The following is a 576716-nucleotide window of genomic DNA, read 5'->3' as shown; positions in this document are numbered from 1 at the left end:
ACGTGTTTTTAAATTGTTTGGCCTATTTTGACGAAATTTCAAGCGAATATATAGGCGCTTCTTTTTAGTAATGAAATCATTTAGTCGATATTAATCAATTTTGGTATATTCAGAAATTCCAGTTAGAAATCAATTAACGACGTTTATTAACAGTTTTCGGTGTTTAATGACAATTATTGACAGTAATCGAGAGGTATATTTATTGATAATTACCACTATATTGGGGTATTGGAGCATCGAGATATTATTGGATTAGTGATTTGCTGCGTTAGTGACTTGGTGCATTGATGTATCGGTGATTTGATGATCGTACCGGTGGATTCGATGCAGGAAATATTCTATCACGTCGATAGAACTGAAGTGTATTATTCGCAATAAAGAGAGAAATGGTTGGAGTGATATTAATAACGAGCTCGTTGTATAAGAATAACTTTTACGGTATTCGCTCTTTTAAATTAATAGTTCCGATGCAACGAATGGAGAATATGCACGAAATCAAAATTAATACGACAAATTGGAAGTAAATGTACTTACAGAAGTGTATATATGATGGAGTTTGTCATGTACGTGTATAAAATATGGCAAACTTTTTATTTTATAACTCCATATTTATGACAAATTACGTTACACGTAAAAGTCTCTATGTACATTTAATTGTATTTTAACTTTACCGTATTAATTTTAATTCGATCTATATTTCTTAATATTCGTTATACACAAATACAGAGATTTCATCGAAACAGCGCAACCTAATATTATTTAACTTTATGCAGCCACCATAACAACTGAAACGATTCGAAAATTTCATTTTTAACTGTCTCGCGCAGTTAGTATTTTACCTTAAGAGTCACAAGATCAAGATTGTTGCACAAACGATTTATTTCATCGTGGTGAACGTTTTCTCTTTTTATAATTTCCCAGCTCAAAATACGATAAATATTTTAACAAACGAGAGGACAAAAAATTAATTGCATTTACTTCTCGATTTACCAGCGACGAACGAGGAGTTACACCATTTCTAAATGGTATCACAGTTTTCACAAAAGTGTATCTACGGATCAATCTCGACGTAACAACTAATTTCAGAAAGTTTCGACGGTTGCAATCTACGCGAAAACATCTTCGCGAGTAAATTCCGCTTCGAGGCACGAAAGCGTTTTTCCACCCGCGGGAAACCCTCTTCTCGATACGAATGAGGATCGTCTTGGTTATTCTCTTTTTTCGCCGTGGCTCGTCGATACTTTGTTCGCTGCATCCAACTAATTGCATCAGGGTGATTGTCTCGGGGAGTTGTTTATTATCCGCGACCAAGTTTACGTACTTACTTAACCGTTGCCCGAGATATCACAATCTGGGCTCGATAACACGAGTTAATTTAATTTCGAGGACAACTTTCCCCGGAACTATAGCCGATAGAGAAGTTACTCTCTAGACTTTGTCGCGTTTACGCTTCGTGGTCGAAGTGCTCAGCCTTTTCACTTTCGTCGAGCTCGCTGACCGATTGGTTCGCCGACGATATTTTCGGAACTCTCTCGGTGCATTCCTGCACCAAAAGGAAACACGATCCGACGATATTCTCGAAGTACGGTAGGATGAATCTCTCCCTGAAGCAACGTTTGTACCACTCGAGCTCTTCCCTCTTTGAAGCATTCTGCTCGAGCAATTCGTCGAATTTGATCGATTTTCGTCGCGCCATCACTCTCGGTACTTCCCGAACCTTTTCAAAGCCGCCTCTGTACGTTGCAACGTCGATCGTCTTTTTGATGCCTAGCGCCAAATCGTGTAAGTCGACCTCCATGTATTCGTACCGTGTCTTGGTCTCTATTTGCGTGTTTTTTGATTCTCCGTTATCGATGTTGCGTGGCTCAACGTCTCCGGCAACCAACTGAACGCGATCAATATTTTTTAAATGCATCGGAATCTGGTCCCGATCTGTAGAATGTTTTGCGAGATGCAATACCAGCCGATGGAAGTTGATTCGTGGTGAAAAGATACGTAGAAAGTAAAAATAAATTTGGATAATTCTTTAAGCATCGATTCTGGTATCAGATCTCACGAACTTATAAGAAGCGAGTGAAAGGTAGATAGATTATTTCTTTAATCGAGATTTTTTAAAGATAGCGTTATACTTTGGAAAGGATCCAATGGAGTCTCGAATGGTATCGTCAAGATTTTCGTTTCAGAACTTTAGATGAAATATCAACTAATGAGAAGAAATGTTATTTCGCGATACTTATATTCTTAGCACGAGTTCTATTAATCGATTAAGTACGTAATACCTATAGTTCTGATACAACTCGTACAAGATTACACATCCCTTTAAATAATCGGTTTACCTTTGAATAATCAAGTCTGAATAAATAATTAATCATACGACGTTCCAATCGTGTCGATTTAAAAAGAACAATTTCGGGCAGCTATATAATATTCAATCGAATACTTTAAACGAAGCAAACGGCAATAACTTTGCGTAAAAGAAAGGTGGCAACTGATCTGGTAATTTAATTGGAACATCTGGCAGTAGTTTCGTAAAAAGGGTATTAATTCACTAACGGACATCCAATAGCGTCCAAGTGCTCTTTGAATATCGATTACTGTATTTCCACCTGGTCTCTTGAAACCGTATAGAATACGTGTATTCAATAACTTGGGCACCGCCATTTCGTTATCAGTCGTCAAAGGAAGATCATGTGTGTTCTTCCAAATTCCATTGCCCTTTTTACCGAATGGAAATAGCCAGTCGTAGGGAATCGAATAGGTGCTCCGTATTAAGTGTCCTCTATCGAAATTTGTTGGCTTCAGTTTTCGTTCCTAATGCGAATAAAATATTAATGAAAGACCAATTACGAGAGTTACCCAAAGAGTAAAAGAATTTTAAACGTAGATACGTGTCGACGACATTGCAGCTAGCATTACCATAATGATCATCACTAGTACGTCATCTGTTGCAATTAAGATAGCTGCAATGCGATCGTGAACACACTTTCCCAAAAGGATACACCTTTTACGCGCGAAGGCTCAAATAATATCTATTCTTGGAACATGTATGATTCCATTTGTTTAGAAAACAGCTGCTTCGAGTATCGTAATACGATAAAATAATCGAGTAATAACAACTCGGGATGAAAGTCACGGAAAAATGTTGAAAAGCTAGAAACTATACTCGATTATCGCGTTCAGATCGAACATTATCTGTGACTGTGATCTTAAATGGCTATTGTATCTGCTTGGTACCGTCTCTGTAGAACTCGTTCCTCGAATTGAGAAAGCAGACTACAATTTCCATCGCGTTTCTGGGATTTTGTTTGCCAGTGGCTTAAGTTCCAAGACTATTTTGTCGAGGTAAGTATTTGCGGGAAAGTAAAGTCTAGAAAATGAACAGCAGCGGAATGGCTGTCTCGATTATCTAACCTGAAATGATAGCAGCGCCTTTGATCGTGACTCAGGTTTCGCCGTTTCAAATGTAATCAGACGACGAAGTTCCGGTCGACGTGAAGTTGAATACAAGATCACGCTCGTCTTGTTATCGAAGACTGCTGCCAACTCCTCCTGGTTCCTCACAGATCGACGAAGGTACTCGTAAGCCGTCAGATCTCGATTCATCGAAAACAGTCTGTATTGACTGCCCCTCGTCACGAAGCGGAGTCTCTCGTGATCGCAGCCATGCTTACGTTCGGAATTTTCGTTTTCTTCGGACTGTTCCTCCTGTGTACCCTCCTCCTCGTAACTTTCTTCCTCTTTATTTGATTCGAGAACGTTCACATACGAGCTGGATTCCCGACGTCCAGACGGTTGCCTTTTGCGACGATAACGCGTCCTACCATCGTCCATGACTTCGAAGATATTTCCGCAGACGTCGATGGTGGTGAATATGACGGCCGGCGACTCGAAAGCGAAGAAGTTGTAGGTGGACGTTGACTGGCTGCCACAAGTGGCGCACGCTTTGCCCCCGAATGACAGACCATGCTCTTCGATCTAATGGAATTCGTTCGTTTTGAAACGTTGACACGATATCAGATACGCCTGCTCAGTCAATTTCTCCTATATTCAAATTTTGATTTGTTTTTCAACCGGTTAAAGTTGAAGTTTGGTGAGTTTTCTTTAAATAGGAGTTCCAAGCTTGGATAATGTTTGTCGTAGTGTTCTACTAATGTATCCTATGTCACGAATAATATATACGTTTTGGTCGTTATTGTGTTAGTCTTTATCTCGAAGCAATTAGCAATGAGGGGATTGCGTGTTCGGTCGTTTCACATGAATGGGTTAAGTTCAATACTCGAGTGTAATTATGTTTTCTCGTTTCTTTGGACTCAATTGTCAATAATTGAACACTAGATAAAGGAAATCCAAGGAAATTCGATTATCTTATCAAAATTTTTAATTTCAACGTCCTCTTTTTAATTACCAAATTGACGACCAGACGACTGGTTTTGGAATATGTCTAAACACAGTTGATTATATTCCATTCGATTTTGGACTTTTATTTTAATATAATTCCAAATATACAGTTTTTTAATAAAAATAAATGTTGTCTGGTTCGATACATTGCTCCCGAAACAACTCATTTCCTTTTATAATTAATGATATACATGAATGCGTGCTCACGTCTGTTTTATTGTTACAGATTTTCCGTACGAAAAACGTGTCCAAATATTTGAATAAACAGTAATCCACGAATTCAGTGAATGGGAGATACGTTCGATGTCGAACGTATTTAATCATTGAAAAGTTTTATTTCACTTTTTCAATCACGTTGAATAATCAGTATTGATTATTATATCGATTAATTTGAATTTTCCGTAGATTTCTACAAGTAATTAATACAACGAATAAATATCCCATAAGAGTTTATCAACGTGAGCATTTATTTTACAAAGGTGGAGGCGAACTGATTACAAGTTATAGACCAAAGAATCCTATTACAGTAGTCTCTTTGACTTTCAAAGGTACAAAAATTGTGTTTCAGAGCATGAATGAAGTTCGATGACGCAAAAGCCAGGACGACACAGTCTTTGAATGATACGAGGATAGTATGGAATTTGTATGGAAATGTTTGTTTTAGGAAAAAATATTTAAATAAAAGTGAATGGTTCGTTATATCAGAGACCACAACGTATCCACATACGTAGAACACGATGCAAACTCGGAACTGATACAGGCGTTGTATTTTCCGGTTAACTAAACACGAAGAGTGTTCTGAATATTTTCATTTCCGACTGAATGTGAATAAGATGGAGCAACAGTAGTCGAGTCACTATTGGTCAATAGTTGAGAACATCAGTGAATCGATTGACGATACTGTCATTATAGTACAATGAAAAATATACAAATTTAATGGAAGAATACTTCACCGACTGTGAGAAATATTTTATCGTTAAACGCGTTCACAATTAGTTTTTTCAAAAGCTCTTTTCGTTTCTAAAAAAATTAATAATACAACGCTATACGCGAGAAAAATGAAACTAAGAAAAAATCATTAAAATTTAAAAATGGAATATTTCCACGATTCGGGAGTATTTACGAAGAAATAACACTATTACCGAAAGCGTTCGACGCCAAAATGTTCGTTACGATTTTTAATGAATTTTTATATTTTTTGACAACGCACGAAAATTTAAATTTTCATCAGCGGCTGACACTCGATCCCACGTGTGTGCCTTATCTTTCTCGCTCGTGGCCACCAGCTGCACCGACCAGTACCGAACAATCAAAAATAGTAGAGGGGATAATTTCGTTTCAGTTATCCGAAGTGAAATCCATTCACTTATCCGAGAGTATTTATCGCGCGTAGCGCATTAACGAATGTAATCTACTACCGCCTACTCGGAAACGTCAAAATTCATTTATCAGAGAAAACTTGGCCAACAATCTAATATTACGTTTCACATCGAAAGTAAATCGACGTTGGCTATTCCAGGGGACTCTTTCTATCCGCTAGACGTCAGTTTAACTGGAATTTCTTGCGTAGATTCCGGAAATTACGGATTTAAAGTATGTTTCGGTATTCGAAACGTTGGGATTCCTTGGTATTAGATATCCGCTTTCGGGGCGAATTTCATCTCGCGGGTTTCGATTACCTTCAGATTAACTCCCTCCGCCATCGAAACTTTGTAATGACCTCTTCTCGATATGCTGACTCGAAGATCGTCGGGCATCGATAGAGTGCAACTAACTGCTGACTGATCATAGAACACCGTGGCGTAGTTCTTGTGCTCCGCGCGACATGTCAACAGGACAGAGACAAAGCTGTCCGCGATCAATATCTCGGTGATATCGCCATCGTATTCCGCGAATAGTCTTGAGGAAGCCTCCTTGTGGAATTTAAGATTCGAGGACGATGCGCCGACCCCGTACCACTCCTCCTCCTCTCCCTTTGTTCCGAAGGATGTAAAGTATCGTAGAATTTCTTCCTCGGTCCAGTCACACATCACCGGTTCCTTTTCTATCGCGTAACCGGTCGTGATACGTGTGCCATCTAAAATGTATGAGAGCTTTGAATTACACAGTACCCGACGGAAACGGAATTTCGTGGTAACACCGGTGAACCTTTGTAAAATACAAGAAAATAAACCAAATTTCCGAATGTTTCGTTCATGAAGAATTCCTTATTATACTTTGAAAGCATCGATAAAACTGGTTTCAAAAATGAAATAAATGTTTGAACAGATACGAGAGATATTATGACGTATTTGATAGTCATGATAGTATGTATCTGTATGCGACGAGAAAGTAAGTATTATAGATACAGAGAGTGTTCCGTAATAAATAATACGATTGAAGAGTAAGCGATTTTACGAGGAGAAATAAATTGGAAACGTGGAAGAAATTTGTTTTTTTTTTTCTAGAAAGAAAACGCTTCGTTATCGGTACTATCGATTTTGATAACACGTGAACTATACGCGCGATTTACCGAATAATTCACGGGTGTCTCTGTGAATACTCATCGAGTTTGTACGTGGAACGTGTAGGATGTTGTAAAGAATAAAGGATTTAAAACCGAAGATAAATTGCTACTTCTAATCACTGTGCACAAGTGCGACGGACATTTACAGTTGTATACATTAAACCAAATTACAGTAAAATTCGCTCATATTTCAAGCATATTCCAAATTACTGAACATTATCTAAAATTGCAATAATTATGATTATTATTATATATTAATATTGCACCGTGGTATTTTTTGTATTATGATTACAATTTTGATTAAAAGTAAAGAAAGTTAAATTTTAGGTAAATGAATTTTTGCTTTTAAAATTTCACTCTTTTCCATTACCTTATTTTTGGAATGCGTGTTCGAGTGATTAATATTTTAATTACAATCGGTAACGCGAACAAAAATGATCCCATATTTGAACGGACGAAAATGAACGAAATTTTAGGTAAAATTGCGTTAGCTAGAACACGTATTGGATGTTAAATTAATTTGTATACGAATCAATTAATCGTACAAATCGGTATATTCCAAGTCGTATGTTTCTATTTGTTCTAGTACAGTAATAAATATCGTATCTTAAAAACTCAATTTATACAGTTTTCCAACTCTAATAAGTAGTTCGTAAGCTGACTCGAAGCAAGTGTAATTGGAATTAATATTCGAGCGATATAAACGTCGAAGAGTAAAACATTTCTATCGGTTCCCTTTCATAAAAACGAGAATGTTCCGTTCAACTTTGTACAGTTTTTCTTCTCATTTAAAATGAATGTACGTTACCAGCGGCCACATAACTGCTTCCCGAGTAGTTGCTCGGCCAGTTCAAGGAGTAATGAATTTAAAAGCACTTAAGGTTTCCGCAGTTATATTAAAATCGACATTATCGAAAATGGAGAAAACTCTTCTGACGGGGGAACCTTCTTTTCATGGGAGAGAGCGTATTAGGTGGCATCGTAAAATGAATCAGCTTTACTTAACTAACGATGAACTCGAAAGAGTTTCGCGATCGCGATACAACGAATAAAAGTTACATTAAAATTGACGCAGAAGGTGTCGCTACAAAACAACGAAACTGATACAGTAATCATACTATTTTTTAAGAAATTTACATTTTAATTTTTGTACACTCGATATATTTTGTTTCTTTATGCATAGTACGCGTGCGAAAATGTTGCATTTAGAGTTATGATGGGTCCTACTTGTTCAGGAGCTACGTAGTTTTCGTTATTACACACCGAAAACAAACATCCTTATTTATCTATTCTCTAAAGTTTTGCCTAGTGAAATTGTTTCACGACAATGGATTTACATTAAAACCGTAATCCGCGTGTCTGCGCGCGAAATATCAAGGAAAAGAGTCATTACGATGAGTACAATCGACGAGCTTCCGCCTCGCGCGAGTTTCTCAAATGTTTACAGAAACTGTTTCAACGAACAAACAAAATACGGCCGAGATGAGGAAAGTTGGGATGAAAGTTTATGAACTTGGTTTTCGCATATGTTACGCGAAAAGAGTTTACGCGACGCAGACGTGAATCGTTGCATAATTTTACTCCACGGTGGAAAATAAATATTTATCACCGAAAGACTTGACAATAGTGAATCGGCTGTGAAATGTTCAACAAAAATTTAAAAACGCGCTAAGAAGTTGCCTTTGGATCGATATTAGAATGCTGTCGGAGTTCTGTGAGCCATTGTACACGGAATGGGTTTTGTTGCACAGTGAACAGTGAAATATTCAAAATTGATTGTTTCGAGAAAAAATTTCAGAAGCGTTACGTTGCGAATTAAATTCGACATATATTTGTCAGTATCGTTTCTGTCTGCTTTCCATTCGTTCAAATAGTGCTCGAAGCATTTTTATCACCTATTTCAGAAAGTTTTATTACATCAAAGGTGTTTCGTTATTTTTACGAGAAATACATTCTTAACTAATCAAAAATACATCCTAGTTTCGATATTTCAAATATTACGATCCAATATGTATTTTCTAATGTGGTGCGAAACTAGGATCATGTTAAGCGAGAAAAAATCGCGCGTAGAAATTAGAATTCGTTCAACAAAACGTCACGAACGGTGAGACCTACCGGGGAATTCGACAATCAACTCTCCATTGGAATTCAGCAACATGTCGGTACCGTCAGCCCGACGCGTGAATTTCTCGTCGACCTCGTAGTCCGACGCTGTCCTCACGAGTAATCGATGGTGTTCACTTACGACCAAGTCGTCGAGCACCTCGTACTGTCTACCATCGTGATTCAGTACCGTGTATCGTGACACTTTGACCATGGTGTCTGTCATCAACGTGCTGCTGCCGTAATTCTAGAAACAAGAGATGACCGACGGTTCGTGGAAGAAGTAGATACCTTTAAATACACAATGTAAATGTAGTGTGTATAATGTGAGTACATTTCTGAACAGTTTTGAAGTTTGTTTTACGTAAGGAAATTGACGTACAATTGAGGACGTATACATCATACCGATCTAAGTAATTTTTTCTTCGTTTTGCAAAATGAAAGATTTTGTTCATTTTATCGTAATAAACTCGACAGACATATTTTTTTTAATTTTCACGGATTAAATGTTAGTAGAAGATCTGACTTTAAGCAATTGGAATCGAAAAAAAATTTATATTTTTCAGTTCGTTTGGATTGTATCTACATATATGACTTTTACTATTTCAATTGTAGAAGGTACTTTTGGAAATCTCTATTATCTTGAAACAATATATTAAGAAATTTTAACGATTTTAATATAATTTAGTAATTAAGTTTAACCGAACTATGTAAATTTAGAATACAAATACCTGTGTGGATAATTTACTAATAATTTACACATTTCGGAAACTCTTTTACTAATATTTAAATACGTAGAATGTATCTGTCCTTCTTTCTCGACGTAAGTACGTTCTAGTTGTTGGAGGAAAAGAATCAGGTGATCGGATTGCTGTGATAGGGAATCGGACCCCGATTTTTCGCTTGCCAGACGATTGCTTTAACCAATTGAGCCATCCAGGCCGTCGACAAATCCTTTTCTCCTGACCCTCAAGTCAGGTCTCATAACCCACAATGGTTGCCGCCGGGTCGGTCAGACTGACAAATGTGACCGTCATTCATAAAATTCATAATTCGTAATAACAGCGTAACGATGTCGTAAACGTAACAAAGTTAGAAATTTATTATACTACTTCTAAATTTGAATTTTTATGAACGAAGAAGATTACGTGGCTTCTTTTTAATATCAATTATTTAATACCGCGTACTTGTCGAATCTGTACCGCTTAGACGAAATGCATAGTACGGTATGAAAATCTATTGGTGCATGTTTATATTTAAATAAATTGTAGTTCATAGTAAATCAAGAAGGAAGAAAGTCAAGTTGTTAAATTCTTGAAACCAAGATAACTGTTCAGAAATATCGAACAATAAATAATAGCGATGCGAAAAATATTTATGGATTTTTTAGGGTTACGCAAGTTCTCTCGGGTAATATAATTCTCGAAAGAAATAACGATGTGGCTGGTAAATTTTCCTGAAAATAGTTCGACGACGGTTTCAAAAGAAAATTTCGTAAAGTAAACGTGCACGATAGAAAGGAACTGTAAGAATTTTAACTTCTCAAGAAACGTTTAAGTGATTCTGTGGTAGGTTGAACGTAAACGTTCAAATGTGGATGCGTTAAGAGTTCTTGAAGACCTGAATTCTTTACTCATTGGATCAGATCATTCTGGTGCCTTGGTCAAAACGAAATTTAACGGTCACTTGATTCACCGTCGTTGAATCTTGCTGTGCGAGCACAGGATCTTGCTCGACCACTCCAGGCAATTGGGACTTCGAGGACCTCGTCGGTTTCCTTTTACTTTTAGACGACAGCTTCAACCCTCTGCTCGGTCTGTCGCCTTTGAAAACGGAACGCACACGTACATACACACATACTCATACACATTTAACGAGTTCGCTTTAATCCACAAATATTTCTGGTTTCTGTAACGTTCGTCCCACATTTTCCGAGTAACGAAAACATCTTTACTTGTATATTTTAACATTAAGATGCCTGAGAATTTTACTCTTCAAACTAACCTTTTTATCACGTTACTTTTTTATTTCGTTTCTCTGAATGCAAAATAGAACTCGCGTTAAAATATTTCCTTATTTATGTACAGTTAACAGAATATAAAAGAAAGTATCTTCGGTAACAATCCCGTTCCATATTTACTTTAATATTGACTATATTTTATGCACGTACAATCAGGATTTACATAACAAAAAAAATACGAGAATTTTGAATTTTTTAAAGTGTCTTTCGTATTAATTTCTTGGAAGTGGACGACACCTTTGTTCTGCTTTTAATCGTACCGATGAAAAGAACACTATGGTTTTCTTACTAATAACGTTGTACAATAATAAATAGTCGCTAATACGGTAGATCTCAAAAGAATTACATATTATACCTGTCCCAGAGTCAGTCTCCTTCATAGACTTTTCATCTTCGTTTATGTGGAGCTCCTCGAAAGCTGTGCAAGTCACGATGACCCCGTTAGGGCGAAGGACGATAATTTTGCCGTTGTCGAGGTATTTCAAAATGGTTCCATTTCTCAAAAACTTTCGTCGAACTTCGTTGTCGCCGTTGGTGTTATTGTAGCCCTTCGGTATGTACGATTGACGAATGTAAAACGGATTTTCGTGACTGTCACCGATGATTGGTTCTATCAATAATCCTGTTTGCCACGATGCCCGAAAATCGAGACTTCGGTCTGACAAACAATCCTTCAAGGGATTGTTCTCTGTATCTAAGCACAAAAATACACAAAATAAAAGAAAAAATGATTTAACATTACAGAAATGTAAACTATTTGTTAAAAGGAGTGAAAGTTTCTCGATTCGCGTAAATTCTCAAAGTAAGTCTATTGGAATATATTACAACTTTCTGATTTTATTTTATAAAGAGCGAGTCACTTAAAATTGATCATCCGAACTCGTTTGTTAGTTCTTGTAGATGTAGGTGCAGAAGAGTTGTACAAACCCTTTAAGATTAAGCAAAGTATTTTTTACAAATTAAGCAATTCGATGTTACGAGATTGTAAAACTTAATTGAAATAAAAGACCAACGTTTCCTATAAAGATAAGAATCGTTAATCGTGAATAGAATCAAGTTGGTCGCTTCCACAAGTTTGACGCGTTGTTAGATCAGAAACCTTAAAAGTCTTAAGGAGCTGAGAAACCTTACGTTCCGGTTGCAGCAGTTTCTGGAAAGCGAGGATGATTCCGGCTGAACTCGTTACATGAAACACCTTCGAAGACTCAGGAGTATCAATTCGGTGGAACAATCGTAAACTGCAACCTCCAAGTGTAACCGTGATGCGTAAATCCTTCTTGTAAATCCAGTCGTCCAACTCAACCCTCACCAGTGTACCATCTTCGGAGAAGAAGGTTTTCTTGTTACTCCTTAGATGTACGCGTAGTTGGCCAAGATCATAGCCTACGAACTGATAAGTCGCCTCCTTTTCAGCAACATGAAGCGACGACTCGGTCCTCGTGGTCAAAGTAGACTCTTCGTCGACGACTGACTTCTTTTTTTTCTCTTCTTTAGTAATATTTCTTTTACTTCCTTTACCTTTCTTTGAATTCTGTGTTCTCTCTTCAGTAGCGAACCGAGAATATGTATTTATTTTCAGTTAGAAATCGGAAGGTTTTCACTATTGCTCGAAATACCCAGACTATATGCTAACCATTTTTATCGACAATTAGTCAGTATCGGTTTGTGTATTTATCACCCTGATACATAAATGTCGAATGATATTTTTTCTGTCTTGACCAGGTGAATATAACTATATAATGCTTCTAACGGAATCTTTTACACAATTTAAATGTTCTTATTAAGTAAATCGACTTTTCAGAGTGTCCTTTTTCACCGTTTTTTATAACCGTTCTTTATCCCAAAGGCACACTGACACCTACCTTTCGTAAACTTACGCAAACGTATAATCTAGTTTGTCTAACATTAAATATTATACTCCTTACGTATCTACTATTTTTTAAAAGAAAAGTGGGAACATTAGGCTAAAGCTATTGCATTTTTGTAGATTGACACAGTTTAGAACCCTCAATCGAATCCATGCCCAGACTCCTATCTAGATATCACCTTGCTAAAATATTCCAAGTTCCATTTGCTCTCGCATTGCTGAAATTTTCTGTGTCTCGTATATTTTAACATTCGATTGTGAGAATGGATGAAATTTATTATTATAAAATATTCTCCGGGATTGATGAGATAGATAGAACCAAACTAATTAAATAAAATTATGTGTAACTTATTATATAGAGGATGGAAATAAGGAAATAATTTAATTGCCAAGTTTTTGTTTTCAGTACAGTTTCATTACCAAATACTGACATTTTATGTCGAATCGTAAATCCATCATTTGCTCGTTAATGTGTACAGACACGATGTGTCACAATAATTAGATGAACGATTATTGACAAATCGATACTCGGGAAACGTTCTATCGTGTCTGTCACGACAAAGACTATCGCTGCTTAAATTTTCATTTCACTTGGACTTCGGAATAATTTCATCGAAGTAACTAATGTGTTAATTAACGATATAAAACGTATATGGAACTCACAATATATCGAAAGAAAATCCAATACATGGTATTAATCGTAATTGGAGAATTCTTACCTCCGTCGAGATCTTTTTTTTCTCCAACAAGAATGTCGGTTTTCTCAAGATCTTTAGCCTTGAGAGAGTTGGGCAGAATGAAGTCCTCGTCGCAAAATAGCAACGTTCCATCGTGTACCTCCGAAGCCTTCTTCATCAATCTTGTCATCGACTCGCTCGTCTGCAATCTGTAGATCTCTTCCTCTCGTCGTATCCAATCCTCCTCTTCGGCCACAACGTATTCACAGAAGTCACGAAGTCGGACAGGCGTCCGAATACTGGAGATTCTTTCCTCCTCGTTCATCTCATTAACTTTCCACTCGTTGCCAAAGTATAGCAACACGGAGTCCGTAGGTTCGAAATACAGAACCTTGAAGGTATCGAACGTGTGCAAACATTGATGAAGGGACTGTAGAAAAATTGATTTTGTTAACGGTTCGACGTCGTCGAATTCCGTAAGATCCGGTCCTACTTTGGACCTTGCATCGAAAACGTGCTCTTGTAAGTAATTCGGGACCAACAATTCCCTGAGATCGATCAGATCGAACAATGGAAAACAATCGACGAGCGTTGACGGAATTTTACCGTAATTGATATTACCGTCACTGTAAAAGTGGATCTCTGGATTGTACTTCGAAGTTGAGATAGGCACTGATTTGCTACGGTCTATGGAAATTGACGAATTATCTGAATCCATCGAATCTTCCGCTCCTGTTTCGTTCGTGTCTTTTGACGTTTTATTTTCACATCGAAACTTCCCGAATATCATCCTGTCGAACATCAGGATGTGCAAATAGTGTTTGACTTCCTCGTTGCTCGTTTCGACGTCGAAGTAGCGACGAATTTTATCGATATGACGAGTGTACTTTTCGAATTTCTTCTCAGAGATCTCGTGTTTCGAATGTAAACTCGTGATGTTTGGATGGCGAAAGATAGGTAGGATATTGTCGATCAAATCGTGTCTGTTTGTGACATGAAAGTTTGTAGAGTCATCGAGAAGACGGATGGTTTCGTGGAGAATATCTTCGCGGAGAATTAATTCGATGTCGGTTACGGTTTGTTCCTTGTCGTTGGCATTATATTCTTCGTCGAGTTCGAATTTCGCGTTAAGAGTCTTTACTTTCTGCTCGACGAGCGAAAGAGGCGATTGGTTCGTATTTTCGGGTTTCGTTTCCATTGCCGCGCTTGTCTGTCGAAAATGGTGAAACGTTTCTTTCGAGTGAAATGAAACGCGACTGATACTCGAATTACGTGGAAATCAACGTTTATGGAATTTCAATAATTAGAGAATTTTAAATCGAGTAGTATTTCAACGAGAGCCTGTTCTCTACTCAATAATGTTAAAAAGGGAGATACAAATCTTTCGATTATAATTATTTTTAATTTTGAAACTTGGATAATACCGGAGCAAATTTTCTCGGTAATTCATATGAAGTGTTTCATAAAAATAGACCCACTTCTTTTCGATCGTTAGTAACTAATTTCTCGTAAACAGGAGACTCTATATTTTATGTTAATCAATTGTGTATGTGTTATGATTACATTTAGAGTTTGTTGGAGAACTAACAACCTACCTTGGTGAAAGAACTTGCATCACTTTTCGCGTCAACAGTGTTCTCTTTCGAGGCATTCTCGTTCGCCTCAATCTGAACCAACATGGCAAATAATATCATAGGAGTGGAAACACACTCTTGAGGTACAGCATCCAAGAAAGTTTCGTAGACCTGCGTGTCGCATTTTTTCTGACTCTCGTCAACGATACGTTTCTCCACCTGCATGGCCTTCAAATACTTGGAATGTTGTCGATAAAGATCGTAGAGATCGTACACGAAATACGAGACTCTGTCGTAGAGGTCCTTCTGCAGACGATCCAACTCGTCTTCGTTGCAAATATTTGGCAACTCTGGAGGGCGAAACGTGACGAGTGCAACGTCGCAGAGATTCGGATACGTTTTCGGATCCGTCGCTCGTGCTTCGATCGTCGTCCAGAACTTGAACAAATCGAACCGATCGCTCTTGTAATTGTTGAAACGGAACGGACTTCTGGCTTCTGAAGTCTCCTCCTGAGCCATCTCGTACTCGGCTAGAAGATCGAGCTCTCTGTTTGATCGTTTGATCCGAAGTATGAACGCCAATGGCACTCCGACGCTTATTAAATGCTCCGGCAGATTAGGATCGCGAAAGCCAGTGAGAATTACGAAGAGATTCGGCCCGTTTAACGGCCCATCGTCCACATAGATGGTGTTTCGCCATTCGTCGTCGCATTTTCGCAACCTCGTGTTCGCTTTGTTATTGAATTTTTCCGCATTGAACCCCTTCGATCCCATTTGCCCTATTAAGCAAGATAGTACACAGTAATGAGATATATAAAAAAGAAGGGTAGTTTTGATATTTTCCCGTGCTAAGATTTTAAAGCCTCAATTTTCGTTCTCTGTCTCGAACATTAATAACAATAGATAACGCTTTTCGTAAGAATAGTAACGTACCGAATAATCTAAATTCTTCTATCACGATTCAGTTTACTTAAACATTAATCTTATCAGCCTCACACGTATCAAATACGTACCCCAATCAGCAACTGTCTGCATAATCCGATATTCTTCGTCTACTTCGCGTTCCAGGTCAACTAACCTCTTTACTATGCCGATAGTCTCCTCCTTGGTTCGATATATCAAAAACTTAATGACTAGTGCCATCAGCCAGGTTGGCAGCGTGCCGTTTTCCTCGTTCAACACCTTGCTTGCGTAATGACAAACGCCCTGAGCTGGCGGACATTTATCCAGGCTCTGCCTCGACAACGTTTTCACAGAGGATAGCATTTTCTGGTAGTTGAGCGGGTAAATAGCTTTTCGTTTACCCTCCTCAGCGGCAATGTCGAAAAGCGACACGTATTTCGAGTGATCGGTAATCGTCTCAACCATCATTGTCGCGATACACCACCAATCATCGTCGTTGAGCGAGATGTCGTCCAACGCGACACGCCAAGAATCCTCGTCGATCGACTTTTTAACTTTAACGGACACCTTTGACCCCGATTGTTTTCGTTTTTTCATCTTGGACAATTTTCCATATAGTAACCTAAAACTCGCATCTTGTCATCCTAGGTGCGATACCAACGATTATGGAACAACTGACTACCTGAGAAGAAGCTTCCAGAATTGGTATTTATTAATGTAGCGTTATACGTCGATGAAACTGTGCAATTACGAATTACGTTCTCCTTTGATTTCCTTTTTCGTGCATATTTCTCGCATATCTGTCGAAAATTTAATTACAGAAAATATTAGAAAGCGAAGCTGCAAAATTTCACGGTGTTTGATAGTTTTATATTTAGAACTCGTTCACAATTGCAGTCGAAAATACAGTGTGTATTTGAAATAGGTGTCCAAACTTTAGGTAGAACGAAACCATAGTTTTAACTCGAAGAGAAAGTGTTTCCAGGCTCGTGTTCATAAGGCCATTTCTCCTCGTTACGACGAGGGAACAATATACTTCTAAAGTTTGGCCACTTATTTTAAAAGTACCGTGTGCAGCATAGATGAAAAACTCTCAAATAATTTTCAGTTCCGGAACGAGACTTTCGGTGACCGATTGGTAGCAGTTTGAGCCCACGAAGAAGTAAAGTTCGCACGAATCCAGTGAAATCTTGTTCTTCTGTTGCCAAAAGTGATAACAATAACACCTCAATGAGTAAATATCGAAATGAAAGCTACGCGATGTACCATTAAACGGTGAAACGCGAAACGTAAGAAGAGCACGTACATAAGTAATCCTAAACTTGCCCGGGTAACGTATATTATTATACCTACATATGTCCATGGCAGGTGGTTTGATTCGGGACAGTGTGAACATGACGGTGTCTAGCCGCGGACAATTCTGGTTTCATTTTCGGTTTCCTCTCGTCCATGTCAAGTTGATTTACAGCTGATTTACAACGGCGCGTCATAATGTCAAATATGCGACACGAAAATGACAAAACATTATACAAACACTAACCGATAGTGAATGTACTACGACAAATATATGCTGTATTCGACATTATTAACAAAAAACTTTCGTCTGTATATTTTTTTAGGAGGCAAGAAATTAGCCAATTTTCGATGCTCTTGTTAAAGAATGAAACCATTTGAAAGATATTAGAGAAAAGCATCAATCACTACTATATAACAATTCGGTCATTCATAAATATCTACAAAAATGAATGTAAAAGTACGATCTACTTCTATTATATAGATCACTACTGTACTACAGATAATTGTTATATTATATTATTGATACAATCAAATGAAATTTGTTAGAAAAAATTACTACGTCCTTTTACGTTGATAAAATTTCTTTTCCAAGACACGAAACTATCGTTAATGATAAAGTACTCGTTTCCGAAGGTTTCTTTCAAAGATAATTCTGAATAGTTTAGGTAAGTTCGGAGAGGCCTCCTCTGCTCTCGTCTCAATCTTCCTAGAATTAATTAAAAAAAAAAGTAACGCGAGAGTGGGCGTAACGCGCGTTCAACGAGGCCGAACTCGAATCGAAAGTTTCACGGGAACGTTAAGCCGAACGGTGCGCCATTGTTCGGTTGTTAATTTTCGTCGGAGATCGCGGAGTGGGACGTCTGATTTCATAATGACTTCTCACTTCAGCGCAGCGCTGCTGGCGATGATTCCGCGGCGCCGGGCGCGTAACTCGTTACGTTTGATGTCTATCGCGATGGCCCCGTCTGGTTACAAATTACGACGCCAGTTGCGAGTGGGTCAAGACTCACGAGCTCGCGATAAAATACTGCGTTCATTAATTAATTCGCCGGTGAAATATCACGGCGATGTGTCACGTTGGAAGTTGCCCCGAATCTCGCGACAGTTTTGTTAATGGACAACGTTCCCTCGCGTAGCTACCGTACTCGCGGATCCATTAAACAGCTCGCGAGCGTCGGGAATTAAATGAAAAGAATACGCGGTCTTTCCCCAGGAGTCGACGCGACCCGATGTACTCTTAACGATTATGAAAACGTCTGACAGGTACGAACGAACGTTGAACCTCGTTCTTGGGAATAGAAAAAAGAAACGAAATAAATAAACGAGTACGGCAAGGCTGCCGTCGCGGTTACTAATAACGATGGTGATGATTAGAAAATCTAAGGTGCGGAATTTTGTCATTTATTTGTAACAGGAGTGACATGGCATTTGTTATTTTCTGATATTGTGCATCGAATGTGACGTAAATGGTAATGACGTAGTATTACCATTAGTAATTAGTAAATTTGGTAGTAAACGGAGCGATGTATGTTGGCGATGTATGTAATTCAAGAACTTGAAACCCTTTTGAATTTCATATTTCATGTATAATATTTAAGTCATTAACTCGATTGGGTATTGATTATTTACTATAAAATTGATAAGGTAATATTCCGGAGAAGATTGGATAATCTATGGGTGATGATTTTTAGAACTTGTTACAGATTCAGAACCTCTGAAGGACACTATTGCGGAGAATAATAAAACATTATACACAGCGATTCGTGCTTCAGAAAATTATAAATCTCGTGTATCGTCCTATGCCGTGGAAATAGTTCACCGAAGATCAATATTCTAATTCCGATGAATTTTTTCAGGTCGTTTCCACATACTCGAGCACCATTGGAAAATATTCTCTTTTGAAAATAATCTATCGACATAATAAAATATTCGTATACGTTCTCATACATTCGTATACATTCCCAAAGTAGCATCGAGTATAGCCGCTGCATTCGAAATTAATTTGATCCGAGTCTAATCTATCGGAATTCTCGTCACCGCAAACTTGTTTAAACGAGGTTTATAAAATGCGAGGCACGACGACGATTTCAGGAGTACGCGGAAGCAGCCAGTGCAGGACGCGTTAAGGAAAACTTGCGAAAGCTATGTAAAACGGTGCACGTGGAGCGCGTTGCATAAAGCCGGATAAAAAGTACAAGAAGGCGGACGAACGCCACAGAAAGAGTTTTTCAGAATATTTTTGTTGCATACGAATCGCTATAGGAATAATGGAAAGATATCAAATGGGATCAAGAACTAAGAAGGAGTTCCTTAAACTATACAACGTTAACCTGAAAGGAGACATTTTTGCAAAATGTAGACTGTAGTTTCCTGTTCACTAGAGAAAACTATCCCCTTCGAGTCACGCTGCAAAAGAAGTTACTTTCGTTTCCTGTCATTTTAATTTTCACTTTTTCGATACAAATTCCGTTGCTGTATTCGCTTTCGTGTATTATATTTTAGAATATTTCCTCTTCGACTACCCGCTTATTAATATCATACCAAGTTTAACAAAAAATGTGGTACGTAGTTTCGTTTTTGATTTGTTTATCACCTATGGAATCATTAAACTTCAAGACTACCCTGTTAGAGGGATCAAGGAGGCTCTTCGACCTCGAGCTCGTCATCCCTCAAATCACCGGTACCATAAATTTAGTCACTTCTGCACACCAAGCACTGATCTGGGAACTCTGCCGTTTCCTGGCTCTACCCAGGTCGAATGTTAATAACAATTTTCCCCTACACAACTCCAATTACGACAGACCTTGATTATTGGACAAACACCACTCCTACGTACCCAATCAACAGTTGAAGTTAATTTTCGGCTTATTAGCACGCCCACGTCGAGGCTGTGCCTTTCGTGGATCACGAGCTTTCATACTTTACGCATCAGCACTCGAATATAGCGAACGCATCAACGTACGTATTGTAATCCACTCAACTTTGCAGTTCATCAAAAATATAATACAGCAAAGTATAAAGAAAGTATTATACAACCGATGCGTTGCAAGGAATTATCTTTTCACTTACACTCTTCTATTAAGCACGCTGGTTATACGAGCTCGTACGTACACAACTTAGTTTTTCTTCCGTTGGAAATGATAGAACTCGACTTTCCCCGGCTATCGGAATATCTTTGATAACAAGTTTTCAAAAGTTAAAATACGCAGAACGAGCCGGTACCATGGAATGATATTCTGGCAAATGTGCAGACGTTATTGCCGCTTTCCAAATGTAAATTTAGAATATCCAGCAGATGTTTCGCCGAATTGTTCCACCTTGTACCGTTGCCTTTTCGCAGAACTCTAGGAGCTGGACTATTATATGCCAGAAAGAATTTTGTCAGTTTCTGAATTCGCTAACCACTTTCGAGAAGTTATCAGACATTGCGAACGAATCGTGCAATCACTACACGAAGTTCACAATCGTTTCTAGTCGGACAACTCGATACAATCAATACAAGACTCTGAAAATTATTGCTTCACCTACTTGGTTACGAAATAAGACGCAACTCACAGTCAGGAATTGAATTTTACAAATAAATAACCGTCTCGCCTCGACATCGACCAATCGTTTCAAGGTTACATCTTAAAAACCTACAATTTTTATGCAACGATGCTCCAAATTAAATCTAAGGTTCCTAAAAAAAAAATACTTGGAACAAGTTAAAAATACAACGATGGTTCAAATTACGAGACATTCGTTCTTTTATCTCCGGATGTATTATTAACAATGTTTATCGCAACGTTTCCACGACGTGATCTCGAGCGAAGATTTTCGCGAAGTTCGTCGAAAACGGGACGTTCTTTCTATTGAAACGTAATATTTATCTTTCAGCGATTTAAGCATATAGTACTTCCGCGATCGTCAAACAACGAACGTCAACACCGACGTACTCCGAGGAAAACAAAGCGCAAACTCGAACCGAGCGGCATTTATTTCAGCGCCGAGTTCCCTCCGCCTCTCGTATCGAAATATTTCCGTCAAACAGCCCCGAAAGTTCCGCGACACGGCCCGGAACGCTCTAAGAAGCCCCAGATTGGGTAGACGGAGGGAGATCGAACGGAAGCCGAAACGCTAGTTGTCGTAGTCGAAGGAATCACGCGTCAGACTTGAAATGAGAGTCGAAGGGGGCAACGGCGAATGGAAAAGTGAAACACGGAGAGGAAGTTTCGAAAACGACTGGCGGCAGTTCGTGGCGGTGGGCGGTTGGGTGGATGTGTGGGAGATTGGGACGGGGAAGAATAGCGCGGATCACATTTACTCGGCAGAGTGCGAAACTCTCAGCGAGAGCAAACAAACCGGAGAGGTCGAGATTGTCGGCCCAACGTTCTGTTTGCTTCCGCCCGTGCACGCACCCCAACACACCCATACCCACCTACGTTTGCCCTATTTGTGTATAACTCGCCACCTCGACGAGCACCCTTGTTCGACGCCAGTCGCGCGTAATTTCAACCGGTCCGTCTTAAGTGGTTGGATCATTGAAAATCGGAATTTTTTTCTCTTTAATTTTTTCCCGTTAAGTAGAAGTCCTATGGACAAATTTTCCATATAGTTTTATGGGAGAAAAATTGACGAAGATACGATTTTTTTCCGGGAGCGTTACGTCGTCGCTCACCGGTCAATGGTCAGGAACATTGGCCGAGAATTTTAATCTTGAAGGTGGGCCAATCTATTGCTATAGGTCGGGCGAGGATAAACTTTTGGTTTCTGGTTATCTGGAGACGGTTCAATAATGATTTTATAGAAAGAGACGAGTTACACTACGGTACGATTGTTACTCGAAGGATGCGCATGGTGTATTTTAGCATTGAAAAATTAGGCGAGCACGTAGGTAAAAATCTATTATGATGTAGTTGGAATATGCGAGTCTTTTTTCGAAGATAACTTTTGATGGGAAATTTTCTATCGATTTTATTTTCCTTACTAATTTTGAAAGCATTGATTACTATTGGGTTATTGGAAAAGTCATTTCGTTTTCCAAAATGGAGAATATATAATTTAATAAAATGTTTATACCCTTTAAATAAATCGTGTTTCATTTTCACTAGAAAAAAAGACGAAATGATTTTCCGAACGACCTAATACTATGTCAATTAATAAGTTAATCGTGATGTAAACATTTCCACGAAAAGATTACACATTTTACTATGTTTCAGGCGTGATTTGCTATTAACGTCAAATGTGTGTATTTGAATGTACCGATGAAAAAAGTTCGTTTCGACCCAACGTTGTGTTTCCCAATATGCGAGTGCTATATTCGGTTAGTACAGTTTCGACATCCGAACGAGAACATTTAAAGTGTGAAAAAAGTTTGTACAACATCGAAAAGAATGTCCAGAACATACGATTCTCTGCACGTGTAACCAATCCAACAATTCGTTACGGTTACACGGTATACACGGTATACATCGTCGCAAATAATTGAGCAAATACTTTTTTTTGTTTCTTCTCGATTAAAGAACACTTATAATTACGAAGTCGAAACATCGATAAAATATATTCTTCTAGACATTTACAACGGTTGATTTATGCTCTTAAAACCGTATCCTCCTACGACTTGCTTCATTAATTAGAAAGGGCCGAAGGTACAGCTATTATTCATTTACTTTGATCCTTAACATAATAAAGATCGACTTTCCGTGAATTAGTTATTGAAAAGAAAGTTTCTTTCTATTTTTTACATTATATCTGACGGAATGAAATTTATGCTGTTTACATTAACTTGTAAAGGTTAACTTCAGATTTTTATGCTCTTTTTTTGATAATTTATTACATAAAGGGACGAACAAATTTAATGATATATGACGTAATAATGTCGAGGATCGCACAACATCCAACATAATATACTTAATGAGTATCTTCTTCATATTGGAAACGTGAATTGCAGACTATTAAATACGCGTAAAATAACAGCATGTATTTTCAGAAGCGAGTTTTCTCTCGTTTGTATCTATTTAGTTCCAACTGACCAATCGCAGTGCTTCTAGATTGCTCCTGGAACAGGCGTCTGTCAGACGTTTCTCTCTCTCGGAATCGCGTACGTTGAAAAACGCTTATAGGAGAACAGAAGCATCCTCGTTGCATCAGCATACAAGCTGATAGGAAATTCCACCTTCACGGTTTCACGACCGGTCTCCGTCGAGACGACGACACGGGCCCGTGGAGCGTGATTGCCTGCGAAGATGATTCTCTGTTCCATTCTCGGTCCTTAGCCAGCAGCCGCGGGAAAAACTCGCCGCGTCGACGGAATTAAGCCGGACAAGGGGACAGGGAAACGCGAATAATTGAATGGCGTCTAGGATCAACAGCTGAGAAACACAAAGGGAGATTAAAGTTGCAATAGCTGCCGACTGCGAAGCCCCGAGTCGTTCGTCTTTTATTTGCGACGATGCGATTAAAGGAGCTACGATGGAAATGAGAATGCTGATGCTACACGCCGACGTCCTGATCCTTCCAGGATTTTATTGGGATTATAGAAATTGTTTCCGATCGTGCTATATATGCACGTGTATTTATTGCCATGTGTTACTGCGCAACGATTACGGACTTTCGTCGTACAAGAGGAAATATTGTAGTTTATGTTACCAAATAATAAGAAAGTTTTCGAAGTACTCAAAATTGTCGACGTATTTTCAAGTTTTCAAAGTTTAATTCGTAATCGCGTTGTCATCGGGTATATCCTAAATTGTAATTACATTGATTATTTTAGTAGAGTATCCTACCAATTTATGAAAATATTCTAGACTTTACTAGGTTAACGTTTCAGTAACCGCGATATCATAGTAGATGGTACTTGGAATATTTCGGTAAGGTATTCGAACAGGTACAATCGAAACCGTTTCATAATTTCTGTTTGTCTTAACATCTATTTTCGAATAAATGTTTAAGGGAGAAGTAGCAATATTTTCAAAGTTCTATGTGTTTTAACATCTGATTCAATCATTTAAAATATTCCCTAACGAATGTTTTATATATTACATGGAAGCCAAACAGTCGTTGACATAGTGGTAACAAATGTGACAGTTTAATTGCTCAGCTACTGTCAGACCATCCACTGGCGTAAGCTAGACGGATAACACAAATGAAGATAGAAAATGTTGGTCCACTGTGGGGCAGTGTCTGGCAGCTTGACGTATTAGCTGAATCAAACAAAAGACGCAGTTAGGCGATGACCAATATACTACCGTTATAAAACCAGCAACATTTTGCACATCACTGCATCGCTGCCATTCCCGGACCTTTATTCATTTTTAATATTTTCTGTATTGCGATTGCAACAAGCAATTAACAATCGATTGTCTATACTTGAAATTGTTTCTCTGAAATTTCGACCTTGCTCGATTTATTATACGGCAAACTAATTGACAGAATTTTAATTGATAGTTCTGTGAAAATTAATTTCACAAAAATTCGTTAAAATTTCGTTCTCTATCGTAAGAAGAATGACAGTTGAAATTTCCAATTTTTAAAAATAAGTCAGGCACCTAGAATGTTGATGTCACTTGTGAAGCATTAATACAAACTCCATTTCGTATTTCCTTGTTTATACTTCGAATAAGAATTCCATATGTTTCTCCCTTCGTAATCGTTCTTTTTATTAACAAACTTTCCATTCAGATTTCAATCAATAATTATCCGTTGTTACTATCGTTCAATTACGATACTGCGTACACGTTTACCGACAGGAAAGTTAAATAATTATGCCTTGATCAATAGCGAAGAACGAAAGACCAGAATTCTGAGTACAAGGAGAAGCCGAACAAGCTTCTCAGAAACGGAAATACGATAAATTATTTAAAATGGATTGTAAACTATCGTCGAGAAAGGGTGAAAGCAGGAACGTATGCAAGCTTAAGACGATACCGTGTAAAAGCAAGGTGAGTACGACGCGCAAAAGTGATAAATTATTAAATCGGTCGGATTTAATTCCCTGGGCGATGCTGAACGATGAAGGACCATAGGGAAAATTAAATCCGACGGAAGGAGAGAGAACAAAAGCACAGGCTCGTGCTTAGACAGCATTGCAAAAGGTGCTACTAGCATATTATTTCGGGGATAACGTCACGCCGCGTGATGTATCGCGGCAGTTTCAATTACACAGTTGCAGAGAGTTGGATTAACGCGCGATACTTTCGTGCATTGTTAGAATTTTATTCGCCGAAACGAAATAAAAAGCCTTCAGCTTCAGGTCGGTTGAATTCGTTAACTGATACACAATCCTAAACCAATTGCTCCACATTACAATTTTTTACATTAAAATTCTGCGTATTTACTGGCTCAATGCAAACATATTTTTCTATAAATTTTTAATGTTAAGATAGAACGCGACACAGTTGTCGTAGTTGTACTCGAAATTCATGAATAATTGTCGTATTAAATTAAATATTGTCTTTCGTTCAAGTATCAACTTCTGTTGGAGATCCACGTCGAAAAAACTTTTCTTTATTAATTGTCCATTAGGAAATGATAAATTGTGACGTGAAATATATTAGTTTTATATTGTTAAGAATCTGTGTTAAATGTTTGTGAAATTCATAAAATTACATACAGAATATACCCGAAAGAGGACGAAACCCAATGGTTAAAGCTCGAGTTAAAAGAAAAAAATTATGTAGTCAATTGTCTGAAAATAAATTATCGTACTACAGGATTATCGATAATCTACAATGGAATTTCATAACATGAGAAAATGTAGTGATTGAAATAATTCTAAATAGTGTAGCGTGTGTTATCGTGACATCTCTGAATAATTAATTTGGTTATTTACTAGAATTATAGAATCCAATTCTGTATCTGGTGCAGTGCTTTCATGCTTATTATTAGTCCATTGTACGTAATCCACTGCTATGCGTGCATTTTATTTTAATTTTTGTTCACATCGAGATGGAAACCCTTTGGTACATAAAAAGTAAAAAATAGTGAATAGGAACATGTAATATGTCGAGTTCAATTATTGAATTTGTCTTTATTTTGATATATTTTGTTTTGTACATATTTACTTCTAGATAATTTAATACCAATTTTTCATTCGTTCAAAAGGAAATAGGTAACTAACGCCGTGTAAATAAAACTTTTATGTTCAAAAATCATCAGTAGTATAATTAAAAATCGTAATGTACAGCAATGACTTCGCTTTAAATTTATTATAACAATTAATGTGTGATTTATAGTATACATTAAGAGTCGGTAATGGTATTTTTCGTTAAAACAGGATAGCCATTAATTCAGTAGGTGTTTCGACAAAAACTTTGTTGGCGTTTCGTCCTGGCGGATTCGTCGGTGAGACTGATCTACCTAACTCTGCAATCCAGGACACAAAGCCAAAAAATTTGTTGACGAAACACCAACTAAATTAATGGTTACTCCGTTATGACGAGAAAGACCGTTGCCGAGTCGTAACTACAATATAAATCACCGACAGAAACAAAGGTATTACCTTACTTTATGAATCCTATTTTAGTTGACAATTTTTTGGATCTGTGGTCAATCATTTAATGTCGGTCTATTTTTAAAGACGAATTAATTTTTTTTAAACGAGCAAAAATTCAAACTGATATCGATCCACGAACATTTATTCCAAATTTCATTGTTTACTTTCAAATTAAGATATTATTAATAATCGATATAATAAACGTACACGTAGGTATTAGTATCCCTGAAGAGATTACAATTAATGTTCACAACAAACATTACTAAACTGTTCTATTTCCAGTATATCGGTTTGTACGATTCCCTAGAGACCATAACATTAATTTACAAAGGAAAGTGTATTATCGGTGTATTAATTTACGGCAGTATGAGAGCTGCGTGTTATCGTACACTTGCACACCACACGCTGCAAACGTGAGTGAAAAATCACGGTTCTCTGTTCTTCTTGAAAAACAGTGACATCGAAGACGTTTAGCCGTGTCGACGTGTACACTTCGTAGCTTTGATCATTGGCACACGCGACTTCTTATCGAGAAGATTACATGCTCACTATTTACGCGGCAAAGACACTGAAAGTGCCCGAATTCACGTGACTCTAGACTTCCGGCTGAAAGCATTGCCACTCTCGAGATCTTCTGGAAATTAAGCACCCTGTGAGCTTCTAACGGCAAACACACGGAGAGGTCCACGATCCGAGTGTTGGCTCGGCTTCGATTTAACTGAGAATTTCCGCGTGGTGCATAAGTTTGCTTGTTTACAGGTTCGCTCCGGTATGCGACAGTTTCAAGAGCACTGGCAACTCTCTGCCACATTACGCGTCGGGGATCGAAAGGACTTGAGAAACTCCGCAGACAAGAAATTTAACTTCGCGTGTTACAACTGCACTAGACAGTTAATAAGAACGATACGCGGTAGAAAAAGTCGTTACGCTTTGTCTTCGGGCGTACGAAAATAACAAAAGAACGGTGAATCCAGGATACGGTTTAATTAACCCGTCTGTGCTCCGGCTACAAATTGCAACGTGATTGCACCAGGGGTGTTTGCCTAACCTCAAACGTAGCTCAGGTAAACACGAACAATAATTATTTTTCTTACGGGTTAAAATTTTATAACCATTTTCTCCTTTTTTGCAAACGTTTTAAGCAACTGCGATTTTACAATAACCGAAGTAAATTTGAAATTTTTGAAAAAAATGAGTTATCCGCTATTGTTACGAAACGTATGCGACCGCTACAAGGTTTCGAACAAGAGTCAATGGTAACCTTTGGCAATGAAAATTTTTTGTAATACGGTCAATGGATACGAATAATTCACTCTTCCTCAAAGGCATTAATTGATCGGAAACATTTCTCGGTTACTACCTGCGTTCCAAGTCACCGAGCATTTCTTTCATCGATTTGTAGACTTATTCAACCTCATCGTATTTTAATTTTTATTCATCAGTATTGTTACACTTACAGTTGAAACTCGTGGAATATAAGGTGATCGTTCAAAATAGTGCGAATGAGGCGAGAGTTGACAAATGAGAATAGTTAAATTTATATAGCGAATCGATTAATAATTCGTAACTCATCGAGAACTGAGAATGAGAGATCCTATTCTATACATCGTGCGAAACAAGATCTTACTTTCAAGTGCATGCGCTCTTCGCTAGTAATTTCCTAAAAATTCGAACAGTCATTTTTTTTTTTTTAAAAGTACTCCAATTACTAATATTCAGTTTATGGAAATCAATTTCCAGCGAAACTTCACCGATAACCAATGTGTTAACCTCGTTACATAAACCTGTTACCAGTGTTTCACGAAACTTCAAGCGCATCCCGTAGTTATCGATTCACGCAAATATTCTCTGAATTATTAGTACGTGGTACGAGAAAATTTTTCAGACAAAAGTTAAAGGATATCGAAGTATCGTTATTTATACCATGCTTCTTTAATATCTAAATGCGGACAGCTTCAAACGGTGTAACGTCGAGACGTCGTGACTCCTATTAATATTTTTACACAGCATTGCAGCCGAGTAAAATGCAAAGCAATATTTTAGTCGAAATCGTACAAGATTTTTCTGAGAGTCAATGCAATTCTTTTATACGAATTTATACAGACTGAAGAACACTCTTTCGAGTACTCCAGGAATAATTTACTTTACGAGTGCATTCAAAATTTGAAATAAAAATAACACGAAAAATAATAATCAACGACGACTAACTCTGTCATCTTTTCTTTTTTGTCTGTCAACGTACATCTTTATCTACAACTCTCTTCAACGTGAAGTGTCGTAGACTTAAAGTTAAGTCGCTCAATTTAGCTTCAGCTTCGTACAAATATATAAAATAAATGTTACTTAAAAAATTTCTTCCTTCAAACCTATTCGTTAACCAAGTATTCCTGATAAGAAAAGAAGATTCTACATCTCTCGATAAGTAATCGTTACTTCTGTAAAATTGTTCTTCCCTGCATGCAAAGGTGTCCAAGTGTCTTCAAGCGGGTCTTAAACACCGCTAACGATTAAGACAGAAATTAACTTCAAAGGAAGCGTCAACATTACAAAAACAAATTACAGCGGTGAAGCTACTTGAATGAGAAATCGCCCTAAAGGTGATTAAAAAATCACATTTCTACGTCCCTCGAAGAGTCCAGGGTAGAGGTCAGAAGATGGTTGAGCGCGATCGTTTTTTCCTCGTTCCAGTTACGGGTCGGAGTTAAATCGAGCATTTCACGAGCCTCGTCCAGTAGTAATGGAAAACGTATTACCGGAGCCGTAAGTTCCGTCAGTAGGGACACAAGCCGCCGACATTATAACGCGGATGTGCAGGCTGTACTTAACGACGAAACTCCGTGGAAACTGTAATTTTCGTCCAAGAGGAGGAAAAAGTAGTCGCGATGTCGGGCGTCAGAGGGTGGGTTTCGTGGGGGCAGGGGTGGCCTCGAAGAGAAGGGTTCGGTCTGGCTAGCAACGCGTCACGCTCTCGTGTAAAATACGAGCGAACGAAAAAGTTAAACAAATGGGGATGCCAAAACGTACGACCACGGCGAGCGATGCGCGACGTTCCAACCCCCCCGCCCGCCCCCGGCCAGTGTCGCGGCCGTCCAAACGAAGGAGGAGATAATGATAATTGGAAATGCACCGAGAACACGCGGCCGTTCCGCGCGGAAAATACAACCCCGTCGAGACATTAACGTCCGCCCTGACCGCTCGTGGATTTATCTCTTGCTATTAAATGCGACCTTCCGCTTCCCCTTTTTGCTCCTATTGACGAAGGTTTACGTTGAAAGGGAATGGTAATTAGCGGATGAAAAGATTAAACGTTTCTTCGTTCTTTGACGCTTCACTCACCATACAGGGTGTTCGAGGTATTAACTCGCGACGATGACTTTCATCGCGATGTTCCGATGCTCTTACGACACCTTGCATCGGTGTTGAGCTATTTTCCGATTCGATGGAAAAAATGATACGCTAGCGCCTTGCGTGATGTTCATAAATCGATAGGTAAAGCATGGATAGAGAATCTTTTGATCACTTTGGTTATTTATTTCATGGGTATGTATGGTTGGATCGGTTGCTCGATTTGAAGAAACAGGAACAACGATGGGGAGAACTTCTGATCGCGAATCCAAGCTGCCAATGTTATCGAATGTTACACTGACTTTGTAAGAATAACAGTACGGTTTGCAATAAATAAAAATTCAAACGATTTATGCTCGTATCTCGATCGATCGAGAGTAAACATGATGTGTACGTTTCGAAGGTATCGATCGAACCAATTTGTCTTCTTTCTTCGGAAGGGAGGACTTCTTTCTATTGGCGGAGAAATCGACTAAGGAAAAATTGGATGTGGTTGGTACGGGATTGGATATTTGGGATTTGTAAAAGACGTGGGAAGGAGTCGTGGAAAAAGTGGAGATGCATCTAAGGAAAGGTCAAGGAGAGAGAAATAAAGAGAAAAAGTTACGAGAATGGACGAAGAGGCACTTGTAGGAAAACAGAGAAGTGCTACGCGGTGATCGCGCGCCACTTTTTAATTTATGACCCAGCATGGCTCTATCGAATGGTGTTTCTAAAGTATTTCTACGTTGGAGCGTAGCTGATATTAACCGATTCGAAAATGTTTGCGTCGAGTGTAAATAAATATTTTCTCATTCGGTTGCGTCGAACTGCGACGCAATACAGGGTAGCTTTCTACGCAAGAACCACTTCAGGGATGAATTTATCACTGGAAAACAATAAAATAAGTTGACACACACGTGTATCCCGTTTTGACCTCGTTTCCGAATTATAGTGGTTCCCGCTTTCAAGTAAATTGATTTATCTCCAGCTAAGGCCAATCAGGTTTGCAGCCGGGAGTTCGAGTTGGTAGGTTGTTAGTACCGAATAAACATAAAAATTGGATCTTAAAAGCGGGTACCTTGCATCCGAATGAAAAATCTAGGAACATTTCTAGTTTCCTCAATGTTACAGCGTATCAAGGAAGTCTTCTGTTTCATTCAACGAATTTAGATGTTACTACAATATTTTAAATCATTTTAAATCATTTTAAATGTTACCACAACATTTATTTAGTTATTGATTATAACAAAAAGTACAATTTATTTTCTTGTCAATTGATTCCTTTATATCAGTTTGAAAAGAAAAGTTACAAATATATGAAGTGCATGCATTATAAATACAAAGGAATATTTTAATATTGCAAATGAATGGTTTGTAAACGATTTCACGATTCTTCACAATGTTAATAAGTGTTAAATTATTTCTGAACGTACAAATCCATTATGAAGTTTATCGTTACATAGAAATACCAGATGGTATTTTATTGGAAAATTTTGATTTATAGCTAACAAATTGCTTGTTTCGGAAACGTTAAAATGCAAAAGAAATTCTTTACATACTGAACTACCTCTTGTGAAAACATGAACGATAAATATTTTTATTGAACAAACAATTTCTAATTAAAATTATCCTTTCTAGAAATTAAATAATCACCCTATATGTACGGGACGTCTTAAAAATAAGTTTTTATACTTTGAAAAGAAAGTTTCTTTTTATTTTTTACATTATATCTGACGCAATGAAATTTGTGCTGTTTACATTAACTTGTAAAGGTTAACTTCAGATTTTTATCCTCTCTTTTTGATAATTTATTACATAAAGGGAAGGACAAATTTAATGATATATGACGTAATAATGTCGAGGATCGCACAACATCCAACATAATATACTTAATGAGTATCTTCTTCATATTGGAAACGTGGGTAAATGATAGCCAAGATCTTAGAGCACGAGCTCCTTTGGAAGCCTGCTTTTAATATGAAGGCACTTATTACGTTGTTTATTTCTGGCTTTGCGAGACTTGAATATTACTGTCTCTCGTATATCGTTGAATTTATCTCCTTTTCAATCCTGCAATATAAACGAAAAAATATGACGTTTCGTTAAAGAAGCATCGAGTTAATTTTAAAATCATTCTCGTTCGGTCAAATTTTATACGAAAATAATTTTTAATTTCTTCTTCGCTGGCATCGTTTGAAACGAGTACTTTGAAATTGCTAATTTGAACAGTGCTCGCATCGAGATATCTTCCATTAAATGAAAATCGACGAGCTAATCGTTATTACTCGCAAAATGATTACCTTTCATTTAATCGTATATATCGTTCAACAATTTCACAATTCATTAGATGGCTGTAATAAAATTAACGCTCTTTGTCGTTAAAGCGAGCCGTGCAAATACCAAAAATATTTACTTCGCAATAAGAATGCACCGAGTTAAAAGGATGACCAATCAACGGAATTGTTTTACAGGGAATTTAATACGCCAGCGAAGGTGTTAGGTGCATTCCATACGTAGATAGCACGCGATGCATCTCGTTATGCATTGTAAAACTGAATATGCATCGAGACATGCTCGCGTCCACATCGGAAACGCGATAGCGCATTAATGTCGAGCGTTAAAATTGCGTAAAGTGTTCGACAAAATGCGAGCCACGTTCCTACTTTTTATGAACAATAAACGCTGACGTTAAACTGACGGCTATTGGCGTCGTCAAATACCCGGGCATTGTCGACGTCTTTTCCCGCATTTTCTGCTTTATTATCGCCGATAAAACGTTAATCGGCCCATAATCGCCAAACGAATCCTATTTAAATTGCACGGAACGTTCGGAAAAATGACTGTATTTTATCAGAGGACGCGTTCCTTTGAAATACCTGAATTATATTCGATCGTAGCTCGACATCGAAGCTTTAATTTCAAATCGAGCTTCACGAATATTTCGAAGGGACATTAACGTACGTTGGATAAATATGGACATACATTAGGAACGCTTTTAATCTATACAATATAGTAATTCTCGCTTTCGAGTAACAATTATTATATTGGATCCAAATGATAGAATCGTCCTTTCCATTACTCGTGATTATTCTTCCATAACCCAGGGAATAACGATAAGATAGAAGTTACAGTTTTTCACGCTTCTCGTTCTATCTTCGTGACAGTATTATCGATGAAGTTTTTTCCGATGAAAATGAGTCCAAACACGACGGTATAAGTTCTTTCAAACTTTTTTATAGGCACACTTCTAAGAAAAGAAAACATTTATACTCTCGAAATAATAGTTTTACGATAATACAAGAAATAGAAAGAAACGTTTCAATTATCCGCATATTTTTGAATTAAAAATTTTCTTTCGAGCTCGAAATTGACAACACATGTTCGTAATTAAATTACTTTTAAACGACGAAAGTATTGAAACCTCTACGTTTACCTTAAACAAGTTTCATTTCGGTACCTACATTGGGGTTTCAGAAAGTTCTTCGTATTCGAACGATACGGACTTCGAGCACTTGTCGTCCCGCGATCCTGTAATTATTACTATATATTCACCAGTCTGGAAATACGATTTGTTGCACGTCGAATAATCGGCTTCTATTCCGTTCAACATAGAAGAGGAGCCAATAAGACACGAAACCAGTGGAACGCTCTTGAACCTAACAAAGTTAACTTTTCGGTCCGTATTGACCAACCGTTTTTTAAACAGTTTATCGTACACTAAACAGTCTCTAAATTCCGAACTTCGTTACCCTTTTCTCTCCTTCTTTTTTATTAAACACGTCACGGAAGGACCTTCCCCATAAAACGCGGATCTACTAGAATGCCGCAAGTCCCGAAAGTTAAACGACTCGGCCATTTAATTACACGGCTATCGCCCACGTAGAGACAGCCCCGGCCGCGTTTGGCTGTTCGTAATTCAAGGGTAGAGCGGCCAGGTCGGGCTCGCTTACCCGGAATTACCGTTACCGAAATTTATATTTGTTTTCACAACCGGTCACGATTTTCTTTTTGTCTTTCGCGTTCATTTTTAACGCGGGAACGCTTAACGCGCGGGCCGACGTGGCGAAACCGGCGTAACATCGGCCAACAGATTTAATTAATTCTGATAATTGAGAAGTTTATCAAGTCGGGACGCGCTGGGGGGATCGCTGACAGGCGTTGGGGGCTGGATGAGGTTTGGGTAGGAGGGTAGGTGGTGCAACAAGGGACAGAGGTTCGCTAATTTGTCGACAGTTTTGCATCCGCAAACGTTGGTCGGCTTCATAAATGAAAACGAGGCCGAGGTTTGCAACTCCACCCCCACCGCCACCTCCCACTCTCGCGTACCGACGCTGTGTTCGAGTTACCGTGCTCGCGTGCGTCAACCGTGGGGTTTGATTTTAATTAAATCATAATGTAGTTTCGCGCCCGTACACGCGTACATCTCTGCGAACAGTTCGAAACTGCGTTGTACCGTCTCTTCGGGCGCTGTCTCTGTTTTTCTCCGTTCGCCAGCGGCTCTTCGCGTTCACCTGTCTCCGTTCCACCGTACCTGTGTCAGTTTTGTTGGTTTTCATGGCGTCTATAGTGGATCGCGAGCAAAGACCGCGTCCCGGGATATTTGAACTTTTTTCGCGAGGACACCGAAACCACTGCATCGTGTTTCGCGGATAATTCGCCCAGTGGTATTCTTCGTCGACCGTTTCGGTGTTAATAAGTAAATCGTTATTACAGAAGGGCGGAGAAACGTACGGACGCGTTGCTCTCTCCTATGCTGTATATCAATGGCCAGGATATATTTTCTGCACGTCAGGCGCACGGTCAGCTACTTGAAGTCGTTCCGTGACACTTAAAATGAAGTGGACTTTCATTTCGGGAGGTTGACTTCTTGCGTGCGATCCTCGCGGTTGGTGACTGTTTTGTACGGTTTCGGAGAAAATTAATCTTTTCCGTTACTTTTTGCTGGTTAATAGAATACGACAGAGCAAATTGAATGTCAATGGATGTAGATGTTTTCTGTACTTACGGATCGACGACGAAGGGATCAGTTAAAGGTATAGAATGAATATTGGTTACGAGTTTTCTATTATCGGAAGGTATGAAATTTTGAAATTGACAGCACGTGAAAACTTTCAAGGAGGCCGAGCTATAGTTGCCTCAACAATTGAATGCATGTATTCGAAATGCGGCGCAGTGCACTCGAGTGTTCCGGAAATATTGGGTTAGTAACAAGTAGCACGAAATAACGCCTGACATTCAAAGCCTCTCTCGAAAACATCGTCGGCAAGATTGACTAAATAGATTTCTCGGTGCATCTCTTTCTGTACAGTTACTTGAGATATCGAGGTTTGAAAAATACCCCGAGACTCTTGAAAATTTAAATAATTCCAATATGATTGTGAATTTGGACTCTTTAAGGAGTAAAGGGGACAAAATAAACACCTTGTAGCTTCCGTAACCGTACTGTCCGATGCACAATAAGAGGAACTTAACAAGTATGAATTAGTCACGTGCTTTAATTATTCATTAAACGTACCGTTTGGTAGTTAACGTATCGCTTTGCTTCGATAATTATTTACTTTGCAAGGTATTCGTGCGAAGATTCGCGATAGGAATATTAATTAATTATTCCCTTAAAGTTACCTGTCGGTAGATTTGAGATTATTCCAGCATTACATGCAGAAATGATTTATGAACAACATTATAGAACTATGGTTAATAGGTTAGGCATTAAGTAATTAACAATCGCAAAACCATAATTGATTATAGCATCAATGAATAGTTACACTTTTCTAAAATTCAGAGTAAAGTCTATAACATGATGTTTTCGAGTAAAGAATAAATATTTTATAATATATTCGAGATACACCGAAGTACAAGTTAATGTTCTTGTCTATTCTATGTTTAAACGGAAAGCAGTTTCATAATCACCAATTGAATTCATTTTATTTGTGACTGCAAGTAGTTAGGCTGTGATATAAATTTATTTTGTCATTTATATTCTTCGGAGAAAATAAAAGGAACAAACTCTGAACTCTATAACCATTCTGTGCATCTTTTAGTTGCACGTCGGTAGTTGTAACTATTATACATAGTTTCAATCTCATTCAAACGTCAAGTAAAATGGATCCAACAACGTCTCATTTCATTCAGTTTGTTTGAATATTCAAGGTTATAAGTTTTAATTAACTCTGTTGGTAAATGCAAATCGTCTGTCCACAGCTGTTTTGTTACGCAGATTATATTAATACATTTTGTTACTTTCGTTTCTGAATATTCTCGAAATAAATGTCTATTTGCTCTAACTTTTCAATTAATAATATTAATTAACATCAAAGTTGTCCGATAGACTGTACTTTAATACGGAAATGGAGATGATTATCAAAATGTCGTATACGATACATATTAATGGTACCCAATTAATTTCGTTACAAACTTAATACGAAGAACCAACACATAAGAATCTCCAATAGGCGGTAACAGGTATTAATAATTGAATATAATAAGCTGTATTATATCTGTATAAAATAAAGAAGAGTGATCGTAGAATTTTTCTCGAATTCGTTCAAGGACAATAAGATAGTGGACTTTAGATAATGGAATCATCACTCCTCTCTCGTTTATGTTCATTTAGGGCGAGCGATTCACATTAAGACCAACAGCCGCGGGCAACAGCTATCCTAATTGGCCTAGGTTTAAGATAAGAGTCACTACCTACCTCGTTTTGAAGTAAATCTCAAATTTGTTACTTCAATACTTCGATATTATTAATAGTATACAGTTTTGTTTACAATCGATATATATCGGTACTTTATTTGGTATTATTTAAATGACTGAATACGTATTTGTCTAATTTCTCGTCTTTATCGTGTTTTAATCATCTTACGATGGTTGTTAATGATTATGATAAATAAACATCAAGGTATTGTAAAATCTGTGAAGGCGAATGATTCCAGTAATTATTTGTTCCTCTACGCGATTGTTATTAACATTTACGCATCTCCCAAACATTTATGTTACAATATGTATCTTATTTATGCATTAAAAATGATTGATTATTAGATACATAATGGCTTGATGTATCATTTTGTTCAAATATTCGGCTAGATCAAACAGAGGCAATCGAAGCAACGGTAAGTCACCTTCGGGAAGTTATAAATACATCTCCCAGTTAACGAAACTTTCATTCTCCCGGAAGACACCGAGGTGGACGGACCTCTCCAATTTGGGTACGTGGATCCTCCACGGATTACCATGGATGCCGCTTGACATCTTGGTAACCGGTACTGACCGCTGATAGGCAGTGGTCAGAACTGGCGACCATTTCTTTTTTTTTTTTACAGCGTAATTTATTTCCTTTGTACATACTCGCTGACTGTAATTCGTACTTATTTTTCCATGCTTATTTTTTTATCACTGCTTCGTTTATTTTCTTTGTTACTGCATGACATGTATTTAACCATTTCCAATTTTCAATTTGTTTCTCTTAGGTAGGCACATCGACCAACGAAGAAAGAAGAAAGAAGAGAGAAGAAAGAAGAAAGAAGAGGACACTCTCATCGCAGCAGCCGCGGGATCTTTAATTTTAAGCTTAGACTAAGTTAGTTTTAAGGCCACCATGTACGAATATCTGTGCTCTGCCAAGCAATTATCCAATCTTTAGCTTATTTTTGCTCGCTTCCTCGTCTCACAGTCCGGCCACCTCTGCTTGTTGCATAAGCAAGTGACCGGCCGTGTAGCTGGTCCGAACGGTCTATCGCCGTCTCTTCCGGTGTGTCCGCTTCCAGAGGGGGCATGTTGCGAGCACAGGAGCAGGCATTTTTGCCGGTCCCTGCGAAAGCCTCCAAAATAAGACCCTCTCGTCGTAAAGATGGAGAAACGGGGCACTTCTCTAGGGGAGTGGTAGGCGTCGTTCGTTTTCTCTGGAATCGGAACCACGGAGGGGAAACGGGATAGACCTAGTAGGATCAACTGCACGGTTCGTGTCGCGTCTTTCCCAATTTTGCCTAATTTTTCCATATGTAATTGCTCGGCAGAACTAAACGAGAAGATCGAAGGAACATTGATTCCTTCCATCTCTTTGGTTTAGTATCTTCGTTTGTATCGCGTGTCGAGGGAGATCGATGGAACTTTGATTCCGTCTATCTCTCTCCGGGTCTCCGCTCGCAGCAACCTCCACGTGGTGAGACCTGGTAATCGGTATTACTCGTGACGAATGACAATACTTCGTCGTGGGTAGTACCGAGCTAATTGGCTGCGAATTTGCATATTATATGAATGAAATTTCTATTGATTGAAATTAATTAAGAAGTACATCATAGTTTAGTGACTGGTATCAGCAATTCGCCTTCCGGATTCTTGTTTGGGGAACGTGCCTGTACAAGTATCATTCACTGTTTATTGGAAGGCAAAAATCTTGTCGGGCTGTGTTGTTGACAGTGTAAAGGCGATCGTTGTCAGACTGTCGATAAATCTTGCAACACGGCATCGCGGACGCGAGAATGTGTAATTTTTCCGTTTCGTTTTCAATATTTCGTACTAGAAACAGTTATCGTTTATACGGCCACAATGTGGCGGGTAGGGTGGCCAGCACGCCGAAAAGTCACTTAGAGGCAATGGCGCATTCGATCCGAGTTAAACGGTCGTTTATGGTCGACGAGACAGCGGATTAGTGGCTGGATAATTGCGGAACGGTGCGGATGGACGTACGGACGGATGCGAGCCAGTTTTCGAGCGGTATCAGGAACGTGGGTATCGCAGGTAGAAACGATGATAGGTAAGCCAGCGTAATGTGTCGGCCCATTTAGACCAGGAAGTATAACGACAAGGGAAGAGCGGAAGAGAGGGATGTATGGAAGCAAGATAGCCGTAACAAACTCAGAAGGCAGGAAAGAGGGAGACAGGTGTAGAGTAAGAGAAAAGAGACTAAAACCACTGGGAGTAAGCGAAGCAATGAGAGATCGGAAACGGTGAAGAGTCTTCGGGTGAATGAAGGTGTACAGTTGCACGAGGGAAATAAGGGAAGTAGAAGAGCATTGAAGTGTTCATGGGAAACGGAAACCGAGAAACAGATGGGAGTCTCTCCTCAACTTCTTGGACAAGAGAAAGAGGAAGTTGAATAGAATCGTAACGAATTCTTCCAGTTGTCGCAAGAAATATCTTTGATTTTATCGATTGTATTTCAAACCCTAGTTCATATTCTCTTCGGTGATACTATTTTTCGAATCTAAAGTTTATCACAAAAGTTCATCGAACATCAAGAATTAAAATTGCACAATTTTGGAAAATGTATGGAACGAGAGGCGTGGTTTTTGAGTAGACTGTTTGAACAAACTTATAAAGTTCGTTTCAGTTGGAGAGCAAAAAGACGAGTCTGACAAAAGGATGGACATTTAAAGAAGTAGTGAACGAAGTGCCTCCGTGTGATCTGTGAAGTAAAGTGCAACCTAATAGGAACATGAAATAAGGGAGAGAAAGAGATATAGTGAAGGAGAGTTGACATAAGTAAAGAGACGTACATGCAGACGATTTAGTGCGGCGATAGTTTGAGTTTGAGCGAAACAATGGTGCTGCCGGGGATGACCCCGCAGCCCAACTCTGTACTGTTCCAGCATGAGAACCCGACAAGGACCACTTATCTCCCAAGGCAAACCCTAGCCAAGTTCGGTCTCGTACTCAGGATTGGCCTTGCACCACTACGAACCGCGGCTACAACCTAAGGCGGCTACGCGCCACCACACTAATCTCTCTTTATCCTGACGGTTTATACTTTCGCATACATTCTCTATCACGATAAATCCACAGTAGGAGTTCTTCTTCGATAGCGGTCATTGACCCGATCTTCTCGAACGAACTTTTTAAAAGTATTGTTTTGTCCTCTCATTTAAGATAGTACTTTCCGAGATTGTGACATGAATAGTATTTACTTGAATTTGATCGCTCGGTTGTTTAATTATTACTACATATAAAATGTTTGTCGAAATGTAAGACCTCTTATCAGCATCAATTTCTCGTTCGTAGAGAAATCGAAGAATCTTTTATCATTTTACAGTCTGATGGTTTTAATTCTCATCTTTAAAGAAAATTTTAATTGTATATATTTTGTTTTTAAATCGTGGATAAGCAACAATAGAAACGCAGGTATCGTCAACAGGCTTAAGTAAATAAATTATAAAATGTTATATAATATTTATAATAAGTTAATTACAAATCAAATTATTTAGACTTTTGTGAATGGAAATTATTTCACTCTGATGTGTAATATTAAAATTCAGTTATTTTAACATTTTATGGAAATATGTTTCCAGAATTTGTTTATACGGGCAATTAGATATTACGCTATGGATATGTTGGCATAGGGTACCGTATAAATGTATACTCGATTATTGATTTGTAACATAATGAATATCGAATATATGTCCCTACCGTTTGCTGATTTCCAACTGCTCGTGCATACATTAATAGCAAATTAAGCACGGAAGCTTGTCACTGTATTGATTCAATAAGCATTTTAAATTGAATCGAATTATTTATCTGGGAACCATATTCCGTTGCATCGATCCAATAAAAGTGGAGATTGCCGTTTCTTGAACGCACCTTGAACTGGTGTCAACATTCTCATAATATATTTTTCAGTGCCAAATTATTGTTACTTTTAAACGATATCCTGAAGAAAAGTTATATCGTTTGCGACACTGCATAACATTTCATCTTATCGCGTAACATTTTTTGTGAAAGATACGTGATACATCTCATACGTATACACGTATTTTTACTTGTATATGTTGCTAGTACCTGGGGAAATTAAAAGTAGTCAAAAATGTCATAAAAATAAATTTTGTCGCGACCAAAAGACGAAAACGAAAAATGTATCGTTATACCTTTTAAATTTATAGATCGCTCGTATTTTTCAAAGAAAATGGAGTATCGTTCGATAAGTAATAAATTTTGTGATCGAACACATAGAGTGTACAAGTAATATTAGCGGAAATGTTTTGAAAATTGTTTCGTACCAAAGTTCGTGCAAATTTTATGGCTCGTGAGGAACATTTTCAGTGAGAAAACCTGTATTCTCGTGTACGAAATCGGGTTAATTGTTGGTGATAATAACCGATCCATTATTTTCTCCAATTACTGATATTTTTTCACGTCGAGCATATAATGCGTTGTATTTTTAAATATTAGTTGCGAATTTGATATAAAAATTCCGTTTCTTATTAAATCGACGTGATAATAAATATATATTCGAGTGGAAGAATCGATATTTCAACGCGCACCTCGAAACGACCCTCAGTTATCGTTCACGCATGTAAAATAACCACTAATAAATAAATGGAAACGATAGAACAACGAACAGGTGAAAAAGTGTCCGCGAAAAAGAGGTACATTAATAGTGTTTAAAAGCATTCTAACGAACTAATTGCTTATAAACAAGCAAATAACGCACACGTTGCATATTTCATGAGGATGCCATTTGCGATCACGAATTGTATAAGAAATTCATGAAAAACTCTTCGAAAAAGACGAAAATTGCATTAAAAAATTTGATGCGTCAGTCAGGATCTCTTTCCCAAAATTGAACAGATGAAAAACCGTAAATAACTATTATACACATGAAAACATCGTATCCGTGGCTCTTAAATATTCAAATGACAAAAATAGTTTTGGACATGACGCTATTTTATGGAAATTATCATTTACCTTGAAACATATGAAGCACGAGCATGTTAACATAATTAGAAATACTTCGAAAGCATTATCATTTACAATTCCATTTCCATTGAACTTGTACAAACATTATCTTTCTTCTCTTCGTTCAGTTTCTAATTCTCCTGGAAGAAAACGAACATATGTCTCAACAGTAGGGGCAAATTCTTTTTGTATCGGAGTTATACTTATTCTGTTACGACATTGTTTCAAAACACCGATGCTAACAAGTCGGTAGTGACGTTTCTTTTGTTCCAAATTTAATATCATCTGAAAATTTTGACATAATTATTAAAACACGCGAATGTTTCGGGAACGTCATCGGGTTGTGTAATATTTCTATCTTTACTCGTAATAGATAGAAATATCGGGGTACACATTGCTACGTTTGTGCAGATCCGTCATAATGGTACATATATTCGTGCTCTTATTGAAACGTCACAGGCGAGCCGAGTACGGTAAACACCGAATGACTGAGTTTTAATTAAATTTCTATCAATCGAATTTGCCCGACCGATTCACGCATTGATGAGTTTTAATTTTAGCATTTGATCTTCTGCCACCGGAACACGAATTCGTTTCTTCTTTCTGAAACCGACGTTTGCGCTTCGACGAATCGAAACAGTCTCGAGCACCGGGGTGAAGATCCTTCTTTCAATTTTCACGTATAATTTTGCAGGACATAATTGAAACAAATTGTTAAACTTCTGGAGCGTATCGTGTTCACCTTAAAAACGAATAAATATCGAACAAGCGTGAGTCCAGAAAATTGTTTTTTCTATAGGAAACTTTTTGATTATAGATACAGTCACTCATCAATATATTATACTTCTTATTCCATTTGTTGCATATTCGCGTATCATTACATTTGCACAATGAAAGCATTTTTCAGTTTTAGGGGATCGATTCACTTTTTGTTTGCCTTCCAGAATTTTACTTGAAGAAATTTTATTTACGAAGTGATTATACTATTATAATATATACTATTGTAAATCATCCCATTCGAAGTTTTCAAGACGGTCTTTACTTATTTGTACGGCATCATAGGATTTTTTTCGTTCATTTTTTAACACCGTCGAATGTATAATGTAAAGTGTCCAATTCTAATCTTTTTGCATGATTATTTTCTACGACATCGATTATTCGAACCAACATTTAGACTATATCAACTCTGTTTCATAGCAAACATCTTATAGTAGGCATAGTTTTATTCTGACGTAGTTGTATTTATTATTACATAAGTTATGTATCCAGTCAGTATGTGGGTGTAATCGAGTTTAAGGAAAGGTCACCTTAAAGTTTCAGCAGTGTCTCGATCTAGAACGAAACTATATTGGTAGCAAAATCTTCCCTTCGAGACAGAGTTTCATCCGAAATGTTTGTTTGAATCACTAGTACTTTGGTAAGTAATCATGTGGAAAGATTAAAACAGGACACCCTGTAGACTGTAAACGTAAACTAAATGAGAGGATGTTGTGTGTAGAGAGATGAGAACCCAGGGTTGCTAAGGTATAATCTTAGATGACAAAGTTTTGGCGACTGCAAGTAGCTGACTAAATACCATCCTGTAATGTGCCAAGAGGAACACCATCCTAGGTTTGACCCACAGGGATATCGAATTAACATACTGCTTGAGTTTGCCTCGAGGAAGTCCTTACATTTGTTTTAGCAATTGTACTTCCTTCCACCTTCCTTTACATTTTCTAATCAAATTGATCAGATTAAATTATAATTATAAGAAACAGAGTAGTCATTTTTCTGGAATGGTCGAATTTCTAATCAGGAACTTTCATGTGTCAGATATTACTCTATTAGTTGAAAAATCGAATAACACTTTTCTTAAATATAATATTCAGAACATGGCTACTATCATAGAAATTAAACTGACAAATCACAAATTTTCAAGGATGTTATGATCAATAAAATATCCATTGCAACGTAACTAAATGTAATGTATTGGAAACTTCAACATTCCCACTGGAAATTACACCTAGTTGAATTAACTGTCTAATAATGTAAGCATTCTGTCACCTTACGTTAAATCTTGAATGAGGATAATCGATTTGACCGATTCACCTGCTGAAACGTTAAATGCCTAAACGTACGCTACAACAGTCATTTAATTGAATCATTTCCAAGCGACAACATTCATTTGTCAATAATCACACACATAGAAAGAAATTCTAGTAGTTGGTGACGTGTTGTGTTTCTTTTCTTTTTTTGAATTTATAACAAATCGTTTTTATGTAATCGTGTGAGTTGCGTAGCTCATACTGATAAAGAAAACAGAAAAGTATACGAAAAGCCTGAAAAGAAGATAAAAATGTAAAACACTCTTCATAGAAACTTTGATTGCGTTCAAACGACGTTAGGACTTACACACAAACCTGTTACACAATATACTACTTCACTTATCCTATATAATACCTCTCATGCAGATCTATTTGTGAAATACTTTTACTCCTCGTACAAATAGAAAAGGAAAAGTATACAAAAGAACCTCGAAATAAGATCAAAATTCCATCGTTCGTGGAAGCTCTTATTACGTTTAAACGATTTTAGGATTTTGTATCGTCGAAGCCGGGAAAGAGAAAGGGAAAGAGAGAGAGGGCGAGGAAGAGTCACGAGAGAGTGATATGGCAGACAGGAAACATCCATGCTAGATAGAGTGAATCGGTCCGTTTAGAAGGATTAGTATGTGTAGCAGAACAGAGGCATATTGCGTTGTGTACCTGGTGAGTATCAGACTGCTCGATCGGCGGTAGGCTTACCCTACATCGCTTGATTCATGATCAGGTATGTTGGCGGGCAATTCCCGGACGTTCTAACGGCCATTCAGCCAAAAATCACGCATATGCAACTGTCCCGGCAATTCATTTTGAGCTATCGCCTATGCCTACGTGATCTAGGACTTTTAGAGACGAGATAAGCGCGACCTGGAAAATCGACACGCGGCCGTGCACGTTGCGGTCTCTATAGGGTCTAATAAATCCTAGGAGGCAGTTGTACCGTACACAGTAAATGGTCACGGTAAGATTGACGCTTTAAATCGCTATCTTTTGTTATTTTTGTATACGTATTCTTGTTCTCTATCGTTGCCCAGCCTCGTACTATCGCGACGAATGTGTTCTCTCGCGTTTTTATATCTATATTCCATTGTGTATTTTTTGCACGCTTCCGGAAGAAATATAACTTTGTGTAAATTCCAAACGATAAGAAGAACGATTACTTTGTGACAATATTGTAAATTCATAATATCTGAGTGGAGTACACGATACGCGACTAAGTTTTCTTCTTTGATATTATTTAATGTTTTATATTTTATGAGGAGAATTTTCTATGGAAAAATTTTGCTTTATTCATTTGCTTATACGTATAGTTCAATTTGTTACGTAAATGATAGGATTCAGATAGATTCGTGATATAAAAACGAATAAAACGAGTACATAAATGTGTAACAGGTGTTGTTCTTTTATAATTGTGTAAACTCGTGGTGTTGAAACGAGTGTGTTATCTATTGTTAATTTGTATTTGTATTTTTTCTATCCGGAATATGTAATACATTTATTAATTTTGTTTGAAATTAAATTGGAGCATACAAAGTATAAAAAAAACTCTAAAATTGAAGTCGTTTCAACATTTGGTCCAATTAGTATCGTATGTGCGAATACAATAACAATTTGTATTTTCCGATAGTATTAAAATTTCACGTGCATATATATTCTTTTACAAGTAATTTATGCACAATGAGCATAGGGAAGAGGAAACTAACTGGAAGTAGTCCAAAGTTACGGTGGAGTAACTTCCGTAATAATTGTTAACTCTAAACGAAGACATCAGCTTTAATATCATACACATTTATGCATCCGATAGTTGGACGCTGAATTGATTATGAACTTTGAGCAAACATCAAAGACATTGGATTCAACGACTCTTCGTTAAGTTCAGTTTGTTCGATGTTTCAGATCTTACGAGTTGTGTCAGACAGTTTAATTAATGCAACTTCAACGCCTCTCGATTTAAATACTTCGCCTTTTGTGGAAAAAAGTATACCTATATATTGAGTAACTAATTTCATCTTTGAGATTCATATTCGTATTGTAATTAATAAGTTTGAAAGTTGTCTCTTCTTTGACGCCAAGTTGATTTCGAACGAAACTGATTTCAATACCGAGCCCATATTTCAATGAATCAAAGGAAGCTCACGATACAGGTATTAATGAGAAAATTAACGAATTGAAAAATGTCGCGTGAATTACAACGGGAGATGACAGGAGAAGCGAAGTGGGTAATAATCGATCGGCCAGCGCATATGATATAATCTCTAATACTGCAATTAATACAATTACTGTCCGAGTTATCAGATCTGTCAGGTAACGAGCTCCGGCTTGCTATTCACGATAATTCTCGTTCTGAACTTAAAAGCTAATCGTAATGATAATAGCTTCGCGTGTATGAAAGCTTCGGTTCGTTTCGAGAGATGTATTCCCCAATGGTCCTCGAATTAGTGTGCATAAAGTGTCATTTATTCAAGCAGTAATTATTACAACGATGAATGGCCATAGGTATACCTGCAATAGTGTCGTAAAATATCGGTATACATATTTTACGTCAACAAATTGTTATTTCTCCAAGCACTTGCATAAATTACTATTTATGAATTGTTTATCGATCGGTCGCCAAATACGTTTCTTACCATTTGCATCGTATTAACTCTGTTTATATTGAACTGTATCCCAATATCTATTTTATTACAATTTACAAAGAGTATTTTCTCATAATTACAATACCGTTTCATTGTAATAAACTTTGGCAATATTTGCAATATCGGTGAGCTTTCTATTTATTTTCTTCTATTTCATTTCGAAACGAACATAAATTTAATTCAACTGATTTTATTGAAACTGCGTTCGTATTGATTAATGGAAAAAGTTTATTGTAGTTATATACCCTCTATACTTTTATTTCAATCAATTAAATCGCGCCAAGTGCAAACAAAGCTTTTTCAGGGACTACAACTTTTAATTGTTTTTGTTCGTTTATATCGGAACGCCATAGTTTAAAAGGAGCAGCGCACGTTAGAGTAACAACGATAACGATCCTTATTTTTCGTGGGCGGATCTGTTAATAAAAATTACGAGACTTACGTACCAACGAAAGTACACGAAAACGATTTGCCTTGATCGTAAACAGCTTAATTCCCGGTACGTTGTAACCGGTAACTTCGCTCCTCGCCTGTTGGACTATCCCAAACTGTTCGTGTACGAAGCTGATCAACCTAATTAGTGAATCGTTAGGAAGAAAGGGTCCGCCGATAAGGTGGTTTGCCCGTAAAATCCACCTTCTACTATATGGCTTCTAGATTCGCCCATGGTCCCCTCCTAAACTTCCTTTCTCTCACTACATTGCTCGCTCGCTTCCTCTCTTTTTCAGTCGATAACGCGTAAATCAGAGAGCCAATGAAACTGAAACCGGCAAAAAACCTACCTTATATAAACGATCCTCTCTTTTTCTATGTACGTGTATGTGTGGCTTGGTCGTAAGATTATCGCGAGATTCAATTCGGTGGCTCGTTTGAAATCTCTTCCCTCGGGGTGACCGCTGGCGTGATTCTCCCCCTATCGACGTTTAGCATCTTTATTGATATCGAGAACCTTCCACTACTTTGGCGGTCTGCAAAAAATAGAGCATGATCAGGTGATCGATGCGTCTGTGAAGTTATCGAGCGAAGTTCAATTACGAGGTGACGTTGAGCACGGGAATCGGGGTGTACTCTATTTTCACGCCCGGAAGAAAGGAATGTGAACGGTAGGTTGGGATCGGATGTAAGAAACACAATGAAGAAATTTCAATGTAGGAAACATTTACATTTCTGTCTTTGATCTTCTAAATATACGTTGCATAAATAATGGGCTTTTATTTCAACTTTTGCTACTCGTACGATTGTATTGCACATTACCGTTTGCTTTAAAAGAAACAGTCCTTTCATAGATATCTTGGGAAAATGAAATGTACGAGAACCATTCGTTAATATTAATCTTTCGTTAATACGTTTACTTAGTAGTATTACTATGAATGATAATGGATTATAAATTACATACTTTGTTATAAAAGTTATACTATATTCTGATTATGAAGTAAGTAATCGAAACACAATAATTCGAGTGCTTGAAGTATTTCATGAATTCTTCAACGTACAATTTCTAGTTTAATTGTGTACCATTGATTCAATTACTAGTATGATTTGTTATAAAATTGATTATAATACTAATATAATGTATAATCATTTTAATATAAGTCATAATTGAATAGAAAGTATATAATTGTTTCATTATAATTCTCTCGGGCTTATCAATACATAGATGCACACTTGAGACGATTTCTCTACAAGCAAAATAACGTAAAAACGATCTCGTAGATTTTCCGATGACGAAGCGAACACAAGTCAGACAATTTAGTTATGAGTAGCAATAAATATAGGTTTCTTTGAGTATGCGATTTATAATCGAGTCAACGATATCGATACGTGGCACGAACGTACGATCGTGGTGGACATTTTATTGCATCGGGCAGTGTGGGTGGTCCACGTGCTCGACGACCAATACGGGAAATTCGAGTGGCCAAAACGAAAATCGAAACGGATTTGGTGGTTGAAATGAGGACCGTGGAAGCGACATCGTGAAATCGCGAGTTAGCGAGGTACACCTTATGCGGTGCTCAGCGAGGGGTAAGTTTGCGGTAGGAAAGGGGGAAAAAAAAAATAGGAGTAAAGCCACGCAAGGATGGCAGATTGCCCCACGGGGATAGAAGTCGGAGTAACAGTGGCTGGTGATTCAATAAAGCAGATAACATATAGAGAACAAGGTTGTGGAAACCGGCTTGCACAGCTGACTGTTGGAAATCTTCCAGGAAGCTCCAGGAAACTGGCTGCCTTAAGTCATTTTCCCATACGCAACACGAGCACATCGGCGTAGACAACACTGAACGAATCGAAGGAACGTCGGAATAAAGATTCCAACTGAAACAAAAACTTTTCATCAAACATGTTTCGTGAAAGGATCCGTTAAGTAGGGCTAGTGATTTCGATCGAACCTTCGAGGTATCTAGATACCTAGGTAACCATCCGAATCTAGGTAAGATATCCGAATACACAAAAATTACCCGGATGCCTCAACTGATACCTGAGATAGATGAGATATTTAAATTTATGAATACAAGAAAATATTGATCATTAATATTTTTATTCGAAAATGAAAATGTTGTGGAAAATGTATTGTTGAAAATGATCGAAATGCAAAATTTGATTTACTTAAATATTTAAGTAAGGGTTACAAAAAAAAAAGAAAAATAAACTGTGGATTGAAATAAAAATAATTTCTTTATGTTATTTTATCGTTCCATTTCCGTCATTCTCGTATCATCAGATTAGAATTTTAATCGCATTATCAGTTGTACGGAATTATATTTCCTCGTGTATCTCATATATTTTACGGAATATCCGGGTAGCCGGGCAATTTTTGTTTATCCGTGTATCTCACGAGTAACCCGGATATCCGAGTATCTCATAAATAAGAGTTCTACCGTTAAGTGGAAAACTGTTAATTTCGAAGAACCGATAAATTATTTTCCCAGCTATGTGAAGTTTCAGCGAGATAATAATACTCTTCGGAGTAGGATTGATCGTGTTCCAAATGATGCTAATGAAGCGCGATTCGACACGGATTCTGCCGATCTCTGGTAAATGACTTTTCCAAACATTCGGTGATGTTCGATTCTTCGAAACGTCGCCGTCGAGAGAACTGGGAACAATAGCCCAAGTTCAGGCTTCGTTCGTGACATTTTTCAGATCTGAAAGTCGTCCAATATCTTCGATCGATCGTGTATACGTAACCTGTATTCGTTTCCAGGAAGGAGCACTTCTAAAAATTGTTTCGAATGGAGCGCAAATCTGTTTTCTCTATCTATTGCATGTATATTACTTTCCTTCGTTTTAATCGCGACGCGCGACTGCCTTGCTGCAACATGGTTACAAATATTATTATATGTCTATCGAGGGTGAATTGTATGCATTTGCCTCAAACTTCAGTTCAGCGTAGGTGAATGTTGATACGACAGCCTTGTACTTTCTGCAAATTAGTATACTCTATAGAATATACTCTATAGAAATAGTCTTACTTCTGTCAGAAATTGCATCATTTCGATTGTAGTCAGATTTGTATTTTAATTCTAATTCTAAACATATATCGATGACGTTAATTATATATTCGTGTTTGATATTTCATGCTTCAAGCTTTTATACTCACTTTATTTAAAATCAGAGTGCACGTGCGTTTGTACACGCGTAATATAATATTCACGACGTTCGTGCGATGTCTTCAACAGCTGGTGGAAGGCTTCATGGGATTTAGTACGAACAATTCAGTCTTTACGGGACGATACGAACTCATGTTCATTTGGGTCATTCCAAAACTTAAGAACCCGGTACTCATCCTACCGATGTGAACCATGACAAAAGCAATAATCGTAGGTCTCGATGAAGACACATTCGAGATTTCGAGACTAGATCAGAAGACTAGCTCAATAGTATTTGATGAAACAGTCAGAAAATTTTGTAACATCGTATACATATAACCAGAATACACATAATGATACGATACAACTTTAGTCTTCTGGATCACGATATCGATTAAAGTAGACAGCAAATTTTGTAACATCTTAAATATATAACCAGAATACACATAATAATGCAATACAACTTTAGTCTTCTGGATCACGATTTCGACTAAAGTAGACAGCAAATTTTGTAACATCTTAAATATATAACCAGAATACACATAATGATATAATACAACTTTAGTCTTCTGGATCAGGATATCGACTAAAATAGACAGCAAATTTTGTAACATCGTAAACATATAATCACAATACATATAATGACACAATATATCTCCAATCTCCTGGATCACGACATCGACTATCGTTTTGGAATCCGATAATGATAAAATCGATCAGGCGAAAATCCTTGAGAAAATCTCGAACTGTTGAGATTCCATAGAGTCGACTTTGTACTAGAGGGAAGCCGATGGAAGAACCACGAGGTCACGGAAGCTTAGACTTGTGCGACTCGATGAAGACGATCTGAAGGGTTTCGTGGATCCTGAAGTTTCGACAAGCTTTGAGGTTTCCCAGGGTTCCACGAAACCTGAATTCCGAGGTCTGAGGGTACAGCAGTGGTAGGTTCTCGCGGCTCGCGATCTTTGCGACGAAATAATCATAAATAGAAGTTTACATGTTGCACGATACGCGTGGAACAAATATTACAAAGTCGAAAGGGGTAACGTTGTCCAATTTTCGAATAAAAGTTTGTATCTCTTGTTCTAGCTATCGTGTTGAACACTGGATTGCAACAATGGCGCAACTCGGGCAGTTACGAGTAAACTCTCTGCACATGGGATAAAACTCGTTCCTCCTGGTTTACTGGAAGGGCTAAAGGAGAGCTCATAGAGTACCGGGACTCGATCTGTCGAGTTATTGACGCTATTGCATATTGTGCCCCATAACAACTAAATGTTCACCAAGTATAATTCGAAAGCTCATTGAAGTACAGTGATTCGCATAGTAAAGTTCATGAATCATTTGGATTCATGGAGTTCAAGGTGACTAAAAGGGTCCGGAGGAGGATCTAGACAAATCCCAAGAGTCGCTCAAAGGTGTAGCACCGTGCAAAAATTAATTTCTCTTCATTTTCTGAAGGATTTCGTTCAAAGTCGAAAAACTAATGTAGTTGAAACGAAAAGAATCCAGGACGAAAAATTTATTTTGATCGAAAGGACGAATGTTTCTTTCCTCGAAGCACTGAAAATGTTTGCTGTTGGATGTTAAATTCTTGGAATAACTCGAATGTTTGGGAAGAAATATAGAGAGCTCGTAATTATTTACAAAATCATAACGCGGTAGTGTAAAACACTGCGAGAGATATTCATAGTAATTCATCATTCCGTTGTAAATTACTTGAAACTGTATGTCAAATATTTATTCCGCTCTCCTCTTCTAAATGCAGGGCATGTCTGTAGCTTGTTCGAATCTCTGTCCGGTAAATTAAATTAAAGAGTACGTAATTACATATCGATTCGTGGACGTCTTTTTCCATTGCGGGAGAAATAATTTTTCAAATGAGTCTCGGTAGGAAATATGTACACGTAACGCGTTATCCTCATAAATTAGACCATCGGCGACCGTGTACCTATCACTTTGAACAACCGAAAGGGAAACGAAACAAATGAACAACGAAGAGCAAAATGTACGTAGACGTATGAAAACCGAGAACCTTCGTCGACGATAAGTAATCACATTCGATAACTTCCCACGAGAATTTATGGTCTAAACAGACGAAGGTACGACGCGAATACCTTACTCATTAATTTTCTCTAATTGTTCCGGAGAACCTTCTTAATAAATACGTACAATATTTGAAACTTTCCCGCAAATTACTCGAGAAGGACCAGAAACCTAAAACAACTCCTCGATGGTCTCGGGAACGAATCAAAACTTAATACTTCAATATTTCTCGGGTTTCGAACGTCCGAATCAATTCGCTACAAAAATTATTTATATCGGGACGCCAGATCTTTATTAATATCTCCCGTCGACGTTGATATATATTTATTAACTCCCATTGATATGCTACTCACAATTACGATTCACAATCATTGGTTTGCGTAATTTCAATAGGATCGATCGCCGGGTGAAACTTTCCAAATGTAGCTCCGACTTTCGCGGAACTTTCCTCAAGCTCCGTGCAAACAGTTGTTTTTTTTTAAAAGTAAGACGTTCTTGTTACTTTTGTACCGCTCGTTATTCCGGACCAGTAATGCTTCTTCGGTTATCGAGCACAAACTTCCGGACTAATTTATGATTTTTCAACCGGTATCCCCGGAGCAATCGGAGTTGCGGTTACGCTCGCAGTATTTAATAAGGATCGAGGGAAGCTCGTACCGTGAAACATTTGAAAAGGGATCGGGCGAAAGTTGGTCCGCAAGAAAATCTGACGAACGTCTGTAAAAGCGCAATTACTCTCTGTATCGTTGGATTCCCTTTGGCTTCGTCGACGAATCTGGATCAGTGTTGCAGTCGTCGCGACGGTCTACTCATCGGATGGAATGCGTACATATTTGTCCCTGAATTTGCGAGGTATTGGAACAAACCGCAGTCTGTGTTTACTATTGCATCCGCAAGGCAAACGAAGGAAACTGCCGATGGAGAACGTGAAAGAGTAAGCTAAACAAGACGCGTAAAGCTGTGCTGGCTCCGACTTAGAACGGGAATACGTTTCTCCGTGAAACACGACTTTCGAGGACTTGTTCACTCTCGTAAACGATTTTACAATTTGCAACAGACGTTCGGGAGTTTTCGAGCTCCTGTCCCACGTCGACGGAACACGTTCGTCTTTAGACTTCGTCGACTGTAGATTCTGCGATTTCGGATCGTAATAAATTTCTTTCTTTCTTTTAATTTACAGTTTGCTTCGCTACGATGTGCTGCATTGTTTTCCAAAGTGGAGAGAGGGTGATTCCTAGGGGAGTTTCACGATCCAAGAGGGCCACGTATCCAGGGTTAACCGCGCGGATTTTTATTTTAATCCTTCCGAGATCGCAAGGCTCAGGATCGAGCCTTGTGGACGCGTTTAGTCCGGATCGGTGGTTGCGTGTACTTATACTTTGAAACAAGTTTCGAATGGTACGATGATTGATGAACGTTCGCGTTTGTAATGTTTTTGACAGATTGGTCTCTATTTCTCGTGACGATTGGGCACAGAATGGTATTTAGCTTCTTACAAAAATTTTGAAATATCTTCCGATGCAAATATCTTGAGAATAAATATTAGGAACGATATGATTATTATGGTCGTTGAATTTATTCTTTTTATGTTCTACAAGGATAAAGAAAAAGAGTTTGAAAAAATGTAAATGACCTTGAAATCTTGTAAAAAATGTTTTTGAGAACAATTCTTTACAAGTTACATGTAGCCCTTGGAACAATTCAACGTTATTTTGGGAAATATTCTCATGGAATAGAAAATAAGACAGATATAGCAATAGTATTTGTGAGAAAAAATTAGGTAAGTTTATATTTACTACTAATATTATGTCACTAAAAAGGTCCCCTTATGTTTCACATTTGTAGCAGTTATCAGTACTAATAGTGTAGAGAGAATCTGATAATTTTGTATTAGATGATATGGTTAAAGTATAATTACATCATATATTACTTAATTACGTTCGTATTACCTCTTTATACGTAGCACTTCGATATATGTTTAAAGAGATTTCGTCGTTTATACAGTAGGTGTAGGCGTATTTACGTATACGTATGTTTACTTAAGTAGTATCTGGAGACGAGACATACCTGGTTTATCACCGTCAGGCTCAAGGCACATAAGACACAGGAAATGCAAGTGGGCGGACAGCTAGAGTAAATCTATGACTCATTTAAAATGGGAACATTCTCGAGACAATTGAATGCATACTACCCGAAAATCAGTCAGGAATTAAAACGACGCGAAAATTTTGTCGAGATACTCGTAATTATTATCTTGTAGTCGTCGTACTCTTCTACTTATTTTGTGGTCTGAAAACCTCTACTAAAATTATTCGATATTTATTGAACATTTTCCTCGAACTTTGTACAGAAACTTTAGAGTAAATACATACGAATTTAAAGTTGCCGTGCAAAAGATACAAGTGATCTGTTAAAATGTTAAATCTATCGGAGGATATTAGTTTTGGTACATTGTTTTCTTAAGAAAAGCAAACAGAGCGTAGAAATTTTGGTCAAAAAATAACTGGTTCCATTGGAATGAATAATTTGGTTCAATCACCGTGCGTGATTGCTTTCCATTGTGAAACGAATGCGATGCTGAAAATTGTATAACGATTGATTCCACTCTTTTCAAGTTCTGAACGGTTGTTCAACTGTACCACTTAAAAATGGTCGACTTTTTCTTTTCTTTCTACCAAGAACAAAGGAGACGAACCAAGAAATTTTTACATCAACTTGGACAAGATTCTATAAAATAATGCAACACAATTTTCTATTTGAATTGTGAAGCGTTAAAATATAGATTACAAAGCCCATATTAATATTATTATACATACATTCTAATTATAAGTTACAGTCCAAAATTATAGGCATAAACTTACTCATTGTTGCACGTCATATTTACTTTTATTTCTTTCATTTTATATTTAATTGTATTTCAAGAGGGTAACTTGCAGAAAATTGAACAGATCGTAATCAAATTAAATATAATATTTTCAGACCACTTCCAGACTATTTGCTATTCGTATTCCGAAAATGTTGAATAATTAACTGCTCGAACTCTTCGTTTAAAACGATCCTGTCATTCCATGCTTTCAAACATCGTTCAATCGTTCATCTTAAGATCAGATACTTTGTCACGAAGTTATGAATGAAAGAGAAATCCGAATTACACGTAAACACGGGCAAAGGATGATCGATAGCAGCAGACGCCCTTCATGAAAATGAACCGAATTCCACTTGAGCAATTTTGTTTTATTTTATTTCTATGTGGAGGCGGCGGGCAGTCTCGAGGATCCTCCAGATGCAGCGAACCCTTTCCTCCGTTTTTCCTCCTCTCAGAGTTCCAGGTAATCTGACGTAATATTTCTTAGGAAACGACACTTTGATATAACTGCAATTGTCTGGGAAAGGTTGTCTCTTACAAACTGCGACAGCAAATTGATTCCAAAGAAATGGGAGTAAAAGAATGGTACAGTCAATTTGTCAGGTTTACTCCGGGCGAAATATCTTTATTATTCATAGTCCGCGCGTAATCATCTTTGCCTTGCAATTTATTTGCATCCGAACGACAGCTCGCGATAAATCCTGTATAATACGCAAATATAAAATTGGACATTCCACGTAGACGTAACGAACGATGGGGTTCAATGAGCGCAAAATTGTACCAATTTCTGCGATTCTCTTTATACTTTCAGCTACCTTCGGTTAATCCGATAGTGGATAAGAAGACTTTTTAATAATCCTTTGTTGCGGTCGTCGTTAAAAGTGCACGTAATAAATGTTCCGCTAACGAAGGATTCTGCCGCGTTACTTGATTTCGCTGAATTTATATTTTTAACTTATTCTCTCCCGGCAACGGTGAACTTTTCACCAACAGTTTCTTAGCAACAATTTTTCCACGCAAATTCTCTATCAAACTTTTCTCGGGTACAAGATCCCCAGTAGCCATATTCAACTTCACCTTTAGGTCGTTCGCGTAATTCGTGTAAGAGAATAATGAAAAACGAGTTTGAAGATTCTACGCAACTTGACGGACCAGTGAAAAAAGCAAAACGTTTAAATGTATTTTCCATGGAGTCATTTGCAGCGGTTTCGTGGACGTTATTTAGTACAAATCGTTTTAGTCAGGTCGACAAAACGGTTGGGTAACTGTCTGGGGGACAATAACGACACTGTATGCTCGACGATATGCATCCGGAAATTGTATCCCGCAACTCCTGATTCCAATCACGCCCTCTTCCGTGTTGCTGTACGTCGAAACAATTTGTTTAAACGCCTATTTCCGGCTGAATTCGGAGCACACAATTATTCCTATAACGTTCGAATTAAATCGATTCCGGCGAAATTAAAGGTGTTATTAACCGTATAACTTCGGCCCGCGTTCCTTTACTTTCTGTTGTTCGATGGTAATATCAGAGATGCGTTTTAAATTCAAGCAGCTGAACATTTTTAACTGCGTTCGCAGATTTCGCCTACAGACTGTGCAAAATATTGTTAGAACCAAGTGTTGCACAGTACGCATCGTAGCAACCATATGGAAAGAACAGATATAAGTTTGAAAATCATTCGTTTCTTTTTTTAGATTTTATTTCATTTGAATGTGTAAGTTCTAGAGACGTTTTATGAATTTGGTTATTTTCTAAAAACAACGAAGTATAATGAAATAGTTTGTAAGATGATTCCTCCAAACTGTAGGTAACCCCACCTGTAGCACACAATTCATATGTGGACACATATAGTATTTCATTTCATAGCGTACTTCAACAAGTTCTTCGATTTGTCTAAAAACTTGATATTTCTTTCTATTTTCCAATAATAGTGACGAATACGCTATTTCCGCTCATCTAACGTAACAATTGACACATTCGAATACATCGTACATTTTATACAATCTCATAAATAAGAATCGAATTTTGTTAGTGTTACCCAGTCTTCTTTTCTTCCATGGATGTTGTCTCCATAATTTAAAAATGTTTGTGCGAACAAATTGTTCAAATTAAATTTTGAATCATATTTTTTATGCTATTTAGAGAGAATGATTAATACCAGTAAGCTCACTATCAATTAATTTTAATAAAATACACGAAAGAAGTTTATAAAATCAGTGGCGAGAATTACGAAATTTAGAGCGTATAAAAACAATAACACACTTTCGTAAAATCTATTTTCTTAAATCGATAGAAGATGCATTTAATTTCGTCAAAGTGACTATAATTAATAAGCGTCGAAGCCAATAACGGTTGATTGAATTTGCCTCGGAATAATTAGTGAAATTTATAAACAGTAGCGGGAGCAGGATTCACAATCCATTGTCACGAAAAATTCAATATCTTCCGAGGAAGTTTCTCCGTCGAAACGCTTTCAAAAAATTCAACGCTTTATATTAATTTAAGCAAAAAATTGGATAAGTTTCTTCCGATGGATCTAATTGCATTTTAAAATTGTACAACGATGGAAACTTGAAAAATACCGTAACAGTATTTTTTAGAACTCTTATCGATACATAATTTTCTGCGTTGAAACGAATAAAGATTAAATGCTTTATCTCTTTATACAAAACTTTGAACCCGGACTATTTCCACAATAATCAAATTAAAGTTTCAATCCTTCCACTTTCTCCCATTATGGCCTACTTAATTGTAGTCGATATATAAGTAAGAAAATCGCCACTTGAAGAGGGGATTTTCAAAATCTAACAGTTGTTTAGACATAAAAAAAAGAGTTAGTAAATTATTGGTCAGATTGTCGCATAGCGTAGTCATTTGCCTTTCAAACAAGCGCAAGAGCAATAGAGTGAGGTGATTTGTAACGCAGTTATAACCGTTTAACGAGGTCCTTGCTTTTTCAGTCCTTGTCTTTCCTTCGTTACTCGAGATCGAGTAGTATGGCCCCTGTCTATGGTCAGACAACTAACATTACCTCGCTCATGATCAGACAAGTAGTATGGCCTCGGTGGTTAGACAAGTAGTATTACCCTGTCCGTGCCCAGACAAGTAGTATTACCCCGTATGTGATTAGACAAGTAGCATGGTCCCGTCTATGGTCAGACGAGTAGTCTGTGCTACAATAATGGCTACAACATCGTTGAAAATCATCGCATTTTAATGCTCTCGCGCTCGTTTGAAAGACAAATAACTGCGCTATCCGACAATCTGATCAATACTTTACTAACAGTTTTTTTAAACGTTACCAAAGAAAGCTATTTCTTATTGTAGCAGTAACTTAAAATGCTTTAAATTTACCGAATAATATTTTAAATAATCTCAAGTGTGATGTTTTCGCTTTAAAAAAATTACGCACTAAAAAGGTATGTTATGTTAACTCTATTCGTTGCTTTAAACTGTAATATCCACTCGTGATATCTATTACTTCGTACGAATGAGAGAAGTAATTCGGGAGATACAGTTAGAAGCCGGCATTGTGTATAATTCGAAATTGGACGAGTAACATGATCCAGCTTATGGTCAGACAGTATGGTCGACCAGTAGTATAACTCAGTATATGGTCACACTCTGAGAAGTAATATGATTTAGTGTACAGTAAGAAAACAGGAAACTAGTTCAAATTAACATGTGCTCGACCACTGTTCAATATGTTCATACGTGTCGAAAATAGTACTATGGCTCGTTATGCGGTCGTATAACGATCAAATAATATCCAGCATGTGTACATTTGAGAACTACAATTTGAAATGTAATGTACAAACTCTATGCGGAATAAAATAAACATATTCAAATGTATCTACGAGTTACAGTTGTTTCTGTCACTTCACAAGTATTCACGAAAATCTCATATCAGACTGCTCTTATACGATAATACGCTATAAAATATCGAACCAAATACCGAGTGGAATGGTTCCAGGGCTTTCTTCGTTGCAATTGAATCTACTCCAAAGAAATATAAATTTAGCGATTACCTTGGAAATTTTCTACTCCATCGTAAAGGCAGAAAGCTCTTGATCTTAAAAGTGACTTTAAAATCTATTGTTTTGAAAAAATTTGGTTTGAAAATTAAAATGTATTTTAGTCTTTACAAGTTCAAAGATTGTCTCTACATAAATTATACTTAATGGTCATTGTTACGTTATTATATGTATATTTAATAACACCAAAGAGGAGTGGAAATCCAATCGAAAAGGTTTCACGAAATATATGCAAATAATTTTAAATTAGCACAGTCAAAAATATGTCTGAATTTTTAAGAAGTTTACAAAGATAAGAATCACAATGTGAATGGTGATTCATAACAACGATATAGTCATTGTACGATTCTCAATCGCGATCGTGCAAGCACATAACGTACAAATAAAATGCTCTTACACGTCTCTATAAATCTTGAAATCTCAAAGCTGAAGAGGAATATTTAAGATGTATTGATAAGCAACGCTCGGAACGTACGTAAGTATTGAAATACACGTTCCAGACGTTTCTCGGTGCGAGCTAATATACACCCTGCATAAACAGACGGAGCACGTATGTGCTTTCAGTTCACCTAGTAACTGGGATATTTCGCAGTATTCGATACTCTTCAGAACCCCCACTGGTCCCCATTCAACCTATTCTTACGATGTGTATGCTGGTTTTAGCTCGCGGAGATTGATATTCCTAACATTCGTTGAAACGGCTGGCTTTAAGGCAGCTTTCGCGTTGAAAGCTCGGTTGGATGCGGCCGTACCTTGCAGTACCCTGCCCTCTTCTTTCGTTTCAAATTCTGAGCCTTCCATCTCCATTCTCCACCCCCTTCTATGTTTCCTTCGACCTCATTTTTTTTTCTTCCCACGCTCTTTTATTGTAACGCCGATGCGATTCACTCTTCGCGAGATTCCGTTTTCGGATTTATTTCCTCTTCTTACGATTGCTATAATTCGTATCCGATTCTTGTAAATCCCGGTACATACGTTCAGAGACGGAATAAATACGCGAGCATGCTGTTTAATTGCAAAGAATTCGAAATTGGAGAATGAAACCGTTGCACGATTTTCCGTTCCTCTCGAGATGTCTTTGAAATTATCGAGGACATTCGGAATCTCGACAGGCTCAATTGGAACGATCATTTTTATCGCGTGTACACAAATAAAAAGTGTACGTGTATCTGTATTCAATTCAAAAATTATTATTATTGTATTTTCGTATATTTGTGAATTTATTTGTAGCCTCGAAAATTAATATCGTATCGTTTTTATTACGCTAATAAATTTATAATACGACAACAGAACACTTATGTATCCGTACTTTGTCTCTTCTGCTTATTAACAAGTTGACATTTTGTCGTCTTGTAAAAATATGCTTACAGTTTGTTTGTCGCGCCAAGATCGTTCAAAATTACTTTAGAGGAGTAAAATCTTATGGAATTGTACCCCTCAAATTCCAGCCATCACCGATAAGGAACTGCCTGCTTTGCCTACTTTATAACCTCACAAATGTTTCAGTAAAATTTGTGTCGTACATTTCACGAGTGTTCCGTGATGGTTATTACTCCCCTTATATGCTCTCCCTTGTTTACTGTTTTCGTTATCGATTTTTGTCACCCACCTTCTTTCATTTTTCTTTTAGCAAACTCATACCCATTCCCTACACTCGACACTATTCCGTTCCGATTCTTGCTTTTTATCGTCACACTTTATGCTTTTTTCCCTCGATTCTCTTTCTTTCTTTCTTTTTCACCCGCCTCTTGCTAATTTATTTTTTTGCACGCAAATAATTTTCTACGGTTGCTCCGACTTTTCTCTTTTGCATTCTTTTTCTGTTACGTTTAAATTACTTTCACTTTCGGAAGTTCTCTCCACATTGTTACTTCATTTTATACCATACATGTATCTTGCTTTTCTGCTTCGTGCGTTTTGTTTCAAGCATTGTTTGCTGGCTCCTTCTTTTCATATTTCCTTGTTCGTTGACTTTTTTGTATCCCTCTCCTTTGCAACTATGAGATATTTATCTTTTTCACGTTTCTTCTTCAATTACTCAACCTTTCCGTTTCCTTTCTCCTTTGACGCCTTCGGTTCCATCCTTCTTTCAGACTTTCTTGCCATTTCTTCCTTTTTCGTCTTTCCGCCTGCCAACCCTTCTCACCGCTTCCCTTCTTTTTCTTCCCTGTTTTTGTTCCAATGTGCTGCTACACCAGTTTTCCTTTTCACGTAACACCGAACGCAAATTGTCGTGTGCGATTTTTTATTTTTCATTCCGCGAAACTAATTCGCTGCGTTTAAAATTAAATTACACGAATACATCGGAACTAAACCTCCGAAGTTTCGAGACGAGACATTTTATATTTTTTTACTTACGATCGATAAATAATAGCCGAAAAAGAACAGAAAGATTACACATTTCTCAGAAACAAGTATTTTGACCAAATAATTGATATCGCACCTGTATATTTCAATTTGCATTTTCCAAGTCAAAGCATCGAATGTCCGGATGATTTACGAGTGGTCGGTGTACCATTCGATGTCGGTGCTAAGATGGCGGTCAGTGTTACCAGAAGTGTATCATATGAAATTCCAAGACCGTGTCCGTTATTGCACTCTCGAAGTGCCGTGTTTCCAATAAACCGCGCGGGAGAACGATCGATTGCTCGAAACCCAAGCGTTCTCCCCATTTTCCGAGGGCTGCCGAGCGTTTCCAAGATCGAAGAATGCGATCTCACAGAACCGAAGGTAAATCCTCCCTTGTAAGGGGCGCGGGGGGCGGGGAGGGCTGGAGATGGTTGGAGGGGGCAGTCCTTCGACGTTCGAGTTCCAAAACTCGAGGAAAAGGCACATTTTAAGGCGTCGTTATTCCCCGATATCCCGGGGCAGGTGGTCTCGTTTCGAGGGCTGCCTATTTTTCATCGTCGGCGTCGTGCGATCGAAAACGAACCGGGACAATTTGGCGCGAGCGCGGAGAGTAAAGTGAGAGAGAGTGAGAGAGTGAGAGAGAGAGAGAGAGAATGCCGACTTAATTCCGTTGGCCTTAATTATAAGACCCGTTACATACTGGAGCGACGAATAATGTCATTAGCCGACGTCGATAATAACGAGCACGGGCCCCCGCGGAGGAAAGCGAGCAAGAACGGTTTAATAATTCGCAATCCGGCCTCGTTCAGCCGGAAGAACGCCCGTGCGTAGAATTATTATGTCTTTGGTGTCCTACGTATATGCCGGGTCCCCACCGTCGAGTGCTTTTATAATTTACGGGAATGGAATTTTCTGCTGAACGAACCCGCGGGAATCCCGATCGGAAGATTTAGCAAAAAGGATATCGTTTGTCACGGCGATCCTTTCCGCTCTGGTCCGCGAGCGCACTTAAGCGCTCGTTGTTGCGAGCGTTCCGTGTCCACCGCGAGATATTTGTTTCGTTTCTTTTATCATTCCCGAGCGAGAGACTCGCGACCAAGCTCACGATACAGAATAAACGTTGAAATAACGTTTGTTGTCCGCAGCGTATCGACGATACCAAAGCTCTTCCGATTGGCACATTTAATGCGTTCCCAGGGAGGGTAATCGTTCGACCCTTTCACTGTGCGGAGTAAAAACCTGTTTAAGATATATTTGTATTCATTGTATGTTCGAAATTGCTTCCATTACGTGACAAGAAATCGAACGACCCCGTGTTTCACCCGTTCTCGTTAATAAGTACGTCGCGTATTGTAGAATTTGATGGACGGTGCGGATGATCCTACATTATGGTTCCGTTATCACTTTCAGAGTAGTCGATCAAGGGATCACTGTTGCGAAACTCGCGAACAGTGAATGAATTGCATCGCGTACGCGTTGTTCGAGAATTGACGACGTAGCGACTTCCAATGTAAACTTTCGTTTGAAACGTTAAAAGAAGTATAACGGACGGTGAAAGGAATGAAATTCTACGTGTGAAACGAAAACTGTCCCGTACCTCAAACAGATATATAGCCTTGTCCGTGTTTCTGGCGGATTAAAGAGTGAGGGGATTAAATGTGAATTATTTCTGGAGATCAGTACTTAGGGAAAAAGACACAAAAGTCTTCGTACACTAACGGTAACGTTGCCCTGCGAATATCTCAAACCGTTTCCATAGTAAATCCGTTTGTGTTTCCAATAGAACGACGGAATATATTTTCTGAACAAAGATACCATTTTGTGAAACGAGAAACTACTTTGCCTAGATATAAACACTGTGAAATTCCCAATGGAAGATTTTTGGATCACCCTAGAGAATGTCAGGTAAGAAATTTGGAACGATAGCCAAATTGTTATAGAACAAGTCAAATTCTTACGTTCATTTAAATATTAAACCGTGTTAAAGAAGAACTCACACGATTTATGAATCAGTGACTAGGATATTCACCATGTTGAAAATCCACTTCATATTGGCTGCTACAAGTATTATAGATGCTACGTGATACGTTACCTGAAACTTGAATCTAAGGGTCGTAACTATGTTCAGACCGCGCATGTTGCATCGTGGATACACGATACGGCAATTGTAGTGTTTGGACCACTAGTCCATCGGCGTTGGAAGAGATAGCATGTCCAGAACATTCCAAGCACGTCACTGTATAATCATTGCGTCTTCGTGTAGTTAACGTGCCCGTTCTCGCTTTGAAGCTCTACGGATACAGTCCCGTGGGCCTAGAATCGAGATACACCCAATCATACAGTACGTGCTACCTGCACAATATCGGGTTGCAAACCTTATGTATCTCATTGATGGAACGTCTCCCTGAATACTGTCTGCGCGTGATGATGTAGGAGTAGATTAACCGAAACACACGATAGTCGTCGAAAGTCTATTCCACGATATGGTGACTCCGACAGTAACAACGATGGTACGATGATCGGTACGTCGATCGATGATTGCATTGTCCTACAAATTGACACTTGTTTTCTGCCTTCCGATAACCAGTGGATGATCCCTGTAGAGCCACACTCCCCGAACAAGAATCGAGAACCCGAATTACTGTATCAACCCCAGTTTTCGAAAAAGTTAACGAAAAATTAACACGGTATATGTTAAAGACAGTTATACAGTAGCAAAGAAGATGAACGAAACATTGACAAAAAAATAAACACGAAAAAACAAGTACAAATTAGAGATAATAAAAAAAATAGAATCAGGTAATGAATACAGATACGTTGGAACAAGTAAAATGAATGAAGCAAAGAAAAAATTAAAAAATAAAAAATTAGGAAATGGTCGCCAGTACTGACCACTGCCTATCAGCGGTCAGCACCAGTTACCGAAAGATCAGCTGTCATTCATGGTAGTCCGGAGGCTCCACATGCCCAAAATGAAGAGATCCATCTCGAAAGCTCCCGAGGGAATGAAATTTTCGGCAACCGGCAACCTTATACTCCGAAGGTGACTCATCGTTACTTCGATTGCCTGTGTTCGATCTAACCGAATATTTCAACAAATTGATGGCTTCCAAGTCGTTATTTATAATAGGATAGTGCTGATAATTGACTAATGTATGATCCTATGACAGTTGTTAATAATTATGATAAATAAACATCGAGATATTGCGAAATCAGTGAAGACGAAGGGTATCAGTGATGTGTGTACTATTTATGTATTATAAATGCTTAAACAATCTGCAGAAATTAATTGTGACCGAGATTCGAAGTAAAGGGTGGTTTCTGACGTATTGTTCAAACAAGTAGAGTATTAATATCCGGAACGCAATAAAATCGGAATAAAACAAATGTTAAGTTAAAGTCTCGAGTAAACAATCATTACACAATATCTCGATGTGTATTCGTCATAATCATTGACAACTGTTCTTAGAACAGAATTCAGAATCTTCGGATTGTTCGTAATCTTAGAATAGAAACGTGTAAACAAAACACAATCCTCCCTTCCTTTCCTTTCTCGAGAAGACGAGTTAAGAGGAAGGATACGTTTTCAGCAAACATTAACAATCCGGAACTCGACCTCGTTGAACCATAAAGACGTTCATATTTAGAGGTTACATATGCTTCACCGTTTTCACATCTGCGTGCGCGGTGGTTCCGCAAAGCATCTCCTCGGTTTACTGTAATGGAGTTTTCTCGGCTGAACGAGACTGCTCAGAAGATTTCACTGGATTCGTCGAAGTCGCATATTTTTCGATCCTCTTTGCTTTCACCTCTCCCCTTCTTCCCAGCCGCCTTTCCTGACCCGATCCTCTTTCTCGGAGAAGGAACTCGCGCTGGTAGAGCACACCCTCTCCCTGTGTGTATATGTGTGTTTGCGCCCGTGCGTGCGTGTCTGTGGGTGATCGCGCAGCTGTCTCTGGTGCCGGTCCAAGATTCTACGCGGGCTCGGAGCGGGGTGTATATCGGGTCGGTAAGGTGGTGGAAGGTATAGCAATGCTTGGAATGTTTAATACCGGCGCAACGACACGGCACGGAGAAATAGCCGGCTTCAGCCACGGAATAAATCTCGCGGAATCATACCTACCTGCCGCCATTTCTTGTCTGTCAGCAGACTCCCACTTGAAAATTTTTCAGGAGACTGGCGGAGCGAAAACGCTTATTGCGCTCCGATGCGAGGGCGCTCCTCTTTTTTACCTTTCCACCTTGTCTCCTTAAGAAGGATAGGTGCTCGGGTCGAGCACCAAGGTCATCTCCGCGATTCATCTTCGAGCACGGTAATTATTTTCCCTAATTGATCAACATACTCGTACTTCGAAGAATAAAACGAATTGAGAACGATATTAATTGCGTTCGAAGTTATTCATTCTTGAAATTTACCATTTCAGAAGAAACATTAGCTTGCGATTGACGAGTTGCAATTACCGGGAGCATTCACGAACAGAAATTTGTGCATAACAATCTCTGGTAATCGAGCTATCCCTCGAGTAACTTTCGGTCAAATAATGTATTCCAAAATGGCTGCTATTTCGAGTTAAAAATATCGTCTGCGATTATTTTCCTTCTTACTTAGAGAGCACACCTCACAGCTCAATTAGTAGGATCATTCTGTACTCGTCTAAAGTTTCCGAAACGTTTAAACGTTCCATCTTGGTTACCGGGACGGATTCGAAATTTTCAAACTCGTTTCTCCGCGAAATGTATTCTTTCGAACGAACTACGATAATCGTGTACAGTTTACGATTCCTGTAGTTGATAAACGCGAATCCATATACACGTTCGGAAGATCGGAAACAATTTGTTTAGCTTTTAGTCTAGGCTGTGTTGTCGTTTTAACGATGTTGTTGTCGCTTGCCGAGATTTGGTCGTTTGTCGGTTAGGAAATCGATGGTTTTTCCAGGGACGAGCAAAACAGCTCGTTAATTACGCGGCCTTACTTGCCGCCAGTCAAATACAAATGACCTTAGCAGCACGGCGAGCCTTTAAGTGACGCAACCACCCTGTCGTCCCGGTACGCGATGTTTGCCAGGAACGTTTAATTGCGACCGCCAGGAGTGGACTCCACGGCATGGAACGTTCGTTAGAATTTCATTAGTAAGTTCGGACGCGGCAGAGTGATTCGCTTTGAAAGGGTCGCGTCCCGCGCGTAGACACGTACCATTGTATTTGTCGTGCGTCCGAGCACGGGTTTTTCGGCCCTTGAAGTTCTCCAGTCGATGCATCCTGGATCCCTGTTAACGCGCTCGTACAGCACCGAATGCGTGTACCAAGAGCAAATAAGAATTACGGAAGCGTTACAGTTGTTCGAGTCAGGGTGGAATCATATAGTTAATTATTGCACCCGATGGTCGATGATACACTGGAACCACGAACCTGTGTTATCAGAGTGTCCAATTATCCAACTTATCTACTTGAACGCTCTGTTACCGAAACAGAGTCCTTTTTCTTATCGAAATCTTCCGTAATAGAAATATTCATTTCAATAGGAACAGATCCCAAAATTAGAAACGAAACGTTGAGTTCTGACGGATAAATGAATACTTTGAAAAGTTCAATCATTTATTTCTTTTCTATCAACATGATGGTTAAATATTTACCAAGAGACAGAAAAATTATATTCGAAACAAATTTTTAAAGATAGACAAGGTATGACAATATGGTTATGTATAGCAAAAATTGTACAAGGATAGTTTAGTAAAGCAGAGTATATAGTATAGAAATAAGATAGATGTACAAATATCAAGAGTGTGTTCTTCTATTCTTGGGGACGAAACAAAGTCGTATAAACATGGGTTCACAAATTTTTTTTTCATGTATAAAAAGCTTCCGTTCACGACGGGGTGTGGCAAAAATGCCCATCGAATTCTGAGATTAAAGCATTACCGTTTTCTTTTTCTCCGAGAAGCAAAGAATAGTAGTACTTACGATCGGATGTTACGACTTGACGTTGGGATCAGATAACCAAAGTATGATTGATCACCCATTTTGGTTACACCCTGCGTGTAACAAAAGGAACGCACACGTGTGTATATAATTTATTCCTACAATACCGCTTTAAAAGGAATATCGACCTAAACAGATTGGGGAGAACGTATGGAAATATCCACAGGGCAGAAATTCTTATTTCTTGCATTTTACTGTGCGCAACGAATAGACTCGTGGTTGATAGCGCATATAATTCGTCGAGTTACAGGATGTCCTGGTAACTTGATTTATGATACTAGTGGTATATTTCGTTCTCAGGGGCGGTCCACCGAGTATAAACCAACCTTCCACCTTCTTTTGCTTCGTATCCTTCTCGTAAGGATCACTCGAGTACGTTGGAAATTTGTCGAAGCAACCGGAGTGATTTCCGCCAGGTTTCTTGGGAAACGGCACGTAAATTCGACCAGGTCCCATCATTTTCGGTTCGATTTCGTGTGGTCGTACGTAAGTGGGTCCAGGGTTGTCGTCCTTGTACGGATTCGGTGGAAAATGATCAAGTGGTGCGCTAGCGTACAAAAATCGATCCACGGGCCTCACTGTCACGCGTAAACAAAGAAAGTGTTACAACCGGTTAGAATTATCTGAGAAACGGAAGTGGAAAATATTTAGAAACGCAAAATGATTACAAATGTGGACGAAAGAATAAGTTAGACCACAATATTGCATTAGAATCTCATCTCTGTTAATTTCCTCTTACATCACTCTGTATAATATAGATAACATTTGGATAACATAAGAAATAGTTACTGAACATTAAGAAATTTGTGTATCAATGAACGAAATAATTGCTGGACATTAGGAGATTTGTGTATCAATGGTTTTGTTTTATCGTTACGAAATTTTGTACGAACCTAAGACAATTAAAGGGTATTGAAGATTATTGCGCAAAAAGTTTGCAAAACCAGCTAATAATTATTTCAAAGTGTTTCTTGATTGTCGGTCCAATAAAAAAAACAGAAATACTTTTTCATATTTTTATGCGTTTCAATTATTTCAATATTAACAATAGGATATTTAGTCGAAGATCCTAAAATTATTTTCTTTCCTTCACCGTTTATTTGAAGTATGATGTCAATGTTCGAATAAACACCATGCTTCAGTTACGAATAAACAGACACGCAGTGTGCAAAGTTACACTGGTAACCGTGGTTAATTAACGCGTTGATCTGGTAACAATTGAGTCAATAGAAACAAGCAGTTGACGTTAATTACGCTTATTAAAGTCCAGCCCCGGTCCTCCTAGAATCAGTCTCGGGTGAAGTTTGAAAATGTGCACAGAGATGCAGTGGAAAAAAGCTGTCCGAGTGTAGTGAGGTTTCATTTTCCTGCCTTCCTTGCGACAAAAATGTAATTAGTTGCGCTGGCTTGGGAAACAAAATTCTACCGAAAAAGGAAGCGGGAACAGGAAAAGCGAGACTCCAATCTTCTTCCGCTTTGCAAGCTCTCTTTATATTACCTTCTCACTCGGCAATATTGTTCGTCGTGTATACCGTTTCCAGAAAAGGGGTAATGAACAAAAAATAAGGAATAAGAAACGGAGCACCACGGGGAGTACAAAAATTAGAACATAACTGGCAGTGCGCATACACTGTTATTATGTGCATGCATCAGGTTCCTCGCGAGCAGAGTATTCCGCTCTAAGTCCGTGCACTTAGGTACGGATATGTTTATCGTCTTTAGTTTCTATTATGAATCTATTCCGTGCTTAACGTTGTTACGTGGATCGCTTCAATTATATATTTTATTCAATATTTCGCTGTGGTTGATTGAAAAAGTTTAAGTATTATATAAAATTGAGTCATTTCTTTATCTGTTTCGATCGATACAATTTTCGAACAACTTAAGAATCGTATGGAAATTACTGGTTAACTACGGTTCCAATGAAATTATGTTGATAAATAACTTCAAAATATACATATCGCTGTGCACAATTAAATCTGTGGCTTCCATGCAATTATACTCTTGACGCAACAAGTAGACTCGCATACAAGGGTAAAGGAATATCGACCTAATCTTAAAACGTTCTATCTTGAAACGAATACGTAGTATATAAAATAAAATGCAATATACTTGGATAATCTTACTTTTGCTGTTGGTACGTGTGGTTGGTGATTGGTTGAATGTATGTATATATTATATTAGTGTATAGTGTTATTATTGTAGTTGTAGTATTATTAGTATTAGACGTGGTATTGGTAATAGGTTTCTCTTTTCACTAAAGATAGATCGACTATGTATAAAACTAAGCTAATCGTCTTAGTGCCCTTGGCATGCGTCTTTACCATCGACCTTCGTCGTCTATGTCTTTCCAACTCTCTTATATTACTACGTCTTTACAAGTTCTTTCTCGTAGCCATACTGTCACTACGTCTTTACCAGTCTCTTGTCGTACCCATACTGTCACTACGTCTTTACCAGTCTTTTTTCGTACTCATACTGTCACTACGTCTTTACCAGTCTCTTCTCATACCCATACTGTCACTACGTCTTTACCAGTCTCTTCTCGTACCCAAACTGTTCCCAAACACGCTTCTTTTGCACCCTATATCCTTACGCGTATTCATTTTCTTTCATTCTAATCCCTCCACTCTTTCACTTCAATCTCAATTCTCAATCTCTCTCACTTCAGACATCTGGTCATGTTCGCTCATCTCAATTGTTCGTTTTTTTCAAACACTCTTCATTTTCTCCGGACCACACGCATTTCCTTTCGTTCTCGTGCATTCTTACGTTTGGTCGTCTTGCACGACCCCCTGTAAAGGGTCACTCGTGTTCTTTAAGAAACCTGGCGACAGATTGGCGCCAAGTGTTTACCCTAACGCAAGTCCATTCACACGCAATGTATTTTTTAGGCCTGCACTTGAAGCAGGCCCAAGTGGGCACGGAAAATTCCGATATCACACTTCAATGGTCATTAAATATACAGTGACCACCTTAAAATGGCTATCGGAAGAAACAACCTAGATTGGTTCACAAATTTGTCCAAATAGAACAAACGTATACAATAATCGAGATGTATGAATTTATTTGATCATTTAAAGGTATATTTAATATAAAATTAACGACTTAGTGAAATAAATTATTATTTGTTACATTAGAAGTAAATAAAGATAACAATTATAATTATTATACTTATTATTCCAAAACGTACGAACAAATCTGTGAATCATGGCATACTATGATAGAAGATCATCTTCTATCGCCAGGAGTTCCCGAAACAGCACACAAATGCGTCAAAATATTGTAGAGAGCGAAACCTGAAAGAACAATTGTGTTTGCTGTAACCAGAGCGAAATTAACTGACTAAGACCACTAAAGTATTACCCTCACCATCGCTTTGGTTGCACCACCATTTATCTCTCGTTTCCTCGCGCCAATCTCCAGGAATTGGGTCTCTGTCTCTCAGATACAGGGAGAAGCTGACACCGTGCGAAAGTTAAGCCAGTGAATTTTGTTTCCGTTCTAACCAAATCTGACACAGACGAGAGAAAAATGCATAAATTGCAACGCGGTTCACTGAATCACGATCTACCGGATGGTATGGTAATTCGTACATTTTCCTTTCGTTTGAACGACGTTTGATTACAATCGGTACAGAATCAACATAATTTTCGTATCGTGTCAATTTGCCACCGTGTTTGAGAGACAGAGACTAGGGAGTTTCCAGTCTGACGAGAAGAAACGAGAGACGGTACAGCTGAACAGAATGGTGGGTGGAGATGACCTCCATGGTGACCTGGACGGTCGGTTCATTTCATTCTGGATACAGCAAACAAGACGATTCATCCAGGTTTCGGTCTCTGTTGGAATGTTTTTACAGAGTACAGGGCTACCTTTGGTTCTCTCCGGGTCGTAGGGGTCGTGCATGTGCAAAGGGAAGGGATTGATGCAAATGTCCGTGTATCCTGGCCCTCCTAAAGGATTAGGTTTGGTCATTAGATTCGGCAATTCGCGAGCTGCTTTTGGTTCCGGTCTCTTCTCGGGGTTGAAGTAGGTGACTTTCTCGAAGCATCCGTGCCAATCACCAGGTGTCGCGTGTTTCTTCGCTGGCGAGGGTGGAATCATAGTTGGACCGATTTTGGCTCTCTCGCGTTCCAACTGCGAAACGGTCGAGGTATCAGGTTGACTCCTTTAACGCGAGAGTTACGGTCTGCAAAAGTATTTCTCTTGAGTTTCTCTCGGCTGGAGGAATAACGACCGCGATTGAAATATCGTTTCTCATAAATAATGCAAGCTTCTCTGAGATTTTTTTTTTTACCCGGGATAAATAACTGATTTTTGATAACTGACCTTAATGCAAATGCTCTCACCATGACGCGGCAATAACGTTGACGCAACTGTGGCGGACATTCTTTTGTGTAGAATTGAAATTTGATTTTTATGTATTCAAAAATTCTCAGTATGGTAATCACTATTACTCTCTGATTCTGCATATTTTCTTTCACAGAATTCAGAGTGACAAAAATTGCAATACAGACTTTACAGAATTTTTAACGAAATATATAGTTTGGTAAATTGTAAATAAATATAAATACAATTACTTAACTACTCCTCGTGGTTCTACAAAAAATATAAAATTATCCAAGTGTAAAATTTGAATTATATCGAACATAAATATCTTCTTGAAATTGATTTTTTATTTCTGATAGACGATAGTGGATCGCATTTAATGTATGTTTCTATTTAAGTAAGATTTTTTATTCTTTTAATCAATTTTTTAAATTTACAATTGACCTGTGTTGAACCAACTGACAAATTTGAACACACGCAAAAGTAAAGGTGGTATTCCTTCAGAAAGAAACCTTAGAATCGTCGAGAAGCGCAATTATCGGACTGAAATTAATTAAATAGGTGTAAAACGTTCAATTACCGCATTTGCCACGTCTAATCGCCATGGTTCGTTCAATGCCTCCCCGTCGAAAATTCGAAGGAATTTTTCTTCGAAGAGAGGTGTCGAAGGACCGGGGTGCAGTTGACGTCCCTTTTCGATGCCCTCCCGAAAAGTTACAGAAGTTCCGCCGTATTTGTCGAAGGGTGCCGGAGATGGATCGTGAAAATACCCTTGAAAAATAAGGTGGAAATATAAGTACGAAGCATGAAGCTCGATCGGTAAATGTGTACTTTACCAACTCGATCGAGATCCGTTTTTCCAAATTGTTGGCCGAACGACTTGTATCCAACCCGTCTACCTTTCATTGTTGGATTCCTTGAGTAGCTTTCTTACTTTATTTCTTCGAATAACCTGTAATTTTAACCGTTCTTTTGAAACATCCGTTCGCCCCAGTTACGTCGTTTCGCCACAGGACGTCTTCTGTTTTAGAAAAGGAAGCAAACTTCAGAAGCTACGATACCGTCTCATTAAATTTACACATAATAACTTCGTTTACGCTAGCAGGCAGTTTCCATTTAACGCCGCGTTGGCTGACATCAATTAGTCTAATTACGAAGCTGTCAAGAGAAGTTTCCTTAGAGCAACGAATTAGAAACTTTTCAATTTAAAAGTCTATTTTCGAAAATGTATCAATTTCGATAAAAATTTTATAACTTCCTACTTTAAACTCATCAATTCGAAGATTATTTTCAGAAGCACGATCCAAAGTAATATTAATCTCAAATTTTATCATTCCGGATGACCTGTTACCTTTTAAGAAGTGCGTAAAATTGATTATTCTGCAAATAGGAATTCTATTTGCAAGCGTAACGAAAATCTTTATTAAGAAGAATAATTTGATACTAATCTATGTAAAGTGTAATATATCGAAGGTCCGAGTGTAACTGTGAGAAACAATCCTAGTGCTGTGAATTCGAAATACCCAAGTTCGAAAAGTTCTCAATGTTCCTGTGCGTGCACTATACAGATTAAACTTTGTTTAAGTTCGCGTAGTTCATAAATTAGGGTCGTTCCAGAGTATTCGGTGAGTTATTTCTGCTAGAAAAAACGGGTTCAACGGTATTCTTACACTGTTAATTGTACCAGAAGACGATCTTAGAGAACTGTACACGGGTGTAAAGCACACCATTGGTGATTTCACAGTTTCCTGATTACGCAATGCCTACGAGCCTGATGCGTTCATCCTACGAGCAGTCTCCGTAGGGACGTTGGACAAGAGACCCTTGTTCGAGGAAATCGACCCATAAATCAGAGTCCTTCCTCCACTCTGAGTTGGCTTACGATGCGTCAATTACCATTGAGAGTACCTCGGATAATTTCCAATGAAAATTAGCTGATATTATTCGATATCGTATCCAACTTCTATGAAAAATAATATTGCCTGTTTCGTTCGCAACATAAATACAGCCACGCGATCTCTACAGAAATCTTCGAGCCTGATTTTTCAAACGGGAAGTATCGTAAATCTGACCCTCGTCGAAGATAACGGAAGATCGAAGTTAATTGTCTCGAAAAAGGAAATCTCGCTTTATCGAGAGAAATCGTTTCATTTTTCGAAATAGGAGCACCCTGTATACTTTGGAAAATCGCATATCGTATATAAGTAAATCGTGCACAATTGGGTAAACGACCTCTACAAACAACCACGCGGTAATGAAATGTTCCCAGTGTTACCGAAACCAATAGATGGTTGGCAATATCAACTCGTTAAGAACAACTCATTACCGACGAGGCGTGGTTGGAATGTTTCACGCCGACAAACATTTTCTTGCCTTCCGAGTTACCAGCTGAATCTCAGGAACCAAGGACGTTTTCCTTTGAAACTGTGTTGACTTTGCGAGATGTGTAGGTCACCTGGAAATTTCGGTAGGATTGTGAAGATTTGGAATTATATTGGTGTTCGTGAAAGGTTTCAGAAGTGGGTCGACTATTGAGGAAGGAGGATTGCGTCGTGACAGTGAAAGGGCGACGAAGTTTTCGGTTTCAGGTACTCTTATCGAGATGGAAGTTCAGAACTGTTACGAGAAGGAGTGAGCATAAATGATTTTATCCTGAAACTTCCAAAATATAACGAACAATCGTTTATTTTTCTTACAAAGACAGTACGAGATATAATCGTGCGAGTATCGAAGTCTGATAAGTTCAATTAGATCCGGTAATTACTTTCTATTTCTACAATCCATGGAGAACCAATTTACTTTCTACGCAGAATTGATCTATCCGTGTTTACAACAATCGAGTCCGACCAAATGTTAATTAATGCCTGTGTAGTCAGTTTTTTTTATTATCTACGATTTCTGAGCATACGCAACAGAAAAAGAAGAGAACAGGGTTCTGAAGAACCGATAAGGATAACTGCCGAACTTATGCGATCCGATAGAAATCAGTCCAGACTGGTAAGGACTGATAGGGGCAACCATCGAACGCGTATGATCCGACGGGGACAACCACCGATCACGTATAACCAGATAGAGATAACCTTCAAACTCGTGAGATCCGATACGAGCAACCCCGAACTTATAGAACCCGATGGAAATGGGCCTAGACCCATCAAATTATGGGTATCCTGGTGAGTTGATGGTAATTTATGAAGCTTATTATCTCGAGATAGATCGCACGATTTCCTTTTTAGTATACTCTTTTGAACGATCCTTTGTATACTTTGGTGTACTAACGTGTATAGTAATTCTCGCGTCACGAAAGACCGCCAAATTGAACATACATCGTAAACAATTCCAACGAAAGACCTAATAATACTGTCGACAATGACAACGAAGCCATTAACCGAGCAATGACAAACGCGTTTGTAAGCGGTGACAGTTACGATAGAAGGAAACTGCCATTGCACGGTGACTTCGTATAGTTAGTAATGGATAACTGTCCAGGACAGTATGCAACAGGAACCGACCCTCTCCATTGCCGGGGTGGGAGGAGTGGGGTTGATTAATGTTTCATCAGCCTAAATCTCGACGTCCTCGCGTCTAGGAAACAATTCAGACGCTTCTCAAGGGCAGTAGATCCGTGTACGGTGTAACGGGACACAAAGAAGCTACTTTGGCCATTCGTCTTGCGTCGCCAAGGGGGATAACTGTCTCTCCGATTTCACCGGAGTTTATAGTCCACTCTGTCTACTTGTATGCATACGCGTGGTTGTGCTCTCAGACGTAACTAAGGTTACTGCGTTAAGTTCCGGGCAAACGTATGTAACGGCGAGGCTATGGCCGGATAAACAGGAAGTATGTTTACACCTACGGATGGAACGTACGGACGAGGATTCGGATGTAGCGAAATTACGGTGTTAAGCGCGAAATGGAGCGCGCGAAGTAAAACTCCAGCAGAAATTACGGCCAACCAGTACCTGTACGGGACTCGCAGGCGGCTTGGGTTATTACTTTAAGTTTCGGGAGAATCTGCGTAACGAGGGAGGCACGATGCCTGGAGCAGTGTTATTCACGGGTGAATGTTTTAGGGTAATGCGTGCCGAGGTTGCATTACGAATTTGTGTAACGAGGTAGAGATACGGTGAGGTACACTGCATTCGGATGTACTCGGATTAAGTGGTATTTGTCCTCGACGCGATTTCATATTTGAATGGGTCGGAGAATCTTTCGCGCGAACTTCCAACGAAAGCCCCTCTACAGACTTCCAAGTTTATTCCACGCGAAACGTAAATGGACAGACTTTAACTCAAATGTACGGAAATTATCATATACTCCTTCGATCGAGAGGGATCCAGGAACGTACGTACTGCACCTGATTAATTTCTAGTGATATTAAATAATAGAAGAAATGGTTTGGAAATTTTGTAACCGGAATAGAACATTAATAAGAAAGGTTTCGAGAAACCGTTTCCTTCGGACGATGAACTCGTTAACGTCAGTCTTTCAAGAAAGCTACTTCTCGAAACCTTCCTTTATAAACGTCCTCCATTGTCCTAACTTTAGACGAAAGATCGATACAGCCATCTCTCGGGTATCGATAACGTTTTAAAGCCCGTCCACAGATCTCCAAATTAATTTAACGCGAAACTCAAATTGGTAGACTTTTCTATAACCTAGGTTTACAAAAATTATTTCGTTCTCTTTTGATCGAAATTACGAAATCTGCATACCGCTGATTAAGCTCTAGTGGAGTAATAAAACAAATAATTTAGAAATTTTGGGTTAGGATGAGATAGGATTTCGATAAGGAAGGTTTTGAGAAACAATTTCCTTCGGAAGATAAACTCGTTGACACTTTATATTTCGACGGAAACTACTTCTCGAAATCGTTTTTATAAGTGTCCTCCATTGGCCTAACTTCGAACAGAAAACGCACGAACAATCTTTCGGGTATTAACAAAATTTATTTCTACATTGATAATAATTTCGTCGAAGATCGCGCGAGCCACGTACCGCCAACGAAAATTCCATTTTATTTGAACGCGAGCAACTAGGTCCAACAGCTTTGCGCATTTAACGTTTCACCGGGCCGGGCTGTATTCCCTCCACCTCGGTTACCAAAAAAGACTCTCTTATAAACTAGCCCTCCCCCTCTTTCCCTTGCGTTAAACTTTCACGAACCGCCCATCCATTAAAGCGCAACAAGTACAGCTGTAAATCAACATTCCTGGTAAAAATTTCGTCGCATCACCTTGTAATTTCACCGCGTAAGTAACTATAGCGCGGTAAATTACACGAAACGCGAAACGATTAAATCTCGCGTCCCTGACCCAGTGAAACCCCACGGAGTTCTTCGCGATGGCGTTTCACCGTGATAAAATTCACGGAAGCGAGTGGAACTCCATTATCCACGGGTCCGCGCTACTGTAATACAACTTTCCTTTTCAGCGCGGATTGTTCACCGGCGAATCTCAGCGACGATCGGCTTTTCGGATCCCGTCGTGCCGCGGAATCGGGTACCGGCAATTTCCTCCATTCTATCTACCGCCATATTTTCATGGGATCTTCCCAGCAGCAGCTCGCGAACCGGAGCGACAACGGCCGCGATAATAACTAAACTTTCGATTGCCGGGGCAAACCATTAAGATAAGACGGCAAAACGGAACGCCCAGCTTTAAGGGAGCCAACGAGTGAGAAACACCGAGGGAATGGAAGATAGCGACAACGAGGAAGAGAGAGTGAGAAAGAAAGAGAGAAAAAGAGAGAGAGAGAGAAGAATAAAACGAGACGAAACGAAGAATGGAGAGGAGAAGCTCGAAGATCGGGAAAGAAGGTGTCGGAAAAAGGAAGTAGAATGATACGGTCCTCCTGAAAGGAAGCCAGGATGAGGGGGGAGGTTAAAGAAGGGGGAAAAAGGATGGAGACCGGGGCACATCTAGAAAGGACGGAGATATATATCTGGCTCCTGAGAGATCGATTAAGATTAAACGCCTAGTTGCTGGGCTTAAGTCAGGGTACAATGGAAAAGCTGAGATTGGGTTTCACGGATTGAAATCAAGGACGTGGCCGTTTAATTTGCAAATGGAAAGGGTCGCAGCCCCTTCCATCGAGTTTCCACCCGACTCTTTCTCGTCTCTTGGACACCGTGTGACACGTGGTCGGTCCGCTCCCGGAGAATATTCTCGCATCGATGCATCCCGGGCGCGCTCGTTGCCGGACCTCCGGCCCGGTCGTTGTTATCGGAGGTAAAGGAAACGAATTCCCTGGGACATCTTTGAGAAGACGGCGAGAAACCGGTTGATTACGATTGATGGAGGAAAACGTCAGAGTAGAGGGACAGTTTTTCGCGCAAATCGAAGTGCTTTGCGATCGGTACACAGGGATTCGTGTCGAGGGCCCTCGGGGGATAAGTATTTCGGCTCGATCCAGTGATACGACTTTACGCCCATGGAGAGAAGATTTTCGTGTCTTTCGTTAACAGAGAAATTCAACTCTCGTTGATCGAAAGGTAATAATACTTACGAACGACGATTTTACAAGGGAATATTCGCACGAACGAAGGAATTCGAATTAACGTCGGTGGTCCTCGATCGATACAATTTGTCCGCAACTGCGTCAAACCCACTGTGTACACTCGCAAACTCTGTATTTCAAAACACGTTTTAGCGTGTTTTCAATGCACCGACCCATTAATTCGTAATCGATTCTTTAATTAATTTTATAGACGGGAGAACGAAAGCACATTTTCCGAATTTACGAACGATCCTCGAATGGGGAAACGGTCCGTAACGAGGTATCGAATTCGTAGAAATCGCAGGGGCTGTACCAGTATCTGTGCAACGAATTTAAACGATAATAAAAAAGAAGTTATTCCAACGAGCCGAGCCCGACAATGGCGCGGTCGGTTCTAAGAATCGGTCCTTCCAATTAACAAATTGTTCCGCTCGCTTTGATCTGGATATCGGTCTTTCTCTTTTAGGAAACCGAAGGACGATTCGCGTTCGAATACCCCCAAATATTTGTCATCGAAATCTCACGAGCCAATCGTTACGGAAAATTCGGTAGTCAGATTTTCAGCGGATACGATCTTCAGAATCTCAACGCGCATAGTCGCAAACACCGAAGCCATTGATATCTACTTTGAAACAGTTACCCAAGATTAAATACGATACTGTTCAATTCGCGAACCAGCGGGCCAGATTTAGTCGTTTCGAAGCGAGAATTAGCGAACAGTGTTCGGTACGATCAGTGATTATCGTTTTCGGACTATTTGCGAGTATAAATAAAATATTGATAATGAAATCGCGAGTTGTCGCGTGTAACACATTTGTACCGATTGTAAGCGATAAAACGATCCGAATACATAGTTCTCTAATTACTGTACGCGATATACTTTTTCTCGAATGGAGAAAAATCGTTTCCACGTCGCCATTTTGTTCTTCGTACTTCGCGTCTGTCCATCAATGTCGGTATATATTCAAATACCGCGCAAATATTCCAACGTCTACCTTCAGATGCTAAACACGCTTCGACGTATCCCGTGACGTAATTGTTTCACGCAACCCTAGATAAGGATGGGCGATTTCATTCTTTTTCTTTCCTTTGCACACGTCGAGAAGATGTCCGGTCCGATCGTCGCCACGATAAAATCTGTCGGATTTATTAACGCTATTACGAGACAATTAGTTTGCTCGAGTGCGAAGAACCGTCAAGCTGAACGCGTACACGCCCGAAAATCATTCTTTTCCGCGCCTCGAATGCGCAGGGCTCGGACAAAAAATGACTCGAAGCTGCGAGGGTTTGGGGAGATTAATGCGTTAACGAGAGTTTCAGGCCGTCCTCTTTATCTGGTTGCTGGCTACACCGGAAGATAGGTAATTTAAAAATCCCGAACGCGGAGATACTGTTTTTCCCCATCCCCCGCCATTCACCTCATTTTTTATTCCTCTTCTCCTTAGTTCTCTTTCGGGTCGTTTCGGACTTATTACAGCACTAGCCCCGGTAATCTTTCCCACGACCTGATTCTTGTCACGTGCGCGAATAAAAAAATCTATTTTCAACGGTGGAATGTTGATATTAGTGTTCACCGGCTGTGCTCCGGGGACAAATTAATGGTTAAAATTGTTATAATTATAATTGCAATGATACGTTTCCATTGCATCGAAATTCTGTGAAAAGGAACGAAGTTTTGTATAATAAACAGAAGAAAGAATGCGTAAGAGGTGAAGAGAAATAAATATGAACGCAAAGGGATCCAATGACCTTAATCTGCATATATGTTGGCAAAGTCATAGTTTTTAGTGACGAAAAATTATAAAATACTCGATAACGTACGCGAAGGTCCCAACCATTGAAGCTTCTATATTATGGTGATTCGTGAACGAATCACTTTTAGAGAAATGATTTGTTTTCTAGGGTGTTGCACATTATTAACAAACCATTTGCGTTGTTACGTTAGACGATGGATCATTATGTTCTCCTTTAATGTCTAAAAGTAATGATACTAGAATTCTTTTTCGTACCAGTTTCCTACCCTTTCATACCCTTTGGGAGCAAAAAACTTATATCAAATTTTATACCGCCAAAGTTTCTGATATGAACTTAATATCTTGAAGCTTAAAATTCTCTATTAAAACTGTTTACCCGTTTCACAACAGCTTTGCTGCTCCCAGAAGAGTCGAGTTAGCTGAAAAATTCCTAAAAGACACACAAATCTCCCTTAAAAGTATCGATCAAATTCACAGTATACGAGAACGAAAATTATATCAAACGCTCTTACACACTTCTAAAAATCGTGTTGTCTAATTTCCAGAATCTTCAGATTTCGTTCAAAATTTCCTATTTCGTTTATTCTTAGCACTCCACGAGTCTTAGTTTCTTTTCAAAAATATTTTTACCGAGAAATAGAAATTTCATTCGATAATTTGATACGTTCTTGAAAATCTTTCAACGTAAAATCTATGGATTCTTTCCAATGGTTTCCATTTCGTTGACCACTCGAGACTTCGCGAATTCTGTTTCGTTCTCGAAACGATTGTCCAAGTTCGTAATTTTAGAAAATAAAAAGCACATTGCATAGTCCTCGATGCTCTTAAGGACCATTCCGCATAAATTCCGGAATCTGATCCCCGGAATTCAGATTTCCACTTCGTTCGTTTCCCGAGCTTTGAGAATCCTCCTTGCGGTTCGATCCGCGAAACAAATCCTCCCGTATTTAAAAATCTAATTTCGGTGTTTCCGTTCCGTTTCCGATTCATCTCACCGGCTGGGAAAGGAGAGAGCCGCTGAACCGGATTTGCATCTCGTATCGACGTTTCGAAGAGGTCGTTAATTTCACGTTAGGTTGGGTTCCTCTTTTTCTAAACGCGTGCCATATATTTCCCCGCGGAGCGCGCCAATGAATAATCAAGAAGTTTGTCACGAACGCGACTCGTCGGATGTATGCGTCCGTCGGTGGATAACGAAGTTAAGGAAACGCCGGTCGATCCCGGCTATCGGTCTGCGAGAAGACGCCTTGGCCTGATTCGATCTCATTAGACGAAAAGACAGGAGCTCGCAGCAGGAATTCCTTGTGAATACCGAAGCACGAGTTCCACGACGACGACGTCGACGAGGAGGAACGGTGAAAAGCGAAGAAGAGGCCGTCTTTTCCCTCCCAAAGAAAATTGGCTTCCCGATGCGAATCATTTCCGAAGCTCTCGCGACATTCACAAAGAACTTCCTTTATGTCTCTCGACCCGCCGGTGATATTCATTAATCATCTTCAACGGCTGCTATTTCTGCTTCTGAATTATAATTTGAACGTTTTCCGAGACGATCGACTCGATACGGTAATTCCCAATTTCGGGTAACAATTTTTATCTTCGATTTAAACCAGCTGACCAGTGAGGTCACGATTTTTTGGGTTTCATAGATTGTTCAATAAGTTTCGTCGTTCGATGAGAAATGGAGCTATTAGATTCGTCGTATTATGTTTCTAAAGATGGTATGTTTCTGTTCGATGAACTGTGCGAAGTTTTGTGTAGATCTGTTGACTCATTCCTATATTTAGAGGTGTTCAAAGTTGAAGTGTTGTAGTACTTTTTTACAATGGAAAAAATTGAATATCGAGCAGTGAGAAAATTTTTATTTTTGGAAGGAGTAGCACCAACAAAGATTCATGAACGATTGTTAAAAGTGTGTATAGAGTTTTCACTTTCAATTAAAATGATAGAAAGATGGGTTGCTGAATTTAAACGTGGTCATACAAGTTTTCAAGACAATGCTAGTACAGTCGTTCGACAAAACCTATTGAACAGTACTAGGTTGTGAGAGTCTTAGAAATGAATCAATGATGTTTCTCTAGTAAAAATAAGTCTTTAGTGAAAATATAGTAAGACCTTATTCGGATAGGTTTTTAATTGTACGTATTTAAAAGTTCTTAAAAAATGATTCGGGCAACACACGAATAAAGAGTCCCGATAGTATTTGGACTCATTTTCATTAAGAATACTCCGTTACTAGATTCCTAATATTTGATGAAGATATAATTAAAAATATAAAGATTTTTATTTTGTATTCACAAGTACTATAGAATATCAAACATTAGTTGTTAAATATTGAAATAGAACGAGCTACGCTGCCCAACTCATCATTGAAACAACAATCGTCGAAACACTAGAAACGGCTGTAACTCGGAAACAACGTGAGATTGAACAAATATTTGCATAAACTTTCTCTGTTGCTTTCGTGTGCCGAATTTACCCAAGAAGTTATGTTCGTATACTAGGAAACATCTTATCCGTTAAGACCGATATATTATAAAGTGAGGGAACAAACTTGCTAAAAAGTTTCAGTTCTCTGTTTACCGAGTTATGTAAAATTGACTTTACAACGGTATGTGCTTGTAATATCAAAATGTAATTATAGTAAGTACAGCGGAACAGTTCCGTATTAGAGTAATGATTATGATAAAGGTTTTCAGAAAATGGAGAAATTCCTGAGCCTTTCACGTGGACTTTTGAAACTTTAAGCCAAACTAAGTTTGAAGTATTCTGCCAAACTTTGGTGAGTCTTCCTGAATAATGAAAACATGCTAGACTACCTACATAAACCACCCATACCCCTCAAAAATAATTTTCCACTTAGAAATCCATGGTTAACCAACTGCAACTAGACGTTATTCTTAAAAAAAAAAAATTATTCAATAACGAGTGAAATCAAATCTTGTAGAATATTTTGATTAACCGTTTAGTTCGATCTTCCAACACTGAAACAAGGCATTTTTTCTTTTTCTTTTATTCTTTGCAAAACAAGAAACAATCGTTTGTGAATATTTTAATGACTATTTATCGCCGTTAATGATACTGATTTATTTTTTCTCTTGTACACCAATTAAAATATATTCATCGAAATAATTTTGTTTGAGTATTTGTTTAAAAAGCTTGTTCCATTTCAGCAAAATCGAATTTAATTTGAATTCATTTTTACTAACGATAGTTTCCTGTTTAAAGCAGCCTTGACTACAATAAATCCAACCGATATAAATCAATAATACAGGGAACATCGCGAATATTTGAATTTTGATTCACTAAATTCACAAGGTACCTAATAACAGTTTCAATTTATGTTTATGCACGATGCGATTGCAGCACGCTGCGCTTCACGGAAATTTTAATAAACGGTGCAACGATTTAATTTGAGTTAAACTCCGATCACATATCGGTTTCCAGAGGAACGTTATTATTTAGTATTTTTGTCGTTATAGAATGTTCAATATTCATCGAAGTCGATTTAGCCGAAGTCGTTTAATTCTATTTTTCGACATACATACGTTCTGGAACAAAATGGCACCGCGTACAAAAATGTAAATAAAGTATATTGAAGTCAATATTGGAATTTTTTCTACTATTCCCATTTAATACGAATTGATCCCTTCTATTAACTTAACAGAAGAATTTAATTAATTGTCATGCCAACGAAAAGTCTCCGTCGTGTGAATGCAAATATATTTTACTGTCCTCGTATTAGAGACCGAGGATAGTAAAATACAAAAATTTCATTTCGTCGTTGGACTTCTAAGCGTCAACAGGTCGTTCGACAGAAAACATATAAAATTGTTTTATGCGAGCCTAGTATAAAGACAATAACGCTACAGAAACTGAGAAATATCTACGCCGCTTATAGAAAGGGGAATGAATGAATTCTACGTAGAAGTACAAAAATTCAATGTCGACAAGGCCATATTTTACGAGAGGACTTTCAATGCCAGTGAGCAAGATATCTTTGACCTTACAATCGTCAGAGAACATGTCACACGTTTAATTCCATTGTAGATTTATGACAGAGAACATGTTACAATTTTAAACGAATAATCAATGTACAAATATAGATCCAACAACCGTAAAGATTATATAAATTTTTAACGAACAATCTTGTTTACAGTTGTGGAACGATCGAGAAATCGTTCAGAGTCGTCTCCAAATACGAGCTATCGAGATCTTAATATTTTCTGGATTTACTCAGCAGACTAATGAAGAACGTTCGAATCACTGTCTCGAAAAGATCCGAACATTCAAGACCACGAAGTTTCGAATCGCATTGAATATTACTCGGAACTAGAAGTCCTTGGAACTCTTGATAGGACTTGAAAGTCTTAATGAGTCTTGAATGTCTTGGGTGCACGTGGCCAGTGTTCGATTCCGAAACGTTGCTCCTAGCGATTACCCACGATAGCTATTCTTACGTCGAAGCGATCATTATTCGCACTCGCGGAAGTGCTGATCCTCTGAACACGCTTCACGGCCCCCGTTACTCGAAAATCCGAAAATTCTAGTAAAAAAGAAATGCTGTTTTATTAACTTTAAAACGTCAAAAGCAGCGTACAGTAGAGGGTTTCGAGACAGAGGGACACGAGATATCTGCTGCAAGCGTATTTTAGACTGCAAAAAATTGCCATCGTCAGCGTCTACCCTTCACTCTGAAGGAGGTAGGCGTGGAAAACTGCAAGCTATCCTAACTTTCCCAGAGACAAAAAGAATTCCGATCTTATGACCAAAGATGCGAGCAACCGTGTAAGTTGACATCGTGAATACAGTAGCAGACGACCGTAGAGCGAAGATTTTACTCGGATATATAAGAAAAAATCATTACCATTGTTTATGCTACTTCAAGTCGAGGGTTCCTCCAACTCGAGGGATCCTTCAGCTCGAGCGGTTCACGATCGGAAGAAGAGAGACAAAATACGTGGATTAAATCGAATTTCATTGACTAATGAAAATTAAAATTTTCGTATTTGACATTTTACCTTAACGGGAGTATTATCAATATATTTCTGATATTGTCCCGTTAAAATTAAATTTAAACACAAGCTTAGTTGGAACTATTTTTAATTACGCGTTACTGTACATTTTTCTAGAAATGTTTCGTATGTAAGTAAACAAAATCTGAATACATGCAACTGATATTTAAAGGATACTCGAAAATCTAGCAGAGAATCTAAATATTTTCGACAATCTAATAAGAGGGATTGTACAGTGTCGCGAAAAGGTTCGATTGGAATTGCACGATATTGACAAACAATTGCCGGATAGTGGAAGCGAACATAGAAATGTAGTCGCGTCCCGAAACGTATTTTTCATGGAAATTTCAACATTCCAGATTCATCACAGGCGATGCTTTCTGCCAAGCTGACAAACGATGAATTCATACGGAATTCGTAGAGGAATGCGTGCCGCAAGCATTACTGCATATCTTTCAAGCTCTGATCCGGACATTAGCGCGATCAAACGGTTTCACGTCGACGCACCACTGCTGAAGAGGTTAGTCGAAAGAAAAGTCGCGAGAAGAGGAAAATGGCGATAGACCGAGGTATCGTAACAGAAGAAGCGATTGTCGATAAACAGAATCGAGCGTCACGATTCGAAGGGTGCAGAATTTTATAACAAAGGAATTGAACAGTTATTTGGAAGATAAGAGAAGCTCGCATTCGATCGTAGCCCGAGCACTAAATTTTATTTCCTCGATCGTTATCTATTAATAGTCGTATCTGGTAATAGATCATACGTATTGGGTTGAATAGTACCCTGCTGTTCAAAAGTCTCGGGATAGCTATTATTTTCGTCAAGACTATAGATATTTCATACAGTTTATGAATCTTGTTCATAGTATTTATGAATTTTTTATCTAAAATAATTAAACAAGAGAATACTCGAAATCTTCAATATAATAATTCTTTAATCTTTTCCTAACCCTTCGAACAGACTAGAATCTGCAAATACATTATTTATCGTATAAAACATCGAATGTGATAATATTGGTTCTTCCAAGAAAGAGTCTATTCTTTTTCGTTATTGAACTTTTTAAAGATCTCAAAGACTCGTGACCTCAAAACTCCGGAATCCTAAGACTTTGTGTAGAAGAACTTATGAAACATTCAGTACATTTCTCATAGCGCCAGGTCAAGCGAAAGAATAGATCGATTCTACAGGACACAGTGTGTTTAAATAAGTTTCATTTCATCTTTTATTTTCGTTATTTGAAATTTTCATCTCGATGAGAATTCTTTGTGAAATTACACCGTGTTCATGGACGATTCAATTTGTCAACGATCGCATAATTTCTCCAAGATTCGCGCCAAGTTCGCTAATTGGCCTAAGACATTTTGAGCGGCAGTGTACTTCCGCCTGAGGCCAGTATCTTCGGTCTGTGACCGGACAGAACTTTTATACCGGTGATAACAATTCGGTTGAACGTTTCTGAAGACGGTGGACCGTTAAAACAGTCCAAGTCAATGCCATCGGTTTTACTTCTTTTGAACGTTTCACCTTATACAATTACCTATTTGGGATTAACTGTGCCGAATTCTGACTACACCGGAATACTTCCTACACTGGCGGCGAATTTTCTTTAGTTACTTAAGGAACTCCTCTGGGCTTCGCGTGTAGCGATTTCCCTTAAGAACAGTTTCCTAAGAAAGCTTAAAGTTTCGTTGGGCACCGTGAGCTTAACCGGAACAAAAACATTTTCGTTCGTCGCGCGGGGTACGGCCGATCTAAACGTCCGAAACGACTTTAATCATAATACACGTACACTATCGTGCCGCGGAGTTACCGGGTTGCGGTGTAAAAAAATTTAATCAACGAAGTAATTAATTAAATGAATCTCGAGCGCGTTGATACCGCGCGACGTGTCGTTGCTTCTTCTTCGGCCGGAAGCGGTATATTTATTGCGCGAACGTTGAATATTATTTTCAACGGGATGAAAATTCAATCCGTGAAGTTACGACGTCGAGAGAAGATCTCCGCGGGAGAAAAGTGGACCAGAGTCGGCGGAGAAATTCGTTTCGAATGCAGACACCGCGAATGGTGTGTTATTATGTTGCGGTTATTATCAGGGAAGAGGAAATGCAATGAAAGTAACGAAATCCTTGAGCAGGTCGAAATGATACAAAGTTCTTGAATTAACTCGGTTAGTTCCGCTCGTCGCTTTCTACACAAGTCAAATTATACGAATATGATGTCCCTTTGATGTACAATCTTAGTTACAAAAATTTAATCAAAATTGACCAGGTCCATATGTACATTTTCTATATGTATATTAATAACAGAGTGAGTATCGAACTTTGTGCTCAACCACTTAGGAGGAGATCGTTCATTAAGATATAGATTCCTCTGAAAAATTATAAAACAACCATAAATTTTATTTTCAATGATTTACATTTAGTATCTTATATTTATTGATTTTTATAATAGGGTAGCTGATTCTGGTTTTGAATCAAATTAAATTTATTTCACTCAAAATGATTAATTTTATTCAATTTTTTAAACCTAATAGCTCTTTCGGATAACTGACCAAACCTTTAAATTTATTTTTCGAATTTTCGTTCTTGGAACAAAAGTCATTGCTATGTTTCAATCTAAAACTAAACGGGAGTAAGTGACTCGTGACTAATATGCTATCAATAACGATCAAAATACTGTAACACGAGTACAAAAACGAATAATATTTGGTGAATATTTCCTAACTTCGCGTCAACAATATATTACCGTATACGTGCGTATTTGCAATGAAATAAAGCAGCTTCTGTCATACATACTGCAAACTGTTTGATGGAAATACGTTTTAAAATATTTTGTCGATTTAACCGGCTATCGTCGACTATACGCAGAATGCGAATTGAGTCTGCGATACGATATTGATTTCAAACGAATCAAAGGTAGATAAATGAATTGTGCAAACAAAGAATGCAGTAAAAGTACATTTTACAACTAATCCTAGAGTTATCTCAATAGGATGACAAACTCCAAGGCAATTTTTCGTACGTTACAATATCACTTACGTTTTTCTACCTAACAGAATTCTTTCTAAAGAAATATTTATAATTTCTGTTCGTTTTTACGACAAAATCATTAGTTCCAAATACTTACTAGGGTTACTAGGTTTATCACATTCGGTTTTTTATTTTTAAAAAATTTTACTTTCATTTGGTTTTTTATATTTTACTTTCCTCCATTACGTAGTAGAAATAGCTTTAATAGATGTTTTTATTAACAGCATATTAAATGGAAAAGTTTTATCACAACAAATGTCTGTATGTTCCTATATTTTACAATTAATAAAGAGGCTTACAAAAATTTACATTTTGATGTGCTCGTAAATTATCGTATATTAAAAGGCATGTACATTTGACGTATTCTATATAACTCGTATAAACCTACTATCCTATTATATTCTATAACAACATACTACGAATATTTAAAGAAGAAAACATTGGGGATGATACAAGAGTGTTTGTATTTACCCAAAATTTGTTACATATCTCATATAATTCTATATTATTCACATATTGCGTCAAATTACTCAACCGAATAAGTTTATCGCTACATCGTATTACACATTATATTCTCCAAACATTAATCTTACCAGACATCTACATAAAAAGTTCTATAATGACATTTTCTAAAATTAGGTAAACGCGTTCTCTCGAACGAGAAATTCTCTTTGAATATTTTCTGAAGGTTACCAAATGTAAGTTTTCGAATTGAATATTTCCGATCGATCAGATATTCAATGCAGCCGAGAACTCTCGCGCTTTAAAGAAAATAACCAACTGCGACCCGGCTTTATATAATACTAACAGTAACGGTTGATTGTTTGTACAGCCATAAACCACAAATGCTGTAATTTTATCAAGACGTACAGTTACGTTTCTCATCGTGGAGGGCTCGATTCGCGAAACAGCCCAGTTATTGCCCGTAAACGCCACGAAGCGACCGTGAAAAAATTCTTGCGCGCTCCGTAATCAAAACCTCCATGCGTGGGCTCGATATAAAAGTTTTACGGCCCGTCCACTCGGAAACCGCGTTACGGTTGGACAAGGAATAGCCTCGATTAAATTCCCACTGTCCGATCCTTTGAATGCCAACGGAACAAGCGACGTTGAAACGCAGGCGCACAGTGTGCTTGTGACTATCTAAAACATTTTCCATAGCCTCTACAGAGAATACATGGTGCAATTGTAACGGACAATGCGTACTGTTCCAATGAAGGTGGAAGAAAAAACTGGCACGTGGAAAAATTGAATGGTACAACAAAGTCCGCCCTTCTATGATCTCGTTTTTTCATAAGCGCAACGATGCACCTGGAAAGTGCAATTTCATTTTTTCGCCGAACAGAAATACGTGTTTCATTTTTTGAAACGCGTGTCACCGATGACACACCTACCGGCACGTTACGGTGAGTTCAATTTTACACGTTACAGATGACGTAGTGGTACGTCGTAATCTTACTTTCGGATGTACCGGATAACGCATCGGTATCACCTGACTTAACTTTCAAGTGTCGTGAATGATTGTCTGACGCATTACGAACATATTTCTACGAAGAAACGAATGTTGAAGATTGGATTGCACTATCGAGAATGCGTTTAACCGATCAGAATACAAAGGTAAAAATATGGAAGTTGTGGAAAATAATACTCAAAAAAGACCAGTCGCTATCTGATCACCGTAATGTAGAAATTTTCGATCAGTTCGCGTCGCGTCATTAGCAACGTCTCTGGTAATAGCGCACGAAATCTACCTTTGTGTCGTTGACTCGAAGGAAAGGGAAGTTAGCGACAATCAAAATTGGTCAGTCAAATTCTCTCGAAACTTTAAGCAGGAAGCTATCGTGCTCACGAAGTTGCCGGGGAAACTAATCGTTGGAAAGGTCGGGCAGCAGTGGAGCTACAACTTGAGATACGTGTGTAGCCGGCTACCTATGTTCTGCGAGTGGCACGCGTCCCAGGACCAATGGGAGAAGCCACAGAACTGCAGAATTATCGATGCCGCGGTGGCATTGCGGCGCTGTGTCCATTAATTCGACGTTAGCCTAAGGGGCTTTAAATAATTAATCCCGCGGCCCACCTGCCGCGATTAAACGATGCGATTAAACCGACCCATGGGTTTACTTGACCGAAGATCGCCGACCTCCGGGCCACTGACTTTCTCTCTGGAACTTCGTACCATCTGGGACGTCCAATGAGCCGCGTTCGATGCTTGAGCGATTGAAATTGCTTCAAAAATCTATTCGATCGACATTGGAGAGAGAGACAAGCTGGTTTCGCTTTCAAAAATGTGTCTGCATATCGAGCAGCAGCAATCGTAGAATATGCAGTGGAAATCTACCGGATCTTTGATCGGTAAACGATTTAAGCTTGAATTTAACTCGACGAATTACTGGTAGATATTTTCTATTTAATAATTAAGATTGTAAAATACAGAAAATAGTCTGATGCAAGATACAACTCGGAATTTAGACAAGAGAGTATTTAATTTTTCGAATAGTTTAACTTTTGATAATTAATTTTTATGTTGGTAATAGTATCATATTTAAGATACTGTTTGTTTTGTAATCATTTTGGTAATGTTGCATCGTAATGTATAAGTGACGATTGTCTCGATTTCGAGCGATAAGATTGGAATCGCCAGTGTACTCGAAAGAGGGGTTAAATATGAAATGAAAAGTTTTGTACTTTTTATGGTACACTTATGACAATTTAATCTGTAAATTGGAAAGATTTTTCCGATGAGATTGAATTTAAACACGACCTTATTCGGATCATTTTTGACTATAGGTGAAACGAATCGCTTTTGAAGCTTGCAAATACGCGCGCCTTCGAATAATATGTTCGGACTCATTTACATAGGAACAAACTCGCTGTGCTATTGATAATACACTCGTTTCAACATTTGATACAATGTATTATAAATGAATACAAAGTGAAACATGAATTAATTTAAACAGAAATAAAGAATGAACGATAGTGTTTAATTTATCACATACGGTACGATTATGAATTCAAAACTCGCGATTAATGTTTGATTCACGGTAGAGACGTATGAAATTTTAATACGACAAATATAATTCATGTCTAGGTTGAAGATAAACGCATTCGTACGGTTTAAAAACATCGCGCTTAGTTTTATACGTATGAATATTCAAACGAAATTTATCGATGATTGCCTTTTGTAGCTGAATTGAGAAAAAATATTAAAACAGCGCGTTGTGGATCTCAAACACGATGAAACAACAACAAGATAAACATCATAAAACTTTGAATCGATTTGACTTCGAATTACTCCATAATAGATATTTAATAAGGAAAAGTGATCGAAAATTCGGATTAAATAATGCAGAAAGTTGTGGACCGAGATGGAAATTTTTCAAATGTCCAGAATCGATGAAACGAATCTTTTCGAGAAATAAATCTATAAATAATACAAGTTCAACAACGATACACAGTGAATAATGTAAGTTCGACAACGGTGTACATTAAAATGTATTTGTATACTGTTCTTTTCAAATTTATGTCTATTTGTTGAAATTTAATTGATTTCGTTAATAATCAGCGAAATTTTTAATTTAAGTGCGATAACAGCCATTAGCGTCGCACAATGTCGTGTCGTAGGTGGTACAACTCGTACGGCAGTAATCGATATTGTGTAACGCAACAATGTGTGACACTGTGGTGGTAATGAATGCCGTGTAATACATTACGTTGGCAATATTGCATAACACATTGAGCTGACAATTAACAAATTAGTATTCATATATTATGAGAAGAGAATAAATGGGTAAAAGATAAACGAAATTGTAATTGAATGTTGATATTGATAGGGAACAATGAAAAGCAATCTCTATTGTTGCACGAAGTAATGTATGAAAGTGCTGGTTCGGACATAAAATTCCGTGCTCGTCTAATGTTATAGGAACTGTACAAAAGGAACTGGAATTGCTTAATCGCACGATTCAATTAACATATAAATGGAGAATAAAACGACGAGAGTCGTCGTCATAATGCCCAATCGGGCCAAATTTATTCCCCTATCAAACGCACGTTACCGAAGCTTTCAGTGATATCTCTCTGCACATTAGCCGCAAATTATAATTAATGCATAGTCAGTAATGTTAGGCATCGTTTGAAAGGCAAATTATCAGCCATCAAAATGTTCAGTTCTATTACTTTTATTATTCGAAACAAGGAACAGTTCTTTTCGCGGAGGAAAACGTAATTAAGTTTCTCTGTAATTTCTGGTTAGAAACTTCAAATGAAATCAACCTAACGTAACTTAAATACGTCCGTAATTAAAATCAAAAACTAATTACATTACGAATTATTTGTAGAAACTTTCAAATTTAAGTGCGCACTAACTCGTTTAACACAACTTTGAATAATCAAATTCTGGATCTTGTTTCGTAGCTTTAATTACTATTGCAGCTGATTCGTGTTAATTTTCCAAGCTTTCGGGCAGTTTCTTTCACGATACACTCTCGGTGTTCGTAACTCGGTAAGTAATATTTGAATTTTTCTCACGAAGATTCGAATCAATGTTTTCCATTCGTAGAAAATTTATTGAAGAAAATAGAAGGTATGAAATATACTCGAATAAATTAAATAAAGTAACCGAGTGCTTGATAAAAGTGGTAACGAGAAATGAATTCCTACGTATGTCCTACATTCATTATTATTTAGACATCTATATATCTATTCTTCTACGAAATGAAAAAATAATTTCAGAATCATGAACAAATAAGAACAAAGATATTCGTTTTACCAATATCGACCTAACAGTATTAGGTCCACGATTGGAGCAAGATTCGTCCGCGGACCGATGTGATTGAAGCGAGTAGGAGGAGCTTAGAAAAATTCCTACCGTACCGATGTAACCGTGCACGTACTCTTTATTTTCTCGAGAGTTTTCTTCGTGATTCACCGCCCCTTCTGTTTGCACATGATCTATAAGACACCGGATAATCGAATATAACGTGAAATTCACGATTGGAGCGAATTTTATCTACGGACCGATGCGACAGAATTCGAAGCAATACGATAGCTGTCGACTCGTGTTAATAACTCCCCTTGAAATATTCACTCTTGGAATCGTTCGAATGAATTGGAGCAACGCGTAATTGGAAAACGTATGTACGAAAACATAGTCAATCGAGGTCGAGGAAAGGAACGAAATGAGAAAATAATAAAAAATAATGAATCGCAAACAGAGAGTAATTTAAGAAAATTAATCAAGCGAACAAGGAGACGCACGAGAAGTTTCTATTGACGCTTGGTGAGATTCCAATAGATGAAAATCAAGAGAACTCTAGGAACGTTTAAGGTAAATAGTACGAAGGAAACGAGAAGTCAGCGACAAGGAGGCTTCCTGTGCACCTGCTAGAACCAATGTAGACGCTTGGGGTGTCCCATTTGGGATAGCCGAAGTGTCAACCTGTTTATGTACACGGCCCAGAGTCGCTATTGTTGGCAAATTGGCGGTGGACGGATCCGTCGGCGATGACCGGGGTTTGATGAAGTAATGGACGTTCTCTGTCGGCGTGTTGACCCGCGCCGATTATATACACTGTAATAGTACATACACGAAGGTAGAGAGCTAGCACCGACAGGCGGCATAGAGACTACCGATACGTGTACACACAGCTTTGTACGTGCATCCTTTACGTGCACACAGTTTTCACGTGTATGCGTACAAACGCCAGACGCGAAATCGACTGCTCTTGCTGCAGTCTCGGCCTGCCTCGAATTCCTCTGGAACCCTATTAAGTGGATTCTTTGGTCTCTCGACGAATAGAGCAGCGGCTCGATCAAATTATCCGTTCTTTGCCCGATTTTAAGTCGACTGGACTTATTTCGTATTTGACTGAATGTTATTTATGTAAATGGTTACGACGAAAATGCGTATAGAGGACAGGTCAACAGAGGCTACTTTTTCTTTGCAGACAATGTTTCGTTGGTCATGAAACACTTGGAATTTATATCAATGTCGACAAGGGGGATTCACGAGACACCGTTTGTAACGAGGCTTAGTACGTTTGGATTAGTACTTCAACACTTTATAGCGTACGAGATGTTAAGAGATAGTAGTTCGTTGATTCTAGAAGTATCGTCACTGTTTTTCTTAACCGAGACGGTGGTCTTTCTAAACGGATGATAGAAGACGATCCTGAAGTACTAGGATCTGCTAAGTACGGGACAAAATACGGACAAGTTTGTACTCTACGAACTTATGTAACCCCTGAACATGTAGAACACGGTAGACACGAAAACTCCCAGTAATCCTGGTGGTTACAAATGTTCTTTTCAGAGTCCGTAGAATTTCGAAGAATCCCCGGTATTCCGATAGTTACACGAAATTCAAGATGTTCCGAAGATTCCGAAGAATGTGAGGAATTTCAGTCATTTCGTGAAGTTGGGTGGTTCTTGAGGTCCTAAAGAGTACGGGGTCCGCAATTTCCAGAAGATCCGCAAGGTTATGGGAGTTTTAGCAGCATATATCCAAGGATAGACCAGAAATTTGGAGACTAACCGTGAAATCCTATCGCGACCTTTGAAATCGCTTTTAATCCTTCAAACCACCTGAAACCCTCGAAATTATCCGGAACTTGTGCGATTCCCCCTCTCGAGTCGTGATTGTAGAGACTATCGGGATCATGAGCATCCGTCACACAATCTGTGTAATGTATCCACCCTGATCTGCACTTATTTTCGCATTTGCAGATACCGTGTCACTCGTTCCCATAAACGCAGCATGATCAGTGTCAAACGAACTGAACTTGCAAACATAGCATGTTTTATCATCCTCTCACCTACCTTCCAAATTCTTAAAAGCCATTTCTTAAACAATCAATAACGTTAATCTATATTTTTATATCTGTATTCAAACTCTAACGGAGCACAAATTCATTTCTATATGGATATCTAAACTCTAGAGTTCGATATCATTCCTATATTAATGTTTAAACTCGTATAGTACCTATTCATTCAATCTCTAGAATGCCAATTCATGTCTTCATAGACATTTAAACTCTAGCCTACCGATCCGTTTCGTTAGAGATATTCAATCTCTAGAGAAATATTCCATGTCGAAGTTCAACCGCAGATCACCTCTTTACTTTCAGTTTGAATTTTTATTAATCTCGTGTACAATAACTGTACGTAATTCTGAAGAATTCAGTGTAATTCTTCAGAAGATAAGTTCAGTTCGAAGTCTAGAGCAATTAACTTTGTGTATTCCATCACAGCCTTATCCATTATAGGCTGTACCAATTCTGAAGCAGTTGATGTTATTTCCACTCGGATCGTTAAGGAACTGGCGGAAATGTGCTTGTTTTGTTATCGAAAACATTTTTACGTTATTCGATCAACTCTTATGAAATATGAAACTTCACATTGTTTACCACCGTCTGCTTTTGACGTTAAATGTGGCAGGATTTTTGACATTTCGATTGCAGATATCACTGCTATACCATCCTTGTCAACGTTGCCTCTGATTGAAGTATTCCACTGTGCCTTTGCTGCGTTACGAGTAGATTTAATACGTTTGAGCACCTATTGGAAATTGTCGAACTGTCCATTCCTCTTAACGAAGAGGTAACAATTTGTTTGAACTTTCCTAAAAAAGAGACTTCTACCATTCAGGTCCGATATTATTACATTTTTTATTGCAGAACACCGTACAAATTTACGCGACCAAAAAGCGTCCTATATTGCTCTGCAGTGAGGTCGTCAATTCAATTATATTGATATATATACTGTGGTTAATTAAAGGAAAACAATCGTAGCTACTATAAATAGATTATTACTAATTGATTACAGTTTCCAAATTAGCTAATACTGATTTAATTAGTGTTGATCACAATGTGCCAACAATAATAGTTCAGACTCCCAGGCATATCGGAAAATATAATAGTAATGAAACGAACTATGCGTACACGACCATTCGGTAATTACCTATTCATCTCTGATGTTCGCTTTATTTTTGTGTCCTTTACGATTGGCGTGGATAAAAGACTGCTTTCAATTAAGATTCATTTTCGTTTAAATTATTCGTGAAAATCTCCGTTTCGATCCACGGAGCCTTGAGCACCGTACTGTGATTTTAAGCGATTGTATAAGCACGTAACTATTCTCGCGTAACACATTTTTCATTGTAACAAATTCGTTGTGTCCTCGGTCCTCGCTTAAAGCGCATTTATTTTCGTTGCACCGGCTCGTTTCCGCGATTGCGCTCACAGGCAATAGTTCCTCGTCGTGCCCTGTCAGTGTCACGGATTCGCCGAATTTAATTAAACATCACGAGACGCAATTTTCTAATTTAGTTGAAAACCACTTGTCTCGCTGATGTCTGCCCGCGGGAACAGCTCACTTGGAATCTGAACTGTGCAATTAAATAATTAATATTGATATACTATTTACGAGATAAAACCGAAGAGAAGATTCTGTGTACAAAGGAGATTATAGGCATAATTTCAAGAGTATATTCAACCAATGTGAACAATGTAAAAAATTCGTATAAATCTTCTTTTCGAAATAAATAACTAAAGTTATTTATAAGATACAATAAATAGACAAAATTAAGGGGAATATAATTTAACAGCTACACTCCTAAACCTACACTCTCGAATTATATTAATTCGTCTACAAGATATTGATTTTCAAATTGATGTATCCAGATTTTTGGAAAAGATACCGAGCAGCGTATTCAAAGACAGAGGTTTCGTATCGAACCCTTGTACTTTGTCTTCATCGGTTGTTGTTACATTACAATTGATTAAATTGAACTACCTCTCCCTTAATTTAAATAAGACAAATCAGGATTTACGATCTTGTAAAATTCCTAAGTGTCCTTCTTCTGGGAAGAAGAATCGATATAGGTGTCTTCTAACATTACCTAATCTAACACACTGTTAACCGTGTTTAATTTATTGCAAACCGGTGACTACAAACGTGTCAAAAATAAATTCGCAAGAATTGCGATAAATAGCATCCGTGGAAGCCTCGATTGTTGGAAGCCATTGTGTGGAAGCTTCGAACCACTTGTCTTCTACCAACATCCTCAACCTCGTCCAAGCTGTTCTGTTTAATTTGGCTCGCAGCAGTGACTAAAACCGTGTTAAAAGTAAAGCGGCAGCTACTGCAAGAATCAGTTCCCTTGGAAACCCACTCTTGCTATTCCTCCCTCGTTTTTTGTAAATTCAGACAGCGAAGCGGTGTCACGATGATATATAGGCGACCACCGGCATGCGACCAGAGATTCCAGGCGCGACACAGTAGCTTCGTGCCATCACGATGGGAATTATGACCGAAGGGTACTCTTTTTGCTTCTACTCCGTCATAAAAAAACCGTGGAACACAAAGGGAGAGACAGAAGAAAGGAAAGCTCTGTCTACGACAAAAATTTGGGACCGAAAATTCTGTAAACAATACTGGAAAATGTATTAAAATAAAGTTTCAAAATAACACGAAGAGTCAACGGGAATTGTTTACATTCCATGTACTCGTATTATTACCGAATATGAAAATAGCAATTATTTGAGAGTAAATTAACCTGGAACATCCACATTGAAAATATATTGTATTTTCCTATTCTACGAATTTGCAAACGTTGGCAGATATATGTTTCCGAGAAATTAAGTTGTGGAAATTGTGCAGACATAAGATACTCTGTATGGTGTCCTCTACTGGAACTATAATAGTATGCAGACGATGGAATATTCATAAAATTTAATTAAAATAATGTTGTATTCTGGTAACTTCGTAATATAACAGGTATTATTTTCGAGCATGCGGTGGGAAAACAAGCTTCGTTTTGTATTCACCGTAGTTGTAATTACTTTCTCCGAATAAATTGAATCCAACTTTTGAATAATTTTAATTTCATTTTTTCGGTGCTCTTAATTACGCAAATGATATTTCCTTGGAATGCATCAATTGTAATACTTATATAATACTACTAAATAAATGTAACAATACCATTTACTATATCGAAAAATTATCGAAACTTTATATCGAAGAATTAACATCAACTCGCATTTTATACTTAAAATTTCTTAAATTATTCCTCGCAAATTTTCACCTTACCCATAAAACCTTATTTCTATTGCACTATAATTTTCTCATCCTTTTAAAACATTCCGGTCGTATTAACAATAAATGTATTATCACAGAACACACTCGAATCTATGCTCATAAAATCTGTCTCTCAATAATTAAATAAATCTTCAACCGTTGGCAACTTCCTTAACCAACTTGCAACATAAAAGTACCCATTGTGCAATCAACGGCGTTAATGGAATTTGTTTTGCGACCGTAACTTCTTGAAAAACTATTGATTTCATTAGACTGTATTCCGTCGCGAGAACATAAGAAGTTTTAATTACACTTTGGCGTGCATCTCGGAAAACTTACCCGATGTAATGTGGCCCATTCCGTGGAAACCCAGGGGGTATATTCTGTTCGCGTAAAATAGAACGGCGAACGAGTCGAGAATGGCTCCAGACACTCAAGAAATTATGAAGAAGGGAACGAAGCAAACAGTTGCACCGGCCCGGGCTGACGAAGTTTCAAACGTACTTCAGTCCTCCGCGTTTTCGCGTCGCGGTTTTTCCGTGCACGTTGTCACGCCTTGCGGCCCGGATTCTACGTTCGAGACACCGCGTCTAATTAAGAGGCATCCTTTGGCTTTTGATCGCGTAATTTCCTTAGCTGGCACAGTGACTCTGTAAAATTAACTGGGTTTCCAGCGGTCGATTATGAATGCACTCTGGAAGAGTTGAAAGCTTCCACGCAGTCTTGGGGTTGTTACATGCTTGCGCGTATGAAAAATTCTGAAAATTAGAAAGCTTCCGCGATGGTGTGTTCTATGTCGATTTATTAGAACGGTGACCCGATTTGTAACCTTGCCCCGAAACCATGGATGCGAGAGTAACGAAGATTTCGTTTGCGGTGTGTGCGACAACGAATGTCCGATATCGCGAAGTAATGTGGTCTAGAGTGGTCTCAAATTGCAACTGTGGTAAGTAGAGTGGTCTCAAGACTTAGGTTTAGAAAACAGACTAACAATCTAGAAACTAATTTTTGACGAATAGTGTAAAGACTAGTCTTAGACGAGTCGTTTAAAAAATGGTACATAATTTTAGTAGAAATTCATCGATCGAGACAGACTTAATAAAGAGAATAAAAAATATACTTGATTTTAGTTCGAATCGAACAAGTTTTATGATACAGGACGAATGTTATGAAATAAAGGAATTCTATCTTAAATATGTTCGTGTATATTACTTTCCGTATGAATTTCGGTTTTACAATAAGCTTTGGTACGTGTGTCCTCTATTATAAATCGAATTATGTGTTATTCGATCTAAATAAATTCAATTGTATTGTACAATATTATTATATTACACAGTAACCTTCGTGTCATAACTACATAGTTGAAAGGGTACTACAGAGTGTCAAAACTCCCCGCCAAATTGTCCATGATGTGCCAATGTGTGTGCAGATGGAGCTGAAAAAGAAAAGACTGGGAAAGGGATACGTTAAAGGTAAATCATGAAAAACGGAGACACAAAGGTGGAAACGAGTAGAAATAAGGGTGAAAGCAGAAAAGTAGAAATAGCAAGGACGATACAGTCAAAGGTACGAATACAAAGGAAAGTAGGAACAAAAATAGAGGTTGAGGAATGATATGGGAGAAATAAAAAAAATGGAAGCCGGGAACTCGGAATAGCGACATCGTTGTCTGAGGAGGAAATACGGTATAGGAAACGAAGTAACGCGGCTGTTCACGCGGTGAACAATAAGATACGTTCATGTGCAATCCTCTCCGTGCCGGTAAAGGTTGAAATACAGTTCAATTCTATCCTGCCTCCTATAACGACCATCAGTTTGATTTATTGTTTTGTTTTCGTTTTCTGGGACAGAGTGTTGTTGGAGAGGCTGCTTTCAAAAAGCTACAACAGTTTTCCTCGTTTCTCCATCGTGTTAAAAGTGTCTGCTTCTATAACCTCTAATCATTTTCCTTTTGACAATATTTTCTTCCTTCTCTCGGTGCGTGTCGTTTTATTCAGCTTCTTTTATTTATTTTCTGACTCGCGTCCGTTTGATTGCTTAAGGTTTTTCGAATTGTATGTCGATGGATTTTAAAAAATATGTTTCTAGAATTCAAATTAATTTGTTCAATATATCTCCTACTGAGATTTTTGGGGTAAGTTGCATTTGTTGTTGTAGTTACATTTCGTTCACTTTTCTCGTCGTGGGAAACAGGTGTCGCTTAGAGTAAGATTAAGTTAAATAAAATCCATGCATGGAATAAAATTAAAGGGTAGGAATTTACCATTACTTATTTACTAGAAAATAGGAAGAAATTGTTATCTTAATTATCGTTTAGAAATAAAATATTGGAAATTTGAGTATTATTAATTTTTCAATGGCAGACTCGGTGATGCACTGAAGTGATATTCAGGTATTGATATACTATTTTATCGGTCACAACTTCAGATGACGAGTACAAACAATCGATTGCTTTCAATGTGGATATAGAATATAAAAATCGTTTATTGTTCAGACAGGGTATACTGAAATAAAGTACACGATCGATTAAGTTCTATGAATTTATTGTATTTACCTTCTCGAATCTTACAAATAGTGAACAGCGAATACCGACATTAAATGGATTTCCTATGTTTCTCCGTCTCTTCTGTTCTCCCTTCAAATGGTGTCCTCCTACAACACGTTTGCACCTTAACAGCTTTAATGACATTAATAGTACCAATAACTTACAGATGCTTACAGACATGTCTTTTTATTTACTTTATCGTTATCGTGGATACATTACTATGGATGATGAGACATGATTAGCGATGAGCAAGTATATCGAGCCGAAGACTTTACACGAATGTTCTTCGATTTTACATACAATGTACTCCGGTCAGCGTCACTTCGATCGAAGATTGAAACGAGTATATTGGAGGCATTGACATTGTAATTTTAAAAAAAGAACTAAGCGATAAAATAATCGAAGAATCGATCGAGAATTACTTTTTCTTAATTATATCGAATCAACCAAACCCAAAGAATTAATCGAAGAGAAATATTTGTCGAAAAGTTCTCTATTCGCGGAAAAGTAAATTGGGAAGTGTTAGAAACTATCGTTATTATTAATTACTGTGATTTTCAACGATGATTTATTTACATCCTAAATTCTCACAATCGATCGAGGTCGAATCATTTGCTCCTAAAATTCCTCAAACTTTAAGTTTCAACCAATGCCTAAGGAACACAGACGATAACTTTGTATTCATTTATTTCGTTGCAATGCAAACGCGGAAGCAATCTTTTCGATCTCCAATCGAAATGGCGCGTTACGTGTGACTTACTTTGTCTAACTTTGGAATACTTTTTTCCCTTTATTTTATTTTATTTTATTTTATTTTATTTTATTTTTTTATCAAATGCGTTACGAATTACTCGTGTATTCGTACTCGAGGATACGCGGGGACGCACACATACAAACGAACCTGCACACGCATACACGCGAAAAAATTCTTACACACAAACGTGTGGCGCAGGCGTTGGATATTACGGAACGCGGCCGTGAAAATCTCGTCGTCCATGATGCTGGTGCGATCGAATGGAAGTGGAGAATCGTTTGAGAATATAAGTGACGCGACGTCGACTCAAGGAGGAGGGTTTCTTCCCCTTCTTTCACACAAGTATTCAATCGTGTGTGATCGAGGAATTTGATAAAAGAATCGAATTTTCTGTCGAATTTCAAGTAGATTTATCCTATATCGATGTTTAGAGATTAACGGGTAACCGAAGAAAACATATCGTGATCCTTCAAAGAGATTCAAACAGAAAAAGTGAGCAAATTAAAAATTTTCAGTTTCTTTCTCTTTACGATGTCAAATTTGAACGAAAGAAGTTCATTTTTATCTTTTATTTTTACCAGCACCTTTAGAAATCCTAAATTATTCGCCAATAATGGATATGTACTAGGAATTGATGTAAAAGTTTTCTTTTATTACGAACGATTTAAGTGTTAGTGAAAATTCAACATCTTTAGCGAAAAATATAATGGGCACAATGTATAAATATTCTATTTTATCATATACCGTTTTTAAAGTATATAAATTTACTTGAAAATCGACATAAAATTATTTTTTCCACTGTTAGGGCGCCTAAATAGTAAACGAACTGTGTTTATCGTATACTATATGGTAATTATGTTATCATAGACGTCATCCAACTGGATTATCATTTCTTTAAACGATGTAATATTTCATTGTGATATCATCTTTGTGATATTTCAGATATCGTCAAGTTTTTGGTCAAACATCTGACAAAAGTCTTTGTCAAACTTGTCGTTTCTTCAAGAAAAATGTAATTGGTTACTTTATTCTAAAACAGAAATTGTAAAAATTCCGCGAAGAAGGCAAAAAATAATATTCGACAAACTTATGTGGTTATATCGATTCAACATTATTATTCAATGCATCGGATTGAATTATATCCTGCTGTCTTCTTGTTCGTACACTCATTTATTGACACAATGTTTTATTAAACAAAAAATTATACGTTTGAACTTCTTTATTCAAATCTTTCATAAGAGTATAAATATAATAACTAAAAACGTCGAAAAGGGAAGTATTCTTTAATGTAAAAGCGATATACTAAAGAAGCTAATAGAACTCTCTTTTATATCCACAATCGAATGAAATATGTTCATCGATTACTTTTCAAGAAAAAAGAAATACGACGAATGAATTTTTTTCTTACTTAATTCAAATAAAATTTAATAATTTTAAAAGTTCTAAAGAACAAAAGGAAAGATACGCGCGTCTATATAGCAGCGTGAACGCTTAATTTTTCTACAAAATTTTCATTTATCCGAAGCGGGAATACGTTTTCGTCGCTTCTAGTACACTTTTCTCAATTCCAGCCATTAATATTTTATTTCGGTGTAATTATTTACCGCCGAAAAACAGGTATTTGATTTATGAGTTCACGGTAACTCTGTCGGGCAGACAAATTGAGATGTAATTAAAAGTCCTTAATCCCCGTTTATTTTATCAATTGAAGTTTCAACCACTTACGTGATTATAAGTTTGCACACATTCGGTAAAACAGACATGAATAGTCGACGACATACGTGTTAGAGCAAACACTGAAAAACAAATGCATGCTCAATTTTGTTTTTTGAGGTATAACACGCTGTGTGGTTTCGAACTGTACAGTTTTTTACCGAAACTGCTTCCATGATAGTAGAATTTATTTCATGGAGTAATAAAATATGATATAGAATTGGACGTGAATACAGGATATTCCATTGTTTGTGGTAGAATCGAAGAGGAGATGATTTCTCGTCTAAAAGTACGTTGGAAATAAAGAATAAAAATTTTTCACACAAATCAGCCTTGTCGAACTAATTGATTTTGAACGTGAACAGGATTTATATAACTGAAACTAGATTTAATGGATTCCCTTATAGCCAGCTATTACGCTTCTACGGTATATGAAGTTATTAAATAGTACAGTAGAAACTCGATGAATGTAACCTCGATAAAATCCTCGTTGTATTGCGTTCACTTTGCAATGAGTAAAATTGAAGATATATTGTGCATGTGTAACTCCTTCAGATTGAATTAGTAACCCCGATATTGAATGAATTAATACTCGTAGATATTTCGCTGTAATTATAGAAGTTCTACTAGAATTTATAATCGGAAAGTTATTCTCGAAACAGAAATAATGCAACTATTCCTCAATTAAAAATAATTGCTCAAGATCGATAGTTAAAGTTCGATTTACTTCAACATAAGTTCGCGCCTCTGTTTACCGAGATTGTAGGAAAAAAAGTATTCAGTTACAATTTATTAAAATATTCCAATTAAAAGCTTCACAACTTCTATATATGGCAAAGATAAATACACGCGTAGTCAAGCATACAATTTTCTCGACTGAGTGCGCATGTGCCCCGGGAATTTTCAAACTCAATTATTCGAAGAACGAAACCTCGAAGAAGGAAACTTTATTCCGCGTTTTTAATTTATTCCGGTTATACCCCGTACTCCAGAATACCCCGTATAATTTTCAAAATAAATTTCATTTTCCATTCGAAATCATTCTCTTCGACTTTGCTTAAATCTGCAAACTGCAAAACTCACCGAGGGCACAATTAACGCTTTATATCCACCAAGAACGAACGCGGACTCTTGAAGAGGCTTTAAGCCAGCCGTGACCTGATTATAGTGGCACTGTGCATTAATGAACCGCGCATAGGCGCCGCGTTTGTAATTAACGAACCGTTTTACGTCAACAACGACGTCCGAAAACATAGTTCCGAATTTAATGGAAAGAATAAACAGAGGCTCCATTCCGTTTAGCAATCTGAAATGAAACTGGTATGCAAATTCTAAATACATATTCCGTCAGTTTGGAACGTTTTAACAGATAACTTAGTCACTTAGAAATCTGAAGCGCCTAATGCATCGGCTTAGAAACTAAACGCAAACGTTCCAAGTTCAAAACAAGCAAGTTACGAGCTCGAAGTAAATATTCCGTCAACTTAGAAAATTAAAACACACAATGTACATGGAAACGTAAAATGAATTGTTAGCTAATTCCGAAATATCATTTATGCAATGTATTGATTGTAACATTCAAAAGTAAACAACTCATTAACGTAGAGGTTAAAATAAAATATCTCGCTAGCTAGAAACTTGAAAGTGAAAGTATGGTAGATTAAAAATGTAAAATAATCTACCGGGTTGAATATTTCCCTATAAACAGTGTATGAATGTATGAATATTGAAATTAAAACCAGGTATAATATCGACTCGGATGTTTAATTTAATTTATTCAGAAATTTTCAATATTCGATGTATTTTCTTTCACATTTTTAAGTTAAATTAAATTAGCATAAAAATGATTACGAAAATTCAGAAATGAACAATTTATTAATCCAGGAATCTACGATTGATAAATAGAACGGTTTCTTTGAAAGAAATAGTCTATTTCGCGAAAAGAATTCCGTCGATTTGCGAATTTCTTTGCGATAATGCACGCCAATTAATGCATGCGAGCGGATAATGGCACGGAAATCGACCGAACGAATTAATTTATCGTGGTCGAGAAATGTCATTGTCATTTCCGTCTCGAGACTATATAATTTCTCGAGAGAGGTTCTCGTGAGCGTTTCTCATCGTGGATACCAGACCATCGAGTGTTTACCATTAATTCGTAAATGCAGCTTTTTGCAAATTTCAGCCAGCGACAGCGATTCGCTCTTCGGGAAATGGAAATGGATGGCAATTCCGGCGGATGCCGGGAACGCCGCAGGGAGAAGAAGAAGAGCTGAAGTAAAGATGGGCAGCCTGGAGTGGTAAACAAAACATCAAAGGAAAAGATGCGAAACGACGAGGGAGAAGGAACGCCGAAGAAACAAGGAAAAGAAAGAAGTTTGAGTAGGTAGGCGAAGAATTATGATTTTCTTGTTAATGAAAGTTTGGAATGGATTGTGCTGTAATTGCAGAAACAAACGCGAAGACCTCGACGAATCTATACTAGATTCGTGGTACGATATTTCACAGAAGGAATTTAATATGCTTCGTTCGACTACAGAGAATATACCCGAACAAGATTTTCGGAATTGAAGAAATTAATATAACTAAGAGTGCAATACTGTTCCACGAAGTTAGAGACAAGTACGAAATATCGAAAATGAAAATATAATAATCAATCGTGAAGCACTTGTGCCATAAAACAGCAACGATACATTTTCACGATTCTAATACGTTTCTTACAGATCGGTTAATCGAATTAATTTCCGCAACAAAACCTGCAAAGTTTCAGCGGCCAATTCGACAATTAAATACGAAAGTTCTCGACGAATCGGGGGATTCTCGTTTGTATAGTGTGTTTCACGTAAAACCGAGTTACAATACTTTTATTCGCGAACGAGAACAAACAAAAGGGGGTGGTGGGGGTGAAGGTGGGGGACATTTATTCAAATATGTCGTCGAGCTCGCAAGGCTTGCCACTTAAGGCGAAACTAATAAAACTACAGAATCGATGGGGTCGAAAAGAATACAAAAGGGGACACAAATCGAAAAAGGGAACAAAAGGAAACGGTGGCGAAACAGAGAATAGGAATGAACGAGACAAAGAGAACAAAAGAACGGAGGAAAATTTCCCCTTGAAAAGCGCGGGAATTTGATTTCCTGAATGCCTCGGGATTCGAGTTCCGGGCTGAAAAGTGTCCCGGACACGGTCCAGGTGATAATTAAATTTATCACTGGCATCGGTTACACGGATGTGGTTTTTGTGCAGCGGTTCGCGTGCACGCGCGTGCCTCGCTGAAATATTTTGCACCTGCCCGTGCAATAATGCTCCTGCTAAATTATCGTATTATACAAGCGGCGGGTGGCTACCCGGCGGCCAGGACCCGCTGATTTACACCGAGCTACACCTACGTCATTGTCACGACCCGTTTAACCGTTCTGAATCGAATCTATCGTTGATTTCCATTCCACGATCGATTCTTACGTGCATCACGCGGAAAATTCAATTCCGTCCGCCTCATCGTCGTACAATTGTATCGCGTGTAACAAACTGGCGACTGATACTTGAGGAATAACATCAATTCATTCGGACAACTTTTGCTCGATAGAATTTCGTAAAGAAAAGAACGGGGAGAGAATACTAGACGAAATAGAAGTGTGATTTCTCAGCTATCAAGTTCTTGTTTTATTGGGATTCTGACTGTTCGATACACAGAGTGTTAATAAGTAACGAGTACTCGTAACGAATATATCGCGATTGCTCTTTTTTTGACACAGTTTAATTCGTAATCTATTGCTTAATCTTCTCGATGGTTTGAATGTACAGAACGTGCTGTGTATAGAAATCAATCGGTCACATTTATGAAGTACAATTGTAGAACGTTTATAGGCGTTCGATACACGTGCTGCACTGATTGCAAATATGAGCACGATTTATAACATAGAACTAACTCTGTTTCCTCGAAGAGTTAAACGTGAACTAGTGATGATAGTAGTTATCGACACGACGAGTTTTCACGATTTGATTTTACGTTCATTTTCAAATTTTCATAACGTTTAAAATTCTTAACGTGTCTGTGTATTTTTCTTTTAGGTTTAATCGATAAATTTAACGATTGGTTAAAAATATGGAGTCAATGTTTAGTATACCGTTTATATTCTTGGTAAGCTCTCTGGTATATCCTGTTCTAAAGAGACCGGCAATAGTGATCGAAACGTAAATAAACATTTTTCGAAAACAGTAATCACTGTTAAACATAATCCAGTATCCAATTTTTTCTAAGAAAGTGTTAAACAGGTTAATTAAATGTGTTTGATAACGCATTTATTCCTTGCCAAACAATTGGCAATTTATTTATCCACTCAATATATTTATAATATAAAATAATACCATAATATTGGTACTAAAACCTATCTTTAATTACAGTTTGTTGCCTTCTGTTTAAACTGTTCAGTAACTTTTTGTTATATGAGTTCAGTTTTCTTTTTAATTTGCATTGATGCTGTGTTTTTTCCACTTACTTTCCCAAACAATTTCTAATTGAGTCATTGCCTCATCTTCGTATCGAATACACTTTTTTATGCGTGAAGTATTGTGTTGTAGTAACAGTGGTCTTTGTCTATTTTTCAGCGGTATTTGAACTCAGTTAGTTGATGGAAGCTTTAACAAGAATTCGATAAACAAAGAAGGGCGATACGTAATCCAAAAACACAAACTGTAATTCTTCAGTAGTAGTGCCTCATTGTTATTTCGATTTCATTGTTCGATCGGATCAATTTTCCGCGCGTGAAAATTTTCGCAAACAAAGGTATGATAAAGAAAACAAAAATGTTTTTGTGTTATTTGCTCCGTGCGATTGATCCGTTTCACGAGCAGTATAATTGAATAAATAAAATGACTAGTGTATGAAATTAAAATGGACAGCAGCAAAAGTATCTTCTTTTTAGAGAATTATCTGGGAGATTAAGTAGTAATTAAACGATAAATTTGTTTCGGTACAAAAAATGAAAGAATGAACAGAATAGCGACGTCGAGTACCTTCAAGAATTTTTCACCTTTATTAATTGCCGATCTTTCTAAATTTTCCAACCTAACTAAAAACTAATTGACAGCACGAATTAAAAATTACGACATCGACGTACAACTTGTTCGAAGAAAATTGCACCCTACCATAATTCGAAAAAGAAATAATCCACCCCACGGTAGTTTGGTAAATTTGCATAATTATTGAACCACATTTACAATTACAGTTACATCGCACTATTTAACTTCTCCAAATTTTCTACATCCCACCGAATTTATCGATTAGACCTAATCACTGACGAATACCATCGAACAAAAATTTTCCAACGTACACGTTGACTCTTTCGCGGGAAACAGATCCGCTCGTTAATTAATGCGAATTCAAATAGCAATAAATACAGATGCGTCTAGAATTTCGACCATTATGGCCAGCTGACGGGATATTAAAAGCCCAATAAAAGAAGAGTTACAAATAGAATCCGAGCATGGTAAATAAACCGGTCGCTAGTCGCCGATTAATGGAAAGCAATCGTTGTTCGCGAAATCCGTTCCTGGATGGATCGAAAGGTCCCTCCAGATTCGCGATCGCTGTGGAAATTCATCAACCTATCCCGATTAGGTCGATAGGCAGGGGATATCGACGCGATTCGCGTTATTCTCTTCCGTCGAGCGAGAAAACAGAGAAGAGAGAGAGAGAGAGGGAGAAAGGGGGTAGGAGGAGTGGGGAAAAAAAAAAAATAAAATCCACTCGTGGCAGAAAAACCGATTAACACAAACGATTGTACGTCATAGGGTAGGTGGACGCGAATTGGACAGACCGATTGCGTGTATCCGGCGTTTATGCGGGCGCATTTGGCAAGTCGGATGGTAGGAGGAGGGACAGGAGGGACAAGAGGGGTAGGAGTGGCTAGGGCGAGTCCGATGTCCGATGCAAAAATGATTGTCCTCCCCAACGGTCTGGTAATCAAAGTGTCAAATTTGTAGCGGCGCGGCGGCGCGAAGTGAAAGCAAATTTGCATACCGGCGCGCAATAAACACAGGGGGCCAGGAAGTGATTCGATATTTTATGGCCGGTCATTGTCTGTCTGGTTAAGCGCTCCGGGCAGTGTAGCAACGAGTACTTTATATCGTGTAATAATTTCGTGACCTCCCTTCCGTGCACGCTCGCTCTTCGTCATTTCAAGTTTCCAGCGACACGCACGCGGCAACTTTGAACTTTGCCACAAAGTTTCGCTCGACGTTGTTCACGGTTTACGATCAGTGCCGCGCAAAGGTGTTCGCTTTTCTAACTTTCACCCTTGTCTTACCACATGTGGGTCTCTTCGAACCCAATTCGGGGCAAGTGGCAACTGTTCTTGGAAATTAAAAGAGGTACGATAAAAGAATGGAATTTTCGTTCGATGTATTTGTGCAAACATGGTCTGTTTTGACCCAGGCGTGGACTCTCGAGGTTGCCTAAACCGTTGGTATTTCGAGGGTCAATGCAACGACTTCCGAATGTTCTGAACCGGGCACTCTCTTCTGAAGGAAAATTTCTGCGTTCGAAATAGGGGGTTTACGACGATGTAAATAAAATATACTTCCGGTGAAATCTCCTGAAGGCATGTTTAAAATTATCTACACCTTTTTACGTTAAAAGTTTTCTTTTACTCTCCCCCTTGGATTTTAAGGCCCCCTTGTGGTTGCTTATATGCACGACTACTGTTCGATGGTTCGAGTTTGCAACAACGTGTATCCAGAGACTTTGAAGTTTACTCGATGTTATTCATAATTAATGATCGGTATCGTAGAACGTTGTTCTTTGTTCTGACATGAACTTTTTGAACGGTGTCCCTTGTAAAAGAAAAGAAAATTTCTACCCCCGAGACGGAGGTAGGTTTGAAGCGATACGAGAAAAATATACTCCTAGGGAAATTTTCCGAAGAAACGTAACACTCCTAGGAATCGAACCTCTTACTTTGCGAAACATCGGTGTAATGTATCAGGTCTTGTGGAGAGTTCTTGTGTTTTTTAAGAAAGTGTTATAAAATAATGTATTCTTCGAGATATTTAATATTTTTTTTAATCGATGTTGTATCGTTAGCTTTGGAAAAGTGTCTTGAGAATTGATAACGATTTAGTCCTTGAGAACCGCATAGAAAATATTTGGATTGATTTCGTAAGTACGTTTACGATAGGATTTCCTAATCCTTGTCAGCATTACCAAATTTCAAATAAATTTTCCGCAATGAGTATGAAATAGTAAAAAAGTAGTACGTAATCAGGAAATGATTGAAGGAGTTTTATTCGATTCTATAATTGAAGGTCCACGTCGATTAAACATTTTTCATTCCTCTCGGTGAGTACTATAAGCCACTTAAAATTTTAAACCCTTTTTTTACAAGCTCCAATTATTTTAATTCGTATCGCGTAATACCGAATCGATGTTTTCTACACATGTAACGAAAAATGTTGTTGTATCGCTCGCGTTTTTCAATGCATTGATTTCTTCATACAAATTGGTCGTTTCCACGTATGCAATATGTATTCATATTTCTATCATTTTCCATATTTATTGTAAAATAAATACAATCTTTACATTTGACCAAACATTTATAAATTAAATTTCCCGAAGAGGGACAGGTGGAACGACCGAAATGTAATTTACATCTTTATATCTTGTTCCTGCTCGTTGGAACAGCAATTGCCTTTCAGGGAGGACCAATTAGTTTTCTACCGATGTTTTTCCACAATCTAGATCCGTTCAAAAAAAACAGAATTGTTCTTGCAAACACTGCGTTAAGAAATGCTTATCGAGCTTATTTCTTTACTATAGACCATGCAGAACAAAAGGAGATAGAATTTCTCAACCGGAGCATTTCCTTGGTCTTGCGATTAGTGACAAAAAGATAATAAAAATCTCTCTTTTCGGTTCTAGACAGCTTGAAAATTCTCGATTGGTACGGTCGACTACATTCTATTTCTTAATTTAAACCTATCCGTACTTCAAAGTCAATCCAAAATGATCTATACGTTACCAGTCAATTATAATCGCAAAAGTCTGATACATTTTTAAAATACGTTTTGAAAAATTATTTTATCATACGTTTCCAATTTCTTTTCACACGTAGAATCACCTCCTTCTCGATTGAACATTATGCAAGGTGTTCATTTACAATCACTCGCCCTTGATGTATCAAAAGACTCGAATGCCGTGCATTGACCCTCTTTTTAACCAATAACGAAACTATGAATTTGTTCCCGTACAAAAGATACAAACCTCGACCATACAGATCGTTTCCAGAAACGTCGAAAAAAAAGAAACCAATAAACCTCTCAATTGGTTATTCCATCTATCGACGATCTCCAGTAAATACCCTGAAAAATGTCTCATCGAACGAAGCTTTCTATCCAGTTAGAGTCGCGATCGAACGCGTTTCGAAGTTACTTCGCGAAGTTCAAGTCCGGTTCCGATTTCCCTTTCTCGTGTAACTTTCGGAGTATGAACATTCCCGTTCCGTTGCGATAAAACCGTGGCGATGATCGTTGCTTAAATTCGTATTTAAATTCCAAATTTGTTACTCGAGTTCGTCTTCTTGGGTTGCGTCTTTCCGGTTTGGGCGTTCCAACGTTCTCGTTCGGTTCGGTCGAACGTGAATTAAAACGATCGGTACGTTATCGAAAGCACTTGCGACAAGAACCGAGTCGCGCGCGTAAGTTCCTCGCACGGACAGTTCCGACAAACTTTCGTGAGTTCCGTTTCGGGCGCGATTTCCGTTCGAAGCCTGCTCAATTCGTGTAAACAATACTTGTCGAGTGTTCCGTCGCTCGGGATCCGTGAGGCGTTTCAAAGGAAAACGTCCCGAACGCGCTTCAATTACGTCAACAAGCGCAGCAACTACCGCGACGAAAGCTTTCTATTTCTCGAGTACACTCCTCATCCCGCGGGAGTGCTCGAGCTTGGAAAGTGCTTCTCGTCTCCGGGTAAGAACGAACAGGAAAATCCGCGATTTCTGTTCTCAGAAATCGACTGATATGTTAATCTGCTCGAACGGAAGTTCGGTCTCGACGATTCTCGCTGAATCCAGCCCGCGCCCGGCCACCCTTCCACAGAGGGGTACGTTGCGCGTTCGACAGCCACAAAAGCGAACTTTTATTTTCTTTTCGTTTCGGCGCCCGACTGACGCGCGTTAGCGAACAATTCGCTCGAATAAACAACAACGGGGGCGAACAGCCGTTTGCCCTCCTCCTGTTCGACGTTTCGCTCAAACTCTTCGCGCCGCGTCTAGTAAGTATGGCGGCGCACGGTGCGAAAATTCACCGCGAGCTTCGAAACGCGCGTCTACGGGCTCGAACCACGGTAGTGGTCGGTCTCGATAGAAGAGAAACTTCGTTGTTCTTCACGGAGGAGTTTCACGCTCTGTTTCGACGATGAGAGAAAGGAACGCGACGCTGACGGGTAAAGAGAGAGACAAGTCCGTCGACGATTTGCCGCGAGGGACTAGAGAATTCGGACGACCCTCTGCTTCCTGTCGCGTTCGTTTCCGTTCGTGGTGGGAAACACGTGTCGTTGATTTCGTCCCGTTTTCCCGTTTCCGTCGTGGAAACCTCCCCTGCTTCCTGCTAAGTTCCCTGTTTTACGGTGAAAACGTCATTTTCGCGTACGAGAGCGCGTTCGATCGTTGAAATAATTCGTCGCGCGAGCAAACGGGCCCGATCGTCTCGGCACGCTCGTGATCCGTTCGCGATCGGTTCGCCGCGAGGATGAAGAAAGTTAGCACCATTCGAACTGCAGGCCCACGGAACAATCGAGTCATCACGGTCACCTCGAAAGCAACGAGGAGAGCGTCGCGAGGACGGTGAGGACGAAGATTGATCTCAGCTCGGCGCTGCCACCGTGTTGCATCGCTGCTGGATTCTCCCCTGGAACAACAAGAGTACAATTTTTTCAGAGAGATATCGGGTATCTATCGTTTCAGACATCTCTTTTTCTTATTTATAATTATATTATTTATAATTACATTATTATTTATAATTATTTATCAGCCTTGTCAAATATTTTATAATCGGTATTGTGGTATTTGGGTATACTGTCACGAAGGGATATAGTGTACATTTGTGCAACTGACTGCAGTCCAATACACGTGGTTGCATGATACTATGTGTACAAACTAATCGAAGTGCTACTTCCTCGTCGATTGAATAGGATTTTTCCTTAACTGCTCTGTGACGATGTATAAGTAACGGAAAAGTGATTAAACGAATTTGTTTCATCTCCGTGATTTTATGAAAAATAAATTTGTCAAGATCTATCTGTTGCGTTATATGTATTTTGTAACAATGTAGATGCGAATAAGTCCCGTTGAAATTCGTGAGAACGTTTGTGGTAACCGTGACCAGCCTTGGTGACACATACCCATAAGATTTCTAGCGGTGTGCCAAACTTTCTAATGGCCATTGGCCTAAGTAGTGCATCCATTTTCTGTCTTGGATAACTCTTTATGTATTGGGCATAGAATCACAAAATCTTGTACAAATTGTACGTTATACGCATAGTTGGAAAACTTGTACAAACAATAGAAAGTCACACGATGATTGGTCATGAATAAAATATATCAAAATTACAATCCAAATTGTCCCGAATTCGTCGTTCCCCTCGAACAAATAACTAACAATAAGTGTGGAAAGTCAGAAGTAGGAAATTACTTCGTACGATACAAAATGCTCCGAAAAATTTGAACAAATAGAATTATTTACGTTTAAAAATATACAAAATACATATCGAGAGTCACGAGTCTTGTACTCGATGACAAATAAGTATCTATTACTCGTTTCTAAGAAAGTAAGAGTATAGCAGTTTTAAGTAGACTCCTTTTGATTACAGTTATATCCTTCAAAGTATAATATTATACTATAGTACCGTAGTATTGTACGCGATACGCGAGTTTAACGTACCATTTAATTATTTCGCGAGTAATTGGTTCATTCCGCGTGAATTTGCGACAATGTTTCCCGTAGCTTGTCGAAAACTTCAATTCCATAACTTCACCGTTCTACGAAACGAAACTTCGACTCTAATTTTACACAGGTTGCGGTCTAGGGCTTAACACCCGAACGAATTTGTTTCACGGGCGAAAGGGTACGTCAAACGATGATATTAATTACATGCAACCAAAGAGGCAGTTTCGAATTCCAACATACAAATATTTCAAGCAGAACGATTCGTTCGTGGTTTGGCTTTATTAAATAATGTTACGCAGCGCACCGAAGATTCGATCTTTCGTACATAATTTCATCGTCGACCAAAGATTACTTATTTCGGTGTGGATACGTACAGACATCCTGAGAATATAATTTATATTGTGCTTTAAATTATGCACTGCGAGGACGTACTTTTATCGACGACCAGAATGATTTTATCCAACCGCGCGAAGTTTATGCTCGGGACTGTACGAAATATTGCCACGCGTTGAGATAGAAGTTTCACGGAACATTGTGTTCTACGATACATTTCTCGATAAGAATGTGAAACAATACCCACGTCTCTGACTTCCGAAGAAAACGAAACGGAGGAGGGGAACCCCCTTTCCGTTACCCGAACTATATGGGAATTTTTGTTGCGAAACAGTTGCGCAACTATTAAATCAAGAGAGGAAGAAACCTAAAACAAGGGAGTTAAAAGGAGAGAGAAATTTAAATAATTTAAAAGTTCTTATCGTGGATCGGAAGAATTCGAGCAACTTTTCTAAAAAATTATTTTATTACGAATACAATCTTTTTACGTTGTTTATTATTCCGTACCATTTCAGTCGTAGCTTTAAGATTCTTTTAAATAAGAATCTATGAACGAATGAACTTAACTTGGAAAACGTTATTTAATTGTATACAATTTTTTCAAAGATAATTGTGTTTCTTGTTTGATCCGTCGTTTAAAAAGGAGAAAATAGACGTAATTGGTGTAATTCACCAATGTAATAAATTCGTCGCTGTTACGTAATTCTTGTTTCAGAATTGACTTTACAATTACTCTAATTCCTCTCGCTGATTCGAAAAGGCACGGGGCAATTCTAATCTCAAATACAGCTCTATTTCGTGAATAATGAATCGCTGCGAGAAAGAAGGGAAGAAAAACTTGCTTAGGAACGATATGGTATTCGCGACACGACCTATTTAAAAGTTCCAGAAGTAAAAGCGTCGAATTGAAGCGACCGCTTTAAAAGTTTTGAAAACTGCCAACCTGCGTAAGTGGGTTTAATTCTCGAAATAACGTTTCTGGGTAGGTACTAGCCATTTCTAGCCGCCGCTGTTACGTGCTCGAAATAGTGGATCGAATAGTGCATCGAAATGGGTTTCGAATTTCTCTGCGCGACAAAAGCTCCCTATTGGTCGCGAATGAAACTGCAGCTGAAAACTCAAAACTCGTGAAAAAGTATGTAGCGTTGAAATTCAATCGAGAACGCGCGCAGAACGAGACGAGAGAATAATTATTATCTTAGCGTGGAAAAAGAAACCTCACAAAATTTAAAATTACGAGTCAATGAGAATTGTCGAAACAACAAGAACGATGTTGAAAATTATTTTCCGTCGTTGGGTAAAATTTTTACGGGAATCTTACCGTTTGATTCATCGATATACCGTGACGTATACTTAATTATGAAAACTAATTACCTATAGGGAAGTGTGCATAATCTTTTAGTTACTTTTGTCGTTGGTCAATTGAAAATCAAAGTCACGAAATCCTAAGAAGGGCTATCAAGGGTTTTTCCAAAGAAAAGCGGATCTCCGGTCGAGAGAAACGTGCACGGATCAGCAATTAAGGAAATGATAGGGGGGGGGGCGGAGGAGAAAAGGGGGGCAGGGGAAAAAGAAGAGACAGAAATGATGAACGGCACTGAGAAAGAGATGGAAAAACATCGCGAAGCCCAGACTTAGGTCGGATTAATGTACGGTTCTTGATTTTTCGCTAATCCGTAATCTTCCTTTTCCGGCTTAAGTGGTCTTAATTCGGTGTTCTCGTATAATTATACTATGTAGGGCGACACGATTGAAATTAACGTCAAACATTGGGACCAAATTCGCGCGAAATCTTGTTTGGAAGTCTCTTACAAATCAAGGACCGAAGTGTCATCAGATTTTATGGGAAATCACAACGAGTGAATTAGCGTGTGCCGAATTTAACGAAAGTGAAAATAAAAGGGAATAACGACGGTAGAAAACTACTCGGACATTATTCTAATTAAGCGGACGAACGAAAGTTGAAGTAATGGTAATTAATTTCAATTGCACGTTTAATTCAATGATGAAGTTATCAAATTATTACTTTCATCGAAATTAGATGTCACTATTGTGGTATCGGAATTTTCCGTGCCTACTTGGGCCTGTTTCGAGTGCAGGCCTAGGGGATATAATATTTACATTGCGTGCGTGGATCTGTCGTCAGGTTTCTTAAAGAGTACGAGAGACCCTTTACAGAGGGTCGTGCAAGACGACTGAGCGTGGGAATGCACGAGAACGAAAGGAAATGCGTGTGGTCCTGAAATGAGAGACATTGAGGATTAGAATGAAAGAGAATGAATGCGTGTGAAGATATAGGGTGCGAAAGGAGCGTGTTTGGGAACAGTTTGGGTAAGAGAAGAGACTGGTAAAGACGTAAGGACAGTATGGGTACGAGAAGAGACTGGTAAAGACGTAAGGACAGTTTGGATACGAGAGGAGATTGGTAAAGACGTAGTGGCAATATGAGTAAGAGTACGAGAAAGGACTGGTAAAGACGTAGTAAGAGTGGAGAGTTGGTTGGAAAGACGTAGTAAGAGTGGAGAGTTGGTTGGAAAGACGTAGTAAGAGTGGAGAGTTGGTTGGAAAGACGTAGTAAGAGTGGAGAGTTGGTTGGAAAGACGTAGTAAGAGTGGAGAGTTGGAAAGACGTAGTAAGAGTGGAGAGTTGGTTGGAAAGACGTAGTAAGAGTGGAGAGTTGGTTGGAAAGACGTAGTAAGAGTGGAGAGTTGGAAAGACATGGTAAGAGTGGAGAGTTGGTAAGACGTAGTAAGATGAGAGACTTGTAAAGACATAGGCGACGAAGATGATAAAGACACGTGCCAAGGGCACTAAGACGATTAGCTTAATTTCATACATAGTCGATCTATCTTCACTGAAAAGAGAAACCTATTATCAATACCACGTTTAATACTAATAATACTACAACTACAATAATAACACTATATACTAGTATAATATATATAAATTCAACCAATCACCAACCACACGCACCAACACTATTATTATTTAATCATCGACGAAATAACCCCTAGTGAAACGCACAGACATGAAATTGCAATCAGATCGCCATAAGGAGAAAACACTATTATCGTATCGTGTCCCTTTATTGTCTACACGATCGAGGTACGTGAGCTAACGATCGACTCAATGAGCCATAAACCGATTATCGTCCGGAATTAATTTCGATTGCCAGAATTTCATCGACACGTAGCAAGAATCAATCTTACTCTTCCTTGAGTACTTTCTCGATACTCTCCGGATGGTACTCAGAACGGAATCGACAAGTATTCGCTGTATTATTTCAATTTAACTGTACAATTCTTCGTTACACACTTGTCGTATTTATTTCCCGCGTTGCACTATTGGAAAGTTGCATTATTCGATGTTGGAGATACTTGATTCACCATCAAACATTATTATTAACGATATTTCTGTAACACGACTTTCCGTTATTTCTACTCTTGGGGGGTTTAACTTTGTCATTCGTTACCACTCACTTCTGAAATTACTTTTCCAGCGCATTAGTTTTCAAGTCACGTGGACATCATTAGAATGCATTCAGCGGTATAATGCAAAGAAAGATTTTCCAGGATAACTCGAGAAGAAAAGTGATTACCATAATAATGTTCTCAAAATGTTTCTCCTCTATACAGCCTAGAAAATTGCTATTATCTTTCTAATTGCATTGATTCAAACCCTTTCGTAGAATTACATTTTTTTAACAATTCCGGAATAACGTATAAGGATTAAAAGCGGCATGTAAAACAAACATATCTGTACCGAAAAACGTAAATAAAATGTTGAAACGGTAAAACACTAGAGAATCAACGAGCTACGAGATCGTTTATTTAAACGACGCTTCAATTATTCCGAGGCCAGTGCTTGAAACTCCTCGTAAAGAAATTCACTTTGCGTTTCCAGGAATATCAAAAATGCACTTTCAGTTGAACGATAAAAGCGTATAACAGTTTTCCAACGAAAATTGTAAATAATTGAGGGGACAAGTATCAAATATTCTCACCGTGGCGCGTCTCTAAACTGTCCATAGTATTTGAAAGTTGGATACACCTAATTTATCCAACATGCCGTAGTTCCCAAGCCACTCTAACTAATTCCGTCTCGAGTTAAACGAGCCGGAGCTTCGTGAAAATAATCATTAATTTATTTTAATTCGATCGCTCCGTTATTCGACGCCTCCCGGAAATTCGATCACCGGAAGTCTTCAAAAAGCTCGGGGCCGCACTCGAAACCGGGGATGAAGTATTTCACGCGACACATTCAGAAGCGTTCCGTTTTCGAGATTCAATTAAACGCTGCCTGCACTGAAAAAATTTACAACCCTGTTTACGCTCGACGCTGGTAAGCCGATTCTCGCGATTAGCCCCGGATCTTCGCCTCGTTAATTGGATCCCCTCGAGTTCCCGTGGAATAAGGCGTCGAGGACGTCTCCGTTCATCCGGAAAGGGAACGAACCTATTTTCCTAACTACCATAGAGAGAATCGATTCGGAGTTGTCGTCCAACGATTTTCACCCACGGCGTGGAACTTTCTTATGGAATCGGATTCGCCGATTAAAACGAAAGGATTCCGATGACACCGCGACGGAATCAAACGGAACGATCGAATCGATCGTTCGCAGAGAATGAACAAAAACGATCGAGAGACACGAGTAAACTATGTTTGAGCGTATAAATCATGCCCGCGTGAGATACCGGCACTTGAGAACATATCCGAGTCCGCTTTCCGCGAGAAGTTTCCACCTTGATTTATTTTGATAGCCGAAATTAAGGACCCCGACACGAGCCAGGATTATGATACGGACGTGACTCTCTCGCTGTTCTTCGGATTTACCGTGAACGGTATGTTCAACGAATAAAAAGAACGAAATTCAAATTTCACGTTAAGAATGCTCCAAAATGGTTATTTCACCGTTGGTCAGGTTTACGTATAAATCAACGATTAATAGCATCGCTATCGTGAAAATGCAATTTGGCGAGTTAAAAGACGGATTTCTCTCGAGAACATCGTTCAAAGGCATTCCCGATGGTTGCTCGCAGTGGCTACTCGTACTTTGAAAATTCGAGTTTTCGTCTGTAGCCCGATGTAACGAATTAAACGGTATTTTGTTATTACGTTCATTGTCGAAAGTTAATATTGCGTCGAATACGTAATAAATTGAATTTTCTTTAGTGGAAAACAAAGTCGATGGTCAAAAATCTCTTCTCTGTCATCTTCGAAGGAACTATCGATACAATATTCTTCCTGTACGACTGTTACGCAATTTTCCGTTACTTAAACTATCAGCAACAGTTCGGATTGTTCGCAATACTATGGACGATACTTGCGTTTGAAAACGTATCACAAATTGCGAAGCTCGATAAAACATCAAATTGACCGTACGACTATGAAAGTACTACCATTCGCGAAACGGTCGGTTGCAAGGTTACCGAACGACAGGGGTATTCGTTAACAAGTAATCGCTTGCCTCGAAAATCCATTTGCTTCCAAATTACTCCATCCCAAACCAATTGTTCAGTCGCCAAGTAAATTAAAGAGAAAAAAAAAAAAAACACGTTCGTCGTGCGTTCGTTCCAAATTGCTTCACGGGTAATCCCATAACGGTTCGAGCCCTTACGCCGCATGGACATGGACACTCGTGTTTTTAACTTTGATGCGGAATATTTGGATTTAGATTCGGGTTGCGTCAAACGATAAATCAGACTCGAAACAAAAGTATCGAATTAGAAAAGCTACTTACAGGAGTCACGGATGTGCGTAACAGTCGTACAATTTCGAAGAATATTGAATAAGAGTTCCTTTGAAGAGATATTTGACCATCGACTTAGTTTCTCATTAAAGAAAATTCAATTTATTACGTATTCGATGCAATATTAATTTTTGACAATGAACGTAATAACAAAATACCGATTATTTTTCGTGTAATAATTTATATTTGGTACAATAACTATCGACGACACCAGTGTCTTGCAACTGGTGTACGGGACGGTTGTACAACCTGTTGTGCGTGTTGTCAGGTGTCTATTAACCTGCGACGAGGATCTTTCCTTTTCTTCTTCGAGGTGTACCAAAAATGGCAATTTTGGGACATCTATTCGCGCGGCGACGCCGAGAAACCAAGAATCACCGTGTCTCGTTAAATCCGCGTGCAAGATTCGTGGGTATTTATAATAAATGCAATTAAAACATCGCCGTTAAAACGAAGACGGGCGGAAAATCTTGTATATTGCATGGAGTGCAGACGAGCACTCCTGGCGTTCCCAGAAGTGGCACTTGAACTTGTTGAGTCGGCGGAGCGCCTCGTCACGCCCGGTAAATAATTTGCACAGTCAATATTACAAATTACCGGGAATTAAATTCCACTCCGCGCGGACCGGATTGTCGCGGTGAGCGGCGTTAACGCGTTGACTTCCAAACCAGTTCGCCACATTTAGGGATGCCCTCGATGTTTGTTCGAACGATAGCTCGAATCGAACACATTCGATATCGTCCACGTGGTAATTTATCGAATCTTGACGAAAATAACGTTACGCAAAAATGTACAATTCTTTGAATTCGTCCCCAGAGGGAAAGAGTTTCGTTTAAGGGACTATTTAAAGCGAATTTTTGAAATTCATTCAAAAAAAAAAGCTGAAGGCTATTTTATCTTACACACTGCGATATCTTCGAAATTTTGTAACACAAAAACAGATGTAACGTAGAAGATAATTTTTTTCGTACGAAAATACGAAACAAATGTAACAATATAAACTGCTCGCGTAACTATTGTAAAATTTGTAAGAAAAGAGTATTCATAATGGTGTTCCAGAATTGGAAACATATTTTAAGAATTTGAAGCTACGTGACAATGTAAATAAAAAATTGCTCTTTCCGGAACGCTAGATTAGAGTCTACCCCTTTAATAAAGACGACAATTCGTTTGCTGCGCGAACTATCGCATTGTTCCGCGGAACTGGCAATTGTATTTGCAACTGCAACGAGGAAACCCCGCGGATCTTGCCAACAATAAGAATTCTAGCTGCGTCGTCTCTCTGCGTGGTTTCCGCTCGTTTCGTTTCCTGACGGCACACCACGCAAAAGGAAATGGTCGGACGTTGAATTTAATGCGAAAATAATGATCTGGAAAATTGGCTGTATCCTCGTTCCATTGCTGTACCGGCGACATTGATTGTACTGAATATTATTATTCGTTCAAAAAAAAAAGCTACAGGCTTCAATTCTGTAATGGGTGTTTATAAACGTTTATCAGGGAATCCCTTCCGAGATGACGTAGCAGTATTTAATACGTAACACGGTATTCTTAATGTGAACGATTTCGTACGTTAATTTTTCTTAATTGTTTTCATCTTTTCAAGAGTTTATACGTTGTGATATACGAGTTGTTGAATTTCCAGAGGAACAGAAAAAAGAACCACGGAGGGATGACAAAGCGAGAAGAAACGGAGATATTGATTATATTGTATCGTATCGGACATCGAGAGTTGTGATAATTTTCTTACGTTTCTTAGTTTATTTAAGATTGCAAGTGAACATTTTAGTTTACGTGTAGCGGAACTTAGAATACTCGCCACTAGAGGAAAACTCAACCGCTGATCGTTTTACACAATATTCAGACGTATAAGGCAGGCCTGCTAGGATGTCTTATCGATGAGTCCACTAGCAGGCTCAATATGAAACGTTCTCCCTTCCTTTTCCTACTTATTTTATTATTTTCGCTTATTTTTCCTTCAACTTCAAAAAGCCACCACATACGTTTGCGAGAGATCAATTGATAGCAAATGATACGTTGGATGCATTTCCATCTCATGATTCATGGAACAATACCACCGTCAAATATTACCCTGCCATATTCAGAAATGTACAATCAGCTAATTACTAATTACCAAACGTATGTTTGAGATAACATATCTCATATAAGTACATTAGCCATTCTCATTTAAATTAATCCTTTGTGTTAGTTTGCTACTAGGATAAGAGCTTATTAAGAGCTTTCAGCATTTAATGACAAATCGCTATCAAACAAAGGAAACTTTAATGTGCTATTCAGAAACAGTGAAAATAACCGTAAACGTTAACTGCTGAACCGTTTGTGGTATTCTGCTCGGTATTTAATGTTTATATCGCGACAGCGGTAATCGTCGATTCATTCGAACAAATAAAGAATAATATACTTCGATAACGCTTACGATATATGATTTCGTTAAAATTTATTTCCGTGTCTCTCAAATATTGTCTTGAAAAGTGTGGTTTTGGGTTGTGTTACTTTGTCATCGTATAAACCGCGATATTACGACATTTGAAACACCGTTTCAATATTTACCCTCGTTCGATTGTACATTTTAACGCCCGGCACTTTCGATAAATATATTTTAAGTTTCCGTGTCAATATTAAACCCGCGTAATATTTTAAATTGACTTTTTCACGCTGTCGATAATATATAAACATTTACATACATAATCGCGACGTACTTCCTACAACTTTATACAATTATCTTGTTTCTTTATACAACGATGATACCATAATCGCTGTTATACTACATATCGTTAAATTTGTTCAAATTTTTCGTTTTGTATTTCAACGTCGCAACGCGCAACGAAAACAATTTTTAAAGGCACCCGTTATAAATGGTTTTCGGATTAGCGAGTAAACTATTTTGTGGTACGAAGTTATCAAATCGCCCTCTATGGAAAAAGATAAACTAGATATACTGTCGGGGAAACAAGGCTCGAACCGATGTTTCTATACGGTTAGTTTGCACAATACCATCGGGTATTTATATTACTTTTTGCCTTTTATCAGTACCAATGATTTATTCAATATTTTTACGACGTTGACTGGAGATTTATGGAAGGTTGGTTCGCATTGTCATGGAACCAGGAGAACTGCCAAATTTAATAGAAGCGTCAGTCGCAATAAAACGAAGATTTATTTATAAAAAATGATTAAATATAAATCCGTGCGTATAATTCATCGGTATAAATCCCACGATATTTCAATCAAAAGTAGTTAATACCGTTAAAATTTGACAGTTACGTAAATCTTCGCGCGAGAAATAAATACATCCAAGTACAATAACAAAGGATACGCGTATTTATTTATGCAGCGAAAGATTTAATGGAAATGCGATATAAATAATTTCAGCGGTATCAAGGGCCGCGATAATTTAGCTCGAGAGCCGCAGGTTGCCGAGCAGTGGTCTAAGTACCGCTGCGGTGAATTCAACGTTACAGTCGAAATATATACAAACATTCGTTGTAGAATTTCCTTTTACATAAATCTGTGCGTTTCACGAGCAATAGAGGAGGATTCGTACCGGGCTCTAAACGACGACAATTTCGTACCCTACACCGTGAACCGTTCCCCGATTTCGAGGGCACCATACTTACAGAATTAACACTGGGTTTTAAACTAAATAAAATTACACGAAACAATACTCTATCGGCGAAAGATCAACGACACACCATGAGGCATCCCAGTTCCTACAATCAAAGCTCCCCTATCGGTGTCCCATTAGAGAATTCCCTCTACTCGATTCGAACTCATCAAAGTGCCGAGTTCTCCTCCGTATCGGTCCCTCTCCATTTCGTCCCGCGCCATGTTCGTCGCGCCAGCTAATGCTCCTAAGCACAAGAGAGTAAATGTTGAACGCGAAGAGCGCAGCGTGGCGTTCGCGACACACTCGACCGGTCTACGTGGAACGCTACCTAGGCAGCTGCAGTTGCAAGGAGCAGCACCGAGGCCGGTGAAAAAAAAAAGGCGTATGCGAAATGAGCTGCCAAGCACCCTCGGGAGATTCCTTCTGTCTATTATACATGACCGCGTGCGCCGCTTCCGTTAACTACGTCTCGCGAGGAGAGCTTTGCAAACTCCTCACGGTCGTCGCCGTCGTCGTCGGTCGGAGCGTAGCTGGAGCGACCGTGAGAGAGAATCAAGGGGCTGGGGGTTAAAGGGTGGCTCCGAGTGGGGTGTGAGGATGGGTGGATGGGTGGAACCGTGTCTCCAAAGGTGAACCAGCGAGTGGAGATAGAGAGGGGACATCCTGGGTCCTCGAGAGCTTGCGGCTACGGTTATTAATGGGTCGGGCGTGACACCCCGCGAAATAACCTCCCTAACCTCGCTTCCATGCCAGGACCAACCAGCGGCACACTCCATAGCTAGTCGCTTGTCTCCTCATAGGCGTTAACTGGGCCAAGAACTGCTCATTTTCGAGAACGAGAGCTTTCCTATCTTTTTCCGTCTCTCTGTCCCTCTCTCGCGCCCGCGCGGATGCTCCGACATCTTCTCTTGCTCGTTTTCGTCGTCTTCTTTTAGATTATTTTTTTTTTTTTGCTTCTACTACTCGCACCGCTTACATCCACCTCGTTCCCTTTGGCTTTCGTTACATTTTTACATCCCACTTTTCTAGCGACTTGGGCAACCATCTCGCGAGCTCCTTTCCCGTACCCTCGTCTCGACGTTCGACAATTATTTTTATGGGGTTGTATAGGTTAGCTTGTGTTTCTCGAGTTACCGCTCGTCGAGGGAGAGCACGGATCGCGGCCGGTTCCCGGTTTCTTCGGGATTCCTTTTGTTGCGCTCAATTTAAATGGAACGGTCGCTCGAGCCTCGAGGGTGGCGGTTAATTTGAATGTTTCCGAACCGAGGCCCGTGTTAATGGGGCGAATTCATTTGCCGAGATTTCGGCTGTCGTTAAGAATCAACTTTCCGGGTGTTATGAATAATTACCGAGGAGATAATTTCACCCCGTTCTTATTAAGATTGTAATTTGATTATTTCCTCGCGAGACTCGAAAGCGAAAGTGACAGTGTCGGAGAAACGTTAAAGATCTATGGTAAATTAGTTCAAAGAAACACGATAAATTTGATTCGTTTGAACGAGAGGGTTGAATAATTTTCGATATTAACGAGATGTTGATAATATCGGATCAACGTTAAAAGTATCATATTTGATTACAAATGTGCCTTTTTACGAGTTCAAATACGAGTTTAAACGTGTACTTCAAATATCAAGGGAAAATTAATCAATTTCGAAAGCGTTACCAGAATGTTACTCAAAACGATGAACGTATTATTAAGAATTGTCGCGTGAAAACAGATCGGTGTAACAAGTATAAAAATGTGTAAAGTATTGCTGGAAAAATTCCTACGCTCTCGATACCGTTAGCAAAAGAATGTCGCAGCATTCGTACAGTTTACAGTATATTGTTCACAGAAACGAGTATTCTCGTATCGCTGGAAGATTTGTAAACAGTGAAGAAATCAGAATTCGTAACTTGTCGTCTCGCGATTGCATTCCACGCGACTCCCGTTGAAATTAATTACACAATAATCAGAGCAATGGGTCGCGCGTGCCGGCGATGGCATCGCCGACACAAGAGTTGAAACACTAGTGATAGTCGCGAAACGATTTATCGCAATGTTACCGAGTGCCGGAGCAAACTCGTTCATAGAACGTGTCCCTGGGACCCTTATTACCCGTCTACCCCCAAATTACCCTATTCCAGCCCTTAAAGTATTCCACGGTCGAATTAGTTTGGGAAACGGCGGGGCAATCGACAACTTCTACGCCGGCTACGATAATTCCGCGGAAAGTTTTCCGCAATTGAGACAATAGAAGGAGATAAGAACAGTCTCCGCAGGAGTGCGCGAGAGAAAGAAACGAAGGAGAACACTGGAAGATTCGTGGAAGCCCTCCGGCGGATAGTGTCGAGTAATGTGCTTCGTCTCCAGCGAGGGTCACATTTAATTAATAACCACCGCGCAACCCAAGGGTAATGTATATTAATTATAAAAAAAAAGTAAAAAGAAAAAGGGACAGAGGAAAAATAGTATACGGAATGGCTGCCATTCTGTCGGGACGAAATTAAAGGTCCTTTCTCTTCCCGAATTGTCCGTGATCCTCGTTACTCTCGCGCGCACCTGACGCGAGTAATTAGATGCTGTAAATTATTCTTGTTGTCTGCCGGACGAAAAAATATTCAAACGGTGTTCGTATAAATGCAATTTACGGCATTGTATTCGCTCAAGAGAAGACCATTCTTTCTAATTTATATGATAATTAGTTTCCTCCTGTTATCATCGATAATAACTTACGTTGTTGTCGTTGCAATTGCGCAATAGGAATTTTCACCTGGAAATTTAGAGTAAATGATGTATGGAAGAAAGGTCGTTCGTTTGTTTAAAAACGTTCGTTCGTTTCCTCGAAACGAACATTGAGGAATTATATCGGGGCTTGAAAATTCTTAAGCGGAATATCAAAACAGAAATGTAAAAAAGAAACCTCGAAATGATCGCTTGCGAGGAATATACTTGCGATACTCTCCGAAAATATCGCGAATATCTTTATTTCATCCAAATAGAAATAATTCGTCCCCTGGACGAAACGTCTCGAAAAGGTAATTCTCAGAATCGGTGATAAATGTTTGAGAAGGAATTGAAAGTATATCAAATTTACTAAGAAATCGTGTTTGTACATCGACCATGAATTCCCCGTGCCTAACACTCGCGCGTATTATCCGATCAGCGGATACCCTTAATGGAAAATTGTAACGAGAAAGTCATCGATGAACCTCGTTACCTTTAAACTCCAGCCTCGATAATTCGAACCGACTACGTGCTCGTTCGTCTCGTAACATCGAGGTACCGGGTTCCCTGGCTCCATCGTGAAAATAATTTGGCAATAATCCTTCAAGACATTAAGCTCGCGAAATTCTACGTTAATGGCTCCCACAATCTATATAAATGCTCGGGAGATTCTACGTGTACGGTGATTTCGCGTGCATTCCGGTTCTCCGTGGAACGACCATCTTGCCGAAAATGCGGGTCGGGCGTCGAAGCGAGCAGCTTCGAAATTCCATGGCACGATTTCCAGCGTCAAAACGCTCGGGCGATTACGTTTGCCGAGGCAGCGCGGTCACCGAGGGATCGATCGTAATTCGCATCCTCGGAGCAACGTTTTCACGAAGAACGCGAGCGCTGGGTAACCGTAGGTGGACACACGTACGTCGCGAGGAACATTTGCTGGGCCGTGCAGCCCTTGTCAGTGCCCCGCACGACCGTTTGCCCGCCTGCCCGAGTCCCCTGCCCGCCAGCAAAATTTTAGACCGTGGATCCAAGCGACGCCGAACTGATTTCGAATGCGGCCCGCGGCCGTACGACCACTTGTCAAGCAAATTCCCATTACTTCCAGCATTATGCTCGCCCTTGTAGGTTACCTGCATACAACACCCAAGGTAATAACTCTCCGCCTCGCGCGTCTCGCATACCCATTGCCTTTTCGTAGGGCGTTCCTCGCGAGAACTCGCGGAGAAATGGGATCGGGAATCAACGCGTCATCGTCGAGAAACGAATGCGCGTTTACGCGAACTCACCGAAGACACGTTTACGATACGTTTGACAAATAGGTGGACGATAGGTTTCAACTGTTTCTGCTAAGAATACTTTTCTAAAATTGTGGTATCGTAATTTTAACGTAGGTTTACGAAAATGTAGCTTTGAGACAGCGTTCCGTGAGTAACGAGGGTGATAAAAGAGAAAGCAAGGGTCGGGGTAGACCCAACGAAAAAGCGATAAGGGCTTTTCCTTTTTGGAAAGGCAGTGTTGAATCGAGGAGTGTGGAGTTGATAAACGTCGTGAAACGTTGTAGAGATTTGTGTCATAGTCGCGTTATTTACCGATATCCAACTATTGTTAAAGTCTTAATTATTTATAACTTGATAAATTAATCCGCAAAATTGTAAGCCTTTTCAAAAGTGTAGAAATATTAAGATACGTTAAATACTAAAATACTCACGAACGTGTATGCATTAGCTATTACTTTTTACCAGTACAAACGAACTAGGTCAAACGAAGAATACGAAAGAAACGAGCAGTCCGAAATAACAAAAGCGTTTGAAGGAGAAACCTTGTGGATCTGTCGCTGTACACACGATCGAAAATTTAGAATTCTTTTTTTCTCTTACAATAGGTGTTTCAATCGCGAACAAAATGTTCCCGAAATAAAATTCGCACATTCCGGAATCTCGTGTAGCGTTAATTCGATTAGAAGAAATACGGACGCATATTTTCCGCGAAAAGAGGAAACGTAGAGGTGAAAAGCTCTCTTGGATAAATATTTTTCTAGCATCCATAGTTTTGGAAACGTGAAAATGAAAATAGACACTCGAGTTACCCGGAGAATTCGATGCCAGAGATATCGCGGTGTTGTTCGCGAGCCTGCTTGAAATTTTCATCGGACGTTCGCCGCTCACGAATTCGTAACTCGATAACGTTTCACGGTGACCTCGTCGCTCGCGGGACTCCGTACGCGCCAATGTCTACCGTTTCCAGCTGGTTAGCAATTCTCACGACTGACGATTTCGAACGATAACACCAATTCGTCTTGGTCGAGATTCAGGCGAGGTAGTTGTCCGTCTTTCCTTCGGCGAACAAACGCGCGTTGAAAATCCGCGCGTAACCGCAACCAATCCCTCGATTCCCGCAGGAGAACGGAAACCGTTGAAAAATTTTCATTCGCGATTATTTTTTTCGCCCATTGGCCCGGGAGAAACCAGGCCGCGCAAATTGTTTCGTCCCTCCGGGCTTTATCGTTCCGTTCCGTTTTCCCCGTGGAAAGTCGTAACCTCCGCCACGGATATGATCAAACTTCAACGTCGAGCCTGACTCGTGATAATCCCTGGTAAATAATGCACGACGCCTCCGCCGCGGGACTTCCGATACTTCCGTCGGTCCGAGCCGCGAAAAGCCGCTGTGAAAACTAGTCGAAGCCTTCGCTGAAACTTCAAAAGCCTCTTCCATCCGCGGATCTAAAGCCTGCGTTTAGCAGTACGTATCGACGCGCCCTAGCCCGCGCCCGCGCCCCATCGATTCGACTTACACGCGATTTTCGTCGGATACAAAACTTCCAAGGGCTTACGTTCTTGCTCCAGCTCGAAAGGACAAAGAATCGCGAAGGAATGTGGAGCAACGTGGCCCGAGGATCGGGTGAAGTCGACTCCTTTGAACGTATCTCTTTTTAAACTTCGAAGAATGCAACGCAAATAAAGGACTACTTCGAGGACAATTTAGTAAGGTAATGCCGAACCAGACGACGCGTACATCGTAGATATCCGACTTTTCGACATTTATACATATAAATTATGTCTGTTAATAGTTCGATACATATCGAACGTTGCTAACGAGCCTCGTTGATCGTTCGTTTCGTTTGTCTCCCATCTAGGATTTAGGTACTTTATTCGCGAGTAGAAGAATCGAACATTGAAATTTTCTCCTTTAAATTGTAATCTAGCAACATTTTGCCGAAAAATAATCAATTCTTTCGAACGCGATCAGTCGATATTAGATCCGAACGATCTTCGAGAAGGTATTTTCTTTAATCGATTGTTTTATTCGTTGTAGTTTCTACAGAATATTACGCAGAATATTACTCCGAGGATGATCGATCGTGCGTCCTAGCGTGATAGAGTGCAGATTGGTTGCGTCATTTAAAAATCAGTAGTTCTCGTGTTCGTCTAACAATTATGACACGAATAATCGATTTATCGAACTCTGGCCTAGGTGGATACAGATAATGAACAATTATGAAACGAAGATCAAATAACCGGCCAAATTTTCGATTCGAATTCCACGATGGCGCAGATTGTACGTTCAAAGATTAAAATTGAAAATTATGGGTGTATTCTTGGCGAAAGAAATATTGTAAGGTACTTGGAACAACTTAATATGGTCAGTCATTTAACAGAAATAATATCTAGAAAGAATCAGCAAATTCGGTCCGTGGAATCAACACTCCCGACACTTTGGCGCGCTACTGTCTTCGCTTCCTGCACTTTGTACCATCTCGCTATATTTCTTCCATAAAGTACGCGCCTATATTTTACGTCCGACTCTTTATGACGTTTCCTCTGTTTGAATTCGAAAGAACACAGGCCTGGATACGCGAGCTTTCAAGAACATATGAAACTATACGAACAAAGCCATGCTTTCTGCTCTCTCCTTTATCTACGTTTTTAAAAGAAGAATCACCAACACCTCATAAGAATCGAGTTCTCTCTAAGACCGTTTAAACGTACGCAATCTATGCCGTAAAAGTTCGTCCAAATGTTTAGAACATCATTTACGAAATAAAAAGTCAATTTTTTATCATCTTCCACTACGTAAACGTTTTTGGTGATGGGAGATATTTGGAAATTAAACATCAGTTTACGATGGTTCTTGGTAATTTGTTAATTGTATTTCTGTTGCTGGAAAAAATGTTTACCAAAAGGCAAGAGGGATTCCTCACTGAGGAATACCTCACTGAATCCCCGATTTTAACTCTCTTAGAGCACTATTTTTCTTATCTAGCCGCGTCCTATTCCTCCTCTTTGCGAAGCAATGTGATTGATAGTAAAATGAGAAATTGATCGTGTGGTCGATCCACTACGACCAATCGTATCCGCGTTCCTTCCGCCAGTTATTTTCCCATATAGTACAAGAGAAACCTACCATATTCGCAAGATTCGCTATCGAAAAACGGTGGTGATCTCGGACGCGATTACCACCATCGTGTTTAAGTGACTGCACTGTCTTTCGATTCACTGTCGGTGATAATCACCCTGTACAAAGCACGCGCTAGGTGTCTTCCTATCGGGGAGGCGTTCGAAAGCGAAGATGGAAAAGCACGATTCTGATGGTCGGGGGATGGTTGAAATCGCGAATAAAGGGGAAAGGAAGGAGAAGAAAGGAAACGGGAAAGCAGTTGGGAATATCGGGGAGGGAAAGTAGGGTGGGTCGAATTGGGGGAGGACTCTCGTGAAGAGGGAAACGGGTCGACCTGAATATCTCCGGTGAACTTTTCCATGAATACGCCATGCACGAGCACCGGTTGGGAGCGCGAGGGTGAGGCCAGGGGTAGGGGTAGTGGCATACGAAACACTGCGGTTACTCGAGGATCGGAAACCGGAAGGGAAATGAGAAAGGACGGCTGACGAGGGCGAGGTGAACGGACCGGTGGCAGGAGAGTGGGGGAGGGGGAAGGGGAATAAATTTGAAACTTAGTCGTACAAAGCTCCCTGTACCTCCGGGCCTGTAAATTGGGAACACCGAATTCTGAAAACAGTCACGAGGAGGAGAGGTGTGCGTTACTTTTTGAGTGGACGGTGTTCCGAAAATGTTTGCTTTACCACCTGTTACGTCGCGCTCCGCTGGGGGATTCGTGTAAACACGGCGATGAATTAGGGCGAGAGCGAAGATCATGGTAACGATGAGAAGCGTGATTAATCGAACCGGTGTTGTTCCAGCCTGCTAGTATTCCGACATGAATCGCGAATGGATTTCTGATGGTCGAGAACCCGTTACTCCTGCGACGACCAACGATCCGCATATATGATTTTCATTCAGCTATAGCGAACCCTTCCGCGTAGACGTCTACCTATCGCGTTAACTAGGGACACGGAGTTCTTACCACCGCTAACGATATTACACCGTTACCCGAATCGTGCGTTCGTCGAAACCTGATATTAAAATTGAGTGCAAGAATTTTGTTCACCAGGTGTTCTTCTTTGAAGTTCGGTAATATCCCATGTCCGATTTCCTTGGAAAGCACCTGATCTACCGGATGCGTTCTTTGATCTTCGACGACAGTTCCGAGTATGCGACCTTTGACGCTTCCTGATACCCAAAGCGACGCTCTAAATTTACCTTTTACGTCGACGTTGTTATTCTCTCGCCGGTGAACTTTTACACGTGATTTTCGCAAAATTTACTAATTTTTCAAACCTTACAAATCTCGTAAACGAAAGATTCTCCAACGAAAATTTCAAACGCGTTGAATATCGCTCAAAAATATCGGACCAGAATATCCGGAATTTAACGGATCTTCTCGTTTCTCGGACTATTTTCTCCGCAATGAATGAAACAATCGACGAAACGATCGAATTTCTTCGATCTACTCGTTTCTTTCGAATCGATACCGGCCGTGTCTCGCGAAAGGCATCGTTAACCGGATAAAGCTCCACCGAACCGCCTCCTTTTGAAAAGTGTTCCGATTATAAGTTTCGAACGAGTGTTCGTGAAATGGCGCGACAGACGGTGGTGTACCCCGATCGGAAGTTGTTCGGCGGTTTCAGCGAGTGCCTCTTCAGTCCAGCGTCGTGTTTAATAACGGAGCGGTAGACTATTTTCTTCGAGTAGCTGCCGGTCGAGGACGACGTCGACGGTTACGCAAACGTCTCGAGGGAAATGAAAATCGAGATGAAACGGGAACGGGGGGACGAGGAGGGGGTCCGCGAATAGCAATCGAGGCAGCCGTCATCGGCAGGAAACTTCATGACTCCGTTGCGTTCACCTCTTTCGAGATTACTCATCCGTGCCCCCGCGGCTTGGTTTTCACAAACTGGTAGGGACGAACTACGGTAGAACGAAGAAAGAAACAGGATCGGCGGTGTGGGGGGAGGGGGGGCGCGATAATAGACAGCGTGCCGTTGAAAAGCCATGGAAAATCAATTATCGAGCGTGCAAAAGTCTGGAAAATTATATCGATAGGCGGCCGTTCGCGAAGCTCGGCTATAACCTTTCGTTCTCCTTGGACCCTCCCAAACACCGTTATCAGCGAGCAACAGAGCCCCCCTCCCACCCCCCCTCTCGTATTCGCTATAACTTGGAGCGCACGCGGACTAGAGACTCGATAGATGACCCCTCTCGATAAGCTGCTAAGCGAGCCCGCTGTATATTATAGTTTGCGCTCCTTGAAACCTTAGAAGGGGGCTAGTTCATCGACTCGGACTCCATGTTGCGGCACGATGAATTTTCGAGCGTAACGAAGTTCGAGCGCACGGCAATTCGTCGTAATGTTAACTTCGTCGTTGAACACGGCTCCCTGTCGCGTCTAGGATTCTAAAGTGCGTTTCGCGACAGGTTAATTGGATCCATCGCAGGTATTAATTGCACCGTCTCGCGCGATAATATTCACGGCGTAACGTTCGAGACGAGCCCGAATTCGCATCACTGCGCGTAATTGTATCGTTTTCAACGAAGATGGAACGGAATATCGGGTTCGATGGGGAACAAGACACCGACGCACCGTTTCGATTCTAACGTTGTGATATTTATAAAACGGTTACGGAAATTTCAGTTCCTGCGCGAGAACATCTCCGATGCTGTTGACTCGTAAAGATTCACTCGTAACTTGTCGAAGTTTCAAACTTCGTCCTATAGAATTTTAGTTGATGTTGAAAAAACTACGGTACTTCCGAACAGTTTTGTCTGGGTAATTCTACGTTCGTTGAAGAAACGTGTCTCGCGAGAAGAGTAGATGAACAAGGGAAGTAAATTCTTCGATGGACTTTTGTAGAACGTCGCGTTAACTTCGCGCGAATTAAATTAGAAATACTGCCGATGACGTTTCATCAAGAGCTCTAATTCTAATTGAATACGTAAGTAAACTAACCCGAGCGTGTTCGAGAAATATCACGGTTCATTCGAGTACAATTTTAGTTTCGTGTCTTCTCTTGATCCTCGAGAGTGTGATTTTGTTCGTTTTGAATCTTTACTTTAGGAATTGTACGTTCAGAGTTAATTAAAGAAAGTGTGTAATGTACACACAAGGTAACGTAAGAAAATACGCACGATCGGCGATATTAAATTGCTCCGTCGGTTAGAAAATTATAGAATTCCCTACGAGTAAAACTTTTGTTGCTCGAGCGAACACTTATCTCCTTCGCGCGGTCCACCACGGTCTGAAGTTTAATATGAGTAAGCGAAAAAAGGACACTGGAGAAAAAAGGATAGGTCCGCGTAGAAGATTGGACACAGTTCAGGGAAAACGCTGAGCAAGGAGAAAACGTAATATAAGAAATAATAAATGGTGTGTCTAGTGTTTTGTTAAGAAAAACGTGCATTTTTGGCACGTTTGTTACTTGTTTCGCGAAAATATTTCGCTGTATCTCTTCTTAAATGTGTTATAATTTTATCGAACGATATAAACTGAACGACTGTTCGGATTGTTTCCGTGCACGATGTTAATTGCTCGCAGATGTGCACGCGGAAAACTGTTGTCATTATTCAACGTACAACGATTGCTCGTTCTAGTGGCAAAATTTCAATGCTGCGTACGCATCCATTATAAATTGTCTTTTGTCGTTTGAGAAATGACTATTACGAACGAGGGTTTAATTACGCGAAATGGCAGTTCCACTGAACGGTGAAGTACACGGAAAATGTAAACGGCAATGGCGAGCCCAAACAGCGTTACCGTACAACGCGTCCAAGTTAGTGTTGGAAATTAAGTCCTTGAGCCCTTTGTGAGCGTACCGTGCAGCTTGTACAAATTGAGTTACATGTATATCTGAGAACCCTGTATTACGATGTTCCAATCAGTCAACTGGAAACATTTTCTTGCCAAGGTAGTACGTTTTCAGCGAAAAGTATTTTCTCGCCAAAAAGAAGATTAATGATTGACTAACCGGCGTTCCAAAGTAATATAAAACTGGCTGCAGTGCTTTTCGAATACTTCCCCGTATTCTCGAAACGTGTACGTCGATAAACTGGTTTCTCTCTGTTCGAATGATACTATTCTTCGATAAATATCTATATTTCGATGTAAATGAAAAAATTACTGGTCGTGAATAATAGCGCGATATTCGAGGCGTTCAGGATACAGAATTGAGCTAAATTTACGATACTATTGAAACGATTTCGCTCTTCCAAATAGTATTCAATTTTTTAAATGATTCGATATTTTTAAATTTGAGTAGGTTGAAAGGAATTGTCACATTTCGTTTCGGAGAAATAGCTTTTTAATTTGCTTTTAAATTTCTCTGGAATTTAATTTCTTCTGTAATAATCAACGTATCACGGTCTTGACTTTAGCTTCGAGTTATTATTCGTGACTTTATTTTAAAGTTATTTGTTTCAGCAACCTGTACCACTTTGCAAGAGATGCTCGAAATGGTCATCTTGCGCTTCGATAACGTAAACGTTTCATCCTCGATAGTGTTACTTTTTCCATAGGTTCTTCCTGCTTTTCTTATTCTCCGTTTATTCATTTCGTACAATAATATTCTTTTAAATATTTATAAATTACATCATTGATCGTAACACGGAGAATGAAAACGTTCTCTATATTATTTTTAACAACGGAATTTCTTTCAGTTGTTGTCCGACTGGAGCTACAGAGGCTCGCTGGGAAGAGGTTGGAATTTCAGCGTTTAAAAATTTGCTCTCGACAATAAAATTCCTCCGTCACTAGAGCTGTTCCGCGTTGTTAAACTTTGCGGTGATCGCAACACGACTTTCGCTCGTATTTCCACGGGCGTTCGCGGTTTTGTTTCGTACAAAGTTTACTCTCGAACTTAAAAAGGCATTGCTGGTTATTAAAACGTCACTGTGAAAGAATTTACAGACTCAGGTGGACGTGTCGCGCAATTCCTGCATCGTGCGTGTTTGTATCGCTACCAGCTCGCGAGATAGGACGCTGAATGCGGAATATGCGCGCGAGCGCCGTGCATAATTTTCAGTTACGTCGCATAATTCACTTTGACGTATATTCAAAGTCCGCCGTGAAAAATACACGGAGCCATTGGGCGTAGCTAATGCAAAAAGGGCGGCCCTTTTCAAACATTCCATAGGTGATGATTCCACTGGAATCTTAATCCCGAACATTTCATGAATAAAGATGAACCGTGTGACGTAAAAATGGCAATGACACGGTTGCTCGAACGTGAACCCTTTCTCTCGCGATACCATTTGAAATCGTTTGTAACGGTTGTCAAATTTATCTCTACCAGATACGTATACGAATCCACGAATAGGAAATTGCGTAGTAATTGTACATCGATGCGAATCTTGCGTAATTTTCAATTTTGAGAAAAATATAAAATATAACATTCAATCTCTTGGATTATTCAACTTTATATTAATTTCCAAAGAGGCTCCAAACTGGTTAAAATCGTTGGACAAAATGCTCGATTAATATTTTCTGATTCAATTAACGTTTACAATCGACAAGATACCATAGAGCTGTCTACAGATTTCGAACAATATTTCAACTAATACGACACGAATACAAACTGTAAATACTTTATTAACACACAACTATTAGAACGTGTTTCACTTTGCGAGATATTCTTCTTTATCTGTATACATCTGCTCGCTGGTTTCCAGATAAACATTACGTATCTTCGCCGAGGAGGAGGGAAATAAAGTGAACGAAACGTTCATTAGTGACATAATGCTTGAATGGTCACTATTGTTTGATAATTTAATAATTCGGGTACTCGAGTTTGCGCGTCGCCTTGGCCGAGAAAACTCGAATACGCCCCATGGCAAATACGGCGCGGTGTCCGAATTAACTCGGACACGGTGGGGTACGGCGAACGCGTTAATAACGTACACGAAAGCAAATACACACCTCCTAAAAATGATCGGTTGGCCGCACTGAACAAACGTTAAAACGTACCATTTAACACGTGAACGGAGACCGTGGTGGCTGCCGCCACATCCGCCAGGGCGCAACTGTAGTTCCCGCTATCCTTTTTGTTCGCGTTTGCTATGTAGAGCCTGGATGTAGCACCGCTGGCGCCCATGTCCGTCTTCACGCTGAAACAGAAAGCAGAAGGTTCGTGTAAAACGGAACCCTACGGTCGGTGTCTGTGTCCGTTTTGTCCCTCGAACGGAAAGCAGACGTTCCGTTGCGGTGACTTCTTCCCGTTGGCTCCTGCAGGCTTTGGAAAATACAGAAGACGGCGGTGAAGGGGCTTGCTTCGAACCCACGGAAAAAAGTGAAGATGGCGGTGCGGGGATGGAGGAATCGGATAAAGGAAGAAGAGGAAGGATAGCAGAGGACGGGAGGAAAGGACAGCGGTGAAAAATGGTCCGCGAGAAAACTGTTATTCCGTTTCGTAGGTCGTCGACCTATTCTTCCGCGGAATCAAACACCGAACAGGACCCGTGGAGCTTCCAGAGATATGAAAACCTTCGTGGATTTCACGAAAACGTTATTCTTGATCGATTATCGGATAATTTGTGTATCTCGAGTGGGACGATTCCGTCCATAATACAGTAAAGAGATAAAAAGAAGATCTCTGGAAGTAATTTCGGGGTCGTAGCGCGTAGGATGTTCTAATCAACCTTCGCGAGACTGACTAAGAAAAATGACGCACGTTGTCTACATTCCCCTTGAACATGGACCGTGTTCCCCTTAACTCGGGGATCATCTTACGAGATCTACACCATCTACCATTATTAGGGTCTACCTATTTCTAGATACACGAAAAGTGTTGGACGCGTAGGGACATTTCTCGTCGATCCAGAAGATTGTCGAAATATAAATTAATAGTGGATCAGTCTGTTGGAGATATTTTATGGATATCTTCTTATCTTCTTGGTGCAATGATTAATTTAAAAAAATAATCGCTACAAACGTCTTCGACGGTTTCAATTACTGGAAGATCGGTGACGTGTATTCTATCAATCGGTACTCGGAACGCGAGTAGTGTTTTTCGTGCATCTGTCCGATTATGAGCAGAATCGACCGAGCAGAACGTTCACTTTGCAAAAACTGGTCTAGCCACCACAGATGCGTGCAAGGTGCCAGACTTTCGACTAAACTAAGATTGATAATGTATGTTCCAGCATTTGGCTGATCTGTAATACAGTTCATCCGTGATAGCATCGACAAGTTTTTCGATGGAAAGAGTACATTGTACACGATTGTAGATCGTACAATCTTATAAATCGACGAGACTCCCTTCTGTACAAAATCTTGGAACAGGGTCTGAGAATATATCCTCCAATTTTGATAATGTACTCGAATTGCTGTCACTTGGAAAATATTCTTAATTCCACGTATCCTAACACTCTCTTTAAATACTATACTCGAAGTTACAATTGCTCCGACGTTGCACAAATTTTTTAATTCCATTTCAACACAAAGCTATAAGAATAGGTTAGAATATTTTTTTAGCGACTGATGGGGTTGGTAAAACCACGAACGTGATACATGGTTTGTATTTTACGTTAACAATATTGTATAGTCGGATCGAATATGTATTTCACATCGTGAGAATCTCAAAGAACGTTACAAAGAACGCTTGGACAACGCGAAATAATCGCATGTCGTTTCTGATCGATTATTCTCCGTTTTGTACCTCGTCGGTGGCACGAGTAAAGAAGATAGAAAAAATCAATAAAGTGTCAGAAATTGTTACGAAATACTCTCGTAATCGCGTTTCAATCTTCGACCAACCGACCTGTTTTTCGTGTAGTCGAAGAATTGCACGTTTCTTCTCTCCGAGCAGTATGGAGGAGTGGGGAATAAGGAAAGTGTAAATCAAGTTGCACCCTTCGCGAGGCGTTTGGTCCTGACAGATCGACCGCTCCTATTACGTGTCCTTAAAACAGCCTTGGTGCCCGCCTTATCCAAGGTGAAACAATTTCATTCAATTTACGAGACGCGCCTCCTGGTAATGACGTAAACGAGTTTACGCGTGTATCCCGTATGCCGACAGAATCGTTCCGACAATTTCTTTTCGCGTGTTCCGCGTCTTCGACGTTATCGAATTACAGACGGGGATACGACCCTTCAACGCGCGATAGAATCAATTTCATTGGTAATAAGAAACGGAGACGATCTTTATTGAGAACGCGTCGTAAATTCCCCGTCGTAGATTAACGATACTTTTATGTTCGGTACTGAATTATTTTCCATTTATCTGGTTTTACCTCTTCGAGAATAGCGTTTCTTTACCTTCTTAGGACTCAATCTATTCATCGAATTATCGTGATAGATATTTTGATGTTGGTATATTAATTATGGAAAAATAATTGATCAGATAGTAAAAGTGATTTTCTATTTATTTGGTTTCTTATTAGGCAAATGTGTGATACAAGACTAATGAAAAATGAAGTACACGAGTATATAAGAGAGATATGGGTAAAGTGTTGTTATTAAAACGTAACTTTTACGTTGGTCTACGTGAAATTACTAATGTATTAGGATTTAGGGAATATAGTTATTCCTGAATGTAAAACTACGTATTAAGATAATTCGAGCGGGACTCTAGATAATTTTATTCATAGATACCCTACCAGTAATTGTTATTTTGATAAACATATTGGGACAATGTTGTTAGTTGTTCACATTTTAACACAGTGTTTTAAATTGTCGAACGCAGTGCTGCGTTTCTTGTATAATGAAAAACAGTTGCAGATAAAACGAAAATAAATCATGTTAACCCAAATTCCGAATCAAACACAATGTAAACTTTGTATTGGTTTATTCTGAACGATTCATTTCGACAAATATTTAATTAAACTTTACCGTCGAATTTGCGAAACTCGATTCACGGTGGAAAAAAAAAAAAAAAATATCACGATTCAACGGGAGCGGTAACGATATCACGAAACGAAATTAATCGAATCAGGAACAAATGACATTTTCCACGTTTCCAATAGCGCGCGAACGCAAGCTTTATACAGAGCTCGTTCGAATGCGAACATCCTGTATCACTTCGTACTTCAGACTCTGTGGTTATCGTTCCGTGGTTTGGAAAAAAGAACAGAAAAGGCTATAGAATTTCAAACAAAGGGGACAAAGAAACGTTGAATCTGGGGACAAAATCAAATTTTGTCGATCGAACTAGTGTATTCAGGTTATCGACGAATCCTTCTCGAAGATAATATTCGAAGATTATCGCAAGTGGAAAACGAAATACGTAGGTACGAGGATCGCTGTATTTGAAACTGTAGATGGAAAAGGAATTCAACGACGTGGTTGTTGGAATAAGATTCTAATCTTCGTCGTTTTATTCTAACGAATAGACCTATTCGAACCTAAAAGCTCCAAACGATTCCAGCCTATAAGAGACAGCTGTCTAAGAGATTCGGTAATCTTCGTTCGGAAGCAATATCGTAACACTTGGGGAACACTTGGATACTTAAAGTTAGGGCCGTATATCCCTACGAGTCCTTGGGTAGAAGTGTTCTCGATTGCCAATTTATTGACACTCTCGAATAGGGACCCAACTCTCTTGTTCTATCGTTTCGTTCGAAGAGAGCGTATAACAAACACAAAAACCAAAAGTCAATCTTGCTAATCGTAGCCAGTATTTTTCGGATCAATGTTTCGCATCGAATTCTCTTTTTATTTGCAACAAGCTTTCTTCGTCAGTATCTAGTTAAATTGTGTAACTTGTTCATCGAGGCTGCGTTAGCTTTTTCGAAGAAAAATTATTAATTGCTTACGCGATACAGGGATAGGTGAACAAAAATATTTTTGATCACGTTGAATGATCAATCTAATACCTATTCTATTAACTTATTATCCAAGGACTAAATTATTCTCTCTCTCTCTCTCTCTACAAAACACACGAGGCACGTATCCACTTCTTTGTTAAAAGTTGTACTGAACAATTTCTATTTGTGGACATCTTAGAAGTGACAATTGTCGATAACATTTATTACGAAGACTGTCACTTGTCTATAAAACAGTATCAAAACGAAGACAACTATATTATATTCGATTCAAATTAGATACTAGATACGAGTTCGTAAGATACTAGATTCTTCTAAAAATTATATTATACTCGAGTGATCTTCTAATACAAAAGAGTAAAATTTACAACGAAACAAATACAGGCGCATGAAAAAGCTTTATTTCTATAACGATCGAAGGGTGCATCGATCTATCAGTCCTTCGTTCCTCGGTAATAACCTTTGCATTGGTTAACAAACCCGAGTAGAGCTTTCGTCTGACAAATGAATATACGTTATGTAAGAGAATCTAATTGAACGATGGGTGATCGATGAGTGCCATCGGAGTCCGAGAGTCAACGGGTAAAGAGCGAATGTCTAGACAGTTTTTAATGAACGTACGGAATTTCAGGGTGACGGAATATTGTATAGAGGTGAACGAAACATTTCTATGTTAGAGTAATCGAGTCTAGACCAGTCGACGCGAGAGCGAATATTTAGGTTCGAGATCGATCGTAAACGAAGTTCGTCTTGAAATGTTCGTAAAGTTTCAGACGGAAAGAGACACGTGGAATTAGTGTATCGTGCACGTGAGAGAGTCTCCAGGGAGCATTACGATTGAACAGAGGTTATCCCGTGAGAGACTCTGCACAAGTGTCGATCGAGATTCAAAGGTAGAGTTTGTTAGAGAGTCGATAGAGAGAGAGCGAAGTTTAAAGAGTAAAGAGAAAAAGCGAAGAGCGGAGGATAAAAAGGAGCATCGAAGAGTACAAAAGTTTGGAACGGTTTAAATACTATTAAGTACAGTCGATACTAATACGAAAACTCCTGTTGCTCATCTTGCACGACCGCTCAATACTTCTATACTACCGAAACTTTCAAAACTGTTATAACAACACTCTACTTTATTATTATTTCTCAGATATACACTTCGAGGTAAAATTAAAGAATTGTTAATTTAGAGCCGAATAAACGTTTGTATTCGAAAAATTTCAAATGTGAAAGCTTCTATTTTCTCATTTCTGAATCAAACTTTCTCGAAGATGTTTCTCTACTCCGATGTAGAGCGAGAAAGCAAAAATGGTTCTGTTTTTCGAAAATTTTCCAAATTTAAACGACTCGCTTTTCATTCAAAATAGGTCATATCGGTGACAAGAAATCTTACACGAGCTTTCAATAATTCATTGCAAAGGGAAAACATACGCCTTCAAATTGATCGTAAAAAGAATTATGAAGGAAATTTACCAAACTCCGTGACACGGTTTGAACTTGAAACATTTTCGAAGAGAAGAATCATCTTCGCGTTACATTCTTCGCGAATGTAACTCTTCGAAAAAATGTAATCTCAAGATAAAAACTTATCGGTCTTCCGTTTTGAAACGAGCCTAGGTACGCAGCTGCACCAGAGTTCGTTTCGCGAAGTTACAGCGATTCGAACATCGCCAATTTCTTCCGCTCGAAATTAAGGATTCTTTAATGTTCCAGCAAACGTATATAATACACAACATCGCTATAAAGTCTTCGTTAGCTTTGTCGTGACACTCGAGACCGCTGCAACGTTACCTGGAAACACCAACGACAGAATGCGCGGTTCGCGTTCCCGGTAAGAAGTAAAATAAACCTAAACTCGCGGAAAGGAAACGCGAAATAACGGTACGACAGAGTTCTTGGCAATTGCACGCATCGCGAATTGCAAACAGTTATGTTACCGGACTCGCGTAAGTGGAAGGCTGCAAAAGGGGGTTGAAGAGCGGAGCGGCGAGTCATTAAGCAGGAACTGCACCGGGCCTCTTCTGGATATGAAGGTGGGTTTTAAAGGAGCCGGCTAAGGAGGTCGGAAAAACGAGCAGAGCAAAGATGCCGCAAAAGCGGAGAAGGGCGGCGACGTCGGACGTGGAGGCGAAGAGGGTTGCCAGAGAGGGGGAGGGAAGTCGGGAAATGAGGCTGCTGCCGCGCATTCCACCGCGTCGGACTGGTTTAAGAATTCATTCGGATCGCCGGGATGCCGCGACGTGGCATCCTGTAACCCCCATCCGAGCCCGCAACTACTTCCTTGCTTTCAACTGGTCGCGTAAAGAGTACCAGCTAGGTCCTTTGAGAATAACGCATCGGGAACCTTCCACCGAGGCGCCGCAAGGGAAACCGTTAGGGCGTTAAGAGCACTTGTTGCCACCCCGTTATCGTTACTCTTCTCGCCGCGCTACTTGCTCTTCCGTCTCCGGGAAATACCCCACCCTTCCTCTCCGCCACCCCAATCCTCGCCCAAGACCGTTTCGTTCGACTGTCGCACCTATGAAAGGGACAGGAGTTAAATGGTTTCGGGGTTGCGCGATCAAGTTTCCTCCTTTGCCCTATTTTTAACCAAACCGAACGCGAAATATTGAGGGTGGCCCAATTGTCACCGGTCGATTTTGATTTTCAATGAAACTCAAACGGTTTAAGCAATCTTCATATTTTCTTTTTTATTTGAAAGTAAACATTTGGGAGTTAATAATGGAACGAGATATCTTCCAAATGGCTGCCTTTGTTGTTTTTAAAGATCAATCTTTTCTCAAGATTTGTCACGACGTTTTCGCACAAACTCGGATCGATTTCACCGATGATGCGTTTGGTGTTATCTTTCAGTGATCCAGAAGAAAAAAAGTCAAAGGTGTCAAATCGTACAAACTTGGTGGCCAATTGATATCACTTCTTCGAGAAGTTATACGCTGAGGAAATTTTGTTTGCTAAAGTGCCATTGTTTCGTTCGCTGGGTGACAAGGAGTACCATCTTACTGTAGGTAAACTGTGAAACCAATTGCCAAACTACGGTAGGAATTATTTATAGGTAGCGAGCAGGGACTGACAAGGGAACATATTAGCGATGGGTGCGTTACTTTTTCTTTTCTTAAGCCGCGGTGAGTCGAGTTTCAGGGCCGAAAGCTACGAAGTTTCATCCCCCTTGACATTGTCTCGTAAATTATCCAAGGTGTAAGAAAGTTTCTTTTTTTTTTTTAAGAAATTTCTACTTTTGATGGATGTTGTACGTATCGGTGGAAGAGATCGGTTGAAGAGGGAACGAATAGCTTTTTTTATCTTTATTTTCGAGGCGTTCGAAAAGACGGTGTAACGAAGTACCTCTATTTTCTTTTGACAGTACTCGTTACCATTTAGAAAAAACAGGGTTTCTGTTGTACGTAGAATTGGAGTTTTCGAATAACTTGTGAGAATTTCTTTGTAAAAACCGGGATGCCGGCGTATTTAAGTCGCTCCTGGGCGTAGAACGTTGAATTTCTCCTGCTGAGTCGAATATAGAAATTCTTGCACCGCTTCTAGGGGTCAAGTGGGTAGGATGAACCACAGAAGCGACGTTCTACCATGGTGTTTGTAAAAAGCTTCTCGTCTGATTTGGAGTTTAAGCTCTTTTGACGACGGGGCTGGTACGCGCTGGAAATCCAAATGCACTGCATTTTGATTTCTCAAGCCAGGTTTGCAAGTTCCTAAGTCGTTCTCTAAGGTTCGGTACTAAAGAGACCACGAGGTTTATTTTAAAATTGGGCGCAGTCGACTCTACTCCGTTTTATTATGATTCCTAAAGTGTCTAATAAAAAAAGTAACCGGAAGCATAAACTATGTAATGAAATTTTGGAGCTTTCGAGCGTGGTTCTAAATTGCTTGCTATATTCCGAGATGGAATATTTAAAACGTTAATTAACCATTTATCTGCCGAATCTTTTTTTTTCTGTAATTGATCTAAAACAACACGCTTTCTCGCCTCGCTTCTAAAATATCGAAAGGTAGCTATAAAAATACATTTACGAAACTTCCACCAAAAACTTTACATTACTGCTTATATTTTACTCTTGATCATTTGAGCGACCGTGCACACAGTCCCGTTTTTCTGTACAATACAGCCCAAGTTAATTCGAACGCGACGGTTACGTGATTTAATTTTACGATACACACGCATCGAAAGTAATCGTACGGTTTTTGGTGGTTCGCGATTCGAAAATAATCGCGAAATAAAAGAAAGCTTGGAATCTTTCAACGATTCTCGAATAACGCGATAGCGCTCGATTTCAGACCGCGTTCAAGTTTGCGGAAAGACGAGATCAAAACGAGCCGGCCAGCGACGTTTGTAATTCAGGTCGACTGTTGTTCCCTTTGCTGGCGCGTCACAAGAGAACACGTGTGACGATAATTGCCTACCGGACTTCGTGTAACAAAGCTCGTGACATCGATCCATGCGATCTCTGCTCGCTCTGGAATTCTCCCGATTGGCACCCTGGGAGAGATATCCACGCCATTTACCATTCCGCGGCTGTCCTCTTCTGCGAGCACAACACGTGTCCGTGTTTCGCGCACCCCGTTGGGCCATTTTCCCTCGCGAAGCTTTTTAATGCTCCCAGCGTGTGGAGAAAATAGTAAACTTTCCGCGAACGGGCGTCGACCGAATAGGAGGTAAAAGAACAGGCAAAAACGCGGCAACAGAGGTTTGAAACACAATTTGGAATCCCATGTAAATGAGAATCGGGGAAAAGTTTGCTAAATACCAACTTTCTGATAGAAAATGGATTCCAGTACGTGATAGGGATTCCCAGTATCCAGTTTTCCAACGAGATAGAGTAATTCCCGCAGTTGAGCGACACAAATTTTATTCACGGTCGAAATAGCGAAATCATTCCCTTCACTGTTTATGTTTACGATGTGTGAACCATCGATTCGCGCAGCTGCGAGAAAGACCACCGTGCTTTATTGTACGCTGAATCGAATGAAAATTAAAATTCTTGTATTCGACTTTGTTAATATATTGTCAGAATATTGTCAACGAATCGGTGAGAACTCCCCGATGGAAATGAACCTGAACACGACCTTCTTTGGATTGATTCTATAAATTTATCGTTGTAAAGTTTATTCGATTACAGTTACTGAACGAATATAATCGTGTTCTTCGCTCGACATATTTTTGCAACGGATATTTACTTTTGCGAAGACAATGAGATTACATATGTATATATGTGAAATTTTGAATTCAAAAAAGAATTCTTACTTTTTTTTGTAAAACGTGTACCCAACAAATGATCGAATACTTTTGAGCGGAGAAACGACTTTATCGCTTGAAAGCACTTCAAGTATTACCGTACTCGCGAACGCATGAATTTTCATTAACGTCACTCTATCGTACACGTACTCGTGATTATTTCATACGCTCGATTACACCTACTTAAATTCTTGCAAGTGATGCAGAAACTTGATAATAGTATTTCGTATGGAACTTTAATGTGTGCATGACTCGCGAAATACTATCCACCGTGTAACGTCGCTTCTAGTTAGCTATTTTTCAATTGACAAATTGTCGCGACACGAACTCCACGCGAATACAACCGAAGAGGTACGCGTGTATTACGCAACTTAAAAGGTATGTAATAGAATAGTGCGAGTAAAGAAATAATTCTTTGCAACGTACTGTTCGTACTCGTACGTTTATGTATTATATTCTGACGAATTGAAAAGCTGAAAGCATTATAGTGTTCGCGTTCGTTATATGTTGCGTTGTTACACGAATGTTGAAAGTTCATCGGTCATGAAAAACGTCATCTCGGACGTGCTAATACGCTGCAAATTAAACTTAATTCTTGATTAGATACGGAGGTGCAATGTTTGCCCAATAATCAAGGCTTACAGAACCCCATAGTGGGAGTTGTCGTGTAGGGGAAAATTGTTATTAATGTTTCACCTGGGTAGCGCCAGGAAGCAGCGGACCTGGCCCGGTATATGTTGTACAGATGCGACTACGTTTATGCTACCGGTAATAAGTGACTGGTTGCTGAAGCATAACAGCCTTCTGCATCCCTCCGCTATGGGGGTCTTCAAATTGATTGTTCTACGCATGGTAAAAAATTCCAGAATGGAACACAAAACGTTCCATGTTAGTTCTGGAAAAGTATTTGGAAATTATTTCTTTTGCGATTGATTCGATGCAACGAATGCATTGGAAGTCATTTGTGATGTTAATACAGTCTTTTTGAATTAGATAGATCAATCTTTCGATTTATAATGCACGTTTTCGTGCCTCGATAAACGGTCAAAGCCACTCTGCTACGTGTTTCACAAAGGAGAATGTATGTTGTTTGTTAGTTGGTAATTGCACGAAGAACGATTTTGCACGGAGTTCATCCAATTTTCATTCATGTTCGTTGCGATAGTTAATGAGAAGGAAAATGACTACTGGAAGTTTGCAAACAATATAACGTGCCGACAATATGGTCACTATGAGTGGCCTGTCACATTATTGGCTTTTCGTTAATTAGACCGAGTAATCGTCGAACGTTGTACCGTTTGCAACGATTATCATTTCATCAATTAATCTATGGTCAACCTTTTCGACGAGAATGAATTTGCTCGGTATATTTACCCGTCAAAGCCAAAGTATGCGTAAAACGATTTAATAGCAATTATTTATTAAGGTGATTTTATTTGCTGAACGTGGGTGGTAGATTTTTATATATTAACCTATCTACTGGATCGATAAACTGGTAAATGGTTAAACAAATGAATCGATTTATCTCTCGTATCAACGCGTTAAGTATAAAAAAAAGCGAAGTCGTATGGAGAATTAAATTTAATTAAAGTTAGTACGAATATTTATGTTACCTTTTTATAGTTTGGATAGAGTATTTTTACGAATCCGTGTTTACCAATATTATATTTTTATACAATATTTACTTCGATAAATGCTACATCCAATGTTTGTACGATCGATCTTACGTTAAGCAACGCGTTTCATTTAATCGTTCGATTTGCATCGTATAAAATTCTGAAGCAATCGGGACATGTCACATTTGAACATCCAGTAAATAAATGAAATAGAAAGTTTAATAAAAAAACCAAGTGATAACCATTTCCAACTTCGCGCAACATTTATCCAGAAGAAAGACTAGAGAACAAGTACCGTACACCTTGCAGGTAACTATAACGCGATAAGCTAACATTCCAGTGGAGTAATTCTCATTAAGCCCATACGACACAATTACTCTCTTGTGCAACCGAGAGTAAGGTAGCCGAGTTTTCAAAATCTTCAGAAATCTCGACTTTTTCAGGACAGCTGATTCCTTTGGGAATCTGGAAATTTTCGGTAACTCGACTCAACTCGACTCGAGTTCTTCTCAACTCGTGCCAACTATCGGGTACCCGATATTTTCAAGTTCTCGTATACCTCTGGTATATAGTACATTTTTAATAACATTCCAGTATCAATCTTTCTCGTCCCGATTTCGTCCTTAATCTCTGGCACTGGACGTAGCCGCGCGCCCCAAAGCCGGAGCTCTCTCTTCCCGTGTTCCCTTTCCGCGTCATCGCTTCATATTCGCAAGAATTTAATTTCGCGCGTTTTTCTCGGTCGGATCGCGTCGCGGAAAATCAATGGATCGCTCGATCGAATTCTCCATTTCGCAGAAGAATCCTACGAGCCGCCACCGGATACCCGTTATGCGAGGAACCTTTATGGAGAAACCAATAGCTTTACTTTCGCTCTTGTCCCAGCGCGTCGAGAGACGTCATTGAATTCTTCTCTTTGGCGCAGCGATTCCGGGCTAATCGCGCCACCGTGCACCCTTGAAATTACAGACCGGTGGAACTTTGGGACGATCCAACGCGATAGAAGCTACTTTTCTCTCGATCGTAAGGCTCCGAAGTTCGGATTCGCTCCAGTTATGAAAGTTCCCAGCGAAGTATTCGGCGATTGAATAAATCGCTGAGAACCGATCGCACGGATTTCTATGGGGTGCTGATAATATCGAATTCCTTTCGACGAGAGAAACTATTTCCCACTGTATAATACCATCGTAAAAGATTAATATCCGCGATGACGCATATCGAACTACCCCGTTAATACTCTCTGTCCCTGTTTCATCGTGCAGGAATATAAATTAATTACGGTGTTCGACAGGGAGGAAAGAATTATTTTCGTTGTTTCGTGTATACGATTTTTTCCCGCGCGAAATTCAACGAATTTTTTTCGAAAATCGAGCTTCGATATTGTTTTCCGATATAGAAACAATTTCGGTGTATATTGAAGATCGAAATAGGACTGTAGCAATGTAATGCATAAAATTAACTGTAAAATGTAATTAAAATGAAAATTAGAAAAAGGAATATACGAACTGTGGCGGCACTACCCACGCTTGCCACCAGAGGGAAACTCACCACCAACCGTTTCCCGCAAGTTCCCGTACCTGCTCCGATCGGTATATATACGACCTCTTACCGATCTTCCAATGTCCCGGCGTATAAGGCAGGGCCTGCTAGGATGCCTTACTGACGAGTCCACTAGCAGGCCCGGGATGAAACGCTTATCCCCACTTCCTTATATTTCCGTTCGCTCCTTCCTCACATACTTTAATTTAGCGCCGCCAAAGTGGTGACCCCGTCTAAGAACAACGCAACCTTCTGGACAACAGCACAGCAGCAGTACAGGTGCAGCACAAGACGATGGAAGGAACGCAACGTAAAGGCCGATTTTTCGTAAATCCCCCTCTCCGAGGGTTGACTCCTCGACCTGCCAGCGACGACACGAACGCTATACTCCCGGCTAACCATCAGGATCAACCCCAGGAGGACAGCAGGCAGCTTGTCGACATTATTCACCGACCACACCGATGCGTTTCATAAATACTGGTACGCGCACGCATCAACGTCGGACAACAAGCGAAAACGCGGCTTGAGCAAACGATGCTCGCCACGCGTATTCCGCAATCGACAGCAGCTGGGCCTTACTACGAAAAAGAAGCATTCTTCTCTTCCACCGCTCTGGACAACCTCCTCCTGTGCCTGTTGTGCCACCGACCAACGGAACAAATACCTACGCCACTGGGACATCAGGACGGAACTTCAAAGTATCGTTTACCACTGGCAAGGGGGTTATGTGGCGGCACTACCCACGCTTGCCACCAGAGGGAAACTCACCACCAACCGTTTCCCGCAAGTTCCCGTACCTGCTCCGATCGGTATATATACGACCTCTTACCGATCTTCCAATGTCCCGGCGTATAAGGCAGGGCCTGCTAGGATGCCTTACTGACGAGTCCACTAGCAGGCCCGGGATGAAACGCTTATCCCCACTTCCTTATATTTCCGTTCGCTCCTTCCTCACATACTTTAATTTAGCGCCGCCAAAGAACAATATGCAAATCAGAAGATCAATGCTTTTAAACTGGTTACTGTAGTAATTGTTGTAGGATACTGTTTCTTTAGTCGTTTCGTATAATAAAAAATGGCACAATTAATAAAAAGACAAATTATAATATTTACACATATATATAAATTATCAAGCTCTCGACGATTTAGAATTATTACCACTTCGAGAAAACAGTTAGTAGGAAATATGTTTTAAACAGCATAATCAGAATTTTTATACAGTCGAACTGCCGTTAAAATTGTTTTATTTTATTTTAATTAAATAATTTACAATGTATACTTGATTCTTCCATTGTATCTTTTATTAGAATATCTCATGCGTGTTATTGGTATATGGAAAATACTAATACGTAGAACATGTACAAAGTGTATAAAGTATGTATTGTGTATTAATATAATAATATTAATATTTCATTTTGCACAAGTGTGTATGTATATTACGTTTAGTGTATGTTTTTCATATTCGCACACCCCTATAATTACGTCAAATACACAGTCTAGTCGTTACATCTGCGCCTATAATTTTATCATTACACAATGTAATTAGTTGTGAGCGACGAACAAATTGTATTGTTCGTTCACCGAATGCATTTCATTCCTGTAGTTTCATGCCTCAGTTGCTACGAAGTAATTTCGAATGATCAAAATAATTAAAATCATTAATATTACCAAAATAAATTTCGGAGAGTTCGTACCAGCGAACTGATCCTGAAAATCGTAAATTTTCACTCGAATTCCAAAATCGATGAAATTCACAGTTTAACGATTCTGTGCTCAAGTTCCAAATTCTCTATTTCATAGACTAGAAGACTTTTAGATTTCAGTGTAAAGATATGCGAGACAAAATTTTTCTAAAATCAACGAACGTAAAATTCTTTCAGTTTCTAACGGTTCACCTTGCATTTTCATCCTCGAACACTTTTTCCACAGATTCAAGGGCCACGAAGAATATTCGTTCAATCGTGATATTTCCTGCTCGTTCTAAATGAACGCCATCGTTATTATTAAAATCAACCAGGTCTGCTAGATATCCGTCACTTTTCGACGGTGCACGACGAACAATTCTATTCTCGCTCGATTCGATGTCTTGAATTCGGTGTCAATAACTGCCTCATTACTTCGTCCTAAATCCATCAAACCAGTGGCTACTTCCGTAACCATTGAACACACGTACGGCCGACCACATTGCAACCAATTTGCTGCCTTGGCGTATTTAGTTGACCACCGGTTCCCTAAGCACGTAGGGAAGGCATTCAAGAGGGTCTTCATAGTGCCTCCGATGGATAAATGTATCGTTGGTTAATGTCCGTGCCCCCACTCCAATCCACTTCGCCACTCCCCTTCCCCCTCCACTCGATCGATGCGGCTGCGGTTCTCCAACGGAGAAAATGCTCGTAAACCGAATTGTCAGTTTATCGCATACCGCAACGATGCATTCCGGCTGTCTAACGATGCCCGAAACCGACCAACACGCTTTTTCCTCTTTTCACGGGCGCGCGGAATTTAATTCCACCGCGTTGCCCCAAAATTTACCCGCAATTCTCTCTAACACTCCACGTGCCCCCCCCTCTCCATCTCCCCGTCCCCCTCTTTCACTCTTTTTCTCCGCCTACCCTCTCCCCGCGTCGTGACTTCAACCTTCCGTGACTCCACCTCCTTCGCGTTCGAACCAGGAATTTTTTTCCGCGCCGTTTACGGAGCCACAATGAATTTTCGCTGGCGGCGGCCAAGCCTGGAGATTTAAAGGTGCGAGCCGCGTTTTGTTTCGCTGACCTCTTTTTTTCTTTCGTTTTTCATTCGGCGAGGTTCGTTCCGTTTGCTGGACAACCGAACGTTACACGAACGTTAAATCCTTGGTGTTCGGTCCGTGCATTTTCCGCGAATGTATAAGAAAGACGAGGGTCGGGACCAAGAGAAAATTCCAAGCACGAAGAATTCGCAAACGCGTGGTTGATCATTGATTATGTTACCTCGGACGACTCGATGCATCGACCAGAATCAATTGAACTTGTAAGCGGGTTCGGTGAGAAAATGCAAATTAAATATATATGCTTATTTCTCGTTCTACCTTCACGGTTACTCTAACAATCAATCCAACACGACCGTACTCGGATTATTTTTAATTATAGATAGTTGAAAGTTTTTCATAAATGATCGGGATAAACTATAATCGAAAGTAGTCCGAGTAGTGTCGTGTTCGGACTTATTTTAATCGAGAAGATCCGACGAATCGATTAACAATACTCGTACAAAACTATAATAGAAAATATACAAAATTGTTAATTTGGATTAATGTTAACACACCTGGTCATACCAGATGAAAATTCCAGCAGCAAACGCATCTATCTGACTCATTCTCGGTATTACATCCCATTCGCTGTTCTTTTCCAGTGGCACGAGTTCGATCAGTTCGGAGATCAAGTACTCCACCGACCCTCGTTTAAAGTTCTCCAGCGGTCTCGATTTTCTCCCTTAAGCGAGCAACTCCCTCACCAAGAATATTTTCAAAACGTGGGACCGATAAGGTAGGGTTTATCTATCGAACCGTTGCATAGGTTGTCGCAGTTGGCTGTTACGCTCGGGCAAAGTAACGAAAAGGAGCGCGCACCATAGTGTACTCGACCACCGTGGAAAATCTAAAAAGATAAGGAACAATACGGGGGAACAAAGCGTCGGTCAACAAGTTAACGAAACTCGTAGAAACGGTTTTACAAGTGTGCTCGAGATCTGAGAGTGAAAGTCGAGATAAGCCCACGTCTTTCTGAACGTCGAAACGAAAGGGTTATCAAGCTCGAGAATCGTTCCCTGGATTCCCCGTAGGAAGATTGTAACTTTTCGTTCTTAATCAACGCGGCTGAAACATTCACTTAGGTAACGCTTCCGCTCGTTTCGCGGAGGTAAACGGGTGATTTTCATTTTCTTTTAATTACGCGAAACCTCGTTGGTTTCTTTGAGGGGAGAACCGGTATAATATACCCACCCTCTAAAGGGTACACCAGGGAGGATGCCTTAAACGGAATTCATTGTACCAGCGACCGTAGACTTTGCGTTTTCTTCCGAGTCGTGATTCGAGGTAATAACTCGCCGTACCTTCGATACTTCTCCGCGTAAGCAAACATTTCGGTGACGGCAACGAGGCGGGGTTCACGAATCGATGAAAGCTCGGTAAACCTTGGACTCGAGAGGAGATTTCCGCGTTCGGGGCGTTTCGTTGGAAATTTTCGAGCCTGTTTGCGCGGCCAGGTCTTGTTGGTTTCGGTAACTTCGGCCCGTGTATCGAGATACCGAAAGAAAGCAAACCGTTCGAATGGGAAACGGTTTTATGGGTTCGATCGGTCCCGTAACGAGCTGTGGTTGAATGAAACTACACCCCGGTGAACAATTGACGGCTGCTCAAAGGTAATAGCAGTTAGCGGTTCGTCTCGATGAGTTTCGAAGGCGAGAAAATTTCGAAAATGGCATTTGGTAATTTTTACGTCGTCGTTGTTCGAACTACGCTGCCAGTGCTACTCTAGAGGAGCGTATATTTGTAGAACGTGGTTCAGGGTTGGTGGTTCTACGATTTGAAACGAGGACAAAATATCTACGAATCTTTGATTCTGCGTGTCTTTGAATCTTTCATCTCTGAGATGTTTTTTAATAATTTACAGAGGAAGTAAATAAATACACTGTACCTATTTACGTAGAGCTCGACAACTTGGAAAAGATCCTTGTGGAAAGGGAACGTTAGTTTAGCCATTTCTCTCACCAGGTGTCCCCATAGATTCAGTTTTCCTTGCAGTTTCTCGATGGTGATATTTTCGTAGTATGTCAGGTCGACTACCATGAATCTCGTGCATTTTTTTCAAACTTATGACGTGCAAAATATCAGACTACCAGATACACATTTTTAGAGATATTAAATATCAGGGTCCTGTTTCGTTAATCATCTTTCATACGAAATAGAAAATGTAACACCTGGGGAATAATAAACAAAAAGAAGAACCAAAGTCTTGCAGAGAATTTATTGTAAACACAAATATGCTTTCGAAGTCCTTTTACCGACTTGAAAACGCAAATATGTCTCCAATTGCTCCGAAAGACCATAATTCTTCTTTCTGTTTACCATTCCTCAGAAGCAATGGGTTTCTCGTTGGTCTACAGTGTAACGTAAAATTTATATATTTTACATAACTCGGTCGTAGTTTTAAATGTACGCCACTTGAAATAATTTTACGCGAACGTATGTCCTATTTGACCTTATTTCAAAAGTATACCGAATTTTGTGTTCCAGCACCATGTAGGTACATAGTTCCTTCCTCTCGGAAGAGGTCTTCATATAACCCCGTTGCATCACAATGCGAGCCTTTAACCGTGTTATCATTGATCTTCTCGTATTCGCGACGAATCCAGGTGTCACTCGGATTTGCCGAATACCTTATGCAGTTCTCTGATGGAATATTTTAATATTGTCAATGGACAAATAGACAATGAATTTCAGGTATTTCCAGGAGGAAAAATCGAATCGGTTTATCTCAGAATTTTTGTTTACGAAACGAAGAAGAAAGTAATGCATAAGATATGAAGCATTGCACGTAATCAAGTATTATATATCAGCTTAGTTCGTCGCAAGGAGGACTGCAAAATAAAACTTGCTGTAGCACGAAAAATCAAATATGTTCACAGAAACTTATTGGTTTCCATCGCTAAATTTATCCATAAAATTTATCCCACTTATTATGGTGCAGCCTGTAGATACCTAGCAGAGAAGAAGAGTACCATTTACAATTAACGCGAATGAATCAAAATTAAACACGCTACTGAAATAAAACTTCATTCGTCTGTTCCTTAAATTTAAATATTACTAACGTTTTCACCCGGATTGTTCATGAAGCACACCTTCCTGTATAGAAGTACACCTCGCAAGTAACGCGTACATAATGATAATTATAATACAATTCTAAACGCTGCCATGCTTGCGAAATATGCGACTCTCGTGCAGCGTTTGAAATATTTTTAATTATAATCCCCACGCTCGAAGAACATATGCAGGCAGTGTAATGAACAAAGCATAAAACAGGATCTACGGCTCCAACCTGAAAACTTGGAAAATGTAAATAGCGAAGAGATTTATTTTATAGGCCAACTCGTGTTGCCTAAACACAACGAAACGAATTTTTATATGGAAAACTTTACCATTATTTTATTAGATTCGTGTTAAATTTACGAGTAATTATCGCACAATTGGTGTACATCTTGCTCGTATTGTACAGTATGAATAAAAATCTCGAAGCCATTGATAGAAATTACGTATACTATTGACAATCTGATACGTCTTCATTAATTTTGTTCACCAGTTAAATATGTATCTTATAGTTCTAACGTACCTATCCACCGTAGAAACTAATATACCGTGTGGAATGAGAACGTAATTAATACGTGAAAGTCACTGTTATAAAAGGCAGACAACCAACGTGGAATTCATTTATCAATCGACGATTTATCGTTCGAGAAGCATTGACTAAGGTCCAGTGATAATAAATTTCCAGCAACGTTGAATATTTTTTTAGAGAAAAATTCCACTCGATCTTCGTCCGTAACAATTGAATTCAAATTCAATACTTTTCAACCATGCGCGGAACGATGCGCTTACCGAAACTCGATTTATTATACTCGTCGTCTACATAAATCGCCTTATACGTCACAGCGGACTATCTAGTCGACGGGACTCGAGCGAGTCGTCAGAAACGTCGTCGCGGTTCCTCGTTTCCTAGCTTAAAGAGAGTTACGAACTTTCTTTGTTAGTCTCTTCCCGTTGGCTTCCGTTAACGTTTTCCTTTCGGTTAGAACTGATCGCGAACGCCTCGCGAAACTTTTCGTCAACTCTGTCGCGCGAGAGTTGTTCGTTTAAACCTTTTTCTTTGAAATTGTCTGGTGTCAAAAAATATTTCGTACAGAAGCGACTCTTCTACAGAGTTTTCAATTTTATACGGCAGAAGTCTAAAATTTGCTCGTTACCAGCATTGTTTGTTATTTTAAAAATTTCTCCTTCGTGTTCGTATTCTTTGTATACTACGAATGGAGCGAAATAATAATATCTCTTTCCGTACGATCTCAATTCTATTGTAAAATGCAACTGCAATCGTTTTTTAAATAAAAATGTACAATTTATTTGCAATGCATCGATTTTTCTCATGATACTGCGTGTAAAAGTATTAACGCATATTTTAATATTAGAAATATTTATTCTCGCGTGTGTAATTTTAGTCACATTGACGTATTCGTTCATTTTCTCTTTAATGAGAAAATTGTATGTGGAAATTCACACACAAAACGATCACAATCGCATAATTTCACTGGCTGACGAGTAAATTGAAAATAAAACGAGAATAAATTGAATTTTATTACGAATACGCGCAATTAATATCTTCACGAGTTCTATACCGTTCAATTTTGCTGACTAAACATATTTTCAAATACGCGTACGCATACGCGGGTGAATGTATATTCAAAGTGCGATGTGGATGGAATGACCAGGTGCGAATGACAAGTGTTTGGGATAGTAGAGGATTGATCTAGTGGTTGTTCAGGATAGCGGTTCGGTTTCCACGGAGTGTGTTTGAATGGAGCCCAGGAATGTATGTTTTGTGTGTAAGAAGACACGTGGTTCAAGTATGCGGTTATATTAAGAGCCTAATGCGATTGAAGAGCGGTGTAGTTTGTTAATGTCATTTCGAGAGTCGATTGAAGGTCAGAATCAGAGACCAGAATTGGAGAGTTGAGTTAAACAGCGGAGTTGAAGAGCAGAGTAATTCATGAGCATCGAGGAGAGTGTTCGAACGAGAATTTATAACAATTTCTAAGAGAATATGTATTATAATCGATTTATCCGATGGTAAGAAACATTCACATACGATTACGAAGTCGATTTTTATATATACACGTGTATTTATAAGAACACGCAACGATCTTTCCCAATATATATTATACACCGTACATTTACAATTTGTCAAACCTGTTTGTGGAACAATTATTAGTGAGCAAAGTTTGACCGGAAATTGCGTCCAAATTTCAGGTCGGAGAAGATTAAACCAGTTTCGATAAGCAGAATCATTATTTATATCGGTTCAGGGCCAATAAAACAGTGAAAGGCGATCGATCCCCAGGGAAACTGTACGATACGATTACTGTGTACGAGTACGAACGGTATGCATCGAAATAAGGTTAAAACACGCACGTGCGACGCGAGTGCTGAAAATTGCTTCGAATTATGCATATTTTAATGAACCGCATATTTCACGCCGTCAGCTGAATTCATTTCACCGGCAGCGGAACGAACGTAAGTAAATACACGCTTTTCCGAGCCACCGGCCGGTCCTTTTTAAATAATTAAACTTCGTTAACCGTACCCCGCGGTTTGGTAAATTCAGCACGGTGTGTAAAAATATGAAGAAAACTGTGAGATGTTTTTACGTTTAGCGAGTCTCTTCGTTGACACGACATTGCGGCGACTTCCGCGTTCGCCAATGGTGTTTTAATCATCGTCGTGGGAATCCATGATTCATCTCTCGTTAGATTCTAGTAAAGGAACTAAAAATTTCACGTTATGCAATACGTTTCAATCGGCTATACTCGATTAATCAAAGTATAGAGTTTGAATTGTGTAATGAAATGAATTTAAGTTTGAAGTAATGAAATATTATACGCATAAATCAGTGCGAAGTAAAATTGAACTTTAGTAAAATTATGTGGTATCGTAATTTTAGGATAGCGTAGGTTTAGGAAAACGTAGATTTGAGACAGCATTTGGCGAGCAACGAGCGAGAGTAGTAAAAAAGGAACTAGGGGTCGAAGTAGACCCAACGAAAAAATGGGTTAGGGTTTTTCCTTATTCGGAAAATATAAGTTGTAGAGAGTTGTGTCATAGTCACGTTCTTTACTGTTATCCAGCTATTGTCCAAGTATTAATTATTTATAACTTAACAAATTATACCACAATTATTATAACTTTCATGAACGTAGAAAATAGAATTCGTTTCTCGAATACAAAGGATGTAATAATATATTCAAAATTTAAATCATTGGTTATTGAATAATTGACCGATTGGTAGACAAATGGTATCAATTCGACAGGGAGAATTGATAAGTAGATAAATAGACGACAAAGAAGTAAAGAGACAAAAATGTAACATACGTCAGTGAAATTTTGAAAAGACGAGGAGAAAAATAGACAAGTAAACAGTTCGCTTTGTTCGTGTAGCTGATCGAGGTTAATGGTGCGATAGTGTTCGAAAATGTATCGAACGAAGGGAGAGAAAAACACCGTTGTGCGAGTTACTCCAAGAATACACAGTGGAAAAACAATGTCGAAAACTACTTTCCAACTTATGTGTGTCACTCATTGAAACTTCTTCACTCGATACAAAATTTCAACGTATTTGAAACGACGATTGTAATGGGCGAAAATATAGTGTCAGAAATTCAGAAAAGACAACATTGGTTCGAAACACTTGGGTGACGTTTCACGGATTTGTTCGATGGAAATAACCCGGATTAAACACGAATTCATCAATCATAGGGGCAATCGATATTGTCGTGTGAGAATCAGGCCCGTGACGAGTCGAACAAACAATACATGTTTAATATCACGAAACAAAGTTTTTCCTTTAAGAAGAATTTCAATATCGTGTCTCTCTCACGGAGGTCGTAATAAGTCTTTTAACGATAAATCATTGAAACAGAATGGATAAATGAACCGTGAAAAGATGAAAGCAATGCGAATCTTTGAAAATAATGCGTGAAAAATCAAACAGAATTGTTCATGCTCCTTGACGTAAAAAAGTCAATCTAGACTGTTATAATAATATGAATCGAGATATTTCATTCTTTATCGTCGAACGTTTCCACGATTTCATTATTCGGTTTTCCGTGACAATGAAACAAAGAATCGAACAAAGAATTCGAAGCTCAACGAGCAAAAAGTATATCGAAAATTGTGCAATACAAATATTGAATACTATACATTGGAGAAAAATGTTTACGAAGTTGGCTTACGTTAGAAGTAAAATTGTGTCAATTATTATCCGACGAAAATGTATCAAACATTTAGGAAACGATCAAAGTAAACGATCATATCTAAAATAATATATTCAAATAGGAAAAATTTGCTTCCCTATAATTTAATTTATTCCTCTTTCGTATTGTACTGTCTCTTATTGTATTATTCTTTTCATGGCGTGCTTTGTAATTACGAAATACAATTCGGAAACGAGTCAAAGAAATAAAAGAAACCCGCGGACACCAGTTCACGTAAATACGGAAGGTTGTTTCAATTAGGTGCCATAAAATGCCATGAAAATCGTCAGCCTCTGTTAGAAATAATTCCGGTACGTCGAGGCCGCACTCGTGGGTTCGATACGTTGTACCTTTTACGGGGATAAATAAAATAAAGGATCGATTTTCCGTCGTTTTGCGTCTCGCTGGAGCGGTTCTTTTCTTCTCGCTCTTGCTCGGTGCTTTATCCCAGACGAGCAAAACGAAGGGACACAAATCTTTTCGCTCTTCCACGAGTTTAGCGTTCGTCGAGCAGATTGCGCCCGACGCAAACTCGAGGACAGGAGCGAAGGAGGTGCGTATTACACGAAACGCTACGGGGAATTCGCGGAGACCCTTCATCCCCTTGTCTCGCCGTGGAATTCTACGGATTATCTAGGATTTTCTCGGCACAATACCCGGCGGTGGATCCTTCTCGTTTCTTTTTCTTCTTTCTTTCTTTTTTTTTTCTTTTCCGTCGCGATCGGAACGCGAAAGGCTCGTCGCGCGCCACCGTTGGAATTTAATTCTTCGAGTGTGCGCGCCCGTGGGAAATGTAAATAAAAGAAGACAGATTAACGCGGCGGGCACCGCGAGGAAATCGCGTATCGTCGGGAAACAGCGAAGTCATCGACGCGAACAACCGTGGTTGTTTAAAATTCCGTGGTGAAAAAAAAATGACGAGATCCTTCCCGGCCGAGATCTCTGGATCAAGCGCCGCGTACGTGATTTATATGGGATCCACGAGATTTTATATTTCTGTCACAGCTGGAACGCGTTAAATCCTCCGGGCCAGAGCTCAACATCATTTTCATGGCGTTCCCTCGTTATTTACAAACGAGCCACTGGTAATTTAGTTAGAAATTGAACGTTCCATGGTTTCACGAACTGGTAAACTGGTTTCTGTTGAAAAAGTTTAAACGATGGAAGCACGTTCCGACCATGTGTATATTATTCGTTGGAAGAATTTGCTGGGGTGTGATCAGTTGAATATCACGAAGCAAGAAACACGGGAATTAACTGGTATACGGATTAGATGGAATTTGAAAGTCGAACAACGAATGTGAAATCTGAAAAAGATTTTCGAGATCGGAATCAAAGAGTTTGTCGAGAAAACAAACTAGAAAAATGTGAATCCGGATAGACAGGATAGACGAAAATATCGTACACTGTGTATTGAAAAACGGTAGATAAAGGACATAAAATCAAAGTCTATTTTCATGTCGAAAAAAAAAGGCGCAGTACAACGTCGAAAAGCCCGGTCTAAATATTGGACAGTCAACAAGCAAAATGGAAACAAGTGAAAGACATAAATCCCAGGATTACGCCCTTTACATGAAAGAGAAATGTCGAATCGAAAGATCGGTTTAAAAAATTGGCAAGAAAAAAGAATCGATGGAAGAAAATATATGTTGTGAAAAGGAAGTATTTTTAGTTCGAATTTATCGAGATTAAGCTTTCGTGCTGTGCAATTTATATTTGTATTACCGAATATTCGAATCGTATCTAATGTCGTATTCTTGTACAATATTTTGTTAAAATATAAAATATGTCCTACGTATTTGATACAGTATAAGAAATCTGACAAGCGAAACATTGCTTAATACAATTACGTATACAAGAAATATGCGTGTATTTACAGGGTAGCGTAATACACGCAGTAGTATAATTCCGTGCATGATCAGACACGATTGCTACATTAAATGGATTTCGATAAATTGTCGAAGAATGTAACAATCATTTTTCGAACAGATGTTTGATACTTAAAAATATACATATGGAATAACGTAATTACTAAATATTACGAATAAATATATTATAAATAAATACGGTTGTACGATTTATCGCATCTTCGCCAATAAAAAGAAAAATAGAATCAAACACTGATGCACATAGTGATATTCTACAATCAGATAACAGAATTAGCAATATTCTAAGCATTATCTTGTAGAAGTATTAAAATGATTAAAACGACAATAAATTGAAACAATTAATTATCCTTTAAAAGTGTTACATACATTAAACACGATAAAATCGTCTTTGAAAGACAAATAACTGCATTTGGCTTTCAAAGCCAATCCAATAATTGATTTACGCTTACATTTACAGTGAAACGTAAAAATAAACAAGTATCCGACTATATATATAACAAACCGCGCTTTAATATTTCACAGTAACCAGATCATCGTTGACGTATGAATTTTATTACTTTCAGCGTCAGTGTGCGAGGAATGCGAAAATGAAAGGCTTTGATAACAGAGACTCCCGTTATGAACTGTACAAAGTATCGCAAATTATAACATAATTATGAAACACAACCAATTTACTCTTTGTTTGTATTTAGACGTGCTTCCATTAACACGAAACGTTCTACCGTACAATAATTATAAAGGTATTGTAACCTACAAATTCCACTGGAACAATTTTTTAAAATGCTGAAAAATGTCTCCCATATTCCTGTTATTTTATTTTTTATCTGATCCTTGAAACCTCGGTTAAGATTTGTTTCACTTTATATTAAATAATATATTACGTATATTTCAATAGTTAATCCATGGTTTCGAATAAACGGTCATGCAACTGTTACATGTATAGCATTAAGCTATCACCAATAATACATTTTTCTAAATACTCAAATTTCAGTCAATTTCATGTTTTAAACCTATTGACGATCTTTGAAACCTCGGTTAAGATTTGTTTTACTTTATATTAAATAATATATTACGTATATTTGAATAATTACGCCATGGTTTCGAATAAACTGTCACGCAACTGTTATATCTACTGCACTAAGCTATCACCAATAATACATTTTTCTAAATACTCAAATTTCAGTCAACTTCATGTTATGAACCTATTGACGATCTTTGAAACCTCGGTTAAGATTTGTTTCACTTTATATTAAATAATACATTACGTATATTTGAATAGTTAATCCATGGTTTCGAATAAACGGTCACACAACTGTTACATGTATAACATTAAGCTATCACCAATAATACATTTTTCTAAATACTCAAATTTCAGTCAACTCCCTGTCATGAACCTATCGACGATCGCAAGGACTCTCATGACCGACCACCGATGCCTTAAGCGTACTAGTGCGCTCTTTCATGATTGGCAAACTCATTTAGGTATGCCAGTACACTTTATGACGACTGGTCGCTGACACCTTAAATGTATCAATATGCTCTCTCATAAATGGAAAATCGACGTGTAGTCGTACTCTCCTGGGAAAATCAACGCGTAACGTTCACAATTCCCAGAGCAAGTGAACGTGTTGCCAAACTCTCCGGAGCAAATAAACGCGTAATGTTCACAATCCCCGGAGCAAGTGAACGTGTTGCCAAACTCTCCGGAGCAAATCAACGCGTAATGTTCAAAATCCCCGGAGCAAGTGAACGTGTTGCCGTACTCTCCGGAGCGAGTAAACGCGTAATGTTCACAATCTTCGGAGCGAGTCAACGCGTAACGACAACGACCGTCAATGGGTTAGTATCAAAATTGGAACGAATTATTTCTCATAGATAGGATTCTCGATCGATTTAAAAATGTCGTCGGTCCTTGAAAAGATATATCGATCGAAGAACTCGAACTCAGTAAAGTTTCCTCGAAACAGTGTCTCACGATTTTCGCGCCTCTTCGGCTCACTTCTACGAGTGCGAGCAATGAAGTGGATACGAGTTGTTACGTAATTGCGCTTATACGAGCCGGGTAATTAACTCTGCGGAGAAAGGGTGGCCGTGAACCTTCGCGATGGAGCGAACAGGGCGGGAAGAAGCAGCGCATTAAATTCAAGCCCCGAAAGAACACGAGGCCCCCGGTTTCGCGCGCGATCGTATCGCTGGAACCGGTGTTGAATTCGGAAGTAATTGCTCAACGCTGGAAAGTTAAATTCTCACGGGGATAAACGATAATGCGGTTGCCGCCGTGGCGAGGCCGGAGGTTTACATATATTCTCACATTACGCGATTAGGCGACCGTTTCTCGAATTTATTAGCGAACCTGCTGGAAACGTGATGTAATTACTGTTATCGAAATTGCGGTAAATTACACGAGGCCGCTCGGTGGCGAAACAGGAAACGTTCGGTGTTGAGCTGGGAGAAGAAACACCCTCCGAGCAAACGTCTTTAACTTTCTTGGTGTATTTAAATTTTCAAACTGACACGACGCATTACGTTGATACTTCCCGCGTAGAAAACTGTGTCATCGTTTATACGTGTGCAATTAGCGCGTATGTGCAGATTAACTATCGACGTTCTAGATATTTTCTCGCCTATCGTGCCTTAAATATTTTCTGGGTCATCGGTTTCGTTTCGAAGCTCGTTATACATAATTTGGTTCACACTGTCTAATCGCTTCTATTAATATTATATCTATTGTACGATACTTGTTTGTACCTCTATTTTCTACTCACCGTGTATTATATTTTACGTGTACTACCAAAGAATCTTTACTCGCACAATAATCATTTATTTCGGATAAAAGTAGAAATTAATTAAACAGAATTATTTTACTCCCTTTTTTGTCCATGTGAATGTATAAAAGGTGATTTGGCAAGAAATTTGTATACTCTTTAACAATATTGAACAAAACAGTAGAATTGGTTCAATTCTGTATTTATAATGTTTCTCTCGTAAAGTCATACGATTATCTTTGGGTATTAATGAACCGATTACTGTAATAATTTCAGAAAAAAATAAAAGTCCTAACGAGGTTCAATAACAAAAATTGAACAACTGTATAGCGATTGATTATCGATATTTTATACCTTGAGAGAATAACACAATTTTCTAAAAAAAAACAATACACGATAGCATTACAAGCATTAATCGACCGTTTCAAGAACTGCTGCTATCGATTTTATTTCCAACTCGAAACTCACTCGTACAACCTACATTAAAATGAATTCCCAACCCGGTTATCGTATTACGAAACCCATAGAACTGAATTGAAACGCAAAGTATTCCAACTCTCGACATTTGCATGAAATTTCACGGTGTCTGGAGTATGTAACTACCGTCCGTATGTTTGGTAAACACTCGCTGATTAGATCTTCGCGTCTTAGGAACATCCCTAAATTTTAAACGGCGCTCAAGTTCCCCCCAGTTTCTCCAACCGGTGTAATCTTTCGTTTATCTTCGTCCATCTAACGCAACCGTTTCCCTGTTCCTTCTTTTTTTACTTCGTCACCGATCCTCCATACCCCTGTTATTTTCGTCCCGTTCTTCGTTCTTTACATTCCCTTCGACGATCGGTCCCGTCCCTCTATTGACTCCCTTCTCGCGGAACATATGCAAAAGGGCGCTTATGGATCCCCTGCTCTCGAGAATTTCGGGATCGGTTTCCTTATTGCGCGTTTGTACGTTCCGTCGTTTAGATAACACGAGAGGGGAAACGTGGATTGCGTGCGGCCAGGGAGGCTGAAGTATGTCAGTGTTTAAGAGAAACGACACAATAACGGCCGGGTCCGCAGCTACCGCCAAATTTAAAAGCGTTTACAGGAAAACGATTTTCGAAGCTGACGCAGCTGCTCCAGCTGCCAGTCAGTGCGCTCCTTTTCTTTCCAACCGAATTTTTACCGGCAGCTGTTTACGCTCGATATTCGGAAAAATTATACCGCCCGGATTAGAAATGCCAGAACAGTTTCGATACAATAGGATCTAATTTAACATTTGGGGGTTTTGCAACGCGACGATACATAAGCGGAGTCGTACGACGTTACCGAAATAAAATATTGTTTAGGAAAAGCAGAATCTTGCGAACGAAATGCTCCGTTTGTACCTATGATTTTAATTCAACGCATCAAGTGGACAATATTCTACACCCCTATCGTTTAACCATAAACAGAAGTTTAATATACACGGTTAGTGAACGACTTTACTAACGCGAAGATTCTACTTTCACCGAGTTACTCGACTTTCAAATCTTCGTTTCGAATTTTTTACATCGACAGTAGAACCGAATTCTGGTTCGATAATGTTAATCTATGGCAATAATTCAATTGTTTTCTACCTTTCTACCGTTAAACCATAACCAGAAGCTTAACATACACGGTTAGTGAACGACTTTACTAACCTAAGAATTTTACTTCCACCGAGTTACTCGATTTGCAAACCTTAATTCCTAATCTTTTACATCGATGATGGAACGGAGGTCTAGTTCGATAGTGTTAATTTATGGCAGTGACTGGACTGTTTTCAACGAACCTAATACACCAGCATCGAAAAGAACGTTCGGGTTTAGCAAACGTCTTTATTAACCGTAGGTGAGAATTTTATTTTTATCGTGTTATTGGATTTTTAAAGCTTCTCTTGTAATAATTAATGATAGTCCTCAGGCCTGGATCGATAGCGTTAACTTAATGTACGGCAGTGACTGGACTGTTCTTTATACTTCTACGATTAAAATACAGTTAAAAGCCTAATATACATGGTTATCGAATATTAACGATTAATTATTAACGATTCGCGAGGATTTTTTAACTTTTCATTGCATAATATATCTGTTATGTTTTTACTTCGATGTAGGTCACTGCTCCGACTGAATCGTCTTCTGCGTGCTTGCAATTAAACGAACAAACCGACTAATTCCTTCTCGTGAATGCTCATGCAACTCAGCATTCACCAGATACTTCATCCTGACTAACAAATCTACGAATGGAAGTACATGTCAGCAACCATCTCTGACTAAACCAAGCCTCGTTTCCTTCGGTACCTATCCTAAATCGTAATATTTTTCTTGAGAATAGATATACATATATACCAATGGGCCTTTCGTTGAATTAGTTTCGCTACTCCATGCACTAACTCTTTAAAAGTGTCACAAATTCACAACCAGAAGTTCTCACAGTTTCGATAAGAAATACAATAACAAATATTCAACGATCTTTTACGTCATGAAGATATGGACATAATTCAATGCAACGTAATAAAAACACACAAGAAATAACCAAACAAACATTATCCTCTACCATATTCGATCGTGATACTCATAAAGTAAATTTAGACATAAATTTCGAAACACGAAATTCGTTCGATATTAGGAAAGACATAAATTTCGTCTTTTAAATCTTGTTAAACGCGAATCATCTAATAACGAAGATTCGATTTAAACATAGTCGGTTCGAAGGTATTTAATGTTTCCTCGAGTCTCGTATCAGAGATTATATCTACTCCAGCGACGGTGTGAAACATGTACAACATAAATTGTAAATTTCAAGAGGATCTCGAAAGTTTTTAATTACCTATGGGAAGATAATACGTATCACAGTTTTCAGCGTGAAATTTTAATATTTTATTGCTTGTCACATGGCCAAAAATAACGGTCTGTAATACTTTACGAAACATTGTTAAGCCGGATGAAAGTAACGTCTCAGCGCTTCGTGTTATTATGTAACATATTAAACGATCTTCTGGATTCTGTGCGGGGAACTCGTGTGGGGAAAAGCCTAATATACTTGTAAGAGGTTTACGACCCCTTCTCACTTTTATGAAACGGAATTACGACGCTGATTTATCGAGCGATTTCATAGTTTCCGGACCACTGAAAATAAGAAATATAAGTGGCACGCCAATTCCCGACTGGCAAGGACCCTTTCACCGCCATTCTCGTGTAGTCGTGGCACAGCAGGAATTATTAGAGCTTAAGCATTCATTGTGTTTCTCAGTCTCTCGAACAGTGCCACAGTATTCTTTGTTTCGATAATTTCGGTTTATCGCTAACGAGGCCGCATTCAAATGAATTTTAAATACGAAAAATACGAGTCACTTCAATTCACCTATTTCGACGTTCTCGGTGTGATATTTTATAAATATTGTCATAGGAAGCTTTTCAATTTGCACGGAGAAGAAACTTTTAAGCGAAGCATTTTAAATGGAATTCTTCGTACATTTTCAAACGACATTCAACCGTATTTTCGATCGAACGATCTAACGTCTATAAAAACAATTCGTGAAATAACGTCCCATCTGAAGTTGACTTTTGTCTCGCGTATCTGGCCCAAACAATAATATTAGTTTCATTCAGAAAAATAATATTACATTTTCATCGATAAAATCACATTAGTTGTACAGTGCGGATAAAAGAATTAAGTAAACTGTGATACATCGAAGGAGAGATAAATGTATAATTATTGTACAAAACGGACATACAGTTTTATATACTGTTGCTAACATAACCTGCAAAAAATATAATAAAAGTAAAATAATGAACCGAGGTAAACAAGAATGTAACGGTATGAAAATAAAGGTAAAAGAAAATAATTGCGAAAATAAAAACACAAAAAGCCTATTAACGCAATAACTTGGAAATGAATAAAAAAATCGTGTTACGCTTTCGCGTTACACTGGTACTAATTCTGCAAAGACTAGAAATCCCGATAAACTGGGAAATGAGTTCGTAGTATTCGAGAGTTTGAATAGTTCCAATCGAGAAGTTCGATAAGTTCGGTCACAAAGTTTGAATGTTCAGTCAGCGGAATTCGAAACGCGCATGATTACGAAAACAGAAGGGTTGCAAGTGAACGTTCCGGCCTTAATAAATCAACGAGGATTTTTTCAGCTGTTCCACAAACTTCCAGATCTCAATAACAACATTTTGTACAAATTTGTGCGCAACAAAGACGTTGAATAAAATTGTTGAAAAACTATTTCAATTTGGCGCTCACGCGGACCCGCGACGCATCAATCGCATTGAATCGCTATACAGAAGCGGGTAGACTGAGTCCTCTAAATCCTAAAGAGGATTTGGGGTGTTCATGTTCAAAACTAACTAAATTAAAGTTTACAAATTGAGCAATGGTCTTCTCTTTAAAACCGTTCAACCAGACCACCACCGTTAAGAACACGTTCCGGACACTAACGTTGTTCGAAATTTACCAAAAATGGAAGACTGTTCGGAAGATTGATCTTCTCTAAAGTAGCTGAAAAAGACAAGGAACCTTGTCCAAATATCAACACTACATCGTGTAATCGATAAACGTGTGCTCGATTACTTTTATTTCTAAATCGAGGTAAAATATTTTTAAGAAAAGAACACACAAATATCTGAATTCCATGAATATTGAAGTAATACGTCAGTACTGTAAACGCAGAGAATGTCCCAAACAGTTCTGTGTACAGGATTTCGTATATAAAATCATGACTGTGAAGAAAGTAGGAGTCTTAGGTTTGTTAAACATAAAAAAATCTAATAGCCAATAATACGGTAGCGACGATACGAACGCAAGCAACGACGTTTCCGTAAAAGGTGCGCTGATTACTTTGCAAAGGGTTTGCGTCCGGTCGAAGGGATGGTTCGGATCGAGAAAAGAAGTTCGGTTTTCGATCGCGCGGGTCAGGTGCGAGCCAATATGCGGCATCTGGCGTTACATGCTTCAAGCTTCGCATAACAAGCTCGGAGCTTGCTGCGCGCTGATGGGAAAAGTTGCAGCCTGCAAGCTCAGATGTGTCGTCCTGGTCTGCGCATATCCTTCCTTCCTTCCTTCCTTCCTTCCTCCCTTACAACCGTTCTCTACCCACTTATTCCGCCTTCCTCTTGGCGCATCCACGGCTGCATAACGCGCTTACGGCGCGTCCTACGAGAATGGAGAAACGTACCGGCCGAACTCTTCTCTTTCTTACCGGGTCGTCTCGCTTTTTTCCATGGCGCGAAACAGCACTGACTTTGTGCTTCAATTTTCTTTGAGGAAAACGATTCTCTCCGAGCACATCCTGCCGGGAAAGAACGGGGTAAATGAGAAAAGAGGGAGAATTTAAAATTCGTTTCGTTCTCCGGTGACTCTTATGGTAACAATAGTTAGATGTTTCGCTGGTTTCTTTCGTGGAAAGAACATTCGAATTTATACGCTATTGACTAAATCGTAAACGTTTGCGTGTATGAAGTGTGTACCATTGGTTATTCGAAAGCATAGTTGTTATAATGAAGATCGGTGTTTCGTTCGAGTATTGCTGATGGACTTGGTTGAACATTTTTGAAAACGTGAAACTGTTTCAATGGTTTTACATACTTAGATAAAAACTTATGGTTTTCATTATTTTATTGGTAAATTTCTATTTTCATTCATTTTCTAAATATGATCGTTCAAAGGTGAAACGTTACGACGAAGAACCTTCTCAAAACTAAATTGTCGTTCCGTTATTTATTACATCGACAAGCCGAAACTTCGATAAATTCGTACGATTTGGTAAAAAGGATTCCACATCGATAACAATTTGTCTACAGAATCGTGTACTTTCAAGAGAATCTCACTGCTCGTTCGAACGAAACGATGTTTATTCACGGGCAAAGAAAAACAGTATCATCTTGCGGAGTCGTTTCGAGCGAAAGAAAAGTGTTTTTATTTTCGCGTGTGATCTGGTTGATCGATCATCAACAGCTTCTCGAAAACAAATCCGTCAAACGCGATTATTGGCCGTGAGCCAAGATACGTTAAGATAAACGAACGAACGAACGCGTTCTTGCGTTCTTTCGTCCGACTTATCTGCTTTCCATCACTCGCCGCCATCTAGTTTGCTCAGGCTCACCGTATGTTATTAAAGAGTTCTCCGCGTGGCGATACGTCACGTCAGTTGTCACATCGCGAAACAAAGCACGTCAACCGGACAACGAACGACCCTTTGCCAACTTGCTCGATGTCCATGTCCCGCAAGAAGATATCCGCGAACCTTATCGAGCTTGCACACTCCTGCATTTTCGCTACACGATACGAAACTGCAACGTCGCCATTGTGCTCGAAAGGATCGTTCGATCGATTCTTTTTTCTTACGCACGAGACACTATAAACGTAATATAAATACTAAACTAATCAAAATCAGTCTAAGCATCAAAGAATCGATCCTCGTTTGTTCCAAGATAACAGTCCGTAGAAAGAAGATTCTATACCGAATTTTTCATCTTCCAAAACTTGTTTTTCCCTTGTACCTGCAAGAATTTCACTTACGTTTTTCATACATAGCTATCTTACGAGGCATAATACCCAACAGCTGAAGTAAATTCAACGTCTAAATCTAACACGATTATCTATCGATTAGTAGAGGTCGATAGAGTCCAATTTAGAACCAGACCTAGATAGGACAGCCTCGGGTTTATGAAACTAGCGAGTTGAATAGATATCCTAAAACCCGTGGCAATTGACGAAATAATCTCGCGACGCTTGCTAGAGCAACCTCTAGAGCTAATCTAAACCGGAACTCGAACGAAACATTTGTGGTCACGTGTCTTTACAGTTCTCCAGGTCTCGTGGATTTGGGAGTATTGAACCGTAAGTGTTCGACAGGTTTCGAGATCGATAAAATATGTTGATCCAGATTAATTGGAGGGATAGTTATCGAAATTAAGCGACAATCCGAATTATCAGGCAAAAGAGCCCTAAATGACAAAGGAAATATCCATAAATAGACGGTTTAACGATATATTCAGTATCGAGAGACAGTGTACGAACAACGAGCAAGGCTTTGACAGATACGTGATGTATGCTGTATCTCTCCTTGGCTCGTTAATAGCGTTAGTGTGACTCATATGCCTTCCTAAATCGCGTGTCTCGTTCAAAGTACGTAGTCCACCGGATTAGCCAACATCTGGATCAACCGTGTTCGGATTAACGAGGGTTTACTGTATCTTGGAGCTCCAGAAATCCAGCTGGTTGGGGAGTCGTGGGAGTTCGAAAGCCTCGGTTATCCTGTCACAGTATTTTTAGTACCCCAAGCAACCTCGGCCATTTACATCCTATCTTTTTGGTACCCAAATTAATAGCTATATTAATTCTCCAGGTCCGGAAACTCGCACGAACGTCCCTATAGGTTTGAAAACAGCTACCTCCTGACTTAGATATCGTGTATATCGTATGTCTCGAGCTTAGAGTTGTCGGTGTTAGAATCCAAGGACCTGGAGGGTCAGGGATATGCCAAAGGATTCTGTATTAGATGTCACGTGTCCAAATTCAATAATAGTGTATTTCGTAAGACTGATATCGTTGGTCATTGTGTCTCCAGGTCTTCAAAATGTCTGTGGATGTTCACAAAGTGAAAAAATTGACTGAACTTTTATTGTACTTAATAGATTCAGACTTCAAAGAGACTCTTGACTGACTCTACGACACAAGTGATTACAAGTAACATGATACCAGAAATTTAGTACCAAAACATATCACTTCCTGTCAATTATTTGAAATATCAAAGCAAGAAGGATAATTACGTTCACAACGAGATGTTTCGTTAATTTACTGCATCGGTAGTTCAGTTTCTTCCAGGGCTATCGTTTCCAGTGCTGTTTTTATTTAATGCCTCTAGTGTCTCCATAACCGTGGGCGTATCGTAAACTAAGAGCAACAAAGACGGCCTCTTAGAAACTTGTGAATTAGGCCTTCTCGTGCAAGGTTTAGCAAAGTTTTCATACACGCAGCGTCTAGCTTCAATATCGTGCACAATTTAGAAGCTGTCCCTTTCTTGTCGAACTTCTACCGGCTTAAGAGCTTTAATAAAAATATGTCTACCGCAAAAAACGTTTCAAAAACTGTGTAGCAAGTTCCCTCGGGACTCGATAAAAGTTTTAACTGTTTCGAACACTGAACGCATTCCAAAGTATACACGCGGTATTGTGCGAATCCTGTCCCGTGTGCTCGGTTCTGAAGTAACATTAACGAATAGATAACAATGATCGTTCTCTACCGCTGAAAAGAAGATTTTACATCCACGTGAACGATTCGAGGAAAAATAATATTTGATTGCAAAGAAACATACGAAAGAAAATATATATTGTATTTGGGGATAATTATTCGAAAAAATGATATTTACAAAGACTTTCCACCCTGCCGTTAATATTTACCTGCACGAACAGAAATACATTTTTTATATTTTACCAACCTCTCTCGTTCGTACGATACGCATTTTGTATATACCTGGCTCGACTGGACTAGAAGTTGGTAAGAAATTATTTTTACTAACGTCTCTTGTTAAAGTTCATATTTGAACGAAGCTTCTACGATACGCGTAAATGCAACATCTGTTGAAATTTTAAAGTATACATGTCCAATCGAAGTCTCTCCTTCGAGAGAAAAATATTGATCGGTTCCGCTTGATTTGTGAATTCGTATGTCTCGCATGCTCGCATATTCAGATACGTGATTGACTGTAGCCAGTAGAAAAGACATAAAAGAGGTGGACTGTCCGATATAGTCTTCACACGAATGTTGGAATTCTCGTACGTTCGGTAGATGGCTCGTACGTGTTTATTGGATGCAGTCGAGCATCGGGAATACGAGAATCGAAATTTCTAGGCGAATCGTGGATAATAATTCCCATTCCAACAGTTGATCGATTATCGGCGATATTAGCTTCCGTTCCGAATTTTTGAAAGCACGAATGATTTAGGAAAAGATTCTCGAGACATTTTTTACACAAAAAATTTTCCTTACTCTCACTTCGGCCCAAAAGTGATACGAAAAATATAGTCTCGTGCACATAGGTGATTTTAAATTTGTCGAATCAATTTGCCAATCGAGATTTTTTACGATTGATCGACAAAATTCAAATATCCACAGATGGATTTACAGAGGAACCGTTTTCATCTTCTTTTTCATTCAACGATTGCTTCTTTCGAGTTTCCGTTCAATTCTCTTTCACAGTGTCTTAATTTAACGAAATTTCATGAACTTTCCAGCGTGTGCAAAAGTACGCTTCGTGTTAAGTGTGATTGATAGCGCTTACCCTAACTCTGCGTTCCACCCTCCAAGAACATTTCAAAGGGAAAACCTGTCTGGGGAACAGAAATACGCCTAAGGTCAAGCATCTACCGTAAGTGACAGCGAGCAGAAGGCTAAATAATGACCTTGAAACGACGCCAGTCAACCTGCTTCCTAGTATAATAATTAAGAAGGTGACATCACTTTTGAATAGGAAATGCTTTTCGAATTTTCGCGATTGAAAGTTCGAATACTTAATTACATACAAATATTTTTAAGACAAAATGGATACAATTGAAACGCGCAAAAATGAAAGTAACCATAGAAAAACGATTCGAGAAATTTGTCCAAAACTCGCAAACAACCGAACAATAATCCGAAATGTTCGCGAAAGTGTATTTCCTTCGAGTTTTATCACCAACGTCGTTCAAGATCAAAATTTATATTATATACAAAAAATCAATAACGCTTCCAGCCAGCGTAGAAAACGAACGTTTAATTACCACTTTCAACGAACCTGAAAACAAATTTCGCTCTCAAAGCAAAAAGAAAAAGAAAAAATTTATTAATTGGCGGACTTCGATGAATAAGGAAGAAAGATAGAATCATTTAATGATTGAAATTATTGTTCACTAGACCGAAGAATAATTTTGGTAAATTGATACCTAAGGAGTAACATCCGTCCCGAAGTTAATTGAGAGTTCTCTGCGGGGGACAGCTGTTCCGTTGAAAGGATCCGAGCCTCCGGGTAACCGAGAAATGGAGAAAAATCGGCGTGCGGGAACGCAGCCGGAAACCACCGAGATACGTGGAAAAATAGTACACGCGAATACGCACCGAGTACGGTAGATTAAAGTGGGTTACCGCTCGGACACGGAACGTCAGCGAGCGCATGCAGTCGGCCGCGTCGCGTGAAACATTGCAGGAATTATGCTTCGGCCTCCATTACCGGCGAACGCCGGCCGAACTTTCAACACGGCTTCACGATTTACCGGACAAAACTTCGGAACGAGGACGAACGCGCCGAATACGCGATTACGACGGCGCCGCGAATTACGCCCGTGGGACGTGATTCGCAACGAGGAGGGAGGGAGGGGACAAAAAAAAGGAAAACGAAAGGAAATATACGCGCGAGCGCAGAAAACGAAACGGACGCGCGCCGCGATCGCCGAAGCTCTTCCATTTAATCGACGCCGAGTCGAAGGGGAGAGAGGAAAAAAAAAAAAAATTGAAGCGTATTTGTTTCTTGCGCGATGTCGTCGAAACCGGAAAAATTATACCGCGGGGAAATAAAAACGGTAGGTGAAAAACCTTCTCGGAACATGGAATTCCGACCCCTCGTCTTGTGCGTGACCGAGTAATGGTTTCGATGATGCGTGTGTTTTATATTGTGATACTTTGCTGCGAGTTGCACAAAATAATCCAACAAAATAATCCCACGAAATAGTAGTTTGAAATACTATTCGTTAATTTGAAGGAACTATGTGTTAGGAGATTGTGTCGATATTTGTTAATACGCAACAGCATTGTATATATAATTTTAATAACGTATTATTCACTATTGATGTTCATATGCATCTCGATATACCGCTACTTATACATCAGAAGCTCTCGTTTGGTATGTAATGATATATTCTATACTCGCCATTAGAAGGAAACTCGACCGCTGATCGTTTATCGCAAGTTTCCGTACCATGATCGGTATGTATGCGATTGTTTGTAAGGCAGTGTATAAGATAGAGACCTGCTAGGATGACTTACCGATGAATCCACTGTCAGGTTCGAAACGAAACGCTCTACCTTCCTTTTCTTATTTTCATTCGCTCACTCTTCCTTTATCGACACACTCTAGAAAACCGCTACAAGTATTAGATCAGTTTTGGAAAGTCTCTTTCCAACCACTTCTTCAAAGAAGTAATACATACGCATTTGGAGTCGTTCGATCCGATATCATCCGCTCAAAACACAATAGTCGCGATACTGACGAAATTGGAACCGATCTCGCTCGCATCTTAGAGACTAATTCGTATTCGTGACACTCGATTTCGGCTATTAAGAACCGGCAACATCTAACTCTAGGTATCTCGATACCAAGAAATCTGAATTAACCTAATCTGAAATTGTGGTATACGATACGGAGAGAGCTCGAAGATATTAGGAGATTTGTAAGATTCCAAGAGTCTCGAAGCTCTCTAGGTATTTTGGACGTTTTGATGTATCTGTGTCAAAATAATCGTAAAGTTCGAGAACTGTGAAAATGTTTAAGGCTCTTAAGAATCTATGGGAAACTACTCAAACACTAGATTCGTTCAAACTTCTAAACACCTTGCAGACCTATGAAACATTTACGATACCTCTTAAAATCCAAAAAATCAACGAAATACTTTTGGAGTTCTCAGACTTCTCGGTATTTCGGAGAATTCCAGAAATTCCAGGACCTCGTAAACTTCCAAACACACCGAGACTTCTGAAACACCCAGTCACCTGTAATAAAATCACGACAATCGACACAATACCTCCGAAGCTTTCAAATTCCCGAGTATTCCTGAAAGTTCCGAAACTTGTCAGACTTTGCGAAGTCAGGTGACTCAGGAATCGTCGAGTATCTCTGAAACCTCTTAAATTTCCCAATACCTATGAAACCTCTTAAATCCCCCAAAACACTAGACTCCCCCGAGGTCTCTGTAACTCGTACTCCGTAGACCTCTCGATGTCACCGAGATCTGCCATCGGGTTCTACGGTTCGGGACCAGTTGGGTTCAGTTTCCACGAACTCGGTCTAGTGGGTGTCGTATCTAATCGATTTCTTCGATAAATTTGATGAATTTTTGTCAAGACGATGTCCTGGCTAACGACATCGGTAGAGGATCCTAAGATCGTATCGAATGTCTGGTAAATTATCGGTACACTTAGTCGATAAGTGTAGGCAACGTGAGCTCAGTTTTCCCGCGACAACTCATTGCTATCGAATCTAATTAGTTCGATATGGTGATATCGTATCGGATGTTGTCTTCGGCGATAGTATCGGGTCTATTAAGTCCTAGGCGATCGAGATCGTGTCATATGACTCCTGTGTTGCCGATATCGGATCTATTAAGTCCTGGGTAGGCGAGATCGTGTCGCATGACCCAACGTGGTACCGGAACACTCAAGGCAGACCAGGCTGCTGGTCGCTACAGGTTTGATTGCCGTCACCCAACCGACGTATCCGCCGCCCAACCGCTAAGTTAGCGTGTTACAAATTGGCGCTCAACGTGAACTCCAGTATTATATAGATAGCCGTGTCGCAATTGAATTATTCAAACTTTAATTGAAAGCGCTCCCACTTTTTAAACGCGTCCTATCGAATGTTGGGAAATGTGACGAGTTATGTATAATATAATATAGGAAAAGATGACTTTTTTTACATTGTCATTTAGAAAAAAAATGTTACTGTCTAAGAGAAGAAAATAAATACAAGATTAGTTTCATGATAGTAGTTTTCGTAGACGTTGCATCCCTGTGAATAAATTAAATATTTATTAATACATATCTCGACGATACGAATCTCTTTTAAAGAAGTGTTTTATTATTTACTATTCCATCGGAAGAATTATATTGTATAAAAAGAATATTTCGATAATAATTATTCTATCACATTGTATTCATCCTACTATAATTGTTGAACATCTTATCAAGTGGTTCGGTATAATTATACGTGATACGCGAATTCTTTGCACGTGCTTTTAACGTTCAGTCGATCCATAAAATGTTAAGGACGAATAAACGTTTCGAATTTCATAAGAGTGTGTGACAATTCTAAAAAGTTTAATGTCGGTAACGTTATCTTTCGCGGTATACGTTAAGACGTTGCAATAAATTTCAGGGTTAACTCTCAACGAAACAAATGTTTCCCATAAGATGTAGTAATAGTGACAACGATTTATATAAAAAATAATTCTTCTCCAGGAAAAATAAAATATAAGTAGTACGAGTTGTATAACTAAAGCTCCGAAGATTTATAACATACTCACGGTTACCTTGCGCGGGAAAAGTAGCACGAATAGATGGTGCCACAGAAAGAACGATCGTTGAGAGTGTAGAAACAAGCACGAGGGCTTTACTCGAAGAGAAATTCAATTCTAATGAAAGTGTTGAGTTATTTCGAAAGAATGATGCGAAAATATTCGTTTGTTCATTGGAACAACGATTCAGGAAACTCGTGTAAAAGAGATACACACGTGATATAACAATTTGATTACTTGGACATTGATTACGAAAGAATCAAAGTTTCTGTACAAATAAATCCACGAAACGCAAATGTAACGTACTTGATCGGTATTCTAAACATTTACCCTATATTTTATATTATACTTGAAAAAATTGAAACTGTACCTTACATCGCAGCTGCATGGAAAAGTAAATATTGCACTAACGTGTTTTTCTGGATATAATAATTGTCGTGAAACGCTGCTGCTTTACACTTGTTCCGAACTTTGAAACAACATTGCGGTGAAACGTAATTTTTATTCACAGGTGTTCTAGGAGGGAACATGTTTCTCAATTATTTCTCCTCGAGGGGACACATGTATCCGCGAAAACAGCGCGAAAAACAGTGATGGATATGTACGAGTATGCGAGTTAGAATATAAAAAAAGTGAAATTTCAAACTGTTGAAAAATAAGTGCAACACGGTGTAAAATGTGGTAAAAGTGGAAATGAAATTTCAGTTTTTTAAGATCTACAACGTATATTCATATACCACGTATATTTCCATACATCGATAATAATAATTACTACTTTTTAAAACATTTCTTGATAATATATGAAATTTTCCAATCGCTTTTTCACATTTCTCTACTAATCATCTTACCGGTACGAGAAATACACTTAATATTTTAAAATATTGAAATTGAATTGAATAAATACGGGGCATGAATTTTTATTTGAACTTTTTACTCCTATAATAAGACAAATGGGTACGAAGTAACAGGTATTGATTAACGAGTCAAATATATATATATTTCCTATAAATAAACCCCTCGCGCGACTCGAAGGTTTAAAATAAAGTAATAACATTTTCCCGGATAGCTCCGAGCACGTGAAGCCCTTCCACCCCCAGCGAGACGATCCACTGTTGCGCGTGTACGATAAATAATGATAAAATAAACAAGCATCAAGAACGTTACCCTACGATCGATGGTTCTTCTTACGGAATTCTTGCTCTCGAATTAAAGAGAAATAAGACACGAAGGGTGGGAGAGGAGCGGAAATAAAGGTAACGTTTGATATCTCGGCGCTGTCGCGGCAAGTCGTGCAGTGTCAATAAGAAAGTAATATTCCTTTCCGCGTAAGTTCGAAAGGCAAGAAACTTTGAAACGTTGATTAACGAAAGAACTCTTCGGTACCTGGCCGTGTTCCTCTCCGTGTTCGGGCTCGCTCGGTCTCTCCACTTTCCATCCGTCTCTCTGTATACCGACGCACAAGAAAGTAATTACGTTTGGCGTCCTGCATTCGTTATAACTTCGCATCTTTACTTTCGCGAGCCTGGATCTTTTTCGTCGTCTCGCGAGATCGCGGCCGAAATCACGTTTCCCGCGGTGTCTTCGGCAACGAGACGTTACCACGACGAGCAAAACGACGAGTTTCGCGCGCGAAAGTTAACGTTCCCCGTTTCATATTCATCGCAAATTACAATCCTCCCCAACCGTCGGAAGTTTAATCACAATTTAATACCAGACATAGACGGTTAAAAATTGTTAACGCGATGCTACGCGAGAAACAGTTGGATAAATATTTATGCGAGCACAGTCTTCGGAAGTAAGAAGAGATGGAAGAATTTATCCTCCTCCTATTTTTTGGAAGAATTTAAATAATTTTTTGTACCATTTAATATCTTTTATTTCGATACTCGCGAATTTACTGGCGAAAGGAGATTAGGTTTGGAACTATAGAGAGGTAATTAGGCGTATTTACAAGTGCAGATATGTAATAATATTTGTTCTTCTTTCTTAAATTCTGATCGCGTCATTGGGACCTCGGTATTTTTAAATTTTTAAAATGATCGAACGAATGAAAAGTCCTGGCGATATTTGTAAAATAAAATTTACATACGTATAGTTATTTGTATACCGGGGTTAGATGTTATATAAATACTTTACAGAGTTACGGTTTTGTAGAGATATGACAGGTTCAGTTATCTCAGAAATTTCGCAGGCGTTGCAGCATGTCCGTGTTGGAAGTTGAAATTCGATTAGTCTGACGCGTTAGTAATTTTCGTGAACTATAGAATTTATTATGCGGAATAGAACTCCGGTTACAATGCAATCAAACACGAACAATTTCAATTATCCAGTAATTAAAACATTAAATTCACAAAGGTGAACGAGGTCGGTTGAGAAACATGAAAATCTGTTGTTACGAGTACTACTTTACTAATTTTGTGTTCGTAATTCCTCGGTGCAACGAATCGTTAAACGATTTAATATTTGCTATCGTGGCTCGGCAAAGTATACAGTACACGATTGGGCAGATAATTAAAACATTCCAGAGCTCGCTACTATCTGTTTTGTTAAACAGGGATAAATAATTTCGTAATTGCATTCTTTGTTTTTTTTACTTTCATCGCGAGTTTTCCGTTTCGATTCGATCGTATTAAATGTTTCGAACGAAAATAAAAAATAACGATTCAGTCCTTCCTTTTACGAATGCACGTTTAACATCGCATGAACTACATAAGCAGTTATTATCAACGATGATGGAATTAATCTGGAATATTTCTGGAAAACAGTATTAAGTATATCATTATACATTCCATTCGTAATTAAACGCAACTTCGATTTATTTCAAGCAACTAAAATTTCGAACGATAAAACCACTTTGTTATTTCCCATTTGAAATATTCACGAACAAACAATAGTGAACTCAATACCTTTTCATGTTTGAAATTTATCTTACAATAGAACACGTCCAAAGGAAAATTTAAATAATAACGCGATATGTTTGTAAAGCACGTTTATACGTAACGAACTGTCAATTAAATTTTAATGCGTTCATTGGCTCGATTGTTTAAAAATTCTTTTGAAAATCATTTATTTAATATAATTGAACTTATTTCGATATCATCATTGATAAGCCATCTTCTGTAAGGGTGAATTATTTTTGAAATAAATTTATACGTTCCCCTTGCATATTAATTTGTCACAAGTTCGATCCAGTTGATAACGTGAAATTGTTAAATAAATCGAACAATTAATTCTTTCATTAACAATACTCGATGAGACTCGCGAATCGTTTTCAACTATCGGCGATCTGGAATACTTTTGAATGTTTTTGTTTCGTTCAAATTCTCTCCGTTTCACGTGAAATATTTAATCGATTTATCGTTGATTCTAGGAGGCTCTGATCATTAAGGGAATTCCAATTCGAGGATTGGTTGGCGCCTAATAAATTGAAGGAAGTAAATCGTGAAAACCGAGCTCCTTATCTTCCCTTCGCAGTGAGAACCTTTCAACAAAGTCGATCTCCTTTATCAGAGATTACAGGGTATTCTTTCGTGTCCCTTTAAAAGCGAATCGTCAGTCCGCGGTCATTGGAACTCGTGTCTTACGAGCGTAGCGAAGTAACGACTCCCGTCGTTAGCGTCATCCTGATGGTTAACTTAGATAAGAATTATCGAAAGGAAGAAACTCGACATGGTCTTTAAAGAGGACCGACCACCGAGGTAATGTATCTCGGTAGGAAAACATAACCAAGAGGAATAAAATGTCAAGTACTTCCTGAGAGAAACCTTTCTTGTTACGACTCTTCAATCTGAAAGTGATAAAATAAAGTATATCCGTTCCATAACGTTTATTACATCAAGAATAGCAATTTATCGAAACTTCCAGCGTTAATTTTACAATGGATAAAGAATAAAACGAACACTTTTGTCCAAGAATCTGGGAAAACGATGATTTTGTAATACCTTCGATATACGCGAACAATATGAGATTCATCTACCGAACTATCGCGTAGATTGTTGTAACTATCTGCTTCCTTGTCAAACTCACGAGTACTGGAATAAACTAGTCAGGGTGTGCATAACTTTCTGGTAATATAACTCAAATATCTATGATCGTAATATACAAATCTTAGTAAACATTGTATCTAAATCTGTATCTTCTTTACAGTCGAATATTAATGTTTTCGTAAAGAAAGAAAAATTTTACACGTTCAATTTCACGAGGACTCGCCAATTGTGCATTTTCGTTTAAATCGAGAATATTTTTTTTATAACTCAAAAGCTAAAAGATTTTTATGTTTTCCGAATAGACACAGAGCATCGTGACTTTCCGTGCGAGCAGTTTCTACATGTGAAATAACACAGGTGTTCAGCTTTCCATCGTTTCGGCTCTAAAGGTTCAGGTATTAAAGCTATTAATAACACGGCTAAGTGGTGTGTTCCTCTTCCGGCCGTGGACGATCCATGTATGTCTCCTGGCATCGAGGAAACGATTTCTAAGGAACAGAAAAGAAACTATTTCGTTCGTTGTTCGTTTCTTTTTTTTGTCCCCTAGGGAACGAGTATACATAATGACAGCGGAGTCCAAGACTATCCGGTACTCGACTTTCAACCCCTCCCGAACCAATTTCCGATAATATCGATCAATATTTTACGACGTCGTTCCGCTTAGTGTTAAAGAACTTTATTTAACGCATTGCGATCGCTCTTTGCGATACGACATAATTGAAATACTTTCTTCGTCAAAGTACAGAACTCGATGTTCCACAGATCTCGCTCGGCGGAAAAATGTTTCCAAATATATTTTTCCACGTCAACTCCAAGACGTCCGGTACAAATGTACATGCAAACTATTTACGCACATAAACGTTGAAAAGAACGCGAAAGTAATTTATTAACTCGAGACGCGGAAGTCTGAAGTAAGCGAGATGTATGCGAGTAAACTTTTATAGGTTATCGTGATTTCCATACAACAATTTGCGAAACAAGTGCAACGTGCAATTGAAACAACAGCGAAGGGAAAATAAAAGCGAGTATGAAGTATAATTTTCCTTCGGATACTTTCGTATCGCAGTATTTGTTAATAATAAACACGCTGTTGCAGTCTTGCAATCAACTTTATGCGCTTCTCGTGGAATTAAAAACCATTTGTGTTGATAATTAAAGTAGATCGTACCTGGTGTACTTTTCCCTTTCTTTTTTGTGAAAATATTGAAAAATTCTTTTGCAACAATTTGACAATTTTCTAGATCCCTTACTTATTCACTGTTAGGTGAACCATGATTAAAATATGCACACATTTATCCCAATCTCGAAATAACGTACTATAAACGATTAATTGCAATATTTATCCCTACAAATACAAAACAGTGCACGAAAATTGAAACAGGTGTAAAACATCCTAGGAAAATTCTACTGGCAAACCAAAAATGTTTATTTTTCAACTATTGCATACCTTAATGTTAACATTGCGCGCATCGTCCCACAAAATGTTCCATCTTCTTCAAAACGAATAACACTCGTTTATTATTCGAATACAGAACATTTAGCGAAACGTAAAAGTCGTACTTGAACCATTGATCGGATTCAATGAATATCGACAAACGTCGACAACAATTTTTAAATAAATCGAGTATCGACAGGTTTCGCTTTCCGAGACTGGTAATTTGTATTCGTATTCGGTAGACTCGTGGGGCGCTAAAAAAATTAGTTCGCTCGAATGGCGGAAACCCTCGTGAATCGAGACTCGCATTTTCATGTTCAGGGTTAAACCCTTCGGCACGGAACGCTGACAGCACGCGTGCATTCCCTCGTTGTCTCTCCGTAGATCGAAACACTTCAATTGTCGGATATAATTCGAGAGGTCGGCAGCCCTGCGGGGACTCGTCGTTTTCCATGACCGCCCCGGAATATATTAATGAGATTGCCTAATGCAATAAGCAGTAATAGCCACCAGCGAGGAGAAAAAGGGGACAAGAGAGAAGGGATGAAAAGGTCGGGCCATTATTCGTTTAGCCTGTAATCCCTCAGGGGAGAAACGGTTTCGAAACATCCGTCACTCTGTCAGCGCGTATTGCCGTGACACGCGATGACTGACTTGTTTGCTGCTTTATTAAGGATACCTATGTCTTCGAGACGTTTCCCTTTACGGAATTCTCAACAGCTGCCTTTCGATCGTGACGGGTGTTTGCTCTCTCGTTCTCCCGCGAGGACTCCAAGGGAATTTTAAGGCTCGTATTAACTCGGGAACGTTCCTTTATAATCGATCGACGTACACAGACGCTAATAATGCACTTTTCTAACCGCGAGTGTCGTTCAGCGAAGGCTGAACCGATACTAAAATTTCAATTTAATTCCCTTCGGGCTATGTACACGTCAACGAAGTTTTGGTATTCCGTTCGTTCACATCCGCCAAAATTTACAGAAACGCGACAAGTCAAATACGATAATATTTATTCGACAAACACGCGAATGACGCTTTTCTACGGAGAAAGGTTAAGTTAGAGAGAAATTATTATTTTCTACGATGGTAGAGACACCTCGGGTTGTAACGGAAGTTCACTTACACCCGTGTGTCGTGTAATGAGAATATTTGGAAGTAAAACACGTTTACTGTTGCGTTTGAAGCAGGGGAGTGTACAAAACTGCGGATTCTTGACACAAACACTCCCTGCTTTGAATCAGAGAGGATAGGTTGAGCGTTGCATCGCGGAGAAAATTTCATAAATTTCAACAAAATTTATTTTCATTTAGCAACGCAAAGCTGCGTACAGTTTCGTCCGTGTAGAGGGTAGACTAATTTAATTAACCGCGAGTGCGTCTAATCTCTACTTTGTAACCGTGTTGGACTTAACTTAGTGTTTTGCTCCTTCTTAGGTAATATTATCAAACTTCAAATTACGAACACTTATTATCCCGTTCACGAAAATAATAAACGGACTTGATTTGGGGGTTACGCTTATTTCTCGACAATATTATCACGCTTAAAAATACAAACATCTCATTATTATCACGCTCGTGAAAATAATAATTCCCTCGCTTTAAAAAACCTCGCGCAATCTTCTATTCGCGTGAGAATCCGTTTACTATACTCTTCACGGTATTCCCAAAGTGCCGGATGCATCAAAAGAATATAATATCATTCGAAGGGAATCTCATCCGGCTAGCCAAAACCTTGGCTTCCAAAGGAATGTATTACAAAAGCATGAAGCGAAGAAGCGACGAAGCATCGCAATAAAACGAATTACAATTCCCAAACCCGAGGGCCAGAAAGCCCTCTGCTCGGGACACGGATCCAGCGATTCCATCTATGAGAGTTCAAAAGAACACTGCTAGTCCGTAATTCACAGAGCGGGCTGGGTTTTCACGGCGAGGAGAAAGCATTCTCCGTGCAACGATGTTTGTGCCCGGTGGAATGAATCGCCACGGAGGTCCAACAAAATTATACGGCGCCGCCTTGGGAACGCTTTGTACACGTATCCGATAAGGAACTACGTATTCCGTCTTTTCCGAGGATCGTAAAATAAATACACGCAGTAAGGGAATGGCAAACGAGCCTTAATGGTCCCGAGTGCGGATCTTTGTTACACGTTATAGATATCTCCGTTTCGCTCGTAGAGCTGCAAGACGTTCTCCAAGCGCATCGTTCGCCATCGCGAAAGATACATCGTCCAGGTTGTAGCCCGGACGGCCCATTAGGCCAACACGTACGCCTACCGTTCGTTGCATTATTAGCGGCTAAGTAGCGAGCGCGATCCAAACGCGAATACCTGATTCCGGAGGACCATTGTTTTCGTATCTTGGACGAAACCTACTTTTCGCGGACACTCGATATCTCTCCGTTTATTCTTGTTCCTTGTTTCTCTATCGGGGACGAGCAGGTTCCAGTATCAACGTATAGCGATTTCTTCGTAACGGTTATTCATTTACTGTGAAATATTTTATTCCGTAATACGAATATTGTAGGGACGAGTTTTGCGCGAGCGAATTGCCTGAAGTTTCGATCGAGTGAGCGACTGTTTCGGTAAATCGATAGCTCATTGAAACCCTGTGCGAAACACAAAAGATGAGTTGTAATGTAACCAGCGACCGATACGGACGTGAGTCGACCGGTATCGAGTAAAAGTTTAAAAAGAGTTTTCGAGAAAATGTGTGTGTGTTCCGCGGTGCGAGCGGGTTTGACTTTTCTTTTTGTACGCGTCGTGACCTTGCGCAAACCCTATATTTCCATCTGTAATCCACAGGGAATACATTATTATAGTAGAGGAATAGGCATATTTTCCTATACATATATTTTACTCTACAATATTAATTCTTCTTCGATTAGCAACGGATAAAAAACTGTTTATCTTCTATTCGTTCGTCGTGAAATATTTCATTTCATAATTCGAGTTTCACTCCTTCGACGAATAACGGAACGAAAAGCTGTTTATTCGTATCTTTTGTTCGTTCGTTGTGAAATATTTTATTCTACTATTGAAATTCTAATTTTTATTCCACTTGTAAATGGATAGAAAGCTTCTCGTACTTTTGTTCGTTATACGAAACATTGGTACAAATGGACGTTACTCACTTCTCTGTTCTCTGTAACGAACAGTCTGCGTGTTTAAAATTGTTACGGAGTCATGAAATGACAGAATTGATAGAATTGATACAGGGCGGAAGTTGACGAACAAGAGAGGTTTTTAACCAAATTATTGAGGCCCTTACTCTAGGCAAAATGATTTAAATCAGAGTTTCATTGGAACAAAATGTTCGTCGATCCCATTAAATATTTCGCAGCTTAAATAAACGCGTATTGTAAATAACAAGAGCATACAACGTGACTGCTTCACCTGCATTCCTTCTTGTTTATTTCGACGCGCTTCGTAAATTTGACTTTTATGGTGATGCACGAAGGAATACGAGTCCGAAAAACATGTCTATAAATAGGATAGTAATGTCTATAAATAATATATTAAATTCTTTTGAAGTCTAAAGCAAGGAAACTATCGCTCTATTATTATTACAAGTGAAGAATTTTTATTGGTCGTCAGAATAGACAGGAGCAGAAAATTATAAAAATTATAATATATAGCAACACGGGCAAAAATTATTAACACTTTCCTACGAATTTACACCAGAGACAGGTCTCTAGAAGCAATACGACTCTTATTAGGAACATGTTTCAATATCTTTTCTAATTTAAGATTTATACGATTATCGATAAAAAGTATAACTTTGATATCGAACGATGTCAAAAAATAGTAGTAAAAAAAGATCTATTATTAAATAGGACCAATAAACAATCTAATTGTGCGAGTTTCGCTTGCTTCAATTTGAAAATGTTGCGATTTAATCCGTTTTGTTCACTTCGTCATAGTTTCGTTATACATTTACAGTAGGACCTCGATAGTTGCATGCGATCCCTGTCCACTGAATCGCGTCGCAACTTAGCAGCAAGTAGAATTTCAGATATAGCGGGACAGTGTTTGTAACTCGCAGCGAGTAAACATTAACCTGCAACCATTTTCCGCGCAGAAAATTAGTTAGATTATTTTATTATGCGCAAGGGATAAGCCACCGATTGAAGCGTCCCTACGCTAGGAGTCATAAACCGTGGTCCGTTGGCAAACTTGTTAGTAGCAAACCATCGCTCTGCCAGGAAATAACCTCGAAGTGGTAGTTCCTCGGAACCAATAGGATTCGAGTAACCCCCACCGCGTCGTCTCCGTGCATCGAAGTTGGTGACGATATTTTGTATAAAAACTTGCACACAGAACAGGCATGATCGAACAGACGTAAATTCACGGTGTCGAAGTTTACTTGCACTTTACTTGTACATAGAATATCTGCTTACGTAGTATGGTGATTTATTGGATAATGGAAATTTTAGTCACATTGCTCGTTGTTATTTTTAAACCACCCATCGAAGTAAGTGTACAAGTCAACGCGTTGTTGGAAATAATTTTCAAACTGATTAGAAAAACGTATTTTGCATTTCGTTACTCGTTTCCTTTATTTTTCAAACGAGTTGCAAAACAATGGAAGTTTTCTGTGCTATCACCCTTGTCAACGTCGGAAGTTCGCCTTTTTACTCGTTATCTTTTCCATCGATTCAGGATTGGCTCCCTTCGGGAGGGTTTCCACGTTCACGAAGAGACGAGGGATAAATCTTTCGAACAGGATGGACGCTCGAGCACTATAATATGTTTATGGCCCGAAAGCTGCTTAATAGGGCGTCGCAAGCTGACACATTGTCTTCATGGAGAATTCGAACCTCTGTCATGTTCAATGGGTCATGTAACGAATTTGAGATTAAATTCACATTCGGTGATCAAACACGCGGAAGTAGACCGATTGAGTGTAAAAGTATGTATTTGTATTTTCTTTTCGATTATTTTCAGGAAATCACAGTAGAACGAGGTTCTAAAATTCTAGAATCAAAGAACACAAAAGTAACATTTTCGAGCAACAGTGTCAATGTATCGTTTTAACAAAATATTGTACAATGTTACTTTGAACTGTAATTTCGATTTTGAAAATTTTGTACATTCAAAATTCGATACCAAGAAAATTCAAACTGATCAGTTTCACGAAATAGACACTAAAGAAGATCTTTCGAAAAACGTCTCAATGAAATTTTTTAAAATAAAAATAAAATTGAGAAATTTACAAAAAGTAAAGTTGATCAGTTTTGGAGTATCGTACTCGAGGTAGAATGTTTTTCCAAAGCGTCGGTTGTCCAAAATTATTTAACATTCTTCGTATTATATTTCTCTGGTTTTATGTATCGAAGAAACGGACAAAAAAGAAAGGTACAACATCGTGTTATAGGAACGTATGTAAAATTTGTCTAGCATTTTCCGTATCGATATTTACCGTATCTGTTATCATTCTGATGCCGATACGCTCATCTTTCCAAATGGAAGACATTTTCGTCCGTTTTCGATGTCCTCCAATGTCCAAGAGTATTCGTTGTCGCTTACGTTTTCTCGATTCTCACCGAAACTTTTGTGCCATTCAAACACTTGAATATGTGACGCGCAATTCGCTCCATAAATCTTCTTCGACGGTTCGAACGCATCTAGCTTGACGCGTTGTTCGATTTTTGAACGAAACCTGATAATAGTTAGTCGATAGGTATCAAAGCACGTACTCTTTGAAAAGATTTTAAAAATTTCCAACGAATCAACTTCGTACGAATTATTAACACTATTAAGTTCACCCTTTAGTTGTGCTCATCAAGTGCTGTACACTGTCGACGAGTTAACTAAAAATTACCCATAAACACTAACCTTTTCTCTTTGACGTACGGCATGATCTTTGCGAAATCCTTGGAAACTTCTGAGACCGAAAAGCTACATTTAAAGAAAGGTAATTTAATTTCTCGAGTTCTCGAAACGTACACACGTTTATGTGTTTACACCCTCCACTTTCTCGCTTTCTGCTGTTTACACGTTGTCACCTTCATCGAGCTCTATTAAACTTTCCTCTTCCGGATACACTTTGCGCTTCATCTTCTCTTCGTCGTTCTCATTAACTTTGTCCCGTTTCTATAACAGTAAGTCCGTAATCTTATTAAAAGGACGAAAGTAGTTACTCGGTATCATCGAGCAAATTCTCGGCGTCGTTCACAAGGAAGGCTTTTTTCATTCTCGCGAGGAAGGTATTTATCGATGTTACATAATCAGGAGAGTCAATCTTCTGGGAATAATGATACTCTCCAATCGAGCCACTCCCCTTTTTATCTTTCGCCAGCTGAACGAGCTGGGTACACACGTATCCGATGAATCTCGTCTTCGTTCGTTTTCCTTTAGTCTCCTCGTCTCTCTCTTGTTCTCCTATCCCTCTGTACTCCCTTAAACAAACCGACCTGCCTGGCCAGGGACTCCGTACCTCAAGTTCCTTAAACTCCCTTCGCTCTAACTCCTCGTTTCATCCCTGTTTCAGGGCAAACTAGCACTCACTCGCGGCGTCGATTACCAAGCCCTACCTTCTCATAGTTTCGTTGTAATGAAATACATAATCTATGTTCTCCATCGTTTCAATCTGTACGCGGAGCTACCTTTAGGTTCCCTTGCCCTCACGACCCTTTATATCATCTCCGTGAACCCTCTCGTTCCGCTTTCCCCGTACACTGCTCTCTTTCTTCCTCTCGGTTTTTCCCTCGATCTTTGATCTTATTCCTGGAGCTTTGTCTTTCTCTCGACTTCCGGTCCCCGCTGCTCATCGTTCCTTTTTTTTTTCCTCGCGTCCTCCGTCTCATGTTTCTGTCGATATTTCTTGTTCTGTCCGTATTGCCTTTACTCTGTCAACGACAGCCACTTGATTTTCCGGTGCAACTTCCCCGACCGTTTTCACGGCGAAACGGTATACTTCTCCGTAAAAGTTATGAAACTTCGAACCGGGTATCGAAGAAGTCTCGAATTACTACAGAGTTTGCTTAAAGCGTATATAAATTCTTTCCGCCATTGAGAAATTAAGGAAAAGAAGACCATCTTGAATTGTGGAACCATCTTCTGTAGAAACTTTACCGTTCAAGAGTAAAGTAAGAGGAACTGGGTAAGGCAATAACAATTACTTTACGTTCGTAGAATTTGTAACGAGAGATAATTTTAAATAATCAGAATCGGAACATTGAATACGTTTGTACGTTTTTTTATTAAAGAGTTGAATTTCAATTTCGTTATCGTTATTTAATCCGAAACAATTTTACCGTTAAATATTAAGTAATTATTAAAAGCGTTACAGAGCCCTCGTTATCGACAATTTACGCACACATTTGTAATTTAACGATTATAAATAATAAAACCGTGCGTATTTTAATTTCAGAGCACGAACAGAACTACCATTTTTCGTGACACAAAATTTTGAAATATTATCTAAGAATCTATAACTTATGTCAAAGAAACTGCTGGAATCTTTACAGACAGAAGAATCGAACATTTTTGGAATTTTTATTCTCGAATAAAACGAAAAAGAACTCGCATCGAATATTGATCGTTGCATCGAATTTTCTCGGATCAAAAGAAGCAATAAGAAAATAATAGTAAGCGATGCTAAGAGCTTCGATCGAACAATTTATACGATTGTAATGTAGTAACGTTAAATATTGTAGTTTCCATTCGTAGAGAAGATATATCTGTTTTAAATTTATCACATGGTTTAATATTTCCCGATCGATTTTATTTCGAAGGTACGATAATAAATTTTCTATGAAGTCATATATGTACGTGCTGGAACGTAACAGATGGCAGATAAATTTATAAGGCGGCGGTTTCGTTTATTGGGCATCTCGTAAGTTAAAGTTGGGTGAAATTTCATCGGATTAACAACTGGGGAATCAATGTTTCGATAAGCGTGTTCCAGTTACAGGAAACGAATTAAATGTTTCCGGAATCATAATTCTTCGCTAATGCGATTTATTCGATCAGATGTTATTTTTGAATTTCTATGCGTATCATTTGTTATTTTGTGGTCTACCAGAGTGAAACATTAAATAACGAGGAATTTAAAGTGAATTGGTATCAATATTATTCGAATACACAGAAGAACGTTGCATAAATATTTGAAATTTAATATTAAAATTGATATCGAATATTAAAAGTGATAAAAGAGGTGAAATAACATAATAATTGCGAAACATTAATAAAATTTACCCTCTTTTAAGGGCAAATCGTTAAGTTTTTAGGAATAATTCTTGGAAATTTCCAAGAACTTCCTTTTTCGTATAATTGTATCGTCAATTGATACGCAAAATAAAATTGAAACTATAACATCAGCGAATAAATGACTCGCCTGTCCACGACTAAAGAGAATCTACATTGATTCTCAAAGAATTGAATAAAAATTCTAATTGTCCTTCGCGTGAAAATTCACGTCCGAAGGGAATCCGAAGCAAAGAAAAATGTTTCTATCCCAATGGCCGAAGAATTTGAAAACAATTTTAATCGCCGTTCGTGCGAAAGTTCGCGAGCAGAGAGTATTTGAAAAAGAGAAAAAATATTTGTGTTAAAACCGAAGAGGAACTTGAAAATAATTACAATAGCCGCGACTCGCGGCAGAAATGGTTCGCGGGTAAAGGGAATTTGCGGAAAAGAGAAATATTTTTATGCTAATAGCCGAAGAATTTGGAAATAATTGTAATAGCCGTTCGCTTGGAAATTTACGGCGAGCCGAATTTTAGCAACGACTGCTTTCGCGAACGGTTCGCCGAAACGCAAAAAGAGACGAATAAGAGGGTGGTTTCGTGATCGCGGGGTGGGAAACTGCATACCGCGCGATGCAAGTGCGGCGTAGAACAAAAGCCCGGAATGTTTCGCAGGGACGGTACGGTTAAATTAGTAGCGAAAGTGGCGGGCTTGAAAGAGAGTCTACGAAGCGAGCGTGTGTCGCGCATTCTGCGCGCGCGGCGCTTTATGCAAATAGTTCGACAGGCGATCATCCATTAAATGCCATTTTCACCCTATCTCGACTCACAAAGGCTGGACATATTTCGCTTACACCGCGGGTCCCCTGTGTTTCACGTACGTTTGGCTGACCGCGTTACGAAAATTCTGATACCGATCGTAATCCATGGCGAGCGTGAATCTATTTCACGCTTGTAATAACGTTTGTTCGGAACGCCTGCACAAACACAAGAGCGCCGGAGACAGGAAACCGCGACCTGTCCATTTTCACGCGCGGAGTTCGCGACACGTAGTTAACATTGAATTAATTGCCACCCGAACGTTTATAACCAGCCCGCGTTACGATCGACGACTCAATGACTCGTATCAGTGTTTTATTTTCAATTTAAGATTCGACGCGAACCTACCGATCGTCGATGAATATTTTCCACCGATTACTATACTTTACGATCCGGGCTCTCGTTTAGGATTACCTCGTGGCTCTTCGTTTTCGGTCGAATCGACGCGTTTGACTTCAAAAGGAGAAACTTCAACGAGGATTGGGTTTTGAATTTTTTTGGCGCGAGATTACGTCGATCATGGGGCTACGTTCGTGTCGCAGTGTATATAAATATAACGCGGTGTATATAAATGTAACAGCAAAGAGTGGTCCAACGTGAGAAATCCGAAAGTTTGTAGTTTACGTCAATGGTAAGTGTAAATGTTTTTTTATTATTTTTAGGTGTACGATCGACTTCTGAAATGGAACCATCAATTATGAGAGACCCTGTACAGAAACCAGGGGATGATGATCGTTGTGTAAAATTCGGTGACTTCTACGACGAACAATACAAATGTCTCTTTATTGTTTTTTTAGGTGTACGATCGTCTTCTGAAATGAGACCACAAATTATGAGACACCCTGTACAGAAACCAGGGGTTGATGATCGTTGTGGAAAATTCGGTGACTTCTACGACGAACAGTACAAATGTCTCTTTATAGTTTTTTTTAGGTGTACGATCGTCTTCTGAAATGAGACCACAAATTATGAGACACCCTGTACAGAAACCAGGGGATGATGATCGTTGTGGAAAATTCGGCGAGTAACTTCTACGACGAACAGTATAAATGTCTCTTTATAGTTTTTTTTAAGTGTACGATCGTCTTCTGAAATGAGACCACAGATTATGAGACACCCTGTACAGGAACGATAGGATCGTGGAAAATTTGACACACGAGTTCTAGAGAGCAGTCGCGAGGAGTAAATAGCTATCCGCTGAAAGCATTCGAGACACGTTCATGATTCAACCGTCGAACGATTCATGACGAGTTTTAAAGTTACGACACGCGTCATCGCGAGCACCAACGCTACCGGTATGTATTTCGAAACGGTCACCCGACATTAAATTGGCGGATGATAGCTCCAAACGCGTCCACGACGGTCGATCCTGGGCTTTACAATTCCACGGGGATTCGTTCGAGGAATAAAACCGAGTCATTTTTTCCATTTTCGATCGTAATACGATTTAAGAATTTCGTTAACTTCGAGACGAAGTTAACGAAAGTCAGCTTACTCACATTTAGAAGCAATCAGGCTTCCACCAACTCGTTTTAATTATCCTTGGGGGCAATCGGACTTCTATTCGTCGGTACAGTCGATTGGAATCCTGAAAGCACTCGGACTTCAATTAGTTTAACGAACACCTCGGCAAGACCACACAGTTGAACTATTTAAGCCATTATCTTCGCCTGTTTGTTACTTCGTTGTTCGTTAAAATAAACACTCTAAAATCGATTCGGTTTTCCAATATTTGAAGCGCCTCTTCTGATAGTTTAACCGGAAACTGTTTGCGCAATAACCAAGTGACCTTCAGATTTTCGCTTAATTGCTCGGTTAAGAGCGGTGGCAATCGTTTAAAATTTTTCTTGAAAACAATCCCGAATCTTATACCACATTTTACGTTTCGATGTTAATTATATCACGTTCCAAAGTCGTTATTGCATCTCGAGAATCGACAGGTTGCAACATTTTACCTTCATCTTGCATTAATCATTTATATTTCTCTAATAATTATTTGTCCTCCATCGAATTAAATTACATATTTCGACTTCTCTAACTTAACATGAAGACTCAACATGAGAATTCTCTCGCTAAACATTATTTTCAGACTCAATACTTGTTCCATTTTTAACAATTCGATCGACTATTCTCAGAACGATCCCACTTAATGTCCTCTGCGTTCCACTTTCATTTTACAAAAGCCATCTATGATGCGTAAATTGATATCAACCATGTTTGCACCAAAACAAATCATGGACAGATTTGAATTTTTAATTTTCCCGATAATGAAATCGAATTTCTCGATATTTACGCAGAAACTTGTTCACAGAATCGATTAGAAATATGCAAAGATCGCGGATTAACTCCGAAGAAACATCTTGGGATCGTCTCGTGTATAATTCAACGACACCTTCGCGTATATGAAACACGTCCGAGAAAACAGCCAATGTGTCTAGGGAGAGTAGGTAGATAATTCAAAGTTTGACGCGGCGCGATATGTATTCGAGATTTTCGCCTTACTTTTGTAAAATTTGTATCCCGTGGATCCCAGGGTGACGTGTACGGAATCGACGTAGCGAGAAAACGGTCGTTCGCCCGGGCGTCGCGTCGAATTCGAAAAAGTTCCCGGCCGTGTATGCGTGTATGCGCGCGTTGACGTCACCGATGGCCGAAGATTACGTAAGGGACTCTTTCTATGCAACTCCGTGTGCACGATGCACGAGCCAGTGCCGCGATATTCGATTTTACTTCTTTCCCTTTTCCCACGACTGACAACTCTCGCGACTTTAAATCAATCTCCCAACTTTACAACAAATGGATAGATAACTGTATCCTATTTCCTTTCTTTCACGAAATTTACGAAATAATCAAAATTGTAATCAAAATTATTATAACTGATGCTCCTAAATTTTCTCGGTTCTCTTATTATATTATAAAGGAAGAATACTTTGATAGTGGTAATAATTTTGTAATAGTAATAATAGTTTCGATAGCGATGATAGCAATAATAGGGAAAGTAGTAGTGGAATTAATAATAACGGTACAGTCTCGATGAAAATCAATCAACAAAATCGACGAAACGATCCAACCGAGAATAAAGTTTGCGCGAAAGATTTATGCAGTTGGTACAGACTTATAAAGTTTTACTTTGTATTCCTTGCAAGTGTAACGTATTCCGTGTGATTTCATGAATGATAGAAAATGTTAACGATATTAATATTGTAATTCTCTCGCGTTGAAATCCATTCGGAATAGAAAGAAGGCGCACCTGCTGCAGAAATTTTTCTGATCGCACCTGTGACGAATTATTTCTCTTTTCCTTCTCGTAGCTACCTGCTCCGTTGTCATCCCGATGGAAGAGGAGAATGACGTCAGCTTGGCCGACCAGAGAAATTAGAATATTACGAACGAGCCGTCAGCGAGTGAGAATAATAATTAGAGACGGACAGACTGCACCCGTACGCGCAAGAATAATTCCGTCACGAAGGAACGTGTGAGAGAATAAAATTTGGTAAAATTGTACGTGAATTCGCTGCATTGAAAATTTATGATTCTTTCTTTCCACGTATGGTATAACATCTAGAGGTGTCCCGTTTCGATGTAACGGACGATATAGCAGCGAACGTACATTCGAATAAATACTATTAAAATTTCGAGCGTTGCTTCTATTATTTTACCGAAATCGTACAGAGAAATGTTTATTTTTAAAGCAGTAACGCGTTTGCACAATTACGCGCGATACAATAACGAAATAACTTTCGTTTGATTTCGATTCGATCGTGGAAATAGAAATTTACGAAACAACCGTGCATCAATCATGGTGTTCTCGGTTTACAAGCAAAGTTTCCATTATCGTCACCAATTATTCGCGGCCAATTCTGTTTGGGCCGCGGTGCAATAATACTCCTGTGGTTATCGCAGATTGGCCGTAGAGAGGACATATGGGTAATCGAGACAATCCTTATTGAATTCGTTACCTCGATAATTGCACAAATACGATACTCGTATTTACAAAAACTCTCTGCACCGTTTCCTCAACATTACCGTAATCCCTTTCAAAGATTCGTAATTCTATCTCTTCTTCGATCCTGATATTCTCCCACGAGATCGATTGATCGATGAAAACGTAACGAAGTATATCTCGCGAAATCGTGCGTTAATATTTCATCGAAATAATAAACAAAATATTGCATTCAGTATACAAACTAATACTTGATCCTTAGGTTACTTCTCTCGTCGTAATATCTTTTCTAAAAGAAGATTCGTCGGTTATTCGAGAAATGAGAGATACGTAATAGAAACTGAGATCATTTCGAAGATCGAAGTACGGTCGAATTACGTTCAAATAAATTGATTTTGCATACCAAAAATGAATTCGTACATCTAATAGTTGATCGGTCACCCCCGGAGAGCAGTAACCCGAATATGGACAAGTCGGTCTAAACGACATAAATCCTCGATCGTGTACAACTTTGATAATGGATTAGAACCGCGAAGCTTCGGTTTCCCGGATATCCAGGAGCGAATCTCGAACAAATATGCGAGCACGTTGGTTAACACGAAACCGATGTAACAGTGATTGGTCGGCCAAAGTTTCGTTGGAAAGCGAGGAGAGCGTTGGGACGGTCTGTGACGAATTACCGTGCATCAAAACGAAATTAGTGGGTGATTCTGGCGATGGCTGGCGACTGAAATTGCAGTAACTAAATAATCCAGCACGGTTGTCCGAGTGTAACCGTGGAAAAAAATGATGCGGCCATTCGGAACGATCGTTGAATACCGCGGGACACCGAGCGATAATTAACCTCAAATTTCGCGCGGCGAAATAAAACTTTCGCAACAACGGGTTTGTAATGTCGGTCGTATAATTTTCTGGCAACGACACACCGGCACGGGTAAAGGGAACCAAAGCTAGCCTTTATGGGATGAAGGAAAAACGAAGACTGGGATAAAATGGAGGAGAGAGCGGATGGGGGACGACCGATATAAAACACAAAAGTTACCGCCCTCCGGTTTACATTTTTCGCGCGCACCTCTGTCGCTTGCAAATTTTTGTGTACGAGAGAGGATCAAAGAAATCGGAAGGAATAAAAAGCGTCTCGGGTTGCGCAAAACCGCGACGCAAACAATTTTTTAACGTTTTTCAATCGCTGATGAACCGAGCTTTGGAAAAAAAAAACGAAACGAATTGAAACGAAGATATGGACATTCGATCGTTTTGTTTCGAGAATTGAAATTGTTAAAATCAAATATCATATTTGCGCGAGATTTTAAAGATTGTAAGGACTGTGTTTTATTATATAATCGTAAGCTTCCGGGGTTTCGAGACGTATCGGTTGCTGTATACAAAGGTAATCGCGAAACTGTCGCGATTGTTTCGAGTGTTGGATGAAAAATAAAACGAAGAACGAAATCCAATAACAACGGAACGCATTCAAAAGTATTTATAGGCATATGTTCGGTAGATAATCAAAGTGTTAATTAAATTGAAAGGAGTTGTTTATTTTATTTGTTTGCCTACGTTGAAATTCATTTGGAGAAATTTCTCCGTTTATTTTTTGTTTCGAGGATGAAAAATTGATTTTTTAAAGCTGGTTAAACTCTTATCGGTACTCGGTGGAAGATAAATCAAAATCGCAAAGTTTCGTTTCGAAAAGTGAACGTAACCGTGGAAACTTTTAAAAAAAGTTATTACGTTCAATATCCAAGCTCTCTCGATCAAATTAACCGAATTTAATCGATCTAGTACCACCGGAAGCGACCAAGAAGATAAAATCGTGCGGTTCTCGCTCGAATGAAATTAAATTTATCTAAATTATGAAAAAATTCCTTGCAGAATTAAGTAGAAAATGCGGAGATTATTTCAATTTATAAAATTTAATTCACGCGCTTCGTAATTTTACTCGTACTACAGATTTTAATCGGATAAATATATCACCCCGATATTCCTGTTATTAATACACAATTTCGCGTCAATAGAAAAAGAAATTTTTACTTTGTTCAGCCCCTGTTGAGGGAACGGGTATATTCCATCGTGGCGATTAAAATAAATTCAAGCGCTATTTTAAACCCGATACGCGCAAACGTTGAACGTGTCTCAAAGAAGCGTTCTTCTCTACGGTTCTATTTTACAATCGCCGCGTGGAAGCCGTGCAGCTTTCGAAAAAGTTATAAAACACAAAGAAAGTCAAGAGCACGTTGTAAATAACCCGATGGAAACGGGTTTTCCTCGTTCGACTAATCATTCATCCCCTTTCTAGACCGACCCTCGGAACGAGCAGGAAGTACAGGGCGGTAAACCTGCCTTCTCGGGGAAGAAATTCAAGAAGGAGGAATACAAATCAGACTTCTGTTTCAAAGCGATAAACTATTCGGTCCGTTGTTTCCTGTCCTTTGATCCTGAATTCGCATACACACACACACCCACACGTGCACACACATAAACACATATACACGCATACGTCCCAGGATCGGGAGAGTTCAATTGATTCGAGTCAGTCGAAACCGCAGGCGGCTTCGGGAGTAACGGAGAAGTATAGAGAAGAGGGTGCTTTGTTACCTCGCCGCTGAAAGCGAAGGAAACACTTGGGGCCCTTCGAGTGAAGATCCGGTGCCCCCGGGAAGCAGGCAGCGCGATGGAAACCGGTATCACCTCATTAAAGCTGCATGAAAAGAGTCAAGGAGTGCGGCTTTGTTGAGCGACCATTCTGGACACCGGGCTCACCCTCGCAACGCCCTCGTAGAAAGGTGAAACCGAGACGCCTCGAGGACGCTGGCTAAGATTCTGATCTCGTGAAAGATATACCCTCGATACAGTACCGTGTGTCTATTGCTCGACGTTATTCGCGAAACCTTCGATGATAGAAGAATTCGGACGATTCATTTTAGAAACACGTCCGCGCGTAACATTTTCTGGACTTACCTACCTCTGTGCTCGGGTTTAAATCTCTTGGAATTCCGTTGGTACGCTTCGAAGATCGTAGTTAGCGAAAGAGTATTTACCTGCAACAGACGATTCGGTGGATATATAACGACGAAATTCTATACGCGATAAAAATGCTCGGTTTAATACGAGTGTAATCAATTTTGCGAAAAATATAGGGGGTGCGTTCGTTAACTCATGGTACAAGTGACGATGTAGTTCTATGTGAGAAAATTAATGGAAAATGTAGCAGACAATTTTTTCGTGCTAGGTTCTGTTCTTGAGAGAAATAACTTTGAATATTAGGAAGAGTCATTTTAATTCGCAAATAATTGACGGGGTTAGCTGATACAGTGAGCGATGGGGATGGGGAGGGAATAGCAATTTTTCTTCATTTTCTCACGTAGAAAAACCATATTGCTCGTGTTATCAAGTTACCGAACTTCTCGTATATATCGATATTATTACGAATATTATTATATTCGTGTACGTTATGTTACATTTATTAATGTACTCTTCACTGCACACATAGGAGAGTGGTTGTGGTCGACCGAACAACCACGGACCGTTTTCGATCGAGTTGCCAAAGAGAATATTCGCGGTGTATAAATAAATCAGAGTATTGCCTGAAGCGTATTATTTATTTCCGTAATACCTCGGCGAAATCAGTTAAGTACGCGCTAGTGCGGTAACAATGTACAGAGTGTTTCCGAGTTAATGGTCCGATTAGAAAAAGGGTCGTATTTACCTTAAAAAAATGAGTCGAAAATGTAGAGTGGCAATTTTTTCCCTACACAGATTCATTCTTGAATAATTTCATATCGAATATTGTGCACTCAACCGTGGATTAATTTCTCATTGCGTTTGTATTTATGAACACGCACTCGAACGTTTGAAAAGAAAAATTACTGTGGAAAACGTTCCCAAAAGTGTAACGCAGAGAGCATAATTACGTCGGTAACAAAACGAAAGTAATTTCTAACTATTTTTAGACTGATAAAATAAATTCTTCGACAAACAATGCTATTACTTCGTCGTTCATCCTTTATTAATTAATGTAAAGAAATTACTAAAAATTCTATTAAACATAGGCATATAAATAAAGTTGTATGCAAGTGCACGCATACTAAACGAATCTTCACCATCGATTTATTCGGATATAAAGTTTCATAGGAAAAAATGTCATTCTACGTATTCGATTTATTTTGCCATTTATATTTACCCTTATTTAAATTGTATCACCAGTTTGTTTCTGTACGCAATTGTTATTAACATTTACGTATATTCCGAACATTAATGTTGCAATATGGATCTTATTTGTGTATTATAAATGATTGATTTACCTATGGAAATTAATTTTGATCGGAAATTAAAGCAAAAGTTTGGTGTTGACATCTGTCTCGACTTTTCGATCAAAATTAATTTCTATAAACTAATTAATGATTTATATTTCATAAATAAGATGCATATTGTAACACTAATATTCAGAACATGGGCAAATATTAATAACAATCGCGTAGAGGAACAAATATTTGATAAAATCTTTCGCCTTCATTTTCGCCGTTCAACAAACATTCATTGAAATCATCAGCCTTTACAGATTTCGCAATATCTTGACGTTTATTTATCATAATTATTAACAACCGTCGTGGAATCAGAGATCCAATAATTATTAACAATGTTCTACTATGAATAATGGCTTAAAAGCCATCACATTGTTCAAATATTCGGTTAGATCGAACAAAGGCGATCGAAGTAACTCTAAGTCACCTTGTGGGGGTGATATAAATAGATCCCCCGGTTGTCGAAAATTTCATTCTCCCGAGAGACTCCGGGATGGACGGACGTTTCCAATTTGGGTATTGGACCCTCCACGGACTACCATGGATGCCGATCGACCCCTTGGTAACCGGTACTGATCGCTGATAGGCGGTGGTCAGTACTGGCGACCATTGCCCAATTTCTTTTTTTGTTTCAGATTTATTTCTTTCCTTTGTACTTACTCACTGATTCTAATTCGTACTTGTTTTTCCATGCTTATTCTTTTTGTCACTGCTTCGTTTATTTTCTTTGTTACTGCATGACATGTATTTAACTATTCCCAATTTAGAATTTATTACTCTTAGGTAGGCACATCGGCAAACGAAGAAAGAAGAAAGAAGAAAGAAGAAAGAAGAAAGAAGAAAGAAGAAAGAAAAAAGAAGGATCTTTAGTTTTAAACTTAGACTAAGTTAGTTTTAAGGCCACCATGTGCGAATATCTGTGCTCTGCCGAGCAATTATCCAATCTTTAGCTTCTTTTTGCTCGCTTGCTCGTATCTCAGTCCGGCCACCTCTGCTTGTTGCATAAGCAAGTGACCGGCCGTGGAGGTGGACCGAACGCTCGATCGCCGTCTCTTCTGGTGCGTCCGCTTTGAGAGAGAATATGCAGCGAACGCAGGGGCAGGTGTTCGCACCGGTCCCTGCGGAAGCCCTAGTGCCACAAGACCCTCTCTTCGTCATCCTCCGTGAGTCAGGTCCACGCTCTGCGTAGCTCCTGACGCGGAGTTGGGAGAAACGGGGCACTCTATATGAGTGGACGGCGTCGCGCATTTCCTTGAGAATCGGGCCCACTGAGGGGAAACGGGACCGAACTAGTAGGAACAACTCCATGGTTCGCGTCGCGTATTCCCCAATTTTGCCTCATTTTTCCATAATGTAATTGCTCGGCAGAATTAAACGAGGAAATCGAAGGAACAATGATTCCTTCTATCTCTGCAGTTAGAATAAGTTAGTTTTAAGGCTGTGATCTGCCAAGCAATTATCCAATCTTTAGCTTAATTTTGCTCGCTTCCTCGTTCCTCGGTCCGGTCACCACTGCTTCTTGTACAAGCAAGTGGCCGGCCGTGTAAGTAGTCCGAACGGTCTATCGCCGTCTCTTCCGGTGTGTCCGCTTCCAGAGGGGGCATGTTGCGAGCACAGGAGCAGGCATTTTTGCCGGTCCCTGCGAAAGCCTCCAAAATAAGACCCTCTCGTCGTAAAGATGGAGAAACGGGGCACTCCTCTAGGGGAGTGGTAGGCGTCGTTCGTTTTCTCTGGAATCGGAACCACGGAGGGGAAACGGGATAGACCTAGTAGGACCAACTGCACGGTTCGTGTCGCGTCTTTCCCAATTTTGCCTAATTTTTCCATAATGTAATTGCTCGGCAGAACTAAACGAGGAGATCGAAGGAACATTGATTCCTTCCATCTCTTTGGTTTAGTATCTTCGTTTGTATCGCGCGTCGAGGGAGATCGATGGAACTTTGATTCCATCTATCTCTCTCCGGGTCTCCGCTCGCAGCAACCTCCACGTGGTGAGACCTGGTAATCGGTATTACTCGTGACGAAAGATAATACTTCGTCACGGTTAGTACCGAGCTAATTGGCTGCGAATTTAAAATATTATATCGATGGAACTTCTGTTGATTGAAATTGATTAAAAAGTTCAGCATAGTTTGGCGATTAGTGTCCACAGAAATGCACGAGGAAAGAAGACAAAACCCTGATTCAACCCTGTCGAATCGAGACAAGCGAGCAGCGGAGCACATAGTGGTAAACCGCTGTACACGCGTTGCTGACGAATATTTTCTTGGCCTGCTCGAAATATAAGTTGACACTTCTACCGGGCAATTTCTTTTTTGGAAGTGTCTATAGAATTCGAGCCTGAATAACGTTTTCGTCCTAGGTAAAGAACTTTTCGTAAAAATACAAAAATAGTGCAGAGCAACTACACACATGGGCTACATTACACTACACACTTCGAGTTACCTAACTTTAACGTTGATTATTTATTTGAAACTGTGTGAAATTGTTCTTACAACGGTTTAAGCAAATTACCTACATTGTATGTGTTTACACCTTCAATTTCGTGCAACTCCATAGAGAAACGATATACTTATCGGTATTTTTGTTCACATCTCGAAAATGAAGACTTATCGACCCATGATGTATATAACACATTTTCTTCAGAATGACTTCCTATCTAATCTTTATGTATCCAAATATATCCGCAAAGTTTGCTGACTTTGTTTTGGAATATCCTGTATCTATTGATTCTAAACAGATAAGATGCAATTACAGGTGATCTGGTAAAGGTGATGCTGGTAAAGTGGCATTAGAGAAGCTACAAAGGGGTTGTTAGAATCGTGGAGCCTAATGTCGACCACCCTGACTCTCTAAGACCTTTAACACCGACGAATCTTCGTGTACCAGGAATTTCTGCAGGTTTACGATATTCCCTTTCATCATAGATGCGGAGATTCTCAGCTTATATGTATTAAATTTTCCAGACGCGAGAAACCATCGAGTCCCTCTGGACTCCTAGAATCGATATACTAGATGGTGAATGATGGATAGGGAATGGGACGATCTGTTATTATAGCGATCGAGTTTCAGTTAAGACTTATTCCAGCTGTTTAGAATTCCACAAATCTAAGAAATCATTGAAATCCACCACGATTTCTCAGATTCTCTAAGATTCGTGGAGTCTCCCATTTGTACGGGGTTCCATAGATCCAGGCTAGACTGCATCGCTACTCGTGGTCACCTATATCGAGTTCCATAAGTGCGGATACCTTGGTGTCGATTTCAATCTCGTTAAAGCTTCGTGGAAAAATCAAGGACTCGTTACACGAGTATTCTGATCATCAGAATCTCGTGTCAGCTTCGTGAATACTTTTGGTACTTTGTAAGTCGAGTTACGGGGGTACCTCGACAGGAGGTGTAATTTACGATGTCTTTGATACAAAGACTCTCGTTTACTGTTACGAAGAATAAGGTTTACCAGGTAATTTTAAGTTTCTGACATCAGAATTGATAAAAATTAACGTCGATCTCATTTTTAAGTATGTTTGTTGGTAAGAGCTTTTCTTGATTGATATTTCGAGATACCGAAACATCGAGCTGGACAAGATTTGAAAAATGAACGTAATTATTTCATAGTTTTGATCACATTACACCACGCAAACCTCGTAATTTCATATTTTCAACCATAATTTTGGGTCTCTTCGGTAGAATTCCTATACATTGTGTACGAATTTTACGAGAATACGAAACCGAGCGTAATTATACATCTTCCGAATCAAACGCCGCAGATTAAATTTTGAACAAACTCGCATGTTGGAAAAAAATATTTACGTACGGATCACGGAATGAAATAAAAACTTTTTTCGTTCAGTTATAAAATAAATGCAAACGCGTCGGTGTTTGTAAGCAATATTTAAAGCTAAGGTAATACACGAAAAAGTTTTTATTTCATTCCGTGATCCACAGATATATATGTACGTATGTATATTCTGTACTGACATGCAAATTTAATTAAAATTTAATCTGCACTGTTTAAATTGAAAATGTTGTATGAAAATGTTCGATTTTGCGTTTCTCGTATAATTTGCGCACAATTATGATGTAGATGAAAGAAAATATGCACTGTGGTTTTATATATATATTTATTATATATACCACATACTTTATACTTAATTTTACTAATATTCACATTTTACTCATTGCACGTGGCCACACTCATGCTCGCTATATAACAGTCTAGATCTTTTGTTTTTCTCATTCTTTTCTCCTCCTTGAACGGAGGACCGAAATTGCAGTGAAAAAACGTTATAAAGATAAGAAAACTCGATGAGACTGACGTAACGACGAATATAAATTTTTGTCGAGCAAGCAATTATTCTAATCTTCGTCTAATTATTCAACGAAGCGATTGTCTTTAATAAAGCTTGTCCTCATTATATCTGTTATATTTCACATTCCATGAACAGGACGTGTTTCTCACAAATTGATCGAACTCAATATTTCGCAAATATTCCTTAGAAAATATACACTTTTTAAACTCACTATATATATTGTAACCCAAAGATTCCCATGAAAAATAATCCGAAAATAAATGAAACTTGGCAAAAAAAGTACACTGTCGTACGAGACGAAGAAAAACAAGTTCAAGCCCAGTGTCTGTGATAAATTCTTCTCGAAATGATTCTGAAAATTTTAAAAGATGTACTCCCGAGGACAATCTCGTAAAAAGGGTCTTAATCCTAAACTCGACTCGTCCTAATGACTTTACGTATTATACATCCCGTGCCAAAGCGTTCGTCGTTAGTACTCGAGTAACACGCGTCTCGTTTTCGCCACAAATTTGTTCTTATCTCGCGTTAAAATCGACCCGGTCTCGGGGAGGTAATCGGCATAAATTCGAGCATCGATTCGTAACGCGTTAAATGATCCTCGGCATAACACAGGAAAGGATTAAGGGGGTCGAGTCGACGTATCGTTTCCCGAGGTCAGCATACCGAAATCGAATCCAACTCGTGATACGTGCGCGTCCATCGAATCGACTGATTCGTCTCCGAGTGCAGTTAGTCGAACGAGCTCGAATTTTATGGCCGCGAGCAGCGTGTTTACGGCGCGACGATACGAGACCCACGGCGCCGGAATACCGCGCGATTCTAAGGTATATAACAATTTTTAACGCAAACGACGCGCGATTCGTTCACTACCTGCGCAGAACGCGACCAATGGCAAACATCCCCGGTATTTTCGGGCCGCGTAGTTTAATATCGAAGAACGCCTCCCGTCGAAGTTATTTCCCAGAAACGAAAATTTTACAACGTTGTTATTTGCCCGACGCGTAAGAATCCGCGAATACACCGATCGAAAAATAAATTCCGTCCCGTTTAATTCGAAGAGCACGCGAAATTAAATTTCCGCGCGGGAGTATTTCCCATCGAAGCGTTGCAGAACTCAAAGACGCGTTTCTTTAATTTAATAACACAAAGCTCGAACAAACACAACGGTGGCGTAAAATATTGTTGCACGAAAGAATGCGCGTCCTTTTAACTAGATCTATGAATATTTATTTTTACTTCAATTATCGCGAGCTGCTTTGTTCACGGTGAAAACTGCCTCGAGTAAAAATAATGAATTAGAAAATTCCTTTGCGTCCTTTCTCTCTCGCTTGCGTTACTTGTGACCGTTTTTCAATTATTTACAAACGATGTTTGCAAGCCACTGTCCAGACACGTTGCAATTTTATAAACTCGATACACGGTTCGTTTATACCGGAGTCTTTCACGCGGAAATAATTATTTGTAAATTCTTATCCATTTTCCTAAAATTTCACGCGTTATTGCTGCATCGTGTAACATTCAAAGTTTCGCCCGAAGAGGGCTAATCATCTTACATTCTCTCGTCGAATAAATATATGCTGTTGCCCGCAATATTCGACGACAATTATTAACTCGTCTAATTATTAAATCCACTCGTCTAATTTTAAAAATACCCGCGTCAAAGACCGTTCTTTCTATCTGTCTCGAGAACAACCGAGAACGAATCAAAGTTCGTTCGACCTACGGTATTAAAATAGCGGGAGCAGATTCGAAGAATGCAAAGTTCTGCGAGCTAAATTATTTATCGCACGGGACGATCGTCTCGAAGTCTTTTTCATTTCTTTCGAAAAGAAACTGATTAGGAGGAGGTTGGGGGGTTCGTAATGAATCCGTGGACTTTCGAACGAGGTTGCACAGAGAGGAAGAAATTGGTAACGAAGAAAGAGAGAGAGAGAGAGAGAGACCGGGTAGCAGGAATTATCTTTCGACGGACGATTCGCTTTAAATCCTCTCCGTAAACCGAATTAACGCGGGGAGAGAGCCGCGCGACCAGAGAAAACACGCTCGCGGGGCCGCATGCCGCTGCAAAACGACAAATCGAATAAATTTGCAACCCGATGCGCAAAGTAAGCAACGGAAGCGGCCAAACACTTTCGGTGCATTAACGCTAGTCGCGATAAATTTATGGAGAAATTACACGCGCCCATGAACCAATTTTCCCTGCTAGAAGTGGGGAGAGGGGAGCGAACTCCGAGAATGCTGCACGGTATGTACGTGCGGTATCTCAACTCTGTAGGGATTTGCGGCTACCAGCATGCAAACTTATCCTGGACCCGCCATCGGTTACGATAGCGGATAAGAAGCGTGATGAATATTTTTCTTCGCGAAGGTGTTTACGAACCTTGAAAATATCATAAGGACGAGCTAATGGCAGTCATTTTTGCCGCGTCGATTAACCTTAAAGGGTTTCTCCGTTCGATCGTGCGACTGTAGAATCTTTGAATCGAAAATGTGGAAGTATAGAAGAGATTTTGTATGTACGAGGGATTCGAAAATTGGTGTAAACGACAATACGAATTAAGATTAACCTTAAAGCGTAAAGAGTTCAATCGTGTGATTCTGAACTCTTTGGATCGAAAATGTGGAAGCTAGAAGAAATTTTCTATGTACGAGGTAAGAAAACTGATGTAAACGACAATACGAATTAAGATTAACCTTAAAGTGTACTTTGGTTCAATCGTGTGATTCTGAACTCTTTGGATCGAAAATGTGGAAATTAGAAGAAATTTTCTATGTACGAGGTAAGAAAACTGGTGTAAACTACAATACGAATTAAGATTAACCTTAAAGTGTACTTTGGTTTAATCGTGTGATTCTGAACTCTTTGGATCGAAAATGTGGAAGCTAGAAGAAATTTTCTATGTACGAGGTATCCGAAAATTGGTGTAAACGACAATACGAATTAAGATTAACCTTAAAGCGTAAAGAGTTCAATCGTATAATTCTGAACTCTTTGGATCGAAAATGTAAAAGATTATGAGAAACGTCTGTTTCGTTACATTTAAGGTATCTTGTAACTGGTGCGATTGACAATACGCTCGGACACGAAAAAGTGCATCGAAAGTGTAAAGGAAAATTTCTTACACGATGCTCCAATTTCGAGAAAATCGATTTTCAAAATGTTCACATACCTTATCGTGTACAATTTACTTTCTCTGATCGTAGGTCAATATACCGTGGAAGATCTAAAACCGAGATCGACATTTTTTTATCTTCTTATTATTATTATCCACGAACAGTACACTTTCGCCAACTGTCTGCACGTACTATTATTTTATTTCTCGTCAATATTTGATATCGCTTGAAACTAATCCCCGTGGGTCGAGCCACGTACCAAAGAACCTCTCTCTCATCGCCGCGAAAAAATGCAACGAAAAACCTTCGTTGTGAAATCTATCCCAGAGAAAAAAAGAAAAAAACACATTACACGCTCCTCGTCTCAATCCGGAAACTCGTTGTTACGCAGCAGTTGCTCTAAATTAACTCCCGACCAATGAGACGAGACCGGTCGCTTTTCAAACCATCGATTCGCTTCTGAAATATTCAAAATCGCTTTCAGTCGAACGTCATTTTCTCCCCTATGTGTTTATTCCCCTCCAAGTCCTAAACCGAGCGTCGTTTATCGAATCTTGATGGCGATCGGAACAACGCGAACGAGTTTCACCTGAAATTCGGAGCGAGTGCCTCGAATGCGATTCGTTCTCGTGGAAAATACACAACTCGCTCGTTTCGCGAATAATTCGCGGCGCAATTGTGGACAATTATCGCGAAATACGCGCGAGAAGTTTCGTAATTTTCTTGAATTTTTACCGTACGGTGAAAGGAACGAATTCGTAAAAATGTTCCACCCAATGAAACGAGTAGGGTGGACACTTTCCAGTCACGTGACTCCGTCATCGTACCCGTTCTTCGCGTTGAAATAAAGGAGAGAATTCCGAGGACACCTCCGGTCCGTTCTTACCCCCTTAAAGAATGCGCCCGCGGAAAGTTTGAGTTATGGTCCATAAAAAGTTTGCGAGCCCGGACGATTAAGTCGCGGATAATATAGCGGTCGAGCACGATGCAGTCCCCACGTTATATACGCAACCGCACACCTGCTTGAATGCACGTAACGAAGCCTGTATAGGACGAGCCACGAGTTCGCAAAGTGCTCAGCTATGTTGGACCGGGTAGCCTGCTACGGCGAGATTCGCTTAAATTTCGTGGAAGAGGCTCTCTCTCTCTCTCTCTCTTTCTCTTTCTCTTTCTCTCTCGGTCTCTCGGGCTTTCCTGGTAGTTCTGGCTCGAAAGAATCTCGAAACGGTCGAGCCTCGAGACTCCCGCTCTTGCATCGAGATGACGGGCGAGTTTTGGTCAGGCAATTTCGAGTTGAACGCAAAGTAGGATCTTAACGGTTTGACGTCACGTGCGCCTGGCTTTGACAGGAAGCGGTTATCGGTCGTTGTCACGTGTAAATATGTGATCTTATTTTTTTTTTTCGAGATACATCACCCACTAACTTAGAGTGTTTTTGTTTGAGTTTAAATCCTATGTTTCGACGCAAAGTAGAATTTGTATAGTTTGAGAAAATTTCATCGAAGAAATTACATTCTTCTTGTACAAAATGTCATCTTGTATCTATTACCAAAGCCTCGAATCTTTCGAAATAGCGAAGTGCACCGATATCGTTATTACTCTTACATTTCATGGATCGCAGTACGTACAATATCGCATCATTAGGTTGCTATGTTAATAAAGTTCCATTGTTAAACTCATACCGAATTGTGTATAAACATTTGCATAATAGAGCGTTGGGTTAGGTAGAAGTGTAATAGAATGAGTACAATAGAAGCTCCGTTATGTGAACAACAGTTAGGTAAATGTTCTAATATGCCTATATTGTGTTAGATAAATACGTTTCCAAATACAATATTGTACGTAGGCATACAACATGTTTGTTTCATCGTGTAGGATGAAATCTATTACAAATCGTACGGTATATATTAGTAACGTCAAAACAGAAACTTGTATCGACGATTAAAAGGAAAAAGACATAATTAAGAATATTGAACACAGAAAACGTGCAACAATTCTAGCACAAAATATGGTATTGAAAAATGAACTATTATACTTGCATCGAAATTCCACGTAGTTGAATTATATTTTTACTGCCAAGAGTGTCATTACGAAGACACGCGTTAGTTTTATCCGATTGTATTAATGAAATATTTTTATTCGCAACTGACTTCGAACGAATTTAATCCAAATCACTGTACCTGACGTGAAATTCACTGTCTGTGAAGAAATACAAAAATACACCATTCTGTCAAAAGTTTTCTTTCGTAATGGGTTGACAGGTTTTCTAATTTCTAAAAATAAATCTCGACAGAGACGAAATTATACCGTGGTCGGAAATATGGAAATTCGTCGCTTAATTAAGAATGTGAAATGTTTTGAAATATTAAACATGTTTCATTTTTACCGGTAGACCGAACTTTTAATGCGACCTATTACTATTTATTTTCAGAGAGAATTATGATACATTCGCCATTTTTTGTGTTAAAAATAATGAAACTCAACGTTGTCTCGTACGACCAATTTCGGTGTTCACTGAACTTTTTACAAGTTACAAACAACCACGGTAACGAATGAGAATTGTTGCCACTTTCAACGGACTGAGCTAACTGCACGTGTGAATTATATTCGATGAAAATATTCTCCAAATCGCATTTTATTTTTGAATTTGAAACGGATATGAAATATTACGAAGGTAATCTAAAAAATAGAAAACATCCCGATGGAACAATCGAAGGATTTATTATTTAGAATTTGTAAATCGATGGATATATAGTATATTTGAAATAAATGTACATTTTCTGGCATTCTCGTATTTAACAAAGTTTGCACAATGTACTCTAAGGAAACGAAGATCGATTTTAAATTTCGTTCGCGGTCGATGTTTTCCTTATATTTAATAGTCTAGGAAATAACAAAGTACATAAATTTAATGGACGAACATATCCAATAACGCGAGAGTTCTTTGCCATTTATTCGTCTCTCTCCGCTCGTAGCAACAATTAGTTTCCTGTCTCTGTACGAAGAAGGAACAAAGTTTAATCAGTTATAGCTGGTGTGGAATTTTCTGCGGAGTTAAAACGAACCACGGCGAAAGAAAATATCAGGAAACTTGTATCGTACTCCAACATGAACTTCTCCTACTAAATTATCGCCAAAGGGCAAATTCGTTTGTTTTCCATCTATCGGTAATTCCTTTCGCTCCGTGTTCATTTATACTTTGTTACAGCGTATAAATAAATACCGTTTCATTTCGTCATTCTCTGCGAAATTGTCAATCGCGATGCGAACCGGAAGCGCAATTTCGAGCTTCACAATATATCAAAGCAGTCGATGAAACGTTACGTGCGAATGTAGAAACGAGTACGTGGAATTGAAACATAACAGTAAAAAAAAAAAATTGCGATTTACGTGCTTCGAAGTGGATAAACGAACGGAACGGTACAACTAATTTCGTCCCCGGTGTTGCGTGAGACCTTCGCGATACGAAATTCGCATGATCGCATCGGTACAACTAATCACACTAATGGCTAACTATATCTAGAACGTGTAATTACAATTCCAGATAAATTCCTCGCATTTATCTGGTATTTACGCCCCCCTCCCCTCCGACCAACGTTTAATTACAATATCCCTTAACCCTCGAGCTGGCACTGCTTGGCACACTATGTACCGTGCATGTTGTGTAGTACTAACCAGTTAAGGATTATTTGAGAGCTTTCAGAAAATGGAATCGTCTATAGCACATATTTTTAAGTCCTAGAATACGGTAACTCCCGCTTTTCAACGACTATCTTTGGATTGGACTATGGAAATTCAGATTTTTATATTCATCTCCGCATGTTGGTGTAGTACCGGTGCACTGGTGAAATTTTTCCGAAGAAAATGAGTCAGAGCACAACCTCGTTACGATTATCTTCAAATACACGTAGTATAATTGAAAGTATTCCGAACGTGGTTACGTTTGGATTCATTTTCATTTTCACAAAGATCCAATTAAAAAGTACAAACGTTCCAATAATTCTGTGCATACTTAAAAGACGTATGAAGTTTTCGAATTTCGTTTTCGTCAGATCTTTGTCAGCTCTCTGTTTTAGATATTTTTTAGTAAAAGAAAAATTAATATTTACAAACCGAAGAAGACTCCAGAAAAGGAATATAAAAATTGTAATCTTCGTTGATGAATAATTCATCCAAGATACGTATCGAGTTGTAAATTTTCCACATAATAATCGTACAAACGGAAAAAGGAGAACAGAGTGCACACGTGTAATTGTGTCGCAAAGCTATTCCAAAATTAAACACCGAAAAGAGAATAAATTAGAAGCTGTTTAGGACGATCTGAAATTTCTTAATAATTTCTCAGAATCGGCTAAACTATTCCAGTCCGCGCATTTAAATTGTACGCTCTGTCTAGTATTCAAACACCGAGCGCGGGAGAGCTTAAAAATACTCGAAATGTCAAGGCGAGAGGGGACCGAGGATATTTTATAAAACACGTCGTAAAAAAACCAGTTTTTATCGCCGAATGAATAATTCCGCGGCGAGAAGCGGAGCCCTAATCAGCTTTCCATGTTTTCCACGCCGTGGGACGAGTAATCTCTTACAACGTCGGTAATTCTCGAAGTCTGTCGGTGGTGAAAAATAACCATCAAGAAACGAGAGGAAAAGAGCGAAGTTTCGCGAACAGCGAGGCGTTTGTGGATGCACAAAACGGCAGGCGTGTCTGTTTTGTTAACATACCGAGCGATGCATTGTTTATGAACGACATTAACGTCGGCTGCAGCGTCCGTTCGCAGTGAACAATTAAGATACAAGCGCGCCGTCGAGTCTCTCCTCTTGTCAGAACCTCGCTGTTCCTCGGAGAAGCTTTCATTTTCACCGCTTCACATTAACCTCTCGCGATCGTTTCTGCATCGCGTAACTTCTGCTACGCGCAGAGACTCTCCGTTCCGTGTTTTCGATACAGAGAATCCAGTCTACGCTAAATATTGCATAATGCCGCTAGCGAGTACAATGCAGTCGCAGCTATTGCAACACCCGTACGCGAGACGGTTTCATAAATGCAGAGAAGGTAGAGATTTTTTTCCACGAGTAGCAAACTCTTTTACTTCGGTCCAAGGTTATCAGTGGCACGTATAGACGAGAGATTGTACAATCTGTCCAGAGTAGGCCCTTTCCAACGAGTCTCATTCGTTGAAACATACGAACATACAACTTTTTGCAACGTGTGAGTCTAATACGCGATCAACGAGTCGCTGGATGAAAATTGAAATTTGTATATTTCTCGTCACTATCACCGAGCTGGTGAAATTTTCTCGATGAAAATGAGTCCAAACACGACCCCATTCGAACCATTTTTATTTAGACGTAATTGGAAAATTTTACAAAGCTATTCAAAAACGTGAAATGAAAATTCTCCGAAACAAGGTCACGTTTCGACTTATTTTCACCGGGAAAACGTTCCGAGTTCATTGGTAGTGCTCTCACGAGGATGTAATTAAAAATGTACGAATCTGTACTTTCGTTAACGAACAAAATTCATTCTCAACGTTCCGGTCGAACGAACGAAAACAGTGGTAGTGACTTTGTTATTTCTAAACGGGAGGCACTGTGCACAACGTAATGAAAAAGGGAAGCGAACGATCGAATTATTGAAGCGAAATTCGAATCAGAATTTTTTGTTCGTTACACCACTGGACCAATCGATGATTGAACTTTTTTTCGATAGAGGCGTATTTCGTCCAAGTTACGATAAAATCAAAGATTTCGTCGTTGTCGTGATATCGTGTATCACTGTTCGTCAGCGCTTGCACTTTGAATTTTGCTTTCGCTAATTACCGAACTGCTAATGAACTCCTGAATGATTATTGATTGGCTGACGCACTGCGGCGTTTCTCTACTTACACAGTCATACTTTTCGTCAAAGTAATCGTTCCTCGGATTTTAGCGCCGAAAAATCGTAAAATACAATTACTGGGAATAAAGGAGGTTTTAAACCATTGTTATATAGTTTACCGAAACTACTTTACGGTAATTGAACATTCGTTTGAGATGATTGTTGTAAAAGTCGAATTAAAGGTAATTTGCATTTTCTCGATTCAAAATTACATCAGATGCGACGACTATTTTTACACTATACCATCTAGCTTTTACGTTAAACCACTCGACAACCAACGAGTTATCTTGGGCTTGGTAATCGTCGGATAATCAAGAGAAAGAATATAGTAAAATAAAAAAAAGAGATACAAACGTTAGGACAGACGTTTCTAGATATATTTTAGTAAGTGTCTGTAAATATTTAAAACTCGATTTAAAAAATCTAGTCTTTTTTTGAACCGAATGCTGAAAAAAACTTGACAGGGAAGTGATTAAGACCTGAGCAGCCTGCAGATGAGCACGAAGAGCCAGGAAAGAAGAATAGTCAAAGGGTATAACGAGGGTAACCCGTCAGTGGCCTTGAGCGACCAATCTGTTTTTAACAAACTTCGTTCTTTGAAACTTTGTAGAAACGAGTAGAAGGTAATTTTTAATTTCTATATTCAAAGATAATTACTCGTTACCGTTCAACATTCGTTGCACTCGCCGAAATATAAATACGCTAGATTTGTCGGACCGTCCTCGTTAAAAAAGTCCCAAACTATTATTATTCATTACTATGTTATTCTCGAGCACAAATATCGCGTCTCCGAATTGCGTCGACTCGATTAAAAATTTCTCTAATTACTTGCGACGCGATTTACGAGGTTGTTTTTTTTACACCGAAAATCATGTACACTGCGTCGCGATATTGTGACGCGCGCCATTATGGTGAAATAATATCGTTGAAGTATGTCTGAATTATTATCACAGACTTACCATTAACGTGGTATATTCCTGAAACGACGCCGCAGTTTTCTCGTTACCATTCTTTCGCTCCATAACTCATTGTCAGTATTATTGCCCGTTGCGGATCTCAACTGTTTTAAAATAATCCAACCTTCCGCGGTTTTAATATTCATGACGTTTAAAAATAATAACGTTATCTCGATATTTCTTTCGACACACTTTTCTCTCATCGATTTCGTTCTCAATTCCGAGCTCTCAATTGGATTCGAATTCAACGTTCAATTACTTCTTACAAAGAACGCAATTTTTACTATTATATCGATTCGGTACATTATATATACGTATACATATTCGAGAGACTAGGGACAATAAATCGCGTTACGGGGATCAATTTTAACGCAAAAATTTCATTCCCGTAAATATTATCGCGTTCCACGTTAAACATCGATATTTACACGAAAGTATTCAAGTCGTTCGGTTCGTTGTATTTTCCATCCTCCTCGGCCGATATGAAAAATCCCTCGATAACGAATGAAATGCAAAAAGAAACATCGATCGCGAGTTGATTCGACGGCGCGCAATCAGCTGCCTCATTTTTCATCGGAATGTTCATACCGAGAGACCATTCCGCGCGAACTTCCCTTCGTTCCGCGCGAACTTACTCTAAAACAAGTACGAGAAACTTCCAGGCTTAATATCAACCGCGGAACTTCAATCTCCGAGAGACGAAATGAAAATGAGAAACGGATAACACTTGTTACAACACTTAATTCGCAGTTTAGCGAAAACTCCATCGAAAAGTATCGAAACGCTTTAAGACTACGCCCTAACTGAACGTTTTACATCGATAAATCCAACTGATCAATCGAACGTAACAAAGCTTGAAAAGAATATCGATCGAACAATGCGCTTTTTACACATTGTGAGCTTTTACGCTCGAATATTTTATTTTGTTACCATTTAATGCTTTCAGGAAGAAATTAAATATTTCTACCTAAAAATGGTACTATTTTCTTAATTTTTGAATTTTTTTGTAATCTTTAATCTAGATTAATGATCTTTCACATTTTACAGTTCGTTTAAAATCCTATAGTACAGTTGTTGATTGAAAGAAATTTGACATACTTCTTCATCCTTTGTTTCTTTTAATCGGTCGTTTGTCGTTGTAAGATGTTAAATTTGGTCAAATCGACATCCTTTTTTTATTCTCTCGAATTTGGCGCTGTGGAACGTTAAATTAGGCCAGTGCTCAACGGGGCGCGAGAATTCCGCGAGTGTCGTAATTATTATCGAGCGGAGGGGCGCACGCGATACTAGCACCTTCGAGAAAAATGATCGCTTAAAGTTTCGACGACGAGCGTAACTAATTTATTAGTCGCGACACGGTTCCTCGGTCGATGAGCGTGGCCATTAACGCGGAATTAAAATGCAATAGAACAGTCGATGTGACCAGCGTCAGCGTCCCAATTAATCACGCCGAGGCGGCAGACGCGCGCTCCCAGAATAATGCTGGTCAGCTTCGGTATTAATCACGTTTAAAGTAAATGCGCGCGCATCCCTTGTACAGTCCGCACCGCGGAAGACCGCTTTTGCGGCTCTTTCGCAATTTATCGTCCGTCGCGGCCGAACAGTCTCCTGTCTCTGGTATAATTGGAATCTCGTCTCGTACGAAAAAATAACATTGGAACCCGTAAACAATTTCTCTCGGTCCGTTACGTGAAATTTGAATACAAACGCGACGAATACTTCGCAAGTGGAGATTGCCAATGAATAATTGCATGGAAGTGAACATTGGTACGTACACACATTGCGTAAAGGACGATAGTTTGACGAAAGGTAAGATATAATAATTGTATCGGAATAAAAGTTATCGAATGTGTACCTTGTGCAATATAATTTAACGAGATGTACATTATTTTGCTGAAGCAATTCTTTGTTCTTTTTTTGTTCGAATTATGATTAGATAAAAATTCTGTTTCGATGTAGGGTGCTTTGAGTCGAAAATTGAGGGTACTTCATCATTCCTTTTCTTTACGGAGGGATAATTGTGGAAGAATCAAAAATAAAGGATACTTCGTGTAATATAGTTTGACAAGATATGTATTATTTTTCTGAAACAATTTTTTGTTCTTTTTTTTCACTCGAAGGATAAGAAAAACATTCTGCTTCGACGATATGTAGGATTTTGGAACCGTAAAGAATCAAGATCATTAATCTAGATTGTCCATCGAGTGAACGATACAAATGTAAAAAATTAAGGAGACAGCACTATTTTCACACAGGAATATTCGGTTTTTTCCGAAAACATGAAATGGCAACAATATCAAATATTCGGTGGGTACAAAGGCTCACATTGTACGAAAAATGTTTTGTTAAGTTGCACCACTTATGGTGGTAATTTAATGCACAAATAAATTGTCGTATTCTGCAAGTAAGTTGCCAACGTAATGACTGTACACGCGTTAATTTCCATACTATAATGTAACGGACGCTATTCAGAAAACCAAGGAAGTACGGGATTGCCTATGGAGAATTTCTACAAAAAAAAATTCTTTCCTCTGTTTCGTCAGCTAGACTGCATAAGGGTAGAGTATTTCACCGAGAAGGTATATCTTCACACGTTTTTTCAACTCCGTAATCCTTCGGTCTAATATTTATAAGCAATGTTGTTTGGAATCGTTCCACTCGTTCGAATAATTCTTAATTGTAAAACAAATCTGTTTTCGAAGATTAAAGGCTTATGAATCTTAATAATAACCCTTGCGAACAAAGCATCTACCTCGTCCGATGGAACATTAAGAACACCTTCAGATGTGCAACGATCAAATCACATCTTCAAAAGTGAACTTGGAAAGCACTGAAAACCCATATATTTAAAGAAGCGTACGAATACGATTAAAAAATTACCTGAGCAACGTATAATTATGTACAACGCGAACGTGGCTGTGTTTCGATTAATTTTCATATTCACGAAGATGTAACGAAAAATATAGAAACATTTTGTTCATTCTGTACGCAGTCTTTTCGAATTTCGTTTTCGTTAGAACATCGAACCAATCGAATTACTACGAACGTGTACTTGGAACCCTGCAAGCAGTAAAGACCCACGTATATCCAAAAAGCGTAGAGATTATTACGAATTTTCCGAGTCAGACGAAGCGTCTTTGGCGCGAGGCTGTAAACTGAAATTCTAATTTTTAAAATACAAGTTGGTCCATCAGTTTCCTTTGTGAATTTACTATTGCGCTGCAACTGGACTGTTCCCTGCATTTTGCATACGGTCCGCATAAACTGACTGCACAGGACGCGAGATACCGGGGAGTCCTACTCGTCCATAATTACAGGAAACTAGTTGCCACCGTCTCCTCCGTGTCCCTCCGAAATCTGGTATTCTGATTTGTTTAGGACACATAAATCGCAATTAAAACGCAAAGAGAAGTTGGAAGTCCTTCAAATTTTAATCGAAACTATTACTGCGCTTCTACACCGCAAACGAGTCAACCTTTTCGGGAACGAATTAAACAAAAATTTCAATCGATACCGATCCGTATCGTCTTTCAATCTTCTACATCGCCGTGTCGCATCACCGAGAAATTTAATTAATTAGAAATATAAATTTTTCACAATTTTAACGGTTCCGTGCAAAAGTGGACAGAATTTTTATCCAGGTGAGAATGTTAAATAACGGATAAATTTTGATCGGTTAATTGAGCGATAAAAATTACAAAATGAAATGGCGCATAAATCGTTGCACGATGTCTCCATTTGACGTTCGATATTCCAGTGAAATTTCACCCGTATCTGCTTCCACGGTATCAATTTTTAAATAATTTAAAACCTGAATGTACCAGTATCGTCGAAGAGGTTTGTTAAAAATCATTACAGAACAGCGATTGGACATCGTGAATAGATACGTACATATCGACGAAACCTTTGAAATTTACAGAATGTAATCACTTGTATCAGAATGTGTCAAGAAACAAAACGAGCAATATTACAATTGAATTGCTGACCAAACTCGCAAAAGTGTTTACCACAGATCGATTAATGGAGTACGAGTCAATTTTTGAGGTGTTCGATGAGAAAAGAGGAACATTCTGCGAAGCAACTGAGCAAGGAGATACTGTTGTCGAGCAAATCGGACTCTTAAAGGACCGAGGAGCGGTCCCTTTAGATCGGCACGATTAATCTCGGTATCTAAGGTCTCCCTTTTTTCTTCCGGTTTCTTGTTATGCTCGTCCATTAGGAGGGAACAAAAACGCGGCAGAGCAAATGAAGTTGCTGGCTTTGAAGTCTCGTTAAAACTGCTCTGGCTGTGGCACGGCGCCAGGTTTATCGCTCGTGATGGATGGTTTTCATACTCCCCCTCCGAGGTTCCTTTTTCCACATTTTTTCTTTTTTTTTTTTTTTTTTAATAACCGTTGGAAAAATGAAGAACAAGAGGGCAGAATGCGCGCTGCTAAATTACATATATTAAAACCCAGTGCGGATATAACTTCCTGCCCGGTCGCCCCGCCGCCACATTCGTGTTCGTTATAACGCTTCTACCGGCCCCCTTTAACAAAGAATTACGCACGCGACGTATGGATTTTATACGTTTCCGCGATATCTCAATCGTAGCGCCATTAATTTATCGCCACCGAACGATTTCTGCTATTCTTTCCTTTTTTTTCCCGTTCAACCCCATTCGGGAGACGTTATTTGATAAAAGAATTGATAAAACATCACCGCGATTGATCAATCGTTCGCGAGTTCATCTGAGCCTTTTTCAATGTATTCACCAAAGAGAATTGGTGAATCGAGCATTCACCGATGAACTCGTTTATAGGGTTGCCCGAGCACTGAGCGTTATCGAAGACACTATCGTTGTAGTTGTCATCGAATCGTGATCGTTTGTAATTATTCGGTTCGCAAGTATCGCTATAATACTGGAATATTCAGCCCCCTTCGGATCATCTACTCAATAGTTCGCGTAAAATGCTCAACGGTGGAACGTATGAACATTGTTCCGATCGTAATATGTGTCTCGTTAACCGAAGTACCCGACGTTTATTAGGATAGGAATTGTTCTTTCAATGCGACAATTATTTTACTTTCCGGGATACGAGTAAATGCGAATTTCTCGATATCTTGGTTATCTTTGTATACGACGAAAAATATTCAGAATTTAATTTTTGATAATTTATGATTCGTACATTTTCGTGTAAAAGTGACGGTAAACGAGATATCGTCCATTTGGTGGTTGGTGTCCCGTCGTAATTTTCTCGTATAAATTTAACGATGTGGAATTTAAATTAGTTCGAGCTATCTTTTCAAATTTCCTCAGTTTCATCGTCATCGCTTTGACCATTTTCTAAACAATACTTCATTGCTGTGGATCAATTTGGGCGAACCCTAGTTAATCCATCAGGCTCCGATAACTAGAGTAATGATTAGAGGGCCATGAGTACTCTGTCGGGTCTTTAATCGGTCCCAAATTGGATATTACCTGGACCACTGGTGAGTCAATAACCTCTAAGTGGATCCCTAGAGCACTATAGGTGAACCTCTGGTGTAACTGAAATCCGTACTTGGATAATTGGAACGTCATAGGTAATTATGTGGACCTCTAGTGTGACTAGGGTCTACAGAAGAACCACTAGGGTATCGCGGATCCCCGGTACTACCACTAGGGGGTTAACCAGACCATATCGTTTACTTACACCGCCGCTCTATCTCTCCTCTCTTCGCGTGAACCTGCAGACACGCGTTTTCTGACTCTCGAATACAAAGAGGCGTGCAACGATACTATAAGGGAGAAGATAATTCATGATCCAGCTCGCAGACGCGAAACCAGTCTCGAGCGATCGCAATTTTCCTTACGTTGTTGTCTTTTCTAGAATCGTCGACGATTGAAATCGTACTCGACGTGTTTCAGATCGTAGATCTCCGGTTCGAAAGATCTTCGTCGATAATAGACGAAGTAGATCGAAACAACGAGACAAGGCGTGATTCGATATATCATAGAGAAAGGAAATCTTTGGATAGGTACGCTGGAGCCAACACGTTCGAGCTGGAATTTTTCTCTATCGATCAGCTGCTCGAACTAATCAAGTTATCCGAATTAATTCAGGAGCGATGGTGAACACGGGGGTGCCAAGCGTGGTTTCGACGCGAAGGTATTTCAGAAATGCTGCAACCAAAGTGAATCGATTGCTCTAACTACCCAAAGCAATTCAGAAGCGACGGTCGATCAGAGACTGCACTCACCGAGCGTTGTCCATATGTAAAAGTGTTTCGGTGAACTTGCAATCAACGAGGATCAACTACTTTAAGTAATCGAGCTAGCCAAAGCAATTCAGAAGCGATGATCGATCAGAAGTCGTCGAGCACTGTCACGGTGCAAAGGTATTTCAGTGATCTCGCAACCAAGGTGGATCGACTGCTTTAACTACTCACGCTGTTTGAAGCAATTTATGAGCGATGGTGGACTCGGAGGTTACCGAGCGTTGTCTCGACGTAAAAATATTTCGATTATCTTGCAACCAAAGTGGATCGATTGCTCCAAGTACTGAAGCTATTCGAAACAATTTATGAGCGATGATCGATCCAGAAGTTACAGAGCGTTGTCTCGTGGTAAAGGTATTTTAGCGAACTTGCGACCAAAGTGTATCAACTGCTCCAACTACTCGAGCTATTCAAAACAATTTATGAGCGATAATCGGTCCAGAGGACACCAAGCGTTGTCTCGATGTAAAGGTGTTTCGATAAACTTGCTATCAAAGATCGATAAACTTGCCTACTCAAGCTGTTCGTAGCAATTTATGAGCAACGGTGGATCCAAAAGTCACCGTCGAGTGTTGTCTCGACGTAAAGGTGTTTCGATAAACTCGCTATCAAAGATCGATAAACTTGCTCTACTCAAGCTGTTCGTAGCAGTTTATGAGCAACGGTGGATCCAAAAGTCATCGTCGAGTGTTGTCTCGACGTAAAGGTGTTTCGATAAACTTGCTATCAAAGATCGATAAACTTGCTCTACTCAAGCTGTTCGTAGCAGTTTATGAGCAACGGTGGATCCAAAAGTCTTCGTCGAGTGTTGTCTGGACGTAAAAGTGTTTCCAATGACCTTACGAGCGAAGTGTATCGATCTCTCTGTACAATTAGTCAATCGAAAGAAAGCAATGATCGATCAGCGATTGTCAGCACCGTGTATCGTCGTAAACTTATTTCAACGAAGCTGGAACCAAAGTGCTCGGTTGTCCTGGCCGAACGAGCTATTCGGTGCAATTCAGGAGCGATGGTCGATCAGTGCTATCGCCAAGCGTCGTCCCGACGTAAAGGTATTTTAGCGAACCTGCAACCAAAGTGGAGGACAATGGAACGGAGCACGGAGGTCAACGCGGAATGACGATCAAGACTGTTGCAGGATGCACTCCGTCCACGGGTGGAACAAAGAAACGAAAAGAAAGGGCGACGGTGTTAAATCGGCGAGTAGAGGGGCGCGGGGATAAATTGAAGCGAGGGGAGCAACGCCGTGGGCAGAGCACCGCTTTAAGAGCTTTTAAGCTCGGCGTTAAGCCGGGATTTATTTCTGACCTGTTTACAACGGGGAAACAATTGACCTCTGAAACGTCTTCGACCGCGGTGTGTAGAAGCGTCTACTTCAAGCAGACCGTGCGCGACTCGTTCTCTGACTAACGGACCCGGTACAGGGCACCACTCACAAAAGAAATAGTTTATTCGCGTTAAATGGGCCCTTAGGGTGTCACCTTTATCTCGCGTCCTAGCAGTCGTTTAGCTACGGAATTATGCCCACGCTTATCCAACGCGACCACCGCCGTTGGCTGCACCGGTAGACGAGGACGAGCTGGATGTTAAACGGTGCATGAATTTTGCTTAACGCTTTGTTGGCCTCTCGAAAAGGGCGCTTTGAAGCTTTTCCGTCGAAATATTCCTTTTTACTGTTCGAATTAAACGACGGTTACAGAAAGTACACGGTTAACACGTTCGTTGCCGAATCGCGTCTACCAGGTACTATATTTCGAATATTTTCGATGCTTTCTAAATTCTACACGGTAATGTGTTATCGATCGAATTTATCGATCGTGTTCCCGATCAGGAGTCACGCTCACCGGCTGTTCGCGTTTATTGGACTCGAGCGATCGTCGTCGAGTCCAATCGGGAAAGTCCTCTACCGGTGCTTCGCTTATTGATAATCGACGGTCACGATTTTCGAACGTTATGGGAAGTGCTGTCGTCGCGTCGCGAGTTTAGATATACGAAAACACGCATCGAAATGTTTTTCTTACGTTTCGTCGAACACCGTGCACGAATCCTGGATTTTGGCGCAGGACGTGCCATAATCCGACGATCGTGGAACATTCGAAACGTCAGATACGTTCAGTTTCGAGAATTTCGCAATTCCCGAGCTGACAACCAATTTCCCAACCTCGATGATTTCTTACCCTCAACGAGTTTTATTTTATTCTGTACACGAAATTAAAAAGTTACCCTCTAACCTTCGAATTTATTATCACCCTATTTATTATCACCCTATTATCACCCTGCTGATAGGTAAATTCGAATTGGTTTATTGTAGAAGTCACCAAATTCTTCGCTACGTTCTTCCGTCATAAACTATTAATTCATAGTAGAAATAGTGCATTCGCGTTGTCGCTCGGTACATTACAGAGTCTAATGTTGTAACGTAATGTGTAGCTTAATGTAAAGTTACCATAGATTCATCAACTACTCATCAACTACTATAATACTTATCGACATCGTTTGAATTTCTCATTGCAAGAATCCTAGGTATATCGATATCGTTCCAGTGTCGATGTTGGTTCGATTCATGGGAAAAAGTATAAATTTAGGAACACGCAAAAAGAGTCTCGTTACAAAAGCAGCGAACGCGTTAATATCGCGGACGTGACTATTTTGCATTGCTCGAGGGCAATGGTTTCCGTGTACATATTCTATCGTAATGGCCCCCCGAAAGATACTTTAAAATAAATTTTCGGAAGACTCGATCGTCAAAAGTGACTTTCACCGAACGTATGAGATTCAGTTACGCGATAGAGACAGCGACATTGAAATTCTACAACAATTTCGATCCAATACTCTGACAGTCGTTCGCAATAATCCTCGATATGGTATTAATGAAATCATCCACGATGATTCCAGGATTATCCAAATCAGTGATTAAAATTGTAAAGTAACTATCGTCGGTCTGTGTGCTTACGAAACCATCGGAATTCTCGCTTCGAAGCTAATTACACGCTATAAATAACGAATACGGAAACTCCGTAATCTACTCTACCTGTCAAATATTAGATCATCCCATAAATAATGTCGTCTCTTATCTTTGCATAAACGCTTGAATCTTATCCCGACGATGTGATTACAGAAACTTCTTTCTGTGTCTTTTGAAGAGTACCCTCTCAATATTTCGATATTTTTCATTCGAAAAGAAATTTGAAAATAAGCGCGCGTGAAAATCATTTACAACATTATACACTATACGATTTTAAGAAAAGTGGTACAATTACAGTGTTAGAAACATTTTTCGAGTGCATAGTGGACGTGTTTTGAATTCGAGAAAGTTTCAAAGACGGTTTTCCAAATTTCGAACTGATGATTTTGATCTTTCCGATGAACCAAGGTCCGGTCGACCAACAGCGTTCGGTGCTAAGGCGCCAAAGACTTTAATCAAGTTAGAATCTCATCTAACTATCGAAGAAATAGCTGAAACATTAGTTAGTAGTTGATCGACATTTGCAACGACAGGGGAAAATATCGAAACTTGGAAGACGAGTACCGCATGAACAGTTAACTTCTAAGTGTATCCAACGTACGAACGTTTGCGCATTATTACGATATCAGCTTTGGTTCGAAACGAGAGAACTCTAGAAGTTTTACTAAATCTCGATACTTAGGACGAGTGTCACGTTTTCGATAACGATTAATTTATCGTTAACTCGCAACTTGCGATTTCGCGTGCGCAGCAAGAGCTTTTATCGCGGGGTGGATTTCGATAAATTCGGGGACTTTCGAATTCTCTGAAAGCTCTTTTTTTCAATATGCGACACGCGTACGACAGCTCTGTATTGCGTTCTTATAGGTTCGGTAAGAAGTTCCGCAGAGCGCATACGAAATTCCGGAAACCGCTTCAAGAATCCGCATTGGTTCTCTCGTACCCCGGTATCTGTTACCACGAGTCTTTACGAACACTCTCGAGCAAGGAAAAATATTTACGTTAGACGTTACGATTCTTAGCGGACTCGAAACTACACCGATGCTCAGAATTAGAACGTATAAGACACTCTGAGAACCTACATCGAGTTTTATATCAAAGCGAACTTTGTGCACGAATTATAACTCATGTACGAACTGCTTCTTAATGAAACTTCTTTAATGCTTTAGATTTTATACGATGCCTCTCCTTTGTAGTTCCATTGTTAGATTTTAAGACTTTCGAATTTCTTCTTTCATATATCGTTGATTTTAATACTACCAAATATGGATGGATTCCTTTTAATACTACCAAATATGGATGGATTCCTTTTAATACTACCAAATATGGATGGATTCCTTTTAATACTACCAAATATGGATGGATTCCTTTCAATACTACCAAATATGGATGGATTCCTTTCAATACTACCAAATTCTGTCTCTTTGAAATTTGAATAACGTTATCGAAGGTGACGCAGCTTCGCCCCTGTCTATCGAACAAATGAATTTCTGCGTGCAATTGTCGCGACACTTTCATCCCGTTCATTTACAGACAGAAATTTCGAAATCTAATTACGACTCGGAAACCTTCCCGTCTGATTCTCAATAGCAACCGACGCATCATAAATCCACGTTATATCTGCAAAGGGACCCGTAACGGATCCCCAGGACCTATGTCGGGTTTCCCAAATTACCGTGACCAGATACCGTCCCACCAGTGGTACACTCGTACGTTCCGTGTTGCACGATGAGTCGGAATATTGTAATATTCTGGATACGTTCGAGCGTGTCATCGTAACGATTGATTGTTCTTTCGAATCCCCCAACCTTGAACTCCGTTTCCACGGAAAATTCTCGACAGGAGAAATACAACACGCTGTACGAGATTTTAAAAATTCAATCGTGACCCGAGACACTTCAAACTTCGTATTACCCTTGTGCATTGAAACTTTCGATCAGAACGAACTTGAATTATTCTATTCTCGGTTAATAATTTTCATTTTGGAGTACGCTCTTCTTTGAAAAATTCTCGAGAAATGTTTCAATCGAGCGTTTATTGTAAACGCAGGTAGCAATACTAGAAGGTAATTTGACGGTCAAAGTTTTCGTGTCTTTCAGAAACAACTCTTTATTTTTCAATCTGTTAAACGAAATCATTCGTTAACGATAATAAGTGGTGCAAGTTCTGTTCAAACGGTTACCAACTGATGCGATCAAACTTGAAACAATTGATATATAGTCCACTTTGAAGTCTTGCAGACTATTTTCTTAGGTGTTTGCGATAACGAAAAGATTGTTTTCTTCGTCGTTAGGACGTTGTAAGTTTAAATCTACGCCACTGGTTTCGTTCTGTAACACTTGGTCGATGTCACAAAGAATCTCTCCTTTCTGTGTATTATTTCTAAGAGGAAAGCGTAACGAACCGTTTTGTCCTCGATGAAAACACACATTGTTACGAGAAGTGTGTCCCTCTCCTGGAGTGCATCGAGGACAAAACGCACACTCGGTTCCGGTGCACCGTTTGTAAGAGACACTTTCGATAAATATGTATATGCACGTGACCTCGTTATCACTCCTTGCGTTTGACGCACGAACCGCTCTTCCCTTACAATGCACAGGAACATTTTACACGATGTAAAAGGCACAGTAGTTGACCGTTCCCCAGAAGTGATTTCCTGCGAGTCTTCGGTTTATCTTCGATCGTTTTCTAGAACGTTATAACAATTTCTACAATTCCGTTGTAGCTCTTCTAATCACCGATTCCTCGAATCGTCGATATCGTTTTTCAATTTTCAGTGGAGAAATGTCAAAAGATTATCCGTATGAAACATTTGTTTTCGTGCAACCGATTCTATACGAAACTCTATCCCAATACTTTTCGAACAAATCATTCGTGACGATTCAGAAAGGGGATCCTGTACATTGACATCGAAGATGCACTCCACGGTAAGTGTCAAACACTTCTTAAACAGGTTCTTGGAATCAATCGATGCAAAAGTGTAAATCTCGAACGCAAAGGTGTCGGTGTTATCGAAGCTAGACGTCTGTCTCCCGACTGTACATCATCCCCTGGAAACGGATACGACGGATGTGGAAATCCGCGGAGCGAGGGAATAAACTCGACAATCCTCGATGTCGCTGAATCCATCAAACGTCCTTCGGAGAAGAATACTTCGCGGTTTCGTCGTCGTACGTAACACGTTTTCGAACATAATTCCGTACTCGAGCATTCGAGGATCAGTTCGGGTCCCGAAGACGTAACAAAGTTTCTGCCTCTGCGGCCGCCCAGGAACGGTTTACGTTCCGCGAAGATAAATCGGGAAGTTCCCGCGTAAACCTATTCACGGTGTAAACGCACTGTAATCTCACGGATCGAGATATGGCGATGGCTGAACGCTAACCGCTAACCCCTAATCTCGAAGCTCATACTTCCTTAATCTCGCAGCTCACCGCCCTTCGACCGTGTAAATCCTAACTACAATAAAACTTGCAGGCGCCGCGCAGCCACCACCGCGATTGCCGTTCTCAGCGGCTGACTCTTTGCGATGAGACTTTTATGTATTTTATTCCGCGTGGAACTCTTCTCGATTAAAATCGTCCGCCGAACGCTTACATTCTTAAACGCAACGGGACTGAAAAACGGGACGTTAAACAGTGGACGTTTCCGGTCCCAGTTGAAAATGAAAAATTCATCCAGGAATTTCTACGAATGTCTCCCAAGGAAGTTTCGTTTCTTCTTTGGAAGATCTAGTTAATTGTTTCGAGGATGGTTCGATCTGCGAAGAAGAAAATGAACGATGTTCGATCGTGATCGTATGTTAAGAATTTTTTCCTAGTTTTAACTGAAATTTAATAGACGAAAGAATCGAAATAGTAAAGAAAAGGTTATTTTCGATTATTTTGTGACTGGTTAGTCGAAAGGCTATAGGAAGAAATTATGGAAAGGAAGGTCAAGGAAAGGGAAATGCAAATGGAGGTCACGAAAAGAGATAACGAATGTCTGAGGAAACATGTATAAGGTTTACATAGTGGTTTTCATGGTGGACGACTAATTCATAGTCTTCGTGGATTGTCCAACATTTGCAATATTTTTATATACTTGCTTTCATAAACTTTCGCGTAATAAAGACGTTGAATAAATAAATAAACTAAATTTGTCCACACGCTTTGGAGTAATTGATTCGTATAGAGCCAAATTATTAAAATAATTTTTATTTTTCTTCTGAAATGGAAATCTGAAATTTTCGCCACTGCTGTGACCTGTATAACTACGTATTCTATATTCAATGTAACAATTACGGAATGACGGCGACTATTGTAATAGACTCAAGAAAATAAATGAACTGCCAGTTCGATTACAAATATTACTAAACTCAACGATTCTGAGGTTCGACGTCGCTGCTGCAATATTACAAGACTGAATAATTCATGACACAACGATTGAATAATATAAAAATGGAAACTAGAATCTCTACCGGAGGTCGAAGAAATGCAATTGCTTTCAAAGATTTCGGAAGTGGGGTTTCTGGGGCACAGATGACACAGAATTTGCAAAAATGACTACCGCAGAGATTGAAGATGAGAAGTCGTTGAAGATGAGTTTGAAGATGAGTTATCGTGTTGTCGTTTAATAATTTCGATCGAGACTTTATTACAATATTTTCGATGAATGCAGTAAAAATATTACGATGCAGTGAAAAGGTTTACGACAGAGTTTGCAATGTATCTTAAAACGAGGTGACGTCGCTTTCGAGGATCGTTCGACGATCAATGTGTTCCGTAAATGTTTACCAATGGTCAGACATACCTCGTGTCGAATCGCTCTTTAATAATTATAATTATAATTACACGTTGAACAAAGGTTTTCTCTTCTTCCTGTCACACGCCAATTTAATATTGCACGGCCGTTCGTGCGATAAATATCAAACTAATTCGCCTTAATGACTGAATATCTGCAAGACTGACGTTTAATTAAACCGTATCTAGCGCATGTGATGAGTTGCTCGGTTTGTAGTAGCTTAGCTGTTATTCAAACGCAACCGAGTACTCGGTGTTTAAATTGCAACCAGCGATCCAAATACAGTTTGATGGTTAGAAACGCAACGAGCTCGATTACTTGCTAAAATGCATCGGACTGTTTCACTGTTAAAAGTACAACCGAACTTGGCGGAGAATTGAAATCTAACTAACTTCGCTGACGATCGTAGTTAATTCTTAACGTGTAACGAAACACGCGGATCAGTTAACATCAAACATTTTCTATTTCACCCGAACGTTAACGTTGTTGATATGAGAAATAAAATTATGCAACCTGGACGTTGCATAATTAGACTTGAAATATATTTGCGTGGAGTTGCGTTATTTAAAACAAACTTCTCTGTAGTTATTTTTCTTCTTCTTCTTCGATTGCAAATCCTACAATTTTTAGCTTTTTTCTTTGTTACGCGTGAAATTTGCCGAATAAAATTAAAGAAAAATATTTTGCGTTGAATACACACGTATAGTGTAATAATACCTACACGCACAAGGTGTATCCTGTACAAACTGTTATCGTCGTATACCAAAGAAAAGCAGCGAAAGTTCACCGCGTGGGATAAAATGTTCAAAGAGAAATTAGAAGTATTCATCGTTATACGTTTTTATGGGATTAAATTCTCGCGATATTAAAAGGTAGTCGTAACCATCGTGTAAATTTGTCTCATTTTTGCCCGATTATCGTTCTTTCTCCTTTTCCCTCGTTCAATTTTCTGTATTTAATTTCGCAAGACGTAATGACTCTTTGTAACCAGAGACCCTATTCCAGACTCGCGAGAAACTTCCTCTCCTTTCTTCGGAAACGCGTAATCTTGTCACATCGTATTACTCCGCTCTTTGTTAAAGAACACTTAATTTGAACTATCTCGTTGTCAACCTATTTTCTTTCGGCCCTTTCCACTTTCCGCACCTCGATTCTCTTCTTTTATTTTCCTTTCGTTTCTCTCGCAGTGCTCGATTTTACAGTGTCGCTTAATGTATTATTATTACATTAATTAAGTTCTTCGATAGTGACGTATACGTCTAAAACTCATTATACCGTCTTTTCAACTTTAATTACCGTCTCTTTGGGATCATACACGATGACCCGTGGTAATGGACAATGAAAATATATCGTAGAATCCGACGAGCCGAACATCGTCGAAGTACGTTCGGACGTACTCGGTCTTCGTCGACGAGTTGAAAAATCAGTAGATCGCTTAAGGATCGGTAGCAGAAACGGAAAAGGTAATGAAATTCCGATCGTATATCTTTCTTCATTAACGTCGAGCGAACGAAACGGCTATCGAGCGATCAACGTAAATCTAGAGCGCCTCGGTCCATCAGCGATGCCACCTTTTTTTTTCACAACTATCTTTTCCATACACGTTGGCGCTTGTTTGTCTCCGGAATGCATCACGATCCTATAAATCTTTCAGACAGCGGCCGCCGGAAAGAACAACGCGTTTTATTCATTCGCCTAAGTAATGGCCGACGTTTCGAACTATATCCGCGATTTAACGAGTTTAGTTGGAAATATCAGTTACAATTTACGGAAGTTTTTCTCCACGGAACACCGCATCGCGACGCTTCAATTTATTGCGCACCTGTTTCCACCTAGTAGTCGTTCGTCCAGCCGAGCAATAAATCCCGTGTGTGGTTGAAGTTAGGGATTTGTTAGAAATCGGACAGGAATCGTCGAATTACGGGCCGGTCGTAAGAAATATTCGTTCCTTCTTTTGTGAAATTTATTCACTCGTTTCCCTTCCCTTGAAGCCAATTTATGCTGTGTCGCTCGGCCGTGTGGGTGGTAGACGATTTCGGTTTGTTTCGCGTCGTTTCGGGAATTTAAATGCGAAGTCGTTATACAGAGCGTAACGGATACACGTTCGGACTAGTTACGAAGTTCAGACGTTGACCAAAACCGACAATGTCCAGAAATATTTTGCTCGATACGATGTGCCTCCGAAACCTATTGGAGCGTGTAGTATGAACACTTGGTGACATTGATACGCGCAACGCGAGTGGAAATTACCGTGTCTCTTCTCCGTTTCGCGGTACACTTCCGGTTAGCTATGAAAACGTTAGACGGTATTGATACAACACTGCTTACATACTTGGCGGAACGAATATCATGTACATTAACGTGTACGTCAAACGAGATCGAATCGCGCGTATTAAGAAGTGTAATTTTCGTAGCGTATACTTTTGTATCGTTTAAATAGACACGTACGGCTTGAAACGTCATTCGTAATGATAAAAGTAATCCCGGAGCGACGAATATAGTGGCTCTCGTAAACGCAGCGGAGAGCCAAGACGACACAGCTATAAATTATAATTTCAGAACCGCGACTAGAAAGCTTTTTCACGCCTGTGAAAATTTTACATAGGCGCCCGCCAAGAAGCCTTGATGCGAAAAAAGGAATAAATCTTGCAGTATTCTCTGCAAAATTAAATAACTCCTCGAGGAAAGATTTAGTTTTTTTTAAATTGTATATAAAAACAAAGCTTCGTGACGGAAAAATAAAAATCGACCTAATTTAGGTGCGTAAATACGAGCCTAATTGTAACTTCTCGCGCATATTATCAATTTAGATACTCTATGATAGTGAACATACCATTTCTTAGAAATACAGTTTGTCGATTTTGCGACTAATTGAAAATGTGGGTACCTACGAATTATAATTTTTCAAACGAAATTTAAACTTTAATGTCCAATAACACAGTTACTCGTGCGAGAGTTGAACCAAAAATATTGATAGTTTTAAAACGGTGCAATTCTATAGCCACTACTCTACTTTACTTTACTCAACTGTACGGATTGAAGACGCGAGAACGTCGGTAGTCGAGGATCCTCGGTAACAGAAAATTCTTTCGGAGGATTCTTTGAGAAAAACATTGTGATTGGAAGCTGAGGTTTCCGTATCGATCGATTACAATAATATTTGCAAAGGTTCTAATGCTTCCGTAGTCGTTGGCGTTATTGCAATGCCTCGTTCCGCGAAGGATCGTATTCGATGAAAAACGGGGATACGCAAAACATAAAAAGTGCGCACATATGAAACAAAAAATGCAATACGAAATGAAAACAATTACGTATCGCGCAGAGATATTATTTTATTCATCGAATATGTCCATACCAGTGGTTCCACCTCCCTTCTTTCAATACCCGATCGATTCTGGCAGTGAACCGAAACCATACTGTATAACTCTGGCAAGTTGGAACTTGGAAAGAACGCAGATCAGATCGGTCGTAGCGAATTGAGTCAGCCTACTCGCGCAGAGTAGAGTCACGTGTCTTATCGCTATCGGTCGAATTGGCCGCATGAATTTTGACGCTCGTGTGTTTCCAGTCTCGACTAATCGACGCTGTACAGTACCCGCGTAACGAGTTACAAACTCGACGATTAAAGCCAGTTATCCGAACAAAAGCCGGTGAAGGTTCTCGCGCGTTTCCCGTTCACGGTCAGGGTAGGAAAGAATTCCGCGCGACCGCCTGAACCGTTCAACGCCTCGTGAAACGAATTCACGAGGAGCGGCGTTAATAGCGTCGTTCACGAAGCGCGGTAACACGGGGGGAGGACCCGAGTAGGGGACGAGACCGAGAGAGATGCGGAAAAAAAGAAAGGACGGTAACTGGTCGAGATTGGCCGAGATACGGAAAAAGTCAACAGAACGTTGGCACTCGGGGAAGCTCAAACCGTGCACCCTCGAGAGCCTCCGAGAGTGCGACGAAGAGAAACTCGAGGAACGACGGAGGGAACGGTGACGAGTGGGAACACGAAGGAACAGCTGGAAACTAATTAGCGCCCACCCGCCCACCCGACACTTCGCGGCCGAGCTGAAAAAAAGAGCGTCGCCCGTCGTCGAGTTGGCTGCCGTTGAGGTTCTCAATGCCGACGAGACGAGAAGATGCGAGCGCTCCTTCTTGGTGAAAAAAGGGGGTTAAAACCGTCGATCCACCAGCGAGCACCCAACAAACCCCACCCCTCTTTTTCTTCCATCCTCTTTCGGTCGCCCTTTGGTCGCTCGATTCCCGAGGATCCCAAGAGAAGGTACCACGACGTCCCGTAGACGCGAGTTCAAAGCGAGAGAGGAAGAGGACGAACGCGATACGAAGGGTGGCGCGGTCTCCTTTCACTCGTGGATCTCCGAATGGAAAGAAACCCAGTCCGGGCGCGCGATGCTGATTCGAGGAAGCGGACGAAATAAGGGCCGGTCGAGGGGAGAAAGGAAACGACGCGACGCGGCTGCGAGGAGTAAAAGAGGGACGTCCAGAGGAGCTCGAGGACGGAAGCCGAGTTTGCGTAAGGGGGTTTAGGTAAATTGAAAATGGAATTAAATTCCCCAGGCACTGCTCGAGAGGATACACACGGTACAGGAAGTCGAGAGGAAAGATGTACTCGTTGCTTTTTTACTCCGTTCTCCCCACCAGGTGCCACGTCTGCCCCCACCGTTCCTCTCCACGAGTCCGTCACTCTTTACCTTTTGGAATTCGTCTGCGAACGCGACTCGAGTGCCGCGCGACGACTACTTTTCCCCCCACCACCGGTGCCCGCTCGACCAGACCCCCCACCAACACCGCTACGGTGTAAACGAGCATGCGATAACGACGACGCCCGCCGAATCGCGTTCTTTCTACGGCGAATCTGCGCTCGCTGTGTGTCTGCACGCACCTCTCTCGCGCACCTGCTTTTAGCCCGTACGCGATAGAAAATACCGAGGAGAACGACATAATGTTATCGCAGCTGTACACTCGAGCGGCTTTAAATCGAGACGCGACGAACGACAGATGGAAATTGACGGGTACGTGTCCCCCGACGGAAGGTATCCCTTTTCCGATATCGGCCGAGGAGACCCCGATGGTGGGGGAAATCAAAGGGGTGGGGCGACCAGTTCGCGAGCAGAAAAACGGAACGCGCGATCGGGAACCGATGACACCGTCTTAAATTTCATTTCCTTCGTCGGACGACACCGTCGCGTCGTTCTCTCTATATTTTTTTTTCCCTTTTTTCTGTTGCGTCACGGATCAGGCGATCACTGGTAAGCTCATTACGGGCAGCCGTACCGTAACAGCAAGCTCTTCTCTAATCCTCGTTGTTGTGTACAATGACAGTGTGTTTCCGAGGTTTTTTATTCAGCAGGATTGGCAACGTTATGATCCTTTCTCGTTGTTTTTTCTCTCGTGGGGTTTCGAAGAATTTTCCAAACGGAACTCTAGGTGAAATGTTAATTACGAACGGATATTTTGCTTCGTATCGAGTTTGAGATAATAATCGACGTTGATATTATTCGAGTACAATGAGAATCGTATTTATTGCAAATTATCTTTTAAGTTGAATACTGATCTACACGACGTAAGGTCGCGTATCGACAAATGTAATTCTGGAAGGTAGAAATTACAAATTAAGGAACCATTTCATTACAAAGCAAATGTATTTAAAAGAACGAGGGATTAAAAATTCAATCAAATTAATTTTCTTTCGTATCCTTCCCGTTGTATACGTTTCTTCGTGCGTCCAGGTTAATCGTCATTTTTCATAATTACAACCAAGTCGAAACATCGAAAGATCACCCGTGCATCTTAGATTTCGTAAGAGTAGTACGTTCAGTCGTCCTCTAAATAATTTCGGATGCAAACATGTACATAATCTACTACATAATTCTTTAAGAGTCTTAGGATTTACCGTGATGTACAACGGGAACATTTCGTCGAAAAACAACATAATACTCCAAAACTTGTACACTCGGCTCATTAATTATAGTCAGGTCGGGTCTACTCCGTAACGGTGAAAAACCCGTTTGCTAACGAGCTAAACAGCAACTATCGTAACTCTTGATACATAAGCTGCTTAAATAATTATGGAATTTTAATAGCTTTAATTTTGCGAACGAAGAAAACAGTGTACGTTGAACGGAACTCGAGAACTCGAGGTAAAGACGCAAGCGTTGTCTTTCGATGAAAATAGACCGTTCAAAATTACACGAATTGGTCAATTTCAGTGCGTCGAGATCATTCGAGTCGACAGAATCGAAAGAGCAGCCTCGAAATGCTCCATCTTTGCAAATTTGATTCGTTCCTACGATAGAACTTGCATCTGAGCGAGTTGTTAGTCTCTTATCTTCATCGTTCCGTTCGTATCTCGATTGCCGTTAAATAACCATTCATCAACGACGAGCAGAAATGGTTTTTAGCAATGAAAGTGGTTTCACGGACAGATAAAAGGAATTCAAAGGAGCATCGCCATCTCGTGAATCGGATAAGGACGTTTAAACGCACGATAATGCGAATCGCAATCGTAGCGACGAAACGAGATTTGTTTCGACGTCGTTGGCAATTTATGGAAATAGATTTAAGGAGATTGCGCAGCAAATAATAACGGTAGTTGCTAACTACGTTGTGTCTCGTTAACCGCGGCAAACTTAACAGTGTCCAGAATCTGAGCAATTATGTAGTTCGTAAAAAGTCATTCGGAAAGTGTACAATACATCTTCGTTGATCGATTGAATTATATCATAGTCATAATAAAAAATATCCAACAGACAACATATAGAATACCTGGAGTACAATTGTAACATGTTTGAGATTTGATGTAACAACGAAGAAAATTGTATTAGTACGTATCAAAGAGCTGAATGGAATTTAGATCCAGTCGCATAAATTTGGTATAATAAAAACGCATTTTACGAACAAAGAGACTGATTCCTTTCGCATTGCAAAGATCATTAACTATCTTTCGAAGCTTGCAATACTAGATTAACACCACTCTTCGACAAAGATGAACGAAAGATTAATCGATTTCAGAACGCAAAGGCAAACTTAACAATCCACGCAAGAACGAATCATTAACAATTCAGCGGGACAGTTTATATGCCGCAGCTGCAACGATTACACAATACAATGTGATAATTGTCTCGAACGATCCCGACTGGTTACACGTTGTTTGAAAGGATTCGAGCAATTTTGCGACTAATTTTGCATTAAACGCGGATTGTGGATTTCGTGACTGGAAAATGAAATGTCACGGAACAATGACAAAATCATCGCGGAGTTGCTCACTGGTAAATGGAACCCAATGATAAACGCAGCTGTTTATTTCGCTCTCTCCGAAAGTATTATAATAGCGAAAGGGTTGTTCCGAAACCGATCGCACGGTCTCAACACGCGCGAGGATAAAATAGAACGAAGAACGTTTCTGTAAAGGGTACGAGAGAGAGGACGTGTCTTTGGCGAGGCAGAGAGCTTGTAAAATTTTTTACGCGGCCGAGAATCATGCTCTGCCGCGTTTCCTCTTAGCCGCAGGAATTCAAACGCTTTTCGCGCCAAGTTCCCTGGCCGTGTTACCTGAGACCCCCGGGGACGCATTCGTAAGATTGCCGTCCCGTTGAAAAGTTATAGGGTTACTCGTAAAATTCAGATCTCACCGCTGCTGGAAGTAAATCACGCGCATCTACGCAACGAGCCGTCGTAATGCTTCAAACTTCGACGTCGCGCATTGAATATTTATCGTCCACGGCACGAGAGATAAATCACGGATGTGTTCGGGGTAAACGCAAGCTTGTTTCTACCGTAGCCCTTTCCCTCTTTTTTCCTTTCGTACGATCACGCGAAGATACATAACGATAGCGAAGACTGATCGAAGAAAATTTGGAACCAAACGTTTCGAGACGTTATCCGTCGCGAGGAAACAAAGGAAGATTCGATACCGATCTTACGAGCGACCATCCCGAAGCGTTCATCGTCGATTTTAACGAAACTTGGACAATTTATAAAACAACCAAAAATATTCGTGTATTTTTTTTGAGGACCGATATCTCGGGAACTATTCAATTTTGACAAACATTCTTTTGACAGTTTCAATTTTTGTTGCTTGAAAGCGGGAATTATTGTAGTTTGAAAGATAAAAAGTAATTGAGTGATTCATTCTGATACATATTCTTGGTTCATTGTTTTAGATGGACGAAACAATTGTATTTAAAATTTGTCGAATAATGAAATCTATCGAGTAACGTTTGTAGCGGGATAATGAATTCTCGCGACTATTTTATCTTAAAAATATTTACTTAGAACGGGTTGACGTATGAAAAAATGAAATTGCTCCATAATTAATCGGGCGATTTCCGATTTTCCTGTCAACGTAACAATCTGTTCCATCGCGTATACACGAGTATGCTTGTTCGATACATCACGACAACATTCGTCCGCATTTCAACGAAACTTCCGCTTAAATTTGAATTGCGTTTCCTCCCTCGAACCGAATTAATCAGTTTGTTTCCCATCGATGGGCTGTCAGTTTCACGCGCATCGTATTAAGCACAGTCCCGATTATTAACTTCAACATTTCGTTTAACACTAGTTCAATTCAACATTTGTCGTTCAACTATCTTACATGTAATTACTTAAAACTTTTTTCGGGACATCGCGGTTTCAATCGAACAGTGGAATTGCACTTGATGATTAATAAGAATAATAATTTATATACAATTTACAAAGATTACGATTGTATACGTTTAGTTAAGAAATTATTTAATCATTTTCGAAGAAGCCCTTTGAAGAAATATATAAATGAAGTATCCCTGAGATTGCTCTCGGAACCGCAAGGAATTTTTGTATTTCGATTTTATATGATTAAATTTTTAAATTTGTCCAGCATTAAAGTACAAAATATTTTAAATTTATAATAACCAGAGAGCGTTTCCGCTATGTTCCGTTAAAGAATGTGATATAATCATCTTTTCGAATGATCTAAAAATGTACGTAGTTTAATTATCTTCCAGTTCGAAATTAAATAGAAAATTCGCAGATTGTAATGTCATATTCGTTCCCATCGTGTGTGTTATAAATGTAGGAATTTATGCTCACGAACTTGGAATTTTCTAATTAAAAATTCTGGATATCGGAAAAATAAAAGGTAGAGACGGGAATGAGGGAAAAAGTAGAAGATAAGCGAGAAATATAAAACCGCAAGAAAAATAGAAGTATCGAGGTTGAAAACGAAAAGAACTGGGAATACGCAGACACCGCCGATTCGAATATGAATATAAATAAAGAAACCGATACGGGATTCGAATGAAAAATAACACTTTACGTGAGACATAAAACGGTAGCTAGCGACAAAATGACGCGATGATCGTGACTGAACACTGATAACCTAACGCAAAGGCGAGTCAATGTTTGCTCACCACGCGAGTATTTTCCCGCGACATGGAAAATTCGGGTCGAGAAAATCTGTGTGTGAGTCGTAAATAAACAGAAAATACAAATACGAGGACACATGAAAACAAAATTCGCTCAAAGCGGTAAAAGGAACACGTTTGTTTTTCCGGCGTAGCGAGTTGGTAAACCGAGTAAATTACACAGCAACCTATGTTTAGTTCGAAACCAAAATTTGTCGAATAATGATTTAACGTTCGCCGCTCTCCGTTAATCATATTTTTTGTAAAAATAATCAAGTCGATGTTTTGCATCCGGTCGAATAAATTTCTGTGCGGTTAGAAACTCAAATAAAACGAATGGTTTCGTGCATAACATTCCACGTAGCCGAGCGATAAAAACACGCACGTGAAGTTCGGATCTAGCACAGGATTTCAGGAATTCTTTTTTGGGAAGGACTGCATACGGTAAATTGAAATTTTTCAAACGCGCCAAACATCAATAGCAACACGAGAATCCTTCGTTGGCCACGGTTAAATGATGCAAACGGTTATTCGAAAATAAATATCGAACTTCCCCGGTTCCCTTTTACTTAATTGGAGAACATTTTTACGAATCACGATGCAAAAATACGCGAAGACAAGAAGATTAAACACTAAAAAAAAAAACGACAATGAACAAAGCGCTGTTCGTTCTACGAATATTTTCAACAATTGTAATGCTTCACGAGCTGTAAAAAAATTGAACGGAAGACTGACCAGTGTCCATTATCTTCAAATTTTGTTTCTATCTAATATACAATAGATTCAATAGGTGAAATTTCATATTATTTGTATTCTTACCCCTTGGAAGTCATTTTCTCAGATAGTATCTTCCATTTAGTTTTACAAACGACGGTTTCATTAAACACGCGATGTTCCGGCAATAATAGTTAATTCTTTTCGAGAAATCTTGAAAGAACAGAAACAAGTCGCAGCACAATAAAAATTTCATAGCCTATTGTGAATTCAATTTTGGTCTTATTCATCTCGATTAGACTGTCAAAAATTAAAGGATTGTCAATTTTATCTTACATTTCTAAAGACAAAAAAAAAACAAAAGCATCGATTCAAGTTAATCTAGGTCGCTCTAAACGATTTTACCAATCGTACGATGTATGCGGTTAAATGGTAATTATAATTGTTTGCTTGGGAGAAATACAATAGGGAAAATGATGGTCTCGAGCTTACAGCCTTCGGTGTATTTGACCAAGCAACTCGCAGCACTCAATGTATGCCGAAGAAGCTCGGCGTACCTTTTCTAAGCCGGAACGACGTCGATCGCTTAATATCTGTCATATTTCTCCGTGGTTGTACCCGCGCGCACACACTCGTCCTCGGAATAAAATCAATAAAACCGTGAATTAATGTCGGCCATATCCCTATTCACTCAGGAATTCCTGCCGTCGAGTTTTCATTCATCGGCGATGAAAAGTGTTGGACTTTTCCGTGTCGAGAATCATCGGAAAAACGGTGTTACCTTGGGAATGAGCGGACTCGAACGTTACCGACCAATGTAATTTGTCGAAACTGTGTCACTGCATACCAGATTTCTGATGTTGAAAATGGAAACGAAACACGCCAGTGGAACGACTTCAAAGAACATCGTATCGAGATGAAACGCGTGCGTTTCATGGGGGTTGTAATATCTGTTGTATTTATACATCATACGGTAAAGTAATTTCCCGAAAATAATGGAGAATAATACAGATCGAGATTAATCGACGAATTGTCGAGTGCAAAATTGAGATTAGGGTAGATAGTTCGAGTTACCGTCTATTGTTCATTTTGTATTTATATTTTGGAATCTCTTTATCCAAAGAAAACCCTTTTCTGGTATTTCGTACTGATTGCTGGTGAATTTTTACGAAAGATGGAAGATTAGGTAAATAGTTCGATATGAAATTCCATCGGTGGAAGTGTACAAATTAATTATCTAAATTGTATTTTAACGCTTATTTATATGTCTTTCGAAAAGTGAATAGTCGCAAATCGTTAATTGTAAGTTACAAGTAACGAGTTACAGATCACGAGCTATAAGTTACGAACTGTCACCAGCTACATGTTACTAGACAAGCAAAGACAATTTTAAATAAATTCTGTACAGACTCTCGGTAGAAATCGTATTCTTGAACTTCTCATCGCGTAACGGAATATTTATTGCGTATATTCTCAAGTTTTGTTCGTACACGGGAAAGTTTAAAGCGTTTTTCATTTTTAAACGGTTTAATACGTGCGGAACACTCAGCGATTATTAAAGTTGGAATACGTTCGCTGGAGATTTGACAAGCAAATCCTTTTCAAGCATATTGCTAAATGCACGTCATTTCATAAGCGGATCTTTTGTAAGTAAAATGTACGTGAATCGCGTGTGTCGGTCGGGGGTGTTCAAAAATTTTAAAAAATAGATGAACGTTTTCATGCGAACGTTCGCTAAATTCATCTAAAGGCAGGCCGTTTCTTAAAGCTTTTGACCGTAGCCTTTTCACCGGAACACCAACGTGAAAAAACGAAATTCTTATTTTGAATGCACCCTCGTATACACGAGGTCATCCTCCCTTTCCCGGTTTTTAAAATACCTTCTTGAAAATACACACAGTTTCAAGATAAGCTGTACAACTACAGTGTGTAAACATCAATGTTCGAGTTTCAGTCTACCGCAATTTTGAGCGTCCATTTTTCTTCCGATAACACATATTGTATGAATTTACTGTTCAAAGTGGACACGTTTCTAAAGTGTCGCTTAACCCACTTATTTTCAAAGGTATTCCTCTTAAAAACGAAACCTCGAACGAAAAATCTTACCTTACCTCGACAACTATAATTAGCCACAAATGGGAGCAGTAAATATTTACAAACGCAATCACGTGTATATTCCGTAACATTCAGTAAATTTATAAATAATTAGCAGTGCTCGATCCCTTTAGATACAATTTTTGCTTCATTTTATATCGCGGCCCATTTTCATGGCAAATAGTGAAAAAGTTCGTAATTAAAACATGTCGCGAAACTTCTTTTCGCGTGAGAATATTTAATAATAGAACGTTTAGCTCGGAATTACTCTAATTCGATTTATTCCCCACGAAGCCAGAAATATAGTGTCTGAGAAAATTTATTATTACTTCGGGTAACACGATTTAGCTTTACTCTCCGTCCTAAAATTTTTTTTAACTTCTCCCAGTTCTGTTTCGTGTAATAACTTTGAAGTTAGGCTCAAAAGGAGACTAGAGGCGTGAAAATTTCATTTTCACGGATTAATCTAATAATAACTCTTTCTCTCTCTGCGCGATACGTAAACTCTCCAGCGACTGCGCACCAAAAACGAAATAATAATACAACTAACGAACAATTGAATAAAAATCTGCACGAGTAAGTTTCCAGCGAGGTGGAAACAGCAACGACATTTTACGAGCCACTCCACACTTTTGTCTTTCTGCGCAACTGGATAGGAATACGCGAGACACTAGCAAAACGCATATAGAAGCTCGCCTAGTTTCGAATCTAATTCAAAATTTCAATGGAAGAATAGTTCGCTCGCGCGAATAAAAGAATACCATCGCTCAAAGGGACTTTCCATTCGATTTTCCAAGTTTGCTATTCCATTTGCTGGGTTGCTCTCGACTCGGCAAACAAAGTTGCAGCTTCCTGTATTATTTCTAACGTCGCGTCGTTCGCCATCCACCGAGAAGACAAATCCATCACGAGCAAATGCATTCCACCCTGTATAACCTCCACGATAATGTTTCATTTGAAGCCACCGATCGTTGATTTAATGACTGCGCATCGATCGCGATAAAGCTCTCCAACGTGGAAAGAATAACCCCGTGTCATCGCCACCGCCAACGTATAAATTATCCGCGTCGATTTCTTGAAATTACGATGATAATGAAATATCGTTTGATAAATGTCGGACGTGGTGTTTTCCCGTCCCTTCGAAATATCGACGAGACGTAAAAGTATAGGTATAGATAGCAAGAGTGATAAAAAAACCGAGACAGGTTTGCGTATATCGAGGATATTCGATTAGGTTGTTTCACGAGTCTGCTTATTTTCTGTTTGAATCAATTTTCACGTATATTACATTGAAAGAGTATTCGGTATAGCTGCTCGTAATAGATATCAATTTATAACTTTCGGAAATGAAATATTACTGGTCCGTGCTGAACGATCCGATTTTGATAAATATTTTGCTGAAAATATATAGAGGAAGAAATATTAATCATTCGAAAAGTAGCTATTGTACGTTATTGTTTCTAAGCGTGTTCGATATTCCGTCACTGGTGTTTTATGTTGTATAATGGTTCATAAATGTTAAAAAGAAAATAAATTTTGAAAAGTTCTTCTACGCGCATTCTCCTTGATCTTCAGAATCAATCTTTTGTTCTCCATGCAGTATATCGTTGTTTCTGTATTCTTCGGAAATATCGCAAGGCGTAAACTAGTTCCGTACGTGGAAGCATACAGGTAAAACGTGATATTGCCAACTAACGAAGTACCTTCATGTCGCAGGACTATAAACGAAGAATCAAATTTCTGAATTGTGAATAGCTACATTAGTCCCCTAACGACCTTACTGTTGCGCCGCGACGAGGCGTATTAATCTTGAGAAAATTTCAGAGAAGTGCTTGTGCGGCAAAATGTACATATTTGAGAGTTTCATACGTCCGGTGTAATTTATAGGGGAAATGAACGAATACGAGTAATAAAAAGAACTATTCGACGATATGTTTTTCGAGTACCAGATTGCTATTTATTTATACACGAAAGAAACTATTTTACTCGAAGTAGCATGCGACAGTTCGTTTCATCAAAGAAAACGCTCACTGTAGGAATTGTACTCGAGACTGATAACGCAATAAAACGGCAAATAAATACCTGAGTTCCTGTCAGAAGTGTGTACATATTACATTACTGACAGTATCGAATTCAAAGTATGAAATTTTCTAAAAATAAAGATAATACTTTTACCACGCTATTAATGATCATAATAATGAAAGAAATTCCCTACGAAAATAGATGTGCTTACCTTGAAAAAGGAAAAGTCAAACGATACATCGATCAATCGCTTCTGTCTTTATCATTCTAATATTACGAAAGAGTCTCGTTGCGTTTGGAATAAAAATGTCCATTTTATTCGAACCAAGGGACTCGCGGCGTTAAAATCAATTCAACGATCTACAATGGAAAGAGGTTAGGTTCCAAATCGACGGATAATAACCACGACCTAATGGCACTGTATCGTGCGTCGGTTATCTAATTTGCAAGAAACGCAGAAACCCTCGAAACTCGAGTAACACGAAGCTGGAGTAATTCCAAAAGTTCCGAATTTCATGGAAGACAGTAATTGCTCGAAATTCGAGGGACTCTCGCGAGCAACTTCGCCGCGAAAAGATCCGAACGCGTAACAAATTGTTGCCCCTCTCTTTTAATAAGCCGCGAAGAAACGGGGGGATGACTACGGGAGGGGATCGAATGAAAAAAAAACAAAAATAGCTTCGTTCCACCCCCGTGCCAAAATCAGAGAAAACGGGGGAATATTTGCGATACCGTCGAAAGCCACTTCGCGCGAAAATACTGCTAATTACATTGGATCGGCGCCAAAGCGTTCCCTCGTAGAAAATATTTTTGAATCGTTCTGCGTGGCTGGCCGCAGTGTCGCCGCTATTGAAAATGCGCCTGTAATTCGCAACTGCGCCGTAAACCTTCGAGTCTGGTAACGTCTTCCCGACCAGATAACCGGAATAGTTTGCGAGCAGACGGTGGAACGCGATCTGGCCCCGTTCGTTCACGAAATCTCGATAGGAGTCTCCACGCGAAACGTTCGAACCCTGTACAGTTGGGAGCTGGAAAGATGTCACTCGTATTAAGGGGAATGTATTGTCCACGAGAGCGAAAGTTGCCAAGTCCAAGAACGATGGAACGGTACGAGGAGAAGGCCTTTGCTCCGCCCAATCCCCACCATGGATCCCCAGGGTTAGACGCTAAGTGGCCGCATTCCATAGATGCAGGATCTCCGTACCCGCGGGAAATGTACAAAATTTACAAAATCGTGTACATGGAACCTTATCGCGTAACAAAATTCCTCCTGTATGTTTACAAAATTAAGGATACTTTCGGTACAGATTTGAAGAAAAATGTAGCACACTGGAAGAAGTATGTAATATATAAATTACTAAGAAGTACACTTAAGAAGTATACTTACTTAAGGAGTGTATAAATTACTTTTTGAAGGAGAAGGTTAACAAGTAATCAAAATTCGGGTAGTTCCATTGGCCAAAATATTAACAAAGCATCGTTCCACGAGAAAGTTACTAAAAACGTGGATGAAAGGTAGAGAATCTTATTGTTAAATAGTTATTGCTCACCGACACTGTGTACATTTTTCTACGATCCTTCTACGTCCAAACACTCTTTATAAATTAGGTTCTCAATTCCATCGTTCGAAAACCGAGATGTTCCTTTCGTTCCTTTCAAGATCCTGGACGAACCTGCTTTCTCGTACGAATTCTTACATCGACTTCGATTCGGTCCATTTCCGCGTACCTGTGTCAGAATCGGACCGCAACGCGAGGCAGCTCGACGTTATCCGCGCGAAAGAGTGCGCTAATCGCGGATACGTGTGTCGTAATTTCTGTACGATGACACGTGCAGCTCGTGGAAGCGTCGAAATCAAACAATCCGTGGGCGTCGACGGTTGCTCGATATCCTGTTCATGCGAAACAATCTACGCTATCGATTTTGGCTGACCGTGTTTCCCAGCATTGATGCGAGAGGGAACGCGAACGACGCCAGACGGAGAGGGATCGCGTAGCTAGGAACGCACACGCGCGCGCGGTACCGTAAGCTACCAACACGGAATCGGATAAATCCATTTTAATGGATTCGAGATATGCACCCCCGACGTCGAGAGGGGGAGGGGTGTGTGTATCTTTGCCACAAATTAAAGCACCAGTCGAGGTACTTTCTCTCCCCTCCCTCCCGTGGTTGATCCGCGCGAGGGTGCGGGTTTCGCGCGTGACAACTTAAATCAAGTCCCGTTGATATCTCTCTGACGGCGTGAAATTCGTGAACTGCAGATTATAGCGTTGCAGCCGGGCTGACACAAGGGATAGCGGTTGTTTTTGTATCGGATGAAAGAGATCCTGATGAACGACGAGTGGAATGGAGAACGGACTACTCGTTCGTTTTCGCGCGCTTTTGCCGCTGACTTTTACCAGCGCTCGTTGTTTTGACAAAGCCCGTTGTAAGGTCGTACGGTTCAATTGGTTCGAGAGTACGAGCGGCTCGACGAGGTCAACGGGTTCGGTCAAACCGATTCGATGGTTAAAATAATTCTGACCGTGAATAATTTTCCGATTGAAAATTATTGTAAAACGAGCGTGCTTCGTTCGCTTATTCGAAAGGTAGTTCACGTCGAAACGATACGTATTCGAATAAATGCAACTTTTTAAGGTATTGTAACGCGTCTTTTACCAGTGCTAAAAGTCAGATAAACAGTAATCGTCGTTATTCTTCAGAATAATCTCGTTCAATGGATCGATAGTTACACAGTGTTGGTATTATGGATGAAAATGACAAATGACGTGGATAGAAAACACCTTTGATCTTGAAACATTTTGTACAACGTGTAGCACAATGGATCATCGACTCGAATTACAACCACGCTTTTTAACCACTTCTTCGTTCTACTTTTCAACGAGTTTCATCGATCTCTGAAATTTGTGTCACTTATACGGTCTTTAATTATAGTTTTGTCAAAGTCTCGGAAAAAATTCACACCGATTTGAACAGAAACGTGTCTCGAGATACACCGATGTCGCCCGTTCCTCGAATTTGTGGTGTCGGAATTTTCTGTTTCCTCTCGAGCTTGCTTAGAAAGCAGGCCTGGAGTAAGATGCCTTTGTCCTACGTACGAACGGAGAGGCGTTAGAATAAACATTTTGACGTTGGCCTGTCGCCGGATTTTTCGAGGCCGGATTTTTCTAAGAGACTCACAGAGAATACAGTCGAAAAGAAGGCAGTGGTAAAGACACCTGCAAAGAAGACAGTAACGACTGCCGAAGGCACTAAGAGGATTAGTTTAGTTTCGTACGAGAATTCTTCGTCTGTATAATTAATCTCCTAATAAATAAGTCTATTTTTAGTACAAAAAGAATTCAATTTAATACCACGTCCTACCGTGACAAATTATCCCAAAAATGTCTACTCGCACACCGAATGGTTTGCGAAAGAATAAACAAAGTTTGCAAAGAAAGCTACAAACGAATACGGCCATCCTACGCTAAAATACACTACGCTCGTTTTTGGTATTCACATCGCGAATGTTTGAACTTCCTTGATCATTACTACCGAGACATTTGAATTCGTTCGTACAACTTTCTTACTTAGCAGCGGCCGTTATTATTATACTTTAGACCGCCGCGATCGCTTTGCGTTCTCATTAACGGTACCGGCAAGCCGGTGGCGAACTGGCAACAAGAAACGATCCCGCGGTAACAAGAGTTGACCGTAGAAATGCAAAGGAGAACGCATAAAAATTTCTATAAACATAGACTTCAGTGAGAAACCGCCTCGGTGCGGCGGCTGTTGAAAAACTCTTGGAGTACGCACGCAGAGCCTGGTATCAAATTTTCTCGACGAAAAACGTGTGGGGTGAAAGTACCGGCGGTTTACGCTTCTAGAAAAAAAAGGGACGAAAATAGGAGCCCCAGAGGTCGTATTTGTAAAAGAATAGGGCAGCCAGGGTATTCGCAATCTTTGCTGCGTTTCTGTTTCGAGATAATTACCATATGTGTGGAATAACTGCGAAAGTTCATAATGCAACGGGATAAGTGTTATTTTCAATTACGTAATTTTCTCGAGGAATATAATAAAGATATATATACACGGAGAGGAAAATAAATCCGTTTCCTTTTACAATCGTAAAGAAAGTTGAAGCAAAGTTTTTTATTTAAAACGCTGCGTGTGATAATTACGTACCAGAGTAACATACTTAGTATGATAAGAGTAGGCTGAAGCCAATTTGACCATAATCGAGAGAATAGTTCGAATGTGCACCCAATGACGATGATTCTTATCATTTGAGGAGTACACGTTGCATCGAATGCATGCTCCCTTTTGTTTCTCGTCGATCTTCTCGATTTCGCGCGCCAAGGCTTTCAAAGGTTGCGCGACGTACATGCGCAGAAGCATTATATCGTCAACAATATGACGATATATGCATTTTTTTCAATGCATCGCTGTGAAATAATACTTTGACAATAATTCATGACTGACGTGACTTAAAATAAGTTATCGATGCAAAGAATAAAGTATTATTTATTAAATTAATTTCCATTCGATATGTAATCCATTTAAAAGAAACCTCGTTATGCTTCGGTTTAAATATGATTCGACACACAGTATTAAAAACACAGCATCCAATTAAATACCCGTATATTTATCAACGAAGAAAGGATCGAGAACAATATTATATCACTTCATTATTATACCGCTCAAATAGACAAACACACAGAAACAGAAGATGGGAGTCGTTTGTCTCATTTTTCCGGAATTAAAAGTCTCCAAAATCCGTTCGCGCCGAAATTCGACGATAACTCCCGAGTAGAAGTTTCCTTATCGTTTTCCTTTGTTTCCATCGTGGACATCATCGAGAACCTGTCCCCGACTTTGCCGCGTGCTCGCCAAAATTTACGTTTTCATCCGCTCGTCGGTCGGACGTTTTTATATTTGAGCGGCGCGGGACAACGCGCTCCTCCGGCGGTGAGCGTCGAAAGTTGGACGCCGGCATCGGCGAACTTCCGTTGCAGACGCCACTTACGCGCGACAAATTCTCGCAGTTATCTTTGTTTCGTAACAGAATCCCGGTCCCGGCGCATAGACGGTAGCCCACTACAGGAAGTCGTAAAGAAGTCACCGTGTAAGTATCGTAAAAGTTCACGGAGGATGAAAACTTTCGGGTCCGCGGCCGTTGCACCTTCTCGCAGCAGTGATTTACCTCGGTACCTTGCTCGATTTCACAGGACTGCAGACACGCCGGGATAATAAATTCATGCGCCGCGAAGAAAGCCAGATGGATTCGAGACCGGTTACAAGCTCGTTCCCCGATCGATGGAACAAGATTGACGCTCGCCAGACACGTCCGGATTTTATTCGACCCAGCTAGACATCAATAGTTGAGCCGGTCCTAGCGACTCGTTCGCTAGAGACCGATGAGAAGACAACGGTGCATTGTACGAACGCATTTTCTAACAAAATTCAAAGTATCGCGAAAGAGAAGAGCGAATTTACATTCGTCCGATTTACGCTCGATGTAACACTGGATCTATCGATGGTGAACGTATTACTATTTGTATCAGACCATGTACGTATCTTTGAAGTTAAACGGGGAAAGGGCAAATTAATTTAAGTGGTTGACTCTTTTGATAATTGTCTATGAATAAGTGGGCAAAGATACTGTTAATTATTGAGTAATTTTTAAAATTACGAGCGAGGCGTAAAATGCGTCCCAACTCCCGATTGGTACAGCTGGGAAGCTGAAAAGATGGATTCTCGGTTGAAGGGAACGTATCTTGGAGAAATTCTAACCAAAAAAAAATAAGAATACGTTTGAATCTTATTGACATACTTATCGCGTTTTTACAGCTTCCGTTACAATATTAGTTCTAAATATATTATAAGTTTCTGGAAAAGAGAGAATTTTGAAATGCAATTGAATTAAAATCCGGTCCCAAGGCTAAAGCACGATGTAGAGAAACTTTTAGAAGAGACCTAGTTACTATTCCGGGGTCATTTGCATTCCAAGGATTGAGAAAACTTACGGATAATCGCGTAAAATTTGTATCATTCGTGGCTGATCGAATCGAGAGACAAATTTGAAGAAATATTGTCTTCCGTGGAATCGAAATTATCATAATTTGCGAGTTTTCGGCCGAAAGCTTCGAGAAACTTTATCGAACGTCGAAGTTGATCAAAACAGCGAACAGTGGCAGTGACACGTCACGAAAGAAATTAATTAACGAAAGTGGCCTTTACAAAACAGAATGCACCGAATACGCGCACAATTTTTCCAGGTAACGAGAGTGCAGTGTTTCAAATGCAACTACCTGTTAGCTCGCAGAGTTCGAAACGCCGGTGAAACGCGACGGAAAACCTCGCAACTCTAACTTTATAACTATAATCCCAATGTTCTCGAAGCATTTACGCTCCCCGCAACTTAATCTCAAAAGTAATCAATTTTGTTTTAAACCCCTGAACGAAGCAAACCATCGTCGAAAACATTTCGTCGACGAAAAGTTTACTTATCCGTAGAAAGATAAATGGAATAATAATTGAATAATATGTCAAAAATAGAGAACACTTTTCCGAATAACGAGTGGAAAATTTAGAGAGACGTTGAAACAAATTTCGTTGCCCGAGAAATAAATTTAGGATGCAAGAGACTTATATATATAACGAAACGGCGACGAAACGAACGGATGCAATTTGTAAGAAGACTCAGAAATATTTATATATATATAAATGGAATCAGAAATATATTTAGATACCTTGTTTCTATATTTACAAATAAGTAGCAGATTATAAAAGCGATTTCTCGTATTATATATACGGTAGCGTTAATTATTTCCAACAGGAACTCGATGCTTCCCAAAATTAGAATCCAGATCAATATTGCTAAGTTCAAACGTCTGTAACATTCTTGAAACGAATATTTTCTGAAGCGGGGTTAAAAGCTTCCATTTTAATCTCGCGAACCGCGGTCGTATTAAAGATTAAAGTATTCACAGTACGACGGATATCTAGTGGAATATTTAACTTGCAAGTAATTTGTTTTCCCTCCGTGATAAAATACTCCGCCTGCGTTTCGTTGCTTCTGTTTAACCATAAATACAAGAGAAGATAAGTCGGATAAATTTAACATTGGATGACAATCAAGGTATATGTGTCTGCACGATGAAGTTGCGTTACGATCAACCTTTTTCTTTTTCGATTATAAATGGATTTTAATATTTTTTCCAAAGTCACCGAACGTATCGTTGAATTTTCCATGAATGGAAAAGAAGAGTATGCATAAAATTCTGGCTAAAAAAAAAAATGGAAAAATTCCAACACAAGTGTACGAAATGTTGGAAAAGGTTCGTGGGGATGACAGTTTAAGTAGAAATATTGTATGCAACCGAGTTAGGCATTTTAAAGGATGTTGATCCTCGTGAAAACACGTTAAGCAAAAACTAGTCACGGATCAAAAGAACGATGATCGATAGGTTCCTTTAACACGTTCACTACCAAGCGACAGACATGTGCAATGCAGTAGTGCTATACGGAGGCAACATTTCATATATGTGACTAAGATTGAGTTTCGATTCTCAACGAGAGACGTAGATGAAGTTTTATCTATTTACACGAGAGATGATTCTATAGAGGATAAACAATGATAAACTGGTCGGGTGTTAGAACACGGTCTCCTTAGTAATTTTAACCATTTACATATTTATCGTTTGACACTTTAATCGTAAGAAACGTTTCTATCGTTTCGTGTATTTTATTCTTCAGTTTTGTTTGCCCTTCTGAAACAAACTTGACCAAGGAACAATACAAAATTACGGCCATTAATATAATTAATTCTCTGTATATTTATAGACGACAATAGGTTTATGTCCCTGGTTTATATAAAATTATGAAAATTTGAAATTTAGATTCTGGTAAACGACATCTTAAATGGCGAACCTGTTAATATTCAGGATTCGAATCATTACGAGTTTGCTCCATAAAATCCGCCAGTTAACCAGGACAATTATCGCAATGTTTTAATTCAACTCGGAAGAAAAATTAGGGGAAACCGACCCGAACTCTTTGCTAATGGCCTGGTTCCTGCATCATGATAACGCTTCGGTGCACATTGCCCTCAAAATTCTTGAACTTTTGGCGAAGAAAAAATTTCTATATCACCTCATTCTCCCTCTTCATTTCTCTATTCCCTCTAGAATTAAGATGAAACTATAAGGAAAAAGTTTCGAGTAATTTATGCTGAAAATAATAATCTTCAGAAATTTAACGTACCCCGAAGAGGACCAATATGGTGGTAAAGTTAATGAGATAAAATTTATGATGCATATTCAACGAAGAATTGTTCGAAAAATATATTTACTCGCTAATCGAAATATCGGACGGAGTAAAAATATCGCGCAAACTTGAATAAAAGGAGAAAGATTTATAACGTTGAGAGTATCGAGGAAAATGTGACGAATGAACTCAACAATTCTAAGACTTCCAACACTGTTTTTGGACAGTATAACAACCTCGGGATAAGTGGATAATATTAAAAATTAAAATTACTTCAAAGAAAACCACCTGCAATTTTTGTACAGGCGTCCATAAAATGTACCGATCACACTATCGAATATTTTCGATCGCGTCCTTATGCTCCGCCATTGCGGTTCCTCCACTATTTTCATTGTAAATAAAAATCGTGACCGGCATTGTATACGAACGCGTTGCACAACGCGTACTGTTCTTTCACTATTTGCAATGAATTTATAATGAACACACCGAAAGCTTTGTTGAACCAAGAGAGATAGCGAAAGAAAAAGTACAATGAAAAGCAACTTCTGGTTGTTTATTAGGTATCTCATTGAAGCTGTCGGCTAATTAAAAGCAAAAATCGTACAATTACCCTTCAGCGTTTTGCGTTTCAGTTTTGCTTCAGAAAAATAAAATGCCCCCAGTTATGACCATTTTGTTGCAGAACGTAGCCAAGTTTCCGTGAGAGTGAACGCTGGGAGCTTAATAAAATTATTCCATTAACTCGGTTTTCGTCAATGTTATCAACGACAAGAATACGCAATTACCGGAAAGAAAGAAATTTTCATTCGGCTACCGATTGATTTTAAACATTTTTCGTACGTCAAAGTGCTGTTTCGTCGACCGAACCCGGCTCGTGATTCGTTTTTTCTCCTCGTTCGAAAAGTGAGCAAAAATTTCCATGCAAATTGAACGTCAAAAGCTGCTACTAAATGTATTATTTTCGTTGGTACAGTATCGACGAGAGTAATATTACTTGCACGGTTCGCGAAGAAACTACGAATAGTTCCATTGGTGATTTACACGGCGTCGCGTGAAAACTTAAACGGTCGTGGAATTATCTCGGGCGATAACAATTATTAATTACCATTCAAGCGCGAACGAAACGGTACGCGCGAGAACGTTGCGAAAAAATGTCAAACCAACACGTTTCGAAACCTGCCCGGTCGGCGAGCATCGACAATCCGACACGCTCGCGAGAATATCTCGCAACTTCGTTAGTTCTCCGAATTTCAATGACAAACTTCGGGCGCACAGTTTTGAATAATCAAACTTTCCTACAAATCTGATAAAAAAAATTGTCCGATTTTTCACGACCACGGTATCGCGTACCGCTCCGCCGCGAGAAATTATATAGCTGATCAAGAACCGTGTTTCGTAACGAGCTAATAACGCGCCACTTTCACCGATGGTTTTCCGTTGTGTTTTTTTTATTTTTTTAATTTTTTTTCCGTTCGAGAAGCCACAGGATGGAAAAAAAACGTGCACCGGTGGTATAGAATTTTTGAAATATAGGCGCGTGCACACACACACACACACGTGCACCACGCTCCAGGTGTTACGCTGTGCATACAGATACGCGTGTGTCTTGACAGGCGTGTACACAGAGGGGTGGAAAAAAAAAAAAAAAAAAAAAAGAAAAAGGGAGAGCACGATTTCCCCGTTGTTTCCGTGAAATATTTGCCGGCTTGGACATCGGTGTGTGCGGCCGATAAAACAAAATCCGATTAAATGCTTTGTTTTCGCCACTCTTTTTTTCCCACGTTACGACGCAGATCGTGCCTGCACCCTAATTGATTTGCCGAGTAATGGATCAACCAGGCCGCACTGTCAGCCCGCACCGACCCGTCGAAACTATCGTCGACCAATAATACGAAGGACTGGCGTGTCGACGCGATGCAATACGCGGCCGATCGAACAATTTCACGTGTCGATACCCCTACGAATGATTGGGCTTACTCGTCACGATCGACGGTGTGCCCCGCGCAAGGCTCGAAACGATCGGTGAATATCGATATAAATTTCATACGGATAGAAATGTTGAACGGTCCGTGGAATGGATGAGAGCGCGTTAACCTAAATGACTCGATGACCGAGTGCTTGACAAACGCCGACACGGTGTGTGTCGCCGCGGTCGTCGGCGACATTTGTTGCGCAAAAATTCCTATCCATTTACGGTGCAACGAATCAAACGAATAAACTCCACCGGTTCGCGAAGTATTGCACGAGACTTTACTCCTATTCCGTGTTGTTATTAAACACCGTCTCCCTCGAAGATCCCGGAACCAGCTAACAAGAAACGTTCGTTGCTAATTTTCACATTTGCGGATTAGTAGAGCGCAAAGAGAGACACGCGGTTCCGTCCGTAATCAAATTTCGAGGGACAACAGCACCCTACAAAATCTTCTCCCCTTTGGTGCTTATTTTGTTAACTATAGACACAAGTTCTCCAGAGAAATTCAATTGCTCGGGGGGGCGAAAGCACTGTTGGAAATTTTGCCACGTTATTGTGATGTTTGGTAAACTATTTTAGATGGAAGGGAATGTTTTGTGGATAAATTTGAGAAATTCTCTTCGATGAAGGGTAACATTTGGAAAGTTTACCTTTACTTTTGAGGTTGTCGATACTGTAGAAATGAATATTTGAGATATTGTTTCTATTCCGAATTCATTATCGGTAGTTTGTTTTTGAAATTATTGTTAAAGATACTAAGGGGATGTTGACATCGATAAGGAAAGGTCTGTACCTTTGAAAACGATAGGATTCGCGTTTGAATATTACTTAATACATTTTCCTGAACGATATATGAACAGACGGAACCGATGCAGCGACTGAATAATAAAAGCAATTGAAAATCGACAAAATAGTTAAAATTGACGTTCCAATCCATTCGACGTCGTTATCGGATCTACGTAAGAAGCTTAAGAAAGTTTCATTAAAGCCTTGTTTTCTAACAAAATTTCGCCGTTGCGGGACAACAGCGTGTGCATAATTTGAAAGTTTTGTCCATTCACGACATCTGCGCGTCTTCTCAACTTCGAACAAACGTTTTACGACCCAATTCCAGCTAACTCAACCTGCACGAAGAACCAATCGCGCTTCTATAGAAGAAAAGAACAATATATTACCATCAGAAACTCGTAAAAGTTATAATTCCCGGTAATTCATATTTCATGGAATACAGAAATTCGAAAAAATTGCGGGGCTGACGAATTTTTTATATTTCCACGCGCGTATTATATTTTTATCAACGAAAAAAAAAAAAATCATACGAGAAACATCAAAGGGAATTCAATTAACGAATATCGTTCGTAGTCTCTTTTATTTGCGGAATATAGACCACGGCCACGGTTCGCTGGTCAGTTGGATAAGTTAACGTAACTTCTACCTTATTTAGCTAATTCTCGATTTACATTTCACTAAAATGCCTACCCTTACTCACTCTACGCGAATAGGATGCGTTCTCGTAAAATTAAAGAGATCCCCCGCTGTAAAACTACATACAAGGCTATGGACTTCTCAGACTAAAGGACTTTAAGCTGGCCCTATCGCGCTAGAATAGCGCGCTTAAAATTCTGATTCCGAAGCCTGGGGTTTAGTTCGCCTTGGAAGAAAATCCATGATGCGACACCGGTACCTATACAGAGTGAGCCGAGAGTCCTATCGTAAAATTTGCAGGCGTATCGTACGACTCGGAATTAACAAAATGGATCCAACGAAGTTAGATCCGCGAGCTATTTCTTTTTAAAATACACTCACTCGTTATAGGATGGATTATACAGCGTTTACCAGGCTTTTCGCAATAGCGATTATTAATTTATTCGTTTCACTAGGAAAGTGAAACTTTTAAAATCCATTAGAGAGCACCGTTAGTTTTATTCACAACATTGAAATTACACGCAACTATCCATTTACGTTCAGAGTTATCTAGAGTGACATTTCATTTTTACATTTTTGAGATCGATATCCATGCGTTAATTTCTTCTTTTAATCACACTTTGTCGAGTGTTTTCGTCCAAGCTACCAGTCGCGACACGTTTCCAATCGATTAAATGGTTCGCGCTTCAGTTTCGATACATGGAGACCACTTCAGAAAAATTCGTGAGAAAATTTTCGATTTACCTTGTACAAACCAAGGATAATTTCACGATGACCCGACTAGTGGCGATAAAATGTTATTACTTCTACCGAGACTGGTGCAACGTTCGCTCGAACTCGTGCCGAATGTATAATTGCAACTGCGTTAGCGGTAATTGAATAAATCGTAGAACTAATATTGCGGTCGCGACGCGATCTTGATTACGTTAGCTCGTAACGCGGCGCACGCTCGAGGCATGCACTCACGGACTTGACCAACTTCCTAAATGCCCAAGGTGAAGAGTAATAGAGAGAAAGGTGGCGAACCGTGTACATCGAAGAGAGGATGGCTCGGGAGTAATGCAGCTCATAGCCGAGTCGGTAATCACGTTATGCTGGTTCCTAACTTCACCGATGGAGTTCAAGACACTACATCACCCTCCAATCTTTGCCGATTTAAGCGAAAGCATAATTAATGCAACTGAGGCGTTGTACGAAATATTTTCAACGGTCATCGAACTCTCCGAGTTTATGAAATAAATTACGACGAGAACGTTTCTGCTATCTTTCGAAAATTACACGAAATTTTCAGCAGAGTGTACAATGTTTTGAAAACGACAAGGTTCAAGGTCACGTTACAGATCACTCCATTCGTCTTTTAATTTCTTTCCATGTTAAGTATTAGAGTGCATCGTTCTTAAAATAGGAAACTATTTTGTTTCAATCTTTTTCTTAACAGTTCGAATAATTTTTTATTTCGTTATTTATAATTCAATTATTGCGTTCTTTTTCATTGCAAACATTAATTCATTGTATAACAGTTTAACGCACAGAAATGTATAGGATGTATATATACATGAAAAACAAATTTTATGATTTTCAATAATAAATTGAAACTGCTATATGACTTTTATACATATTTGTTTCTCACTTCCAATTTGTTTCCCTTTTTAGAACTTTTACACGAAACAAAGAACTCCTGTACATACTCCGTGGACTATTTGTAGGATTTATTTTTTACGAATGCATTATCCTCGTGTTCTAATTAATGTAATGGAGTCGGGTTGAAAATTATACGCGAGAAAGTATTTTGTATCGTGTCTTTATTTGAGTCTGATTCCGGAAAAATTTAATTCTGCAAGTTGCATCGTTCTATACATTTTCAACCTATGTTCTTTGTTTCATTTTTTTCTTCTTTTTGATAGCCTCGAAGCTCACCCAAAACTCGGCGCGAAATATCAGTCCCCTGAATCTCAGCTTGCCCTCAGCAAGCAACGAGCACTTCGAATTTAAAAAAAAATATAAAATCGATGGCCTCGAATCTCAATCTCGCCACAAAACTAGACGCCAATGATCAACCCTCGAGAATCTCAACTCGCCCCTATCGACGAGTACTTGGAGTTTTAAAAAAAAGGAAATCGATGGCCTCGAATGTCGCCACAAAGCTCCACGCGAATGATCAATCTTCTGAATCATAGCTAGTCTCTATCGACACGTACTTCGAGCTTCAAAAAAAAAAGGAAGAAAATCGAAGACCTCGAATATTCGCCGCGAACTCAATATGAAAGATCAACCCCTTGAATCTGAACTCGCCCCCATCGACGAGTATTTCGAGCTTTAGAAAAAAAAAGAAAAGAGAATCCATGACCTCGAACATTCGGCGCAAACTCTACGTCGAAAAATCAACTATTTGAATCTTAACTCGCCCCCATCGACGAGTATTTCGAGCTTTAGAAAAAAAGAAAAAGAAAAGAAAATCGATGACCTCAAAAATTCGCCGCAAACTCAACGCCGAAAAATCAACCCCTTGAATCTCAATTCGCTCCCATCGACGAGTATTTCGAGCTTCAAAAAAAAAAGGAAATTGATGGCCTCAAAAATTCGCCGCAAACTCAACGCCGAAAAATCAACCCCTTGAATCTCAATTCGCTCCCATCGACGAGTATTTCGAGCTTCAAAAAAAAGGAAATCGATGACCTCAAAAATTCGCCGCAAACTCAACACCGAAAAATCAACCCCTTGAATCTCAACTCGCCCCCATCGACGAGTATTTCGAGCTTCAGAAAAAAAGAAAAGAAAATCGATAACGTCGAATCTCGCGGTAGAACTCAACAACGAGAATGGCACCGACGCGCGGGAACTTCAAGAACAGAGCACCGTTCACTGGCCGCGTATCGCGCAATCGTTTACCGTACACCGCGTTAATCGTGCAACAAGGTTTTAATTAAGTCGGCCTTAACTTGGTGAAATTAACGCATCAAGGGGAGCAACGGCGCGAGGGCAATCTTGTTTAAAGTCGCGTAGTCTACCTGAATAATTAAGCGGTGCGCGGCGTGGCAGATTATAGAAACCAAGGCGCGGGAACACCTGGAATCGGTTGGATTAAGTTTCTCACGCTCGTGGCTGCCGTTCTGCACTCCCCTCTAATCTGACGCGGCGTTATCGGCAGAGTGAAGGACCGATCACGGATTGCGTAATAGGAGAACCGAACGAGCGATTGGGACACGCGATGGTTCGATCGAACGTCATTTATTTACAACGCTGCGTTTGACGCCCTCGGTTAAACGATCTCGGTTAAAATGGCTCTCGGAGGGTAAATCAATGTGTACCGGAACAGTTCGGATAAATTGTGCGCGCGCAACGATCCTTCGAGAACAGTGAGTCTCTTTGAAGAAACGTTACGCGAATCGACGAAAGTTCACCCCTTTGGAAACGCATGGCAAACGCCCCACGTTACCACGATTGCCCTTTCCTACCCTAACCGGGATTCGCATCCGTTTCGAGCGCCGCGCGAAGAAATTTCCTCGGTGGGTCGTCTACTGTTCGTCCACTGAACGATTTCAACCTGTTATACGTTTGTCTTCGACACGAACAAATCCGTTTTCGAATGTTTCTTCGATACCTATCGAGGATTCGTGTGTTTCGGAGTATTTTCATTAGTTGCGCAGGGGTATGGTAATTCTGTTTAGATGAAGCGATTCTGTTCGTTGATCGGTGAGAGAATGTCTTGGCATAAAGGCACTGAAATATGAATATTTTAATTAAGATGGTTTGTATTTTCAGACGGAGAATACTTTTTATTTTCAGAAGCTGTCAGTATTTTATTCCGATTTGTTTAGAATCGTAAAAGCGATCAAAGAACGTTCTTTCGGAGTAACGTATTCGTTCTTCGATCCCCTTATTCTCATACTTTTATACATCGAATGATAAAATGTAACAATCGATGTAAGGGAAACGATTCGAATCCATTAAAATAATATGGGAATTGCAAGTGACGATTGCATTGTTTTATTTATGGACTGAGTAGACATAGTCGGAGAAAGATGGATCTCATCGAGTATATTAATATATTTAATCGACGTAACTTCATCGACTAATTCTTTCCACCCTCGTTTAGATAACACTAACACGCGAATAATTCCTTCGCGCGAGAAATTGCTTTCATCGAGTTTCCCTTTGTTAAAGTTTAATTACTTTCCGTGGAAAATCTCGGAGAAATTTTCCAATATTTGTAACCACGTAATTAGCGACGAAACAAATTATTAAAAAGGGAGCAAGAAAAACGGAAACGATGATAGATTAACAAAAGCCGCGGATCGGTTTACTATTAAAGCGATTGACGCGAATTTTCCTCGAAATATTTTTGTCGCGGTTAAACAAAAAAAACAAAAAAAAAAAAACAAAAAAAATTAAATCCAGAGATATCGTCCGGAAACGGTCTCGATTTTTTCATTAAACGCGACTCGATTGGTCGTGACAGAGAATTTTATAACTGTCGGCGCGTAAAGGTAAACAAGATAAAAACCTAGCAACGAGTACTGTTTTTCGCAAATTGATTGTCTCGGTCCAATTGCGCGTTAACGGCTCCCAGACGTTTAATTTTATTCAATTCGATGTACTATCGATACAAAATTACACACGGATTTAAATAAATAGTCGCGGAAAAGTTTCGCGCGATCTCAACGGAAACCATTGGTAAAAATACGAAGTAGTGTAGATTAAAAAAAAGAAAAAAATTCTAAGGAAAAGATTGCTCCCGGACAGTCCCAACTGACTTACAGATCGACCCAGATCCATCGGAATCGGTGAGTTTGCGTCGCGACGCGTCAAAAGTGAGCCGTGATTGAAAATAACGAAACATCGTTCCGAATCCATGGCATCTGTTCGTTCCTGTACGAGTATTGTCGCGCAGCCCACCCATAAGCATTACAATATACCTACGGTGCGTCGCCATAGGCACTACCTAACCCGTACCTGGATGTACAGCTGCCGATACGTGTCGGATAGCCGAAAATCGAACCTCAATCGCGTCTCTTTTTCACGAATTTATTGGAAACGCCGTATGTATTATTCAGAGTTCCCCTCGTCCCTCTCTCTCTCTCTCTCTCTCTCTCTTTCTCTCTCTCTCTGTCTCGACAATCGTGAATAGAGAACAAGCCCCGTGCGTCACGTGTCGGGGCACAATAATCGAGCGCTTTTGGGGATGATTAAATTTTCAACAGCTCGCCTGACAGAATTCCCTTTCTCGAGAGAGAGAAAACGAGAGAGAGAGAGAGAGAGAGAGAGAGAGAGAGAGAGAGAGAGAGAAAAAGAGAGGCTCGCTGCATTCATTACCACGGTTCCCACTGATTTTTGCCCGTGCTCGTTCCGACCGAAATTCACGTTCAACGATGCTGAAGGGCGCATTAAACCCGCCTCCATCAGCTTCAGCCGCGCCATTGTTCTCCAAACGAGTTTGGCCGTGAAACAGTTTTATACTTGGACTCGCGGAACGGCGGATCGTTGTTTACGGTATTTATGTACATAGGTTGGAGGAAGAGGGACAAGGAGAGTTGGACGATTTTAGGAGCCGAAAACGCGGCGCGTAACGTTTCAGGGCGAGAATCGCGCTCCGTGGCTGAAAATTATATGGCAACGCGCGATATAATTTTGGTCAATGGTTCCGCGACGTTTTCTAATCCGTTACCGTGGAACGTTCGTGAACTTTCGACTGTGAAATCGCGGCGCGCGAATACTTGCGCGACGATGCTGTTCCACGGAGTGGAATTACCGTGTTTATTCTGTTACCGAAATTTCAAGTCGCATTAAAGGCTGTTGGCAGAAATTCGGCTGCGTGCATGCGTGCACGCGCGCACACGGGTAAACAATTTCACTTGAGCGGCACGATGTAATTTCGTGCCGAATAACTTGCCCACGGACGGTTAATCGAGAAAACTGTTTCGAATTGCGCCGGTGTCGAGATTTTCTAATTAACGGATAAACGGGAATAATTACGCGAAACCAACCGGTAACGATAACAGTGTGAAATTTAACGACAGAGAATAAGCCGATTTGGTAAGAAATATGTGTATTTAACGAAGAAGGTGCCGCGACGCGCGATTGATCCTCGATTGTCATCGCGTCCTCGCGTTTCTGATTAAAATTGAACAGGGTGAAGATCGATACGTACTGTTCGTTCGCGGGAAGAAGGCTAACGAAGGTTTACATCCCCGTTCTAGTTTACGGTCTGCTAGTTCCCCCACTTGTCTCTATTGGCTGCTGTCGATCTTCGTCACCATTCTCGGCCAATAGCGTCGATGTAAATAATGGTGGGGTAGCTAATAGACTGTGAACATTCGTTAGCCTTCTTTTCAAAGAGACAGTAGACGTACGAAAATTGTATTTCTAAAGAAGAGGTGTCTGAGCCTAAAATATGTCAAACTGAACGCGTAATATTCGAGCGATTATTGAATTCTGCTTGTTCGGTCCACGCGTTGTAAAAACGTTAACTTTTCTCAATTTTTTATCGGCGATGTATAATACAATGGAAGTGGTAAAAATTAGTAAAGAATGTGCGGCAATAAACTGATGTTTCAAATCGTCAGTTTTCTTAATTATTTTGCAGCTCGATAGAGACTGATATTTACGTATAATTTGACTCAGTTGCTCCGAAACGGTTATCAATAATTACCGAATCACGTGGTGATAAGACGATGCATACGTTAACAATACGCTAACACTCTTTCCGCAAGGAGAAGGTATCATTTTTCCTGTCGTAACTTTCCTTCGGTAAAGTCCAAGGAATTATAATCGCGTCGTCGCTTCCTAACTCGAAAACTTTCTCCTTGATTTTCGAATCATTTTTTCCTGTCGTATCCTCTCGAGAGTAATCTACTTTCCTCGTCGCGCACTGACAGAGAATTTGGAACAACCCTAACGTAACACGAAACTATAAAGCTCCTTTCGCACCTTGCCAACTAGCGTTCTTTCTATATTGAAATCCTTGTGCTCTCAGTATGCAGGTAGCATGTATACTCACGGTGATAAATTTTATATAAACCATTGGAAGTCCCTCGAGAATTAAGAAGTAGCACTTTCGACGACAAGGAGAATCGTAACGTGCAGCTGACGGAAATCTATGAGAAGCAACCGAAATTCCTCCGTGAAATTATAGACCTAGATATTCTCAGGGTTACCTAAACGTACCAAGATGCAGTAACCCAGTAGGAAACCTTCGGTGGATCTGCAACCAGCTATACGGAATCAGAAGCTCAGGTGGCACAGGAGTCGAATACACAGAGGAGTCGTATCAATCACTATCTAAGAGGCTCCTGGGAAAACAGAGCATTAGTTTCCAGGTTCCTTCATTTTGATACCATTTAATCTTGCAGAGGAAATATTAATGCGGAGGGTTACGAATTCACCAGCTAGCTTTAATCAAATATTTCATTAAATAATAAAATCGATTCGATGTTATTTCACCCGTATATTATACACGAAGGGTAAGAAGTAATTTTTGTTATCCTTTCCAGAACACTCGGTATAGGAATAATGTTTGCAGCGAACGTTGTGGAAAGTCTGACGAACAAAGTATTTCGTTGACTTAAAGCGTTGCATTATACATAACCTGTTACATCGTTAAGATGTATTCCTTAATCGAAACTTGCTTGTTTCCTTAGAGTATCCATTGTAGTTCAAAGGGTGATTTCATCCCTCGATCTTGAGTTACCGTGGCTAAAAAGATACACGTACTTTGTTTATGGTTGCTTTACGAACTTGCAACGTTTGGAACGCTCGAGGAACGCTTAATCGTAATTCCACGGTAATACTCCGTAAAAGTAAAAACTCTTCGTATTTAAATACTTGAAAGCGAAATATTAAAAGCAAATGGAACCGTGTGCGCGAGTCACGATCGCTAAAAACGTATTTTGTCGCGAAAACGCTTTCAATTATATCGGATAAGCAAACAACAGAGTCGACAGGATTGTTATATTTTTCCCTTTTGTTTATTTCGATGTATCGTGTTCCACGAAACAAAATTTAGTCTCATAAATTAATTGGATCACAGAGTCTCGAGAGTACGTATACATGCATATAGAAACGAAATACGTTTGGCGAGTAAGCGAGCATTTTGTATCGCAGAATCATTTGCGCGACGGTCACAAATTGGCATTAAAAAAAATTCGCCTCTTTGCATCTTTCATTTCGCGAAATATCAGTTAGAAAACATGCATCTGCAGTATCGTTTCCCAACTCCGGATGGACAAAAACTATTTTCCCCATCCGTTTACTGTCCCATGTTCAAACACGGAGCCCGGTAAAAACATTTCGGATACTCTGGGAATTGTCAAGCTTCCGAATCATTGTTTATACGTAAACGTGGATTTCTGTCTCCGTTATTGTAAAAGCATAAATTGCGGAGGAATGGTCGGATCCTTCGGCGAAATTAAAATACACGATCTTTCTTTGAAGAAAATACAATTCGTTGAGCAAATATTGTACATCGAACGTGTACGATGGACGAAACAACGTCCGATTCGTTGATAGTTTTTAACGTCGTAAGAACGTTTCGAATGAAAATATATAAATTTGTACGGTTTTGGTTTGTTCCTCGATATCTTCCATCGTTGCGTGTGTCCGTACACGAACGAAACAACGAACAGTTCTATATTCTATGTTTCTCCCCTTTGTATGTATTTTGCTTCGAAATACGTTGTTCGCTATTCTTCGTCTATTTCTGATTACTTCACTCGCACGTATTCGAGGTGAGTGAACCGAAAAAATTCGATTCGATTAAAATTAAAATTTATTTCGTCGAACATCATTTTTTACAACGTCGAACGGACGAAGCTGGGTAAATGGAAAAAAGGGGGAAGGGGGGAAGGGGTATCGGTAAGCTGAAAGTAAAATTAATGAAAGCTCCTCGTTCCTCGATTCGTATTATTTGCGATTATTTCCACTCACGAACAGCGTGGCCGAGAAAATTAAAAAATGGAGAAATTCTCGCCACACCATTAGGTCGTGCGTCGTTAATGAAGTTTAAAATGAATGCGCGCTTGATATTATTGATCATGGGTGGGTTAAAAGCGAATTGAGCCCTCCAAGTAAATTGTGAATTCGGATTTGAACGCTGAGCACCGAGAACGTTATAATCGAGTTACGTGCACACTACGCGTCCAATCGGACGAAAAGGTTAATAAGGCCGCGTTTCCATCGACAGCGAATCGAAAGGTGAGATTGAGGCGATAGTCGTGTCGCTGTAACGTCCAAGAACGAATATTTCGAAACTGGTCTCTCGTACGATGTCAAGGAAACGTATTTCCTTCGTAAGAATTGAGAAACAGATTTGAAAACGTACACTTTGCACGCGTATTTTCGATAAAAATAAAATCGTGTTTATAGTTCCGTGCGTTCATACCTGTGTCTATTGATTGGTTCGTCGTAGCACGGTTCTGTTTTCAATTATCTTCCAATGTAACGTATTCGACGAAACATCGCGATTCGCGATATTAAATTTCAATATTCCCGCTAGGTTCGCGTTCAATTTTAACTTTCATTTTGTATCAAGTTCGACGTATTACGTAGCGAGGTCGATAGGTGAAAACACGAAGAATATTTTAAGGCCACTTCGATGTTTTCATGAATCGAAATCAACTGTAAAATATGTTTACGGTCCGTCTTAAAACTTTCAGTAACTTTAAAACGTGCTCGACGCCTTCACTTAACGATTTTTCCCAATAAAACGCCAATTTATCTCTCGAAATCGCGTATACTCTAGCTTAGATTCACTTCGTTTAAAGCTCTTTCTGAAATAAATCGTTTTATACGTTAAATTGTACGTCACTTTGTATAATGTTGCAACGAACAAAATTAAAGTTGAAAGATTTGGTAATATTTTCGTTGGATGTAGTGGACTGATTATAATTAATAAGTACGTCCAAAGATAACGAATATTATAGTTCCAGAATAAAATTATTTAAAGAAAATATGTTTTCATTGTAATACTCATTTGTACAATGATAAATGGAGCCAAAGACGAACATTGTATCAAATATTAGAGAAAACAAATGGATTATAACTTTTTAGAGAAAACAAATGGCGTATAAATGCTGATATTATTTTCTTTGGAATTAATCAAAGAGAAATAACACATTCAGAGCACGGTGTAAAGTGACGAAATGTAGGTTTGAGATTAATTTTGAAAAGTGCAGGAGGAAAACTCTTATAAAACGCGCTCTGCTATGAATACGACAATGCAACTGTATTTTACGACTCTCATAATAGTTCATATTAACGTTCCATTTTTGTAGTCGTTCCGAACGTTTATAGCTAACGATCAAGCTTTATTGTTGTTACTTTGTAGGATTGCGTTTCGTTTCCGTTATTCGGATTTAAATATATGCGTGTACATTGTAATCGTACTAAATCTAAAAAGATATTATTATTAAACATTTTTTCAGAATCCATTAATTCTAAATCATACTAACTAATAAGTATCGTTTGTGACTAATTGATATGTAACGAATAAATTCACTTTTAACGTTAGGTTTATAGCCGACGTTCGTAACAAGTTACTGTAAGAAAATAACAAATTTTGCATATTTATTATTTGATGCGAGCGTAAGGACTTCTATTAAATTTAAAAGGTCCATTTAGAAAGGTAGCGAGGCACAGCCAGATAAGAATTGAAACACAACAATAGCGAAAAAATAAATTTACACTCGATAAAAATTCACGAGGGAGAATTTTCATTGAAAAATTCTACCATGGAACAGAGTACTTCAATTTTGTCATTTTAGGAATCAATGTTTAAAATTCTCTCCGCTACGGTTTAATCCTACGGTACACTGTTTTTAAAAGTTTACTGCACTTTTGTTTCTCCGAAGGAAAATGATGTCGGAAATGCAGGATAAATTGTCTCTAATTTTCTAATAATTTTAATCGCGTAGAAACATTGATTCGTACACTCACAATTGAGCATTTACATATGTTAGACGTGTACGATTTTTAAAGAATCAACAAATACGAACCACTATCCGTGCACCTCCAATACGAGATTATTAGTGTAAACATAATTTCACGCAAATATGAAAGTGTAATTAATTAGAAATAATCGCTGTGAGATTCCAACGAGCATCGTAAGAACTTTCTTTACTTTTTCAAGGCACTCGACAAGTCGATCGAATTAATAATATCGAAAAAATCTTTATTATCGACAATCCGTAACCAATATTTGAAACAAGAATGCCCGAAGACTAGACCCTCGAAGCATATTAAAGAATCGAACCTACGCGAATAATAACAACGACCAAACAAATTATTAAATTACGATCATTTCGTATATATTATTCAATTCGAAACTCGAAGTTTTCCAAAAGATTTTATTCGCACTTTATTTTCTCCAGAAATAATAAATTCCAAGTTTTAATGCATCGCTGAAACAAATACAAATACCTGAAAGTACTGCAGTTAAATTAAAAACTTCAAAGCATCTCATAAAACGAACAAAGTTATGAACACCTCGATTTAATACTTTTCCACGTACGCGAGTAGAAAGTATCGTTTTCCACGAGAAAATATACAGTCACGTTGAAAGAACAAAAGTGCAATTGCACTTTCCAGATGCATCGTTTTAGTTACGAAAAGCGCCAAGTCATAAAGAGGTAACATTATGCATTCAACTTTGACTTATACCACTTTTACCTACATTATATCAGAGGATACCAGCCGTCCCTATTGCCATAATCACCTTCTACACGATACTCGCAAATTCAAAGTATAAACTTTACACCCGAGCAACACACGCCAACGCAAACAAAAAGTGTCGGTAAATATTTGTCCAAAAACCAATGCTTTCCCTGCAGTAAAATGAACATTTTATTTGTCGCAAGAACGGACCAAATTTTGTATTTTTATGAACGAAAAAATTCAAGACGCGATATTAATTTATACCGACGGAAAAATGACACATTGTTAATAGACTTTGCTATTTAGTAAATATAAAGTAAAATTTGTTATTTCTCGTTGGTTAAAATTAGTTCCATAGATTGTTCTATATATTTTATTATATAAAAATGTACGTGTATCTAAATTTATCAAAATGTTTACTCTAATGTTACAATGTGAGCATATCTTTCTTATTCCTATCGACACCTAACATCATTCCTTATTTATTTTTGCGCCTCTCAAACTTACAATTTCCCAAGTTCCTACTCTTATTCCTTATTTTATTATTATTTTTTAGTTTCCATTACGATACATTCTTTTTATAGAATTTATCAGAAGTATTGCCCGATTTTCCAAAAAAAGACCCACGAAAAACCCGGAACCTCGAAAGTCGGGATAAAAAAAAGTTACTCCTCCATCGCGTCGATGGTTGCGTACCAAATGTTTAATTATTACCACCTATTACCCGCTCGACCGAACCGTTTGGCGAGTGGCGCGCGAACGCACAATTTGTACCGCGAATTTCCGAACATTTCGCGCACGCTTCGAATTCTTCCCACCTCCCGATGCGAAATTAGTGACACGCTGACCGCGGTCTAATAACGTGTCAAATCCACGATAATCAACGATTACAACCGCCTCGGTGAGAATTCACGTGCTTGCAATATTGCGTCAGGTACGAAGCCAGGGCTAGCATCGTTCAATGGCGATTCGCCAGAGCCCCTTTTTGTTGCCGCTACCAACCGTCGAGAAGAAAGCCGCCCCCGCGAAATGACAGCGAACGCATTAACGAGCCCCGGCCGCAAATCGATTTATCGAGGAATCACCGTGATCGAAAGGCAGCTCGCCACCGCCCTGGGGCGACGCTAGTAACCGAACGACGCTATTTAAAATTCATGAATTCTGTCATATCTATAACCAATTAGGTCACACACGCCCGGCGACCGGCGACCGCCGCCGGAGCGCTGCCAGTTCAGAGAACTTTAATGAAAGCCTTTCAAAATTCACCGAACGTTCCATTCTTTATCGGAGCAATTAGAATCCCCATGCAGCCTGCATAAACTATCGGCTGCCGGCCAACGAAATTACTCGAGTGCCCGCAAACCATATCTGAATACGGGCCGCGCAGTCAGATGTTCCGCCGATGTCGATTCGCTCTAATTAAAAAAGAAGAGACACGCCGCGCCGACGTCGGAGCTGGCCCACTGTATGGAAACGCGGGTACTCTTCGAAACGTCGCTCGAGGTGGTCAGAAGTGAGCGATACAGCGTATCACGGCGAGAGATACACTTGGTTCGTGTATCGTTGCGCGTGAGAAGTTTGCTGAGTTCCTATAAACTAAGGGTCACTTGTGACGCGACTGTTATAAAAAATTGGACACTTTCGAATTCTACGATCTACGAAAACACTTTTTGCGTTCGAGGTGGTCAGAGATCCACGACAAAGCGTATAATGGCGAGCGAGACACCGGGTTCGTGTATCGTCCCGCGTGAGAAGTTCGCTGAGTTCCTATAAACTAAGGGTCACTTGTGACGCGACTGTTATAAAAAATTGGACACTTTCGAATTCTACGATCTACGAAAACACTTTTTGCGTTCGAGGTGGTCAGAGATCCACAACAAAGCGTATAATGGCGAATGAGACACCGGGTTCGTGTATCGTCCCGCATGAGAAGTTTGCCAAGCTACTATAAGCTAAAGTCACTTGTGACGCCACTGCTACAAAAAATTAGACACTTTCAGATTCTACGATCTACGAAAACACTTTTTGCATTCGAGGTGGTCAGAAGTGCGCGATACAGCGTATGACGGCAAAGAATACACCGTGGAGAGACATAGGGTTCATGTATTGTTGACGCGCGAAAAGTTGGTCAGAGTACCTTAAGCTAAAATGGCACAGCAGAGAGAGAAGTCTACTGGCATCACTCGTGACGTAAGTGTTACGCCCTTACACGGATACAGTGTCACTATCAGCCGACAAGGGATGATCACCGACATCGGAAATTCAAAAAATTCTAAAACTTTTGGTATGTAGGAAATGTATACCATGTCATCTGTAGACCGTACGAGATAGAAAAAAAGTTTTCAGACGAGAAGTTTTAATAAAATTTATCGGATGTTCGTCATAAAGTCAAGAAGGGTGCATGTGCTCGATATTAACGTTCTTTGCGAACGTTTGGTGCAAGTACCTTAAATATCGCGAGCGCTCATAAATTTAGATCAGTCGTTGGGAAATTACCAACGTTGTCAGCGATTAATTAACAGTTGACGAAAATCAATATAAAACGCACGATTAATTCTGTTTGTTAGGAAGATACTTGTGTCCTCTGGCTAAATTCTGTATAATTACTTTCAAGAATATTTCAAAGAATATCGTTCGATAAATATCCGATTAATCGAATCGAGTATCTCGGACCAGTAAACCAGAAATTGTAATTCGCGAAAGCTTGCGTTTGCAACCGTCTTCCGATCGATCGACAATTTTTCATGACACCAGAATGTACGTAATATTGTTTACGAAACGAAAAATGTTGCAACGTTACGTTGCAGTACGTTCTCGCGTTTGTTCAATAACTCGTTCTTTTAACGCGAACGAAGCTATTGTATTAATCAAGATACGAAGCAACTCTGACCAAGATAAATAGAATTAATTGTTTACGTTCCCTTCGCAAAAGTTATTCAAAGTAAGCTGTATAAACTTCGATGCATCGGTATTGTCTCGTCCTTGATTGTGTTTCAACCGGTAAAGGGCAAAAGCCACTTCAGGCTTCGGCTAACAAACTGTAACAACCATTCTCACGAGCCACCAGCGTTGTCTAAAGTTTAACAAGAAATTCCGATTTACAATAGGATACAATCAGAATACCTTGAAAGTGCTTGAACCTCGGAATGAAATTCATAACTCCTTGGGAACTACGAGTACCCGACTTCGTTTAACAAGCCGCCTGAAAACCGAATTCGAATTTTCTTCGTTCGTCGTTGAATAGTATTGTTACAAGGTAATTAGTCGTAGCCTAGAATTACGTACAATAATATGCAACTAATTGAAAAAGAATATTTGTCGAGAGAGTCGAAATCGTTTTCCTTCTTTCTTCTGGCATTTAACACTCGAAGAACCATTGGAGAATGTAAAAAGAAGGAATATTGAAATTTATTTTAATTCGAATTCGGGTCTCTATTAACATTAAACTCGTATTTGCAAACTTCCAACGTTGGTAAATCTCGCTGGAGAATGATCGAAAATCGATGTAACTTACCGCGGTGATTTAAATGCGAAACTAACGACACCACGTGCGATAAACTCCGGAAAATATAACTATTTCCAGCCTCGAGTAACGATCCTTCTGGAGGAACGTCATCTTTAGAAATCTCCATAGATCGAAAGGGACTAAATTTCGCTGCGAGTGTAATCTCGACCTCGTTTCCCGGTAATCACACGAATATCCGTGAAATTATATCCGACTCTGGCGAGCAATGAAATCAATTCCTGTGCCATTAAATCGTATGTCAAGGACTCACCTGATTCCTCCGCGAGTGGTGTCGTAGTTCAGCGTCCGAGATCCATGCCGCCACGTCACGTATCCAGTAGGCTGCGGTATATTGCTGACCACACACTTCAATTCTATCGTGCTGCCCGCTTTATAGAATTTGTCGCCTGCTGTGGCTCCGTGTTCGTCAACGATCTCCACCCTCGGCACTGAAACAGAGATCGGTTCCTTTCTATGAACTCAATTCGCCGTATTTACACCATCGTTCATGAATCTTAAGACACCCAGTGTCTTCAACGAAACTCTATCCCAAGTAGATTACGTTAACTTTGACTTGCTTCCGTCACCGAATACGATTACAGGTACATCGTTAAAATGAATCGTTAAATTTGATCGAAATCGTTTCAGCGTTATTTATATACGACGAGAGTTATTAACTTAAAGCTTCACAGACACTTTAAATATTCCAAGGAATAATCGATTTTTCGCTATTGAATTTCCTGGCTATCTCGAGGTCTCGCAACCACGAAAATTTCAAAACCAAAACTGTGTTTACGGATAAAATTGAGTTTACCGAATCTCGAGGATCTTGCGAAAAATTCAACACATTTCTCGTGTATCTAGGTAAAGTGCCACGTTACAGTGTGTCGACAGATCAATACGTATAACTTTCTTGAACAAATTTGAAACTTTGAATTTTCCGTGTTAACGTCCTATTAACCGACCTGAAATTCCATATCTTCATTTTTGATACTTAAATATGTGACCAACCCGAAGTTAATATGTTCGAAATGTTTCTTCGATAGACCGACGAAAATACTTAAGAAATGGTGGTCAAACTAAATGATACGTAAACTTTGTATAATATTCCAGGATAAAAAGAAGGGTATTGTAGTATCGTTATTTCAGGATAGGTTTAGGAAAACGTAGCTTCAAGAGAACATCATTTTAAGGATCGTGCACGGAAGAGGGCAATAAAAGAGAAAGCAGGAGTCGACAAGGGTTGGAGCAAGGCCCAAGGAAAAGGTTGTTGAGGACGGGCAGCCCGTTGATGCGTTGGCGAAATTTGGCGAACGAATGAGGGTGCAAAAGAGTGTATGCTGGGAGTGAGGAAAAGTGGATAAGGGCCTTTCCTTTTTCGGAGGGAAAAGTAGTGTTCGGTCGTAAAGCGTTGTATAGAGATGTATCATAGTCACGTCGGTTGCTATTACTTAGCTATTGTCCAAGTATTAATTACTTATAATCAACACATTTTTCCACAGTATTAACAAGAGAGAATATCTGGACGATGTCTGAGCAATTCAGACCGATTCAAGAAGCAGAAGTAATCTACGATTCGTTTCGCACTTTGCGGTAAAACGAAAACGATCCAAGTTATATCCGGACGTTTAATCGCGTGCATCGCAATACGATCCGGGCTTTAGATATTCTCTGTAATAGCTCCATTTCTTCGGTAAAGTTTTACCGAGCCCCACGAGCGTCGAAAACCGGTTCTTCTTAAGTCAGAAGAATAAATACTTTCGCGTCGTTGCCTCAACTTCGCCTGGAGAATAAGTTGTTTCCCTAATTGTCGGTTTGGTTTCAACCTTGCGCAAGAAACGTGCCCGCGCGAACTGCTAACTGCAAGAGAAATCGGTGAAATTTCTCTGCGTCGTCGTCGTGGTCGTCGTCGTTGCACCGGTACGCTGGAAATGGACCGCGAAAAAATCCTCCCAACCCGGGATTCTCGTCGCGTAACAATAAGTTCCGGACGCGTTCCGCGAAGACAGATGCAAACGACGTAAAGAGCGATTTCGTTCGCGCGAAAAGTTCGAGCGCTGTTTCGAAGCGGAACAGAGCTACGCGAACGAGACTTTGAAATCGGAGGTGTTTCTGTATCTGTTGCGGTTCCTTAAACGAGCAACTTACTTAATTACTACCGTACAGAGGCACGAAATTAACACCTCTCGTTCGGAGCACTGTACCCCGATGGTGTTCAGCTTTACCAAACGTTGCTTTTCGAACGAGACTGTTAATAGAGGTGTTCGAATGGTCGAATATTCGAATAGTTCGAAAGTCGAATATTAGAATAGTTCAAAAGTCGAATATTCGAGTAGTTCGGAAGTTGAATATTCGAATAGTTTGAAAGCCGAATATTGGAATAGTTAAAAAGTCGAATATTCGAATAGTTCGAAAGCCGAATATTCGAACAGTTCAAAAGTCGAATATTCGAGTAGTTCGAAAGTTGAATAGCTCGAAAGTCGAATATTCAAATAGCTCGATAGCCAAATCGATTCGAATAGTTTGAAAGTTGAATATTCGAATAGCTCGAAAGTTGATTATTCGAATAGCTCGAAAGTTGAATATTCGAATAGTTCGAAAGTCGAATATTCGAGTAGTTCGAAAGTCAAATAGCTCGAAAGTCGAATCGATTCGAGGCTCGGATTTTCGATTCGATCCGAGAACTCGAAAGTTCGAATCGAAAGAAGTAGCTCGACTCAAAGTAAGTAGTCTCAATTGAAACGAATTACTCGAAAGAAATCGAGTAGCTCGTATTCAAACTTGTAGCTCGAATTGAAACGAATAGTTCGAATGAAACCAGTAACTCGAAAATGCCGAGCTGTAACCGGTAACTCTTTCAAGACGTACTTTAATTCCATCGAGTTTCGTTCCTCGCATTCCTGAACGCCAATAGAAATCGTTATCACTTCGCGAAGGGGTAAACGACATCCAGGGACAAAGAGAAGTTCCTATTTCTTCGGCCGGTGGACATATTTCCGGCAAGCTTCGACAGCAGATAAATACAGGTACTTTGCGGTATCGAATTTCTTCAATAGGGGCGGAATGTCTACAACGATCTTCGACGTTGTCACGAGATACTCGAGCTGACCGGTAATCGACTTCGATCAACTGCGGGTGAACACGGTAATGTACCGGGTGTACCGTAACGAGTGATTCGTCGTAGAAATAAACGAAAGAAAATAAATCGAAAACGTGGAGTGAAATTTCTTCTTAAGCGACTCGAATTCGAAAAATACCGATTTTGGAGATACACGGACCCGCGAATCTGAATTCTGCCGAATTTTTACACAAGGGGTAGAAAATTAATTTTAAAAGAATGTTAAGCGTGAGAAAATTTTCAGACGTGAATTATCACTTCTGAGTATCGGGTATAAACGTGACGTGTGTTTACTACAAAATCCATTAAATCGAATTTGATAAAATACGTATGCGCTCCAAGTAATTTAAAGTTAAATCAGAATTTACATACTAGGTAAAATTTTCATTTGTATTTATCTGTTTCTTCTAACAATTGTTTGTCGTGTAACTTTAATTTGTGTCTTCTTGTACAATAATCTCAGTCTCGGTTACACTCGTTGCAGAATTTCCTGTACACGATTACGTGACCAGGACAGCTTAAATAAATACGTACTATTTACGAAAGTACAGGAGCACACATCCGATTGCAACCGTAAACTTGATTTGTTGCTCATCAGGATTTCTCCCGATGAATTCACTTCCGATGAGGTAGTACTGCCTCGGAATAATTTTACCGTTCGATATTTCGACAGATTCGAGGAAGAATTTAGGTTCGAAACTGAATCGTTAAAGAACGATAAAATGATAAATAATTTTGCTTCGCTCAAAAGATTTGGAATATTACGATAATTGGAAACAAATATCGTAAGATTGAAGACTGTCTATTAATATAACGACTTAAGACTTTAAAACGTGTACATTTAATTAAACATTCTCTTTCGTTATTATAGGTATTGAGAAATTCGAGGTATGTTACTTCAAACATTTTATATTATAGAATTTTCTTGTTCCTTTCGAAACAATTTATCGAAGCTACTAATACCAAATAAAGTTTCACATAGAGTTAAACAAAATTTGAGCAATATTTAGCAGGGAAAAAATTATTTAAACCTGTCAGAGATTTTTATAAAAACTATTATTTTTACGTTCGTTGTATTTGCAGTATGTTTGAAACTCTTTGTTATTTCCTAACAAGAAAAAATGAAATGTTTCAAATTTCAAACACGCGATTGCTTAAAAGTCAACGTTGAAATAGATTGAAATACTTCGAAGCTACTACCGATTATCAAAAATTATCGTATCGATGAAACTAAAGGTATTCGTAATACCTATGAATGATAAAAGCCTCGACGCTTACATAAAATCTGTATCGATCGTGTACCCTTCCGTTGCTCGGCAATCTAATAGCGCAAAAAGTAACATTCAACGCGCTGTTACGTGGAAAGAAACGGCTCGATTATTCCATAAACGAAGCCGGCTTAATCCCGAGGAAGACAAGGGCAGAAAAGACAGCGATTTTGTACACATCTTAAAAAGCAAGGGGGACGTGACCGCCTTAACCACTGGCGCGAGATCAAACCTTCACCAGAACGTGGCTCGTTTAACTGTCGATGCACGCGAGTATAATGGAACGGGCCATTTGAGTACAAAGTTATACCATGCCTCGATGGAGTCTGCTGGAAGCAACAGTCTGGAATTAATTTCGGCGATAGTGGTGAACTGAGAATGGAGTAAGTCTGTGAGGAGTAAGGGAAGCGACTCTGCGCGATCAAGATCGAAAACACGTCTTAACAAACAAAGACAATCTCGAATTATTTTGTCTCGACGGAGCCAAATAAGAATCGTTCAACGATTCTCCGATAACTTATTCTTCGTTTGGCACAATTGACACGTGTGGCTCGTGAATTTGTTTATTCGGAATAACGTTACCAGTAGTAAAGAGCTTAGAACAGTTAGTGTTCAGAAAAAAATATTTCTTTGGAGGAATATGAAATATTCGTATCTAAATTCTTGTATACACTTTTGGCCCTTTTTCGAAGAGAAATGTATAATGTAAAAAATATTTTTACTATAACAATGAATTGCAATAAGTAATTAAAAGTTGTAAGAACATTATAGAGGGAACAATAGAAGTAACTTGCTGATTATTAAAAAATAAATTTTTAGAAATGAAATGCTGGATTATAAATATCAAAATAGTTGTAACAATTTCGGTATGGATACATACATTTGATAGAATTTTTTGAAAGTCAAATGGAAATTGTAAATCTGAAAGGTTGAAAAAGATTACAAGTATGATTAATTTGATTGAAGCGTATTTACGATTACATTGAATGTAAATTATGGTGAAACGGAGGTACTCTTATGCAAATTGAACGTGAGAGATCCAGGAAGACCTTCGCAGACATTGTTATTATAGAATAAGATACGAGAGTGGTAGGACTTTAGAATATCTTAGTAGAATGTCATAACAAACGGAACTCGGAATATTTTAGTAAGATACTAGCGTGCCTTAGTTGAGACTATTAATATTTTCACTGAAATCTTATTAAAATACAATATACTCCATGTACGCTAATATCAAATTAAAATATCCTCGTTTACGATAACGGTGTATTCTATAATAAGTTCTATCTGTTGCACGAATAACCACGCCTAACATACTTTAAGTTGGTAGCATAGAATGTAGAACATTCTCCATGTTCTTAGAACATATAGAACGTTGAACATTCTCTTATGTTCTTAGGATGTACAGAACGTAGAACATTTTCCTGGGTTTTTAGGACATATACACAGAGCAGAATGTTTTATTAAATTGGTAGAACAAATAGCACTTTGAATACTTTCTCTATAAATATTAATTCGATTTTAGGCAAACCGGGTCGATCGTTTGTAAATCGCATGAAATATAAATCTGGCTAATTTCAACTGTTAAATATTTTCGTTGTACGAATTAAAATTTGAAATGTACAGTCCGAGAAGCGAAGTTTAAATTTAAATTGAAACGAAGCGAGGCTGCGGAATCGAATGAATGTAATTTCATTTATAAAAACCATTAAAGCTATTTGACGGAAACGTCATTGTAACAACTTGCTTATTCAGGCGAGCAGAAACACAGAAATAGCTTCGGTTAAATAATTCATCACGGTACTTCATTTTACACAAGACCGTAAATTATATTAAATTGCTAATCACTGTACACGAATATTGATTTCAATAAACTCCAATGGGTGCTGGTAAACTGTAATTAGCAATGAATGTTTATTCTCCACTGTACACTTATACTCAAAGAACCGAACGAAAATTACTCTCACTTAATTGCAGTCGTGCATGGACCTGACACAGCGAAACAATTGAAACGCAGTTTCAATTGCAGCCAAAGGAATATTAAAAACGAGAAACAGGTGGCAGTCAATACGAGTTCTTTACATGTGTATACCGCTATCGTGAAGTGACCCGTGAACGATTGGTCGACGACGTTTGATACCAAAGTGACGTTGTACCAAATTCAATTTCATAAAAGCCGTTTCTATATGAATTTCCAACCATCGAATCCAACGTTTCCTTCTGCCTCGTTTCGATCTACATAGGAAAAACGGGGCCAGGGAGATGCACTCTTAAGATACAAGTAAACGAAACGATCAACGGGGCGGACATATGCATAGAAAGAAAAAGAAAATCCCGGCTGGATCACAAGTTTCGGAACATCAACGAAGGGGGAATCTATGGAAGACTGTTTCCTTCATTTCCAGTTAGTTACGTCGAATACGGAAGTGGTTGGTCCCGACGAAATTGAAAATATTGGCAACGAAATAATACGAAAGAAGCAGTCCTCCGTTCGATCTGAGAAATATAAACGGGAATGAGATCGGCGGAAAGGAAAATTTCTCGAAAGAAAGAAACAGGACCACGTGCACAGGCTCGAGATACAATTGGGGATAACACGGGAAAACAAGAGTTTGTTCAAAGTCTGCGTATCGTTTCAGATAATGAAAGGAAACTCGAACGAAGATCTCGAAAGCGATGTCTGTGAACGAATCGCGGGTTAATTTATGTTCTATCGATTCTATCTAATTGAATGCAATTGAGAACGAAGAACCGAGCTTGCGTAACGTATATTATTTTAATAAAATTGATTGTCTTTGGAAATAGTTCCCTTTTAGGACAAATAATATTCATGGAAAATGAGATAATCAAGGAAGGAATTCAAATTTCGGATAAGTTTCATTATCGTTTCTAATATCTTCTTTCCAAGGTGTAGTGTACTTCTAGGGGATCGGAGATGTTAGAAACAAACGCGAACAGTCAGCAATACGTGCTGGATTCTGCCGATTGCAGGTACTTGACCGCGGAATCTCCGGGTAATGCTTAGATACAATAGAATTTTCTAAAACGGCAATAACCTTTGGTCGAAGTACCTACACTACCTCCACATCTGTGTGGCAAAGAAAACAAGGCAATAAGGAGAGGTCGAAACGAAGCTATTGCATTTAGACGTGTGCGCGATCCAATAGTCATTTAATTCCAGTATTATTTACTTTTACCGTGATCGTTAACAATTTCGTCGAAGAAACGAATAATTTTTACAAATATTTGCCATTGCGTGCATTCGAAACTATCCACGGTGCATTTATCGCATGTTGAAACTTTACCGACCAAAAAAATTCGCGCCTATCGATTTTACACGAGTCTGAAAACAAATCATTTCGAACACACCTTTTTCCGACGGTTACTATTTTTGTATATTTGCGGAGTTCAAAGGGTTAAACGAAACGAATTTATTTACAATTATCAAATAAGGGATAAACGTGCGGCATAGGTGGGCGAAAAAATTGCCCCTTCGGCGTTTCGATTTACACGGCTTCCATTCGAATTTCACGCGATTGATCCCACCCTTCGTCGATCTCTCGCACACGACGTGTATACACGCGAGTGTAGGTATACCGACGTGTAGCACGAACGATGCAATTTCACCGGAGAGCATTTGTCGCCGCTACACGTTTAATACGTCACACGCCGTTTACAAAATCGCGAAAGCTAATCAATATCTTTCCAAGAACGTGGCAGCTCTAAATGGATTTCAACCCGCGGCACGGAGGCGAGCAGAGTTCGCAAATAGAGTGCATGCGTACGTGAAAGTAGTTTGGCTTGCTTTCCAGGGTAAACTTAATTGAAGTATCTGGTCAGACTGGCAACGAGAAAGAAACACACGCGTACGAACCGAGAGAGAGAGAGAGAGAAAGAGAGAAGTGGGGGAGACTGAGCGAATAAAGCCGAGAAATGAAACAGAAGAAGCCGTTCGATGGCTGTTGCGGCCGAAAAAAGAGGAGACAGGCAACAACGGAAACGACAACTGCCACGAGAAAGAACGCCGGGAAGAAGAAAAACGGAAGACCAAGGAGAACAAAGAGAAACGAAGACAGCAGGAGTAGCAAACAATCGTGAAAGGACTTTGCCTCGTAGCGCCAGTTAATCAAAGACTCGACCGACTCAACCCTTGCCTTCGCCAGTGTTGGCCAAACAATACCTTGCAACGGTAAACTTTTAAAACGTCCATTTGGGAGAAACCCCATTTGCAACCAAATGAAGGCTGCCTACCCGCCAATTTTCTTTCTTTTTTCGTCCCTTCTCGTCCTCCCTAGTACTTGCGTTACTACCTGTTAACTGTCGTCCCATTGTATCATCCGATACGCGTCACTTGTTTGCAGCAACGACACTCACCAGGAACAAGAGAAAGATAAAAGAAGCTAACCGAGATTTTTAACGAGGACCAATTGTTCCACGACGATTGTTACTCTAGCTACAAGTTCGAACGTAAAATTGTATTTATCGCGCGGTTAAATCTTCGTTTGAAAAATCATCAGTACACGATAAGGCGAGTAACAGTTGTTCGAATACGAGTCGGTATACACGAGGTGTCTAACTTTGAATTCGACGATCGTGGATTCCTCGAAATGGAAAGAATGTACACGTGTGTTCAGCTTCGTTAATTCACAAGGAATAAAACTGCCAGTGAAAGTTCCATCCGAGGCTCGCTCGTAAATCGTTGAACACGCAAATAAGTTTTCCAGAGAAACGGTTTTCGACGCTGGGCAACACGGCGCACACATCGTTTATTTTCCATTTTCGGAGTTATTAGTTCGATAAAAATCTACTCGCTCGAACAGGCAAGGGTCGCACTCTACTTGTTCAACCAGGGACGTGACCTATTTCACTCGTCCGGATAACACCGTATCTTATTCAACAGTTTGATCAGGCGTCAAAACTATTCTACTCTTACCAGTAGAGATGTCCCTGTTCTACCAGTCTAGATAGGAACTGTACTCTTTCCCTTGCACGACGAGAACCAAGTCTGATTCTACTTCGCGTTTATCTAAGGAGTGCATCGTATTTTAATTTTCTGATCGAGAAGATATTCTATCCACCGGTCTGACTAGGTTCGTTATCTATTCCACTCGTCTGGTTACATATGTATCCTATTCTACTTGCTCGATTGATGATATACTCCGTTCTACTCGCATTACCAAAGACGTGTGCATTCCACTTACCCGCGCAGAAGCTCTCATTACGCTTATTCGATCAATGACCGTTTTATTCCAGTAATCCGACCACAAACCTGCCCTAGTTTACTGTTTAGATTAATTTAGAGTATCTTTCTATTCCCTGTTTAAGAATTCTACACTTATCGATGAGTTCCTTCGGTTGTGTGGATATTTTTGTTTCCAGTTACAGTTTTGAGATAACTACTCAAAGTTTACAAAAATTATGAAAAGAAGTTCTCAGAAAATGTTTACAAACTGCAAGATTTTCACTTAAAGTGTACTCTATTTTATAGTATTTTTGGTTATTCATCGTTAACAGAAATTACGATAATAGATTTGTGGGTAAATGTTTAACGTAAGCGAACCCTAAATCAGTGTACTATTGAATCTAATTGTGCGTATTTAAATCGTAACTGTGCGAAAGATTGTCGAATATTCGAAGAATTTTTTTGTTCCAATATAGGAGACCATATTTGAACAATTCAAGGGCTTTGAATACTTTCGTACAGATGACGAAAGAAATCGCCTCGGAGAAATTCTATTTAAGAGTACACCGCCGATAGAAAAGTTCGAAAATCCTTGGTACGCGGGCAACAAACGCGACTTTTCGCAAATCGGAGGTGGACCTTTATCGAACTTTTACCTGAAAACACGGACCATTTATTTATTCGAAATACGATCCATCGGAGCGACTCCTTCGCGTCACACGCGTTTCATAACCATCTCCTCCAGCAGCAACCTCCCACAAAAGAGAATAGTTCTGACGACCTCTCGTCTACCAACTTTCGTGGCTTCCTTTTGTCGAACAGGAACTTCCTCCTACTTCGCAGCCGAAATCATCGGACAGAGAGGCTCGCGTAACCGCTTCGGAGTTCGCGTTTCCCAACAAAGTGTTTCTTTCGGCTATTACGCGGCCGACGGTGGCCCCGCGGCAGCTGAATAAGGAGGAACGAGTAGGCGGGGTGAAACGAAACTGAAAAAAACTACCGGTCGACTGGCCCCGAACTTTTACTACTTACGGAATAGCCGGTGGACGCGAAAGGGAATCGAAATGAAAGGAGAGGGACCGAAAAACGCGGAGAAGACCAGCAACTGACAGAAAAGCGAGAAGATTAAAAACGAGAGAAAAATCTGCACGGTTTTAAGAAGAATTGCAAAGATCCTGTCTTTACGTAACAGGTTCACGTTTCAAGTGTGGACAGTTCTTCTAAAAAATTAAGAAGTAATTTTAAAAGAATATATAGAAATAAGGATCGATATAATAAAATTACACTAACTTTACACTTTCATTCGGTAATTTTCTTTTCAATTTTAAATCCAATAATTGGGACTGTAAACGTCTTAGCTAAAATGAAGAGCTATGGACTAATATTATTTCCGGTAATTAGTGTGTTATATAATCACAGCAAGGTTGTTCTTAAGACGAAATAAATTTCTATCGAGTTTCTGCTTTATGTTCGATCATCGAGAAGGAAACGAACCACGAGTCTTACATCTCGTTCGAGGAAAAGAGAAAAGGTTTGATTATCAGGTCACGAAGTTTAAAATTAGAAAAGAGACGAAACAGAGTTGGAAGAAAATAAGGAGGAAAGGTAACGACGAGTGCAGCGAGAAAGGAATGATTGGAAAAGATGGAGAGGTAGGGGTGGGCGGGGAAGGGGTTAAAACGTGTGGCTCTTATGAATTCATTAAGCTTCACGAGACCATCGTAATTTCACGAACCTCGCTTTCATGTAAATTTGTTCTTCCAGTTACCGTTGCAATTATTGAAGATGAATTATGCGCTGAGAAGTTCTTCTCAATTTTACGGTCGACGGGTGCTGAAAAATTACAAGGGTACAGACGTTGCTCGATGTTCTCGGAATCACGGAGAACTTTCTCGGATATAGTAACGAGAAAAACGTTATGCAACGCGTTATCTGGCAAAACTTTATCTTGCGCAAACAGGAACACTGGATATTGCTTTCTTTATTGGAAATTTCCACGAAGATACCTCGCGCAACTTGAATCGCAATTAATTTTAAATATACCGTCCCGTGAAAATAATCCTGATCATAATGGTAAGCGCATTACGCTGCAGAGTTTACGATACGTCCACGGGTTACGAATTGAATTTCCTCTTTCCGAACATTGTTGCTTTTAACACACCTCTTATCACATATTGATACCGCTAAACGTGTCTCAATATTGTGACACAAATTTAGAATATAACGTTCAGCGATATACATAACTGTTTGCCATTTTGTAAGGTTGAACTATAATTAACTGTAATTTAACTATAAAATCTCTTGCGTGAAAATCGACGTTTTTCAATCTAAAATATTCGAAGCACGTTCATTTTCTCGCGACGAACATTTTCGGGTGAAAAATTGATCGTATCGAAATTTTCATTAACCACCAATATTTGTATTATCGATGGACAACTATTGGAAAGATTATTGATTTTTTCATTGTTCGAGAAGTTTCGCAACGACAAGAACAGATGACGGATTAATAACACCAATTTGCGGGGATGTAGTGGATGACTAATTACATTGTAATCCAAATTATGAAGTTTTCGTCGAAACGTGATTGCTGCTGCATACGGTCGAGTGTTGTCACGATGGAAAGCAATCTCTCTTCGTTACAGAACGATGGGGTTTTTATTCGTAACCATAGCGCTCAATTCATCCACTCGTGGATAATAGATAACATTCAGAATCAACAGCTTCGATTTCATTTACAATTTCGTTGTACACGGAGCATTACTTCCTTTCGATGCAGTTCAAGCTTTCACGATATTCCTATTTTATAAGATACACATTTTTTTTTTTATTTATTGTTCCACAGCATCCGTTCTCCTTTGTTCCGTTCGCAAGCGGGTCGGTATCACGACGGATAATAAATATACGATAAACGCGCGAGTTTCGGATACAATTGAAATTAATTTCGAATTTAAAAGCGATATCTGAAGATTTCCAACGGCACTCGTCGATACGAATAAAAGCGGGCAGGACGTTTTTTCCCATAGATATCTCCAATCTTTCCAATGTTTCGCGTTTGAACATTTTCGCACAAAAGACCGATCTAATCATTTCACGTTCGGTTTGTCACGTTCTCGTTCAGTGTTTCACATCGCTCGTCACTCCCGTAACAAATCCGTGTCTGCACGAACTAATTCGCACGTCTACTGGTCTAGAGTTGCAAACCTCCACGCGTAATTACAAGTACGTATTTCAGGCGTGAAATCCGGCCGTACGTAGATAGTACGTGTCTCAATCTATATGGCGCAACTGTCCACGCATTATAAGAGACAGAGGATACGGAACGATGAAATGTGCAAGTTAGAACGAACTTGGACACAATTGAACCAATTAAAGGGAGAAAATGTAAATGTGTCTCGCTGTCAATTCAATGAGCATTTAAACTTAATTGACACAGGATGTAAAAGTAATTCAGTCTGTCGTACGTGGATACACGGCGGGACCTTGTCAAATTAAAACGAGAGCGAAATTTTATCGCGGATATTAAATTTTTAGTTAATAATTTTAATTGGTGCGCGGTAGAAAAAGAAAATTTCGTTCCAAGCATTTCGTTCTATCAACGAAGACTCGGCGATTCGAAATGATTAAATACTGTGACAAACACTCGATAACGAGTAAATTATATCAAATATGAGATTCGTATCGTCTAGACGAATATTATTTACGAATAAAACGAAGGAACGATTAGTTAAAAATATCGATTCTTCACTCTTGAAACGAAAGAAAATCGAAGTACACATTCACGGAGATATATTTTTTCGCAAAAGGTAGTCTTCGTAAAACTCGATGAAAATTGCCAACTTCGAGGTCCGTATTTTTTAAATAATATAGAAAACAGGAAAATAATGACTCAAACCCTTTTTATTTTCGCACACGTTGCAAAGTATTTCGATTCGAAGAAAATTCCTGGTATCGAGTGGAAGTAGTAAATAATACGTCCCGGAAGGAGACGTATACGGTTACGCTCGGTGTTGTTAACATTCTAATAGTGCCCGTGGGTAGAAAATTAACTCGACGTCGACGAATTCTTGTTGATAACAAAGCAACACGAGAACGTAAAGGAATGTAAAGGAATGTAACGCACAAGAGACGTAGAAACGCGGAAGCGCTTACACGGGACCGACAAGTGAGTTGTGGGTGGTGGGTGTGGGTTGTGGGCGGTACAGGAACAAAGGACAGAGCACACGAGAAGTCCGGAAGTTCGACGGGAAACAAGAACATATCAGGAATTCCTATCGAGCATCCGTAGACCGCAGCCTGCAACCAATTTCAAGTTTACGCGCTCAACTTTTCCGTATCTCTTCCACGTATCTGCCTCTGACGTTCTACCTGTTTCGACTCCTTTATGTGTGTTGCGCTCGCAACCGTGTACGTGTTCGTGCTGTTTTACAAAAATATACTGCGATGATATTTCCCGCGTGACTGTAATTCTACCGATACCTTAACGCGCGAAGAAATCGGTCGATCAATTAAGCAGATTCTGTACTCGATCTTGCGAGCGTTTGTTAAACGATCGATTTCATCGGTCGACGTGGTTTTAGATTCGTAAGAAAAGTTTCGTAGACGTAACTAATACTTTCTTGCGTCGATAAACATTCGTGAGGCCTTTTTGTTTATTTGTAGAATATTTTGTATAATTGGCGGTTCGAGAGAAAAGGTAAATGGAGTTTGGAGTGACGAGTGCATCGAAATTCTTGTTGGAGAAGTTAATATGGAAATTTGAATTTAAAGTTTCAAATTATCGAATGCTTTTTTACAACTGTATGTAGTATCGTTTTTGATAGATAGTAATTTGGAACAATTTATATAATTTATATCGTTATTAAATATTACTTGTGTATTTCTTCTTCTATAAAATAAATAAAATATATTTATTTTAGCGTACGACTTCGTAATATCGTTATCTTATTTTGTTTTCAATCTCGTCGTATTTACGACAAAACAGAGAGATGTGCAATAAAAAGGAAAATTAATATTCACCGTACCTAAGTGCGCGAAGAAGTTGAAACGATAGAATCTCGGATAATGGAACGAGTTACTCGAAGCTGTAATTTTTCAAATTTCCATTCCCTTGGTCATTTAGATAAATGAGACGAGCACTTACTTCCAGGGGGAATTATTTCTCGTTAAACACTTATTATTGTCTTAAACGCATAAATTTGTGGTTCAAAAGCGGTATTCGTGCGTCGCCTTTGAGCAATTATGTTTTTACTAGATTGTGTATTTTACGCGTTTATGGTGCACGAGAATATGAGAAACATATGCAAAACGAATGCACAATGTATGCGTTTATGCAAAGGTAAACGTTAATGTTATTCCATCGGTTCGTGAAATATTTACCTATATACATTTTGCGCGTTTCCGTCAACATATGCCATAAATGCCTACACTTTGTTCAAATTTGCGTAATAAAAACGTTGTATCAACGATAATGGATACGTGAAAATCGACATCTAAAATCATGGAATAAACACAAATTGAGTCGCAATGCCATATGAATATGACCTTCTCGATCGATCGATGTCTATTGCGTACAGATACAAATACCGGTATGATCGAATACTCGTAAGTACATTTTTTATTAAAGAAACTTAAAAATAATCCTAAGATATTGTTACAAATGTACCGATAAATTTGTAACCAAACCAAGATGTCGTTTCAACAGTATCTTCGAATTCATTCTTGACAAACTTTGAATAACTTCGAAGGTATTTTCGAAGTATTCGTAATAATTCGATCACCCATTCTATACCAACGATACGAAAGGAGGATTCGAACAAATGCAATCCTTCTCGTTTATTTTCTCACGTTGCGCAATTAATCAGCGATCAATACTCCACGTACGTATCGTTTCGTCGTTGTACCCAAGATTTCTAACCAATACCAATACATTCTCTCCTCGGAATATGTCTTCGTCACGGTGACAACGAGGCCTACTGAACGTTCCTCCCCGACCAAAAATAATCGTCTCTTCGATCCTCTCAATCTGGACGTGAAACTAACCTCCTTCCGCGCGACGATTTTCGAAAGCTCACTAGGAACACGGATAACGTCTCCGTGTATTTCCAAACGTTTCATCAAGCATGTCGATGCGACGAAGCGGAACGGCTCTTCGCCGTACAGAGGATTCTTCTCTTAATTATATTCATCCAGGAGGCCGAGCACGAAAGGATAAGCGGAAACTCATTCTCGGAAGAACGAGAAAAAACACATGGGTCGTGGGGCACGCGATGAGACAGTAATTAAAGCGACGTCTAAGTGAGCGAACGTCGCGTATTCCGTGGCGAGAGCAGGCCGGGAGTGTGTCGGGGGTTAACCCTCGCGAAACCGCTCCGGCGTCGTCAAACACTCTCGCGACGGGGCCACGAAACGCTCCATGACGCCAAGATTCTTCCGTCTCCTACTACCCTCTCGACCAACCCCAACTGTACGCGGTACTCGACGACGCTCGCGGTTATTTGCCGCTACCACCACCACCGAGCCCCACTCTAAGTGGCGATACAAAGCGGAAATCGTAATTCACCGTTGAAGAATCTTTTTCCCGGTTAACCATTTGGCTCCGGGACACGGCAGCATCTTGGCGCGTTGTCGAGGAAACTGCTTTATTAGACGGCTCGTAACTGCGATGATAATTAAAGCAACATACCGGCGAACGAAACGTTCCGCGAGGAACGACGTAGGGAGGGCTACGAGGACAGTGTTGCACCGGGAAAACACAACCGTGCCGTATAACGAGAGCGAATACGCTATAGAAAGCGATGGTACCGCGTAGTCTCGGGACACGTAATTGCTAATTATGGCAAACCTAGTTATTTTAACCCTTTGCGGTTGCCGCGTATAAGCAATCCAGGTATCCCCGGTTCGCCGCGTTGTGTGGCGCGTTCATTTCGGGGCGATACTAAATTTAACCTTTAGCTCAAAACCGTCGCACCGGTTAACGACAACCGGCGTTACCGTGTCGTCGTAGACGTTTCGTCATCTGGATTACCGATTCCACTATCGGTGAATGCAGTGGGTGAACAGGGTACGATGCAATGCGTGCAAAATTGTGGGAGATATGATTGTGAGGAAATATGAGAAATACGAGGAACGATATTTTTCATTTTTGGTTCAGGTATCGAGATAATCGAGTTTGAAAATTCACTCTCTGTGGATGTAAATATTGAATACGGTTTGGAGAACCAAAGTGTTGCTCGAAGAGACAATCGATTGAGATTCTTTAGGTCGATTTAATGCAGGAAAGGTCACCTTTCATTCGTGCGATTGGAACGAGGTTATGCGTTTTTTATTCAGGACACACTGATCGGTACGTCGTTTTTCATATTTAATTCTCTTACTCTTACGTTTCAGGGGTACTTTTGGACACATTGCTTTCTCGTGATATATTGTTTTTGTATGATTGAAGATATTATGTATTGTGTCATTGTATTATAAATTTGAGAAATGTTTCATATATTTGGAATATTTTTGATCCGAAGATCTCCAGTATAGTCGAGAGGCTGAACGTTTCAAAGTTAATAATGCAATTATATCCTTTCAATTAACTGTTGTTGAAGTGACCACGTTACTGTGACGTAATTGGTTTCTAATTTGTGTTATCACGCGTTTTTACAAAGTTTCTTTTACAAAGAACTTTGCTGTACCTTTGCAAAAGTTGGAATAATTGCACGAATCGCGCGTTATTTAAATTTAAAGGAAATTGTTTCAAAATACTTTTTACAACGGTTTCGTTAAAAATTTCTACGTTAACCCCTTGAGAGAACTCTACAGAAAACCTCTTTGGGAAGTTTAGAAGAAAATTGTACGTGTTGGGGGAAACACTCCGTAATGAAATTAATGCTATAATATATGCAAAAGAAAGTACATTAGGGAACAAAACTTTTTCCATGGATACCTTAAGTTCGAGGAATCTCCCGAGGAAATCACGATTGTACAACTCTCGTTTCTTTTGGTCGATCGCGGACAGTATTATTTATTTCGATATACCAAAGAATTTAATAGCATATACTCGAACAAAAAATTCGAAATTCATTCGAACGCACAAAGATTCTTCGAACTCTCAAAAATTTCACTCGTAGAGTTCAGAAACGTCGAATCCACACCGTACTCCATTAGAAAAATTTGAAAATTCGGTAAATAACGCACTGCTCCGAAACTTCCTCTCGCGGAGTTCAGACACGTTGTAATTCTCTCCTAAAGAGATCTACGCGTCGACGTCGATTTTTTCTCGTTTGAACGCCCCGTGAATGGACGCAACGCGGATAACAATTAAACCGACATCTCGTATACGTATCAGCTGCGTTTAACTCGACCATGGAACACAACCTCGATAAACTCGGCCGGTCTCTATCAAGCACCCACACGCGACATAGACGTCGTTCCGTGACACGGAACGTGGATTCGGCTTCCGTCTGTTACAAGCGCTATGCACACGTGCGTTCCCGGTGATCCACGTGTGCCTGGAAAGGTGAAGGAGGCGCACGTGCAACCGTGACACCGGTTTCTCGACACGCGAGTATGCGCAGGTACACGCACACAAGCGTTTATGGTATGCATGGGGATCACGTTGGCGCCGTATAAGGCATATGCCGCCGTGTCTCACCCCCCCGAATTCGAACCACACCCTCCTATGCTGCCTCCATTCGGAGACCATGCTGGTCTTACGACGCACTACTTTCGCATAGAGGGAACAATTCCGTCGCATTTTACAACGGGAATATACCGAGCTTCTTAGCCCGCTTTCGACCGTATCGTTCCAAACTGTCACCCCCTACCATCAACGAAGAACATCCCCAAAGTGCTCCCCTCCACCGATTTTGACGAAACTTTGCAGATTTGCCCGAGCGGTCGAAACCAAGGGATAGGTATTTTTTTTATCGCCGATAACTCGAGTTTAAGGCGTAACACCACCCTGCGAACTTTCACTCTCTTATCCCGAAATAAAAACGAGGGTTTCACGTCGGATAACTTGCTACGAATACTTTCGTACTTTTAGTTATTCGTAACGTCTTGTACTACCAAAGAGGGACACGATCGTCGAATCGTATTGTTTCAACGTTAAAGCGAGTTTTTGATTTCGATTTTGAATCGAGAAAATATACCGAACGCACGGTACTCGTTTTTTAAAGTTTATATTGCGACGAGAGAACGTTGCATCTATTACGATAGCTTCAATTATAGAGAAACAATACGACGTGGGTCGAAAGGGATCCGAAGAAACGTAGATTTAATTCGAAAGGAATACTATTTAAACTTATCGCGCGTTAATTTATCGTGCGTGATCTACGATCAAGATTTCACAACCGGGAGTCTCAAACCGCGTTGAGTCGTGTTGCACCAAACCGTCAATCCTTCTTCGCAGTTTCATTTATTCCTCTTTTCTATTTACCCGGTTTTATTCCCCCGTGCTTTTCTCTTCCTTCTCCGATGTTCACCGTCACCTCTTCCTTCTTGCTCGACCAAATGTTTTATATTTAATGCAACCGGTCTCAACGATCCATTAGCAGATTCTTTTCGGATGCATCGCGTGGCTATATGAGCTCCGGAAAGTGGGATAACTGCGGATTGAATGTGTGCCGATAACCGCAAATCGTTCGGGTAAACGTTCCCGCGGATATATATGGGGACGCTGGAAGTTGCGAGCCAATGGCAATTGGAAGATTAAGTTTTTTATTCCGGAGGAGGATGGATGGTGCAACGTGGGGGTCGCGGTGGGTGTCGGGATTTCGAGACGGAGTTCTTTGTCGAACTCTTGGACTGTCCCCTTTTATTAGAAACGCGAGTCGATAGAACGGGAAATCGTGGATGTAGCAAGTCGATGGTTTACGCAGCGAATCGAGCAAAGGATTTCGGAAGCGGTACTTTCGGTGAAATTTTTCCAAATAGTTCCACGTAATCGTGAATTACCTCTAAAATGTATCGCGGTATAAAATTCAAACCTTAAAACGATCACGTTACACGTACCGTGCGATAGAGTTATGGATACGCGAATTACTCCGATGTTTCCGATACTTCGAAGTGCGTTTCACGTTTCAAATCGTAGTTGCTATCACCGATGTTGCGTTAAACTTTTCGTTCGTTTCATATTCTTCTATATAATTACCGGTATAATAGAGCGTTCTGAAAAATCCATTTCTTTTTCGTACGTACGTCATAGGACTAGTAATATCATTTAGGGCAACAATACTCGTCGCTGTACATCTTTTAGGTTAATTTCGAAGCGAACGAAATGCAAAGTTGGAGAACTCGAATTCAAGGATTCGATAAAGACAACACTAGATCGAAGGGAACCTACATAGATCATTCGGGAGTGGATTCGAGATTCGAGACAACCTAGAATCCTTGGGACTCGACACGGATAGTTCCAGATTAGTGGGAGATGATACGAACTATTCCATACTCGCTACAACCGGTACCAACAATCTAGAATCTCTGACTCGAACGACCATGGATCTGTGGGTGACGATACAAAGAATCTTACACTAGTGACAGTCGATACCAAGAACTTAGAATTCGACGAAACAAGCAATATCATACCGGTGTCAATCGATACCAACAACCCAGAATCCTTAGCTCGGACTACTACAGATCTGTGACAATCTACGCAGACTATCCCGAAACAACGAGACTCAAGTTCGTCTCTTGATTCGCGAGACTCGATGAAACCAATTCAGAATTTGCAGGACCTCGTACAATCGTCACAAGAGATGCAACCGAGGACTTATCGGAAGTCCCTGGAGATCGAAGAGTTTTCCTTCTAAAAAATCCCAGACTCGTGAAACCTTAAAAATCTTTCCATAGCTTGGAACTCACCCACATCGGTGTTGCCTTCGAGTCCTACGAGGTACTACGAGTCTAGACAGAGTCGTCGACATTGAGCCACGATCACGGGCTAACTTATAGTATATCGAACCTCAGGTGTATCGAAACAAGCTGTATCGAACCCAGAGGATTTACCTACGTATCCGGTTCCACGGTGTCGTTCGTATCGTCTACCAAGTATCGAGGATCTTGGACAACGATTTCAAGAACAGTTCCAAGATTATCCACGAAGTATTCTACGTATTCCACGCGTAAATCGGAATCCCTCTATCCCCAGTTCCCCGCGAGGAGGATCATTTATTCCGTGTTCGTTTCAGCGTCGAATCGTCGATATCCAATCCCTCCCAATTTGTTCCAACCCCTTCTGCATAGTTCGGAACGCAACAAAATACCATCTCGCGTTCATTCGCTAAACACGAACGAAACCGATCGTACGCGAACTTTCGACGGATGGTGTAAGCTCCGCGAATTCCCATCGAAGGTATTCAGAATACATTTTCTAGTTGCGGAGGCCCGGGGGGACCCTTCGAATCAATCCACGCGAAACGACATCGGCGATTAAAAAAGAAGGATGCAAAAATGTACTCCCCTGTTGGGTATTCGTTCGCGTTTTCGTTTCCAGCGCGTGAAAGGACACGTACACGCGCTGCGAAACGCGGCTGTATCACGGAACGGGTTCTACGTCGCGAGACGCGCCATATGCGGCGAGGGCTTTTAATTAAAATATGGAGATCGGCTCGGTAGCAAAGCCAACCATTGTGGCGACGAGTCGAGCTGCAATAATAACAGATAATATATCGTCTATGGAAAGCCGCTGTAACTGGCTCTTTCGAACAATGAATTCAAATCCGGAAAACGAACCGGCCAGCGAACAATGACATCTCGAACCTTTTCCGTGTACTTTCCCGAGTGACGCCCGCTACTTTGGAGATTATTCTTTCACGCTTGCGCGAGAAATGACGATCGTCGTTTCTCGCGCCAGATATTTTCGTCTTCCGGGACCGTCGACGCGATTAAACAGCGCGAAAACTACGGACACGTGACTTCGTTGGACGCCTTACCGATGATTTCAATTAGCGTATTTATTCGAAACACGAGAAGATTTTTCTTTGTTGAAAAATTATTCGAATGACCGTTACCGATTAAAGATGTTTTCTCTTCGCACGGATTTCAATAAAAATTGAAACTCTTGTGCGTACTCAAAGGCTACACCTTCGACGACAGATTAATGTCGTTGGAGAGGTTTCGAAACAATAATTGTAAATGGAGATGGACCGGCTAGATAAATAACTGTAACTGTATTTTATCTATGATACAAGATCTTGCGATGCCACTAGGTTGTATAAGTCTCTGTTGCACGATCTCTTGTACGATCTACCCGAAAACCATTTACAAAGCTCCACAATTCGACACCCATCTGGTCGTTTCCCAAAACTCTCTTGCGTATTCCATTGAGAACGAAACAAAAGAACTTTGTCAAGCTACTCTTTTACCGAGCGCACCGAAGTAAAACTAGTTTTTTTAAAAACAAAACAACGCTTAATCTACGTAGCGCTATCTACGGTGAAAAAGATCTCTCATCGAGATAAAGATCTTTTATTGTTGCAATCGTCGGGAGATGTGTCTTAAATTCAAGATACACCGATGGTTACGTGTATTGTATTTAATAATATAATTATACCGCTTAAATTAAGTATTGCTGAAATACTTGAATTACAATACGATTCGTTCCATTGTTCGTACTATTTGTGACCGAAACCCGATTTGCTTTTTCCAAGGTGAAATTGAGGTTCGATCTGTCCGAAGTGGAATTGTGCTTTTTGCGAACTCTAACGTCTGCTATTGTCCTTTGGTGGAGGAAACGATCGTCGACGATTGGGTCCGGTTTTTCAGTATTCGTCGAATTGGACACGATTACGATCACGTAGACAAAGATCGCGAAGAAATTTTAACAAATACACCGATTTATTTTCGTAATCACGAAACAGTACAAGTTTTACAATCGTCATTCCATCGAGCGAGAGTGACAAACTGTTCGATGCTTGTATCGAAACAGTCGATTCTTCTTCTTCAATTTACCGTCGGCTTTACTCGCTGCAGCGATACATTGTAATTACATTGACGTGTCAGCGTCCTTAACACACCGATCGATAATTTCGTATATATCGAATTAGCTAGATCGAGTGTGAAACTGATTAGCAGTCGCGCGCAAACACCTCTGTCGCCTCGAAGTTAATCATTCGACGAAACAAACACGACGTTGCGCGATTGAAATTAAACATTCATCCGACGTGAACTTTTCTCCATTGGTGTCCGCGTTCCGTTGTTCGTACTTTCGAGACTCCCGTTGCACAATTTCCGCGCGCTTCGCGTAACCGTTGGAAGCCAAAGTATAAGACAACACCTTGACACCGCGTCGCACTTTTCACTTGTCTGGCTCATTCTATGCACGAATAACCGCACACACCATAGGGTGCATCCTCATTAGTCTACTCTGACTCGGTCTGGTTAACTGATTGGCTCGCCAGTCATTATCTCCATTTCACGCTTCGCGAAATCCAGTGTCTGCTATCCCCACGTTGAACGTTAATAGCAACGGTGCATCGCAGATCGATGCAGTTAGGTATCGGTGACAATGAATAGGCTTAGTAGTTTTACCACGAAATGGTGGTGTGTACTCTGCGGTTGGAATTCAATTATGACCCGCAAAACTACTACATTTCCATTCGTTTCGTCTATCTCCTAATGCTTTTATACAGCGTGAAAATAACTGGGGCGATATCCATTTTGCGAATAACTCTCTCTCTCTCTCTCGGTTCGCAATGTAATATCCAATTACTAACAACGGGAATAAAGACTTTCTTACGATACAGGTGCAACACTTCGCGATTGTTCGGGTTAAATGCTTTTATGCACTTCTTCCATTGATATTTCGATTTTACTTACTTATCGGTAGGAATATCCAAAATAGAGGATTCATAACCAAAGTATCGAAGATATTTTGAACTATAAATTCTTATATTATACCACGAATATCGAAGGACTTGAACGTAAAAGTAAAAACTGTATCGAAGAATTAAATATTCTACAGGTACATTGAACGTACAATTTCAATCTACCGAATTAATTCATTTCCAGGATATTTCTTCGATCGAAATCGTTGCATACGAAACATCGAAACGGTTATTTTGGTGTAGAAATTTGTTAAAAAATGAGAATAAGAGTATTATCTCCAAATATAGCCATCATGGAATTGTGTAGCGTGCTGAAATAATTTCGTTCTTGGTCAAACCGAAGTTTGGATCGAACGAAGGTGCATTATATAACCTCGACCAACCCTTCATATTCTAACTGTTTCACTCAAACACTAACAATATCCGACGTACTACTCAAACTGTGTGCACGAAACAAGCCAAAGTTTGGATGCACGTTATAGCGAAAATGTCAGAAAATATTCGGGCATGTTTCAGAATTTAAAGCTAACGAAGATCTTGCAGTAAACATAAGCTCGTAAACATTTTGCCTCCGAGATGAGGTTTATTCGAACTTTGCCACGTTTTGCACGAACCGCGTATTCTGTCTTAGCATAGAAAATTATTTACCTTATCGAGAATATAGAATAAGGGACTCGATTGAAATTGTAACTTTGCAACTGCGAAGTACATTTCTTTAATCATTCCTATACAAATTTTGCTACACTTTACAATCACGGTACTTATTAATAACTAGATTGAAATTGTTACTCTGCAACTGTAAAGTATATTTTTCGAGCATTCCTATATGAATTGTATCACATTTTGCGATCGTAGTACTTATCAATGTAAGAACAAATGGTGCAAAAATTGTTAACCGTCAATAATTCTCAATCGATATTCGTTCGACGCCATTAACTGCATTGCTACTTCGTCGAGACTTTAAAATACAAACGATTCGTTTCTCGTCCAATTAGGAGTAGCATTACCCTGTAGAATTGTAACTGTTCTTCGTTCGTTGTAATTAATACCGCTCTCGTAACTAATAATTCGACTACCATCGATACTTCTTTGCCTATCGAGGAGATTCCGCTATCCGTTTACCTCGAGATGAAAAGAAATTTTCCAAGACGTTGCAGCGCTTCTTACGCTGAAAGCGAGACCGTTGAAAGAATATGGTAATATTGTTTCGGAATTACTGAAACAATTAGACGCTCGTGATTATCAGAGATCGAGCAGGTCGAGAAGGGAACCTGGCAAAGGATTTGCATTTCCAAGACCCGATATCAATTTCTCTGAAGGAGAAACTCGAGAACGCCTCGCGACGAAGCGTGTAATGCTTAGAGTGTTGAATTCCCTTTAGTTTGCATTTCGTACTTTATTGTCGCAAAGACTTTTCTCCGTGAGTTACGACGTTTAGTCCCGTCTTGAGAATCGTATCGTTTAAACGAGGATCTTGCGAGGAAAATTTCTGTCTTACGTACCAAACGGGAGTCCACGTGCAGAGAGGAGTCATTCCGTTTGGATAATTGGTCTTGCTCGCCAAAGAATCGTTTGTGTATTAAACGTCTCGAGGTTTACGAGTTATTTATGGCTCTCCTTTAAACGGACTCTACGTATTCCCTTTTTGTCCGTTCGTGGAAAGAAACGCTTGGACCAGAGTCGCGATATAAAGCAACACGCGTCACCGTATCGATCGCGGCTCGAACAAAAACGAAACCGAGAAATTTGCGATCGTTCGTCATCGCGGTCCTCTTTGTCCTTGGGAAGATTTAATTCCTCTGTAGGGATTTCGATGAATATGGCCACTGTTTTCGCGAGAACGTTACTTATTGGACGTACAGAGAAATGATATATCGTCCGATGGCTCGATACTTCTAAATCTTAGGGACAATTTCAGTCCATTCGCTTGCTTATCGCGCGCGTCACCATTGGGAGCAATAAAAGTCTTTCGATAGGAAAAAATATAAGTTGCAACAACGAACGTAACTTACTAAAAGGTTCGAGCTCGGTTGACATTTATTGCAACAAGTACGAAATGTACGACAGTGTAGCGACAAACGGAACGCGGATGTAATTTCTGTAGAGTTGTTCGTTGAACGTGAACGTTCAATGAAAAACGTGAACATTCTTCGCGTTAATTTGCTCGCGATACATTGTTATCGTATTGTAATAGTTGGTTATTGTTTTTTTTCGTAAAAGACGTTCTGTACTGATCTCGTTGAAAAGGGATAAGAACGCTATTCAGTGTACATAATTAATGCATCATGGATGATAGATAATATGCACTTATACAGATGCAAGCATACATACACACACACGCGCAACGCTATACAAAATCTACTCCAATAGTCTTTTGTCAGTTCCAAATTAATTGTAGATAATACGTGCAAAGAATAGAGCGATCGGAGATGTTCAAAATTAATTGCATTGCATTTAACCGGATCCCAACAATTTGCCTTTAATACGAAGATACAACAGAACCTCGATAAACGCAAACTGGACGATTGTACTTTGTTCGGTGCATTCTGTTGACAAGTGGAAAAAATGGGTCACTTAGCAACGAGTGAAATTAGAGGTGGAAGTACAGGTAATAGAGACCATAGATAGTGGACATATACTGCGTATGTGGGGCTCTCTTTCTTATGGGATTGGTTACGTCGATAATTGCAAGGATTTCGATTCTCGCAGGAATTCTCAGTCCCGTTTTCCTGCAATTATCGAGGTTCTATCGTGGCATTGTGAAAATTCTCATTTACTATATGGTGCAGAGCAAACGAAAAGAAATTTTCGTGTCGTATTCTACCGAAACAATGTAGCAAATTGGTTCAAGGTAATAAAAAATCTTGATTGTAAACAACGATACAATTTACCTGCGCACAATATTGTGCGCGTTTACGCCAAACGAATGAAAGAACGTTTTTAAAAGCCGTGGTAACTATGAAAGAGGAAATTGACTCTCAAAAGCCTTTTGCAATTACGCCTATTACCCGTTGTCGTTCTTTATTACGATATTTTTGTAGCTACACAAGAGAATAATATGTACATTGAGTTAAATACGATGCTTTTTTAAGTAATTTTGCAACGCGTTGAAGTATCCCTTTGTCTGTACACGATGTTCGTTCGATTTTAAAATTATTGTTTCGTATTTCTTTAAAATTCTATTTATCCAAAAAGGAGCAAAATCAATCGCGGTCGAAACGTTGTTACACTTCAGCCCTTTCGATGCGGTTAAATAAATACGTGTCGGAATAATCGAGTTTAGTTACAAATAAATGCACGTCGACATGATGAAATTTAACAAATTTTATGATAATATAATTTTGCGTGAAAAATGATGATTGGTGAATACAGTCACCGTTAGTATCGAAAACGTTAAACAAACGTGTACTGTATCCACTTGACCCAACAACCCAAATCGTGGCACGTCTCTCTTTCTTTTTCTTTTTTTTTTTTTAAATTTATACACACATATCGAACGAGAAGAGGTTTCGTTTAACTTTCCCGTTCGAGGGTCGGATCACTCGCGATCCACGGCCATATTCGCCAGCAGGCGAGAATATTCGCGCCGGGAACGATAATCCGCGCGAAGCAGATGCGTCTCTCCGCGAGATTCGAGAGCGAACAGCTTTAACGGACCGATGAACAAAGGAGGTGCTGGATCGCGGTTGAAATCGAATTTCGCGTAAACGATGATCACGTGCCGAACGCCGGCTGACGTGTTTATCAACGATCCGTACAGCCTCGAAAGAAGAACACCGAATTTCCAAGGCACCTTAGAGCCACCTGGAACAGTATATGGAGATTTCCAGGAGCAGCGTTCAGGATAAATCTCACGAAAGATTAGCTAACCGATGTACCTGTGGCGGAAGGAAACAAGAGGGTAGCCGAGAAAATGGGTGAAAAAAATGAAATCCACGGCGTCGAGTAAATGAAGGTGAAGGAAGAAAACGGTTTATGGCGGCCCGTATAAATTTCTTTTTCGAGAGAACCAGACCACCGGAATTTATCGAGCGTTTTCTGCAAGAACAACGCCGAACCATCCGTGGATACCGAGCTCCAAGGAGTCGAGAGAGAGTTCCGTTCCGATTAAAGTTGTCGCTTCGGGGAATTGGCCATTACGGCTTTCTCGATCTGATAAAAGGCTTAAATGGTCGGCCGTGAATGAAAGAGCGTGCGCCGCGTTCCAAATTAAACAGACCATGTGTTGGGACATTTCGGAGGTCGGGTTTATGGCTACGGACGCACGAAGTGCTTTCGCTATTCCTAAGGAACATCTGCGAGGAATATTCCTGCGCCTGTTAACTATCTTCGCGAGCGAATAAGAACCGGGAAGTTACCCATTCGCCCTATACTTGTCGTGAAATCTATCGGCCAATCGGAGACACTTCCCCGTTATTGAGTGATGTGAAATTTTATTAACCGATAACTTTAATAAGATCCTCGAGGGAGTGGCCCGAGCCAGAATGCGTGGCCGAGATCACCTTTCGAGCCTATAACTAGGGCTATCGACTCTTACTCGACTGCTTTCGCTTTGGATTTCGATCGATGGTTTTTATTCGGAAAATGTACATCGTGTATATATATTTTTTATTGTATTTGATTTTTGCGATTGGTGTATCTATCGTACGATTGATCTTAGAATTTGTACAATACGTATATTTATTTACAACCATACTGCTCAATTTTGTATATTAATGTTTTTTTTTTTTTCATTTTAAAGCGGTTGAATCTTTGTAAACGCTACAGTAAGACCAGATCAATTTTTTATACCAATCAAAGTTCTTATAACTTTAAATATATTTCGTAAATCGTTTGTTTGAAATAAAATGTGGTTTATTTCGAATATTTACAAGCTTCACAGGAACAAAACGGTGTGGAAAAAATTGAGTGGACATTGCTTCATCGGTAAAGATCGTATATTTACCGATTGGAACTGGTACGAGACCTTGCGGGAAACAGTCATAAATAATTAAAAATTTCACCAGTAATCACCAACTTCGAACAGTTTGTTTTACGGTAATTTTTAACTCGCCGATCGTGACCCTACTGCGCTCGCTCAAAGCCAAATTGTAGCGCATACAGTCAAGAAATGATGACCTAATTATTCTGTAAATTGGCTGAGATAGTATCTCACACGAAACGTGGGTATAAAACCGCATTTTCATGGGTGACGGGGGTTGTAGGTCCCCTTTATCCAGAGAAAATTGCTTCCACCGAGGAGGGAATATAGACAGATAATTAATAACGTTGCCGAGCAACGTTGCTACAACGCTCAGTTGATGTTTCATTGACGTTGAGAAAGATTTATCAACAAACAATAACGAGGATACTTTCCATAACTATTTGAACCAGCTATCCAATTATCGACACAATTCACCGACATAATCGCTGGAATATTAACGATTGAAATGTTATTTAATAACGCGCGACGGTTATATTTCGTCCCCCGGGACGAGAAGTTTTAGGATCGTTTAACGAATTTGGACAGCTTAGACGGGCTGGATGTTGAAACTTGTATCGAGTACGCTAAACTTTAGAATCCGGTGCAAGCTTTGCAATCTTTATTAAACTCGCAATGACAATTCAGCGGTAAATAACTCCCAGCGTGGTTCGTTAATTAAAAATCGAGTAATTAAAGTATTGGTAATTAGAAATCGAACGAGACAGTTAATTTTCTACCTCTCGATGGTAATTGATGCGCTGCGAGCCTCGCGATGTAAAATTTATCGCAATACCAGGAAATTGTCTCTCGTTAACACGATTCTCAAAGTGCATCAAAATGTAACTGTAAATTTATTTTAATGGTACTTTAATTACAATATTAAGTACATTTACATTATTTGTAATTACCACAATTATGTGTGCTAATTAAAATTGCTACGTTGAAATTCGAACGATATTATTCGTTCAGATCTCGCGATCGACGAGAAAATTTTTCGCACGCCCGTATTTTCGGTGGAACTTCTGAACAATTGCACGAGTGTCCTCTGAATGTTACCTGTAAAATGCGAGACAAGTTTACAGAGTGATCTAGTGTGTCTGTCTGTTCGGTACACCTACAAAGCGCAACCGTAGTTGGATTCGCCGGATGGCAGTTATGGTTGCATTGTTTTCAAGCACGGTCATTCAAAGCTGACTGTCGAATCGATCATAGACCGATTGTTGCGGCGTACCGAAACGCATGTATTATCAAACCGTTGGCGCAGAAAATAATTATGAAACTTCTTTGGTATTGTTCCAATCAACGTTACATCTTTCCTTTTGACCTATGCACCGTTTACCTTTGAAAATACGTATTCAATCCTACAAAACCGTACGGTAACACACGTGTACACGAATTTTTTCAAGTGAATTTTCTTTTAAAATTAAAATTAAATATTCCTCGTGAAAGGAGAAAATTAAAACGATTCGAGCAATCTTTTGATTTCAAGCACATACTTATTCTAAACGATATCGACCACCATTTTCTGCGTCAACTTTGGCGATACGCGAGAGAAAATATAAAATTACTTTGAACAAAGAAAGTGGTTCGTACATGGTGAAACAGAAAGTAAAATGAACTTAAAATTATTCAAAAGTACGTGATTGTGTTGTGTGTGTGTGTAATAAAAAGAGAAATTTAAATAATTTTACGACGAATATCGTATATTCGTACACGTGTTACGTGAATATGCACGCTTACGAAACGATACAAAAAACTTTTCCAATATTTTTACATGGTAGATTTACCATTGTTTCAAAACTACTTGAAAAAGAAAAATATGAACGAACTTCGATCGAGAGCGATTAAATTCCATTGATTAATTTGTGAATGCAATATCGACGAAAAAGCTTAATCTTTAGAAGCACATGTATAAACACGACTTCGGATTATTTTTAATACTCTTTTCTACAATGTTGAACATTCGAACATTAATCCTGGATACAGAGTTATTACGTTTTTACGGATGATTTTATTAAAAGACAATGAAACAAGAACGAACGTTGTACGAGTCTGTATCAGTTCTACTGGATCTACTTACGAAATGTTATTTTCCTTTCCGATCGAATCAAATCACCTCTTACCGGATTTGATTGCGCAGTGTACGATCTCGCGAGGCAAAGATTGGCAACGAATCAAAGCGGGATAAAACCGTTACACGCCAAGAACGATTACCGGCTAAAATCGCCGATCGTGTCCAGCAAACAAAAGGCTACCATGTACACTACCTGACAAAAATTTGGACCACCGTTTCGTCTTTAAGGTCAAATTTCTGACCATACAACCGTATTTTAACTTCTCTGACCATACATCCATAATTGCCTAAATATGCACTCGCATTTTCACTTGTCTGGTGGATGCAATAGCACTTGTCGAGCCATATGCGGGGTCCTACTACTTGTCTGACCATATACGGTGGTCATACTACGTGTCTAACCATAGAAGGGCCATACTACTCGAGCACTGTAGCAACGTAGAATTCAAACAGCAACCACTTTCTTAATACTGAACCCAGACTATTGCCACAATAATCAAATTAAAGTTCAATCCCTCCACTTTCTTCCCATTATGGCATATTTGATTGTGGTCGATACATAAGTAAAGAAATCGCCACTTGAGGAGAGGGGTGTCAAATTCTAACAATTGTTTGCCTTCGAGGTGGCGTTTGGCCTATATAAAATTCAATGTATCGAAATTGCGATGGTCAGACAATTAGACATAAAAAAATAGGCTTCGTAAATTATTGGTCAGATTGTCGCATAGCGTAATCATTTGTCTTTCAAACAAGCGCAAGAGAAATAAAGTGAGGTGATTTTTAAGTCAGTTATAACCATTTAACGAGGCCCTTGTTTTTTCAGTCCTCGCCTTTCCTTCGTTACTCGACGTCAAGTAGAATTGCACCTGTCTATGATCAGACAAGCAGTATGACCCTAGTCGATGGTCAGACAAGTAGTATAACCCCGCCTATGATCAGACAAGTAGTATTTCATTGCTATCTTTTCAATCATTTTTATCAAACGAAACTTGCAATATTTATAAACTTACCGTAAGCATATGTAACAATACAGATGTATTTCATAAAATAACGAATTGCAAATTAAAAATATTTTTGTGTTATGAACAAAGAATTTAAATGTTAAGAAACAAATTATCAATCGATCGTCGAAGAAACGAAATTCGATGCTTGAAAATCGTAAACTTTTCGCACTTTCCCAAAGAATATTTACAATTGGCAATTTTCTTTCGAAATCGTACCGTGTAAAGTAATTTTAATACAAAATAGTCCAATTTTCAACGTAAGAAGCACGTGTGAATACGAAATCTCGTCTTCCACGAAAATGAAACGGTGATCCAAAACTTTTGAACTACAATGTATACACGTCACGGGATACAACTAGAGCCGGCGAGAATAGCAACGCAACTGATATCAAACCTATGTTCGATTCGCCGACAATGCCTTCAGTGTTGCACTTAGCTGAATCGTACGCGATAACCATCCATTGTTTATTGACCTATTGTGAAAGACTGACAATGTGGAACAGCCGACACGACCTGGGGACTGCTATAAGCTCTGTGCGCAACCGGTCAAGCACATCAATGACCCAAACGTCGAGCAGTTGACGATGTCGGTTGAAATCCGAAGGAATAGGTAATGAAACATAACCGGTACGATGATTATGCGCGAACGTTCGTCACGGACACGATGCTTGGATTTCGATTTTGTAAGTCTGTATCCGATACGTGTAACGGTGCTCCTACCGTAGCTGGGCCATGGGTGGAAATTAGGTGGGATTAATTCGGATATAAATATTCTTGAGGATTATTGGTCGTAGAGAGGTACTAAATTGCGCGAAGAAAGAGGAGAAAGTGTAGGAAAGTAGAGTATAACGAAGCGGAGTAAGGTTAGGTAGGTTTGGAAAGATACTGGAAACGGTCGAGGTAATTATGGAATGTCCGGTTGTAAGCTACAAAATGTGGGATAAATCTAGGGTACAGTTTACGAGGACCGTGTAACCGACGATCTTCCTTAATCTCTTCGTTGAGATTGCCTCGGACTCTGAGCTAACACTGTGTAGTAATTTGGAATTTTAAATCGGAGGTCACTTGCATTATAACGCACGTGATATATAGTTTCTATACACACGTCACTTCGAAGCTCACTTTCTGTTCGATCGAGAAGAAGATAGCTTCGACTGGTTAGAGCTAGGACCATTCGATTCGAATGATATTCGAGTATTCGGATACTCGAAGTTTATTCCTATTATTCGTGTACTTACAAACGAATCCAGTATTAAATTACACAAATAGTTGATAAACGTAAATAACTAAAATTAATTATAGTGCGTTATAATATTAATATTCGAATGTTACTGGCTGAAGAATGATATTCGAGTACTCGGATACTCGAAGTTTATTCCTATTACTCGAGTACTTACAAACGAATCCAGTATTAAATTACACAAATGATTGATAAATGTAAATAACTAAAATTAATTACAGCGCGTTACGATATTAATATTCGAATGTTACTGTCCGAAAAATGATATCCGAGTACTCGGATACTCGAAGTTTATTCGTATTACTTCAGTACCTATAAATTACCCCAATATTAAATTATGCAAATCGCTGATATACGTATACGGCTAAATTAAACTACACCGCATTGTAATATCACTATTCGAAGAATAATATCCCAATACCCGTTTACTCGAAGTTTATTCGCATTACTCGAATACCTACAAAACAGTACCTATAAATTACCTCAATATTAAATTATGCAAATCGCTGATATACGTATACGGCTAAATTAAACTACACCGCATTGTAATATCACTATTCGAAGAACAATACCCCAATACCCGTTTACTCGAAGTTTATTCCCATTATTCGAATACCTAGAAAACATCGTAACGTTAAATTACACAAATAATCCTATCGCCATTACCGACTAGTATCCACCGACCCAGGTGATGTCGATTGCGGATGTTTCGCGAGCGAACGAAGCCAGCGACCACGAAGAAATTAATTCGTGACTTTAAACGGTACGTGGCTACTCGACAAACGTTAAATAATACGCGAAGTGTTCCGTGTGTACCGATTCGTTGAAACGTCGAACCACGTCAGCGAGAAACGCAACGGTGCATATTTGAATGTTTCCCGTAACTTGATCGGTTGACGGAATAACGCCGGGAGAACGAACCGTCGACTTATCCTCCCCTGCACCCGGTGGTCCCTCTTCCTGGCGTTGGTTGGGCTTAAATCTTTGATCCGTATCGAGGGCTGGAGTAAATTCGCCGCACGGAAAGTTCATAATAAACCGCGGTTCCGGTGTACAAGCTAAATACATCCGTTAATAACGTGCAAACAGAAATTAACCGGGGAACTCGTTGCATGACTAATAATTCACGGTCGGTACCGAACAATCCTCAATTATAAGGGAAGAGGGGCGGTGGAGGGTCGGTTGGGCGCATAATGCCAGCGGGAGATGCGAAATTCACGTTAACTGGGTGCCCGCGTAACTTCATTTCCGCGTGAAGTAGTCGTTTGCGCGATAGAACGGAACTTTGATCGCCGGTGAAACTGAATTCCGCCGTTCCCACGTATGCTTCTTCAATCATCGCGGTGATAACGGCGACGCACCAAGTACACAGCGGATTGTACACGCACCCCCGCCTCGTCTGGTGCGGAATAATCGATACCCGATCGATGCTTGTACGGTCGCGGTTGCCGTCAAATATCGCCCGGAATACAAATATACCTATACTGGCTCCGCATACGTACACGTGTGTTTGCCCTACGAGTATCGAACCGACGATCGCGAATCGATACAGAGCCACCGGTCTTACCACAGCCTACCCTCTTACGCGAGGATAATACACCGAGACCGACCGGATCCGAGCATTCTTTGGAAAGCCGCGCTTCGAACATTTCTCACAATGGCGGAGCACCGGGACCTTTGTCCGAAGAAGTTCGCGCGCTTGTTCCCCGGAGTGTGCATTCGGAACTCCGGAACGGGACTTTTCTATATTCGATTGTACCGTATATAATACTATTAGAATCGAAGAGAGGAGCTCCGTTCGTTCGATTTAATAACACAGCTTGGCGCAGGCCGGACGTTCCGATTACCGCCAATTTCGACTTATCGCGTAACTTGGTTTCATTATTCGAGATATTGCTCGATCGACGAATCGTACCAAATTCTAACGTAATAATGTTTCTTTTATTTCGGAGGATATTTTTAGACTTTGAATAGAACGAATCGAAAGTGTACGAAGAAATTCAATGTGTCTACCACCTTAGGTACCACTTAGGTATATTGAGAAGTTGTCACTCGAATAAAAACGAAAAAAACTGTTTATGTAATTACTTTCGTGCGAAGGGAAGGTATCGGAAATGCAGGGAAAATATTCCAGAAAAGCGTGTTTGATTTTTCAATAATTTTTAAATAAATATTTAATCGTACGCGCGTTATCGAACGAGTACCATAATAGGTTGCGTGTGAAAAATTTGTGCAGGATCAACACACGTGTACGTTATTGGCACGAGTCGATGCAAATGCGCATCATTGCGCACTGTAGAGTTAACAGCGGTGGAAATTTACTTTTTTTAACGAAGGTTTTGAAAATCGAAACACCCAACGATCGAATCTAATTGAGCAGTTTCTCTTTTTAACGAATACGATTTACTTCGTGTAACTCGTTACTAGGATTGATATTCATTTATTTTTTCGAGGCCTCTTCGCCCTTTTTCTTTTTTATTTCTCTTTCCGCTTTACTTCTTTTGTGTAATCTCGTCTTTTTACGTGTCAACCGTGTTACACTCGTGTTTCTCTCGCGTCTTTTTTGTAAACGCTTCGCTAGTGATCAAAGCAATGTTTTTTTGTTTACTCTGTACTGTGTCAAAGGGTTACTATACAATAAATACATATATCGTGATTATAATTTTAGCTTCGTCGTCCTACATAATAACGTAATTACACTTTGTGTACAATGATCTAACGAACAGCTCGGGACAAGCGCAAAGTTTCCAATTTAACGTATCGTTTCCTCGATCAACGTACACGACTTACTGCTCCACGATTCTTACTTATTCGTATTTTTCCGCCCGAACTTATCTATCATTTTGCGTATACAAACTTCGATAAAAACTCGAATAAAACCGCATTACTCCGTACCGGTACAAAGTAAACTCCCTCCGGTATAATTTTAATAAGACAGATATGAATTTCATAGCTCCTCCCTAAAACGCAGCGCAAATCTCACGGGCGTATAAACTCTCTGCATATTTTCTCCACTCGTTTGCATACAACATTTTCAACTTCAAAGTGTTGATGTACTTTCTTACCCTAGAGACGTTACCTAAATGACGGCAAGAAATTTTCAAAGAATTACCAAACGCTCTAAACTGTGTTTCATTCGTGACGGAATATTTCGCAACCATTCTGGATGAAAATTCGTTGCCACTCGTTATCCGATTAATATACTTTCACGAGATTTTCTTATCGATGCAATTGACAAAATATGCTCGTAAAAATTATGCGAACGGTTTACAAACTTTTATTCTCCGTTACAACCGTTAATTCATCGCACCTATAATGGTTCTTTTCTCCTCTTTTCTTCAAATTCCTGTAATTCGATAACTGTGAGGGTATTCTTAATCGTACCATTCAGGATACTCGGTGATTTTCACTGTACATCGTACCTCGAGATCGGTAGAATCGGGTCGTTGGTAACGCACGTAATTGGTGAAAATTTATTCCACAACGAAGTCTATATTTTCTCGAGAAATTACCCTCTGTGGCCACTCGTATCTCGAGTTTCGCCGCAAACTCTATACAAATTTGCAGAACTGCGCCGCGAAGGTGTGTAGCGAAAGTATTTGACGCTCGTTGCCGGGAAAGTGATTCCGCGGGTCGAGCTAAATTGAATAGCATAATCCGGCTTTCCCGGCTGACGATTTAATAACCGTTGGACGAGTTTTCCTTGTTTCCTGTACCGAAAATTCGGACCAAGAGCACGCGACGCGAGGCGTCGCGAGGCCGAGGACTGCTTTCGCACGGAATGGAACCGGAAAGACCGTTGACACCCGTGTCGTCTCCGCGTTACATTTCGAAGTTTTCGGAGCTGACGTGGACGCGGTCGGATATTAGTTTCTGTCCAGGAAGTAGGTCGAGGAGCGAGACAATAATTTTTCTGCAATCCACTTCGCGCGAGATTTACTTTGACAAGGTGACCCCCGTGAAATTGTACGTATCCCGTCGAAGCGGATCCCGTTGTTTCGCTACCGAGGTGCGGTCAATGATTAATGGCCGCGGAAACTTTTCTGGCTTTCGCCTGATATTCTTAATACCATCGAGGAAACTGTTGGCTGTGCCAGGAGAAATTTCGTCGTCGGTATACCTTCCCCGTTCGATCTTTCCGGGCTGACAATTTTTTACGGAACGATTACGACGATAAATTAAGCCCGATAGTTTTTAAACTCCTTCTGGTAATCTCTCTGAGGGAAAATTTCAGTTTTCGTCGCGTATTAATTTCAAAATGTGTGTCGAGAGTTAGTACGGGTTTCAAATTTGGCAAATAAGTACTTGTTTAGATTTTTTCAAGAGTATACGTTTGTTTCTGAATTACGTACGAGATAATGTCCGCTAGTTTGTAAGGTGCCTTGAAGTTTCGGTGGTGTAGAACATTAGAACGTATAGAGTTAAACGAATCATTCAGAAAGTTGAAAAATTTGTCAAATTTTGACAATTGATTTGTCAATAACGTATTGACAATCTGTATTTAAAACTTCAAGAATCTTTTTAATAATTGGAAAGTATACGAATTTAGGACTAACCACGATATTACAAACTATGAATTAACAGATCTTTTATTTTCAATATTAAGCTGTTTACGTATCTGTTTACGATCTGTATAGGTGAACCGATTAAGAGAAAACTAGTTTGAGAATCTGCGAATGACCTGATTCTATCTCGATAAACAATTTTATATTCCTATACGTGTACCGATAGTTTCAAAACTGCATTATATTGCACAATGTTCGACCACTCGGGGAGTTTAGTGGATTCTTTTGTTTCTAATAAACGCAGCGGCAGCGTTATCGAACAGGTGAAAATAATTGATCGATGAATACGCAGGGATCACGCGTCCTATCAATCAATGACGGCTCTAATATATTTACGAGAAGCTCGTTAACCATCCACGAGCCAATCGCGAATTATCATCGATGTGTGATTAAACTAATAGGCTAATTGCATTTTCATTTAATCCTACAGTATCATCGGAGCGGCACAATCGGCTTCCATGACGATTCACCACACTGCAAACCTTGCTCGAGTGATAGGACTGATAGAATCCTCTCATCATCTTCAAGGATTTAATACGACTATTATGAGGTTTAATCCGATTCCTTCGTAACGACCGATATCGGAATTGCTTTTTAAAGATTCTTCACGAATCTTTTTAAGTTCCATTCAAGTATCTTACGTACAAATGTACTCTTATACTTATTACACTCATCGATATGAAAAAAAAGTAAATTATCCCATAGAAAGTGTTAAATGATTCTTTCGTTTATCGTTTGTCGATAAAATTCACGATTTATAAAATTCCATGCTTTCTTTAGTGAGTAATGTTCTTTTGAAGAAATGTTTTGTCATTTTTCGAAAATGATAATTGATATCGATGCTTTCTTTCCTGACCAGATAATTTTTTCTACCGTGTTGTTTAGGTAAAGGAAGTTGTTGTTACAAGTAATATCAGCTTTAAATACACACTAGATTGTATTAAAAATCTGAAAGCACAAAGAATCTTCTTCCTGTCACAAACCATTTATATTCCTTCAGAATTTCAACACTGTTTTTCTCGAATACTAAACTTTGAATGCAAAATATTTCCAGTACAATTTCGATTGAATTTTGTAGGATGAATCACCTTGTTTCTTCGATAGATATATTAACTTAAAAAGTTTTGGGAAACCTGTACGCCAGTCGAGCAGTCTTCCGGAGTAGATAACAGCACGTAGCCCTACATCAAAGCTTCCTAGTGAGGTGTAAACCTTAAGCCCGGGGATCAGACAGTAACAATGGGGAATTTCTGTCGAGAGCAATGATTGGACGACGAGTCGTCAAGCGTTGACCATCGAGTCTTCCATGGATCTTAGGTAATAGAACCAAAAAGGACATTAAAGGACAATTACAATTTAATCGAGCGAGATTACAATTTAGAGCCAGAGATTGCTTTATTGCAGTACTATACACAAGCGTAACTTTCTCGTAAAAATTTTAACGATACGATAATACTTGGAGGACAGTTCGAGTGGACGTAATAAAGTTAAAACGAAGAGTTCTTTTTGAAGAAAATCCGAAACGAGAGATCCAAAAGGTTAAGAAATGTAATTTGAGAAGAACGATCGCTCCAAACCTTTAATTTTAACTTCTCCGAAGTCTTACCGCCATCGTATTTACGTTTACTTTCTTCACTGTAATACCAAATGAAAAATTACAATCCTACTATAAAAATAAGTTCTCTGTCAGAAAGTGAATCAAATTTTGCTGCAGTCTATTCTACGAAATACAAGATATAAAATAATGTGCAATACCAAAATATCTGTAACATACTAATTGTCTACACTGAACGAAGCGAGTAGACATTATTTTATAAAAATGAATATCAAAACGGCGTAACGAATTTACAATAGTTACGTGTTCAGTGACAGTCAATGAATTTCCTTCTAATGAAATATTATTACATTCGCAGAAAATAATCGTTCCATTCCTTCTTCTTTGAAAGTTGCAAACCGTAATTCTGCAACTGCGTAAATTTTATTTTAGCGAACTTTACTAATTCTATTCTGATAAATTACTGCCAACGAAATTAGCGCATACCGTTCGTTAAAAAGTGAAGTTAGAACTCTCGAGCAGTACTAAAACCCATTGCTTGTTACCGTATATCGCCAGCAATATCCGAACCTTTGACCGAGGAAGATTAATTTTAGCATCGCACCATAAAACATGTTAATCCACTTTCTGCTACAATTTTACCAAAAATTTCCTTTATTTTTTGCGCGAAATTTGCAACGCTCGTATCGTTAACGCTTTTCCAACAACGAAACATTAAACGTTTACCGACTTGAGATTTTGAAAAATTTAATCGTGACACAAGTGTATGCTTCGACTAAACACGGTGATAATTAAGAAGATTCTTCTTACAATTTGGAGAGTAGTGTTGCTCGAAAATACATTCTTCAGACTGGTAAAAATTCTTTAAGTCACGTAACAGTGATCACTTAACGTAATTGTTGCGTCGCAACCCTGAACCGGAAGAGAATTCATTTATTTTCGCTTGCAACATGTTCGAATCAGCTGAAGTCAGCTATACGCCAACATGTTAGGGCTATACCGATCATAAATTAGGAAACGTCGCACGACCACCATGAAACATGTTCCTGATTTCCTCTAAGTGCCTCTCCGTCCTTTTCCGTGGCTCTTCTCGCTTTACTTTTCTTTTCATCATCTATCTTTACACACGTCTCCACTATTTTCATCGCTCCTGCTCACATTTTCCGCACATTTTAAACGTCCAATCCCGTTCCAAGTTAGCGCCATGAGCTACACCTAATGTTTCCTTAGCATCTCTAAAATTATCTCTTAAAAGTGTAAAGGAAACTAATCGTATAAATTATCACGCTCGAAATTCTTATTCTAGATCGGCACGATCTAAGAGCACAAGTCGTTCAAATTTGTACTTTATCGCCAAATAGAAATTCTTATTGTTACAAAGTCGATGCGATATTCGTTACCATAATTTCAATTGTCCCGTTACGTCGAATCAAATTACGAAATCACCGAGTTTGGGTCCCGAGAGTAATATTTAATGCATTTCTGAATGCCTTATCTACATAATCTTCATTTGGCGAGTACCGTCACTGCCATAAAGTTCAGGATCTTTCAAGGAGCTCTGTAATTTCGATTGTAACTCACGACGCTAACCGTCGGGACCCAAATGTTGTCTTTCCCATTGCTGTCTAACTTTCTTCTCGTTTCTACTTGTCTATCATCGTGGTGTCGCACACTTCTCTTACACTTGTATTCGTTACACCAAGGTCCTTAACCTTTCTCATCTCCATACGTGATCATTGCTTCAATTTCTTTCCCTTCTTGCCCCACTTGTCAATCTTCTCACCTTCTGCGCACCCGAGTTATTAACCTAATTACTTCCCCACTTTGTCACTTATCCTTTGTCCGATCGTTCCTTTCTTCTTAACGCTCGGTTCGCGTTTCGACTCTTAACTTGTAGACATTACTGTTCGAAAGTCTGTGGACACCTGCTGTTCTTAGCAGAGCTCTGATACTTGATACAGATTGTCAACCTACTTTCATTACTCGATGTAATTATCGATACACGTTTAACGATAATTATTTCGCATTAATCGAGGTTTCCGAACTTTACGAAACGTACCCTGACGAATGAAGGAAATTTATGCATTCGAGATAAGTAGTAGGTTTAAAGTGACATAAGAAAATTACACTAATGAATAAGTAAGTGAAGGGTGTTTCAACCCACCGTTAAAATACACTCCTGCAGGTTTTAAATTCCAATTCTTCAATTTGTAGAAAGAGATGCGTAAGTAGTCCACATAGTTCTATATAACAAATATTGTTTCTCGCCCCTTTAAATAGCACACGCTATTTCAACGAATTGAAATTGCATTCGAAATCTTCATAGTCTCCCAATTATATCTACGAAACCATTGATATGTAAATTATATTCCAACAAGAGTGAAACAATACCGTGACAAAAATTTATGAAAAAATGAACCTTATGGATAACGAAACGACTACGATTCGTAATTAAGAAACACGGTGGGTTGAATTTTTTGGTAACCTTTGCAAAGGAGAACGTGCGATCGGACAGCTCGTTGTTCGACAGAAAAGAAAAATTAAACGAGATACTCCACTCAATATTCCAAGGTCTGTGTAACTTTCCCCAAGAGTCGCGCGAAACGTGGCAACCGTCGCGAAACTTTTGCACGGAAGTGTATGCACGGTAGCTAATAAGACCGTATCGATTCGCGAGTAAACCTTTCGTCGGTGACAGAATGGAATTCGTTTCCATCCGGAAGGAGCACTATGAGAAAGTACATCCCGAAAAAGAGCCACGGAAGGGACGAGATCGTGGAGGTTTCCGAAGTAGTCGGTTCCGTATCGCGAGCTCGATCTACGCTCCGCGGGAAAACGGAAGACGTTGGAGAACAATGGGCCGAAATCTCGACTTGAAAAGAATTACGCCGGATCGTCCGCGTTGAACGAAATTATTCACTTATCCGGGTCGGTGGGATGTAAATTAGAAAGTCAACGCCGGGTACACTTTGTCCCGAGTATAATTTTCGAGCGAGGCCCTCCATCGCATTAGGATCTAGTTTCCCGGGAGTGGTTCTTAGATCTCGTTGTCATCCACCTTCCCCCGTCCCCTCGACTCCCACTCGGCAAACCCGTTCGTAGCTTCCGGGTGTAAATTTAAAATTATGCACGGTGATGCACAGTTTCTCCCTCGTACGTAGCAAGCGCGGCGGAAGAATGGCCGCCGGAACCGAAGGAAGAGGCCCACGACGATAATGGACTTTCCAGTGATAAAACGGCTCCATATTGAAACGGCTTACGTCGGCTAACAACGCGAGGAAACTGTTACCGGTGAACTTGACAAGACTCGTAAGTTCGGGACCATGGGGATCCGTTACGACCATGTAATCGTAATTCTCGTCTCCGTGAAACAGCCCTGTCACCTAGATCCTCGGTGTTTCGTTGGAAAATTCGCTGAATTTTCTGCGAAGCTGAAGATTCTCTTTGTGCGCGAGCAAGGGCATTGGCACACCACCGGAACAACTTGTAACGCGATTTCCGCTCACATCGCACGGAAAAACTTCCTATTGCGTTTCAACGGAATGGTAAAGAACCTGGTCGATGCGTGTACGCGCAAAATTTTAAACGAAAGAACAAAAATGTGAGAAAATTCGAGATCAGTTTCCCCAGCCGTTTCAACGTAGCTTGAACAGCTGTTCGAGCAAGGATACTGAATCGAAACTCTTTTGGGGGAAACAATAGAGCGTATATGTACGAAATGGTAACGAAGATCGAGGATCTTTTGTCAGGGTAGATTCTTTGAATAAAATGGAATCGAAAAGTCTTTTACCATTTTGCAATCCAAAGCTCGAGTAGAGAGATACGGGCGGTTAAAGTTTACTGTGACGGTACTTGTGACGCAGTCAGCTGATTGTGCGCCCACGCGTACGTCCATATTTCCCCCGCGCGTAAAAACTTGAATCGTTCGTATCTAGATAACGAACACTCGGATTACAAAATAAAAGAGGACTTTTCGATCCATTTTTGCACGAGGGATTGAGTCTGAGAGAAGGTATCACATTTTAGTTAATAACTTGAAAATTGGAGAACAAAATGTCACTTTTGTAAGGAACTAGGAATCCTACCGAATCAAAGATTTATCAAGTTAGATTTCGTTAGATCTGCAACTAGGCAAAAATGAAGTCTCGACGCTGGAAGTTTGTATTCACTGAGGAATGGTTAAACAAGTGTTGTTTGTTAGGGACCAGACACTTTTTGAGACATATTTAGACCCATTGTTAGTTGTCGTCCAACCGAACAAGTTTCTTCGATCAATTTTTTCATCGAATCATTCAAAATCGAAATAGATATCTCGCAGCGACGAACGGAAGGCAATGACGTTGCGTTGCCACTTAAAAACGATAAGAAATTCGATATACTTACGGAGAACGCAAGTGTGAGAGTACTACCGGGGAAAATACTAAAAGAAAACTGGATACATAAATTGATAAAACTTGCTTAAAGTTGCACCGCGGGAAAGATGTTCATTCGGAATTTTATCGCAATATTTTATGGAGAAGTGCTTTCCTCGGGAAAATTCCATGGAAGCGACCGTACTTCAGTCAAGTAAATAGAGATGCGATTAAATCTCTATTTTAACGAAGACAATATTCCCTGCGATAAAATAATATTTTCAAGCAACGGTAAATTCAATCTCCTTGGTCCGCGATAAAATGTCAAATACACGCATAAAGTTCTACGGAGAATTATACGGATGGGTAACCACAGGGACTTGCAAAAGAAAGCAACAACCGGAAGGAGAAATATACGTCTCGTCGTTCGTTCTTTCTGGATTTTTAATTTCACTCGAGGCAAATCGTCGAACGATGAAAATTGTTAATCGAATTGTAAACCCGACGTTGTATCAACGGTGGAACATCTCCGTGTATAATTAATATTTACAAACGGAGAGGACCATTTTCCGAAGTTTCTCTATAAATTTCCATCCTTGGTGGCGATATTACCGTGAAAGTAATGTAAATAAATCTTTCATTGTATCGTACTCGAAGCAACGTAAAGTAGAGCTGGACAAACAATAAATAGCAATAACTGAAGAGAAAATAAATTCTAAATACTGTTACAAACGACAAATATTATTCGAGAATAGTAAAAGACCGATACAAAAATTTAGTACAATGCCCGATATAAGGGAGAAAACATCGAAGCGATAAAGTTTGTTTGCCCGCGCTACTTTCAATCTGTGTGCTTCTGTTTCATTATTTACTGCGTCGAATTATTGGCACAAATGTTCTGCAACAGAAATTTCTACGGCGGTAACGTTAAACTGTTAGAACCGAAATCGGGACATTAAAAATTTATACTCGAGGGCATCGAATATTTCACAATTAGATTCGGGAACGGGTCATAAAATGTAAATTCGGGATACATGAACGGTGAGAAGCGAATTGGTCCGTGATCATTAAGAACTGATACGGGTGCATTCGGGAGCACATGCGAGAAAGATAGAAAGATAGAAAAAGAGAGAGAGAGAGAGAGAGAATAGAAAGTAACTAACAATATAAAGGGTTGGAAATATGGAAAAAGCTGAAATGGTATTTGAAAAAGTGCAAAGAGTCGGGATGTTGTCGGTGTTGGACGAGCAGAAGTGCACACATTCGCGCGCTTCAAACGAAACACTGCGCCTGGAAGACAAACAGCTGGAGCTTTTCGTGTAAAATGAAGCAAATGCGAGCGAGCGTCGTAATAAAATTTACCCGCTCACACTTTATTCCTGACGCGGAACATTGTAGCCCTCGTCCCCTTTGATACGCGGAACTGACAAATTAAAAAGAATTATTCCGCTGTTTTGAGCGAGCTACGCGGCGAGAGTAGAAAAGTGAAGGAAGCAGGGGTTGAGGGAGGAGGAGAAGGGTCGTGTCTCCCGTGATTCGCAGTCGACGATGAAACTCAGGTTATCCAAGGTTGTTTCGCACGACAATAGCCACGCTAACGAGGCAATTAACACGTTGACCGTTGCGTCATGCATGTATGTATGGTTAATGTTTTCGTTGACGTCATATTTTAAACCACGTTGCTCAAAATACGAACAAAGCTGGGCAGAAAGCCGATTTTTGCTCCGGTTGATCGAAATAATGGTACCGGCTCGAGAATACGAATTTGGCAAAATTTTAGAAAGCTACCGATTTAGTTTAAGGTCTCAGAATTGGTCCAACGCACCGTTGAAATTATATATGAATCGTTCAATATGACAACGTCGAACGAAATACCGCGTAGTCAGCGTAGTTATAATTTTTGTGGATTGCTGTTATTTTATTTCTATTATTTTATTAAATATATGTACATCCCAAAAACTCTGTTCACCTTTATTTCGTGCAATACTCTTCTATGGAAAACAAGGAGATGAATCTTTCTACGTGCATACTTCCTATTATACTTTTATCATTGCAATCGGAAGAAAAAGCAATATGGATAGTTAGAGGTAAGAAATTTCGTAAAGTGTAAATTTTGAACGAAAAGATTTCTCAAAAATTATTATATTAAAGTTTTCTTCTATATCGTGTATGATTTCCAAGATATTTACGACAACGCGTAAACTTGTATTTTCCATAACGAGATGTTTTCACTCCCAGAATCGTTTCTTCGCTAAAACGAAGAATGAACCCATCGATAGAACAGCTTGAAATGCATTCACGAAGTTTCAAATCTTTTTAAATTTTCGAATCGTCAAATACTCCTTGTTAAATATACTCAGTTCCTTTGGAGTACCTTAAACGAAGAATGGATCCATTGATAAAACTTGAAATACGTTTGCTCAAAGTTTCCAATTTTTTTGAATCGTCCAGTCGGCGAGTATTCCTCGTTGGATACACCGAGTATCTTCGAGTACCGTAAAGTCGTTTAAATTTGATCCGATCGGTATGGCTCGTTTCTCCGAGTCGATTTAATACCCCGTCCGAGTCGCCAAACCTTCGCCGTTATAGGACACAGTGGAGAGATCGGGAGGGAATCGGAAGGCACGGACAATGAGTAATTTCAGCCTCTTCCGGTGGAGTGTCTGGCACGCGAGACCCGGAATGGTTCCGCGAAAGGAATTTACCTCTCGTCGAAACAAGCCCCGTAAAACCATCAATTCGCCGAGAACGGAAACATGGGAGACACTCGAACAGAAGTCGAGAGCGATCTTCTCCTCTCGCGTCGTTCGACTAAGCACAGAAAACGAAAAACGAACGCAAATATTGGCCATCGGCCTGGATCCAGCTCGAAAGCGCCGCGATTTAATAGCGGCCGGCGCCATTTGATTAACAAATACGAGAGAGCGATTACACACCGAGACCTTCCGTATCGCGAAAATAATTAAGGAGCGGTGTTTCGCGCGCGAATTTGCATGAACCGTATCCAAGCGTCGCGTAAAGTGTGTCAGATTGTTCGAAACGTTCCACACCCGATATTTATGATAATTTATGCCACCAGTAAGCGGTTCGGAAATATCTCGTTCCATCGACTCGATGAGCGATTCGAACCGCGAACTCGTTCCTATTCAATTCTACGTTTCTTCCCTCGTAGATTGCTCGTTATCGTAACCAGAAATAATCGAACGGCGAACACTTTCAATTAAATTCGAATCAACGTAACCGCGTACACGCTCGCGGTAATGAATTTCCAGAACGAGAAAGTCCACCGAGTATCGGATCGTTCGATCTCGCATATTTATATGCGCGTAATTCATTTAAGTAGCCGTTTAAAGTAAATTACAAGTATCGTACTTTCGTTCGAAAGCTACGTTTCATTGTTATCGATTGAAGTACCGAACGAATCGGTCGCTTTGCACCAAGCCTTTGTACACGATGTTCCAACTTGGACAAATATTTCGTCATTTGATTGTACTTAATGGGTAAGCTCTTCGGATAAAATACAAACTAACGCGTATCGTTCGTAACCCGGAGCTGTTGATTTCGATCTACGTTATCGTCGAAATTACGAAAGTATGAAGAAAATGTCCACTTTGAAATCGATCGATCGTCTCAAAGGAATATTTCGCATTCCCGCGAGCAAAGGCACGACTGAAAACACGATCGCGTATAATGTTCGTGACTTTGCGTAACTTGCGCGCGGAGAGCTACGAAACGTAATTTCTTTACGGTAAATATCTGAGCGAAGAAAAGTGAACGAAATAACGAACTACGTCGTTCGTTAGGAAGAGGTCCGGTGCACGGTACGCGCGGTGGCCACCTCTCGACACCCTGGTATTTCGATGTCGATAATTTTTTTTTGCGCGTTAACGAGAGAGAAAAAGGGAGTTATTTCCGCCGACAATAACCGTTCCCCGTTCGCGTCGGATTTTATTTCAATTCCACGGTCATAAAATCTCCGGGCGGGATCGTGGTCATTATTGCCACGGCTCGCTGTACATTTGTACGTTGATTTGTTTCGAACGTTACGGTCCGTGTTTCATTGAAATTTCCGCCGTCACGAACCGCCTCGGGATTTTTCCATTCCGCGACGTACGTATTCGACGCGAGACACGAATCCCATAACCAGGCGAATAATAAAGAACTGTCTCGGCAGAGCGGGCGTATCCCCGGGAAAACGCTGCCCATCCGAGAATACTGATGTATTTCGATAACCAGGCTTTTGTAGACCGTCTTCGGTCCAGGATCCGTGTCAATGGCTGGCGTGCTCGAGCTTGTGTACGCTCGTGTCGCGTTCCCGGCTTAAATATGCAAAGCATCAAGGATATTGCGGTTCCGCGCCGTGGCGAGGTTTTTTGCGCGGAACACAGCGGGGAAAGAAGATATTTATAACGCGCCAAGATTTTGCGCCGCTAGCGCGACGCCGAGAGACGCGCTACCGGCCAAAGCACTGCGGAAAACCTTGGAAAAGAGAGCAACGGACCGGCTTGAAAATAAAAGCTTCCAGCCGCCGACGCGAACGCGTACGGAAGAATCGTCGAGCGACCCTGGTTCTCGCGAACCAAACGCGAAACCTAAACGCGGTTTCGATCTTATCGATATTATTCGAGCTACCGTCCAAATCGATACACTCGTGCACGAATCGCTCGAACGAACGTTTCTGAATTATTAGAAATTAGAATTATTAGAATATATTCGAGTGCATCGAGTACGGCCATCGAATATCCATCGATTGTATTGTTAATTTCATTTAGAAGGGCAATGGTCGTGCTTGCGAGCGGTGCATCGACCGATCGAAACGAGAGCGAAAACCGAATCGAATCAATGGCAAAATATTGACTACGCTTCGAATATAATAATATAAATTGCGGAACATCGACTATGCTTCAAATAAGATACGAATAGCAAAAATTACTAGGCTTCTAATACGATAGAAATATCTGTATTGGAATACAACACTTCTACGTCGTGACAGTATCTTCAGGTATGGAGAATCTTAGACTACCTTCGATTTTACCTCAAGGAGTTGGCACAGTTTTTGGAAGATTTTCTCGATAGAAGAACAGAGGTCTATGTCGTGGTACGGAAATTCACGACTGGTATATTTATATTATTGTGATGTAATTTATTAAGTTATAATTAATACTTTGACGATAGCTGAATAACAGTAAATAACGTGATCTTGTCTGTGGAAGATCTTCGAAGGATCGTGAGAACTTAGACGTCTGTTCTGCAAAATATGACACTCCAATCGAATTGTAATATGTACTCGACGACGATTAATCGAATTCTAATGTGTACTCGATGTGGCGGGACAGTGATCAATAGAACTCAAAGTTACAGTAGGTCATCGATCAGGACAAATCAAGCAATCAAGTTCAAAATTATAGCAATGTACGAATCGGAACACAGGGAACAGTTAGGTCGAAAGTTATAGCAGTATCGATTAAGACGCATTGAGCAATCAGTGTCGCAGAATCCACGGGTTAATTAGAACACTCAAAATCGATTAAGCTTCTAATAGTTGCAGTTCACAATTAGTATGATCTTTACGGAATTGCGTACTACCGTTTCTAATTGTTACTTATTACCATGTTAACACCGTTCATTTCAAGGTGGTTGTTCGAGCAACGTTAAATTAAATAGCAAAGGATAATGCAACGATACTGATGATGTAAATATTTAATATAAGACAATTCAACGAATTGGAATTTTTAATTGGATTTCTTTCGCTCATATTGCCAAGGATTTGCAGCAGCCGCATCGAAATTTATACAAGATTTTTCAAGTTAATATTCGTGTAATAAAGTTACATCGAACCGATGGAACACGATGAATGATCACAAGTTTCTCCGTGAAAATTTCAAAGAACCGAACTAGACGTATGATAATCTACTTTGGAGAAAAGTTTCATAAAGTAGAGACAAGCGTTAAACACGTGTCACGTAATTCTGAACTTACAAAGTTTCGTGCCGAGTGGTCCGAGACATAGTCTTAGAGAAGAGAGTTTTAACAGCATCATCTCATAAAAGTGACTCGTCTTACTCATCCCTCGAGTGTTCAGTTTTCCTTCTAAGAGGATCTGTTTAGTTTTACGAGATCTACGCGCGATGCTCGCGCGCGCACATTTATGTGGGACGACCACCGGGTATCTTGTAAATCGTTCGAGAGTGATTTTCGATGAATTAACAACAGTTTGTCGAAACAAACGTTGCAGTATAATATGGAATAAAAATTTACGTGGAATACACAAACGATTCCAAGGTATTGATAACCTATCCTTAAAATAACATAACACGCGCGACAAATAAAAACAATTCAGCCACATTTTAATCGTATCGAAAGCAATTTCAAATTCGTTCGTTCTCGGCCCTGTGGCATCGTTGAAATACAGTCTGCTTTTATTTATATACATTTTTTTGTTTTATCAATATCTCCTCCCCTTCGAAAGCTTTGAGTATTGTAATCAGACGTTAAAACGATTAGAAGATAAAATTTCGCAGAGTACTCATTTACCGTTGACCATATTCAATTTCGTTTCGATCCATTTATGCCGTAATGATGGCTCTCAAAATTTCGCGAAGGCTCAAATCGAATTAAATTTAAATCACTATTAACCGATAAAAGCGCGAAATGTTATATTTCTCCGACTTGAGCGTTCAAGTTCTGCGTATCTCGTCCGGAAGTTGCTTCGTTTGGAAGTTAGCGACATACGTTTTTAAAATTAATCTTGTGCTTCGAGGCGAAGTGGTATTCCTCGTGCGAAAGGTTCTTTCAGAGAGTTGCGCAAGAATGGGCGGGGAACCCGAAGGAATCAATCGAACATTTCTCGCACGGTTTCCCGGCTTTGCAAACGTTCCGTAAAAGTCTGTTATACGGGACACACAGCTGCAAAGAAATTCTTCGTACCGAAAAAAACTCGATTATATCGCATACGAAACGCGTAGGAATATTTCGTGACAAATTTTAAATCATCGACAAACACGAATTATATTTTTACGAATTTCGACGACTCCGTTGACTTCAGTCGGACGAGATCACGTCGGTACTGAGATTTTTGCTTTTTCGTAGAAACGATGGTTAAGAAAACATCGACGTTGCTTTCATACGCGCAGAGAGAGAGAGTCACTTGTAAGATTCGCGGAAGCTTGTGCATCGAGTGTTATTTTCTTATCGGTTATACATCAATATTTGTCCAACGGAGTTCTCCACCACACAATTCTAGAATTAACAGTTTCAATCCCCCTCACGAACGTTCCAAGTATCTCAGAAACAACACGTTCCACGCGTCTGTGTCACAAATCCAAGTTTAAAGTATCCAACGATACCGATTTCGATCGATCGATTTCATTCAAAATTGCGACACGCATTCTTCGAATCCGTGCTTAGTGTTGCGCGTCGTTGCACGACTATTTAAATTTCTGCGAGTAAAATTAACAAGATTGCTAATATGTAGCACAATTATAAAAAAAAAACTAGACTATTCTATATTCGAATCTGTCTATATGATGTTTATTGTCTTGAATGTCGTCTTTTCTACACTTTCGATCGGTAATGTGTAAGCAAATATTGTAATATATATTTGGTATAAAATAACCGTAAAAGGTTTGCATTGAATAGGCTTGAAACATATAATTGTTCAAACTTTAGTACGTAGCGAATCGTTAATTCGATTTCAAGCAGAGTGACAAGAGATTGTATGGAAACAGCGATAAGTTGATAAATATGTTACGTTGATGATCGAATCTTGTTTTAAACGCGTATGTATTTTTTTAATTTTGTTCTTGCATTCTTAAATCATCATTTTACGATAAAATTGTATTTTTTGTTGTGGAAATGAAGGAATAGCCATGGAATTGGCTGTTACCGAGTGTACGGGGATTACTCTGAGTAATCTAAGTATAATACTCTACTATGAGAGAACTAAGGAAAGATACATTCGTTGCAAATGGACGTCCAGGTAAGATTTAACGACACTTGGAAATTTTTCCTCGCGAAACAGCCAAATGTGCGTCGATTCTTTACGATTGCACCGGTGACGAACAACTTTTCCAAATCGCTAATTCTCCCAATTAATTTCGCGCCTCAACGTGTTTAAATCGATTAAAAAATTAATCGAAATCGTTAAAAAAGAGTCTCTCCAGATACAACAGAATCGTCCGAAAGTCGTGTTCAACCTTCGAGCATCTCTTTCGTTCGTCATGTGTGAAACTTTCATCACGCGAACAGAACGCGATGGAAACAGAGATAACGAAAGAAAAAAAAAAAAGAAAAGAAAAAAACCGAGCAGCGGTAGAAAAGCGGTGAAAGAGGAAGCAACGACATTCAACGCGGCGGAATGAAAAGGAAAAAGGAGCTTGAAAAAGGGAAGAAGTGAAAGAAGAAGAAGAAGAAAGAAAAAGAAAAAGAAGAAAAAAAAAAAGAAAAACTTTCCACCGACTTGCCGGCGAAAGGCAAGTAAATCCTATTTACTTACACGAACCGCGGCGCGCTTCGGCTCGTTTATTCTCTGAAAGTTACGCGGGAAATTCGAAAAAATCCATTGTGACCGGGAAAGCGTGGACGTGGCGTTCGAAGCCGGGAAGAACGTCGGCGTCGGCGTCGTCGTCGCGTGGAGCGAAGCTGGTGAAATTGCTACACGCGAAAAGTCTCTCCGGACGATAAGGACGTTTTGGAATCTGATTTAAGAGGCAGCGAGCACGGCAACCCTTCCCCGACCTCGGAACCGACGAAAGTTATCAAGGTTTCCCGTGTTATGATACCTACGGCGAAGGGTCGGCCCCGACTCCTTACACCTTTATCTTCATCGTGCGTAACACGTAACGCGAGACTCGCTTCGTCTGAGCTCTTTATTTCCACGGAACGTGTCGCCGGGTAATGGGATTCTCGCTCGACAACCGCATTTCGTCCCCTTTGTCGAGAAACTTTGCGTCCTCGTTTGCGGTTACTTTCAACACTATTGTCCCCCGGATACTTAAGCGTGGAAGAATTCTGATCCCTTACACGTGTCGAGTAATACTTTCGAAAATTATTACGCTCGGTGTGCGTAACTTTACCGCGCGATCGAATCGTGAGAGTGTATCGAACTTTTGTACGTAATGTACGCATATGAATCGGAGTTAAGAAACTCTGGATCTACATCTAGTAAATTAACCTCGACCCTCGTACCGCGTCTAAGTCTTACATGACCCAGAGAGACTTCTGCGTTGCTCAATTATACCGTTAGTATAATTTCTTTTACCAAATGAAGAAACTTACGATAAAATAGTAGAATCTTCTTTCGAAATATTTGTGCGAATATGTTACAGGTCCGTTTGGACCCAGATGTATTCTCTCCCGTGATTACTTAGGTAAAGCAGAGTCTGAGTGAAAATATTAAGGAAAAGTCCCGCTAAATGAAAATTGTCGTGAAAAATTGTTATTGTAAGATTCTTCCACTCGCTGAGCGATAAACCTACGAGAGTATTTTATTGTTTCTTTTTTTTTTGTAGACATAGCGTCCGTTATTTTATTAAGTGGACTATGCAATTTGAAAGCAACAACGTCTCGAGGAATTTCCCACGAAAATCAGACCTCACGTTCGAATCGAACAAACCATGGATCGTTACGGATACGAAACATTTTAAAACCCCGCACACCGCCGAATTCCAACCCGATAACGACCCGAAGCATTCGGCCGAGTTGGTCGGAGAATTTTTAAGCAGCGAGAAAATCAATATTCCGAAGTGGCCGGCTCAGTCTTCGATGTAAATCCCATAGAGCACCTATTTCAATTCAATGGAGAGCCGTGTTCTGAATTAAATATTACACTCGAGACTACCGACGATCCAATAACGTTAATCCGTATTTAACTACACGGTCGAGACCTGTATTCGATTCGCGGACGATCTTTTTTGTTTTTCTAATGGGGAGCATTCGACGACGTTTCGTGATTGTTTACACGAAATCGTTCGACTTTAGAAGATCGTCAAGAGACGTTCGACTCACCGGTCGTTTCGCGGACAACGAATCGAAAACGTAGAACAAAATTTCTCTCGAATTTCCAGAGAATCCACTTCGTTTTGTTTTTTTTTTCATTCCAGATCGATATAAAGAAATTCTATACTGTACGCCGTCAACAGAAAGGTACATGGAGAATAACATTTATTATTTCGCGATAAATTGTAACGGAAAAAGAATTTATATCTTGGAATGTTAATGAATGTATATGGAGAGTAACGAAAAGTCTCATCGAGATTTAGTGTTACGAAAAAATAGCCGAAAATCGCTTTCAATTTAACGTTTCCCTCGAATCTTCTCTTTGAACAGCGCATTTCAACTTGTCTGACCAAACTCACGCATGCCTACTTGTCTGACCATACATCCATAATTATTTGACTATACACTCGCATTTCCACTTGTCTGACCATAAACGGATGTAATACCACTTTTCGGGCCATATATGGAGATCCTACTACTTGTCCGACCATATACAGTGATCATACTACGTGTCCGACCATATACGGGTCATACTACTCGAGCACTGTAGCAACGTAGAATTCAAACAGCAACCACTTTGTTAATACTGAACCCAGACTGTTGCCACAATAATCAAATTAAAGTTCAATCCTTCCACTTTCTTCCTATTATGGCATATTTGATTGTAGTCGATACATAAGTAAGGAAATCGCCACTTGAAGTGGGGGTTGTCAAATTCTAACAGTTGTTTGCCTTCGAGGTGGCGTTTGCTCCATAAAAAATTCGATATATTGAAATTGCGGTGGTATGGTCAAACAATTAGACATAAAAAAAACAGTTAGTAAATTATTAGTCAGATTGTCGCATAGTGCAGTCATTTGCCTTTTAAACAAGCGTAAGAACAATAAAGTGAGGTGATTTTTAACTCAGTTATAACTATTTAACGAGGCTCTTGTTTTTTCAGTCCTCGTCTTTCCTTCGTTACTCGAGGTCAAGTAGAATTGCTCCCGTCTATGGTCAGACAAGTAGTTTTACCCCCGTATATGGCCAGACAAGTAGTTTTACACCCGTCTATGACCAGACAAGTAGTATGCTCTCCGTCTATGGTCAGATAAGTAGTGTTACCCCGTCTATGGCCAGACAACTAGTGTTACCCCGTCTATGGTCAGACAAGTAGTACGACCCTCGTCTGTGATCAGACGAGTAGTCTGCGCTACTATAACGGCTATAACATTGTTGAAAATCATTGCATTTTAATGCTCTCGCGCTCGTTTGAAAGGCAAATGACTGCGCTATCCGACAATCTGACAAATACTTTACTGACTCTTTTTTTAAACGGTGATACGTCCACATGTCTGTAACAGCACAGTGTCGACGCATAGCATCATCTCGGCGAGAATTTTTTGCCGTTTAGACGACAATCGCATGTAGATCGTGTGTTGGCTGTGTGCTAGTCGCAACGAGTCGTTTAGTTAGTTGTTTGTAACAACTATTGCTTTCGACATCGTGAAAAAACGAAAAATTGATAGAAATAATTCGGCAACATCCAGTATTATGTGACCCAAGTTGTTCGAAGTATACGAAAGCTAAAGAATGGCAACAACTATCAGAAGACAAAAAATTAAGTTCACACTTCTTTATTGTATTTTCTATTTTTTTTTTCGTTAAGTAAAATTGACACTGCACTGAAGACAAACGGAAATATTGATCAAATTTCTCTTCGTCATTCAACAATTGTCTATATAATGTGTAGAATTCATCCCTGGTGTTTCTTCTTTGTAGAATTTTATGTATTTTATTCAATATCTTCGTTTTTAATAGCAATGCTATTAAAGCCATTTTTCGATTACCGAAGTTTCACATATTCCTTCTTAAAGAGTGTTATACAGTATACTATACTATACAGTACCGATGTAGTATCGATACCAATATATTAGGTGTGCGACAAACTGTAACTCGTAGACAATCGAACATTGTTGTTCGAAGCTGTGCTGTTAAATATGCGACAAACAACGCCGATTCGTGGACGACTGAACGTTGAATGCGGGTACTGGGCCGTTAAGTGGGACTTTAACCTATATCTAACTATCGAATGGCAAGAATCGCGAAGAAAAAGCAGCGATGTCCCTTTACCGGAAAACTAAATCGATTTACCGACTTTGAATAGTGACGCGACGTTCACCGGCTACTGTATCGCGAAGGATCTGGTCCACGTTCCGTATGAACCGGACGGTCACTGGCTATTTTCCCTCTGCTCTCGTCACATCCATTTCTCTTTTTACGAGCACCGCACCCTCCCCCAAGAACGTCGACAACCTGCCGCCACGTAACCTGCCAACGTCTCTTTCCGTGACAGTTCGCGCGCTGCTTCGTAGCGATGAGTTCGAGATCAATATACGGGGTGAATCGATACGTATTGTTACGTGAAATACTTACGTTATCGAAAACGATTTTATACGGGCTCCATCGAACGCGAATGCCTCTTTAATTTTTTACGTATCGTATTTTCAGAAACATATCACGGTGATCTTCAGTTTCTTAAACGACACTACGAATTTCTTTTTTAGGTCACCTCAACATCACCTTGATATATCCGAAAATAAAATATATAAAAGATTTAAAATGATATTCTTTGAATAGATCGCACTTCGTACGAATTTCAGGTAGCGGTTCGATTCACTGACAGTTTGTCTTCAGACTTGTACACTGACCAATATCGATCAACTGTACAATCCAGTTACCCAGTGAAATATCGTTTAAATTCGAAATGTATTTTAGCGCTTTCCGATAAGTAACTTTGTTTATTTTAATGTCCAAGGTACGAATAAACTGAGCTCTATTGTTAGTCGCTTTCATGGGTCACTAAAGGCAAAGAGTGTTCGCATTTCGGTTATTATCTTGTCTATTAAAAACATGTAGATAACGAAAGGGATTGGAAATTTAATTCTCGGTAACTTTTATTGCGCATTGTTCTCCTGTAAAAGTAACGGTAAGCAAGATAACATATACAGATTTCTCGTGAGAGAGGGTGCATCAAAATCCCCCAACCTGTGTAACAATTATCTAAAGAAAAGTGCATTCTACTGAAAATCCATCTAGAACAACTTCTCTTACGTAGCTATATTGTAACTTTAAAGAATATTTCTTTCGTTCAAGAATTATTATATATATCTTATTTAGAGAAGTATTTTTAAATACATTCCACAGAAAATTAACATATCATTTATTTCCAATATTCCCTCGTTCAAAGTCAGTTGAACACGCTCGGCGATTATCGTATACTTATTAACTTTCAAACAACTACGAACACACAAATCTTGTAACCCCAACCTGTGTAACAATTATCTAAAGAAAAGTGCATTCTACTGAAAATCCATCTAGAACAACTTCTCTTACGTAGCTATATTGTAACTTTAAAGAATATTTCTTTCGTTAAAGAATTACATATCTTATTTACAGAAGTATTTTTAAATACATTCCACAAAAAATTAGCATATCATTTATTTCCAATATTCCCTCGTTCAAAGTCAGTTGAACACGCTCGGCGATTATCGTATTCCTATTAACTTTCGAACAACTACGAACACACAAATCTTGTTTGGACGTTGTTGGACTCGTTGCAGGTTCCTTTCTGTCGCTACTTCTTTGCAAATTTGTCGTGTTCGAGTCGAAGGGCGGATACAGGACACGCGGAGCCGATTTACAAGACGAGCCGGGTAATGGGTAACACGTTGGCTTCATAGCCGTCGATGCGGCCCTGCGGAATTGTAAACGAGCGTCGCAGTCCCGTCTTATGCATTTCATTTGTCGCTGCATACGACGCGACGGTATTCGTTGCGGCGCAGGGGAGAACAAGAAGGCGAGGAAGATAGTTGGGAATATTTTCGAAGCTGGTGTAAAGATGAAACTTTACCTTGGAACGAAATAATAACGGCACTCCGCTCGACGAATACACCGGATAACCTTATTTCCCGGGGACGCGTTGCGAAATTGCCCAAGCATTTTTCAACTCCGACAATTTTCGGTTACGGTTCCCGAGTATTGAACCGAGACAACAGCAAATCGAAAAAACGACTGTTGTTCCCGCTCTCTGATGAAACGCGGATAGATACGCCCTGACCAACGAATTCGTGTCAATGGTCAGCGAAGTTTCCCTCTTTTTCGCGTGATTTGGTTTTTTTCATAGGAATGAAGAATTTCCAATGATATTTACGTAATCTGGAATTCTCGTGTATTTTATTTTCACGGCAACCACGCGATTGTATTTAACAGATAATCGTGAGTGTATTGCGGGGAGATCGAAGAACTATACGTGCGTATGTTAGCTTTTTAATTATTTTGAACTATAGGGAATCGGATGCAGAGTGTTTCGAATTGTGCAGAAGAGATTCAGAGTATATTTATTTCTAAGGAGTGTACGTGGTTTTTTGCAAAGTACGATGAGAGAGAGTTTGCGCGCGCGAGTGTGTGGAGGATTTAGAACGAACGTAGCGAGCGAAGAGGCGGTCGAATAGTGAACATGGGACACCGAGGACCACGGTAAATAACGCATACTCATCGTTGGAATAGTCGTTATTAATCTTTTTGTTTTATCTGTTCGAAATATATTGCCAACCCTACGTTCCGACCTCGCAATATCCATCTCTGTAGTATTTTCGAAACGTTTGAAGTAAATTAAATCTATGAAATTCGGTGACTCTTCGATATCGATTTCGAAACGCGTTTGTTACCAGACATTATAATTATAAGTTATTTCATTATTCTGAACAGTTATTAGTTTAACAATACGTGTAGTAACCGACGCGGTTGTAAATACCGAAACTAGAATCTCTCGAAGACGAGTCGTGTTATTGTTACACGGTGAATAACCGCGAATGAACAGAAATAGTATCTCTCGTTGCGGTATTTCTTTTTTTAACGAAAATTATAATCAACGAGAATATTATCGGTCGAGAATGTGAATACAAATTGACGGACCAGCGATGAAAATAAATGTGGTTTACGTTTAAAATGTAACGAGTTCGTCCATCGACTCGTGCACAGATCGTTCGAATAATTACGAACGATACTCTGCACGTATTTCGTCGATGAAAGTTCATTTTCTAGGTTTTCGTTCCAGTATGCGGAATTTCATTACACGGGTAAATTTCTCTTCGATTCGATTGAAATTCTTGGTTCCCTTTCGCGTCATATAATTGAATTATTCAGGGGTTTACACTGTAGTGTTTAACACATGAAATGAATATACTGTGTACACTGAGTTTCGATAATTCCGTCCACGGTACCATAGAGTGTTTGTACATATGTTCGCATTGCCAAAGCTTCGATCTGATTTTTAGAGTCGAAAAGATTCGCGCTCGATTTAATTCGTTAATGGATTGGACGATTGTAACGATTCTAGACAGCACAGACTTCGAATATTGCTTCGTAATTTTTGGTAAACCGTTCGAAATGATTAGCGTGTTCGTGTAACGTTTTCTGTGAAATATATTTAGCGTATTAATATTTGTATCGAATACATAGATTGCATTCAGTGTTGTTTTTATCCTCAAAGTGTGCAGAGACAACAACGTTACTATGTTCTTTCTTTAAACGAAATAAGACTTTGAAAAATGTACGAACACAGTTAGCACTGTATAGACATCCTCTGTTTAACACTAGAATAAACACACGATACGTTTACGTCTCTCGTATAAGACTTCGCGAAGAAAGTGCGAATCGTAAACCGTAAGAAGAACGGCATTCGTTGAACACGTTTCTTCCATCTTTCATCCCCTAGGTAATGAAGTATACACGATAAGAAACTCGAACTGGTTTGTTTTCAAAGTTCGAAAATAAGAGAAGACGAGTGTCCGCTTTTTTTCTTCTATATATGCTGTAACGTGTACTTGAATATATTTATGACGGAACACCAACCACGTTGCAGTAGAAGCTCAATTAGTGCACGAGAACCTCGTTCGTTACGATGCATTGACAAGTGGAAGGGATGATCACTTAGTAACCAGTGAAATTGAAGGGAGAAGTAATTGGTAGTAGTGAGCATAAATGGGAGCAGACCATTTCATTGGTTACCTTGATTACTCTGTAAACCTCCGTCGTTCCGCAAATTTTCAGTTCTGTTTTCGACAAAGAGTAAAAACGATTGAAAACAATTGCCATGAAAACGGACCATCTGCTAAAGCGACTCTTCAAAAAAAAAAAAAAAAAAAAAAAAAAAGAAAATAGAAATAAAAAGGACCAATCGATGCACTTTTGCATATACAATGAAAGACTTCGCAAAAATCTTGCATAAATAACTATGGATAAATTGAAGTTAAATTGAAGATAATAAAGTTTATTTCAACGAAATATTTAACACGTTCAGCGCGAGGCTCTTCAAGAAATAAAAAATTGTTATTCTTATTTTTTCAGCCTCATCGAAATTCACGAATCCTATCGAAATTTTCTTTCCTTTTTCATCGCCCGGTGGTCGAATTTCATTTCGAATTGTATTTCGACAATACACTAACGAAAACTCGGGGAAACCAATCGCGTATTTTTATAATTACGTAGCTTTCACGTCTCCCGTTGTTTTCAACCATGCTGAATAATCGTTTCAGGTGTTCGATGTATATATCGACATTGACGAAAAACCGAACGAAATGAAACGTGTCATTGTTTCGGCCTTTATTTTAAACTCTATGACAAACACGCAGGATATTGAGCCGGACGAACGGATACGAGCAAGGAGAAAAGAGAGAACGTTTGACAGAATAACGCAAAAGGACGGAGAGAATTGCACGGAGAGGAAGAAAAATATAAAACGGAAGGTGCGATGGCATCGCCGACATTTTTGAAGTCACGCACGATCGTTAATCTAAATTCCAGTCCTCGTTCACCGCATTCGAGACGAACATACCAACGCCTTCGGTACGATGAAAATGCATTCGACTTTCCGACCAGGACCGCGTGCATCGACCCGACAAACTTCGTAAATGAACCGGATATGCGATTCATCGACCAAGGCCTTTTCATCGTTTTACGCTGATAGCTTCTCGCTGAAAATTAACTGCGTGCACTGTTTCGGTTTTAATCGATTTCTATTTACACTCCCATTCGTAGTGCGGTTTTCGACTATGTCGCGATACAGCATCGGGTACTGAATTAATAATATCACAGCAAATAAATAAAGTGGAATTGTCTTACGAGTTACATCGCGCTACAACTATAAACATTAATAATCCAGGTGGCAAATATTTTTCCATAAACACAGAGATCGAATAGAAATTATATTTTCAAGTTCGTTTCTTAAAGATTTTTTCGAAATGCATTTTATTTCATTAAATTACAGACTACGTGGTTTTATTAGTATTGTAGGATATGGTTTTGCATTTTCTATTTCTAGTACGGTTTTCGATTACGTCGACGATTCAGTACTGGACATTGGATTAATATCATAGGATATTAATAAAGTAGGATCATCGCTCTAGTTATCTCGATGTACTCGTTGCTCGAAATAATACCTCGACTACGGACATTAATAATCAGCTAGGCATGACAAATTTTTCCAATGTTGCGTAGATGAAATGGAAATAATATTTTTAGGAATGTTTCTTAAAGGTTTATTTTCTTTCTGTAACGACCGGTTTCGTATTTTTATCAATATCGTAGGGATAAATATCGCGAAGTCGAAACGTACGGTTGATGTGTTTCAAATAGATAAAACAAAAAAAGATTAATAACGAGTTTTCCCTACCATGCTCTGTGCTACGCTGTTCCACGCTAGCTTTTCAACCGCCTCTTCAACCGCTAGATTCGTCATAAATCCTCCTCGTGCGCACACATTCTCAACGTACTTCGAAAAAGAACACACGCATTTCTTAGAAATAAATAGACGCTCGGTCTCTTCTGTACAATTCCAAACACTTCACTCCGCGTCCAATTCCCTATCCGGAATAGTTTAAACACGGTCACAAGTACACGTAGTTTGTTATAATTCCTACAGTGTCTTGTTCAATAATATACGACACGATAATGGTTAAACTCGTATTCGAGACGAACTTTTGTAATTAATATCTCCTGCATTGAAGTCTAGGACAACGAATAATTTACAGTACGAATTGAGTCAAACATTCGTAAAACTAGAGTACTTGTTCAAGAATGTCAGTTACATCGATATGACGATTGTATCATATATTATATATATTACAATAATCATTGTATTTCATTACAAATCGACCAGCAGTTAAATCAATACCGTTTTCAAACTTTCGACGAATTCGTTAATCTCGAGTCGAGAAACGATTCAGGTTACTCTGTATCTTCGATTTCCACGAAGACCTCTATCTTTCGTGTCCCTTGGAAGCGAGCGAAGAATATTTATACGAGACGAGGATTTCAACGTCATCCTTTCGAATCAAGTCGACGTCATTCGCAATGTACGAATGTATGGATGGTCGGTAAGTATCCGAGGTAACGGAATTGCAGTTTCAAAGGACAAGTAACTTTAACGATTCCGAAGAGCACGTGTATCCCGGATAAGAGGCCAGATTTCGAGGACGCCGGTCTGCCATCGAATATTACGAATTTCGAACGTCAGCTGGAAAGGGTCTTTCGTTCGTGTGGATATATTCCGTCTGCTTATTAGCGATTCCGACTGTGTCAAGGGGCATTGGTGCAAGTACACTTCCAGGCTACGTGACAGACCGGCCAAAATTTTACGATACACACATACCAGGTACGAGGTGGAAATCAGGAAGTACCCGCGATAAATAATTCTCGGTGCAACCGGGGCGCGTGCAACTGCCAATGCAGCAATTTCGGGAATGTGCACGCGCGAAGTAATTTCCCTGCATTTCGAATTCGGCCGCGCTACGAACTCAAAACGAGCGAAATACCCTCACACGATCCCTCCGTGTCTCCTTTCCGAGAAGATTATATCGACACCCACGAGAACCGTGTTAACAGAAACCAAAGACGCTCGTTCGGAATCGATTCCGCGTTTCGTTCGAGTTTACGCGGAATCGTATCTGCGAAACTATCTCTCCACGATTCTATCGAAACATTACCGTGAAAAATGATTCGTCGTTGAAAATTCAACGTGCGTCGTGGAAATTTCCAAGAGTCGAGTTTCAATGGTGGACGCGAGGAGAACTTCGGTAGATGGATAATACAAGTTTTAATGTAACATATTCGAATAATATATTGGATACGGTGAGGTAAGAGATTGTAAAGTTGTGTTATTGATTGTAAAAGTATGATTAGAATAAATAGATTAATAGAGCTTTTGAGAAAAACTATAAATGCATGTTGCACTTGAGAAACGCTTGTACTGTAGAACTGTTAAGAATATGTTCAAAATAATTTGCAAATTAAATAATAATACACGTATGTTGAAAATAATTTATAAAATATCCTGGTGTGTTATTATTTTTAACTGGTTATACACCGATTTAAATTGTAATAAGAATTTGGTTATGTTGTACTCTTTGAAAGTGTCTGATCGTGCACGAAGTTGCACCACTTGCGAATGGATGACCAGGTATAGTTTTATACTCCTTACGGGTGACTGTATATAGGTTAATATCACTTGCAGATGCTTGTTTCCCTCAGAGGACTATACTACCGAAACAAAGCACATGGCGTGTAGGCTTATACTCGTTGACGTCTACTGAATTGTTGATCGATGCTACTGCTACATTCAAGAAGCCAGAATACAAGATAATTTCCATCGATGACTTTATGTACCGAAAAACATAGAAAAAGAGTACCATTTGTCGACGTATCTATAGTCGCTTTTTGCTATATTTTATCACGATACGTCAAATTTATCCCCAGTGACACATCACTTACCGTTACCGTACCATGATAATAATAATAATAATAATAATAATTGTTTATTGTCGTTAACCGAATAAACCCTTTGTCACATATACGCTTAATAAATGGAACTACATTAATACAAAAACTGTCCGATGTATCGCGAGATCCCTCGTACCTGCTTTACTACAGCGAAACAAATTAAATCGCCAACGAAACAACAAAGTATGCAGAGACCACATTTATTTAGTAGTATTCTATTATGCAAACGATTTATGAAATTTTGGAGCGTGTTTACCCGGTAACCCCAAGCTTGCGAACAACTCGCAAAAGCTTTCGGTGAATTTATTTCTCTGCTCTCCGGTCACGCTATACTGGCAAATTTATCTGTGGAAAGCAGGTGCGTTCGTCTCTAATTATTAATGCCAGAATGTAATTCATTTCTACAACCAAGTCATTTAAATATTTTAGCGCGGCGTAGTTACACCGCCGCGCGCTTTCCGCATTCTCAACGTGAACCCGAAACTTCCGTAAAAATTTCTGATTTCCAAAATTTCCACCGATTTCTATACATTTTCGCGTTTCTTGTTACTCGGTCATTCGCAACCACTCTGGTTTACTGATAAAACGCGTGCAAAATTATACAGGAACGAGTGACCGGAAATTGAAGTGTTCTCCAAATAGGACATTGATTGCAACTTATTGTTGACGGGTGCACGGTATTAATTAATATTCCCGTGGAAATTCGACCGATACCGTGAACACGTAACGAAAAGTTTCGTTCCAAAGGGCGAGCAACTCTGAACTTCGAAATGCCAATAAAACGAACAGTGTCGCAAAAACAATTCGATTCCAGCGACGTGAACGTCCACCAAGCTGCAAATACGTGTCGTTCAAAGGCCGTTGCAAATACGATCGAATCGTTTGCACGCTTTGGACTCGTCATGCCCGCAATGCTCATTCGTTTTGCAAAAATCGTATTTCCTATTGACTGCGGCCGAGCCGCAATGCGTATAATAATTCAATAAGCCGATACGGGATCGAAGGGGTTTAAATTTGCCGCGACGCAAATCTTTTCAACGAGTCAAATGTAGCACGGAAATAATTCGTAGACACGTGACTCGATAATTGCGTCCAATCCTTGGAGCGAACACACGCGAGGACCGATTTGTCATAAAGGCTGCTCTCAACGCAACGATCGAGCGGACGATTAAACGATGCGCCGAAAAGGCGAGTTATTTTCCAAATTTCTCTTCTCGTCTTTATTGTACCAAACTGTGAAATTAAAAACACACGATGCATCAGACTGACGAAAAATATTATATTTTACGTATTCGGTGTTTCGTTGTATTTTGATACGTACAGATAATTTTATTGCTTAGTTGAAAATAGGTAGAATGTCTCGTTTTGGAGCATATTATTTGACCTATTTACATCCCGTACGATATAAAAGAACTATTTTTAATACCCTTTATCAATTACCTACGATGTTAATGTTCATGTTCATCATAAAAGAAGACGCGAATAAATGTATAAATATATTTTCAAATGCGTAAAGGGCGAAACGCAATCAGAGTACTCCCATTAAACTTAACCTCAAATGGTTCGTACCAACCGTGTCATTTACCCGTCATCTCATCCTACTGGTTACATCGTTCAAATTAGACTAACCGAACACGAAACCTGATTTCCTGTAATCCCGGAATTCCTGAAACGAATTTCAATCAACCGATCACCGATGGCTTGGAGACTTCGAAGAATATAAATCGAAGAGCTACATTGGGATTAAAAATGACTAGAAAACAAATCCATAACGAACAATTTCTCTACTCTTTACCGGATGTGAATAACCTTCCGTACGACTCTTTGCCAAGTTTCGTGACACCAGTAACGACACCGTTACGCAGAGTTGGAAAAAAAAGGAAAAAAATTGTGATTCAAATTATAAGTAATCGAGAAAATACTTACACCGAGAGAAGAATTAATAGAAAAAAAAAATAATGGGCTTGAAGGTGAGTTTGAAAGAAAATTAGACCTTACCAATGAGTCCTATTAACATATCAAGAGTACCCTACTCCAAAAGGCCTAGAAAGAATTTGAAAATATATTTATGCTTCTAAAGCGAGATGAAGGAAATTTATTGCCAAAAGACGCATAGAGTCTACACTGTACGAGTGTACCGAGAATGTAATACCGATAGACCAAATACCAAATTGGTTCGTGTACAACGGTATAACATAGTAGACTTGCGGCTTGCAACTCGATACTGCTTGCTGCTGCCCGTAACGACTAACTGCCTTGGGATGCCCAAACCCTTAAAGTGCCAGCGTCCATCAGTCCTGGTTCATCCTTTAACTATTAACACCCTACACACAAAACCACCGCCTTCGTTCCCTTCATTTCCGATAACCTCGCTGTACAACTTCCCCCAAACATATATTAACCACAAAGATGTGACTTTACCGGATCACGACCCATAACGTTTTGTTTCATAAGGGTCTTTGCGCATTCAAAGATACCAATGTTGCGTGTCTCCATAATAATGATCGAAAAACATATTCGACGGCTTGTTTTCTCACCGTTTTAAATACACTTATTTCAAATACATTTGTATTTGACACTTATTTCAAATACATTTGTATTTGACACTTATTTCAAATACAACATTTGTATTTGGCACTTGTTTCAAATACATTTGTATTTGACACTTGTTTCAAATACAATATTCGTATTTGTCACTTGTTTCAAATACAACTCAGTATTGTGTAGGAATTTTTTACGCTTACGTAATTTGGATCCAAGTACATTTTTAAAATTACACCCACTTTATTATATAACCCAATTTTAATAAAAGATGGTCCTCCCTGCAAGAGTTCCCCGATGGTGCATAAAAATGCATAATTACCAGTCTCGTAATTTAAGAATAGCGTGTATATTTTCTGGAATATTTATCTATTAGCCAGTATTTTACCATTTGTAGGTTTCATGGTCTCATACATTATATCGGAAATATTCTCTTTTTCATCCTTTTGACTATTCTTATTATATGGTAGCTCGACGTGCATCCTCGAAGTGCATCCTCGAAGTGCATCGTACACGAAAGAAACATTCTTTCCGTTTGTGTCGTACGATTGATCAAATTACCTTTTGAGACGCACGTAGTCGTGAAGGAATTCACGTACAGGTCTCGAACAGGGCCTTGACGAGGGAAACGATCATCCCCAATAGGAACATAAATTTCAGGGGCAATTTCACTCATACAGGTTACTCGAAGAGCGTTGTGGCCGTCGAAGCCACGTTCAGTAACACCGTATCCATTGTCTGAGCATTGTGCGCCGACGGATGGAATTATCAACCCCCAAAGGCTCGTAACTTCTTTGGATACCGTGTGTGGACTGTATCATTGCGAAAGGTGCTACTATATCAACCTGTACAACTTCCATCGATGATACTGTTATGATCTACCGTGTTTTCAACGATACGCGTAACATCTATTTTATCGCGCGGAGTTCTTTTCGTGGATTCGCGGTTTCCTTTCGATAAACGAGCACGTTACGACGAGTTCTCTCGTTAACATTTTTCTCGATTGAACACGTTCAGAATTTTCACGGTTCTCGTACGAGAACCGAGTACAAAGATTCTTTGATACTCTTGATATTTTTCGAGAAAACTTACACGATCGTAGAGTATGTTGTGTACTTTTTGCGGACACAATAATTGAAACGTGTCGCTTGAAACAATTTTCTCAAATATAAAAGAACGAGTAACACAATTTTAAATGTTACTCTTCAAATTGCAACAATACGTGCGTGAATTTATATTCGCGTATTTACGTCAGTAACTTAAGAAACAGATGTAAGATTTAATTTAAATTTTAAACGGAGATTCTACGGAAATTTATATTCTGGAATTTCATAAACAAGACACTTTTCTAAATTACATTTTACTAATCAAAGAAATATTCTATCGATAGATGTAATTGTTAATTAACGGAGATCGTTGGGATTATTCACATTTTGAAATTCTTTTGCGCAGAGAGAGATTAGTTTTCGTGTTCGAGTCAAACGATTATTTCGTTTATTCGAAATTCAGTAATAACTAAAGCAATGGAAAAACTTTATTCGTTCTCGTCGCTGTTACGAATTATATCCGGAACTGAAAATAATTCCGACAGAATGTAAACATGATTTTGCAAAAGGCTGGATTCTGAACGAAAATATATTCTTGGTGCTGCTGAATTTAAATTACCGTTAATAGACATTGTTACGTTCCCGACTGTAATTCAAACACGCCAAATGAACTTTTACGCAAACCTTTTAATCAACCATTATGTATTAATTCAAGTTTTCGGTACGTCTGTTACAATTGATTATTTTAAACGATTTTCACGTACTTTTTGCACAACCTGCTTTTCTCTCTACTGTAATCCTCTATAAAAAGTATTTCAAAACAATGAAATACAAAATATTCATCGAAATACCAAAGTTTCTGTTGAAATTTTTATCCTAGAGCAAACTGAAACTATATTCTTAAGATAGAAACTACATTCTTCTAACCGTCTTTCATTGTATTAATATTTCCTTACATGGTCATTAAAGGTTAAGATCAAAGCAACATTCGACTGTATCAGAAATTTATATAATTGAACAATCTCTCTGTTACCATATCTACACTTACGCCCTAATACGTGTAGTTTCCCCAGTTTCTCCAGTTTATTTCATCGAATTAATTGAATTTTTACCAACTTTCCACGAAGATCATGACACGAGTGCGTAATTAGAAATATCTGTCGCGCAGCTACTAACAACGTTACCCTATAGGAATATGTTTCCCAGCTTACAGATGACACGCACTGAGTTCAAGTAACACCAAAACTCAATCTACGCTACTCCTGCTCAAAACAACAGCGTCTCGTACTTTCCAGTGTGTCACCGGCAAAGGTATATGCTTTGCGGGAAATGAATACCTAAACAGATTAGCGTGTACAAAGCAAGAGCAACGCTGGAAAATATTGAAGTCTGCATCAAAGTTAAGTTCGCGTGGGTGACAGACAAACAAACTCATAAATTCGTTCCGTCTACGATAGTCACGTCGTGACCTCAATCGACTTACGTACAACAACCATAGTTTTAATTTGTCCAATAAACTAACACGACAAACTTTCGTCTTTTATTTCATCAACCTTGCAATTCTCCTATTCTCAGCGAGATTCTGTGACATTGATTTATTATAGAGACGTATAGGTGGTACAGTATATACGTATAGTAAAGACGTATAGCATAGTTCGTCTCGTCCAACAACACTGCACCATTGAATGTTTACACTTCGATAACCATCGACGTCCGATACTAATCTTTCGATAAATTCGATATTATGTTGAATGGAAACATATTGCCAATAACATCGGACGTAGTCGTAACAAGTCATTAATTATTTCTGTTAAACGTCTTCGATCAACGGTGACCTTAAAAACTATTGAAATAGGATAACATAAATTAAACAGAAAAATATATACAAATTATATAACGAGACACTACCGAATAAAAACGCAATATGTTTGGATAAATCGAAATAGAAAATAAAAGATACTTGCAGAGTGAAATAATATAGAAAAGATTTAACATTTTTTCCTTTCGATTTAGATTGTTTTATTTTAATAGTTTCGAAAATGAACATGAGCGGTTGAACGAAAACGTTTAACGGAAGTAATGAATGGCTTGTAAGGACTACGCGCAATATTATTAACAATTGCACATTTCGGTGCAATATAATATTAAATTCATCTGAAATGGTACGTTGATATTCGATGATTTACCAAAATATCCATTGACTTCATCGGGATGCCTTTATCGAATATATTTTTGATGATTTTAACGCAGCAAGATCTATTCCTTATAATTTTGAAATACATTGGTTCGCGCTCGTTTATCCCCGGAAAATATTATTTTATTTCGTCCGAATTATCAGCGAGGAAAATTGCACAACATTGGTTCAAAGCAAAGTGATCGTCTTCGACTAACAGAAACCCTCAGGTATAGGAACGTTCCTTCGGGTAAGCTGCTTGGAAATTTCACGTGTTCCTTACAGCTGAGCTTGTAGGTTGTAAACTCGTAAAGCGCCTGGATTTGGAAAACATGGATTTGGAAAATGGCTGAAGTGAACAATGGATGTCTAATTAGTACCCACTTTGGCAATGGTTTATAAACGAAAATTCGAATTTGCAACGATGAATAACGCCGTTCATTGGCTTCGGGGATTTACCGTCGCGACGTAATGCTACACACGAGCCTCTTATAACACGATATTCCGAAAATACGGTTTCGATGTAACACGGTGAAAAAATTACGACGATTCCCCTATAACACGATACTGTTCTAACACGGTTTCCATATAGTACGGTATTGCGTCACAAATTTAATTGTAGTTAAGAGAAAACGGCGCATCGAAATATTTTATGAATTAATTACAAATTACAAATAATAGGTTGGAATCAAGTTAGTACAGACATGGCCAAATTCTTGTTTCTATTCTCTTCTAACTAACCTTGGTATCACAGGGTCGAGTATTTCTTGCGAGCGTGCCTCGATTTTAAAGCGGATTTATTACATTAATTTGCAGTAGAGAGTATTCGTGTCGTTACACGTCACACTGTACAGAGTGTCGGGTGGCTTTACAAGTCGTTAACCGAAACAACGCTCAACGACTTAATAAACTTGGACAGCCCTCGTATAGCACGGATGTTTCCATCTAGGTTTCAGTTCAACACTGTCTCTATACAGCGGTGCAAAAATTACAACTATTTTCCCATAACACGATATTTTTGTAGTACGATTTGATAGACTTGAACAACCCTCGTACAGCACGAATGGTTCCATCGTACTGTCTAGACTCTGTTCAAAACGATCTTGCTACAACGATGCAAAAATTACAATTATTCTCCTATAACACAATATTCTTGTAGTACAGTTTAATAAACTTGAACAACCCTCGTACAGCACGAATATTTCCATCTAGATTTTGCTCAACACAGTCCCGATATAACGGTGCAAAGTTACAACTATTCTCCTATAACACGATATTCTTGTAGTACGGTTTGATAGACTTGAACAACCTTCGTACAGCACGAATGGTTCCATCGTACTGTCTAGACTCTGTTGAAAACGATTTTGGTACAACGATGCAAAAATTACAATTATTCTCCTATGACACGATATTCTGACAGCACGGTTCGATAAACTCGGACAATTTTCGTAAACAAGAAATGTATCCATCTCGCTCTTTAGATTTCGCTGAATACGATTTCGACGCGACACGAATTAACCGCGTTACAGAAGGTTCGATCGAACATATACACGCGGAATGGCTGCACGAAAAGCAAAACAATGCAATCAAAGCTGGCTATTCCGTATCTGTTTTCCGTCGTTGGAGCCATGACGCGCGAGGCAGCCCGGAGAAAAATGCTCGGGGATAAAATAAAGGTCGTGGGATAGGGAGAAGGGTGGCTTGACAGCAGCCGCGAGGGACGCTCGATTTAACCCCGCTACGCTAAGGAAGAGGAATCGATGGCTCGCGCGCATCCGGGAGATAAATCCTCGATAACCAAGGGGACAACCTTGCTCGAGCCAATAAGGGGTCGGAAAATACGCTTCCGACTTTACCGAGTTAGCACGCCACCCCTTCCAGCCCTTAACGTTTCAAAATCAAGATTTCATCTAATGCGGATTACGGCTTCGATCCGATATCGAGCGCGCGCCGCGATTCGTGGACGCCACCGTGAAAACAAAACCCCTTGCTCTTCGAGTGGAAAATTTTTAAGGAGAAAAGAAAACGTTACCTCTCCGTTCGCCCTTCAAATTCGTGGAAAAACGGTCTCCACGGGTCGTGTTTGGCGATAGAACAGAGATTTAGAGGGATTTCAAGCACGAAGAGGCGAATTCGAGAGCGAGGAAACTAGAAGGTGATAAAAGGTAAACTTTCCAACTTTCGAAACGAACGTGAGAATAAATGAGCGAAGAACGAGCTTCTCGATGCCGCTCGGTCGCAATGATATATCGCGACAGCTGCGAAATAAATTTCGGAAAACGCCAGCGAGAAACGAAAAGGCAAACGATAGTAGTTTTAAAAACGATTCAGATCCGATGAATTTTAAGATTGCGGATCTCGCGGGTCGAAGATTTCTGTGTATTACATTTTCTGGTGTTATTGCGCACAGAAACCGGTAAGTAACAAGTAAAATTTCTTTCCGAATGGTCAGTTTGTTCTTTTATAATTTACCGTTTCTTTCAACCGTTTATCGTTACATTCGAATACACGATTTTTGTTCTTTAAACTTCGCTTCGCCTTTTACACAATAACGTATTTCTTACTTTGTTCATTTTTCAATTTTGCATCTGAACGTCGAGAAAGAGGAAAAACGTTTCGTTCGGACGTATTTAATAAAATAGGAGCGATATAATAAATATTTCTTTTTCAAGAAATAATTGAAGCACATTATTCCGTGCTTACGATCGATATAAGTATACACTACTCCAAAACTTGAGTCGCAGATTCTGAACAATCTATTATAAAATTCCTTGTCCGAATTTAATAACACGCTTTGTTTTCCCATGTGTTTCGTCTAGACTTTTGATCCGATTATGCGCGAATATTAACAAAATTATGCGACAATCAGCGGAGAGACGTCCCACGAGAAAAGTGCTCGTAATTCTTAGAGCCTTATAGAATTATCTCGCAGCACGTTCACCTAATGCAGCAGACATCTTAAATTAATCGGTCTATCGAGACAAAAGATCACGGTTTAATTACGTAGAGCGTTTCTCTCGAAGTATGGCCGCGCTATGTTGAAGTGTCCGCTACCGCACGCGAGGCTATTGTCCGTAACGTTTAAAAGCAGAAGCTTATCGACGCTGCTGCTCAGAAAGATTCTTAATTGGAACTCGCCATTGTTCGTGCCGACTCAAAATTATTTGAAGGAGGAGCGGTTTAGATAGCTGAAAAGCAATTATCAAAACGAGGAAAGATATTAATTCTATTAAACCTTCGCAAAGACTCGTCGGCAGTACGAAAACAATCTCAAACACCTCAAAAATGATCGAACAATTACTTCGAGGTATTTGACAAATTTCCAAGAGGAGAAAAGAATGGACGAATAATATATTACAAATGCAAACAAACCGAAGAGAATCGTTTCGTTTACGTATTACAGAAATTTTATCCTATACCTGTTGTAGCTCAATTTTAACGTGAGTTGTTGTTGATGCATTATTCTGTAACGTTATTTATTGGTGTAATTTATTAACGAATCAATGATGTATTCCGTAGTAGATATTTCGTAGTAAGTATTCACTTGGTCGCACTGTACATTACAAAATGTCGGACAACTTCACAACTCGAAACGACGCTCAACGATACTAACTCCGTGGATAATCTCTATAAAAATCTTTTTAACCGCGTAAAATCGCTTTTGTACACCGAGCTGAGTCTATGGACGAAGCAAAACCAACAACCAGTAAAAAAGTCGTCAAACCTCGTCGCTCGTTGACGCGACAACGTCCTTAGAAAATTTAAAAACATTGAAAGCAATAGCCGTTATCAGGGCGGTCATTGAGCTGGGGTATTGTTCGTCGCTCGTCAATTGTACCGTAATAGTGAAGTTACATAGCAACTGTGGCCAGCATCGCAAAGATTTCTATAGTCTGGTTAATTGTCTTATCGCATGAATAGCCGAGCAACCGTGGATTGTTATAATAAACGGTCCGAAACAATCGCTGCTCTTCGTGAACCATGAGTAGATGAATTTAAAAGTTAACGGTAAATCATAAAATGATTTGGAAAGCGTGGAAAGTATAATTAACAGCAGTACTCGAGGAAGATTCGAGAGAAAATGAATTTATTTTACGTTTTCGCTTGAAATCTGAACCTTCTTGGAAAATCTCCAGTTTTTATTCGATTAAGGAAAGAATTAAACAGGACAAGTTATTTCGAGTGGTTATAAACGAATAATTGTCGCTGGAACGTAAGTACTTACAGGTATTAGCACGATGGAAAATATCGTAAAAGTATACAGATAAGTTGTAAACAGTATCGTTCTGGTGGATACTTTTAAGATTTTTTTATATATATTTTGTTACCATTATACCTTTACGACCTTCCATCGCATCGATGCTCGTAAATATTCAGACTCCGACGTTACTCTGTCCTCGGAATTACGGATTAAGTAGCTTGTTATTCGTCGGCGTGGGTGCACGAAAGATAATAGAGAGTAGTTTGTTTAACAAGAAATAACTCCGGTATGAAATGTGGTATTCTACTTTCGTAAGAAGAAATCTGCGAAGATCCCTTCGGTGATTCAACGCTCACCAGGCATACGTGTACAAGTTGGTGTGTGTCGTATAGCCTATTTCAAACTACGGAGTAGTCTACGACCCTTTCAAATTTGAGTAGCCGACAGAGCGCAACCAATGCACTCGACTTCTCTCTCGCGGATGTCTGTGCGGAAGTCTGGACAACTTTCTGAAGGAATGGCGACTGGTTAATCAAGAGAGTGCAGAAAATACATTGGATAGGTTTACCGAATCCAAAAACAAAGCAGTTCGTTGAATCAGAGATTACAAAGTTTGTTATTTCGCGAGAGGACTAACGGAGCGCAATTTGTTCGATAAAAACGATCGAAGTTACTTACGTGAACGAAAAAAAAATCGACAAGAATCCCTAGAGCAACCAAACACTTGGTCATACGGGAGTAACAAGTTGCAAGTTGGCTACCCTTTCAAATTTGAGCGACCAATCGGCCGTAACCGATGAAATTTTCTCGATAAAAAGCGACTGGCGATTCAAGAAAGTCCAAAAGATATCGTCGGGAAAATTTTCCGGATTCGCTAAGACGGTGATCTTCAATCTCGAATATTAAAAAGTTTGTTATTCTTTGTCATAAATATTCAGAAGGTTTCGGCTAAATTACATTATCTCTTCGTGCACGAAAAAAGTTCCCAGGACAAAGTTTCACCGTTTTAAGGTTTCTACGTACGCGGAATGTAAAAATAAGTGACCTCCGGCAACCATTAACAGCCAGTGTTTACGTAAGATTACAAATAGTTTGTACAACAGATATAGTAAAATTATCGCCTTCGTTGTGTTACAATTCCCGTACTTTCTCTAATTACATTTTCAAATTTAGTATTAAATCTCTCGAATTGTTCGAAATGTCATATCGTTTTTCAAAATGGAGAATATAAAATTTCATAAAATATTTATACACTCTAAAGAAATCGTGTTTCACTTTCACCAAAAAAACGAAATGACTTTCCGAAAAACCTAACAGTTCTATCCACCGTACATTATTCCACTTTGAATAAAACAATTTCAACGATAATTGTAAAGACATCTGACACAATTATTGGAACATCCAATCTAAAATTATATGAATGGCCAGTTACAGGGACACGACAGTTATTGGGACTACCCTAGCAAGTAAAATATTTTCGGTGTCGAATTCGATACACCGAAATCCAGGAGAATCTTCAGAGTAACCGGACACACATCGGTCATCGGAGACTAAGTCAGTGTCAGTGTGGTAACGAATCTTGCAATAATCCACGAGCTCTTGAAATATTTATAACTAACCAACCGTCCGTAACGAATAAAACACGTATCCCCGTGGATTTCGTGTAAACCGTGGAAGGAGTATCGAAGACGAAAGGATCAAGGTGATCGCGGGAAGCTCCGATTTTCCCATCGCGACGCATTTAGGGAAGAAGCTTTCTCGCGTTGTCCACGGGACTAGGTTGCCAAGAGTTTTTTCAAAGGGGCTCTTCTCCGTCGCATCCAGAAGTGCATGTATACGTCAAGCCACGGAACGGGCAGCGAGCAAATACCTTACCGGATGTATGTACATACGTGCTCGACGTCGAGACGGGATCTTGATCCCCGTCCCGTTTCGTTCGTAAGTAAGTGCATACGCACGCGCGCGATGCATATGCATGCACCGGCGCTCCCCGTATTCTCACACGGGGACCTCTCGGCGACGGCTGCTCCTGTAAAGCGATAACTCACTGCCACTTCGCGAACAGCCTTCACAGAGACCGGAGCGACGGCGTGTCCCGTCTGTACCCAACTCGCGAAATTCGACGATCGAACTGCAACGTGTGCCGTGCCATCGAACCGATTCCTGCACGGATCGCAAGGATTTCAATTTCGTTGTTTCTTCGTGGATCGACGACGCGCGAACAAGCTACCGACGAGTAGAATTCTCAACCCGAATCTCCCATCGATTATTCACCAATCGGTACCTGTCATATCAACATGGTTTTTTAAACGAAATTTTGATATTTATTTGTACGTATACATTGGACGATGTTTGACCTCACGGTAGTAGGATCTCGATTAATCGGTTCGAGTGATCAATTTTGGTAATACAGATGCAACCGAATTTGAAACCGAACGCGTATTTTAATCCGAACTTAGACAGTGTATCGCATTTTGTAACGTATGTATGATTCAATTTTATTAATTTTTTACTTTTAAGGTCTTCATCGAGCTAACTTTTCACCGTCGATAAAGTTCCTTTTAGTACATCGTTTTGTTGCTAATTTTTTCATTTTCCGTACTACTGAATCTGAATGATCGAGATTCTACTGTACTTTTACATTACACGTCCGATATAATCATTATTGTTCTTTGGAATACTTCTCGTTTAATATAGTCAGTACTGTTCCTTAAAATATTCCACATTCGTTATAGTTACATTGTATTTTTGCTGAAACTTTTACTAATTTAGATTTTCAATTTGTTTTCGTAATTATCTTTTCTTGAATAAATTCTAAAAACGTTGTAAAATTCAAAATCGAAACATTAAAAAAAAACGGTCGTTTGAGACTGCGACAATTGTCTTCTTGATTAAAAATGTTCTTCACAAATATCTATCGAGTTCGATTTATAAGAATTTCACTGCTAAAAATAGAAACAGGAATTCCAGTAGTTCGTGCAGTTATTAGGACGTTATTAGGACATCTTGTGACTCTCATAATTCTCCTTCATTTATTTGGCAAACAGCCTTCGGTTGTGTTTATCGCTTCGGCCAAAGTAATGTTACGCGTCCAATCTCACTCTCGTTCTCGATTATAATTAACATAGATTCGCTGCGATACGCACGATCAGTGGCCCTAACCGAGTTACGATTCTAGAATCCGAGAACACACCGATATCGATACTAGACTGCGTCTTATGGTTGTCGATCGATCAAGGGTATCCGTTCCCGCGTCGCGGATCATCGAGTCTCGACCACCGTGTTTAATTGGTCGATTGAACAATTAAGACGATCGAGACGGACACCGATATCGATGGATTCCGAAACGAGAGTTATCATTGCATTTTATCGCAAAATACTCGCCGTAGATTCCATCGTTTTCGCGAAAATTGCTCTACTATCGATTTTACGTAGAATATAAGATCACTTTCTATCGTTGGATCGATCTTCCGGAATATGTTACGTCATCTTTCACAAATTTTTTGTTTAAAAAATCCTCGGTTCCTCCTTTATCATCGTTCGACCTATCTGTCGTTACTCATCGAATTTTCCTCACATCGTCATATATTTTCAATGCTGTCGATAGCAATGCCGATAAGTTGAATCATAACAAATTCAGATTGCAACGAAAACGCACCGAAACTCCCTTTGTAACGAGATCAATTTTCCAGCGCAGATGCAACGAATCTGAAACCAACCCGTATTTAATTTGTTGTTTAAATCGATCCTGAAATCCGAAAATATAAATTCGTATTCCCTAGGAAAGCTTCATACATCGATTCTCGATCAAACTTGAAACATTCTCTACTTCAACAATACCAGAAACATTGATAACAAAAAATCTTTCCTCCTAAGAGATTCAATAACCGAATACAACTTTCCCGAAAATCTAAAACTGTCATCATCTTCATAAATCCAAACAATACCAAGAATACTAACGATAGAAAATTCTCTTCTCTAAGAAATTAAATGCATCGTCGTAAAAGAAAACCAATAACCAATAACGAGAGATACATCTCTCAAAATCCAACACAAAGAGCACTGTCTTCTTAAATCCTTCGAAGGGTGATCGTTGAAAGCAGATCGAATAGAAAAAAAAAAAAGAAAACGATATGCTACATCCTCTTACGTTTAAAAATCTAGAATAACGAAAACCTTTTCCCTCGTATCCTGGAAACACCTTTCGCGGGCCAATGTGACGAATTCGCTATCCTCCCCGCGAATGTATTAAAAGGTGCGGCAGCCTCGAAATAATTCGATCCATTTGGTATGGAAATAGGTTGCACGGGAAGACGAGTCGACGGGAAGACAAAAGAGGCGAGAGACATTGCCCGGGGTGTTGGAGAGGATCAAGAACTGCAGACGGATGCAGCGCCGACGGGCAGGAACACCGACGAGACTGCTTCGGGAAAGAAAGCGAAATGGCGGCATTCCATCTTACATCGCGGAGACAATATTGCTTGAAGACACTTTAAAAGTTCGGTAATAGGAGCTACCACCCTCTCGCGACCTCCGTTCGCCGTACCATTCGGACCGTCCTCGTAGTTTCCCTCTTTTCCACCCCCTGTGTGTATTTCACCTCGTTTCTATCGTCCTATCGTTTGCCATTTCTCGTTCAACGCTGCAATTTCTCCACAAACCCGTTTCTTCCAGCACTGTCGGCTCACTCTGACTCTTCCTTCGCCATTCTGCAACCCCGAATGCTACGACGCTGCCAAATCGTTGGTCTAGCCCAGCCCAAGGGTATGAATCTTAAAAATTGCCACCGTGCAGCTCGTCCACCCAGGTTGGATCAATTTTCGCCGCAGGATATTTCGTGTAAATCTTTCTTCCCCCATCATCCGTTCTTTTGTTTTTCTCATCGCTTCTTCGGTTTCCTTGTCATCTGCTATCCGTCTTCTACCCTTCCGGGTCTCGATTCTTCACCTAGTTTCGTTCGACCTCGTTATTTCTTTCTTGATCAACTTCTTATTATCAAGACGAGAATCGAGAATCGGAAATCGTTCGTCGCCCGCAGCATCGCCACATAATTATACCGTGTCTTTAGTTTTTAATATATATACGGTTATTTATTAAATATATTAATTTATCGTTTATATAGGTGTAATTAGATACAGTTGCATTTCCACGACCTATTTCCGTCGATTTTTGTTTATTTCCCGGTCAATATCTACATCTTCCAAGTGAAATAAGTCCTTCGACTTTATTTGCAACTTTTCGGCAAAAACTCTACGTTTAAGGGTCGATGCATCAGGATCGGTGCCAAGAATCGCTGCCAAGTACTGCAACATATTTATTTTTTCGTTTGTATAGATGTTTGTATCGGATATATACCTTATCCACGGTTGCATCGCTACGATACGTTTCTGTCGATTTCGACATCCCTTGTGCGTAATTGTAACGTATCCTTGGCCAGAAGAAGGCGTAAACACGACGAATCAATGCGCGTACAATACGTGCCGCGAGTCTCGTAAACAAATGGCTGTAGATCACCACGGTGATCGAACATTTTCACTTATATCGATGTTTCGAGTTTCGGTTCACCCTATACGTTTTCACAGCATCCTTCGTGCGATTCACCGGTAAAAGGATGCATTCGTGGCTCAATTTCAGCGAGCGGTCCCGACTTCGCGACGATGATCGATCGTTCCTTTCGCGCGCCATTTCGAACGCGTGCATCGTAACGTTGATCTTCCAACGAGACCGACCAAACACACGGGAGACAGTTTCCTTCGAGAGTTTAATATTGTGCCTGCACGCCACCATTCAACGGCAATTGCTCGCCTTTATATACAAGACGCAGCGGAAACGTTATCAGGAAATTCACAGGCACATTGTGGAACCCGAGATTAATGAAAAGAGTCTGGGTAAGGATGCGCTCGCAAGCTTCTTCTTGTTCCATGGAATTCATATTAAAGTTCGTTTTATCGGTTATTTATATTACAGTTGCTTGCAGACACGTTGCTTCATTTTGAAAGTTTTTAATAAGATCGCGCGGCATACTGTACGATTGAAATTACCTCGTTACTGTTTCTCGTTAGCACGTGAAAAAAAAAACACACGCACAGATGATTAAGAAAAAAGTGCTTCGAATGTACACACTCGTCGTTCGTTCTTCACCGTATCTTCGTTGTTTTCTGTGATCGTTCTTCGTCTTTCATTTCTGCAACTTTGTGTATTCCTTGTAACAGTATATATATTTCATTAAAGAGATGATCTGTTTGTAATATAAAATACTGATACATGTGAGTTGTAATCGTTAATATATCACGATGGAAATGATATAATATTATTAATTATGTACTTACTAATCCTTCTATAATTCCTTACATCGGAGAATATAAAGTTTCTATAATTTACATCCGAAAGTAGTACAAGATTAAATGTTTCCCAACGTACTCGACGATATTTTTATATTTAGACTACAATTGTAGCATACAATCGTTAATAAGTCGCATCAAGAAAAAAATCAGACTACTATACGACACAAATCACCTACGTAAAATTAAAACGAAAAATTCCTTTCTTTATGATCATCTTCCCTTATTAACTCTACGCGCGATACTTCCAGAGAAAAAAAACGAATCATCCATCGAGTTTTTCTTTTTCCCCTCTGTTTCCAATATACGGAAAATTTACGAAAGACGACATCGATGTAAATATGCCCTCTGCAGTACACGTTTCCCGAAAACTTACAAACGCATCGACTGACGGATAATTACGAACGACATTGCGTACCAAAGGAATAATTGGTTTCGGTGAAATTCGATATCTCGGCCCTGGTCGAAGCCAACGATTAAACCCAGACGCTTGATCGGTAGTTGCTAATCACCTTCCCATCGATGCAAGTTTTATTTTAATATAATACCAATTTTATCCACGAACGAGCAACCCCGCGGCACGGCGGTGAATAGCCCAGAGGCGGCCGATCGGATAACGTGATTCTGAAAGGCGAGAAGGGGGGTGGGGAAAAAAGAATCAACCATGGGGGCGGGAATTCCAGCAGTCGAGTCGAACCATAATTCGGTCCGGTCGGTTAAAAATGCAAGGTAGCTCCGGGTCCGACGCGGAACCGCCCGATCTGAATATCCGACCAAATTAAGACAGGCTCACGGTCCATTAAGTCGAACGAAAAGAGGCAGAAACTCTTCTGGTGCTCCCACGCTGTAAAAAGAGAATTTATATCGGAACACGGGCGCGCACACACGAACCGTGCCGTGCAAAAACTTCAAACAACAAATGGTCCTTTTTTTTTTTAAATTGCCACGGTCGCATGGAACTCCATCGGTTTGAAAACAATTTACGGGTTATCGACCGGCTCGATGCCCCGCTGAAGAGAAATTTGTACTCGGAAATTGCAAATGTACGACGCGACGGTTTGATCGAAACGCGTTCGAGCAACGAAAAATGGAACGGGTTTCGATCGAATTTAAAGCAATCGTTTTCATTGGACGCTCAACGAAGAAATCGTCGACTTGGAAGTTATGAATTTCAGAAACGAACGTTTGAGTAGGTTTCTTTGATTTAATTAAACGAGCATCTTTTAGATCGCGATTTAGGGTGTTCACGATTGAACGTTGACTGGATTTATGAATTACGCGTTCTGTATCTAATCGTGATCTAACTTTGAGGATACATACTGGAAGGGTTACTCTATTTACAGTTTCTGGTTTGTACAAAGTTATAACTTTGCAATAAACTTGTCATTCCTGTACCAGCGCGCACACTTCTCGAAATCTTATTTTCCAATTGCGAGTTACAATTCGTCTTTAATTAATTCTTCATTATTACAAGGAAGTTGAAAGTACTGTTTCAAAGAACGAATTCGCGATGTTCTCTTTATGGGCAGGTACTGTTATTTTTATAACCACTCCGCTGTAAAAGAAAACCGTAAAAACCGCCATAGAATTCGTGAGCTATTGTTTTGCCAACTGCACGTTAAAATTCCATTAACCGTAGAACTTTTAAGTATAGCGAAGATAAATAAAATTCACACATTGTACCGAAAATAATTAAAAATAATTGCAATATTTTAATTAATGTGGTGTAAAACTGAAGAATGTTTTGTCTCCACGAATCTCGAATACGTTTACCTTTTAAATTTCAATAATCGTTTGTGGATTGCGTTGTTCGTTGAGATTGTTATTAAAATTCCGTGTACGCGTTGTCGTTAAAAATAATTATAGCCTACTCGACGAAAATTTAATAATACCGGTAATAAGAATGGTAATGTACAAACGGAAAATAAACGTATCGATTAAATCATTCCGAGTAAAATTTTCCGAGTGATCGATCGGATCAAATATTCTAAAATTGGAATTTCAATATTAAAAGGAACTTTTTCAAAAATCACCAACCCCCACTCTCTTCCTATGAACTTGTTATAAATTATACACGTTCGTAGATCTATGTGATCATCGATTTCTGTTGTAAATTTTCCCTTAAGTCGATAGGGGGTGAAACAAAGGGAGGTAAAAGTACTGTTGATGGAAAATCGAAATAAATCAATAACTTTCGATCCGTCGTAGATATTTAATGGGACTTTGCTTAGAAAATAGACAAAAATTACTGCTTTCATAAAATACAAAGCTCCTATGGATTATCCTCGTTTCACACAAATTGTATGCATTTCTTTCATTTATCCGCCCAGAAAAAATACATATTAATCGTTATAGCAAAATTTACACTCTCCAAATTGTAACAAAAGATTGTCCCAATTATACCTAGTTTATTGCTCATTTGGATGACATCAATGGGATTGGAGAGAAACGTTTTGGTTACGAGTTATAGCGTTTAATTTGGACTGTGTTTCACGCTCGCTTTAACGAAGTTGAATGCATGCCGTGAAATAGAAATAATGTTACAATTAATATAAACACGTTTCGGTACTTGCGAGGTTTTTCAATAAAAATGTAACATAAATTATACGTTGGAAAGATACGAATATATAATTATCTCTAAATTTTTCTTTCAGCGGGTAATATTATTCTCACGGATCGTCTAAGAGCAACAATTTTTTGCTATTTTTTGATCAATCTCGTTCAAACACGATAGACGGTTCAAAGTTATTAATTTATTTCGATTTTCGCCGAGCACTGCTTTCATTTCCTCTTGTTCCATCCCCTATAGACTTAGAATAAAATTTAAAAGATGGATCGACGACCATACATATTCACGTATGGACAACATTTAAAACAAATTCGTATCGCAAAGGAGGGAATTTGGTCATTTTTGAACGAGCCCTTTTCAAGAGGAAAATCCCATATTTTCCAAACGTAAAACAATGAAGCGACTAAATAATTGAACGGGAAATATCGCCGCTATTTTTTTTCCCGGTCACTTCACAGCTGTCAACTGTATTTCCAATTGATCGTTCAGATATAAACAAAACCCATGGCAATATTGCGCAATAACCCAATCCGTATTTTGACGCCGATAGAAAATCGGAGAATCGTGGCTAACAATGCAGGATTAATTCATTGTTGCTCTCCGCAAATCTGTGATCGTGCATACATTAACGCGATCTCGAACGTTCAATAATTTTCTCTCGTAATTTCGGGAGTACTCTTTAACAAATGATAATCGAATAATCGTGTTTAACGTCTAGTGAAACACAATAGGAAGATAATTAAATTATAACGGACAATTTCTCTCCGAATTTCTTCGAAAACGCGATCGACAAATGAAACGATATATAATACATTTATGAATGGGACATCGACGTAAAACAATGAAACTTTTCAACCATGAAACTGCAATGAAGCATAACACCTACACGGTAGTTTAAAATTATGCGCGCAAACTCTACGTTACGTCGATCGTCGCGTCACGGATTTACAAACGATGTTTAAATTTTAATTTACATAGAGAGTCGGGTGAGACCCTTAAGTTTTAATTTACATGGGAAATTATGTTACTCGTATGTGAATTGCATTTAAATTATTATAATTTACATAGGATAGAGGGAGTCAAATTATTTTGCATGCGAATGACGCCTAAATTTTAATTCGCACACGGAGTCGCCTTACACCTATGCGAACGTTACCTAAATTTTACTTTACACAAGGTGTCGTGTTATTCACGCGCGAGTGACATTTAAATTTCAATCCTCGGAAAACTCCAAATTTCGTGCACGGAAGACATCGATTCGAAATACCGTTTCGAAATGTAGTAAATTAAGAAAGAGTCTGCACCGTGTCTGAGAAAAATGTTTATAAAATCGACTCGACGCTCGATGCAATATACGCGTCCCTTCTGCCAGCAGCGTAAACATTTCTGCCTAAATTGCGTCGCAAACTTGCGAATAGACCAACGACGAAATAACAACAACCATTCGCGTTGTTTACGTTCGAGTTTACTTCGGCGACTGATAAAAGCTGAAAAGTAAACGACGAAGAAACGAGAAAAAGAGAAGCTTTCCTTGGGCGAAAACAAAGACAGCACTGAAACGACGCCGAAAACTTATCGACATATTCCGGCACGAGGCGTAACACACGAATGCCACGTATCTTGTCGTAAGTGTGCCACAAATGCAACACCAATAAGCTGACACGATGGAGCAGCGTTTAAAATTAAGTTTAAACGAAACTCGAAACTCTTGGTTGACTTATTATAAACCATAAACGATGCTGAGGTTGAAACGAAACTCGAGAGTCTGTTATTGTAAAGTGGCTCGAGCTTAAATTCTAAAGGTTAGCACAGTAAGGTGGCACGTAACGGTAAAACTGTCAGAATTTTCCTATTTCATGCCAACGCAGGGTAAAGTTCAATGAATCGTACAATACGAGGGTTGGCTGAAATTCTGGACTAAACTAAACACGCTATTAGACACCGTGAAGCGGTCTTTTGTAAACAAGTGTTAATTAGTGAGCGCGTTCTCCGCTTCTGTTTTAGTTGAAGGGTGCAATTCTCGCTGTTCGAGGATAAGGAGTCGCGAATGTCAAGAAGTTGGGGATGGAAAGTTCCAGAAAATGACTATGATTACGACCATGGTTGTGTGAATACCCTCCACGGGTATTCTATGGTATTAACAAGAAGCGCGGAAGGTAAACAAAATTTGTTCGACGCAAATTCGTTAGGTTGTGTATTTAGATATAGTCGCAAGAAACGGTGTACCGATTGCATTCGTCAATTTGTAATATTTTATTGTAAACATTCGAAAAGTCAAGTGCGTTCAGTTTCTGACAATTTCGTGTCCTGACAATTGACCCTTGAACCTCAACGACTTCCTCTTATTTCATACCCGAAATTAAAAAGTTAGTTACTCTGTAATCTTCGAACCGATACAACAATTCTTCCGACAGATTCGTTCGGACCAACTTACTACAGACATCCCAAATTCTTCAATCATTCTTCTTCACTGTACTCTCTCAACCAAACCATAGATCACAGTATCCAGGATTCCTTACAAATGTACTGTCCTTCCGTGACACGAAGGCAAACGAGTGTTCACATCTCGACTCTAGTTTACAATTTACCAGCTCTACTCCCCACCATCGCACGCATTGTTGCTATTGGTCGCTGTCGATCACCTTCACCGCCCTCGATCAATAGCGACAATGCGTGCAATAGTAGGGGAACTGGCAGACCGTGAACCAGAGTGGGGATGAAAACAGTCGTTTGCCTTCTTGTCGTGGACGGCTAGTATCTCGATCTCAATATGGATCCATTACGGTAATTCGTAACAGAGATAGTGCACTCGCGTTGTTACACGGTACAGTACAAAGTGTACAACTCGTTATTTCTTGTCGCCAAAAGTTTCAGTTTTAAACACCCGTGTCACACAAATCTCCTATTTCTGACGATCGGTCGTTTCCAGGTTATAGCTAGTGTTCCATTGTACTTGTTCTTGGATTTCAACTAACGACGTGATCGAAGAAGAATCACGCTAGTTGTTTACGGAACAAATGCGAACGGAGTTACGAACTGTCGAATAGAAGTCCAGGTACGATTCCAGAGCATCGATCACACGTTATCTTTGTTCCGCGTGAGGATTTGCCGGAACGCATCGCGAAGGATCGCGTGACGGGAGATGCGGATTCTGCCATTTGGTAAATCAGCTGGGCACGCTAAAAGCTCGGAACCTGTACACCGTGAAAAGCGCTCTTTCGTCACAGTACAATGCACCTCGGGCGCCGATACCGAGTAAACAACGCATCCACGAAGCACGTCAATCGATTACCACGCTTGCATTATTTTCACCAGAAAAGAAGGAATACCGTACCTACAGTTCTCACTTGGTCCACGATCCGAGATTGCTACAAAATTAACACTTTGCGTATATTAGAAAAACTAGTAAATTATTGTAAAATAAATAGTTCATACCTACAAAACTGTTTTCCAAGGAAGTTTGTCGTTGGAACCGTAGGTCGACAATTCAAACGTATTCGGTTCTATTCGTTAAGTCGTCGAGACTCCTATTTGTCAGATTGCCGCAGTTATCTTTGGTATTTACTGAAACTACTCGCATTCTTACGGATATATGGAGATTTAAACGATACTGTACTTCGTAATTATTTCCATCGAACATATTTTATAACGATGGAACAATGTCAGATATATCCCGTATACATTTCGTTTTATTTCGATTAAAATATTCATCGCTTTTATTAAAACTCTCTTTTACAAAGGCGAGCGAACCGGAGATAACTCTCATCAAATTTCGAGTATTGCTTTACCAACCTGACAAAGAATACTGTATTGTTTTGAGCGACGAGTGGAACACATTGGCGTAGATGTACACCCAGAATATTAACTATCAACGAAACAAAACGTTTCCATACCTTTTGTAATGTAATCCCGATAAATTCTACGTAATAACAATCATCATCGAAAACACTTGCTAAAATCGAGCTGCTTTTTTAGTAACTTTCCCATCGAATTTGCGATAAATATCCATCGATTTATAATTCTTCTTCCACAAAATTTGGGGAACGATGCTTTATTAATACCTTCGAGGCTATTCTCCTTTAGGGTGTGCGATATTTTTGTTCAGATATGCAGCAAAAATACCCTCAACTTTATAGATATACACGAGGAATTTTATTGTGCAATAAGATCCCCGTTTTCGTATATTTCCCCGGGATATGGAAATTCTACTCCTATGCGACTGCTCGGCATCTAAACGTGGGGATGTCTGATGGGGGTTGGGCGGAGCAAAGGCCTAAATCCACCTACCCCTCTATCGTTCACTTCGCAGGGACTTGGCAAACTTACGATCTTCGCATACTACGCGTGTTCAAACTTACGACTCGCATCGAAACACGTTACTTCTTAGCGAAGAAAGAAGCTAGATGCAAAGTGTACGCGGTCGAGAAAATCCGCAATACGAAGCGGGAAATTTTTTTGGCGCGAAACATTTCTCCATCCACCTTCGTGAAAAACAACTGTGCTAATGCGCAAAATTAATTAGGAAGACCGACCACTTGGGAAAATGGTTTATTATCGGTGCATAAAGAATCCACGCTGCCGCACATTTGGCTTCGATCCAGGGAAATTCCCAAGTCGCCTTTAAGCCCTACCTGGGCCTCCAGGTACAGTCCACGTAACAGAAATCTTTTCCTGGCTTCTCCCATAGTCGAGCAAAACCCGTACATTTCGAAACCAACGATGAAAACTGTGGAAAGGTCGACGTTCCAAACGTCGAAACATCGAACGTACAAATTCGAAGAAAAATTCATCCAGAATACAGATTCACTAGAACAGTCTAGTTTCTTTCATAATTACAAATACTTTGATAATTGATCGTTTGAACATACACTACGTACCTCTAACTATATTATTAATTTCACTCGTGCAAATTTAAATATCGATTCGAAGATTACCCGTCGCGTCAGACTGGATTTGCGTTTCACCGGTTTCGGTTAACGTCCATTTTCTTTCGCGACACGTGCAGGATATCGCACTGCTGGGCCTATAGGATCCATCTCGCGAGAATTGATCGCGATTTCATCGCTTAACCGTATATCCCCGGTGTACAGGTGCATCCGCAGTGCGCGTACCGATTGTTTGTACCGTGCACGTACGAATAGGAGCGGCGTTGGTACAGCACCGTGGGCAACAATCAACATACGAAACGTTACGTACGCAACGTACGTCGAACACATCTACGGGGCAGGGGAAGGCGCGGGGTACACGGTACGTGTACGCGCTCATGCATTTATTTATGGAAGATCCCGAGAGTCACCGAGCCAGATGCAGTTATACGGCGAAATCGTGCCGGTTCGCAACGACAGCGTGTATCGCGACGCTGGAACCGGATTTACATTGGCAACTTTCGCAGTTTAACGGCAAATATGCCGCGCTTACCTGCGTGTTTGTGCTCCATTGCATTTATATTGCGCGCCCGCTCGCCCGCGATTTCTCTGTACGTGCGAACCACGTTTCGCGAGGGTGAGCGGATCGCCACCTTGACGGTAGCCATTTTTGAACATCGATATTACGGTGAAACCGTGGCTACCAAACGTTCGAATTTAACCCGCGAGAACAACGAAATCGGTCCGTAGCCACATTTATTCTCAATTTGTTTCCGATTTATTAACAACGTTTTTGGTATCGCTATTGGAATCGTTGCGAGACAAGATTGTACGAGCGATTAAATTCGTACGTTGGGCGAGTCTCGGTGACTATTTGTAAATATTTTTATAATTCTTTTGCGGGGAATATTAACGTGTATCGAGTTTTTCCGTTTCGGAGTAGGTATCAATTGTCGAGTATTCGATACTCGAAGTTCAACACGATGAATTTACGAGTCTCGCGATCACGCTTAATACGGATTACGTATCACGATTGGATTATCGATATAGAAGGTCACGTTTGTTATTACATATTTATTCATCGTGTATCGATTCCACGGAATTACGATCTCGGATGTCGAAGTTTCATACAAACCGAAATAACACTGCGCGTATAATAATCGAGGCGGTGGATCGAAAACCAAGATTGTCCTTCTAATATATTTTTGAAGTAACTGTACCAAAGAGTAATAGAAAAATATCTGTTAGTATTTCGTTTAAAGTTGTTGAAATTGATCATCGAATTTGTGAATTTCCACGAGATAATAATTCGTACGAGAGTAGCTGCCGTTTCAAAATGAACATTTCTTGAACTTGAACCGTTTTGACGTAAAACGAAAATACATTTCGCCAAATCTTGACGAACGTTTAAAAAAAAATAGGATTTCGAGGTGAACGCGAATATTTTATAGATGCGTCATTGTTTCGAATATCGGAATAGAATCGCGAGAATTAGTTTTTAAATCGTTTCGCTTTTCAAAAATACGGGGAAAAATTTTCTATCTATTTTTTGTTCGATCCACGATGCGGCGTGGATTATCTTTAACTCCGGCGGTATTACCGAACTACCTGTTACAGGACATCGAATCTCGTTTATTACCATATTCAGGGTATAAATCAGTTCCAGGGTTTTCGTCGATTCAAGATCTAGGACACGATGGTCCGCGCGGTATTGCCAAACGCGACCGCATCCCGTTCAATCGTGACGGTAGCAAACATTAACGCAAGATGAATTCGTTATCGCGAGATGGACGGAATCGGAGGAAAGGGATAAAGTAATTCAGCGGCGACGTGGCTCGCGGACGCGAAATGCAATTGGCCCGTCTTGTTATTGTTAATTAACGGTCGCCACCAGAGGCGGTTGATTGATAATTCGATTGATCGCCGACGAACAGCAAAGGCCGGCTTTCGAGGGCGGGATTGACCTCGCCGTTTTCAAATTGCCGCAAACAGCTCGCGCTGCGATCGCTCGTCATAATCGGCAACGCTCTAATGGATCGGTGCTGTTTGCCGCGCAGAATCGAGTGTTTCCGCGCATCCCGCCGCTTAACCGGATTAAATGCAATAACGGCCGTTTGCAAGTATGTCGCGGAATGTGAGCACGACTCTTGACGATACACGACCTTAATTGCGTCCAAGTAACAGGGAATCGGGAGACGCAGTACCGAATTGTTCGAACGTTGAACATCGATTGGCAAACACGGTGACAACTGTCACGGGGAAATTCTTTAGTTGACGTGTTAAATAAAGAGATTGTCCCGGTGCGTGGTCAGAATTTCTGAAATAATAGGTTGCTGAGATAAGTTTTGTCGTTTGGTAAGAAATGGAGCCATTAGGTACGTTGTTTTATTTTTCTGAAGATGGTACTACTGTTTGATGAACATGTGCGAAGTTTCGTGTGATTTGTTCACGGGTGAGAGTCTAAATTTCATCTTAGTGCATTTAGATTAATGTGAAGTTATTTTATGAATAATAAAACGAAGCCCGTAGCGCTGTTTTAGAGTTTTATGAAATATACGAAACGATGTTTTATGAAATATTACTAAAACGAAGTCGTGGCGCGGCCTTAGTGTATCGAAGATTTCGGCCGACGTAGGACAAAGTCTGAGAGTTACGATACAGATCTTAGTAGGTAATTAACTGACTTTATAATAAATGGTATGTATGTTATCTTATGTACAGTTCGATATCGCTGGTTTGGGAGAACCTAGAGGCCTTTACGTGGAATCTTAAGGCCTGTAGGTGACGAGAGGTCGTACGAAGAATTTAGACTGCAGGTGTAATAGGAGCTTATCGGTCGAGGTATGATGATGTATCGTCTGAGTCACACGAGCATAGAATTACGACATGTATCCGTATAAGCGATAAACAGTAAAAAAAGAACGGTAACGAGGAACGTTGAAACGTTAATATTATATTTCGATCTCTAATTTTAGATTTTTACCAAGAAGCTAGTATAAATATTACGTTTTCTGTCGTTCCAAATTTTATCTAATAAAATCAAAGTTATTAGAAAATCAAACTATCTTGTTTACAATACATTTAATTGTACGTGTTTCGCGCGTGCTCGTGTTTGGACTCATTTTTCATTCGGAGCATTCCACGAGTTTGCTCGTTGTTTTCTAACGAAGGCACAATGGATAACAGAGAAATTTAAACATTCGTTAGCAAATTTTTATCTAATTACTTCTTACTACCGTCTCTGCTCCTAATTTAGTTACATCGCTGCGATGAAACTCACGTCCGCGCGTCTACTTTGTAAACGTTATGAACGAAGCCAAACTTCAAATCAACAAACCTAATTAGTCAACGTACCTGTCAAATAACGGCACACGATGACTTCAACCTGCATCGGGTTACCAGAATCTTCGAACCTGCGACGAATTAACCGACTCCTCGACAACAGCTGTTCTCGTGTCGCATCTGAGTATTTACCAACGACAAATATTAACGCAGAATCCCTTGGAAAAACTCGAGGCGGACGTGAATTGTCCGTTCGCGAGAAGACAAACGAGTGTTTACATCCCCACTTTAGTTTACAGTCTACCAGCTCCCGGTCTAGCGCATTGTCGCTATTGGCCGAGGATAGGGAAGGAACCCGACGACTTCTCCAGGTTGACGATAAATCTTCAACGTGTGTACTGTCTGTCCACGAGAAGAATGCAGACGAGTGTTTAGATCCCCATTCTAGTTTATAGTCTACCAGCTTCATCGCATGCATTGTCGTTATTGGCCGACGTCAGTGAAGAAGATCGACAACTCATCCACGCTAACGTTAAATCTCCCACCTGTGTACTGTCCGTCCTCGAGAAAAAGGCAAATGAATGTTTACGTTTCTATTCTAGTTCACAGTTTACAAATATCAGTCAATATCGTCTCTATTGACCGTTTTCAATCTTCTAGCGACAGTCCACGCGATGGTAGGACAAGTGACTGTAAACTATAATGAGGATGTACTGTCTGGTCACAAGAAGAAGGCTAACGAGTACTTTACATCCCCAGTCTAGTTCTACCAGCTCTATACCGTGGCACGTATCGTCCTTATTGATCGTTTTCGATCTTGCAGCGATAGAGCACGCGATGGTAGGAGAAGTGATAGACTGTAAACTATAACAAGGATGTATTGTCTGGCCACAAGAAGAAGTTTAACCAGTACTTTACATTCCCACTCTACTTCACAATCTACCAGCTCCATACCATGACACGTATCGTTCCTATTGACCGTTTTCGATCATCTAACGACAGAGCGCGCGATGATAGAGAGTTCCTTTCTCGAATCAGTCCGTGTAAATAAATCGACGCAAACAATCGAAGAAAGGTATCTTCGAAGACCAAGAAAGGTGACGAACAAACCGTCACTTACTTAGTTTCTAAACGACGATACATCGGTACATCGACAACGCGAATAAACTCAGGAGGGTTCGAGAACCAAGGATCCACGATGGCTTCGAGATACTTCGAACGAAACGTGGAAAAGTGGCGCGGAACGGTTATAACTTCTACGGTCTAACCCTAAATAAAAATTACCCCGTTAAACGACCGGGAAACACTCTTGAATCCCACTTAAGATCCCCAACGGATAAGTTTCGTCTTTCTTAATGGAGTCCCGGGTCCGCTTGGAGATTTTCAAAAGCCGCCGAAGGGTCGTTCGCGAACGGAGGGGTAGATAAAGGAGATAAGGGTCGTTTCGATATTAGCTAGTCAGCGAACCAAAGGGAGTGGGGGTGGGGAAGTGGAGGGGAGTGGGTGGTAGTGGAATGGTGCCGGAGCTTCAACACCGACCCCTGAGAAATTAGGAAACTCTCCGCGGAGGCGAAGCGGTTCGATGCGGAACGCGTGGCCGCGATAATTATACGCCCGTGTCCCAGGAATACGATTAACTTCTGGTATTCCGACGGCGGGCTTAATCCGCGTTATCATCCGGATTACGCGACTCCGTAGCCGGCCGGGCGTTCCGAATCCCCTAATCTGGCACGATCGAGTCGCGCGATCGTGGCGAATTGAAAGGAGAACTTCGAGGCCGTCACGAAACAAACGATAAAAGGTAGAAACGCGTATAGAAATACCGTTCGGCGTTACCTCGAGAGAAACGCGGCGGGAAACGACGTTTCGAAATTATGGCTGGGTATGTTACATCCAAGCTGGAAAGAATACTGGTTCGTGATCAGCTTTCGTGAGACACTTGCGAAAGGAACGAGTATCGGTCGCGATTTCTTTCTTTATTGACATTAGCGAGTTCCTCGGGTCTTTTACGATCCAGTGTACTCTTGCAATGTGTTCTATAGAGGAATGGTAGATATTTAGGCAGGTTAACGGCTATAGACCTCTTTGATGATAATAATAATGTAAAGTGTATTGAAATAGGAAACTGTCATTCTAGGAAACACGCGTCTCGATTTTTTGACTACGATACGTCCACACTTAACAAAGCTCTTTCTTTGATCTCCATATTCGTCTCCTTCAGCCCGAAAACTCTAGAACCGTTCCTAATGATTCATGTACACTCTGGAAATCGATATCCTACTGTAAACTATAAACATCCGCACGATGCTGTTCCCTCTGCCTCAAACACTTTTCATTCATACTCAATTGTACCGATAGGTATCTCATACTTACAATTCTTTTTGTGGAATAGTGAAAAGGTTACTGTAAACAAGTGAGATTTCTATGCTTTTGCATTCACTGGGTCCACTCGCCGTATTCTAGAATGAAAAACACGACTTCCATTGGTTAGATATGTTTCTAATTATTTTTATTTATAGTCGAACGGAAGAACGGTTTAAGATTAAGAAGATACTCGTTTTCTTTTGGACTGAAGATTTATAATAATTGTAATTTGTTTTTGGTTTTCCTTCTTGGAAGATTCTACGAGGTATTTTAATCGATACTTTTACTTATTTTTTTATATTTGACAACGAAGGGGATACAACATTGAGAATAAGCGAGATGGAACAACAACGCGCAAGTTACCGAAACTTCAAAGCGATATCGAACGTATATCGAGTCTTAACATTAACGCGAATCAAGTCGATGGGCCTCTGGAACCGTGAACACGAACAGTGATAACTCAGACCTAACCCTAACAAGAATTTTATCTTTGAGCGAGGTATTATTCTATTACCGATTTTCTCACGAGTTTGGTTCATTTTCTTCGCACAAAAAAAAAGAGAAAAACACCTACTCGAGTCTGCAGAGAAAATTCGACCGTGAACCACTTTCGAAACTCTTAAACACTTCTAGAGGTTCCCGGTATATTAACACATTATACACCGAAGACGTATAAGTATAGTCTAGGGAAGTCGAAGGAAGCGCCCTTTAGGGTTCGTAACTTCGATAGGGATTAAGGTTAAGGTTCTAACTCGCGTGCATAAACCTAATGGAGCGATCGGGTAGCCTCATAGCTGCACAATTCCGATTTTCTCCGTAGAATACGGTGTACAAATTTACGTTACGCGGTAATTCGCCGTAATTCGAATTACATACCATCCGAAGTATACCAGCTTCGTATGATTACACCGGGTAACGTATGTCGTGGAATATTATCGTTCGTTTCGGTTCTTTTATCTCGTTCCTCGACCGTGGCTATTCAAAGACAATTTACCGCGTGTTTCGACATGTATATCGTTGCCACGAATCATTTCGGGACGTGTTTATAGGGCCAAATACATCGGAAGTCTCGTTCACAATTTTACCGCGAAGTAGTAGCGTGGTAAACGACAAATTCATACACGCACGGAGATTTTGAATTGCCATCGATTGTTTTTAAAGGGCGCGCACAAACTGCGCGTGACGTTCGTACAAAATTGTGCATTATTCCGTCTAATGAGTCCACGGTCTTGACAATAGGTCAAGTAACAGGTTTATGACCCGTCGTGTCCTATCGAGCGGGAAAATTTATATTTTCAAAATGGACGTCGTTGTAAAAAGTCGAAAGAATTATCGCGTTACGTATACTCCGCCAGGGACATCGATCACTGTACGCGCAAAATATGGTTACGGCTACGCGAACAAATTGCCTACATACTGCTGCTGACGACGAAACAGCCGCAAACGCTCTCATGCATCATACGATGCAAATGAACGAACAGGTAAATTACGCGTTTGGAATTGTCCCCTATTCGAGTAGCGTCGACTTCCGATGTCGATACGGGGTTTCGTTACGTTGTGAATGTTAATTCTTTCCCCGCAGTGTTTACGAGCTCCACCCAAGCAGAGTACGATAAACATTGCATTACCTGATTACCTTCCATTGACAAATCAATTTCTATCGCTGCGTAGTACGATCCTCCCTTACCGAACTCGGTGTTTAATACTCTCGGTGGTGAAATTGATTCTGATTATCAATCCGAACGGATGAACGAAGACTTAGCGAGAGAATAAACCTCTGTCACCGCTAAGCCAATCGAAACACTGGCAGAATTATCTACGGTATTATTATTAAACATTGTCATTTCGCGAACACGTCGAGTGCGTATATAGAATAATCTTGTTCAATGACAAGGTGCAAGGACTACTCTTAAAGCTAATCTCGAAGGTATCAGGTAGATAGTAAAACGTAAGACAGAAGAAAGGAAACTGAAGAACTAGACCGACCTAGAGAGAAAAAATTGTAGAAGAACTGACGGATTCGTTTGAGAAAAAAGTAAGATGAAAATTTGAAAGAGGTACGTCGAAAATTAACACCTATCCTAGGCTTAATTTCGTCAACGGATCAACAGATATTCGTAACTGTTTGCAACAGTGATCTTTGCACTTTGAAACTATTAAGGCCGCGATGCACTCTGCTAATTGCAACTTTGGTTATCGCACCACGTGGTCTACACTGTTTGAATACTCGTGGAAATGATTTAGGAACCGAATTGATGTAGTTTGTTTCGGCAAACAACAAGTGACAAACAGATGATAGAATAATTGAAAGTCAACAAAGAGGAGAATCCAGTTACTCGTTAAACAGACCATCTTCTTAATTGAGAACTAAGTACTCGTAAATTGTCCAACACTGTCGACTCCAATTCTCACCAAAAATTTGTTCGAAAACAAGATAACGTCTCTTCCACGGTGCCCTTAACGCGCTTTTCTTGGAAAATAGGTGCAATAAGGCATGTGCATGCTGGAAGACAGATCTTTGGCAACGAAACACATCCTCCTCTAGGCCCCGAATCCCACAGTTGGCACGCAGATTCCCAAAAACGATTCGAAACTAATTTGTACCTTACCCTTTGGAAACACGTGATCGTATAACCTCTCTGCATGCTATTGAGGGCGACTGAAGCGAGAACTTTATACTCCGAGCAGTAAACCCGATATTCTCTTGCCAAGATATTCTCTGCTTGTTGTAAATTGATGTTACTTGTGATATTAACATTCTTCGACTCCAAAAGAGAAGAAGGTTCGTGAAATTCGCATCATAAATTCTACTAAAAGGACTAGCTCTGTCTACAACTACATGTATACTATAATTCCACACTATAAAATGCATAGGTAATTCTTATTGTTGGGCATACTTATTGTGCCTTCGCTAAGAAATAAATATCGAACTACAAGAAAATTAAATTTTGAATCTCGTTATTGTTTCCCACCATTGTATAATATTTACAAAGACCTCGAAGTTATAAGTGCGAATCACTACGAAATTAACTGACATTATTGCCTCGAGCAACTGTGTTTATGGCACAAGAACCTAAAGACCCGTAACGATGTATGAAACTATAAACTTATTGAACTGGATAATTACGATTACACTATACACGTCCTTTCAACTGTAAATAGTCGGATTTAAATTTGTAAGAAAATATTGAATAAGTGAGAACATTTAGGGGAGAGATTCATTTTTTTCCTCGATCGAGAAGTTAAATTTAAATACGACTTGATTCTATTCCTTCCGCAAATTTGTAGTCTAAATAAGACTGCCAAGAGCATAACTGGATCACCTTACGATTCGACTTTAACTTTCATTTCTATAACTCGCGTTAATATACATGCAAATGCAATTTTTAACGATTTAAACAGTGGTGAAACTGTTATCGGTCATATTTTGCAATATTTTGTAAAACAGTTATTCACTTTGAATTGACTAGAACCAAGAAGTGAGTCGGAGAAGGCGAGCAACTAAGGACATTATCCTGATGATACAATGGGATTCCTCGGAGTAACGAGCGATGTATCTCTTCCGTCTTCTCGACTGCACAGCGCCGCATTAGATTATGCCACGTAACACTGTGTAAACGAGGCGTTCTACCCGTTATCGCTGGAATAAATTTACACTCTCGACTATTTCCAAGAAGATCGAACTTTGAACGATATCTGAATTAAAATTCAACACGACCGATGTTTCATCGCGATACACGAAACATCATGATCAAACATAGGACATATTTGCATCGATCACAGATATTGTATAATCTTCTCGTTTTTCGTGAAATTTATTTTTGTATCATTTTTATAGATTTTTTCGTGCAGTAGAGCACTCACTGCCGACGAGGACTCAAAGAGAGAATCGATAATTATCCTTTTTCTATTTCTTCGTTTATTCGATTACAAACCTTTCATACTACTGCAACAAGTAAAATAAACTAACGTACTTTGATTTCGTTATAAATAAAATCTTACGGTTGAATAAAAATGGCACGATTAATTTCGTATAAATAGTTGACAATAAGGACCCAGAAAAGTAAGTACGTAAATATTTTACACGAATTGTATGCTTCCCACGGGTGAGGATACTGCACTGCAATTATTTCCTGACCGTAATAATTTTGTTACCGTGGAAATATTAATATAATGTCGCCGCAAGCCCCAATGGGAATAACTGTCAATTCGAGCGTATCGAGATAATGGTATATTGTAATTCAATCGCCCGTTTTATTTATAACAGTCGGTATGCGATTGTTTCTTCTGATACATTGCACAGTTCATTTCATTACTCATCAGTAAAATAATAATACGCATTACAGTATAATTTAGAATAAATTGCTTCTCGTTAATCTTCTCTCAAATTCTATTTATGACAAATTTCTGTGCGCGACGTTGAATAAAATTTGCCACGAATTTCTATTAATGTGAAATTATTCGAAGTAAATTTCTCCTTTCGTTAAACTACAGCCGTTTACTATGCGGATATTGTATTTTGTGTCGCATCTTTCGTTAACACTGGATATTCATAGATAAAATAGTAATCGAAGGTCATCTATTCGGCTGATAATTACCATTAGAAGAGACTCTAGGTTAATAGGGATAACGTGATTAGGAGGCCAGAATTATTATCACGCGTGCATTGTGTAATGAAGTTCTGATAAGCGTAACTTGTTCATTAGATCGGTGATATTACGGATTTTAATACTGAAAGATTAATCTGTTCTATCATTATCGTGGCATCTAATTAGATCCTGTCGTCGTTCGTGAATAACCAAAAATTTTAATAATCATCCCCACGGAACAATATTTTCACTGCTTCGTAAAACTAAGTAAACTAGTAGCCTAGTAGAAGAAATAAACGATTAGTTCGCATTATCCATTGAACAGAAAGATAATAACAAAGAAACGAAATTATTGTTTTTCACTGAACGATTGTTATTTGTTTCTCTATAATTAATTATTTTTCATTCTATGTTTAGCCGATATTATGATAAATACCTATTAAACGATTTTTCAAATATGATACGCAATGAATACGCGTATATGCAATATGAAATAATTATTTATATAAACATAAAACTATAAAAAGAAAATTTAGAAATAACATAACTATAAAATTGACTACAATCGTACTGATCCCATTTTAATTCAATCACGTGTCAAACGACTTTTGCAAAGGTACAGTTACAATTAATTCCTAACATTTCTACGAATAATTTCTGTTTCAGCAAATAATTATTAACCCCTTAGGGTAATGTTCTACTTCGACGATCGAGTATTTTGTACTTAGACGTATTAATTTCCAAAATATCTTCTAGAGATATTATATTTTGAGCCAGTGTCAGAACCAGACATTTCCTCTTGTAAGCCATAGTTTACACGTCGAAACACTTGCTACCTAACTTCATAGACTCGACGGTTCCCGCGAGGCGTGTGATTTAGCACATGCTACCTTGTAGTCTCTCGGAACGTGTCTCTAAGAAATGTAACACAAAGACATCCAAAGACATCCGATCGAATAAAAATAGATGGACAAGTTTTGATATTCATTTTCTCGACAATAATTCTTATTACGTAAAATGTTTCGGGATTATATTACGAAAGGGAACCTTTTGTTCCGCTGATAGTTAACATTCCGAATCTATGTCTACGTCAACACTTTACTTAATTTTGTTTCAATGCCTCTCCTTTGTAACATTCGTCAAGTTACAGACTTGTATACTGATTATATTATAGAAAGAAACCTTTTGTTCCTGGATAGTTAACATTCCGAATCTATGTCTACGTCAACACTTTACATAATTTTGTTTCATATACCTCTCCTTCGTAACATTCGTCACGTTACAGACTTGCATGTAAGATTACCTTAGCCAATAACGAAGGTGAGTATAATTCAAGATAAGATAATTAATCGAATAATAACTTACCAAGTGCACAGTACTGTCTGACCGCGACAAGAATGCAAACGAGTGTCTCCACTCTACTTTACGATCTATCACTCCCTACCATTGCACACATTGTCGCTATTGGTCGAGAACGGTGAAGAAGATCGACAGCGACCAATGAGTACAATAGTAAACATAGTAGACAGTAAACTAGCGACAGTAAACGCCTTCTTATCGCGAAGGAACAGTAGACACCTTCTGAAATCTTTTGTAATCTCCGCGTTTCGTTTCAATTCCTCCCACTATTCTCCCACGACGGTGCAACAAATGCATGGAGCCGGATTCTGCATAGAAACTCGCGTTTTTCGTACGTTGAAACCATCATCGGATGCGCGACGTCTCATCCGGTTGGTTCGAATCAGCGTTCGCGTGGCGTGGAAGAATCCACCGTACCGGAAAGCGTTAATCCGTCATTAAAACGGACAAGGGTTTTTGTGACGGTGCGGGCAACCGAACGAATACGAACTAACGCGGGTTCTCGAGAGACGAAGAAAAAATATAGAAAGAGGAAAAATTGAAGAGAAAAACGTATCGTATTAGGAGATGCACAGCCCGGCGAGAAGGATCCGCAATTAAAATTGCGAGTGGCTTTGGGGGCGCCGGGCCGGCTGTTTCACACGTTCCATCCCCGTTTTGACTGGCGAACGATGTCAGTGATCTACTTTCACCGACACGATGCGCGCGGTGAACTTGGAAAGTGCTTGTAGCAGCGCTGCCATTAACGCGGGACGCCCATTAAAACGGCATACCCCCCCGTCACCGTGTTCGCGGTGCTTGCGATTTTCCCTCAGAATTCGGCTCGAGTTTCGACGAGCCGTGTAAGCGAGCACCAGCTAACACGTGTGCTCGAACCGTGGAGCAGGCAAGAACACCGAAAACACCGACAACTTCCGACTCTGCTTACTTCAACCTGGAACTTTCACCCCCTAACCTCCCCCACGACCCACGATCCCCCACCCGCCCCCTAAACCTCTCAAGTAACGCGCTGCCTCCGGTCGAAATTAAGTGCCCGATGAAGTTTATTGCCGAGCTCGGTTTAAAGCGTACCTTTTTCGTGCTCGTTCGAGCGATAACTATGATCGGGAGAAAACCAGCTCGCGGCGCGCCCTCCCGTTCAATTGATAGATACCGCTGGAATAACTTTTCGAGATGCAAGTTTTCGTTACGCTTTGTTTTCGCCTCTTGGAACGAACGAGAAGTCGCGTGAAAACAAAAGTCAACGGTACGGAAGAGTATCGCCACGATATGGACGACCGGTTGTCGTTCGTTTCTGATGAGAGAAGGGAGATAGTTTCAGGAGAGTGGGATCGTTTTTAAAAAGTATATTATCACGTAGAAGCAACGTACAAGCGTGCTCGATTAACATCGCGAGCCTGCATGTTACGGTCTCTTTCTATTTAACGCGAGGAGAGACCAATTTCCAATATCTTGGAAATGGTTAGGTTCTTACTAGCCATCTGTCTAGATGACGTATGTAGAATTTCAAGTTAATCGGTTCGACGTTTTAAGAATAGCGCGAAATTCAAATCGACCGGTGATAATTGAGACACCCTGTATATAGTACTTAAAGAGTTAAGGTATATTGATTCACGATCCTAATTACATAAGTCGGAATATCATCAAGGTTTACGATCCTCTGAAACCAAAGCTCTTACACCTTCTTAACAAAGCTTCAAACAATCCATATCTAAATAATATTTTCAAAGTTTGAACAACTGATCAAAACCTGAGAAATTTTATACAATTATCTACGTAATTCATAAACGAGACACCTACAAAATACGTACAAAAGACGTCAGAAGATTCCCCGATCCCGATACTCGCATAGAAGAAGGAAACACCCTCCGTAACCGAAGAAACCCGAGCTTTTAATAGAGCCACGAGAGCCATAACCGTTATCGTAAACTCGTCGACGAACGCGCGGTGTTTCCCGTCGCGAGATTAATCGCTCTTAAAGATCGTCTTCGGCGTGCAAAAAAAAGAAGAGAGACGCAGCTGCAACGAACGGGGAATCAGCGATGAAACTTTGTCCGTCTCGCAAGAAAGAGGCCCGTAATTCCAACGGTGTTGTCATGCAGCGATTCCCGCCCTCTGCGGAAGAAAAACTCGAGCTTCGGCTCGTACGTATAGAAATCGTGGATGGGAGTTTACGATGCGAGACAGTTTTCCACGCTCGCGTTCAAACGTATCGGAAACGATGGTTAAGAAGTCGATCGCGATAACTGGCCGAAGTAACAGCTTCGTGAAACAGCTCGAAGAAAGGACCGAGGAAATCGGGGTGGAAACGAGGAGGGAAAGGATGGATAGAAAACGAGCAGTCCAAGGAGCAACCTTTTGTAAATAAACGCGACGGGTGACAGGAGACTACCTGCGACTCTGTAATAAAAGCTCGTAACGCTTGGTATTGGCAAGCCTTGATTTATTCCCGGCAACTGCACCCGAAGCTTTGAAGCCTTCGCAAAGGGAATGCGAAAGAGAGACCGCTACCTTCTCTCCGCATCGCGGACCGGCGCATACCACCCGTTAGAATTCTGTGTCCTCAGACCTCGGATTTATAACCTGGGAGACACACGAGTCTTCGAGGTCCCAACGTTGCTGGCTTCTTCTTTGCAGAGTCTTCGGTCGCTGCGGAGAGGCGTGTTCCTTCCACGTGGCAAGTTTTAACGTTTCGTAGGTACGATCAAATGACCGAGTATTAAAAATGACCGGTATTCAAAATAACGTTCGTTCCCTCGACGAGATCCAAATTGTCTCTAGCGATTACAAGGATCGATTGATTCCATTGTTTCGTACGGAATGTTTTCGTTGGCGCGCGTGTCTTCAGCCGTTCGCGACGAAGAACAACTTTTTAAGGAAAATTGAACGACTGTGATAAGAATTTCGAAAATTGTTTGCACGGTGAAACTAAAGTCACTTTTGCTTTCTCAAATAGGACCGGATCTTTTCCTCGTCGTATTCCAGAGCACATTCTCTGAGAATGTGCACATAGATTAATTCAAAAATCGTAGAATCGTATTTTTACCAATACGGCCGCAAATAATGGAAGAATGGTGCATCGCGTTAGAGGAAACATTCTGTGTATGTAGATTTCCGGAGAATTTTTACCACGTAATTGCAAACTAAAGAAAACGGCAATCGATCTACGATACTCGTGAAACATTCTCATAATTCTCGCATATCTGGTAAAATAGAAACCGAGATATTCGTACTGGTTCTCCAATTACCGATAGAGAAAACAATGGAGGGAAAAATTGACCGGATTCGAGAAATTTATCTTGTCGCAATCTCTCTTTTTCGCAACGACGTAAAGTTTCAATTGGCGATACTTGAGATCTTTGTCGATTATTGTTTTAAATATTTAATCGTGCAATGATTTCGTCTATCCACGATACTTGAGATCTTTGTCGACTATTTTTTTAAATATTTAATCGTGCAATGATTTCGTCTATCCACGATACTTGGGATCTTTGTCGACAATTTTTCTAAATATTTAACCGTGCGATAATTTCGTCTCAAATTATGCTTCTTTACTTTTGATTGTTTTATTCTCAGGTTACTCGTGCGTTTCGCTTTCGAAGACGATTCGAGAAGAAAAACTCGCTTACGAAAAAAAAACAATCCTTGCTCCTTGTACAGTTTCCGTATCGTTGGATCCTCGGATCCTCCGCCGTGTTCCTCTCGAGCTATCCGAAATTCTAATTGCGTCTGTGCGCGCGACGAGTGGCCAATAAAACGTCCTCGTGAAACAAATTATCACCCGGCGCGTACGGTAACGAGATTAATTGGACGTCGGCTGGGATACGATTTAAGGGTAACGAGATTAATTCCAGCCTCGTTCTAATTGCCTAAACACCGGAAGATAATCGATCGACGAGCTTGTTCCGGCACGATGTCGATCGCTTCGTACCTAGATAAGAACGCCTCGGTCCCGTAAGTTGGATCCGTTGCGCGGAACATCGATTCGAGAAGAGCTGTCTTCCATACTAATTTCGCGGGTACCTATTTCTTCCCTCTTTCTCGTTTTCCTCGATGAATCGATCGAAGGAGTCAGCCATTATCGAAACCCGATCAGAACGCGGCCAGCGGGAGAGACGGAAGGCCGGTGCTCGTAAAGTTCGTGGAAACAAGGATGAGAGAAGAGGTCCGTGGCCCCGGTAGCAGTTTACGCCCCCGAAAAACCTCCGTCCTCTCTCGCGGAATTTAAGTTCTTAACTATTTGAACGTCTGCCAGAAATAAAGCTCTCCGGCCACGGGTCTCGTGAGCCCCCCACCACTTCCCCGGCTACCTCTCTACCAGTCTCTCGACGAATTATTTCGCAAGTTCGAGGAAGAAGTGACTGCTGTTTGTGTGTACCGACTCGTTTCGTACGCTCGTTTTCCCCTGGTAAAGAAACGCGTACCAGGGCCAGCTCGTGCCGAAACCCTTCGCGCGATCTATGGGGCTCGGCTGCCATTTTTATCGTGGCTCGTACCGCGACGTAAAGCACCAAGTTTGCTGGAATGCGCGCGGAAACGGGAACCGACGCTGCCAGCGAGAGAAGAACCTTTCGAGGGGTGACTTTACGCTCGGTTGGATGGACGCGGGATAGTCGGTCGAGTAAGTGAGCAGTGTAACTGTGCAAGACGTAAGTAGGCTCCTACGAGCTGAAACGGTACTTGGGACCATTCGCGTTCCTCGCGACGGATACGCTTCTACGCGGATACATTATTGGCCGCGTCGATCGCGCGTATAAGTCCAAGGTGTGACGAGGAACGCGAACGAAACGAAACGCGACAATCCGAGATGCAACGATAGCGTTTGAGAATGCGTTTGAGATGCAGCGATAGCGTTTGAAAACGTGTCTGAGATGCAACGATAGCGTTTGAGAACGCGTTTCAGATGCAACGATAGCGTTTGAAAACGTGTCTGAGATGCAACGATAGCGTTTGGAAACGTGTCTGAGATGCAACGATAGCGTTTGGAAATGTGTCTAAGATGCAACGACAATGTTTGAGAACATCTTTGAGACGCAACGATAATGTTTGAGAACGCGTTTGAAATGCAACGATAGCGTTTGGAAACGTGTCTGAGATGCAACGATAGCGTTTGAGAATACGTTTGAAACACAACGATAGCGTTTGAGAACACGTTTGAGACGCAACGATAATGTTTGAGAACACCTTTGACACGCAACGATAATGTTTGAGAATGCGTTTGAAATGCAACGATAGCGTTTGGAAACGTGTCTCAGATGCAACGATAGCGTTTGAGAATACGTTTGAAACACAACAATAGCGTTTGAGAACACGTTTGAGACGCAACGATAATGTTTGAGAACGCGTTTGAGACGCAACGATAGCGTTTGAAAACATATCTGAGACGCAACGATAGCGTTTGAGAATACGTTTGAAACGCAACGATAGCGTTTGAGAACACGTTTGAGACGCAACGATAACGTTCTCAAACGCATCTGAGACGCAACGATGGCGTTCTCAAAAGCGTCCGAGACGTTTCTCGTCGTACAATGGACTTCTACCGAACGTTATTGGAAATATGACAAGTGAATGGAATGCGAGTATGATCGTTCGTAGTGGACTAGCCACGTTTCGATTGCACACGTGGTCTTAGTTGCGGTGTATTACCGACCGAAATGGTTTCATCTGTTACCGATCGCGTCGCCTGACAAACAGGAGAGACACGTCGAGACGAAGCGAACCAGTACGAAACCAGCGATGCGATGTGGGAGATCCGAGACAGCGAAAGGTAGGGCTTAGTCGGAGTCAGCGAGCTATCCATTGTGTCGTCCCGCTAATCATCTTTCGACTGACGCACAGTACACGTGATCGACTTTGCCAATAATGACGATATATCTGCGCAGAGGAATATCCGTCACGTCACAAGTGACGCGATTCGGCGATTTCCCCTTTCTCTGTGCCGTTTCAGCTCGTAGGAGTCCACGTGTCGTGCAACTGCAGTTACTATACGTTGCTGGTAAGATGATTAGTGGGACGACACAGAGGCAAAGAGATGTTTCACCTAATCTCTACCTTTAATTTTTCGGTAGCCTTTCATTATCGCGTCGTTTACTTCGCACTATTTCGCTCTGTCTCGATGCATTCCTCTTTGTCGGACAACGCGATTAGTAGACGAAACCATTCCGAACAATAGTACTGGGAGAATACACTGCGATTAAGAATACGTGCGTGTAGAGGTGTAGTTAATCCACTACGACCAATCGTACCCGCATTCCTTCCACTCATCAACTCCCCAGCAATGCGTAGGAGATTGTTCGCACCAGGGGTGGCCAATCGAGAGAACGACGTTTGAATCGATCGATCGAACCTTAACGTTTTGTGCGCAACGAGAGGAATTTGGATCGTTTAAGAAGTTTCTCGAAGCTCGAAATTATTCGAAACTAGTTGGGATCCATGTCGCAGAACATTTAAGAGAATTATGTGTACTTTTTGTAGGGAAGATCATATTACGGAGAGTTCGAAGAACGTTGAATTAATTAAGAATTTTGCGACTATTGAACGCTTATTTACGAATGTACCGATGTTTGTTCATAAAATGCTTTTGTAATGGTTTGAAATTATTTTTAAGTTTACCCAAGTATCTTCTTCTTTTCTTTGCAATAGCTTATTAATTTTGTACCGCGTTGTTACTACAATAAATGCAATTGTTGAAATTTTTACCTCCGTTCAATCACTTTCCAGTAAGGGCGGTTTTGCAAAAGTTTACACGAGGACGGTTCCGACAAGACACGTGAATTTACCTTCTCGCTTAGGTTTTTGTCCGGCATGATCGAAATGCCCGCTACTTGGCCACGGTTCCCGCGAGCTCGAGTTACGTTAAAGTGTTTCGTTTGAAATTAGTTACACCACTTACGGGACTCACGATGTACGAAGCCTCCGAGGTTGCTTCGAAAGCGCAGAACATCAATTCGAAAAATCTGTGCTCCGTCACAACGGGGCGCCAGGAGCGCGAGCCAGAAGCCGAGTTTATTGCACTTCCCAACGGTAAATTTATTCCAAAAGTGTGTAACTAAATGTAGAACAACCCTTACGGAAAATACATCCAAATTTTGGACGAGGACGTCCAAGTTTTCGGAAAGTTTATCGCCGAATGTGGGTGGTCCGCGCGCAACGAATTTGATCTTTACATTCGAGTTTGGGAGTATATTCGCAAAATACGATGTTTATCCCAAACGTGCACCACAATTCGACGTAAGCTCCAAATGGGGTGTAAACATTTATTTCTAATTCAATGTATACTTAGACGAATTATTGGATGCAGTTTTAGATATTTTTTTTTGCGAAGGAGACTATATATAAACGTAGAGTCGAGTGTTTATTACCGGTTCTCGTTAGAGCATTTAAAATATTAGCAATTTTTTACTTCTTTAAATTAAAATGAATTGATATTTCTGTCACGACATCCTGTGAGAGTAAGATTTTACTCTTTTCGATGAAGTGATTTTTGATTCCATTATTTCGTTACATTTTTTATCAAGTATTGTAAATGAAATGTTTGTGGAACTGTATCTGTAACGTATACAATTTCTAAACAATACTGGTGGAAATAATCGCTAACAGGGTTTCAAAATCGGACCTCGGTAGGAATATATATATTACATCGTCGTGACGTAAACAAGGAAACGTACAGTGCTGCGACCTGAGAAAGGAAGTACACGTCACATTGTTATGGACGAGCAATGACTATAACCAGAAAGGAAATACGACGCGTTAATTTCGAAGACGGGATCAAAGTCAGGCGTAAATTCAACCAACTAGTTTCCAAGTCAAATTACGATTCTAGTTTTAGGTAAATTTAATATTACACCTGCTTCTTCACGGGTATCCATCGTGTAACTTTGTAGTTCGAAAGTAATATCGAGCTCGCAAAGTAAGAGTTACTTCGGACTAAACTCTTACAATTCGTTGAATTAACAGCGCGAAACTCCTTCGAAATGAAACATAAAAAGATTTCAAGACGAGGATGCTCGAAGTGTACGAAGGAGGAAGCGATCTAGCGTTATAAACGACGATGAAAAAGTGCTGTCGAAGTGAATCTATAAGTATCATCGAAGATGCCTGCAATGAAATTCGATAAGACTCGTAGTCTTCGATGACTTTGTAATCGTGAACAATGGCTACAAAAATGGAAAAGTGGGTATCTAATGATCGTAAATTATCTAATTTACGATCGTGAATTATCTTTCAAAGAAAAATTGATTATATACAAGAATAAAAAGAATATGATAAAATTTTTAAAAAGTTCTAATTCATCCATAGTATTCTCCAGGTGTGACTACACATTTCTTTTATTACGATAAAGACATTTAACATGTAGAAATTCCAAAATCAGTAGAAATTGAAAATAACAGTGACACAGTGTTTTGCGTAAAAGAAGATAGAAATTTAAAAATGAGGATTTTCGAACTGGTACCCCTTTGCGAAGACGATATTTTTTTATTTAATAAAAAATGTCTTCATTGAAGAATAATCTTCATTGGTGTTCAAGAGTCTGGAATGCTTATGCAATCTAACAAGATTAAACTTAAAAACAACACGACAGTCACACCTGGCCTCTTTGCACACCTTATTTTCTCGTGTTTCATCTTTCACGCTGAATAAATATTTGCACGTACAATACTGCAAAGTCTGAGGAATAAAGACGTAAAAAAAAAAAAAAGGGAAAAATATATGAATTTCGTTTTCACCTGGTGGAAAAACGAGAGAAAATGGGGGAAAGATGAACAAAGAGGAGAAACGATCGGAACGATGCTTCGTTGTCAAAGTGGAAAATGGAAAAGAGCAAAAAGCTTTCGCCGCTAACGAGCGTACGCGTATCCACTCAAAGTAAATCATTAACCGTGCTCTCGTGCGTTTGTCGAAAGAAGACAAGGTTAGGCAGTTTCATGCGAAACTGTACGTCATGAATTTCACGCATTCGCAAACGTAACGCAATCCAGATAACTATTGTAGAATATTCAAAACAAATGTTAGCACGTTTATGATACTTTTTGCTAAATTCATAACCCACGATAGTAATAATATTCTACGATACTGGTATCCATTAACGATACTCGAAATTGTTAATCGATAAAGCTCAGGAAGCAAATATTCTTTTATTTGCGTTCCATTATAAGGAAACTAAATATCTTCTAGAATATGAAGTAAAAATGGTTAAAGACCGTCCGAGATGTTCGTTAGATGTTACGTAAAATAATATCAATAATAATACCTTCGTTACGCAATATTTATAAATGCATAAAAGGTGTAAAGTTGACACTGTCTTGAAACGAAATCTCGAGAAAAGCTAAAAACAACATGGAATTCCTGATTTCCCTTGTAAGATAATTGTCAAAATTATTCTTCGTCTCTGATCCGATTTTAAGCGATACGAATGTGCAAGCATGGACAATTTTCTATCTTACGTAAGGAATACGGATCCGTCGGAAACATTTTCATCCTCAACATTGCTTTATGTAATCATCGTTTTACTTTATTCGTCGCTGCAAGAATTTAACGGAGCGAAAAAGAAGAACTGGAAGAATCTCATAATGCGACAAGTCGACGAAGTGTATTCCGCGCAAATAATTTCCTTTCGTAACAAATAAATTACACTTCTCGTGTAATTAAACGAGCAAACAGTTTCACAAATTTTTACACAAATTCGTATAAATTTTCGTGAAAGTATCGCGCTCGAAACAATCACGATCGAAGATTTGCATGCCTGGACAGTATTCGAGTTTTCAATTCGGAAGGAAAAATTGTACACACGCTTAATATTGCATTATTTGCATTGTGTGAATATTATAACGCGGCAGAAAGCCCTTCGTGGTATCTTGCTTCCGCAAGTCCTTAAGTCGCCATCGATTTCTTCGAATTAGACCCTTCTCCACGATCGGCTATAATCGTAACAAGATCGGTACGCCACTCAAGGCTTCATCTCCAACTATGAATCACACCATGCTATCTAACCACCTTGCTTGAGAGTTTAAGAGGGAGTGCTTACAGATTCGCGTGGAAAGATGAGAGATAGAGCAGCGAGCTAGCGAAACGGTGGGGGTAACGCCTCGTCTAAGTGACCTTAAGTATTCGGTTGAGTTTCTTCCGACTATATCAGATCCGGGACAATTCTTTAATTCTATGCGAAGAGGAGTCAAAGTTTCTTCGTCGTCTATATCTTTTCCCTACGCGATACTGACCAGGTCAAGACCAGGTTTTATCCCTTACGAGAAGACTAGTTATTTTAAATCTGACCTAGGAGGGATGGCTTTTGGGGAGATAGATTCAGTTTGTGATCTCAAGATCAATTCTGTGATAAGAAGAAGCTTTTATACATAGAATATGATGTACATTGACAAAATCTTATACTTGGTGCAACTGTGTTAAACTCTATCAGGAAAAATGATCCACGAGTAAACATCCTTAAAATTACCCCAAACTTACATTGCCCTCGATAATTCGAATGTGATTTTTTAAACTATTCCATTAATTTCCTGTCACTAGCGTTTCTTCCCCAAAAACATGTAAAGAAATTCGTCGAAAAAAGCTCCCTGTATCCGCAATAATTTTCAAGCCTGCGTCGGAGGGTGAAACTTTAAAGGGTACTTTTTTCATTTTATCCGCTCTCAAACTCGAGTTATCGCAGTTGAAAAAAAAAAAAAAAAAAAAATGCAACGCGTATCCCTTACTTTTAACCGCTCTGCGAACGTAAAATTTCAACAACACAAGCTGGCGGGTGGGAATTTTGTAGCCGTTTCTAGCGAGCGAAAAAAAAAGAGTTCGAGGGAAAAAAGGGCCGCCCGACAAAAAATCACCGCGACAGAAACGTACGATTATGGCACCGGGGATCGTGTCTCTCCCATTCGCATAACCGACTCACCCTCTTACGGGGAATTCCCCTTTGATTTACACGATCCCCCAACGCACGAGACGACCCCGTGGATGGAGCGACCACCAAACAATTCGGGAAACGAGCGTATGTTAGACATCGAACTCGTAAAATCTTTGTTTCGTCGTGAACGGAATCACGAGGACGAAACGAGCCTCTCCGCGCGGAACTTCCGTCGCGAGTTCCTCCAAGAAGGGGGTTAGAGTTGGATACGATCGCGTGGACAAGTACGCCTCGGTAAGGTCTCGTAAAAAGGAAGCTTTACGATATTGTGAAAAATCAAAAATAAAAATCGGAATCGAATGATACGGGATAAACGTGTCCGTACAAGGGTGGATGATAAATATCCGATACCTCCGCACACGTACAAAGAACACGGGGGAGACGGTCGTTCGTTCCGCCATTCGAACATACGAAACGTTCCCGTTTATATCGCGAAGGAACAGGGAGGGGGAATTTATGCCTGTCCCGCACCTGGTATTTCGGTCAAATATTTCATAACCATCGTACGAGTCTATCGTGTCGATCCCGACTGAAAAATATCTTCGTCCCCGGCGTGCTTATTGCTTCCACCTATCGCTTTTCCACGGCGTACTCGTTTCTTCGCGATTTCAACCACCCCGGCGCTCCGTCCTCTTCACGGACGACATATTGACGTTTTCTTTTGTCGTAATACGCCTCGACAGCGGTGAGATCGAAATTTCCGTCGAATGGAAAACGCCGAGGCCAAATGTCGTCGAATGGTAAACGAATCGCGTAGAAATTATTGCCCCGGTCGCGTCCCGTCGATCGAGACCGCCGTTTATATTTCATAAACAGTATTTACCTCCGGTAGCTATCTTAAAATCGCGCATTCGCCGCTAACGACTACCGCCACGCTCGGAATAGAGAAGTAGCAGTTGCGTACCACCGTCTCGAATAGAGCATTCATTCACGGCTAACGACTACCGTCAGTCATTGTGCTACGAATGTCCAATCCAACGGCTTCGAAATACCCGCTCGAGTCTACCTCTCGTTTCATAAGTGATGGTTTTTGCGCTACCGGGATATTTCTTTGACGGTCCAAGGTACAAGGGTCTAAAGGAACGAAGTTTTAACGATCAACCGACGACGCAGAGCGAACACGGAACGACCAGCACTGTCCTTTCCCGATGCGTCGCATCCGATCGGTTATGGCATACGTCTACTTGAAACTTTGCGCACTTTATCTTCGATCCGGTGTTTGAACTTTGCGTAAACTGCGGAAAAGTTCGTTTGCCAAAAAGAATAACCTCGATCTATGATTTATTGGCAATTTTTTCAACAGATTGTACAGTTTACTCGTTCGTAACGATTTCATCTGGTATCGACGTGCCGCGACGACGGTGAGAAGCTATTACGGTAAGTGGTTACTTCTGACTAACGTTTTCGACTTTCTCGTTTCGTTTGCCTATTGTACGGTTAAAGATACGTATCTTCACCGGAGAAGATTTTAACGAAGTTCCTTCATCTTAGATTTTTTATACTAGTTAATGTTGGAATGAATGCAACAACGATCTTAAGGGTGCCAGATGTCGATGTCAGTTTTAAGAACTGTCTCCGTATTGGCGCGGAAGACTACTAGATACGCGAGATCCCTGCATATTATAATAAACTAGATATTATAATCTGAACTTTACAACAGTTAATAGTTTTATACTAGTTTTATACGACTAGTTCGTAGTCGCGACGAACACAATATTCTGCCTTTTAAATAAAATCGTCTCGAAGATAATTTAACACAGTGTCTCGTCTAACCTATCCCAGACTTGATCACGAAATAATGGTTTTTTGGGACGTTTAATTTCGATTTTAGTAACTCTTAAGAAGAGATACCACTGCGATTTCGATATGACGAATTTTTTATGGGCCACACGTCATCTCGAAGGTAAACAACTGTTAGAATTTGACAACCCCATTTTCAATGGTGTTCATATGGCGATTTCGTTACTTACGTATCGACCACAATCGAATAGGCCATAATGGCAAGAAAGAGAAAAGATTAAACTGTAATTTGAATATTGTGGCAATAGTCTGGGTTCGGTATTAACAAAGTGGTCGCTGTCTGAATTCTACTTTGCTACAGTGCTCGAGTAGTATGATCCATCTATGGTCAGACACGTAGTATGACCACCGTATATGGTCGGACAAGTAGTAGGAACCCCCGTACATGGCCCGAAAAGTGGTATTACATTCGTCTATGGTCAGACAAGTGGAAATACGAGTGTACAGTCAGACAATTACGGATGTATGGTCAGACCAGTAGGCATGTGTGTGTATGGTCAGACAACTTGAAATGCGGTTGTATTTTATTTCGAATATTATTTTTGAAATTGAGTGTGAGTGGATGAACGAAAAGAAAGCACACGGTTAGGAAAAAACATTTGGTTTGGTAAAGTCGCCACAGTCTGTCATTGCGTAAAGTTGCGTAGTCTGCAGCACCAAAAAAGCATTAAAAAGATCATATTTAATTTGTGTGCAATGTAAAAAAGCAATTCATCTAATATGTTTTGATAAACATCGGATGTTATAAATTATAAGTGTTACTCTCCAATTACAAGTGTTACTTGTGTTTCATATTTTGTTCATAACACAAAAATATTCTTAATTTGTAATTCGTTACTTTATGTAATACATCTGCATCATTACATATGCGTACTGTAAGTTCATAAATATTTCAAGTTTTGTTCGATAAAAATGATTGAGAAGATATCAAAATGAAATGCAAAGTGTTTTATTTCGTAATGTATTATTGCAATATTATTATAGTATTGTACCTATATTTATGTAATACATCTGTATTATTACATATGCGTACTGTAAGTTCATAAATATTTCAAGTTTTGTTCGATAAAAATGATTGAGAAGATAACAAAATGAAATACAAAGTGTTTTATTTCGTAATGTATTATTGCACTATTATTATAGTATTGTACCTATTGCAAAATGTATTATTTATATTAAAAGAAGGAGCTGCGTGATGTATAATACTTGCGTCAGTAAATCTGAGCGCGGAATTTCGACAGTCGGTGGCGCACCGACAGTTGTCGACAACCCCCGAAATGCGCTGGGTTTTCTCGATATAAAATCTGAACAGCGCGATCGCGCTGCTTGGGACTCAAACGTTTAAAACCGCATCGATCGCGTACTCGAGCTGTTTCGTCGATAATTCCGATTGTAGCAATACCGTTCGTGTGTTCTTCTCTCCAAACGGTCTATCTAAAACTTCAGCCATCTTCAACAACCCTTCCGAAACCGCGTACCGATAAATACACGGAAACAATGAAACGAGCGACGTCGACGCATGAATTCCCGAGACGCGGGAACTGAACATCCGTCGCTCGATTTATCGTCTTTCTGGTTTCGGATTTCGGAATCGGAGGATTGGCAATAACGGCGGCACCGTAAAAATACCGCGAACAATACTGGAACGCAATCCAGTTGGCGTGTTTCCGGTGAGAGCATAGGAACGTAACCATTTCGTCGGTGACGCTGTTGCAACTGTTCAGTTCACCGAATTCATTTTCTTCCACGGTTAAGGGGACGCTCGGATGCTTTTACATCGAACAATTGGTCTTTTCCTTATTTTTTTTTTCTTTTTCAAGTACACAATACTTCGATAATGTACCAGCGCTCGACAACGTGTCCCGTATATGACGGGATCGATTGCGAATCTTTTTCGTAACTACCGAACGATTCATAATGTCTTTATCGCTTTATTAATTTTTTGTGGCTTATACCCCAATTAAATTTTCAAGATCGCTTTCAACTGTTTTATACATATGCTGTAATATTTTTGTGATTCGTCTTCGTCCTTGCTGGACGATGTGCAAAATAATTAAAGGGTTAGGTTAAAAATGATTTTGAGAACTTACATAAAAAAGGATATAAAAAATATTAAATGTCGTCACCTTGAGGATCTTTCGAAGTCTTATCGTCCATGATAGAAAAATTTGAATTAGTCCATTAGTTGCGAAACAATTCGCTTAAATACTTCGTAGAATCGTTAATTTGGATATGGATCAACCACGTTTAGACAGTTGCGAAAAAAGAATGCATCGGACGCGCTCGATACGAACGAAAACTCGACCTCAGTGCGCCAAAAAAGTTTGAAAAATAACAACGACCACTGACATAGCGATTGGCAAGGAAGATTAAAATTGTTCTGAATATGACAAGGACGTTTTTTGTTGCTGAAAAACGTAGTGGTCTCATCGTGGAAGAGAACATCACCGTACATATCTGACACTGTCGATTAATTGTAGGTTAACATAAAATCCAATAAAGGGCTATTTTTCTATTTGAAGCTTTAAAAGATTTCTCATCGATATGACACTTTTCACTACTATATCTTGAAAATGGTGACTATATCTTTAAAAAACTTACTTGGTCGATAGACTCGAAATTTTAATATGTTATAAAAAAAAAGCACGTACTCAAAGTGTAAATCGCCATCAGCTTCGACATTTGCAGCTCTTCTGCATTAATTTGCAAGTGAATATACCATACCCAAAACGAAATAAAATGGATACGCTGCAGAGTGTCGAACGGATGCTGAACATGCACGAGATATGATCGTGCAATCTTCTTTCATTTGCGAAAGTATGTATTTATTCGTTTAAATTTACATTGTCCTCTTTAAAATAGTCCCCATCGGATATAATACGGTTACACGAACGTTTCTTCCAGTCTTAAAAACGTTCCTGGAATGGACTATTCTTTATCGCGTTTAGCTCGTTCAGCGACTTCCGTTTTATCTCTTCGATGGTTCCAGAACGTTGTCCTTTTATGATACTTTTCATTTTTGTGAGTAGAAAATAGTCAGGGGGAGCCATTGCGCGAATGCGATGGTTGTGGTATCATTACACTGATATTTTTGGACAAACATTCTAGTGCAATCTCCGCGAGTCTTTCCACAAATCTGGCCATTTTTTACGAATTATTTCGCGTAATCGACGTAAAATACTCGAATAACACTCTGTATTTACTGTAACGTCTCGTGGTAAAAATGCGTGAAAATAAAGAAAACTGTCGAAAGAATTTGAACATTTGATCGAACTCGACGTGCTTTTATCGATCGTGTTCACTTGTGAGCTTTCATTGTAACGAGTGGGCCTTTGTTTCGACGTCATATCCGCATACCCGTGTTCCGTTGAAATTTCAATAACTTTGAAACAAATTTCACTGTCACTCGTTTCATGGTCAAAATATCGGTGAAAATTGCCCAGGACGATCCATAGAAAACTTCAACTGCCTTGATAACTTCCTCGATAGTAATTCGTCGATTTGCATTCATTATTTTCGCTTCTACTTTTCTATTGATCGTTGATGCGCTTGGTTTTTCAATTCCACCATCGTCTTTAACCGATTCGTTACCCTCTTCGAAAGGTTTGTTTGTACCGCTTGTAAACTACTTGTTTATGCATACAGAACTCCCCATAAAAAAACCCTCTCCAACGTTTTCGAAACGTTGGAGCTCACTTTACCTTATTTCTCGCGCAAAATTTCATACATATTCTTCTCCATTGTGAAACGTAATGCGATTACGATTAACAAATAACCCGACACCGTTCATTTAAACAATATATATACTCGAACTCCGAATAAATATAAAAGTCCTCGGTTTTAAGTCGCGATTTATACTTATTTCTTGTATACGATCTCGAAAGGAACAGAGGGCGTCCTCCTATAAACGATCTGTTTTATGGCTCAGTGTTCTTAGGGCGTATTTTCGACCCAAGAATACCTTCTACGGTCGGTTTTTTAAATCGTGACACCTAGGAATATCTCCAACTACGTTCAAACTCAAGTTACTTGATATATTGTGAAATCTAACCTACCGGAACAATATTGCTAAAAATATACCTAAACGACAAGAATATTCGCATCGACATCGTGAAACAAATATTTTTTAATTCAAGATTAACATTGTCGGAAAATTCAATAATTTCCCTACTCGATAATTTACTAAACGGAAAAATTCGATCAGTGTCGCAGTCATTCGTCAATCTCGAAATCATCATCGAAAGCAACAAGGAGAATATCACCCTGATGTCCTCACGTGCAACACATAGAATCTAAAAATTTATCTAGACGACAAGAATATTCGCATCGACATCGTGAGACAAATATTTTTTAATTCAAGATTAATACTGCCGAAAAATTCAACAATTATCCTACTCGATAATTTACTAAACGGAAAGTTTCGATCAACATTGAAGTCATTCGTCAATCTCGAAATCACCATCGAAGGCAACAACGAGGATATGACCCTGATGTCCTCGCGTGCAACACATAGAATCTAAAAATTTATCTAGAAGACAAGAATATTCGCATCGACATTGTGAAAGAAATACTTTTTAATTCAAGATTGACACTGCCGAAAAACTCAACAATTTCCCTACTCCCTAACTTACTAAACGGAAAGATTCGATCAACATTGAAGTAATTCGTCAGTTTCGAGGGAGCGTCACCATCGTGGAGCAACAACGAGGATATCCTCGGGATGTAACGCACAGTCGCAAGGCATTATCACGGTCTAATGGAATCAACCGGCGACTCGAGAGCCAATGAACCGGCCTCTACTCGACCGAGTGATAAAACGTTGTTAAACGAGACACGGTTCGTCCGTTGGCTACGGGTTTCGAAACGATCGACTCTTCGATTTACGGCGATAAAAGCACCCCACGGTCGCGAGATTGCCAGAGACCCATTCTCTCGTAACCCTGAGTGGTCGTTCACGCGTGAATCGCGAACTTGAATGATTCATTTCGAACGTCGCCGTTGTCGTTGCGGTCGTCGCGTTCGCGTGGAAACTGCCGCCACCGACTCTTAGGACCCGGAGGTTACGAGACGCTTGGAGAAAAACCGACACAGGGGGTTCTCGTAACGGTTTCACGGAGTTTAGAAGATTGGAAAATGTTGTGCGTCATGGGCGCTGATGTATGGGGAACGCGGGATGTTGATAGTAAAGCGGTTCGTGTAACTTTCAGCCGACGTTTTTTGCGACAAGTTCGTAAAAAATCGAAAATTTACGCGAAAACACAGAGCGAATCTGCTCTTCGGTGGATCTCTGCGTCGAATCGATGACTGCGATCACGGTGATCGAACGAGGAATCGTTTCTTGGAAATGAACGTCTTTCGATCTGTGTTCGCAATCGATTGAAATAAAAAATCAAATATGTATGTATGTAATCGGGATAAATAGAAGAAAAGGAGGAAAATCCTTAATATGAACCGAGTACCTTGAAATTTATAAAGTTTAATTGTTTTTAAAACGCGCAATGCAGTAGACACTGGCCAGAATTGTATCTTGGCATGCAAAAATATACGGAAACAGTCGGTGTATGTAGTATCGTGTTTGCAAGTCGTAAATGTGCTTATTCGGAAAGTTACGGTACTTTATGCAAGGTGCCTAAAACGTGTGGTCAAATTGTCGTAGTGTGTCCTGCGAACTGTCAGAGCGAAACAAATGTCGTATAAACGTACGTGTATCTGGAAATGCTTCCCTTCCGTGTTATAGCTCTTCAAAGTTTCGCGCTGGAGGAAATGTTCTTGCACGCTTCTCGAGTTTCAATAGCACATGCCTCAAAGACCTTGTTCGTGGAAAACCAGTTGCCAATCTACGAGATATCTGTGACCGTATTTCGAACACTCGCGTTCGAGTCTGAATCATCTAGAAATTTTGCAAACTTGTCCAATAATTTGTACGATCGCGTTCCCGGATCAAAGGTATGCTACCTTGATGTCTACTTGAAAAGTAGCTCGTCTAGTGTCAGACTTTGAAACGAGCATATCGTGTTCGAAAGCGATAAGTCATCGCGCTAATATCGATCATCCGCTAATGGAAACGTAACTATTTATATTTTTCGTTATATCTTCGTGAGAGTGCCACCAATAGTATTCAAAAGTTTTCAAGATGAAAATGAACTCGAATATGGTCTCGTTTAGATTTTTGTCACTTATACATGTTTGGATGATGTTACTCGTAACGTTGTCACTGAAAGTATGAGAATTAATTCGAGCGAGGTATTCGATCCCACTTCTGTAAGAAAAATCACCAATTAATTTACAATAATTTTGTCGAGACGAAATGAAAAATGTAAATTTTCCACTTTCATTACCCGATTCGTTAAATTGAAATCTACGAATCTGTTAATCCGACTACGTTTGAAAGTACTAATAGAATACAACACAACGCCCGCAAAACTAGATACATTTAGAATAAAACACCGAAGTTGAAGGAATGTTTCCATTTAAAATGCTGTCTGCTGGTGTTGCAATCTAATTCGAGTAAAAAATCCTGGAAAATACGTACGAAAAGAGCGATGCACGCAGTTGAAGTTAAATACATTTGAAAAGTAATTGAGATAGTCGGATAGAAAGTACGAAGAATACGCCAGAGGTGAGTAATTCATTTATCAGCATACCTCTTCGCGTGAGCCGTTCCTTGGTAAAAAAAAGAAACGCAATTATAATGAAAATGAAACGACTCCGAACCCTGTACGGCGTAAATGTGCTGGCACTGATGAGTACGCATATTTTCAGGGGTTGAAATTAAAATTAACAAATGTAAATATGCACGTCGTCCACAGGTGTGACAATGTGGAAAGGATTAAAGTGCGAGATAGGCACGCGCGTGTTACTCTTATCTGACTTGTCACTTCCGAATACTAAGAGTCCGACGTACAATTACGTAGATGCAAGCGTCAATCAAACCGCCCTGAAACTATGGCTTCGAAGAAATACGTCTGGAAATAAATGTTATCGCCCGAAGGTCTAAACTTCACCGTGCAACTAGCTGCACGCAAGCCTCGGTTAATGCTGATTCAAACATTGAAACGTATAGTTCGTCAAATATTTAGAAAGTATGTACCTCCTTTTTAATTACTTCAAGAAAAAAAAAGGCAAAAAGAATTTCAAGGAATTTCTCACGTAAAATTTCCATATATTCCGAGAAAATCCTCTGAAAATTAGAGCGATATAAATCAAGTTTATCTCATTTTGAGAAATGCTTAAATGTAGTATTCGATGCAAAGAACGAGAAGGTAACTAAATTTTCTAATTTTCTCGCGTACTCTCTTCTTAATTTCAGAAGCTCAGCTGGAAGTGTGTTAGAGGTATTTAATACACGGTTTATGTATAAAATATCTTTCGAGTTGGAGACGATTATTTTTATTGTCGAATCTTAAACGCTGACGGTCGTTCCCGTGAAACTGTGATAAGGTATTATATCGAACTTTTCGAAACGTGGCGAACTGTGCCATCGACGATGTAGTAAAAAAATGGAAACTGTGAGGAATGGTTACCGAGGAAAGGACATAAAAAAGAACGAGAACCTCTCCTGTTACATGGACCACTTGAAACAAACCCTACGGCATTCATTGTGAAACTCGTAGAAAAAAAGGTGTTGTTTTGCGTACAAAACGTCGTTGAAATTGTACACGCGTATCCGGTCTGTATCACGGTACCCTCGCGAACGCGCGTATATTCGGATACGACAAAGTAAATGGGCGCTTTTATGCAAACACACGTTCCCACTGAATGCGTTCCAACTCGAGTTATCTGACGTCTACGTGCTCTTATAAAGAAGTTTTTCCCATTTTTCGAATAGAAACCGACCGTGGAAACTAGACGACGAAAAGAAGTAAAGAAGACAGTATCTCCTCAGAAATCCAACTTCCTGAAAGTGCATTAAACAAGCAAGTTTCGCGGTTTGAAAATTATAAAAGCTGATTCATTACGTGACAATACCGTGCCGACGTAGTCGACCGAAACTACCCTGCAGATACATGTACCCCATAATAGTGTCTCCCTTGACAGAGGTGCGTATTATTCCAACGAGACCCGAGGGAACTTCGCAACGGAATAGTAGGAAAACACACGGGAAAAACAGCTCCACCAGGTATTAATAATTTCAAATATTTCTACGATAAACGTTATTTATATTTTAGTGGAAAAGTCGTGTACACACTGGTCGCAGATAGGATTAGAAATAAAAAGAGAGACACGCTGCGGACTGTTAATCTGAAAGGTTAACTATAAAACCGTGTAAAATTAACAGACTCGGTAGCAAACTCTGGTTGCTAAAAAATTATCCAGTCGATCCGAAAAAGTGGATAAATCGTATCGAGGGAAAGGAAACACGAAAAATCGAGATCATTGCCTCGCTGACTAGGATTTCGTATTTTCTACGATTCATCGCTCGACATATTTTCCATTGGATCGGGTCCAGAAGATTGGAAACAGTTTAGTCACCGAACGACGAAAACAGTTCAACGTCCGTGGAATAATTTACCTAATAACTTTCCCTATTTTCAAATTGAGCGATACGCTCGATCGTAGCAGATACCGTGTCAAAAGTCGCGCAATTCTAGCGTTAATGGCGCAATGAGAAACAATTTCATACGTCGGGCATTCCACCGGTTGATGGCGAGAGAATTGGGACGAAGAAGGAAGCGAAACGAGGTCGAGGAATATTAACCTCGACTGCGAAGACGCGAAGTTTAATGGGCGACTTGCAGCGAGATATTACCCCTACGTAGCAGTATTCAACCGATCGCGTATGAGCCGTTGGCAATGTAAACTGCTGGTTTACAACACGTATCAGTGGACCCTGCATCCGTATCTTGAATCTACAGGGTGTAACAAAAGTATTTTTCGCGGTTATCGACGACCAATTTAATTTAATTCGCGAGAAACTAATTTGTATCTCGACAGTGTATTCGAGGCAGTAATAGTGATCATCGAATGATGTTCTAGGGTAGAATATTGACGCTACTTTATTTTGAAGATTTACGAAGATCTATTATTGTATTTCGATCGTGTTTCAATTGTCTCCAATGTTTCGTATTTTACTCGACAGAGAGATAAACGTTCAAAAGGTACTGTTTTATTTCTAACATGTTGTACGATCCAGGAGTATTCCTCTTCTCTATCGCGGATTGATTCAAAATGGCGTAGATAGCGGTGTCAGAGTGTAACAGGTTTGTATCAATTATTGATAAAGTGTTTAACTTATAACGCTTTGAATTTTTCAATTGAACTCTGTAGATACACTTCGCGTAGTTTAACAAACTTATGCTCGCTTGTTCAGTTTCGTTGTAGATTCGTAGATATTTTACCATGGTTATCCAACTAATCATCTTCGTGACATCAGTTTTTCCTTAACGACTACAGAGTTTCCGTGTTGCTCACGGAGATCGAATTAAATTCTACGAGATAAACATTCACGGTCGTCGTAAAAGATTTTATTAAAATAACTCGGAATATGAGGAATGCGCGAGTGATATTTACGCGAAGAAATAACTCCAACCGTAAATCGTGATGGCGAATGTCAACATATTATAATTAAGGTGTATAATTTAGCACGGTGAACGTTAAGTCGTTATAAATTAAATCGAAACCGAGATTCTGAAGATTGGAGCATAATCTTTGTCGACGTACAGTCTATGAAACATAGACTAAATATTAGATTTGGGTTTCATATCGGCATTCACAAATATTAAATTTAATTTCTGTTGCATCGATCGATCGGAGTTCAACGAATATAAATATTATCGCTACCAAAAAATGTTTATCACCGATCTCCGAAGTTTTGGGGGTTTTTCTTGCAAATGAATGCGAGGACAAAATGGAAGAGAAGCAACGAAATAACCTACGTCAGTTTCCAAAAGTAGCAACGAAATTCAAATCACGGAGATCGAATCTCTGCTTTGTGTTAGAAAATTGGATATTTTCGCATCAATCTTAATGTTGTCGAGAGGAATTCGATAACACGTAATACAAAAAACGTTCAATTTCGTACGAAGTCAAGAACGAAAAGCAGATCCGATGCAAATTAAAAGGAAAGGGAATAAAACGACTACGATCATAGATTCGCATTCATTTCTGCTACGTAAAGAAAAGTACAGCGTTTTATTGAACAAAATTTACGATTATCATCGCGCTTAAAAATTTATTCAAAACTGTATAAATTGGTCTATGTTGTCCTATCGCTTCTATAAAAAAAAAAGAAGCGATACAACTTTGCTTCTCGCATTTTATCGTATACCATTAATTTCCATGAAAAATTCTGGACGCCAATAACGCGAACACCCAATATATTATCAATCTTAAGAAAGGATATTATACCATTTGCTGGCAGCCAGTAACCATAAAGCCAGCAATGTATCGGCAAATCCGTGCCATATCGCCAAAATACGTCCGTGTGGCGTACAAAGCGACAGAGCGAAAGAAATAACGAGAGAGAAACACGCACGAGCCACAGAACCGAGAGAGACGGAACGAGGAGACGGGATTCCAATTAAGGGGTGTACGTACGCCGGGCCGAGAGTGCCACGAGGACATCGTTACAGCACCAAGATCGCCATTATGCCGCGACAAGGACGACCCTAACGACGCGAGCCTTCGTGATTTATGATCCGGTGAGAATGCTCCGTGGAACGCGTGGATTATGTATCTACGGACCAACCTTCCCGAGATACTTTGCAGGGTCAGATTAAGAGAATAATGAGGCTACTTTTTGTCATTTTCCCTTCGACGAGATTAACTCGACGAGAGGGTAATATGCAACCGTTCACGAGCTTGAACGCGTTTTTCTTTAACCACCTGAACACCGATAACACCGGAACGTGTTCCGATAACATCCAAGTATTTACGTTCGAAATTGTTGATCCTCCATCGAACCTTTAGAATTGCTTCGAAGGATCAAAGACTTATCGTGTCGGGCAAGCGCCACACTTATCGATTACATCGAGTTCGATACCTGTTTAATTACATTCGCTATTCATTGGAAATAAATCGGTGGTAACACCCGACAATTGCTCAGAACGTTGAACAGAATTGATAACATTTTAAGGCGAGAGTTGCGGAACAGATTGACAAACTTTGCGAACGTGTTTGAACTGTTCTTGGCGATGGAGAATCGCGCGCGAGGCGAAGTGTCTGGAACTGTACAGATGAGCGCGTGTTTATTTCTAAAGAACGTCTGTGGTCTTTACCGAGAGTGTGTATATGTGTTCGTGGAGGATTTAAAACGAATGCAACGAGTCAAGGGCAATCGAAAAGCGAGCGTGGAACAGTGTACCACAGAGTGCAATGAACAGCTTTAGAATAACCGTTATTAATTTGTTTTGTTTTATTTGTACGAAATATATTTTAACAACCCCACAATTCGATCTCCAATATCTATCCCCACAGAGTCACGAATATTGCACAATCGCGTTGCATTTTTCAAACTTAAGAGGAAGAAACTGTTACAAATATAATACAGTAATTACGATAATAATTGTACCGGAATAACGATCTGTAAATGATACATTTTCTTTTGTATTGTATCTCATTCTTGATTTTATGGTAAATATTTGGAAAGATATCATTTTTTTCATCGTTTTATCATCACGTCGACTGTTTTTTTTTTTCTCAACGATAACTCGCGTCGATACCTATTCAATACCTGAATACGTTGCTCGGTAATCGATACGTATCGGTAGTATTAATGAGTATGTCATCGGATTGGCTTCATCGCTACACGTGAGCCACGACCGCCTCCATTCTGATAAACGTCCATTTCATGGCCCCGAAATTCGACGATTTCAACGAACGACGTATAATAATTACATTAAACCGAGACTTGGCGAGGTTAAATCGATTCGAATTTTGCGAACATTTCGGTCTCGGGAATTCAGCGGTGTTTGAGTCACGTATAATTTGAACGATATGGGTTGAACTTAGAGCGGTGATTCTATGAAAGCTTGTAATAATTAAGCCTGTGGACACTGGGAACGTTGTAACGTAGAATATAATACTCCAATGCCCCTTATCTGCGAACGCTTTATGAAGAGCTACGAACTCTACGTGGATTTCTATTCATGAATATTATAATTTAACGGATTAAATGTTTGCAGGTGAGTAAAGAAGTATAAGGATGTCACGTAGATTCTTGTTTCGGAAAAATTGGATCGTTTATAAGTCACAAATAATGCCCTGCTGTTCGTAAACTTGGAAGTTTAGTAAATTAGAGACAAATATCCCGAAGAGAAATCAATAATTGGTATTGTTAGGAAGCATAAGTGTTTCATTTTATATGGAGGAAGAAATAGAATATTTTTATTCATAAATCATCACTCGTACCTGTGTAATAATTCCATTCGCGTAATCTCGTTCGTGTAAGTACATTCAGCTTTCATAACAAACACAATTTTAATTTTCTTTCATAGAAAACCATTGATACAATTTCTCTACTGTTTAAAGCGAAGTTGTAAGATTTTTCGATCGAAATGCATGCACAAGGTTTTACAACTTGTTCTCGTTTCATTCGGTCACGTCAAAACTGTTAATTTATTGTAGTATTTGAAACTATAATACCGGAAGAAGTATCTCACAAAAGTAATGTAATTTATGTTACGAAGAAACGAGTCGCGTCGTTGAAACTATTTTACATGCAAAATTAATTTTCAAAAGCGAAAGATTTCTTCGGCAAGTTAGTCCGCCTCTCTTACCAGAAACTTCAAGTATCTACGTAGTTAATACTCTGGTTTGAATGAAGTCAACTTACAAGTAGAAAGTTCTTAATCAGTGTACCGCTATCAAAAGGAACGAGAAGGTCTGAGTATATTAATCGCTCGTCAATTTTATTAATACTTAAACACGCGTCGAGTGTTCCTCGATTATAAAAGATTTAGCGTAATTCTACAGACTAATTGCTACTTCTGCATAAAAAATGATCGGAATTCAATGCTCTAAACTTTTCAAGAACCTATTGCTCGTATCCACCGTAACATTGTACAGTCGTACATACAAAGTGTCCCTCAAAATGCACTACCAGAGATGAAAGGGTCCTTTGTGCAGAAATCAAATTTGTTTCTTCTCCTTAGGTTTCGTTCTCGAGCAAATCGATTCATAAAATTAGGCCCATAGACGTACAATTGCACGCAACCAGGCTAAAACGTCTCTCCGTTGCTCATTGTTTCGACTTGAATTCATTTCATATCAATATAACACTATAATTAATGTTATCAATTCTCCATCGATGTTACTATCCATTCGAAACAGATACTTCAATCAGCCTATAAACATCAACGCGAGTAAAACTAAACGAGACCCCATACCACGCTTCGAGTTTTCAAAACCAATTCTCTCTAAAACTTAGCATTCCTTAAATCGTATTATTCCAAATTTTTTATTTACTATCTTGCTAGGACACCACGTCCTAGTGTCAAATTTCGAATTTGAGTCAATTTGATAAATATTATCAGTATTAGAGTGTTATCGATTCTCCATCGATGTTACTATCAATTCGAAACAGATACCTCAATCAATCTATAAACATCAACGCGAGTAAAACTAAACGAGACCCTATACCACGTTTCGAATTTTCGAAACCAATTCCCTCGAAAACTTAGCATTCCTCGAATCGTATTATTCTACATTTTTTATTCACCGTTCCGCGGGGAATTGTTCACCGCGTCCTAGTGCCAGATTTCGCGAGCCACTGTGTACGTTACAGTTCCAAAGTAAATGATTTATGTTGGTCTATGGAAATGGGGAACGTCACGCAACCGTATACCAGCGAGCCTCCATTATCCCCGTGCGAAAAACGACGGAACCGATAATCGCCACGGTCCCCGTCAAATCCTCGTTACGGTTGATTAGCGGAGATCCATCGCGCGCGCGTTGTCTCACTTTGACCACTGTCCGCGCACGGTCTGATTTATCGGTGGCACCGAAGTAGTCAGATCAAAGGGCATATATTCTAGGACGAACGGCTAGAAATTGGAGCCGCGATTGCTCTTCGAGCCGTGACAACTGGATGCGGGCAAATATACGCCCTCACAAAGACACATTTACTCACCTGACACCGTCAGATGGACAGTTCTGATTAATGGAGGATGAGCACTGACTTGACACTCGTAGAGGCCGCCGTCTCGTTCGGTAGCCGAGCGCAAATGCAGTCGCCAATTATTGGGCTTCTCAAAGGCCAACGTGAACCTGGAATCGCTCGCGTACGTGTCCAGACCGATCGTGAGTAAATGAAGTTCTTCGCCGCGTCTGCGGACCCAGGACACCTGCAATCAGAAAAATTCGACCGTGAGGACTGTGGATCTTCGACGACGGTTCGAGCTCGTTTCGACAACAAATCGACCGCGGTTCGAACACTTTTCACTACGAGTTGTCCTCTATGGTACGAGGAAATATTTCCCCGGGTGTTTTCGTAGGTATCGACACGGTTACAGTGTTTACAGTCGACACATTTGAGTGTTTGTCGCGTATCGAGAATTTTCTAAACGAAATCTTGGTTTCGAAATCTTTTCCTCTTCGAGTTGTTCTATACGGTAAAATGATACATTTCTCTGTTATCTGGGTATCGAGAAGCATTTAAATACCTCTTGTATATCTCGTGGATTATCGAAACGAAACCTCGGTTTCGAAATCCTTTCCTTCGAGTTGTCCTCTGCGGTAGAATGAAACATTTCTCCATTGTCTAGGTATCGATAGAGGAAGCAATTTAAGTGATTCCCGCGTATCGAGAATTTTCGAAACGACAGGAAATTCGGAATGAATTTTTCCTTTTTTTTGTTCGGTTACGTAACACGTCGTACGAGAGCTGTTTCTTTTATCCACGGGAAAACGTTCCGCTGTGTTCGCTTTTGGAGAGAGGCAAACAAAAGTCAGAGCCTGCACAATGCGAGCAGGGCGAACACTGTCCACCACTCCGTGCTAAAGAGTTAATTTCACTGCCCGATGAAAACAATGAACGAAATACGCTTTGTCTAACCAAATATGCGACTACAACTTGACGCGACTAATGATCGTAAAAACGATCGGCAAACACCGCGCGCAAACTCTCGTCTTTGCTAATTCCACGTCTGTGCACTTTGTTCAAAGATCACCGATAAACTGATCGGTATATTCAACGTTCTGGATAGACGATTACGAAACCAATCAGATACGATGTTTCGAAAGATCGGCGAGGTCAAGTGGGATTTTGGTCCTGTTCTACCTGGGGATTTGGATTAAGCGAAACATGAATTATCGAAGCACGGATTATCGAGGCTTCTCTGTACTAATGTACCGATAAAAGGGGTATAAAATCGTAAACAGACCGGAGAGACGATAAACCCTGGAATAAATTGTTAAAGTGGCTAGTTCTTGAAAGCGTGGCGATATGTAAATTTTAATTAGCAAAAACAAAACGCGATGTGCCATTAAGTTGTGTCGAAACAAAGAAAATAGTGTTGGAACAAACTTCGGTCCGACGATTAGACGTTTCCCCAGTGTTGAATTAAAAATATTATCGTTCTTTTCTCGTAGAATTATTCGTGTACCTGCACGGAAACTCAGCGCGTACGAAAGAGTTTATTTATTGTAATTGCACGAAAATAAAAGTTCGTCTCTCTCGTAAACGAACGAAATCGAAAACATCTTATCGAAAATGGAAAAAGATCGAGAATAATTTCTTATTCGAAATTGTTTACCGCTACTATTCTGTTCAATTCGGTGAGTATTATTTCACGTAAGTTTGACAAAGATCAATACAAATAACGTGAAAAGGTACAAAAACGATTTCTGTCGTATGCGCTCGTTATCTACAATAACAACTACGAACGATTCGCAAATAGTTTAACCGTTTGAAGAAACCCACGCGTTGAACGCTAGAAGCTAACGTTGCAACGCGATGTTTAGAAAAGTGAACGCGCGAATGGAAAAAGAACCCGAGAGACAGTTACTAGATGAAAACAGACCGAGGATGATTCCACCGAAAGTGAGTGACGCGTATCGACGTTTCCTAGCAGGTTATATCAAATGAAAGAGTATCCCGGAGAGATTCTATGGCGGAGAAGCTTTCGGTGCCGCGGTGTGTATCAATCTCAAACGCGAAGGCAAGTTATAGCAATGTAAATTTAATGTAAATCGGATGTCCTGTCCGCCTTGCTTCGCGCCCCTTCGTAGAGCATTCGAATTCAAATATGATCTTCCTTGTAGACGACCAGCTCACCTCTCTCGGTGCACGCCCCCCCGAGATAATCACCTTCCAGGTTTACAGCTCAAAGGGATCAAGGTACCGTGGACAAAGCAGATCTGTCCCTTACGTACACGGGGAAAAAAAAGCCCTGGAGAAATGAACATTTCGTTGAAAACTACGCGTCATCGAGGTACCTCGAGTTTCGTCTAGAAGTCGACAGGAAAGACTTTTTATGTCTCTTTCTATACTGAATATTTTGTTACGTGAAACATTAACGTTACATTGCACGGTTTCTAGAGACGAGTATCGTTATAGTATCCGTTTCGAAATTTTTATTTCCTCAATGAACCCAAATTTCATATTTTATCGTCGTCGAGATTAATTCTCACTGTACTCTCTATTTTGTATTTGTCACGAAACGCATCGTATTTCGAACGTACTAAAACGTGGGGGTTGATCGAGGTCGGTGAATTAGGATCTTTTGTCAGCAAGGAGTGAGTTCCCTTTGTACTACCTATTCTGATTCGAGTCGTCGCAAATTGGTTTTACCTTTGCAGTGTATTGTTTTATTTTTTGGATGGGAACTGAAACTTTTCATACTGAATCTCATTTCTAAATTACTCCATTCTAAATCGTTCATCGATACACCATAATTTAAGTTATTCTTGAATTAGACACGGTCAAATTTGTTCACTCTTGAGACCGAAAAAAAAACAAAATAATCCCACTTCTTGTTACTCGATTCGTTCACAAAAGAATTGGACAAAATATTACACTCAACCTCGATAATAGAAATTATCAAATTATTCGGACAATTGTTTCACCGAACGAGCTCCTTTTAATAACAGCTAATGTTCACTCTCAGCTCGCAAAAATCCGCAAGGTAATAGCCTGGTTTCATCCACGAATATCGGGGTGCGTTTAATTTTGATGGACTTATCGGCAATTAAACGCAAAATGCTTGCACACCGTGAAAATTGAAATTTTCTCCGTCACGTTTCTGCTCAAATTTTCAACTAATGTCCGAACAATAGTGACGTAAATGGTCGATCGGTTACGCTCGGCGGAACATTCGATGAAAAATACGTAACTCAAAGCGAACCGATTGTTCGTGTTAGAAACGTGGCAGAGGAGAGGGGAGGAACACACGCCCACATACTTACACACACACGCGCACATACGCACACCATGGAACACCCCGAACTTGCGAAATAGATTCCGACACGCAAAATTGCGTTGTCGAAACTCTTGCGCCCGTTAAATTTCCGACAAACACTCGAACGATTGTTGTCGCTTGATATTCCAACGCGTTTGAACGGCAATCGAAACTGCTGCTCCTTTCACGGGCGAATTAACGCCGCGTCGGGACGAACTTTTCGCTGTGCCCTCCGGCGGGTGAACGTCGCGAAACAGAACATCGGATTTCAATTAACAATTTCAGCGGTGTTAATTGGCGGGACCGAGTCAAGAGGAGTGCAACCGGGGGACGTGCATAGAAATCGGGATAAACGTTGCGTAACCGAGCGACACGAACTTTCCTAAGATGTAATTATTCACCGCTGAATCCTTTATAATAATGACAAACGACCGACGGCGCTGGTTCGCGTTCCGCCCTTTACCCGCGAGGGCTCGCGTTGCACCCGCGCCCCTCGAAACGGCAGTCTTCTCGCGATCCCGCTGCGCCCTAACGATTCTTTAACTCGTCTGTATGAAACTCCGGGACACCGACTACAAGCACCGTATTAAATTGTACCGTTGGAATTTCCACGAGACGTTTCCAACGCGCGATACGATCGCGAAACTCGAATCGTCGCAGCTGGCTCGACGCTGCGACTATAACGGATTAATCCTTGAACGACTTATAATTTTGACGGAACTCTCGTATTTTTCCGTTTAATCTCCGCCGTCACGTTCTCTCTCTTTTTCTCTTTCTTTGTTTCTCGTCACAATCCTGTTTCTTTCCTCCTGGAAAGAAACGTCATTTAACCATGAACGTAATATCGAATCGCGCGCAACTTTTCCAAGCGAAAAATAGAACAGATGCGCGAGCGATTGTTTCGAAACGAGCGAAAGGTCGTAATTGGATACAGAGTGTATTTAAGCGATCCTAGTCTACTTTTAACGAGGCATTTCGAATAGAAAAGATCGTGGAAACTATCGGTGTATTTCATCGCCGATAGGTCCCACGCCACGTTGTATCGTAGACGCAAATTGCTCGTTCGAGACTACAAAATTATTAATAACCGAATAAACCGTTCTTCCGTTACGATATCGGGCACATTTTATTGCTCTCGTTAGCACGGTTCAGAAATTTCCATTCTGCGCGATGAAATTTTGTGCTAATTCTAACAAGGTTCGGTGACTTTCTTGTACAATGTTGCAAATTTGTACGAGAGCAACTCGCGAACGATTGACACAGGATTCGGAATCTTGGAAATTAATGTTCCAATGGTTTAGATTCTTTTTTTTGCATTTTTATTAGTCGTTTGGCATATAGTACGAAGAAGTGTTCGTGATCACGTTTAGTACGAGACGATAACGTGGCCCATTCATCGAACAAATTAAACAACGTTCATGAACCGTACACGCTAGAATCCAGCGCAGCACAAGAATCAGTATGTTTCACACACGTGCAACGAAGTCACTTCAAAGTTGAAGTACCGAGGTTTCGTAGTAGGTGCTTCAGCTCCTGAATCGTGGCAAATGTCAACTTCAACTCTAATTGCTAAATAGACGCGATGTTTCAGTATCTACGCAAGCACTCGATTCGTCCTTTGTAAGCCGGAAAGTTTCCAAGAAATTGAAATTTATGAATTGAAATGCCACGGGTAAAGATTCGCGGGAAGATTAATCCATTCGCTGTCGGCTCGAAGCGATATTTTGCAAAATTGTCAGACAATTTCCAGTGAAAACTCGAGGTGCAGTGTCATTAAATCTATCGACTTCGATTTAACCCTTCCCGTTCGTGCTCTCCTTTACTCTTTTATCAATAATTCCTGAATGTTGAAACGATGGAAAACACTTCAGTTTTTGCATATGTGATAAATCGACCAGCTGACATTAAGATAGTTAATGGACGAACGAAAATAGTAACACGGCTCGTGAATAATAAATTTTACCATAATGGCTCGTCGAAAGATGCAAGAGACGATATATATATTTTAATTTATTTAGAATATGTTTCGAACGCGTATCATTTAAGTAGAAATAATAGAAATAAATTTAAAAAAATTAATATACTCATATCTGCTATTTATAACGATTTGTAATACCTTTTAAATAATTTCACACGGTATATTCGATCAAGAGTCGCGACCACGCCTGCGCGACCCAGTGACAGAATACAAGAAGCATTGGAGGATAATTCGTTCGACGGACGTCGATCATCTTGCTCTCGATTCGAAATCTCTAAAAGAGAGTATGAACTACATTTGGACCACTGCACACTATCCTCCGCATCTTCTTCATTTTTCTCTAATTTACTTTGCTCCGGCGAATGCTTCATAGTTCAGTAATTTCAGGTCGAAACGCGAAGATGGAACTCGATTTCATCTCTCTCGTCGTGGATCTCGGTAACTTTTTTGCGGCGAGATCTAGAATTCGAGACTACCGGTGACGAATTTTAGCGAACTGATTATACGAAATATAGAATACAATTTTAGAATACCAAAATAAATAGAATTCGTAACATTTTAACTAGAATCGAAGGACTTTCAAAAGGTGGAAAAGGGAAAGTACACGATAATATATAAATATAATTTATAAACGTACATACACTACTTCTCAAAAGTACTCCACGATGCATCTGGTGCAACAAACGTCTATTTTTATTTATTAAAAGACCACAGTCGCGTACATATATTTTTATTACAGCTATCTACTTTCGCGAAAACGATAAAATTATATATACGAGCTACTAATTTTTTAAAAATAATAATTCAATATTTACTTTTTTACTAAACACGTATAAATGATCGAATACTTTCGAGCGATAGTATACAGTCAACTATTAGTTCTCGTTTTTCTCAATTCCTCGATTTCACTCACTTTCTCAGACCCATGGAAATATTGATTAGAGCAACAGTTGGAATATAGAATCTTTTATCGAATCTCGAGGACAAATGGATGTTAAACGATCGTTCGAATGGTGCTGAGAATTGTTGCCCAATTTTAAAGAAGAAAGCGTCAATGGACTCGACCAGAAAGCTCTACGTAGGACGTTTAGCCACGTGGACGAGGGCAGCTTTTACAATTTTACGAGAAGCTCGTAACTACAAGCGGTACTTTCCTTCCACGATACGTTAATTTGGCATTCATTCGATGTACAGTTTCCTTAATCGATGTAGTTTTATGATCATTGCAGAAAGGCGGCAGCTCTTGTAATCGAGGATGCACGAACCGAATACAGAGGCTGTTATTTTGTTCGTTATACTCCTTTGTTCTTGAACGAAGCCCACGATAAAAAGGAATCGAGTTTTGTAAATTACGCGACACGTAGGTAACAATTGCTTTACATCTGTCGATCGAAAGTCTACGAAATAGAAGCGACAGATCGTAGAATTCCAAAATTATTTCCAAATCTATTTCCAATTTTTTTCTGAAATCTTTCAAATTGTAAAGATAAATCTGATCTAGACTTTGTCGAAACATGTGTTAACGTGCATGGTGTTGGTCGTGTAGAAATGCAATTATCCTGTAAAGGAAGTATCGTTTCAAAAAGGTAGGTGGAAATATGTGGAAAAATAAGAATTGGAAATATGGAGAAAAGCAGAGATTGGAAATATAAGGAAAAAATCAAATATCATCTATTACTCGAGTAAGCTCCTCGTGTACCTGTATGTATGTACAGCCAGAGAAAATAGTTGGGAAAAATTATGTTCGTAGAGTATAGGCATACACGGCTTGGGTATTACGTGCTCAGGAAGGCATTAAAAAGTATTATTACGTACAAGCAACGTACGAGCGTGTGCAATTAATATCGTGAGCCCGCATATTACGGTCTCTTTGTATTTAATGCGAGTAGGGGTGAAAGGTACGATCGATCAAAATTAATCAAAACAAGAACCTCGAGACTGCACAGCGATTTCGCGTTTAAAAATTTTGATAGCATCTCCTCTCGAAAGAAATTACACACTTGGTAATTATATTCCTATTTACTTTGAAACTCGATTTATAATTTTAATTCGATTTAAAGAACTATGTAATTCTTGCTGTTTAATAGACGGTTTAACAAACTATGTGGTTTCATTTAAAACAATGTACACTACGTTATAATATTACTTAACGAGCTATCGATGTTTATACGTTCAAAATAATTCGCCCCTGAAGAGATTAAATGTTTTGATATCGAATCGAATATATAATCAGCCCCATTCAGAGATGAACAAAATTCGTATCCGGATCAAAAATGTTGAATAACAAATATAAAAGATGTGCAACATTCGTAAGATGATCTTTGAATTGTGCTTCGAACAATAGTAGATGCACTATGGTACATTGGAAATTAGATGATGTACAAGATGTCCAATCTACAAATCCTCTCTGACGAAGCAGAAATGCTCTGTCTAACGGAGAGATACAAATTGAGAACGTTGAATCAACCAAACCCGATAGTGAGTACTTTGTACAATAGTAACACTACCGGAAGATTCAAGAGGAAATGTCCTCTAGGTCACAAACATGACCTATCTAGAAATGCTACACCACCGATCACCTAACATCTACACGATACCTAGTTGTATATTATGCTACAGCAACTTACCGAATGGACAAATTGCTAAAAGTATAGTTCCTTTTAAAAGAAATTAACTCGACTTTAATACCTCTCCCACTGTGCCCACAGAAAAATGATTTATTCCACCTAATATTCCCCTTTTGTACCAACTTTAGTAAAATACTCTTTAGATAACTTTAATCCCTCTCTAGATATTCCACCGTTTCAATATAAACGAATCATCCTGTGTATCGAATATCACCGTTAACGATCGAGCAATCGATGCAACGTGAAATAATAACGTATTAAAAAAGGAAAAAGGAAATTTATCCAATTCTGATCCCATCGTCACCATCCATGGAAAGTTTCCCGGACACGAGCCAATGCTCGTCCTTGACGAACGAGGAATCACTGCGCGAAGTGAAACAGGATCGTTGACATTAGACACGAATGAAAAAAGAAAGGGTGAAATAAAAAGGTTGATGGAAGAATCGCGCGTAGAGCTGCAACCCCTCGATAACAAGGCGTAATAATGTTTGCCTGTCGCTGCAGTATCCGAGATAAATCGTCGTCCGTCGAATCAGCAGTTTAAAATGCGAAATCGACGGAACGCTGAACGTAACTCCGTGCTCGACGGACCGGGCAACGATCTGCTAAGGAGGATACAGATCAGATAAAACGCGATACTCTGGGAAAATTGGAGCGAATCGATCCTATCGATCTTCGTCCGTTTATAAGCGAGTCTGTTCTGGAAATGAGCAGTACTCTCGCGTCTATTGACCAAGGCTCTGGAGGAGCGAATAGAAAAAGATTCGAACGCACCGTCGGTACACGTCGAGCAATATTTTAAGAACTGAGAAAATTGCGGAAATTAAAAGGAAACGTCGAAAACGTCACGTCGTGGCTCGTCGCGACCAAACGAGCCACTTTCGAAGGAACTCTACTCGCACGTGACATTTATGACGGAAATGGTACTTCTGGTAATACGATGACAGTGTTCGTTGTACGTATGAAAAAAATTTAACGGTTATATTCGCGATGTTAACCGGTTCGTTCGAATTTCGAATGGGTATTACGTTTCTGAATGTATTATACCGAAATGTTATTAACGAGAATTAATTTTTAGGAGGAGATCGAATCGGAGGAGATTTGAAAGGAGTTTGTAGTATGAGTCGATCCTAATTTAACCCAAATCGTACAATTGTAATTTTTCTATCGAGAAATACAAACGAATTCATTATTCGACCTTTTTTGTTAAGAAATATTGAGAATCGTTAATTTTAGAAAGAGAAATTCGGGTTTCAATATTATGAATTTGTATATACTTATAGTTTCATCTGATTTTGCGAGATCGGTTGTGTTATTTTTTAATAACAACGTGTTCCAAAAAATTGTAGAAAACAGAAAAACGCTTTCAGTGTCGAAAGAAGCTCGGATACAGAGTACATTTACACTACCTTTTTCTATTATTTTGGTTCGCTGACTTTCGTTTTGAAGTTAGACTCGTTAATAACGAAACACGTTCCATACCGAATTGCAGTTTCATTTAGAAGCTAGAAACCCAAACTTTGAACAATACGCGAGCTAGCGTCTCTACCTTCGAGCAACGACTCGAAAAACTAATAGAAATATTTAACTACTCCCTTTACTGTCCGCAACAAGGAATGTTAAAACGTGGAAGTTTCGTTACCAGGAATACCGAAGCGTCGTAAGGATACAATCGTGAGTGAAATAAAGAAAGTGGAACTCGTGGAAGTTCAGGTTACGCTTCTCGTTATAGTTATACAGATAGTACGTTCTGCTTGTGTCCGACGTATGTAAAGCTACGCCTAGGAACGACTGAGAATAAGTTCCGGGTCCCGTGAGATGATCGACCCATCGAATAGCGTTCAGAAAACTTTAATTAGCTCTCGGATCTTATTAACGAACTGCAGCGAAACTTCATTCTTGCAGCGAGAACGTAGCGGCGACCTGACGATAACGACAATTGTCGTGAGAGAGACACGATAATGGATAATACGGGTACGGTGCTAGGAGAAGAGGAAGGAGGAGGAGGATAACGATTAATTGAAAGGAAGCTGCCGATGCAACAGCAGGAGGTGCAAAGACCATTGAATTGAAAAGAAAGACGAGAAAATAACGCACAAATACAAAGCAATATTGTACCGTATTACGACCGTCGACGTTAGGATTAAGAAATCGAACCTAAAATCGACAAAAAATTTGTAACGAATTTTTAAAATTTGTAAAAATATATCTACCGATTGAAAAATTGCACATTACTGCTCGAAAGTCTCCGAACACTTGATTAAAATGTTATCAATTTTTGAATTGTTATAACTTCGTGAAATATAGTCGTATAATAATATTCGTGGAATCATTTTAAAGATTGAAGTCTCTATTTTTATGTCCCCGTGTGAATTCCTCTGAAAAATTTCTCATATCAGGAAGTGGTTAAAAAGGTGAAGATGGTTTTCTCAAAAAAAATTGGAAAACTTCAAACCGCTTCCAATTATTTACAAAATTTTTCACGTGTCTAAGGTCACCGTTAATTTGCAGATCAAAGTCTTCCCTTCAGAACGACCCCTTAAAAATTGATATACGATTTTTTTTCACCGTATTATTCCACTTTGAATGCAAAACCTCCCGTCGACATTGGAATGCAATTTGTCGATAAGGTAATTATCTGGACACTTGAAATATATAATAACAACGCGACAAATATGTGATAAATATTTAAAATTGTAATTGAAATCAATCTTCGTAATTTTCCTGCGGTTTAAGTGGCATTTTGAGTTAAAAATTGTTAATTGAGAAAATTTTAAAGAGCAAACATTAATGAGGTAAAAATTAAAAAAAAAGAACGAAGATATTCAATTTATGGTTTCCAAAGAGTCGTCGTTCCCCGTTTAATCGCAAGCGTAGAAATTCCGCGAAGCGATGTCACCGGATATTAATCCTACACAATGGTAGAATTTATACATCCACATTGTAATCTCCGTGACATTCGAAATCTTAACGAGACTTCTCCGTTTCCTCAAATAATTAATGCATCACTCGTGAGCGTGCACGGACGAGCAATTACGAAAGCGTAAGCTGAAGACGCATGCGGTCGTCTGGGCGTAGTATATATGCATATCGGCGCGTGCAGATCCCAGACCTGCTGCCATAAGCTGTAACCCACCATCCGCGTGTGGATATAATAGCTTAGCGCCGTTATCTCGCGCTTAATAACTCAACCTGTCGCGGCTAAGAGAAACGAGAAATCTCGAAACGAAATCTGGCTTATTCGAAACGGTCGGTTATCGCGATATCAAACGGTGATCCTCTTATTCGATTCATATGCTTCCGCGTGGATGGTATCGACAATGGTATCATCGTAATCTCGGTTATACGTAAGGACAAATCCACTGAGTGCACAGATGTTTGTACAATTATACAATTATGCGGAAGTAGATCGAAACTCGTGATTCACACCAGGTGTTCGAAAATTGTTGTGACAACCGATAAGGTCGCGAACGGAAACCGTTGAAACTAACAGAAACGACTGTAGACACGTTGCAACGTATACGGGTAATTTCTGAATTCGATAGGTCCGATAGGCATCGTTTCCAAAGTCGAGTTGCGATATGTTGTGCGATGGAATTCGATAAGGATCACTACCGATAATGTGATATCGGTAACAGCGACCGTTGACACATTGGAAGGAACAGGGACAACTAAAGGATATCATAGACCCGGTAGGTGCAGTTTCCAAAGTCGTTGGTCTCGATGAAGACATCTGCTGACAACGTGGACCTTGTTACAACGTCCCCTGACCCGCTTGAACAACAATGACAACCACCGGATGCGTAAAACCTGATTAGGACGATCTCTGAACTCGTGTAACCTGATAAGATTGCATCTCGATAACATAGGACCCGATAGGACAACAATAGAACACGCAACCAGCAAACGTGATGGATCCCATAGATCATACAACCGGCAAACACGATAAACCCGGTAGAGACATGCACCAAACGTGATAGACTCGATAAGGACGTACACCAGACGTGATAGGTCCGATAACGATATACATAAGACGTGATAAACCCAATAGGGATATACATAAGACACGATAAACCCAATAGGGACATACATAAGACACAGTAGACTCAATAGAGACATACATAAGACACAGTAGACTCAATAGAGACATACATAAGACACGATAGATCTGATAGGGATACACACTAGACGCGATTAAGTATGATTTTCAAAGTCGTGGGATGCGATAGTAAAACATGTCGATAACGATTCGAGTCATCCCTAATTCATCGTGAAGATCCCATGAGTTCACGGGAATCCCTAATTTCCCGATGACCTCCGGAGTCTCGGGGTTTCCTGAGTTTTCAGAATCCCTAGGAACAACCCAGGTGTATCCAAAGTCCCTGAAATCCTTCAGGTACCGAGGGTCAGGGGGATCTCGGAAGTGCAGACGTGGGAAGATTCCATGGGTTATTCATATCGTGTCTCACGAGTTCAGAAGTTATCCATGTAGGGTTACACGAATTCAGAACTTGTCCACATAGGGTCACACAGGTTCAGAGGTTGCCCTTGTCAATCCGTAGTGATCCGGGTTCGTTCTTGTCGGGTCCCATCGATTCAAGGTTGTTCGTATTGTAAGCACAAGAGATATTCGTGAGTCGTATGACGCTGAGTGGGAATGACAAATGTTTAGAATCGAGGGAACGAATCATGATTAAAGTGACCACTTGCAGACTCTTAGAATGCACGTGGAGATTTTGGCTAAAAGAGAGCGAATCGATACCGAAAAGTATCGTAGCGAGAAAATCTTTCTAAAAGAGTTACAGAGTGAGAACCGCGCGAAGAATAAATCGGTCTTCGGTTCGTGAAAAATAGAATTTTATATTATTTAAAGAGTTTCCTTCTGCAGCTGAATCTGTCGTCCACCTAGAACTTCCACAGAATCGGGTTTGATCGATTGGTTGTCTGTATCGATCCGTGTGTGTTCAGATTTATTTCTATCGGGTCTGACGAATCCAAAATTGTCCGTGGTGTTTCTCATGAATTCAGTGGTTGGCCCTATCGAATCACACAGATCAAGTGATCGTCCCGATCGTTTTAGATGGGTCCGAGTTAATCCCTAACGTGTCGCCTGAATTCGCAAATGGTCACTCCACTTTGTCAAACCAGTGTCGACAAGTTATTGTTAACGCGAACGATACCATTCGAATCCAAACGCACGTTCACCGGTTTCGTTCCTGTCCTCTGTAGCTCCAAATGTTCGTTACACATTCCGTGTTATGGCAGCTACTTCTGCTCCAAATTTTAGACACCCTACGAATATTATCGACAGTTTATCGATATTTTATCGCTGGTAATATTTCTATCGTGCAATAGAATACGGAATTCAGTCATGAAATTTCGCGAAATTCCAAATATTTAAGGGCATCGGTAACTTTTTACCAAGCGGAAGTTTAAAAATACTCTATGCATTTCGTAGAAGAGAACCGACATCTATTTTCGATAGCGGTGATCGTAAATTGCCCGAACCGATTTAAAATTTCCATCAGAGGTTCTGGTAACTTCGTCATTAAATTTAATGCACACACCCGCGTCGGATATAATTCCCGAAATCTCTCGAAAAGTTCTCTCCATTTCTACGTAGAACGATGTGAATGTTTTATAATGCAAGCGTTAAATATTCGAGAATAGTTGTTGAAAATTTTTGATACCATGGCTCGAAATAGAACGACTAAAACAGTCATTAACGTTTCCATGGTAATACAAAGTTTACACGTTTCAGATAGAATTAAACGCAAGTTACTTTAACGATCTTACTTTTAAGAGAAATTGACCATCAATTGGTAGAGTTAAATTACTTGTTCCGTAGAATGGGATCGATTGATCGAAATCGGAGAAGATGGGATAGACTGTATCTAACTGAAAACGGGACTACACTTAAGTACCGAATTGTTGTTAAATTGTAAATTACAGGTTCGACTCGTTTGTACATCGATAAATGCTTAACGCAACGATGTAATGTATAAATTATTTGAAGAATAAATAACGAAGCTAGTCCAGCAATAGAATCTCAGATGAAAATAATAATATTTGTAAAAAGAAATGTCGCGTTACGATCTCAGCCTCTTTCTTTGCTTCGTCTATTTTTATTCTCAACTGCCGGCAAAAAGAAAATGGAACCCGAACAGAAATCATATAGGAAATCAAAACTTCTACGATAACAGAAATATTTCCACGTATCGTAGAGCAAACAGAGATGACAGCGTTTCAAACACGCAATTCTTACTCCTTTTGTCTCTAAAACGAATGTACAAGCCTCAATATTTTTCAAACGATGGAAAACAACTTCATCGAAGGCAAACGTAAAGATCTGGCCTCTTTGAATATATTTCCATCACTCTGACTGAGCGTTTTATACTCGTAATATGTAAAATGACGAAGAATACCGATTCAAAGGAAAATACGATACGCCTTTGCGCCATGTATCCGAAAATACAGTGAAATTTCTTCACTCTTTTTACGACTTGTTTTTATTTAGATAACGAGGAGAAGATAGGTATATACAATTAGAACAGAAACTGGAGGTGTGTGAAATGTCATAAATTATTTTAGCATTATGACAGAAATTAATGTGAATAATGTGCTCCAAAATCATCAGTTACGGAAGATCAATTATTATTATTAATATTATTATTGCTATTATTATTATACAAACGGTCAGTGCTGGGCAACGTCTTCCAAAGTGCAGCCCCAAGTTTGTAGTTATTCCGAGAACTCTTCCATCTTGGAACATTATTCCATCGTAAAAGTATTCAAATTCTTGGAAATATACTCATAAAGGAAGAGGAAAAAGAGATATAAATATTAGCTGCTCTAACTAGACTCACGATTCCAGGTTACGTATAAGGCAAACGACAAAATGCCGCCAGGTGCAGAAAAATGAAGGAGAAACGGCGGAGAATAAAATAACGAGCTCTACGTTTAAAAGAAGGTTAAGATTCCAGGGAAGGTATATCGGACAGAGTTAAAATAGCAGGAAGATAGATGAGAAATGGAAGCTTGAAATTTGGTAGCCCGGTAAGAAAGTACAGAGAGATTTAAACGACATCTAACGATCGGAACATCTGCGGTATGCGAAGACTAATTGGAGGGAAGTAAATTAGATGAATAGATAGGAGTTTCGGAAGCAAGAACCTTGGGAACAAGACATCGGAGATGAAGAGTCCATCTCGGACTATTTGGTCCAAGGACTCTCCTTGGCAAGAACAAATTAGCAAAGGTCACGTGCACATATAGTAGTCCTAAAGACGTTCCAACCACACGTAGCCCGAACTAAATACTCAAGAGTTTGGAAGCACGATGGATCATTCCGTAGGATTCGTGAACCGGTAGTCGGAAAAGGAGCACCCTGTTATAAAACGAAATTTCACCGAGATCGTTTCTCGCCTGCAAGGATTCGCCTAAGAAAAGTTATACTTCGACCGACGTTTACGTAGTATCTGTGCTGTCGATCTCAGTGACAGTATAATTTTACCATAAGCTAAGCCATCCCGCGTCGTCCCGTCCCGGTAAATTGTTTAACTTTACACCTTCTGCCGGGCGAATATTTGCACTCTACCGCCTCATATTCCACCGACCCGATATATATGTATGCTTCGTGCTACGTCATCGAATGTTTCGTCCCTCCGACTACTATCGACACATCTCGCGATCGAAACCGACGAAACTTCAACCGAAAATCAAAACTGGTTCACAGTGACGACCGTGATTTTGTTGTACAAAACTACGTATACCTTACCGGTCGTGGAAATTGCATCTGAACGCTGTCAACGTTTTCGATTTAACTCTCTCGCGAGCAGTGACCCCGTCTGTGATATTAGACATTAAAAGTTCGATTTGCATCCAAGAATGTGTAATTCATTGCAGTAAAATAACTTGGTACAGCTACCACGTTTGCAACAGATCCAGGTAGGTGACGAATTGTAGTTTTAAAAAGTGATGCCTTCGTACCAAATTCGAATTAAAATACTTTTAATACTTAGAAAGAATCGAATACAATTTTTTTTCTGTTTCTATGTAGCTTTCGTTAAAATATCAAATTGAAGAAACTTTAAGGTCGGTCGAGTCTACTATATTTTAAAAGTTAAGAGTTTATTCAGTTATATTTTATAATGTGAAGTATTTGAGCACGTCAACACGTAAAACACTATCGACCAACAGGATTTCTATGTAAAGAAAATAGTAAATAAGAATTATTTCGAAGGTACGAAAATAATTGGTTCGTCGACAACGTTTCTGTTTAATCAACGATTCAAATAAATATTGATCGCAATCGAAATTACAATTATTCGTACAAATAATTTTCGATTAAAATATTTCCCGTACGAGTACTCCGACACGGAAAATATCGACTTGAATTGATCGTCACCGAAGGAATGTACTTATCGGTTCGCAAATAATTACGAGTCGCGTACCATTTGAATCGTTAAACGATAATTTGCAAACACAATTTTAGAAAGAGTGACAGAGTTACAGGAACAGCTCGAAATTATCGCGGACAAGGTACGATGTCGATTAATTTTAATTGCGAAATCGACGTTTCGGGAAATCGGTGTATTGTTCTGGCCCGGTGTAATTACGCGAAACATTTATTTAGTCCGCGAAGTCGCTTTTCAGGCCGTTTCATCGGAAGAGATCGTATGTTTCTGATCATAGAACCGGAAGGACGAGATAGTGTATAGTTCCCTTTGGAACGGAGAAGGGAGAGGGGAAAGCGAAAAATCACTGCACTCGACAGAAGTGCCCCCTCGTGCCTCGTACGACATCAATCGAGCGAAGGAAGAAACCAATGAAAGCCACGGAAAATGATAATAAATATTGGACGTTACTGGCCGTTTGCCGATGTTGCATTTATCGTACTTATACCGTGCTCGGGATCGATACAATTGTAAAGCCTCGCGATCGGGGAAGAGCGGTAACCGTTGGAAATAATTTCCAACTTATGGACACGCGTCCACTTTGGAAATCAAATACCCTTTGTTACGCGCAATAATACATTTTAATCTACACTCGCTTAAAATGAGAATTAACATCGAGGTTAATCAACGAGCGGTCGAATTCTTTCAAAATTCCACGAATCGACTTCATAGACGCGCTAAAAGGCTTTTAAACGAAGAAGGGAGAGATAACCTTTGCATAATAAGCCTATAAAATTCTAATCAAGCCACGAGACGAGTAATAGTTCAGATACAGACTACCTTAAGAAACTCCCACTTCTGCAAACTCTCAAGAAGATTAGGTAAGGCAACGAGGACTTACGATAATCACAATGTCGTCCCGTGAAATACACTTTCCTTCGACATTGAGATATTTGCGAGCGCTGAGTGGATAGCGTTATCAGGATATAATTAAGCTAATTGCATCGAGCTAGCATTGTTAATGGACGCATCTTTGATCGGATGAGCCATTAACGGGAGAGACGCGCGTAGTCTCTTTCGAACGGATAAAGCGACGTTGTCAATCGTAAAGTATAGTGATTCCCGCTGTCGTCTGACGAAATGATTCTTGTTATTGTTTCTCTATTCAAGGCAAGCAACTTGTTAACATACGTAGTCGACGCAGATGAAATCCAGTTTCACTCTCTAATGAAAATCAAAATTCGTTCACTCGTCGTTACGATCTTCACGAGAGTGTTATCTTGCATCAAAAAAGTTTTCCAATGAATATGAGTCGATCTTTATTTATACACGATTAAAAGTTTTTTAAAGTTGATTTGAATTGTGTATGTATAAAAATAATCCGAACGTAACCTCGGACTTATTTTCATATAGAAACGTTGTCGATAGATCTAAAAGAATAAATTAACATTTATTTGCAAGCCAGAGAATCATTCTAAAATATATTAAATCGCACGAATACATTCCGATGTATCAAAATAGTTGGCGTTACCATTACTTTTGTATATCATTTTAAAGTTGAAGTCAATTGGTAAGAAATACGCGTATAATTTCTCTTTTATTGCCTTATTCGACGATAGAGTACGAATCGTTAAAAATCTATTAATCGATTTATTCCAGTTCAAGTTGGTTACTTTCGATGTAACGAACGTTACGCGCGAGACAGACTTGATTTCGAACAAAAATCGTCACCGACCCCGTTTTCGAGCGACGGAATCGGAAGCGTCGCTCGAAACGGAGCAAAAGACGCGAACGACTCGGGTGAATACGCGCGCTGCATTTCAGCTCGCAGGGTGTACAAATTCCAGGGTTAAACGTCGAGTTAATCCAAAATGCAAGATTGCGTCCTGAACGAATAATCCTGTACCATATATCGCAGGGAGGCGCGCAGCAGGAATTCATTACGAAGAAAGAACGAATCCCTCGGAAATCCTTCGGGACGAAGCGCCGGAGCGGGAACCGGGATATGAAAAGAAGAGTGGGGACAAAAAAAATGAAAGAGAGAAATCCGAAGGAGAGACTACGGTCCCCGCGCGGATGAGAAAGGATCAGAGATGGCTCCGCGTAAAAGTGGCCTTGAGCTCGGATTAATCCGCCAGCAAACAAAGATACCGAATCCTCTTTAAGCGGGGCGCGATGACGCCACCCTCTCTCAACTTCACCCTCGTCTCCCGGCCGTTTCCTCCAATGTCTCAGTCGTATCTTTTCTTTCGAGAACCCTCGAGTGAACCGCTTTTGCTTTCTGAACCGGCGCTTGCACCGCGCGAACCGCGTCAGAGGGACAGAGAAAGAGAAAGAAAAAGAGAGAGAGAGAGAGAAAGAGAGAGAGAGTGTATGAGTGTAAATGTGCGCGTGCGAAAGAGAGAACGCGAGAGGAGAGAATAAAAAGAAGGAAAAAGGAGCAGACCCCTTGCCGTTCGTTCGACTGCCGCCGCAATATTTATGCCCTCCGAGAACCACTCGCGCGGCGTTCTTGGCACCAGCAGAATAATCAAAGTGAAATACCGATCCACCAGAGGGAAAGATTCGAGGGAAATGCCGGCCGAACATAGGAACGTCATTCTCACGCGATAATAACGTTGCCGTTGATGTTAACAGACGCTTTTGCGCGGTGCAGTCACGCCTGTTACACAGCCTCAATTACATCGTCGAACAACGACGACGATATAATCGATCTGTACGATCGATTCGAAATACGGAAACTGCACAAAGGTGTTCCACACGGTATTGTCGCGGTGGTTGCTCACTTTGCTTCTCGTTACTTTTTAAACCGTTCGTTGGAATAATATATAAAGTATTAACACTTATTGATCTCGTGTCACCTCAGACGCAACAAAACTGATCAAATCGAAAACCACCGATCGCAACACGCACGAACATTCGTTTCCAGGTTTGAACAGTTACGTATTGACGGAACGATGATATTTTATTTATTACGTTGGTTTCAATATTACGGGATAACCTAGTACGAAGTAAGTAGCATTTTACGTGTCTCGCGTTGTTCGAGTACACAATGGCACTTGTGTTTTATCGAATATGTTTAAATATTATCGAGCATATCGAGTACATTTAAAGAATCGGACATTTCAACGAACGTTCAACCAGTGTTTCTGTAGATAATTGTACAATTCTTGCGCTAAAGCTACGAAAGCTTCTTGTAGACATGTGTTTTACTTATTCGTAAATAATGGCTATTGGAACGAAATATCTCACATGTTATCCCTATTTGACCTCCGGCAATCAACCCTTCATATTTCATCGAAATACCCAAGTTACCGAAATACCGTTGCCCCGAACGTTAATCTTTAACTAGCCCTTTTTAATAGTGCTACGTTTTTGTATTAAAGTTTGAACGACTAACGCAACGTTGATATTTAAACTTTTCAATTTAATACTTGCCTCACTTATTATATGATTACCAAAGTCATCGATAAATCTTAATCTTATAATTATTTCAATTTTACTGAATTATACGAGACTTGTGAATATTGTAAATAATTACTCCAAGAAAATGCAATTATACGTGCATGATATAGTAATAATAGAAATATCCCGTATGTTTTATGCATTTATGTCTTTCTCCGTATATTTTTACTTTTGTACACAATTCTTTTTGCTCATTTCTCTTTTTTTTATATTATCCCTTAAAAGGTTCTCGTTAAATAAATAATAAACTATTTATTTATTTTTTCTTTTGTATGCTGCCTCTTACATCCCTATTCTCGTATAATGGATAGGATTACGTGCAATTAAATCCTCGAGATAAACTACTAATATAACTTACGTTCCGAAAATAAACAGTGGTCCGTCATAGAGATACCAATTTAAAACTGGAATTAGTCGTCGTATAGAAATTGAAATATATATATATATAGCGGTTGAACATTGACTCAGAAATAGCCCTGACTGAACCGAGGAAATGCAATGGCTTTTAAGGATTCTGAAAGTTGTAGAGGAAGTGATAGGATAGGACAAAGTTAAGAAGTTTCGGCGGAAGATACGAAGTCTAGGATAACTCAAGGATCGCAGAGTACGGTACTTGAAGCAGTTGAGATAGGTGGAATTTCGAAAACAATTATAATAGCTTAAATGAGAAGTTGCGCATAGGTAATGGCTAGTACATTATAGTTGTCTAATAGTAACGTTTGTTCGAGATGTACAGATACACTGTCGGACAAATTGAAACTTTTTTCTGCTTTTCAATAACCAGTAGAATATTCGCAACTTGCATAAATGTTAATAACAATCTCGAAGAGAAACAAATATTCGTTAAAATCATCGGCCTTCAGAGATTTCGCAATGTCTTGATGTTTATTTATCATATTTATTAACAACCGTCGTAGGACCGTAGATTAAACAATTATTAACAATGCCCTAGTATAAATAATGGCTTAAATATCATTTCGTTGAACTATTCTTTGTTCGTAAAGGAATTTTTCGCTGAGATCCAACTGACATTCTCAAGGCTACACGTATCGATTATCGATTCACAAGTCTTCATCGCGATTATTTTTCTATTTAGAAAAGCGATTAATTGAATTTCGACGCTTTTCTTAAAGAATACAGCTTCCACGCGTAATCCGAAAATTATAAGAACGAAACAAATATTAAATTAATGCATCTAATAACCAATTGTTACTTTCCATGCTTTAAAACATTAAGAAACACGTTTATACCTCGAATCTCGGTCAAAATTAATTGCTGTAGGCGAATCAATCATATTTAATGCATAAATAAGATGCACATTGTTCGATCAATATTGGGGACATGCATAAATGTTAGTAACAATCGCGGAAATGAACAAACAATCACCGAAACCGTTCGTCTTCCCAGATTTCGCAATATCTCGATTTTTATTTATCATATTTATTAACAAATGTCATCGAAACATATTTTAAACAATTATGAACAATGTCCTAGTATAAATAATGGCTTAAAATATCATTTCGTTGAAATATTCTTTGTTCGCAATGGAATTGTTGTTATTGAGATCAAACCGACATTATCAAGGCTGGAAATGTTTATCGATTCACAAACGTCCATCACGATGATTTTTCTATTTAGAAAAGCGATTAATTGAATTTCGGCGCTTTTATGTAAAAAACACAACTTCTACGTTTATTCTGTAAATTATAAGAATTAAACGAATGTTAAATTAATGTATTTAATGAACAATTGTTACATTCCATGCTTAAAAACTTTACGAAACACGTTTTAACATCGAGTATCGATCAAAATCAATTTCTATAAGTTTCTTAATTACTTGCAATACATAAATAAGATGCACATTGTTCGATCCATATACGAACATGCATAAATGTTAGTAACAATCGCGGAATAGAACAAAAATTTACCGAAACCGTTCGCCTTCGCAGATTTCGCAATATCTTGACGTTTGTTTATCATATTTATTAACAAATGTCATCGAAACATATTTTAAACAATTATGAACAATGTCCTAGTATAAATAATGGCTTAAAATATCATTTCGTTGAAATATTCTTTGTTCGCAATGGAATTGTTGTTATTGAGATCAAACCGACATTATCAAGGCTGGAAATGTTTATCGATTCACAAACGTCCATCACGATGATTTTTCTATTTAGAAAAGCGATTAATTGAATTTCGGCGCTTTTATGTAAAAAACACAACTTCTACGTTTATTCTGTAAATTATAAGAATTAAACGAATGTTAAATTAATGTATTTAATGAACAATTGTTACATTCCATGCTTAAAAACTTTACGAAACACGTTTTAACATCGAGTATCGATCAAAATCAATTTCTATAAGTTTCTTAATTACTTGCAATACATAAATAAGATGCACATTGTTCGATCCATATACGAACATGCATAAATGTTAGTAACAATCGCGGAATAGAACAAAAATTTACCGAAACCGTTCGCCTTCGCAGATTTCGCAATATCTTGACGTTTGTTTATCATAATTATTAACAAATGTCATCGAAACATATTTTAAACAATTATGAACAATGTCCTAGTATAAATAATGGCTTAAAATATCATTTCGTTGAAATATTCTTTGTTCGCGATGGAATTTTTCTTTGAGATCCAACTGACATTCTCAAGGCTACAGGTATCGATTATCGATTCACAAGTCTTCATCGCGATCATTTTTCTATCTAAAAAAGCGATTAATTGAATTTCGGCGCTTTTATGTAAAAAACACAACTTCTACGCGTATTGTGTAAATTATAAGAATTAAACAAATGTTAAATTACTGTACTTAATGAACAATTGTTACATTCCATGCTTAAAAACTTTACGAAACACATTTTTACTTCGAATCTCAATCAAAATCAATTTCTATAAGTTTCTTAATTAATTGCAATACATAAATAAGATGCACATTGTTCGATCAATATTGAGAACATGCATAAATGTTAGTAACAATCGCGGAAATGAAGAAACATTCACCGAAACCGTTCGCCTTCGAAGATTTCGATTAAATCGAACAAAGACAATGGAAGAAACGGTAAGTCACCTTGGGGAGGGTATATAAGGAGCCCCCGGTTGTTTAAAATTTCATTGTTCCTGGAGCCTCCGAGGTGGACGGATCTCTTCGTTTTAGGTTTATGGAAGGGGGACCCCCCACCTTGGTAACCGGTACTGGCCGCCGGTAGGCGGTGGTCAGTACTGGCGACCACTCTCTCAATCCTTTCTTTTTTTTTAATTGTTTCTTTGTCTAATTCATTTCATTTGTACTCTGATTTTAATTTCTACTTGTTTTTCCATGTTTATTTTTTCCACTAACCAAATTCATTTCTATTTTCTATTATGCCATGACTTTAGGTTTCTCTTAGATTTCTCTTAGGTTTCTCTTAGATACATTCTCTTAGATGTTTCGGAAAACGAAGAACGAAGTACGAAGAGGACTGATGTATTGCATCCTCCGCGGGACTGTTAATTCTAAGTATAGACTAAGTTAGTTTTAAGGTCACCATGTACGAATATCTGTGATCTGCCGAGCAATTATCCAATCTTTAGCTTCTTTCTGCTCGCTTGCTCGTATCTCAGTCCGGCCACCTCTGCTTGTTGCATAAGCAAGTGACCGGCCGTGGAGGTGGACCGAACGGTCGATCGCCGTCTCTTCTGGTGCGTCCGCTTTGAGAGAGAATATGCAGCGAACGCAGGGGCAGGTGTTCGCACCGGTCCCTGCGGAAGCCCTAGTGCCACAAGACCCTCTCTTCGTCATCCTCCGTGAGTCAGGTCCACGCTCTGCGTAGCTCCTGACGCGGAGTTGGGAGAAACGGGGCACTCTATATGAGTGGACGGCGTCGCGCATTTCCTTGAGAATCGGGCCCACTGAGGGGAAACGGGACCGAACTAGTAGGAACAACTCCACGGTTCGCGTCGCGTATTCCCCAATTTTGCCTCATTTTTCCATAATGTAATTGCTCGGCAGAATTAAACGAGGAAATCGAAGGAACAATGATTCCTTCTATCTCTGCAGTTAGAATAAGTTAGTTTTAAGGCTGTGATCTGCCAAGCAATTATCCAATCTTTAGCTTAATTTTGCTCGCTTCCTCGTTCCTCGGTCCGGTCACCACTGCTTCTTGTACAAGCAAGTGGCCGGCCGTGTAAGTAGTCCGAACGGTCTATCGCCGTCTCTTCCGGTGTGTCCGCTTCCAGAGGGGGCATGTTGCGAGCACAGGAGCAGGCATTTTTGCCGGTCCCTGCGAAAGCCTCCAAAATAAGACCCTCTCGTCGTAAAGATGGAGAAACGGGGCACTCCTCTAGGGGAGTGGTAGGCGTCGTTCGTTTTCTCTGGAATCGGAACCACGGAGGGGAAACGGGATAGACCTAGTAGGACCAACTGCACGGTTCGTGTCGCGTCTTTCCCAATTTTGCCTCATTTTTCCATAATGCAATTGCTCGGCAGAACTAAACGAGGAGATCGAAGGAACATTGATTCCTTCCATCTCTTTGGTTTAGTATCTTCGTTTGTATCGCGCGTCGAGGGAGATCGATGGAACTTTGATTCCATCTATCTCTCTCCGGGTCTCCGCTCGCAGCAACCTCCACGTGGTGAGACCTGGTAATCGGTATTACTCGCGACGAACAATAACACTTGGTCGCGGGTAGTACCGAGCTAATCGGCTGCGAATTTAGAATATTATACTAAAGAAATTTCTGTTAATTGAAATTGATTCAGAAATACATTATAGTTTGGTGATTGGTATCCACAGAAATATATCAAAAGGAAGCACAGAACCCTGAAGTATTAAAAAAAAATCAAACATTATATACACAAAGTGGATGCCCAGTCGCAGATGTAAGTAGTTTCGTCACTTATGTTAGGCAGTTTCTGCTTCGGAATTATCTATAGAATTCGATTCTGAGTAAAGTTTTCGTCATAAATAAAGAACTTTTCGTTAAAATACAGAAATAGTACAGAAAAACTAGACACATCGGCAGTTTTCAAAACTTTGACATTAATTTATAAGTATCTAGTACCAGAAACAATTAATAAATTATATACCACTATATTCGAGAAACTCTCCTCTATATTTGAAAACCAATCAGAACTTTCTAACGTTTGTACTTTGCGTGTAATACCTTATTCTTGTCGACAATCCTGGGTTTTTACAAAAAGTCTTGTTTTTTTGAAAACTGAGGGTGATACAGTAATTTGCCTTCCGAATTCTTGTTTGGGGAGTGTGGCTCTACGAGCACTGTTGTCGATATTTACACGTTTCGATAAAATAGTAACATGACCCGAAATATCGTCTTTTACTACCCGTAGCCCGGAGATTAAATGAAAAATTGATGCATAAAGAATGACAAATTATTCTCACGAAAACGAACATTTTTATTTTTAACCGAGAAATATATTCTCTTCGAATCGTGAAATAGGGATATTATTGTTACCGTGGAGTGTTTGACATTGATGCCCAATAACGTCCGAAATATAATCCAATTCAAATAACGCGACACGATCCACGACGTACGAATTTATCTCAGCAATTTTCCATGTCGAATTTAACTCGACAATCGAAAAGTATTCCTTGCGATCGTTAGAATTAGAGGAAAAGTTTATTGCAAATATTTATGTCGAGATTACGTTCGTGGAATTAAGAGGGTTATCCGTTCCAGGTCATCAAAAAGTGACGTTCTGTCGCGAATCTTTGTCTCAAACACCGTTGATAATAGCTTTTTCAAGATTTGTACATTTAGCGAAGGGAAAAATAAAATTGTACAGAAAAAATGAAACAGTTTTTCCAATATAAAAAAAATAATTGCAGGTATCACGTTGATTATAGTCTCGACGATAAAGATACCTATACTTCGTCGAAGTCCGTGAGAACTTACACCGTTCATAAATTTCAATTTGGAACTTCACTCGCAAATTAAAAACGATTGTTATTTATTCGCGACTTACAACGTTTACTCAATTCTACATTTCTGCATTTCTAATTAAGAAATATTTAACCATTCTCGACGAAAATCTTCGTCTTAGATCGAAACATCGAAAAAATAAATAAACAGCGCACCAGAGATTACTTTCTTAACCTTAAAGAAGTTTATTAATATCGACAAAAATACTTCTGGGCAAAACAACGCTACAATTAAAAGCCTCGATCGTCCACTAATTTTCAAATATACATATACATATATTTCAGTGCTTGAAACCCCAAAAAGAATATCGTCTAAAAAAAATGATCGATCTGTTTTGTTTACAAACGTACGGCAAACGCTCCTTAACAAGGCAAAGGTAAACGAGAGTCGGAACGATGATCTCGTAAATTCCCGGGCAGTTGGCGTGACACGGGACAGTTTCACTCGTCTCGTCTCGTCTGGTATCGTCGCGATTCACTCGCGTGCAATTAGTGCAGTCCTGGTTACTTGTTAAGCTAATTACACGTGTATAAACTTTCAGCGAGCTGTTAGACGAGAGAACCGTCAAAAGTTACCCCTCGTCGTTGTAAGTGGAAAAGTAGCGAGTTCGTGAGCGACTTGCGAGAGTCGCGTCGGTTCACGGGAAAACGCGCAAAGAGGCGTCGTCGTCGTCGCCCGTTAATTCTTCCAATCCGGTTTGACCGACTTGAACAACTTCCGGGACACACAACTCAGGCCCGTTCTAACGAGGCTCGACGCCCGTTCATCGATCGTTACGCGCGACGCCGCTCGATCGAAACGCGGACAAATCGGCTAACGAGAGATTAGAGTTCCGGGGGGAAGCATCGCATTACCAACATTATTGATCGCCGCCCGAGGAACGGCTCTTTTGTTGCTGTTAACGAAGTTTCGGGTCGGGTCGGTTCCAAAACCTCTTAAGACAACTGACAGGCTGCCTGGGGAACTTTCGGAAGCACGAATGGTATATCTCTACGATGCACGTAGGCTGTCTCGAAGCCTTCGGACGAAGGCTATTTTAAACGCTCGGGAAGTTTTCACGCAGCGGATAATTAGAAGCCTCGAAAGTCTTCGTGTGAAAAAGAGCCGGAAATGAAATTCCGCGGGAAGAAGAAATCGATTCGAGTTTACGCCCGATGTAATCAAAGCCACGTTACGAACCGGGAAATTTTCAAACGTTTCGATTGAACGAGGTTTCGTGGAATTTTCGGAACGATGGAAATTCGAATATCGAAAACATACGAGAGAATACGAGGTGTAATTAATTCGACGCAACGTCGCGTGTAGGATACTCCTAGATCAATTTAAGGATCACCGATATTGGGAAAATATTACGAGAGTGCGTAACGACAAGTATTATAAAGATTGTTGACACGTTGGAAAATGAATTAACCGGAAGAATGTACGCATTTCTGCATTGTGATTCGTATTCAGCGTTTGGGTATCCTGTATTTGTAATATATCGCAATTGTTGAAAAGTATATCGTTACAATTTTTAAACTACGACTTTGAAACTTTCATAGTGTCTTCTGTTCTATCCGCAGACGGTTAAGTTCAGATCATACGTAACATCTCTTTTCGCAAGGAAAATACCCGGAAAATACGCAAGAAGATTTATGGAGTCGCCCGGGTACCATATACAATAGTATTTCACGACGTCGAGCGAAGTCCCATGTGCGATTGGTCCGCTAAGAACATTCGATTTTGGCCAGAAAACGAACACGCCGTTTCGAAAAGAACCACCGATGGGATTCGAAGGTTGTATTTTATATATTATTTTGAGCGATTGTAACTCGGGTGCAATTCGTAATTCGTAGTCAGGGAAATATATCGGAATACTACACTTTCTTCTAGCGCTCTTGACAAACAATTGATTTCACATTCGTGCACAACAGCTATAACGAAACTTTGCGTCTACTAGTATTACCTCGACACGAACAAATGATCAATTTTCGTCACCGACGATTCTATCTGTTAGATATGTATGTTAAGATCTTGAAGTACGTGCAAATGTACTCATTTATCCAATGTAAACGTAATACGGTTATATGCTTAACTTCTCGAAACTCAAAGCATCAGAAATATTTAATACGAGAAGTGCAATCTTTTTTCAGACTTATTAACTTTCAAACTAATTGGCGCTTCCGTAACGGTATTACGGCTGCCATAGTTCTATTACATAATTCGTGTACTCTGTATAATTAAGTTAACCTGATTTTTTCTCCTCCCGGCTTGAAAATTTTTAATTATTAATTGTCCCAAGCGAATAGCGAACTTCTGTCTGTAATTTAAAGTTTACTCGGAAACGAATTTATAGTTCGTGCTGCGAAAGAGCACCGTCGGATCAACAACATCGTTAATAATATTATCGGTGTTAATAAATGATATACGAGGGAGTACCGAGTTCGTCGGTGAAGTCACCGTGGAAGAAATAAAACTTTTCAACGATACGACGCAACCTGAAATTAAAATTGAAAGTGACACTCTTTGTCCGTTGTTCTTTTTATAGTTACTGCGAAAATTGTACAATCTTGACTCGTAAGATATTTCCTATAAGACAAATATTTCGAACACGCAATATAAATTGCACGATCGTGTTTTCTACATGCTTCAAAATTCACAATCTATTTCGACTTAGCAAATCTATTTCGAACATTAAACATACATACTTATACTTACACGATAAAAAAAAAACCTAAATAGAAAACGTTAACAATTTTACTTTCTTCGAAACAACCGCTCGATGGATCAGAAATCTTTGTTCGTTCAAAGTTCCGAGCAAACATTATTCCATTCATTTATTCAACGATAGAATAAATCTGGATAACATTAGCTTAGTTACCGTGTCGAAGTTAGCAACCGTGTGAACTTACTCGACGATTTATAATTCTCACCGTTGAGTGGGAGAGTCGTTTCGTTGTCGCGTCTCTTGAGTGCCAGTGGGAATCAACCTTTAGTAAGATTGAATTTCGTGCGCCTGCGAGCGAACGAGACATTCTTACGCGGGGTTCGGGACAACCTCCGAACTGTCTCGAGCTTTACGCAAGATTGGTGAGTTCGACAACGATTTATCGGCCATACCGCGGAATAAGCGCTGGGGAACGTTTGCCGCCATTTCCCGCCGCGACGTTCTTTTTATTGCTGCGAACGAAACAGAACGCCGTTCCGCTGTCGGATAATACGAAATAGGAACAGCGGAGTCGCTCTGTGAAAGTCGTCGCGCAAATTTATCGCGTCCTCTTAAGCAGATTTATACGCGCACGGAGATAATTTTTTCACGGCCATGGGATGAGTATCCATCACGTTAGAATTCTGCGCGCGAAACTAGCTTTCGCCTCTTTTGCTAAAACGCCGACCTAATATTCCGTGAGAACTGCTCGATGATAAATATCATCGAGTTTAGAAAATCCGTTTCATTCCTTTGGTGTACACTATATTCGTTCTTATTTTATTTCCATATATTTTTGTTTGTTAAAGAGGAGGAATCGTATATTCACTTTTAGAAACAAATTGAACTCGACTGAAAATTTCCTTCCTCTTGTTTTATTTTCATTTTTAACGATTCTACTTGTTAGTTATACTTTTGACTCTCGTTATTTTGTTAAGTTTATTATTTTTCGAAACGGTGAAATATCTCTTCTGAGTTTTATCGTTCGTCCATGGATTTTTCTTATCGACTCCTTTTCACTTTTTTCATCGTTTCTTTACGTTTGTTCTGTTACAAGAACAAACACTTCGTTTCGTCTCAGGTAGATTTTGAACCTATCTATGACGTAAGATGCACAACCGTACGAATCAAGAAACTGCGAATATATTTCTGTTTGAAGGAAATATTTGTGTGCACCGGAAGTCTGCTCGAATATTAGTTACCGTCAATGATATCGGAAGAGTCGTTGCTACTATCGAAGGGATGTAGTAAATGGCCATTGTTTTCCCTGAGTTATTGCGCACTCAAGCATCAGAGCTGGTATTAATAGCTTTCTTCGGTAGGCCATATACGGATCGATCTAGTGGTCGCAACTTGTGCGAGCAATGGAGTGGAAAAAACAACATTATTATACCATTTTCGGAGTAATGCTCGAAAACTTGGGCAGATTCGGATGAATCCAGTAGCGGTAGAACTATCTTTCCTTTTCATGCGGACAAATATCTTTGAAAGTGTTCGAAAAATATAATAAACTCGTTTTCTCGCATCTGTTGGCGTTTCCACTTGCAATTCCTATTGGACCATCTCTTACAAAATAATCGAGTAGCAAAAATTGCATCAATTGACCTCGATTGTTTCTGACTTCGATCTCTGATGTCATAATGGTCTCCGACAATGTTTACATTACAAATTTTCACCAACAAAGTCTTGAGAAATACCGTACTAGTAATTTGTGAGTAACGATTGGTATTAAAGGCCAGGTTAAAGGTTTCGAAAAAGAAAAAAAGCACATAGTGAGAACGTTTACATCGCAATTTTAAAGCACTGAGGAAAAGCTACTTTACGATATCGAAAAGTTATAATCGGTGTAACAATACGACGATCGATATGATTATTTAATTACCGAATACGACTGACTTAAAATTTAATGTAAAGTAAATTTTATATCTAAAATCAATCGCACGATTACGTTCGAAATACGAACGAATCGCTACTTGTCTATGAACAACGAGATAAATTGGGTTGAAAAACTGAAGCTACTCCCCGCGCTGATTCAGTTTCAAGTTACACAGAGAGTCGAGATTATCAGTTTGAAGTTCAAAATGAGACTAATGGTTTGGATCTAAATGTAAATACATGCATCCGACTCTAAGATGTTTGCAGATCGGCATGTTGCCAAAGTGGAACACGCGGATTGGTTGTTTCTACTAAAAGGTTCTGGTTTTGGAGTGGATGGCGGTCTGAGTTAGATTAGATCAGATTGCATTTTGAACCCCAAACCGATAATCAGAGTTTTTGACCAATGCGAAACTACGAGCAGTAAGAACAAAGTAATTGGAACAGCGACAAATAGAGTATACCGTTCTAATCGATCTGCAAGAAAATCTCTCAAATTTTTGCAATATCGAACGATTTTTTAGAAATATTGATCCGAACATGGCTATTAACGTTGACAGTCGAAAGAATGTTCTTCAAGCTGGAAACGAAAGTTCACTGGACTTCAGAGACACGTGCATTTGGTAAAGTGATCACATATAATCTAGATCAATGGTTCCCAAATTTTTTCGATCCACTGCCTCTTTGTTTTATAAACCGATCCGAAGTGTCTTCAGTCTATCAAAATAAGATGACAAGCATTTGAAAAACAGACGATTGTGTAGATTAATAACAACCTCATTGATTTCAATAACATTAAAGTATATTGGAGAAGGAAGCGTACTGAGTATTCTTAAGCCACTATTAAGGGTCGTTCACCCCTAGTTTCGAAATTACAGATACTGAACAATAAAAGGAAAGTAATAGATAATTATAATTCGTTTCAGACAAATAATTATTTACATTTATAAAGTTTTATAAACCGATCCGAAGTGTCTTCAGTCTATCAAAATAAAATTACAAGCATTTGAAAGACGGACGATTGTGTATATTAATAACAACCTCACTGATTTCAATAACATTAAAGTATGTTGGAAAGGGAAGCGTACTGAGTATTCTTAAGCCACGATTAAGGGTCGTTCACCCCTAGTTTTGAAATTACAGATACTGAACAATAAAAGGAAAGTAATAGATAATTATAATTCGTTTCGGACAAATAATTATTTAGATTTACAACGATCTCGTGAATTTGGATGGTGTTAAAGTAAGTTAAAGGGGAAACGTTAATGAGCGAACGGGGGCCAAAAGTAATCATGTGGATTAGGTTTGTGAACGACCCTTATAGATTGAGAATATTCAGTGACCTTCTCCCTTTAGATAATTTAAGGCCATTAAAATCGGTGAGGTGATTACTAATGTACATAATTACCGAAAGATAATATTATAAATATGTTAATACGAGACATGTGTGTAAGTAATATTAATTAACACTGACTCGTTGAACAATTTCATAAAAACTTCTCATTAATTTTTCGACTCGTATATATTTGACTTATCATTGTAATAAGAAACGTGTAATGAACGTTAATAATGACAAATATACAAATGTTCATTAAGACTCTTTTTATTCTTTTCTACGATATGTTATATTTCTTATTGTCGACACTTCTCCTTTTATTTATTATTTATATGATATTACTTTCGAAACCACTAATCTAGATTGATAAATTTGAGGTAATACATATCATTGTTTTTGTCTCGTTCAGAAAAATGCCACGCAAAACATTGCACGATTAAATTGAAGAAATTAACGACGAATTTAACTCTTAATCTATAAATGGTAACACTTATTGTCTTTATGATTCTACTTTTACACTGCAACAGGTTTTTTGTTCGTTTTTATAAACCAACGAAACGATTAAACCATTGTGCAATTGAAAACAATTATGTTTTACTGCGAAGTACAATGTCCATTGTTTGTGAAACATTGTAAAGAGAAATATTAGAGCACAGAAGCAAAATAAAAAGCAAAGTTTGTATAGTAGGGAATACAATGTTCGGTGAATGTTTCATTACTACGTCATGCAAATGAAACATTGAATTTCGAAGTAGACATTTTCATTCCGTAATGAGTTCAATTTATTGCAGCATACCGTAAGATTTTTCAGCAATTGAGAATTCATTTACGATTGAAAATAATAATTTCTTTTTTATGGACTATTTCCATTCTAATAAATACGAGTATAATTGTTGAGTTACGTGGGCTTGAAGAGCACGACAATTTATAAATATACGCAACATTTTAAAAATGTTTGAAGTACTGCACAAGGTTTTAAAACTACTATAAATTTAAATAATACGATGGGCATCAGAAACATTTATTTTAAACGTATTTAGAGTTGATGATTTAAAAAGGAAATCATCGTACCAAATATACTGCATAATTTATATTACGTAGAATATTCGTATTTTTTCGTACTATTCCCACTTCGAATATTAAAATTTTTTTTAACTCAAAGAACTTCAAAGACACTGAATCGTAAAAAGAATTTCTAAACGAAAATGTTGATCTTTTAATCAAACGTGTAGATACGAGCTTTAGAACACATGCATGAGTTTCTTCAAAAGAGTGCGCTCCATTGAATCTATGCATTGCAGAAACTGTGGAGTATGGTGTTCGCTAATCGCCAGCTACGAAAAAGAAAAACAAATAAACACATCCCAAATGTTGAAACGAGATAAAGCTTAATACCACGTATTTTTCACATTAAAACTAGGTACGTTCTAAAAACCGGTTGTAGCTTTACCATATTTCTCTGGAAAAAGCAACTCGTTTGTTCCAAATCGGTATTATTTTCCTCAAACACCGCTACAAAATAATAATGCCTCAAGTTGTCGCAAACAGGATTCCCGAGAAACAGAATTAATTCCGAAATGAACGCAATATTTTTCATTTGCACGAAACTTTCTCAAGCGTGCCGTGTGATTATTCGCGAATGAAAATTTGGAACATTTCTTCACCCTTTTTGAAATTTCTGAACCGTTCAAAATATCTCAATTTAAATTTTGTTGTTCAGATCGCTAAAAACATTTAAATCTAAAGTGTCGATCGCTAGTACGGTTCGATGTACTTCCGTTAAATATCAGAATCGAAATGAATCTCTACAGAAGATTCCCTGAAATTGATGGGTAATTTTGATAAATTTTCGCAAATTGAGAGAACCGTGACAAGCATATATTATTCCGCAACTTCATTCAAAATCCATTACCGTCATTGATCACCAAGTTCGAAGTCGAATCGCTTCAGTTGACTTCGATATTTATTCAAGACTTCTCAAGTATGGTAGATAATTTTGACCGATTCGCGTGAGTCGAGAGAGTCGTGGAAGACAAGATATTCCATTCGACACCTGACTACGTTTAAAATCCATTAACTTTGACGATAACCGAGTTCTAAAGTTAATCCTATTCAGCCATCTTCGATAGTCGGATCGGAGTACGAATAAAGTTGAACCGATCTTCTTCCATCGTGCGGTCCATTCGACTTCGCGTAAAATAAGGAACAGAACTGTAAAACGAGACTTCGGTGGGTTACGACCCATCTTTCGGTTACATTTACCTCGATAAAGAGCACGCGAACATTTTGCACGTGTTACACCGATAGAGACTTTCCCGGTCGAACGGCCACGAAATTAAGAGGAAAATATTTGAAATTTTCTTTGTGGAAGTTAGTAACGGGTTGGAGTGCCGGTGGTTGAAGAAAAAGACTCGACCGAAGGCACTGCCAGCGGGAGAAAGTGCAACGAGATTCTTCCTGGAAAGTAGCGGTAACGACGCAAAGCTTTTAGTGTAGAGAAGCACGAGAAACTGAGAAAAAGGTAAACGATTTTAAACTGACAACGCGAGAATCGAAAGCCGCGAGGTAATTTTCGCGAGATTACGTCCGATTAAAAATGTCGCGCGTATTGTTACGAATTCAAGGAAACTTGAATAATTACGAGACTGATTTCGGTTAAAAGCAGACGGTTAAAAATTTGCAGACGTATAGTATTCGTTAAACGAAGTGAACCATATTTAGTCAAGATTGCAGATCAATCCTTTCGGAGTAAATGACGATACACTGCAAATCAAATTTCTCGAGCTGCAAATCAAATTCTTTATAGACTTTGTCAAACGTAACTTTTAAATGAATTCTTTTAAAACTCATTAAATGACTTCGAATATGGTGTCTTAGTGCATCCAGTAACTTCACGATGGTAGTCTTAAATCACAGATGGACAATAAAATGTCGAATCTCCGAATAAAACTGTCAAATGTCGTAATTGTACCAGTTTGTACAAAGTTCAGATGGAATGAAGAATTTCGTAGAATTTTTTCATTTAACTGGGCGAATCACATTACCCAAGTAATAGGTTTTTATGACGTCAAATCGTTTTGGACGAGGTTCGAATAAACACGCGGTAAACCGTCCTCAAGTGTTATAACATGGACGGTATATAAAAATAGAGATACTATCGTAGTGCTAAAACATGACTGCCATAAAAAGGAAATATGAAGCGCAGAACGACCACAAAGATTTATCGGAAGAGTCAGACCCGGTGGTTTGGGGTAGGTCACTCGATAAAGAGCTACTCATCCCTAGCTGCAATTCTTACCCCAGAACTTATCTGTACCTAACCTAAATTTCCAGTTCTGTACAACGTTCGAAAAAAGCGAGCTTCGATCGAAAACCCTTGCCGTAACGTTCGATCGATGCTACGAAACAAATTGTACGTGTATTAAACCAACGTGAAAAAAATTGTATCTCCATCGGAACTTTACAGTACTCGTCGATGTTACGAACGATGCTAAACGATCGTAAGTGACTCGCACGACTGACAATCAAGTCACGCAAAAGAATAATCGATCAATTCCATAAAATAAAATATAGAAAAAATTGATATTATAAAATTATTGCCTGGACAATGCTTTTCGAAAGTTGGTTAAAATTAAAAAATACAATGGATTCGATCACTTTGATTTCGAACGAAGTGAAATTCTTCGAGAATATAAATTCGCGCGAAGTTAAAGAGATCGCGTTGTAAAAGTCGTAGATTACCATAATGCAAATTTACACGGGTAATAATATTATTTTTGAATTCATTTAAGAAACGTCTACGCGTTGAATGCGCTCCGAAATTACTCGACCGACGCTACCACTTTGCGCGGGCATCAAAATATGTAACGTTCTTTCTGAAACATCGAGGAAAGAAGAGAAATGAAAATTTACCTTAAGAGTATCCTGCAGATTTTGTACCCTACAGTGCATATGTACTTGAGCACCGAGTTGCACGGTAATGTTGCTCTCCGGATCTTCGAAAAAGGGTCTGGGCTCGGGGGTGCCGCCAGTATCTGTCGCGAAACTTTCCACCTCGTATACCTGTAATCCAAAGAAAGAATATTTTGAGATACGTCAGAGAGTAAATGTTTCTCTTCTTCTTACTACCGACTCGTGTAATTTTTTATCGTTTCGAAATTAGTAATTCAAAAGTTGAATTTCAAACCACGTGTGTTATCGTTCATAAATTTGGGAGCATTCGAATTTAATAAATGAATTTCTTAAGAGTCGAGGTAAGATACTGGTACAATTTTCTCTCCTATGTATCATCTGTAGTTGCGTGGAAATTTTAGAGATACCTTGAAACGCGATAATTTGAAATAAGAATACTTATTAAGAATAAGATATAACGATAAAGTCTGCGAAACGAACTTTTTAGTTCGAGAACGGAATATCTGAAAAATACTTGTAACCGATTGTACTAGCATGTATTTAAATTTATTGGGGGAGAGGATGACCTAAATTGCTGGACTATTAAGAGAAAGTCAGTACGAATGCGAACTTTCAAATAGAACTTAAAATCAACGATGAATTTTTGGGATAATTGCTACAATGAAATTATTCTTTCGATAACTCGGGGCCGAGAAAAAGTTGATCGTTGAACAAAATACACGAAGATCGAACCGCATTAACGAAGTATTATAGTGAAAAGAGCAGGTCGGAAAGTTTGAAAGTTACCGAATTTACAATGAAAACGATTTTTACGCAAAAGTTACGTAAACGGTGAAGGAACCTTTGCGGTCTTCGTTCTTCAATTATCATAGAGGAATAACTGCTTTGTACGACAAGCTGAGAGGAACGGTGTGAAAAGTATGGTCGTAGCTTTTTCAAAAGACATTTTAACTGCTCGTTCCAATTATGCAGCCGACTTACCTCGGTAAAAGGCGAACTGAGCTCATGCCAGAACGACCTCGGCAGGTTTTCCAGTCCAGGAAACGGCTTAGCACCTGAAACAATTTAGAACCAGATTATACGTTCCTCTGCCTAAGCTTTATTACTGAGATACAACGATGTAATTAAACTTGACCGCAAATTTACTGCGATCCTCGTTACAATTAATGAATGATACGCTTAATTATCCGAACGGATATACTCGTGAAAGCTTGATTAATTGATCCGTGTATTTTGTTGCAGTAAATTCCGTGATTACAACAATTCCCGTAAAAGATAAACGAATATCGTATACGATAATTGGAATATTCTTCGAGCAAACTTTAATTGATGAACAGTGTAACACTTGTGAGATTTTTGAAACCCTCGTAGGGTCTATGATATTGTAATTTATACGGTAAATTATTAGTCTCTGCATTTTTACGAAGACTCCCCGCACCTAAAAATATCATCGACGTCGCGATATGAAACCAAATCCGTTGGACCAGTTAACATCGTTCATCGCGATAAACAAGTAAAATTTTGATACGATAAGGGAACGAAACGCGAACGAAACGGTCCGATGACGGTGATAATAAAAGTTTCCAACGTCACCGCTATAAATCACCGCGTTAAGCCGCGACCAATGCGAAACCGTGGCTTTGTCTTATCCTCCTTTGATCCCAGAAACAAAACGTTAGAGTGTCCCCGGTTCGAAAGAAAACCCCTCGCGCAAACACCGGGCGACCGCGTCGTTAGTCTAATAGACGCAGAAAATCGAATTACTATGGGAACAGCCGCGAAGTTGTAGAACGAGTGTATCGCAACGGAAAAGTTTTTCACTTTCCTACCGGTGGAAGGAAACTCCTTTGGCTGTCGACGGATAGAATGGCCTTATCAGCAGCTAGCACACGCGACTGTACGCCAGTTTCCAAGACGATACACATAAATGTATTCCCCTCGCAAGGTTACATGGTATTCCAGATACGGGGACAAGAGTAAACTTTTGCGATCGATGAAAATAAACGCGTACAAAAGGACGCGGTTGGTAAATAAAAATATACTCGCGTTCTGCGTTAATTATACGACGAGTCTGACATACAAGATGCACGTACATCTTGCGTGGGTGTCTCTTTCTTTTTTTTTTTAATTTAAAGTTAATACAGCGCTTGTTAACAACGTGATCGTAATTTTCGTCGATTATTTTGGTTTCTTCGCTGAACCTGAGTAGTCTGTGTGTATTTTCTTCTTTTCTCGATATTGGTTTCGGAGAGAGGTTCGAGCAACGTAGCTGGAAAAGTAAGCTAAATCCCATGTGTAAGGAGCGGGAGATGGTAGTATGAACCAAGTGAAAGGTGTTTCTGTTGTATCATAAATAGGTACACCGATATATTTTGTACCTGGTACACCGATAAAATAAGTACACTCGTTACTTCTCCCACTTTGTTCATACTGCCTTCCCCCACTCCTTACACATGGGATTCGGCTTATTTCTTTAGCTGACTTCAAGCACGTACTCGTTTCCCAAATAGAATAATTCGCAATTATCATTTGAAACACGAAGCACTTACAACGAAGTTCTGACGTATAATTCCGTTATCAAAAGAAAACACCGAAACGACTCATTGAATGTGAGTTCTTTCTTAATTTCTGCAAAATGAAGCACGATCGTAATTCGAGCAGAGCAACGCCGATCGGTTACGATCGGTACGTTGCACTAGTTGCACAATGGAGTCGAGTCCTTCGATAGGAATGGGTGATTTTAGAGCCACCTATTCTAATACGTGTTACGTCAACTTGATCTCTCTTGGATAGCGTGGGGATTATTTCGGTGCAGGGGGGCTGTTAATTTCCACTAGGTTTCCCATTGAAACATTAATTTGTTTCTTGAGTCCTTAATTAGATCGTCCATGTAGGGCCATTTTGGTAATCCATCGGGATGTTTGCGGCCTCCTTTGCAAACCCGATCGACCCTTTCACTTCCTGAGATGTCTACGTATACAGAGATCTATGCAAGTTCTGTTTTGTTTTCTTCTTGGATAATTTTTTCACGAATTCTTTGTGTTAGGAGATCAATGTTACTATTCTTTGTTCGTTAAAGCAGACATGATATACTTTATAGCTATCGCTGTGTTTAAAATGTATACACAAACGAAACCTGTACAGGTATTTTTCATACGTGTGTTCTCGAAAGAAAAAAATGGAAAACTTAAATTCACCCTCTGTGATTGAGTTTAATACATGAACATTTGGTTACGTGTAACGTACAATAAGTAGCATTGTTCCACGAGTTGTTACAGGCCCGACGAATCGTGACAATTTGGAGAGCAAATAAATGTTCCATATATTAAGAAAAGAACTTACATTCAATGAGTCGTTTGAGTGTTTTCTTTCGTTAACGGAATTATACGTCAGAACTTCTTAGTAGGTGTTTCGTGTTTCAAATGATAATTGCGAATTATTCTATTTGGGAAACGAGTACGTGCATCTGATGCGGAGTCAAAACGGGACGTCTGTACGTGGAACGTTTTCCCAGACGTCTGTCAAATATACAGTAGAATAACTTGCCATTATCACTTCAAACGCAAAGTACCACGAAGCTCTGACACGTAATGCTCCTATCAAAGGAACGAGTCGAAGTAACTCCTGGTATGCTACGAGACAGCGTCTACGACTCAATTAGCCGGATTATACGCAAAGTATCGAGCATTGTTTGTAAACAACCGAAATAGTTAACGCGAAACAGAATAATTTCGAAACAAGGTCAAACAGGCTGCACTGTCAAACAAACAGTTTGTGCAAACTTACTTAATCGGTTTTAACTGTTGAATTTATTCTTATATCGCGTTCCTTCGTGAAACACACTATGTAAACGTAGATACTGTAATAAATATACGAGGCACGACATAACCTATGAAACTTTGGATAAATTGTATTATACAAACGACGACACGACTGAAAGATCATCTTGAATTTAAGTTGCATTTTTCGTAATAGAAATTTTCCAACTTTAAAACTTCGTTATTACGAACGATTTCTTCGTATTGATTCGCGAGATGTACGAATCGTTGATATTTCGACGCGCGTAAAAGTTTTTTTCTTCCTTCGTTGACGACTCATCGACATACGTCCATCGATGCAATCGTTCTTAGTTCGCGGCTACGTGTTTTCTGCGTCGATTCGACGCGACGAAGCACGTGTATCCGCGCATATATCGATAAAATTCTAGCATTATTCTTGCGACGATCGCGAGAGCATTCATTGCGGGGCAAAATTGAAATACACGTGTGATCCGCCATTTGCATTCAGCCCGGAGAAATTCGCCCGATTGTCAATTTACCACTGCGCTCCGATGCATCCGTCTGCGCGCGATGCGCGAGAAATTCCGGGCTCGTTTCGAAATGAGAACAAAAATATTAACGAGCATCGATCAACGTGGTCGTTGATCGTTCGATATTAAAATATGAAAATTCGAAGAGCGCGTTACATTTTAATAAAAGCGATTCGGTGACTGCGCTCGAAATTCGCAAACCGTCGGTTTCAATGTCCGGTGGAGTAATCATTATTAACAACGAAATTACCACGAATTCTTTAAATACAAATGTGGACATTCATAAACGTGTTTATCGACTTTTAAACGTGTCCTCTGAATTTTGTTAACTCGTAATAAATATTTTAATGCTTTTCCGTCGGCGCGTCGATCCTTTTAAAATGGATAGGTTAATTTTTCAAATATCGGGCTAAAATTCGTGAAACATATCTTCGAGAATACTTTCACGAACTGCAATTAAATGACACTCGATTTTCAGAACTTTCCTTGTAGAAATCCCCTCTGTATTCAATTATTTCCTACGTCTTGGCGACAAAATTATTACACCGATCGTCTAAAAGATGCAAACTCACGACTTCGTTATAGAAGAAAATCTACCTTCTCTCAGGTCGCGCCGTAACGAAAGGATTAAAATCGTCGATATCGAACAGAGGAAGGTATGGGGTCGGTATGGGGTCGGTATAGGTAATCGTACGTAACAACGCGAATCGGTCTTTATGCTGTTCCTGGCACGTGGTACGTACGATCCAGTAAGAAGAAGTAATAAAGTCAGTACCCCGGCATCTCTTTCTTTGAGACGAAACCGAGAAACTGAGCAATCTCGCTGGTTATAAAGGCTGCGGGCTGAAAGAGACACAAGCCAGCCGTCGCTCCGAGGGAGGTGCGGGGTAAGGAAAATAGCATTCGAAAGACCACAAGGCCGCGCAATATCTCTCCATCAAATTCGACGATTCAAACGGCGTCGCGCGCGCACGAGGAATTCGTTCGTCTGGAAAGACGACTCGGAACACGAGGAAAAGAAGGGATCCCCCTTTAATTTTCTCAAGGAGATTCCCCGGGACGAGGACTTAACCGTCGCACCTGAAAATTATTTTCTCGACCGATCGCACTTAGCCAGCTACAAGCAAACTGTCTCTTTTTCTCTCAATCCCCGAGCGTATTCTCAGGTTTCACTCCCCTCCTACTTCTCCTCTTTCGACACACCCCATGGACCGTACCGATGCTTTTGTCCCCCTCCAATCGGTCTCCTTTTACTCTCGTTCTAACTATTTCTTGAAGAACGACGGGATAATCCTCGAGAAATTTATCAGCTCGGGCGAGAGAGGACCCTTCGTCCTTTTCCGGCAGGACCAATCTCAAGAGGAGAATCCACCCGCCACAGAGGCATCCCGGGAAAAGGAACGAAGGGACTTCTAATATCTGCTAGAAAGACGGGGCACATAATCTCACCGGAAGGATAAACCCGGTTACCGGTCAGGATTTCGAAATACGTCCGGACGAAAGTCCGCGGAATTACTCCTCGAGTTCGAATCGACCGCGCAACGAGAAAAGAGATTGTTCGGGGCAACGTGCGCACGCGCGTTTCACACGACGATTAGACGGTGCCGCGAATCGTCCTCTTCTTTCGATTCCACGGGACGCAGAACCGATCGAAGAAGCGTATTTATCCCCCGTTTCTTCCCGGTCGTTGAAATTGTAGCAGATTCGTTCGAATGGAAGTTTGCACTAGTCCCGACTGAATAAAAAATAGATTTTTTCGCGAAAACTTCTTCGTAGGGAATATTTCCTCGAAGGACAAGGAGACTACCGGTGAAACCTTGGTTAATATTTTACGAGTCTCTTATGCAAAGAAAGAAGGACCATCCGCTCCCACGGATGGGGGATCTTGTAGAAAATTTATTTTAAGACACGCCGAAGCTGTTAGCTCCATCGTTGTAGAAATAATCTTCGCTTCTTTGTTTTAGAGAAACAAATCCGCCAGAAATCCTCTACAAATTTCTAGGGATGTTTCCTTCGCGCGTTTCCCGGCCAGGGTAATGAATAAACTGCTCCGCGGAGTTTTCTACATTTGCTTCGTTCGCCACGCGGCGCTAGGAAGAAACTTCTCTGTCCATTTTAATATTTCCTTGCAATCGAGTTCACGAAGAAATCATCAACGGACGTAGCTACGCGTCATTTCGTTTAACGAGGCGAAACAAAGTGTACCGACCGAATTACGGACCTGGTGCAACTTGTTGATCGAATTATTATAGTTCTAATTATATCAACTACATATGTATGTAAAATTTTAAAGACGCGAAATTTAGAATACTAAGAAATCAAGATTCTATTACGTATCTGAAATCAAGATTCTATTATTTTTCGTGAATAATTTTGTATCTTTTCTTTTTGTTATATCTTCGTATTCGTTTATAAATTCCCAGATATTATCTATCAGTGAGAAAGACCAAGGAACAAATTATGGGAAACACTTTAATAAAAATCAAATTTGAAATATATATTTCGACGATTATCCTTCCTACTTAAGTTACTTAGCCAACATTGTTTGGAACCAATTTCTTCTTCCAGATTCTTATAAGCGGTCGAAAGATCGTCGATCGTTAAAATACGATCGATCTTCGGGGTACTTCCTCAATTCCGACGTTTCACTCGGTAATGTAAGGACCGTCTCGGGTCGCAAAACTGCGTCGAATAGAGCGTGGTTTGTCGCTCAGTACAGCGTCGAATTTATGGATCCTGTCCGTGACCGTGGGATTTATGGGAATCCAATGCCTTAATTGGAAAATTATAGGACAATGTCTGGGAACCGACCGTTCGGCCCACAGCTCGTTATTCAGCGCGTATAATCTGCCCCTCATCGGTAGCCGACTTTCACAACCGTAACTCGATATTTTCTGTCTCGATAAGGGAGAACGACACCCTGGGATTAAGCTAATACAGCCACCACTCGTCACGCCCACCAGAAAGATGAGATCGCGGTCTAAGAAAATTTTTATCCCCCGTGACGAAGCGAGATCATCTTTTTATCGTTGCCTCGATGTGACTAATACTCCTTATTTCTCTTCTGGTGGAAAAGATTTATCGTGCGACGATCCGAATTGAATTTCTGCGACAGGGAGAAGACAATAAGCTCGGTGTAATCGAATAGGCGAAATAAATCGTAATACAATCACGATTGTCCGGGCACAAAGTAGATCGTTTTAAAAACTGACGTTTCTCTGATATCTGATGTCGCTCTCCTATTGCATAATGTATGTCTCGAGTATATATTTTACACAGGGTGATAAAAAGAAACGGTATACGACTTCAAGGGCTCATAGGAACAAAAAATGTCCAATCGACACAGGTCTTACGATCGATCTCTTCGACGTAAAATTAACTTTCGTTATTTACGAACATTCGATATCGCGAGTCCCCTCGTAGCAAATTGAACGTAAACGGAGGAATTGGTTCAGAAGTATCGGTTCAAGGTTGGCGACACCAGACCGCTAATATCGATAAAGATCACTTCGTAGACGCAAACATAACACAAATCTTCGGTATCCGTTCGGTATCGAATGCGATAAGCGTTACTCTCGGGTTAGTAAGGTAGATAGATTTCTTCTGGAGATGTCACTTAAGAACAATGGTTTACTCGTCGTCGATAAATAAAGTATTTACGACAATGAATAGGAGATGCGAATGGTATGACACAAGGTACAGGAATATTTGAAAATGTACGCTGGTACATTATCGAAAAAAGACATTTCGAACGTCTGCAAGAAGAAAGCTATGTATCATCGACGAAGTGTGAAATCTTTATTGATATAAAGATACTGGTGATCTTGTGTCGATAGACTTGAATCGATGTACTTTTAACGAATCAACTCCTGTTTATACTCAATGTATCACGAAGGGATTCGCGATATCGAATGTACCTAAATAAAGTTATTTTTACTCCGAATGGATCGAACCTAGGACTTGTGTCTATTAGATATTTTTTTATCACCTCGTGAGTACTACAAGCCCTCGAAGCCTTGGACGAATTAAATTTTAACGCAATCGTAGTACGGTTGATAACAAAATCTAACGGCGACTTATTTGCATCGGATAGAAGTATGCAAAGTGTGCTCGCACCGATAAATCACACCGACATATTGTTCCTCTCCTTTTTTCGCGATAAGCAAACTATACTGCATCAACGCTACCACTACCTTTGTATGCACACGGCTTAAAAGTGAATATACCCACTTTGGAGATAATGGTCGGACAGCGCATATACGTATAGTGATGCAAACAGGATAAGAAAACATTTTTAAATTCTTTTACGCTCCTAGGATCGAGATAACACTATCTCGATTCTGATCCTTCCATTAGAAAGATTAATTGTATCCTAACAATATTTTTTCACGTCCAATAATCATTTTATCGTGATTCTTTTCTGCAATATTTACTACGGTAAAAAATATTTCTAAACTATTCTTCAAACTAGATTTTTGAAACGACGAGGATGCGGTAAATTTGGTACTTTGACGAAGAGCGTACTAAATTGTAATATAATTTCAATCGTTCTATAATTGAGCACAATTCAAAGTAATCTCTTCGTTAAACGTTTTTGCAACTCTTTAACCTAAAACGAGGTAAATTATTCGCGTGATGCGTGTGCTTACCTAGTGAACCGGCGGCATACAGAAAGTGTAACTGGTGAACCAAAATGGAGGCCACCACGGCCGAAAGACGACACAACATCGTAATCGATCCTCAACTCATCTCTGTTTCGAAAGTTGGGGCGCGGCGCTTCTGTTCTCCTTCTGATCTGAAATTTCAAAATGACATTAATTGTAGCATACGTCCGATAAACTTCAGACTACGTACAAATACAAATACATCTATAAATTATACCTTCTTTATTAATTATCAAGTTTATCAACAGACGATTTTCTGTCTCATTGTCGTTTGCTTTTCAACAAAACTGAAAACCTTCGAATTTTCAAGATCTTAAACCATTTCTTGTACGAGTTAACCGAAGATCATTCTTCCAAGTCAATTAATGTCAAATTATTCCCAAAGAAACTTTTACAAGAACCAAGATATTGAATCAATGGTTCAATTGGTGTCTGATTATTCCCAGGAAACTTTTCAGAAGAATCACAAAATGAATCCTTCCTCTCTTTTCTATGCAAGAACATAGAACCCTAATAGTTCCATATTTGCCATTTTTCTCACCGATCTCCACGATCGATCGTACAGCCTACTCGATAATATTCGAAGTTCAGGAGATTTACGAAAACTTTGAGCGAACGGGTTAATTTTTCGCTGAGATTCTATCCGTACACTTTGGACTCGTCGGATAAAGTTTCTTAGACAGATCTTCGATAAAAAGAACGTCGAGTCGACTGCACGTAACGTTGCGGAGGACCGTGTCCAAATTAATATCTGAAATTGAATCTTATCGCATGGTAATTAAAGATAAAGCACAGGGCGAGACGGATACGGTCGTTAATTATACTCGCTTCCCCCACTGCACAATGTCAAACGATCCTACCAAGCCTATCGAAATCCCCCTGGACTTTGAAATAACACCTCCGGTTGCCTGGGGCTGACCCAATCGGGTTCACGAGACACAAAGCCTCCCTGGGCAGAGATCAATGCGTTACTCGACCGATCTGTGTATGTGTCCCAGAAAAAGGATCGCCCCTTTTGGTCCCGGATTAACAGTTTAACACACTCGGAACTCCGTCCCACCCTGTGTTCCATTTCCTCGCAAATATGGTCCTAATGAATTCGTAACGACCCCGTTCTGTCGAAAATTAATATTAGAACTTTCATTATTCGTATCTCCATTATCCGAACGCTACCATTCGGATGCTCTATTCGCAAAACGAGCGTTTTCTCGTCGAATATCCTTCCTCTCGTTGAAACGTTCTATTATAACGGTCGAAACTATTTCTGATCGCAATTTACAACGAAACTTGGCCGTACACACATTCTGTCGAAAATGAAATGCAGCGATGGGACTCTGAACTAAACCGGTACCGATGGAAACTTATTTCGATACCAATTTCATATTTCGATAGAATTCTGGAGAATTGACGGATATCTTATACGTGTATTAATTTTGGGATTAATGGATTTGTCGCGAGACGATTTAAACTCGACACTTTATTAAGTTTGCAAATATCGTACATTAGGAACGTTTCGAAATTGTTTTGATTCCATGTTTTTAAACTCTGCGTGTTTCGAATGTCCAAATACTACCAGTGCATACTTTAATTAGTAAATAAACGTAAATAAATATTAACGTCGTTGATTCACATAGCTCGTCGGTATCGTTAAAAATATCGGAAAAAGTATCAGCAAATACTTCGTCCCTATCCCTGAAAACGTTAATTGGAAAATATTTGAAAATTATGAATTTAAATATACAAATCGAAAATATCTCGCGCGTATTTACATCGATAAACGACTCGTGACAGTTTTCCAAGTTGATTGACGTTTATAGAGCGAATTAAAGTGTACAAGGATTTTGGAAATATTGTCACGCGATACTCCAGGTGTATATACATTTAAATCTAATAAAGTGTAATAAATCGAGTGGACGGTGACGCAGAAATCGAAAAAGTGAAATAACTATCGATTGGAACAATTATACGCGACAGAGATTCTCAAAGAATCTTGAAAGCATTCGTGATATTGGGAAAGGGTTGATTCGAGGCGGAAAATAAATGTCAAATATTTGCAATGTCGCGATCAAGAACAAAACGAACGCGTAAATTGTTGAGAAACTTAAAAATGGACAAACTTTATCCGATGTTTGGAGCAATCAACGTCAGAAAACGTGAGAGTTCTATTATTCGAATTTTCCTTTATCCAAACAGAATTCGATATACTTCTACGGTGCATCGAAACTGACAACGCGCAAAAGGCAGAAAATACTCACGTTCAAGTAGTAGTGGAGTTCGTGGTCCCCGATAGAACAACAAATTGAAAAAAGATTGCAACGAATCGATCGTTTTGTTTCCGGTTTCCTTTTCGCTTGCTCTCTGTATACATACAAATAATGGTCATCGGGCATCTGCATTTGCTCGGTTCACCGTGGAAAATATTGAAAACATTTCCTCTGTCTGAACTCGGATAAGCTATTCTACTCAAAACCGCCGTACAAACTTGTTCAATATAAATGAACGAACTTCGTACAGTTCGAAGTGGTTTACCTTTCCTTTAACTTTAACGTCGATACACTTTTCAAGTGTAGAACGCCCGCGAATTCAATAGCTATTGTGTTCTTGGTTTTATTTCCGTGGCCCGGTGGAAGATCGAATCAGAAATTTACAGACTTTATCAAATTTATACAACGCGTACAACTCTGTACATCCACCGACAGAGTTGCATTTATTCGCAAGAAAATAGCGAACAAATACTTAACGATCGAATCGGAAATTTACAGATTACGAAATTCATAAAATGCACACAACTCTGTACATCTACCGACAAGAATAATATGATAAGAAAATAATATATAAATACTTATTCAAATTACGAGGCAATCACACCTCTTTTCCATTAAGTATTAATTTCTAAGTCTCGGTTTAATGTTTCTTCAACTTGTTGCGGAACAGCAAAATCTACGGATCCGAAAAATAAATAAATAGTGTTTGATTGGTAATCGTGGATAGAAAAATACGTATTTTAGCAACGGATCTATACAAAGGAGCAATCTACCATCCGGTTCCAATGCATTTGTTGCGAGCACATACACCGCTCGAAAGTCAACCGCATCGAACGACGTACATACGTACGTATGTAGACACAAAGGCCACGTTAAATCGGACGAACAGTCGAAGTTAAACAGAAGATTGTTACCGCGAAATTTCGCGTGATTCAATTTGACCGGAAGTTCGGCCGAAAACACGGTACGCCATCAAGTTTCCGGTGCGACCCTAATGAATCTATCGCCGACTCTTGTTCGCCAACCCTCGCCTTTGCAATCAATTCATCGGTCATCACCTTTCGCCCGATCAAACGTTCCGTATTATACTGCCAGAGAGAGAACACTTTCCGCCTGTTTCAACGCGCGAAAAGAACCAATCACCTCGAGTCCACGTGTAAGTAGATACGAGTAATTTCCTTTCGTATCGCGCGTGTTTCTCCTGAAAATGTCAAATTACTCGAACGTTTCGCGCCAATACTGTTAGCGTAACGAGTCACGGTCGTGAGAGACGTTTCCTCGATTCGACGTGTTGCAAAATTCGCGTAATCGTGGCTGAAGGAACGATGGAGGATAGACAAAAATTCAAAGTATAAAATATACCATGAGACAGTTTCAGTCTCGTCGAGCATAAATTTATTCTTACTGAATGATCAGTTATTCTTAATATATGATTATTTTTTCGAATAGAAAATTGTCAGTGTCTTCTATATATTTATGACAGCTGAAAAGAAGTTCGAAGTCTGGCTACGAAAAAAAATGTTCATACTCTTCTTCTTGTTTCTCGATACGAATTCCCTTAAGATCGATGCATTTGGTTCTACGACACTGTAACGTCGTCTTCGTCGTTCGATTCGTTGAGATCTGGGAAACAGTCTTTTACTTTTTCGTTCGTTCAATGGAAAACTGTGCGATGCGAATACGTGACACACGATACCAATGGAAAATCGGTTTCACGAATTCTGAGTGTCGCGATTACTAATTGTACACATTGTCGTGAAACACACTTTCTATTCAATAAGTAAACCCCCTTTCCCTTCCTATTTGAACGTTCCGTTTCCGTTTCTCATTTGATCGAATAATAAATAGTTTTCGCTTTTCGTTGCAGAAGATAAAATCAACAATATTACATCGTTACCTCACACGATATTACATACTTACGTACAAGATGGAAAATAAAATTCATACAATTTTTTCATCGACATAATAGAAAATAGAATTGCGCGGAAACAGAATGATACGAGTACTTTTTCAACTAGTTATCGTTTCATCGAGGTTCAAAGTTCTCCGATATTATATTCATGAAACCGTCAAATCGATCGATCTGCGACGATTAGAACGTCGTTCCTACTGGTTGCTCAAGACCATCCACAATGAGAGGTTACCCTCAACATGGGGTGTGGTTTCTTCTTCCGCCCATCCTGGAAACAGTCGGTGGTAGGAAAATGGATAAAATAAAATCCAGGTGCAAAGGTATCGTCCACGAGCGCTGGCTTACACTCGCGCGAGTAACTTCCGATCGTAAATGAGAAACAAGATCGTGCGGGGTTAACACGCGAGCGAGAAACGTAATCTGCTCGCGAACGAAGAACAGCATTCATTTTCATTACGAGCACGCGACGACGCCTTTTTAATCCCCGTGGATTAATCATTCAACGAGATCGTGGCGGAAGGAGCTTAACGTTAGCTTCAACTGGTAGGGTAAAGTACATCTTGGATGATATATACCTTTTGGGATTCTATATCGGTGCGACTATTGCATCGATCGAACGCGGATCGATCGCTTCTGCCCTGCGTCGAAACAATTTACTTCCATTTTGTTACCGCGCTTACAAAAATTACATCTCTTTCCTCATTTGATCGAATAATAAATATTTTTCGCTTTTCGTTGTAGAAGATACAATCAACGATATTACATACTTACGTACAAGATGGAAAATAGAATTTATACAATTTTTTCATCGACATGATAGAATATAGAATTGCGAGGAAACAGAATGATACGAGTAGTTTTTCAACTAGTTATCGTTCCATCGAGGTTCAAAGTTCTCCGATATTATAATACAATCGATCGAAAATGGTTCGGTGGATAAAGTTAGTCTCTAAACGGATGTATGTATTCCATATATGAAATTATCTCCTCGAATATAGTAGATAGATAATGACAAATATTGAAACTGAGCCACGAAAATACGCCCACGACGATACGCAAACGAATGAACATACCGTCGCATTAACAGTGGCTCTCCGGATACTGAAACTATAATGTCATGATTCTCTCGTGATATTCACTGTTATAGAATGTAGATCGACCCACACCTCGATAACGTTGCACGAATATACATAGATCCACTTCTCTTCCCTTTGTCCCTGCAATTAGCCAAAAATTGCCTGGTGAAACGATCAACGAAAGATTAAGATGTAAAGTTTTAATTGCATCGGTGTTTGCGGAGAAAATTTTTGGTGCGTGTATGGCGCAAATTACATTCCATATACCACTGCTAATAGTTCATCGTTCACGATGTTACAAGCCTGCAACGTGCACACGATTACAGCGGCGCCGCATCGTACATGTTACAACGTTACACAACCAACACGCCGTTGGCGCCCAGATTACAGCTCGTAACCTGCAATTTATCCTTCGCATGGTTCGACAATTAGTCGCGTAAAAAATCTCATTACGTCGTTATATTAATTGCGCTATTACTCGGGAGAAGACGAAAATCATTAACAGGGGCCAATTTTGCGCAAGTTTCTATTAATTATGCGCCCGCGAGAGGATTTTTTATATTTACCAGAGAGAGGATTTACCATATCTGATGATACGGGACGCGAATGAACCTAATTCGACAACATCGTAAACACAGATTTTTAACGAGAATTTATGAAAATACGCATCACGTGCTCCGGAGCGATCCGTGTGCCGCGTTATTGGAAATTTGAATCGTTCGTTCGAGATTTCAAGGGTTCATTCGGTTTTTCGAATACGCTGCACGGTGCTGTTCGGTACGCAACAAAGAAACACGTCTCAAATATCGATTCGGTATACAACAAAGGAAAACGTCTCGGAAGACCTAAATTGTGAAGTACGGCACACAGTTACGCGAAGTGGCACAAGATAACCACCATGTTGGCAACAAAACGTTGAAATTTATATCGAACGTTTTCAATATCTACGCAACCAAATAGCTTTACCATACTTCGGTACAACAAACCTTGTCATAGTAGAATACAGTATTCCGAGAGTATCGGTCTAAAATTTTCAAATTCTACGAATAAGTCGCAGAGATTTCAAATTTGCAAGCAATGGTACATCGTTACGAATACTGTTACATTGTGAACTAGAGTGGGGATGTAGATCCACGTTTGCCTTCTTCTCGCGAACAGACAGTACCTCGCCATCCCAAAGTGACAAACGTCCACGTCGTGTCGAGGATTAACCAACCAAGTGTAAAACAAATTTTGGAAACATTACTCCTACAAATTTTCCGCAAGAACGATTCGCTTCGATACTCCACGTGTAATTAATAACACCACAAAAATAGTAGACCGATAGTCGATACCACGAAAACGGATCGAAGTTGGCAATAAGCTGATCGGGCCTATAATTAATAATAATTCGACAGGTACGGCGAGGTTATCATCCATTGATAGCAAAACATAGCCATGATACCCTACCGTGGACGATATGCGACAATCGGGAGCCGCGTTAATACGTCGTCAAAGTATGAACCAACCGCGCAAGTCGCGCGATTCAGTTATTCAGCGTTTCGCGAGGAATACCCAAATTCCTCGTGTGCGCAATGGTTTACACGGGGCTTCGTGCTACCAATGCAATTAATAACTTCCAGCTCGAGAGCCCGGGGGCTAATAGTGGTTAGTTTACCCGGTCCACAGGGGTTTATTGAGCAAACATCGGTCGAAACTACAATCGCCGGTGTGCTCCTGCCGCCAAAAACCGGTCGATCCGTTGCTGGAAGACGACGGCTGGAAAACAACGGCCGCTCGATTGATAAATTTTCAAACGTCAGCGACGGAACTTCTGCCGTTTGTTTCACTTGGAAAGTTCGCGTTGCGACAAACAGGGGGATATTAATAGTCCAGGGGGGGAAAAGAGGAGGCGGAGGAGGACCAGCGTTGTGCCCGTTTGCGAAAATCACTCGGACCGCGACGACGGAAAGATCGATGATAATTAATTGGAGTGTACCGTTCGCGGTGCGGAACGAAATTGATTTCGATTCTCGGCGAAATAACGATTCATTTGCATCCGACCGCGTCGCGAAAAGTCCTTTTCGATTGTTCCCAAACAACGATCGCTCGCTCTCGCGAATATCTGAGAGACGGCTCGCGCGACGACCATTTTCTCGACGGACTTTCGAATCAATTGCGAGTCTCGTGCAGGTTAGGATTCCGAGTTCGACGCCTATGCGCGGACAATTCGTGCGCTCTAAGCTGCTACCGTAGCGACGAAGAACATCGTTCGATTTTGATTGACGCGACACGCGAATGGAAGATTATAGAGTAGCAAACTGGTATCTTTTTCTTTTTCATTCGTCCTTGTTCGTGCGCAAAGAGCGGGAATTACCCTCGAAGTTGCGAAATAGCACAATTAATAACATCGAATCTCGCGAAGTAGCGGAGAAGGAGACGAACGTCGAATACGAAGAAAATTTAGTTTTCGATGGATAGCAAGATTTGGAACTAGTAAGAACAATCGGATATTTAGACTTAGAAGCATTAGTTGAAAAGATGTATTGTAATCTCTCGGTATTTTTCTTTCGAGAGTAAACAATTCCACTTATGGAACAGTATTAGAAAAATCTATCCAAGTTGCAGCACAAAAGCAACGAAATTGTTCTCCATGTGGCAACGAAACGATCGATATAGAACATATCGATATTGGAAGAAAATCGGGCGTCAATTTTTACAAAAATTCGAAGAATCAAAATAACTCGATATAGACCGAAAAATTGATTCGAGGAGGCCACTTCCTTTTGCGAGAATTCTATTCGTTCGACATTAATGATAGCGCTCGCGAAAGTTTTTAAACGTTGATGGAACTCCCAGCCGCCTTGGGATCTTCCATGCGTCGAATGCGCCCTATTTCACGAGTAAAGTAATTCTGAAAATACCGAAGTGAACTGATTTAAGAACGCTCGAAGTAAACTTTTCCTTGCAGCAAGCCGAAAACTTATTTCCCGTCGTGCACCTAATAATGCAAATTCCTCTCGTATTTAAAGCTAAAAGTTTTACAACGATATCCCTCCAGCGAGAAAAAGAAAGAAGACAGTGGAATGTCGCGGCACTTAATACAGATGTTCGCGACATTTCGCAGCTGCTTTGAAGGAAAGTTTACGAAGACATAAATACTAGATTTAACGCGGAAACTCATAACTGCTTTGAGGAGAAGTTCGCGAGCACCGAAATGCGAAAAAGTCACGAAGACCGTGTAGTTGCCCGTTTATTTTTTCTCGCAGCTCGTGGACAGCTCGTGGTGCTCACGAGTTGAACCGCTTACATCTCGGTGGACGTTAACGGGTAAATATTTTTCATTTACTCCGTTTCTATATTTGCGAATACCGCGCGTTACGAACGAACAATGGCCAAATTGCTGGTCCATCTAAACGATATTTGATTACCTCCGAGAAAAACACGAGATTGCAGAAATGGAAAAATAAACGAAACGGGCTAATTTCTTTCCAAATCCTTTTATAGACACTGTTCCTTAACGCGTTAATACCAAACTTATATAAAGAGTGTCCCAATCATCATCAATTGATTTACTTTTTTACTCCAATCGTTAGCGTCTTTCGTAATACGCTTGAATAATTTACACGCGTTCTTTCACCGTGTACTTTTCCACGATTAATTTCTCATCTGTCTAGATAACGCGTGTCAAGTTTCAGGTTAATCGGTTCGACGTTTCGAAAGTAGCGCGAAATTCAAATCTACCGGTGATGATTGGGACACTCTACACGTGTCCGGTGTGTTTAACGCACGAACAAATCTCCGTTTGGCGGATAACCGCGGAACGAGGATTCGAAACAAATATTAAGGAACTCCCAAGATTCCATGGAACGAGCATCAAGTAAAATTCAGTCGTGTGGTTTGCCCTTATTTAAATGTTGGACACACCGGCGCTAAAACCGGGCTTCGTTTCAGGTTACCGACACCGCAATCGCCGCAGCAGCTACGGGAATCACGTTCCTTCCGCCTCTCATTTTCCCTGTCTTTATTTCTACCGGATAAGTTCACTGAATGGAGGGATCCTCACAAAAGGGCTTGGAACCATAGAAGCCAACATTTCTATCCAACTTTTGATCAGAGCCAAAGAATGATCCTTGATGACCGATACGCGAATACAAGCGGACCTTTCACCGAATCCCTCGGCTGTCGAGAAGTCAAAGATTAAGCAACCGCTGGGAACCGCGAGGCGAGGAGAATACCGGGAATGCCCTGTTTGTTCCACGTTTCACATCGGATTTCCGGGAGTTTTAATCCCATTGGAAATACGGCGCCCTGAATAACGGTCGGTAAGTTTCCAACGTGTTCGCGAAAGTGTTCGTTAAGAGAATGGAATTATAACGCGAAAGGGCAGCGCGCGAGAAATTTTATTACTTCGAGGCAAGGGTCGAACGACTTTCTCAACACCGGACCTCTCGAAACGTTCAATTTGACACGTTTCGAATATCTTTTTAAGATCGTTCCGTTATCAACGATCCTCTCGTCGAAATATTCGGTGACAATTATCGAAACGGAAAAGTTATTGTATCGATAAAGTAATTTACCTTTTCCCCTTCTTAATTTCACTGATACGTACCTTTGGTTGGAAGGCACAATTGCGTCCACGTCCCAACTCCACTTACGATCGTCGAATTCTATTCATTTCTACGACCGTGTTGTGCCCCGTAACGCGTCATTGCGAATCGAAACGCACGTTTATGAATACAAATGTGTATTTACACTCTCGTTAGTATTACAGAAGAATTAAATACTTTCCAATATTTACTCGCGTCCATTCTTCGCTCGAAATAACGTTACTTTCCCGCGTGTATCTCATTATATTACTAATGGCGTCCGACTCCATTTACGCCAATTCCTCGACGGTCGGTTGCGCGATATATTTAACGAAAACTTTACCAGCTACGGTGGTTGTGCGCAGCTGACAGCCAATATTTTCTCGAAATCGAGAAAGCTCGTTTTTGTTTTTGTTTTTCACCGCGTTAAAATCGAACCACGTATTGCCAACACGCTGATACGAGGGAAAAAAGTAATAACACGAACAGGACACTATCGGACACGGAAACAAAGGACTTTTCTTAATGCAATGCCGCGAACCTGAATAAGCACAAAGCGTTCGTCGAGTTCTCGATTCGCGTCGAGGGATGAATATTTATTCGCAAGTTTTTCCACCGCGAGCCACACGCGACGAGCCTTTTCCAATTATTTGCCGCGTCGGTCGATTCGATTCGAAAAATAATTGTATGCTCGCGGCAGAAATCACAGATACACACGGACCCTGTGTGGACATTTTCACTGCGCCTGCGGCGTTCTGTCTTTCAATTTTCTATCTAACCCACACTGGGGAGAAAAGCGATTAGTGCGATACTTTGATCGTTCGATGCTAACGCGTTGTTTGTTAACGGTGATAAGTGTACGTCGTAGCGTAGCTACGCGATCAATTTCTGATCGATCTTTTGTCGCGATGTAGATCTAATCTGTTAATTAATATCGTTATTGGAATTTTCGGTTACGGGTGCGATTAAATAATAGCTCGGTATTTCTATTTTATCAACAAATCAAACTTTATTAAATTCCGGAAGATATATCTTTTGCGTGCGTTCTATACGAGACGGTAACAAACTCTTATTTCGCTTAATGAACATCACGTATCGGTAGAATAGAATCTTCTGGAAGATTCTGGAAAGATATTATATATGTGTGTATACGCATACATACGGCTACCAGAGATGATTTTTTTTTGTATCATCTTCAGATGATATTGGAAATTCAACAATCGTGAGGGGTGAAACGGATTTGCTCGAAAACTTGGAGTAGTGCTATCGAAGGAATTCATAGATTTCTAATTAACGATGAGAATTGGACTGTTCCATTTCACAGATATTACATCTTTTCTATAAAAACACAATGCTCGAAAATAATGATTTTTGGTATAAAATTTTTCAATAAAAACGAAACGTTTTTACCTAATACACGTTCGTACATTCTAAGAAATTAAAAAACAATAGTTATTCGACCAGTTGTTAGTAAAAGTTCGAATATCGTAGCAAAATATGAAGAAAATAAAAATATATAAAAATGCATTTTAGAACATTGTCCTCAATTGTACCTTCTTGAGTTTTCTTAGATATTTACTTAACGAGCAAAATTGTTTGCTTCATTTTCGTTAAATCGCCCACATCGTACAAAAAACAACTGTTAGTCGATACTGATTCACAATGTATCAGTTTTCTGTCTATAAAATATCGAATCTCGAGTGTCCTTCTTGGTAACAATTACCACGTTTCTCTTCAAAGAGTCTCGAGAATCGATCTACGACGATTGAAAAATGAAGAGATCCTCGCTCGGGTCCGGTGAATCACGATACACGATTATTCGAGTATACAGTTTACGAATCGCGCAGTTGGTTGATGCAACCGCAACGGACGAATTTACGACACAAGGCGAACGATAATCTGGGACAGTCGACGTCGAACTTACGAACGAACACAGCTACGCGAATGCATACCGACACTTGTTGACCCTGTTCCTAGCTAGCAGCGTTTATGCATCCCCTTTTTGCCCGCAAACAACGGGGAAAAAGCATGTACTGCGGTCTATTCGACAAACGATCTCGCGGCGTCGGTCTGATCGATCGCCGGTAGACGAATCGAAAACCGTTTGAGAGGAAAAACTAAATGCAGCCGTACACCTATGACGGCGGACATTCGTTTCCACGTACAGCAAAACGAGAACCCGCTCGTCCTGGGCTTGTTTCGTACATTCCCTCGTCCATCCGTCGCGTTCCACCGTATACCGTATACACCTTTCGTTTTACAGAGAACATTCTGCGCGCTGTAATTTACTCGATACTACCTTCGATTTCAGCTTTCCGAGTCCGTTTCCCTTGTCGCGTTCCGTTTAGTCGTTTTGCGACGCCTTTCGCATTCCTTTCGTCAACGTCTGTTATTATCCACCGGTTTTTTTTTTTTTTTTTAATCGTTTATTATCATCGAAGATCGTTAGTTATAAGTATGTAACTATAAGCACTAAGTACAATCACTAGTAATAAGCATTTATTTATGTATAACGATACACAACGATTTATCTTCGGGTAATCTTAACTTATGCATTCCATTTCTTGCTTTGTACTGTTAGTATGCACATCAATGTGCATGCTGCTAATAACCCTGTACTGGGTTTATAGCGTAAATAAAAAAAAAAAAAAAATCGACGATCGTATCAGTGAATAGTTGCTTCCGTCTTCTCGATTCAATTTACTTTACTCTTGAACGTAGAGAATCAAGAAACACTTGAAGAATTGAATCGAATTTTACGAGCCATTTTGTATTAGGTCTTAAGTTGAAATCTATCGAGACTTTGAATTTTACTTTAAGAATTCTTTGTGAATCATATTTTCAAGATATCTTAACGAATGGAAGATTATTTTATTTAGATTTTGATTTCAAAGTGAAATGCAGTCACGTTGGAGTAGTCATAAAATTAGACGATTTAGTAAATTTCGTTTCGAAAGTTTAATCGGAATCCGAGTGTGACCAAATTTATATTTGATTAGTTCTAAATTCTGTACAATATCAGGGATTTCTGAAATATAGTAAATTACAATTTTTAATGTAATTCGAAAGGATACAAGTGCAGAAAGTTATTTATATTCAAGTTTTTACTAAACAAATTTACCTACTTTTATGCAATTTTATACACTGCGTGTTTGCGATAAGACGTATTCGGTCTTGTATCGCGATTGGACCCGGAATCCGGATATTTATAACAGAATTAAACACTTAAGATGCGAGATGAATGTTTTCCCACCCTCTATCTATCGCGAAAGATTTCTGTACGAAAACAACGTACATATATTTACCGAGATACCATCTAGGTAATTGCTACTACGTTGTTATCTTGTACTTGTTCTGTCTACGGAGTTTACTTGCTATTAGCTCTCCGAGATAAGCTTCCAGTTTATCGATTCCTGTTTAACTCACGACGCGTTAACCAAGAGAATTTCTGACATCAGTCGTTTCAAGGTTACGTTACGACACACGCTTAAACTCTTCTTAATAATTGTTACGATATACCCCAGATCGATGATTTAGGACGAGAACAATGTTCGATACAATAGTTCAAAACTTTCCAAATAGCGAACAACGTATTTTCTATACATTCTTTTCTATTTTCTTCAAATTCAAATTCAAAAAATAATCAATACATTTCGTATTCGTAACTCGACCTGTATATATTCCTCCGTCTCTTTACTTTTTCCATATTTCATTTGCATCCTTCGTTGTTTTAAACGATGTCTTCCCTCTCATTTCCTCTTACGTCTAGTTAGAACGGGGAAACCTCGTCTGAGGATGTCAGGACATAAAACTGAAATATAAGTCTAGATATCCGTCGTAACTGTCAAATTTGTTACACGACTCTCATCTGGGCTGACGTACACCCTGAAACTCCAACACTCGAAATACGCTACTCTTTCGTAACGCGAATAGAGTTCCGTGCTGAAACTCCGTGAAAAAGAAAATCGTTAAAAAGAAATTTAAGCTTATACCGTGTACGGGTGTACGTGTAGGTCTATGTTCGTTCTATGTATCTTCGGTTCGCCAATTATCATCGATTCCGTCTATCTCTTCGTTTCGTTCGTCTGTTCGATCGGTACCACCAAATTGTCCACCTTTTTTTTCTACCATTTTCTATTCCCTCCTCCGATGTCCCGCATCACCTGATCGCTGGATCACGCTATCGAATGGGCGGGTAGCACATTAGTTACCGGTAACAAGCGCGCAGAACAACTACGTTACATCGTAGCCAGGGCATGTTCTACACAACCATAAAGTACGTGTCACACCGTGCCGGCGTGTAAGCCTCTCCCTTAACCCACCCTCCACGTGGCCGCGGACCAATCGCGCGAGAACTCGTTTATTGTTCGTGAACAACGAACTCGAACAAATGCCGACTCGTACACCGTGTCGCTCCACTTTACGAACCACTTCCTTGACGTTATTACGCCGCAGACTCGTGGAAATTGCGTTCAGGCTTAGAGTGCACCTCGTTGTCGTTTTTTTTTTTTTTCTTTCTACCGCGATCATTCCCCGAACATTAACGCGGTATCGTAAATACCGTTGTTATTACAGAGAAGATCCAACGAAGCAGTTTCCAACTGCTCTCCGCGCGAGATTGGAAAATACGTTTAACGAAATGCGCGACACCGAGTAAGAGATCAATGACAAGGATTAGGTTGTTCGGAAAGTCATTTCGTTTTTTTTTTTTTAGTGAAAATACGAAACACGATTTTTTTAGAGTGTATAAACACTTTATTAAGTTATATATTCTCCATTTTGGGAAACGAAATGACTTTTCGAACAACCCAATATCTCCTTATATTTATATGTATATTCTATAAGACGTAACGCGATCGGGAAGAATAACATTGCAGGGTTAAGTTCATGGTCCAGACGCGCGGATTCGATAACATCATCGATGATATTTTTCTCCAAGTAGCACTACTGTTTATTTAAATGACACTTTCATTCCTCCGAAGACTTCTAGAACTCTATGCCTACGCAGTTCCTAAACAAGTGACTCGAAGAACTACGTCTAATGGATCTCTCGAATGATCATTTTCTATCATTTCTAACATTTTCGCTAAGATACACGATCTCGATTATCAATAGAAGTTTCAACAATTGACTTTGAACGATAATGGAAAGTAATAAGTATTTTTCTGCGTCTACATCAAAGACTCCCAGAATTCAACAAACTTCAAGTTACCTGGTTTCAAGGATATCAAAGACATCGAACACCTAACCCATGAGATTGTCAATATAATTCTACACACCCTGTAGACTCTCCAGGTCCCAGAGACTACAGAATCTTTAACAACCTAGAGACCTCTACATCTTTCAACATTGTAAAGTCCCCGTGACGAGTTCAAATCAAATCTTCGCGCATCTTGCGAGTTCGTTACAATGTGCATAAATATTGTACTGTGGTCATATCTGTCATGTACTACGAGTTCGTAGGTCCTACCAATAAGATCATCGCGCGTCCTGGAATGATTCCTGTCACATTCGACGCGGTCGGAATCCTACCCTATCGTATCCCACGATTCTGGTTTTATCCCGGTCGTGTCTCACAAGTTTGAAGGTTGTTCCGTTGTCGCTATCCGGTCCTACTTGTGCGGTACTTGTCCCTATCGATTTCTAGGGAGTCTGGTCTTGTTCCTGCTAAGTCCTACGAATCCGGGTTGTCCGTGTCGCGTGTGACGAATCGAAGGATTGCTCCAATCGGGCCTCACGAGCGATTGGTTATTCTTATCAGGTAGCACATGTTCGAATGTTAAACCTATCTGTTCCGACAGGTGTGAGAGAGCACAGCTATTGTATCTCGCGTATTCGGGAGTTCTGTTTATCGGATCCGACGACTTAGGCGATTATTCCTATCCGTCCTCGCATCGATATCGATTCCTTGATTCGGCCCGGTTACCATCGTTGCTTAACGCGTTTATCAATATTTCGTTGATACAGCCACGTTCACCGTACACTACTATATTACCGAGGATCACGATCGTGATAATAACGGGCGAAAGTTTCACGAAGTTTCGCTGTTTCGCAGCGAAAGTAGTTCTAGATTCTCCCTGTGTTCTCAACACACGTTAATAGCCCGAAGAAAGGAACTCCTTTTCGCACTCGTTGAAAACAACTTGACTCGGTACAGTTCATTCGATTCGCTTACAGTACGATCTGAATGCGCAACGGCTTAGCATCGACCGCAAACCGCAATGTATTTAAAGTTTAAAGCTTGCTTAAACCCTGTACACCGTAACTCAGAGAGAAGTACGATATTCACTGTTCTCTTACCCGATACGGTAAAGCCGGTTGTTTCCAATAAGTTAGATTACGGCTACCACTCGACTTACCGATGTAACAAAATTGGAACGAACCGATGAAAGAATCCCTTTCATTAGCAAGTACAACGAAGTAGTAACTTACAACTCGAAAGAATACTTTTAAGGCTATTATGTTTCGGGAAACTTGTCCGAGAATGTTTAAGGAAACTTTTGTGTTCCTTTCTCGATTAATTCTATCAAATTCTCAAGTTTCTTCGCACCCTGTAGAACGGTGTATATACTTTATCAAAAACTATTTCTTCCCATTAGTCAAAAATGTCTAGTGTTGTCTGGTTTTTTGTTTCGTTTCGCCTCGAACAATAGATAGCTGGTGGGTAACGAGATAGCTGCGCGTAAAATCTTTCGCCAGCTTCGTTCATCATTCTCTCGTAATTTACACGAAAATGAAATAAATCGTTAGAATCCCCACGCGTTCACTTGTACCGCTTAAACAAGACAAATGGAGAGACCGATCTGCCTCCGAAACAGATTTTACGCGAGAACTCAGACCCCGCCCCAAAAATTTCCCCCGTACGAAATCAAGTTATCGAAAATGCAAATGGAACGGGGACGTGTGTATTCAATCGAGAAATATTAAATCGATGTAGAGCGGCCGTGTCAAACTCATTTTGGCTCGAGGGCCAATTTGTACTTTGCTACCGTGTTACGGTCCGCGGATGTACAATTATTCTATGCAACGGTCGAAAATATTTTAAAGCTCATTTTTCGGTCGGGCCGACAGCAGTCCTGCCGCACGATTTCTATGGAAATGATCAAAAAGATACATTCACTTATTAAAAATGCATAGGTGCGTCGAAACGAACTTTTTTCTCGAATAATATAATTTCGTTTCCCCGGGATTATTTAACATTCTTTTGCACACGCTGAAAAGTTGAAATTCGTACAGGACCTGTGATCGAAATTTCTAAAATTGGAAAAATATATAAATCGGTTGCTCTTGTCGCGTCGACTGTTTCATTCCTCTTCCGTATCGCAAAGAATTCATTCGATTAAATATGCATTCACGAATATGGATACTTGGGACACGAGTGACGAAACTGTGCAAGATAAATATATAATGAAAAATTCGAGCGCTCCGTGTGTTCAACGTGCTCTGATTTCGAATATGTAAATTTTCCATTTCCGTGACACCGTCGTTCCACGTGTTCTTTCCCTAAATTGCACCGAACGAGTGCTATTCAACTTACAATCATCGCCATAGAGTAAACTGCGCAGAACGCGTCGACGTGGTAGCTGATAATGTTAAACTGCGAGCGCCCTGGTGCAACGACTGCTGGCGAAACAATCTCAACTAAACGACTGATTCATCGAATGGGCCAATACGATGAAGTTGGGACAGAAACCGGATCGTTGCAGGTGTACGGTAAATTAAATTAATCGTTCGCCACTGTCACGCGGCTTTACCATCGAGCTTTTACGAGTGTAGCCGACAGAGGAACGCGAACAACCGTCGTAAAGCTTAGCAACCTATATAACTTACATTGCGACCGTTTCACTTGTTAAATTATCCCCAGGGACAATTTGCAGTAGTGTTTTTGCGACGGTTTTCCCCTTGTAGCGACGAAATAATTGCGCCCGCTTTTTAATCCCATTTAACGGCGGCGAAAGTAAACCGAAAGAGAATTAAACCGACACGACGCAATAATGAGACGTTAAATGCAGCCCGGTGAAACGATCGACGATATTTTCACAAAATTCGAGCGAATATACCGCCATTAACTCCATCGTTTACGAAATCTTATCGACGATGTAATTTATGTCCGCTCTGCGAATAATTTCTACGTCTCTGAAACGCGTCCGAACAACGTAAATGGTTCGCGCGAATAGAGGATGAAACAATTTGTCGACAAGTTTTGGTTATTGTTAAGAAGAAAAAGTTGCGAGAAGTTCGCTAACGGATTCGCAGATGCAATGGAAATTTACATTTGCCAACTTCCGCGAGAGAGAGTACAGCAGCCTTGGTAAATGTTTGACGCGTTTACTGTCCATGCCTGGAAGCGTATACACTGCTCGAAGGTCCAAGGAGATAGTAACATTTTTATAGCGATAAATCTGCTGGCTTATTTTCTGAACGCTGTGCATCCTTGCACTACAGCTTTTAGCTTCAGAAAAGCTTCCAGGGCAATATTTGTTCTATATTCAGCAGAGTCTCGTGTCAAGAGTGTTCTACGACAATGACGAGAATTCTTTGTCTAAACTTTATGTCGGTAGAAAACTTGACGCGTTTTGTATTTTTTTTTTTTTTTTTAAATTAAAAGAATGATTGTATTTAAACCGCGCAATAGGAGAGTTTTTTTCGTAGGCTTCGCGAAGACAATTTCTAGGACGTACCGGACCCACGAATCTTCAAAACGACCACCTAAGAAATTTCGAACAATAAATCTCGCTGCAAGACAGTTCTAAACACTGTGCAGACACTTCCAAACATAAATCTCGTACCGCTTCCACTGCACACAGTTCTTGCGCTACCTACACATTCTATTCAATCGGTAGTTGCAATTCGTTTAGATGATGCATTCGTTAGAAAAAGAGTAATATTTTTTATATAAATATCGTGAATGTAGGGTCGACGATATAATTTCATAAACAGATAAGACAAAAGGGACTAATAACGAGTGTTCCTATTCACCTCGCTCTGTACCACGCTGATTCGAGATCTCTTTTCGACCGTCTCTTCGCTCGCTATATTCGTCCTAAATCCCAGACACACACATACACACACCATACTGTGGAAAGGGCCACACGCACTCCTTAGAAACAAACACGCGCTCTCTTCCGCACGGCTTCAAGTACTTCGCTGTGTTAAATGCGCGCACACACGCACACATAGTCAGTTAATCTCTCCACATTTTCCTCCGACCACAATCCCTAACAATCGACCTTCGTAAAACTCCCAACACAGTGCACTCCTCGTGCAAAGCGCGTAGAAAGTCTCTGAAAAAGTCTGTCAAAAAAGTGTACCCTCGAGGTAAATGAACGAACCTCTTATTTCGAAAAAGTGGAAAAAGCAGACCGACGTTAACGATAAAATTATCGAAACGTCGACTTAGAAACGAATCGATACTATTTAAGGATTTAGATTTCGATATGGAAATTATTCGGCGGTGGTTCAGTCGAGAAAATTCACTGGATTTTAAGGTCGAATTCCTGCCCATACAACCGTATTTCAACTTGTCTGACCATAAACACGTATACCAACTTGTCTGACCATATATCCATAATTGTCGAGCTATACACTCGCATTTCCACTTGTCTGACCATAGACGGATGTAATACCACTTTTCGGGCTGTATACGGGGGTCGTACTACGTGTCCGACCATATACGGGTCATACTACTCGAACACTGCAGCAACGTAAAATTCAAACAGCAACCACTTTGTGAATACTGAACCCAGACTATTGCCACAATAATCAAATTAAAGTTTAATCCTTCCACTTTCTTCCCATTATGGCCTATTTGATTGTGGTCGATACATAAGTAAGGAAATCGCCACATGAAGTGGGGATTGTCAAATTCTAACAATGGTTTGCCTTCGAGGTGTCGTTTGGTCCATAAAAAATTCGATATATCGAAATTGCGGTGGTATGATCACACAATTACACATAAAAAAAAGAGTTAGTAAATTATTGGTGAGATTGTCGCATAGCGCAGTCATTTACCTTTCAAACAAGTGCAAGAGCAATAAAGTGAGGTGATTTTTAACTCAGTTATAACCATTTAACGAGGCCCTTACTTTTCCAGTCTTCGCCTTTCCTTCGTTAATCGAGGTCAAGTAGAATTGCCCTGGTCTATCGCCAGACAAGTAATACGACCCCGTCCGTGGTCAGACAAGTAGTATGCTCCCTGTCCGTGGTTAGACAAGTAGTATTTCCCCCGTCTATGGTCAGACAAGTAGAATGCCCCGTCCGTGGCCAGACAAGCAGTATGACCCCTGTCCATGACCAGACGAGTAGTACGATCCCTGTCTGTGGTCAGACAAGTAGCACGATCCCCTCCTGTGGTCGGACAAGTAGTATGACCCCTGTCCGTGGCCAGACGGACAGTGCGATCCCCTCCTGTGGTCAGACAAGTAGTATGACCCGTCTATGATCAGACAAGAAGTCTATTATACTATAATGACTATAACATCGTTCGAAATCATCGCATTTTAATGCTCTCGCGCTCGTTTGAAAGACAAATGACTGCGCTATCCGACAATCTGACCAATTTATTAACTTTTTCTTTAAGCATTTTGGCAGTAGAAGAGGGTCTGATAGGATAGAGCAAAGTTTAGGAGGTATCGGTGAACGATACGAAGGCTAGGCTGACGCAGAAGCTTCATGAAGCACGTACGAGATATCCTAGGGCAAACTACATCGGGTGTCGGTCGTAACATGCACATCATATATCCCTTTCAATCTCTTATACGGGGTGCTTCGGAATATAGGTAAAGTCTTAACCGACTAATGGAACCCAATTTCCTAACCTAAGTTCCCTATACCGCTACACATATCGTAAAATAGCGAATGTGTTTAAAGTTGACGTTCAAACTGGTAGTCGCTTCGATGATACTTCTCCGATGGAAGACTTAAGCCAAAGCTCCATACACTATCTGTGTATATTTTTCTTTCTTTCATTCTATATCACAATTCCAATGTATATCACTTTATATTTGTTCAAACATAGTAATACCCATCTATCGTTCCCGTCAATCGTTCCTAGATCATTTTAGCTTTTACCCTCGTCCAACTTATGCACTTACCTCAACGACTCGAACCACTTCTGAATCTACCGGAACAGAATACTCTGATCTTTCGAATTACCCTTCCTTATTGTTACGATACCTATAAAAGAAAAGAGCTGCCAAGGTTACACCTAAACCGTGTTATTTTCACCGACTGTGCGTCCAAGTCGAAGCAAGAGTGAAACGATTCGAGCGTTTCGCGCGCTGGTAACCGATAATTCGATCGGTTGGATGACGTTCCGGCAGTAGGTCCGATCCAACGTTGGTGGATCGGTCGTGCGGGTGGGTGGGGTGGAATCGTTGGAAAGCAGCGTGTTGGCCCGTTAACGGTGACTCGTTAACGCGTACCTGGGCGTAACGTATGTTTTGCATTTAATGAAAATGTGTTCACGTGCGCCGGTGGAATGGACACGAGGTATCCGACTCCGTTACGCCGTGTCGGCCATGCGAAACGAAAATCAAAATTTACCGCGCGTCGCTCTCGAACACAGGGCCCGGCTAATCCGGTTTCTCGGCTTATTATCTCTTATTAGCGGACACGGGGAAAAAAGGAGAAAGGAAACGCAGAAGGAGAAGCCTGTCCGGGAATTTGAGACGAATTCTTCTTAACTGGCGTGCCCCGGAGAGAGACGAAAGTTTCCAAATTTTTTTTTCGTCAAACTTCTTCCCGTTTGTCTCCCTCATCTTCTCTTTTTTTACACCCTCGGGGGAATCGCGTTTCTCCATCGTCGGCTCCTTTCCTTTTTACGTTTTACCTTCCCTTCTTTTTTCGTTTCCTAAAAAAAAATTTTTTTTTCTTTCTTTTTTTTTTCCAAGTGCAATATTGCGATCGTGCTTCTGCTCGAGACTCGGTGGCGAGATTCTATTTTTACGTTGGCGTGCACGCCGCCCCTCGGGTCGATAATGCGAATTTCTTATTCGCTGCTCCGGAACCCCGATAAAAAACAGCGTTAAAACGCGCTTATGGATTTTAAGGAATCGATTCAGTCCCGGAGAACCTTTCCATCCCGCGCGATGTTTCTAAGCGAGCGGAGATTGGACCGAGCGTGAGAATTCGCGCGGATATCTAGCAAAATATTCCTTTCATCTCGGAGTATTTCCCTCGATTGCGTACACTCGTAACATTAATCGTGAAAAGAGATTCGAGTACCGAAAGTACCTTTTAACAATACGTACCGAGAATGTGAAGAATATCAAATTCAGCCATAACCACAAATCGCTCCACGAATCTATCTAAACATCGATAAATAATAATCCACCTCGCTAATGACCCCAATGTCGATGCGGTGGCACATTCTGATTAAATGATCCGTTATTCCGTCGAATCGAAAATTACCGCTGATTCCGAACGATGCATTTTTGCGTCAAATTTAATAAATCTCGTAAAATTATGCATAGCCGATGAAGTTGTTTAAATAGAATATTCGCTAATTTTTCCGATTCTTCTTCTGGCTTCGTATATAAAGGTCTACAATTATAGATGTGTGGATGTCTTACGATGGTTCTATACTATTATATTATACCCGGGCATTTAAAGCCCCGTACCGAAACAATATTTTCAGCGTAACGACTCTGACGTGTTGAACTTTCGACTAGAATAATAAATATTCGAAACAATTGTGTATTCTGCTATTCGAATATTTCCCGGCGAGAGGTTCTCTGAGAGATCGGGCAATTCGTAAACAAATTGTAACCCTCCGTACCCTTCGAACAGGAGACTGTTATTATTCTAACTATAAACAGCCGGTCTGAGGAGTCGTCCGTCGTTGAAATTTCAATAAGAACGGAAAGGTAAAGGGAATCTCCCTGTGGTTCGAAATTCAATGAGAAACAAAGGGGAAGCCAATCTCCCCTATCGTTGACACGGTGAAAAATACACCGAAAAAGAAAGGAAAGGGGAGTGGGAGAATCGAGGCAGGGAAGGTGAAAGAAGAGAGCACGTGTACCCGAACGAGGGAGTGCATTCGCGGGTAGATGCATACAGAGGGGGATCTATCTATATCCGTGGGTCGTTCGGGCGGAATCTGACCTAACCGTCGTTACAGGTGGAGGCCGCTGAAGATAGCTTAAATTCATTAGCCACCCCATTGAATCGGCAACAGCGCGACGGGAAGGCTGGTGCGTCGCTCGACCCGCTCTTAACGCCAGCGGAATTGTTAATCCTCGTCCCGACCGCCGCTTACCAAGCGGGCATCGGTACTTTCGTGCCCGCACACAAGAGACACGCTCCACGTCGATGTGTTAACGAGCGCGATAACAATTATCGTTCCGGTTATGTCCACCATACTGTTCCCCGGTGGTGATCACCGATTGGTTCTGCGGCGAAAATATCAGAACGCTGCTACCTACGAGTATCCGGTTTTCTTGTCTCGTCTCCTTCTGGCGAGTAACGCGTGTGCACGCTACGCGACTACGAACACGGTGCGTCCTTTGTTAACACGTGACCGCGGACGTGTTACGTGGGATTTCTGTACCGGCGTAACAACGAGCACGCTACATACGTACCGTAGCTACGAAGCTCGATTGGCAATTGTGAATCTCTCGTGGAATTCCTGGACGACCATTCCGCGAAAGTTATCAATACCGCGCGTTTCACGATGCACGTTTGTTTCTTGTTCGTTCGGTTGCTTGTTTATCGGTGTACGGACAAGTTACGAATTTGGACTTGGGTACTGTGATTATTCAACCTCTTTTACGAACCTCGTGATATATTGCTTCTTTGTCATTTTCTTTCGTAGTATTTTGTAATTCTTGATCGAACGACGCTGTGATCAACGCTCGAGGAAACGGTTCCTTTTTTCGAACGAGAAAGACGCATTATGCCAGTCGACAGTCCGCGACAGTCATAAATTAGAAGACGTCGCTAACCATGAAAATCCTATCTATTTTTCCTCGGACACTCGTCATCCCTTTTTGCCACCTCTCACTCGCATTTCCTTTTTTCTAGACCTTAATTAATTTAACCTCCGTTATCTATACCCATTTGAATAATCCATCACGGAACATCCACACCCAATTTTCTCCACGCGACTTAGACTTCTCTAATTACCAAATTTCGGTAGAAGAGTATCAAATCGAGAACGGTACAAACGAATCGTTAAATCCTTTCGTGCGCGAATTTGTTTATCCACGGTGTATTTCATTATCAAGTTAACGATTATTCTTTACGGATATTATTACCGTGCATTCGCACGTGTCCCGGACAGAGTGCATCGTCCACCGTGAGTGCCAAGTTTTTAAACGCAACGATTCTCGTGTGCGTTCGTTCGCAGAATCGCTGAAACGAAATGAACGAGTGTTCCGTTTCTTTCGCGCGGTTCCCTCGAATCGCGACCTCGGTGTTCCGCGATATCGGACGCAGTTCGTTCGTTGGTTCGTTGAACATTCAAATCGGCTTTTAACGAAGCTCGTAAATCGCCGGCGAGCGCGCGTCGTCTTATTGCCGCGAATCGTTATTTATACCGAGAAATCCTCGCGGTTGGTATCGCAGCTCCCCCGACAAGTGACTCGTAAAACCAGGATATAATTGTTGGATCGAGAGAAATCCGTGGGTAGTATGGGTCGACGTTCCCGAAACTGGAAACGGAGTTCCCAGGAAACGGACTCGACCGAATATAGGCCGACCTAACGCGCCGATAAACATTTACAATAATACAGTAGATTCGCGCGCTATCTGACGATAATATCTCTAGCTACGCCGCGGGGAAATGCCGGTTTCCGTTTCAGTGGAATCGGGAGCATTCGTAATATTAATACTCCCTAACTAATTACCGTTCCAACGGTAACTTTCAATATGCAGCCGAAGCTCAAGTTTGCACAGAGGATGAACCCGTTCGAGTGGAATTAATTCGGTGTAACTTGCCGTGATGTAATGCAATTTCGAGCTCCGAATTACGCGAACCGCGGAACAAAGGACAAACTCGCGAACAGACACCGGCCCCTGTCTCGCATTTGCCACAATTTGCGACCGGTCCACACCTGTTTTTCGACGTCGCGAGTTTCTTGTCCGCCGCGGCGCCCATCGCGCCCCGACATCAACCTACCGACTCCGTCGAGACGCGAGCTGAAACGACTACCTGGCACAATTTCCGACGTTTAACCATCTTGGAACTATTTTCCAACGAGCCTGTTCCCAATTGAGACAACGACCGTCCAAACTTGGCCGACTTTCGTCTTCTCGAAGTCCGATCCTTCCAAAAGTTGGATTCCTCCGTGGAACATTCCTTCTACGACCAATACTTTTGCAAATATTTTACCGGACACCTTTTTCGATCTTGGAAGGTTTCTTTCGTAGATTTTTAATCTTCCCGGTACCAACGGTTTAGGCGACCTGGGTCCATACAGACCCGTAATTCGACTTTGGTAAATATTTCGGATGAAAATTCTATTGTTTTATCGCAGCTTTATTCATTTTTAAAGTGGGTTGTACCGATAACTGAGCAGTGTGAAAGTCTCCGGGTCTGAAAATACCCAGATGTGATACTTAGACTTGTTCGCTATGATCTTTCGATAAACTGTACCGTTACGGTCTTGGGTATTCCTTGGGAGCGTACCTGGATATCAACGTGACTCTGTTGGGTTAATTTGTAACAGAGATACTGTATTCGCGTCATCACACTGTACACTGTAAAGTGTCGAGCGACGTTACGAACCGTTAACCGAAGCGATACTCAACAATGAACACATGCGAGAGAAAACGTACCGTAGGAAACTAGGAAACATGCAATATGGAACAGGGTGTTTGTTAGCGGTAGTTCAAAGGAGTGTTCCGCGTCATGGCGTTCATGGGTACCTAGGCTAGTGTGCCTTTGACACCGTTGATCCGTAGATCGTGAATTAAAAATATCTAACCCCGTAGCACCTATCGCTAACAGAGGGTTTTGACTCGGAGTACCCAGATCTTTGATCGTATTCGTATCATCGAGTTAGGTGAGTTCTCTTGCCGAAGTTTAACGGATACGATGGTTATTTTGTCGTGTATACGATACAGTGGGGTCTGTAAACCCCGTGTAATTGTTTAAATACGCGTAGACATTTTTCGTAACAAGAAAATCCGATATCGTGAATTATCTTGGAACTGATATCAGGGAACTGAATGAATTGAATTTTTGACAGTAACAAAATTCGCTAGGGTCTGTCAGACCCCACGTTATCAGTTACGAGTTAACACGAGTCTATCACAGATACGACTGGAGTTTGCCAGCAGTAACAACATCTTGCAGGCGCCAGAGAGGCGGTAGAACGGGAGACGCGGCCATGCGCAGGCATGGACAGTTTTGGACAGCGTCGTCATCCTCATCGAGTAGTCTGCAGTTGTGTATCCAAGAGAAACGCGTCAGGATAGGTACACTAAGGATTCTCTCTAACGCGAGCCATCAAATTAGAAATGACGAGGACGCACCAATCTCACGAAGGATAAACGAAAAACACATTTAGACAATTAAACTAAGCATCTCGATAAAATTGTCTCGATGTTGAATAGAATTTAGAAAAGATTAGCGATACTAGTGTTCGGTATAAATTTCGTAGAGTATAATTTATTTCCTACTCGGTTGGAGCGTAATTTTTTCGCAAACAAACAAGAGATAGTGAAAAACGAGGAACTTATCGGATTATTGCAGATGGAAGAGGTATTTGCTCGTTGCGAACAATTGGGAATGGCGAATGTTTGGACGAAGTGTACGTGAGGATGAATTCGTAGAGTGCACGTAGATTTTTGGACGTGAAAAAGCACGTAGTCTGACAATGAGTGTGGTTTGAAAAAATGCGATCCAAGAACCGGAGGCAGGCGGCGAAGATCAGAGGGCCGTTGCATGAAAGTTGTATAGCTGAAAGCAGAGAGTCGTAGAGTCGAGGTCAGAGAATTCTAGAGTGCACGGCGAAGGTAATATTTTAACTTCGTTCAAATATATTATATATATATATATATATATATACGTTCTTATATAAGAGAGTTCTATTCCTCGAACCTGACCGTATGCCAAAAAATTCTTCTGTATTAGCAGCAACGTAAAAAGCAAGATTCAGCGATACGAGTACACGACATTAAATCTAATCGCGAATTTATACACGTAATAAAAATCGTACGACAATTTATGCGTGTGCAGTAATTTGTGGGTCGTTCGAACATTTATAAAGATTAAATAGAAAGATAGAACTCGAATAGAGATATAAACAATTTCTAAACATTGACAATGGTATCGCATAATTGTACAGATTTCTCCATTATATTTTATAACCAGATCCAGATAAAATTGTACGTACCATAAATTTTGCACGTTCGCAAACGTAGTTGTACGCCAATGTAGTTGCAACAGATTTTCGGCAAACTATAAAATCCTGATCACTTTCTCTCGACGTTACAATATATTAATTTCCAAAAGAATTTCGCGTAGATTTTTACCTTTAAACAGAGTCTTTCAATAGCGTGCTTTCAAAAAAACAATGTCGAAACTTTTTTTCTCTTGTTTATATTACAACGATAAGCTCCAGAAGAACATACATTAGTACAAAATACAATAGTATAATATCCCGAAGAATGTAACACTATTTGTATACGTACAAGCGACTATTTGCCAAAACGTGCGTAACAAATGGATAAAAAATAACGGGCGATTGACAGTCCGAGGATTAATCATAAAAGAACGAATCAAATCATCGTCCAGTGTTCTCTTTGCCGCAGCAAGTCGAAAAGTTTGGAAATCGTGCGTGGTGAATTACAAAAATCGATCGCGACCTAATCCAGCGTTTCGAAGTCAAAGATATACGACGATGCTTGTTTAGATCCCGGGCAACGTGCATCGAGCTCGTATCGTCTTAATTATGCACGCATCGTTCTTCGAAACCCATCTGGATTCGCGTATTTCGTTGTATCCGTCCATAGACAACGAATATATACGATCTCTCCGCGTCGACTTCATTATATACCGTTACTACGACCCGGCTCTGTTGATAGAAAAATACGCGTTACGAGATAAGAGTCAATACGCGTTACGAGATAAGAATCGATACGCGCGCAGCTCTTCCAATCGTAATACGAAACTACCTTGAACGTGTATCGTCGATGGAACACGAGCAACGAAGGAGAGTTACTCCGGAGACAATGGAAAATGGAACCCAGACACAGAACACGCTTTTCATCGTGGATAATATAATATTACGAAGCGAGATGTTGCCTCGCGAGTTTCGATGTACTTAGAAAAAACGGTGCATTGAAATATTTTGCAATGTTTCCTCGAACACCGATTTTGGATTTCGGTAGAAAAGATGGAGAATACTCGAAATGCTAAATGTGTTCCTTTTCTCGAAATTTCATAATTTCATGTTCTGACTACTGATCTTTCGACGATTTAGCGACTTTCCTTTATTTCGTACACGAAATTAGAAAATGAATTACACAGTATTCTTTGAAAATATCTATTCTTTCGGTAGATACATTTGAATTATTTTACTACAGATGTTTTCAAATTATTGTTCGTTACTATCTTCCAGTAAATCGTAGTACCGCATTGACGAGTGTTCCTTGCGAGTGTACTTCGATCTCAACGTGGCTGGGTTACGTTAATTCGTAGCAGAGATCTTCGCGTCATCGTACATTACGAAGTGTCGGATAGTCTTGCAACCTGTTAACCGAAACGATTCTCGACACGAAGCATCTACAAAAATCTTGGCGGGTAGAACACGCGATAGTTCGCGATAGAAGATCGAGATCAGCGAGAAAGTAGGTCGACTTTTTTCTGGGGCTGATTTTTCATATTGTAACATTTGATGTGTTCCACAGGTGTACAAATATACAGTTACGAATGACAAATATCGTAACGAAAATGTAATTAAATACTAACGTATACACAAGTAAAAGAAGATCGACGGTTCTCGGTCGTCGACTACATAACCGTGAAATAGTTGGGAATTGTTAAAAGTCTTTCGGGAATTATCGAGCATCGCGTAGAAACAACTTGAACGTACAAAGTATACTAATCGTGTAGGAAACAATTAGAACCACGGAACTGTGTAATACGAAAAGCTATGTACTTGGAGGAAATATGAAAATCTAATTCGGTGGAAGCAAGTTATCTCTGGCGAGTGCTCCTCCATGGCGAAGTCGTTTCGATTTACCACTTCGCCCTGATAATGCAGGGGAATCCAAGTTTCCGAGGAAAATACAAATGATAACGGCAGTTAGCAAATATCGTTAATTAAAGACCGCGATTGCAAGAACGGAGGTAACCGGTAACGACAACGAAAGCGAGGAAAGGGGTGAGAACTGTTCGTTCAACATGCCGTGAAAGAGGAGGTGGATCTGGCTACGGACGCGGAACTACAGCTCGAACTCCCTTAATGGAAGCCGCAGACACGAATTCCACGATTTGCAATCGACTAACCATCGGAATGCTCTCTGGATCAAGAGACAGATAGGTATACGGGCAAACCCTGGATACCTGAGCAGTCCGGGTTCATTGTGTATATACGAGTACGATGCACTCGCCCTGACATTGGTGAATCTGTATGCAATCCGCCGAAGTACCAAACGGGCCGAACGATCGCGGCTGTAATGAAAACGGTTCTCTATAGATTCTAAGATTCGTCTATGCGAAATTTTTTTCCAATTCTTTTTTTTCATTTCCGCGTCTAGTCAAAGCAGCGCACCACTGATGAAAACCACGGGCTCATTCTGTCGGTGACAATTACAAATTTGAGTTAACTCGGGCGAACGTTGCTTGAATATTTATCCGCGGCACGCGTATCTCTCTTTGTTTCGAACCGGGATTAATATTTTTTTTAATTAAAAGCGACACGGAGATAATTAAACCTTGTGGGTGAAATTTCCAGCCGGAAGCTGCGCGCGCGTTGACGCAAATACTCTCGATGGTTGGAAATTATTTTTAGATAATAACGAATCGAAATTGAATATAAATCGGAAAATTTATTTAAAACTCGTACGTAGCAACGAAACTTTGGAATAATACTTGAAACGAAATAATCGAATACGGGAATATATACCGGTGGCTGTCTGACCATTTGTAGACGTATTCCACTGACACTGTAACTGCGAAAGAAATTTTACTACTTTTAGGTTCGTCGTTATCGAGTCGTACCATTTACCAATTACAAATTGAATAATTAGAAATACTTCGTGCGCTACTAAATATTCCACTCGTTGAACGTGAAATTGAAAACATTGACCCTACACTCGTCCAATATTAAATTTCCTCGTCAAACTATTACATTACGTATAACCTACACATATTTATATTCAAAAAACATATAATCAATTCTACGTCGTAGAAATTTTCCAGCAACTTAGGATGTATAAATTCATCTCGTGCAAGAAGATAGCCGCGAGATTTCACGAAAATTCGAACGATGTATAAAATTTCAAAAGAACGATACTCCATTCAAGCCGCGAGCTTTCATCCCCCGACGTTCATTTGCGCCACGTTTACAAATGTATCAATTATTTAACGCGACAATATTATCGCCTGCTGCTTATTTACTCTTCGTAGAGTTCTCGGTCCCTTTGTGTGGAAAGATAAACACAACGGCCGCCTACGTAGGAATCGACCACGGATATGTAACTACGGAGTTCCTGTCTAAACAAGTAGAGCCAATAAACGCGCATGCAGCGCAATGCACAGCGCAGTGCAGCCATGCAAGTGTCCGTGCATGGCCGGGCTCGTGTCATCACGCGTCGCCGGGAACGACGTTGCATTAGGCATGTACCGCGCGCCGATTCGCGCGGAACTTCCCAGCCGCCGTCAAGTTTCCGGTTTCTCGAGGACTTCGCATCCAAAGAGACCCTGATACCGAGTTTCCCCCAGCAGCGCATCTCCGCGAGCGTAACGCGATTTCGTGCGCGCGACAGTACTTGCACGCGGTTCGCCGCATTCCTAACGGAAGAAGAATCGATTAAGCGTTACCGAGACTTACGCTCAAAGATAGATGGAATTTTATACGAATCGATCGCGACGAGTGAAACAGTTAAGAGCGTCGAAATTTGGATTTTTGAACCGATCAGATGGGGTTGCTTCGTCAACCCTCGACGTGTGAACGCATTTAAAGTTCTATTTATTCGGAGACTCTAATCTGTAATATTTAGTATCCTATCGAACAACGCTTGGAACTTCAGTATCTTCTTCGTCTTATAATTTTGTATATTCGACCGCTACTAATTTTGTTATTGCTGTGTAGCCACTTTGCAGATTAGGAGTGACACGATGTTGGGAGCAAGATACAAAATCTAACGAGATTCTCCATAAAAATACTTTCACGTTCGTCCTTTCGTATGTTTTAACTTGAATTGTATTTTTATCGAGTTACGTTAAATTGTTGTGATTGTATACCGTGCGCAATTTTGTGCTCTTTATAGATCAGTGAGGCAAGATTCATTCGATCTGTGACGTGTCGAATATTATTTGTAGTATCATAAATTATAGGACAAATAGACGACTTGAGTGCTAGGTGTGTGTGTATGAGAGAGAGAGAGCGTGGGGGGATCGTAACTGACGAAAAAGGACTGGTCGCTGGGACAGTGCAGTTTTCGTTTGTTTATCGTCCCAGCGACCATTCTAGACGACAAGTGCATCCAACTTATGCTTCTCGCATCCCTCGAGACAACCATAGGTTCCTGACCTACGTCACGTAGGCCCAAAATGGGAAATATGTATAAAAGGGATCGTAACATTGAACAGAGTTGTTGTTGTATAGCGTGTCGTTCGAAGAAAACAGTGTACCTCTGGTCGAGAGTCGTTGTTGATAGTTGTCGATAAGCGTTGTAGATCAGTGTTAAATTTAATCACGACAACCTTACACATATATTCTGATAATAAATAATGATAATCATCGTTTTATAATCTATTTTCCACATTATTTTACATCGAATAAGAAACATTTTGTCCTTCGATATTAAAGTTTAACTTGGACTGCGGCAGTACACACGGGTCAGTATTTGCAAATGTGGCCACACTTATGATACCGATAGTAAGTGTTCGATATCCAGAAGTGACGAGCGTACGAAGAATCTTCTCAATCCTTCCGGCAGGATGGTCGTCGAATCGATCGATTTACGGATAATAAAAGATTCCGGAACGAAACAAAACCGTCGCAAGCCTTGGACTTACGCGTAACAGTTAAACACAGGTGAAAGTAATCCAGGATATAAAATTACGAGCAGCAATATTATTTTAACCATTCGTGACAAAAATGGCGATAAGAATGACGACACGACGCGTATGTTGAGCGAAATGGTATTTTCTACGTTGACCCCTACAGTCCGCTACTTTCGCGAAGACCCTCGCGACTCGAGGCTTAGTTTTATAGTCTTTGGAACCAACGAAACTTGGGATTCTTGGACAGCTGCACACCTCGTGTACTGCAACCCCGACCAGCGAACAATCGTACCGAACCGACTAAGCTCGTTCAGAACTCGCCGCGAACGATAGAACTCGGCCAGCGAAAAACTCTTCCATAAACCAGCTTACCGAACTTGTCACATATTGCAAATAAACGCACACGGTAGAGAATCGACACCGTGTAGGGATTTCTCGCATGATGTAACTGCTGACTATCGATACACGTTGCACTTCGACGATACGGAAACAGTGTACACTTTTTCAATAGTATTCCAGCGTTTAGGTATTCTTCTCTGGACAAACAAACCGTAAATGAATCCGTGTTGAACTATTCCGCAACGATCTCGTTTTTATCGCACTTTGGAGAATAATTTCGACGAGGAAACAACAACCTTCGTGTCTCGCATTCGAAACAATCAAAATCGTAACGCGTTCTTTCTTCGCGATTATTCGCGTAACGAGCGTACTCGATCCGTTTGCCTCGGAACAAAAGCCAATTCTCCGTGGGATCGATACGCGGAAGGTTCGAGAATCGAGAGAAAAATTCGATTATACGCTTCATAGGTTAATAATAAATAAAATAAACGATCGATGGTAAAACAGCGGTGTTTCTTTCGCGGAGAACGCAACGCTCGAAGAAGAAGCGTTACTCGCGTCTCGCGTCGAGGATCACCGTCTCTTAATTTCGCGTGAGAAAAATGTGGTTGCAATAGGGTCGCTATGGCTCAAACGGTCCCGTAAACCCTTCGCGTGAAAATTTCTCGTGGCTGGCACCGCATCGTCCCTGGTCGAGGTTTTATTCGAGGCTTAAGGCCAATCTCGTAAGGTTCACCGTTCTCATGATTCTTCATCCCGTTCTGCCGTTCCGGGATGAAGTTTCGGTGGGCAGCGGGAGTTTGACCCAGGCGAAGGGAACAGATCGGGCAGATGGGCCGAGGAAACCGGAGCGTCTTTACCCAGGTGATCCGGGGTTAATGTATTCTATCTCCGAATTATGACCGTGCCGAGCGCGATTCATAAATCGAATAAAGGACGTAATTTCGGGATGAGCCGCTTTACCGTTTCTCGATACGATACGGACGTGGAGAAGTTACGGCCACGTTCCGGCCAATAACACTAAGAAATACGCAAGTCGAGAGAATTCCACGATCACTGTGGCAACGAACTACCCACCGACGCGAGAACTATGCGCGAAGAATCCTTGGAAACGATTCGTGCGAACTTTCTAAGAAAATTTTCAACGATTCTTCTTTATTTAAGGGAGACGTCTCTAGTCCTCGATTATCGACGATTCGATCTCAAAATGGTAAGTATGCCATCTTTGGTATATCTATGGTCACATGTTGCACCGGAACGATGCACATTAGACTACTGTGCAATATTTTCCAATACGTAAATTAACGAACAGGGAATAAGATAACTAAAACTTGTCAGTTGTTTTGCTGACAACGTTTGTAGAACGTAATGAATTATTAACACGTGTGTATAATTGTGTTTTATATATTGTAACTAAATAATAACAAAAGACGTTACTGTTAGAATCGCTGTATCTAACGATAAAGAATGATATTCGATGACAAAATCGCAGTAGTCTTGATTCAGTTATAATTCTATTATATACTCTCTATTGTACACTCTTTTTCGAAATTCTATTTTAAATTTACCGCTTGTCCATTGACACAATATTATAAACACTGTATTGTGAAATATAAGAATTTACGTTAAAATGCGACTAAGGCACACATCCGAAACATCGTTAGTAAATTTTCTTAAATTACGATTTGATTAATTGTATCAATGCTTGCAACCGAGTCGGTTAAGTTTCTAAAACTTTGCAAAACGACTCCTTTACTTTCCGCACGCCGGTAGAGTTCATTTTAATTGCTCTAAAAACGAGTCTATTTCCATTCTCGCAGACGCTATAACCAATTTCCCGGTGCATCGGTTTTTCGTCGTTTATCTCGACGGAAATATCCCGACTGCGTTGTTCTCGGATCGGTAGTCGTTATACTCGCGACCGTATTGTCCATTCCATGAGAGAGAAAAGAACGATTAGTAATCGTGGCGTCTCGACTGGACGACGATTTGTGATTTTCTGCTAGCGAGCGACAGTAACTAACGAGCGCCGCGAGCAATCGGTCTTTCTCAAGACCGTGCTCGATACGATCCGACACGAAGCTAGGACATCCCGATGTTACCCTCCGAACGAAAGAAAAACGCTTTTGCCTTCAACCCGTTTACTTTAACACCGTTCCATAACCTAACTCGCGACGGAAACTTTCAAACATCCTTTAAGTCGATGTCGTCCGAGTCGAGATTATTCGCCGTCTCTGAAAGCCGACCGTATAATCGGTGCGTATTTCACGACCATAAAAGTCCAATGTTTTGCGAGATGTCAAGAACGGATGAGTGGATAAAGTCCAATGTTTCGCGAGATGTCAAGAACGGATGAGTGGATAAAGTTCGATGTTTCGCGAGACGTCAAGAACCGACGAGTGGATAAAGTAGAATGTTTCGCGAGATGTCATGAATGCACGAGTGGATAAAGTTCAATGTATCGCGAGATGTCAAGAATGGATGAGTGGATGAAGTCTAATAGTAACGTTAGCCGATCGATCGATCGAAAATAGAAACGTTAAGACGCTTCGATGGCTCGATTCGTGATACCGACGCTCGGCGTCTAGCGAGTACATCGGTCGATTAATCGGGCAAGGGACTAACGCCTCGGCTCGATCCACCTGTAGGTCAGATTTCAACTTGTTAACCCTTTCGGATCTGGATTACAGACACGGCCATTGCTCGAGTTTCGTTCACCGATAACCCTTTTTTAAACGGTTCTGGACGAATTGCAAACTCACGTTGTAAAATATATTCGGTGTTTCGTGTTTCAAACGGAACTTTCTCCGTTTCGAGGGAGATGTTTTACGATGAACACTAGTTTTGTCTATTATTTTCAATGGAACTATATATTTTCGTTTAACCGTAGGTTTGTCTTACGAAGACGTTTACGATCGTTTACAGTGCTTTGCCGAATGTCTAGAAAATGTACTTTCCGGAAACATTTAGGGTTCGCGTTTCTTGAAATTTTATATCGCAACTAGTATTAGATTGCTCCGTAAGTTCGTGCTGTGGTGTGTTTATATCGCGTTACGTTTCGTAAACACAGAGAGAAAAGGCAGACACATGGAGACTTGGGTGATTAAACTGTTATGCTTCAGTTTAGTCTGTGGAAGGCATTAGGAAAACCACAGGTCGTGTTAGAAGAATTTTATATTTAATACCCTATAAAATAACGAGTAAAATTCGTGTCCATTTTCGTCATCTCACGGTGTATCGGTTCCGGAAAGGGAATACAGCAACAAGTGCAGCAAATAACATTTGCGTCGTTTATGAGGAAGATGTTTTAAACATGTTAAAATCGTGTGTACATAGACACTTGAAGGAAATGGGAATGATGCCAAATCTGGAAGTATATTACCTTCGAAGATAAGATTAAAATATTATTTTACGTGGGAGAGAAATAAACGGGACGAACTTACGAGACGACCTAATATATTCAATTAATGTACATCGTGTTAATTTCTGTATAGAAAATAGTAAAGAATTTGTATACAAAATTTCCTCGTATATCTTATAATTCGAAAGGTAAAACTTCGGGTGATACTTTTACTCTTTAAACTTGCGTTACAGCACCTAAGGAAAATGTTTTTCTCGCTCTAAATCTGTCAAAATTGTCCTTCGATTCGTGAACGTTTCCTGTCGGTTATGGTCGTTAGTTCGGTTCGTTTATAACGTAACGTCGAGTGAAAAATAGAGCGAAATTCGAAGGAAAAAAATCTTCTTTGAGGAGATCAACCCAGTCGCGAAGTATCGTTTACTTTTCAAGATGGCGGTTCAAGTATCGTTTACTCTTCAAGGTGACAGTTGGAGTATCGTTTACTCTTCAAGGTGAGTATTATTTACTCTTGAAAATAATGGTTCGAGTAACGTTTACTCTTGAAAATAATGGTACGAGTAACGTTTACTCTTCAAGATGATAATTCGAGTATCGTTTACTCTTCAAGGTAAGTATCATTTACTCTTCAAGGTAAGTATCATTTAGTCTTGAAAATAATGGTTCGAGTAACGTTTACTCTTGAAAATAATGGTTCGAGTAACGTTTACTCTTGAAAATAATGGTACGAGTAACGTTTACTCTTCGAGATGATAATTCGAGTATCGTTTACTCTTCAAGGTGAGTATCATTTACTCTTGAAAATAATAGTTCGAGTAACGTTTACTCTTAAAAATAATGGTTCGAGTAACGTTCACTCTTGAAAATAATGGTTCGAGTAACGTTCACTCTTCAAGATGACAGTTCGAGTATCGTTCACTCTTCAAAGAGTAAAGCAGTGAAAAACTTTGAAACTTCACAGCACCTAAGAAAAATATCGCTTATTTCTCCCCTCGCTAAAAATCTGCAGTTTGATCGAAATCGTCACCCGTCGATTCGTGGACGTTCCCTGTCAGTCACGGTCATTAACTCGGCTCGGGTGGTTACACGTCATCCAATGAAAAATAAAGTGAAATTCGATGGAAAAACCGTTGGAGCGGATCGACCCGGTCCTGGAGTATCGTTTACTCTTCAAGATGACGGTTCGAGTATCATTTACTCTCGTCGAGGAAAACAGTGAAACGGCCCGGTGGAACGCATCGAGCCGAAAACCGAAACTCGCGCTTGATCCTGATATATGGTGTGCCTGAACACTCGGCTGCCGTGAAATTCCATTGTATATCATTCTGTCGCGGCTCGATCAAACGCTTTTTGCGCGGCTCATCCCCGGGTATCGTCGATAGAGTTAACCGACATCGCTGTGCATATACGCTCGCGCGGGAAAGCGATTGAGAAAAATGAACGAGCGTCGCGCGAAAAGGGGGACAGATTTTCGAGGATCACCGTTAAGGAAAGACGTAGCTGGCTCGAGACGTACCATCCTCGATATCGATTCGCGAAGACAAGAGAAACGCAACGGCTGACACTTACACAGTGAACGACACTGTACGATTTTGACGAGACTTTCTCGATAAACAATCTTCGATCTCGAGAAATTCCAAAAAATTACGAGACTCGATCCTCGACGATCATTTCTCCCGCGTTGGAGAAATCTCCTCGTTGTGTACCCGTTGTTTACAACCCAGCACGTTCGCGCAACAAAATTCAAACCGTTCACGCGAGTGGTTATTTGTTCAAGGCGGGTTATAACGACAACTTGAGATACGTTCTCGCGTGGAAATTCACTCCGTAAATCGAGTTTTACGAGCGAAACACCGTTGATCGAAGTTTACGAAAGGCAAGTAGCAAGTGCGTAACATTCGAGGGAATGTGGAAAGTGTTTTAACGGGAACGTGAACGTTTCGAACGAATGGTTCAGTAACAATTCTATGACGAATAGGAATCGAATTTTTACCGGAAAGGAATTTTCGAAATCGTGTCGCGATTAGAGGAAAGTCGCGGTGAGAGGGGTCTTCTCGGGAACTGTGTAGAAAAGTCAGTGTAAAATCGTATGTAATTTGATTTTTGTACAAATTGCGGTACATAATTTGGAAAAACAGGGAACCTGTATTACCGAAGGAGAACAAAAGCAGAAGCACACGTTGTAACGAAAAAACAAGACACTCTTGTGGATCCACGTTTATGGGAAATCCTACCTTAAAACAGGGTTTACGACGCAAACGTGAGCATGTTATTTTTCAGAGTCAGATTTCGACGACTGATCGACGAAAATTCTTACTTTCGAGACCAAATTCTTTGATCTCGTAAATAAAAGACGGTAATTTATTTATTGGCGGTAAATTGTAGTTTACCAAGAATCGAGGATCGGTATGTCTCGTTGCGCTTAAACTTGCGAGAAACCGTACTGACTACCACGTGTAGCAAAACAGACAACTTTAGAAGAAATTTCTGATCGACCATCGATATTTTCCACGTGCCTGGGCTCTCGATGGATCGTGTAAAGAGATAAAGAGAAAAATTGTTTTCCTCGACAACTTCGAGGAGACTTTTAGGCTCGACGCAGACCAGCGACTTTTTGCTACACGAGCGATGTTTTCCTTATTCTTCCAACTGAAAACAACGAAGACAAATAATACGGTCGTACGGTAAAAGTCGCTCGTTTATATCCAGTCTTATGGTAGAAGTCTTTTGCACGATGCTCGAAACAAATAGACCGAATCTCTTGATATTGGAAATTTAACTTCGTATATAAATACGTCTTGTGTTAATATTTATCTAAAATACTTTAACTCGGTATTTAAGTAAAAATTGTTATAAATACTCGAGGTCTCAGCGAGTGAAGTACTTCTGTCGCTTAATATCTCGAAGTATACATTTCTGTTGCTTAATATCTCGAAGTATACGTATCCATTGCTCCGTATCTCGTAAAATATTACCTATCTAAATAAACGGTGAAACAGTGGTCGAATATTTTTTTATTTTCCATCTTCTACTTACGAAAACTCGTTAAAATTGTTCCAGAATATATTACGTGATCTTGTTAGCGTTCGTGGACGATTTTCGCGCAACTGAAATCCTTGCCACCTTGGTCTTTCATTTTCGAGCGAAACGATTTTCGTTGAAACACCGGCTGAAAGAAAAGCGCGATGGAAAAGTGTACAACTACGTATCGAAAGAGCAATCTCGATGGGGACAGTTACGCGTGCTATATTCCGAGTTTTCTTTCTTGCAACTCGTTTCGAGTTTCGTTCGAAAGGGACCTCGACACCCGAGTCCTGAAACCGGTGTACGTCGCGTGCTCGAAACAGCGAAAGTTCGCCGTGTTGCTGGACGAAAATCGTCGCGACTCGAACCGTCGCCAAGTGTTGTTCGCGAAACCGTTCCCAGTAATAGGAACGTCGTGCCTTTAGGATAGACAGCATTGGAATTAAGAAATATTTTACGGAACAAATATTCGAGATCATTTCGAAGCTAAAGGAACTACCAAGAATACGGTAGAACCTTCGATATATAATACCAATCTCCGTTATTCAAATGTTCTACCTACCGAGCGCTTCACCGTGGGAATGTTCCATTATATGAAAATATGCTCTCGCAGAGTATCCCGTTTCTTATTGAAACATTCTTTGATATATGATATTATGATAAACGCTCCTCGTACATATATTATTCAACCGAACATCTAGGTAAAGTGAAACGAAGACGAATACGTCGGAATACTCGTAGACGCGTAGAATAATACTATTTCGAGTATAGAAAATGATACTATTTTATGGTAGTACTATTTTAAGTACAGAAAGTACGATTTATGTAGGGAAATATTCTCTTTGTTGCAGAAGATACAAATCTTTTTTAACTGTCGAAACGTGATCACGAGATTTCACGTTTCCTTCCTTGTAAGAAAATTAAAACCCACATTTCTCTTCGAGTTCTATTATGTCTATCTATTATTGTTACTCGTACAATTTGTAATTATTGTTTGCATCATCGTATCGAGATTATAACGGAGCTTAACAATTACTATGGTTCAAGATTATGCATAAATTATTTCACATGTAAAAAGTTTCTATCGAAAGTATTCGTTGTCCTAACACCAAGAAGTAAAATCAATACCAAGAATCAACAAATTACAACTATTCGATGCAACAGATAATATTATTTTGTAACATCACGATAAATTTAAACAGCATATACGTTTGCGTTTCTCAGAAGTGTTTCAGGTTTATATAAAAACCCTGTCCAACCTTTTCGAGACAATTCCACTATTTGTATGCTGAACATGTGCATCCATATTCTGCGAAATGAACTGTTATCCTCTATCGTACCTTCCCATTTCTTTTCAATGTACAGTTAACTAAATCAAATGTCCCTAGATAAAGGCAGAACATCGAATCAAATACTTTTCTCCTGCTTGGATATACATATATTTATAAATGCACGTTACGTTTCTTTTGTTTTTCGTAAATATTTTTTCTTTATACTCGATTTGAGGAAATATTGAAATCTGACTTTTCTTTAAATATTTCAGAGAATGAAAGTTGATCTCAGTATTGACGTTCGATATCAATTACATTCGAATTACTGAATTCATTGAACATTTAATTTTAACCAATAAAACAAACCTATACGACTAGATAACTAAATTCTTTTCAATACACGTTTCATCCATTTTTAGAAACTATTCGTATAACTCTCTATGTCTGTTTCACAGCTTATTAGAAACACGGCATTTTTTACGATAAAATATTCCGAGAGAAGAGGAAGAAGTAAAAACTTTTGTAATAAGAACTGGAGAATTGCAAACTTTGAAATTTTTAACTTTTCCTTCGCCGGGACCCGAAGTTGTCAACTTTTCTCGTTATTTAACCACTGCAATGTGTACATTACATTCCTTAAAACGAATTACCAAATTTGTAAGATGATAGAAGACTATCGCGCTGCTTGATGAAATTTGAATTTACTAGCTCGTATTTAACTTCGAACAAAGTACGAACTATTTTTAGTCGTTATGATTTTCCCAGTATTGTAACAAAAAGCTTCCTAGATTTTTCGAAATGATAATCCAATTATTAATATTTGAATAAAATAACATTGATATGTTTGCTAAACAGATTATCCATGGAAGCTCTCAATTCTCGACCGTACACTGTACTTATCGCTTGAAACTGATTAAAAGTTAATAAATTAAAATGCCATCGATGTCGAAGGAATTTCCAGCGTATTAAATTTTCCATACATCGTGTTGTCAGTAAATGCGACATTAAACATCCAGCAAAATAATTTTATCGTTTAAATTATTCGTTATTTAATATTCTTTTATTTTTATGCCGTATACAGCATTCACAATTGCATTAAATTTATATATATATCTAGTACGTGCCTTTAATATAAAATGGTACTTAAGGGGGACGGAGAAAATAAAAATTGTATTTTATTTATGAAAAGCAACAGAAATTTTACATTTCTCCGATATTTCCTTTAATCCATTTCTACGCGTAACACGTATCATATCGATCAAGGAATACTCTTGACGATTAACAACATGAATGCAATTTAGGTAAGAGCGCGGTTCGTATGCGCTTCTAAAATACAGCAAAAACTGAATGCCGAATTTCCGCCTCGGCAAAATGTTATTGAACGCTCATTCGCCGAATACCTCAAATATCCGACCCACATTTCCATATGTATTATGTAAATCACTGTGGCAAAATCTCATTCCTGCGTATATCGCGAATCTCCCATCATCTTCTAGCCATGTACGAATTTGAAAGGTGACGCTTGATATTCGTATATTCGTATATATTACCGTCACTTCGGTATTTCGTATAGAAAAACCTACTAAACCAAAATACAGAAAAATCTATTAAAAACCGTGTGCCCTATTTCCGAAGGAAATTGTTTCGTACCTATCTACTTTGAAAATTAACCGCCTTAAATTGTTGGTTAAGTTGAACACGTTTTAAATCATTTTTCGTAAAAATTTAACTCGAGAGAATTATGATAAATCCTCGACTCGAAATTGAAAAGAAATGTATAAAAGTTGCGAAGATTTATTTGAAAATTAAATAAAATTTATCCCATGGATAAAATACGTCGTACGAAATAAGTTTACAGCTACAAAGCTTCTGTTTGGTAACATTCATCCGCAACCTGTCACAAATTATAATCTCATACGAGATATATGTAATTCACCTACACGATAGAAACTCTCGTTTCTACGAGAGAAGTTTTCGTTTGTCAATATTCATTCGCAACTTGTTACAAATTGTAATCTCATACGAAACACGAGTGTTTCACCTATACGATATAAGCTCTGTTTGGGAACATTCATTTACAAGTGGTTACAAATTATAATCCCGTAAGAGGCACGAGTAATCTGGCTAGTTATCGATGTACATCTCCGATCTATGCAACGAGATTACTCTCAGAGGAGCTTCGTTTAAATTTCGAGTCGAAAAACCGGGAAGTCGGTTACGACGCTGTTGCAGGTACGTGGCTGAAACTCGTTAAGGATGACAGGCGGTTGTGTCGGTGGAAAATAAGAGGCTGAGCACGAAAACAGGAGGAGAAGATAGTTCACGAGGATCGACCAATCTCCCTACGGGATCATTCTACTATGTTACGCGATCGCTGTTGCGCATGAAACAGAGAATAACGAAAATGAGTCGAGAAATCGATGAGAGGCGCATTCGGGGAAGGGGGACGAAGACAGCCAGTCGGGGAAGAATATTCGAAAGACGAGATGATTGGACGGATGTCGTTAATATTAATAAATGAGATTCCGTAGCGAAATTCAAGTTTCGCGATCACAGGATAATTACAGTCCGTGTATCGAGCCTGTCTGCGCCACGAAATCCCACTCGGTTTGGCTAGATAGAACTCCTTTATTATAACAGGGTTAATTTTCTCATAAGAATAACTAGAGTACGAGTGGATGCTTAAAGCTGGTTATCGTACGCAAAAGCTCAACAGTTTCGCGTATAAACAGTTTTCTATCGATCGAGTACAAACCGTTAGATGGTTCCAGATGTGTCCTTGTTCGAATGATACCATTTGACGAAAGCTTAAAGAAATAAATCGAAATGACTCTTTCGAAACAGAGTAAGTACTAATTTGAAATATTTAATCGAGAAATCTGTTGTTTGAGAATCAATTGCATTGTCAAGATTAAACTGGTATATTATTTATACGACACAAACTGTTTTTTTTATTCTGATGTGCTGCATTAACCCCTAAACTTATGGCCACATATTTTGAAACACATTCTATATTTGCTATTAAATTAATCAAAAAATTGAGACACGACTAGATATATTTCTGGTAGTAGATAATATACGTATTGCTGATACTACTATTTTTTCATATTTCCAAAGTTTGTTCGTGTTTCGTGAATAAGCTTTGACCATTACATTTCGATCGATCATCTGGTTGAGTAAAAACTGTAGACGATGTGATACACAATTATTGTATTTTTGTGATCTTCCGATTGTAAATGGCACATTTGCATCGATTAAACGTCCATCCAGAACAATAATTCGTTCCACTGTAATGAGTCACGATGTGTAGACTTCGAAAGTTTAGAATAATTAACTTAGAATTATCGAAGATTAATTTAATATTCTTTCTGGCGAACCAAATGACGATTTCTTAAATTAATCTACCTTAAAATTGGGACACCGTATGTGTGTTAGTAAATTTTGGTTCGTTAACAACTTGTGAAATTTTAGGAAAAATATAACCTCAGCTTCTATGAAAGAAATGTCGTGAACGGGATTTTTCATCTGTATAAATAAAACGAATTTCTGTCTGTTTGCTACCGTATCGCGGAAAAACAGCTGCATTGATTGTGATAAAACCTATAACGTGTGTGTACGAGAGCCCGACTTAAAATTTAAGCTACGCGATATCGTAAAATTCTTGCGGAGAAAGGAAATTATGATGCGATTTGCAGCAAGGATTTACGCGACAAAGGTTGTTCAAAATAAAATTTTGCGAACTATTTTTTTGGGCACAAATTTTCGACAGAATTGGTGAAAGTCGAAATGTCGACCCCTTTTTGCGTTTAATACCCTACGGGGATGAATAACAGTAGAGCTCTGTTTATTTGTGTCCTAGAAAATAAAACGAAAAACGTTGTATAGTGGACAAGAAGGATATATTAGGTTGTCCAAAAAGTCATTTCATTTTTTTTTGGTGAAAATAAAACACGATTTTTTTAGAGTGTATAAACATTACATTAAATTATATATTCTCCATTTTGGAAAACGAAATCACTTTCCGAACAACCCAATATTTATATACAGTATTTTATTTCGAGGAAAAAACAGAAAGTCATATATATCCTTTGGTTGCAAGAACACGACAGAAATCTTTCACATTTTCTTTAAACAATGTTACAACCATAGGTAAAGACCCTCTTCAGGAAAATAAAATCGTATGTATAAGTGATACTAATTGTCTAAATAGTTTTCCATGTATCGCTACTTTTTATTACATATGCGTTCCAATTATCATTATTTAGTAATATTTTGTTTCAATTTTCTGAACGTACGTATATAAATAATTATTTTTCTCAATAGTCTCCACCGAATATCGAAATATTGTTTCAATGACACGCACCTTTGTAATATTTGTCTTACAAATTACAAAATTTTATTTTAGGAAATTACATTTTCTCTCTTCTCTCGAAAAAATTCCGGGCGAAAAGAAATAGTGGCATTACACTTTATACATTTCGTGTAGCATCTTCATTATGCAAATGAACGTTACGAATATATAATATAAAAACAAATTTTAAAAAGGTACACATCTAAATGTCTCTAAGGCGAGGAGGGGTTACCGTTACTACAACTTAATCTCGTAAGTTTGAGTCACACCGAATGATACGTAACGTAGCTCCGGCACGGTCCTTCTTATCCCTTCGCTTTCAGCGCGATACATTTTTCTAACGATGCCAGAAACCGATTTCGAATTTTCTCAATTCACCGCTCGGCGGTGATACGTAATTTAATGCTTTTTTCTCGTCTAAATGGATGAGAAATGGAGAACGGAAGGAAGACCCCACCAGTTAGAGTAACGGAGGAAAACGTTGGCGCGACTTTTGGAGCAAGCGAGAGGGAACACACACGCGCACCGAATAAAGAGAGAAAAAGGGAGAGAGAACGAGAAAAAGAGAGATGTGAGAGGATGCACTGGGTCTGCTACAGATTAGAGATATTTATGGACCGGTAAATCAGATACTGTCTCCTCTTTTCCGTACATCCTCAGCGACGTTGATTCATCAATATAAGCTTTTTCCCGGGCCAGTGTTCGCGATATACGGTCGCTCATAAGCGTAAAGAGAGAACCGACGGGATAAAAAAACAGCGACCTTCGTATTGAACGAAACGTCGATCGTAATGCACCAGCTGGCAAATTGCACCGAGCCGCTTCTGGGTTGCGTTCGACGTACCGCTTGGATTTCGATGTTGCACGAGCACCTTGATAAAAACTTACGACCTGGTCGGTGTTAAGTACTACTTCGTGCCCCTCTTAAATTTCACGCTGTTTAAACGTTTCCGCCATACTTTCGAATACACTCGTATTACGAACCTAATGGCGGAACATTGGGCATTTTATCACTTAGGATCCGCGTGACTTCCAACCAGTTTCAATTCGACTCAACGTTCGAATCGGGACTCGACATCGGCGTAAGATAAAAGAAATTCGAGACAAAATTATTGATAAATCTTTGAATACGCCAAAAAATGTTAACGTCAAATTTATCGAATAAATCTAAGAATACCATTGCGGAGATGGAATACAGGGTTGACGATATATTTGAAACGGATGAAACAAAAAGAATCGATAACGAGCATTCTAGCGCTATTCACCGCACTCTTAGCTACGTTGTCCCGCGCTCGATTTTCGACCGCCTCTTCACTCGGTGCATTCGTCCTAAATTCACCACACACACGCACACACACACGCATGTACACACTTTCATCGTACCTTGGAAAGGGTCACACGCACTCCCTAGAAATAAACACACGCTCTCTTCCGCACAGTTCGAAATACTTGGCTCCACGCCCGATTTGCTGTTATTTGGAATAGTTTAAACACGCATACATATCTTGTGAACCTTCCTACGTACATAATAAAATAAACACGCTGGTAAAATATTATGCGAGTTCTTTGTGTGTTTGTTTTTTTTTTTTACAAGAGGTAGCTTAATTTTTGTGTCTCTCTCATTCAGAGATTTACACGCTTGATTATTATATTCTGTAAACCCGCGATGTCAATTATTCGTAACAAGCTCACGCGCAATATACTCGTGAAACTGAATACGATGGAACTCCATCGATCCGAACGAAATTTTCCTTAATGCCCGATTTACATGAACATTACTGAAACCACCGCCAAACAACGGTCTACGTTGAAACATGAACGCTTGTGTAGTTCGAATTGAAATAATAGATCAGCCTCGAAACATTAAGTTAGACCAAGTGAATAGACAGAATCGAATCCAGGTATTCGAACATGATCTGTTATTCCAACGAAACATCACTAATACTGGAAGAACCAGTAAACTGTTGTTACAGAGATGTATCGGATACCTAAAATTTGGGTGTATTTGTGAAACTAATTAATGTTACATTAACAACCGAGCAAATTCCAAATCGAGTGTTTCGTTTTATAATCGTTAGAATTTAATACACTATATTCGGAAAAAGAAACATCGCCACCTTCGAGATCAAGTAACTATTCCCATTTCTTTCGTGTTTTGATTTTAATATTCCTCTTGTTAATATCTTCCACAGTAGCGGAACATGCACATTTGGGACAAAAGTTCACATTTCTAAATAAACGTAAACGTAACTAAACCACTAATAAACACTAAGTGGTAGCGAGAAGAAAAGCTGGTAATGACCTCGGAGACACCGGTAGATTTGTTCTATCCACAATGTACCAGAGATACGCTTAATACTCTATGTTTAAAGAACATTCGTGTTACGTGTGTGTTGCAACATGGTTGTACATTCCTAGGCATGTAGATCGTTTCCATAGACTAAACTGCGACTTCATTTATTCATCGCGTACAGGAACGGAAAACCGCACACCGAATTTCACTATTTTCCTTTCCTGTTTTCGTGTTAACCGACTGTTTTCCTTAATTTCAGTTAGAAACCTACAATTCGCAACAACGAACATTCCTTTCAACTATTCGCATTCCTAAATATTCATCGTGACCAATGTACAACTTAATTTCAACGATCGTACTTCGGATGAATTCGAATACATCTATCGAACAACCTTAATTAAGCGACATTGAAACGTGGGAATCTCTTGTAAGAGGAAAATGTACAGAGTCGGTAAATGCAATGCCTAATTAGCCTCTTTCGAGGTTTCTCCAATAATGAAGCAAATGGATGTTTACAGTCACGATTGTTAAGCACAAGAATATGATCACAGATAGTTTCTCGAGGCTGGTGGACCGATATCGGGTGTTTCTAGGTTAATCGTTGACAATTATATAATTTGCATGCAATACCAATTCAATACACGAAACACGAAGTAAAAATATCGATCGAGTAGAATAAAGAACAATTATTGAGGTATAGAGAAAAATCTGATCACAGATGTGAAAAAGATTAAACCTAAATTTGATACCAGTTAAATTCTGACCTACTTTACTCTCTAATTTGCAAGATTCAAACCTATTTTATTTTCTTTCTTGGGTCTTAACCGAACTTAACGTACTTTGTGACAAAGTCTCCTGTAAATCGTCTTAGCCCTACAAAGTAGCAAAGTCTTCTGTACTAAATTTCAGAGAAGTCGAAACGATCGAGGATCAACCCATCGAAAAGAAAGTTCTGCAGCAAGTAACCGTGACACTTAAATTAAATTCTCATCGTGCATCTATCATTTTCCATGGACAGGAGTTGATCCACCCTGTGCAACGATATAAATACACCGCCTAAATTGCCCATACAAAATCAAACATTTCTTACTGTTACTTTTATCGTCGTACATCGTTGCAACGAAGATCAAATATCAAACGAAAGTTAAATATTGAATAATTAACGTTATGCGCGCGAGAACTATGAAAAATTAAAATTATTACGGAGCGAATGTGTTAACGTAGTTTCACAGTACATCGTTTCAGCGTGAAGGTAAATGTAGTAAATCGGAAAACTAGATTAACGGTGGGCCCTTTATAACACACTATAACTTTTAAGCTACAGTATTTTACGCGCTTGTACTTGTTTCAAATCGGATTTCGTTAATTTTTGGAGTTTTCGCGAAACCGTAAAGTTCGAAAAGCTTTTACGGGAATACCGAGTACTCTTTATTACCGTTATTTTCCCTTACCTTTGCGTTGTATTTCACTCGTTGTATTCACGTTTTTCTGATACGCGGTATTGCGACTTTTAACCGTACCTTGCCTCGTTGTAACAATTATTCGTGTGAAACACACCGAACAAGCCAACGCTAATTTGCGCTAATCGCGATAAAATTGTTTCCTGCGTTGCTTTGTCAATCAGAGTACAATTGTACGCGTATCGTGAACCCGCGAAGGAAAGAAATATCATATCTTCTACTAGTATTCGTCAAAATGATCCCCGACGAGGATACATTCTCGATGATAAATCACCACGATTATCGTATACGCGTCGATAATCGACGAGAAATACTTCTCGAGGAACGATAATTAACGTGTTGGTCGAAAACAAATGGATTTTGTTGTTAAACGCGAGATAATACAATGTCAACCGAGCCGTTGGTTGAATCAATTTATCGTACAAATTAATTGACATACATCGGGCAACGAAGTTCATTGCGATTCCCTCGATGGACGAAAGGAATTAATTAAACTTTCGGATAGAGTAGGGGAACTATTTGCGATGCGTTTCGTGCTTCTATGCGGCGCAAATGAGCGGGAGTACTTTAACGACGAAAAAATTCCCAGGTTGGTAAACGGCGAAAAACGAGGAAGCGAAATGAGAACGGGAGGTAGTAGGTCGTGATAACGGACGCCGAAATTTAACGTCGTTTTCTTTCTTTTCCTCTCCGACATTATTTTCGCCAATCCCTACCTTTCCAAACCCACGTCCCTCTTCCTCCCAGGAGCTCACTTTTTCCCCGTAAATTCCTATTTTGCAGATAAGTTCCATAACGTCACGCCGCTATCACGTACCCTTTTTCTTTTCTGTTTTATTCCCGAGTTGCGATACAACGCCAAAAAGGGGGCCGCGAAACGGGTGGGAAAAACTCGACGACGATGAGGCAACGGTGGAGAGGCAAGGAACGAATGACAAGGGGCACCAGACAGCGACGCGGCTGCAGAACAACGCCAGTCAAGGGGGGACGGGGTGGGTGAAACAGAACGATGCACTTATTATGTAAAGAGAACGCCGCTTTTTCCCCCCGCTCGTTCCCATTCGCTTTATTTCCCATTCAAAACCTCTTGGAATTAATATTGCATTACGAGAAGCCCGAGAATCGCACGATAGCCAACAACGTCCGACGTCGTCATCCTTGAAATTCTCCTTGAAGCGTAGGCAAATAAGGAGATGATGTATACCGCGATCGTCCTCGCGACATCGCGATACCACTTCGAAAATAATTAATATCTCTGTTTGTCCAGGTCGCGAAGCAAAACCGAAGACTGCTGGTTACGTAAAGACGTTTTTCGCTGGACGTTTCCATCTCGAAGATAGATCATTTACGAAGTTCGTGCGAGTGTGATCATTGGTGAGAAAGATTTCTCGCGATCGAAAATGTGAAATAAAATTTCGGTCGCGCAAGGAAATTTGGTTCGCGAGGAAATTGCGGTTGAAAAGTCGTCGGGGTCGCGTGCTCTTGGCCAAGCCGCTACAGCTTGGCAATTTAAGAACGATTCCGGAGGGTGTGGTCCGAGAGTGGTGGGGATGAAATCGGACGACGAGACGTAACGTCGCGCGGCAATCGAATTTCGTCCGATATTGTTTAACGCGTTGACTTCCGCGACATTGATTCTCTCGAAGACAGAGCCTCGGGCGAACAACGTTTATTCCAGTTTTTTTTTTAAATTTCTCAAACTTTGAAACGTCAAAAATACAGCTATTGTGCGCTTCGAATCGAAACGATCCGAGCGAAAACCGTAGAAATGTTTGAAGCACGGTATCAAAATGGTTTAAATTTTTTCATAAAAATAAAATAAACTAGCTTTGAAACTGTACATATTGATTTTAGCGTATGTTTTAAAGAATTTCTCGATTCGAAAAAAAGAAACCGCAGGCACTTATAAAGAAAAAATTCGATCGTAGTTAACTTGAAATAGTTTCGCAGAATATTCTCCGAGAATTTCACGTAAATCGGTCAAATGTTTCTCGAGGTACCGCGTTCACCGACTTGAAAAACACGGTTTTGAAAAAACCCGTTAAGGGCTCTCACTCCCAGACATACGTGTACAACCGCCACTCGACCACTCCAGAACCAGTACGCATTTTTCGTTGCCTTATTCCTCGATATTTTAGTTGTACATTATTTTGAAAAACTATCCGACTTCCACGGTAACAATATATAATATTGCGGTTGTTTTCAATTGCTTTTCCCTAGTGTGCTTCAATTTCGTAGAATCCAACCGAGCGTCGAGCATTTTTACTGTACTCTTTTAAATAAAACCATTTCAAACGTCTAATTGAAGGGAAAAGAGAACGAATCTTCGCGAGAAAAAAATTAATTGAAAATGTGAAACGAAATTAATACATACATACGAAGCATTCCGATAAAATCGATCGTCAGAGCTCGTATCTACGCGTGTATACCTGTGTCGATTAATGTGCACCTCCATAACACGCTACTTGTGCTTGTATTTATGATCCTAAGTATTGACAGTGGCGTAATTTACTTTCCAACGGTTCTACAATCTTGCAAAATTCTCAATTTCCGTCCAGTTATTACAACGGTGTAATATAATGGAACTTTACAGAAAGCAATTTCTCAATTGTCGCTTTCCGGATAGACGAGTGACGCAAAGAATAAAGCAAAGATTAAATCACGCGACGAAGTAAATGTGAAATATCTTTCACGGTTGAAGTAAAAAGACCTCGAGCAATTCGAAGAATAAAAATGTTCAATTTTTCGCTCTTACTACCGCTCCCTTTACCGATCAAAAATATCATCGTTTTCGTTGAAATATTCTCGTTACAATTTTAATGGCAGCACCAATCAACGAAGATTCACAATCCGTTTTTCCTGTACCTTTAATTTCGAAATGGATATTCATTAATCGCGTATGCGTTACGAAAGCGCCAAAAAAATGTCGTGCACTTTTGTTATCGAATCGGATATCGAGTGTTTTTAACTTTGATTAAAATTAATATCGACGGTCAAAATTCACGGTAGCAAAATTTATGGGGACAAGAAAATATACGCAATGGTAAGAAAGAAGAGGAATGCTAAAGATATTACAAGCAAGAACATAAAAATGGCGAAGACAATTTTAATGATTCTGGGTGTGAAAATTCTAATCACAAACATATCACTCCATGATTCCATCTGCCATTGTAACCGATATAAGTGCCGTCACGAAGGAAGTAGCTTAGAAGTTCAGACAGTAATTACGAACGAACGATCTTAAAACTAGAATACCTCAAACTACATAGATTTTCTCAAAAAAGACTCCTCATTGTTCCTTATTTACTTCTATACGATTATTCTATATTGTACAATTATTTTTACAAAAATGATCACTTCAGAGTAAGGTATTTTTACTCTGCTTTATTTTGTAAAATTTTATAAAAGTGTGAAACCGCTGCTATTGACAAAAACAAAGACTTTCCGATTTTCTATCTTTCTGAAACTTTCTCGTGGTCATGAAACGAGTGCTCCGTAGACAAAATTGTAAAAAGATATCTAAATTGAAATATTAAAACCGTTACTGTTGGCAAGAATTTTTGACTTTCTATTTTTCTAAAACTTTTCCACTTTACGAAACGAGGGTTTTGACCACCAAATCGTGAGCTATATTTATTTTGCAACTCACCTACACAAATATGGTTGTCGCCTGCAACAAAGACATCGTCGCACGAAAAAAACTCCCAAACTCACAAAGGCCTAGATCAGATGCAATCGGACAAGTAGAAGCAACGCGATAGCTAGGCACGCGTGCTGTTCATTCGCGGTCTCGCCTCGGACCGGGTCGACTTTAATGTGGTATACGCACGACTGAAATTTAATCTACAAGCTCTAACCTCAAAGCGATCGGCAGAAACCCCGATGAGAATGTTCGAGGATCGTTCATAAAAACGATATTACGCTGCGGTTTGAATAAATACACTCGCTTCGAAGCCCTCTTTGATGCGTGCCAATTGACCATAGTAGGCTGAGCGTATCGTTGAAACAGTGGGAACAGAGACCGCGAGACACGTGGAACGGGGACAGTGAAATAGAGACGGAAGAAATATCGACAGTGTGTACGATGGAAATCGATAAATTCGTTCGACGAACATCGACCCAGGGGCTTCGTCATTTCGCTGTCGATCAGTGGACCTTGTAAAGCATGTGGTGTGAAACTAACGCGATTGCGTGGAACGTGGGAAGGTGGGGCTCGATGTCTGAGCCTGAGGATCAAACGAGCCTGACAATGATATAGCCTATCGCAAAGAGCTCTTCCCGTTACCCAATTTTCGCGTCTCTTATCACCGGTTCGCATTAACGCGACGCCCTTTGAACGCGTCTACGATGTTTTTATTTTTCGACCCAACGATCGTTTTCACGTAGCTGCGGAATACGTGTACGAAAGAATCGAGAAACAAGTGTAGAATGATTGAAAAATTTTAAACAATGAAAATTGTACGGTGTTCGAGTCAACTACAACCTTCGAACGCGTTTACGAGGTTTACATTCTTCGATACAGCGATTATTTTCGCGTAAATTCGAAGCACGTACGAGAAAGAATCGAGAAGAAATTGTAGGACCATTGAAGAATTTGAGACAATGAAGATTGTACGGTGTTTGCGTTAACGATACTCTTCGAACGCGACTACGACGTTTATATTTTTTAACACAACGACAATTTTCAGGTAGGTTCGGAATATATATAGGATAGAGTCGAGAAAGAAATGTAGGACCATTGAAGAATTTGAGACAATGAAAATTGTACGGTGTTTGCGTTAACGGCGCTCTTCGAACGCGACGTTTATATTTTTCAACACCGCGATCGTTTTCGCGTAGATTCGAAATACGTATGCGAAAGAATTGAGAAAAAATGTAGGACCATTGAAAAATTTGAGACAATGAAAATTGTACGGTGTTTGTGTGTGTATACGGATGGTATTGTCCAGCCTCGTCTTCATCGTGAAACGCCAAGATTACTCGAGCGATACAATACTTTCGCTTTAGCGTATATTTGTCGAAAATAGCGCGAACGAATCGCACATTGTTTTGAAAATCGTTCTTCCCGGTGGCTCTGTATTATGAAAAAGAAATAAAAATCAGAACAAGGTGTTCGATTTCATTGAGAATTTAATTCAGGGGAATGTAATATTAGAGCTTCGGAAATGGATTCGTAATTTGATTCTCGTTCGTTGTACAGTGACTTGAAAAATGTATCGTGTAATTGTTAGAAAAATAAGAGGTGAAGGTAATACGTTGCACTGTCACGAATTGGAAATTCGAACGGTAACAAACCAGTTTTTCAAATATTCGTCGGTACACAAAATAGCTTACGTATTGACAATACTAAAAACACGATATGATTGTACATCGCGATGTGTAATAATTACACACGGGCCATATTATATGTCCCATTAGCAGAGTCTTCAATCATCCACCGTCGCGCGTATAATTAATATTTAAATAATACTTTAATTAAAATGAAATTTGATGAAATTCGAATGAATTTCAGTTAGCTAAATGATGATGCTTCGATAATTACAACTGATTCTCTATTTTACTTTCGACCATTCATTGAAATATCACGAATAAATACGATACTTGCGCCGAAATAAATTACAGAATTTACCGGGTAAATGTAGCAACTATAAATACAGCACTTTATCGAAGGGATCGTTTCAAAGACGATGTATCGCGCAAATTGTCGCGTTCCATTCTAATTGTGATAATTAACGTAAGTTTAGAGGATTAAGCAATACTGCGATAATTCCATTGCCAAATTTTCTCCAGACACGAACGTGTCGATGTAATCCTTTTCATTACGAAATGGAAATTTGCGAGAACGTTTGAAACAGCTGGTACACAGTATGGAAATAACCACTCATGAACAGTCACATCATAGAATTATTAATGTACCAAATGAAATTCATCCCAACAATGTATTCTCTGTACACGATTCGCTGATTCATCGGTTTAATGCTTGTATTCCAGCTCGGAGAACACATGTAGACCATTGATTCTAGCAAATAAATTACAAGCTTGCGATTTCTTTACGACGGCGATATAACCGTGATTTTTCGTAATTAACCCTTCGAAGGTGTAATAAAATTACGAATTTCAATAAAAAGAAAATATACAGTTTTCCATCATCTTGAATACTTCTATGCACGATACGGAAAGGTTAACGAATTATGTGTGCGTGTTTGAACCATTTTGAACATCGAATTATCAATAATTGCCAATTAAAGTTTAAACGCTGAGCACGATTTACGCGGTCCTGGTTTTACGTTTATGTTGGTCGTTGTTCGGGAATTTTACGACGTAAAACGTAGCCAATAATACGTGACGTCGATATCGTTTAGATTCTCCTAATTACGATTCCGAGTTTCCGCATCGCAATGGTGCCCCTTCGTTTGTTACGAATCTGGAGTTCGAAGCGTCACGTACACGGACGCGTAAGAATCGAGAAGTTTCCAGTTGGCAAATATTGTTGAAAAATAACTAGCGGTCTATTTTCCTTTGTAAATTCTCGCGGATATCTCGGTCGAGAAATCGATCTCGCAATGTCATACATAAGAACACGTCGAGTAATTACACTTTGATCCGTAGAAAACCGTGTCACGTCACAGGGGGTGTTGGATGTACCGATGTTACACCTCTATATATATCTAATTAGCAGGCTGCAATTTCACACGCGTTTACAGACGGTAACGTATTCGGGACCGGGATAATGCAATGGCACCTCGTATATTCACGTTGTCGAGTGATACCACGTGTTCGTAGATCCATAGAAAAATCAAGTATCAGTTAATGCTTTATCAGGATTTCCAATGAAATGGCCATTGCACGAGCTGGTAGAGAGAAGACTATTAAAGACACTTCGGATCAAAAGTTTTCAATAAGAGACGAGATTATTAAACTTAATTTTCATTCGTTCATTCATTGACACTCGATACGATTATTAATAGCTCGATAAAAACCTTGTGCAGGAAGATCGACGAAGTGTATTTGCACGTGCGAGTGTTTAAACTATTCTAGACGATAGAGTCTGGTCCAGAAACTAATCCACAGACTAATCGGGTGCGAAATGTTTGAAATTATGCAGAAGAGAGAACGAGTTTATTTCTAAGAAGTGTACGTGTGAGTCTTTTCAAAGCACAATGAGAGTGTGTATGTGTGTGTGCGTGTGTGGAGGATTTAAAATGAACGTACCGAGTGAAAAGCAGTCGAAAAGCAAGCATGGAACACCGTAGCACAGATTACGACGAATAGTGCTAGAATACTCGTTACTAGTATGTTTTGTTTTATCTGTATGAAATATATCGTCAACCCTGCATTCCGACCTCGCAATATCTATTCTTACATTTATGTGTTTTATCTTCGGTAACTTATATACACAGTGGGCGGATATCGTAGTACATCCGGACAGGATACGATTCTACGGGAGAGAACAAAAAAAAAAACTCGGTAGAACACTTTGTCCTCCGGAACTTCGTTTTCGAGAAAATCGATTTCAAAGTTTGTTCAACCACGCGAGCGATTGAACGCAATTTGGTTATCTTGTACAATCTGCCCTAGAATTACGGGAAGTCGTAGATACACGATTACGTTTGTATTTAGATCCCTGTACATACTTTGCATGTGTATATTGTGTACACGTATTAAATGAAGTTTTCTTTTCGCAAAGGAGTCCGTATGGAATTTAACTTCAATTCAATTTTGTAACAAATATTGTGTACCGAGAAACAAGGATTAGTCTTGAAGGAAATTCGTATTGGATCATACTTTTGTAATCAGTGTTCGAGAGACCTGTGACTAAGCAAAAATCACCACGAAGACCCTACCATTCGCATTTAGTGAACTAAATAAATCACCGTATTTCCTTGGAAATTACCTCTATGGAAAATATCGTAAACCGCGAACTCGAAAGGAACGATACAAATTTCACAGAGTTAAGAATATTTTGCTTGGGAAAATCTCGTACGAACCTTTCATCTTTCGAGTTCTCTAATATGGAGACATTTTTACAGAAATGAAAGAATTTATTAGCTCTGGGCACAAAACTGAAAAGAAATCGAGTCGTTCGGGTGTCGAAGCCACCTAAGCGGCGAACTTTGTTCGGAAAGTAAAAGTTGCGAAAAATTTCGAGCGCACGATATAAAAGTTATCTCCGCGTATTCTAGCTCAACGGAAGGATTTACATCTCCTCGGAGAATACCAGGTTTTCCGGCGCCGCAGTACGAAGAAGCGTAGGCTCATTGGTCGGGGATCAATTTAAGGTTAAAAGTAATACTACATCCCCGGTAATATGCTGCTACAAGTCTCCCTGGAAGATAAACTCCGGTCCCAGCGATCTTTTCGTCCTCGGTTCGTCGTTTGATCTCGCGGCGGGGAATTTTTATGTAAATTTAATGGGCTCGCCAGCGTTATGGACTCACACTTTATACGTCTCAAAGAAGACCGTAATGCGATCAAGAACCGTGGAAATCTGGGCGAAGTTTTACGCAGTTTATTATGCAAAGTAGCGTTTATTATTCAACGAGATATAACAAGTAACAAGCTTACCCTCGTGCTTAAGCTCCCTCCAATCGAGCGTAAACCCTTATCCCTTATTCTTGTTATTACACGAAGGACACATTTATCCTCGTATTGTCGGTAGTTGGAAACGACACCGTTTGATAATGTAATACTGTCGCGAAAAATAATGGACGAATTTTTCAACCGATGCTCCTTCCGTCGGAGAAGGATTCGCCTTTTTTTCATCGAACGAGATATTCAAGATTTCATTTGGAGAAGAAAGACGTGCAAACTAGGGTGAAGATTTAGGTCCGCGCGACGAGAGGAATACGTGACTAGATCAACTCAATTCTTCCGCTCGCCGAGTCTCTTTTGTTTCAAATTTACGGAACAAAGCTCGCCTTTTTAATTGAGCTTGTTTCTGGAATTGAGGTTTTATATCGCCGGTGAATAGCAATCCCAAATGTCGCTGCGGTTACGAGAGGCAGAACATAGATCGTGTATTGTGGCAATGCCGGTTATTTGGGTTATTGAACCTCATTAGCACACTACAGAAATTGAATTACTATCTTCCACTATCGTGTAATGGCGTACCAGTCGAGCTCCCAGTAGCGATCTAAAATTTCGCACACACATTCTTGAAGAATTTATCGACGTAAGATAATAACATACGTTTGTGTACTTTATTTACAGTTGCAAAGCAGCTACGACCACGTTCGCCACAATATTGAATTTCTTCGAACGTTTACTTATTTTGTTAGAGATTTCGCGAGGTACTCCGGTTGAAAAGTAGCTCGAAAGTGTGCTACCATTGGTCGAGATTTTGTAGCTACCGCAACAGTGAATCTAGTGGAGGCAGAGGAGGTAGATGTTTGGATTTATATTTGAAAAGCGACTGCGGAGTGTTTAGAAACGACTTGCAGCGAATTCTATCGTTTGAAACTCTTTCGGTGACCGTTTACAAATAAATCGTGAGTAAACGCAAAGGAAAATTTCGAGAAAAATGATTTCAACATTGACAAATCTCCTCCCTTGAACTTTCGATTTTTTCGTAAATGCACGCAACGCACGTATTCTTTAACCCATTCACAGTGAAACGTTCACCGTAATAAATACAAAATAGAGTAACGTCAAAAATGGTAAGATCTACGATCCGCTTAAATCAAAGAAACGAAGAATGTCCATCGAGTTAATCTGTATTTAAGAAAAAAATGAATAAAATTCATTTGAACGTAATAAAGTATGAAACTTCTTTTACTTGGAAACGTGCGATGACAACGTTGAATAAATGAATGAAACAAATGTATTTTATTTAAGAAACGCGCGGGAAAGTGTTGCAACCTATTCGTCTCTCCTCGTTTTTCACCACGTTCCGTGAGCAAACTCAGACCTTCGGTCAGAGGATTAATGAACAAGTTAGTGCTCGCACTATAAGTAGTTGGCTCAAGGTACGGGAGAGACGCTCGAACTAAGTAAGGTTCTACCCCTACCATGGCCACTTCCGGCACTAACGCCGCTTCCGACCATGCCAACCCGTATTAGCTGTCCGCAGTCAAACGATTTCAGCGTTTATCGCCGGATTTCTAACTGCGGCGTCGATATCGTTCTCATCCGGTCCGAAGCTACATTCGAACGAACGACAATCCCCACCGGTATAACGTATCGGTTGTAGGTGAAACGATCGTTTAACCTTTCAAGCCCAATAAAACGCATAATGACCGGTAATCGCAGATTATATTTTAAAATCGATTCGATACGAGATACGAGATAAAAGCGTGCCCTTTCGCAAATCCGCGAAACTCGCGTACACGTAATGGAATATCGTATTTAGTTTCCAATCGTAATAATGGCCTGCGTCGGGCTCTAATTTGAATAAAATCCGCGGCGTTGTTGAAATCATAGCGGAAAATAGAAATCCCGCGAATAACGCGTTTTAATCGATCGTTGCTAGTCATTTTTACGTCTTGCCTTTTGCGCCAACTTTGATGCAAGGAATGTTCCATTTATAAGATGATTTTGAATACTGTCGTTATTGAACTTCTTTATTGTCATTGTACGAGGACACAAGTACAGGAGTGGATAAAAGAAATAAAAATGGAACGAAAGTACGGAATTGCGTTAAGAAAATGTATCTAAAGGTAATGTTTGTTTTAATTTTAAGTATCTTTGTGAGTTTTGCAAATACGAGACAAATATACCGTGTTAATTTCGTTGTTAATGAACCTATCGAGATTCGTGTATAAAAAACGACATGGTTCCGAAGATCCTCTAAGATGAGAACGTCCGACTTTGTATGCATCCATTTTTTGCAAGTTTTTCAAGATCGTCTTCAATTTCGCTATGCAAAATTTTATAGTCTTCTTTGCATATCGTTTAGCACGCGTTAGAACGAACTTAACGAGCTACAATGGCATTACCTTGAAATGACCTTGAATGGAGAAATTAATTTCGGCCAAACGGACGTTCCAAATAGGCACCGGTCTCTGAAACGTCTGCTCCGAGGATAGATTTCCCCTCAATAACCATTAAATCGTGGATAATCGAAATTCATATGGCTGTAAATATAAAAGTCGAAGGTGACTTTGGAAACTTGCAAAAAAAAACCCATAAAAATCGACCTCCGTTACAGATGATATTATTCGCGATCGAGAAATTCTAATCGTTCCGTAACGACGAAAATAATAAAACTGGACAAGTTACACGATTCGTTTTGTCTAAATGACAGATATTTCGCCCGACCTAACACTTCCTCGTTTCGAAAATCGTCTATCGACGTTTTACATATTGTAAAAAATCTGTAATCTTTATGTTTTTTTTTTTACTGTACCCTTATTTTCATCTTTATTTCATTGAAACAAACCAAGCGTGAAATATAGACGTGTGACAATTAGATCACACTTGTACAACGCAGATACACGCGGATGTTAATTCCCTCGTGAACCATAGTGCCCCTCCAATAATGAAACGAAGCAACAGAAATGTCGTAGCATACGACAGTCTGTCGTGTTGGGATTACAGGGAAGTTAGTACCGACGTGGTAGAATTTATCCCGACACTTAGAGAGTAGCTGTCGAAATGACCTAGGATAACGTGAATTTATTTACGAGTTACTTGATCGAGGGGTATCTAGCCTGGTTCAGTTTACGTACGACCTTGTTGATAACGAATTTCAGCCAAAGAACGTTAACGAGCGATCTGGTACTGCTACGGTCGATAAAATAAACCTAATCCAGCCTTGCTCGCCTACGCTTCCCTTTACCTCTCTTTGGTTGCAACGTCTTCAACTGCTGTCGACAATACGTAACCAGAGAACGTCGTAAACTTTACGAGGACAATGTTGTGTCCAGTCCATACGGAGAAGGATTTTCCCTCTTTTCTATTACAGCTGCGTGGGTTCGCCTATTTATCCTCGGTACCAAATCTGTTAACAAGTGTCTCCAGTACGTCGTTCCTTCGATATTTCGAGCTGCTTGAAAACAGCCCAAAGGGAGGCAAACCTGGAGTTTGTACAACCTGGACCAAAATTAGTGAAATAAATTGGTAAGGGAAATTTGATAGCGAGTGTTTCCTATACGTCGTTCTTTCGATATTTCGAGCTGCTTGAAAACAGCCCAAAGGGAGGCAAACCTGGAGTTTGTACAACCTGGACCAAAATTAGTGAAATAAATTAGTAAGGGAAATTTGATAGCGAGTGTTTCCTATATACGTTGTTCTTTCGATATTTCGTACTGCTTGAGAACGGTGCAAAGGAAAATAAAACTCGGATATGTACAATCTGGACCAAAATTGGTGAAATAAACCGAGGAGGCGGTAATTCTTCGTGTGAAACCAAGTAAAAAATATAGAATCTAATTTCTCCAAACGAAGTTTTATTTTCGAAAAAACTCGAAAAATTCTTCGAGCGCGCGGTTACAGTTTGGTACGATTAGGTTAACGCGTCTGATCATTACTCGTTATTTCTACTTGCGTTGATGTTCGTCGAGTATCGTTTTGGTTAACGAGTTGTAAGACCGTACACTGTTTAGTGTACTGTGTGACGCCGCGAATATATTATCTCTGCTACAAATTAACGTAACAAAGAGTTGAAATTGAGACACACTCGCAAGGAATACTCCATACTGTGGATCTATGATCCATTGGGAAAGTATGACAAGAATTTGGATATCTATCGAAGGAATCTATGAAGAAGATGGTTGTATCGATTCAAAGGCTCGAGGATACGTGATTTTTTAAATTTTGTACACGGAATAAAGGACAATGATCAGGGGTAGGAAATCGTTGGAGGTGGAAAGAAGTTTGTGAAAACATGGAATTGGAGAATTCCAGAAATCGAATGTACTTTACGTTTCAAATGTTTCGCAAGTTTTCATTTATGATTTATGAAATGCGTCGTGTTTGATGAAGTGTTGTAAAATATTTCGACGCACCGTTTTTTCTAACTATAGTTTAGTATATATCTAAACTTGGGTGCATCTCATATTTCAGAGAACTCGAGTCCCTCCTTATAAGAGAAAGTTCAGTCTCGGAGACAGAGGCTGAGAAGTACCAGGACTGCATGGAAAATTGGACGATGCAACGTTCAATAAGATCACACACAGCGTTGAAGTACATTTGTCTGGAAATCTTCCATCAGGGTCGACACAAAGGTAAAAAGAAAAATATATGGATGCATCTTCCTGCTCGAAAGACGATTTCGTTGTATACGGGACATTTTCTATTCGGTCAATATTATTCCTCCATTGTTCTTTCCTTCATCCGTATCTTGAATACTTTTTGTCGTCTCTGACTTGCAACGCGAGGAAAACAAAATAACAACGGCACTAATTATTATACTTCAAAATATCAAATATACGAGATATCAAACCGCGAATAAGATTTCACGTTGAACATCGTGTGAAAATTATAATGTTATGTAAAAATTTAAGAACGGGTAGTAATATTTCATTTTAACAATCCATTGACAAATTCTACTTTATCTTGCTTTATGCTTGAAATTTGAATCCTTGTCAATCTTCTTTAAAGACGGTGAATTAATAGTCATAATACAAAGAATTTTATCGAAATAAGCACTGTCGCATTTTTTGAGTAGCGAATAACACGAAACGTTGCAATGCTACTCGCAGACACCTTTTTATCGAGTACGGTGTTAAAAACACGGTGTTAAAAACACGGTGTAAACGAGATTTTTCTCAAAAATAAATTTTCGCCCGCAAAAACCACACTCCATCGTATCGACTTAATTCGAGGAGCGTGGTCGCCTCGTTTTCGAGTTTCAACGCGTTATTTGCCGCACGATTCCGCGACGGACCTCCGTATCGTTTTCCTTTCCCGGAAATTACGTCAGATTGCACGCGTAACAATCACTCGACTTCTTCCGCCGAATGAATCGCCACCGTAAATATAATTGCTCGGAAGAATTACCATCGTTACTCCAATATCGGTCTCGTTATAACAACGAACGGTGCCAATTGTTCGACTTGAGAAAGCGATAAAGTCCAGCCGTCAAAGTTAATCACCCACCGTGCATCATTCGAGAAGTTTCAACAATCGCCAACCGAGCTCCTATTACATTGCGGTTGGGGGTGCTCGTCGAAATAAAATCATTGTTACGCGCGAGCTAATACTGTGTCAGTGAATAGGAGGACGACGATGGGAACATAAAAATGGACATTATCGACGTAAACACCTCGTAACGCGACCGACGCGAATCGTCATCGAGTTATCGAATCGCGAGCTGGAACCTGGAAAACGAAAAAAACTTTCAAATACCTTTTATACCCAACTGCGCCACGAACCCAAATTTGATAGCTTACTTTAATACGCAGTTATAAATAATTACAGTGTAGTTATTTTAAATTAATTATAAGTAATTAATACTTGGACAATAGCTAGACGACAGTAAATAACGTGACCATGATACAACTCTATACAAAGTTTCACGACTCTCGTTTCAACACTCCTTTTTCTCCCGAAAAAGGGAAAAGCTCTTACTCGCTTTTCCTCGCTCCCACCACATACTGTTCTGCACCCTCGCTAGTTGCTCGCGAAATTTCGTCAACGTACCGATGGACCTCTCGTCGTCAACCGCCTTTTGGTTGGGTCTGGCTCTGACCCTTGCCGACTTCTACTTTCTCTTTTATTGCCCTCTTCCAGACACGATCCTTAAAACTATGTTCTCTGAAAGCTACGGTTTCCTAACCCTGCACTATCCCAAAGTTACGATACTACAGTATTATAAATTTTATTTTTATTATGTTTAAATTAAATCCTCCATTTCCATCGTAACCTTGTTACAACAGTTGCACACTAAATTCTCTTTTCTCCCTTCGATGCTTTATTTACTTCTCTTCTTCTTCGTCCACACATATCGCCATTAGAACTACACTTCTAGTTCTATGCCCTACACTTTACATCTAATTCCAAACTGGCTTATTTCTCACGAATCCTCTCCGATTGTACATATTATATATACAAACGTATAAACACTCGGACACGGCCAAGACACAGAACGGTTATGTACAAATGGAAAACGACGAGGCCGAAGGGAAAAGAAAAGGGGGAGAAACACGAAAAACGCGTTCGAGTATCGTAAAGTGGCGATTACCTTCGCCGAAATGCCGTCTCGCCGAGGCAATTTCTACGGCGCGCAATCCACGATCTAAAAGCAAGAGAGTTTCAATCGTCGAAGCGGTGATGCGGTGCAAGTTTCTCATTGACCCAAATTCTTTTTCAGCCGGCATCCATTCTGTTCCCTGTTGCTCCGGCCCCCTGACACGCCACGACCCCTCCGACCGCTACACGCATTCCAATACGTGCACACGTTCCACCTTAACCGTGCTACCGTGCTCACGGGAATGTCGATGAAAATGTTGGAAATTTCTAAGATATTACCTTCCGCCTTGCGAGCCGACACGCTAAGCGCATTCCGAATTCCACGGTGAAAAATATGTTGACACGGAAAAATCGATAGCTCCGCTTCGACCGGTTTTAATATGCCCGCTTACATCGAGAAACTCGCAAGCTGCCCTACTTGCAACCGTTGAAAAATTAGTCGGCCCTGGAGGCCGGCTCGAAACGCGCGTCCTTTCGCGTCTCCTTTAGACGGGCTGTTTCGAGACGCGTAGCGATCGATCACGCCACGATTCTACGCGGAAAGGTAAACCGAAGACACGTAACAACATTTTCTCTCGCGTGGTTACCGTCTCGAGAGTGGATCGAATTTGAAAATTCGCCACGCGCGCGCTATTCGAACTCCGATATCCCGTCTGACCATTGATCGTTACTTCTACTTGTGTTCGTACCATCGAACGGATAACTCGAAAACCTCTATTGGGTTTACGATTTCCACCGTGCCGAAAAACTGTCTAAACCTCTATTTCGTTGAAACGAAAAATATGAATTCTTGTCAAAATACGTAGAACCTCGTATGTAAGCCTACATGGTGCGCAATTTTGTCAATTTTACCGCAATTTTGCGTATCGATAGAACAAACTGAACTAAAAATATTGGAAAAGTAACGGGCGAGTGTTCTCAATTTTTCAATAGTTTTCGTTTCAAACGAGTTCAATTATGCGTTGCTAAACATTCGCTTCTATAATACCACGTGTGTAAAGAATTATCGAAAATTCGATGCGTTTGTGATGCAAGATTATTTTTGTAAAATTCGATCGACGAAAACTTGCATCGTTGTGTATTGTAGTATCGAAAGGAACGATTTTTTCAAGCATTGGATATATTCGGGGAAATCTGATCATGAATCGATAAGTACCCGTAGCAACGAGCTCATCTGTAACGATAATTCCCGACGCAGCTGGCAATATTATTCCATCGATTATGTAGAAACTACCGACGAGGAAATCCGCGAATCGTGGTGTAACGCAAAATTTCCTGGCAATATCAGCGACTAGTGTCCATCGTGGAAAATTGTCTCTCGACCATAGCGTGCGCGTCAATGTTGCATCAGTTCGTAAGACACGCGGCGTTACGAGACCTCGCGACTTTAAAATTATCCGACAAGAGCGGTTGCAGATCCAGTGGAGATGATTAAAATTCTTAATCAACGGTATTAATGGTTCATCGGATAACGCGCCACTGGTGTGAAAACCTGGGAACCGGTGCCGACTCGTAGATCACCGATTCACCGATTTATTTAATTACTTATAATTAGCAGCCACACGGAGGCATCGATCGAGTTAAATGACAGGGCAATTTCTAAAACGATGCTCCATCGTTGCCAAGAACGAATTCGATATTTCCATCGGGTCCAATTAATCGTCCACTCGATCGTTTAAGGAAGTCCTTCCCGATCGTTTCGCATTCGCTTTGAACACGTCGCGTTCATTATATCGAACAGTCGATGTTACACCGTGGAAGGAGAATTACCCCCGGAAATCCATGCTTTCTATAATCCACGGCTTAAATTTCCTTTGTCGAATTACGTTGATATCGACGATATCGATACCAGGAGTATCAAACGGGAAAGGACGAAACCGGATAACGAAACGGAACGCGTAGGTCGATAGTATCATCGATATCGGGCTATCGGACCGTTTACAATTGTACGTTTTACCTAGCCAAGGAGCTTATCGTGTGTCGTTCGTGATCGATTGCATAAAACCTAAAAATCCACAATCTCCGAGTCTCGGTGTACATTTTTCAACGTGAAACCAGTTCGAAAGCAAAACTGAATTTACTTTTACTTTGACGGGGTCGAATTTTCTCTTTCCATCGTGGCAAACAAAGAAATTGACGAGCATTCGTTCTGCGCGTTTCGCGAAAGTTTAAGAGCCAAAACGCGGGTATGCTCACCGTATCCTCGAAGAGACAAAAGGCCCGTACGATGCCTTTCTCGCGACTACGACTCCATCCTTGTACCTGGTGTCCACAGAAGAGTTTTTCTCGAGAGAGTTGTCCAAACATCGAAAGTAGAATTCTCTAGTGGACACGGTATTGAGAGTGGACAACTGTCAATATAGAGACTCTCCCGTTAGCTCGCGAGAAAGAGCTCTTATCATCGATAGCGACTCTCGGGGGGCAAAACTCTCAGATGAATACCTGACGTTAGTCTCTTGAATATATTCTCGTTCAAAGGGGAATAATTATGGAATTTTTTTTTATTTTTAAGATCCTGGATCGTGTCATTGATTGCGTACCTACGATTAATAAAACTTAAGATTTTTCCTTCAACTTTACGAGAACTTTTGTTACGTTAGTTACAATAGAAAGGTGGGTTTTCAAAGTTGCATCGTAAGTAGCGTAGTCAAAGAAACACACTAAATCCCGTGTATAAGAGGTAAGAGGAAGATAGCATGAGTGATATAGGAAAACTAGTGGGTGTACCTATTGTATTGGTATACTGGGTGTAGAGTATAACGGTATACCTAACTACAATACAACAGGAACACCCGTCACTTCCCCCACTCCGTTCGTATTGTCTTCTCTCACTCCTTATACATGGAATTCAGCTTATTCATCTGGCTACACTGACCACAAGAACGACTAGAATGGCGAATGGCATATGGCATTAAACAGCTCATTTGATACTGTAATCACGTCTACCTTAGATAATTGTAAATAAAGTACAGAGCGATAAGAGTGTATCGTTCTAAACTATGAATGACAAGTGTTTAGATAATGGTAAAATAGGTGTCACTAATATTAATAGCTTCGTTACGATTAATAGAATCGAGTTAAAACAAATACACTAGAATAGTGTGGTATCGGATTTTCCGTGCCCACTTGGGCCTGCTTCGAATGCAGGCCTAGAAGAATGTATCGCATGCGGTAAACACATGGGCCTGCTTCGAGTGCAGGCCTGAAAGACACATTGTGTGTGAATGGACTTGCATTTGGGTAAACATTTGACGGCGGTCCCAGGTCTCCAAAACGACACGAACGACCCTTCACAGGGGGGCCTACAAGTTGACCGGGCATGAAAGTGCATCAGAATGAAAGTGCATCAGAATGAAAGTGCATCAGAATGAAAGTGCATCAGAATGAAAGAGAATGAATGGGCACCCGATAAATTGGACCCGATGGAAATATAGGTATATAGAGTGCGAGAGGAGCGTTTTGGAAATAGTATGAATATTGGTGTGGCCACGAGAAGAGACTGGTAAAGACGTAAGGACGGTATGGTTAAGAGTATGGGAAAGGACCAGTAAAGACGTAGTAAGAGAAGAGAGTTGGAAGACACACTAAGACGAGAGACTAAAAACGTAGACGACAAAGACAGTAAATCCGTGTACCGAGAGCACTAAGACGATTAGCTTAGTTTTATGCATAGTCGATCTATCTTTAGCGAAAAGAGAAACCTATTACCAAATAACACTATAACATACAATATATGTATATACACCATCCATCACCAACACACCACAATAGTAACTAATGTAACAATGGGAAAACCATGTGGTCTTTCAACAATCTCTTTTGATGAAGAACGTCGAGGATGTTCCTGTTATTTATATTTTTCTCTTTGTTTCTAACGCGCACGATTTTACCCGAAAGATGATACGAGGAATCGTCGTTCCCTCGCGATATTCGCTCATTGCCGTTGTGTCGTGTGCGAAGAAACCCAAGCAACGCGTCATGGAAATTCGCTGTGATAGCGAGGTACACGTATTATTACTTTATTACTATCTGGCCCGTCTCCCTTCCCTGACGATGCACATTCTCGGCCGTTCCTTCGTTCTTCCTATGTAAATGCAGCGTGATTAGCAATTAGCTGTAACAAGCTGGCATCCCTCCTCATACATATCTCATGATACGCGTAGATGCTTATCCGGTGTATTGCGAATTTTAAATGATTCCGACTTCACTGAAATCCTTGCGAAGAACGAAATAATACACAGAGACGTCACGGTGAATTATGAATTCAACAATTGTTTCGTTGTAAGGCTACTGAGAAAAACATTCCGGTGTAACAGACGTTAAGGAACCAAATCGTGTATATCGGTATATCGAACACGATGAAAGTAATTCTAACGTGTCGAGTAATACTTGACGGTTTGCCAAGAAATAATTTGTTCAATAATAGCATTACATTGGAAAATATTTTTTATCATAGATTCCATAGATATTGGTTCGTTGGTTCTCGATTATTCGGAGGTTCTTTGAACTACTATATTCGGAAATTAAATGGTTTTATTATCGTTATACAGTAGTATTGTTATTAATATTATGAAAATTTGAGTCAAAGATTCTTGTCGTACAGTAATTATTATAATTGTGCAAAGATGAGATACGATCGTTGTTTACTTTCAAGCCTAATCTCATTTCATCTAAATAATTCCACAAATATACTATGAAATGATATTTAATATTTACTCATTCGTACGAACAATTAACTTTCTACGTTCCGATCGATGCACTTACGTTATGAAACATGGCAGACAAACTCTACTTTTTCCTTCGATGAAAAAACAGTAATGGTTATTACGACGGAGCACAACTGTCGATAGAACGTGATCGCTAAACAGTTTCGACAGACTGCGAACGAATGAAAAATAACATCCGATCAGAATGTTAACTTTGAATAGAAACTGTCGAGATAAATTATAGCGCGCGTGTTTTCTCATCGGTCCTCCGTTTGTATTGTTCTTTCATTTTTATACATACGTACAAACAACGGACTGTTCCGTGTTGATTTTCCATTGTTCCGTTCTCAATTACCCGTTCTTCGAATTCAAAACATTTGCACGCGTAAGGTGATTCATTAGAAACGGTCACGATGAAATATTTTCTTACCCCGATAACTGTTATTTGATACAATAACGATTATACATTTAAATCGGCAAAAATTTCTAAATCGCTGCAAAATTTTCAGTACCTACATTTTACTTCCACTGATAAATAATTTTATAAAATATAATACCCTTCCAAAGTTCGCCCACGGAAATAGTTTCTCTCCAATTGATAATACAGCTTTCGATTCCAAGAATTCGCCGCAATCGTTTCGTATATTTTCGTAACGAATATCACGAATAAAAAATTACCGGAATAACAATGTTTACACGTATCAAAACAGCGATGTAAACATTCAACAAAATAAAAACATTCCACTCTGAAAATACGATTTCGTCGTACCGACGGAATTATAAGAGAGAAAAAAAATGAAAACGAAATAAAAGAGCACAAATAAAAGCGTCGTTTTTTTCGTTTTGTTTTTCATTCTATTAATTACATCAAATAAATAAAATGTTATTTTATTTCGTTCATCGAACGAAACGTAATTCTCATTCGGGGTTGAATGTCCTTTACAGAAACATGGAATCGCGACAAGCCTCGATGTATTTCGAACTCGTTCGCATTTAAGCGATTCCGTCGAGTTTATCGGGGGGATTCCTTCCCCTACCACCGAAGGATCGTATCGCGGGACACGATGTTATAAATAATTCTCTCGTTACAACGATCTACGCCCTCGAATCGATACCTCCCGGGAGGAAGCGCATTCGATCCCTAAACATCCGAGTAGGAGTGGCCTTAATCACGGCGAAGTAGGTTTTCCAATAATGAAATATCGAAGACGGAGGAAGCAAAGAGAGATCGTCAACGAAATAGATTCTCTGATAATGAAATATCAGAATGGGAGTGGGAATCCCCGGTAAACGGGATTGGGAGTACACCGAGGAGGACTCGAGTGGCGCAATTCGGTTTCTTCTCGAGTCGGTCTGTGCCCACGGTATTCACCCGAGTTCGTTAACTACGAGCACCCGAATCGAGCGTCGCTTAGCAGGAAAGCTTGCTTCCGCTTGGACCGGCAGCAATTAGAGCAAGCGGTTAATTACGTCGTTAATGAATGGGCCGATCAACGACGACCAAAAGAGAACGGGACACAAGGGCGCAAAGAGGCAGAGAAACAGAGAGAAAGGATCGTGTTTTATGTCGGCGTGGAACGACGTGACGTCACGATAGCCGATGTGTATGGATGCCTATAGCGATGGTAACGATCGTAGCGGTGGCGGCGGTCCCGTCGTCGACAACGACAACGGCAACGACAATGATGGCTAAATTAATGGCGGCCCCGCGGTCCATCGGGGAACAGTGATTCTGACGTGAGCTGATGTGACGTGACGAATCGTTCCGTGGCACGCTCGTCCTCGAGTACGTCCACCGATGGAAACGAATCGCTTCGCCGTACTTTCGTAATTTAGACAGATAGTAGACCACGACCGATCCTCACCCTGGATTCTTTACCGAACGAAGCCAGAAGGTGCCATTGATCGCATTATGACGCGCAGAATACGTTGTGGGTGATACGTGGCATCGCGGGAGCAAGTCTGAGGGGTTTTTACTTTAGGCGAAAAATTGGTGCTTTGTATTATCGGAGCAATTATTAAAATCGTGCGGATAGACACGTTGCTCATTGTTATTGCCACTTGGTAATTTCTATGCGATACATTTGAAAAGAAAGTCTTTTCTCATCGATCTTACTTAGGTACGAAACTGTTGCAAGTAGGTAGGAAGATCTGTCCTTGGTTAACCCCTTGAGAACCGTATTAAGTCGTTTTCGATTGTATGTAAAATTTTCTTCGTTTCGAGTTAACGCGTTTTAAGAAAATTTAATTAAGATTACATTCTTACAGGTGCGATATTTTCTAAAATAACAACTTCTTTGTCACTTTAGTCACTAGTGATAAATCTTTGACCTGAAATATTCTCGAAGGCCGATTCTTCAAACGATCATCGTCGAAGTATTTTGTTTAAAAATTTAAGAACATTCTGTATAGAAGAAACTCGATTCGTCTTATGCCACGTGTAATCGAAATTTGTATTGTTTCTCTTTCAAGTAACGTGATGTACAAATTTGTTTCTCATTTGTTCATTTTAAATTGTTCGACGCAAAAGAGAAAAAGAAAGTTCAACTTTGCAACTTTTCTCGTGGCGAACGTTCAACTCGGAAACACTTCTTTTTATCCGTGGCTTAATTTCCCGATACCAACGATTCGTTATCACTTAATTACAATTTTTGTTGTTTCCCGTCACCATTACACAGGTATGAGAAATTTTACGCGACACTTGCCAGTTAAATTCGCGCCCATTATATTGCAAGATCGACCGTTATTTTTAGTATTAATTCGTGTCAAACTACAATCTGAATAATGGCCGATTTAACTTCCCCTTTCCGTTTGTTTCAACGAGACGATGAAAAAAAAAATAAATAAAAACCCGCGAAAATTTAATTGTTTCGGCTGAATGAAACTAAAAGAAACAAAAGACGATGTTGCAATTTTTTCATCCGAGAATATTCCAACAACGAAAATACTACAGGTTGGTTCGATAGTAATTTCAACGCAGAGACTGAGGAGAACTCGTAAAATATTTTTCATTTACTCTTTTTTTTACACTTCAACGCGTCATATCGCAAATTGCGCGCACTATGTCAACTCTGACCCAATTACAGCGTTCCAGAAGTTAATGCGGGCATTCTAATGACGAAATCGTACGACCCGATTTTCCGGACGAATCTAATCCAATTACAGATAAAAATCCCATTAGTATTATTAAACGACATGCATTCTAGCAGTTTTATCCCCTCCATTGTATTTGTTATAGTTCATGGAGTGCTTTGTTTAATGCTCTTGCTTCCGGACGATACAGTTTTTACCAAGAGCACCGTTGAAAATGTTCGTGTTCTGGAAAATTAAATTGAAATACATTTCGAAAATGTACGAAATAATGAGAGGAAATATTCTATAATAATAACGACTCGGTACTTCCGTCGCTATTAATATTAAAATTCATTTCGTAGAATCTGAAATTTGATCTACGCGTCGGGCACGATATTCTGTGATTACGCTATAGCATGTACTTCGTAATTTTATTCGTTAAAATTCCTGCTATTAGCAATCGGTCATTCTCTTTCTTAATACATCCGTCGTTACGAACGATTTATTCGATTAACTCGACACGATGATGGACGATCTTAATTGTTCGGAGAAGAAATGAATTATTTAAAACGGAGCGCACAATATTAATAAGAACGGAACCGTGTTTATTGAATCGTTTGCTAGTTGTCACGTACTCTGGTATAAAAACGGTTTCTGTTCGTTTTGTCTTTCATTGTTAATATTTTGTTTCCTACTGTACATTTTAAATGTCTTCCAAAAAAAATGAGATCATTCGCTTATTAAATATAATTGAGAGTGTGCGGACTCTAATTTTTACGGTTAACGAAACTAATTTTTTGACGGGAATGGTAAAAAATAGTCGAATTTTTAAATTGCAGCTTCCATTTTTCTCTTAACGAGTACCCTTTTATCCACATTTTAATTTTTAATTTCTACTTTTCTATGGTGAATAATTATACCGTGTAGTGAGCTACTCGGAATATTTAAAAGAGAAACTGCCAAATTAATTTCGTCCCTGTACGACGTGCAATATTGTTCAAGCTGTCCACACCGTACAAATCAAATATTTAACGAGAATATTCAACGGTACAATATAATCGATACTTTTTCCGCTCGATGTACTCGATTTAATCTCCAAAATTCCTCAAGGACGCGACGCCCTAATTATTTTGAGCAGTGAATTTTAACTAACCTTCGCGCGATGAAAGCTGTCTTTTTTGACCCAGATCTAATTTTATTCGTTAAGCCAGTTCAATTTAATATTAACGACATTTGCGTGAGAGCGATAAGGTCTCGATCGTATTTTCTAAATATAGCAGTGTTCGATATTACGCGAGGAAAGAATATATTCTCCATTACCTAAAGTACATACATCGTGCACAATACTTACAGGGGACGAAACACTATCGAAGAAAAAATTCTACTTGTTTAAATATATAATAGAAATGGGAAACATTGTAACAACGATGTTCGATCGAATGAAAAATATTTTAATAAAGCTTAATAAATACTGAAATCGTACACGGCACAATTATTCGAACCAAAGTGCATTCTAACATTATCCCAATAGTACCATTACCAATGTATTAATTAATAATTTTCTTCGCGAAAGTAGGAGAATTTAAAAAGAGACACAAAAATCTTATCGATACTAGCTCGTGAATTATAATCCAGTATCTAACGGTATCGAACAAAATCGCATACTTTTTCGTAGTATCGAGTATGGATATATATTTTATAAGTCGCGAAGTAACGTATACGCCAAAATGGAGAATCTTTTAAGATTATCCGTACTTTTAAAAATCGAATAGCTTTATATTTCAATTGTGTAGTTTTTTTCTCCTGGACGAAGTTGCATCGCATCGAGTAAATTTTCATTTTTCATTTTTAACGCATTTACGATACTCTCGGTGTCTACTCGGTATCCTACGATATTGATATCCACCGAGTATATCGATCTCGACTACTTTCTTCCAATCGAATTATTCGATCGTTAATCGCTAATCGCGTTAGCTTGGTCGGTAGCCTCCTCCGTGACGCGGTCCACTGTTAAATCAGCAGTGTCGATAATTGCTGAAATCGATTTCTCAAATGACCCGACGCAAAACATCCATCAAAAAACTCCAACGAAAAAGAATCAATTACCGTTCTCGTTCGACGAAAGTTCCGTTCTTCTTGCACGGATATTTCCCCGTGCCGTTTTCCAACATGTTCCTAAACAATTAAAGGACAAAAACGCTAATCCCATTAATGTCGCTAAACAATAAGCTTACCGTCTTCCATCCTCGTACCACCCACGCACCGCCACCCGTTATCGTATTTGTTCGTTCCGTGGAAGCCGCTTTGCAAATGAAGCCATTGTGCCCGTTGTGTCGCGTGTCGCGACGAAACAAAGACTGTTTCGGCGTGGCTACAGTTTCTCAAGTCCCATCGCGGGAAAAAAAAAAGAAACGGTGGAAAGGAGAAGAAAAAGAGAATGGAACAGCCGAATCTCCGGTCCCAGAGACCCATTAACGCGCCGCGGAGAAACTTTCCGCGCGAATAGTGGAAATTATCCTCGAAACGCCCGCAGCTACTCGCTCGATTCTCGCACTTTTGCCGTTTGCCACCCCTCCGCCATCTATCCCCACAATTCCACCACCTCCTCGTCCCCATTTTCCAGCACGAAACCCCGTTCGTCGAGGACCTTCCTCAACCGCTTCGATTTCCCGTTTCGTCGCGTTCCTCTCTGTCCTCTTCGGCGCTCTTTCGCTCGTTGCTTTTCCCATAGATCCTTTAATCGTTCTCTCGAAAGCCCGGACGACCTCGTGGCCGAAACGAGTTAATCCGTTCACATTAACGCAACCAAGGGACGCGTGAAATCCGGTTAACGGAGGCCAAAGCTCGAAACTCGAGTCCGACGTTCGGCATTCGGCGCACGACGAACCGACATCCGCGCTGGATCAATTTTTCAGTCTCGCTCGGACAGTCCGTCTGATTTTGAAGCGGGTAATTTGCGCGCTAAGTCCGCGAGAATGAAAGTGACGCTTCGAAAACCCGCACCGTGAATGGAGAAATATCGCGATCTGTGCGTAACGACCGGCTTTACGGAGAAATAGACGAATCGATCGGGAACATTTATTTCGCGATATCGACGAAATTTAGTGTCGTAGATCGGGATCGATGCACGCTACTCGTTTCGCGGGGATGGTGTACGAACGAATAGTTGTATCGAGATCTCGATTTTTCAACGATAATGGAATACTCGGAAGGGAAGATTACCACAAACGAACTGCTTTTGCAACTTCCTTGAATCGTAATATTTCTAAAGAACGCATCGAAAACATTGTTTTATATTCATTGGCTAGTGCGATGAAAGAAAAGGGAAACTTGAACGAGAAATTTATTTTAAGAAACGAAGAATTAGTTGTTAGATCGAAATTTAAGGACTGCTTTATTTTAAGCACAGATATCCCAATTCGAACCGTGATATTATATACGAAATGTTATTAATTGAGTTTGCATTACTCGTATGAACGACATCTAAAGATCCAAGACAGAACATCTAAAGGATCTTCTATCGTAAAGGCATCAAGCCTCAACAAATCTTATCGCCTGGGATAATTACATAATAATTAAATTCTACGTATTAATTAACCAAACCCGATATTACAATTTATCGAATGTCTTTGCTGGACAAATTGTCAAAACACTAGAAGTTATTTAAAAAAGAAAAAATGTATCGCTCTCGGCGTTAACGAACACGCGCAAAAAAAGACCACGCCGTAGAAACTTAATATAAGTTGACAAGTTAAAACATCCAAACAACCATATTACTCGATCCAATGCCTCCACGAGGAACCCGTTCTCTCGGTAAAGCACCTCTAAAAAGAGAGAGAGAGAGGAAAACAAAGTAAATGCGGAGATGAAAGGCTGCTCAATTAAATATGCGAAACACGGGTATGAAATATGCAAAACACGCGCGTTTAAGCAGTTGAATGGACGTCAAGAATTGTAACGCCACTGACCTCCCCCCTTCCCCTCCCCACCCACCCCCCTCCGTTTAAACGTTTGACTTGCAGTAACCGGCGGAATGCAACGTTTCTATAGAAATTTCGTGCAAACGAGCCGTTATTGCCGCGTTACTTAATCCCGTGTGTACGGAGCTTTAATCATAATAACGCGAAACATTATTTTGCCTTCGTCAGGATCCGAGGGATTATTGTAAACGATGCTGAACGACTAACGGTGATTTAAGAGTAATGCAGGAATTTTAATTTCGGCCAGCTTAATTCCACGTTATCCCTTCGTATTTTCTGTTAAATATACGCGGCACGATTTCTGCGACATTCGCGATAATCCATTACGAGATGCCGCGTTGACAGAAACTCACAAATAAACGCACTCGGGTAACGTCCAACGGGAACATTCCGTGCTACGTTCGAATCGAATAAACTTCGTGTAAACATGATCACGTGACTGCGACGGGATCATCGAGTGACTGCGTCTTAAATAAATACGGATGAAATAAAATTCGTACGAGTCGTTATTTACGCGATAGTGACCTTTCTTTTGATGTATTCAACGTTCGCGACGATTTTCTATCGTTACTTTTGTCGTTAAAGAAATATTAAAAAAAGATCGCAAGACACACAGAGAGCACAGTATTCAACAGTGTTGAGCAAAATGCAATTCGATTAATAATCAACGGTCTTGGTTACCGTGTAATTAAGTCGGTGATTAATCATTATGAATACCGAATAATCGATAATCATGATTAATGCATAAGATAAATAATCACACGAAATGTAATCATGCGACACGATTAATTCGTTAATTGTTAATCGCGAGATGATTATATATTGGTAACGAATGAATCTACGAATTGACGATAAAAAATCTTAACAACGATAAAAGTATTAACTAATTATCAATTACGTCATGTTGTTTTATAACGTTGAAATATTATCGCCGAAACGGATTAATTTCGAGCCGCTAACGCGATTTTCGAGTAACGAGTAGTTAAATTAGTATTTACAAATTGGTATTAAAACTTTTCCAACATCCAATTATTTTCACGCTCGCGTCTTCACGGAAACGATTTCCGGCGCGAGATGGAAACTGCGTTCGCACTCGACTTATCTTCCGGATCTTATTTCTTCGGACTGACATCTGTTCCCCGAATTGAAGAAACTTCTGCGAGAGGAACGTTTTGAAGGTTTAAATGCCGTAAAGAAGACTGTAAATCGAGGCGTTGAGCTAACGCCTCCGGAGTTTCATAAGAAAAAGTGAAAAAGGATTTAGAGTTTGCCCGTTGAAAAATGTGCACTGACCTAGACGTTGATTACGGAACGAACAGGAACGTGATACTCTCAAAAGTATTCTTCTGCAAACGCTCGGATATTTATCGCAATTCAAATAGATCCTGTATAGAAACAAAGAAATTATTTCTTCGTCAGAGGTACGAAACGTGCCGGTTGTTATGCAATATTCATTTTCATATCAATATTTCTGCAGAACAGTTATTTATAAATTCTGTCCTGCATTTATCAACAATACTAAAAGGTACCTGTATATAGTATTCTTGTTACGAATCGTAAAACGATTACTAAAGTATTATTCTACGTACAAATAAATAGTGATTATAGAAATTTTCTATGTCACAAAATGTAATAACTAAGGAAATCTCAAACTTACGAACAAACGAACGATAAACGAAAAATATCTCCCCTGACTAGAAACTTTATCATATCAATTTTGACTATGCAGTTAATTTCCGTAACGAACCTGATACGACGCTATGGGGGGAAAAAAACAGCATTCATCACATCGACTCTAACCAAAAACATTCGAGAGGCAAAGATCTTATCGAGTGGCGTTCATCTACCACGTGGTGGCAACTCGTGTCCCCTTTCCTCCCTTTTTTTCCACGAGAAAACCCATAAATTATTTGCCCGGTACCGGAAATTGAGCGGTCGATCCGATCGGCCATAATCCCACTTTATACTAATTCCGGGAGCGTCCGATAGTTCGGCAACAAATGGAATTAGATCGAGCGCGCAAGTTTCTCTATTCGATCAGGAGCAAAAACAAGAATGAACGGGAGTTGCTTCTTTGCTACGCCTTTGTCTTCGAACGGTCGATCATCCCTCTGCGCTTCACCCTTTTTCCCCATTGTGTTTTTATCCCGGTCAGATTAATCCTTTCAGTCTTCGGCTCGTCTTTGGATAAGTAACTGGTAAAACCACTTCCCGTACCGTCGGGTAGAAATTTGTCCACTTGTACTTCTGTTCGTGGAGTTTAGGGACATCGTGTGTAGTGCTTTTTTTGCGACCGTAACACAGACGAGTCTACAATTTCGTTCGTTTCCCGTGCTGTTGAATTTCGTACACCGACTTACCCTTTACTCCACCTGATAGTTCTTTTTGTCTGGCGTAGCGATTTGTCGTGAGAATATACATTACGAAAACTACTTTATTATTTTCTACTTGCTGATAAAGGAGAAATATTCGATACCACCTTACGAACGATTTACAGATATACGAATAGAATTATATAGTCGTAGCGAGTCGATTGATTATATTTGCGAACGCTTTTCGGTACAATTTAATATAATTAAAATTCTACGAAAGTAAAGAATAATGTTCGTAACAGTGAATAAATAGAACTACGGACCATTGTGTACATTTGTATATACGACTGTGATTAAATTGCCTTCGTGTTAATAATTTCCTCTTTCTCGGAAAAATTGTAATTTTAAGGAATGAAGATATTGTATCGTGAATGGAAAAAGTAACCAACACAAAAGAGACTGTTAGCGTAGGTTAGTACTGAATTAATTGGTTGAATATAAAAGTATTTTTATATAAATAAGAAAAAAATTATAAAAAGACGGAGAAGAGAGAAAATATAAAATTGTAGCTCGCGTAGAGGCAAGGAATACTCGACAACAATTGCGTTGCAAATTATAACAAGGTTAGATTTTAATAAGGTCGTTTTAGCTGCATCCTGTTTCTTATGCACTTTTGCACTTCTTGTTTCCCGTGTACCTGCTCCCTTACATTTACGCAAGAGAGGATAAATAAATGAAAAAATGTTAAACAAGTTTGAACAACCCGAACATTTTGGTAATATTAACCAAGACGTGTTCGCACAATGGATACTAAATATTCTAGATAATTGTAACATTGCTCTATGACTTTATAATATTCTCAAAATAACTGAACAGATATAATATCGAAATATATATACAGCGTGCGTCACCTAACTCTTCTTTGATTAAAAATATAAAAAAAAATTGTGAAAACAACTAACTCGTACAAGATCTTCCTGTCTCTCGTCTTTTTTATAAGTGCACTTACAACGTATAACTGCAATTTCTCATTTTAAGTGGATTTATTTCTTTTTTTTAGATATATCCTTCTTGTCATACTGCGTGTATAAATGTTAGGTGAAGGTTCTCGAAACACGAATACTTTGAGAGATATTCCAAATAAACGAATAAAATGACGCGTTGTAATCTCATCCTTGCACTTATGAAAAAACTGATATCGTAGACATCTTGTTGTACCAATCAATCTTTTTTTCTATCGCGTTTGTTCTATTTTTAACGAATCGAGAGATACGATACGACCCAATTAAATAACGTAACCTATATACATACATATAGATACCCATTAGATATTACATTTGTACCTGAATCCAATTAATATAATATCCAAAAACGAATAGAGCAATTACCTACTTTTAAGATCCCCGATAAAAACTTGCAAATTTACGCGTACGCGTTTTCCTTTATAAACCCATAAACGTATAAAACCTAGTTCGAATAATCGTAAGCGATAATCTACATCAGTGGTATGAAACCTATATCGTGCTACCAATTTCTCATTTTTTGGTAAAAAAAAACACTCTTCTCTCCGATAATCGAGCAACGTGCAAGCGAAAAAGCAACAAACATAAATCGAAAGACCATCCTTATCGCTCCGATTAAAAATTCAATGTCGTATCGGCGCGCTAATTATGTGCACGTGCTCGATCTTTCGTATCGCGCGAACGTTGTATATCGTCGAATCTATGGTGGAAAATTTACAAGTGTTTTATTCCCCGAAGTGGCGATGGTGACCCGGCAGAGCGTTTTTCATCGGGAAAAATATACAACGGGGCGATCGATGCTCGTAAATATTACTTTAACAGCGAACCAATGGACAACGCGTACGAAAACCAGAAATTTTCCACAGCGACGCGAGCGACAATTTTTAAGGGCTATCGAATGTTATCCGTAATACCAGTTGCCACGAGCATCGTCGTATGGAGATTTTTAAGAGCGACAGACCGACCTCCGCGCTTTCCGCATACGTATCATTGATCGGCACGATTCGCGAATGGATCGGTTAAACTATTATCGCTGTGTCAACCGTTACGCATTTTATATTTCGAATGGAACCCATATCACTCGTGTCAAAGAGAGCGAGACTTATATTGATGTAAATGCGCAATCAACGGCTAGCAATTCCGACAGCTGCGCGTGCTGCATCAAATTCTTCACCGTTTCAAAGCTACATGCACGTGTAACGTGCTATTTAAATGGGGTTTTGAATAATGTAACAGAGAAACGCGAGTCGTGCGATTAAATTTATCGAGCATCGTAATAGGTGCGAATTCATTAAGATAAATTCGCCTTCTCAATTTTATTCAAGCCGTAACATTATTGCAAACAAATTGGAAAAAAGTTGATGTGAAATTCGAGTCGAAAAACTCGTGTATATTTGTTCCGCGAGTAATCGTTTTAAGATTCAAAGTTTACCAACCGGAATAGTCTTTGTGCAGCCTCAAAATATTTGTCGAAATGAAAAATGTTCGAAACAAAAGTTATGCAGATCGTACGCGCAGGATTGTGGCGGAATAAAAATTTCATTGCTATCGATTTTCAAAAAAATATTCAAATCCGAAATACCTCCATATTGTGATATGTATAGCGGAACATCATTCATAATATTTTTATACCGGATATCCGTATAGGTTGGAAAATGGAAATACTTCTGTAGAATAAAATGCATTCCATGTTAGAAAGAATGACAATTCAAAGAATCTTTTAAATTGTACTTGTGAAAATTCTTCTCGTAAATAAAAATGCTCGGACCTCCGCTTAATATAATTTTTTCATTGTTGATACAACAGAGGAGGAGTGAGAGAATTTTTGAAAAATTGTTCAAACTGGAAATAACTCCAGCAAGTAATTTGGCATTAGATGGAACATATGTTAAACATAGAAAATATGAATCGAGTCTACGATACAATATTGTTTCAAATATGAATTTTAAAACTGTATAATGTTCTAGTACATAAATTGTGCGATGTTCTATTTAGATTATTTTCTACAGAAAAACGCACAATATTTTTCTTCATCTACGAGTGATAAGAACTATTATATATACTTTCATTTCTTATAAACGTATGCGTTTACTCTCACTGGATCGATGGATAATGCGTCTGCATATACGCATATATAAAATGTATATGCATAAAAAAGAAAAGCAAATAATTGTCTTGCGTGTAACATAGATTCTAATCGATTGACATGAATGAACAATGAATTCGTGCATACAGTCTTCACATTTCGTAAATTATTTAATGCTGTACAAAAAATAAACTAATTCCTAGTATTGTCTACGACACTTGTTTAATTATTCACCGATGCAGATAGGAGGTAAAACAATTATTTTCAAATTATTTTCGTAGGGAATATTGAAATCTTTTGTTACGATTTATTCACACTTACGTCACGAGAAGTCACCTCGCTGAAAGTACTTACAGAACTTTTCACCACTATTACCGCTTGATTTTAATCAACGGCACTGAATCGGAGTCGACAATCGATTATTCAAATTACATGCTCAATTTGAATGTTAAAATGTAGAAATGAGTCGCAGAGAGCTGCGAACGTAAAAAAGTAGAAGTGGACTTGACGTTATCGTTGCCTTTTATTGGATGATAATTGACCGACACCGAATCGATAAAGCGATTAAATTACATTTCCTGAGCTATAATTACTTATCACTGTCCGTTACAATTTGTTCGGGTTTCATCGAATGAAAAAATTACTTAAAATAACGAACTTCTCGCGACATTTTTAAATACTACGAGCACACAGAGAAAAATCTATTCGCGCGCACGAACGAGTCTCACAACCCGATACGTACTGACACGAGCGCATAAAATGTGTTGAATATTTAATTCTTTATGGGTCGAGTAGTCCTCAGCTCGGAACTAGATATCAGGAATAAACTGACTGGAAATAAGCGACCGTAGTTGAACGCTACAACAATTTTATATAAAATGAAGTACTCGAGTCCAGTGGACCCTACGGAAGCTGTATCGTGCTAGATAAATTTGATTTCCAACGTTTCGCAATATTACGAAGTATGACTTATTCGTTGCTGGTTTGATGTAGGACTCGTGCGATGCACCGTTACAACGCATCGATGTAACACGTTCTATTTCAATTAACCCTTACCTTACATCGTAACTCTGGGCGCTACGAGAGTATTGTTCAGACTCTTCGATGTACGACTAAGTAGTACTACGGTAGAACCTCGATAATTGCATGAAAATTGGACCAAGAGTGGCTTCAAGTATCGAAATGTATGCAATTAACAAAGTAAATCGATCCAAATAAGGAGGAGCTCCATTTACACGGTACATATTCACTATCCGTAGTCGCTATTACCTGTTTCAATTTCCTTTGTTCTCAACCGTCCCTTCCATTTGTCAACTCATTCCACTGATCGAGATTTTGTGCAATTATCAAGGTATTATTATGTACCGACAGTACCTAGAATTCTTGGAATCCGATTAATATAAAAAAAAGGTACTATAGAATAAGATTGGACTCTTGAGAAGCTAACAACTACGGATCTTGCTACGTTTAACAACGCTGAGACTTTACTACCTTAACAAGTCGAGTTCGCGTAACGAAAGATATAAAAATCAGTGGAATGCTAAGAAAATCTGATAAGAACCAAGCACAATAGAAACCATAGGAATGTTAAAGAATTTTATTGTATGCCAACATAAACAATTGAACGACAAAAATAATACGATGTGAATAAGCTTAGCCAGCCTCGACTAGATGAAACTGACGAGTAACTCTTCTCGTTAGGTTTGAGTTGGCTTATCTTGTTTCGACTGATTTAACGAGTGATGATAGAACCTTACCAAGTAATTAACTGTTTCTTGGTACAGTAGAAACTCGATAATTGCAAGAAGATGAGGTTAAAATCTTCGACGAGTATCGAGATTCGTTCAATTATCGAGGTAACCAATTCTATAAGAAGGAGCCCCACTTACTCACAGTGTATTCTCACTACCTGTGGGGTTTTACTACCTATTACTTCTACCTTCACTCGTTGCTAAGTGACCATCCGTTCCACTTGCCAATAAGATGAAAAAATAAAGTTTTCTTTTAATAAACCTTATCCTTATCGTGATTCCATTGAAATTGCAACCGGACCGCCATGTCCTTCCTACTGGTTCTTCAACTCTGGATATAAACTCTCGTACACCAGCTCCACAAGTAACACGGTCAATTAGTTTCCTGTTATTGGAGGATTTCTAAATACTTGGATTTCATAAAATTTCGGATATCGAATATTGTATTTACTTGTATTATCAGAATTGTGTTATTTGAGATGAATTCGAACAAACTCGGATATTACGTTACGCGTTACCTTTTTGGGACAAGTTGGGAAAAGATAAAGTTGTCTCACAGGAAAAAATGGCGACAATACGTTGAGATAACCCGTGGTAAATTAATGGTTACTTCGTAATACACTGTAAAACCGATAATAAAAATAATCGATAACATGGAAACAAAGTCATTACTTCATTTTATAATGAATAATCGCGCATAATAGATTGAATTGTTGCATTTTCATCGCGAGCGTTGCGCGTGCAGCACAAACAAAATGTACGAATAAAATTTGGGAACGGAAATATCATTTTTCATTCGAATACTAGTATAACGTTTAACGAGAAAACAACGTCTATTATTATTACCGTGCAGTTTGCTTAAAGTTTCGAAGTGCATTCGAACGATGAAAGCGTTGACTTAATATTGACGAATGTTGCCCGTAAAACGTTCAGATTAATGAGCGTGAAATAACATGGAAAATTCTATCGCGCGAAATAACAATCGATTCGAATCCCTTTTCGTTTCGCGGAATTTAACAACAACGATCAACCACGGCGATGAAATTCATTCGTGGAAACCTATCGAAATTATTGCCTTTGAACGAAAAGTTCGAACACACGTGCGAATGTAATCACGTTAGTTAATTGTAACAAAGCGGACTCGAGCGTAGACAATGTAGACAAAGCTAGTTTCCGTAAACTAGTTTCACCGAGAGGATAATTTTATCTACGGACGTGAAATAATCGAACACACCGTAAATCATTAATTTTCGTTTTCATTGTGACCAAATCTCGGCATTGACGAACAACGGAACCAATAAGGAACGTAACGGTTCTACGCGAAAGCTTGTATCCTAAACTCGTGGGAAATGCACGCGCGAAATACGACTGAAACGTAGAAATACGAAAACTGCGTTACGTCTTGTCCGCAGCCTCTGTGAAAAAGCTCCGACTCGTCAAATATTTAAGAGACATTGAACATTAACGCGTCGACAGCGCACGGGTGTTTCGTGTGTTTCCACGTGTGCGGTAGAAGCACGCGTTCCAGTGATCGTACGTTTTAATCATCGTCGTGGAATTTAATGGAACGTACACCATGATTTTCTGTTACGCGGTCCGTTACACGAAAAATACGACGAGGTTGTGCATAACCCAATCGTTGGAAATTTTCAGCGCGCCGTGGCCGTGTTTAAAACATACTTGGAACAAAAAAAATGTATTACGTAGCAATTTGTTTCGCGTTGCCGCTCGTTACATTAAATGTCCGCGGTGGTCCTGGTAAAAGAATCAGGTGTTAAACGATCCATTAACCGGTCGTGGGTAATTGTGTTTTAAGCACGGTCTAGGTGGCACGTTATTTAGAACGGAGTCTTAATATAAATTCGATCGTTCTATAAGCGACGACGAAATTGATCGAGTTTCTCCTTAAAGCAACTTTAAAATACCATGATCCCTCGTCGATGTAACTTTCTGGAAATAGAGCGAAGCTTCGAGCCACGGTTCCAGCGAAACGAAATTTCTTAATCGAAATACCGAAGTAAGGAAGAGTTTGCGACCTAATAACGATACGTTGTATTTTTTACACCAAGTGTAATATTATTACGCTGTTCTAATTTGTTGATCGTATTCATCGATACGATTTATCTGGCAGAACGTGTTAATAAGATTAATATGATGTGCTTGTTAACATTTCTCGTGACCAGTATATTTAAAGCGTAATATATCGTTGAATCTTTGACAAAACATTTATATAGGTGATCCGTTAACAGAGTTTCGTATTGTTCGAATAATTTCAAATAAATGTCTACCTACTGTATTAATAATTTTTCCCGTAATCTTGTACGGATTCTTTGTATCGTTATTTATATATAAAAAAAAAAGAAACGAATTCGACATCGAGAAAAATTAAACAGCGAGTAAAATTCTTTTCTGGAATTATTTCGCTAGAATTATTACCCTTGTATTTGTACCATTTGTTTTTTTTCCTTTGAGATTTGGTACACACATCCATTTTTTTGGATATGCGGTGCGTTTCTGGCAGAATGGTATACACGTCCGGTTTTGGGACGTGCGGTAACCGTACGTTGCCAGAACGGATACAAGCATTTGTTTTTTAAACTGTGGCGATGACCAGTACGCTTTCTGCCGCTGCTGAAAATGGATATTTATCGGTGGAAACGTTTAATTTTCGTTTACCCGACACGTTAACGTTTATTTTCCAAGTGACAAAAAACGATATTGAATGTACCCATTTAACAATTTGAAAGCTCAAAGAAGAAGCTTTCTAACTTCTCTCGAATAAGTTTTTCAATTACTTCCAAACGAGTGGTCGATAATTCAACGAGCTTGCAACAAGAGTAACAGACAACGTTAAGTTTCGAGATACACGGATAAGATTTGTCGTACCTCCGATAGAAATGTTAGTTGTAACTCTGAGATAATTTAAAGAAGATTAAGAAACTATACGAATACGTATATGTGTTTAAACTATTCTGGACGATAGGGAATTGGGCATGGAGCAAAATGTTTGGACTTTCCAAGAGAGACCGAGCGCGTGTTTATTCCTAAAAAGTTCGTGTGACCCTTTTCAAAGTACTATGAAAGTATGTGTGCGTGTGTGTACGGGGAATTTAGGACGAATTCAGCGAGCGAGGAGATCGAAAAGCGAATATGGAATATCGTAGCATAAATTACGGCGAATAATTTTAGAATATTCGTTATTAATTATTTTTGTATTACTTGTCCCTACGTAATTTTTTTAATTACTCACAATTGAAATAAATGCCTTGGAATTTTTTGCTGGGGACTATACACAAAAATGTATCCAAGCACCGTAATTGGGGCTACGAAGACGAACGTTCTCGTAACGACTGAAAATATACGCAAGAAGAGATGCAACGTCGATGGAGGTACATATAGCTAGAAGCTGAAAAAGTGACATCTGATTTAAGAAAAATATAGCACCATGTTTAAGAGGAATACGAACAGCGTCGAGCAATTTTCGTTCATTCGTAGTACATCAGAGACTGATTAAAATCGTCTAACCTAATTTGCAATTCCAGAGGTAAATTTCTCAGCTCCGTACGGTATATGTGATAACTTCCATATTCAGTATATGCGAGTATTATCTCAAACCACAAACTGAATTAATTGTGAAAGATTCGACACGATCAATTATGAAAAATACATCAGTCTAACGTCTGTCCACGTTGCGAATAGCGCGAAGATATCAAACCCGACGTAATCATCCAGTATCGACACAATAGTTTGCGCGATAAGTTTCAAATTGTTCGAACATCTCTCTTGGAATAGTTTAATACAAGAGTATCTGTTGACGTGTAATCGATACATAGTGGATCCGCCCGTGAGAAACGTGGTGAGCTGAAGGTAGTCTCAACCAAGGATGCAACGATCGATAATTTACGATCGACCGTTCCTCGAGCCGTGGATTCAAGATGATTCAAACATTTTTCGAAAAATAAGGACACTTAAAATTCTTAAACGATCAAAGGCCACGTGCGTATCAGCTGCAATCACACCTAATTTATCGTTCCAACGAAGAGTTGTTTTAGAGTCTCAAGCTCGCGAGGAAGGAAAAATTTAACGTTTTCTCTCTCTTCTAAGAATCTTACCCAACATAAACATCCCCATAAAAAACTAAACCTAATCGTTGACGACCATTTCCACCGCTACGGTACAGTAACAATCGTTGAAATTTTCGAAGAACACAAGTCCACATCAGATCGTATGCAGACATCGCGAATAATGCATTAAATTTCACCTTGAACTCGAGTGGAAATAACACGAGCATTGAAACAAATCGCATCGTAACTTACTCATTTCAGCGATACTCGATTTAAAATGGTAGAATTGTATCATTAAATGTAATAAGTGCGATCAACAAGTGTGCCCTGAATGAACAAAACATGATCTCGTTCCGTCGTTACAATGAAGAGTGACCTTTACTGAATTAATTTGAGGAGACGCGGACAGTTCATCAATTGTCTCGGTAATCAACATTCTGGCGCTTCCAACCGTATTCATTATTTTGGTCCTTCGAACCGGAGACTGAACATTTTTGAGCGTTTGACCGAGCACATCTCCATACTCATCAGTATTAATTGAAAACGTAAACGTATCGCAGATAGCCGAACACATCTAAATCTCGTGCTTCCCTTATTTAAAACTTTTGCCAATAGATTTTTACGATTGAAATACGTATGAAAATGAAATATTTTCAATGAAAATATTTTTCTCGACACCGAATTTCATTCAAATTCGTACGATACCGTTCAAACTATTAATTCCACCGGATCTGAAGTATCTATTAGATACTTGTCGACGTATCCAATTATTCTTACAGATCCCAAAACGAATAACGTTGCCGTTTGCAGGAAAACTATTACTTACCGTTATCGAATCGGAAACCGAATCCCGTTTAGAATCGAACAGCCATAAAACGCAAAAATAAGCAACATTTCACTTCCGTTTGATATTTATTTGGTCAGTTTCAGCGCTAAGTGGTTCTACGTCACATTTGTTGCTTTATTTATCGACGGGCATAAATATCTCGCGAACCCGTAACGTAGCGAGACTTCTACAATTTCCTCGTTATTACACCGCAGCTGGTGCGTGCTGAATCAATTTATTCCGCGTCGCGATCCCGCTCGAGTAACACAAACGAGAAATCAGTTCTGTTGCTCTAACCCGGATCCTCGACAGCGTGAAACTTATGTTAGCAAGGCAGGCATGATCTTTCAAGCTTAAACTCAGCTTTAAACTTTCATCAAGATGCTACCGTCTGGCCCGTCTTTATTTCTATCGTCGTTGCGCGTCGAATCAGCGACCCTAATTGGACGCTGGAATCGTACGGCTCCCGCGACGAACTTGCGAGCTTACTGGAAAGCCTCCTGGAATCGTCCTCGACGACCGAATTCACTATGGAAGCGTTCCCGAACCGTATGAATCGTAAGGGCAGCGAAATTTCAGGGTCACAGGAACCAATTGTAACCCAGAACGCTTACACTCGAAATTAACGTGTAATTCTTTAAAATTATACCGGGAAGCAGACCCGAGAACACTTACATTACCGAAGAGGAGATAATCTACCGTTCGAGTTAACCTTCTTTTGCATAAATTTTATTTTATCTTCGAAAAAAAAAGATTTCTCGATTATTCGTACGTCCGTGAAAGAACGCACATGTTGAACGATAAGTGGACGAATCAGCACGGCTATAAAATAGCCCCGTGAGAAAACATTTAAGAACGAAAGAGAGCAAAATTTATACGAATAAATAGAGATCGATATTTAGAAGTTAAAACTTACTACGATAAGAAAGCGATTGGGGAGCTAGAGAAAACATCGAACTAGTTAACGAAAATGTCGACATTTAAAATATATCTCACTCGAAAGCAAAATAGAGTACAAAGACAGTTATAGAAGTTAGGCTCAACGGTAATAAACTACCTCGCCTTTTACAGCGTTCTGGTAAGTGTAATTTCTTTTCGCTACAAAGTCATCATTTTATCACTATTCTCAATTATGCAGCGATTTCGGAGTATCCATCCGTAGGATCGCTACAACGTAGACTTAAAAGCACACTCTGTCGGTCTTGAACTATTAAATGTGACACTCATTGCCGCGTAACTCAATTTCCCGCCCATTATTATCGCGATAAATTAACTCGGCTCGGAGAAGAGGAACCCGTACTCGTATCTATACGCGTTGTCGCTTGTTCCCGCGTGTCCAGGCTCGACGAGTAAAAAAAAACACGAAACGCGACAGCGACGAGAAAAATGTCGAACGACGGAAAACCTCGCTAGGAGAGGAAAGATTACAAGACCGTGTCCGAGAGAAATGGAAACGTGCCCAAGAGTCTCTCATTTGCCCTGTGGCTTCGTAACGCGAGGTTGTAAAGTTTTTCCTCAAAGGAGAACCGAAAAACGTAACCGACGAGCATCGTCGCCGTTGTCGTCGTCGTCGTCGTCGTCGTCGTCGTCGTCGGGCTAAAATTTTTATTTTCAGGAACCACAAAAGTTGGACGTTGAAACAAGACGCGCGTAAAACTCGGATAGGTACACCGATTCTGTTCCCTCTTTTCCAGGGTGGGTTCCGCGAAACCCTTTCCCAAAGAAGGAAGGCCAAAGAGACGAGACCCCTCGTCGGTGCTTTCCGTCAACGTGTACTCGCAGATGCCGAATATATCCGGTAATCTTAACAACGTTAACGGGGAAAACATCGAAAGTAGATTGCAACACGTTGAGAGATACTTTTTGATTCTATGGCTCTTGAGACAGGTTCAGCGAGCGAGCGAATGACTGAGGGAGTGAGTAAGTGAGTGGATGAGTGAATGAGTTAGGGAATGAGAGAGAGAATTGGTAAATGAGTAAATGAATGAGTGAACGAGTTAGTGAGTAAGTGAATGATAGAAAGAGAGAGAGAGAGAGAGAGAGTGAAATTAAGTGAGTAAGAGAGTTAGTAAGTTAGGGAATAAGTTAGGAAGTGGTTGAGTGAGTTAATGAATGAGTGAGTGAGTGGATGAGTAAGTGAATGATAGAGAGAGAGTGAAATTGAGTGAGTAAGAGAGTTAGTAAGTTAGTGAATAAGTTAGTAAACGATTGAGTGAGTTAATGAATGAGTCAGTGAGTGAATGAGTAAGTGAACGATAGAGAGAGAGAGAGTGAAATTGAGTGAGTAAGAGAGTTATTAAATTAGTGAATAAGTTAGTAAATGATTGAGCGAGTTAATGAATGAGTGAGTGAGTGAGTGAGTGAGTGTGTGTGTGAAAGAGAGAGAGAGAGACAGGCAGATAGATAGAGAAACTCGAGAAAACGTCGAGAAAGGAACCCTCGATGAAAGAAAATAATAGAAAAGGCGCGATGGAAATGAGAAATCCTGCAGGCCCTGTGTATCCAACGGATCTATCGACCGAGTTTACTGCGCGATCGGGAAACGAACAAACTGGAACGGAGGGACTTAAGATACGACCCGAGAAAGCTATTTCCAAAGAAGCACGTAAGTGGCAGGAGGGGAGAGAGGAAACTAAAAAGGATGGCGCGATTAATCGATAAAGCGATATCCTTCGTGGAAGTCCCCGGATAATAGGAATCGCGTAATTTTTAGATCGTAAATTATTGCATTCGCGGAAATCATTACCGAGAAATTGATCGGTGTTCGAGATACGAGAACCGTAAAAAAATATCCAAGTCCGAGAAAAGTAAGGGCGAGAAAGAAAAAAAAAGAAAAAACACTGGCAACAGTTTCTCGCGATAACAGAGTTCAAAGGCTTTGCTTCTCCCGACGAAACAATTTCTTCCCAGAGACACACGTCTGTATTCTCCGGAGCAACGTAGTTGCTTCGGTTGATGATTTTAGGTACGGTGGTCTCTGTAGTACGGTATGTATATATTCGCTGGATGAAGCCAGGATAACCTTAGGTTTTCTTTATTAAGTAAACAAGTCCGACTACGTAAGAATTTAGACTATTGTACGTTCGTGACACGTGACACGACCAACGCAAAGCTAGTAGAAAACGAACGCTACACTCTACTCCCAAGCGGAGTGTAATTAAATTACCGTACGTTTTCTTTCGATGTAAAACCACAATTGCCACGTTACAAAGATTTAATAACGAACAATTAAACCGAGCGTTTCGTGAATAGCCATTTAAGATCAAGTGTATAACAAACAACAAAGTGTAAATTTCGAAAAAGAATGGTTAAAACTTCGCGTATGAACGAATTCTATTCCATGTTTTCGACATATTCTTTCACATAGAATCATTCTCTTCTCGGTTGTCCGGAATAGTTGAAACGCGCGCGCGCACACACGGTTCCTTGATATTCCTACGTACATAAGACTTGATAAATGACGTGACGAGAGTCGTCGACCGACCATAGAAATCTACGAATCGTGTGCAAGAATAAATCACCTTGAGCGAGTGTTACGCTCTTTGCTATATCTCGATCGTGAAATCGTAACTTTACCGGGTAAATTGTATCCGCTTTCTATTAACTTCGTCGATCGAATGAGAAGCTATACACGCGGTGACAAAAATTTGTCGGTCACGTCGAGCGTGATTTCAACTTACGCTCACGGTTACAGACATCAAAGGACCTCGTCGAAAGGATAAGAACGGTCGCGTGGCTGTAACGTTGAACGCGTAAACTCGATTGTCGTAACAGGCCGTGCTTTGAAGCCATAGGCGAGTGTTCGCCGCAACTTACAGTCGCGTCGAGTCAAGATTCGAAATCGCGGCGAAACTACGATCGTTCGCGGATGGGGACGACCTGAATAAACGTTAACCCATGGTGAACAGAGGTAAAAGAAGGGTGCGCGAGAGGGTGAATAGCGGTCGTAGTCACGAGAGAGTAAAGTAACGCAACGAGTGCGAGGGTCGAACGAGACCGAGAAGGACAAAGAGTGGGAGAAAGTGGAGCCAAGGGAGCCAGGGTCTTCGGGACAAGGTGCAAGTTAGATGTATACGTACGTAACATACCTATGGCGTATATCCTCGCCATTGTATCACTCCATTAAACATTCACTGCAGTGCACTATAAACCATGATATAATCTCGCAATGCGGTAAGCACTGCCGAGTTAAACGAACACGGACTCGCTACGTACCACGACACACGAGAGAGAAACCGAAACAACGTCCTAAGTGGGAACAACGACTGGGAAAAGTAATTCAACGACCGATCTTCGACATTTTCTACGTTCATCGGTCCTACCCGGAACGCGATCAGTTCGCCAGAATTTTCTCACGCGACGTTCACCACCTACCCGAAACGTACGTTTCGAACCGCGTGATTGAACTTCGATTCGGTGAAATAAAAATGTCGAACAGGCCAGAGAGTAATCCACTTTGTCTCCTTCGTCGTGGACTACTTCGTGGACCGCAGCTTCGTGGACACCGATTTTTCATCCACGGTTACCGCGCGATTTAGAAACGACCGATTAATTTATCTTTCCCTTAGCCCGATACAAATGTTCGTTCGGTGAATAGAGTGGACAATTCGCCGACAATTCCACGCCTGGAACGCATTTGCCGAGTTTGGACACTTTCCCAATTTCTTGCGACGATGAACCGTGTCCCGGAGAACTCGCTGGGCAACCGCTAAAAACATCTGTCTAAAATCTCTTTCGCGGACGTTTCACTTCTGCCTCGCGCATTCGATCTGGGAAACGTTGATTTTCGATTTACGACTCTCGGATGAATTGGCTACCGAGTTTCCGTAATATCTATAAATACACGCTTTTACGAAAGTTTTGCCGCCGTATCGGGGAAATATTGAGCAGCTACCCTTGCGCGTACGCAAACCCTCGAAGTTCGAGCGAAGGCCAATCGGAGAATTAATTTTCATGGTCGATCGATGCAAGTCGTTCCGCTTTCCCAGAATAGTGCAAATAACGGCCCGTTATTATCGAAAACAACCAATTGCCTCGATTTCGATCCGTGTAAAAGATAGCGGCGATTTTTACCAATTTTCGGAAGTCGATTTCATTTCGATCGAGTTTTTCCAACTAAATTTTCTCTAATTTTTGACTATGCACATACCGTATCTCGCGAACAATGGCACTCGTAAATAATCTTGTACGAACAATAGCGATCGTAAATATTATTGCACGAGTAACGGCGATCGTAAATGATACTGTTTCTTCTTTAGTTTTTAATGTACACGCAACGCAATTTTCTTAAACGAGTTTCCTTGGTGCTAATTTTAACAACGTTTCACGAAAACAGATTACGGTACACTGGACAATTAATTGTAAATTTCAATGTAAACGAGATACGTTTGGTTCCGGTTTTTCCCGATGATAAGTAAAGAGTCTCTGCATCGTGGAACAATGCACCATTTGCGGTATGTCTTTACGCGATCTTGTTTAACGTTCCGCGAAGTATTTGATTGTTCCTCCTTCAGAGATAGAAATTACGGATACGAGTGCAGTGCTCGGCAGTTCCTGAAATTACTGAAATTTCTCGAATGTGCGCCGTTCAAAGTCAAAAGTATGCTTAATCGGTCAAATTTATACCCTTGCGGTTTTGCAACGGAATGGACGAAATAATTATTTGGAAATATTTCGACGAGATTTTCGCACACAAGACACCGCTGTCTTTTCCATTTCTTCGAAGCTTCGCTTCTCAGAAGAAAAATTACACTTGGAGACTTCAATGCGACAACTATAATTCAAGCGACAAAATTCGTTTCTTTGAAACTTAAGAAGGTGTCCTTTTCCGGACAAAATCGTTTAAAAGAAAAATTACACGAAATTTTAACAGTCAAATGAAATAACTGTACCGATAATAAAAAAAAGATAAAATATCAAGTCTCCGATAAAAGAAAGTTAAACCATCTTGAAAGAAAAATAGTTCGAACGCTGTTAAATAGTTCCAGGTACGTGTATCTGCTTCGTTAAGTGAAATATACCCTAATTTTCCGGAAAAGGAAAGAGATCCGACATGCTACTTTATCCGGCTACGATCTTGAATAGTTTCAAATTTATGGTTCCGTCTCGTAACATGCATTTCCTCGTGGCCCACAGAATTCGCTTTTCGGTAAAATTTACAGGCGAACTTGCAAGCTTCGACTACAAAATATTTAATTAGTTGTCTTAATGACTTGCCAACTTCCTTTTATTCCGTCTGACCGAACTTTAATAGGACACGCCGAGAAAATTTCTGTACGTAGACGAATTTTCGTCTCTGTCGCGCGATTTATCCGAAACTTTGTTTAATAAATCGAATATGTAAATAACGGTGCGGTGCGAGCACGCTCATCGACGCTAACGGCGATACAAGCTTGCAAACACACGACCACAAAAAAATTTAACATTTCGATCGCAACGTATCAAAAGCATCATTTTTGATAGCTTAATCCTTCTGGAAAGGCGAGCATTTCAAAGCGCGGTCGAAATATTTTCACGGAAATAGCTTTTCCGATATTCGTAAAAATTTCCGCGATACGAATCCCCCTCCCCACCCATACCTGTATTAATACGGTAACGCGAAAAACATCGGGAGGAACGTGAAAAAAATACTGTCACGCTCAGAACTAACATAATAATTTACCGATAACGCGACGTTTGTCCGCGACAAGCGAAATTTCAAAGCTGAAAGAACACAATTCGTCCGCAGACACGTTGACAGTTTATCAGAAAATTTGTACCTGAATGTCGCGTCGGTATTTATGCTCGCAATCGTGTCGTTACTGTTAAACCTGTTGAAAACGCGTCGCAGCACGCAGCATCCGATTAAAACGAATCGCCGCGCGTTACGTACAAATTCGTCGAAATTTCGGTGAAAGCAAAAAAGAAAAAAAAAAAAAAAAAATACACAGGGGGACGCGTTGGAAGGTCGGGAGCAATTCAGAATCGTTTCCCCGATTAAAGTGGATTCGGTATGGCCTGGGACGCGTATTCGGGAGCGAACGGAATGATCATAAACACTTAGTAACGCGCCTATACGGACGATCGCTGAGCCAATTCTGTAAAATAATAAGCACCGTCATCAGCCACGTGTCGAAACGACACGGAAATAAATGGAGAGAAAACTCGTGCAGAAATTGTAATTGAACGCTCGCTGGGCTCACAATGGCGTGATCAATTGTCGTTAGGAGAGATACTCATCGAACGGAGCAAATAATCCGTGTATATTTTTATCGCGAGCTACTTTCTGGAATATCGTTGTCGATGATCCTGACAATTGCGTGACAAGTACACAGAGCAAACGGGATGGAGACGGAAAATCCTTTGCCGCGTATTCGAAATATCTCGCGGATGTGTCGCAATAAAATTGCAAAGCTTTTCTTCGCACTTCGCGAAACACTGCTTTGGACAGAATTTCTACTATCACGGAGGATGCGTAATCTACGGAAATCTGGATCATGTGTCTTTACTGTTTCAAAGATTCAAAGATTACTTTCATTTTTTCTTTAACTTTAACGCAAGTATTTTTCTAGCGTCTTCTGCGCGATTTAAATCGAACACGAAGATCGTGCACAAAGTACGAGGATTAGTATGTCTTCAATTGACGTACGTATTTATGAATAGGTATGTGTAGTATATATAATTCGTGTTGACGAATTGACACTAGATTCTATAGATTCTAGCAGAGAACAATACTATTGTAGTATCGAGAAGTCGACGTCAAAGACTGTATGCTTGTTAGTAAGAAATCGGATAAGTAACTATTAGGTCAATTCATAAATTTGTGTACAAAACGGTACTATTTACCTTGAATCGCTTATATATTTTCCATCTAACGATACCATGTAGCGATGTTAATTTTAGAACAAGATATTGGAAGATTGTATTTTGGGCCACTTCCCTATTTGAAAGCCTTCCCTGCTGAACAACTCTGCATGCTTTGGAAAAGATGGTAATTGCTCGGAGCAACGTCAGAGGAATAACGCGAACGAGGTGAGACCCTCCACTTTGTATCTACAAGGATCTACAACGTTACGTGCAAGTATCGAGACTCTTCCAGAAATAACTGTTTCAAACTGTTGTACGAAACTTCTTGGTGAAACCTTGCGCACGAACCTAAATATGAACTGACCCGATGCATCATATTCTACACCGATTGCACATTAATGACTGCGTTATCGCTTACTCGTTTGCACTCCATAATCCCCGAATCGTTCGTCGATCGTGCAAAAACCGTACAGATACGATACGTTCCCATTAAGTAAACAAAGCAAACGTAACGAACAAAAGTATAGACGAACACTGCAAATAATCAAACGAAAGGCTTGAAATTTTATCGCAACGCTCGTGTCGATCGTCCCGTCTCTTCGTCCTTGCAAAAACGAACGAATCGATCAAAATTTTACAACCGACACGATTCGTTGCAATTAATGCATTCGTTAATACATTACACGCACGAATGCTCGAAGCAACTGTGTTACGATCGTTACGATTATGAATCCGTTATGTCCCGCGGTATACTATTAATTATTGTAATACGATGTGTTTTAATCCGTTTCGAACGTTTATTCGTTTATATTGCTTACAGCGACAACTGGAGCAGCCACGAATCGAAACAATCGCGACGCGTTCAAGCTCTTCTTTGCGTCACTGTGCTGCAATTTTCCTGCACATTACATTTTTTCTTTTTCTTTTTCTTTTTCTTCTTTTTTTTTCGTTCCCTCGGTAACGATCAAAGGTCGCGCAATACGCGCGCCGTTTTCGTTTCCGGTCTTTGTTTCCTTACGCAACGCAAACACACAGAGACCACAAAAGAGCCCGGCGGAAAGCTTCGCGTTTGCATTTTTCTTTCCGAGCGGCTTTGCGCCGCGGCTTCAAAGCGAATCTGTCCGTGACTCTCCTCGACAAGACGCGGCACTTTAATTCAAGCGATCTTCATTAATTCGAACGAGGCGGCGCATCGTTCATCCTGGTTTCGTTCCGAACCCCCCTTCACCGGTTTACCGTATTCGCGGTTCTTCTCCAGCATAATTTCTTTTTTATTAGCCGCAATTTACCAGAAGCGGTCGTTATTTTTACCAGGTCGCTGCCACCTTCGTTCCCTAGTCACCCTACGCCGGCGATCGCACCTACTTACGCTCGTTAGCTACGAGAATTCGATCAACTCTCCTTGAACGTCATCGACGCCTGCTGCGCGCCGGTTATTTATACGCTTATTTACGTATACATTTTGCAATCGCTGTACGCGTTGATGCCTCGATGCAAAAGCAACGACAACAGCGTGTTCAGCTCTCTATGTTGAACGCGAAAAAATGCGATACGGATAACGTGGCCACCTAACGCCATTTATTTATACTTGCGTTTTCCACGATGAAAACATCCCTCGAAACTTTGTCCGTGACTCTATCATTTTTCGTCGTCGGATCACGTCCCTTAGAACCTTTATCGTACCTTAGCTGTATCACTTTTACACCTAACGCGAAAATAACATCTACACCATACAGGTGCTTTTTTAGTTCTCACCAATGTCTGCAGTTCTATGTTCCTTCTCTTAAAATTTAATTTACAAATAATCCTGTTTAATACAATAAGTGTCATTTCTTCTCTTTTTCTATTACGATTCCACTCTTTTCATTTTTGTTGCGACACGCTTTTATCGTATACGTAGGATACTTCAAGATCGAATATCCTATACCGAAAGATTTACCATATCTTACATCTACTGTAAGAAAGCTTGCGTATTTAGTATGTATTCGATATTCGATTCTACATCTTGAAGTAGAGTCCTCTTCAAGGATAGACAACAGTTCTACAAATACGATTAAAGTGTATTATAACAAACGTGAGATTACAATAGTAAAGAGGAAAACTAATAAGAATATCGAAAAATGTTGCTCGAAAATTGAATTCGCAAGATCGCGCAGAGAGAAAAATAAATTTCGATTAAAACTAAAGAAGCACTTACATCGTGCAGATGTTGGATCGTAAATATTTAAATACTTTATCGTGTCTTTCCTGGTACCGTTTTCAACGCTTTCTTCACAATATCTCCGACGCAATGAAAGATCGCTCTGCATCGTCCACGAAAACCCGATCCCGGCGAGAATACTAAAAGCAACGCGAAGAAGTTCGCGACAATGACAGAGAGTTGTTTGCTATTCTTGCGATCGCGATCCTCTCGCGAAATGATCGTCCAACGAAGCTGTTACAGAAAGATACGAAGATGGAATGCTCACACGGTACGTTTCGCGGAGCGAGGCGGGTGATTAATTAAGGTTTGCACCGGTAAGATCGGAACGACACGCGATTGTACGCAAGAACGCCAACGTAACACTGATTGGAATTTAGTGTAGACTAGCAGAGACCGGTAACGCTCCCGTTTCTCCAATTAAGCTGGCTGAATGTAAATCAGACTAGGGGAAATCCCGCAGCCTGTCGGCAGGATTCACTCGCGGGAGGAACATGGCACCATGAATTCGTTGCCGAGGAAATTGTTAACCCCGGGAAGATCCTTAAAGGTAAAGTCGAATCGCGTTTCGGTGCACAATTTTATCGCCATAAATTCCCACTGGAGCACACGTTTTTTTCCCATCCCAACCTACCGTCTCTCCGAGCCGCGAAACAATTTTTCAGTATTGCGAATGTCCAATTTTCAAATTCGTTATTTACGAAACGAAGTTGTGGATTCGCTTTGATTGACGCGGAATTTCCATACACCGAGAAATTTGAAAAATTGATACGTCGTTTCGGTAGAAAATCACCGAATGATTTGTCCGTTCTAAAAATACGAGTTTCCTGAAAGTATCAAAATGTTTCGTCTAAATGTGAAAAATATACGAGCGAAACTATTCGCCGATTCGAAAGCCGCGCTTTGACATTTTTCGTTCCTTCCGGAAACGAAGCGTCGGAGCTGCTTCGAATCGTATGAAAATAAATTCGATAATAATTTTTATACTTGCAACGAATAATCGAGGAAACCGTATCGCTCGAATCCGATCGTCTATCCAAATATTAAAACGCCGAAGCAAAAGACAGATGGTTACGTTGACATTTATTCTGCATACATAAGATGGCGCGCTAAGATGGAAAGTGGGAAATTGAAAAATGGGGTGATTTAAGGCAATACTCGATCACGTTGAGTACGGAAAATGTCCAATAATCGTAAATCGATTGCCACTTATCGAGACATTATACGATAAAGACACGAATACACATGCTTCTCCCGCAAATGCTTTATTTTAGGTCACTGATTACGCGACAGTCGTATTTTCGAAGTAACGAATCGTGTCTCGGCCCTGTACCATTTTACATACGTTCTTTCCTTACCGTGTAGACGTGTCACCTCAAAGCCATTTAATTAAACAACGTTCCGTTCGAGTTAGCTGCGAAATTACACTCGAAAGCGAAAAACGTTACGGTTAATCCGAACGTACTCGTTCGGTATAAATTTAAGTGTTTCAAGGGCCGCTACGATTTCTTCGCTCGGCTTAATTGATGTAATCGTTAATGCACGAGTATTAAATACTCGAGTTTCTCGCAGTTTTCTGACACGAGAACGCGAACTACTTTCGTTAAAACATTTTTTGAATTCCGTTCACAATATTCTGTAATGTCTAACGCGTAGGATATATTATATAGTCATCTTATACAGAGATAAGATGACCAAATATAACAGATACAAGGTAAAACAAATGTATGGTAATGTACGTTGTCCAAGACACGTAACAAAATGAGTTTTTAATACCAATTCAAGGATTAATCGATAACAACCTAATCAGTGCGACTATAGATATTCTAGGATATACGTCTGTATGATTCGAACTTGTAGAATTTGATCTTTTGGCCTGCATCTTTCTAAATGACGTTTTAGTGTACTTTACACTGTGTTTCGATGAATATTTTGAATCCATATTGGATTGTTCGATAACTGTTAACAGTTTGAAAATTAAGAATTTAACGGCTAGAAAAAGTATATCGTAACACGTGGATTGGGGTCACAAAAATGAAAAAAAGTTCGCACAAACGTGTGTCCTATTTGACATTGTCTCCAAGTTACAACCATTTTTATACTCCAATAATATGCAGCTGCTCGCCTTTATATTATAGTAGTGTAAGGGCCCCTCAGGCATCTGCTACCCCTTCCAATCTTCCTCTCGTATAGCGTGCCTTCGTTGGCCAGAAAACTCTGGGACTCTAACAGCAACCATGACAGGCTAGCGATAGCAGCTATCAGACGCCACAAGCGACATACTTGTTCCATAGTGACTATCGTTTCCGTGGATATTTTCTTACACATCTTTTATTTATTTGTAAATTGCTCCTCAGAAGTAACAGTTCAACATTAAACAGTTCCAAAGTAAAATCTTCTTTTCTTATATACAGATTTTATTTTAGAACAATGGTATCATCCTAAAACTTGTCTTACTATGAACGATGGTGGGGACTCGATGTGTAACTCCTGGAAGTTAACTTTGAACAACTCTGTTTAACAGAAAGTGCTCGAAATGGAATTTGATTATCGAATGTAACTGAATTTTAATGATCCGTTTTATAAGATAAAATGGTCGACAAAGAGAGATATCAAGTACGTATCGAGAATTGCATAAGAACGGTTTAGTAGAATAAATTGTACTATACATTTCAGTTTACGATTAAGAATTACCCGAGTATGAAAGTGACTGGACCTTGGAAAAAAGGGCCAAATGGGGCATATGTTTGTACGACCTTTTTTTTATTGATTTCGTGTCCTCGATTCATTGCTGAAGTGGGTTCCATATATTACGGATACACCCTGTATATTGGTAACACGATTGTCCCTCTGAAACTCTTTTCAAGAATTCCAAATCCATACACGTGCTCCAATACATTAATTGATTCGTTCCAATTTGTTTCGTCAAATGGAAAGGTTACGAAAATAAAATTGACGTTTCGTTCTGGTTTTCCTGGCGAGCCAATTTTATTTTTGTAATAATTTCATTTGATGTTTCAAACTCGAAATAAATCGATTAATATACTCGAAGCACGCGCCCTAAATTCTTGACAAGAATTTCGAAAACACGATTGCGTTGCCAATATACACGCAACGTTTTCGAAAGTCGTTGATTTCTTTTTTTTTTCATTTATTAAGGAGTAACAACGATGTTTGGCGGTGTACTGTACATCGAATATAAATAATTATTAGTCCACGTCTCGATTCGCACATTGTGTTCTTTATAATAACAGCGTTATACACGGCCAAAAGTTACCATTCGTACTCTTCGCTGGAAAGGAATTCTTTCGTCCGTGACCAAATCTCTCTCTAGCCATTTTGCGACGATTTACGGGATCTCGAGACACGCGACAAAGCGACGGACATGTAAAGGCGCGTGAAAACGATATAACGGGAAAAGCGTAAAAATAGAGAACTGTTTGTGCCTTTGCCCTATTAAACCACTACTGTTCAAAGAACGCAGAGAACTTCTCTCGAGCGTCGTTTCGGATAATGGGTTGCAAAGCCATCTGATACTCTATAATGTATCGTGTGATGCGAATACACTGTCTCTGTTACAAATTAATGTAACAGAGACACTTTGAGATCGAAATACACTCACAAGAAACACTCGATACTGTGGTACTATGATTTATTGAAAGAATGTAGAAGAACTTGGCGAAGTCCGTAGTAAATTGGTCGAACGTACTTAATTTTTTAATTTCGTGTACAGAGTGAAGAAAAATTAACGAGAATAAAAAATGATTAGGCGCTATCTCTAGTACGAATTAATGTAAGTACACTCGCAAGGAATATTCGATACTGTGATTTATTAAGAGAATGTACCAAGGATTCAATGACATCTATAGTAAGTTGGTTGAACGTATCGAAAAAAAGGTTTGTAACGATTCGAAGTCAAGAGCGTAACTTTTTAATTTCGTCTCCAAAATAAGAGAAAGTCGTTGGAAGTGGGAGGAAGGTTGTCGGGGCATAGAATTGGTAAATTCCGAAAACTGAACGCATCTGGCGTTTCGAGTGTTCCGTGAGTGTCGATTTATGACACAGGCTGCACCGAAATACAGGATTCGTGCGTCGTGTTTCGGCGTAACTTTACAAAATATTTCAATGCACCGTTTCTCTTCCTAACTGTATCTAAACTCACGACGCGATAACCATTCTGGTTGTTTCTTTAGTGAGAGGATTTTTTTTTTACACCTCGCTGACAAACCTCGTAACTCGTCGAGATCGGAGCTCCGCTGTTTCACCGGTCCCTCGTTTCCCCGGATGATCGAAAAGGGGACGCATCCGGCGGATAAAGAAAGACAGAGAATCCGGGTGGAAGTTGTCACGAGGCCGCTTTCAATCCAAAGGAAAAATCCACGGGATTCTTATCCGCAGCGCAACCTTCCGGTCCAGCCGCGCACGATCGAACTTCTTGACTTTCTTGCAGTAACTCGCGAAAGAAATAACGATCCCCTGAATTCCAATGAAAATGCTCGTGGTTTTTCGTAAGCCAGACGAGTCATCGGGGACGGACAGGCCTTATCGGCAAAAATTTGTCAGAAATCGCGCGGCCAGCGGATATCGTTTCACCGGGATCGAATCGAGCAATAAAACGTGCTCGTCGATGAGAAAACTGAAAGTCTCGAGCGTTTACACCGATACTTAACCCTTGCAGTTCGCCGTACCTGGCGTATTGGTGTAAAAACTTGAACGATCACGAACAAATCCTACGACTTTGACCCCGCGTTTTACAGACAGTTTACACGACTCGTAAAATTTTCATATCGTTACATTGTTTACAGTCCCGTCGTGACGAATTGCGCCACCCTGGATCAAAATTGACATCTCGACTTATGTTCGCAGTGAGATAATGCCGTACGGATTATCGAAAATTAATTTTCAATAATTATTATATAATTTTGAATAATACTTGTACAGATACATATCGAAAGTGTACATAACACAAACGTACATTAAACGTAATAGATGCATTAAGAAATTGGGTTACGAGAAATATATTTACAATTCGTCGATTAAATTATATACACGCGTATTTGGTACGAAAGATACAAATTTCCACCAGGGTGAATTTCAATCTCCTCTGGAAAAAATAGGGAATTCGAAAAACTTGTTTTCGTTGGCTCGATCCGACACATCGACGCACGAGCACGGATGATGTCCCGATGGTTCGCAAAATTTAAGGGACGGGTAAAATATTCCACGGTTATTGTCGAAAGCCTCGACCAACTCTCCAGCAACAGGAAAGCTACATAAACCCGAAACCTAATACCGCAAGGCGCTTATTGTCAGAGTACCGTGATATTCGAGATATTAGACGTCAGAGAGTTTCGGGAGAAAACCAATGGATATAGAGCTTTCGGAGTAGCCTTATCGCGAGTAGTTCGAAACGATAGCAGTTCCATTAAGTAGACGTTCCCTTCCTCCGCCACTTTACAGCTACTGCTTTCGCTTACGTTCAGATACACCGGCATTTCTCCAAGGTGCATCTATCGTGCAATATGAGTCGCGCGAGCTACGTTCACGAATGCACAATTTCTGCGCGCGCTATCTGAGATGGTAGCGACGTCGAAATGTAAAACACAGTCGACGATGGAGCAAAACATCTACGAAATTATGTCCCATTAGGAACTTATCTCTTATGCCGCAATGACGGGCGAGGAAACAGTTTTCCGAACTCATTGCGTCACTTATTCGAGAAACAGAAGATTCGAATCTATGTGGACGAAGATACCAATAAGAAGACGCACGAATTATAATTATATCGATGTGCAAGATACGCTACAAACGGAGGGTAATTTGAAATTGACGTTACGAAATTTATAAGTATATTAAAATTGACGGAAAAGGTTCAATGGACGTGAATCGACGAGAGGTTTACATTTTGAAACAAAGTTACTTCAGGTTATTATAGTAGACAAGTAGAACAAATTTAAACGAATGATAAGACAATTAACATTGCAGAAATGCGCAATGATATTGATTGGCGATTAATGCGATAATTTAAAGCGACTATATATCGGAAGGACAAGTTTCGTGGACGCACATTTATTAGGACTAGTTTTTAGTTCTGAAATGTAAATTTACTTGTAACTTTTGAGGTAATAATTTCGAATCATCGATCAATTTTGAAACAATGTGCGTCAATATAACCAGTGAAACGAAAGTCAGATGGAACGAACATTATGTGCTAGATTTACCTCGAAGTGTACACTCACATTCGATGACATAGTTTGTACAAACATCGTTTGAAATATGCTTCTGTAATTCGATCGCGTCATTAAAGTACCAATAATTACTCAAAGGTTGAATGTTGTAACAACGTTTACCTTCGTTCGACCTCGCTTTTTGGTAAATACTTGGAATAATGAGCCTGTAAAGTGCAATTTCAATTTATTTTAATAAAATTGGTCCGTTTCTTTTTTTTTTTTTTTAATCAACTCGTTGAAATTGGCTCTACATTAAAGCATCGGAGCAGAATATTTAATACACGGATACTTTGCAAGATATTTAAAATTTTTGAACGACGAACATTTCGTTAAGCGTTTCTTTACGATTTTTATTCCTATGTACATTTACAAGATCTTGCAGTTATTTGATTCGATCATTTCGTGTATTCGTGGCGAAGCTTTCGAATGATTAAAAATTTCCAAAATTATCGACAGCGGGCCACAATTTTCAGATCGAGCGAAATTTTATATTCGATTCAGCTTTTACCGAGAAGAACCAACCTTTATACCATTTCGTATAAATCTGATTTCCTATTAAGATACCGGATATAAATCTTTACTTAGAGATCCGGGATATCGTGGCAAATATATTTAAAGCTTCGATAAATCGTATTTGCATTGTCGCGGACAAGTTTCGCGACTAACTCGATTTTTCTCCGGATTCGTTTCGTCGTTTAAAAAGTCGATCGTCGGTTCGAGTATAAATTATTTTACCGTTCATCGATGTATTTGTATTTCGTTGATCAAGAAAATTAAGACTCTTCGCATCGCTCTGGATAACGACACCGATTAGAAAATAAATATCGTTTGGGAACGAGGAAGCTTCGTACATCGTACAAGTTGCTCGAAGTCCTTGTAGTAAATTGCACCGAATCAACTACAAAAGCTGCACGGATTTGAGCATTAGATGCAACAATGCGCGACCCGAGAATCATAAATCTCGTACCAACGAACGCGTAATTCGTGGATGTTTTTGTTAGCGATCGGCACCGACCGAATAAATCGGCGTCAACGTTAACACGACCATTTATGTTAATTGCAGTACTTCATCGACGACATGAATTACGGTCACCGAGTTCCGCACGCGCACCTGTGCCCGGTAATCGGCGACTGAACAGACGGTACAACGAAAAAGGAACTGCATCGAAGAACGACAATGCGCCACTATTAGGGATAATTTATCATTTAAAAGTGGCTTGTTTTTGTCCAGCATTCCCGGTGACCTACGACTACCTCGGAATTAACTTTCTTATGCAAAGACCACTTGACCCGTTTTCCTTCCACGTGACACGGTATTTTCCAGTCGGGGATGCTCGACTTCCTCGCTGTCACATATACGTACGCACACTCTCCGCGTTAAAGTGTATACGTTTATCTCGTCAACATGATTAACGCAAAAGCAACTACGCTACCCGCTGGACGAGCCTCGTAGTAAGACAACACGATCGAAATTATAGGGCAAACAAGCGTGATTTCTTTCGCTAAAATACAACGAAAAATCGAAATAATTTCTTTCGCGGAAGAGTTCCTATAAGGAAAGATCTATTTTGAAAAACGCTACACAGTGATCGAAACTTCAGCGCAAACAAGCGTGATTTTTTTCGCAAAAGTACAATAAAGAAATAATTTCTTTCGCGGAAGGTTTCGTGCAGGGAAAAGTCTGTTCTGAGAAAACGATTGAAAGAAGCAACTGTGTGATACGTTTTGCTAAAATACAACGAAAAATCGAAATAATTTCTTTGGTAGATCATCTTTTATATGAAAAGGTATATTTCGAAAAACAATCGAAAGCGAAACTATTTATCGAAGTTCCTGATTCGAGTTACGTCTTACCGTAAACTGTGCCTTTCCTCTGAGAGTGAATGACAAATTCTACCGATTTTTGTAGTTTAAAACTTAAAAACTTGTCAAGAAGCTTAGTAAATTAAAATGCCGTTTATTCGTAATCGAAACGCGAATCAGTGGTAAATATAGGACATACCACGGAACGTAATACCGATAGCCAGAGACAAGTGACGCGACTGTCTATTACTCGTTGTTTCTACTTGCATCGGCGATTTGCGAAAATGAACGATGGTACGCTACCTGTTTCTCGTCGATCTTACTGGTAGTATGTCACCGTGTACTGGTCTAAGAGATACCTGAGAACGGACGAAATAGGTACCGCGATACTGCAACCAATATTTACAAATTTCGATGCAAGTAGAAATAACAAATAGAGACACGTACGAAGCATCGTGCAAAAACATTTTATACCGCATTTTCTCTGTATCGTTTTCCTTCGTAGGTATTTGAAAAAAGAGGTACAAAAAATACAAGTTACTCTCGAACCCAGACTTCCGCAATTAATCCAGCAAGAGTATACAATCCCCAGTTTGACGATGATAACGGAACATGCCGATAACGTGGCTCAAAACTAAAGACACATTTTAGGCTTCGATAAATCCCCTCGTATTATTCCCCAGAAAAACGAACGAACCACTGTGTTATCAGGATGCATCGATGCGGTCCAGAATCGTCGGGATGACGCTCGAGCGCCGAATTGCGGTCGAAGATTTAATTACGAGATATTTAAGAAGGATTTCCTCCGTTAATACCTTACCATTACGAGGGCCAACGATGGTCGCGCGTACGTACGGACAAGAATTACACGTATGATTACAGTACTAACGCGGCGCGTCGAAATATGCTGGAATTATCGGGAAATATGTAAATCAGTATTATCGAATTGCGTAGGAGGCGCTAATAAATGTACTGCGGGGCACGAGGCAACGTTAATTTATCGTACGATTATTGTTATCGATGTACTCACCTTTCGGTGCCCGATTGTCGATTCCACCCTCCCTCGAGCTCGTTCTTCCTGTTTCTTCTCGATCCGTGGACCGTTGTTATCTTCCTTTCTCGCAGCTCCTTGTCGCGAAAGGGCGATCCAATCGTCTCCGGACGGGATTACGTTGGCTCCTTTTCACGGACGGCCCATATCCCCGCGAATAGTTTCGCTTTAAGGAAACACGTTCGTGCAACCACGACCGTTCGCGTTCTCCTTCATTTTCCCACCGTTACGAACTTCGACCGAAATTCTGTATTCGCGCGCGCGGCTCTGTCTACTCTCTGTTTATTCACCTTCCTTTGTCCCTCTATCCGCGATCGAGAGGTCGTCAGTCGTTGACACGAACTGTAAAGCACTGTTCTCACTGCACAACCGAGCGTCTAACAACCGCTGCCGCAGTTTCGAGTATTCGAGAACGACGACGACGACGAGGAGCGTCCACTCGCCTCGCGCGTTCTCTCCCCTAACGACGGCGACGTTAACTGCTCCTCGTTAAGCCACCAGCACGATGACGCGATGACGACACCTGGAAACATCACGTTCTGGAGCACTTGGACGCCGCGCTTAAACCGATCGTGAATAATCGCGGTGACTGCGATTGGATTTGTTAGCCAACCCCCGTTACGCTCCGTTAACTCGCAATTTCGCGCGCGTCAATCAGCGAAACTCGATCTCGCGGCGTAGATGCCCCGTATATCGACGCCGAGTCTCGGTGGAATAATTTCAACGACGGGTCTCTGTCTTCTCCCGCCCCCGCTGGTTCAACGGATCGCGGAGGTGGAGGCGGTGGTGGAAGGGGTGGAAAAAAAAAAAAAAGAAAAAAACGATACGGCGCCGACGGTTCGCGGCCTCTTTACCGCGGATCGCGTCGGCTCCGATGGCGAAACAATTATCCGTCCCCGCTGCCGCGTGAACGAGCCGTCGAGTCCGGTGTATCTGGCGTGGAAAGAATTATCGGGGAGTATAAAACGCGCGGAATGGGGACCACAGACGTAACGATTTATCGCGGGATAAGTTACACGACTCCGGTTACGGACGATTGTTCGAACGGTAATTGTAAAGTGTGTGCGGTTTACAATTACAAGGGTGTGGGTATAAAATATTCGTCGTGGCGTACGGGACCGTACAAAGCCTTGGGAATTGTAGTTGAATTTTCCTTTTCCTTTTTCATTCCGCGTATTCCACTCGATGAGAGTAGAATAATCGAATTCGAACGATAGTTTTTCGAGTAATTTGCGTTACTGGTATTCCGATGATTTTATTCTTTCTTCTAGAAAAATTGACAACTGTTTTGAACATCGATGTATTTACCATTGATTGGTTCAATTTAGCTACGGTGCAAGTTTCCTCGGCGAAGGATCTCACTCTCGCCTGGTAAATATTTGCTATTTGTTCATATTGAAATACAAAAATTCTCCATGCACAGGGAAAGTAATTTCTTTATTCGCAGAACCATGCTCTACATGGATGTTATTGCGTTAAGCAACGGACACAACACATCGGTGTCCTTGATGTACGATGAATTGTAAATTACTTTCCTGCATTAAACTGCATTCATGCATCCTTCGTGCAAACGAATAACGTCGAGTTACTTTAACGTTTGATCTTACGTTACATACTTAAAGGCGCGATCTTTCTTCGCTAGTTTCTCAAACACTGCGATACATTATTCTTCCACCGAAACTCGTGCAGATAGAACAACAGAGTTGTACGAATTAGACACACACTGTGCACGAACATGGGTAAGAAAATGCATTTCTATCGAAACACACTCATCTTTTCCCGATTCCGACACAGGGTACTGGCGAACAATCAGGTATTGAACAGCGAAGTTAGACTTTCGTAAGGTCGGATCCGATACGATTCGATCTTAACCGCGCGAGGGTTAAACGAGTTCGCAAAGTTCCATAGCCAAGGTAGGAATCTCCGTTCGAATCGCAATTGGTCCAAGAAAATCTCGACGTGTCCGTTTTCGTTTTCGACTATTTAGTCATATTTATTTGATTTATTTTCGATAAATTGAAAAACTTCGACAATGGACACGAAATTGTCTTCGAAATGAACTTTGCGCAATTGAAACCGTCGAACGGTTCGATTCCCGAATAAACGTAAGATTTCTTGAAGCATTACTAAACAATCTTATTCTCTCGCCGAGACGGTCGCTAATGCTGTCGCGCGCGACATCGATTTGTTCTTAAGCGATATCGATCACGTTGTTGACGGACGAACGAATGAATTATTCGGAAATTCCTGGAATTTCGCGATCACCCCCAACGCGCACATGTCGCGTGTTACGCGCGTATATGTGGGGACTCCGAAACATCGTGAGATTACGGGGAAATCTTCGGCGGATCATATAAATTTCGCGAAACCCCGACGGTTTCGTTGTCGGATTACAAGTACGGTTAAACGTGCGCGGCACACGTGTCGACGCGATCTCCGTAACGCTAGAAGCGATATCGCGTTGCGAATAGTCGGTATATAGTGGAATTAAAGCCGTGAATTGAAACCGATAAAAACGAGAGCAAGTATTATCTCACGCCGGGAGAATAAATATCGCCGGGCGGACATTAATGAAAAATTGATTCGTAACGCGCATACCGAACGATGCGAAAGGTTAAAATATGCACAGTGAAAATTAAAAGTCCGCAGAGAAAGTATACACCCGTTTTATACGGTACTCGTTTCGAGTATGCTTCTTCGATTCGCGTACCGATCAAATTAAATCACTCGTATCGAAACTGATGAATAATAATAACGACACGTTTAAACGTTGATACGTATAAATGTGTAAAAGGCGACCTCTATATCAGCGTGACGCTATTTTTGAATCTATATCGCGTACGATGTGTCGAAATTAAAAATCATAACGGAAACTAAGAATACGTGAAAATATAGAAATAGTACATTTCGGTTATTAATAGACAGTTCGCCGTTTCAGCCAGTTGAAGCTGAATTTTAATTATTCGATACTCGGTTGTAGATAAAATAATCACGAATACGTAGCAACGAATTTAGTTACGTTTCGTTAGTTGTGAGATAACAGATGGGCTAAATTTTTAAGATAGTGTACAAACGATCGAACTTAGAACGCATTGCGTTAATAATAAACGTAGCGTGGACTGTAATGGTAAACGAAAGCAAGAATTATCCAACTTTGCGTAAGTAATAATTAATTGAAAAAACGAAATTGAAATATTCGCGCGTAAAGTGTTTCCTCGTTTGTACAATCTACTTGTGAATTAAAACTCGTGGACGAAAATGATAATTTTTTAGAAGCAAATGGTAAAAAGTAAAATAAGTCGAGCCTGAAGTTTCAGCGGAGATAGAAAATTCTACGAATGTAGCCAGACGCGTGATCGATATTCGATATTTTTCTTCCATCTTGTAAAGAAGGATGTAATCCAAGATAAGGTGAAAACACGCGGACGAAAAACCGATAATTCGGTTTGTTTCGTTACACGAACTACTCGCTCTTAATCAAACGCGAAGTCTCGGAAGAAACATTCGCGAAATTGGTGTCTCGATAAATAGTTGCGAAGAAATTCTGATCCATGTTTCTGAAATTCGGATCCAACTCTAAAGAGTAGATCAACAGATACCGTGGACGAAACTAACGTCCATGTTTAAATTTTCTTCACGAACACCGCCTCTCGAATGCAATTTACCATTATCGTTATTATAATATTTTTATCGCGGAAATTAAAAGAGAACGCACCGGTTCTACCGAATTAATTGTATAATTAAGTGGAAACGCGGTACGGCCAGACAACTGTTTTTTTCTACCTAACCTCATCAAAATCACTATACCACGCAGGAATAAAATGGACAAAGAATTTTTCCACAGAATTTTCGTTCTATTAAAAACAGAGCCAAAGCACCGCGAAAGGATGCAAAAGCTCAATTTAGCAAACTTTTGGTACACAACGCGCAACAAATACCGAACGTTAATTTTTTCATTTTTTCCGATTTTTAATCGTAAAGAACACACGATTATTTTTCGTTCAAAGTTGTTCGAATTTTCAATTTCTACCTCCGATAATAATTTTTACAAAATTAACGACTTCCATCGACGAGCATAGAGCTCAATTCTCCTTCGTAGAATTAAACATCGCGATTAATTCGCAGTAATCGCGGTGCAAATACCAGTGGTTTAGGTGGTCGAGTGAATAAAAACAGCGGTAAAAAGTGCGGTACGTTAAAAACTGAAATTCATAATAAACATTCTCCTTCGTCCCGTACATCTTGGTATAAAAATGAAGCGTCTCGTTCAATGGTTGTCCGAACTACTTGATACTACTCCAAAACGACAAATTTGGTATTCGGTGAACACCAAAAGTAAAACTCGGTGTTCTATAAAATTCGAAAAGTTTCGTAAAATTTCTCTCGGCTCTGTACCATTCGCTAGAAGAAACCATCGACGAAAGACGATGTTAAAATCTAGCAAAGATCCTCGAAAATGGTGTACCGGGTCACCGAAATTACAATTTCTAAAACGTAGAGAAAAGCAGACGGTAACGGTGAACTCGTCGGCGGTGATTAAATTTCCACGATAAGCCTCTCGCGAGTCTCGCTCGAACGACATGTTCGCTCGACGGTTTCGTCCCGAAGGAGACGCGAAATAAAAATGCGAGTCGCGCGGCGTTATTCGGGCGCAGCCTCGCCTATACCCTTTTAATCGCGAGCCGGCGTTATCGGATAAAGCAACGTGTAATTTGTCGCGATTGGTATTGTTCGGTGTTTCCCGGTTCCGCGTCCCCGGCTCTCCCCTCCCTCGCCACCCTCTATTTCCCCATTTAGCCCATTTTCCCCGACACGTTTTTTTATTTCTTTTTTTTTTCCTCCACCCTCTACCATTCCGCCTCGCTGTTCTCCTCGTACGGTGAAAAAGCTCGAATCGGGTAACACTGCGGAGAACCGAACTGGGTGTGCCCCAGTTTTGCGGCGACCGGCACGGAGTTTACAATCAACGTCGAGAACGATTCGGTAAAGCCGATTCGGGCTACAATTGAATAATTCGCGCCGATGGCGAAGGAAATGCACGATTCCCCGGTATCGAGAAAAATCACCGAACGATTAAAGGCCAACGCGGTGGCGAACGAAGAATTTACAATTCCTCCTCCTACCCCGAACTGCCAATCGCATCGTCGAACAATCGTCGAACGCGTCGTTGAGAAGAACGTTCTCCTTTTATTTTTCTATTTTTTTTCTTTCGTTATCGTTGCACACCTCGTGCCTCGAAACGACAATTAAACCGTGAAACTTACGCGCATCCGGTTGGAAGGGGGCTATCTCCTCCGCGAACTCGGGTTCAATTACCACCACGCGAACACGAACGGAGCGCGAACGACAACGGGTACGCTCGTGGAAAAAGTATTCTTCGCGCACTCTCGTCACAGATCCCGGAAGCGCGTTGTCGTTCGTTCGTTGATACTCGCGGTTCCCACGGAGCGTACGCAGCTCGGTAAATTCCTCGTAAAGTGGTTAAAAGTCGTAGAAAGGATCGACGATCGAGATGTTTTATGGTTCACGCACGGAGTGATCGACGCCTATCGCGGCCGCTCGTCACATGTCGTCGCCGAAATCGAAGCACTTGGTTCCCGCACGGGCCTGTCCGTGTCGATGAATCACTGTTCCCGGCACTCTTTCGGAACTCTCCCCGGACGAGGATCGCGATCCGCGGGCGCTCGATCGGTGGCTCTCGCGTTTGTTTTGATTTCGATTCCTTTTTTTTTTTTGTTGTTTTCGCCACCGGAAAAATCGTCCCGATCGAGCGCGAACTTTCTCGCACCTCGTGAAAACGCGTTTCGAGTTCCTACGTCGAGACACGGGACACCGTGTACAGATGTTCGAAAGTATTATACGGGACGAGCCAAGAACGATCGGTGTTCGATTAACGCGCGAACGCGTAAATTTCGTTGCGATCCGATCGACGCGGAGGAACTTTTTCGCAGACACAGTTCGCTCGTCCGCTGCTCGTTAGGACTTCGCCTATGGACTGGCGGGTGCCGCGGCAAAAGCTACGGCGCAACACGCCGACGCATCTACCCCCTTAGAACCCCTTGGCCCCTTTGTCGCACAGACACCGACCAATACCAGCGAACGCCCCGCGTTCTCTACGCTTTCCAGCTTTCCTTTCGCGCCCCCTGTGAAACGTGCGCCCGCAGACGGGTACCCGATGCACCCTCCCGTCGATCAGAACGACGATCCGTCTTTTACGTTCGCCGCGAACCTCTATCTTTTATTGGCATTCCGTGCTCCGTTTATCGAGGGAAAATTGTACCGAGTAATTTCTTTAATTACGAGATCACACCGTAAACAACGCGGTTTTGTTCCTACAAGAGAACAGTGATGTTTTACAGAACGGTGGAGCACCGAGAGCCGGGGTCGAATCTGACCCACGCTATCGAACGCGTTCGTGAATTCGAAATTTCGTTCGAAACGTTTCGTATGGTTTCTCTGCGCTGTATACCTGTATTATTTGTTTAATACACGAAAGAAACGAAAAGAACCGTATTTTTTCATAACCATCGATACAATCGGTCTTAGAATTCGAGGTTGAGTTTTCTTTTTCTATTCTTACGTATTTTATTCAACGAGAGTGAAGGAGATGTTTTACTGCACAATGAAGCACCGTGAGTCGATGTCGAATTCGACCAAAACTATCGGACCGGTGTGTAAATTCGTCGTTTATTTTGTTAATAAATGGAAGAAACGAAAAGGACCGTGTTTGTTCGTAACGACTGATACAATCAGGATCACACGGGGAAAGTTATTCACCGCAGTGCTGTTGATTTTTTCGTTTTGGCACACATCGAACGGTTCGCCTACCCGAGTTGCCAGTTGTCAATTTACAAAATGCGATCGTATTATAGACAGTTGGATAATTCCGGGCAGTGGAGAGACTCCAAACGTGTTTGACGTTTCACGGGAAAACGCTGTGGAGTTTTCTTACTCGACGATGGAACATTTTTTCCGAAAGTTTGAGAAAAACTCGGAAAAGATGTAGTTACGAAGCTGTGTTTGCGACACGTCTCTTATCGTTGCAATAAGTAAAAGAAATTTCTAAAATTTGGATCGTTATTTCAGAAATACTGTGTATATTTTCGTATAGTTTGATCTTCGACATTTTGAGACTCGATACAGCGATCGTGTAACTTTTTAAATATTACATCGTGAAATCGTTCGTGTATATTTTTCAAAATTATTTTTCCGCATAATCAATGGTTCAGTTTAGTGACTTGGATCTTCATAATTTAGGTATTAACATTTTCTCCGGACTAATACGTTTCGTTTACGTAAACTCTATCGTATACGTTTCGCGTATGAGACTAACGATGCGTTACCGTGCAAAGAAAATAACGTAATCTATGGATCACGTTGTCTCTTTGTTATTAATTGTTACTGTGCGTGCAATATGAATAATATAATAATATTCCTATCTTAACAGTGCACGTAGAAAAGGACTGGTTCGTGCCAGACAAACGGATAGAGATCTTGACGATACAAGTAGTATAAGTGCGTTTTGGAGCAGACCAAGTAGAGCAGGACAGTTAATCGATTATTTTAATATTTTCTAAATTAAAAGACAATAAAAATGATTTTTTTACTATTTTATAGATTGTTTTCCTGGCATACACTTTGTGCTAAATTCACGACGTATTTAAAAAAACTTTTTTGTCTCTGTAAACATTTTCAAAATAACGACAATACATAGAGAAACTCAAGATCAGCGTAGTTATGGCACCGAAATTGGAAACTAGAACTAGAATTGAAACTTGAACTGAACTTCTATAAAGGTTAACATTGTTTCGAACTACAAGAAATGGAAAGAACCGATGTGTCGAAGGATGACGAAAGAAGACATAGTGTAGATTCGAGTTTGCCAAGTAGAGTGATCGATCAAAATGTTGAATTGCGCCATTTCAGATTGTAGAGGACTAAAGGATTGCAAATACACGTATAAGAGAAAGATTAAGGTTTAAACAAACGAACGAAAATTTTTCTTCCGCTACTACGGTCGAGCAATACCGTTAACACGATCAATACGATGTTTGTAACTTCCGATTACGTTCAATTGAATGCAAATCGTCAGGTATCGAGTGTTTATTACAAAATTGCGACAAAATGAAAAATGCAATAACCAATATCTTTCTAGATTGTGTCACATTAGTAAATAAGAATACAGAGACGTATTATTTTTATCATCGATATCGAGAAAAGTTCGAGAGCAACAGCAAGTTGTGCAGCTTGTCTAATTACACGAGATGCTTGAAATTTTTCGATCACTTGATGGTAAATACTTCACAATCTTGTGTACTTTGATTGGATGCTCTTGGCACGATGCGATCTAACGATCGGGTGCTTTTTCTACGACGACTTCCACTATTTGTTTGTTCTTTCTGCGAACGAAGGTGAATCATGTAGATCCAATTAGAGCGTGTAATAACGAAGCGTTTAACGTTAAATAACGCGTAAATTATCGATTATTGACGAGACTCGTAGTCGATACGAAACGCCTTTTTAAGCCCTTATGTATTAGCGTTTAAATGTACGTAAATAATGTACAAAGAATTTGTCCATGAGTTAAGATATAAGTTGTTTACAAGTTACAACAAACTAAATACAGAGTGAAGCACGATCGAAATAAAGGAGGGTGATAAAGCACAGTAATTTGATGAATCTTTTATCACTGTTCCTAGCGTGTACTATTTTTGTATCTAAAAGTGATCACTCGCGCAGAAAATAGACGGTAAATATAAGCAGATTAACACGGAAGGAAAGAATGGATAAAAATAGTATATTTAACTACGAAAGTCGATAAAATCGAGAGAGGGAGAATAAGATATTTGTTAAAAATCTTTCTTGTAAATATTGATATAATTGTAAAATTAATTATATCGATAGCCATAGATCGGTTATTACAATTCTACAAACTATTAATTTAAATGTAAATCTTCTTTCATTTGCATCCAATTATCGCTAATAGTTCAATTTGTGACGTACATAGTTCGAGCGAGCACATTGATTGGAACCGAATAACAATTAACGTTGAGTGAATCTACTAGATTAAAAGTGATAATGAATAAGAGAACAAACAGTGTAAAGAGAAAAAGGCGAAATCGATGGTGAGCAAACGTCCATAGTAAACGAAAAGCTTTCAATTCCACTGATACCTTCAAAGAGAACAAACAAACGATAATAATAATAAAAGCGATAATACCACTTTCTTTCAACTGGATATACAGGGGACCATCTCGTTCAATAAAAGTCAATTTACACATTGTAATTTAGCACAAATGTAAAATTAATAGAGAGAATATTTAATTACGAGAACTAAAAATTCCCTACAAAGTGAAAAGATTCGGTCCCGCGATGATAATTGTATGTTATTATGTTTGCCCTCCAATGCATAATTAAGTACTAATTAATTTACCAAAAGAAGATACAGAGTAATATTTTCGCAAATCTCTTGAAATGCACAACAGTAGGTGCAGTATACATTTTATTAAATATTCACAAGTCACGAGATAGATCTATTTCAACATATCTACTGTGGAAATCAAATTTTCAATGTATTATCTGTCCGTTAAATGAAATAATTAATAACTTCGCGATTGAAAATCAAATGAAAACGACTCGTATTTGTATCGGTATATAAATGCGTGTATGAAATATGTATGAGAATTATACGTTAAAGCAATGGTTCTCAAACTGGAAGATTCGACGAACTTTGATTCGACGCACGGAACATTGCAACTTCCGAATTTGTATAACATTTAATAATAAAAAGAGTTTTGAATCGAAGTATTCGATACGAATTCGGTACCGGTAAAGAATTTAAAATGTTACGCGCCTCTCGACGTTAATTAAAAACAACAAATATTTAACGTGTAAAAATCGAGAAGCAATTAATAACAAAGTACTCGGCGAAACAAACGAGCAAATATCATTCTTGAAGTTTGTTACCATTTACAGGAACAAACAAAGCAAAAATTGCCAATAACGTTTTCAAGTAAATAAAGAAAACAGTATTTAATTACTACGCTTCAAATTATATTAAATTATTCTTGTTGAAATAACTCGCCCTTTGGTTACACGTTCCTCGAGCACAGATACATTTCAAATTTATTTTCAACTAATTGTTAAACGAGAAGCTTATTCTTTTCATTGGAACGGAAATCCTCCTTCATAAATAGTAATAGCCAATGAAAAGCGGTGACGATTAAAGATCGAAATTCCTTCGAAATTTCCACTAGAGGAAAAATCAATCTGTCGAAATTTTCTGTAAGCAATAAACGTTTTCTACGTGTCGCCACATCCAAAAGTTAGAACTCAAACCTGCGTCTCGTCGATAAGCGATCAGGATGGACCCGAGTTTACTTGAAACTCCAATCCGAACTTGAAACGTTTCCTTGGCCATAAAGTTTTCGGCAGCTACCCAAAAGAGCTTTCCAAGTAATATGGAACGTACGATCGCATATTACTCGAACAGCAAGCTGATCATACTTCGTTCTAAACCTGTCCTCTTGCGCGTAATATACCTGCAAATAACTTTAATTGCAAGTATCTAAACGTTATTCGATGAACCAGCGCAATGCTTTCGTATCCAATGTGCAAAATTTGTTCACGATTCTCCAATTATAAAAATATATTTCTTCTAACTGATCTGCAAGATATTCGAACAATAAATCGTATTTCGTTTGCATACCCAGTTATTATAGAAATTAAATCAGTCTGAATTCTTGCCTATTGACCATTCTTTATTTAAAATTAACGAAATAAAGGTCCTTTGTCTCAATAATTTGAAGCATAAATTTTGTACCACCATACCCGGCGACAATACGTACAATCGCGTCTGTTGTGTTTAACTTAACAGTTACGAAACAAGGGGACGATGTACAATGCTATAATTGATTCATTTCAATGGTTAACGATTTCAATAGACCCAATGAGAGCTGTCCCAATTACGAATAAGGACTACTTTACGTCACGGAAATGAAGGAAAATGTTAAACGAATATTCTTTATCATAAATAATTTTCAGTGATCCTACTTAATTACTATATTTGTCAAAACATCCACTATTGAAAGATAAATATATAATGAAAATGTTTTCCTTGAAAACACAAAAGTGTCTTTCCTATCTCGGAAGCGACTCAACTTACAAATAAATCGTTATTATCCTGCGAAACAACGCAGGTGATACTAATTATCGGACCACTCTGTACACTTCTCGATCAAACTTTACATTGTCTCTTCGTAATTAAAACACGCATTACCCGTAATTCGAAGTTTCTCGAGCAACAATGCCCATGGCGTCTTTTTAACTTTTCTCCGTAATACTCATGAGACGGTAAAGCTACTTCGTTTCTCTCGCGACAACTCGCCGCTTAATTACAGACACGTAGTCCAATTAGGAACACGAGAGTCTGCCATTAATAGAACACTCATACACGAAAAGTTTGCGGAAATTACAATCCACGTTGACTGAAACGTACGATTAAGGGGTTCGCCATAGGACAGAATTTATGGGAATAATGAAAAGAACGAAAGGCACGGGGTCGAAAGTTATTCTGGTTTAGAATGAAGCACACCATTTCTCATAACGGCTTTCGCGTAGCTATCTAACTTTCCTAAAAGATTCTACCTTTACGGAATAACTTGGCGTGTCTTTATGACAGAGCCACTCGATATTACTGAAAATTAATGTCCGGCATTCATTAAGAATAAAACGTACCATCGAAAAGGAACACCAAATATTTTCGTAAAACATTTCCTCCTGTACAGGAAGTCTCGCGATGAATAGCACAACCGAGTCAAAAGGTAATTCCGAGCTCGAAATTAAATCGAAAAGGTACTATGCAATATTTTACAAAACTTTCCCTCCTTGAAAATTTATCTTAAAACTTGTTTCGGGCATGCGCGCCAGTCGCTTTGGGTTAATAAATCTGACGATGTCTATTAAATTTGTACATTTCGAAGGAATAATTTATAACCAGACGTACTACATTATTTCGCACATAAACAAGACGAAGAAGCGTAGACGAATTCGTAAAATTTATATATCTCCAAAATCGTTTCTTTTTCAAATCAAACTACGTGCAGACGAAGTTTAATTTCAAATCAGTCCATTGTTCGTTAATAACTCCTACGTTGTACCTTACAATATCATCGTACGAAATACCTTCTATTCTACGGGTTGATTGTATTCGTTCAGTTTCCTATTATCCTGTAATGCAGAACTTAATTTTGAATGGGCCAATTAAAATATTATAATATGAGAGCAGTTTGAACGTTCGTTAGAAAAGTTTTATACTGTATCCGATTAATAAATTTCTACATTAACTAAGTATAATCGATCAAAGAAAAGTAAAAGCGATAAAGCGGTATTTTCTAACCAACCACACTTTTCGTTTAAAATATGCATTAAAAGCGAGTGAGTGGCGAAAAAATACCATTTTCGAAAGCGGATCCCGACCCGTAAAAGTTTCGAAAACCTTGCTCTAATGCGACGGTACCCGTGCTAAAACGATGTTAAATTTACTGTTATCTAGTTTCATATACAATTTCTGGATCTCGTCTATAAATTTATCCGTCGTATTTATGATTTTAATTGCCAATACTTAAAGAGGCGAGCTCGACTTTATGCGATTCGAAAACAAAAGCAAAACGAAATCACAGGTACTTCGTATCTGCGGAGATTTCAGAAACGATGGAACGCAAAGTAAGAACCGTTATCTTTCGCTGTGTTCGGAGACTAGAGACTTCAACCGGTAGACCACTAATTAGAAATGACCGAGCCAAAAGCACATCGATAATTTGCGGGATGTACAAAGCCGTGTCTCTGACCATTACGATCGCAACAAGCAACGGAACACACAATTCAGGTTGCAGAAGCGAAAAGGACACTTATCAGAACGCGAGTGAACCAACGAGACCGGGGTAATAGATACGGTACCTGCAGAGTGGCTATGAATTCCCATAGGAAATTAAAGTTAAGCGTCAAAGAGAAGCGTTCAAGAGAAAGACCGACCAAACGATTATCGTTGCCCGAGTCCTCGTTTTTATTTCCACGGCCCGATACGCGATTTTCCGTGCACGTCCTTTTGGAAATCCCGTTCGGAAAAGACGTGACGAAAATTGAAAAACAACACTCCTCGACCTACGCGATAATAAATTAAATAGAAGAGAAACTCCACTTCCTCGTGAGAAGGTCGAATTCTTAAAGAAAAGAAGCTAAAAACAACTTTCTCTTTTCACAAAAAGCTAAAAACAATTTTCTCTTTCCGTAGAAAGGAGAAAAAAAACAAGACCATCGTTCTTCGCGATACGGTTCAATACTTAAACAAAAAGCCAAGAACACCTTTCTCTCTCCATGGTGAAGAAAAGAAACAAAAGAATCGTTTCCTTGATTGCGTAAAAATATCGATATCACATTTCTTCGCGAGATGGTTAAACTCACAAAGGGAAAAGCTAAGAAAAGCTTTCTCTTTCCGCGAAAAAAGGGCCAAAAAATCGATCGCGTGAAAATATTGATATTACCCTCGCGTTAAGAGCAACACCCTCCTGTCGCGGACAAAAGTGACCGGAATTATGTTCCGCGTTTTGTCTTTCGAAAATCTATTACCGGGTACGAAATCTCCTTCGGAGGGTGACGCTATCGCGGGGTTCGTTTCTTCGAATTGTTTGTACTAAGGAGGCCAGATTTGGGTGGACAATGTAACCTTCATCGTCCCAAACGAGCAGCTGAAAAATCATCGAGGAAGAACTCATCGGGAAAAGGTGCAGTAGAGTTATAAAAATAGAGGGATAGAAACGGAAGATAAGCCGCGAAATGTGGAAGATGGGGTGAGGATGAAATATCGAACAATGCGGAAAGATCTTAAGGAAATGATAAAAAAAAAGAGGGTGGACTAGGAGGGGATAAGGGTGGAGGGATTTTGAAAAGGGCCTCGTCGAATCTCGGCGACAGGCAGATGCGGCTGCGGAGTGAACTGCAACCGCAATGAGCAGTCGTGTGTTCGTCGTTCCCGAGCACATAACCTGAACGGCCGGTAGGTAGGTCGTTGGAAAGGGCGAAGGGAGGGAGTTGGGAGGGAGAGAACGGGATAAAAGCAGAGAAACTAGGCAGGCGCGTTGTGCGCTCATAGGGCGCATACCCTGTTTAATTAGCGAACAAATTAAACGTCGGGACAGCCACATCCGACATGGCCACGTAATTAGAGGTATTATAAATTAATTATAACCCCGTGGCGCAGCCAGTTTTGTGGGATTCAATCTCAGAATGGGCTCGGCATTCCATGCCAAATGAATGCCAAACAACTTATGTCGGCGTCTCGACCTCCTTCCACGCGCCATTGGCCCTTCCGCGTTCCTCCTTGTCTCTTTCTATGTTTTTCCAATTCTTCTCCCCTAATTTCCGTCCTCTACGGAACCGAAGACCGGTCAGTCTTTCTGTATGGGTAACGATCGATGGTTCGATCGATCGTGTCGCCGTGCTCTCGCACAATATCGTAACCAGAAGAATGGAACAGAGTAGGCCGAGTTCTCGCGCACTTCCGTGACAAGTGTGTTTCATTTTGGACGAGAATTTTGTGGTCGCGGCACGGTTGCGCGACTAGCGCTGAAATTAATCCGTTGTGTAAAATATACAAAAGGAATATCTATGAATGGTTTATCGAAATTTGTATCTAGTAATGGAAAATTAGAAATAAATTCCGTATCTCTCTTATTTAAAGATGTTCCTAAAGTATTTTGCAGAAAAAGGAAGAAAAATATTCCGAGGTACAATGGTATATCGGTGTAAATGTGAAAATATGTCAAATGAAAAATTGCTATCCTCGAGTAACTGTAAAACGGCAATTGGAGTTTAAAATTACGGGAAAACTGAAAAGACTTTGACAAAACATAGTTGTCGCGGTAGATTCGTCGACTCGCCCCTTTTACCGATCATTTTTCTTTCGGATAACGGATGACGTTCGCAGAACTGGTTTCGAGGATATCCGTTCCATTCGCCCAAACTTATATTTCAAGACGGCTGCATTTGTAGATAAAATTTTGAAAAACGTAATCTGTTCATTTTTGTATCTATGATATAGATTATCGACGACTTATAAAGGTAAAGTTACATTTATAAATAAAATTTTGAGAAACTTGATGCGTCGTAGATTATCGACGATTTATTCTCGTCTCGAACGTTCGCGTAGTTAGAATTCGCATAACAAAAGTAATACGATAGAACGAGTATTGGATCAAATTTCATTCGTACAAATAGAGCTCGGATAAATGGAGTTCTACCGTGGAATTTGGTCGACTTTTAGTGCGCCCACTTCAAACACCAGACAGCTCCTACGATTTCACTTTCCAATCACTATTGCGCGCGTTCCAGGTGATTCTGAAAACCGATCGGATAATCATACCTGTCTCAAGACACTGGAGTCGCATCGGGTGGATTCTCCCAGAGGGTATCGCGAATTACAAGGCGGAGCTTAGAAATCTCGGTCACAGAATAGGAACCGATTAAACGAAACAACCGACTGACTGCACCTGTTGATATTTCACTAGACGCTCTACGTGTATACTCCGTCGTGTGTACGTCAGCGTTTCTCCGGTCTTGTTTCGCGAAACAAGAAACGTTTAAACAACCGTGCATTTCTTCCGCGTTCGCTTTCGTTTCAAAATTTTTAACAATCACCGATCGAAAACTCACTCGAGGTAGGACGGATATTTATTTACGATAAGATACATTCGAACAGTAAAAAAATACAAAATTCAAAAGGTAAGTGAAATTTATCCATTTGTTTTGTCCGTTTACAGATCGGATATCAGAGTGAGAAATACAAAGCACGAGTGTGATGCAGTTAAGAGAATCCAATTTGTTTTCAAATTCGATGAATTTTGCGACAACCACCCGGAGAACAATTACGAGAACCCGATAGAGAGTACTATACGTAGAAGCTAATGTTATATAAACTTTCGGACGGACTTGCAAATAAGGACAAGAGAGTGTGTCGACGTACACCACTTTGGAGCGTGAAAATGCATGTTGATGCGTAAATTTCTGTTATCGACAATTCCCAAAATGCTCGTTCAGAATCTTACTATCTAGTAATAGTCAAGGCAGAGTGATTCAAAATTTGTGCTACAAAAGATGCAGGCTTGTTCTACATTCAAGTATTTACACAAAAATTCTACCAAACGTGGCTCAACGAAACTGAGACAACTACACCAAACAATGTCGAGATAAAAGTAGAAACTACTAGAATAACTTCTGCTGCTTATAAATTGCAAGTTACAATATCGACAGAGTGTTCGACCTTTTCTCAGGTAACATCTTAATTTATCATCAGAATTATATTCAATCGGCTTCTATGTACGGCATCACTTACGATCCATATTTTACTCTGTATCGGTACAAACGAGTCAGGCACAGGAATAGGTAAACAATGCGTGGAACACAATTAGAAATCAACAGAGAGTAACGAACGCTCGCGACAATCAAATGATACAGCATAATCCCGCGTGCACGGTATGTAGCCAATGAAGGCCACTTCGAACACATACTCTGAAGTACGTAATCGAATAACTTAACGTTGCTGTGTGTCAGAAACCACGTTTATTAGGACTTTTGTCGGTTTACAATATACCTGTAAATTTTGCGATATCACGATTCTTGAATCGTCGAACAAAAAGAACAATGCGCAACGCTCGATCCGCATAAAATCTCGCTTCAATTGTCCGATACGTTGAATGTTGTTCTAAAATTTCGTGATCGATCCCTGAAAATGCACAAGTAAGTACTTGTGTACATATTTTACCGTAAAACATTCTAGAAAATACCACTCGATCGAAGTATTACAACATTTCTATAATTTTCGTCCAAGTAAAATACCCAAGATGCACTTACAGTGATTGCTATGCTACAAATTTTTAATTCAAACAATCGTACACTTGTCGTGTACAAAGTCTCGACACTACAATTTGCTTTCTATCCACACAGTAATGGTTGAACAAACGTTAACTGAAATCGTCTCGATACTACTCTTGACAACTCTTCTCCTAAATCGAGCGAATATAGGAAAAAAATTCGAAATGACAACGCAAAATGAAGAAACTTTTCATCACGACGAATTTGTGTGCCAACGAATCGTCTACCTTGAGCAATCGGCTCGACAGATGAGCGCGAACCGTGTATGTTTCACTTTCGAAGAGTTTCTTTCAAAAACGACGAACCCTTCGAATTACGATTAAAATCGATGGTAGAACGTAAAATCGAGGGTTTCTCTGTAGATTACCGTAATCAGGTTACGCGTCTGGATGAGACCGAACGAATTCTCTTAATACTCCCTGTCGACGCAAAGCCAACGGGCGTGATTCGCGCACCATTGTTACCTGTCAAATGTTACGCATCGTTGCTTCCACAGTATCCATATAATACGCGTCCATAGCGTTACGTAATATAAAATGTATCCACCGGGGCGCGATATATAACGCAACATTGCATTGGCGTATCCGATTATTGAAAATCTTGCAGCGGTTCCAATAATCTGTAACACGGGGGTAATAACTCGACGAGATGAACGAACGCGAACGTATAAGGGTGCAAACGAATATCCATACACCCGGGGAGATTTATTCGGTCTTGAAACATCGGCGAACGATACCTCTAATGAGATAAGAGGAAGAGAAGACGTAGAGGATACGAGTGAAAAGTAATGGCCCCTACTCCGTAACTGTGCTCCGAGTAAAGATACTTTAACCCATTCGATCGAAACTACGAGTCAGACTCGACCAGATACGCTTACTTTCAACGTAACAGCGCCAGTTTATCAAGATTCGTCGACAACAACGAATTCGCAGTCCAACCCAAAGAGAAAACGGAAGTAACCGACGAACAATTTTTACGTTCCAACAACTTTGCAACCATACGCTCGTTCACAGGCCTACTGCGTGCTCATTGTTCGACAACTTTGACCTCCCTCGGAACGGTTCGTCTCGCTCGCTTCGTACACCGACAGAGATCACTCGATCCAACACCGAGAATCTTCCTCCCTTCTCTTACTCACCTTGCAAAATTTTAAATAAGACCCCGCGTCGCGATCGAACGTTCCACGATTTCCCGTATCCCGAACAGAAACGACGAGAACCCGAACGCTGAACTTAAACGCGGAAATAACACGAAACTATCGAACGAAGCGAGCCGTGATCGAGGATCGGTCACGGTCAATTGATACGACGTGCGGCGAGAGACTGCGTTGACGTATCGTTTCCAGCGACGCCTCTGGTTCCTCCGTCATTAAACTAATTGATCTCTCCGGTGCAAAGCAAATGCCATCGGCGATCGAACGAATCATCCGGCACCGGGAGAACCGACGATAACTGAGAATTACACGGTTTCCGACGGGTCCGTGAGAAAATCAGCGGTCAATTTGTTGCTGGCACGCCCGACACGGTGGGTCTTCATCTATACGCGGCCATACGTCCACGATAACGCGTTGTCATAAACAGCGAGAGCAATGTAGCACGGATCCGGTGAATTCTGGCGAAACTAACGCGCGAGCAAAATGCGCCTGCCTGGTTCACATCCCCCCCTTGTACCCCGTTTATGCGGCCGTGACACACGCGCGTGCATTCCCGCACGCCAATCCGCGCGTCCGCCGCCTCCGACGTTCACCGAGACCAATTGCATCGAAACTCGTCCGTGACAGTAGCCGCTGGTTTCGGCCCTTGTTACAGATTCATTCGCCACGTCGCTCCAAGTTCGACCAATTTAGCAAGTTCCGCGGCCCGTGGAACCCGGACCATCGCCAACGGAAGCAATAAGGAGAAACTTCGTACTTCGTGCGACGAGAATCGAACCAGACCATCGAACGACCATGGCGAATCGATTCCGTGTTAACTTCACCGGGATGATCGTCAACGTCATCGCCGCGAGGGGAACAACTTTTGGCGGTGTTGGCCGATCGACTTCCCCGTGTAACGTTGCACGTGTATCGAGGAATTGTTAAAATTGTATTCGTTTCACTCCTCGAGTGGAAGAACGAGTCTTGTTGCGCGTACAATTCTCGGTGCCAAAGTCAATATTAAGGGGCTATGTCACGATGTTTCGAACGGTTGCAATTTTTTTTTTTTGCCAGGGATAATTAGGAAGTGAAGTATCAAGCAATTATATTAAATGCGTATGTTACTGTAAACCTTATTTTCTTTTATGTAATATCTAGCCAAGGAGTCGTAGGAATTCGAGGTACAATGAGAATGTAAAGTATTGAGCAATTAAATAAAATGTGTACTTACAAATCTTCTTCGTTCGATGTAATGTCTAGCTAAGGAGTGAAAAGCCATCTATGGTGGTGAATCGATTCGGTGCTAACTCTGTCCAGATGATGATCAACGTCATCTCCACGAGGAGAACAAGTGTCTGCGGTGCTAGTCGATCGACTTCTTCGCGCGATAACATTCTCCGTGAATCTAGAAATTGTTACAACGATACTTGATTAACCCCTTGAGTGGAAACGACGAATTTTTACCGCACGAGTCGAGCTACGACTTCGGTCTATTGGGTTGTTCGGAAAGTCACTTTGTTTTTTTTTTATTGGTAAAAATGAAACACGATTTTTTTAGAGCGTATAAATATTTTATCAAATTGTATATTCTCCATTTTGGAAAACGAAATGACTTTACGAACAACCCAATAACTTTGTCGAACTACATCCGCCACAATATTTCAAGCGTGGTAATTTATGCGAACAAAAAGCAAATTACGAACAATTTTAGCGTTTTACCAAAAAAGTTTCAATTCGCGATCTGGATACCGATAGATTAAGTACTTTTTTTGTTATTTTGCGCACAAACGACACTTCTCCACTGTGAACTTCAATTTCTCTAAATCGATCAACGAAAAACAATACGCGATATTTAAATACTCTGCAGGTTACGAACAATTGAGTCTTCATTTCATCGAACAATCCTCGTATATTCTACGGCTCGTGTGGAAATTAAACAGCGACAAAATTTTTGCTAACAATAACGATACACAAAACTGAAAGCAGAAGTTACAAGAAACTTACACGTGATCTATAGATATTCGCGCGCAAACGCGCGATCGTCAGCTGGATTTGCTCGTTCTCTTGGAAACCCAGCTCTTGGAACGTCATTACGAAGTATACCATAAAAAATATCTACGACTCGCGTCGCCATAGACATCATTTTTCTCGAAGTTACGGCGAAAGCGGTCGGTCCCCCCCGACAACTTTTTATGGAGGATATACGCCGAGAAAAACGGGTAAAATGGATTTTGCTCTGGCTGCTTTTCGTTCCGCTATCCATTTCACAAATACAGAGAAAAAGCAGAGGAAATTTGAACTCGTAACCGAAGGTTTTACATTTTCACGAAATTGAATCGCACGTTCGAGCTTTTCTTGCCACTTCAACGAAGTGTTCAAACTGCAAACAGATTCTTCGAAACGTCGTACGCGAATTTCATTGCCACGAGAAAGTAATTATAATTCTCTCCCGATGGAGAAGAATACTGGATAAATAGAGTATTTCAAACGTTCCTTATTTTTCGTTTCAATTAAGCTCCGAGCAAAATTTTCAATAACCGAAGTAATTAAACTTTTTAATTAATAATGACGCAAATTAAGTGTGTAGCAAAATAATTACGGCTTGGTAATTATATTCGCCGACCGAATTGCAAAGTCTGTTGTAAATCGCGTAGAAAACCGAAGAGGGAAGAAACTTGAAAGAAAAACGAGGAATCAACCGAAAGAAAGGTGTCCATGAAAACTACTATTCGGATCTTTTAAACAATTTTGAAAAGAATTGTAGCAGTGTCGCGTGATACCGTAAATTATTACGTTACGGAGATACATATGTATTTAGGTCCTTCTAAATAGCTACGGTCATGAGCCAGCAACTGTACAAGTCATTCACTTGTAACATCCTTTATTAATTATTCTAAATAATAAGTCGATCGCGAAGCCTCGACCGCAATTTCGTCTTTTTGATTTTCGTCTTATTTCGGCATTCAGAACCATCCCTTAAAGTTTCGGACACCTGTTGCCGAACGCCCTGTACAAATACAACCTTCGTGTAACCTTAAAATATTTATCTTGTTAAAAAAATGAACAGACGGAGAACGCTCGAAAATATTCACATCGGTGATCGAAGTAGCATGGAAACTTAATAAACGCTAAAACACGAGTATATGGTACCCGAGCGTTCGATTTATGGCACCCAGACGTATGAAATAAATTGCGATGTGCCTTCGAAATATTCCGAAGAAAATGTATAATTCCAAAGGGGATATTCGTTCTTCGAAAAAAATGTCTTCTATCGTCCTATTTTGAACATTCGTCCGACCGATGGAAAGTGAAATATACATTCTGCGTTCTTAAAGTTCCACTGGACACAATTTCGATAACCTCCATAAAGGGAACTTTCGAAACGCAGAAACAACGAATGTTTTGATACGATCCCAAAAATTTGAATTCTACTCGTCCATTCATGGGGAAGAAGTAATTTTCAAAGTCCCGACATAAAAGTTCAAATTGGCTGTACCGTTGGTCAGCGTACGTCGAAAATTGATTTCTCGAACCTGCTGCTATATATAGGAATCGTCAAATCCGAACTTTCCGTACTGGCAGAAGGAGAAACGAAACTTTTATATACATCTTGATACAGTTCTACAGGTTGTTACGTTTCTTTCGACCGCTCTAATATTTCCCTGCAAATGTACATTTTCTTCGAACGAAACCACACGTGTTTTTTGGTTAAATCGATTCTACACGCCATTCCGTGTTTTATCGCCTTTAACTCCCCAGATATAGATATATATTCCATTTTTATGGTTGACGGGATATCGGATCTGCGCGAAGGAATCGAAATACGTACGCGACGTAGGTGAAACGCAAAAGAAAAGAAACAGAAGTGGTAATTGTAATAGAATAAAGACACTATAGAAAAGAAACAAAAATCTTACGCCGAGGAACACGCGTTGTTTTTGAAGATGCTCCAGAGGTGTGGGCAGAAATCTTCACGGATAAACGTTCGGATACTGTCCAAACCATAGGCCTACGTTATACCATTGCCGGAAAACTTCAGAGTTCAATCGACTGGTCCCTCCTTGTCCTGTATAATTCCACGTGTAAAGTGGCTACTACCACCACTCGATCCTGTGCTTTCTATTGCACGTTTAGTACAAGTGGCGCAATCTGTGGCTACTTACCCAAGTTTCTCGAGGAATAATTTCCATTTACGTTACGAGATGTCGAAACAAGCTCTATTCTCTCATTCCAGCATATTTAAAACGCTTTTTTACATAAATACACAAGTAATCGAAGTACTTTAGAAACTTAAATTGCTATACAATATTCTATGTGCTGTATAATTTTGCTATACAATAAGTTATATAAAATATTCAATTATATACAAAGACATTCAGTTATATACAATTTTGAAAATATTTATTGTACGTGTAAATTTGAAATCAAATATACAACAGAATCAATGAAAGTAAAACTTGTACCAAATTTTTACTTTGATTTTCGAACCAAATTAATTTCTGTAAATCAATTCATGAATTATACTACATAAATGAAAAGCATATTGCAACCTTAATATTCGGAACAAGCGTAAATATTAATAACAATCGCGTAGAAGAACAAATATTCATTAAAATCGTTGACTTTCACAGATTATTCAAACACATTATTACATCGGAGATACAATTGCATTCTTTCGTTTCATTAACATAATCAAATTTTCATACACATTATAAAAATGTTATTTCTTAAAGTAATCAATCTTTTCTTATATATTAATAAACAATTCTAAATTAGGATCCGGTTAAGGAATTGGTGGCAAATGATGGCTAAAAAGAAGCATTTGTTGTTACTAAAAATGACTTTATTGAAAGATATCAATACATCGGTGATACAATCTCATTCTTTCGTTTAATTAACATACTTAAGCATTTATACGCACTATAAAAGTGTTACTTTTCAAAGTATTCAACTTTTTTTTATCTTAAATAACTATTCAAAATTCGCAGCCAATTAGCTCGGCATTACTCGCAGCGAGTAATACCGATTACCAGGTCTCACCACGTGGAGGTTGCTGCGAGCGGAGACCCGGAGAGAGATAGATGGAATCGAAGTTCCATCGATCTCCCTCGACACGCGATACAAACGAAGATACTAAACCAAAGAGATGGAAGGAATCAATGTTCCTTCGATCTCCTCGTTTAGTTCTGCCGAGCAATTACATTATGGAAAAATTAGGCAAAATTGGGAAAGACGCGACACGAACCGTGCAGTTGGTCCTACTAGGTCTATCCCGTTTCCCCTCCGTGGTTCCGATTCCAGAGAAAACGAACGACGCCTACCACTCCCCTAGAGGAGTGCCCCGTTTCTCCATCTTTACGACGAGAGGGTCTTATTTTGGAGGCTTTCGCAGGGACCGGCAAAAATGCCTGCTCCTGTGCTCGCAACATGCCCCCTCTGGAAGCGGACACACCGGAAGAGACGGCGATAGACCGTTCGGACTACTTACACGGCCGGTCACTTGCTTGTACAAGAAGCAGTGGTGACCGGACCGAGGAACGAGGAAGCGAGCAAAATTAAGCTAAAGATTGGATAATTGCTTGGCAGATCACAGCCTTAAAACTAACTTATTCTAACTGCAGAGATAGAAGGAATCATTGTTCCTTCGATTTCCTCGTTTAATTCTGCCGAGCAATTACATTATGGAAAAATGAGGCAAAATTGGGGAATACGCGACGCGAACCGTGGAGTTGTTCCTACTAGTTCGGTCCCGTTTCCCCTCAGTGGGCCCGATTCTCAAGGAAATGCGCGACGCCGTCCACTCATATAGAGTGCCCCGTTTCTCCCAACTCCGCGTCAGGAGCTACGCAGAGCGTGGACCTGACTCACGGAGGATGACGAAGAGAGGGTCTTGTGGCACTAGGGCTTCCGCAGGGACCGGTGCGAACACCTGCCCCTGCGTTCGCTGCATATTCTCTCTCAAAGCGGACGCACCAGAAGAGACGGCGATCGAGCGTTCGGTCCACCTCCACGGCCGGTCACTTGCTTATGCAACAAGCAGAGGTGGCCGGACTGAGATACGAGCAAGCGAGCAAAAAGAAGCTAAAGATTGGATAATTGCTCGGCAGATCACAGATATTCGTACATGGTGACCTTAAAACTAACTTAGTCTATACTTAGAATTAACAGTCCCGCGGAGGATGCAATACATCAGTCCTCTTCGTACTTCGTTCTTCGTTTTCCGATACATCTAAGAGAATGTATCTAAGAGAAACCTAAGAGAAACCTAAGAGAAACCTAAAGTCATGGCATAATAGAAAATAGAAATGAAATTGGTTAGTGGAAAGAAATAAACATGTCAAAACAAGTAGAAATTAAAATCAGAGTACAAATGAAATGAATTAGACAAAGAAACAATTAAAAAAAAAAGAAAGGATTGAGAGAGTGGTCGCCAGTACCGACCACCGCCTACCGGCGGCCAGTACCGGTTACCAGGGTGGGGGGTCCCCCTTCCGTAAACCTAAAACGAAGAGATCCGTCCACCTCGGAGCCTCCAGGAACAATGAAATTTTAAACAACCGGGGGCTCCTTATATACCCTCCCCAAGGTGACTTACCGTTTCATCCATTGTCTTTGTTCGATGTAATCGAAATCTTCGAAGGCGAACGGTTTCGGTGAATGTTTGTTCATTTCCGCGATTGTTACTAACATTTATGCATGTTCCCAATATTGATCGAACAATGTGCATCTTATTTATGTATTGCAATTAATTAAAAATCTTATAGAAATTGATTTTGATCGATACTCGATGTTAAAACGTGTTTCGTAAAGTTTTTAAGCATGGAATGTAACAATTGTTCATTAAATACATTAATTTAACATTTGTTTAATTCTTATAATTTACACAATACGCGTAGAAGTTGTGTTTTTTACATAAAAGCGCCGAAATTCAATTAATCGCATTTTTAGATAGAAAAATCATCGCGATGAAGACTTGTGAATCGATAATCGATACCTGTATCCTTGAAAATGTCAGTTGGATCTCAGCGAAAAATTCCTTCGCGAACAAAGAATATTTCAACGAAACGATATTTTAAGCCATTATTTATACTAGGACACTGTTAATAATTGTCTAATGTATGGTCCTACGACAGTTGTTAATAAATTTGATACATAAACATCGAGATATTGCGAAATCTGTGAAGACGAACGGTTTCGGTGATTGTTTGTCCATTTCCGCGATGGTTACTAACATTTATGCATGTTCCGAACATTTATCTTACAATATGCATCTTATTTATGGATTAAATATGATTCATTCGCCTACAGCAATTAATTTTGACCGAGATTCGAGGTATAAACGTGTTTCTTAATGTTTCAAAGCATGGAAAGTAATAATTGTTTATTAGATACATTAATTTAACATTTGTTTAATTCTTATAATTTACACAATACGCGTAGAAGTTGTATTTTTTACTTAAAAGCGTCACAATTCAATTAATCGCTGCTCTAGATAGAAAAATCATCGTGATGAACAACTGTGAGTCGATAATCGATATGTGTAACTTACGACCGTTTAATCTACGATAGTACGACGATTGTTAATAATTATGATAAATAAACATCAAGAAATCGTGCACGTTTCGAACATTTATGTTACAGTATGTATTTTATTTATGTATTGTTAATGATTGGTTTGCCTATAAAAATTAAATTTGATCGAAAAATTAAAGTAAAAGTTTGGCATTCAAATATTTCTCGATTTTTTTCCAAAATTAACATTCGTAAACTAATTAATGATTTACACTGTAAAAGTAGCGAATATTAATGTTACAAAATGCATATTATTTATCCATTTTAAATGATTGATTTGCCTATAGAAATTAATTATGATCTCAAATCGAGAAACATATCAATGCTAATATTTTGCTTTCATTTTCGATCAAAATCAATTTCTATAAGCAACTTAATCATTTGTAATGCAGAAATAGGATACACATTCTTCGATTAATATTGGGAACATGCGTAAATGTTATTAACAAACGCGGAAATGTACAACAATTCACCGAAACCGTTCGCCTACCCAGATTTCGCAATTTCTTGATGTTTATTTATCATACTTCTTTACAATCGTCGTGGGACCATAGATTAAATAACTATTAACAATGTTCTAGTATAAATAATGACTTGAAAGCCATGAGTTTCTGGAAATATTTGTTAGATCGAACAAAGACAATCGAAGTAACCGTGCGATAAAATAAATGAATATTTCTCTACATATCGAAAATATAGATTGTATATATGCATATATATTCCGAACGCTCAGTGACACACATATGTCACACGGCAATGAAGTGTGTTGCCATCTACTGGAGAATAGCCAAACTATACTTAAGGTGTGAAAACACCTGGTGGAGAAACGCTCAAGTTTGTCGAAGAATTGTTCCAATTTCCACAAATAGATAGCGCCACGAGCATAAATTTACCGACATTAAAGATAAGTAATTCCATTTGTATGATATTCCCTACCGTGCGATAAAATAAATAAATATTTCTCTACATATCGGAATTATTGTTTGTATGCATGCAAATATATTCGGAACGCGCAATTCCAAACATTTGTAACGTGGTAATTATATAGGTTGTCGTCTCTTGGAGAACATATTTGTTGATTTTCGCGATTGTTACTAACATTTATGCATGTTCCCAATATTAATCGAACAATGTGCATCTTATTTATGCATTATAAATGATGAAGTAACTTATAGAAATCGATTTAGATCGAGATTCAAAGTAAAACGTGTTGCGTAAAGTTTTAAAGCATGGAAAGTAACAATTGTTTATTAGATACATTCATTTAACATTCGTTTAATACTGATAATTTGCACAATACGCGTAGAAGTTGTATTTTTTACTCAAACGTGCTGAATTTCGTTTAATCGCTTTTCTATATAGAAAAATCATCGTGATAAACACTTGTGAGTCGATAATCGATATGTGTAGCCATGATTTCGAGGTATCGAAGATTTTTTTAAACCTATAAAGGAAGGCTAGAATGCAGAGAAATTTCATTACGCTGATTTTGTTTAACTTTACATTTATTCGCAAGATGATACATACGAAACTTTGTACAGAAATATTTATTTATTTTATCGCACGGTAGGGTATACCATACAAATGGAATTACTTATCTTTAATGTCGGTAAATTTATGCTCGTGGCGCTATCTATTTGTGGAAATTGGAACAATTCTTCGACAAACTTGAGCGTTTCTCCGCCAGGTGTTTTCACACCTTAAGTATAGTTTACCTATTCTCCAGTAGATGGCAACTCACTTCATCGCCGTGTGACATATGTGTGTGACTGAGCGTTCGGAATATATATGCAGATATACAAACTATTTTTTCGATATGTAGAGAAATATTCATTTATTTTATCGCACGGTTACTTCGATTGTCTTTGTTCGATCTAACAAATATTTCCAGAAAGTGATGACTTTCAAGCCATTATTTATACTAGAACATTGTTAATAATTGTTTAATCTACGGTTCCACGACGATTGTTAATAAATATGATAAATAAACATGAAGAAATTACGAAATCTGCAAAGGCGAACGGTTTCGGTGAATGTTTGTTCATTTCCGCGATTAATGTGCATCGTATTTATGCATTAATAATGATTGATTCGCCTATAGCTATTGATTTTGATCGAACTTCAAAGTAAAGAGATGTTTCTTACACTTTTAAAACATGGAAAGTAATAATTGTCTATGAGATATATCAATTTAAAATTTAATTAATACTTGAAGAATCGAAATTTTTGGTATTTTCCTGATACCAAAGGTTGAAATTCAGGCATAAATTTTAGAAAATGTTTGATTTTGGGACTCTTGGTGTCAGTATACGATATTCGAGGAAGTGCCACGATTTCGCGGATTCTTAGAATTGACGTCAAATTCCAAGAATTTCCGCGAATCGGAATTTTGTTGGACTTTCGAAGGAATTTCTGAATCATGGATCCCGATTTCCTTTGTATCAGGAGAACATGATAGTCGAAGACATATAGTTTTAAGTAGTTTTAGCAGTTTGATAGGATCGGGTTAAAGAAATGGAAACAAATAATGGACAAAAATAAAGTTTCTGTTGTCAGTGAAATTGATTTTATTTCAATACATCGATTCATCGGAAATACAATCGCTTTTCTTCGATCCATTAACATATTCGCACTTTCATACTCGTTACAAAAATGTTGTTCTTTAAAGTATTCTACTTGTGGAAAGTACTGTACCGTAAAGTACTCTACTGTATCGTAAAAATTACTATTCTAAACTCGCAGCCGATTAGCTCGGTACTACCCACGACGAATAATTATTGTTCGTCGCGAGTAATACCGATTACCAGGTCTCACCACGTGGAGGTTGCTGCGAGCGGAGACCCGGAGAGAGATAGATGGAATCGAAGTTCCATCGATCTCCCTCGACACGCGATACAAACGAAGATACTAAACCAAAGAGATGGAAGGAATCAATGTTCCTTCGATCTCCTCGTTTAGTTCTGCCGAGCAATTACATTATGGAAAAATTAGGCAAAATTGGGAAAGACGCGACACGAACCGTGCAGTTGGTCCTACTAGGTCTATCCCGTTTCCCCTCCGTGGTTCCGATTCCAGAGAAAACGAACGACGCCTACCACTCCCCTAGAGGAGTGCCCCGTTTCTCCATCTTTACGACGAGAGGGTCTTATTTTGGAGGCTTTCGCAGGGACCGGCAAAAATGCCTGCTCCTGTGCTCGCAACATGCCCCCTCTGGAAGCGGACACACCGGAAGAGACGGCGATAGACCGTTCGGACTACTTACACGGCCGGTCACTTGCTTGTACAAGAAGCAGTGGTGACCGGACCGAGGAACGAGGAAGCGAGCAAAATTAAGCTAAAGATTGGATAATTGCTTGGCAGATCACAGCCTTAAAACTAACTTATTCTAACTGCAGAGATAGAAGGAATCATTGTTCCTTCGATTTCCTCGTTTAATTCTGCCGAGCAATTACATTATGGAAAAATGAGGCAAAATTGGGGAATACGCGACGCGAACCGTGGAGTTGTTCCTACTAGTTCGGTCCCGTTTCCCCTCAGTGGGCCCGATTCTCAAGGAAATGCGCGACGCCGTCCACTCATATAGAGTGCCCCGTTTCTCCCAACTCCGCGTCAGGAGCTACGCAGAGCGTGGACCTGACTCACGGAGGATGACGAAGAGAGGGTCTTGTGGCACTAGGGCTTCCGCAGGGACCGGTGCGAACACCTGCCCCTGCGTTCGCTGCATATTCTCTCTCAAAGCGGACGCACCAGAAGAGACGGCGATCGAGCGTTCGGTCCACCTCCACGGCCGGTCACTTGCTTATGCAACAAGCAGAGGTGGCCGGACTGAGATACGAGCAAGCGAGCAAAAAGAAGCTAAAGATTGGATAATTGCTCGGCAGATCACAGATATTCGTACATGGTGACCTTAAAACTAACTTAGTCTATACTTAGAATTAACAGTCCCGCGGAGGATGCAATACATCAGTCCTCTTCGTACTTCGTTCTTCGTTTTCCGATACATCTAAGAGAATGTATCTAAGAGAAACCTAAGAGAAACCTAAGAGAAACCTAAAGTCATGGCATAATAGAAAATAGAAATGAAATTGGTTAGTGGAAAGAAATAAACATGTCAAAACAAGTAGAAATTAAAATCAGAGTACAAATGAAATGAATTAGACAAAGAAACAATTAAAAAAAAAAGAAAGGATTGAGAGAGTGGTCGCCAGTACCGACCACCGCCTACCGGCAGCCAGTACCGGTTACCAGGGTGGGGGGTCCCCCTTCCGTAAACCTAAAACGAAGAGATCCGTCCACCTCGGAGCCTCCAGGAACAATGAAATTTTAAACAACCGGGGGCTCCTTATATACCCTCCCCAAGGTGACTTACCGTTTCTTCCATTGTCTTTGTTCGATCTAATCGAAATTTTCGAAGGCGAACGGTTTCGGTGAATGTTTGTTCATTTCCGCGATTCTTACTAACATTTATGCATATTCCCAATATTGATCGAACAATGTGCATCTTATTTATGTATTGCAATTAATTAAGAATCTTATAGAAATTGATTTCGATCGATACTCGATGTTAAAACGTGTTTCGTAAAGTTTTAAAGCACGGAAGGTAACAATTGTTTATTAGATACATTAATTTAATATTTGTTTCGTTCTAATAATTTTCGGATTACGCGTGGAAGCTGTATTCTTTATGTAAAAGCGTCGAAATTCAATTAATCGCTTTTCTAGATAGAAAAATCATCGCGATGAAGACTCGTGAATCGATAATCGATACCTGTAGCCTTGAAAATGTCAGTTGGATCTCAGCGAAAAATTCCTTCGCGAACAAAGAATATTTCAACGAAATGATATTTTAAGCCATTATTTATACTAGGACATTGTTCATAATTGTTTAAAATATGTTGCGATGACATTTGTTAATAATTATGATAAACAAACGTCAAGATATTGCGAAATCTGCGAAGGCGAACGGTTTCGGTAAATTTTTGTTCTATTCCGCGATTGTTACTAACATTTATGCATGTTCGTATATTAATCGAACAATGTGCATCTTATTTATGCATTATAAATGATGAAGTAACTTATAGAAATTGATTTTGATCGAGACTCGATGTTAAAACGTGTTTCGTAAAGTTTTAAAGCACGGAAGGTAACAATTGTTTATTAGATACATTAATTTAATATTTGTTTCGTTCTAATAATTTTCGGATTACGCGTGGAAGCTGTATTCTTTATGTAAAAGCGTCGAAATTCAATTAATCGCTTTTCTAGATAGAAAAATCATCGCGATGAAGACTCGTGAATCGATAATCGATACCTGTAGCCTTGAAAATGTCAGTTGGATCTCAGCGAAAAATTCCTTCGCGAACAAAGAATATTTCAACGAAATGATATTTTAAGCCATTATTTATACTAGGACATTGTTCATAATTGTTTAAAATATGTTGCGATGACATTTGTTAATAATTATGATAAACAAACGTCAAGATATTGCGAAATCTGCGAAGGCGAACGGTTTCGGTAAATTTTTGTTCTATTCCGCGATTGTTACTAACATTTATGCATGTTCGTATATTAATCGAACAATGTGCATCTTATTTATGCATTATAAATGATGAAGTAACTTATAGAAATTGATTTTGATCGAGACTCGATGTTAAAACGTGTTTCGTAAAGTTTTAAAGCACGGAAGGTAACAATTGTTTATTAGATACATTAATTTAATATTTGTTTCGTTCTAATAATTTTCGGATTACGCGTGGAAGCTGTATCCTTTATGTAAAAGCGTCGAAATTCAATTAATCGCTTTTCTAAATAGAAAAATCATCGTGATGGACGTTTGTGAATCGATAAACATTTCCAGCCTTGATAATGTCGGTTTGATCTCAATAACAACAATTCCATCGCGAACAAAGAATATTTCAACGAAATGACATTTTAAGCCATTATTTATACTAGGACATTGTTCATAATTGTTTAAAATATGTTGCGATGACATTTGTTAATAAATATGATAAATAAAAATCGAGATATTGCGAAATCTCGGAAGGCGAATTGCTTTAGCGAATGTTTATGTCTCTAGGCGATTGTTATATACATTTTTGAACGTTCCGAACTTTTATGTTACAGTATGTGAATTAAATTTTATCGGAAAATTTAACTAAGAGTTTGGTATACCCAAATTTCTCGATTTTTTATGAAAATTAACATTTGTAAACTAATTAATGATTTGCACTGTAAAAGGTGGAAATATCAATGTTACAAAATGCATTTTCTTTTGCATTGTAAATCAATAATTTGCTTATAAAGATTAATTTAGTTTGCAAATCGAGAAATACTCGTATATGAATATCAATATTTTACTTTCATTTTCGATCACAATTAATTTCTGAAAACTAACTAATGATTTATAATGCCTAAATATGATGCACATTGTTCGATCAATATTAGGAACATGCATAAAGGTTAATAACAATCGCGGAAATAAACAAACATTCACCGAAACCGTTCGCTTTCGAAGATTTCACAATATCTCGATGTTTATATATCACATT

The 576716-nt window shown here is 39.6% G+C and overlaps 3 protein-coding genes and 3 long non-coding RNA genes across 7 annotated transcripts; 2 read left to right on the top strand and 4 right to left on the bottom strand.

Moving 5' to 3' along the window:
* Positions 1-1895: 1895 nt before the first annotated feature.
* Positions 1896-16645, bottom strand: LOC143153661 (uncharacterized). Its single transcript, XM_076325081.1, has 10 exons — positions 16159-16645; positions 15167-15924; positions 13614-14715; positions 12159-12569; positions 11383-11721; positions 10703-10830; positions 9020-9254; positions 6078-6475; positions 2554-2811; positions 1896-2024 (listed from the first exon to the last, which is right to left on the bottom strand). Exons 1-10 carry the CDS (start codon positions 16643-16645, stop codon positions 1896-1898), a joined length of 4245 nt encoding a protein of 1414 aa, XP_076181196.1.
* A 50930-nt stretch (positions 16646-67575) lies between these two features.
* On the bottom strand, positions 67576-71790 carry LOC143153660 (cilia-and flagella-associated protein 96). Its single transcript, XM_076325080.1, has 3 exons — positions 71699-71790; positions 71136-71569; positions 67576-67976 (listed from the first exon to the last, which is right to left on the bottom strand). The coding sequence occupies exons 1-3, from the start codon at positions 71788-71790 to the stop codon at positions 67576-67578; spliced, it is 927 nt and encodes a 308-aa protein (XP_076181195.1).
* A 28862-nt stretch (positions 71791-100652) lies between these two features.
* On the bottom strand, positions 100653-104671 carry LOC143153835 (uncharacterized). The gene is made up of 2 exons (XR_012993932.1): positions 104191-104671; positions 100653-100747 (listed from the first exon to the last, which is right to left on the bottom strand). It is a non-coding gene; the product is annotated as an uncharacterized LOC143153835 (long non-coding RNA).
* Positions 104672-105234: 563 nt separating this feature from the next.
* Positions 105235-105982, top strand: LOC143153754 (uncharacterized). The gene is made up of 2 exons (XR_012993913.1): positions 105235-105493; positions 105831-105982. It is a non-coding gene; the product is annotated as an uncharacterized LOC143153754 (long non-coding RNA).
* A 6690-nt stretch (positions 105983-112672) lies between these two features.
* On the bottom strand, positions 112673-544594 carry LOC143153753 (zwei Ig domain protein zig-8). Its single transcript, XM_076325263.1, has 8 exons — positions 544515-544594; positions 438408-438553; positions 430431-430504; positions 429450-429599; positions 393971-394184; positions 269188-269365; positions 136818-136957; positions 112673-113011 (listed from the first exon to the last, which is right to left on the bottom strand). Exons 2-8 carry the CDS (start codon positions 438484-438486, stop codon positions 112911-112913), a joined length of 936 nt encoding a protein of 311 aa, XP_076181378.1. The 5' UTR covers positions 438487-438553; positions 544515-544594; the 3' UTR covers positions 112673-112910.
* On the top strand, positions 190755-195033 carry LOC143153896 (uncharacterized). 2 transcript variants are annotated; one of them, XR_012993939.1, is made up of 3 exons: positions 190755-192038; positions 192070-192702; positions 194719-195033. It is a non-coding gene; the product is annotated as an uncharacterized LOC143153896 (long non-coding RNA). The 2 variants fall into 2 exon arrangements; XR_012993938.1 differs by having other exon boundaries at positions 190782-192038; positions 192205-192702.
* Positions 544595-576716: the final 32122 nt, after the last annotated feature.

Source organism: Ptiloglossa arizonensis, chromosome 13 (genome assembly GCF_051014685.1).
Source record: "Ptiloglossa arizonensis isolate GNS036 chromosome 13, iyPtiAriz1_principal, whole genome shotgun sequence".
Classification (NCBI taxonomy): domain Eukaryota; kingdom Metazoa; phylum Arthropoda; class Insecta; order Hymenoptera; family Colletidae; genus Ptiloglossa; species Ptiloglossa arizonensis.
The sequence above is the reverse complement of the archived record's forward strand: the minus strand, read 5'-3'. Positions and strand labels throughout refer to the sequence as shown.

Excerpts from the sequence above, each read along its gene's own strand:
- LOC143153661 (XM_076325081.1), bottom strand. The coding sequence starts at position 16,645 with ATGAAAAAACGAAAACAATCGGGGTCAAAGGTGTCCGTTAAAGTTAAA. Across the intron at positions 14,716-15,166 it reads ATGCAAGTTCTTTCACCAAG|AAAGTAAAGACTCTTAACGC; the intron begins GTAGGTTGTTAG and ends CTCGTCGAGCAG. Across the intron at positions 10,831-11,382 it reads GGAGACTGACTCTGGGACAG|GCGACAGACCGAGCAGAGGG; the intron begins GTATAATATGTA and ends CCGTTTTCAAAG.
- LOC143153753 (XM_076325263.1), bottom strand. The coding sequence starts at position 438,486 with ATGTTGTGTCGTCTTTCGGCCGTGGTGGCCTCCATTTTGGTTCACCAG. Across the intron at positions 430,505-438,407 it reads GTATGCCGCCGGTTCACTAG|GTGCTAAGCCGTTTCCTGGA; the intron begins GTAAGCACACGC and ends AAATTGTTTCAG. Across the intron at positions 394,185-429,449 it reads ATCTGCAGGATACTCTTAAG|GTGTCCTGGGTCCGCAGACG; the intron begins GTAAATTTTCAT and ends TTCTGATTGCAG.
- LOC143153660 (XM_076325080.1), bottom strand. The coding sequence starts at position 71,790 with ATGTCCGCCACAGTTGCGTCAACGTTATTGCCGCGTCATGGTGAGAGC. Across the intron at positions 71,570-71,698 it reads AAATCAGTTATTTATCCCGG|GAGTCAACCTGATACCTCGA; the intron begins GTAAAAAAAAAA and ends CTCGCGTTAAAG. Across the intron at positions 67,977-71,135 it reads ACCCACCATTCTGTTCAGCT|TGAGGCCCGTGGATCGATTT; the intron begins GTACCGTCTCTC and ends TACGCGTGACAG.